At 40.3% G+C, this 422,272-nt stretch overlaps 1 protein-coding gene, 1 long non-coding RNA gene and 1 other non-coding gene across 5 annotated transcripts; 2 read left to right on the top strand and 1 right to left on the bottom strand.

Annotated features, from left to right (window-relative positions):
- The first annotated feature begins 20,251 nt into the window (after window positions 1-20,251).
- Window positions 20,252-401,346, top strand: UST (uronyl 2-sulfotransferase). 3 transcript variants are annotated; one of them, XM_074368198.1, is made up of 9 exons: window positions 129,718-130,470; window positions 240,664-240,707; window positions 290,160-290,315; window positions 301,831-301,910; window positions 311,085-311,238; window positions 353,206-353,303; window positions 355,137-355,294; window positions 398,371-398,650; window positions 400,233-401,346. In XM_074368198.1, the coding sequence occupies exons 1-9, from the start codon at window positions 130,221-130,223 to the stop codon at window positions 400,330-400,332; spliced, it is 1,320 nt and encodes a 439-aa protein (XP_074224299.1). In that variant the 5' UTR covers window positions 129,718-130,220; the 3' UTR covers window positions 400,333-401,346. The 3 variants fall into 3 exon arrangements, with proteins under 3 accessions (XP_045380516.1, XP_074224299.1, XP_074224298.1); XM_045524560.2 differs by lacking the exon at window positions 129,718-130,470 and adding an exon at window positions 20,252-20,331 and having other exon boundaries at window positions 398,371-401,346; XM_074368197.1 differs by having other exon boundaries at window positions 129,726-130,470; window positions 398,371-401,346.
- On the bottom strand, window positions 257,332-268,234 carry LOC123619787 (uncharacterized). Its single transcript, XR_006728466.2, has 3 exons — window positions 268,128-268,234; window positions 267,619-267,864; window positions 257,332-260,747 (listed from the first exon to the last, which is right to left on the bottom strand). It is a non-coding gene; the product is annotated as an uncharacterized LOC123619787 (long non-coding RNA).
- On the top strand, window positions 323,001-323,104 carry LOC123619852 (U6 spliceosomal RNA). Its single transcript, XR_006728592.1, has one exon. It is a non-coding gene; the product is annotated as a U6 spliceosomal RNA (small nuclear RNA).
- Window positions 401,347-422,272: the final 20,926 nt, after the last annotated feature.

Below are 422,272 nucleotides of genomic sequence, written 5' to 3'. Positions count from 1 at the left end.
CTCTCTGGATCTCCTTTCAGCCCACTTGCAAAACTCCCCCACCTCCTCCCCTAGTCTTTCCTCTCACTCCAGCCGTGACAAAAGAGGTGTCCCTCCCTCTGTCTAATCCTAGCTGCGCTCAGAATCCTGTCCTGGGACAGCCAACCCTACCCCGCGCTGTCCCCCAACACTGGATCCTCAGTATTCCCTCATTTCTCTGGCCTTTCCCCTCAAACGTGTTACAATAGGCTGTTGGTGTCTTCCCCAGGCTGGTCCCAATTCCCCCCTTTTGGATAACCACACTTTGTATTTCCTTCAGGAGAACTGAACCCCCCACATTTCAACGAATCCTAGTGCAACTGTGGTCGCCGTGTCCCCAGCGCCCTCTGAGCAGGGAGCACAGCCCCGTTCAGCCTCCGTTTGCCCAGAGGGTTGGAGCTGAACTGCTGGTGGTGCCAGCAGAGCCCACGAAGCTCAGGAACTGAGGCACCCAAACCTCCTTGTCCAGCCTTCCTTTGATCCCTTGTGCCAATGGCCATCAAACATCGTTACTCATGTACCCCTAAAATAATATCCCCAAGCTAAGCATTCCCTTCACATCTTAAAGTTGTCCTCTGAAAGTTCCAAACCGTAAGTTTAAATAATTGTAAGACTACACATTCCCAGCATTCTGTAAATGTTTGCATTTTAGAATAAAATTGCAACATTACTTAAAAATACATATATCCAGTGGAAAATAAATACCACAGCAGTTTGATACCTACCATTGTCCACTGAAAGCACACAAGACAAAGGAAAATTTTACTCTCCTTTTCTTGAAAGCCTAGAACCATCCTATTTCCTCCACACATTTTTATCCTAATGCAATGTATTTTTTATGTGAGAGTGTCTTTTTGATCATCCTATCATATTTCCCTGTAATAAAAATGCTTATGAATTGAAGTTTAATTTCTTTTTATCTGATCATTAGGCTCTATTTGTAACAACAAAAAAATTTCTGGGTTTAGTTATCCTGACCATGATTATTATTAATGAATTTATCAATATACAGATATATCACAATTTTTGATTAAAAATGATAAAATATAAAAATGTCTCTCATTAGTTGGAAGGCAGGGGTGGGTGGCTGCCTCATGGTCCCTTGATTATAGAAGATGTTGTAACCCCAGTTATTTCAAGTTTGCCCAATTGTTGGGAGCCCCAGACATTTTAAATAATATTTTGCTTTATGTGTGTGTGAGATAGAAGAATTTACGAAAGAGAAAGGAAAAGGGTGTCAGGAGCATGTATCCTCAGGCAGATCAATTTTATGACCATATTAATTTAGAAACATTATTAAAGCTATCCCGGGTCGTGTGCCCACTAGAAAGAATCTCAGATTGAAGAACTTTGCAGTAGGCTACATGGGGTTCTTCCAGAAAGTTCCTTTTCTTGCCAGAGCTATTTGTTGCTTTTACCTGTGAAGAACGATAGATCAACCAGATCAGTGTTCATCATTCTTCACTTTAAAAATTCTCTCTCAACTCCACATTTCCCTGACCTAGATAATCCCCCCGCCTCCCGCCTCTCTCTTGCCTTTCACAGACTCATATCTGGAAAAATACTCCTACTCCCATAGTCTCTCCTTCCTTACCCTTCATAGGTTCCCCAGCCCACTGCTCCCTGATGCACCTGAGGCCACCACTGGAAGCAAGGCCCTGATTTCCAAATCCAGCGCCCACGTCCTTGTCCCGACCTCCTCGTCCTCTCTGTCCCTACCTCGCTGCCCTTCCCAAGTTTCTGCCTCTCACTCCTATGCTCCCTGGTCTGCCTTTCCAGCAGCACCTCTCAGTGCCCCTCCCCAACCCGCTGAACGGTCAGGAACCTCAGACGTCCATCCCAGGGTCTCCTCTCTCCCACAGCGATCTCTCTGTTTCACCTTGAGGAGCCCACTTAGAGTAAAAGATGGAATCCCAAGCTTCGATTACTTAAGAAGAAATGTAATGCTTTTAACTAACAGGATGCTTATTACAATAAGAGCAAACCACATGTTGACACCGTCCCAGCTATTTTCTTGTTAGGTTAAACAGGCCTCCTCCGCCAACATCTCACTTAATTTCTGTTGTTTAAGTCACCCAATCTATTGCATTTTATTTTGGCAACCCAAGCAGACCCTGTAAAAACATAGAGCAGCTCACGTCACTCTTTTGCTCCAAATCCTCCAGTGCCTTTCCATTTGAGTCGGATAAATTGCACGCCATGGCCTGCCAGGTTCTGTGTAATTGTCTCCCGTTCCTATAATTAATTTCAATTGACTTCTTCCCTTAATGGAAGCACAAGAGATTGAACCCAGGACCTTGTGCACACCGAGGACGCACTCTACCACTGAGCTATACCCCCTTGTCTCCCATTTCCTATGTGGTCTCCCCCATCATTATGCCCTCTGTGTCTAATTCAGCCACACAGGCTTTCTTATTGGTCCTCACACAGAGCAGTCAGGATCTCACCTCACCTTTGTAGGGGTTTTCCTCACTTGGAACACTCTTCCCCAGAAAATCTGCATGACTCACCGTGTCCTGGCCTCCTCCCATTGGTCTCTGTTCAAAGGGAGATCTCTCGAAGTCCTGTCCTGACTCCATCACCTAAAATTGCACCCTCTCCTAGCCTTCATCTGCACCACTCCTGATTCTCATACCTGCTTCCCCTCCCCCTGGCCCCCGGGAGGCGTTGATCACCTAACACACTATAGAATTTCTTTCTTTGTTACGTTTATTGCTTCTTAGCTGTCTCCTCATGCTACAGTTGAAAGTCCAGGAAGGCACACGTTTCCTCTCTGATGAGTCTGAACCTCTACATTTGACACATAGTATTTGTTAAATGAATGACTGTCCCTGAATCACAAGCCCTTGAATCCTAAATGTTAAAGCTGGAGATGGTCTACTTTAATCTCAGTTTAGGGGTGAGGAAACAGACCCACAGGGTGATAGTAGCTGAGGTCATATGCAGATGGCTAGTGGCAGAGTAAATCGATAAAAAGGCAGACCCTCTCTACCTACCAAAGGCTTCACTGGAGCACGTGAGCATCTGTGCCATAGAAAGAAAACAGCAAACCAGAAGATCCCAGAACTGCTTCCAGCAAACAAGCCCTTGCGGAGTGACTAGTTGCTGCAGCTTGCGGCCACCAGAGGGCACTGATGGGCCAGATTGAAGGCCGAACCTGACCCTGCGGAGGGCTAGAAGTGGAGGAGGAATGCACTCGCCCAGCACAGCGGGAGGGGCAGCGGGCACCACCAGCGCCAAAAATGAAATTCGGCGGCGAGGAGGAGGAGGGAGAGCAGGACCTCCACGACTCTCCAAGTTATCAGCGAGACCTTGAGTCTCGTAAACCTCCTATTAAAACGCCATTGGCGAATGACGGTGGAGACTGGTGAAATTCACAACCCACTTCAGTAAACACTGTGGGGCTCCTGTCTTCCACCTGATCACTCCTTTAATGACCGGAGAGGGATGACTGCCTGTTTGCTGCTCCTGGTGGGGCTGAGTGTCTGTGTGTGCACAGGAGCCCTCCTGCCTGTCATAGGAGCAAGCTGGGGAAGGAGGTGTTCAGGTGACCCTGAAACAAAGTCCTCAACTTTAGGTGTCAAGCAATGAGATGGAAAACAGGCTCATTTTGGATTGAATGGCATTTCATTGCTCGTGGCCCAGAATAGACTGACATTATAAAAGCAGTGGCCAGAATGCAGTTGGGATGCTCACTGAACTCTGACGTACAGGACAGCATTTGGCCTTCACACTGCGACCGTGCGGTAGACGCAGTGATCCCCATTTTACAGCTGAGGGACCCGCAGTCACAGAGGCGTAGGTGGAAGAGATGAGATTTGACCTTGGGTTATTTTATTCTGAGGCCTTTGGCTTAACCACTACTGAATAACTCCCTGGTTGTCAGCCTGAGCAGCATATTAAAATCACCTGGTATATTAGTCTGGCGTCACCTAAAGCAGCAGAAGCAGTAGGAGATGTATATTAAGAAATGTATGGTGGGGGGGAGGGTATAGCTCAGTAGTAGAGTGCCTGCTTAGCATGCACGAGACCCTGGGTTCAGTCCCGGGTACCTCCATTATAAACAAATAAATTAATAAACCTAATTACCCGCCCCCCACCAAAAAAAAAAAAAAGAAATGTATTGACCAGATTGGCTTCTGCAGTCAGGAGGGGCTGGCTGGGAAAGTCTGACATCCGTGGGGCATGTTGTCAGCAGCTGCAGGCTGGGACCCCAGGGCACGAGTGGCAGCTGCTGTCCACAGGCAGGATTTCTCCCTCATCAGGGAAGCCTCAGCTCTGCTCTTAAGACCTTTCAACAGAGTGAAGCAGGCTCGCCCAGAGTGAGTCTGCCTTACTAAAAGTCAACTGATTATGGGCTTTAATCGTATCTGCAAAATACCTTCACAGCAATACCTAAAGTCATGTTTGATTGAATAACTGAGGGATAGAGCTGTCTGGGTTCAGGCTGCCGTGACACAAAACCATAGAAATTTATTTCTCACAGTTCTGGAGGCTGGAAATTCGAGTTCAGAGTGTCAGTACTGTCAGGCTCCATTGAGAGCCTGTTTGCAGGTTAACTGCCAACTCCTCACTGAATCCTCACATGGCAGAAAGAGAGAAGGAACGAGCTCTCTCATGTCTTCTACGGCACAAATCCCATTCCTGGGGGCTCCACCCTCATGACTCATCTAATCCTAATCACCTCCCAAAGACCCTGCCTCCTGATACCATCACAGTGGCGGTGGGGGGTAGGGTTTCAGCTTATGAATTCCGAGGGAACACGAACACTTAGTCCTCAACAGGAGCCTGGCCAGGTTGACACATTAAGAACACCATTCTACTGTGAAAGCTTTTGAAAGTAGGCTCCCTGGTCCCCACCTGGAACCAGAAGTGGAATTGGTGGACCATATGGCAGTAATTTCTTCCTAATAGATCAATTCCTCATAAATCATTCAAAACCACGTTTGAAAGTGCCACAAATTGACTGGAATTCTGTCCGAGGACTTTTTGCTGCCTTCATACACGCTTCTCTGTTTCCTTAAGTATGTCATTCATCTAAAAAAGTTAAGAGAATACTGCTGACCACCTTGAGCTTGTTCCATCTCTGAAAATAACTAACCAGTTTGATCTCCTTTACCAATGTGGGATAGTCTTTTTCTATTCAATTTAATTGCCTCCATCCCCACTTGCTCAAATTACAGGGCATCCTATATCTCTCCCTAAGACAAGCCTGAAAAAAAATTGACCAAGAATCCCAGGATTTACTCACCTCAAAGATTCTTGTCTTGCTTCCAAACAATAGGCTAAGATCAGAGCCAGAGAAGTCAATCACCTACAGTCAGTCTCCAACTTCCTGCCAGCATAAGTTCTTTTGCAATAGGGTTGTTAGGCAGTTAGATAGAAATGAGCACTGGGCTGGGAGAGAGGAAGGGGAAAGGAACAACCCAGAAAATAACAGCACGTCTGCACTCAGGATAAGGGACTCCAGGAATTTTTACTTTCTCTAAATGAGGGCCAGCAAAAGAAGCCAGTTAAAGTCAAAACGCTGCAGCTGCGCATAAAAGGACCCGCCATAACTTGACCCAATGAATATGCACAAAAGGGGATGGGCGTGCCAGAGCACAGGGAACCTGAGTTTTCAATCAACCTGAGCACAAGGAACCTGAGCTGTCAATCAGCCTGATCACTCAAAGAACCTGAGCCAATTAATCACTCACGAAAAGGCCTCTAAGCCAGGATATAAAAACAGGAGAAACAGAGGTGTGGCGCCATCTTTACTCTCTGGGACTGGCCCGCTCTCATTTCTCGGGAGTGAACTATCTTTTACTATCTTTTTACTTCACTAATAATAATCTTGCTTATATCACACTTTCTGTCTCTCTTTAAAAATTCTTTTTTGGGGGGGCATGACCAAGAATCGAGGTAATTCTTATTGCCCACTTCCTGGTAACAGGGTCACTGTTGGAAACTGTGTCCCTGTTGGAAACTGTGTCCCAATGATTCAATTGCTCTCACCACTCCCAGTGAACCCAAAAGCCGCAGTGATTTTTTTTTTTTTTTGGAGGGAGGACAAAGGACAATCTCCAGGTCTGTCTCTGAAGCTTAAAGCCTCCAAAGGGGGTTTACTCAGTCCGAAAGATGCTCTCTTTGCCTGGGTGGCCTCTTGGGGGGTACTTTGGGGCTCAGTCAAACAATCGGCCAAAACCAGCCCTTAATGGACCTTCCAGTGAGAGAACTGAGCTCAGGTTATCATCCAGGCTCATGATCCCCCAGATCTGGGCTCCTGGTTGGGGGCCCTTGGTGTCCTTTCCGGTCCGACCCATCTCCGTCTGTCGGAGATGTTCCATCACGTTGCACTCTCAGAAGGGAAGAGGTTAGGGGGTTACACCTCTTTCTTTCCCAGGTGGCAACCTGGCCCCTATTCAAATTTACCCACACTCGCAAAGCAGTCATGACTGCTTTACATAACAAGGGATATGGGGAGACAGTCATTCAGGCCACAAGTGGCCCAGGGTAATTAGTGGCTACTTGCCTTAAATCAGAATCACTGGGAGGTGCCACTCATATGACTGCCCAGGGGAGGCTGGTGTATGATCCTTTTTTTTGGGGGGGGTCAGCTTTTAAAGGCGAAAGACTTTAAAAACTCTTACCTATTACCTCAACATCTATTTACATTACTAAATTTATGTTACTAGATCATTGTTACTATAATTTAGATCTAACACTAACAAAGATATTGTCAATAAATCATTTTTTTTACATTAAAAAAAAAGTCCTGCTCAGTGAGGCTTCTAAGTCTCTGACTCCCCAGAATGGGAACCCTGGTCAGAACTGAGTGGAGTCACACGACAGGAGTCAGAGACTTGACCAGGCACTGGGCTCCCCTCTGGTATCCCTCCTTCCAGGCCTGGTCTGTGTGCAACTGGGCTGGGGGAGTAGACCTGTGAGGGGGGCCCCGGTCTGTGAGGATGCGGGCCCACCCTCAGAAGGCCAGGTGGGTATGAGGCTGATCCGGAAAAGCAGCTGAAAGCAAGCCGCCCTCCCCAACTTCTCTGTCCCATTGATACGTGGTAGGTCACAGCTTGGGATGTTCCACCAAGGCCGTGATGGCACCTCAGAAGATGGGACCATGCCAACCACTTGTGATCTCCTGTAGCTTTTTCCCAGGTTAATTTCAGTCCTTTCCCCTCTGGCCAACACCAGTCCTCACTTAGCCCCACCTCTTGGCTTCCATCACAGGTGCCAAGTTGAAATCTCTTTCGAAGGAGTGTTTCTGAAGCAGTGGGCAATGGTAGGGCTGGGGGGAAGGACAATAAAGGGAGAGCGATCAGACATTGCCCTAGACCTGGGACCTGAGCCTTTGATGAGGGAGTCCCCCACGCTCTGCTTTGGGCTCATCATCAGAGAATGGCTGCCTGCTCAGGACGGACGAAGGCCTCACCTCTGAGAGCTGCAGCTCCCTGTAAAGGCCTGACATTGTCTGCAGGGCAGATTCGGTGCCATCTCACTGGACACAGGGACAGTGTATGAATTTCTTCCATCTTCTTCGGGGAGGTTTCCAGAAGTTTTCCAAGGGCACTTTCAGCTGTGGTCTAAACGCAGGGCCTTGGCACCTCTCCAGGGAGGAGCCTCATTTACTTTGGCGCCTGGGCACTTCCTATTTCGTCCCCAGCTCTGAATGTATGGGATAGGGCTTTGCTGGGCAGCGCCGTAGTAATTCTCTGTGCTGTCAGGACAGACGGAGACAGCGGCTGCCCCAGCCACGGGAAACTCCCATTCTCACTTCTCCAGAGCTCCTCCCCTGTTGGCTTTGAGGGGGAAGGGAGCTTGCCCATAAAAGAACGTTTGACGAGGGGATCATGCTGGTCGGATGGTAGAGGATGCTGCAAACACTCACATTTTCCTTGCAGATATATCTCCACCCACCCCCACCCCCACCCCCTGCCCTGTCCAAAATTAGAGAAAATGGATAGTGTTCATTTTGGGGAATGTATTCAAAAGGTGCATGAAAGGGTGATTTTCACAAATCAAGAAATCAAGTTTTTTCTAATGCTGAGCACAGCCTGGAGAGGCCATATAGATGCCGAAGGCAGGGATGCTGGTTTTGCTCAGCGCCCTCTCCAAATGTACAAATTGGGTGATTAATTTACTTTTATTTTATCAGGGGGAAGAAAGGAGGACGTGCTAGGACCCACTATTTTACCACAGCCCCTCTCAGGTACGTGTTTGCTCCGTGGGTGCCGTGAAGGCGACCAGCTGCGCTGCCCGCCGCCCAGGTTCCCCTCTCAAGCTTCTCTGGTCCATCCTTCCGCCCAGGAAGCAACGGGTCAGCGCTCGGAAGAGATCCCAGACGCTCTCCCTCCATCAGTGTCCGCGCAAGCACCCCCGCGTTCAATTCGAAGGCCTCGTCTGGACGGCTGGTCCTGCCCCCTGTCCCCGGGGAGCAGAGCTAAGCCAGCGGAGGGGACGCTGCTTCCCGGCTGTGGCGGAGCGTCGGGGCTGCTGCGGCTGCGGGCGTGGTGGCTCCGACGTCCGAGTTGCTGTCACTGTTTCCCGCGTTCATCCCCGGATGGTGACTTGCTCACTCCTCTCAGAGGGATGGCACCACAATTAGTTTTAAAATCCAGATGCTTTGTGGAATTTTGTAAGCCGTTTTATCCCCGTGTTTTACTTCTTGGCTTTCTTGTCGACACCGGCAGGGAGCGGGGCTGGAGAAAGGTGTGCTGGCCGTGCGAGGTGGGAGAAATTGAGAGCTGTCTCAGGGTGATGACCAGAAATTTGGCCCCCATTCTCTCCTCTCGGCACCTTGATATATGCTTCTTATATTTATGCATGGGGGGGAAACCCTGAGAAGGAAAGTAACCTGGCATTTTAATAACTTAAAGTAAAGCATTTTGAGTGTCAGTTTTTCTTTTTCTTTTCTTTGTGTGTGTGTGTAGGTGAAAGCATTCACTTTGACTGTATCTGCCTCACCTGCATTCTTCACGCCCCCCAGTTTTATTGAGATATAACTGACATATAACATTACATAGTTTTAGGTATCCAACAGGCTACTTTGATATTCGTATATACTGAGAGAAGTGGTCACCACAGTAAGTTTGGTTAACATCCATCACTTCGCAGAGTTAAAAATTTTTTTCTTGCGGTAAGAATTTTTAAGGTCTACTCTATTAAGAAACTTTCAAATCCTGTCAGGGTTTTTTTCTTTTCTTTTTTTTTTCTTCTTTTGGTGGAGTTTTTTTTTTTTATTATTATTAAGGAGGAGAACCAGCCCTCCCTGCCCCTGTTCTCACCACACCCAGGGGACTTCTGAGGCTGTGTAGTTACCATGAGACACTGTGATGATGTGTCTACTTGTCTGTTTCTCTCGCTGGACTGAACTCACAGAGGGCAGAGACTGAGAACTTAGCATGATCTCCCCAGCACCCAGCACCCAGCACAGTGCCTCCTCGCACACACCAGCGCTCAACAGATACTTGTTGGATGAACAGAACATACAAGTAAAGTATGCCAGCATTTTTTGGTTTGTTTTTATTTTTTAAGAGGCTACCCCAAGGGAGGGTGGAATTGGGCAAAAAGCAAATGTACAGCCTCCAAACATCTTCTGGTTCTGGATTTCAGGACACAGGTCTACAAGCCCCCAAACACAATGAGGAGAGTCAGCCTTGTCTTTATCGTCACCAGCCTAGTGGTCAGTGGGTCAGTCGTCCGGTCCAGCACCACCCATGCAAATACACGAGTGTTTCCTCCTTGACTGCCTCGCTTGGCCAACGCGTGGGCAGGACCACGTGACCCCGCCACAAAGACTCTGAAGCCTGCCATTGTATTCTCCTGTGAGCGGTCATTGTGCAGCTGGGACCTTCCCTTTTCCTCTCTTTTAAGGCCCCGTGCATTTGGGTTTTGCACACTGCCCAGTGCAGAAGGCAGCAACCACGGTGAGTGATGCAAGAGAGGCTGCCACAGCACAGCGCACGCGCATCAGAGTGGCTGGCACTTGTGTCGAGGTGATCCTTTCCCCGGTGTGAGCCGCAAAAATACCCGCCTGGTGAGTAAAGAGGCCTAGGTCAACCTCAGGCTAATGCTGGAATTATTTCTGGACAAGGGTTCTGAACTCAGAGGGTCCATAAACTTGAATAGAAGAATTCTGTCCTTTTCTTCCCACTAACCTCTAACTGAAATTTAGCATTTTTTTTCAATTATAAATGTAAGCCACATTGCCAGTAATAGCATCATCTGTGAAATTGTCACAAATACAAGCTACAGGTATTTCCACGTCACTTCATGGTGCGTACAGATCTCCTGCCGTGTCTTTTCCAGTCACTGGTACTTAGACATTGACTGAGTATTAAATCCACTGGTCAATCTTGTTTTTTGAGGCACTCATAAAGAAACACTCCTGTTATATAGGTATTTGTCAGGGTTCTCCAGAGAAACAAATCCAGTAGGGACTTTATTACAGATAAATGTATTTATTATGAAGAATTTGTTCATATGATTAAGGAGGCTGAGAGGTCCCATCATCCGCCATCTGCAAGCTGCCATCTGCCACCAGGAAAGCCAGGAACTACCCAGCGGTGCGGTTCTCAGAACTGAAGAGCCAATGGCATTAAGTCCCAGGCGAGGTCAGAAGACAGACAACATCCCAGATCAACCATCAGGCAGAGAGAGTGAATTCTCCCTTTCTCCACCACTCTGCTCTGTTAACCCCTGATTAGACTGGAGGAGGCTCACCCACACTGGGAAGGGCAATCTGCTGTACTCAGGCTATCAATTCAAACACCATTCTCATCCAGAAACGCCCTCACAGAAATAACTCTTAACCAAATAGCTGGGCATGCATAACCCAATCAAGCTGACACCCCAAATTAACTCACACACTTGTAAAAAAAGTTAACTAGCACACTATATCATGAACTTGGCTTTTAAAAAAAATCTTTGTTACTGTATTTCAATGTCATTTGTAATTCTATGTATTTTGTTTTGTGTGTGTGTTTTAGAGAATACTTAAGAACTAAAGGTTTAATTTTAAAGTGATATAAAGAAATCATGAAAAGGATAAAATAATTATTTGTTTATAAAAGATTCATTATAAGGGTCCTTGGAAGAATAAACTCAAATAGATTTGAATATAATTCAAATCATAAAAATATGATTTACAGGGGGGAGGTTATAGCTCAAGTGGTAGCACATCCAAGGTCCTGGGTTCAATTTCCAGTACATCCTCTAAACATAAATAAATAAATAAACCTAATTACCCCCCAAAAATAAATAAATAAATAAAATTTTAAAAATATAATTTACGACTAACTTTTCAGGCGTACTATGCATATGTGTACTTTTACCTTCAATGTTAAATCTGCTGATATTTTGTGCTCACCTCAAAGTTAAATAAAATAAAAAGAACAGTAATTCTATATAGTTTAGATTATATATTTTAAAACATTATTTTGAGAAGATATATGCAGGCTTCACCCAACAGCCAAAGGACTTTGTGATAGCAAAAACTGTGAGAACAACTCTGCCACATGGCCATGAGCCTCTGGCCTCGTCATTGGGGGAAAAAACTACCTTCTCAAAATTCTGTTGTATATTCTTTCAGTGCATTTAAAGGAAGGAAGCGTGTGTCAGTTATCATTTATTGCCCCTCAACTTTAAATTTTCCTTTCATGGCTTACTCCACCAAAAATCTGCGCATTGTGAACTTTTCTTTTTTGCAGCTGGTATGATACTAAACTTTGTCAGTAGAGGGCGCTAGAGGGACCACTGAAGGAGGAAGGGTTTTCTCTTCCCTAGCAGAAACCGAGCTGACTGCACACCAGCCACAGCCCGCAGGTACCTGCAGAGGCTTCCAGCTGCAAGACTAGGGGTGAGGGCTGTTTCCCTACAACCTCAGCCCTGTAACTGGACAAGGTCTAACCTGGGGCATTTCAGCAAACTAATCTATCATCCACTGGGCTGCAAGCACACCTTCCCCAATTTGGGGAGGAGGCTTCCTGTATGCACTAACTAGAGCTGCTATAACAAAGTACTGTAAACAGGTGGCTTAAACAACAGAAATGTATCATATCTCAGTTCTGGAGGCTGGAAGTCTGAGATGAAGGTGTCCATGAGCTTGGTTCCTTCTGAGAGCCGGCAGAGAATCTATTCCATGCTTCCATTGGTGCTGGCAATCTTTGGCATTTCTTGGCTTGTAGGAGCATCATCCCAGTCTCAGCCTTCATCTTTGCATGGTGTTCTCCCTGTGTCTGTGGTGGTGACCAGATTTCCCTTTTCTTATATATATGACACAAGTCAATTTAGGAGCCCATTCTACCCCAGCATAACCTTATCCTAACAACTAATTACATCTGCAGTGACCATACGTTTATTCCAAATACCATCACATTCTGAGGTACTGGGGTTTAGGATTTCAACATGTGGATCTGGGGGACCAGCTTAACCCATAACACCTCCCTTTTAAGTTTGCTCCTTTTCTCAGTATTCTCTCAGTCGTAGGGTATTCTTCAGAGATACTTTCGCCCCTTCATAGCTAACACCCTTGTTACTATGTAATTCTTCTCTATGTTAAACTTCTGTCTCTTGTCTGAACCCTAACGGGAACTAAAGGAGTATTTTAGGAGTAAAGGGAACTAACAGAGTAGGTGCCGGACACTCTGCTCTTAATCTCTCCTCAACCTTACCAGGTAGGGATTATTCTCACGTCCATTTATAAAGTGGTTCTGTAGCTTTCCTACATGCCACCCTTGGTGAGTGGCAGTGCTGGAGCTCAAACTCAGTTGTGGTTTTGTTTTTCATTTTATTCGGAAGGCTGAGCACCCTCTACTGCCCAGTGCTGCTTCCATACTAAAGATGCCTGTGTGGGTCTCCAGCAACCAGGTCTTGGCTCCACCATGATGGTCACAGTCTCCATCCAGAGGAAATGCTGGCTTCATTCATCCATTTGCTCATTTATTCATTCAACAAGCATTTGCTGTGTATGTTGACTACTTCATGCTAGGACCTATATGCTAAGGGACACAGAGAGGGCCGAAGCCCTGATCTCCAAGAGCTGAAAGTAAATGGCAGAGGCTGACAAGGGAGAGACGTGTGTTAGATGCTGTGGGAACGCGTCTCTGCGAAGATGATGCCTAAATTGAGGTTTGGAAAACAGCAAACCAGGGAGAGAATAAGGGAAGGACGTTTCTGACAGAAGAAAGTGCTGGAACAGGGGTGTGAAAAGAACAGGGCATGGTTTGTTAGGGAGACCGTGTCAGCAATGGTGGAAGGAAGTGAGAACATGAAACCTACAAAAATGATTACATTTCTCAACTAATAGGATTCTTATGCCCTTAAATTGCTTGTGGTCCAAAAACCATGCACAGTCATGATCCCAGAATGTCAGCCAAACCTGGAGAGTCTGGATGTCCTAGTGTGGAAAATGGGCATAATTATTACCTCATAAAATGAGATAAACTGTGAAAAGTGCACACCTGATGTAAAGACCATTGCTGTGAACAAGGAGGAGCATTATCACTCTGTGGCTCTCTGCTGGGCCAACCTGGAGATCCTAGGGTTAAGACTTACCTCTCCTAAGCAATTCTTGAAAAGTGATGCTTTGTGATATCAGTGCTCCCCTGACGTTTTTGACCATCCACGCCTGTCAGTTATAAAGTTTTGAATGCACACTATAAATACAGGTCTATTGATTTATTGACAGATTATGTAAGTATATCACAATATCAAGTACTATACCTGTAATTATATGAACGAGATTTAAAAGTGTAAAACAAAGATAATAAATAATAATTGAAATGAATTGTTTTTACTTTACTTATCAGTGGTGCCAAAAGCCCTGGACTGATATCCCATCAGAAATACCATTTTTGGGGAGAGCACTCTGATTATATATAATTCGTTTCTGAAAATTGTGATTTACATTTGGTGATACAGGGATTTGAAAGATTATTTATAAGCTTGCTCTTAATGGCATAAGCAGCTGAAGTAGATCAGATCCCTCACAAAGATGAAACGGAAGAAGTTATCCTTGGCTGAGGTTATGATAACCATCGGTAGCTTAGCGAGGCCAAATGGTGCTTGACAGCAATATAATGATGCCCTGCTCCCTAGATTTGCCCAGAAATGAATAAATACATATAAAACTAGGGTGTATTCATGTGTTCAATGTTGAACAAATCTAAGAATGTTAACTCAGTACAAAATCAAAATGAAAAATCCTCTTACTGGTGTTTTTGCTGCTCCCCCGCAGCTGACACTGAGAACAAAGGAACCTTTGCACCACTTCGCCATCACTGGCCGGGTCTTCTTAACGTGGCAGCGGACTTCCCACGGAGCAGGCGAGTGATCCCAGGAGAGCCAGACAGGAGCTGCAGGAGCCTTTCCTGGCCCCATCCCCGAAGTTACACACAACTGCTTACGTTGTATTCCATTTGTCACCTGGAACAACCCCTCAGCCCCGATTCAGAGCAGGAGGGAACTACCCAAGGCACAGACACCAGGATGGCTGGGGGCTCTGAGCCTGGCTACCACCAAACATGGCAGAAAAATGAGAATGTGCTGAAAAATAAACGTGTATCTGTAACAGCTGGAAAACAGAGACTCCAACTTAGCAAAGTAACAGAGAAGTCCCAGGATGACACTGTGTAGCAGGCTTAAAAAGCAGCCAGATAGTGTGAGGAGGACGGAGGCGGCTGGGAGAGAGGTCTCCAGGATAAATAGATAAATAGACGACCTGATGTACTTAACTGTTTTTATACATTGGTTGATAAAAAGATAAACTGAGGTGTATCACAAATTTTAAGAATTTCTTGGAGCAAAAATCAGCTGGAATCTAGTAGTGCCAAACAGGAAGTGGTCAGGGTCCCTCTTCGCCAGGGGACAGGGGAGACTACAGAAAGTGCAGCAGCAAAGAAAGGAAATTATTTGATTGGCTATAGTTTAAAGCCTACTTGGCTGTGATTGGTTGTCCTTAGCATTTTGATTTTGTAACCTTGAGGCACTTACAGGCTTAGCTTTTGGGTCCCTTCCATAAGCTGCCATGGTATTAGAGTTGCCTCAGTCTAAATGCCTCCTTGTTTAATTTAACAATATACCAAATTATTATAAAAATTATAATATGTACAATTTCAATAATTATAGGGGAAAATCAAACTTTCAATACATAGAAAACTGTAAAGGGAAAAAAATTATAGTCTAGGAAAACAAAACATTTTACAAGAAAGACAACATAATAATTGTAGGTTACTTACGTTTTGCACTGACTATCGTTTGCATGAATGTACTAATTCCAAAACCTTTATTCATGTAACTACATAAAAATGGGATATAAATATTGGGAAGATGGCAAGAGAAGAAGTTGGGATAGAAAATACAGAAGCACTAAATCTTCATGCAGCATAACAGAAAATCAATAGGTAATGTCCAAGGTTGAAAAAACTCACATAAGCAAACTACTCAGAAATCTAGAAATGAACATCAAACAAAACACTTAAAGAATTTAAAGTCATCTCCTTGGGGATCAGAACCAGGGATGGAGGATATGGAGGGGTGAGGCAGGGACAACAGTTTTTATGTATTTTTTTAATAAACCATTTAGTACTATTTAATTTTCTTTGCTCCCACAAAAAAAGACTAATTCAGACAATATGTATGAAGTAGAGCTTCTATGACCTAGCAACTAACACCTCTGAATTTCTACATCATGCTTTAAAATGACAACATTATGGCTGCAAGTTTATCTGGAGAGTAAACTGCCACTGTGATGAATATAAAAATGTTTTTACCAAACCAGGTGTGTAGTTATGGGAACTAAAAAGGATTTAGAAATACAAAAATAAGTGACCATTTAAATTACCCATTAAAAAATAAGTATGTTCAACCTTTTCAGAAATCATTGTGTTGGCCCCTCAGTTGCACATTTCCCCCCTTTTCTGCCCATTTCGGGATTTTGTGCCCCAGGACCGCAACAGAGCCTCCCCCAACCAGGATTTCAACACCTATGCTTCCCTGCACACCCCTCTCCCAAGTCAGACGAAATCCTTCTGCTCAACTCCTATAGCACTGGCTCCACACTTCATTTATGACATTTTAAGCTTCTGCCTTGTATTATTTATGTCCATGTCTGGAGGACAAGGTCTGTGTTCCCATTAGACTTTATTCTACTCATGAGCTTCTAAAATGAGTGGCTTCTACAACAAGATAATATTAACTCAGTGCAAAATTGAAATGAAGATCATCTAAGCATTGTCTTTGCCGCTCCCCTGAAGACTGACACCTGGAACTGTGTCTCCTTTGCACTCCATTTGCTGGATATTTCAAACTCATTTTTTTTGGTTGCCAGGTTATTATAAGCAGCAAGCACCCTTATCAAAGCTTAAGGCAGCCCATGGTTATCGTGCAATGAAAAGGGTGGCTTTTAAAATTTATTACCTGGAAGCTTAGAGTTTTTTTTTTAATTGACGTATTGTTGATTTACAATGTACTTTTAGTTTTTGGTGTATAGCAGAGTGATTCAGTTATACATATATCTATATATATTTTTTTCATATTCTTTTCCATTATAGGTTATTACAAGCTATTGAATATGGTTCCCTGTGCTATACAGTAGGACCTTGGTGTTTATCTATTTTATACATAGTAGTGTGTATCTGCTAATCCCAAACTCCTGATTTAGCCCTCCCCTACGTTTCCCCTTTGGTAACCGTAAGTTTGTTTTCTATGACTGTGAGTATGTTTCTGTTCTTTAATAAGTTCATTTGTGTCATTTGTTAGATTCCACATAAAAGTTGTATCGTATGATATTTGTCCACCTCTGTCTGACTTAGACTTCTCATTAACATCTCCAGGAAGCCAGAGGCCACTGGGGGACGTTTCAATGAACACTCCGGTCAATAGCTGGCTTTCTTCAGTGATAAATTCAGGTCACCATTACTCCTTTATCCTACTCACGTGCTATAGCGATGAAGTAACTGAACGACATGCCAAACACGGGCCTCTGCCTGGACAGTCACTTTGAGCCAGATTTACCTGAGTTTGATGCAAGTGTGACTGATTAAATCATGCATAGGTCTAATGTTCTCACACGGAAGACAAAATGTGCATAAAATGTTAAGATAAGAACAAAACTCAAGGAAATGTTGCGCTTGCTCCGAATTGGCCAAAGCTCAGCTCCCCTTTCCTTTAGAGACCCTGATGGCCCACGCTTCCTCCCTTCTGTCTTGGGGACATTTTAGGAGAGGCTGAGAAGTGAGTGCATTGAGGTCAGCCCTCTGAAGACATAATCTGGGATGCCCAGGTGGGGTGTCAAAAACAATTCACTGGAGTAAAAGGTAAAAATATTAAAACTTCTATTTGTATTTAATTTTATACTAAAAATAATTACCCATTACTAACACTGATGTCACCCTAGGTCCATATGTCAGACGCCCCATGTCACTTGGTGCCCTGAGGAAATAGTTCCACCACAGTGCTGTGGGGGGAGGGATATGTGACAAGGACCCTCATTCATTTATTCTGTGAAGAATTTCCAAGGTGTTGCTGCTCCTATGTGACTGTGGAAATAGTTTTCAAGATATAACTTGAAACAAATTTAACTGAAATGACCCTCACAGAATAGACCGGTGAGCACTAGTAATGCAAGTGCAATGGACAGCCAGAAAATGGCAGAGAGGACCTGTGGTCTCATGATGATCTGATGATGCTATAATAGTAAGATAAAAAGTAATGATCATCTAATTTTATGTTATAAAAAGTTGGTCAGAGAAATACAAAAATTTCAAGAAAAGACTCAAAAGAGGGATTCACATCCATGATCTGTAATAATAACTCTGAACCTAAGTATATACTGTGCCTTGGGATATTGGCTATTAGCTATATAAAGTTTCCTGGAAGAGCAAGACATTTTCAAACCGAGCATCTAGAGTGTGAGGTCAGACCTTTGTAATTGATACACTGAAGGGAGTGATATTTATTTCTAGAGTTCTAAATAGTATGCTTACGGAACTGTTTTTTTTTTTTTTTTACTTGGATATTACCTATTGATTTTCTGTTATGCTAGGTGAAGATTTAGTGCTCCTATATTCCCTACCCTCAATTCCTCTCCTGCCAGCCTCACAATAGTTATATCCTATTTTCAGTTAGGTCAGTAAAAGGTACTGACATTGGTATGTTTTTGAAAATAAAATTCATTGCAAAACCCAAGTAATCTGCTATTATCATGTTTTCATTCTCACAAAATGTTTTGTTTTCCTAGATTATAATTGTTTTGCTTTCTATATACTGAGACCTAATTTCCACCCCCATCAGATTATTTATATCTCAACTAATTTTTTTATGTTCAAGCATATCAGGTGGTGTATCATTTTATTATTGTTGCTTTTTCCCAGAGACACCCCTCCCAACACCCTCCATCCTCACGTACAGTCTGGACTGTGCTTTTGAAGCCTGCGGCACTGTGTCACCCTGTGTTATCCTAGGCTTAATAGGGCACTCGATGGAAAAGTGATCGGAGTAACATTGTCAGGGGGTTGGTTAATCACAACAGGGAATTTGGATTTCATCAAGTCATTGGAAGACCATATGAAGTGAGAAGATGAAATCTGTTTGATAGAGTCATTACACCAGAGCAACCCAGGGTCAAGAAGATCATGTCTATAGGGAAGTTCAGCGCTTGGTTGCAGGCTGCCCTTCACTGGAATCACCATCCATACCCTGAGGCTATGAAAACAATGACTTGGAATAATTCAACAAACACTGGTCCCAAATCTAATGCTGAGGCACTTACAATGGGAAGAAAACAATCTTTGATAAAAAGTTAGGGCCAAAGAAATGTTCAGTGTCACAGAAATTCATTCTTCAGGACAGTGTAAATCTCTAAATTTCTCTGTGCATTTCACACTTCCCCAAATGCATGTCAGAACAAGTATTTATTTAAAATGTAAACTTTGAAGTTGGAAATACAGCTGACCAGAATCATTACAAAGAGAGATTATTAAGACAATTTGAACTTCGAAGGGCAGCAAGAACAGGAGAAAATTTGTTCTGGTGGCCACACTGCAGCAGGCAGAGCCAACGGAACCACCTCTTCGACTCCCCCATTCTTTGGAGCCCCCCACCTGCTTTTGTTTTCTATGCTTTTGCATTTATATTGTTACAGTTGTATTATCACAACTCTCTTACTGTCTTATGCTACTTTGTAATTTTCCAGTGCTTTTACAAAAGTCCTATTAAGCCTTTTGACAGCATGCAGGGTAGACATAACGTAGATAGACAGGGTCTGTGGTGGAATTTCCATTTTATAGGTTAAAAATCAGGTTAAGAGGTTTAATGGTTTGCTGAGCATCCCCTCACTGGTCAGCAGCCTCAGCAGCCGGAAGAGTAGTTTTCCAACTGTCAACAGTGCTTTAACTCTTTCTCCCATGACTCCCTGTCTTTCTTTCCCATCTCACTTTCAATTTTTTTTTCCTTCTTCCTCAACATGGTATCTGCATTATAACTGAAATCTATTGCTTATCATAAAGTTTGTTTTCTGTTGTTGATGAATAATTTTAAATAATTAAAAATAATTATAAAATGATCTATATTAATAATTTGTTAATATAATTTAAATAGAAATTAAAATGTAATTGCAGTTTATTGCATTTTAATAATTAACATTTCATTATTTTAAAGAATTAAAATCTTGAAATAGTCAACAGTTTTTAGACTAAAAAATTTTTTTTTTCTTAAAAAGCTCGTCCTTTGTACTTGCAGGTGGTTCTCAACTCTCTCCCCTCCACACCATCCTGAGGGTCATGGGGTTATTGATGAGGGGGGCTGTCACCCCTGAAGCAGAGTCCAAATGGGTCACCGAGAATCTCTCACCCACGTGTTTCTGTTTGAGGTTCATGTAAGTCAAGTTCAGAAAACTTGATTCTCATATTTTGAATGTATTTAAGAAATTAGGAGGGTGGAACTGAGGCATGGTTTATCCACTGTCCCAGAAGACTCCTTGATTTACAAAAGGTAGCCCCACAGCATTTGTGTAACCATCAAGCTAAGTGTATTTTTAATTCAACACAATTGTCATCAATTCCACCTGGGAAAGTCACCAGAGTTTCCCGGCTTATTTACTCGGCGGCTGCCGCGGGGCTGACCCAGCCGGGCCACAAGGGGGAGCTGATGCGCTTCGGCAGACGCGGGGGGCGCTCGCCCCGGCCGCTCGGTGGAAAGGGTCCCGGAAGCTGCGGCCCGCGAAGGAGCAGGTGATTCTACGGAAATGAGGCCGCGCGCCCTTGAGCTGTGTAGTCTTCGGGCAGAATGAGGACCCTTCTCTCCCGATGAAAATTGGCCCCAGCGGTAAGCCCTCACCACGTTATCTTTTCTTTATTGGTTCATGTTTATCGAGTCTGAGGGCCGCAAATAAAAAACATCCGCGAACACTTGGCCGAGCGTCTTGACAGACACTTCTCCGTAGTTGACTGTGCCCTGCGGCCTGAATTCCGAGTCACAGGTTATTCGCCTGGGGGCAACCTGGTTTAGGTACACGTTTAAGTTGTACTTTAAACAAATTGTTTAAAATAGATATCGACACTTTAGAATTAAGAAAGCCCTGATTTTCTGTTTCTTTTGAAAAAAAAGATATTCTTGGCAGCAATGACCCCAGATTCCTACAGGGCGGCAGTGGGGCTGGACTGGGCCCGGGCCTGTCGGTTCACCGCAGACCCCACTGGCTAACCTGGCCTCTGCAGGGGCTCACCTGGTCACCATAGATTTAGAGTGAGCCATTCCTGCCCCGAGGTTTTCCCCGTAAGGGCCTCACGCCCTTCCCAGCGCAGGCTGTGTGCTTTGGGGGGTCTGTATGTGTCGAGAGGAGGTCAACCACTTCCCAATGACTTGCTTACCCTTGAGTCGACACTTTCTTTACCAATTTCCTGAGGTGTGGCCGACTCTTACCCTCAGATATACCTCTCTCTCCCCTAGTCCTCTGAATAGCTCATCCCACCAGCTACGTGGTCCCCGAACGAAACCACTGACCTCTCCCCACAGACTCGATGCCCATCAAGTGTAAACCTGGATCTTAACCAGAAGAGAAACGGGCCGCAAAGCTGCCCCAGGGCAGTTAGCGCTGGAGGGTTTGGGGCTGAGAGCGGCTGGCACTGCGGCATAAAGCGGATCAGAGTGTAATAAAACAAAAATGAAAATGAAAGCGGTGGGGAGGAGGAAACGAGGCTGGGAGGGCAGGAACAGGAGCGCGCACAGCCCAAGATAGGGAGAGAAAGCCAGGAGGAGCGAACCGCCTGCACACACTGCCCACCCCGACGCGGGCACTGGCAGAAGATGCTGTGCTTTCTGTCTTGGGGCCCAGGGCTACTCAGAAAATGCCATTTGCTGAAGAAAGTCACTGCGAAATGTCGCGCAGCCCTCCTAGATATGTAATTTAAAAAAATTAAACACAGAAATTGGCTTTCTTCCTCTAAGTAGCTTGAGTATGTTTTATATCACTTCGAGTGGCTTTCTCTGTACTAGAAGGGATGCTAGATGTTCATCCGGATTTCTCCGCTTCCCACTGGACATGCAACTAGACCGCATTTCCCAGCCTCCCTTGCAGTTAGTTGACATCATGTGATGCGGTTCTAGCCAATAGGATATGAGAGGAATAAAACCGGTCCTTGGAACTCCGGCCTGTGAAATCGCTCACGTTCCTCTCCCTTCCGCAGGGACGTAGGAAGCCACTGTGGTTTGAAGACAGCAGAGGTTGCAAGGGAGCCTGTCTCCTGAATTACTTCTTCCGTGTGTAGCATTGGATAGGTTACATTCCTCCTCTACTAGCACGGGCGAATTATTCAATTTTACTGTGCCTCAGTTTACCTCATCGTCAAGTTGTTTTTTTTTAAATTTTTTTTATTATTTTTAAAAAATTGTTTTATTTTGGAGGGGAGGTAGTTAGGTTTACTTATTTATTTTTAGAGGAGATACTGGGGATTGAACCCAGGACCTTGTGTATGCTAATCATGTGCTCTACCACTTTGCCATACCCTCTCCCCAAATTGGAAATGTTGATAATAAGTACCTCCTGAAACTATTGGAAGTAGTATGTGAGTTAATATTTGTAAATCACCCAAAGATTTACTCTGCTTATAGTAAGTGCTACATGAAGAATAGTTCAAATGGTAAAAGCTTTGTAAATATTATATTAGTTATTATGGCTGTTCTAAACATTTTAACAGCTTTTCTTTGGATGGCAGTGAGAATCACCTTGGCTGACAGGTTGTTTCTTTTAGGATAGCATGAAACTTATGAGTTGTGGCTTAGGTGTCAGATGGATTAGTCTGTGTTCAAATCTTGGCTATGCCGTTCAGCTGTGAGGCATTAAAAAATTAACCTTATTATGTCTCAGTTTTCTCATTAATAAGACCATTAATGCCTACTTCATAAGGTTACTGGAGGATGAGTGAGAGAAAGTTTGAGAAGAGGGTGTCCAGAACATTTGTAATTAATCTCTGAACCTTTTTCTTCATCCTCACAATGAGGGGGTTAAAATGGATTTGATTTTGATTTTCAGACTTCTTTTCTTAGCTGCAAAACTCTCCAGTCAAGCAAAATCTTAGCTAAATATCCAGTTTAACATAGATGGAGGCAGTGGGGTAAAGGTCAGAGGCAGGAGACCCTCTCTCCACCACTGGCTTTCCCTCACATCCCCTCTCAGGATTGTCCCCGAGAATCCCAGGGTTCCTCAGCGCAGTTTGATCATTTATAGGACTTGAAGTCCTCTAAACTATTTTGTTCCAGCTCTAACAAGAACCTGAGAACTGGCATTTGGCTATGGAATATAATTTGAGGTTGAAATTATACCAACACAATTTATTCCCTGTGCTCAGGCCTCTTCTGACTTAGCCAGTTGCTTCCAACACTGCCTCTCACACTCACCAGTGTGACCCTATCTCCCTCCCTTTCCACTTGCTTCTGCCGCATGGAGAGAGGGGGCAGGGGGCTGACAAGAGGCCGCTGCCTGGCTGTCTTGGGCCTCATCTGAGGCCTAGACTTTAGCGTCTAGTGGAACCACACTAAGGCCAGAGGCCGGACTTATACCAGATAAGTCTCTGGGCTGGCTGCAGAGCATGGTTTTAAAACAAAATAAGCTATCTAGAGACAAACGAGCTCTCTCAATTCTTCAGTGCTTTTCTTTAGTTAAGGGTTAAATTACCACTCAGATTGTCTTCTCTAGCCCTACTTATTTGTGTAGGTGTAAACCGTCCTATCAGAACCCTAGTCAGCCGGCTCTGGCTGGGGAGGAGCAGCTCCACTTCCTTTGCGCTCACAGCAGGTCACTTGGCTGCATGAACCCTCAGGGGACGTCCACTTCCACTGAGATGAATTTCAGAGACTCTTTTCTCAGACCTCATCTCTGACCACACTCCTCATGACCCTTACTACCACAATCATACCTGACTTACTGTAGTTCCTCCAACAGGTGAAGCATCTTCTGCTTTCTGGGCCTTTGCACATGTTGTTGCTACATCTGGAAGACTTTCTGTGGTTCCATCCTTCATCAACTCCTTTCTCAGAGAGGCCTTACTTGATCACCTTATCTAAAAAAAAATTCTCAGTCTCTTTCTAGACCTGTGCCCTGCTCTTAGCTCATAGCTCTTCCCTCTAGCCTACATAGAATGGGTGCATAGATTGGCTATTGCCTGTCTCCCATTCCTGGAGTGGAGGGGAGATTCGATCTCCTGAGCTACTACTGTATCCTTAGATCCTGGAACAGTGCTTGGCCCATAGGTGCTCAGTGAATACCAGTTAATGAATGACTAGATGATCTAACCTGTTTCTTGTGCAACTGTATTAATGTTACAAACTCACAAGCCTGCAGCCGCATGCAGTGTACATAAATGCATGCAGAGGAGGGGTGGAAGGTATTGTCTCTTGGCTGCTTGTACTGTGCTCAAACTTAACAGTGCCTGGATTTGTGGCCTTTTTAAAGCCTATATAGGCCCAACAAAAAGGACGAGCCAGACATCCCTTAGCCAGCAGCCCATTGCAACCCCAGATCTGCATTGTCTTAACCACAGCTCATGATCACACCTCTGGTCCCCATTCTTGCCTGGAGTCAGTGGCATTCTGGCTTTATAGTGTGTCACTGGGGTTCAACTGGAACTACATTTCCCAGAATCCCTCTCCCTGTATGGTTCTGAGTTCGAGATAGCCAAAAAAAGTTGGCCAGAGCACACTCTGTGGGAAACAGTCATGGAAATGCTAGTTACTGCCAGCTACTTCATACTTTCCTACTCTGAGTTCAGCTCTTCTTTTGACTGCTGGCCCTGCAAACTGTCAGCAATCCTGGCCCACCTAATGCGGAGGCGACAGCTTGCCATAGACTTCTCCACCAACTCTCTACTGTGGCTCCTCTCTGTTAGCTGGTAGTGCCTGGCTGCCCAGATCCCTGCAAGCTCCCAATTGTCCATCTGCACCTGTGCTTCAGGAGGGCTGGTTAGGGGATTTTTCTTTAACTTCAACTCCCTTTGTCAGATGTTTATCTGCCAGCTCTTCCCACAGTTGTATCAGGTCTAATTCCTGTAATAAAATCCTATACAGTACTCACTGTCATTCCTCTTCCCGGATGGAACCTCCACTAACATACAGGGAAAGTATCATCCACTCAGTAGGCTAATTAGTGATTCTTTTTCCAGTAATCAACATTATTTTAAATACACATACTGTCTGTCTAAATGCTTAATATCTCTGCCTTTCTCTTCTTAGTAGCATAGCCTCAGTAATAATGTAATATTGTATGTAATATATCTAATATATAATGTAACTTGGTATTTCCCAGAATATTCTCTGATGATTTTAAGTGAGCTATAGATACATGCTTTAAAAATTCTTTTTGAAATAAATACTGTGATACAGAAAATATAACTACCATAGGAACTCATTTCATGGGTGTTATTGTTCAGGATGGAGCCAAATTTATTTAGGTTTAAAAAATGAATGATTGGGGAGTTACTGTGAAGATAAGGCAAAAATCATAAAGGTCCTATGAGAATGACTGACATTTAGGATGCTCTGATCCTTCCTGATGTGAGGAAACCTTGACACGGGGCCAGGAGACCTTGGTTGTACCGCCTCCTCCAGGTGGGGGGTACAGAGACAGGAGGGTTCTCTATGCATTCAGTGCTGGCAACCTTCGAGAGCACTCGTTCCCTCCTCCCAAATGACCCATCCAGTCCGAGCCCATCTGTGGATCCCTGCCAGCCCCTAATATTTCAGCCTGAACACCTTCTGATTCCTCAGCACTACCCGAACACCTGCCATTACTCATACACTCATTTCCTTCACTTGCTTCTCTCATGACTGCATACCCCTGCATACCGACAACCCTCATTGTCAAAGTTGCCTTCTCTTTTCACCTCTTGATTTTTTTGAATCATATATCAATAAGGGTCAGAGAAAAAATTTTTCTTAATTGCAAAAAAAAAAAAAAAATTGCTCCATGAAGAAAATTGAAAATTAAAACTAAAGTGTAGAAGTTCATTCTGTTCCCCCATCACTTTCACTCAAATCTCGTTCTACAGGGGCAGCCTCTTCTGCAATCTGATGTAGATTGTTCCAGGATTTGTTTTCCTTTTAAGTATTTGTACATATATTAAAAAAAAAATGGAGTGTTTTATATTTACTATTCAAGAAGTTTCCTTTTGCATTCATCAATAAATCATGGCCATTTTTCCATGTTATGCACAAACCCACTTCACTTTTTTAACAGTTACATAGAATTTTTCAGTATGCTTTTTTGGGGGGGGGTGATTTTTAAAGGTCACTGAACCGCTTTCCATCTGATTACATCAAGTCTAAGTCCTGAGTAAGGCCCTAATGCCCTACAATGTCCGTCGTCTGCAATGATTAACTTCTTTTCTAAGCCTCTAGGATGATACTAGTATGAAACATCCTGGGAAGAATTGAGAAAATAGCCACTCAGGGAATTTTTTTGTGGTTCAGATGAGAAACCACTGTTGAAAAAGACTAGATCTCAGACACAACTTTGGATGTTCATCTTTCTCTTACCTGAGATGCCCTCAGATTTCTTAGTTCCCTGTATTCTAATAAGCCATCTAATAAGCCATCGATCTGTGACTTTTTTTTTTACCTCCTCCATAAAACCTTCCTGAATCAATAGGTGAGATCAGTGTCTCTCTGTATGGGCACAGTTACCACATACACACTCACACACACGCGCACACACACATAATGTAGGGGAGGGGAAAAAACCCTCTTTCTTTTCCCTCTTAGGTTCTGCAACTGGGGCTCTGAAAATGAAATGGACAAAAGTCAGACTGACGAGAGAAAAACAGAGTTTATAAACTTTGGCAGTGCACATGCACACGGGACATGTCGATGATGTGTAGCTCGAAGGGGTGGTTGCAACTTGGGGCTTATACAGCATCTTCAGAAAGAATAACAAATTTGTGGAGAAGTGACAAGATAAAGGAAAAGGGGTTCAGGCTCTTTGAAGTGGTCAACTGTGGGAAGGTAAATGTATGAGGAACACTAATGGAAGAGAAGGGCTGTTTCAATAAGGTTTGCTATGTACGTTACACCTCTGGGCTAAGAGTCTCTGGTGACTGAGGCATCCTGCCCTTCCTGGCATAGGGAGGGCACCTTTGCCACAAGAGATTTTATATCCTGCTGTTAGGTAGAAAGGAGGAGGCAGAGTCCTTCCTGCATCTGCTGTTTCTCAGGCGTCTTCAGCTCACAATAATCCTTATGCTAAAGTGGTGTATTTTGAGGAGGCGTATTCTGATTTCCTGTAATACGTCCCAGGAAGACTACATTCCTACCATTGCTGCCTCTGACATTAGCTCTTCCTGTTAATAAATTCAGCTAATACGGATTAAACACAATTTATATGCCAGTGAATGTGCTAAGCATGTCACATAGTCTATTTCATTTAATTCTTTCAACAACTCTGTGTGGCTGAAAGAAGTCATGTTAACCTGCCCACAATCACACAGCTAGTAAGTGGGAATAGACCAGGACTCTGACTCAGTGCTGCATGACCGCGGGTTACTTCTGGTTCTCCACAGCCTCCCCACAAAGATGGGGCTAAAAACTCAGCCAGCAGTTGGAGTGCAGTTATCTTTACCTAACGGGAATTTTGCTGTGCCAAGCACCCCCTAAGGCTAAGAGGCTCCTGTTATCCATCTTAACTTGTTAGCCCTGGGAGGTGAGGAAGGTCTTTACACACAATGGGCACTTAAATCCATTTGAATGATGACTCTGCTGCCTTTATAACCATGACAGCAGTTCAGACTGGAGTCCGGCACTCTGGGCTGCTCGATAAATCCCTGTCCGAGTGATTGCTGATGGCTTGTTTTCTTTCCTTTGCTGGAGTATTTATAGAAGAACTTTCAGCAAGCTCCAAAACATAATACTCTCCAGAGATCCTGTTTGGACCTTCAGACTATGTCCTGTAAAGAAAAAAGTCGCTAGGATTTCAGATAAGGCTCAAATATTGATTTGAAAGTACCTCTCAGAGAACTTAGCTATGCTTAGTTGAATCCTGTGTTATTCCTATCCAGTTCTACCACAATTTAAAATAAGCTATTAACATATTTAAATAAACTCTGACTAAAGTAAATTTTAAAAAATTATTTTAGTAATTTTCTTGCCAAAAACAAGTTGTTGAATTACTTCAGACTCTTCTCAGAATCCAAGAGTCAAACAGGAAATTTACAAACCATGTAGTCCAATACCATTATTTTTCAGAATAAGACAGAGATACAGAGGAGAGAGTGAATTTGCCTGAGGTCACAAAGCTACTCTTTGCCTCAGTTATAAGTAAACAAATCAAACTTCATATGTGTAACAGATTCTTTTGGATGTGTTGACCATTCCTGAATTTATTACTTTTTTTGTGGTATCTTTCAGTGCCTGGCATAATGCAAACACAATATACAAGTGCTCAAGAAATGTTTACTGAACTGGACAAAGTTTCAAAAGTATGATGTTCCCAGGTACAATATTTGCTTTTATCAGTTGATCTAAATAATTTATAAAAATAAAAATGTGTGCAACTGTAAAAGAAAAAGTGAAGTACAGCCAGTCAAGGAAGACTTTGTTCAAGACTGTTGCAGTAGGGGAGAGAGATTGAACTCAACTCTGCTGAAACAAAAGGTGGAGAGAATTTTTAAACATTCCGATGAGCTAGTAAACAAGTACTGGAAGATGTTAGTGGGGATGTTGGTCATCTGGGTCTACTTTTAGGCTCCTACCCTCCCACAAAGACTGGGGTATAGGGACACTCTCTTTCTTGATGATTACATTTCAAAGGAATGGCTCCTAGGTCTTTGAGAAAGATTTTCTTGAGTGTGGCAAGAGGTTAGGGGAAGATTTACCTCTCAAAGGGAGAGAAAGAATTTATGATGGCAAAATGTCTAAAATAAATGCTCTAAGAAAAGGGAGGTCAGGGGCCAATGGTCAGGAAGAAGCCTGTGTATAGTTTAGTCAAGCTGAGGGAAATGCTAATATTGTCTTGGTCAGTACCTCCTGATAAAGAAGGAAGTTTAAACACATGTATTTACTTTTACTCTCTCCCCAAACCCCAATAAACTGCTAGCAAAAATATTTTGTTAAGGCTTAAAACCACAAGGATAAAGAGAACAGGAGTGGAGATAAGAGGAAAGAATTTTTGGAAACTGGGAAGCAGGTAAAAGAGCAAAAACTGTCTTTTGGTGGACTGAGAAGGTTCATTCATTCTGGTTATGTGGAAAGCTAAGAAGCAGCCCCATTTACGTTGCAACCCCCTCAACATGTTTCTGAATTGTCATTATCAGGAATATCTGGATGTGAAGATTGGGGATAAAAACAGGGAGATTGTTTGAATAGCAGAAATGAAAAACTCAGTTAAATGATTGGAAGATTAGTCTGAGGACATCTAACGGCAAATGGAACAAAAAAGGCAAAGTGATGAGAAAAGTGGAGAGAAAATGTAAGAAAATTAAAGAACTAATCCCTGAAATCAAATATCAAAAAAAAAAAGGAGTTTAAGAAATAGAACAAAGAATATAGAGGGGGGGAATTAAACAATCAAATAATGCAAGATAACTTGCCAGCAGCACATCAAAAGGCTTCCATGCTAAATGCATCATTGTGAAATTTTAGAATGTTAGGACAATAAGAGATCCGGTGAGTTTCCAGAGAAGAACAAAAGAGGTTATCTGTAAAGTGAAGAGTCAGAATGACAGTAGCATTTGCAAGTGAAAAGGCAATGGAGCAGTGCCTTAAAATTCTGAAGGAAATTTTTTGATTAAAAAATATTTTCCAATAGAGAATTTCAACCTTTCCAAGCTATTACTTATATGTGAGGTCAGGCTAAAGAGAGTTTTGGATGTCCTAAGTCCCCCATATTTTACCTCCCATGCCGTTTTTCTCAGGGAGTTAATGTGTATCACTGAAATTGAGGAATGAGCTGAGAGAGAGGAGCATGGAATGTAGGAATAAAGAGCAGGGAAGAGGAAAAACAGCATTTTGGGGAGGATGGGGAATGTTAATTCCAAGATCACAGGTGTGCCCAGCTTACATGGCAAGTTTAGACTACAAATACTATATGGTCTCACTTACATATGGAGTATAAAAAAGCCAAACTTGTGAAAACAGAGAGTAGAGTGCTACTTACTGGGGGCTGGGAGGTAGGGGAAAGGGGGAGATGTTGTGTGAGGGTACAGACTCACAAACTAGTAGGTAAATAAATCCCGGAGATCTAGGCCACAGCATAGTGATTTTAGTCAACAATATTGCATTATAAACTTCAGAGTTGCTAAGAGACTAGATTTTAATTGTTCTCTTACATTTTATTTTTAGGACTGTGATCCAATTTGAGTTACTTTTTGTTTTTTTGTATATGATGTGAAGTAAGAGTTGAGGATTTTTTCGTTTTGCACTTGGATGTCCAGATTTTCTGGCCCCGTTTGTTCAGAAGTCTTTCTCTGTTAAATTACCTTGGCACCTTGTCAAAAATGAATTGATCGTGTATGTATGAGTCTTTTTCTCCCCTCTTGAATTGTCTTTGTTGGAATAATGCTGGCCTCAGAGAATGACTTGGGAAGTAATCACTTCTCTTTAATTTCTTGGAAGAGTTTGGGTAGAATTGGTTTTTTCTCTTTCTTAAATGTTCGCCAGAATTCCCCAATGAAGCCATATGGACCTGGAGTTTTAGTCATGGGAAAGTTTATAAATAGGAATTAAATTTTAAAATAGATACAGAGCTATTCAGGTTATCTATTTCTTTTTGTATGGACTTTGATAAATTCTGTATTTCAATTAATTTGTCAAATTAATCTCAGTTGTCAAATTTTTTGGCATGGTACTTGTTAGTACAGAGTAGTTCTTAATAATCTCCTATCTTTTTAATACTTTCTGGTACTACTTTAGTTGCATCATAGTTGTGTTTTTACTTTCACTCAGTTCAAAATACTTTATCATTTTTTAAATTTATTTTTTGACCCATTGGTTATTTTTTAAGTGACTTAGTTTCCAAATATTTCAGTATTTTTCCAAATAACTTTGTTATGGAATTTTAGTTTAATTTTGGTCAGAGAACTTGTTTTGTATTACTTGAACCCTGTTACAGTTTTTGAGACATTTTTAATGAAGTATAGTTGATTTACAATTATATATTGATTTCAAGTGTACAACATAGTGATTCAATATTTTTATAGATTATATTATGCTTATATTATAAAATATTGGCTATATTCCCTGTGCTATACAATATGTTCTTGTGGCTTATTTATTTCATACATAGTAGTTTATATCTCTTAATACCCTCCCCCTACCTTATCCCTTCCTTTACCCCTCACCTACTTGGTAACCACTAGCTGCTTCTCTATATCTGTGAATCTGTTTCTGTTTTGTTATATTTATTTGTTTGTTTTATTTTCTAGATTCCACCTGTAAGTGTTAACATACAGTATTTGTCTTTCTCTGGCTGATTGATTTTACTGAGTATAATACCTCCGGATCCATTTGAGACTTCTTTTATGCACCCAGGATATGGTCTAACGTGGTAAATGTTCTGTATGCACTGGAGAAGAATGAGTATTCATTATGCCCTTGTTCAGTGGAGTGTTCTAGAAATGTCAGTTAGGTCAAACTGGTTGATAGATTGCTTAAATTTTCTATATCCTTACTGATTTTACGTCAGCTTGATTAGTTATTGAGAAAGAGGTGTTGAACTCTTCAATTATAATTGTAGATTATTTCTCCTTGCAGTTCTATCAGTTTTGTTCCATGTGTTTTGAAGATCTGTTATTAGTTGCGTTAACTTTTAGGATCGTTATGGTCTCTTGATTAATTAACCTTTATCAGTATGAAATAACCTTTTTATTTCTGGTAATGTTCTTTGTTGTGAAATCTGTATTGCCTGACATTAACATAGAAAATTAAGCTTAAATTATTTTCTTATCTATTTTTTGTAGTATTAGCATGATATATCTTGTTTCATCTTTTTACTTCTAACATATTTGTGTTCTCATACGTGAAATGGACTTCTTGTAAGCAGCGTATGGTTGTGTCCTTCTTTATCCAACGAGACAATCCCTATCTTTTAATTGGAGTATTTACACTATTTATATTTAATACGATTGTTGATCCTTATGAATTTTTTCTCCATGCACTGTTTCCCCACCCCCCGCAGTACTCTGCTTCACAAGTTTCGGCCAACTCAGTCTTCTCATACTCAATTTCTGTCTACTCAAATAGAATTCTCTACTTGTGCTCTCTCTCCCCATGATTCATGATCCAGAAAAGCCTCCACACAGACAGCCAGGGTGATTACTGGGCTCACCTCATGGGTTTCCATTGTCTGAGAGAGCACACGGTCCTGTGTTGCCTGTTGTCTAATATCCTAAAACTGTTTCCTCATTTATTTTGTCCAGTTTTCTTGTTTCTGGTGAGAGGGTGAGTCTCGTCCAGTTATTCAATCATGGCTGGAGTGGAGAGCTCCCTCAAAATCTTTTGAAGTCAATAAATCAGCTAAGAAAATCTTGACATATATGCTGCAAAATGCTTGATATAAAATGATATAAATCGAGATGTGTCAATTTAATATAAAATGATAGAAGTGTGGCAATATAATGTCTGCTTCACTCATTCCCTTGCGTCCTACCCATATCCTCACATTAGACTCTCTCTCAGGGTAATGAGAGTTAGCCTCCTCTTATCCTTTGTACCTTTCTGCATTACAAGTCATGGTGTCCATGTGTGCACCCCAGTATACCCCACCCTCAGGTCAAGCTTTTTCAATGCAATATAAATGATTTTAATTGTAAAAGTAAGGATAGACTGTAATAAACCACTCCCCAGCATTTATAGTGCCCCAGCTTTGAAGACAGCTTGGCGTGAGGTGCCTTGGTGGGATGTTGCTGTCCTCCCCATGCTCACATTATTTTGCAATTAGACTCCTTTACAGCAGGGTCCCTGAGAAGTCTGTATTTCCTTTCAATCTAAAAATAGCCAGGAGAATTTTTTTTTTTCACAGAGCACAAATGATTGCTACTTTATGTGCACTTCTGATATGTTTACCCTCTCCTCCCTGCATCCTCCTCCTCTTCTTCCTTACTATCATTTATGATCATATTTAAAAACTTACTTAAGCTTTGCATTTTATAAACTATATTACATTGTTATAATGAACACAACAATTTTGTAATGAAAGTAACTTTAACTTCTACTCTTTAGACAGAAATACATAAATGTTGCAAGGCTTGCTCAAGATCAGGTATGGGTCAGGTTATTACAGAGCTACGACAAAGTGCCAGGTCTTCTGATTCCAAATTCCATGTAGATTTTTTGCTGTACTACCTTATCTTCCCTGTAGGCCCTTTCATATTTAGTGGTCAAATTGTTTTCTCTTAGTTACTCTTGCCTTCAAAACTCATGTTTGATGTAATTTTTTTAATCCCAGAGGCTCTCAATCTCCCTGGTGTTCCAGAGCTATATTCCTTTTATAACATGTTAGAAGGATCCCTTTCTAAACAAGGTTCACAGTATAACTGTTTGTTGTTAATGCTTCTGTCTTGATGAACAGGTAAAGTTCTTAAAAACTGTTTATAAGTCCATTTGTTCATGCTTCCAAAACATTACTTCTAAATTGGTTACTCTGTCCATATCCATGTAAAGTTAGTTTTCATCAAAGAACTTTGCATATTGATGGCTTTAGTTCAGAGTTTCAGAATTTCTTGGCCCCTTTCTTATCACTTTTTACTCTCCAAAAGCTTTGCACTTTTGGACATGATGGAGTTAACAGTGTTAATAAACGAACTCAAAAAGCACAAACACATATCATGTGCTATCACTTATATGTGGAATCTAAAAAATGATACAAAAGAACTTATTTACAAAACAGAAACACTCACAGACATAGAAAACAAATTTATGATTACCAAAGGGGAAAGGCAGGGAGGGATAAATTAAGAGTTTGGGATTAGCAGATGCAAAGTACTGTACATAAGACAGATAAACAAGGTCCTACTGTGTAGCACAGGGAACTATATTCAATATCTTATAATAACCAATAATGGTAAAGAATATGGAAAAGAATATATATGCATGTATGTAACTGAATCACTTTGCCGTACACCAGAAACTAACAACATTGTAAACCAACTATACTTCAATTAAAAAAAAAAACAACAAAACCACACACACACAAACACAGTCTGGCCTGCAGATATGAGTGTGTTTACAGATCTGCGTATGTTTAGTCTGCACAGAGCTTTTATAAAAAGTGATAGCTGCAAAATTTAAAACTAGGAGATTTCACATAAAAATAAGAACTTTCACACTGCCTTGAAAAATCAGAATATCTTGTAACAGTGGCCCCTAGCCCCTCCTGATAACACTGGCTAGACCTGCGTTTTGGCTGCCCTCTTTGATAAGGCAGGCACTACTTGGTCTGTCATATATTTTACTTTCCTCTTGTCTTTTACTGGTCCCACTGCATTTACTTACTTTATCTTCCTGAGGTTATGATTTCGGCTGCAGACTGACAAACTTTAGTCAAGACTAAGGTGTCTGGGCACAACCATCATGCCATCTGTTGGTGAAGAGCAGAATGGTGGGCTATGGCTCTGAAAAGTTGCTTTGTTCATCTGTACGAATGGTTGTGAATTGAAAGTTTGCAAGTAGAACTTAATATTTATCAAGAGAAGCACTTATATTTATTAAGTATGGATATGTAGCAGCAAAAGTATTCCCCATATATCCGACACCTGTGTAGCTCCAGTGAACTCCTAACCTTGGCAGGCCCTTCCGGAGGTTTGGGTACGTGCGTATGTGCATGTGTGCGTGCACTGTGGGGATATAGGTCATGGAGAAGTTAGCAGTCTGCTTCCCTTGAAGATTCTTCTCAGAGATCTGGCCGTACAGGATTTTGTTCATCTGGGTTTTTGGAAGAGGTCCCACCTGTTGAACATGACTTCTCATCACATAGCAGAAAGAGGACAACATGTGGAGTCAAAAAACCCTGGTAACAGTCTTATTTCTGCCTGTTCCTATTTGATCTGGATCAAGCTACCAAGTTGGTGTGGTCTTTGGCTTTCTGATCTAAGAATCAGGATAATAAGAACTGTGCAATTTAACAAGGTAGTTGTGTGATAATCTATGTCAGGTTGGAAACAGGTATGGCGAAAGACATAAATTATGCCACACACATCATGTTTATGGCTGGTTTATATAATGCTTTAGACTGGAAGGTTGAATGATATCCCATTAATTTTGCAAAAGCTTTTTTTTTTAAAATTTAGCAGAAGTCAATAAATTTTAAAAACAGCTCTCTCCTAGAGTTTCAGTAATAAATGCCACGTGATCAAGTATGGTAGGATCATCTACACAGCTCTATTATTCTAACATCTCTCAGTCCTGGGCAGACCTTCTTTGTGGAATATAACTGGTCCCCAGAGTTAAGGGATAATAGCAGGAAAGCTTTGCCTTGGGGCTCTGCCTTTCTCTTGCTGTAGGCTCTCTTCCTATGAATGGTCAGCTGTTACCATGGCTTCAGTATCACATTCTTTAAAAAATTTTTTTTAAATTTAAGTATAGTTAGTTTCTGGTGTACAGCATAATAGTTCTGTCATACATATACATACATATATTCATTTTTATGTTCTTTTTCATTAGAGGTTACTACAAGATATTGAATATAGTTCCCTGTGCTATACAGTATAAACTTACTGTTTATTTTATATATAGGAGTTACTATCTGCAATCTCAAACTACAAATTTTTCCCTTCTCACTCCCTTTCCTCCTGGTAACCGTAAGTTTTTTTTCTGTGTCTGAGTCTGTTTCTGTATTGTAAATAAATTCATTTGTCTTTTTTAAAACATTCCATGTATAAGTGATATCATATGGTATTTTTCTTTCTCTTTCTGGCTTACTTCACTTAGAGTAACAACCTCCAGGTCCATATATGTTGCTGCAAATGGCATTATTTTAGCATTTTTAATGACTTAGTAGTATTCCACTTTATAGATATACCAAACTTCTTTATCCAGTCATCCGTCGATGGACATTTAGATTGTTTCCATGTCTTCACTATTGTAAATAGTGCTGTTATGAACATTGGGGTGCATGCATCTTTTTGAATTAAGGTTCCCTCTGGATATATGCCCAGGAATAGAATTGCTGGATCATATGGTAAGTCTATTTTCAGTTTTTTTGAGGAATCTCCATACTGTTTTCCATAAGGGCTGCACCAAATTGCATTCCCATCAGTGTAGGAGGGTTCCCTTTTCTCCACACCCTCTCCAGCATTTATCGTTTGTGGACTTTTGAATGATGGCCATTCTGACTGCTGTGAGGTTAATACTTCATTGTAGTTTTGATTTGCATTTCCCTGATAATTAGTGATATCGAGCATTTTTTCATGTGCCTATTGGCCATTTGTATGCCTTCATTGGAGAACTGCTTGTTTAGGTCTTCTGCCCATTTTTGGATTGGGTTGTTGTTGTTTTTTATTATTATTTAGTTGTATGAACTGTTATATATTCTGAAAATTAAGCCCTTGTTAGTCTCATCTTTTGCAAATATTTTCTTCCATTCTGTAGGTTGTCTTTTTGTTTTGCTTATGGTTTCCTTTGCTGTGCAAAAGCATATAAGTTTAATGAGGTCCTGTTTGTTAATTTTTGCTGTTATTTCTATTGCCTGGGTAGACTGCCCTAGGGGAACATTGCGGGATTTGTGTCAGATAATGTTTTGCCTGTTTTCTTCTAAGAGGTTTATAATGTCTAGTATCACATTCTCACCAGTGTTTTTATGACCTCTCACCTGAGGTCCACGTACTGCTTTGATTATCTAAGTGATATTTTCTTTTGAATTTCCCTGCATCATGTCACAGTCCATGAATTCAAAACCCAATTAATTTCCCTTCCCAAATAGAGGCTCTTCTAAAGTCTCCTCTCTGTCAGTGGCATCAGCATTTTCTGAATTCAATGTAACTAGATTTATTCAGTGATTAACATGGGCACGATCAGTGGGTTTGGAATAACCTGTAACCCAGTCTTCCCCTTTATTCCTTGTATCTAGTCTTTGTGTGTGTGTGTGTATATATATATATATATATATATATATATTCATTGAAGTATAGTCACTTTACAATGTTATATCAATTTCTGGTGTACAGAGTAATGCTTCAGTCATACATAAACATACATATATTCGTTTTCATGTTCTTTTTCACCATCAGTTACTACAAGATATTGAATATAGTTCCCTGTGCTATACAGTATAAACTTGTTTTTTTGTCTATTTTATATATATTATTATCTGCAAATCTCAAACTCCCAATTTATCCCTTCCCACCCCCTTCCGCACTGGAAAACAAACCATAAGTTTGTTTTCTATGTATTCCTTGTATATAGTCTTGATAGGTCTTTTTCAATATCTTTCTCATCTCTCCTTCCTTCTCCATTTTACCTATTCCAAGTTAGTCTAAGGCCTCCTCACTGCTACTTGAATCATAATGGAAATCCAGCCTAAGGGTCGTGAAATTTAGCTTTTCATGAAAACCTTTCAGTGGTTTCCTAAAGACTGTACCATTTAGTTTGAGTGTTTATGCCTGTCTTAAGGCTTTCCATATTCTAACCTTACGTATTTTCATTTTGTCTCTCATTTCTTATTAGTCAAACCCTCCACTCCTTCAGCCTAGTCTCTGCATGTTTTCCTTATATGGACACTCTTCTTCTGCGTCATACAAGACCTAAGAGGTCCAGTCATATGCCACTCCCTTTCTAAGTCTTGTCCGACTATTCTCTCCTGTCCTTGTTTCCCTTTTCCTACACTTCTATAAGAGTAACAGTCTGTCCTGCAATTACCACACTCATTTACCCATACTTCTTGCTCACCATTATTCATTAGTGCCAGTTTTGCGTCTTCAACTAAACTATAAACTCTCTGAGGCAAGATATCACATCATGCTGAATCTCTCTCTCTCAAATTCCTTGTATGTGGTAAACATCGATTGAAGGAAAAAATTGAATACCTTGTTGATTTATTGGGATAAGTGAATTGAGTAATAGATTCACTTAGGTTTTGACAAGGCTTAACTTACTTTTCAATACATACATCCCTCTTGGGCAGGTAAGTTGTGTTTTTTAATAAATGGAATGAAGGAAGTGCTGTAACCTACTTTTAAAGTAAAAATTGAGACCCAGTCTGATGAGTACAGAATGTACTTTAAAAGGCAGTGGAACAGGATCTTTGAAATCAGACTTGTTCTAGAAAAATCTAGAATATTTGGGGAAAAAAATCATTAGATCTCCTAAATTCATCATATTTCTGATGCTTAAATACCACTGGCCCACAAGAGAGGAAATCAGAACAATGTTGGCTATGGAAACTGACAGTGGGATTGACTGTCCAACGAAAGTGACAGGAACCTTCCGCCCACACAAGTACCATGTCATTTTTCCACGAACCCGGCCCTCAGTGATTAAGTATGTGTACTTGAGAATGCTTCCAAAGGTTTGAGCAATCCATCTGGCATTTGACACTATGGGATTTGTTATTGTGGTACTATGCCAGCACCAAGAATTATTTAATTGCATTAGTCATCAAGCAGCAGTGCCACTAATCTTGGATCTTCCTGAGTGCTGTCTGGCTTGTGTGTTCGAGAGACCAAACAAACAAAGCTGAGCAACTACAGACTTCTCCCATATTTAGGTCTGAGGTCTGGAGGTTCTGACCCCAGCTCCCAACTAGTCCTGTGGTAAAACTGTAAGGACTTGTGCTTATGCAAAGGAGGCGTAAGTGAGGTCCGAACTGTAAGAATTGAAGCTGCCGAAAGGCTTTGTTCATCCAGAACACAGCTTCCTAGTCACATGCTGAAGCTTTCCACAGTCTTACCATTGGAGTGATTTCTATATATTTGAGTGATGGCTCTAAGAAGTCCAAGTGTAAATACAAATATGTCACCAGGAATTAGTTACCTCTTTACCCCTTGGTTCTCTGCTCCAGTCTGTAACAGCTAGCTAGCTTCCTCAGGCTGGATACTGAGGGAATTGAAACCGAGTAGGCTGGTTGTTTTGATGGGCTCAAAACACAAAGGTTATGACCATGAGATACTGATGGTTAGAGAACACAGTGTTATAGAGGGGGTAGAGGGACAGGGAAGAGGGGGAAACTTCCTACTTTATGACTGCCTGTATCTCATGTGACATTTCATGACTTCACATACCAGATACCATGAGACTAGAGCCTAGCCGTTATTTTGCGAAGCCCTTTAGCTTTGCCAATTGACACATTAGAAACTTACTCAAAACTTCCTCCCAACTCTCTAAAAGTTCAGCCAAGAAAAAAGAAGTTTAAAGGCAAGGCAGAGGGGAAGATAAAAACCAGACATTCTGTTTCCAGAAATTCAACTTCCTTCTTCATCTGTAAAATCTCGCTTTCTGCAAAATGTTGCCCTGTTGTGGAAGATTTTGTACTTCTACCTTAACACCCCCTTGGAGTCCTCTCTGCACTCCTTTGTACATCTCTAGGATAACATAATCCCAGGACTACTAAACTCTTCCTTGCCTGTGGCAGGAGAACCAAAAAAGGATTTAGAAGTGATTGGGCAAAGTTCATGATGGAGACTAATGTGGGTGGGTAGCCTCCCAGTGGATGAATAATTGGCTAGAAGCAGTATGTGGAACTCTGATGGGCAAATGTGAGGCAGAGGAGAAGACATAGAACAATGAATCACAGTAAATGGTTCTTTAGAAACATCCTATCTGCCCACTATTGATTTGAGACCTGTTTTAAGAAAACTGTTTACTTCAGTATCATCTGAGTATCAGATTTTGGTTTACTTTAGCAGGCATATAGATATTAATTAAAACATCAAATTTTGTAAAATTCATCTTCACGATATGAAATAAACACTACTACCTTCTCATCCTTTTTAAACTGCTGAGCTTCTACCTTATAATAAAATTGGCTTTCCCATCAAGAATCTGAGAAGGAAAATATCACTGGATAAGAGTTCTGAAATCTCAGAGCCTGAGGTAATCACGTGAGCCTGGGCAAGGATGGCCTGAAATCACATTCTGGTGACATTACAAATTAGACATTGACCTGGGGCTATTATTTAATATCTCAAGCCTCAGTTTATCTGCAAAAAAAGGAGAGTAGTAAAAAAAAAAAAAAAGGAGAGTGAAAAATAATATCATTTCTCAGGATTATTACGGAAATTAAAATAGGTATCTTGTAAGAGCTTAAAAGTTTGCTGGTAGAGGTGTTCCCACATATATGACTATATATTCCAGTCCATCTGAACCACATTCAACTCCCTAAGTTATGAAATCCGAATAGTGGTGTGGGCTGCTATGCCATAGGGTGGCTTATAAACAACAAAAATAAAGTTCTCACAGTGTTGGATGCTGAGAAGTTCAAGATCAAGGTGCTAAGGATTCAGTGTCTGGGTGAGCCTGTCTTGCTGATTCATAGACAGCTATCTTTTCATGTCCTCACATGGTGGAGAGGTGAGGGGTCTCTCTGGGGCTTCTTTTATAAGGGCATTAAATCCCACTTATGAGGGTTCTACCCTCATGACCTAAGCACCCTCCAAAAGCCTTACCTCCAAATATATCACATTGGGGATTAGATTGCAGTATGAGAACTTGGGGGGACACAAACATTCAGTCAGTTGCAAGCTGTATCTTTTATTTATGTGAACAGCATCTTCTCTCTCTTGGATGCTAGCCCACAGCAACAAAATCATAATTTTCCCTGTGTGTGGGCCAGTGGCCCAGGAAGAGGATGATCTGATCCATCTACCTACTGGGGATCAGGCAAGTCTTATGCTGTTTCCAGCCTTTTCTCTGTCTTTTGCCGCTCTGTGGTTTATTTCATCTCATCTCAGCCTACCTCCTTTACTTTTTTCTCTCTTTCCCTTTTTACCTAATCTATTTATTATCATCGAATTTCCTAATTATGACTTGTGAGAATAATACTAAAGACACCCCTGTTTTTGAGGAAAATTAAGTATTGATGTAACAAAAACTGATGCCATCAACTTTAATTCTTTAAAAGGGCCAAGCTAATCCCTTCTGGATTATTGCAAAAGTCGCCATCTCTTTCTCCCTCCTATGCAAGATAAAATAAAACATTTACACTCTTATTTTGTGACATGTAATGGGCCAGGGGAGCACCAATATGCTACCACAGACAACTGAGCTTGGCTACTCAGGGAACTCATAGTCTTGTTGGAAAGACAGTGACGATTCAGAATATCAAATTCTCTGGTGGAAGCTACCACCGGAAAGTAGTTGAGGGGACAGTGGATGCCAGGTGCAGTGGTTATTACTTTTCTGTTTCAAGAAAAGTATTTTTCAAAGTCTCCTTTGAGATAGGTTAAGGTTAAGATGGTGAAATATGAGCTGGATTAGGGAAATGTTAGACAGTTTTGCAGCTGGCTAGCTAACTAGACCCAGAGGATATTAATGAATAGTCAGTTAACCTGGATGGATTTCTAGTGGTAGACCACAAGGCTCTGAGCTTTTGTCTTATTTCAGCACTTGTATTAGCAGTTTAATACAGTCATAGAAGGCATACTTATAAATGTATGCAGAAGATACACACCTGCCAGAAACAACTGATTTAAATGATAATGGAATCAAGATTTATAGTGATCTCAATATGTTGCGGCTTGGCATCAAAATAAATCAGATTCAACTTAAAAAGGAAGAAGCCTTCATTTATGACTGTACTGTTGCATCCTTCTAATAAACATTCTTATTATTTGTGCTGGTTATGTCAATTTCTCTTCTTAGAAGTAAGGGGTCCCCAGCTGAGACAGCTGATAACACCAGCTTCTCAGAGGACCTCATCTCAGGGAACTGTGGGGCCGCTAGGGAGTGGATGAGGAGGAAGGTTGGACTCTATGCCCTGGTCAGCCCTCCTACCACGGCACAGGTGAGGAAGGTGTATTAGTCAGTTTTATTCTAAGCTGAAAATGACATAAGTAAAACTCAAAAGCAAACAAAAAATGCACTAGATGTCATACTTACATATTCCAGAATAAACGCACTTGCAGCATGGTTGCTCACTATAGGGAGAAATTTGCCTCTCTGAATCTCTTGACTTTTATTTCCTGTGTATTGTGTTTCTTATTAGATTGGTTCTCATCATATGGTGACAAACACACCCTACAACATCTATGACTTACATTCTACTAACTTAGCAGAATGAAAACTCCTTTCCCATTAGTTCCAACAGAGCCCTAATGTAGGCTCTCATTGACTTGGATTAAGTCACAGCCCTAAACCAATCACTGTGGTCAGGGTGGGGCCATATGTAGGTCATGTGTCCATCCTTGTCTTAGAAGGGTTAGTAGCAGCAGATTGGATTATTTCTCTCTAAACCACATGAGGTAGGTTCCCATATGAAGAGGAATCCTATGACCAGAAGCAGAGGGAAATGGATACTAGACAGGCAAACACAACAGATGTTCACCCTGGAGGCACTATTCCCTTTGTACTATTCACAATAATACTGGATAAGACTGGATGGAAAATGGTTAGAAGAACTGGAGATGAAAAAACTAAAGGGAGGGGTGAGAACTGTTGTAAAGCTTGTGAAGAATGAAGAGTCTTCTGGAGAAGAAGGCATAGGGTTGATTTCTTATATTTAGAATATAGAAAAAAGATTATTGGGTAGAAGATTCTGAGAAGCTAATCTTAGTTCAACATGTGAAAAAATTTTATAATGACATGTCCAACCGTGAGGGACTGATCAGGAATTCCTGCTGATGAGGAACCTTCCATTGGGTGGGAAGATAAATTAAATGACCACCAACATATATATTTTATCTTGAAGGTCCTGTAACTCTTTGATTTTTAAATGATATGGCAAGCATCCAATGCATTACCTAGATAGCTTTGTTGGAATCCAGCTATTTCAAACTGCCAAAGCCCACAGAAATTTGAACCCTTTTACTAAGTTGATTAGGAATGCCTGTATACATGGGTATGTGTCAGCATTTGTATAAATGTAATCTTTATGAAATTACTTCTTGTTGCTGGAAAGGCTCATGTAGCTTCTGGAGAGTTATTTTGCATTTCTTGGCTTAAGTTTAAGCACTGAGAAGTCTCAGAAATGCACCCAATAGCCTGACCTGGAGATTTCTGTTTATCAACACTTTGATTATATTATGATTGAAGGAAGTTGATTACGAGGTAGGAAGATAAGTTTTAAGTTCTGTGATAAGTGGATCTGGTGAGTTTGGAAAATTCCATATTAAATGTTTCTCTAATTCACTTATAATCTCTGAATGATGATAACAATAGTGATTATGACTTTTATTTATTGAGTACTGACTCCTAATATTAATAGCTAACATTTCTGTAAAACAAAATGCCAACCTACGGAATGGGAGAAAATTTTTGCAAACAATGAAACCGACAAAGGCTCTCCAGAATATATATGTAGCTCATATGACTTGAGAAAATAACAAACAACCCAATCCAAAAATGGGCAAAGACCTAAACAAGCAATTCTCCAAGGAAGACATACAAATGATCATTAGGCATATGAAAAAGTGCTCAATATCACTAATTATCAGAGAAATGCAAATCTAAACTACAATGAGATATCACCTCACACCAGTCAGAATGGCCATCATTCAAAAATCCACAAATGACAAATGCTGGAGAGGCTGTGGAGAAAAGGGAACCCTCCTACACTGCTGGTGGGATTGCTGTTTGGTGCAGCCACCCTGGAAAACAGTATGGAGATTCCTCAAAAGACTAGGAATAGACTTACCATATGACCCAGGAATCCCGCTCCTGGGCATATATCCAGAAGGAACCCTACTTCAAAAAGACACCTGTACCCCAATGTTCATAGCAGCACTATTTACAACAGCCAAGACATGGAAACAGCCTAAATGTCCATCAACAGATGACAGGATAAAGAAGAGGTGGTATATTTATACAATGGAATACTATTCAGCCATAAAAACGACAACACAACACCATTTGCAGTAACATGGATGTTCCTGGAGAATGTCATTCTAAGTGAAGTAAGCCAGAAAGAGAAATAAAAATACCATATGAGATTGCTCATATGTAGAATCTAAGAAAAAAAAAAGAACATAAATACAAAACAGAAACAGACTCATACACATGGAAAACAAACTTGTGGTTGCCAAGGGGGCGGGGGGTGGGAAGGGACAGACTGGAAGTTCAAAATTTGTAGATACTGACAGGCATATGCAAAATAGATAAACAAGATTATACTGTATAGCACAGGGAAATACATACAAGATTTTGTGGTAGCTCACAGCTAAAAAAAAGGTGACAATGAATATATGTATGTTCATGTATAACTGAAAAATTGTGCTCTACACTGGAATTTGACACAACATTGTAAAATGACTATAACTCAAGAAAAAATGTTTAAAAAATAGCTAACATTTATTGCTACTACTAAAAATACTGGTATCATTTACTGGGAATGATTCTAAGTACTTTACCTGTATGTATTATTTAATACTCCTAAAACCCCGATGAGGCAGGTGCTGGGTTTTATGCCATGTTACCAATGAGCAGATGAAGGTGCAGAGTTCAAAAACTTGCCAAGTTCATATAGTTATAAGAAGCAATGCTGTGGTGTGCCAAAATGGTTTCATATGTATAATCTCCTTTAAATCGCAGGATAGCCCTATGAAGAAGGTATAAATAGTTCCATTTTGTAAGTGATGACAGTGAATATCAAATCCCTTGTTTAAGGTCATGTCACCTAGCCATCATGTAGCGAATAGGGATTGGAATCAAGCTGCCTCTAAAACTTGTGCTTTTCTTCTTCTCATACCCTGGAGTCCGGAATGGCTGATGCTCCCTTGGCTGGATTGGTTTTGGACTCAGCTGTGAACTACTGTCTTTTTTTTGGAGTAGCTTCTACCACACTGCCCCCTGCTGGTGGGGTGTAGCTGATGGCTTCTAGTGTCTCTCAGCTCCTCCTGGGATCCAGAGAGTGGCAAGGAAATCCTGAGTTCCTCACCTGCTTTGTCTCCAAATTTTATTAGTTCCTCTGTTGATTATTGGCCTGTGGATTTGCAGGGACTTCCTCAGAGCAGAGTTTATTCACTTTCTGCTGCCAGGGACCATTAGGGAAAGGAGCTGGGGAGTCATCGCCAGGGGGCACATCCCATTTCCCTGGAATGTAAGTTTATGTAGCAGTTGACAAGGACTAGGAGAATCGAATAGAAGGTCTAGTGACCATGACTTATCTTGTTAGAGCATCCTGTGTCTTATAACAAATCTGTTGTGTTTTTAATCCTGTTCAGAAGAAAATGAAGCATCTGGCTACCCAGGGGACTCTGTGTCTTTACAATTAATCTTTTGGTAGATCTGAGGTGCGAGTTATATTAGGTAGATCAAGAATTCAAGAAACAAAATACTCTCCCTAAATTCTCATGAATTATGTATATAACATCAGAATATATATATATATATATATATATATTTATTTTCATGTATAGAATCTCTACTGAAGTATGTGTTCAGAATCTCCAATTTGCTGATCAATTCTTTGCATCTTACTCCATGTTTTAATTTACACTTTAGAATTTTATTGTACTGAATACAATGCCTTTTTCCAGTGAACATTCTGGAAACAGTTCTACAGTGGTAGTAGTGACCTGGGTTCTGGTGAGAGGGTCATCCCTGAAATGGTGCTGGGGAAGAGGGTCCCGAGCTGAATCAGCATAGGAGATAGCACAGTCAGTGTGGAGGATTGGACCAAGGTCATGGCTGGGAAGGCAACAAGCCCAGGGAGCAAGGACAGAACAGAAATAATTAGAGAATGAGCTGTGATGTCAGCTGCCAGGTAATGATAAAGTCTCTAATAGACGTGTCAGAAGAGTGTGACGTCAGCTGCATTTTGTGCTTGCGTTTGTTTTGTATTATAATTTTCACTAAGGCAGAGAATGGAAACAAAGGAAACTTACGAGCTCTTTGTGACAGTTTTTCCTTCGTGCCATCTCTATCCCTGATGGTGTCCTTTCTGGCCAGGCTCAGTTCTTCTTATGGCAATTTTCTCAAAATGAAACTCAGTTCAGAACTTCCAAATGAAGAAATAAACAAATGCACCAGAATTTAGAGACTTGATGCAAATATAATCTCAGCTCTTCAGTGTTGCTGCACAAAGTTTAATTTCATCTGTTGTTATCAGCTGAATCCTGGCTGCTGCTTTCACAGCGAGACTGTCCAGGTCTCAGAGGCATTCCCCATTATATGACTTCTGAGGCCCAACCCAGGACTTCAGAGAGCACAAATGTTATTTGGTCTCTGCTATCTTAAAAAAGCGTTTCCCGGAATCACGAGGGAAGAGAGCTCAAAGGCCGGACTGGAGGCTGTTGATCTACAATTGGTAACCAAGTTGAAAGAGCCGCGTACACCAGCAGTGTTGCAGGGAAGGTTGCCGAATCAGCTGAGAGATGAGTGATACTTTATTAATTTAATTTCACCTTAAGTAACTTGGCTCTCTGGTCAGAATGTTTTCACACTTTCTCTTTTCAATATTTATCTCAGATAATATCTCAGATCCTAAAGCAATCTTTTTTGTTTATTTGTTTACAAGAGATGTGGTGATGGTCTTATTGGCAAAATAACATAGTGGAAATAACCTGCTAATTCATGTTACTCAAAACGTAATTTGTTTGAGTAACATTAACCCGAAATTTATAAAGCTCCTTGCTTGCGTCTTGTCCACTTATGTAGAAATCTAGCACTACAATCATGAGTAATTACCACTTCCTGTATGTTACCCTTCTCGAGTATTAATTTACTTCCCTCATCTTCAGTGACGTTCAGATGCAGAATGGGAAGAGGCTTGAGACGCAAATAGAAACTGGTAGCTCAAGACTGACTTTACCAACAGGACCTTGTCTACCCCAGCCCCCAGCCCCCTTCTCACAATGTGGTGCTCTCCTGCTTTGGGATTGGACAAAATGGTGCAAAGTGTCAGTGGTGGATTAGGAGTAACAATGGATGTACTGTGGATGAAAAGGAGAAATGAAAGGGAGAAGTGTCAAACTGTAGTTACGTATGTTGGTTGTTGGTTCTTCAGTAAATTCAAGTGTATTCAAGTGCTGACTGTATGCTGATCATGCTCAAGTGTCAGCGTGGTAACATCTCCCAGGAAGTTTAAATGGCCTGCAGACTGCTGAGTCTTCCAGATAAATCTGCATTTTGTACAATGCCCTATGTGACTATGATGTAGACAAGTCAGTGAGACAGCCTTCAAAATGGTTTTAGGCACCATTTGAGTCTTGGTGTAGAAAAAAATAATTGCATTATCTTTTTTTGATGTATGTAATTTGGTAATGAGGTTTACTATTTAATAAGTGATCCAATAGTACCATTTTTGCAATCATAACAAATAATATTACAAGGGGAATCAGTTGTAAAGCCATAGAAAATAAGTACTTGTACAAAAATGACTTAATTTGAAAATGTAGGTGAGAAAGACTGTGTTATCTTGGAGAAGCCAGAAGAGGGCAGAGTGGAGGGCCCTTAGTGGCAGGAGGCTCACTGCGCATCTGGCTACACCAGCACAAAGGGGCCCCAAGGGCGGGGGTGGGGGGTGTCAGTATCTGTTTAGGTGTAAATAGGCTCTGATTTATTCAGAGGCAAAGCAGAAATCCCAACTCAGCGCAAAGTCTGAGTTTCAACCTGTTGTTTGTCTGTTATTACGGTTGGCTTTTATTGACTCAGTCACAATTGTGGTTACTGTTGTGCCAGGTAAATCAAGTAATGTTTGATTGTCTACTTATGAAGAGTTTTCACATAGGTTATGAAACTGAAGTCTCAAACAGTTCTGTAAAGTGGGCATCATTTCCCAGTTACATCAAGGAATATCAGTTGTAAGTACAAGTTTCCATTCAAATGCAGGTATCCCGACTCCAGATTTAGTGCCTGCAGGGTAGCTATGCTTTGCTCCTGGGAAATAGCTGTATATTAATTATTTCAGTCAGTTTAAAATTCCTCCAGAGCTGAACAAAACTGGGATGACTGACATTAAGAGTTATTCTTAAGAGACTGATGCAATAGATTTCTGCTGAAATGAAAGCTTGCTTTGCAACAGAAATTGCTAATAATTTTGTAAATCAAGTTAACAGAGTAATTTGGTAATGCTAAAAAATATTTGCATAAACATGTTTTAAAACTTTATTTCCTGGAATCCAATCATTTAAATAACTGCACAAGTAAACACACAAGTGTAATTTTGCTAAAGAATTTATTTTGGCCAAAAGCAATCTGATTGCTCAATTAGTAAAAGGATGATGTAGTCCTTGGGGGGAAAGTACTTAAACATGGTATTTAAAAAACCTTTCTAATATTAGTGTTAAATCTTTAGAGAGAAAATCTAGAAGTTTATAACACTAGGAAACTTGCATACATTTCTTTATCTGAGTGCAAAATAATTATCATGTAATTCCTATAATTCATCCAGCTCTGAAATACAATAAATAGTATGGAATGAATGCAGGGAGTTTGATAAATATACGACCCCCTTTAGGGGCAAAAGGATTTATTTTGACAGCATTTTTATTTGCACCAATTGTTCTAATAAAGGTAATTTTCATATTTTAAAAATTATGAGGTTCTGATTTTTCTCTGTGAAATAAGACAATTAAAAAAACTTACGGAGCCCTCCTAAATGTTTTTCATTTTTTAAAATATGCCTGTACTTTTTCTGCCAACTATTGGTAGTTGAAAACAGTGTAGGGTTGTGGCAAGAGTGGGTGATTACCGTAATAACTGAGAGAAAATAAGGCAGTACGCTTGAAAGCTCCTGCCTGGCACATGGTAGACCCTCAACAGTCAAGTATGAAATTCTTCATGGAGCTGGAAATTTATGGGGAAAAAGAATTTATTTGGAATTTTACTTTAAAAAAATCATAAAATTTACTTGGCTCCAGACTTTCAGCAAACATATATTGTGTCCTCATGCATTTTAAGACCTTGGAGCCATGTGCTATTTTCCCCTGGCAGTGTGGTTCAGGTGCCAGTGATTAACTGCAAGCATTGTTTATTTTGTCTTCATTAGCAAAAGCTGACAAGAGACCTAGTTTTCTTAGCCTTAATTAGAAAAGGAGGAGTCAGCTTTGATTAACTTGCAATACTTCAGTTTCAGTGAAATAGTGAACTGGAGGCAAAGCCACCACATGAATCAGCTGTTTCTGAATTCACATGGAGGCCACAGCTAGGCTGCACAGATACTCCATATTCATATAAAAAATGTCAGATAATTCTGTTGTTTCTTAGTCCAGCTACTTTGTCCCATCTTTTCCTTTTCATATAGAGAAAGGAAATTTATATTTAAGAGAAAAAAAATAATTGATAACTAGTTTACTCATTAATGTCTTTATCGAAGACCATGTTGATTTTCATCTGAGAAGTTTTTTTAAAGTACAAATAAGCTTATGTATTGAGAAGTGTATTGAGAAGTGACCTAATCTCTAATAAACATTAAATGTTCATTGAACAATAACGAGCAACAGTATCTAATAATAATCATTGAACAATTGAATAATATCCTATGACTTGTGACTCTGGTCAAAATCTGGCTCCTAAATCTTTCCAGTATCAAATGAATAATCATGATTAACCCCCAAATAGCTTTAGGGTTTCTACAGATTCCTTAATTTAGAAAATATTAACAATATGTTGGGGAAGCCAAAATGTTTATCCTTCTAGTTTTGACCCTGTAACAGCTGCACGTTAAACTTAAATGTCTTTTGTAGCAAATCCATCCATTCATTCAGACAGCCACTCACTCATGACTGTACTAGAGACAATGGGAAGATTGAGGGGAAAAAACCCTCAAGAAATTTGGAGACGTGAAAGATGTGAGGTCATAGTGTAAGGGAGGAAAAACTCTTCCTCTACCCTCTTAGAGTACTTTCTTAGGCTGGGGACTGTGAATTAAACTGACAAAAGACAGGTTAACAGGAGAACAGGTTTATTTCATATGCACATGGGAAGCCTCACAGAAAAGAAGCAAAAAATCCCCCAAGTAGTTAGGCCAGGGAGCTTGTATATACCATTTTAACAGCGGGTGATAAATTGTGGAGAAGTGACGAGACAAAGGTAAAGGGGATCAGGCTTCGAGGGCAGTAAATGTGGGAAGGTAAGTATATGGGAGAGACTCATGGAAGATAAGAGTAATTGGTAAGTTTTGTTCTACAGACTCAAATCTGTGCTCTCTCCAGTGAGGAGAATCATCTCCTCTTTCTGGTATGGGAGAAGGGAGAGGGGACATGTTCGCAAGGGGTAATTTATGCCCTGCTTTTAGGTAGAGAGGGAGAGGGCAGAGCACTCCTTCTGCATCTGCTGTTTCTCAACTGCCTTCGGCTCAAAATAATCCTTATTCCAAAGTAGCATATTTTGGTGGTGGCACATTCTGATTCCCTTCAGTAGCATGGTGCCAAAGAAAGCTAACTAAGGTACACATCCCAGCCTGGGACTCCCCCTTGCTACTAATGTGTCATTGCAGATGTGGTCTAACTTTTCTGAGACTTACCTAAGATGGAGATAATAACACTGATCCCAACTATAAGGCTGGAATAAGGACCACTTGAGATCTGCGTGTGAGCCCTTTGTGAACTGTTAAGAACGTTACGTGTGTTGAGTATTACATGTTAAGTGCACCGTGTCAGGTAGACTCCACGTTAGTTTTCCCCAACTGAAAACAAAACAAAACAAAACAAAACATTGCACCTAGAGATTCTGGTATGAAGAGAAGTGGGTACAGGAGAGGTTACCGTCTACTCTCTCAAGAAATTTCTTCCTTTTTCATATCTGTAAATCAATGCAAATAGTTTTATCTTTAATTTCAAAAATATTATGATATCGTTTAAAAATTATGCTTCAGATTCTTATGTGCTTCCTGCTGCCTCACCCCTAACCCCCGCTGACAAGTTTTGTTCAAAATACAATAAATAGTTCTCCAGAAAAGTACTGGTGATGGCTCAAGTTTTAGGGACAGGCCTCCTGGAGGAAATGGCACTCAAACTGGCTTGGCCAGGAATAGGACAGAGGGGAAATGGCCTTCCAGAGTAAAGCAAGAGCAAAAGCAAAAATGGAGAGATGGCAAGAACAGAGTGTGCAGGGAAATTTAACTGTGAAAACATACTAAGCATTAAAAATAACCCCAAAAGTAATTTAGTATTTAAAAATGGTTCCTTCTGAGAAGTCAGTTCAATAAGATTTTTGTTCTGTGAATCCTGGCTATTTTGTTTTATTCTTTATCTTTCTGAAGAGCATGATCTAGTTAAATCCACTGTTTTGAAGGCCAAGTGTCAAAATGGCCACATATAAAGTCCTTTATAAGAATGCTATTCTTTTCTAACAGAAAGCAGCCTTCATTTGGCTGAATGCAAAAAAGTGCAATTTTTCTTTTCAATAAGAGCTTTGAGTTAAAAATAGTTATCCAACTCTTCTGAAAAATACAGTGGAATTTTTGGAATCAAATGAAAATGGCCTTTTTAGACACAGGCAGCCAAGTAATTCATGAAGATGCCCAGCTCTGTTTTAGCAGTGAACCAAGAAGACGCACTTTGACAGAGTTTATTTTCAAGTTGGTAGGAAGGAAAGCACAGTGAGATGCTTTCCTGTACTGCTTCCCCTAGAGCAGATTTGTCCCTTCGCCAGGCTGGATAATGAGATGGACTAAGCCTTTCTAGAGACAATGGGAACAGAAACCATCACCACACATGTGAATAGTATCCTTCAGCTCTCCATCTTCACTATAATGTAAAATGTGTTCTTCCTCATTTTTGGAAGATTTTAGGAGTACCTGGCAAGAAGAGACCTCTGACTGGAGGCCAGAACTGAGCTAATCAACTCTCTGAAGTCAAAACTGTCTGAACGATGAGTCCCCTGGCAGATTTCAGGAACATAGAACATTTGGTGAGTTTGCATATTGTACCAGGAGCCTCTTGTTTGCTCTGCAGGTTAAACCAAAGCCAAGAACTTTCTGGGGAACCAGAAACTCTTGGACCCTAAGACTCTTGGACCATTCTTTGAAAAGTCCTCTTCCACTCATTCACTCACAAATGCAATCAGGTTCCTACAAGAGTGAAGGACATTGTGCTGAGGGCTGGGGAGGACAAAGGAGTACAAACACACACATCACTGTCCTAGAGGAGTGTTCCGTTTTAGGGCGGAAAGGCATACATACAGATAGATAAAATGAAATTTTAAAAAATTGGTGCCATGAGATGCACTCATTCTATCTTTTAGCAGGTTTTTCTATCTTTTGTCAGCTCTGCTTGTCTTGTTTGGAAGTTTAAGCTTCATCCTGTGAGCCCTGGAAGTCATTAAAATGTTTAAACAGTCACCAGCTTGACAAGGCTGTGCTTTATTTAGAAGGGCCTGTCTGTCGTAAAGTGGCAAGATTAGAGTCAAAGCCACCAGTGGCCACTTTGAGAAATAATTTAGCAGTGGTTTTAGTGACCAAGGCAAGAGATGATAGTGGCCTGAACTAAGGCAGAGGAGTAGAAATGGGGGGATGTGAGCAAGTTTGAGGAACTACCATTGGAGAACGTGGGCATTAATTAGATGTGAGGAAGGGGAAGGGAAGGGGGAAACCCCATGACAGGGACTTCACAGAAGATGAGTGTGAGCCCTTGTCTGGGGGGAAATCTGGACATAACACTGGGAAATAAAACTGATGTCTTAGTTCCAGTTAAGGCAAGAAGAGGAGGGAAATTTCAGGGAGAATTTAAGAATCCAGGGGAGTTTGTAAGGCAATGTTTTCCACAGTGGATCATGACCCATCAGTGGGTCAAAACATCAGTTTAGTGGGTTTTGACCAGCATTATTTTTGCTTTTTAAAGCACCTTTATTGAAGTACAATTTACACACCATAGCATTCACCTATTGTTAAGTGTACAATTCGGTGATAGTCAGTCAGTTTATGTAGTTGACCCTTGAACAGCATGGGTTTGAACAGTGCAGGTCTACTTACACACATATTTTTTTCAATGAATATGTTGGAATTTTTTTTGAGATTTGCAACAGTTTGGAAAAACTTGTTGATGAACCATGTAGTCTAGAAATATCAAAAAAATTAAGAAAGAGGTATGTTATGGATGCATAAAATTTACGTAGATACTAGCATATTGTTACTCAGGCATAAGGTGAGTGATGTTTAATATAAAATCAATAATGTGTTAGGGTTTGGTTTTTTTTTTTTTTTTTTTTTTTTTGCTACTTTTAACTTTGCTTTCAAAGAATTACATTACATACAGGATGCCTCTCTCTCTTCTAACTGGAGCCTATCATCACAGGTAAGTGGTTTTTTAAAAGGTATAATAATGTTCCCAACACTATGTTATGAATATGGCTGTAATGCTGTAAGATTTTTATAATGATTCATTCATTACTGTGCAGGCTAGGCTACTGTGAAGCAATTGTGTTGATTATACTAAGCTACCATAAAGCAATCATATTGCTGCTTCTTTGTTATCCATGCATGAATCATCATACCTGTAAATAAATACGAAATTCTTTTTCACATTATCTTTTCATTTTTGATGTCTAGTGTTAGTAATACATGTAACATCAACTGTGTTTTGTATCATATAAGAATATAGGTTCTGACAGACGACTCATCTTGTAAACAGATGATGTCAACTTACGGTATCGATAAATACACTACAGTACTGCAAATGTACCTTCTCTTCCTCATGATTTTCTTAAGAACATTTTCTTTTCTCTAGCTTGCTTTCCTGTCAGAATATGGCATATGATACCTATAACATACTAAATGTGTGTTAATCGACTTTATGTTATCAGTAAGGCTTCTGGTCAACAGTAGGCAATTAGTAATTAAGTTTTGGGGGAGTTCAAAGTTATACATGGGTTTTCAACTTCCCCCAGGCGGTCAGCATCCCTGTGTTGTTCAGTGGTCAACTGTAGTTGTAAAGCATCACCACAGTCCAATATTAGAACACTTACAACACCCAACAAGTTTCCTTGTGCTGTTTGAAGTTCATCTCTGCTTCCACCCTCAGCCCTAGGCAGCCACTGATCTGCTTTCTGTCTTATAGTTGTCTTTTCGGGACATTTCATATAAATGGAATCGTACAATATGTAGTCTTTTGTGTCTAGCTTCTTTCACTTAGCATAGCATTTTTGAGGTTTATCCATGTTGAACATGTATCAGTGTATTGTTCCTTTTTGTTGCTGAATAGTCCATTGTGTGGGTGTGCCTCATTGTGTTACCATTCACCAGTTGATGGACATTTGGATTGCGTCCAGCTTGGGGCTAGTGTAACTAACGCTGCTGTGAACATTCGTGTCTAAGTCTTTAGGTGGACGTGCCTTCGTTTCTCTTGGAGTGGCATTGCTGTGTTGTATGAAAAGTTTACGTTTAACTTCTTAGAAATTGCTAAATTATTTCTCAAAGTGGCCATACCATTTTACATTCCCAACAGCAACGTATGAATGTTTCTGTTGCTGCACACTCTCCAGTTGGGAATGTTAGTCTTTCTGATTATAATTCTTCTAGTGGGTGTATTGGTGTCTCATTGTGGTTCTGATTTCCCTAATGACTAATATGGTTGAGCACACAGTCTTTTTAACCACGTCTTCAAGTCTTTTGTGCATTTTTTAAGGGGGTTGTTTATCTTACTACTGAATTATGAGAGTACTAGATACATTTCTTTACCAGATATAAGATTAACAAATATTTTATTCCAACTTGTAGCTTGTCTTTTCAATAGTGTCTTTTGAAGCACAGAAGTTTTTTAATGAAATCTGATTTCTTAGTATTTCTTTTATGGATTTTGCTTTTGGTGTTTTATCTAAGAACTCTGTTCAACCTAAGGTCACAAAGATTTTTATTCTCTTCAAGAATGTAGTTTTACAGTTTTAGCTGTTTTATTTAGGTCCATGATTCATTTTAAGTGTTGCATATGGTATGAGGGAAGGATATAACTTCATTTTTTTTGCATGTGGATATGCAATTATCCCACAACCAGGATTATTTATTTAAAAATATAGTAGAAGATACTAGAATGCATTGCATATTTTAAGTGAAATGTGTATATATTCCATGTGTTTTCTGAGTTGTGAAAAAGAGAAGGATTTGGTATTTTGTATGGTTTGTGATCGAAATATCTTCAACGCTACTGCAGTATGGCAGAGTGTACAGTGCAGAGGTTTGGGAAGGAGGAAAAGGTAAGGGTAGGAAGCAACTGAGAGCAATAGTCATGAGAGAGGAAGCCCAGAGTCAGAACTTAGATCTAGGGCGATGACCAAGCTTAGAGTGTTACGAGCTGGTGAGTTTCCTATATTGTTGGGGAACACGGCTCCAGATAAAATCTTAGGAGGAAATCTGTAAGTGTAATGAAGGGAGTGCGTAATTCTAACATGAAGGATTAGGGTAAATTCTCCAATGGGAGAGAACAATTGAGCTAGACTTGAAGGATGAATAGGCTTTATCAGGCATCCCAGGGAGGGAGGCACGTTACTCAAGGGAAGAGCAGAGGTCTGAAAATGAACAGATCAACTGGAAAGAAAAGAGCCTCCTGCCCACCATGGTGAGAGAGGATAGAAAAATGGATCAGCTGTGATGAAAATTCCACTAATGTAGAAAGCTGGGTTTGAGGGTCTTAAAACCAAAAGCTTACTTGGGTGTCACCATTTAACTAAATAAAAACTAGTGTTTGTGTTTTTCAATCATCTTCTATATAAAAGTTTGACTAAAATAAGTAAATTTATGTTCTCTGTATATACATGTAGGAAAGTCTTTTATCCATTCACTATTCAGTCATTCAAAATTTGTGTTTTTTAATTCTTTAATTAAGACTCTGTTCCCAAGTGCTAAGCTTTTAAAATTGGCATTGCCTGTAATGACAACTTGTCCATCCCTTTAATTTTTACTTTAAAAAAATCTACGGCATCAGGAGAAGTTAGATTGTCAGACCTGCCCCTGTGTGTTGCCCTTCTTCCCCCGCCTTAATAATCCATGTTAATATTTAACCCCTTTAGTACTAGAACATTCTTCACAAAGTTAGGCTAATGGTATGTTTCTGTAGGCTTGTTAACAGTTCCAGTTATAATTTGAATTATTTTCTTAAAGTTAATTTTAGTATAAAGGCCAAAAGATCAGAGGTGTGGGCAGGTGCATGACATTTTACAGCTCACGAATATGTTTTCAAAATCCCTATTTTGACATCTGTTACAAATACAGGTGTCTGTCATTACCTTCCTTTCTGGCCTGGAACAAATATAATTTTCCAGGCCTTGATTGCTTTACCTGTAAATTCAGAAACTTGGATTTTCTAAGGTTCTCTTGCTACAATAGAAGCATGGCTATTTTAGGCATTCCCACAAACATCTTCATTGTAAATTATATTTACTTATGTAAGCCAAGATCCAAAAGCAACAGATAAATCCACCAACTGGACAGATACTGTGATTAATAAGAATAGTGGACATTCATACCCATGTATAAGAAGTATCATTTCCTTTCATACATAACTTTTAAACCTTAAACACATTAAATATATTGTATTTTCTTTTGCAGCTGGTTTGTAACAGATGTGATTTTTCATCTTAGGCAGCATGCACACAGTCATTTATTTGTTCAGCAAATATTTCTGCGCCACCTATTACATGCAGATTCTGCCCTGGGTCCTGTAATGGGCACAAACATCTGAAAATGATCATCGTAAGATCCAAGAAGGGAGCTAGGGCAGGAACATAAGTAAGTACGGTACCAGCCAGTCTGTATGATCAGTCGGGTCAGGCAGTCACAGATGACAGCTACTGTAAAGTACCAGGGAGTGAGTCCCCATTTCCAAATGTGACGAAGAAGACCACAGATGGCAGGATTTGAGAAAACTCCTTTGCATCCCAATAGACACCTGCTCCCAAGAATGATGCAGACTATCTGAAGGTTAGATCAGCTTGGCAGAAAAGCATCAACATAACTTAATGTCAGTGTGAGCCCATGAACCAAAATGGATCTCACTTTAGGTCTGTAACACCTGACAGTGTCCCCTCAGAACATTTTAGGGCGTTTTCTGTAAATGACCCTGATTTTGGCACCACGTTTACTGCCTAGTATTTTCTTTTTCAGCTGTCAGTTTAGACTCAGAACTACATCATAGAAGCAGAGGAACTACACATACAGTTTTAAAAATATTTACTGTAAATTGGGGTAAAACTTAAGAAATAGATGATATTTTAGTATGCTTTTTAAAATATCACATTTCCTCTTTTTTTCAAGCTGGCAGAAGTAAAAACTTACTTATTTGAATGTCTTTAAAGATTAAGGCATAGCTTTTTCCTGACTTATTTTTAGTCTTAAAAAGCAAAGATTTTTTTTAAATCCAATTTTGGAGGCGGATAGAGACAATTTATAATAACCGTATGTATGAACCTACATGCATATTCATGGGATAGTAGAAAATGGTGCTGTAGGGAGAGGCCAGGACTCAGAGTTAATGTCTAGTTCTGTCATTAACTAATTGTGAAGCCTTGGATGCATCTCTTAATTTTACTAAACTTGGGTTTTCTCAGCCATAAAATCAAGGGATTGAAATAAATGATCTCTAAATCTCCTTCTGGTTCCATTAATTTTTGTCTGTATTTATAATTTATTCTGTGTAGAGGCAAATAGCCAAGTTTTATAGATTAATATTTACTCATTATTGCAAATACTGAGACTGTCTATCTCCTTGAACGGAAACAGGTCAGCCTGGGAGGACGGCCTGCGTGAGGACATGTGAAACGATACATATGTGTTTCTGTGGCAGAGCCGAAGGCTGAAGTCCAGCGACTCTCTTTGCTTTGTGTCAGCATCAGTACTAATCAAATGGTTGAATTAGCTCTGAACCCCTTGCAAATCAACCTAACTCATCTCATATGGGAAAATTCTGAGGAAGCAATTGCTCAGCGCTTAGTCTGAGAGCTGTAAATAGAATGAGTTAATTGCTCAATAATACAAAAATAATTTATCTCACAATAATAGAGTGGAAAATTTAGGCAATTAACAGGAAAACCAGCCTGACAAAACACAAAAGTGGTATCCGGTGGGAGACAAAGTACTTTGACCAAGGACATTTTCCTGGGTGTCCTGAAATCATCCCAGAGACAGCTGTCTCCTCTGCCTACATACAAGGCTGGTCCTGTTTGTAGGTTTCAAAAGCAGCAGTGCAAATGTTTCATTAGTGTATTTGGCATGTGATAGGCCTGTATGAAAGAATTATTTTCCATGAATCCTAGTTGCAAGAAATGTGCTAAACCTCAGAAGAGGTATTTCTAGAACACAGTGCCTGAGGATAACAGGCATTCCTATAGCAACTGCCTCAGACCATGGTACCAGATCCCTGAGCACTGGTTTGGGTTAAGTGATGCCTGGAGTATTCCAAGCTGGGAAAGGACGTCAAAGGAAACTGCCTGAGCAAATGCCCCGCTCTGGTTATTGTGTGTGCTGATCTAGAGGGTACAAGGAAGGGCTGAGGCTATGGGTTACTCTAGGACAAGAACCCCATTACTTGTTCTAGTGATGGACTATCTTTATTTCCCAAATGTGTTGATTGATAATTTGGGCTGGGGAGTGGGCAATGGTACCAAGAGTAGGAGTCACTTAGTAGAAGGGGCCAAGAAGGGCAAGACACAGAGGAGCAGAGTGTCAGACTAAAGCAAAGGTAACTGATGTGATGTGGGGGACGTAACATGGAGTGTGAAGCCGGATGGAGTCAGGTTTTCATCTTGGCTCTACCATTTCTGAACTGCTTGATTCTGTGTTTCAGTCTCTGTGTCTGTAAATCAGTAATAATACCTCAAGACTCTGTGAGGATGAGATAATGTGTGCAAAGTGCCTCAAATACAGTGAGCATTAAAAAATGATCTTTTCCTCCCTGCCTCCAGCACTATTATCATGTCCCCCCCACAAATTCATATACTGAAGTCCTAACTGCCAGGACCTCAGAATGTGACTGCAGTTGGAAATGCGGTCTTTCCAGAGGCAGTTCAGGTTAAAATGAGGTCATTAAGGAGGGCCCTCGTCCAATATGACTGGTGTCCATGGAAGATAAGATCAGGACATAGACAACACACAGAAGGAAAGCCATGTGCAGATGCAGGGAGAAGAGAGTCATCCAGAAATCAACCCCACTGACACCTCGATTTCGTACTTCTAGCCTCTGGAGTTGTGAGAAAATACATGTCTGGTGTTTAGGGCCCCTAGTCTGTGGTATTGTGTTATGGTAGCCCTAGCAAACTGATACAAGGACCAACCCCAACCCCACCTCCAGCAGAAGGCACACGGCGCAGTGTGGCCACGGTGGGGGAAGAAATCTAGCCTCCAGAAGCAGCTGCAGCTGGTAGGTAATAGTATACTGGGGACACCTAAACTCATGCCAAACCATTTAGCATTTAGCACAACAAGGTCCTAGCAAGATGTAAATCTCTGATAAAACATGAACTTTATCTTATGAGTGAGAGAATATAAAAAATTTAATAATGGGCATGTTAAGCCATTTATACATATATACATAAAATCAGACATTGTTGGAATTACATGCCAAAGAGACTAGAAACTAGTTGACCCTTGAACAACATGGGGGTTGGGGCATCTGCCCCTCCTCCAACAAACCCAGGGTGAAGTCAAAAATCACGTACTGCTATCTCTGCCTCAGAAATAAATTGATAAATGGCTCACCCGAGGGCAGAAAGCTGAAACAGTTTGGATAGAATAGAATTCAAACCCTAGTTCTTTTGATTCCATGTATTATGACCTCTAAAAGAACACAAACTTTCCCCCACACTCAGTTAACTTGTAAAATGAAAATACAAGTACTGTATTCATTGAAAAAAATCCACATATAAACAGATCCAAGATGTGCAAACCAATGTTGTTAAAGGGTCAACTGTATTTAGTTATTGTTGCTGTTATTGTAATAATGGTTAATAGTGATAATAGAACTCTTCATTTACTTAAAAATACCAATGTGTTGCTTTAATAAGGTGCTTCAGTTGAACCTCACGTGGACATGAGTAATCATCTTTTCCTACTAGTCTTAGCTCTTTGAAAACTCTCATTAACCTTACTGCTTCCTGGAGGGAAGGCAGGTGAATAGGATGCACAGGAAATGGCTTTCAAAACGGTATCTTCCCATCCAGAACACATTTCAGTGTTAGCTATTGAAGTGCTTTAAAATGCCTTTCCAGCGTGCCAAAGGACTAGTGATGCGCTTTGAAGGTGCTTTCTTGCTGATTTGGCTACTGTGGATCTTTTAATAAAAACTGAAGCCCATTTTACTTTAATGACTGCAAAGTGAGGCTGGAAGGTAAATTCACTCTCAATGAACAGGATTGACTCCTCAAGGAATGTCACCACCTTTGCCTTTAACCTGAATTTAGGAGAATGCAAATCACTGAGATGAAACAGATATTAACATTTTGCTGTATTTGCTTTGGAATGAAGGAAGGGAGGGAGTGAGGGAGAGAGGAGAGAGAGATAGAAGTAGAGGAGGTGAGGAAGAGAGAGGTATCTGGTTTCAGTTCCAATAAGAAAGGAGCTTGGAAATCATCACCCCCATTTTCACAATAAGAAAAATGCTGAACAAACTGAAAATTAATGGCTTTTCTTAGATCCATCAGAAAATTGAGGTCACAGGGCAAACTGTCTCCACAAAACTGGAGAGATAAGCAAATAAAGAAAATCACAGCTAAAATCAGCTTACTGGGAGCAGAAGCTACTGGAGCCAGTAACTGGTAGAACACTTAAATTGTAATTTTGACAAATTGTTGGAGGCTAAAGTGTAGACTAGGCTGAGAGTTAAAAACTTTCAGCCTGAGAATTAAAAACTCCCAAGGGAGTTCAATCTTGGGGAGGGGGCACACTTTTGTGGGTTTTACCTCCAGAATTCCCACCAGGTTCTCCTGGTAAAGATCAGAGAAAAATCCTTTCCTGTTTCAGGAAGGAGGAGGGGAAAGAATAACCCTTTAAATTTTGTCCAGAGGAAAAGAAATTATATTGAAATACATGTAGAGCGTTCTCCATGACAAAGACTATCCTCTAGGGCAAACTACTTTACCAGAGCTTTATCTGTTCTGGGGAAAGGGCAGTTAGACAGGTTGAGGCCCCTCTAACCTTCTTTCATCACATATGAGGAGAAAAAACGGCTGAAAAATACTGCTGAAAGTCAAAACCCAGGGACTCCAACCACTGAAAGACTGATATTTAATCATAAGATTATGGTTATAATCACATCAACAGAGCTCCACTATAATAACAGTGGATTACAACAGGGGAGCTGTAGGACACAGACTCTATTTAAGAAGGAGTTCATAGGGAAATGCAAAGAAAACAGGGGAGAGAAACAAATGAGGGAGCCAGAGGAAACTGAAGCCACTGGCACCAATAGATACAGAAAACATTAAACACATCCTGGCTCCTAGCCAGATTACCATAAAACCTCACACTAAAAGCCTTATTACCTCAATTCCTATTACCCACTATATCATGTCTGGCTTTCAACAAAAAATTGCAAGGCATGCTCAAAGGCAAAAATAAACAAGAGTCTGAAAAGAGAAAGCAAGCATCAAAATCAGGCTCACATATGTCACAGATTTTGCAGTTATCAGATATTTAATCTGAAACAAATACGACTTATATGTTAAGGACTCTAATGGAAAAATTAGACAACTTGCAATAACTGATAAGCAATGTAAGCAGAGAGATGGAAACTCACTCAGTGAGGCCAGCATTGTCTTAATGCCCAAATCAGGTAAAACATTACCAGAAGGAAAACAACAGACCAATATGTCTCATAAACATAGATGCAGAAATGCTCAACATAGTGCTAGCAAATCAAATCCAATATAGACCTAAATGTAAAATGTGAAAACTGTAAAACTTCTAAGAGATAATATAGGAGAAAATCTAGATGACCTTGGATTTGGTGATAAGTTTTTATGCACAACACCAAAAATATGATGCATGAAAGAAAAAATTGATGTTATACTGTATTAAAATTTAAAACTTCTACTCTTTGAAAGGCACTGTAAAGAGAATGAAAATGCAAGCCACACACAGCTTCGGGTGATAGGTAGAAGAGATGAATAGGTGAAGCACAGGGGTTTTTAGGGCAAACTATGAAACTGTTCTGTATAATACTCTAATGATGGCTATATGACTCTATTTGTGAAAAACCATAGAACTGTACAACACAAAAAGTGAACCTTAATGTAAATTGTAAACTTTAGTTAATAATAACATATCAATAACTGGTTCATTAATTATAACAAATGTACCGCAGAAATGCAAGATGTTAATAATAGGGGAGACAGTGAAGGGCACAGGGTTCTATGGGAACTGTCTGTGCTATCTGCTCAATTTTTGTGTAAATCTAAAACTGTCCTAAAATATAAAGTCTACTAAAGAAAGAAGAAAGAAGGAAGGAAGGAATAGGGAAGGAGGGAGGAAGAAAGTTTTATACATACAGATAAAGGTTCCCAAACCTATCCTTTCTTCCTCTCTCCCTCAGGAGATAACCACAGTCTTAAAACTGGTATATTTTTCTATTATCATTTTACATTTGTAACATATATACACATATGCATTCTTTTATAAACAATATAAAGTATTAATTTGGTGTTTTATAATTTTATAAAAATGATATATGTATATATTCATTTTGATCAACTATATTAAGGTATGGTTTATGTACAAAATAAAACCAATCAATTTTAGGTGTGAATTCTGATGCGTTTTGATGAATGTATGCAGTTGTGTGATGACCGCAGCATTCATGATACAGAAACCTCCTGGCAGTTCCTTTACAGTCACTCCTCTCACCCATCACCTGACCTTGCAATCACTGATATGCTTTCTATGACTATAGTTCTGCCTTTTAAGTTTTAAAATTTAAGGAATTTTATCTAAATAAAATTATATAGTATATAAAGTTTTGTTTCTGGTTTCTTTAACTAATCATAATACTTATTCATCTGTGTTTATCAATGGTCCATTTCTTTTCATTTCTGAGTAGTACTTTTTTTTGTATTGCTACTTCACAGTTTATTCGTTTATTTACCTGTTAATGGACATCTGGGTTGTGTGTAGTTATGAGCTGTTACAAGTAGAGCTGCTATGCAAGTTGTGTAGAAGTCTTTCTGTGGGCATATGCTTTCATTTCTCTTGGGTAAATACCTAGGGGTGGAATGGCAGGGTGGTAGGTTTATATTTTTAGGAAACTGACAGCCTTCCTATGATGTTGCATTTAACACTCGCACACGCAGTGTATGATAATTCCAATTGTTCTACCTCTTCATCAACACTTGGTGTGATTAGTCTTTTAAATTTTAGCCATTTGAATAGGTGTATAGTGGTATCTCATTGTGGTTTTGATTTGCATTTCCTTAATGGTAAGTGATGTAGAGCATTTTTTCATGTGCATATTTGCCATCTGTGTACCTTATTTAGTTGAAATGTCTGTTCAAGTCTTTTGCCCATTTTCATTGGGGTTTTGTGTCTTATTATTGTATTGTGTGAGTTCTTTACACATTTTGAATACAAATTCTTTATTAGAAAGTATTTGAAAATGTTTTTTCCCAGTCTGTGGCTTGTCTTTTCATTTCCTAAAGTGTCTTTTGAAGGCTGAGAGTTATTAACTTTCATGAAATCCAATTTATCTGTTTTTACTTCCATACTTGTGCCTTTAATGTCCTGATTAAGAAAAAATTTTCTAACCCCAGGTTACTATGATTTTCTCCTATGTTTTCTTCTAGAAGCTTTATAGTTGTAGCTCTTACATTTAGGCCTATAATCATTTTGAATTAGTTTTTGTATATGGTTTGAGGTAAGGAACAAGGGTAATTTTTTTGCATGTGGACAGCCAGTTGTTCCAGCATTATTTGTTGAAAAGATTATCCTTGGCCCTGTCCCTGTTAAATTCCCTTGTTATCTTTGTCAAGAATCAAATCAATTGACTAGATGAGGAGTGGGAGGATGTGCAACAGATTTTCAGAATGCAGAATTGAGAGGTGGGGTAGTCCATTTTTCCAGTATAACAGTCATTTTACTGGAGAAAACTATTTTTAAAACTCAGTCAGTTAAAGTTTCTGGGACTTGTCCTGAGGGTATGCAGCAAATGAAGAAACATTCATTCAAGAAAATCGATTAAATCTTGGTAAGAGTGAGTGTGTGGCATCTGAATCAAGACCTGCTCTTCACAAGCCCCTAAACCCCTACCAAGCTCCATCTCATGGAAGCACTGCTCTGGGCCCTCTACTTCAGCAGCTGTGGCCTGGAATGATACAGGTGTTCCCTTTCCCTCCTGTGTCCCAGAACAAGGTTGTAGCTTGGCCCCTGGAGGGGTAAGATGCCAGTGTTTCTCATCTCCCCAGCCCTGTGCTGCAGAAGTTCCATCCCTATCATACATGGCCAAAAGCACTGAGGCTGTCTTCCTAGACTCTACTTGTAGGCTGGAAACACCATTTCAGGACCAATAGTCTGAGGACACTGGAGCCCCCGGCGCCTCCTCTCCAGCTCACTCATTGGAAAGAGATTCCACAAGGAGAAGGCAAGCCAAGAAGGACCACCTACCCAACTCCAGCATCCATTAGAGCAGGGGTGTCCCTCCAGGATAAGGAGGCCATTAATGCAGCCCACCTCCTGTGCAGTGATGCAGTTTCTGCCCAAGGGGAGAGGCAGGCCTTAGGAACAACTGTATGGCAACAAATGAATAAACTAGAAACACAAACTACTAAAACTGACTCCAGAAAAAAACTGAAAATCTGAATAGACTTCCCGAGTAAAGAGGTTGATTTATTAATTTAAAACCTACCCATAAAGAAAAGCCCAGTCTCAGAGAACTTCACTCTGAATTCTTCCAAACATTTAAAGAATAAATACCAATCCTTCATAAACCCTTCCAAAAAATAAAAGAGGTGGAAATATTTTCCAAATCGTTCTATGAGGTTACTATTACCCTGATACCAAAACCAGATAGAGACATGACAAGAAAAGAAATCTACAGATTGTTATTTCTTATTAATACAGAGGCAAAAATTCTCAGGAAAATGTCATCAAACTGAACCCAGCAACATATAAAAAGAATTGTGCCCCATTACCAAGTGGGGTTTCTTCCAGTAATGCAAGATTGATCCAATATATGAAAATCAAATATAATATACTATAGTCATGTAATAAAAGGCAAAAAGCTCAATATGCACAGAAATATAGGTATTTTTCAAATGGTCAATAAGTACAAGGGAAAAATGCTCAACATCATTAGTAATTAGGGAAATGAAAATCAAAAATACAATTAGATGCCACTTTGTACCCACTAGGATGGCTATTAAAAAACAGACATTAGTATGTGTTGGTGAAGGTGTGGAGAAATTGGGACCCTCAGTCATTGCTGGTGTGAATGTAAAATTGTGTAGCCACTTTGGAAAACACCTGGAATTTCCCCAGAAGTTTTAACATTGAGTTAACATATAACCTATCAATTCCATTCCTAGGTATAAATTACATCTACAGAAAAATTTGTATATGAATGTTCATAAGAATATTATTCAAATAGCCAAAAGGTACAGATAATCCAAATGTCCATCAGCTGATGAAAGAATAAACAAAATGTGACACATCCATACAATGGAATATTATTTAGCAATAAAGAGGAATAAAGGGTTGATGCATGCTACAACATGGATGAACCTTGAAAACATTATGCTAAGTGAAAGAAGTCAGCACAGGTGGTCACATATTGTTTGATTCTACTTGTATGACACGTTGAGAACAATCAAATCTATGGAGGCAAAAGTAATTTATTAATCACCAGGGGCTGGGGGAAGAGAGGAAATGGGAGTGACTGCTAATGTGTATAGGTTTCATTTTGGGGGTAAACACATGTTCTCAACTTAGAATCATTGCACAATTCTATGAATATACTAAAAACCAATCAGCCATATATGGTTGGATCTATATATGGAATTTCTATTTTATTCCACTGACATGATTGATCCATACATTAGTATTTACACCAATACCATGCTGTATTAATTACCTTGCTTTTTAATAAATCTTTAAATCAGGTAGTGTGAACAGTCCAATTTTGTGTTTCTCTTGCAAAAAATTTTGGCTATTCTAGATCCTGTGTCTTTCCATACACATTTTAGAATCAGCTTGCTAATTTCTACAAAAGTCTTTTGGAATTTTGACTAGGATGCCTTGAGACGATGGATCAGTTTATGGAGAACTGACATTTCAACTGTATTGAGTCTTCCAAAAGTCTTATGCTTGATATATCTCCTCATTTATTTATGTCATCATTTATTTCTCTCACTGATGTTTTATAGTTTTCTGTGTACAGGTCTTGCACATATTTTTGTCAGATTTATCCCAAAGTATTTTATAAATGATATTTTTAAAATTTCAATTTCCAATTATTTGTTGATACTCTGTGGCTGTATGATTGATTTTTGTTTAGTTACTTTGTATCCTACAACTTTGCTAGTCTTACGAGTTCTAGTAACTTTTAGGTAGTGTCTGTAGGATTTTCTACATAAGTGACCATATCTATGGATAAAGACAGTTTGCTTCTTCCTTTTTTATCTGGATGCCCTTTATTTCTTTCTCTTGCCTTACTGCACTGCATAGGACCTAAAATACAGTGTTTTATAGAAATAGAGAGCACAGACTTCCTCACCTTGCTCTTGATCTTAAAGTTAAGCTATTTAGTTTTTTGGTAGTTGTTCTTTATCAGGGTGAGGAATAAGTTCCCTTTTATTCTTAGTCTTTCTGAGAGTCTGTCATGAATAGACGTTGAATATGTTAAATGCACTTTATGCATCTATTGAGATAATCATCTTTTTTTCTTTTTTAGTATGTTAATATGGTGAATAACATTGGTTGATTTTTAAATATTAAAAACTGACCTTGCATTCCTGAGGTAAACCTCACTTGATCATGATATATTATTCCTTTTATATTTTGTTGGGTTCAATTTGCTAAAATTTGGTTAAGAGTTTTTTACATTATGATTACAAGAAATATTGGTCTCTAGTTTTGTTTCTTGTAATTTTTTTTTTTTTAGAGGAGGGCATGGATATTTGCTTTCAGGGAAATGTTGTACTCACATAAATATTTGGGAAATTTTCCCTCCTCTTCAATTTTCTGACACTGTGTCTTCCTTAAATTGACACTAAGAGAGGTACATAGTGTCTTGTAGAGGAGTGGGTGTTGCATCATCCTAAAGCAAGAGGGGAGTGTTAACTTTTCACAGAGAGGATTGAGCCATTTCTGGAGACCCAGTGGGGTTTAAGAGAATCTAGTGATTCAAGATGTTCAGCTATGGCCCTGATGTCCCAATTCTATTTCTTAGGGTCTCACTCCTTCCGAAGAAGGGCCCTTGGTATAATAGACTTGTTGAAGCTGAGAATTCAACCTCCTTTACAGCCAAGGAGGCCCTCTGGCTTTCAAATATAGCCTTTAATTGCTGATTAATTTACCTTCACCCTTTCATTGTCTTTCTCCAATGCATTGTCCCTACTAATAGCCTTCTTATTCCATATCCCCTTATACCCTTTTCCTCTATCTCTCAAATGCCTCATACATGGCAGCTGTCACTACACCACCTTCCATCAGTATAACATCTCAGTTCATCACAGTAAAAATTTTATCAATTGCATGCTACTGCATGCATGCCAGGATTTACCAGTAACTACTACCAGTGATGGGATCTCTACTGCCAGCTACCTGCAGGTGATCCAGCTCCAAAATCTCATTATCAAGTCTGCTCTTTCAGACCACTTCTGACACTGTTTTTGGTCAGGTTCCTCAGAAAGCAGACTCTGATAAGAGATTTACTGGCAATCAATATGTTAGGTCATGCTCTCAGAAGTGAAGGAAACAGGATTTTGTCAAAGAGAAAAGTTAAACTGTGATGAAGTCAGTAAAAACTCAGCCTATCTTATGGGTCATTCTGGAGCTAGGGTGATCATGCAGAGTTGTCTCAAGTTGGGGCAAGGCGGATGGAATTTTACACCTTTGCTTTGACTTGTCACTGGATGAGGGCGGCTCTAGGGAAGAGGACCTAACCTTAGGCAGTGCTGCTCTCTTCAGCTGAGGGCAAGTCCCAGAGAGGGGATCAGCTGATAGCAGTCAGCTGCCAACACTTCTGGCAGCTGGGAAGCTGGGAAAATGAGTGCTTCAGTCCAGGAGGTGGGTGTTTGGGCAGCACACCATGGCATCCACCACATCTGTTTTGCCAGAAGCCAAGTTCTTCCTATTTTATTGCTCTGCCTTCTGCACATATGGCTTCTACCTCAAGGTCCAAGATGGATTTTGAAGGGAGTGGAGGCAGTTCTTTAATGCTGGCAGGAGAGAAGGTGGAGAAGCTGATAGAGCTATAGGTGAGGTTACCATCTGGTGATAGGAATAAGAGGAAGTTCAATTCTGATGTTCTTTTTTTTTGGTGGTGGGGTGGGGGAGGAGTGTGAGGCAAAGTGGCTGGGCTGAGAGATGGGGAAGGAAACCTGAGGAGAGAGCAGGTGTAAAATGCTGTGTCTCAGAGAATGGGAGAACAGCTGTCTCAGGAATTGTAGAAGATTGCTGGGCATCACTGGGAGGGCCTTTGAGATTTGTGGTCACGAATTTAAAAAAGAAAATCAATTAATCTAAGTGTGCAGACAGTAGGGACTCATTCTGGCTATCTTAAGGGAAAAAAGGAACTTAATAGAAATATTAAAGTTTTACTGAGTTGATATTAACAGTTAGGAAACAAGAAAACTCAGAAGGATAGACAGCAAGGACCAGCTGGTTCTCACACGACTATTTTCACTGAGCAAGTAAATTCCAACACACCCACTGGCCTTGGAGGAGTCACGTAAGAGCCAGAGTTCAGGAGAAAGCATTTCCTTGGCTGAGTTTGGCCCCTGTGGGAGGAAAAAGAAAGACTTTGGCAAGAGTGGGGTTCTTATTTCTGAGCAAGGCTATACAAATACAGCCTTTGGGGGGTTCTCTCAAAGGCGGGACTTCATACTGCTAGCTGGTGACAGATACGGGGAGTACACATACAGAAAGCCAAAAAAGACAGTTACCCACAGCAAGCCCCCAGACGTAAGTATTTATCAACTATAGTGAGGCTGTCTGTGGATCACTCTCCCTAATTTAGCATATTGAAGAAGAAAAATGAGGACACCAGACATAGGAGTAAATGACCAGCACACGACTTTTCTGTTTAGGGATGTTCTCATCAGTGCTTACAGAGAGCTTTCCAGAAGGCAACTTGACAATATATGTCAAAAGCCACTTAGGAGGATAGACCTTTTGACCTAACTGCCTAAGAATTGAGAAAGGGAGCATAACTTTGATGCATTTGTCACAGTTTGGCTTAGGGTTGGCCATGTTTATTTTTAAAACTTTAAGGATAAAAAAATGTTTTCAAGTCAAGAACAGATACCTTTGTTTTGCCCCATAGTAGGAACATCACCTTGAGTACTGAGCTGTGGTAATAAGCCAGCTATGCTTTATGTTAATTCATGATTTTTAAACAGGACAGAATTTGCTCTAGCAGGTACTTTCCTTTTAACAGCGCTGTTCATCAAGGTCACTCCGCGTGGTCCACCGTTGCCATGCTAGCTAGCTTGTAAGTGTCATGTTCTGTGGTTATTTGTCCTGGGCTGATGAGAATGTGGATGCACTGGACAGAGCATTCAAGAAGTGACTCCAGGGAAAAAAATCTACTGACTAGTTGTTGGTGACAAGCATGATTAGGGTATGGTACATGGTTTTCTCTTTAATTCCACCATTATCAGCATTTACTGTGCATCCTTATTGCATCTGTCCAGGGAAGGTAGGGATACAAAGATGAAATAGATACAGTCTATTCCTAAGGACTTTGCAATTTAGTAGAGAGAACCTGTTTTTTTTTTTTTTTTTGTGAGCCCTCAGTTGCTGGGCTGCTCTTTCTTTTTCATCTTTTGGCTTTGCCTGTAAATGTGATACCCAGCGCTTCAGTAGCCATATTGTGATAATGAGGCAGCAGTTATGAGGACAAAAAGCCGACATACTTAGAACGGTTGGGTGGAAATACAGAAAAAGTCTAATTCCCTAATAACAGTATTGGGCTGCTGTACCAACATCGAGACCACAGCCATCTTAAGTAAACAAGTGTCATCATGGTTAACAACAGGTCTTCAGTCACTTGCTGCTGAAAATTGTTCCTCATTTTTAGAAATGAAATACCAGGAAACCAGAAGTTTTGAGTCTGAAACTATAGTTTAAAATTTTACATTAGGTTTAACTTTTTCCAACAGTAACTTGCAAAGTTTTAAAACATTCCTGCCCAGCCCCATTGGCACCACTTTTGCTATTGAATACTTCTTTCTCATTTGGGCACATTATTTCCCAAAAGTTATTTGGCCTGGTGCTTTTCTTATGATGAGTGAGCTGGACGTTTCAGTAAGGGTAAAACAAATCTAGGCAGAAGGCAAAGCTGGAGATTTTTCCTTCTGCCGTAAGGTAGGTAGACATATTTTCAGCACTATCCTTAGAATAAATTAATTAAAAGAATATGCCAAATGTTTCCAAGGCTTGTTCTGAAATGAATCCTTCAATTAGACATTCCTTACTTTTGGCTTCTTTAAATCCTTCTGGTCCATTTTTACACCTAAGTCAAGAAGTTTTACATTTTTCTAGACCTTCAGGCTATCCTATTTTTATAGCTGCTGCTTGAAGGGCAGAAGAGGGCAGGTCAAGACTGAAATCTTTAATTTCTCTTTCTCTTCTTAGTTTTAAAATTAATGAACTGTGTACAAACAGGTGGGTGCCAGAGGGGGCCCAGGTTAATGTCTTCCTTCATTGTGTGGCATCTTGTGCTTACCCATGTCATCTGGCAGGCTGGGGCCTGCATAATTTCCCATTAATGACCCAATTTAGCCCACGTGAACTTCACCTCCTGTCCACATCCATATCGGCTTCTGCTTGGGAAGGCTTCACATTTTCTTCATGACTGGAGATCAGATGGGCTCTATGACTAAAACATCTGTAGGACGATGAAGTAATGGGCCTGCTAATATGCTTAATGGCCTTAATAGCATTGAAAACTAATGTGCTTAGTGCTCACTTCATTCATAGTTGCCCTTGGCATTATGGATAGCAAGACCATGCATTATGCTGAGACAAGAATGGCCCAAATGTCACTGCAAGTGTGAAGCAGAAGAGTGAGAGAAATATTACAGCATGATTGTAAAATGTCGACTCAAACCCATTTTCGTAGGAAAGAATTACATTATGTGAGAGAAGAGGCGGCCAACCAGGAGACTGTTGCTGGCTTAGAGGAACTGAGCTCATGTGTAGAAAAGAAGAAATCCTGAAAGGCTGTGTTGAGTGAATGATCCTGTGAGCAAGACCAATCATATGGGAGGAAGAGACGCTTTGGAGAAAGAGGGGATTTTTAATTGGGCAGACCACCCTTTCCTTTCGTGGTTATGGGGTTTTCTCCTCACACAGTGGCTGTGCTCCAGACCTTTCCAGACCTCCTCTTCTTTGTTCTGTATTATGTTCCTTGGGGGCATTATTTATCAGAAGTAACTGGATGAATGAATTCAGATCACTACCTCACCATTAGCTGTCCGTGAGAAGGTATCTCAGATGAGACTCTCTGGAGAAAAGCCTCAAAGATCACGGATGGTTGGGACACTTGGCACCATTGCAGGTTCTAGCAGGGCCCTCAGATCATTTAGGCAAGCTTTTGCCAACTCCAGAGGGTTGGCCCTGGGGAGACAGTTAGCAATAATGTTCTAAACTTGGAAGATAAAGTTCATAGCAACCCTGGGGTCTCTTTTGTGGATTGTACCATCTCAGCTCTTGGAAAACCCTAGAGGAGAAGGATAGTCTTTCCATCTACCTCAGGGATCCAAACATGGTTAGAGGCCCAGACAGGAGAGAGGGCCAAAGAAGAGTCACAAGAAGTCCTGAGAAAATGAAGTCGCTGTGTCAGAGAGACAGCTGCACCCCACCCCCTGCCTCCTCACTGCAGCGTTATGCGCAGTAGTTAAGACTTAGGAACAACCTAAGTGTCCATCAGTGGTGAATGGATAGAGAAACTGTGATACACACATACAATGGAATGTTGTTCAGTTATAAAAAAGAAGGAAACTCTGCCATTTGCAACAGCATGGATGGGTCTTGAGGGTATTATACTAAGTGAAGCAAGTCAGACAGAGAAAGACAAATACTGTATGTTCTCACTTATATGTGGAACTTTAAAAAGCCAAACTTACAGAAGCAGAGTGGAATGGTGGTGCCAGGGGTTAGGAGATGGGGGAATTGGGGAGATTTTTTTCAAAGGATATATACTTCAACCTATAAGGTAAATAAGTTATGAGAGTCTAATATACACCATGATGGCTATAGTTAACAATACTGTACTATATACTTGGAAGTTGTTACGAGAGTCGATCTTAAATATTATCACTACCAAAAAAAAAAAAAGGTAACTGTATGAGGTGATGGAGGGGTTAACTAACCTTATTTTGGTAGTCACTTTGCAGTATATACCTGTATCAAATTATCACCTTGGACACCTTAAACGTACATGTGTTATATGTCAATACTGACTCAATAAAGCTGAAAAAAATAGTTCGATTTGATATATTATGATATAAAGGATTTTCTAAGGGTGAATAATTTTCATATAACGTTGGAATATTCTTTTCTCCTCTGATAAAATTAAACTATAATTATAAATTGAAAAAAGTCATTAGAATTATAGAAACCAACTGTGGGCATCAAGAAACCTTTTGCTTACTGATACAGGCATCAGTGTAGAGACACTGCCAAAGGCTGGGTCCAGAGGTACATGTAGTTGGCCAAGCACTGGCATCCAGCATGGCTGCTACACTGCTGCTGACTCAGCTTTACAGGGCTCCTGCCTCGTTTAGAAAGATTGCTGAATGACTTTTCCTATCAACACATGTGGCACTTTGTGATGTTTCTTGAAAAGGGGAACGTTAAAAATTTCTCTCTTTTGAATAAAAACTAGCAATGTAACCATTGGGATTTGTAAAAAAAAACTCAAGTTTCAGCCAAGGCATGGATATATCAGGTCATGATGGTTTATTTATCTAAATTTTCATCACAATTTTAATTTGGCCACAGTATATTTGACTGCAGTAAGCATTTGTGTTCACTTACAGCTGCTCATCCCCAGGTCTTAAGAAAAGCTTTCTGTATTGGTTAGTATTTGAGGACCCCTGGGACTTTACTTGGTGACAAGCAGTTCAGAAATTAAAAAAAAATTAAGGAATAAAGAAAATGATGACAGTGAGTCTTCTTAATGGGTCTGGATAATCTGAAGAGTCTAGCTACCAAACCTCCTTAAAACTCAGATATTTCATTTATTGCCCCACTGCACCTAAATAATTGATTTCACACCTGACATTTGATTTTATCATATTTGAGTTTCTCCCTTGGAATAAGTATATAAAATGAACTCTCCTTGATGAAAATAAAATTTTATTTCCTGACTTTATTTTCTGAATGGCTCATTGATACTTTTTATTGACAGCTCAATTTTGAGAATACATTTAAAAGGGAGAGCTAATATAAATTAGAGCACCAGTAATATTCTTTTCTACCGTCATTTACTGAGAGGAGCTTCATTTTGCTAACATGAAGGAAAATGTCATCCTCAAATTGTAATTCAGTAATACTCTTCTCTTTCTTGAAATAAAGGAGCAGCTGAAACTTGGCATAAGGATCCCTATTTTGTAACACCTTTAGTTACTAATCCAGATGTTCGGAGTTGTTGTGTTTACATAGATCAAAAATTTGGAGAGGGTTTTTTCATGATGAAAAATCAGTAATTTAGTGAAAGGAAGCTAAGCCATGTTAAGAACAGTATTTCTTTAGATATCAAATACAAGAACAGTGTTTCAAAATGTCATAATTTAGCATAAAAACTTAAAGTGGAAAGAGGAATGGGTAAAATTTTATCAGCAGTCCTAAATTTCTTTTATAATCTTAAAAGAAATATGTGGAAGTACATTACTGCTTTAGTATTTTAGTGTACTATCATAGTTCTCTCAACTGCCACATGAAATAGGCATTGTTTTTTAAATTGAAGTATAGTTGATTTACAATATTGTGTTAGTTTCAGGTGTACAGCAAAGTGATTCAGTTATATACGTATATATTTTATATTCTTTTTTCCATTCTTTTCCATTTTAGGTTATTAAAAGATAATAAATATAGCTCCCTGTGCCATACAGTAAATCCTTGCTGTTTATCTATTTTTATATGGTAGTGTGCATCTGTTAATCTCATACTCCCAATTTATCGCTCCCCCATTCCCCTTTGGTAACCTTAAGTTTGTTTTCTATGTCTGTGAGTCTGTTTCTGTTTTGTAAATACGTTCATTTCTACTATTTTTTAGATTCCACATATAACTGGTCATACAGTATTTGTCTTTCTTTGTCTGACTTATTTCACTAAGCATAATACTCTCCAAGTCTATTCATGTTGCTGCAAATGGCAAACTTTCATTCTTTTTTATGGCTGAGAAATATTCCATTGTATGTATATATCACATCTTCTTTAGCCATTCATCTGTTGATGAACACTTAGGTTGCTTTGATGTCTTGGCTATTGTAAATATTGCTGCTATGAACGTTGGGGTGCGTGTATCTTTTCCAGTTAGAGCTTTTGTCTTTTTGAAATAGGCATTAATTCTTTCTTTCAGACAACAAAACTAGCTCAGAGTGTTTGAGGAACCTTCTCAAGGTCAGAGTTAGGAATGGTAGGGTGAGACTCCTGCTCAAGCTCATTATCTTCCCACCACACTATATTCCCATCCATTGGAACAGCCACAGAAAAACCAACCAAGACAACTGTCTCTTTGTCACGAATATGCTATTAAATTGAAGGCAGAAAAATATCAGCAGCTTATGCCCAGAAGAAAATCTGCTTTGCCTAATTTGTTCTTTATCTCTAAACTTTTATGCTCTGTCCTTAGAAGGCCATTACCATATAAGGCATGTGGCTGTGGCCTCATGCTAGTGCAGGAAAAAAATGTCCTTGACTGAAGAAATTACCCCCAATTTTTTTTTTTTTTAGCTACCTCGTTGGGAACATAGAATTTCCGTATTTGGGAGACAATCCTACATAAATATAAGGGAAAGCATTCAACCAAACTTGGTTTTACAGTGCAAACGGCCTTTACCTTGAATCCGGCTCTAGGAAACATCCTAAGAAATGGGGGTAGAAATTATCCCCAAATATTAACAGTGATTGTGTTAGGGAAAATTTATTTCTTCTTTCTACATTTTATAATGAAAATTACACCTTAAAATAAGATTTTAAATGCATATGTCTATTTTTAATTAAAAGCATATATTTAACAAGGAAAAATAAAGGATTAGAAAAGCTATTGAGATGTAAAAATTTGGAGGGAAATCCACTGGGAAAGTCCCAACTTGTAAACATCCCAAGATGTCAATAGTCAGAATTAACTTAGCTGTTATCACTTACTTGATTTAATTTCCTTCACAGGCTTTGAATGTACTTCCATGTGTCTTGTGGAGACATGTCACAATGCTTGGCCATCATTCTCTGGGTATCAAGGGCTCTTCTTGCTTAATCTTGTTGGCTTTACCCTTCCTACCCTTCTCAGTCCTTCATCTGCCTCCAAGGTTTTCCCAGGACAGTGATGGGTTCACTTTGTTTCTTCCTACTTTCCAATATTAGGTCAGATTATGCTCAGAAGTTCCAGAGTACACTCTTTCTTTAAACATACACATTTTTTTTTCTCTTATTACAGACGTAATGTTTTAGAAACCTTAGAAAAAATAGGTAAACCAAACAATGAAAAGTGCCGCATTTAATTTAATTACCCAGAGATACTTTTGTGTATTTCCTTCCATTACTTTGTCTATTCATGTGTGTGTAACAAATTGGACAGAATTTTTATTTTGAAAAATCCCAGTTTAAAATAGAATGGTTCAGTCTAGATGTAAAATGGAAACCTAACATATGGTTTTCTGAGCCATGATTGCTTTAAAGACACCTCTCTATCACTTCACACCAGCCAGAATGGACATCATTCAAAAGTCCATGAACAATAAATGCTGGATAGGGTGTGGAGAAAAGGGAACCCTCCTGCACTACTGGTGGGAATGTAGTTTGGTGCATCCGTTATGAAAAACTTTATGACGATTCCTCAAAAAACCAAAAATAGACTTACCATAAGATCTAGCAATCCCATTCCTGGGCATATATCCAGAGGGAAGTCTAATTTGAAAAGATACATGCACCCCAATGTTCATAGCAGCACTATATACAATAGCCAAGACATGGAAACAACCTAAATGTCCATCAACAGATGACTGGATAAAGAAGTTGTCGTATATTTATACAATGGAATAAAAACTCAGTGATAAAAAAGAATAAAATAATGTCATTTGCAGCAACATGGATGGACCTGGAGATTGTCATTCTAAGTGAAGTAAGCCAGAAAAAGTAAGAAAAATACCATATGATGTCACTCATATGTGGAATCTAAAAAAAAAAAAGAAAAAAGAAAAAGAAAGAAGAGGACACTAATGAACTCATCTATAAAACAGAAACAGACTCACAGACATAGTAGACAATTTTATGGTTACTGGGGGGAAGGGGGTGGGAAAGGATACATGTGGGAGTTTGAGATTTGCAAAGTTTAACCACTATAATAAAAATAGATAAAAAACCAGATTTCTTCTGTATAGCACAGGGAACTCTATTTAATATCTTATAATAACCTTTAATGAAAAAGAATATGAAAGTGAATATATGTGTGTGTGTGTGTGTGTGTATATATATACACACATATATATACACACACATGACCGGGACATTATGTGGTACACCAGAAATTGACACATTGTAACTGACCACACTTCAATAAAAAAATTGTTAAAAAAAAAAAGACACCTCTCTACAGCTTTTGCCACCTTTCCAGTAGTTACATAAAATATCAAAAACTAAATTTGCCTCTTAGCTTTAGTTATCTGTCCTGAAGGAAGGCACTATTCTCCCCTTGAACTCACTTTAATGGATAAAATAAGAGCTTTCTCTCACTCTACCGATATGTCCACCACCTCCAGGATGTACTGAATGAGGAAACTTCAGAATTCTTCCCACCTCTTCACCAGCTCCTCCCTTTGGAGGAAGGAGTGATTTTCTTGCCTGGAGAGATGAAAGAGCCCAACAGGCTGTGAAGTGAGCCAGTGCAGAAGTGGAACTCAGCATCAGAAAGCAGGCCGGCATCTGTCTCCTCCCCATTCCGTTTTCCCTTGTGGTGAGCACAGCAGGAAGGGTGCTCCTGTCTGAGGTTCTCCAGCTGCACTGCCTATTGGCTGCAAGGGCAGGCCAGATTCAGCTGGGGAGGAAGAGGAAGCCATATTGCCCTCCTAACCTTGCTGCACTCTGGGTTGTCCCAACTGTTAACTTGTGTATGAACCAAATGGGTTAGAACCCAGCGGGAAGGAGGAGAATGATTGGTCGCATCCCAATCCCAGTAATGGTCTCTATAGAAGACACTCCATATTTTATAATGTAAACCTGTGTGGGGTGTGTGTGTGTGTGTGTGTGTGTGTGTGGTATAAGTATATATTATTTCTCAGAATTTGAATTACAAGTAGATTTTTGTAAATTGTAGAGAGATGTTTCAGTTTCCTTTGGGGCTCCATAATTAAGCTTCCTAGAATAGCTCAGAAGACAAATTGGCAATTATGTCAGAGCTAACCTATAACTTTAGTATAAAATTTAGAAAAATATAAGTTGAGTAAAGTGCCATTCACATGTACTCTGAAACCACTAACCCGTGCTCACTTAGTTGAGAACAGCAGAGCAAATTTAATTGACTTAGTTGAATTGTCTTTTAGCTTAGGGGCTGGCTAAGGCGCCTTTATGTTACTCCCTCTGCCTTCCTCATCCCTCAGTGTCTCTAAAAACCATCAAGTGCTTCCTGTGTGGAACTATCCAGAATACGTCATCCATTCTGTGATGGTAATTTTATGTGTCAACTTGATTGGATCATGGTACGCCCAGGTATTTGGCTAAACATTATTTCTGGGTGTGACTGTGTTTCCAGATGAAATTGGCATTTGTTTCAGTGGACTCATTTGCTTTCTGCCATGTGGGTGGGCATCACTCAATCTGTGAGGGCCTGAAAAGAACAAAAAAGCAGAGGAAGGAGGAATTTGGCTCTTCCTGCCTGGTTGGTTGAGCTGGGACATCCATCTTCTGCTGCTTTCGATGCTCCTACTTCTCAGGCCTTCAGACTCAGAGTGGAATCTACACTGCCAGCTCCCCTGATCTTCAGGGCTTTGGATTTATACTGAATAACAGCACTGGCTTTCCTGGGTCTCCAGCTTGCAGTGAGTAGATGGTAGAACTTTTCAACCTCCATAATTCCGTGAGTCAATTCCTTATAATAAGTCCCTACATATATATGTCTCCTGCTGGCTCTGTTTCTCTGGAGGGCGCTGACTGATAGACATTCTCAGTCCAAATGGAATCTGTTCTTTTCAAAGGAAAAGGGATTTCACCTGAGACAGAGCTGTGGCCAAACTGCCAGAGATCCAGACAGGATAGAAGAAGAAGAAGAGAAAGAGGAAATACTTAGAATTAAAGAAACAAAATAGGGATGCCAGGCCTTCTCCTTACTGACCCAGACATCGGTGTGGGAGACGGGAGATGCTCTGAAAGCTGACCAAACATGATTCTAAGCACGTGTGGAACTCACATGGGGAATCTGCAAAGTGAGGCTTTGTAGTAGCTGGGGATCCACATTAGCAGGTAGACACTTGTTTCAGTAAAACAAGAATTACACCAGAAGCTATACAAGCTGAAAACAGGAACATCTATACTCCCTAGAAAAAGTGGAGATGAGAGAGAGAGGAGAGAGGAAGAGAGAGAAAGAGAAATTGTTAAGGATTAAGTTATGTTTGCAACCTCAAAACACTTTCTATTGTGGAGCTTGGCGTTTATGTAATTTAGTGTTTTGTTCAATCATTATTTTCTAGGTTGGGCAGAGGGAGGGTTAGGAGATTGATATTCATTGTTGCACAGCATCTTGTGAAATTGCGGGAATTAATTTCTGTTCTTTCCCTCTGAAGAGATCCTATTTTCCTAGGAAATTCTAAATTCATCCCATTGGTACATCTTAGACGGGACTGAGGTATATGTGCTTGGAATAGACTAAGGATGGGAGCTATAGCATTAAAAGGAATTGTTGTTCAGTCTTCTTTGTTTTTCTTCCAGAAATAAAAATAATATATAAAAACTCCGGCTGCCCTTGCATTAATCTTAAGCATTACTCAATGATGTATAAATAAAGAAGTCACATTACTTTCACAGAAAGTGATTTAAGACCCTGTAAATTTGGTCATGTTTATCTATGATTCTTTCTGCAATGAAGACACTTCCTATAGCTCCTGTATTACAGGGAAACCTAGAGATCTTTTGAATAAAAAGGCTAAATTCATTGTTTTAAAAATTCTGTAACTAGCAGACATTTTGAAAAATAAATTTTCTTAATAATTTTTTCCCTGAAATTTTAGTTAGAGCTTGAGGGTGCAGAATTTAATGTTATCAGGCTAATGCTTTTATCATTACTTAGAGTTAGGGGTTACTTAAACACTTCCCTTCTTAGTTATTAGAGTGTGCTAGGTCCCAGGTGAATATTGTGGAATTTAGTTGAGATATCTTGGACTCTCAGAGGTCATTCCTGGGGCTGAGGGAGATGGAAGGGTGGCGTAGACAAACCCCTCTTTAAGTATCAGGGGCCAGGAACACACAGACTGGTAGTCGCAAACTATTCAAATGCTAAGGATAATTTCTTATTTTCATTCATGTTTTCTTTCTTTTTTTTTTTTTTAAAAAGCTCTCTCTTCTTCCTATATTCTCTCTTGTCCATTTCAGCTTTGGCTCTCACTTTTATTTTCTTTCTTTTCCATTCTTCCACCCTATTTTTTGGCTGATCTAAAAGGCCACTTTAAGATGTGATGAAATCACAAACTTTAAAAATGTTATGACCAAACTTTTAGGAAAGCCGTTTCATAATACTATCAAAAACATCATGCATATTCAGTCTTTGAACCAGCAGTTCTGCCTCTAGAAATGTATCTTAAGGAAATAATCAGAGATGATAAAAAATAATAGTATATATTGAGTTCATGTCATGGGTCAGGCACTGCCTTTACATAGATGTATTTCTTTAATTTTTACAACAACCTGTGATGTATCATTTCCATCTTGCACATGAAGAAACTGAAGGACAGAGAGATTAAGTAACTTGCTCAAGAGCACACAGCTAGTGAGTGAGGGAGCTGGGATTGGAACAATGAAAGTCTAACTCCAAAGCTGGCACTTTTGACCTAAGCAACCCCAAGGTGTTTGAGTCCTGGGAAAATATTTTTGACAAGGCCTCTGTCTATATAAACAATTTTATTAAAAAGTGTTTCACAATATATGGGTCCGTATAAGGTATAGCAAATGAAGATTTAGTATAATGGGCAGGAGGGAAGTGCTTACCTATGTGTTTATTGTCCAATCAGTCCAATCAGAAGTAAAAGATTCTTTTTTTTTTTTTAACATTTTTTATTGAGTTATAATCATTTTACAATGTTGTGCCAAATTCCAGTGTAGAGCACAATTTTTCAGTTATACATGAACATATATATATTCATTGTCACATTTTTTTTCTTTGAGAGCTACCATAAGGTCTTGTATATATTGCCCTGTGCTACACAGTACAGTCTTGTTTATCTATTCTACATTTTGAAATCCCAGTCTATCCCTCCCACCCCACCCCCTTGGCAACCACAAGTTTGTATTCTATGTCTATGAGTCTGTTTCTGTTTTGTATGTATGTATGTATGTATGTATGTATGTATTTATTTATTTATTTATTTTTTAGATTCCACATATGACCAATCTCATATGGTATTTTTCTTTCTCTTTCTGGCTTACTTCACTTAGAATGACATTCTCCAGGAACATCCATGTTGCTGCAAATGGTGTTGTGTTGTCATTTTTATGGCTGAATAGTAGTCCATTGTGTAAATATACCACCTCTTCTTTATCCTGTCATCTGTTGATGGACATTTAGGCTATTTCCATGTCTTGGCTATTGTAAATAGTGCTGCTATGAACATTGCGGTGCAGGTGTCATTTTGAAGTAGGTTTCCTTCTGGATATATGCCCAGGAGTGAGATTCCTGGGTCATATGGTAAGTCTATTCCTAGTCTTTTGAGGAATCTCAATACTGTTTTCCACAGTGGCTGTACCAAACTGCATTCCCACCAGCAGTGTAGGAGGGTTCCCTTTTCTTCACAGCCTCTCCAGCATTTGTCATTTGTGGATTTTTGAATGATGGCCATTCTGACTGGTGTGAGGTGATACCTCATTGTAGTTTAGATTTGCATATCTCTGATAATTAGTGATATTGAACATTTTTTCATGTGCCTATTGATCATTTGTATGTCTTCCTTGGAGAATTGCTTGTTTAGGCCTTCTGCCCATTCTTGGATTGGGTTGTTTGTTTTTTTCTTATTAAGTCGTATGAGCTGCTTATATATTCTGGAGATCAAGCCTTTATCAGTTTCATTGTTTGCAAAAATTTTCTCCCATTCCGTAGGTTGTCTTTTTGTTTTACTTATGGTTTCCTTTGCTGTGCAGAAGCTTGTAAGTTTAATTAGGTCCCATTTGTTTATTCTTGCTTTTATTTCTATTTCTTGGGCAGACTGTCCTAGGAGAACATTTCGAGATGTATGTCAGATAATGTTTTGCCTATATTTTCTTCTAGGAGGTTTATTGTATCTTGTCTTATGTTTAAGTCTTTGATCCATTTTGAGTTTATTTTTGTGTATGGTGTAAGGGAGTGTTCTAGCTTCACTGATTTACATGCTGCTGTCCAGTTTTCCCAACACCATTTGCTGAAGAGACTGTCTTTATTCCATTGTATACTGTTGCCTCCTTTGTTGAAGATTAGCTGACCAAAAGTTTTTGGGTTCATTCCTGGGCTCGCTATTCTGTTCCACTGGTCTTTTTGTCTGTTTTTGTACCAATACCATGCTGTCTTGATTACTGTAGCTCTGTAGTATTGAGAAGAAGATTCTTTATAGTGTCTAGGCACCATCTCTTCCTGTGCAGATCCAGGAGCAAATCTTTCCATATTTTATGTTAAGTCTTTCACTCATAGTTTCCTGTTTCCTACCATGAGAAGAAAGGAGCAAGGCTATTACTATTCACAATGCCGTGGCTCTTCCAACTGAAACAACAAAACTCCATGTCCTTCATGGTTCCCTGACACTATTTATTTAATGCTGCTTACATTATTACCTTCATGACGATGCATCATTATCTGTCTGTTACCTGTAAAACTGGCTTCTAATGACTCCTTCAGTGGTTATTACTGGGTTTTGTAGAATGACCGAGTTGGGTACCAGCAGTAGGGGATGCACAGGGCAAAGGAGCCACCACCCAGTTGCCCTCGGATGCTGTAGACCAGAGGTGGCTCTGTGGTCAAAACATACATGAGGGGAGCTGAGGAAGGTGCCCCACCACACAAACACTGACTGCTGAGGGCGGGGGGTGGATCTCTGGTGACCATCAGGAGCCTGGAGCTCTGAACTTGTCTCCTCCTCCTCACAACTTACTCCTTGTGAGTAAGACAATGCACTCTCAAAATAGACTCTAAAGTTGCTTATTTGTTCTGCTGCAAAACATACAATGCTCTGTGGATTTTTAAACCGAAATTTGAATACCTCTTGTGTACTTGGTTTAATTTGGTAAAACTGTCAGGGATTTGGTGTAGATTAATATGAAGCTGCCAGAAGCCCTTCTGAGAAATCCCTTCCATTGTTGTCCTTGATGCTGCAATTTCTTTAGCAGGTAAAGGATTGTGCTAAATGTGTATTCATGCATTTATTTAAAAAATAATTATTTGTGCACTTACTATGTGTCATCACTATTCTAGTGCTTTACAAATATTAATTCATTTAACCTTCATAACAACCCTAATTAATAGGCACTATTCCTGTTTGTTGAGGAAAAAAATGAGGCACAATTTGCAACAACATGGATGGACCTTGAGAGCATTGTGCTAAATGAAATAAGTTGGACAGAGAAAGACAAATACTGTACATTCTCACTAATGTAGAACCTAAAATAGCCACACTTTTAGAAATGGTAAGTAATTTCAAAATGTAGAATAGATAAACAAGATTATACTGTATAGCACAGGGAAATACATACAAGATCTTGTGGTAGCTCACAGTGAAAAGAAATGTGACAATGAATATATGTACGGTCATGTATACCTGAAAAATTGTGCTCTACACTGGAATTTGACACAACATTGTAAAATGACTATAACTCAATAAAAAAAAGGTAAAAAAATAAAAAAATAAAGAGGAAGGAAAGTAAAAAAAAAAAAAAAGGAAAAATGGTAAGTAGAATGGTGGTTGCCAGGGTCAGGGGGTGTGGGAAATAGGGAGATGTTGGGGAAAGGGTACAAACTTCCAGGGGTAAGCTGAGTAAGTTCTGGGGATCTAATGTACAGCATGGTGCCTAATTACCATATTTTATTATATACTTGAAAGTTGCTAAGAGAGTAGTTCTTAAATGTTCTCTCCATACACACACACGGGTGCACACACACATAAACACACACAAAAGGTACTTATGTGATGTGATGGATGTGTTAAGTAACCGTGTTGTAGTAATCATTTCACAATGTATACCTGTGTCAAATCATCACGTTGTATACCTTAAACTTACACAATGTTACATGTTGATTATACCTCAACAAAGCTGGGGAAAATTTTTTTTTAAGTTGAAAATGCCCATCAAGGGCCTACCCAAATGGTTGAAAATGGATTTACATCATTGTGAAATTTCAAATCTCTGGGGACAAAGATAAGATCTTAAAGCTTCCAGATGGATCATGTCACACATAAATCATCTAAAATCAGAATGGCTGTGTAACCTGTAAAACAGCAACACTGGAAACTAGAAGGTAGTGGATCAATGCCTTCAAAATTCTGAAAAAATTCAGAATTAGACTTATGTACCCAGTTATTATCAGCTGAATTGTGTCCCCTCAATTCCAGTATGACTTGTGTCCTTGTAAGAACAGATTAGGACACAGACACTCATAGAGGCAAAACCATATGAAGATGGAGAGAGAAGATGGCTGTCTACAAGCCGAAGAGAGAGGCCTTAGAGGAAGTCAACCCACCTGACACCTTGTTCTAGGACTTCCAGCCTCCAGAACTCTAAGAAATAAATTTGTGTTGTTTAAGAAAAAAAAGTGAGGTGCAATAAAGTCCAGTAACTTGCCCAAGATCACACAGCTGGTAAAGGCAGATCTGAGACCCAGACAGTGACATCCATGCATTTAACCACTGCACTCAGTGTGTCTATAGATACAAACACTGTGTCCTCCCAAAATGAACTCCCAAAGATGTTGCCAAACTGGAAGCCATCTTTTCTCTCTGTAGATACATGTCAAAGAGAAATGTTGACATCCGGCAATCCTTAACAATTTTACATTGATACATTTTAAATTAGGGGCTATTTTTTTCCGTGCTCTTTTACAAGGTAATGCTACTTCAAGTAAAATAGCCACAAGGGGGAATGTCAGCAGAATATGCTAAAACAAAGTAAAACTGTGTCTTTCAAAGAACATTCAAATGTATTTTGTTGTTGCACAGACTGTCTCTTACCATGGCAACGTAGAAAAGTTTCCTTTCCATCCTGTTGATGGAATTCTTTGACAAGAATGTGAAAAATAGAAAGAAAAGATCAAGGATTTTCAATTTCTTTTAGGAGTTAAACTAATTTGTTTTGTTGATTTGTTTTGTTTTGTTTTTTGCAACTGTAACAATTGGCTCTGGATGCTTTCCCATCCACCCACACTTCCCTCAGCTTCTAAATATTTATTGTTGAATCCCTGTTGTTATGAGATTGCAAAAGACGACACAACCTGGAAATTTTTAACAATAAACTGACCACAATTATAAGAAAATTCCTACTCAGTTTCAAAAATGTTTCACATCTTTGGTTGTTTGAATAGTCATGATGGTTTGATTTTATTAACATGCTACAATACCAGACAAATTCACTCAAAAGAAAAATGGAAAAATTTGCAATATATAGAATTTCATAAAGTCACTGAAATGAATGCTAAAGGAACTGCTCCACTCACTCACAAAGCCACTGGCAAATAGGTTTCTGGCAGAGTTAGAAGACCTGACAATTGAAGAAGAGATATTTGACAAAGATGATGATTCTTTGAAAAAGAATGACTTGAATATCAAAGAACTAAGAAAAGATCTTGTAAAATATGAGGAAATCCTTGAATATATTTGCAAAAAAAAAAAAAAAAAAGAAATACCATCTTTCTAGTTTGCAGTTAGAGTCAAATGTGAAGAATGTCAAGCTGTGCTATCCGATAACCTTGCTGGGAAAAATTATACTTCCCCCACAACAAAGCAAGCAATGCCTAATTCCTCCTTCCTTTAGCCTAAGAGTTATCACATAGATGCAATGATAGCCTAACATTTTTAAGGTAATATAAAACTAATTTTTGTAATTTTAGCTTCCTTTTTCAAGATGATTCTAATCAAGCTTTCTTTTTTGTTTTCTATTTACTATTAAGTGTTGATTCCCAGTTCGTGCAGATTCACTTTTAAGTGGCTCTTTTCTGGTACCAATTATTCTCAGATAATGAGGACTTTCTGTCCTTTATGCTGACAGAGCAGAAGTTAAATGGGGTTAGCAAGGCTAGATTGCTTGCTCGTCTTCAACTTCACTTCAATAAAACCTCTCCTAAGGACCCACAGAGTCTGGAAAGCAGGGAGTTGAATCACTGCTCACCTTACTTCACATCCAAGGTTTACTTCCTCATGGCCAGGTTTGGTGAAGGCTTTGCAGCCCTGCAGAAACAGGTTCATGCTGGGAGTCCTAGATTTAGTACAGACTCAGGAAAGATCCAGCTCTCCAGAGTAACCCTGGCTGACCCAAGTCAAGGATCCTCAGAAAGTCCTTTTCCTCAGAAAATGCTTCTAACTAAATAGTTTGCATTGCCATGCACAGAAAAGTATTAATTAGGTTAATGCTTGGAAAAGCCTCTTTTTCTTTGCCCCAACAATTCTCCTCTTAAGTTCTTGCACATTGTGAGTATTGCAGAAAGGTAGATGGAGTGGTCTCCTGGCGTAAATCAGATAGTTTATTTATATATGGATGCATCATGGTGTGATTTTCTTGTAAATAACTTAATAGCAAGAAATTATTTAAAAAAAAAACTCTCTCAGAATGATTTATTGCAAACACCTCCTGCTACTAAGAACTCTGTTTCTTTCTCTCTCAAGACCTAAGTCTTTCTCTAAATTTTGTATCCATTTTTTAGTTGATGAGTTACGTATAAGGAAAGTGACCAATGCTACAAATCAATCCTCAATTTGGATAATTTTTTATTTGGGGAAATTCCATTGAAACTAAGCAAATATCTCTTAAAAAGAGTAAAAATTACATCTAGGTATTTAAAATATGTCTTTCATATGGACATGGCTGCCGGCTTCTTAGTCAATTTTATCCCCCTCTTGGCTGCTAAAGGGAAATGTGACTAATATGTCCACAGCACCTTTCCTAAAAGGTTATAACAAAAATACAATCTGTGTTTCTGCTGAACATGAACTATTTTGAGTTTATTGATGACAAGCCATGCTAATCTGTTCAAAAGACCAGAGTTCCATTTTCACAGAGCCAGAGACTCTTTATTTCATGTTAAAGAAAAGTTGTATTAGAGGGCATTGTGCCAACAGTGCTTAAAATAACATCAATTTTTAAAGAGGTTTAATTCAGAAAAAAAGATTAAAGAAAAAGCCCATTCAGAGGTAGACCTATGGCTAAATTGTCACTAGTACCGATCGGAAAACAAGTAATGCTAGTGTTAAAAAATCTTAATATTAGCTTCCTCTCTATAATTGAGATGTTGGTTTGCCAACTTGCCATTTGTCTCATTCCATTGCATCTGTTTCATCCTTGATTTCCCTCCTTTCTAAACACACGGCTCTAGGACGAGGACAGAATAATAAGAACTAAGAGTTGAATTTATTGATTTCAGTAGTTGTCTGGAACTCTAGCTCAAGGAGCTGAATTTAAAAAGTTAATAGATTTCAGGCTTTTTTTTTTTTTTTAATGCACTTCAATTATTTGTACCATTCCTGGTGAATTTCCTTTGTGTATGATAGATGTCTACCTTCCCATACCAAGTGTTAAGAAATGAAATATATCATTCTTTATGTTTTCAAAAATCCAATTAAATCTAACTCTGAGAGGAAAGTTAATAGCAATTGTTACTGGGACTAGAGTCTCTGTTTCCCACTATCTTCCCCTACTGGCAGCCAGGACCTGTGGAGGGCTTCTGAGATCTCACAACAAAGCAGAATGTTTGGGAAACTCCACTGCTCTGTGGCCTGTAACTGCTTGATACTACAGTTGTCTGTGACTTCAGAGGCTTTGGAGGTTGCTCTAGTTTTAGTGCCATCTAGAGAAGGGGACTCAGTGCCTAGGGATGAGCTGCCAGAGGTAACCCCTCATTCATGCTCCTTTGAGGTTCTGTGCCCTCCCTCCACCACGAGAAGTTAAAATCTCACTGCTGTTCCCTTCTTGTATTAATCATTCTCTCTTGTTTCATATCTTCTCCCACACTCCCAAACTGGATACCTCTCTCTTTCCTTTGTCGAAATCTCTTATTTTTTTAATTTTCAAAAACAAAAGCCAGAAAGAGAGGCTGTCTTCAGGCAACTTTCATTTGACTTTGAAACGTAAACTTCTCTCATATGGAAAATCCCAAAGTTCATCTTGCTTCTTGGAAAAGGATTTTAAAACGTCATAAACAGGAAGAGCCAAATATATCTCAATAATTATCATTTATGATGTGGTTTATAATTAGATAAAAATAAGACACATAAAAATGCAAAATAAATTCAATAAATGAGATGATGAATGAAGGATATAAAAAAGAAGTGGAAAAATGTTGTTGGCAATCATTAAAAACTAAGTTGTTCTGATTTAACCTGATCTTGCTGACAAAGATTACTTATGGTAAAATGACTGCTGGATCCCCCCCACCATCACCCCATTCAAAGAAGAATCTCTAGTTTTGATATTTAACTTTTGGCCTCAAAACTCCATTCCAGCAACATTCAGTGTTCCTCCAAGGGTGGGCATGTAGACCAAATGTCCTGTTAGAATCACCAAGTGCCGATTCCTGGACCCTCTCAAAGGCTGCTGCTCCCTGAAATGTTGACGGCTTTTCATGGTTGGAGCCATCCACACGCTCTGAAGCAACACATGAACTAGTCAAAGCCAAATATCCTTTCAGTCACTGGCTAGTTCAAAATTTCCACCCAGGACTTTCATCCTCTACTCAAGCCTATTCCACGTCTCTCTTTCTGGTTCTCCTAATTTGGAGGGACTTGCTTGTGTCCATCCCCAGGCAGAAGCAGCATGGGCCAGCTGAGTCATTCACCTGATTGGCCCCTGACTGACCCCAGGTTGCCTTTCAGCAGCTCTGGTTATTGCCACAAGCATTAATCTTTCATACTCATCTCATAGGTAAGTCTTTGCATCCTGGAACAAAGTCAAAACAAATTACCCATAGAATTCCTATCTTTAAATATTTAGTACAGCATATTGAACTCACCTTGGACTCTGTGCTTAGGTGAAGCTCTTCTCCAGCACCTCACCAGGAGATGCTACAGCTCTTCATTTTCAACATTTCTCTTGCTTCTGAGCCATTTCTCAATGGCTCAGCTCCATTTAGACATTTAGGGTTATTTGCTGTTTAGTGGTATAAACCTGTATAGCAACTCTTGGCAATTCTGGACAAAGCATTTAAAATTGACTGGGTTATGACTAGGGCACCCTTGCAAATCATCCAAGTTGGAACCCTGCTGAGAGTGAAAGGGATGCTATTGATCACGTTGGGACCAGAGTCAAATCAAACCAAAACGATGATCATCTTGTGTTAACAGGCACTCTGAGAAGTGCTACAATGCTGATTTTTCTTTCTTTTCTTTTTCTTTTTCTTTTTTTTTTTTTTGACTGATCTCAACTTTCTCTTAAGCCTCTAATTCTGCTGACAGTTGAAAACACTTAATTTTGGCATTTAAGAAGAATTTAATTCCAATTTAAAACTTAATGCAGTCTCTCTAGGGGCAAACACTCAGGCTCTCAGAGACTCTTGCCCATATCTCCTCCTTTCCTTCTGGTGACATCTGGTTGTTGGGGAAGTTTCCTGAAGATTGTGCACTTACGTGAAGATCCTGTGGTCTAAAGGGCTATTTGTCTTGTTGTCCCCTTGACCCTGTTGACCTTCGGTTGGTGGCCAGCTCAACCCTCCAGGTGGTTAGGGATGGTACTCTGTCTTTGATGGATCTGCTACCCAAATGGCTGCAGTAGAGTGGCTCTCAGCTTGTTCTCAGCATTCTAAAGGCCCAGTAGTCACCTGTCCTGCTATCTTGGCCCCATCCTGGCTCCTGCAGTGCTGTAGTCTCTATGAGTCTCACCTCTGTTTAGAATCAGGCCAGCTCAAGAGAGTTCACCTCCCAGCCTTTCTTTCAGGTTGTCTTGACTTCTCCTGGAGAACTTCCTGGCGGATCTACTACCTGGTTAAGTCTCCATACTCTGCCACAGCATGGAGGATGTCTGGACCCCTGGGACATCACCTATGGATTCTGGCTGGAAGGGGTGGGTAGCGGGGGAGTTGCTTCTTAAGTTGTTAAATCCATGATATGCTACTCATCAGCTACCTAGTTCACCTATTTTAACTTTTTAAATCTTCACAGCAAACATCCAGTGTAGGTAACATTAATATCCTCAGGTTATGGATGAAGAAACAAGAATAGACAACAAGCAATTTGCTTGAGGTCATCCAGCAAATAAGGGACAGAGCCAAAATTTGAGTCCAGGCAGCCTGATACCAGGATCTGTATTCTAAACCATTATGCAGGGAGAAATTTGGGTATTAGGCTGATAAAATGTGATCATTCAACGAAAAGGTTTCTTCTAAATAAATTATTTAGGTGTTAAAAATTCATCTGACAGGAACAGATGCTCTGACACTCAATAGTTTGGAATATCTAAGTCAACCCTTTTATTCTGTTGACCTAACTCTTCATTAAAAGCAACATCTACTACCATTGTTATCGTAATTAAAGTAATAGCTTTATTGAACTGCTTCTTATAAACCCCACTGATATGACAGTTTAATAAATAAATGTGATTTCTTCAGAATTAGGTGTGCTCTCATATCTTCTCCTCCTCTGATTTTAATTAATTGGATGTCAGTAAATATTGGAATAGCTTTTAGTTTTTGTTTTTTTTAGCTTTCTTTTTTTCTAATTGAAGTATAGTTGATTTACAATGTGTTAGTTTCAGGTAACTAAGAAGGTGATTTCAGTTATACATATATATTCTTTTTCATATTCTTTTCCATTATAGGTTATTACAAGCTATTGAATATGGTTCCCTGTGCTATAAGTAGGTCATTGTTGTTTATCTATTTTATATAGAGTAATGTGTATATTTTAATCCCAAACTCCTTATTTACCCCTCCCCCAATTTCCCCTTTGGTAACCGTATGTTTGTTTTCTGTCTGTCAGTCTACTTCTGTTTTGTAAATAAGTCCATTTGTTTCATACTCTTCCACATATAGGCGGTATCACATGGTGCTTGTCTTTCTCTGTCTGACTTACTTCATTAAGTGTATTTTTTTTAAATGAAAAATTTTTGAACACTTGTGGCCTTTTTTCTCTTTTTTTCTTTCCTTAACAGAGCAAATAGTTATTTCAGAAACAGAGAAATTAGTTATGCTGCCCTAGAGTTCCCTTATCTTTACATCTCTAATTTAATCTTGTACTAATTCCAAAGAACAATTGTGCAATTTCTGGGTCTTCTGAAATATGTCCCATTCATTTCCTGAAACCTTAGAAACTCTATTTCTGCATAATGTTCTTCTCCCCAAGCCTTTATTCATTTTTAAAAATTCTTTTTTGACCAAAAGTTTGCCCTTCTCCCAAACCTCATTTTTAAAAACCTTCTTTATCTTATTTTTCAGTTATTGGGTGAGTTTTATTTCCACCATTTTTCTCTCTCTGTTTTTTTCCCCAGATTGTTTTGGTGATTCAGTTTCTGGGCTTCAGATGTATAGTTGCCATATTTTTACTGCTATTGACCATAAAATTCACCTGTGAAAAAATTCGGCTGTGAAAAAATAGATGCAAAATTGCTCCTTTTGCCTGCAGCCCAGCTGTGTGGCAATGGCACCAGAGTCCAAGAAAGCATTCTTTTTCTCCCTATGTTTCTTAGATTCAGAAGCCTGTTCAATACGTATTACCTATGGGACCACCCAAGTAATTGCCTGTTGATAACCATCTAGAACTTCTCACTTGTTTAAATAAAATATTTCATTTTCATTTTGATTCAGCTTCCACATTGCTACTATATAAAGAGTGTTATTAGTCTTTTTCCATTTTTTTAAAATAATTATTATTCTAACCCCACAGGTTCAGTGTAGCGATATTGGCCTTGGTGTTTTAGGTACACAGGAGTGTCTCTCCCTTTGAAAATAAGCAGCATTGGCTTGCTGAACCTTGGCTAGTATTTGAAGACTCAGAACCTGGGCTAGGGATGGAAGCAGTATTTGATGAAAAAGCAAGAGAGCGGTAAGAGGCAGCATCCTGCAGAAGAAAACAAAATAAAAGTCATCTATCTTATCCAATAGACTTAACAATCCAAATGGGCCAAACAGAGAATCGATTTGCTAGGCAATGGACTAAAAACTAGAAAATATTGAAAGCTAATGTATTCATTCATTTTCTCACTTGATTTTCAAAGTCTCATGACCAGAAAGGTACAGAGCAGGAGTTTGACCCGTGTGGTGGGACCAGAGAACCTGCACACATCATATATCATATCTATGCTTGACAGCCTTCTAGTTTCCAGTCTTTGAGAGGTCCTCACCTAATCTAGGTCCTCCAGTGATCCATGGGGATACGGGCTTGCCACATTCCCTGTCTGGCTCGGAGCGCTTTACACTCTCAAATACTCTACTGAGACAGGGACAGAGGCCCAGTTAACATCTCCTGACCTGAAAAAGGGCTTCTCTAGCTGACTTTTATAGGACATCTGTACAGTGGGCTGTTGGCCCAGCTTGTATGTATAGCCTCAGGATAATTTGGGGGTTATTGCTGCTTTTGCATGTATCACGACCCTTTAGAAAACTCATTTTATTGCCTTGTAGTTATGTTTCTTCTATTTTGAATAGATACATTATTTTTCTTTCTGGCTGTTTATTTTCCTACCTTTTTTTTTTTTTTTTGGTTTAACTTACCATAAAATAAAGATTTTCCCAGTAATGTTTTTTCATGCGTCTTTTTGTGGCTTGCTAGTTTATTTCTTTTTCATTGCTAAATAATTTTCCATTATGTGGATGTACCACAGTTCATTTCCCTATTCACCTGTTGAGGGCTGTCTTGGTTAATTCCAAATATTGGCAATTAAGAATGAAGGTGCTGTAAATATTCACATATAGGTTTTTGTGTGGATACATAAGTTTTCAATTCATTTGGGTAAATATCAAGGAGCACAATTGCTAAATCATATGGTCAGAGTTTGTTTAGTCTTGTAAGAAACTACATACTGTCTTCCGAAGTGGCTGTACCAGTTTACAGTCCCACCAGCAATGAAGGAGAGTTCATTGCTGTTGCTCCACATTCTCGCCAGCATTTGGTGATATACATTTTGTGGATTTCAGCCATTCTATAGGTGTATAGAAATAACTCATTGTTTTCATTGGCAGTTCCCTAATGACATATAATGTAGTACATCTTTTCATATACTTATTTGCCATCTGTCTGTCTTCTCTGGTGAGGTGTCTGTTCAGATCTTTTGCCCATTTTTAGAATGAATTTTTTTTGTTTTCTTATTTTTAAGTTTTAAGCATTCTTTGTTTTAGATACCAGTCCCTTATCAGATATGTATTTTGTAAATATTTTCTCCCAGTCTGTGGCTTGCCTTTTCTCTTAACAATGTTTTTCACAGAGCAGAAGTTTTAGATTTTAATGAAGTCCAGCTTACCAGTTTTTTCTTTCATGGATCATGCTTTTGGTATCATATCTTAAAAGACCTTGTCAAACACAAGGTCACCTATATGTTTTCTCCTGTGTTATCTTCTGGAAGTCTTATACTTCTGCATTTTATATTTAGTTCAATGATCTATTTGGGTTAATTTTTGTGAAAGGAGGAAGGTCTGTGTCTAGATTTACTTTTTTGCATGTGGATGTCCAGCTGTTCCATTTTTAAAAAAAGATTATCCTTTTTTCATTGGATTACCTTTACTCCTTTGTTAAAGTTCTGTTTACTTTATTTGTTTGGGTCTATTTCTGGGCACTCTATTCTGTTTAATTTTTTTGTTTGTTTATTCTTTTGCAAATACCACACTGTCTTAATTACTATAACTTTATAGTAAGTCTTGAAGTTGGGTAGTTAAGTCCTCTGACTGTGTTCTTTCCCCTCAGTATTGTGTTGGCTATTCTGGGTCATTTGTTGGCTATTCTGGGTCATTTTCAATATAAACTTTAGAGCCAGTTTGTCAATGTTAAAAAAAAATAGTAATTTGCTGGGATTTTTACTAGGATTGTATTGAATATATAGATCAAGTTGGGAAGAACTGACATCTTGCCAATACTGAATCTTCCTATAATCACGTACATGGAATATCTCTCCATTTATTTATGTCTTCTTTGATTTCTTTTATCAGAGGATTTCAGTTTTCCCCATACAGATCTTATATGTATTCTGTTAGATTTATAACTAAGGATTTCATTTTGGGGTGCTAATATAAATGATTCTATGTTTTAAATTTCATATTCCAGTTGTTCATTGCTGGTATATGAGGAAGTAATTAACTTTTGCATATTAACCTTGTGTTCTGCAGTCTTGCTGTAATTGCTTATTAGTTACAGTAGGTTTTTGCTGACATTGCTGATTCTTTGGGATTTTCTACATAGACAATCATGCTGTCTATGAATAAGAGCAGTTTTATTTCTTCTTTCCCAATCTGTATACCTTGTATTTCCTTTTCTTGTTTCACTGCATTAGTTTAGGACTTTCAGTATGATGTTGAGTAAGAGTAGTGAGAGTGGTTATCTTTGCCTTGTTCCTGACATTAGAAGGAAAGCATCTACTTTCTTACCATGAAGTACGAGGTTAACTGTAGGGTTTTTGTACATGTTCCTTATCAGTTTGAGGAAGTTCCCCTCTATTCCTAATTTGATGAGTTTTTAAATCACAAACAGGTTTTGGATTTTATCATATGCTCTCTGCACGTACTGATACAATCACACAATTTTTCTTCTTTAACTTGTTGTGATGTATTACATTAATTGATTTTCAAATTTTGAACCAGCCTTCCATACCTGGAATAAATTCCACTTGGTGATGGTTTATAAATTATTTTATGCATTGTTGGATTCAATTTGCTAATATTTTGTAGAGGATTTATGTACCTGTGTTCATGAGAGATATTGGTCTGTAGTTTTCTTTCTTGTTATGTCTTTGTCTGGCTTTGATATTAAGGTTATGTTGGCCTCATAGAATTAGTTAGGAAGTATTCCCTTTGTTTCTGTTTTCCCCTTACCTCTGTTTACTTCTAGATTTATTCATCAGCCCGAAAAGAGTCAACAGTTTGAAACTCATCTATGTTAAATGCAGGCCTATCTCATTCCATATGTTGCATCATATTTTTATGTAAGGGAACAGGGACAGCTACTAGCTTTTAATCATTTTTGTGGCCTTGGGTTTCAGCATTTAGTAAAACTCCTGTTCCAGCCAGAAATATCTTATTATCAACATTAGCATAAAGAAAATTTTTCTGAAAGTCATTCTTGCCTTGGCAGTGGTACCAAGATTAATTGTCAATAAATGCCTGTCTATTTGTTTGGCATCACTGTAAATTAAGCAAAGTAGCTTTCAGAAAATTTCCCTTAATAGAGATAATGCTAGACTGAAGAGATGTATACTCAGAAAATAAGGATCCTTTTGTAAGGAAAATTCCTCGGAATAAAACTGCCTTCAAAATACTTTGCAACAACAACAAAAAAGAGCTTCTGCAGGAAAAACAAAAAACAAAAGTCTCCCTCCAAGGCCAATGGCAACACATTGTATGTGATACAGTTTCTTTTGTGCAAAAGTAAGAGCATGAGTACAAAGGGAACGTTTATGAGAGCCAACATGATCAATTTGAAGAAAATAGCAGCTAGAGACTGCAATCCAATTTTTTTTCCTGTCTAGAAAATCAATGAACCACAAGCATCTAATAAATCGGTCAATTATACACAGATGCCAGGCTCTACAAAAGATGTAATATTAGGTTTTGCAAATCATTACTGTCTTACAGAGGTTTTATGGCAGTAAGTTCCACTGATTAAAATACCAGTTTAAAACATTGCCTTTCATTCCAATAGCTAGTACAGACTTATCCTCTATAATGATGGAATGTAATAATTGGATAGTAGGCAAAACCCACATTTTAGCAAACAACAACAGAAAAAAAATCAGACTGCTGAAAGAAAATGAAAATGCTGATGAGGCACAATGGAGGTAGTTTCAGGTGTAGGTCCCCAGCGGGAACACCCACAGCAACACTCAGATCCCCAGATGGCAGTCACTGGGAGTGTTTCCGTAACAACCCCGAGGGCTTGGCTGCAGACTTATCACTGAGGTTGCAGAGTTAGGATTTCTCTGAAAGGGGAATATAAAAATTAAAAAAATTTTTTTAAATAAATTTTTTAAAATGTATTCCTAATTTAAAAAAAACAGATTATTTTAAAGCCTTACAGTTCTTTCTCAGCCCCACTGCCTCGGGTACTATTGCATGGCATGACAATTCCCCTTGGTATTCTGTAGTCAGACCTTTTAGGACAGATCTGGCCAGAGGCTCCCAGAATTACAGCAGGGCTGGCTTAGTTTCCGTCACCAGCCGCAAAGCCCTAAGAAGGACTCTGGGCCTGAGTGAAAAGTCTCTTTTAAGGGGAAGGATGTTCCTAACACTGATGGACCAGATGAAAACCATTTCACAGGGCTTGCCCTGGCCCCCTTTTTGGCCCTTACCTTTTAGTTGTACATCTTCTCCCGTTTTTCTTCATTCCTGACTACCCAGAAAACAAAAAGGAAATCTCTGTCTTCAGTCTCTCCTCATTCTAAGGGAAAAGTGCTGAAAAGCTATAGTAGGCCTAGTACTCAGTCATGAGAGATGCTGTGCTTCATGCTTGGTTTCAGATCATGAGAGATCCTCTGTCTCGGACTGGTGTGGACAATGGCTGTTGGAGACTGCAGGTTTGTGTCACCCTGAAATTTATGTTGAAGCCCTAAAACCCAGTGTGGCTGTGTTTGAAGATGGGATCTCTAAGGAAGTAATTATGGCCAAATCAGGTCATAAGGGTGGGGCCTGGATTGATAGGATTAGTTTCCTTTTAAGAAGAGACACAGGAAAGCTCTCCTCCTCTCTCTCCACCTGCCACCCACTCCCCGACCTCTCCATACACATGAGAACAAAGTAAGAGGACAACTGTCTGCAAGTCAGGAAGAGAGCTCTCTCACTAGAAACCACATCAGCTGGAACCTTGAACTTGAACTTCTCGCCTCCAGAGCTGTCAAAAAATAAACTTCTGTGGTTTAAGCCGTTGAGTCTATTGGGTTTTGTTGTGGCAGCCCCAGCAGACTAATATAATGGCATAACATTCCGTCAGAGAGGGTGGTAGTCATTACATAAGATTCTCTCTGTCAGACACGGACCGTCTCAGCCTGGCAGTCTTATAAGCCTGCAGTAAAAAAAAAATCACATCGCTGGTTTTCATGTTTGGAGTGATGGTATTTTTTTCCCCATACATACAAATGTGTCTGGAAATCCTCAGGGAAGACAGCAGTTTTAGTGTGACTTCTGGGTAATGACTGTCTTTGTGTCTGCTTAGCTTATGTTATGGAGGCTGCTCAAGCCTCGTTACACAACTATCGGACACATTGAGCATTGTCATAACATCTTACAGATAGGACACAGATTGTCAGTAACTGTCACGAAGACTAAGCAACCTGTGAGTGATCAGGAAAGAAACCACAAGGGATTGGAAATTGGACCCTGCTTTTCTGCTTGATCCTTGGGTGCCACTTTTGGTAGCAAAGGAGAGAAATTATTTTGACATTTTTCTCCCTATTAAAGTGTGTGGTTCTCCTTGACACTCCTCACCACCTCACTTGTCCCTGCAGCCTGTGCTAAGGTTGTGATTGAATGGCCTCCTCTCATTAGAAGCAGCTCAGGGGGAGTATATGCAGGGTGTAAAGGGGGAGAGAAACTTGCAGGCATTGGGCTGATTGTGATTTGTTCATTTTTTACAGGAATCAGTGACATCTTGATTGATTTATTCTTATTTTAGTCCTCTGGTTGTTACTGCTTACTGAGAATATTCTTTTCTTCCAATTTTGTCTCTTTCCCATTTTCTATCCCCCAAATGAAGATTCTCAAAAAGAATCTTTGACCCTGTATATTTTTAGCTTACTGTTTATGAAGTACGATTACTTGTCTTGTTTAAGTGTATCGGGGGGGACACTCTTCTGGTTACCATTTTAAAATAACTTTCCAAGGAGCTTCAGGTTCACCCTCCTCTATGACTTTTCAAATGTAAAGTGGATAAGCCTAATACATATCGTGTTCTGGAATCCAGTATTGGAGACACTGAGTGAACCCCGTCCACTTCCACTCTAGCAGTCCTGTTGGTGGTACACCTACCTAATGGGTAAATGTTGAACAGTTGGTGCTCTGGTGGTGTTTGCCCATATCCACGGTGTAAGCACCCCCCCACCATCTATTTCACGCCTCCAACGTGGTGTCACTGAACGTGGTGTTGGGAAGGGATGCATACAGTTGGCTTTCAGGCTCCTGCTTGGTATGGATACCAGATCTAACTATTTCTGAGAAAGGGAGAAAGAGCCCTGCTCTTAGGGGTTCCTTGTGCCTTAAAATTTACAGCTACCCAGACATGATGGAAAAAGTATAACAAGGCTTTTAAAACGCAGTGGAATCTGACAGTCTTCTCACACCCTTCCTCCCCTAGGCCACATCCCTCACCTCTTTAGTTCAGAAACAATATTTCACCATAGAGAACCACTTCCACTATGTCTCTGTGATCCAGTTTATTCAGTAAGCATTGATGAGTACAATTTTCTGCCTCAGTGGGAGATGAAATGACATTGGTGAAATAGTGATACACAGTCAATTTGGTTTATATGAAATAATAATAAAAAAAAAGAACAAGCGAGACTCAGTTGTCTGCTCACGTCAACAATAAGAAAAAGGCTTATTGCACCTCTCGTGTGGCACCTCCAGTGGTCAGTGGCAGTGGCAGTGGCAGGGACTGGGACAGCGCTGCCCTGTGGTTTCAGGAATTGTTCCTCCTGGCTCCCTAGCCTCATACCTACTTCTCTAGCCATCCCTAAAGTTCTGTGGGCTGCCCACCATCCTTTGAATAAACTCCTTTTCTGCTATGTTGAATAAAATTGGCTTTTGCTTGCAACTAAAAAGAGCTCAGGCTCTAAAGCTGGACAGCTTTGGTTCAGATCCCAGTTGCCAAGCCTACTAACTCGTGTCCTTAAGCAAATTTCTCTACATGACTCAGAGTCCTCAACTGTAAAAGTGCGATAATACCTCTCATGGAGTTATTGTGAGGCTTAAATGAGTTAATACACATAAAGCCCTTAGAACAGTGCCTGGCACATAGTAAGCCCTCAACCGTTAGCTATTACCATCATGCTGGGTACATTTTAGCAGAAATTGGTTGACGTCAACCAACTCCAAATACAAAGGAGTAGCAAACAGCCATTAAACCATTACTTTTTATGGCACATATTTTACATTTTTGCAAACATAAGAAACTGCTTCATAGTATAATAGCTTCAAACTTGATACAGAACAGAGAATGTGTATTTAGTTTTCCGTGGAAATCAGCAGTTTAGAAGTTGATCACTCTTTAAATCCAGCATCTGTTAATGTTTAAAGCAATTCATAGTTTTCCTCAGAGCACATGATTTTGGACAAAGACAACAACAAACAAAAGGGCCAAAATGGGCTCACTAGCTGGTCTGCATAAAATGAAATGATTTGAATAAAATCTCTACCCTAATTGTGTATGTGCTTATTCAGTTCTGTATTAACAAATCTTTTTATTATCCTTCTCAAAAATTCCTCTGATATTTGTCTTCTCAAATTCTGGAATGGCTATGCTAATTTTAATGTCACATTCTTGTTTCCTTCTTGGCAAAACTCATTGTTTTGCTTTAGTGTTCTAAATTTTTAAAAATGTTTCCAACATTTCTGACACATGGGCAATTTTTAAAACTCTGGACTTTTTCTTTTTTTCCCTGTTCATTTTGATTCAAAAAAATAGGAAAGAGGGGAACCCCTTGCATTTTCCAAAGTATATTTTACAATGATCAAGTTGGCTACTGGCTTTGCTAGAGATGACTCATTTATTCATTCAGTGAATAGACACAGAGCTCTTATCTTGAGCAGTCCTGGGATAGATGCCAAGGATGTCTTGGTGAACAAGGTGTGACCCCCATCCTCAAAAGAGTTTACAGTTTAGTAGGAAGAGACACAGGCAGTTCTAACACCCCTCCACCAGAGGTAAATTCAGTGTGCTATGGGAGCTCAACAGAGGGGCACCCAACCCAAACTCAGGATATCAAGACAGGACTCCCACAGGCAATGACATTTAGTGGAGGCTTGTACAATAAATAAGAATTAGCCTAGTGAAGAACAGTGGTTTTCTTTAATCTGCTTGTGTAAAGGTATATAATTAAACTATATAATACTATGGATATCTTTTATGAATCTTTTAAAAAAGAGGATCATAATTTTTGATGTCCTGTAAACATTTGATTTCTTTTGAAAAGCAAGATGTAAATATAGCAGATTCCCAAACTGAGAATTTTACAAGTATTTGCAGTTTAAATGGTACTCCCAATTTCAAAATACTCCATAAATGTGTCTTAGTCAGCTTGGGTGCTGTAACAAATAGCATAGAATGGGTGGCTTAAATAACAAATAAATGTCTCACAGTTCAGGAGGCTAAAAGTTTGAGATCAGAGTGCCAGCATGGTGGAGTCTTTGGTGAGGGCCCCCTTCCTGGCTTGCAGAATCCTCTTCCTTCTTGCTGTATCCTCACATGGGGGAGAGAGAGAGAGAGAGAGCATACTGTGATCTCATCCCCTTAAAAGGGCATCAGTCTCATCTTTGATTTGGTTGCTTTTGACCTTGTCTAAATTTAATTACTTCTCAAGGCCCCACCTCCAAACACCATCACATCAGGGACGAGGGGGCTTCAACATGTAGATTTTGGGAGGACACAAACATTCAGTCCATTACAATAGTAATGTAGTTCTTCTTATATTTTATTTTTCCTATGCAAGAAAGTTCATTTTCATTTCATAGTTCCCTAGGAATAAATCAAATTCATTCAGAATGAAACAGTGAATTTTTAAGCCCAGTAAACATGACTACAAAACAGTCTCTTTAACTCATATTGAAAATTCATACATGCAATTGAAACAGTTTGTTTTATAATTACAAATTAAAGGAAACAAAATTATTTTCTATTTTTGCTCAAGATACTTCTGCAATGTATGCAGTGGCTATTTTGAAAGGACAACATCCATGAGGAAATACTGCACCCATATCTTATATTTGTTTTGAAATACTGCATTGCATTTTTCAATTCCAATAGAGTAAAACATGACATACCAAAATGTCAGCTCTCATTAGCCTTGCCTTCCTCCATCCCATTGTACAGTGCTTCACTGGCTAAGCTCCAGCCTGGCTCAGCCTGCTCACCTGCAAATGGTTGAACATATCCTTTCCACCAGGTTGACTGTCAAGGCATTATTCACAGCCACAGACCTCGGAAGACACTCAGTGTTGCTCAGTAACCTTAAGTTTCCCCGGTATGTTTATTATTCCCCTCAGGGGCTATTTAACTCTTCTCCCTTCTACTTAAGCACCCCATGTACCCTTTCCCTCCCCGCCCTCAGCTGGTGACCTGGCATTATTTGTCATTGAAGTAATAGAAGTATACTAGAACAAATTATAGTCACAACTGTAAATGCAGGTGTGAGAAAATACACTTATTCTTCTATAACTGAACTGAGTTTTACCACTAACACTTATTCCATGGGTAGCAGAAAATTGAATTCCAGGTTCTTGAGTCATGTTGGGATTTTCTCAGTACTTTCAAACCCGGTCCATTCAGGACTGTTGTGTTTACTTTATTCTTTCCAGAGTGGCATTTAAGATCCTGAGAGTTTACTTAGGGCAATCAGGAAGAGGTATATATTATAGCTTTGAACATTGAAAGGCCTAGAAAGAATGACCAACCTGGTAGCAATTTTGATATAAAAATGGTATTTCCTACTAAAAGATACCAGGCTTCAAAATTTAAGACTACATATTTTACTTAATTTCTTCAATATGAAATTTGTTTCTTCTTTCATTCATACCCAAATCCTGGTTGTCAAGAAACACTGGATATGAAGAATTAGAAATTCACATAATTACTCATGTGATTTATTTCAGATCACACATAAAGCAATCTAAGGTTAACAAGACTCGTATTTTTGTCAATATAACTATGAAAATACTTTCAAAATCATTTTTGAAGAGCTTATTTTTTTACAGTTGTGCTATTTCTATATTCCCAGACACTGTAGTTGTTACATGCTTTACTCTTTCCCTTCTATTTCTCAATTAATTTTACTTATATAAGTATATATTTAGAGCTTACCATCAATCTTTATGTTAATTCTTTCCTATAATTTTGGTTATCTGAAACACATCTTCCAGTTTCTTAAGGAAGGATTCATGGGAACAATATTTTATTAGTTTATGAATTTTGATGATAATTTGTAGCCTTTAATACTTGAAAGCCATTTTGGCTGGATATAAAAGTCTTGGCCCATATTCCTTTCCTTAAGCATCTTAAATATGTTACTCCATTTTTCTTGTAGCATAAAGCATTACTGTCAAAAATTTTGAGGACAAAATATATACATATATATTGAATTATATATATAAATATATATAATTATATTTATATATATATAAAGCATTTTTTCTCTTCTTTTCTTCCTCTCCCTCTCCTCCTTTTTTCCTTATTATTTGTTCTGTTCCCTTGAACAGAGCCACCTTGGGTCTTCTTTGCCTGCCTTCTATATTTGTCATTTTCCTTCTAAGCTTTTCTATCTCTTTATTCTTTAATGCTTTAATTTTTACAATAATTTTTTTTCTTTTTAATCTTCAACTTTTCTTAAAAGTTCTGTATATTTCTATCTATGCTATATATTTATTCTATGTTTCTTTTGGCTTCAACTTATTTTAGAAATGAATTCTTTTCTTTAATTTTTAATTCTTTCCTGAGTTCTATCTCCTCATTTCTGAGTTTTTCCTTTGATCTATTCATTTAGATATTGTATCATTTTTCTTAATGTGTTTTATATCATTTGGAAATATTAGTTTATGTTTTTCACCTATTTGAAGGAATGGCTTTCTGGCTTGCTTTCATTATTTTCAGGCATTTTCTTTTTTCTTATAAATTTGTATAATTCAATTTAATCCTTTTATGTTGCTCATTTTTACATGAAATTAATTTTCCTGAACTTTAAATTAACTTTTCCAACTTTATAGACACAGAATTTCCTCTTTTGTTGTTTTTGTGATGTGTTTGAAAATATGATGGCTTACTTTCTGAGATTTCTTGGCTCTGTTCCCTTTCCTATTTTTTTTTAAAGATTTCTCTTTTTCTTTGCCTCTATTGACCTTGTGATGCTCAGTTTTGATTTTATTGCCAAGAATTTCACCTAATTGTGGGTGTTGTCCTGGAAGGGAGCTTTTGCTAGTTAGTTTTGAGGGTTTATAACTCCAGGCCCATCGAGCACTTAAGACTTTATGTTATAGTATGAAAACCCTTTCTAGTTTTTGCTGCTATTCTCCATTGTCTTACAGAGCTTTCAAGTGAGTACATAAAGTTATTTTGGAATTCTTAGGTCTGTCAGTTGCCCTATTACTTCCTTTTGCTTTCTCTCTTATAAATGCAGGTTTTAAAGCTTTCCGGATAGAACTCACTTATATTTTGGGATTCATGAAGTTACCTTTTCACTTAGTTTTGTTGTAGATGCTGTCCATGTATTTTTCTGTTTGCTATTCTAATTGCTGTGTGCTTTTATGTGGGTGGGATTGAGGAAGATTAAAAAATAGTAGTTTCTTCCATAGCTGTCTGTCCCAATATCCCCCGGTACAGTCCTTTAGAACAGTGACCAGAAATCGTCACTCTCTTTCCTATAACTTTTATAAAGATTTTGCATTGTATTTAGAATAAAAGACAAAGTTTGCACCATGACCCCAGAGATCATACATTATCTGGCCTCTGCCTACCTCTTCATATCCATTTTATACTCATATCCCATATCCTCTATACTACGAACTCACTGACCTTTTTTTTGTTGTTGTTCCTCAAGTAAACCACATTCGTTCCCCATTTGGGGGTTTTCACTTGCAGTTTCCTTTGTCTAGAAAACTCTTTACCCAGCTCTTCTCATGGCTGAATCATTCTTGTCCTTTAGCTCTCAGTACAATTGTCATTTCTTTAAAAAGTTCCCTAAATGCTCTTTCTAAATAATTACTCCCATTCCCGTTGCAGTCATTCTTTATCACATCATCCATTAATTTTCTTCACAGCATTTATCCAAAGTTCTTTTATTTATTTGTTTAGGTATTTATGTCCATATCCCTGTATTAGCATAGTATATACTGTGATACATCTCCAAGGACCCTCTTCTTAAATGAAGACCTTATTACTCGTTATAGGAAGTACAGGAAACAGCCCTCAGTTGTCAGCTCTCATCAAGAAGTGCCTTTCCAGTCCTTTAGCCTCAATTCTAAAGGGCCGTCTCAGCTTCAGCACTTCCTATGGGGTCATATCCATTGTGTATCCACTATCATGTCACAGCCCTACTTAGCTAGCCTCTGTCATCAGCCATTCCACTGCCAGCACAGTGAAAGCATGAATAGAATTGTGATGGTCCCAGGGACAGAGGGTCTGTATAAGCCCAGGAGCATAGCCTCCCACTTACCAAGTCCAAGTATGGTCTAACTACTGCTATCGCCATTGGCCCAACTTACAATAACAAAAACTAACACCAGTTCTCCAGTAGAACATCTTACAGAAGGCTGTGTATACTCTAAATCAGACCTTTATATGGTGCACTGTCCCCACTGTTGGAATACAGGGTCCACGAACCAATGCATAGAAGCAGGAGTGGTCTTGCTTGACATCACTCTCAGTGACCACTCATGGAATCTGTGCCTCTTGTCTCCACAGTCTGTGCTCTGTGGGTTGGAGATTCTGATTCACAGAGAGCAGTACTTCTACCAAGTGACACATCAATAGTCCTGCTGATCAATAAGCTATGGTTGTTGTTTGGGCACTTTGAGCTTCATGTTCACCAAGGAGCCAGCAGGAAAGAAAAGTAGTTATCTTATTAGGGACGACTGACTCTAGTCCTTAGAAGGCAGGGCTGCTGTTATGCAGTGAGGGCAAGGAAGAAAATGTCTGTCACTCAGTGGTCCACTTGGGCATCTTTTGGTGGTTCCCTGTCCAATTTGACGGTTAATAGGCATGTGCAGCAGTGCTGGCCTAAGTAAGGCATGGTGGCCAGCAGCTCAGACTCCTCAGTGATGAGAGTCTGGATCACACTGCCAGTAAGCCACTGAGACCAGCAGAGGTGCTCGCTGAAGGTGGGGGAATGTAAAATGGATAGTGGAGGAAGGATTCACTGAGCTTCAGTTGTGACTCCAAGGCCAGATGTGGTTCTCATTTTCTATTAAATATTTTGGGGGCTGTCATTCACTCCTTAAACCTTTTGCATGGAAGTTTTTCCCAAGGAAAGAAGCCTGATGGAATCCAAATACGCTGCTCATGGAACTTATATTAAAAAGTATATTCAAGGGTATTTTGGATGGACAGCTATGGGTATTATAATGTACTGCCCAGATTTTCCTTTAGGAATGAAGGACTTAGTCCCCCAGTTGCTGGAAATGCTGCTAGTAGCCTCCTGTTGTCAGCCCTCTTTAGGAAGTGACTCATTTGAAAAGAGTTGTCTCACCTAAAGTCATACTTCCTTTCCAGGGCAACCCACACGCAATGACTGATCATTGCAAATATTCAAAGGCCCAGCCCCATTTACTCGACTTAGATCAAGTCTGAAGGGCAACCCCAGGCTCAAAGATAGCCTGACTTTTCCCACTGCCCAATCTATAGGTGTTAGTCCCAAGGGCACTCTCTAATAAACTTTCTGTATGAAAATCAGTTTCAGAGTCTGCTTCCAGGGAACCCAACCTGCGACAGTCAGTTAAAATCACCCTTGACTATGACAGAAAGCCTACCACCATAGCTAAACCAACTGGGCTTTTATGTATCTCTAAATAAGTAATGCATTTTTGTCTCCATGCCGACATCAAAGAGCTAGTATCCTCTAGCTTCCTGATCTATTACTATTAGGCTGTGGCTTTCAGTTCCACATAAGAGGGTGGTTGCTCCACTTCTGGGCTTCAGTTTCATGTTCTAAGTGAGAATAAGAGTGGAGAGCAAAGACAAAGGAGCATGCCTTTTAAAACTCTTTGAGAAGTCTTCCCTGCAGCTTATAATTCTTTTTCAATGGCCAGAATGGATCACTTTGCCATCCTTAGCCGCACAGAAGCCTAGGCAGATAATTTCTCCTGGGTACACTGTTGCTCTGAACTAAATCAGGGCTCTGATGGTTAAAAATAAGGCAGAATGAGGTTACTGAATGAGCAACTAGTAGTGTCCTCCTTCCCTCATAGCATGTTAACTCCTGCAGGGAAGGGATCTTACTTGTCTTCTTTACTTCCATTTCCACAACGCCTAGAACAATGCCTGACCTCTAATAGAAAGCTAGTAGTTGATGACTGAATGACTGAATCACTTTTGCTTCGATTGAGATATGTTTTCTATTATCACATCATATTGAAAATATAATGATCTGAGGAATGTGTGGTTTGACTAAGGAAGAGGAGAGGAATCCAATAAACAGAGAGTAAATTTAAAATTTCCTTGTAAAAGGGATCATGAAAATACTAAGATTAAGTAATTTAATTGGTCCTTTGTCATTCTTAAATGAAAAGCACTGCAAGCTTTCAAATCAGAAACAGACCAGAATATGAAGCCGTTAAACAACTTGAGAGGAGCCAGGATTATCTGACCTTATACCCCTGGCCCTGGCATAGGAGAGATCCCATGAAGGTTTGTTGAGTGAGCATTGATAGAAGTGAGCGTTGAATGAATGAAACAGAAGTAGTCTGACAGCTCTCACGTTCTTACGTAAATTAATCTCTCAAATATTTGAGAGAATGCACATAGAGTTTACACATATGAGTTATGATATTAACACGTGTATAGTCCTAGGAATATGGGAAATGAAAGCTAATTGGTTCAAACAACTTTGCATTAATAGAACATTGTTAAATTATGAGCGTACTTTCATAAAGAAGTGCTAAGTAAGATTTCTTCAGTCTTTTTACTTTACTGTCTCTGTATCTTTTTTACTCCTGTGAAAAACAGGAGTTACCTTAACTAAAAGGGAAAGATGAAGACAGTTAGTTAGGAAATTAATGTCTTTGTCTTTCTATCTCTTTCTCTCTCAGTCTCACTCCTTAATTCCTTGAAAACAATTGTGAAGAGACATCAAAACACGGAGAAAATCAGATTTGGTAATAATTCATTGAAATACAGCTTAATAATCCTTTAACTGGGTTTGTGCTTAGGAAAAATGGGGAAAGACATGGGGAAATTTGAAAATATTTCATACTAACCAATGCACTTAGTTACTTAAACTTTAAAAACATCCTAGCAACTGTTTCTAATTTTCAAATCCCTGTTTATTTCAATGAGAATTAGTCTAATTTTAAATAAGTGAATCATCTTTCATCAGAATACAGATTTGTAAGATTCAGTTTACATCCAAACAGAAATTCATTTTATGAGCAATTTGCATTGACTCATAAGGTGTTTAATCTGTATTTTGGGAAGTATAAACCTGACAGGCTTTTTGGGGGATCAGGTTTCATCTTTGAAATCACAAAATTGTGTTAAAAACTTTGGAAAACGTCTTCTATTCCTATTAATAACTTTTAAAATATTTATTTGAAAGCAGATTCCCAATATATTCAAACCAGTCATATAATACTACTTAGTAGTGAATCTTGGACACATATGCAACTAGATTCCAAATCGTGGGCCTGGAAGGTGTAGATTCAGAAGTCTTCACCTTCCTAGGCAGGTGTCCAAGGGCCATGGGGGTAGTGCTTCCAGAAAGGAATTGGACTGAAGAACCAAGGCACATAGTATGTGAAGGGAAAAGATATCAATGCTCAAGGGGCCAAGACTTCTGAGACCCTCAGTTCCTGGGACATTGAAATTTTTTTAATCTCCTATGCAACATGCCAGGTGGGAAAGGGCTCACCCTGAAGAAAGGAAGAGAATGGGGAAAATGTTAGGGTTGCCAAGGAGGGCCTGTTGAGTATGTTTTGATGTGATATCACTGACAGTCCTATTCCTTTTTGGACCAAGGCCAGAGTCCTAGATGGACTGTCATATGGTGACCCTAACAGAGAGCATTCCCAGTGTCACTGTGAAATGGAAGGACATGGGACAAAAGTGCTTTCAGCTTAATGCAACCATACTACCAATAATGAAAAAGCACCTCTTTGAAGGAGGCAGGAACATCCACTCACGGCTATGCTGAGGACGGCAATCAAAGGAGCACCAGGCTCCTGACACATTTAAAGCATCTGGCACTGCCAGCCACAGCCACCTTGGAAGTCATGAAACCAGGGGAACCTGGTGGAAGATAGTAAGTTATGAGACACTAGTGAGAAGGCATTTGAAAGGACTGGGTCCCCGTGAGGCGACCGGTGGCCTGGGAAACATGTAATAAAATGGAGACAGATCAGACTCCTTGACCATAAACCATTCTCCATTGATCTTGTCTTGATGTCTGATGTCTAATGTTTCTTAGAATGGTCTATGGACTCACATGCATTAGAATCACCAGGGACACCTGTTTAGGTTGCAAAAATTCCCAAGCTCTACTCTTTAAAATTTTTTTTCTTTTATTGTGGTAAAAGATACAAAACATAAAAGTTATCATTTTAATCATTTTTTAAGTCTTCAATTCAGTGATATTAAGTACATTCACAATGTTGTGAAACCATCACCATTATTCAGTCCAGAACTTTTCCATCATCCCAAACTGAAATTCTATACCCAATGAACAACAACTCCCCATTCCCTTCTCCCTCACACCCTGGCAACTTCTGTTCTACTTTCTGTCTCCGTGAATTTGCTCAGGCCCCACTCTTGAGTGGAGAGTGGCAGAACTGAGTAGGGAATCCGGATTTCAAAAATGTATTTCCCAGGGTATTCAGGGATATTGGACTTAAAAACCACCACATAAACAGTCACCTTGCAAATTCATTTCTCTAGATTTTGATGATTTTTGAAAGTTTCCACTTAAACACTTTTGAGATAAAACACCATTTTTTAAAAATTGAAGTACCGTCAGTTATAATGTGTCAATTTCTGGTGTACAGCACAATGTCCCAGTCATACATATATACATATATTTGAAAAACATCTTAGTAAAATGAATTTATCAGGTGATTTCCAAACAGAGCAGTGAAATGAAACCCAAAGAGAAAGCCAAGTATGGAAGGGGAGGTTTGACTACGTGGACATTGACTCCCCACCCAACCAGTGGGTCACACTAGTAGAAAATGCCTACACAGCCAATTTTTCATGATAAAGAATAATAAAGACAAGAGCTAGGAGCAGAGGGAAGCTGAACAACACAGACCAAAAGCACTGGGATGAATCAGTAAAGCAGATTCAAGTTTGCTCCAGTGATTTCTGGGATCAAACTTCCCACAGCTGTGGTCTCAGAGACCATTCTCAGCAATCCAGGAAGTCTTCTGATTTCACTCTTCCTCCAGTGCTTTTCCTGTCCAGCTTCAACTTTCCTGGAAAGCTAGACTATTTCTTTTTTCTTACAGTACACTAGTAATATATACATGGGGGAAGTGGGTCACAAAATTTAACCCAATAATAACTCATGTACTGAAAAATGAGATTTCTCCACTTGGTGTATTAACTAAAACCGTCTTCCACAGCTTTTATTCACTGGCTAGTAGTATGCAATGAATGAAATGCTCAGTATGGTTTAAAGCTTAGTTCGATCCAACATTTTATGTTGGCTTCCTGTTAAATCAGATAGTTCTGTCTCTCAGTAGACCTCCCCTCCCCTGCTTCTCTCCCTAAGATAATATCAGGGTATAAGCAGAGAAAGGGGACTCAGGGTCCTTGAGCAAGCTGTCCTCTGGTCTCTTGGGCAATGTCCTATCCACTTGATGGCTGGGCACCGTGCTGGTCTGCAAAGCCAAGGTATGCCATTGCTGAACGTGTGATCTGTCCTTTTGGCTCAGGTTCTGCTCCTAGCACCACTCCCGGTGCTGACTCAGCTTCACCTTGGCTTCTGCTGGCTGCACACTCCAAAGTCACTGCCAGGGTCTCCAGCCAGCCAGCTGGACTGGCTGTCCACACCCAGCCTTTATTGTGGGGTCACCTTGCTCACGGCTGACCCACAGCTCTCAGGGTCTGTGTCTTCTTGATCATGCCACAATATTCCATAATTATTTAAAATTATATGTTCCTTAATTTGCAGTTACCCACAAGTGTAACACTTATTTAAATGTATACTTTTATGTCAGTATCTAGAGTCAGTCCTTAGCTATACACCCTTTCCTCACGTTCACATTCTAAGACTCTTAGCATGTTTTCCCTTTCTCCGTCTCTTTGTTTACCCTCCTCAACAAGATATCAAGTCCACTAGCTTGTTCTGATTTGTGTCATACCCGATCTGTCTAAGCTTGATATAGAAATCAGTATTTTAAAGAAGTTTACTTCATTGTTTAATTCACTCTACTGGTACCTAGGGACACTTCCTTATTTGATTGAGAAATTCTAGTAAAAGTAAGGAGCAGTATTCATTTGGCAAATATTTATCGATCACCTGCCAGGTGCTGAGCAGTATGCTAGATGATGGGAAATGTAGCTCCTTACAAATGGGTAAGGTCTCTGATTTCACAGAGCTTATTTTGCTGTTTTTTCCCCCAAAGGACAACTGACGTTGGCCCACCACTGCAATCATGACATACATTTCTAGTACTGATCAGAAGTTTTTAGGGCAGACTTCTTTTACTTGTTGAGAATGGGCCAACCATGGTGAGTTGGATAAAGCTCTTTAGATTTGGGTACTGTAACAGTTAGGATGTTTTGACTGTAAGTTATAGACTATTCGATTAAAAATAGCTTAAACAATATGGAGTTCATTATTCATATTTCAAGGGATCTGATAATAGGGTTCTGCGTCTGTTGGTTAATTCAGTGGTAGAACAATCTGGGGAGACCAGTCTTCAGATCAAGGGACTGAGAGGTTTCCTGGGACGCAGGACTTTCTGTGCTAACACTGTGATGGTCTTGGGCCAATTGGGATGGTTGGTAACTCTATCATATCACCAAGGGCACAGTTTTTGGGTTTTATCCTCTTGGAGCAGCTCTAAGCAGCATATCTTCATTGAACAACTATCAAAATCAGGACAGTGAGTGAATTCTTGCCTTATGTCTCTTTGTATGAGGAAAAAAAAAAACCTTTCTAAAAGTCACCTGGCAGAATTCTCCTGTTATCTTATTGGCCAGGGTTGTGTCATAAGCCCATGCCTAAAATGATAGCTCTTAAGTGATATGAATTACTATGATTGGCTAAGATTTATGTCTTGAGACGGGGAAGGGCCATATGAAACATATATCTTACAATATGTGAACTCATGCTGACTCTGTTAGAAAAAAAGAAGTGGAGAGGAGGGCTTTCCCCAGATGACAGATGCACTATTTGCAGAACATTAGAGTAGACTTTGAGTTACTGTAGAATAGTTACTGTTGTTTGTTCTGTAGTTTCTATGTCTGTTGGATCTCTAGAACCTAGCCATTTTACTACGGCTATTTAAAAGTGCATTTGTGTGGTTTGCACTCACATAGTTATACAGTATTCCCCAGTTACCTGTAGTTTTGCTTTCCATGGTTTCAGTTAACCCTTGGCCAACTGCAGTCCAAAAAACTTAGATGGAAAATTCCAGAAATAAACAATTGATAATATTTAAATTGCACACCATTCTGAGTATCATGATGAAATCTCGGGCCATCCCAATCCATCCTGCCCAGGATTTGAGTCATCCCTTTGTTCAGCATATCCCACCCTCTAGTCACTTAGTAGCCATCTGGGTTATTAGATCAGCTGTCACTGTACGTCTGTAAAAATAACTCTTATTTTACTTAATAACAGCCCCAAAGTGCAAGAGTGGTGATGCTGGCAATTCAGATATGCCAAAGAGAAGCCATAAAGTGCTTCCTTTAAGTGAAAAGGTGAAAGTTCTCAGCTTACTAAGCAAAGAAAAAAAAATCATTTGCTGAGGTTGCTAAGACCTATGGTAAGAACAAATCTAGCAGTGAAATTGTGAAGATTGGGGGAAGAAGTTGGGGAAAGGCTTTGAGGGGCTAGTTGAAGAAGCCCACCCTCATCCCCTCCCCCAAGAAGGACAAATTATCTAGTATTGTTTCTGGAGTTCGTCCGAAAATAAATTTGTACTGGTTTTGCTCTTGCACCTCAAACTGCGAAAGTACAGCTCCAGTGCATGATACATGCTTAGTTAAGATGGAAAGGTATTACATTTACACAAGAAGATATTTTGAGAGAGAGAGAGAGACCACATTCATGTAACATTTATAACAGTATGTTATTTTTTAATTGAAGTATAGTTGGTTTACAATGTTGTGTTAATTTCTGATGTACAGTGTAGTGATTTAGTTATACATATACATATATATTCCTTTTCATGTTCTTTTTTATTATAGGCTATTACTAGGTATTGAATATAATTCCTTGTGCTATGCAGTAGGACCTTATTGTTTATCTATTTTATTTATAGTAGTTAGTATCTGCAAATCCTAAGTATAATAGTATATTATTATCATTGCTCTATTTTATTATTAGTTTTGTTAATCTCCTACTGTGCCTAAATTTATGAATTATACTTTACTTTATATATATGAAAAACATAGTACATACAGGATTTGGTACTATCTGTGGTTTTAGGCATCCACTGGGGTCTTGGAATGTATCCCCCACTGTGAGGGGAGACTACTGTACTTGTAAATTCCTAAGTTTGGCAGAGTCTGTGTAAAATTTCTTTCCTGTCCCTCTGTGTTAAACTAGTAAATAACTGGACAAACTATTAACCATCACAAGGCACTAGAGAATGATCAAAGGCAGACAACAAACTGAGGACAGTCCTCTCAAGAAACATTGCTACTTCTTCAGCTAAGACCAACAAGCCTGTGGGCTTCTTACCTGAAGGTGCTCCCATCTTTTCCCTTCCTCCACATGAAGTGGTAAAGACTGTTACCCAGAAATGATGGACTTATTGTCATAGGTGGTGAAAAACCGTATCTTTGCTGGCTGGAGGTGGCAGATCCAGTCTGGGGTGGGGACACAAAACTTGTAGCTTTACCAGTCAGAGTGTACTGTTTCAGTTCAAGGCAGATGGTGACCAGCCAAAAACTTAGATATGAGATGTTAGAAGTAAGAATCATAGAATGGCTGAGAAAAAACTCTCCACAAATTTCTGTGTGATTGCTAATTATACACCCATGGGGAAGATCCCAGAGAATACAGCAAAAAGTGGATCCAAAGGAGACTTGAGAATTTGCTGTGCCTTTGAAAGCATTCCTCAATCCACACACAGCTTGAGTGAAAAAAGGATAGAAGCTTTATGGGCTCCAAATGTGTAAGTATAACCTCTATCAAATGATTAGCTGACCATTAAGCCATGCAGGCACAAGGAGACCTTATGAAACAAGGTTAAAACAAACAAAAGAACCTGAACAGAGACATCAGAGGTGGGGAGGAGGGATAAATTAGGAGTTTGGGATTAACAGATATACAATACTGTAGATAAAATAGATGAACAGCAAGGACCTATTATATAGCACAGGGAACTATATTCAATATCTTCTAATAATCTATAATGGAAAAGAATCTAAAAAAAAGTATGTGTATAACTGAATCACTTTGCTGTACACCTGAAACTAATACAACATTGTAAATCAACTGCACTTCAATAAAAACAAAACAAAACAAAATAAAAACAGCTTCCTGGAAGAACTAAGGGTGGGGGGTAGTCCAGTGAGGGGAGTTTCAAGTAGATCTGTGAGGCAGACCTTTCTAAAGAGGTAGGTTTTGATGTCTCTCATAAAGCAAAATGGAGTGGATATTGGGGGCCTTCCAGTAAGGCAGGCCCTGCAGAGAGATTTAGTTATAGCTTCGGTGTTACCAGCAATAGCAGATATATGGGGCTATTTGTCTTTTGAGAAATCTGATACCCATGAACTATCTTAATTCATTTACTTGATTTTGGCAGGACGTAAAGTATTAGTATGGTTTTATTTTCCCATGAATTTCTCTTCTCTTTGTGTCCTCACCTGTACCCTGCAGAGGGAACTCCAAGCCAGCTACGAAGCAGAAACCAAGCCTCCAAGAAACTGTTGGTCCAAGTGTGAGACCCAAAGATTTGGATTTATGCTTTCCTCATCAGTCCTGCCCTGCCCCCTCCACTACTCACCACACACCCCAGTGCAGTTCTTGGTCTGGAAGGGACAGATAAATAAGGGACAACATAGGAAACTGTAGGGGACTGGATTTCTCAGGAAGGAAGGCAGTCTTTTAAAATTTCATCAGTACTTCGGATCTCTCAGTCCGACACAGAGGCAGATTTACAAGAAGATAACAAAGCCTGTTTTAATGCCTTCTTCCCCAAAACAGCCCTTTGCAAGGCCTGGAAAGGGCTCTAGCAAAGTATGCATGTGGTCAGGAGTTTTTTGTGGTACACATGGTCTTGGAGGACTTAAAATACAAGCAAAAGTTTTGAAGATTAATAATACTTAAAAATTGAAAGGGAGAAGGCAGTCACTTTAAGAGAAAAATGAGTAAAGGATGTAAGCTTAGACTCTTAGATAGAGGCTGTTAGATAGTTAACAGGACCAATTAAGAGTGCCGTCCTCTGCACTCTGCCTTCCCTTCTATCATACTTCCCTGAGGTATGACGGGGTCGGAGTGGTGGTGGGCATTTTTAGGACACAGTTAAGGGGAAGTGTTGTTGGGGAGCACATTTAGATAGGTTTAGTTGGGATGTAAGGTTCGCAGTCACCTGTGAGTATAAGCATGTAGTCGCTAGCTGTCAGCGTAGTAATGGCTTCAGGATTCCTCCTACTGCCCATTACACCACCTTCCCTTCTGCCAGGACTCAAAAGTGCAGGGCAAGGGGGCAGATCACTACATGACCTTGTGCTGCAGGGCCCGTTCCAGCATCCTGCGGGTAGTGGAAGAGAAACAGTTAAAAATATAGAGAAGCCTGTCTTGTGAAATTGTGGAAGTGATGCCTCTGGTTCTCACTGATGCCCAGTCAAAACAGAAATTCTTTCCTGTCATGAATAACTTGAAAATACAACGTATAAAAATGCCCTGCAATTTTTTTCTCTTACGACAGGAATTATGTAAAATAGAATTTGTCAAAAGTCCTATAGTAGAGCAGCAACCTGTAGCCATAAGATAAAGAGTGAGTATCTTTCTGCATGATGTTGTATGATTACATTCTAGGTACCAATAAATATTTTTTGATCATCCATGCTAGAGAAAGGACTAAATTATCTTTCTATTTTCTATATTAAAAATTATTTCAAAATTGTTGTCACATGAACAGGTAATCAAAGTTTACGCAACTAAAATATGTAAGCAAAATAATATAATAAGAGATGTTTCAGGCAGTTAATTAACAAAAATATCATGTAAATACTCTGGATTTTCTTATGTTTATAGTATATATCAGCGTATGTCAGGGTTCTCCAGAGAACAGAACCAGTAGGATATATCTAGGTATATACAAGAGGAGATTTATTATAGAAATTGACTCTTGTAATTATGGAAGCCAAGAAGTCTTACCATCCGTGTTGGCAAGCTATAGAACCAGGAAAGCTGGTTGAGTCTGAAGGCCTGAGAGTTGGGGGGCTGATGGTGTAAGTCCATATCTGCATTCAAAAGCATAAGAACTGGGAGTACCAGTGTCCAAGGGCAGCAAGTGTTGTCTCAGTTACAGCAGCGAGAGTGAGAATTCACCCTTCCTCCATCTTTTTCTTCTATTCAGGCCCTCAGCAGATTGAAGGATGCCCACCCACATTGGGAGGCTACCAGCTTTACTCAGTTCAGCAATTCAAATGCTAATCTCTTCTGGAAACACCCTGGCAGACACACCTAGAAATAACGTTTTACCAGCTATCTGAGTAGCCCTTAGTCAGTCAAGTTGGTAAATAAAATTACCCATCACAGTCAGCTTTATAACATTCATAACTTCTTGTAATTATTTTTGTCATCCTAAATAAATATTAACTCCCATGCCTAATTCTGTATTTATAATTTTGTATTCTTGTCTTTAAGAGGGACTTCCAAGTCGTATTAATTTGGGGCCCACAAAATCTTCATCACTGTTCCCCTCATTTGATTATTTTTCTTCTTACTTGGCTTAGATTCCGGGTCCAACATCATACTCCTCTTTTTCAAATACCCTTAAGACCACTGCCTTCTCTCCATTTCCCTAGTAAAACCCTAACCCACGTTAAGCACAACTGAACACCTACTCAGCACCTGTACACAAATTACTGAACAGGGGGGTCACAGGAAAACACAACACTGGTGCTTTAAATTCAGAACCATTCATTTCAAATGAGCTTAGTAACATTCAGCGATCCTACTACGCTTTCTTCGTGTGTGTTTCTCACTCTCTGAAATAATCATGCCACAGCACGCTCTCTTTATTCATACCTCCTACGTCTCCTCTGGCGCACGTCTTCACTCTGTTACCTCATATTCTGTTGATAAAACAGGGGCCACTACACAAGAATTTATTTATTTCCTTGCCAGTAAGTTTCTAACATATGCCCTCTTTTTCAGTGGATAAAGTGCCAAACCCTTCACTTAAATCTGAATCTGTTCTTCTGCAAATGTCACCTGTCTTTCTTAGATCATCAATTTGTCCCTTTCTACTGGATCATTCTTATCACCACGCTAACTCTAATATCTCTTACCTTTAAAAGAGAGGGAGAGGGGAAAGGAGACAGAGTGACGGAGAGAGACAGAGACAGATGGACACAGAGAGAGGCTTTCTAAACCCCTATAAACTTTCCAGTTGTTGCCCCGTTTCTCTGCTCCCCTTCATAGCAAGCAGATCATCTCAAAGATATTTCTGTAGACATTTTATAGGCAACCCCAGTGCACACACATGCACATTCACGCTCTGCACATCAGACCATTTCTCACCACCTCCACCATTGTTATTCAAGTCCAAGCCACCATCATCTCTAGCCTGGATTACTTCAATCAACCCCTACATTCAGTTCTTCAAAGAGCAAAAAGGTCAATATTTTTAAATACCAAACTTGGTCAAAACCTTTATAATCATTCTGATAACTTCCTACCACACCTACCGTAAAATTGAAACCCTTTGTCCTGGTCTGCAAGGACTTCCATAATCTGGCATTGTTCCTTTTCTCCAGTTTCATCTCTTGCTTCTTTCTGTCTCATTCGCTATGCTCTGCAGCACGTCAGATTGCTTGCTATTCCTTGAACAAGTGAATTTCTGCCTGGGGGACCCTGTACTTTCTGTTCCCTCTGCTTGGTGTGCTATTCTCTAAGATTTTCATGTAGCTTTCCCCTTAATTCTCATTTATTCAGTTCTGCTCAAAAATAACCTCCTCTAAAATCCCTCCCCAACCACTCTATCTGAACTAGCACTTTCTATCTACTTTCCCAGCTTTGTTTTCTTTTTAGCACTTCTCCCTATCTGGTCTTCTTACCTGTTTTTTCATTATCTGTTTTTACATTTACTCTATGTCTCCTCCATTAGAATACAAGTTCCATGAGAGCAAGGGCGTTATTTCTCCTGTTCTCTGCTAGATCCCAGGGCCTAGGCATGGCACATAGTAAAAAACTCAGTAAATATTTTGAATGAATGTGAGGGTGAATGAATGGATTAGCTCTTCCATCTATCCTATCAGGTTTTAGTCCCAGTGATACCTCTGAAATTGTCAAGGTCACCAATCAGCTCCATGTAGCCTCTCTGCCATCTTCTTGGCATGTGAATAGGTTATGGTACAGCCTAAGTTGCTAAAATAGAGACCCCAAAATACAGTGATTCTAGAGAGAAGTTAATTTCTTTAACAATGAGTCCAGAGGGAAGTGGGCAATCTGAGGCAAATGGGCAACTCTCCTCCACACGAATGTGCAGGGATCCAGGTTGCCTTCTCCCGTTTCTCTGATATTCCTTAGAGTTCTGTCTTCATGTGCATTACTGCAGCTGGGTCTCTTCCATGTCTGCATTCTAGCTTATAGGAACCAGGAAACGAGAATGAGTCTCTGCTACAGTGTTTAAGGAACGCACAGTTGATCACTCTCTCCTTCTTGAAATACTTTTGTTTCCTTGCCTTTCGTGACACAGCATTCTCCTGGGTTTCTTCCTGCCTCTCTGCGGATTCTTTCTCAGGAATTTTTTTTTTTTTTTTTGCTAGCTCTAGTTCTTCTGTTTGACCTCAAAATATACTTCTCCAAGGCTACGTCCTGTGCCACCTTCTCTTCTTTGTATCTACATGCTTCTCTAGTTAATTTTATGCAATCATATGATTTTATATACCATCTGGATAGAAATAATTTCTGAATTTATGTTTTTAGCCTTAACCTCTCAGTAGAGCTCTAACGTCAGTATCTAACTGCCTAGTTAACATAGCTGATCGTAACTCCTGGTTTCTTGTCCACCTCCACCCCTCCCTCAAGCTGGCTCCTGCTCCAGTCAGTGACATCTCAGGAAACAGTGTCACCATCCGTCCAGTTGCTCTGGCTAAACCTTCAGTAACATCCTTAGGTTTACTCTCATTCACGTCCCCATATTCTGTCTATTGGCCAGTGCTGTACTCTCAAACTCCAGAAGACATCCCAAATTTTCTCTGCCTTCATCATTACCATCCCTCTCCTGGACTACTCATATCCTTTTTTCACCCCTGCTCCCTCACAGCCCATTCCCACACAACAGCCTGAGTGATCTTTTAAAAACATGAATCAGATCATGCCACTCTCCTTGCCTCTCCCATGGTTCCCTTCTCCTGTAGAGTAAAAGCCAAACTCTTCACCCTGGTCTACGAGGCCCCACAGGGACCGGCATCACCTACCTCTCTGGGCTCGTCTCATGCCATTTGCCCTCTGGGTGAGCCCACTCCCACCACAATGTCACCTACCAAATTCATTTCCATTTTAGGGTTTTGTATGAGCTGTTTTCTGTGTACGAAATACTTGTGCCCCAGATCTTCTCGAGGCAGTTCTTTCTCATCCTTTCAGTCACATCTCAAATGCCAACTCCTCAGAGAAGTCTTCCTTGTCCACATAGCCTTCAGTAGACCCTCCTTCCCAACCCATCACTCTCTGTCATATTACCCCATCTTGTACCCTGTGTGGCACAGTAAGTTTGTTTATTGTCCATTTCTCCTCACAGTGAATATAAACTTCATGAGAGCAGGCTCTGTCTTGAGCCCCACTGTCACTCCAGGGCCATGCATACATTGGGCCCTCAGGAAGGATTTGCTGAATGAATGCCTGAATATGGCTCAGATTTTGGAATATCCTCAGGATCTCAGGAATGTTTTAGAGACCATGACTGTCTGAAGAAAGTTTTTTTTTTTTTAATTTCCAATGTCACTTAAAGATTTTCTGTACCACTTTAGTACCATAAACTCTATCCTTCTCTTCTGACATAAGGATGAAAAATGATATCCATTTGGTGAATGCATCCAGAAGTATTTAGGAGAGACACAGTCTGTAGTGTAGAGATTCTTAATCTGGGTCCATGGTTCCCTTGGGAGGTTTATGGATAAGCTGAAATTATATGCAGAAATTACATGCATTTTTCTGGGAGGTGGGTTCATAGATTTGTCAGATTCCCAGAGGGGTTTGTGGCCCAAATAAAGTTCACTTTATTGTAGAAAAAGTATTTGAGATGGAGCCACAAGATCTGTATTTGAGTTCTGGTGTTGCCACTTACAAGTAATATAGATTTGTGCAGATTATGTAATTTATTTGGTTTCTAATTTCCTTATCTCTAAAAATAACCTTTTCTGTTCTAACTTACATGTACCAGCTGTGTGTATGTTGCTGTCAAATTAGACCTTGTGGCATATGGCTGTTTGTCATTTGAATTTATTTTAAATAAATACATATATTTGTTTAAAGAAAAAAATGTATTTAATTCCATCACTGAATGCTGGGTGCTTTACTGCATCGCATGGATAATGACAGTGAGGCTCAGAGCACACTTAGGTTACTTGCTCAAGACCATCTTCATCCCCAGGGAGGTTCTGGACCAAGACCTATGCATCTTCCACCTTCTGAACTGTCAGCTCTTTAAAAAGAGTCTGTGCTATTCTACATTCTGCAGTCCTCTTTCCCTGGGTAAGCTAATTTCTTGAACCACTTCACTGCAAGTACCATAGAAAAGCAGCTACCTGGTAATGTGCTTCTCCGACCGGTAAGTCTCATCCTGAACCAGGCAAGAGCTGTGAGCTCAGGAGTGCAGACCTTATTATCCATTCTTTACAGAAGTGAAAACCGAGGTACAAAGAGGTTAAGTAACTGACCTTAGGTCAGAAAGCTAGTAATTTGTAGAGCTGAAGATTATACTTCAAACTCTAGTGTTTTCTTAAATTTTCTATTAAGATGACCTTGGGAATCTTTATTCTACTAAGATTTTTGACTAGAGAGCTGACTCCCCATCTCCATAGTTCATTTTTTGGCTGTTCTTCAAAAAATATTTTACAGTACTTTGCAGAGCTTGAGCAGTATTTTTCTCTAGGAGGACAGAAAGGTATGTGACATGCCCATTGAACAAGGACTAATGACACTGTTAAGAAGGGAGGAGAAATAATATCACTTCTACATCAATTTCATCTCTTGCACATTAACACCAGACAACGACCTCTAAAATGAGGAAAGCACCAGCTTAACATTGTGAATTGACAAGGACCTTGGAAATGAGAAATTAAGGCTGGCTAGAGACTCAATTCTATAGGTACACAGCTGAGTAAGAGGCAGCTGAAAATAACACAAAAGCAACTGATGAGTATTTGACTTAAGCTTTTTCCCTTTCATTCTTTGTATACCAATGTCTATGATGCTTTGTAAGAAACAGAAAGGAGACTGAGACAATTTCTAACAGATCCTTTAGGTGGCCAATAATATCCCATTGGCCAGTCCCAGGAAACAGCTGTGCAGTGCAACTTTTGATTTTATATACACTTGTCCTTAACTATAAGTTAAAAGCTAAGTTTTTAAAAGTTGTGTCATTGAATAGGCATTTAAATATAAGCAATAGCCTGTTGGTAACTGGATGTTTGTTTTTTATTGTCCTCTTATCCAAGTGCACCTCTGGATCAGGTAGACTTTCTAGAGAACGTTCGGGAAAAGGGCAGGTGCCATGAGCCCCTGCCTGTTTTCAGTACATTTCTGCCCCATATACCTGGCAGCTCTGTGATTGCTTTCTCTCTCCCCCTTTTACTCTTGCTTCCCTTTCCTCTCTTTTATCAGTATCTTAGACTATTGACCAAATAGCTCATCAACTTTATTCAACAGGTTTGCCTTGGAGTAGTTTTGGCCATCTCTAAAAATCAAACAGGTCTTCAAAGGATAAAAATATGTTCCCTTCAAGGAATTGCGGACACCAAAGGAAATTTAAAACCAAAAAGCCCAAAGGTGCATAATGAGGATGATATAGTTTGAATTATTTCTCTGAGTTATTTTCCTTGTCTTCTAGTTTTTTTCCCTGTAGCTCTTTTGTCGAGATTGACAAAAAAAAAGCACTTCAGTTTTGTGGGGGCTGAGCAGGAGGACAGAGAACAGAGAAAGGGAGAGAGAAAAAGCAAGTCATGAGAACATCGGTCTTAGCTGTCCCGCTCCAGGGCCGAGTCCTATTCAGGGAAGTTTGAAAACAACCAGATAGTTTGGGGTTGCTATGGACTGAATGTTTGTGCTCCCCATCAAATTCATATGTGGAAGCCCTAATCCCCAGTGTGATGGTATTTGGTGGTGGAGCCTTTGGGAGAGTATATGAGGTCAATCTCATGACTGAGATTAATGCCCTAATAAGGAGGCTAAGCGCTCTCTCTCACCCTCCTTCCCCCACCATGTGAGGATGCAAGTCAGGAGGCAGAATCTGCTAGTACCTTGATCTTGGATGTCCCAGCCTCCAGAACTGGGAGAAATAAATGTTTGTCATTTAAATCATCAAGTATATGCTGTTTTGTTATAGCAGTCTGCACGGACTATAAGTCAGGGGCATTCCCAGAATGGTGGGGTTTCTTTGTACTTCCTTGGAACAGATGTGGGATATATTAGGCTTCTTGGAGAATCACTAGTTAACATAGTGCCAACTAGACAGAGGTTAGAAGTGCTGACGAAGGGTTCTAAGCAGAGACGGCCTGATGGGCAAGCAGGACACACTCAGATCCAGAAAAGTTCCTGGGGTCTCAAGGTGGGGTAGGGGCACAGAAGACTCAGAGCTTGTGGTCACTTCCTGTGGGGTGAGATTTCACAGCAGAGCCTGATGAGCAGATGGCCCTGAATTAGGAGCTGCACCAATGAGAATCAGAGAGCAGAGTTGGACCAGCCAGGGACCACAGCGGATTTGAATCACAGCACCCACGCTGCTCTCTGGGAAGCACTACACTTTTCCTGCATGGAACCATCTGAGCCAGGAAGAAAGGGAGCCTTTGCAAGGAGCTTGCACCTTGAGTTTGAATGAATATTAACCCCAAGTGACTAAGTACTGTAAGTGCAACCTGAAAGAGATTGTTTCCAACCAGAAAAGGCTGACTAGATCAATTCCTGCCACCTCTAACCCCTACCACTTGAAGGAACAGGACCTGAGTAAGACGTGATCAGTTACAGGAAAGAAAGTGTCATATTCTTATATTTTTAGGCAATAGCATTGGGACTTAAATATCCACAGTTTGAATGAGACAACACTCATTTGGATTAATAATTTTTAAAAAATCCCATCACTGTATTTTCATGCCTTTTAAGCAAGGCAGATGAGCCAATCAAATCACTGAACTAACTAATTAAAGGCAAAAAAAAAATCTTGTGATAAATGAATATATTGGAAATCATATTCATACTTAGCTTCATGGAGAACACAGGCATATTTTATAATAAACCAATGACAATACATTGCATGAAACTCATCTGAGAAAGAATTATTCAACTGGTTATTGGAAAGAATGTCTATAGAGGCCCCATGTAATTTCCCACTTTCCCAGGCTTTTCTTGCCCCCTGCAGACTCCTTGATCTCCCTGGCCTGACATCTGACTTCCTCCCCACTGATAATGTGCATCAGATATAGTTAGTGTAAAAGCTGCACAAGGAAATCATAACTCTGAGTTCAGAGTCACACTACTCTTGGACCAAAAATAATCACCAATTGGGTCATCTACTTTATTCATCTTATTTGCCTATAAGTAACTCTCAAATCCAAAAATCAATTGTACCGCCAAAGGACAAAGATTTGGAAGACAATTTCAAAAATTAAAGAAAAATTATTCCTTCTGGAAATGAATATCGAGCTTCTCTAAATATTTGAATGACTTTACTGTTTACAATGTGTAACAAACAGTTTATCATATAATTATATGCTGCCTTGCATTATTGTCAAATTTCTTCACTTACGACAATCCTGTCTTCCTGAAAAGATGGCAAATTCTTTGAAGGCTGAACATCTGGTATTATACTTTTCTGTTTTGCTTCGTGGCAATCAGCAGAGTGGTAGGCACATAATAGTGCTAAATGTGTATTTATTAGATGATTGAAAAGAATATATTGATTTAATACTATATTAACATAGATTGAGCCTGGTCAAAATTTTTATAAGAAAAAGCTAAACAAAATTGAGTGTAGTTTAGAACCTCTTATGAGCATTGTGAAAAATTAATCAGCCAGACAATCCACTCTAAAGTTAGTGTAATAATTTGTACTGCCAAGATTTAAAAATATGGTCCAAACAGCAATCTGTAGTGTTAAAGTGACAGAATTCTTACTAGAAAGGTAAGATATTCAATAATTGGACATATTAAGAGGGATTTTCTTTTTTCATTAATTATTAACAAAGTTAATTTTTAAGGCTTTTTATGTAGACTAAACAAAGACTGTTAAAGAAAATTCACTGTAGCAAGAAAATACCCATTGTAGGCCCACCCTTGTCTCAGAGTTGGAGGATTTCACCACATTGCAACAACTAGGCTTGTACTGTGCTCTGTTAGGACTATGAAATGGTGTCTGCACTTAACAGTACCTTTTTGGATAAATAGTTTCTTTCTGCAAAATCTAAGCCATGTCTGTCTTTTATGCATTCCCTATATTAATGTTTTCTCTGAGCATCTATTTAATTAAAATAGAATCAAGAATTTCTGCCGAAAACTTGTCTAAGAGCTAAGAGGCCTACAGGCACTGGCTCAAAAGGGAGAATTTCTAAAGAGCCCTTGGACACAACTCCAGTTGGTTCCTGTGATTGGGGTCCCCCATTCTTAGCAGTGACGCAGCTTCACAGACCTCCGCTTTCCCTCTCCAGGCAGGGTTGCCATTGTCCCCCAGACACCTCCCCGCACTTTCTCAGTTAGTTCTCATTACTTGGCATGTCCTCTGGGCTACTGCCCAACTATAAATCTTACTCATCCTACTTCGGGAAGCCTTCCCGGACTAGGTCTTTGGTAGCTGGTACTCGTTATTCTTATTGTCTGCTTCCTCATCTGTAAAACAGGGAGAATAATGTACCTACGGCATGAAGTTGTTGTGAGCATTAAATGATAATCCATGTAAAGTGATTAGAACATGCTAGGAACAAAGCAATACTCTCAATACTAGCATAGTTCAGCTATTATTTTAATTACAAAATACTTGAGATTTAAAGGGCCTTTTGGTTTAATGCTTTCTTTACTCGTTTACTTGCTTGCTCGTTTATGTGTTTATTATGCCTGGTCTCCTCAAGAGAGGGAGAAGAATCACGGGGGTGCCTGGGTGGAGAGCACCTCTTGTTCTCTCTATGTGTGTAGCTACGTGCAGAAGGATGTACACTGGGAGTGTACAGGGAAACTAAGACCAAGTTCCCTTAGACTCAGTGGACCAGGGACCCACAAGACTGGAAACCAGTGATATTTCAATGCTTATTAAACATTCTTTCATTTGACTTCTCAGATCTAAGGCAGAGGAACAGAGCAGGCTGGCTTGTGATTTACCATTATTGCATTAGGGGCATTCCAACTCAAAAACTGTCCTGAAACAGCCCTACTTTCAGCAGAGCAGTAAAAGAAGAGGATCTGAACACAACCTTGGTGGTCTTCAAGGCCAAAGCTCAGAGAGCTTGATTCTCCAAGAGAGTGAATGTCCCAGTCCTTGAAATTAGCAACAGTCCTGAAGATAAGTGGTACTTCTGCCAGGGTGAATGGTTACACCTGGCAGAACCCACCATGGGTTCATATTCCTTTTATGATTCCATGAGGCATTCTTTTTCTTTTCCTTTTTTTAAAAAAATTGAAGTGTAGTTGATTTACAATATTGTGTTAGCTTCACGTGCAAAGCAAAGTGATTCAGTTTATACACACACACACACACACACACATATATTAGATTATTCTCCATTATAAGTTATTATAAGATACTGAATATAGTTCCTTGTGCTATACAGTAAATGCTTGCATATCTATTTTATATGCAGTAGTGTGTATCTGCTAATCCCATACTTCTAATTTATCTCTACCCCTCTTCCTTTACCCTTTTGTAGCCATAAATTTGTTTTCTATGTCTGTGAGTCTGTTTCTGTTTTGTAAATAAGTTCATTTGTACTAGTTTTTAAATGCTGCATATAAGTGATGTCATACAGTACTTGTCTGTCTGACTTTCTTCACTAAGTATAATATTCTCTAGGTCTATCCATGTTGCTGCAAATGGTAAAAATATTTCATTACCTTTTTAGGACTGAGTAATTTCCCATTGTATATATATCTTCTTCTTAAGCAGGTCATTGATTGATGTGCACTTGGGTTGTTTCCATGTCATGAGGCATTCTTAATTACAAGAAACAGTTGAATTGCTAATTAGACTAGGGGTCATGGGGGTGGTAAGGAATTCATTTATTCATTCATTCATTTATTCATTTTTTTCTTTCAATAAATATATTTTTAATCTCAAACAATTCTTTTGATGATCATTTGAATGTTCCAGCAAGATGCAGACCTGCTCTCTATCTGCCCCCCAACCTCTCATTCTCAGCTGGCCAGCCATGGAATAATGAGATTTGACCCACTGAACTTCAGATCCTTCATATTGAAACTAACCTTTTCATTCAAAAATATTTATTGAGTGACCTCTACCTGTCAGACTATTCTAGGCGCTGGGGAAAGAACAGTCAATGAATGAGATAAAATCATGGCCCTCACAATGCTTGATTTTAAGTGAGGAGAGATACACAACAAATAAAAAATACCAACATTTCAGATTATGGTAAGTTCTATGGAGAATTAAAGAAAGTCAAGGGAATAAAGAATGCAGGTCATGTGTGCATTATATTTGGGGGTAGTCAGAAAAGATTCCTTGGGTAAGGTGCAGACATTATGCAGAGACTGGAAGAAAGCCAAAGGGCAAACCATGTAGAGATCGGGGAAAAGAACTTCCTAAGCAGAGGGGATCACAAATGGAAAGGCCTTGATAGAGGAACAAGTTTTGTCTGTGTGATGAAAAACGATGAAGACAAGTAGGAAAAAGTGACAGATGAGATCAGAGAGCTAATGGGGCCCGATTGCATGGGGCCTTGTAGGGCACTAGAAAGACTTTGACTTTGCTCCTGAGTATGTTGAGAGCCACTGGCAAGTTTTGTGCAGACGAGTTACATTTTGGCTGCTGCGAAGGGGACGGAATATGGAGTGAAAGGCTGGGAGCAGGAAGGAGGAATGGCAGGGGCTGCTGGTTGCCACTCAGTAGTCACCTGTCCTCTTACTTTCTAAAGGAGCTCTGATTTTTTTGGTCGTAGCCGTGTGTGCAACTGAAATCTCTATATACTAGCCCTCCCTTACAACTGGACATTCTGCACCATTCTGGCCAAGAACTATAAGAGAATGATTTGAAGCATTTTTGGAACACTGCTTACAAAGAGCCTACTTCTTTGGGAGAAAGTCTTTCTTACTCTTTTGCTTCCTCCTGTTGTTAGCTTGGAACATAAACATAATGGCCGGAGCTCCAGGGGCCATCTTGAATCATAAGGTTACCTTTAAAATGAAGCCATAAGCTGAGGATGGTGGAATAGAAAGCTCTGATGGGTCCCTGATGAGAGCATGGAGATGTGTCACCAACTCTGCACTGCCTGTTTCTGGACTTGTTTCTAATTAGAGAGAAATACACTTCTATTTTATTTAAGCTGTTGTTATTTTGGGTTTTTCAGTTACACAGAGCTAAACCTAAACATAACTGATATAGGAGGCCATTGCAATAATCCAGGTGAGAGAAGATGGTGGTTTGGACAAGAGTGGTAGTACAGGAAATCAGATGCTGGATATTTTTTTGAAAGTAGGGCCTATAGGATTTGCAGATGGGTTAGATACAGGAGTGAGGGAAGGAGAGAAACTAAGGAAGACTTTTGGACTTTGCCCCTGAGTGATTTGATAGTGCCATCAATTACAGAGATGCAGAAGCCTAGAGAGAAAACATGCTTGGGTGTGGGGTTGGGGTTGGGGTTGGGGTTGGGGTTGGGTGGAATGAAGAGTCTGGGGCAGCAGCAGGCTGGCCTTGATAGCAGGGAGGGACACAGTGAGAAGGAAGGGTAGAGAGTATGAGGTTTAGATTGGTGGGGAAATGAGAGAGCTCTGTCTTACTGTTTTTATTTCCTCAATAAAGCATGAAGCCAGGCCATCAGCTGAGACTGAAGGGTTGACATAGAGGGTGGAGATGGGAGAAGAAGAGAGAAGGAAGTATGAAGTAGTCATTTTAGAGAATGGGGTGGCTGGGCAGCAATGAGTGAGCATCCAAGGAAATTTGTGCTAATTTAAAGTGAAGCAGTTAGCAACACTGGGTGTCTTCTGCAGCCCAGTCCAGTGGCACTGTTGGGTTTAACTGGGTTTTGCCAGGCAAGTATGTGCCATGTAAGGTGAAAGGATCAAGGGAATGAACGTGTGTCCACAGACAGGGATCAGTGATGGATCAGGAATCAAAACTAGATAAAGAAGGGAGTAAACACACGAGATGAGTGATGGATTAAAAAGCTGAGCGTTCTTGAAAAGGCCGAAAATTGCTCCAGCATGGGCACTTGAAGCCTAAGGAGAAGGATAGAAGGTGATGATGGCCTGAGGTTGTAAGTGAGTGAGTAGCTCAGGTGAGAGAGATGAAAATCATCAGTGATAGAAGGGATGAGAAAGCTCAAGCTATTAAATAAAGGCATTAAATGAAGTATATTAAGTTATAAGACTAATAATAAATATTGTTCACAAATTCCTCTAATTAGTTGATTTATTAACTGGTTTGAATAAAGATACTATTCATCTGTATAAGTACTTTAAAAGTTTTTTTTTTCTTTTTTGATGGGACATTTATAAGTTTTCAAAGAACAAAGTTTTATCCAAACATCTAAGTTTTTGTGGGGTGAAAATATAAAGCATTTTTTCTACAAGTGAAACTTCTTTGTATCTTGATCTTTTCTTTCCCTTCCATAAGTTTGTTAGGTGGTTAGCTCATTGACACAATCTTAAAAACTGATCTGTTTTTTCCCCTCTAAAATTCTTCTAAGCCAAACCTTGTCGCCTTATATTTTCCTCATAATTTTTCACTGTTGTTTTTTAAACTCTTATTCCCAAATTTACTTATTTTTTCAGAGGTTTATTTCCTTTCTTCTGCTCCATCTCCCTGTTACAGTCTCACTCTTGCTCAGATTCCTTTCCTCAGGAGAAAGAATTGGGAGGGTCCCAAGGCATTCTGTGAAGGAAGTCTCTAGACCCCAGTGGGCCTCGTGAGCACAGAGGATCTTGCATATTATGCTACATCTAATGAGAAACATTCAGAGAATAGGCCCAGGCGTCAGGTACAGGTACAGTTTGTCAAAGGTGGTCTCAGAGACATTATGATAATTGCTTTGCTCCTCCCATCTCCTAGTCCCTCTTCATTAACTAAAAAATTATTAATTGGGAGCCTATTCTGGGCTACTCAGTGTGCTGATTAAAGTAATTCACATTAATAGGCAATGACTGATTGGCTTAATTTTCTAACGGGCATTCACATTTCTAAAATGTGCATATTAATCCAAATAAATCTCTGATTCATGGAATAAATGTGAAACAAACCATTAACACTGTTTAGGATTTTCTGTGACAGAGCAGAGGGGCTTCCCTTTTCTTGGGGTCCCAAAACAGCCTTCCTATCCATGAGAAATTGGGCCAGAAAAGTATAAACTTGGGAAATAGAGTATGCGTGTATGGATGTGTGTGACACCATCCACCTCATCTACAACTGTCTCCAGCTTATGATCTGTGTGTCTTCACCATTCAAATCAGGAACCAGAGATACTCATGCCTGGATGATGACTAAACTGTATTATCATTAAATTGTAAACTTTTGATCTCAGGATCCTATTCCCTAATTTTCCATAGAAGCTTCCTCAGATACCCAGCTTTATAAAGGTTTTCAGGAAAACTGTCTGAGAATCATAGAGGTCCCTGGCTCCTGATACTTCCTTTAATCTGCTTGTCAGTTTCTGAAATGTACAGAGTGAATAGGGAATGGGAGATGATGAGAGGCACCAGAAACCTTAAGTTTCCATTTCTCTTTCTTAAGGTGGCCTGGGCTAAATGAGTTATATCTCATCCTCCAGTCACTAGACAAATTATTAGGAAAAGTGCCCTGGCTGGGAGACAGTTGGTATAGTGGGCTTGGGGGTCAAATAGATTTGAATGTAGCTTCCAATCCGACTCTTGGTGGCTCTGTGATCTAGCAATAAATTATTCTTTCTGAAAGTGTGGCTGATGAGAGCAGCCCTTTTGTGCATCACCCACCCCCGCCAGCAGATCTGTGTTTGGTGCAGCTTTTCTACCCTTTCAAGTCCAGGAGCTTCCTTTGGCAGGAAGAGAGGCAGCGATGAAATGAGTATGTCAGGACTCTTCTTCGTATCTGCTAGAGAAAGGACCTTCTTGAGTATGGTCTGTAACACTCCCTCCCATCCTCGCCTTGCCTCTCTGGTCGCTACGTGGATAAGCAGCTGTAGAGCCAGAGCGAGGAAGAAGCAAGCATTCTCTTCTGTTCCTCTTCCAGGAATTGGGGCGATGAGCCTGGCTCTATGGGGCATGTTTAAACATAATTTACACCATTTGCTCTTCTACCGTTTCAGAAGTCTTCAACTTATCTCCAAGTACCTATTATTGGCCTTTTGTAAGCAACTCGGGATACAGAAGGAGAATAAAGTTTATGAAATGAAAAAAAAATATGTATGGTAATAAAAGAAGTCGTGCTTCTTCCTGCCGTTGACTGTTTACGAGAGGGAAGTCAGCGGGGCCCCCAAGAGGTCGCTGGTGGCGCAGGAACTGAGGCCAGATTGTGGAGAAAGGGGGAAGGAAAAAAACACCCAGAAACTTTCTTCCTTGTTGCGAATAATCGCCGCCCCCCCTGCCCCCCTGCTTCAGGCAGAGGCAGTAACGTGACACCCGAGAGAAACCCGGAGACCCGAGCAGAGAGAGGGAGGGAAGAGGGAGGAGAGAGGGCTGCGGAGAGCCGGAGGGAGAAAGGGGAGGAGAAGGAGGAAAACCCCTGTCAAGGAGGTGGAGCGAGGGGATAGTGTCCGCCTCCCGTTCCTCCCTGCCGTTTTTTAGAGGAGCCTAAACCGGGACAAAACACGCCGAGACCGACAGACACAAAGCCGGGGGGTCCACGCTGGCGCTGGAGGCGAGCCCCGGCGGCCGCGAGCGAGCCCGAGGCGCGGCGGGGCGCGGGGCGCGGGGGCGCTAGCGGGCGAGGGCCGGGCGCGGGGGCGCTAGCGGGCGAGGGCCGGGCGCGGGCAGCGCCGCCGAGCCGGGGCCGGGCACCTCGGCCGCTCGGGCCGCGGTGGCGGGGACCATGCCGAGGAAAGTCTCTTGAGCCCGGCAACTTCGGCCCCTCCCCGCCCCCACCCGGGCTGCCCTCGGCGCGGCCCTGCCCATGTGCAGCCGGCCGGCCGGGCTCTCCTCCTCGCAGGCGGATGGGTGACCTTTTCCTGGCACGGGCAGGCTGTGCGAGGCGGCGGAGCAGGCGATGAAGAAGAAGCAGCAGCAGCATCCCGGCGGCGGCGCGGATCCCTGGCCCCATGGGGCCCCTCTGGGGGGCGCCCCTCCCGGCCTGGGCAGCTGGAAGCGCCGTGTCTCCTCGCTGCCTTTCCTGCGCTTCTCCCTCCGGGACTACGGTTTCTGCATGGCCACTCTGCTAGTATTCTGCCTGGGCTCCCTCTTCTATCAGCTCGGTGGGGGACCCCCGCGCTTCCTGCTCGACCTGCGGCAGTATTTGGGTAAGGAGGCGGGCGCGGGGGTGGTGTCGGCTGAGCGAAGTTGTGCAGGGAGGAGAGGGGGCGCGCCGGGCACTTTGGGGCTGACCCCGCCGCCGCCGCCGCCCAGAGGCTCCCCAGGTGGGACGCCCGCGAGCATCCGTGCAGCGGCCCGGAGCGCCTGCTGCCTCCCGCGCGTGGGTCTGTCTGCGCCGATGCGGGGGTGCGGCGAGCTTGCGGTGCCCGGCAGGTACCCCTGGGCGGAGCGCTGCATACCTTCCTCCGCCTCCGCCACCCTATCTGGGGCGGAGTGCAGGCGTGAGTTTGTGTATACGAATGTGTGTATATTCACATTTCTGTCAGGACAAGCCTCACAGGCCTGGCAGAGTGGAGACAGGCGAGGGTTCAAGGGCAGCCCTTCCATGGCATTGTTAATGACCGCAGTCCCGTCCCGTCCAGCGCTCTGAGTCGCGCCGTTGTTTGAGCTCCTCTCCACAGTCCGTTCTGCGAATTCTGCCCTACAGGGTCTCCTCCTGCCTTCTGGCCTGAGTGGTCCAGGAGCAGTTTTAAGGCTCCGCGCTGTAACTGAGCTAGCTTGGGCAGCCCCTGCCCACCTCGCTGCCGGCAGCGAGTGAGACGCGGGGAGCGGGGGTCCGGGACGCGGGTCAACCTGCTTCGACCGAACGATCCTCAGCGCTGTGTATCTCAAGTCTGAACTTTAGGGGGAGATTGTGCTTGGTTTATTACTAGCGAGGCCGCTTATTTTTAGCAGAGATAAGGAAATGGGTGTGCAGAGAGCGGCTCCAGAGAGAGGGCGTGGAGAGAGCGGTGCCAGGGCCTGGCAGGCGTACCCTCAGGTCCCTGGTGCGATGCTGGTTCGTGCGCCCTAGCTAAGCGAGGACGCTCATCTCTCATAAGTCTGTGGCCAGAAGAGTTCTTGCGGGGATGAGGGGAGAAGCTGGGAGGGCTCCTGCTAATCGCGAACGTCCAAGGGGATAAACCTAAGCCCCCGGCAAACTTCCGGCATCTGCGTGACGGGAGCGAGTGCGCAAAGGAACCGCAACTGGCCAAATGACTCCAGCGGCCAGAGGCTGCCACCCTCACCCACAAAAGTCCGTTCGTCGCAGAAGCCACAGGTCTAAATAGCAGATTGTTTTCCAAGGAAAAAAACCACTTAAGCAAAGTGACAGATGTGTTAGAGCATTTTGAAATATACACGCAGATAAAATAATGCTTTTTTCCGTGTAGAGAAGCCCAGATTTTAAAAGTTACACTTCTCTTTCAGTAGAAACTTTGGGAAACTACGGCTTTGTAAGATACTTTAGGAAAAATTAAAGGAAATATTGCCCAAGTAGATTTCCAAAGAATAATTCTTAGCATCCGGTTTCTTAGAAGATTTGGGGTCATATGCACTTTTGTTAAGGAGTCAACGCTCTTCTTTCCCTGAGTCCCGTATCTGGGAGTCTCACAGCTTCATGGCTTCGGATACCTGCTGGTGCCGCACAGGTGACTTATTACCACCACCACCAATCACTGTTAACTGGTATCAGGAGGGAGGCCATTTGGAAACTCAGGGGTCTTTCTCCATAAACTCTGATAATGAATTCTTTGTTGAGGTTCTTTTTAAGCAAAATATGGAGGCCAATGATGTAGAGAAAGTACAGTGGATGAGGAAGGAAGACATCGTGTTTGGTGTCCTCAAGAGCACTTGGCTTTGGGCCTCAGCTTTTTCGTAGGTAAAGTTAGGGGCTGGCCTCCATTGTCTCTAAAACCTCCTCACAGCTCTTAAAAGTTGCCGTTCTTATACTTTTCTTGGGGCTGCGGAAACCTGGAAGAAGGAAGGAACAAAGGCAGGAAGTGAGGGTAAAATCAAGAAACTTCAATATCTAAAACATTAACCTTTTGAAAATTCAGCCAATTACATATGGTATCCAGAATTTAGTGCTTTCATTACACACACACACACACACACACATACACACACACACACATATCTCCTGATAAATTTGGGGGCTCAGATGGTGGAAGGGTGAATTCATAGCCATTCACTCAGGGAACTACGAAGAACTGAAGGATTAAACATTGCTCCTGTTACTGACTCATCATTAAGTTTCTGACTGATGTAATGGGTTAAAAAATGACATAATTATGAACTGAAAATAGGATACCCTTGGCCAAATTTGTTCCCTGTGTTTTGTTACATAAACATAATGGTTTTCAGGAAAACTGGGCTTGTGGTCTTTAAGAGAGTCTAAAATATACCCTTAGTAATATAAGGCCAAGGTATCTGCAGAATTACTTTCCCTTGTTTCCTCCATTCTATTATTTTAGTGTCTGTCAAAACAAAATTTGTGGTTAGTAAACACGTCCTCTCAATTTCCCTAGTTAGCCAAGTTTTGGAGACAAGTATTTTTAAGCTCATATAAAGCCAGAGTTTTCCAAGTCAAAATAATATTTATAGCAATATTGGTCTTGAAAGGATATTATTTTTAATATACTTATATATTACATCTGACACATAGTAGCTACTAGATAAATATTTGTTCAAGTAATGACTGAACCTATTGTATCCAAAAGGTAGTGTGATATTTAACATTAAATACTGAATATTCTCACAGGGAAGCCAAGAAATAGGACCATTTACGATAAAAACTAACATTTATTGTGCATGTACTAGTCAGTGCACATGAGGGATGAAATTGTATTAGCACAGCAATATGACAGGTGGGTTCAGTTGTTATTCCCATTTTTGATACGGGAGAAATGAGGGCAAAGAAGTTCACTGACTTGCTGAAAGGCACATAGTAAGTAAGGCAAGACTTGAACCCAAAACTGGCTGAATCAAGTGCCCATTGCATTAGCACTACATTCACTTTAAGACAAAATGGAAATAGAGCCAAGATGCAAGTGGGAATCTAAAGAGCTGACTGGCAAAAAAATGATTATTTTTATTTCCATAATTTCACTTTCCCGCATTAATCTCCACAACACTGCCTCCATGTACGGGGGACTCAGCTTTCCCAGAGCCACACGACTGGAGGTGATGTGAACTGGAATTTTCACTTCCTAATTTCTTTCTCTCTCTTTCTTTGGCAACTGTTCTGTCTAGGCCAGTAGTTCTCAGTGTGTGGTCCCTGGACCTGCAGCATCTGCATCACCTGGACACTTGTTACAAATGCAGATTCTCAGGTCTCAGCCAGACCTACTGAATGGAAAAGTGTGGGCGTGGGACCCATTAATCTGTTTTAGCAAGTCTTCTAGGTGATTCTGATGCCAGCTTAAGTTCGACAACATTGTTCTAGAGTAAAACATTGCTTTCAGAAAGTTTCCTATGGATTTGAGAGAAAGAGGGGAAATGAGAGAGAGAAGAGATTTATAAAGTATTTTAAAAATGATGTACATGGTTTCATGTTTTAAATGTCAACTTTTAAAAATGCATCTGCTTTGCTGCTTAAGCCTCATTGTTTCAAGGGAAGGGCCAGCCAACAGCTGCAACCCCAGCTGGCTTTCAACTTTTTGAGATTAGGAGGTGCGCAGAATGGGGTGAAGGGAGCAACCAGAAAGTGTAGCGTGGGGGAAAAAAAGGAAAGGAGTCAGTAATGATGCTTTCTCTTCCCACAGGAACTGGGGTCAAACAGCTTCTTCTTTCTAGTCAGTTTGGAGAATGGCAAAGTCTGTTCTTTTTAACGATGCTTTCTGCTGCAACAAATCCATATAGAAAAAATGGAAAGTAAGTCAGCAGAGGAAAGTTACGCAGGGATAAGTTGTCTTGATTTTTTTTCCTCCTTGAGATGGGTGGAGGGAGGAGAGCAGAAACATAACATGGGGTGAATGGACGAATAGGGCAAATTGTTGTACTTAAACTTGAAGACCATAGTATTTCCAGTTTAGTGAAATTATTTCATTTATTTTGAAGCGGCATTCAGACTTTGATTTGCTATGGAGAACAAACCAAAATTGAATAAAATCTCCCCCAGAAATTAGATTATGTTGCAGCCTCTGCCAGTAGCCTCATTACTTATGAGCTGTGGAAATATCAAAAACTTGGAATAACACTCATTACACTGATGTAAACTGAATAAGCCAGATGGCTTACTACTGATCCTACACAGCCGAAAAACTCTAATGATTTATCATCAAGACTTGGATATGTGATTTAGCCTTTATGGGAACTGAACCTGTTGGAGTGATCTCAAGTTGATAGGCTTTCTTTTCCATTTTTAATTTATACTACTTTAGTTTTCAGAATTGCCAATCTTTATATATATTACATATGAGCATGACAATTTTGAGTCAAAAAGGAGAGAAAAAGATATAACTTTAGTGAATTTGAAATTCTCTAAGTTTTATGAATTTAAAGGAAAATGTGAAAAGAGGTCCAGGTCTGTTACAGAATAGTTTCTCTGAACCTTTAAAGTCAAATTAATTTTCCTTCTGCACATCACACATGGTTTAAATATAGTAAGTACTCCAGGCCCCAGACAGCAATCTAGGAAATGAATGCATAAAATATGATGTTATCAATAGAAATTGTTGACATAAAAAGAAAATGACATTCTTGTTCATAGCTGCAAATTTATCTTATAGGGTTGGTTGGGGACACAGTAGCATTGCAGTAGAGGAAGGGCAGAAAATGGAATTCATCTATGGCAGACTGTTCTGTAAACACACAGCATGAATGGTGAAAAGAATTCTATCTTGTAAACTATTTTTAATGTAGACTTGTCTCAGTATGAATTGTTTTAAAATACAGATAAATATGTATTATCTGGATGCTGTCTTCCTTCAAATTCCCTGTCATCAATCCAGGTTTTAAACACTAGTTGGTTTTGTATTTGAGAAACTAGAATGAAAGTGCCTAAGTTTTTTGAGTCCCAAAAGAAATAGTATCCTTTGCTTCCCTGGAGAGAAGCTGCAGGAACAGACACTGTAGCTGGCCCCGCAGCTGTACTGAAGAGGATCAGTGATGGACAGTGAAAAGGCATCTTCTTTGACAAACTGTAGCTGCTAGAATTATTCGGAATTGTCAGTTGCTTTTTTCTTTTTAGAAAGAAGTAATACTTGACCACAAATAAATTTTGTCTTACCTATACTTATTTTTATTATAGAAACTCAACTTTAAGCAAACAGTGATACACATAAACCCTTTAACTGATCAGAAACGGGGACAGAAACACTGGCATTTCACCAAAAATTCTTGGTTGCAGAAGTCAAAATAATGTAGCGACTACTGTGCAAGAAAATCTCAAATGAAGCACATTTCAGGGTATGCTATTAATGTTTAAAATAGCTTTATTGAGATATAACTCACTCGCTTAAAGTTTTTAATAGTTTAATAGCTTTTAGTAGTTTTCAGTATATTCCTAGGTAAGTGAAACCATTACTATAGTCACATTTAGAACATTTTCATCATCAAAAAGAGAAACCTCATTCCCCTAGGCTGTCACCCCACTATTCCTCTATCTCCCCAGCCGTAGGAACTAATCTATTTCCTATCTCTATGGAATTACTTCTTCTGGACATTTCAAAGAAATGAAATCAAATAATATGTTGTCTTTTGTGACTGGCTTCTTTCACTTAGCATATTGTTTTCAAAGTTCATTCATGTTGTGGCATGTATCAGTATTTCATTCATTTTTATGGCTGAATACTATTCCATTGTATGGGTATACTACATTTTGTTTATCCATTCATCCATTTATCAACACTTCAGTCATTTCTGTCTTTTGGCTGTTGTGCACAGGATAGTGCTGTTGTGAACTTTTGTGCGTAAGTTTTGTATAAACACCTATGTTCTGTTCTTTAGGGTATATACCTAAGAGTGGATTGCTAGGTCATAAGGTAATTCAATGTTTAATTCATTGAGGAACTGCCACACTTTTTTCCACAGTGGCTGTACCATTGTACATCTCTACCAGCAGTGTATGAGAATTCCAGTTTCTCTACAACCCCACTAACCCTTGTTATTTCCTGTTATTTTGATTGTAGGCATCCTAATGGGTGTGAAATGGTATCTTATTGTGGCTTTTTTTTTTCATTCATTTCCCTAATGATTAGTGGTGTTGAACATCTTTTCCTGTGGTTGTTGGCCATTTGTATATCTTCTTGGGAAAAATGTCTATTCACATCCTTTGCCCATTTTCGAGTTGAGTTTTGAGTTTTAAGTACAGTGTCTGGGTATAGAGTAAAACCTAAATAAATTTCTAACAATTGATTGAACACAAAGGCCTCTTTAAAAGAAATCTTGGGGGTTTTGTTTTCAGTTGTGGATGACCTTGGATAGTTAATACTTTGCATTTAGCTCTAGTGTCCGAAAATTCATGAACAGCTAGCATTTATCTATTTCACAGATGTCACAACGATTACTGTGACTTACATGAGGAATGTGAGTGTAGCCAATCTTGAATGGCAGGTTGTAGTACAATGGATGTGAGTATTCTGTCTTTGTTCACTATAACGGAGCTGATGCGCTCAGCAGGGGAAAATATTTAGGTACGTTATGTTCCTTATACAATATAAGGCTACCGAGGAAATCTTGAGCATTCTCATGAAATCGGAATTCATATGCAGTTCATTTTTTATTCACATTGTGATATATTATACAGTATAAATATATAGGAACAACATTTCCTATGTATATTTCTCTTTAGTTAAATAAGTTAGGAATTTTAGGAAGCAATATTGTTTTTCCAAAAGTGTTAGAAATTTTTAGTAGGTTTCAAAAATGTGTATTATCAAAATAAGAACCTTAGGTACAGTCAATTCCACACTGCCTGGTAGAGCCTCAATTTGAATAATTTGTAACACTCTCATATTAAAAATTACCAGGGAGCCAGATAGCTGTTTAGTGTTGAGGGTATGCTGTACCTGTTGGTTGGCTCAGGTTTTATAGCTTGTTGCCTGTAATTTCCTGAAGATAGCCCCTGGCTCATTTTTCTTATCTCACTACCTGCATTTACTTCTGCTGTTGCCTCTTTGCTAGTGGGTTTAGGAAGCTCAAATTCCAGTGGTGATCTCTGAACTCATATGGTATTTATTTCATGATCACTTCTGAAGTTTTAACAAGCTACCATGCATTGTGATAATTTGTGGGCAAGCTCCTTGAAAGGAGAAAGCTTATTCAGAACTTTCCAGCTCTACTCTGACACCTTTTCTGGGTGATCTGCACAAACCCTCAGCAAGTATCTTAATTCGATATATTTCCTAAGCAGGCTGTTCTTTACTAGGGTTCCGTATTCTGCTATGTTTTGTCCTTATTTTAAGTAGAGAACATGGGGGTGGATATCAGGAAAGACTCAAGCTCACTTGATGTCTACAGCCCATTTTTTCATGGCTATTTGAAGCATATGCTCCAAGCAAAGATGTTAAGGCCACTATAACATACAGTTCTAGAAACGTTTCTTTCCATACACGGGGATAATTGTTCACCTCTTACATGTGGGGATTTGGAATTACATTTGTAGTGCTTTCCCTGTAATAAGGAATACCTGAGGTCAGTCTAAAGATTCGGCTGCATACTAGAATGCAAACTTCTTGTTTCTTGTCATTTTCCTGAACCCTGAACCAGTTGTTTTGGGAGTTTGCAGAATAGCAGTTTATTTCTTGCTCTAGGTCAATGTCTTCCTTAGGTAGAAATTAATGTTAAATTAGCTAGTGCATTTCAGGCATGACTTTGAGTCTGTAAGGAGATGAGCCCATAATTTGATGTAATTTTTGAAATAGTGACTGAATGGATTTTAACTTAGAACAATAGATTATAAGATTAAGGTTCAATGCACAAACCCATTGAGCCTTATTAAATGAAAGATACGGATATAACCTTAAATCATGGCCTTGATTAAGTAATTCTTAGTTCATCCACTAATAGATGATTTAAATAACCATTTACATTTAACAGTACTGCATTTCGGGAAACACTGTTGATTTATTTCTAGTTCAGTGGGTATGACTTTCACAGTCTTGATGAAAATAAAAATGAAAATATTCTAAAACATATGAACTCCTTTGTTCTGTCATATAGCAAATATTCATTGAAGACTTTCTGTTGGCCAGAAGTGTCAGATACCGGACAGAGTATAGCCTTTAGAGCAGAGATCTGGGTGTCACTCACTGTGCTACCACTTATTAGCTGGGAGGAACTGGGTGATTCTCTTAACTTCTTTGAACTTCAGGTGTTTGGATCTGTACGAGATTAACAATTGCTATTTTATAAAGTACTTGTCTAACTCAAGACCTGGCATTTGAATTCAACAATGCCAGTTTTCTCTCCTTATTCCTTGCTGCTCTCATATTCCCTTTTCTTCTGGTTCGTGCATGCATGTGCACACACACTTGTACAAACACACATACCAATGGAGAATGCAGATTCACTCCTTGGCTTCCATTTGAAAGAACCATTCCACCCAAGAAATATGATATTACTGAAGCAGTATTTTTGTGGCTTATTTTGTCTCTCTCCCTCAGACTGGCGAAGGCTCTTCAACAGCTCAGAAGCTCTAGTCATTTGCCCTGTTAATTATACATACACAAACCTTTCTGCTTCTCATTCTCTTCTGCTTCCTGGAAACAGCCTTTGAAAAACACATTCTTTGCAAAGCCTGCTCTCTTCTATTTTGAATTTATCTGCACTTTTCCCCCCTGTATTCACAAAATAAAAAATATTTGTGCAGAGGGAGTATGATGCAGCTCACCCTCTGGGATTGCTGGCCATTCTAGAGCTGGCCGAATGACCCATAAATCCCACCCTTTCAAACAATCACCATGCCAGGCAGACACTGTGACTGCTGCTAGAGCTTCTCCCACTTGTGATGGAACTACTGCGCCCAGTAGTTTGGCCACTGTTTTTTCTCTAGTTCCCACTTCCCTTCCATTGGAAGTCAGAGCAAGAGCAGTAAACCAAAGTAGCAGATCATGTCTTTGTCAAAAGGCTCGTGAACTTCTTTTTTCCATTGTCCACTTCTTCATGCTGCCTTGACCTACCCAGCCTCTGATGGGTGTTGGGGCAAGCCAGAGCCACAGGGCAATTACTGTCTGGTGTGGCTGGTCACACAATTCCTTGAGAAGTTGAAAGCAAATGCGATTTTACATTATTTAATAGAAAGTTAAAATTTGTTTAGGGAAGCCATGACCTTGAAACTCCAGCACAGAGCTTCCTGTTTGTCACAAATGCCTTCCCACTGGAGAAGCAGAACTGTCAGGCAAAGCTGTGTGGGTTGATGGAAGGGGCAGTGGACCTGGGTCTGGAAGGAGTCCCCAGATAGTTCCGTGGTCAGTGCTGTAACGTCATATGAGCCTCTTAAGTTTAAGTTTCTTTGCCTCCAAAATGAAGTTTGATTAGGTCTGTGATTCTCAATTGCTTTTCTTTCCTAGGACGCCCATTAGCAGCAGTGTTTCCACGTGGTTTGATGGTTTGTCAGCGAGTGTGTCCCAGTGGCCAGGGGAGGAAAATGTGGGGTGGCTTTGGGATTTTTTATAGAAGCTCTCTGGATGATTTTTATATGTAGCCTCAGGGACTGGTACCTCTTTTCTCTTTAGAATTATTGAATTTGGTGCTTTCTAAGGTCCCATCTATTCTTAAAATCATGTGTTGAAAGAGATAAGACGTCATTTATCTGTAGCAACTGAAAATATAAGGTATTTCCTTTGGAGCCAAATGTTTATTTAAAAGATTGCAGTGGTCAAGTGACTAAGGCAAGTAGAATATGCAAAAACATTTTACACCATCATTTTCAAAGTCTTAATCATTATTTTGTTTTGTTTTGGTTTGATTTGGTCTTAATTAAAATTAGCAGCACTTTCCCCTACTATCACCAGTTTACCCCAGCCTATCTGGACAAAAGGGGAGAATCTTACTCTAGAAATTCTGGGAAGCAAATGTCCCTAGGAAGACAGGGAGAGAAAGCAGAGTGGGTCATGGCTTTCCAGAATTCAGAGTCTAACAGTGGGATAGGAAGAAAGAAGGAAAACAAGTAGGAATAAGAAAGCTGTGTATTGTTCAAAGAGGAGTCTCACAACCTCTGCCATCCTGGCCATCCCATTGCATTGTGGACAGCTCCACCAGCGGCTGAGGGCGTCTGTACAGTGTGGCAAGCTACTTCTTTGTGGCTTCCCTCTACTTCTGCTAGTTTTTCTGGGAGACACATAGAAGAGTCTGTTGGACTGCATTGTCTTTCAAATAATTGAAGATGTGAAGATGATCATAACCCCTCTCCTCCCAATAGATCTTATCCAGAAAAAAAGACCTATCTTCCAGTAGTTCCTCATGTGAAGTTACTTTCAGATACAGAAAGCACAAACAATAAATGAAAAAAACCCTGACATTAAAGTGAAACCTTCTGAACAATAACATCCCATAAACAAAGCAAAAAGACCCCGACTGGGCACAGATGTTTCTCTAGGAAATGGGGTTAATATGCAGATATTTAAAAGATCAGTAAATCAATAAGAAAAGGAGAATTCATGAGATAAATGGGCAAAGAATATAAGCAGGCAATTCACAGAAGAGTAAACATGACTGGCCAATAAGCACGTGAAAAGATGAAATGATTTACATTCCCTTATTCATCTTAATCACTATCCTCTGTCTATATGGCCCTTCACTGACCTGTAAAACTGAGGAATTTCCCAGTTCCCTTGGTTTGTGAGACTCCTTTGTGGAGAGGAGTCACCGTCAGAAGTGATTCTCTTTTAAACTGTCTTCTTTTGAAAAAAGTGCACCACATCCACCAGTGTCTGTGGTTATGACAGGCGAGTGGAGCTGGCGGCCAGCTCTCTGGAACTCAGTCTCAGGTCCTAAATACAAGTCTTGCTGAGTTCTTGGAGCCACATTTGTGTTGGATGGGCTGCCCCCTGAGATGCCCTTCTCCACACTCAGAAGCACAGCCAGAAGCCACTCACGGTTAACAGCAAATAGCACCATGCTTCCCTCCATCACTGAGACTTGGCTGAGTCTGTAAGAGGGAGAGGACAGAAGGGACTGATGTGGTGCTTAGAATGCAGTGTCTTGCCTGGAAGTATTTCCTCAATATTCCAGAAAACAGGGGGACTGGCTCATCTGGTTGGAGTTTTACAGAAACGTGATTGCAGATTTCTTGAGACTTCATTCTGCTTTAGTGTCAGAATTCAACCAACGATGTGCAAAAAAAAAAAAAGTGTGTAAAATCACATACAGATTTAGACACTTCAAGAGGAAGTTATTTTTACCACAGTGGGGAAGAAAACAGAAAGTGATGATTGGCAGAGAAGCCAAGGCAGGGCTGAGTAAGGAGGGGAGGCTGGGGCACGCTTGCACCTCCAGTCTTGCCAGACTGGCCTGGGGATTGCGGTGTGGTTGCCTCTTAGCAGGTCGAGTGAGGAGTTCCGGTGTGGAAGACCGGCCCGGAGGAGGAGGATGTTGACATAACCCCCATGTGTGATGCCGGTGTAAGCTGTGCCGTGTGGGGTTAATGTTGGTTGCTTCTGAAAAATGTGTGTGTGTGCTCCAGAGCCCTTCCATAGAAGCTGCTCTCTAACTAAGAGCTACGTAGGACACGGAGGTGAAAACCAAGGAAGGGATTCTGGAAAGCTACGTAAATATAAAAACCAAATGGTGCAGTGTCTTTATTTTGCTTTAGCAGATGGCAGGATTGAGGTCGTATTATTTTCTTTGCTCGTGCTTTTCCCAACTCAGAAGGCTGCTCTTGTTTGCTTGCCCAGCAGACATCCAAGGCCTTATGGCGTCTGAAATGTTTGTGGTTATGTTCTTCTAGTCATGCTGTGAGATGAAGAGGTTCCCAGAAATTAAAGGGAGGAAGAAAGAAATATTTGTTAGCATGTGTAATTTCTGTCTTTTTATTGCCCTTTTCACCAGGGCAAAGGATATCTACAACTACCATTTCGTGACAGCATTTTGAGTCTCGTGAGTTTGTAGCTCGATGGTGAACTGTTCAAATGCATTTGGACAAGGCTTTATTTGGGGGTTCTTGTGTCTTGCCCTTCTGTTCCTTATGAATGGCTGTGTAGGTTCCATGAGTCTGTGTCTTAAAATCTGCACAGTTACAGTGGTGTCACTTTGTGTGTGACCTCAACTCTGGCATAGAAAGTGTGAGTTTGGGCACATTGTTAGGTGCGCTCCCCAGCTTGGATAGGGAGAATGCACTAGAACATACTTTGGTTATTGGGTGGGCTTCTAGTCTTGTGTTTCATTTCTTCTATGGCATAATGCTTTGCTGTTTCAAAATATAGCTCCCGTTTGCCAGGTTTTTTCCTGGCCACCTTGTCAGAATGTTAGGTGACTTTTGGTTAATTTCAGAGTAAGTCTTCCCCACAAGGCTTATACTTCATTGAAGCTTCACATCAATGAGACTTAAAGGATCAGAGAACATGTGTTTTCCTATTGCTTTCATGTGCCTGCCCTCCTTCCCATCTGGCTTGGCAGCCATCCTCTCTGTCATCTCTTGCATCTATTCAAGTTCTTTCCTTCAGCAAATGTTCATCAAATTCTAGTTGTGCACTGAGTGCTGGAGGTAGTGTGACTAATAACACTGCCCCTGCACTGAGGGGCTGCATTCTTCTTGGAGAGGCAGAGAAGGACTAGGATAAATGTAGGCAGTGAGGAACGGTGGCCTGTGGGAAGCTACAGGAGGGGAGTAGAAGCAGGGGTTCTGGCTGTGGCTAGACTGATGATCCCTTTGGTTAAGACCCTATTTGTGCCAGTAGATCAGGGGTTCTCAACTCTGGCTGCATGATAGAATTACCTGGAGAGCTTTGGAAAATACTGATTTTTCATTCGTTTGTTCAGGAATGGGGCGTGGGCATCTGTATTTGTTGAAAGCTCCCCATGTAATTCTGCTGTGCAACCAAACTGGGGAACCTCTTTAGTTGGTGGATGGCTACGTTTGTGTGTGCCTTGAGTCCTCTTGTGGTGCTGTTTAGAGATGCTTAAGTTAACCTGCATTCTTTTATTTGGCTGTGACTTATAACACTTTAGCTTTCAGCTTCTCTATATCAGCTCTTCTCAAACTTCAGTGTACATTCAGATCACCTGGGAATTTGTTGAAGTGTAGATTCAGGTGCAGTAGGTGTAGGATGGGGCCTGAGAGTCAGCATTTCCAGCAAGCTCCCCAGTGTTACCAGTGCTCCAGTCGGAGGACCACACTTGGAGTAACAAGGGTCTATACTAGCATTTTGGGAATGTAGTTAACACTTGTAAGCAGACAAATGAGTGAGGGTTTAGCTTAGCCTACTAAAGATCTGTGCTATTAAACATTTTATAAATTTCTTTTAATTGAATTCTTGTTCACCAATTTGATTGTTCGAATTTCAGAACATTAGATTTGTCTTAAGAATCACATACTTACTTGCTTGATTAAAGTTTAAAAATGCCAGCTTTTGTTAATTTCTGAAATCTATAGTATTGAAATGCGACTGGAGATTTGTGAACATACAGCTTTGACCTAATATCAAGTTCATTAATAAGCAGAGGAAGTTAAATAGTTGGTCTGAGTGTAAAGTTTCTTCAGATAGTTATTGCAGATTCTTGCACTGTTTTAAATTTTTATGTTGAAGCATAATATCAGAATTCGTTGCCAAGTGTCCCTGTTGTCCAAATACTCCAGGTAAAAAAATTTTTTATGGCTAGGGCAAATGACTGGATGTGAATAAAGCAAATAATTAGAATGATTCTATGAAATGTTTTAAAAATACAATTTTAATAAATAATTAAAATCGTTACGTGCTTATTGTTGAAAACTAGAAAACAGACAAACTCCCAAAGAAAGTAAAAAGCGTGTTAATTCCATTTGTCAGAACTGCTTTGGTTTGGTTGCATGCTCCTCCACTTGGCAGTATCACGAATGTCACCCCACATCTCTACATATTTTTCTACAACGTTGGTTTTCACGGTGGCAGAGTATCTTGTGAACGTACAGTGATTCCTTTAGTAAGGCCTTTTGATATTTAGCCCACTTCCAGTCTTTCATGATTCTGCATAAAGCTGTGATAAACAGTATTAAATTTTTGCACACTTTTCTACTTCCCTGAGAGAAATTCCTAGACTTGGAATTACTGAGTTAAAGTGTGTGCCCATTTTTAAATTGCTTTTAGTGCAAACTGCCATATATTTTGGTATATGTCACCAGCAGTCTGTTTTGCTCATAGTTTACAAGCATTAGATACAATCTTATAAAACACCTCACCCATTCAGTTGCGGAAAAATTACATTCTTAAGCTCTAATTTACATTTGTTTGGATATTAGTAAATTTGAACAATTTGAGTATGTTTTGGGAATTAGTTTTACCCTTTCTCATTTTTTGCCCTATAGATGTGTTCTTTCTCTTATCAATTTTAAGAATTCTTTGGAGATGAAGAGTATTTGCCCTTCACCCTCTATGCAACCATGGTTTTTAATTGCTCCTTAGTTTTTAAAATCAGTTTCTTTTATTTTTTTCCTTTATGCTTATTAATTTTTTCCATTTATTTTTTTCTTTGCTTTTTATGTTTAGAAAGGTCTTTTATCCTGTCCCTGTATTTTTTCTAGTTCGATTGTTGTTTCACTTTTTCACTAACTTTTTACATCCTTTTGGCATTTATTTTGGTATAGATTAACTCAGTGGTTTTGCAAGTCTAGCTGGAGACAACGTCGTACTTGAACAATGTCATTCTTTAACATTAAATTCACTTTTCAAACATTGAAATTGATCTGGAGCTCAACTCTTTTTAGAGGATTTGAAACCCCTGTTTGCTGTTTAATTCCTAAACTTTTTGGGGTGGAAGGGCTTCTGAGGCCATCCTGCCCTCCCGGTAGACCGTGTGCCTGGGCCTCGTCTCCTGTTGCCTCTCCCAGTGAAGGTCCCCTGGCTTCTAGCCCGCTGCCATTGTCTATGGAGAGGACTTCTGTGTGTCAGTGGATTGGGTAGTCGCCGGCAAGGCCAGGCAGCCATGACCACAGTCCTTGCCCACCCTGCCTGAGTTGTCTGAGTGAGTTCAGGACTAGGCACATTTATAAGTCTTAGCCTCTTGGATTCCTTTCGGGTCTCTGGAGCGAAAAATGAGCCTCTCTCTCCCGCACCCCGAACAAATACATCCTTTTCAGTTTGGCTAGAAACCTTAGGGAGAGGGGTGATGGATGAGCTCCTTATCGACAGCCTGGCTCAACCAGCCCTCAGCCTTGTAATGAGAACAGCGCTCATTTAAACACTATTTTTTATAAGCAGCTAGATGATAAGTTGTTTAGTTCCTGGGTGTTGTTATTTTTTTAAATGTTTAGAAAATTCAAGGGACCACAATTTGATGGCACAGACATTGAAAGGCCAACCATGTGGTCTTATAGAGCTACATTTTCTTTTTCAGAAATCACATTTCTTCTGTGAATTTGCCTTTAACAGGATGTTTAATATTACAAGAGGCAGTGTAGTGTAGCAGAGCACTGGGCTTCAAATCAGAAGTCCTCTGTTTGAGTCCTGGCATTACCACCACGCAGCTGTGTGACCTTGGGTAATTCACTTAACCTCTCTGAGTCTCCATTGGAACTTTAGAGGGATGCTTTCTGTTCCAGAACAACAACCACTAGATTATAAAGAAAATGCTGTCTGCTACTCTGCTGACTGGAATACTGTGAAAATTTGCATTTTTAATATCTGCTAATATGCATCTTCATTTTAATCACCCAAGCAGAAGCCTAGCCAGAGCAGGTGGCACTCCAGAGTGCAGGAGGGAGAGGGATGTTACTGTGGGATGTGTATGTCTTCCGTCAACAAACAGACAAACAAACAAATTCATCAAAATTCTATCTTTAGGCATTCACAAACAGAGGTTATGTGTTGTGTATATTCCTGCCCTGCCTGTAATTTATAGTTTTTTGTAGGAAGACCTCTGAAGATCATGGAAATTATTACATTTTCCTCTATTGGATATTTCTATGCTTTCAAAGAATTCTTTATTCTTGAAAAGAATAGTTTGATGATTAAAAGTTCTAAAACATTTACCCTGTGACCATTTAGTAAGATTTTAATTTTTCAATTTTTTTTTCAAAATTAGCTGTGCTGAAGAGACAAAGGTTTTCTTAAGAGCTGCTCGTCTAGCCTCTTACATAGATTATACATTCATTATTTTCATGTATGTATTTATGGTAGTAGAGGTTCATCCACATGCTTTGGGGAACGTAAGGGAGAAAAAAATAGGAAGAAGAGGAGGGCTTCATGGAAGAGGTGACACTTAAACTGGGTGTGGAAGCATAAATAGGAGATTGCCTGACAGCAATATGGGAAAAGGTATTCCAGACAGAAAGAACAGCACTTGCAAAGGCAAGCCAGTGGGCAAAACTGTGGCACCTTTGGGTCCGCTGAGCAGTGCAGGGTGGCTGGTGAGAGATTGTGACAGGGAGTAGGGAGGCCGGGGTTGGTACAAGGGAGGCTTCTCAGGTAAAAAGGTAGATTGTGAAGGAACTTGTATGTTATTGTAACTGGCAGGCAATAGGGAAACCACTGAACATTTTCAAACCACAGTGTGATAGCAGGTTTGTTACTCATCAACACAGCTGTGGAAACAGAAGCCATGGCAGAGCCTAAGTACGTGTCTGAAATGGTTCTCAGATTGGAATGGTGCTTTAAAGATCAAAAGGTGCTTGCACACGTGTTATCAAACTTGCTTCTTTACTCTCCTGAATTGTGGGTGTTAAGCTCACTTTTGCAGAGGAGGAATCCGAGTCCAGAGATGTATGAAGGGTCCTGAGTCATTCAGCTGCTGGCATGGGGAGGATTTTGCATCTAGCCCAGGTCTGCTCAGGCCCCAGCAGAGCAGACCTGGGCTAGATGCAAATCTCTTCCTTTCCACCTATGCCATCTGGAAGCATATTTCAACAGAAGTACTGAAGTATTTTTCTGACACTTTCAGCTCAAACTTTCAAAGTAGTTTTAATCTTGATAAAGAACGCTTGACAGGAAAATCACCTTAACTCTTATCCTGCAGGTGTTTATTTAGTGTAATATAGTCATGTCAAGTTACCTCCTTGCTGATGTTTTCCTGTTATGACAGCGTTCTATAAGCTGATGGTTTATTTTCTCTGATTAGCTGAAATGGGAAGAAAAATCCCCACTGCGTTTTTTATTATGATAGGTTATAACATATCTTGATTTTATGTTTCAGTTATTTCAGTAACTTTGATCATGCCATTTTGGCATAGATTAAGTTGGCATTTAGGCTATAATTTCTTGCTGTTCTAAAAATGGCTTTTCAGAGTGTGGCAGGCTTATTTTCTCTGCAGTTTTATTGATGATCCTTTGGAAGTGACTCCATTTGTGTCTTACCTGAAGTCCTCTATGTTGGGACTATTGATCTTGCATTCTGAGTGGAGCTTTTCACCTCTTCCAAACCCTTCCTGAAGACATCCGGCCTTCTCTGTGCTGCCACCTGCTCTGTGACATTTTAAGCAGAATGGTCTAATTGTTTTGTTTTTGTTTTTTGAACCAGAAACAGATTTCTAAATCTCTCATTTTGTTAAAACACAGTTGGAGGAGAGGAGTTCTGGTCCCCAAAACATTGAACTGTGCTAAGACTGTGGTGGGGAGGCAGATAGTCCTGGAAATGACTATTTGGTCCCTGAAATTTGAGGACATCTTTTTAGGGTACAGGCCAAGAGAAAAAAGCACAAGGGGTTGCTCTGTGCCCTGAGTGAGCCTGTGTGAACTTGCTCAGGGTTTGGCACTTACTGGGTGATGTATGATTATTAAGGAAATTATAACACATAACCTGGAATGAGAGAGTTTTTGTAGCTGGACATTAAATATATATCTGAATTTTCTGGAGGCCAAGGCAAAAAGGAACAACATGAATGCTGTCAGTATCTAATGTCAGAAGCATAGGTCTTCATGGGGAAAAGGGGGCCTTTATTTTCCTGCCTTCAGTTTATAGGAGGAATTGATTCAATCTCAGAGTATTATAATAGTGTCTTCTACAGTAGCTTTTTTTTCCCCCGGAAAGAGACATGTTCCTCATGAGGCTGTGCCACACACTGGCCCTTTATAAAAAGTGAAAAGCACGCTATAAAAATCCCAGGTCAGCGATGGCATTTCAGTGGGGAGTGAGCTGTCACAGTTCAGGTGTCTTGCTTTTCAGTGGGTTTATGTGTCTAGAAGGTGGGTATTGAACCTGGCCTTGATTATTTCTCTCAAGTATCAGTTTCTTCAGGCTTATGTTGGCAGGAACGGGAAAGCAGGCTGCTGGGTGACGTGCTTGAGTGTGGCTGAGCGATTCGATGTTGCAGTGGCGGAGGGATAGGCAGCAGGAGCAGCGTCCTGCTCCCTTCAGCCTCCCTTGGGCTGAGCAGGCCACCTGGGACCTGCTGGGCCCGGTGGAAGCCTGCTGGGGCCTGGCCTCGGGTGGGACCCTCCTGTAGACTCTCAGCGTAATTCCCGATTGGCAGGATTCTGGCAGCTGAGATCTGGGCCAGGCGTTTTCTCAAAGGGAGAAGTTCTGAATAAACATATTTTGAGTGCCTTAATGCTTGATCCCTTAAAGGCCTTTAAAAAATATATCTAACATACTTCCAATTGTCAATGAGAGAATGAAATTCATTTTATTCGTTTTTCTTCTATAATTAAAAATAACAATAACTATTATTATTATTGAGGAACCCTCTTTCCTACTCAGCAAACTTTTGTTAGCCTTACCATGTTTTAGACCCTCTCGGGTATACGATCACACAAAAATGTCTGAGGAACTTTTTGAAAAAAATCATAGAAAATAAAGGATTTGGGGATACCAGCTCTAAAGTAGGTTATTATTTTTGACTTAAATTTCTTTCCATAGCTTCTAATTTTACCCACATTTATGTGAATTAGAAAATGATCTTTTTTTCTGTGTTTGTAATAAGATGACATGCATATTAAGTCGAATGTATTTTTGAAGTGTAAGTGAGGTAAATGGGCACACCAGAAGACTGTTTTACACACACACAGACACAGACATATATGTGCACACACATGCGCACATATTTATTTCATACACTGGAAAAGATATATTTAAATCCTTTCTATTGGATGGCATTTTGTTTAAACATTTTTGGAGAACTTCTGTATTTTCTGTTTTTACCTCTTGAAAGGCATAGTGTAAGGGACAAATGTAGATGTAGATTTGTAAATTTGCACCAAATGCCAGGTGTAGGGTTCTGTGGCATCTCAAAATAGGGTTTTGTATACCTTCTGGCACCGTGCACACAAAAGCTTTCCAAGAGGTACTGGGCAGGGATTGTCTGCGAGAGTCAAATTCTTAGTCTTCTGCTGCTCAGTTATTCTTTTCCAAAATTGATCTCCCTGAGAACCTGTCATGCCAGCTCTCCTTTCTCACCAGTTTCCCTTGATGCCCTCCCCATGCTTTGCCTGAGTCTTACTACACTAGGTGTCAGACACCGCCTGGCGCTAAAGGAAGAACTCAAAAGACTGCTGTTAAGAAAATGAATGACTAGTGAAGATGATAAACCTTTCCAAGTCTGGTGGTTTCAGTTCTTTGTTTTCAACCAAAGTGAAGGAGCTCAAGCCACAAGGAATCAGGTTATTCAAGGAATCAAGTTATCTCTTTAGGTAGATGAGCCACAAATCACCATGGGCTTTAGAAAGACGTTAAAGAAAGGAGTGATAAGGCAATAATGCAACTCCTCCCTTTCCCATCTACTAATTTATGTGATCAAGGTTTCTCAGTGTTCATATTTATTAAAATGAAAAATAGGAATAAAAGTGAAATAAGTAAAATTCAGTTATAGATACGTGAACTAATTAAACACCACATCCCTGTTTATCTCATTAATAGATGCGTTTTCAATCAGATTTTACTTTTGCTTTTTAATCATTATTTGTGAAATTTGTAAAACCTTTATTTTGTTTTGATCTATTGTGAATCAGTAGTAATCTTAACAATAACTCAATTCAGAATATATTTTTGAAAGTCTTAGACATTACGGTCACAGGAAAAAATTAAAAATAAATTTCAATTTACATACATATTTTCACTGCACAAAATAGAATAGAGGGATCAAAAAATATTCTCAAACATAAAAATACATTCTCTTAGAACCGAAATCTGTGGAGGAAGTGAAATGAAAATACAGTGTGTTACTGGAGACGAATGAATGCAAGAAAAGCCCGTTATCTCCTCCCTCCTCTCAGTCCTTTCTTCATAATGGACTCGCATCTAACAGGGATTTCCCAACACTGAGGATAACTTCAATACACTTGCGTTGTCCTCACCCACCTTCTCTTAGTCTTCCAGGAGACCTGAGATAACTTGGGTTCTCAATCATCTATTTACTGTTCTCTGCCAGGATTTTCAGAGCTTGAATAGTCTACAAATTTGAGAGCTTTCTTTAAGAAAAAGAATGAAAAATTATGAGTTAGAAGTGCCCAATCAGCACAATGTCACACAATCCGAGAGGTTGTATGAAAAACCTGAAATTGGAGAGTAAAGAGACAGGGAACTCAACCCACTGCAGTTAAATAGCTTTTCCATTGCAGATTTTACAAAAACTTGTGGCCAGGTGAGTTTCTTGCTAGTAAGCTTATTTATGCAAATAAGAGCTCCCGAGTCTTCAGCTTCAGTAATTTCACTATGAAGCTACCTCTGTGTGTCTGCGCGCATGCATTCTGTTGGATGTATGAATAAAAATGATGTAATTGTTGTATTTTAAAATGTTGATATATATCATGCTGGAAATTACATCCCTTGCAGCTTTTTAAACATATGGTGAAAAATTCTAGATGTTAACTTAAAGTGTCCTAGGACATATAGAGTTTTTCAAAATTCTTATGGGATTATGTAAGCACAAGAGTTTGAAGACCATCACAGTAGAGAGTAGTCAGTGCTGTTCTAACACTTGGAATTTTGTTGGGAGAGCATATCTCACCACCATGGATGGAAATGAATCCTCTAATGTGTTTGGAGATTTCTGAATGGAGGAAACTGTCCTGGTCACCAGAGGCTGTTACCAAGACTGGGTAGTTGAGAGCATGGTTGCACATTGAGCTATGCCCTGATTTCACATCTGCTTTCCGGGGAGGCACAGAAAACCAGTTTCCTCCATCCGTCTTCCCCTCCCTCCCTTTTACTGCTTCTATGCTCACCTCTGCATCTCCAGGCTGTCACTGATCTGAGTTACACCCTTGATTAAGAACAAAAATTAAATGGTTCAGTTTTCTAGCTGCAAGTTTGTTTGATCTCTTTTGGAGCACCTTAACTAAATCGCTCTGAGTCCTTCCAAACTTGACATTCCCACACCCATCCCTTAACTTAGCAAATAGAGAGCCCTTTAGTTGCCAGTTTCTAAGAGGCAGCAGGGATTATAATTAGCAAGTCATTTCTTTTTCATTGCCTCAGTAAAAATCATGTTCCATTTTGGTGGTGGTGATGGTAGGTAAAACTTAACTTGACCCTGATAACATTTATTGAGTGTTTTTTAACTGTGCCATGCACCTCATTTCAATTATGTTTGTAAATTCTTTGATGACAGGACAGAAGCTATGCCTTACACATCTGTTTTGATTCATCACTGCATCTGGTGCTGTATTATGGGGGAAAATGCAATATAGATAGAATTAAATTGGAATTTTACTGAATTTAGATTATGTTGATATACTCATTTATTCAAAAATATTTATTAAACATTTATATGCCAAGGGGCTTCAGGGAGCTTGTAGTCTAGTGGAAAAAAATTCTAGTGTTAATTGATTGTCTACTGTGGGTTCAGTGAGTGTCATTTTTAAAATTTGATTGTCACAAAATGCTGTGAATTATTAGTGCTCCATTTCACTGATAGATAAGCTGAGGCTTGGAGATGTTAAGTACTTTTCTGGGTAAGTAGAGATGCAGGATTTAAACCCACACCATCCTAGTCTAGACCACGCACTGCTCCATTGTCAGTCCTTGGTAGTGAAAGGCAATTGGCTATAGTTTTAACTTTATTGGAAAAGAATTTCAAATATGGGAACTATTTTTATGATGTCACAATTAATTATCTACACTTGATAAAATGTGAATTTTACATTTGGGACTCTAGGAGAAGAAGGCATATATTTTAATTGTCTTTTTCTTTAACTTGGAGGCACACTGAGCTGAAAACTTCGTTATTTATATTTTCTTTTCTGCATTTTTTTAAAGGACATGTGAATTTCAGAGAACTGTTCTTGTTTCTTTTGGCTGAATAGGGCAAATTTACCTCATCTCAAAGAAACAAACAAAAATGACAGATCTTACCTTTATTTTTTTCTTTCATTTGTCTATTTTATTGACATATAGTTGATTTTCAACATTTTGCTAGTTTCACATGTGCAACACAGTGATTTAATGTTTTTATAGACTGTATTCTGTTTAAAGTAATTACAAAATATTGGCTGTATTCCCTGTGCTGTACAATATATCTTTGTAGTTTATTTATTTTATTCATGGTACTTTGTACCTCTTAATCCCCCTCTTACCTTGCCCCTCCCCTCTTCCCTCTCCGTACTGGTTACCACTTTTATACACAGATATAGATATATGTTGTCTATATCTGTGTGTCTGTTTCTGTTTATTTTCTTTTTTTTTTTTTTTTTAGATTCCACATATAGTGATAACATAAAGTATTTGTCTATCTCTGGACAGATCTTATCTTTGAATCCCAGTGTGATGCTATTCTGGACCAGGGCAGTTGTGACATTTACTTCAGACCTCTGGTCCTACTTTCCAGCAGAGGAGTGCTTTCTGGTTCTCGTTCAGGCATGTGGTGAATCTTCTTCCAAATAAGAAAAAAATATGACTGTTAGCTTACATTTTCCAATGTGTTCAACCCTGTTCTCAGCAAAAGTGTTTGTGGTGGATTTTTGAGGGTGGGAGTGTGGTCAGTGATGTAACTGAGAATTTCTGGGACTTGGAAATAGAGCTGTTTTATCGTGATTACCAGTTTCAGCAGAATCATCTAATTCTTTTCTGCACGTGGTTCGTTTAAAAGTGAAACTTAAAGTTTAATGAGATTCAGCGGTTGGAGTTGAGCATTTTGCAAAGACATACTGGTAATAAAAAGTATCATAAAATCTTCATTATCTGGAATGCCAGTTATTTGGAACGTCAGCTCCAGGTAACAGTTTCCTGGAAAGTGAAGGTTTGCACCTTTAACTGTCATGCTGCCCCTTTTCTTTAACCATTTTCATGGAATTCTCTCTAAAACATATCACACATTCTGTTCTTCTCAAATGGAACTGTTATTCATTGTTTGATTTTTTTAATGGCTCACAATCGTTGTGAAGCCTGGTGTATGGAAAGCAGCTGTGATTCAGCTGTGCTCTCTGGATGTGTCCAGGCGGGTGGGGCTGGCTGTCCTCACTCATCTACTTGGTCTGCTTGGCTTTGTGACCTCTTGTAGTTTTGCTCTCTCCTGCCTTGTCACATGGTGCTTTTTCCTGCTCTCAGGTGGCTGCTGGTAGCAGCTCTTTTCCCTCTTTTAATTTGTTGCTTCTAATAGGCAGTGAATTTGGAGTTATTTGTAAAACAAGGGTGGCTAGCTGTCAACAGAGCTCCAAGTGCACACTTGATATTTCCTTCTCTGCAGACAGGAACCATATCTGGTTTTATTGTCATTTTATCCCACACAGTGCCCAGCACTTAATAATACCTTTATTTAATGAATAAATGACGAACATTCATGACCTCTATCTTTCAGACTTTAGGCCATTAGCTCATCAGAAGCCTTTGTTTGTTTGTTTGTTTAGCTCCTGTTTTTGGCCGTATTATAGATTTATGAACCTGATGGATAACTCTGATTAAATAAATAAGATTTGATTGAATTATGCAATTTTGATAGATTTTTCTCAGAAAATACCAAATCGAACATAAAGCCAAACAAATATAAAACATTCTTTTTTCTAAAGCAGGACATGAATATTCAAAATTGACTTCCTTATGTTTACCTATCAACAAAATTAAAATCTCAAAAATAAAAATAATATAGTAATAATAATAATTTGAAATTTTAACTTTAATTTAATTTTCCATTTAGAAAGAGAGCAGGAGATGGCTTTCTGGGGGCATAGGGCTGGTCTCTTTTCCTGCAAGGAGTTCCTGGAGTACACAGTCCCAGTTACCAATTTTTTTCTTTTTCAAGTCATTCGTCCAGCGTTGTTAACTTCTTTATTTTCCCTCTTAAGCAATAATTTCAGAAGCAAAGTAAGGAGATTTTTATTTATTTGAGATACTTTTTGTCTTGTTTACCTATATCAAGTGATTTCAGTAAGTGGTTTAAAGTCCTGAGTGTCCCAGGCCCTGGCCGGACTTCCTGTACCTTGGTGAGAAACAGAAAGAGGTACCTCCTTGGAACTGACTAATTGTACAAGGGTGCCTGCCCATCCTCAGAGAGGGTGTAGGCACCATGGCTCGGTGAATGGACCGTGGCCTCCCTTTCAGCCCTGCCTCCTCCTCCCAGACCACCTCGTGCAAGGCAGACTGGTGTGGACAGTAGTCCTGCAAGGATCCCGATATCCAGGTAGGGCCTGGCAGGAGGGTCATCCTAGGGTCACAGGTCTGAGTCCTGAGCTTTCAGAGTGCATCCAGCACAGTTATGGTCTACAGGCATGTAAGACATCATCACTGACATGGTGTTGACTTAACGACCAAAACTCAGGGCCATGGGACACCTTGGGAGGATTATAAAGCCAGTATGTGGTGGAATATGGCCTTGAGCCAGAGCTCTGGTCTTCTCTGGCTTTGCCCACGGCTTGTCTGGTCCTTCCTGTCCAGAATATACTGGCCACAGCTTATCTCTCGCTCTCTTCCCTCTTTTCCATCCTGTGGTGGGCACAGAAGCCCAGCCCCTCTGCCCTGTTCCATAAGGCCCTGTCCCAGCCACTTGGGCCCACAGTGCGGCTGTCCTTACCTGCTGTAGTGCCCATGTGGGACTTCTTTCTTTTCCTGCTGAATGACTAAGCTTTTACTTTACTAAGGAATGTTCTTTATGGAACTTTTTTTTTCTTTTTCCAACCAGAAAGTGCTACCTAAAACCTCCTGGAAAATTCTTCATTATTTAAGAAACATCATTGGACTTCCATTGACTCAGCACTTTTTTCAAATTTTCAAGTGTGGATTTCAGACTCTCACTAATTCATTGAGGGAATGAAATAAATAGACGTGAGAAGTATTATGTAATATTAAATTACCATCACAGCTCTCTCAGACAATACTTTTAGACATTTAGGGTGTTTTCAAGGAAATCTCCTTAACATTAGTTCCTCCTGTAGGTTCCTCACTGCATGTTTTCAAGGAAATCTCCAACTCTGTAGAAGAGATGTGATGGAAGGACAGGAGAACTTAGTTGGCTGACCTCGTGAGAATGCTGATATGTTGAGGAAAGAGCTCAGGTTGAGGAGGTTCTGGTTCTGGCCTGCCTCTGATTCTTCCACCATCACAGGGAGATAATTTGCAGGCAGCCCACTCTGTGAGATGATGTGCATACCAAATGAGATGCAGCGTGTGTGAAAACACTTGGAAAATTAAAAAGCTTAAGGAGTTCTAGAAATGTAGGTATTATCATTGCTGGAAATATTAATATGGCTTTGAGATAAAGAGGACCTTTGGTCAAATAATTTTAGGAAATAGTGAATTATTCTTTCCTTGGAGAGTCATAGCACATTTTAACATATTAAAGACTCCCCCAAGTCCTACAGGAAGGAGGTCTTATTTAATTCTCTTTAACTTAGTCTTTCCCCATTTTTTTTTCTCCCGTAAGGAATGGAAAACTTTTCCTCTATCATCTTAGATTACATCATTGGGGCCTGTGAATTAAATTGGAACAGAAAGATTAACAGGAGAAAAGGCATACACATTTTAATATTTTTATGTATATGGGGCTTCATAGAAAAGAATTAAAATCCCAAAGAGGTGGTTGGACTAGGGGCTTATATGCCACTTTAACAAAGGGTGATAAATTGAAGAGAAGTGACTAGACAAAGGAGATGGGGCTTTGGGCTTCTAGGTGGGTAAGTTGTAGGAAGGTGACTAGAAAATGTATGATGATAGTAGCTGTTTAGTAAGGTTTGTTACGCAGACTCATTTATCTCTGGTAGTAAGAGTCCTTGTCAGAGACATTCTCATCTTCCTGGTACAGGAAGGGGGACATGTTTACAAGGAAAAATTTGGAGGGTGGTGTAGTCTGATTCCCTCCACTGCCTTGTTGTTAGCTGCCTCATTTAGCTGCTGTGAGTGGAGTTCTTGGAGGGCACATGAACTCCAGTGGAAAGACTTCATGATATTTATTTTGGCAAATTCCTTACTGATTCTCAGGTTTATTCCATGTATGAGAGGTCTCCAGACACTGAGTTATGGATCAGTGAGGTGTTATTGTGTTTTATGATACAAATACATATGCAGATACAGACACATGTCTTTAACTAGGTAGGAGTCTTTTGCCAGGTTTAGTTAAGTCATAGTCTCCTTGCTGCCAGAGCTCAAGTTTTAATCAACCATATTATAGAGAGTGTTTTTCTCCTGATGTCTGGCTTACGTGTACCTTTTCCCTAAAGAAGCAGAACGATCACTATTTTTGAACAATTCTTCCTTCTTTGGGGGAATTATGGGCATATTTTCTTCACACAGCTACCATATGGTCTTGATATTTAGAACTAATATTTATACATAAAATTAGAGCTTCTTACAGTTTTAGAGCTGGAAGAGGCCTAAGTGATTGTCTTGTCTTGTGACTCTCAACTCCTAAGCATGTTCTTAGCATGACAAAGAGAATACACTTGGGAGTGGAAGCCTGGGGAACTTTGAAAAAGTACATATTTCCTTCTAATCTTCTGTTACTACTCTGCTGTCATTACAATAGTGACGTCACTCTGCCCAGCGGAAGTGTGTCACACGCCTGGGGCGTTGGGAACAGAAATGTTATATTCCTGATCCATTTCAGCCCCATATTTACAGATGAAGATAGTGAGGCTGCCAGGTTCAATAATTTGTTCAAATTCATGCAACTTGGCCTAGAGCCTGGCTGTGGCTGATCAATCCACTGCTTTTTTCTCCCTGCAAGTTTTTTCCAAATGTCAGTGATTTTTGTACTAATTCCATAATTCATTCCACATCGTGCACCCCCCCGTCTGCCATCAAAGGCTGACTTTTACTTGTAAATAATTTATAAAAGAAGCTTTATATCACTATTCTATATGGAGATATAACAACCAGTTCCACTATGCTATGAAAAAAAGGTAATACTACAAATAATGCAACGAAAAGATATATTCAGTTTTAACTAGGTAAAGTTACCTGTTCAAGGTTCTGAGCCTAAACCTTTCTCTCTGCTAAAAAGAAAGATTATCTAGTTATAGAGATGTTAAAGATATACTAGCCCCAAGCTATGCCTTTCTTTCTTAGGCAATCAGAAACACTGAAGGAGAATTGTGAAGGAAATAACATTCTCCCATTTAAGTCTAGATGTTTGCCCACACATCATCTAAAATCGTCTCAGATTCCACCTGCGAGTGATCTCTGTCCCATGGCCATGTCGAGCAAATCACAGCTTAGTCTGTATCCAGGTGGTTATAAGATCATAGACTTAGCTGCAATCAGAATATGCCATCAGAAAGAAAATCAGGGGAGAGGTTGTATCTATGTTGGCTGTTTGTGTTGTGTGTATAGCCACTGAACCATTGGAAAAACTCAAAATACAGTGCTTGCTACACAGCAGAAACCCAATAAATACATGTTAAATGAATGAATGAATGAATGAATGAATGGAAAGTGATATGCTGTGTTGTCAGGTAGGCTCAACAGACTGGTACTAGCAAGTTGCTGTGTTTTACCTGAAGTCACCTTAAAATGTCTTGGCAGTGGACACGAAGTAAGGAAGGCCCAGTAACAGCAGAGCATGGCCATGGACTGTTTAACTTGTTGTGAAGAGCACGTCGGCCTTCAAGCGTAAAGAAGGCTTAGACCTTTGTCTTTTATAGTCTTTGTCACACTTCCCTTTGTGTTATCTTGGAAAAGCAGTACATCTTGAGATGAGCAGTGAAGACCCAGATTTGAATCTTCATTTCACCGCCCCACAGCTAGGTGATTTGAGGAGAGCTATGTGATCTCTTTAGAGGACTCCTCGGATCTAAAAGTGAGGTTATCATAATGCCTACCTCAAAGATTGTTGTGAGGATTTAGTGAGGCAAAGCATATGAAGATCACTTTTTAGAGACTAAGGTACTATGCTCATTTGTATTTACTGAAATCACATACTATTAAAATGATCAGTAAACTTTTATTTATTCAGAAAGGTCAGAGAACATAGATGGCATTCTGATTATTTGAATATTCTGGACAATAGAAGTATAGTATATGTCTTTCTAGTTTAAAAAAATGACAGTGAAATATCCTTAATATCAAAGCTTCACTGAACACAATTAATCCTTTGGATGAGAATTCAAGATATTGCTGTATATTTTATGACCAGCATTTGAACACTGGAATGGGATGCAGAAAAATATAGGAAAATGGATGCCTGGATGCCCCAAACACTTTAAAAACAGTAGTTCACAAAACACACATTTACTTATTGTCAATCCCAGAGTATAAAAAAATATAAATTGAGGAACTAACATGGGATATAGGGAAGTAGAGTAATAGGATTTGCTTTATATGGGTATTTTAGGGAGTAGAATTTCACAAGAATTATTTTATTTTGCCCTGTTCAGACAAAAACACTTATACTAGTTTTTTTTTTTTTTCCCGTAATATAACTGGAACTCAATCTTAAGAATTTTTTGCTTGGTATAAATTCTACCATCACAAATCTTGATAATTCAAGGAGTGACAGTGCTATTTAAAAAATTATAATTAAAGCCACTAATAATACATGGTAAATATTTTGAGTAACTTATTCCTATTAGTCATTTTTTAATAGTTTAATCTTGAATTTTATTTATGTTTCAATAATATTGTTAAACTAAAATATACATATATATGTGTGTATTTAGTTTTATTAATTAGGAGAAACCTCATTAGGTGTTTAAATAATATAGATATGAGTCACTTTGAGGAAGGGTTATTATATGGAAAGATCACTAAAATACATTAGGAATTTCTTTCTAAAATGCTGTTATTATACTATTTTTCATTTCATAAAGTTCTGTTCATGTCCATAAAATTGAACCATTCCCAAAGATCATTCATCATCCTCATATGATAATTTTCTGACACATCCAATCTGGATGACTATGATAAAAAAATATGATCCAAGATGCTGATTTATAATATGTCTTATGAGCTCTTTAAAAAATGATAAAATTCCTGAATTATGCCAGATGTTAGAATAAAAGTGTCAGGAGAAATTAAACTACTTTTGGTTCTAACAGCCTTTGTTTACTCTTACTCCTTTGTTAAAAATGTTCCATAACTTTATCTCATCAACATGATGTCTGTAAGCAAATTATTTTACTTAAGGGCTAAGCTGTGATATTTGAGGGGAATGATTGTGAATGCCAGTTCAGTTCAGGAAAATGCTGTGGTTAAGGGCTGGCCCATTTTCACACGGAGTAGTATTATTCAGGTCTTGTTTTGTGGTATTTATACTGTAAATAATATATCCAAAGTCCATGTAAGTACCTGTGCCCACCAGCAAATGGTACCAGCCTACTGTTGTCTTAGATCCAGATGTCTCATGTTTAAATGTGAAAAGAAATATCTTTGATTTGTTGAAAGTTTTAATTAGGGTTCACTTCACTGCTAAGACAGTAGAGTAAGGAAGACAGCTACTAGATTCTTGGTGCAATATTGTTTCCACATTTCTTTTTCTTTTCAGAGTGCTCAATTATTTCTTCATCCAAACCTTAGCAATCATTTGAGCTGCATGATCTGGAAATTTGCTCCTCATCATGTAGTCTGTGAATCAGTAGCATGAGATCACCTTGAACTTTTTAGAAATGCAGACTCTCAGGCCCAAGACAAACCCATTTAATTAGAATCTGCATTTAATAGAATCATCTAGATGAAGACTGCACTATTTGAACTATACTTTTATTTTTTAACAGCACACTATTAAATTCATTATAATGCACAGTTTCATGGTTTTTTCCCCCTTCTAATGCTGATAATGTGTAGAAAAATATTTTTTTTGGCTCCATTTCAATATGCATTTTTTCCCCTTTAGAATTAACAGCTTGAAAATTTTAACAAATAATTTCCAGGGTGACTGTCAATGAAGTGTTATTGAATCCAACAGCTGTGTGTGTTTTTTTCCCAAAAGTAATGTTTCCTAGGAGCACAAACACTACAATTTTGCACTATTTTGTTCCTCCTTTATCAGCATCACCACCCAAAATAGCTCATCAGTATCTGAATGATAAAGAGATTGTATATGTTTTCTTTATTGATGGGAAGCACTTAGCATGAGACTGGTAAGTAGAAATTTTCAGTTGCACTGGAGTTTGGGCTGAAGCCTCACAGCAAAGTTGGGTGACGTGCACACCCGATAGAAAGAAAGAATGTCGACATACCTGTGTGACACCATCCTTCCCATCTTGGGCCATAGTTGTTTTTTTTTTTAATTGGAGGCACTGGGGATTGAACCTGGGACCTTGTGCATGCTAAGCGTGCATTCTACCGCTGAGCTATACCCCACCTACCTGGGCCATACTTTTGAGTAGCAAAGATAGAGACCTCTTCTACAGATCACACATAGATGCATTGTTTTCTGAAAGTATTGTAATTAATTTATTTTATAAATTTTTTGATCATTGAATTAAAAGAAAATAATGTAACACTGAAAATACTTCAATAATGAAAACTCATAAAATAAATATCACACATCAGCTAAATGTCACATGTTTTTTTCTCAGTCATCAAGATTTCAAGGTATTTTCAGTTTTCAGCCTCAATTGTTTTTCTCTGGAAAAGCTGATTCTTTTGGTACTTTTCTTTCTCTGGAAACAATAAATTTATGTTATTGTCACATTTACCATTAAAGTGATTTCAGACTTTAGCTGCTTATGGTGATTTGTTCACTGTTCCTCTGGCCGCAGCTTATCTGGGTGGATATTTATTTTAGATCAAATTTTAGGTTACTTTAGGTCACTTCACGCAGGTGCTGATCTCACTCCTTGCCTTCCATACCTTTCTGCTAGAATGACAGCTCCCAGTGAGTAGAGCCTCTGTTTTATTAGGTAGCTCCAGTGCCTAGCAATGCCTGGTACAGAGTCATCCATCACTATCTATTTGCTGACTAACTGGAGTGATAGGGACCCCAAGGGCCTGAAAAAGAGACCAGTGATTCTTGGAGACAGGTCATCGTGTCCAAGGGGAGCTGGGATTCCTGCTTCTCCCCTCTGATTCTGAAGTCCTTGCTCTTTCTCCCCTCCATGTATGTGTTTGTACCCAGTGAGTCTTACTCCTGCATAATTCAGATGCTGAATGGAGCTGTGGTACCCACTGCTCAGAGGGGCACTCAGTACTTCAGCCCCTGAGTGTTGGCTGCTGATGGCTCACAGCTGGGCCCCTCCTGCAGCCTTGCCCTTTGCTGAAGGCAACCTCCTTGCCCAAGGTTCTGCCTCTTCCCTGAGGGCAGCCCACATCCAATGCCTCATTGATGTGATGATGTGGTCTGATCCCCTTGCCTCAATTCGGGACAGTTCTGAAAAGCCATACAGCTCTGGAGCTCCCGTGGAACTGACCAGCTGAGGTCTCCTTTGCAGCTGTGTTGTAGTTTACCTTCTCCCTCTGCCTGATCCCGCTTGCCTCATTTCTTACAAGTTGTGTCAGAGAGCACGCAGATCTCTGCCTCAGAGTCTGAGCGTCAGCTAAAACAGGTGCTATAACTGAACCTCAGTGAACCTCAGTGACCAGGTTACAGTCACCTACCTGCTGAATCTAAACTAGAACCTGTCTCAGTTGCATGCTGTCCCAGTCCCAGCATTCTGGCTCCCTCCAAGGCAGAGATTCTCAACAGGGGAGATTTTATTCCCCAGGAGGCATTTGGCAATGTCTGGAGACTTGGGGTTGTTGACTGAGTCTAGTACGCGGAGGCCAGAGATGCTGCTACACATCCTACGATATGCAGGGCAGCCCCCTCCCCACCCCAAGAACTATCTGGCCCCAAATATCAAGTGCCAAGATTGAGAATCCCTGCTCAATGGATGCATGAGACAGCTGAAGTAAGAGTTAAAAACTGCACTTCCATGGATTCAGTGTTCTAAAAAATCTTCCATATTAAAGCTACTATGTGGATAAATGTATTTTTGTTACATAGGTTCTGCATAGTTTACATTTACCAAAGGCCCACACATAAGAAGTGTGTAGGGTTGTAGAAATGCCACTCGAAGTCAGTATTTCCACTCCTTTGCTCCCTGGGGGGGAACATGGGTTCTACTCTATAATCCTGAGGCTGGCAGCAGTTCTGGTCACGAAGCCTATGGAGAAACACACTTAAACACAGCACTCCTGTTGTCCTGGGTCTTATGACTACTTGTCCTAGATTTTCTGTTCTTTTGGGGATGGAAATAATAAACAGTAAATCTTCCTCTTGCTTCTGTCTGTGTTAAGTAACAATAAAGGGAAATGTGAATCCAGGAATTCCATATCAGTATCCTGGAGTTTGGGTTTTCTGTTTTTTTCTTGACAAATCTCATGTGTTAAATGGACACTTGTATCCATTAGCACAAAGCTCAAGAAAAGATTGTTGAATAAATAAGTCAGCACCAAAGATTCAATCACAGGAGACATGACGCTGGGTCTAAGCTTATAGGTTGACTTAGAACATTCACATGGGAACACCATTCTCATATAGATAATCTGATTACCTCTGGTGCTGGAAAGCAGCGTCTAAGAGGGAATAGACTGCACAGTTCTCCAAGGAAGGGGTAAAGGATGTCTGGCAAGAAGGGCAAGAGGCGGAGGAGTCAGCAGGTAGCTCAAAGGAGAAGACGGACAGACTCCAGCTCCTTTCAAATCTTGCAAAATTTCAGGATATTGGGATTGTTTGCTGCTGATGACCTGGAGAATAATCTGTTTCCTGTTAGGGGGATTTTTAAAATATTTTCTACACTTCAATAAATGCACCTTGGCACTGTGCAGACCAAAATAGATCCAAGTTGTGTTGAGATTTTGTAGACTGAAAGAAGCAAGAGCCTGTCACTTAGTCCAGAGCTGACCCTGAACTGCTTGTGAGGGCTTGCAGACCTTCCTGCTGACTCCGAGCCCTGGGCTTCTGTGTCCAGCAAAACCCAGAAGTCCCCTGGGCCTGGAATGTGCAAACTACTCAGCCTCCTGATGCTTCTGATTGAAGGATCAGATAGCTTTGGAAGATCCTCCAAAAGGGAGTGTGTGAGACCGTCTGGATGTCAGCTGCCTCCCGTATGTCCCTTTTTTGCTGTCAGCTTGTGATTCAGGGATACTGTCCAAACCTGCCTGAGGTCACACTGCAGATTTAAACGCATTTAAGTCCTGTGTAGCTGGTGTTTTCAGTTTTATGGGAAATGTTATGGTTTAACTTCTTTATACATTTTCTGAGATCTATTTTAAAAATAGGTGAGGGGAAAAATCTAATATTTGAAGCAGCATTGCTCTAACTGTCTTTGATGTTCAGAAATTAACGTTATCTGAGTAGGAACTCTTTTTTTTTTTTAATTTTTAAAAAATTTTATTTAAGCCATCTTTTTTGGGGGGTGGGGAGTGGAGGAGGTAGTTAGGTTGTTATTTATTTATTTTGATGGAGGTCCTGGTGATTGAACCCAGGACCTCGAGCATACTAAGCATGAGCTTTACCCCTGAGCTCTACCCTCCCCACTGAGTAGGAACTCTTAAACACAGCTGTTGGGAATGTAAATTTGTAAAAGTCCTTCCTAGGAGTAATTTTTTATATACCTTTTGACCCAGATATTCTTTGGTGGACTTATCTTAAGGGAATAATTATAGATATGTTTAAAGAGATATTTATTACAGTATTGAGTGTAATAATGATTAATTATAAACAAACTAATGTCTAGCAAAGCAAGTATTCGTTAAATAACTGGTTGTATATGTGTGGTATGGTTGTGTTACAGCAGTTGAAATGATGTAGTAGAAGACTATTTAATGACATAAAATGATTTGTGATATTAAGTGAAACAGGATTACACCGATGGGGAATGATCCCAGTGTAGTTATCTTGAAAATGTCTACAGGATAAAGGATTATAAGCAGGCAATTTTTCCCTCCTCATCTGTGTTTTCTATATATTCTACATTGAATAGGAGTCACTTTCGTAATAAATTAAAAAAAACCCCAAATTACTCAAAATGAAAGTTGTGTATGTGAAACACATATAAAAAAGCGCACAGAATACAAATGTTCAGCTTACTGAGTTCTCACAAAATAAATACACCCATACAGCCAGTACCCAGCTCAACCTGGATGTGCCAGGGCCCCAGAAGCTCCCTTATCACCTTCCAGTCACTAATACCTGCCTCACTGTCCTCTACTAGCAATAAGCACTGTCCTGACTTCTAACTACAATGGTTAGTGCCTGTGTTTTTGTTTTTTTTTTCTAACTTTATGTAATTGGGATCATGCAGTCTGTGTGCTGCTGGGTTCATGGCTGCTTCTGCTCCACGCTGTATTTGTGCGTCCTTCATATTGTTGTGTGGACCTGCAGTTTGTTCAGCTCCGTTACTCTGTGCTAGTCCATTGTGTGAATATACCACTTTTAATCCATCCATTCTACTTCTCAGGGACATCTGGGTTGTTTCTGGTTTGGATCTGTTTATTATGCACAGTGCTGCTGTGACTACTCTTTTGGTTAACACACTTCTGCTGGGGCACACCTAGGAATGGAACTGCTAGTTCACATGGTATGTTTCTGCCAAACAGTTTTCCAAAGTGGTTGTAGCACAACCTACACTTCCACTCGGTATATTTTTCCCTCGGTATTTTCTAATGCTGACCACAAGATTTCCCCAAGCTGTTTTGAACTCTGCTGGATTATTTGATGCTGTCGTTTTGGAAGTAATTTCTACCTCTGTTATGACTGCAACTACACTTCGAATATCAAAAAGTGTTCTAGAAAACTCTAAGTCGTTGTCTACATTTTTTAGACTCTTTGCTCAGAACAGCTTTAAGTTTCTTATACCTCTTGTGCTTGAAGTGCAGGTGACAAAATTTATTTATTTTTTTCAATAATTGTATTACTTGAATTGCAAAAGTGTCATATTCTTCCATTCCCACTGGCAGAATTTCACTTATAAGGAAGTTGCTTTTTTTGAGTTAAAAAAATGCTAGAGTGGTTTGGCTAAAGGTACAAAATCCTCTTATAAGTTTCTGTCAGTCTTGGATTAGGAGCCAAAAATTTGATGATTGAATCGATGACATTTTTTTAGCCAGTGTTTCCCCACTTCTAAGTGGAAATGCTTGCTAAACTGCTGGGAGACCAGCAAGACCCACTGGCAGAAGGTTCAATTCATATAATGCTTGCTCTGGACCCAGAGCCAAAACATTACCTTGCTCTGCCACTTTTAATCCATCCCTGACAGAACTGGCGGCTGGTGGTGTGCTCAGAACATCTGATGAATTCACAAAAGCTTTGTGTGGAAGCTCTTTCCTTTGAGGGCCATAAATACATGGAAAACTTAATAAAGTGTGGCAGTCAGGGGCACTTACTCCCATCTGTTTTTTTACCACGTTCTGCACTGCTATGCGCATCCTTCCTTTTAAAACTTCCTTCTGTCTCCGAGTGCTCACCCACAGTTCTCTTTGCGGGCTGCTTAGTCTTTTCCACATCCTAAGGCAAGGCAGTCAGTCATCCTAAATACTGACTCATGTAGCTTTTAAATATTACAGGGCACTGGTTGTTGATGCAAAACCTAATGAATTGGGAGTTGTTGGACTTCTGTTTCTGGTCAACTTGCAATGAATCATTTTGCTAATTTTCTGTCATGTGATTTGTAGTACTTTTTTATGATGGAAAAATAAACCTTAAAACTTCACAAAGGTGTTGTAAGAAATATTTGAGAGTATCAGGGCTGGGATGGAGGTACGAGCCAAGTAGACCACTCACGACAAGAGGATGTCGCTGGCTTGTGGTGTAAATGCATAGCGGGAGGAAGAGGCTGCGCTGTCTGGTCTTGGAGCCTCCCCTGGGAGTTCTCGGGTGAGGCAGTGAGACTCTCCCTTGCCCTTTGAAGGTTGCCTTGCTCCTGAGCCCACACATGTCATGGATGTGCTTCTGATTTGTGACACAAAGTACCTCCTTGTTGGACTTCTTGGACTTAGTATGAACATGTTTTCATAAAGGGTAGGGTTTGGGCAGGGCTCAAAACTCTGTATTAGGGTTTAAGAAGTTTTTTTCTCTACCGTATATGAAAAAATTCCTCTTAACACCTGCTATATTTTACCAAGGGATTAAAAAAAAAAATCATGCCCTTAAGTGGAATAACTTCTTCAGGTGAGGTTGTGGAATGGGTGGGAGGGATCTCGGCAGTCTGTAGTCTATGGTTAGTTCTGCTCTAAAATATTCCGTCTTTGCTTGGATTAGGTATTTTTGCATTCTAATGGAGCTATAAAACCATGCCGTGGACTTGATTTGTATAACTGTTATGTCAGGTGTGATAAATGTTTATGTAATAATATTGATTCACTCATTCTGCCCATTCGTTGCGGGCCGGTTAAAGCGATATACAGCCATTAATTTTGTTTTACTTTCAGAGGTGGTTTATTAAAAGCAAAACAAAAGATTGGCTCTTAACTACACCTGCATATACTATCATCAGGAAAATATTTATGGTTCAGTGGATCTTGTTTAGGCCTAAAGTAACTGTGGTTTAATCACTCAACAAACAAGGTAGGAGAGCACGGGGAATAATTGCACTAACATTCCCGCAGAGATGCATGGGCGGAGAGCTCCCGAGTAACTTCCACAGCCCAAGAAACGGAAAGGTGATTTTGAATCCTTATCGAGAATGAGACTGAGATAAGAATCCATGTGTGACTTTGCTATTTTCTTCAGCACATGCATCCACACACCTAGAAGAGAGGTAGGGTTTTGCTTTAAAAATACAAACATTTCTCTCCTTTTCTTTCTTCCAAGAATTTATTGCTGTGGTCCCTTTACCATGTTTATTTATCCTTGTGGCTTGGCTATTTATTTATTTAATTTTTTAAACATTTTTTATTGAGTTATAATCATTTTACAATGTTGTGTCAAATTCCAGGGTAGAGTACAATTTTTTTCAGTTATACATGAACATATATATATTCATTGTCACATTTTTTTTCTCCGTGAGCTATTATAAGATCTTGTATATATTTCCCTGTGCTATACATTATAATCTTGTTTATCTATTCTACATTTTGAAATCCTAATCTAACCCTTCCCACCCCCTGCCCCCTTGGCAACCACAAGTTTGTATTCTATGTCTATGAGTCTGTTTCTGATTTGTATTTATGTTTTGTTTTGTTTTTATTAGATTCCACATATGAGCGATCTCATGGTATTTTTCTTTCTCTTTCTGGCTTACTTCACTTAGAATGACATTCTCCAGGAACATCCATGTTGCTGCAAATGGCGTTATGTTGTCGGTTTTTATGGCTGAATAGTATTCCATTGTATAAATATACCACCTCTTCTTTATCCAGACATTTGTCGATGGACATTTAGGCTGTTTCCATGTCTTGGTTGTTGTAAATAGTGCTGCTGTGAACATTGGGGTGCAGGTGTCTTTTTGAAATAGGGTTCCTTCTGGATATATGCCCAGGAGCGGGATTCCTGGGTCATATGGTAAGTCTATTCCTAGTCTTTTGAGGAATCTCCATACTGTTTTCCACAGTGGCTGCACCAAACTGCAATCCCACCAGCAGTTTAGGAGGGTTCCCTTTTCTTCACAGCCTCTCCAGCATTTGTCACTTGTGGATTTTTGAATGATGGCCATTCTGACTGGTGTGAGGTGATTCCTCATTGTAGTTTTGATTTGCATTTCTCTGATAATTAGTGATATTGAGCATTTTTTCATGTGCCTATTGATCATTTGTATTTCTTCCTTGGAGAATTGCTTGTTTAGGTCTTCTGCCCGTTTCTGGATTGGGTTGTTTGCTTTTTTCTCATTGAGTCGTATGAGCTGCTTATATATTCTGGAGATCAAGCCTTTGTCAGTTTCACTTGCAAAAATTTTCTCCCATTCCGTAGATTGTCTTTTTGTGTTACTTATGGTTTCCTTTGCTGTGCGGAAGCTTTTAAGTTTCATTAGGTCCCATTTGTTTATTCTTGCTTTTATTTCTATTGCTTGGGTAGACTGTTCTAGGAGAAAATTTTTGAGATGTATGTCAGATAATGTTTTGCCTATATTTTCTTCTAGGAGGTTTATTGTATCTTGTCTTATGTTTAAGTCTTTGATCCATTTTGAGTTGATTTTTGTGTATGGTGTAAGGAAGTGTTCTAGATTCATTGATTTACATGTTGCTGTCCAGTTTTCCCAACACCATTTGCTGAAGAGACTGTCTTTATTCCATTGTATATTCTTGCCTCCTTTGTCGAAGATGAGTTGACCAAAAGTTTGTAGGTTCATTTCTGGGCTCTCTATTCTGTTCCATTGGCCTATATTTCCGTTTTTTGTACCAATACTATGCTGTCTTGGTGACCGTAGCTCTATAGTATTGTCTGAAGTCTGGGAGAGTTATTCCTCCAGCCGCTTTCTTTCTCTTCAGTAATGCTTTGGCAATTCTAGGTCTTTTGTGGTTCCATATAAATTTTATTATGATTTGTTCTAGTTCTGTGAAATATGTCCTGGGTAATTTGATAGGGATTGCATTAAATCTGTAGATTCCCCTGGGCAGTGTGACCATTTTAACAATATTGATTCTTCCAATCTAGGAGCATGGGATATCTTTCCAATTTTTAAAGTCTTCTTTAATTTCCTTCATCAATGGTTTATAGCTTTCTGTATATAATTCTTTCACCTCCTTGGTTAGATTTATTCCTAGGTATTTTATTACTTTGGGTGCTATTTTAAAGGGGATTGCTTCTTTACTTTCTTTTTCTGTTGATTCATAGTTAGTGTAAAGAAATGCAACTGATTTTTGAACATTAATCTTGTAACCTGCTACCTTGCTGAATTCTTCGATCAGCTCTAGTAGTTTTTGTGTGGACCTTTTAGGGTTTTCTATATATGGTAACATGTGGTTGGCATAGAGTGACACTTTTACCTCTTCTTTTCCAATTTGGATCCTTTTTATTTCTCTCTCTTGCCTGATTGTTGTGGCTAGGACTTCCAAGACTGTGTTGAATAGGAGTGGTGATAGTGGGCGGCCTTGTCTTGTCCCAGATTTTAGTGGGAAGCTTTAGAATTTTTCACCATTGAGTATTTGCTGGCTGTAGGTTTGTCATATATAGCTTTTATTATGTTGAGATATGTCCCCTCTATACCCTCTTTGGCGAGAGCTTTTATCATAAATGGGTGTTGAATTTTATCAAATGCTTTTTCTGCATCGATTGAGATGATCATGTGGTTTTTGTCCTTTCTCTTGTTGATGTGATATATTACATTGATTGATTTGCATATGTTGAACCAGCCTTGTATCCCTGGGATGAACCCCACTTGATCATGATGATCAATCTTTTTTATGTGCTTGTTGGATTCTATTTGCTAATATTTTGGTGAGAATTTTTGCATGTGTGTTCATCAGTGATATTGGCCTATAATTCTCTTTTTTGGTAGTGTCTTTGCCTGGTTTTGGTATCAGGGTGATGGTGGCTTCATCGAATGAGTTTGGGAGTATTCCCTCCTTTTCAATCTTCTGGAAGAGTTTGAGAAGGAATGGTATGAGTTCTTTGTATGTTTGGTAGAATTCCCCAGTGAAGCTGTCTGGTCCTGGACTTTTATTTGTAGGGAGGCTTTTTATTGCTAATTTGATTTCATTTCTAGTGATCAATTTGTTCAAGTGGTCAGTTTCTTCTTGGTTCAGCCTTGGACTCTATGTTTCCAGAAATTTGTCCATCTTCTCTAGGTTATCCATTTTGGTTCCATATAGTTTTTCATAATATTCTCATATGATATTCTGTATTCCTATGTTATTTGTTGTAATTTCTCCATTTTCCTTTCTTATTTTGCTAATTTGTGCTCTCTCTTTTTTCTTCTTTGTGATTTTGGCCAGAGGTTGGTCGATTTTATTTACTTTTTCAAAAAGCCAGCTTTTGGTTTGATTGATTTTTTCTGTGGTTTTTTTAAACTCTATTTTATTTATTTCCTCCCTGATCTTTATTTTATTTATTTATTTATTTGTTTATTTATTTAATTTATTTTTATTGATGTATAGTTGATTTACAATATTAGTTTCAGGCATATAACATAGTGATTTAACAGTTTTATAGGTTGGACTCCGTTTAAGGTTATTATAAGATATTGGCTATATTCCCTGTGTTGTAAAATATATCCTGCAGCTTATTTATTTTATACATGGTAGGTTATATCTCTTAATCCCCTAACCCTATCTTGTCCCTTCTTCCTTGCCTCTCCCTACTGGTAACCACTAGTTTTTTCTCTATATCTGTGAGTGTGTTTTCTGTTTTGTTATGTTTTGTTATTTCCTTTTTTTAACACAAACATTTCTTGATAATTGACTATAAGTTGAAGTTTTGTAAATCAAATCTAAATAGTTTAAGAGCGGGAAGGGAGAAAGTGAAGTGTGCTGAGGTTAAATAATGTGCTCCTAGGCCCCAGAGATGAAACCTAGAGACACATGCTTCCAAAGTACAGGCTCTTTTAACCACACAGTATTGCTCCTTAAAAGCTAATGTTCTGTGATAGTATAAAGCAGTTTAAAAAGCACTATCTTATATATTGTTTTATTTATTTTAGTCCTCACAGATGAATCCGAAGCTTAATACATTGTAACAGCAAAGAATCATGTTAAGAAACATCCCTGATATTTTATTCACTTATTCAACAAATTTTCATTGAACATCTAGTATGTGCCAGGTCTTGTGACATGCACTGGGGATACAGAATCTAAAAAGAATCAACCCCTGCCCTGAAGGGAAGGCGGTGAGATAAATGAATGCTCAGTGTACAGGTTGATAAAGTATATGATGGAAATTATACTCATAGGATGTTGTGAGAGCACAGAGGGGCAATAGGGTTTTGTGGGAGGAGAGAGCAGGGAGGGCTTCCCAGAGGAGTTGATACTTACATTAAGTTTTGAAGGATGAGGAGGAGTTGCTCATATGAAGGAAGGCAATCAGATGGAAATAACATGCATGTGAAGGCCAGTGTGATGAGCTTTAAGAACTGCCCATCATTCAGTATGTCCAGAGCCTAGTGGATAAGGAGATGTGTGTTGAGGAGGGTAAGAATGGTGGCAGGTGGTGAGGCTAGATAGATAAGCAGTTGGCAGTTCATAAAGAGCACACCAGCGTACTCCATTGAGAAGTTAGGAGTTTGGCCATCATCCTAAACGATGGCAAACCTTATTAAGTAGGTGGGCAACAAAGTCAGATTTGGGTCTGGGAGTGTTCACCATGAGCCCAATGTAGGGACTGGTGTGAAAGAGGCTGACATGGAGCCTGGGAGCAGATATAGGAGTGATCCAGGTGATAGAAGGAAACAGTCTGAACCCGGGCAGGCACTGGTGAGAGTGGAGTGGGATGCTAGAGAAGCAGAATCTGTGGGTGTGGTAGATTGAATAAGGGCTGGGGGTACGTCTGCACCCTGCACTACGCAGCTCAGCTTTGAGCTTGCATTAGAGCCAAGATGAGAGAGCAGTGGCTGTTTTTGGAAAGAATGGATTTTGTTTGTTTCTCCATTTGCTAAGGTAGGGAATACATGGAGAGGAGCACACTTGGCTCTGGGGAACAGGAAGGAGGCTAATAGATTGTATTGGGGGAATATTGAACGTGAGGTAGAAATAGTTCATCTCAGAGAAAATGGTATGTAGATGTTTGGGTCAGGCCGGGGCTCAGGAGGATGCTCAGGCCTGGAGATACCGACTGGGGAGATATCAGCATATTATTACCATATAAATTACAGGATGTGGACAAAGTAGCCTTGGAAATGGATATAGTAAGAAGATCTAGAACCAAGAATGGATGCTTAGAGACCACCCACATTTAATTGGTGAACAGAGCAAGAGGAATCTGAAAAGGGCAGAGGTGCAGGAGGACAACCAGGAGAGTGATGTGATAGAAGCGGGGGAAAGGGTAGTAGCTTCAAGAAGTGGCGCCCCCCAGGGTCAGACACTGCAGAGGTGCTTAGCACTCTGATTGGTATGGAGTATATATCTGTATACCTGTAAACATCTGTTACTATTGCCTCTTACGATCACAGAAAAGAGGAAAATGACTGAGGCTTGGAGTGGTCAGGAAAGTCAATGAAGACGAGGTAGGATTTAAATAAAGACTTTAAATAATATATAGAATTTAGATAATGGAAGGAAGGCAGGCAGACATCCCAGGGCCAAGTGGTAACTTAGCAGTCATGGCAGTGACAAAGTGACAGTGGTTTTTGGGGAGACTTTACCAGTTGGGTTGGAGAACCCGTGTCTGGGACCTGTAGGAAATGAAGACCAGCTCTGCCCTCAGGGCCACAGCGGTCTGATCTCCTGTGGGGCAGCCTTCTTTTATCTCCATCCAGCCTGCTCTCAGCCCACACTGGGAGCCATCTCTCCTTCCTGATTGTCCAAACACTTAATCCATATGCCACCAGGACATGTAGCACTTTCTGTCTTGTGCTGTAGCTATTTGTTTGCAAGTCAGGTCTCCCCAGATTGACTCTATGTTCCCAGTATCCAGGGCAGTAGTTTGTTCTTCTATCTGCCTATCACATGGTGCAGTTTTTGTCCCAAAGCGGTCCGTTAACAGATGCCAGTTGAAAGAATTGATGAGGTAGGAGCAGCTGGCTGGACATCACAACTGAGTGGTGAAACCCCACTCTTGCAGTTCCTTCTGGCTCAGGGAAATCAACTGCAGCCTCCTTACATAACCATCCAAGAGAAGACTTGTTCCCTTTGGCCTCTTCTTTTATCTACAGTTTGTCTCCCTCACTCCTTTTCTCTCTCCCTTTCTCCATTTGTCTCTTCTTTCCTCCCTCTCTCCCTTCTTTTTCCTCCCTACCCCTCCCTCCTCTTCTCCCTCCTTCCCTCCTTTCTCCCTCCCTCTTTCTTTGTTTCCAGTTTTTTTTTTATCTCTTTCCTCTTATCTCAGCTACTATTTGTATATTTGTTCTTATCAGAATATACCCAGAAACCTATAGCATGTGTACCCAGTCTTTATTCTGCCTGTGTGCAAGATGCAAGTGGCATCTCTTTGATTGATGAGATCCTTTCCATTGATGGTAGTGAAATATTTTGTGAAATATTTATATACAGGCTTCAGTTAGGCCTGTATATTGAAGAATGAGGAGGAGGTAGCAGGGCAATTCTTTCTCTTTCTCTTGTCTCTTTCTCTCTCTCTCGCAAACACACACACACATACACACACTTTAATAAATATAAATGCCCTCAAACCTGTCAGATGCCAGTATAAAAATATTTCATTAAAACTGAAAGCCAAAGAGAAAAGCCACTTTTCTGAACCCAGAAGAGGAAGATCCTTCATGAATCTTTGATTTGTACATGGACTTTATGAACAGAGGCTAATGAAAATTCTGGGCTTTGGGGACAGAAAGACCTGGCCATAGCTCTGCCACTCAGTGGCTCTGTGGCTGTGGGCAATTACTGACTCTCATTGGGCCCAGATTTTTTCACCTATAAATCATTTCAGAAGCCAGCCTCATAAGGATTTTGTGAGGACTCAGTGACATAATATTTGTAACTTACCTAACACAAGGCCTGTATCATAACTGGCACTAAAGTCCCCTTTCTTCCCTAAATCCACATTTTAACTTCAACTTTTTCCCTCTTCCATCCTTGCCCTTAATTAGAACAAAACATTGAAAATCAGTCAAATAATCTCTTCATGCAGAGAAAAAACTCCATTTCCTCAATTTATTTAAGGATCTGTCTATGAGTGTGAGTTTGAAAGTGCCCTTGCCCCATAGTATGAGACTTGGGCTATTACTGTCTGCAGCCTGCATTAACTTTTATGAGGAATGATTATGTGTTTGTTCACAACAGGCCACTTTGGGTTTCTTCAAGGGATATCTGTATCATCCGTGATTCACAATGACTGAGACTACCAAATAAGAGTAGGATTTTTCTAGCGTAGTTACTGTGTTGGTTGGTAAACAGTGCAGCCTCGTTACCCACCCTCTGTTGATTACAGCCAATGATTGCATAACATTTTTAGATCAGACTTTTTTTTTTGGACAGTTGATTGAGACACGTGGCTCTAGAGAATCCTCACAGAATCCTAAGACTCTAGGGGAGTTCGAGAAGAAAACTACTCCACATGCTTTCCTTCAGCTAGGTCTGTATTTAAATTATCTAAGAAAACTATTGGTTAAGTCCTTCTGCTTTTAAGAATTAGAAGGCTATGTCTACTTGTCCCTTAAAACACTATCCAAAGAGAAACTTTTTGAATAACTGAATAGATCTTTTAAATGAATGAAATAGAGCATAGCTTGCATTTCCATGAATAATGTGGTTCAGGAGTGAAGCTCTCTTAACAGCTTAGTCTTTGGGAACTTTAATGGTAGGAAGAACACTTGGATTTTGAAAACATGAGGATCTAGTTTTGCTGTTTATTATGTCTGTTGATGCAGTCATGGAGGATTCCCCCCAGCCCGCTTCAGTATTTTGTAGTTTTGCTTTGTGGACTCATCTTCAGTGGACTTTATCTGTGGGATTCCTTGGGGTCTGATTAAGGGTATTTCTACATGGAGAGGTTTTAGGTTGACTGCTGACTGGTGCTCCAGGATACCTCTAACCTAAGACCACTTATGTTAAGTTCTTATCCCAAGGATACCTAAACTCACTGGTAGTATAGATTTGATCTCCAAACCCAAATGAAAATCAGCTCCCAAGTGTGAATTCTCAGAGAGACTTTTTTTTTCTTCTTTTTTTTTCCCACCCGGAGCTCATGCTGAGATCAGCATCCTTACTTCCTCATTGTGCTAGTGGGTTAGACTTTCTTTCTAGTTTATCCTTTTAGTGTAGCCCTGTGAAGTTCTCAGCTTTCCATGGGGTTCTCAATTCTCCTTCACTTTGGGATCCAAGATCAAACCCTCAACCCCCTCTGGCCATTAAAATCCAAATTCCTGGGTTCCCCCTCATCCCCATGAGCTGCCTGAGCAGCAGCACATGCTTCCCACTCAGTGTCCTTTTTCTTTTTGGCCTCTAGACATATCCTGTTCTCTTTCTGAGCTCAACCAAGCTTGTAAAATGTTTATTACATTTTATCCAACATTTCTTGGTATTTTATGCTGGGAAAGTTTTCAGGTTGTCAGGTTGAATAAATGAAAGTTGAAGTTTGAAGATTTGGGTTTAAGTTCCAGCCCTGCTAATTGATTCTCTAGCTTTGTAGAACTGATCCCACCTCTCTGAATTTCAATTTTCTCCTCTGTAAAGGGAGAGGAGCATAATAGCCTCATGGGGCACTCTACATACTGGAAAGTTTTATAAGAAAGCAAATTCACATTAGGAAAATAGCCTGGAGTGCCTGCGTGGGTGCCCTGCCCAGGTCCCTCACTGGGCTGATGTCCCTGTTCCCCAGCCTCTGTGAGTGTAGACTGCTAAGGCTCACAGCTGCTTCTTCTCTGGAGAACTGCATCTGAGTTCCGATCTCAAGATTTTGCTTTTAGGAAACTTAACCCTAGTTAACTTAACCCTAACATCATTATAGTGCTTTTTAAAAATAAGCAATCATAATTCTTTAAAGTTGAGATAGAGTTTAATAAACCAGTGACTCAAAAATGAGCCACTGTTACATTTTTGAAATTATCTAATTTTTTTCTATCTTAATTTTTTTTACTTATAAGGACACAGTACACATATGACTTTGAGGTTCAGTGGAACTCGGTTTTGGTGGGTCTGGGCATAAAAGTATGGGTAGGAAAGATTATCTGGACCAACTCAATTCTAAATTAGGACTAAGGGCTTTAGAGATCACTTTAAGACATGTTAATTCTCTCTTCTTTCTCTTCTTCTTTTCTCGCTCTCTCACTCTTGCTATCTCTGCCATTTAAAATTATGGAGAATTTTACAAAATTTTATAGCCCTTTGGACTCTAAACTATGACTAGATTTGTAAGTGCTGTGTACTTGAGGGCCAGGGTGGGAGGAAATGCTGATGTGTTGTCCTAGATTCAGTGCTTGGAAAGTACAAGAAATTCAAAGAGACCAAGGTATACTCAGGAGTGAACATGTCTCTTTACCCAAATAAGCAACATGAATTCTAGAACTGAAGTTGTGAAAAGGATCTTAGAGCTCTGAGCAGGATGGTGGACACAGAAGGAGGTTGTTTCAAACCTTTACCAGGATAGATTTTGATTTAACATCTCTGAGCTTCATTTATCTCATCTATTTCATGCTAATCATTTTGTAAGGGTTAAACACTCCTGTTCCATTGCCTGCTACAAGGCTCTCAATAAATAGTAATTCTTTTTTATTACTGATGATCATGATGGTATGAAAAATTTTATTATTATCATAATTTTCATCATCATTGGAGACTGTGTCGTCACAATAATTTGTACTATAGCAGCTGGAGCTCTGATTTTTTTTAAGTCTCTAGAATAAAATGATGTTGTTGCAATTGCTGGCTTTTCTGGTAATAGGATTTTATGCTCGGGAAGCCTGGTACTTTATAGATTCACAGAGAAGAACAATCCTCCCTCCCATTGTCTCCCTTCTCAATCCATTTCTGTTTCCCTTCTTGGAAAGGGAGGGAGGATATCAAATTGGATGCAGGATCCTGGCTCCTAATTCTTTATCATCACGGCAATGTTTTGACGTACTGCAATTGTTCTCCTCCATATATTGGCCAGAGATCATGTTTATGTTTGAAAATCATCTCTAATAAAATATATACACAGTCCTGTAGACTTTACTTCCTAAATACCTCTAGAATGTTATGACTTCTGTCCAAGCCCATTATTGACACCATAATGTAAACCACAGTATTCTCTCCCCTAGGCTACTAGTCTTCTATCTAGTTTACTATATCCACTCAGATTCCACACCAAGTGTTCTCCACTCTGCAGCCAGAGTGAATTTCTCACACTGTAAATCAGTTAAAGCCTCCCATCCCCCATGCTTTCCCCAGTCTGCCTCGCCCCCCCCCCCCCCCCACCGGTGGCTTCCCATGACTCTTTGAGATCCTTCAACACAGCGGGAGAGGCCCTGACAGGCCCGGCTCTGCCTGACTCTCCAGCTTCTATATCAGTGCTTACTTTGATGTCCTGGTTCTGGTCACACTGGCCTACTCAATTTTACTCGGCTCCATCCTCCCACAGAGCTTTTGCAGATGTGGTATCCACTGCAGGAAGGTCCCATGACATTACTTAACTCTTGCTTTTCCTTCAGATCTCAGGAGAGTCTTTCCTGAATCCTTGACTGGATCAAATTACCTGAATTCCTAGCTCCTCCTCATCTCCCCCACTTGATTATATGCTCCATGAGGCCCAAGGAGATGTCTGGTTTTGGTTTTTATTATATCTTCAGAGTCTATAGTGGCCTGACACATAGGATTCAGTCAATATTTGTTGAATAAATTAAAGGAGATGAAGGAAATGCAGGAACGGAGCGACAAGGCAACTAGCCCACTCTTGGGCACTCCTGCAACTAGAGATGACTTCTGTGAATCTCTGAGCCATTTTCACACCAGGAGGGGTCCAATGGAGTGGCTGATATAGAGCTTTGCAAATGATCATGGTGTGATCTCAGAGATGAAGGGATTGGAAATTCTCCTTCCCTCATTTAGGAAACTCAATTTGATGTGCTTATAAATCTTCTCTGCAAGATAATCCCTTCTAAATGTCCCCCTTCACCACTCAGCTCTATGTCCAAAACAATTGAAATGTAGGTGATTTCATATTTTTTTTTCAATAAATCAGGATTTTCATTTTATATTAAATAGTCCCCTGCCTTAAACAACAGGTAAAAAAGACCTTAAAATGCTTCTGAATTTGAATGTTAACTGAAAATTTAATTTAAAAACCTTTAAGAGTATAGATGTAAAAATACCACTATGGTTTCAATGTAACATAATTTTGGCAGAAGTAAAATCAAAACCAACTTAGGTAATTACATAAAAGTTGTAATATTTGGTGCAGTTTACATATAATCTAATTTATTCTATAAAATTATAAGTTTATATAACATAATATTTTGATATTCTTTGAAAAGATACTTTCTAAATGTTCCCTTATTCCTATATGAATGACTTTTTTTTTGTATGTATATATTTTTATTGAAGTATAATCAGTTTACAACGTTGTGTCAATTTCTGGTGATTTCATATTATTTTGAAACCTAAGTTCGAATTCGTAAAACAAATATTTAGTAGGAAATTTGTGAAACTGAATTACTATGTGTTTTTTCAGTCTGCTGACTGTTTATGTATATATATACATGATTCATAAAATGAAATATTTTTTTGAATATTCATAAAATGAAAATATACTTGCAAATATATGAAATTCTAATGTTTAAATATAGTATTTTTCCAGTGTGGTGTCTTTCTGTGTGTGTCTTCATTTTTGGGAATTCTGCGTGACCAAAATTCTCTGTTAGAGGGCTGTTGTAAATGTGTGCATAAAATAGACCATTTTAAGTAGCTAAGGGCTTTGGGTTGTTCTCCCAGATATTTTTATTTCTTATTTCACTTTTGAAGGACATTCTTCAGTATCTCAAAGTAATTACGCAATTTGGTTGTTTATGTAAATGTCTTCCAGGGATTCTGTAGGAGAATTATTTCAGTGTTTGTTTTGTTGTGTAGAAATGTTCATAAATCATGTAAATTAGAAAAAGAATAGGAAATGAATAATCTGCCTGCAGATTTGATTCCGTGATTAGCCATCCAAAGTCAACTGGAAAAAACCCGAACATATTGGGAAATTAGGGGAAGTTTTTTGTTTTGTTTTTCTTCTAAAAGGTATGTAGAAAGGCATGAAAAAGTGGAGGAAATGATTATCAAAAACTCAGTGTCCTCAAAGTCATTTGATTATAAGTGAAAGTAACAATCAAATGGTGAGGATTTTTAGAATAAGTTTCCCAGAAAAGGGAGTACATCTCTTTTTAGGGCTATTCACATTTGGAGAGGAAATTGAAAGTTGATGTAATTTTCCAACACTATTCCAGAATTCAGGCTTTAAAGTTTCATTTTCTTAAACTTTTCATTTCCTTAAAATCGCTTGGCACTTTGGTAATTTTAATTTTATTTTGTTGTATCTTGAAAAGTAGTGAATATCCAGAGGACTCAGATTATGAAAGCAGTTAGAACACATGTTTTATAACTTCAAAACATTTTTTACATTCTTATCTCTACAAGAAAACTTTATGGAGCCAGTGAGTGGAGATTTAACTGCAGGATTCTCCGTTAGGTGCTCTGAGTAACTCTTGTTCTTTTCTCATTATCTTTACAGAGTACTAGAGCTTATGCAAGGGGAAAAAAAAAAGATGGGGCCTGAAGTTTATGGGAGCCAGGAACTATTACCCTGCTTGCCTGAATATACATTTTGAGAAATCAAAGGGACAAGTTTTCCTCTTATCCCTGTTTACAGTGCAATTGCTGCTTCACTTGAAAGCAACAGTGCTTTATTATTTATAATCTGAACCAAGTTTATTCAGCTTGAACTTTGAGAAGAATCCTGAATTTGGTTAACCTTTTTTGCTACTGTAGGCTCATACTTAATCAGGCTGATTTTTAAAAATTGAGATATAATTGACATATAACATTGTATTAGTTGCAGGTGTATGGCATAATGATTTGATATTTGTATATATTGCAGAATGATCACAAGTCACATCCATCACCACACATAGTTACAAATATTTTTTTCTTCTGATTTTTTTTTCTTCTTTTAGGATCTACTTTCTTAACTAGGCCAATCTTTAAGTATTTATTACCCTGTGGTTATCTGCTTTCCAAAAGTTATTGCTATCCAAGCTTATTCTTGAAATTAAAAAGGGAAAAGATTTACCTTCTCAGTATGTCTAATATTTTTCCTTTTTCTTTGTTAATTTCTGCATAGTGAAAGTTGGGCAGTATGAGAGTTTTAAGGGTGGAATGGAGAGGAACAATTGAAAGACTTCTAAATGGAAGGAGTTTCTTTGTCTAAGCCTGGAAAATTCCTCCCTTGTGGGCCTGGTCAATACCTCCATCACCTGCCCACAGTGGGGAGCACTAACCTCTTGGCAGATAAGTGGATGCAGGTGCTTTGGACAGGTGGCTAGAAGAAACGTCGGATGAAGCCTCTGCTGTGTTGTCTGATTGGGCTGGAGAGATGCTGGGTTTTCCTCATTGTCCTTACGTCCTTAGGCCTTCGAACAAGCCATCAAGGAAAAGAGGAAGGTATGGGCTTTGGGGTTAGTGGTTTCTATCCCAGCTGTCTGCTTCCCAGCCATGTGAGTATTTTCAAGAGCCTTTGTTTCTTTGGGGCAAAAAAGGGGATAATAATGAATTTAGGAGAATTGAATGTCTGTGAAAGCATCTGTTGCCCAGTACTCGTAGAGTGAATAGTAGCTTCCTTCTCTCTTCTAGACGTAAGCAGGTCAGGAGTGGGAAGACAAGGTGGCTGGACCAGCAAGACGAATCGTGCAAGGGGAACTTGGGATGAGATATTATAAAGGACATTTTATAGAGGTAGCTGTAGATTTATTTAGCTAGGGTGTCTGGGCTGATTGGGCAACAAGGAGCCAGAGGGAAAGGCCATGTTCTCACATTGAGAAATGTGATAGGGTGGCCTGTGACCACAGTGTGGCCTGTGTTGTACGTCTGAAAGCGACTACGGGTCACTCTAGGTAATTGTGATATAAGGAGGAGAGATTGGGTATGGATATCAGTGCCTGCTCTTCAAGATGTGAGACAGGAATGTGAAAGGCTCTCTGGATTCACTTTCTGCTGAAAAGAAACCAACCAGCAAGGAGGAATAAGACAGTCCTGGGATTCAGAGCACCACACTGCAGGCCTGGCTGGATGAGTACTTACTTGTGAGCAGTGAACGGCGGAACGGGTGGTGAAGCCAGGACGGCAGGCAGGCTGGGCTGGTGTGGGGTCAGAGCCATCAGGGATAGGGATTCCCAAGATCAGGCACCCTTGTTCTGGAGGGGACTGCGGTTTCCGTGGGTGTTCCAGGGGGATTGGTGTAGGGAGAGTTAGTGCTTGAATCCATGGATGTTAGCCCACAGAAAGAGTGTTCCAGGCAGGCTTTGAGGAAACCAAATGTCTGTGAGTGAGTAGGGTGTCCTTGGGAACATTGTCTTCTCACTGTCTGACTCATGTGCCCTGGCTCTGGGGACAGCAGGAGCAACAGGCGCCCTAGTCTTCCACCCTCACAGACCAATGTTGTCTCACTTTTTCTTACTTTTCTGTTTTATACCCGGGAGGGTGATGGGGTGAGTAGGGGGTTTCCAGCCCCTTCCCTGTGGCATGTTGCTTCCACCTCACCTCAAAGCAGGATCAGGTCTGAACGTGGGCATTTCTCATCCTTCCACAGCAGCAGGTGGCTTTTGCTTGCTATTTAGAGAAGGATTGGGACATTCTAATAGGCCCCAAAATGATGATTTCATGGATTGTCTGTTTTTCCTTTTTCTTATTGTTAGGGTGGGAGTGATAGACCCTTGTGGCTGCCTCGATCCTAAGTAGAAATGGAACTGGGAAAGGTGTTTGGAAAAAGCAAACACTAAGACCTGCGGATGCTGATGGCCACTGCAGTAGCATTGTTTCTAGAAGGCCTTCCTTTCCTTGAATATCTCAGCCTAATATAAGTTTCTCTTGCTTCCAAACCTTTTTCCCATTTGTGTGGATATTCATCAATGAGTCTCAGGGTTGGAAGAGTCCGTAAATGTCACTTTATCCAATCCTGCATTTTATTTTCAAATTTACATTCTGCCATGTGGCACCTTTCTAAAAGTTGTCTTGATCTTTTACTTAAATTTTATATTTAATATAGCCCAGTGTGTATATATGTCCATCCTCAGCCCATCTCTACTACCGTGTGCCAGTTAGTTTCCATAGCAATATTATGAACAGAAAATTTGCTATCAATTTGACTGGGAAGGAATGTTCTTTGCTGAAGGACAAGAAGGAGACAGAACCATATTATCTGTTTTTACCACATTTTTTAAAATGTATTGCCAGAGTCAATTTTAGGATGCAATTGGGTTTAATTAGTAGCTTGAAAAGAAAACTCAGTAGCCAGAAGTAAGGTGAACATTAAAACTTTTGAACTTTGACCATGATATTGAACATTATGGCTGACCATTCGGGGTTAAAAGGTTAGAAAGAGGGCGGACTGAATAGCAATGTATTTTTGGTCTGCTTAGAATTATAGCCTCCTTTGGAAATTTTTGGTAAGCTGCCATAGATCAGGATTAGAATAAAGGCCATAAATATGGTTCAAAAAATGTCCTTCGACATTTCATTATATGGTTTGCTATTGGCTTTAGTGGTAGTGCATTATCTGAAATGATGTAAATGGTGTTTAAGTTTGTCTTTTCCTATGAGTAAGTAGTATTGTATGTAGAGATTTCCGTTTCTATTACTTAAATAGATCACCACAGTAGTTTGGTACATAGTTGCCCTACACATAATTACTGCGTGGCTATTATTAGGAAAATTGTGTGGGTAAAATCAACCCTGCTATTTGGTTATGTCTGAACCTATTGCCCATCTGCTAAGCAATATGGGGTCAAAATAAATACCAGGTAGCTCTGATGATGGTCTTTTTGGAGGTGGGTTTAACTCTTCTCTCTACAAGCCCAAAAACTGCAACAAGAGGTGTCATCAGAGATGAAAAGCAATCTAAAATTAAAAAACCCAAACCCAGATTGTTACTCCCAGCACTGTGCTTTGCCACTGAACCTTACTCAGGGGTTAAATTACTTCTTTTAAACCAGGACTCCTTCATACACATCATTGTAAGTTACAGTCATCAGTTAGGCTACAAAATAATTCTTCAAACAAAGTTGAGAGTATTGTATACTAATTAGTCTGCATTAGGTCATAAAAGAAATTTTGACATATATAATATAATGTTACTAACTTTTGCAAGCTGGCATTTTCAAGTTGTATAAAGAGTACATCACTTTATCAAAGACATTGCTTTCATACAATTATATCAGTTATCTATTGTCAGCAATAATGCTGTGTAACAAGCAAAGGAAACAATAAGTGAAACAAAATGACAACCTACAGAATGGGAGAAAATTTTTGCAAATGAAACCGACAAAGGCTTGATCTCCAGAATATATAAGCAGCTCATATGACTCAATAAGAAAAGAACAAATGACCCAATCCAAAAATGGGCAGAAAACCTAAACAAGCAATTCTCCAAGGAAGACATACAAATGATCAATAGGCACATGAAAAAATGCTCCATATCACTAATTATCAGAGAAATGCAAATCAAAACTACGATGAGGTATCACCTCATACCAACCAGAATGGCCATCAGTCAAAAGTCCACAAATGACAAATGCTGGAGAGGCTGTGGAGAAAGGGGAACCCTTGTACACTGCTGGTGGGAGTGCAGTTTGGTGCAGCCACTGTGGAAAACAGTGGACTAGGAATAGACTTACTATATGGCCCAGGAATCCCACTCCTGAGCATATATCCGGAAGGAACCTTACTTCAAAAAGACACCTGCACCCCAATGCTCGTAGCATCACTATTTACAATAGCCAAGACATGGAAACAGCCTAAATGTCCATCAACAGATGACTGGATAAAGAAGAGGTGGTATATTTATACAGTGGAATACTATTCAGCCATAAAAACTGACAACATAATGCCACTTGCAGCAACATGGATGTTCCTGGAGAATGTCATTCTAAGTGAAGTAAGCTAGAAAGAGAAATAAAAATACCATATGAGACTACTCATATGCGGAATCTAAAAAAAAACCAACAGAAACAGACTCATAGACATAGAATACAAACTTGTGGTTGGCAGGGTGATGGGGGGAGGGAAGGGACTGGGATTTCAAAATGTAGAATAGATAAACAAGATTGTACTGTGTAGCACAAGGAAATATATACAGGATCTTGTCGTGGCTCACAGCAAAAGAGAATGTGACAATGAATGTATGTATGTTCATGTATAGCTGAGGGATTGTGCTCTGCACTCGAATTTGACACAACATTGTAAAATGACTATAACTCAATAAAAAAATGCTGTGTAATAAACAACCACAAAAAGCTTACTGACATACAAAAAGATAAATTTATGAGTGCTGTGGGTCAAGTGGGCAGTGTTTCTGGTCTTGAGTGGAGGGCTCACTCATGTGTTTGTGGTCAGCTAGTGGGTTAGCTGGTGGGTCAGCTGGGTGCTGGTTGATTTGGGAGCACCTCAGACAACTTGATTCACCTCTGCAAGGTCTTTCATCTTCTGGAAGACTAACCTAAGGTTGTTCTTTTAGCAGTAGCAGGGTCATAGGGAGTGTGAAAGGGCAGAAGGCCATTTGAGACCTAAGTTTGGAATGAGCACATGGTTACTTCTGCCACATTTTCTTGGCCAAAGCAAGCCACAAGTCAAGCCCAGGTTCAAAGGTGGGGAAGGAGACTCCTTTATGTCATATAGCAAAGCATATGCTTGAGGGGATTGGTGAGAACTGTCACCAACTGTACAATGAAGTTGTTCTGGTTACTACTGCTGCCACACATTCCTGAAACTTAGTGATGTAAAACAGTATCTTATTTTGTTTTCTATGTCTGTGAGTCTATTTCTATTTTGTAAATAAGTTTATTTGTGTCTTTTTTTTTTAATTCCACATATAAGTGATGTTATGGTGTTTTTCTTTCTCCTTCTGACTTACTTCACTTAGAATGATGATCGCCAGGTCATTATGGTTACTGGGGGGAAAGGGGGTAGGAAGGGATAAATCGAGAATTCAAGATTTGCAGATGCTAACTACTATGAGTAAAATAGATAAACAACAAGTTTATACTGTATAGCACAGGGAACTATATTCAATGTCTTATAGTAACCTATAATGAAAAGGAATATGAAAACAAATATGCATATGTATATGTATGACTGAAACATTATGCTATACACCAGAAATTGACACAACATTATAAACTGGCTATACTTCAATTTAAAAGAAGAAAGTTTAATGTTAACTGAAAAAAAAAAAACCCAACAGTATCTTATTTTGCTCATGATTTTGTGGTTCAGGCATTTGGGAAGGGCTTAGCTTGGTAGTTCTCATTTGGGAGTCATGGGGGCTGAATCTGTAGTCATCTGAAAATTCAGGGAGGCATCCTGGATGGCTCCTTTACGGGGCTAGAAGTTGATACCTTTACATGGCTTTTTCAATATGTAAGTAGTCAGACTTCTTTCATGGCAATGGCTTCCCTCAGAGTATTGTCCCAGGTGAATAAGGCAGAAGCTGGACAGCCTTGTCTGATGTAGTCTGGGGAGACACATGTCTTCACTTCCAGCACCTTCTATTGCTAACAATGTTATATCAGCCCAAATTCAAGGGGAGGTGAAATAGACACTACTTCTTGGTGCAAGAAGTGTTGGAGAATTTGCAGATGTTTTAAAAAATCTCCACAAATCTGCAATTATTCACAGAGAGAAATCAATTCTCCCATTCTGTGATGTTAAATCACAGTGCTATTATCTTCAAATCTTTAGCACTTACCATTTCTATTAAGTAGTGCATTTACAATTTCCATACACAGATTTCTTTTCTTATTTTGCATAGTTCTGTATATTATAAAGTAACTCAGGAAATGATTAAAGGTAGCTGTTTATTTCATTCCGAATTCTCAATGGTCTTTCAGAAAATGCATACATACATACATACATACTTTATACCTAGTTTAATTAAAATATATATTTGTGTTTTCATTTTTTAAAGTTAGTTTATAGACAGTAAAAGCTTGTAATTTTAGAAATTCTAGTAATTCTAGGAATTCATCAAGCTAATAATATCATAATTGGCTTAGCAGTTTCCCATTTTAGGTATCTCAGTTATTTACAATTACACTAAATTGATGGCACCACTTATTGGATATCTATTGCTGTGTAACAAATTGTCCCAAAATTTAGCAGCTTAAAACAATAACCATTTATGACTTCACGTGGTTTCTGTGGGTCAGGAACCTAGGAGTGGCTTAGGCCCTCATTGTGTCTCTCATGAGTTTTCAGTCAAGCTGTTGCTGGGGCTGTGGTCTCATCTGAGGGCTTCACTGGGCTGGAGGATTCATGTGGCAGGTCTCAGGAGGCTTCAGTTTCTGGCCACTTAGATCTCTTCATAGGGCTGCTCATGACATGGCAGCTGACTTCCCCAAGTGAGTGATGAGAGGAGGAGGGAGAGAGAAGGAAAGAGAGAGAAAGGGGGTGGGGGTGGAGAGAGACAGAGAGAGACAAAGAGACAGAGAGAGAGGGAAAGATGCTGACCAAATGGAAGAAGTTGAGAGTTTTTTATAGCCTAATCTTGAAAGTTATATACCTTCACTTCTGTCATATTCTGTTGATCATACAGATCAACCCTGGTGCAGTGTGAAAGGGGACGACACATGGGCGTGAATGCCAGGAGTTGGGGATCATTAAAGGGGTCACTTTGAAACCTCAGCACACATTGCTATAAACATCTTGGCACAAATTGCTTTTTATTGATGAATGGGAAGGAGACAGTTACTCTCAGCGTACCCCCCCCCCCCCCGCCGCCCAAGTGTAGATCATAGAGATTAACAGTTCAGCAGCACCTTTTTAAGGAAATTGTAAAGTATCTTTACAAATATTTCTTTACATTATAAGATATTCTTATATTTTACATGTGTACATAAAATACTTCAGAACAGTTTTCAAAACATGTAGCTGCTGGTGCACTTCCAGAAAGTACCCTCAATAGGCTGTGGTTTGAGAAAAAGAGAAATAGGAGAGAGGGCAACTTCTGGGTCCCATCATGTCCCAGAACCTTTTTTCTTCTTAAATTTAGTTCCTGGTTTCCATAACTTAGGCCACACTGCTCCCAACTTAATATAAGCCACTGCCATTAATAGTTTCTTTAATGGAAAAACTTTAATTGGAAAGAAATTTAACCATTACAAAACAGCACATGTCCTTCACATTTACGCGCAGTTACAGTTCTGCTATCTTTACCACTTTCAAGGCGGCATAAAGGAAGTGTGTACCAGACCAGTGGACTGAATGGGCTGCTCTATGTCAGGTGGTCTTTAAAGCTTTTATTACAATCTGTGAACCAATTTAATATGGCATAAATGAAGACTCCCACATTTTGTGAGTTCACACCCCTCTCTTTGCCATTTATATGAGATAAAATACAACTGATTCATTTTCAGGTCTGTAAAAATCTTTTCAGCCTTTCCAGAAATACATCTGGATTCATTTACATGATGCACTTTCAATCATTTCAAAATTTAATAAGTTTTATAGCACCTTCCATGTTGTGAGCTCTCAATAAATTGCCATTACCAAGTTAAATGATGGGGTAATAAGGACAGGACTCTGGTTGTTTATACTAATGACAAGGTTTGCATTTATAATGAAGTCCCAGCAACCAAGGGGGCAGGAGGAGCACCTGTAAGAGGTGTGTGTGTGGGGAAGGGCTGCCTTTTAAAGCTTGCCATGAGGATTATGCTATGCGAATAAACTGAACCATGTGTGGGTGGTCCTCTCTCTGCCCCCTTCTGCTTTTAAATACTTAGAAGAGCTGCCAAAGTACCTATAGAAGGTGTTTGATTTAAAAGGTTTAAAAGGAAACACTCCAGTTTGCCTTCTTGTAGGTACATGCGAATGAGCAGAGTTTGCAGCTGCATGGAGGGATAAAGAAAAACTCTGAGCATTTAACAGAATTTGGGGGAAAATCATGCCAAGAGAGCCTTTGACCAAGAAATTCTTATAGATTTATTATACCCAGTACCTGAACTCCATCTGTGACACCAGGGTTACAGTTCTGCAAGCTCTTAACCCCACAGCTGATCTGGTCAGCTTCTGGCTGCCCTGGGACCTGCTGCAGCTTGCTGCAGTTGTTTGTGGACTTTGAGAAAGCAAGATGATTATTTGCACATTTCCAGAATCTCTACTAGATTCTTCACTTTCCCCTTTTCACAAGGAAACTTTTCTAGGATACACAGCACACCAGTATCTGAATGGCAGTGCGTTCTCTTTGACGTATCTCTTTAGGGGTGTTGGGGGCTTCACCAGTGTGGAGAGGTCAGAGTCAGAACATGTTGCTCCTTATGGGTTGGAGACTGCCTGCATATGCCAGGACTAAATTAAGCCACGTTATCCCATTAAGGATGGCTTTATGTATTAGAATGTGTGTATATATGTGATTGATAACATATATGTCAGTAGTTGGTAATAATAAAAGATTGAAAGCAATATAACAGTCTATCAAAGGCACTTGTTAAAATAAACTATGATAGAGCCACCAGTGGAATACTACACAGCTATAAACAGAATGTACCATTATGAGATGAGCTCTAAGACTTGTAAGTATGAAAGGCAAGGTGCAATACAGAGCATATAAATGATGTACTTACTGTATTTAAAGAAAAAGAAAGGAAGAGTATATACTTGTTTACTTGAGTGTTATAACATTTTCTAGAAGGCTATACATGAGCTAATAATATTGGTTGCCTCTAGAGAGGAAACTGAGCAGCTGGAATATAGAAATGGGATGGGTATTGTTCATTGTATAGTCTTTTGTGCCTTTTGAATTTTATCAAGTAAGTAAGATGGAAACAAATATTGAAAGAAAACAATGTTGGAACAAAGTTGGCAGAAGTGAACCCCCAGAGGGCAGAGAGCCAAGCCAAGCCCCGTCTCATCCCCAACCTTTTTTTTTTTTTAACCATTTTACTCCCAGTGTGTAGTGCTTGAAACATGGTAGATCTTCAACGAATATTGTTAACTGAAAAATACATACCATGTGGAAAATCACCCTTCATTTTTATTATATTATATTAAGAATATATATTATATTCTTAAAAATTAGTGTCATTCAATATGAAAATTATCTTGGTCAGAAAGAAAAAACAAACAGAAAAAACAAAGGAATTCAGAATGAAAAGTCATCTGGGTCAGGAGTTTGGATTTGGAAACATATTTTTATCAATGTTTGTTAACAATTTTCCTACTCTGTGTAAATCCCTGTCTTCAGATTTAAATAGTTGATTATGTGAACTGAAGTTGTAGAATGAGAGACCTTTATCACAACTGGGTGCTCATAAACTTGGTAGTTTAAGACAGTCTGAGTCCTGGGTCTGTTTCTCTTTCCATTATACTCATCTTCCCATCTTCCTCCCTATCTACTTGACTGACATTTCATTGTTGGTGAGTGGCAGACCCGATGGACCTCCCACCAGAGAGTAGACTCTTGAGGGCCTTGACTATAACCTGCTAGGTGCCATGATTCTATGATGCAGGGTACTGTTGGGTGCTTTGGGATAGGCTAGCCTGGATATGGAGGGATTGAAATTGTGTATTGTGTTGTTTTCACCCATATTTGCACACTTGATTTAAAATCAGGAGATGTCAAGAAAAGTAAGCCAATAATTTGTCATGTTCCATAATCCTCTGGTTGGTCCCAAACAGTGAATTCTGGCTACACAGTAACTGTGTGGGGAGAATGAATGACAGCTGATACCAACACGATATTTCAGGTGAAATGTGACTATGACATCCAGAGACAGACAAGTGAATTGTACAAAAAGGACCCTTGCATTCACATGAGAGGAATTTCTCAGTCTGGAAGAAGTTAATTGAATTCCAAATTGAGCATGTGTTACTGAAAGAAGAGATAGGGTGAAAAGGAAATGTCCTTTGTGAACCCTGGTAGGGGCTTTTGTACAACTCTAATGTGTAAAGGCATGTTATATAGCCAATTCCAGTTGAAATACAAGTTTTCTGAGATACCACAACCAAACCAAAACAAAAAAGTGATGCTATTAAGTATGTAAACAGAGGTGTATGAAGAATGGATTGTAAAGGCTTACATCCAGTTATTTACATATAAGAAAACCAAAGCTAAAATTAAATGACTTTTATGTAGGAGAAACAAGAGAAGAGGATATGAAATAATTATTTCCTTTTTGTTGTAGTTAAAAATTTTTCTTAAACTAACTGCAAAATCTTACCCATGTATGGGGTAATAAATGGTCCTTGAGATGAGAGTGAATCTCTTTTCTGGGTGTGAGGTTTGGATAATAGAGTTTACTCTATTATTCTCAAACCATCACCCCAGAGTAGATGCAGAACTGCATGGCCTATCTTTGAAGTCATGACATTTAAGATCTTAAATTTGGTGCTCTAAGAGGTATCTTGAAGGCTTGTAAACATGCAGATTCCTGGGCCCCAGTCTTGGGGATTCTGATTCAGTAAATTAGGATTGGAACCCAGGAATATGAATGTTGTTCAAGCATGCTAGAAGATTTGGATGCAGATGGCTTATGGATGGCTTTCTCTTTTAGAAACTCTGTTCTCCTGTTTCTGTTTTGTTTTTTGTTTATGACTTTTTTTGTTTTTATTTTGTTTTGTTTTGCTATATAAAGGCTAACTTTTACTAGACAGCAAAGCCAAAAAAATATTAAAGCTGTGGTCGGCAACCTACAGCCCATGGACCAAATCTGACTCTCTTCCTGTGTGTGTAAATATAGTCTTATTGGCACACCACCATGCACATTTGTTTACATATTGTCTGTGACTGCTTTTGTGCTATGGGGCAGAGATGAGTGGTTGGGACAGAGACTGAATGGCTAGCAAAACTGAAAATATTTACTATCCGATCCTTCACAGAAAAAGTTTGCCAAGCACCATGTTAAAGGAAGAACACGTGCCTGATATATATGTTTCCCTAGGAACAAATAAGACCTTCACCAGAAGACTGTGATATTGGGCTAGTAAATCAGGAATCTGTTTCCATTAGCCAGGAAAATTAAAAAGACTCAGAATGGAGTAAATTCAAAATAGAAGATTAAAGTAAAGTGGCATAGGTCTTGAAGGAGAAGATATGCCTTAGGTCACTGAAATAAATGATTTATTTACCAAAGCATGGCTTGGGGTGACGGACACACTTGGCCCCCTGCTGGGTGTGACTCTGGTGTTTTTCACACAAGATGTGTTCTAATCTCACTTTTCACTGGAAGTAGACAGGTGCATGAACTAACCTGGGGAAGGAGGTAACACAAAGGTCTTCATTTTTCCATTGACAGAGAATGCTGTCATTAATCCAGTTAGTGGGAAATGAATTTCTTGGCTTTGATAATTAAGCTGGCAAAGCGAATTTGGTTCCAACATTTTAATGAGCGAGTGTGGGTGGCCAACAAATTGCAGGTTCAGACATAAATGTTTCAAACGTGGGTGGCTGGCTTTTAACCCCAGGGCACATTCTGTGATTGTAAGAAAGTTTTAGGCTGGTAGCCAAGTTCAAAGAGTATTCGCCAAATATTAAGAAAAGTATGAACTGCTCTAAGGAATATTGTATTATTTGAGGACAGGATTATGTTATCCATTGAGTGTGCTTGGGATGATAAGTTAACACCATTGAGTCCATTCAAATTATGTATTTGTGAAGATTCACATGTAGGTATTTGTAGTTGCACTTCATACACAGGCGATTATCTTGAAGGAGAGAGAGAAATGAGAAAGGACAGAAGTGTATTTGCTCCTCCTGTCCTATTTTCTAGTGCCTAACTCTTTAAGGTTTTCAGACCCATATAGTACTTTTTATTCAGTCTTGGTTTTCTATCTGGTGAGTAATCAAAATCTGGGCTCTTATGTAATGTAAGACCTCCATGTGGAAGAAAATGTTTGGACCCAAAAAATGAAGGGTTAATACTTCCATTGAATTTTCGCTTCCTTAGGGAGGCTACAATTGATGCAGAGTCTCTCTGGGTTCTGTGAGTGAACCTCACATCACAAAGAGAGGGCAGATTTGCAAAAGAAAGTAATAGATTTCAATTTAGTTTGCTTTCAGCCTGAAAAATGGTCTGAATTCAATCGCTGATCCTGGTAGCAGAGATAGTAATGAAATGCAAAGCAAGTATGGCTTAAATTTTAAAGGAAATTGTATAAAATACCACTGTGGCTTCTTGAATTACTCCCTCCTGTTACTCAGTAGAACGAAATATGATTTGACATAATGTTCATCATGTAGTTATCCTGAGCTTAGAAAACTAAACCCTGTTACCTCATACTTCTTACATTTGCAAAAGTAATCAAGACTGTGACTTGAATTAGACTGGAAAATCTATTGACTTAGAAAGATAGAAAGATATTGGAATCTCTTACATTACTTTCTCTTATTTCCCTACCAACAACTTATACAGGCTTTGTATGTTTTCTGATTGAAGGGTAGCCAGATGGATAATAATACATTTTATGCTCTTAAAGGTGTTAAGAATTGGAGTTATATCTTTTGCCTATTGTTTTCAAAAGTCAATATGCTGTGGGTATTAAAAAGTATTTTTTTTGTGTGTGTTTGTATTGTTACCAAAGCTGTTGCCCCAGAATCATACCCCTGCCCTTCCCTCTAATAGAAACCAATTACTCTTACCTAACTTTCAGGAGGAAACTGCAAAGAGAAAAAACAAGAACTGGTTAGAACCAACCAGGCCCAAGGTGGTGGAAGATCTGACTTCCAGTAGACCTTGAGGCTCACTTACACTCATTGTAATGCATAACATGCTAAATGACACACCTGCCAGTGCCATGGTAGTTGACAGTTGACATAACAACCATTGAAAAATCCCAAACAGGGACTGAAAAGGAGTGTTGCATCAGTTCGAGTCCAAACCACATCCTTGTTCTTGGATAAGCCGTGAATATTCCTCCCACTCTTTCCAGTTACCTCACGTTTACCTCCACCTTCCTATATATTTGGTTATATCTGCTCGAATTGAGTTGAGAAGTTGATTTGCAAACTAGGTTCCCACTTCTCCATTCTTTGGCCATTGAATAAACTTGTGCTTTTCCAGTCTCAGCATTGGTTTTGGTATTGGCTATGTGAATCCAATTGGAAAAAGAACCTCCCTGATGGAGACAAAGGGTCTTGGCTCTCTGGGCCTGGGCCCTAGTGCAGGTCCAGTCAACCAATTCAGTAACAGTGTTCATAGTAATGTAACATTCATGAATAGTGATGAATCATGAGTGTGATAGTCAAGATCAGTTAACAGTCTCTTCTTTCATTGCACCAAATGTAGTGGAGCCTACCTGGAATCTTTATGTGAATGAAAAGGGAGAAGAAACAGCATCTACTACTGAAAGTTCCTCTACTTAAGAGTAGCCTCATTATTCACTCCTCATTCCATGAAACTCTGCTTCTTATTCCCCAACTATTCTGGGTTTCATTTCCTTCGCTGTTTTTTCTTGTTCTGCTTCTTTCTAGAATGCCCTTACAGCCCATCTGTGCCCACTAGTGGCTCCCATGTCAGGTGTTTTGCATCAGACTGCATGTATTTGTTTGTCCTTCCAGATAGCAAGCCTCAAGTTCAGGTCTGATTCCTTTGTGTATTCCCAGTGTGTTGCAGAGCTTGGCAAAAAATAGGTGCTCAGTTAGTACCATCTGAAGGTGTTGGTATATTAAAATCTCTAATCTTTTTCCTGTAAAAACCATTTCTTTAGACATGATTTCAAACCTATAGAAAAGTTGTAAGAATAAAATAAAAATCTTAGATACTTTTCACCCAGATTCCCTCAAATTAATAGTTAACCACACTTGCTTCTCTCTTTCTTGCTCTTTCTCTCTTTCTACATCTATGTGTATATACATATATCTCCTCTATATCTGTCATTTTAATTTTCTGAACTGTTTGAGAGTTGGTTGAAGACACAATGTCCCATTACTCTTTAAAGCATTAATACATATTTCCTAAAAAATAAAGAATTCTCTTTTACATAACCACAGACATAACCATCAACATTAGGATATTAACCCAGATATAATTCTACTTGTTAGTACTTTGATGCCACTGAAATTTTGTCAGTTGTCCCACTAATGTCCTTTATAGGTCCAAGATCTGGTTTAGAATCATGTATTACTTTTAGTTGTCATATCTGTTTAGTCTCTTTCTGGAGCAATTTTTTTCCATCCAAATTAACAACTTTGTAGAAGGTTCCTTAATTTGAAGTTGTCTCATGGTTCCTCATGGTTGGATTCAGGTTATGCTTTCTTAGGGGCAGGAATAAATACCAGAGAAGTGGTTCTGAGTCCTCAGTGCATCATGTAAGGGAGTACAGGGTGCTGGCTTGTTTTATCACTGGTGATGTTAACTTTTATCACTGTGATAAAATGGCATCTGCCAGATTTCTACTTACAAATTCAAGTATCATGTCATGAGGCGCTATTGAAAACTATGTAAATATTCTGCATTTCATCAGATCCTTATTCATTTATTTTAATGTCCATAGATTATACTTGACAGAATCAGTTATTGTTAAATGTGTTTATTGCCAGGTTGTCACCAATGGTGATTTTCTACATTCTTATTCTTTCTACTTTTATTGCCTGACATTCCACTATCAAGTAGAATTTTCTCTTCTTCTTTATTTAAGTACACATTCATGAAGTTTTATTGGATTCGGTGGATTATAACTCATTACTATCATTTATTTTGGAGTTCTAAATTTCCCAGATTTGGCCAGCAGGGGCTCCATCAAGCTGGCTCTTATGTCCTATGACATATATTCATCATTCTTTGAGACCTCCTTTTTTTTTTTATGGTCCAATAAGATGTTCCAGATTCACCTTGTACTTTTCCTGCCTTGGAATCAACAATTTCTTCAATGGTATCTGGTTCTTTTTAGTAGAGAACAGTATTTAAAAACCAAGATCACGGTGCCAGGTATGCACCTTGCTACTGGAAGGTCACTGCTTCTAGGCCTTGTCAATGAACAGAGCTAGAAAATATGTGACTACACACACACACACACATTACTATACTGATTTCTATATCTGTCTATTTATCTATTATAGCCTTGTGCTTACATTGATACTTTAATTCCAGTGCAACACCCTGGGTTTATTCTAGTCAGAAGAATAATACCTTTTCCATATTTATAACCTCCTCTGACTGAAAAGAAACTAACTCCAGTTATTTTCAATATATTTCCATATTTGCTCAACCCCTATGAACAACCAACCCCCATACTTGTGGGCTGCCTCCTTGTTTCTGACCCCACTGGCCTTGACCCCACATGAAAAAAAAGTCCTTAATTAGCAAGATGTATGAAACAGAAGAGAGAGAGAAAGAGAATATAGTAATCCACACAGTCTGTAAAACCAAGCTATCATACAGTCTCAAGGCAGGTTTTTGACATATAGACATACAGAGCCTAAGTAACCATCAGCCATGAAACACTTCTGTGGGGGAGTATGAGTAACTTACTGTTTATTAAATGATATGAACAAAACTGATTTTCATTCCTTTGGGACGGGTTTTCTAATCTCAAAGGTAAAAAATAAATGTCTAAGCCTAAAGCATTATTTTTGTATTGAAAGTCAAAATCTTACTGAAAGAACTTGAAAAGGCAAACTATATATAATGTGGGTAGTGGAAAACAATTTTTTTTTGAAAGAGCAAATAAAATTTAATTGTTTTTCTTAATAAGCTAATTAAATAAACTGACTATTAAAAAGAGCTGATGCAGTTTATTCATGGCTCTTATATGACTTGTGAATGTTTGTGTATTTGGAGGTGAGTGGGTATACTTGCATGTGTGTGCACATGCCCAGATGAGGGTGAGTTTCCCCACATCTTTCAACATCACCAGTTGGGTATAAATAATTTCCTTTGGTTTTAGAAGAGACAGTTGTAAAACACCATTCTTTTAGCTGAAAAATGTGAAATATGACACAAAATGCTGATTTTTGGAGACTTTTTCTTACACAACTGCATGCTTTTTCAGATTGCATTAAAGTTTATGACAAGACCTAAAAGTAGGATTTAGAAAGGTTTTTTTTTTTTTTTTAAATTAAAATCCCAAATATAGCAAACTCCAGCTAACAGGTATTCTTGAAATCAACAGTAATCTGATTGCCTACAGAGAACAGTTGCCCTCCTGTGTTTTAAGCTACAGAGGAACTGTGCACTTTTGTGATAAACATAATTTAGAGGAGGATTGTATTTTCTTCCTTAATTTATTAGCTATCAGTATTGCCTTGTCTTGTTACTCATACTTCTTTTCATTATTCAACTGATAGCACAGAAAAAGGACTGGTAGCAGTACAACTTAATTTGAAAGGGTGAGAAATAAAGGCTTTTTAAAAACTTGTTAGACTTAGTTAGAAAGATTAACTTGTGTGTTTAGAGTTTCTGCTCTCTGGTGGATTGTATCTTGTGTACTATAGATTGAGGTAAGAGGGATTTTTGCAGAATTTTAGATTCAAAGTGGAGTGATGTAACCAAGATGGTAGAGTAGAAGACCCCAGCTCCATTCTACTACAAAGATCAACAATGAGACAGCTATCCACAAGCAAAACTAACTCTGGGAGAGCTCTTAGTTTCCTTAAGAAACTTGAGCAACACATTGGACCAAAAAACTTGAGAATAACCATACAAAAGGGAAGGAAGGAAAGGTTCATTTTGCATACATTAGTCCATCCCTGAGCCATCATTGCTTTATCTGAAGAGAGAACTCCCCAGATAGGAAGAGTTTGCTTCTCTGGGAAAGGGTGAACAACCAGCTCCCTCAGACTTCTGGGGCACCATACAAAGAACCTGCTTTTGTTTCCCATCACAGCCTTTGCAGTAGTCTCTGTTGTCCATTCACAGTGCTCGTCAAGGCAGCACACCTAGAGATGCTTTGGGCACTAGGGGCCTGAGGTGACAAGTCACAATGTCCCCCTGGACCTGGAGCCACCACATTCCCCTACACTAGAACCAGGGTCCCAGCATGCTCTCCCATGCCCTCACCCACAGTTGAAGGTCTTTCCTTACTAAAGTCAGTCTAGAAAGTCTGGAAGAGGTGACTTTCAGATGTTCGAACATCTACACAAGGCTACAGGGGTCATGAAGAATTAGGGATGCTCTACACTGGAATTTGACACAACATTGTGAAATGACTATAACTCAATAAAAAAAAAGATGCATTGCTCTCATCACATTGTGTACACCTTAGACTTACACAATGTTATGTGTCAATTATATCTCAATAAAGCTGAGAAAAAAGAAAAAAAAAAGAATTAGGGAAACATGACGTCACCAAAGGAACACAATAAACCTCCAGTAACTGACCTAAAGAAATGTACATGCGGAAATTACATGATAAAAAATTAAAATGAGAAGATGCTTGAGAGCTACGGGAGAACACAGATGAGAAACAATATAATGAACTCAGAAAACAATACAAGAACAAAATAAGAAGTTCAACAAAATTTTTTTTTTTAATATTCAAAAGAATCAAACAGATTTTGGGGCTGAAGAGTATAGTGACTAAACTGAAGAATTCAGTAGAGACCTTCAACATAAGACTGGACCAAGCACAATAAAGAATCAATGAGCTTGAAGACAGATCATTTGAAATTATCTTGTTAGAGGAGGAAAAAGAGAAAAATAATGAAAAGGAATGAAGAAAGCCTACAGGACTTGTGGTCCACCCCTAAGAGAAGAAATCTATGCATCATTAGGGCACAGAGAAGTGGGGAGAAAGGGTTAAAATTTTATTTAAAGAAATAATGACTAAGAACTTCCCAAACCTGGGGAGAGATTTGGATAGTCAAGTTCAGGAAGCTAATAGGCCACACCAAAATTTCGATCCAAAATATCTTCTCCAAGACACATTGTAATAAAACTGTCTAAAATCAAAGACAAAGAGAATTTTAAAAATGTTTTTATTGAAATATAGTTGGTTTACAATATTGTGTTAATTTCTGGTGTACAGCATAGTGTTTCAGTTTTATGTATATATATTCCTTTTCATTTTCTTCTTCATTATAGATCATTACAAGATATTGAATATAGTTCCTGTGCTATATGGTATACTTTATTGTTTATCTGTTTTATATATAGTAGCTAGAATCTGCAAATCCTGAACTTCTAATTTATCCCTTCACCTCCCCTTTCCCCACAAGTAACCATATGTTTGTTTTCTATGTCTGTGAGTCTGTTTCTGTTTTGTAAATAAGTTCGTGTCTTTTTTTTAGATTCCATATGTAAGTGATATCATATAGTATTTTTCTTTCTCTTTTTGACTTACTTCACTTAGTATGACAATCTCCAGGTCCTCCCATGTTGCTGCAAATGGCATTATTTTATTATTTTCGACTGGTGTGAGGTGGTCACTCATTGTAGTTTTCATTGCATTTCTCTAATAATTTGCGGTATTGAGCATTTTTTCACGTGCCTATTGGCCATTTGTATGTCTTCATTGGGGAAATGCTTATTTAGGTATTCTGCCCATTTTCGGATTATGTTCTTTGCTGTTGAGTTATATGAGCTATTTGTATATTCTGGAAATTAAGCCCTTGTCAGTTGTATCTTTTGCAAACATTTTCTCCCATCTCATAGGTTGTCTTTTTGTTTTGTTTAAAAAGAGAGAATTTTAACAGCAGAGAAAAAAAAAAAGTTCTCTCATACAAAGGAATCCCCATGAGTCTACAGGCAGATTTCTCAGTAGAAACCTTGCAGGCCAGGTAAGAGTGGGATGATATATTCAAAGTGCGGAAAGAGAAAAAAACCAACCAGGAATACAGTTAACCCTTGAACAACACAGGTTTGAACTTCATGGGTCCACTTATTCACAGATTTTTTTTTCAATAGTAAATACTGCAATACTACACGATCCACAGTTTGTTGAATCTGAGGATGTGGAACCACAAATATAGAGGACCAGTGGATACAGAGGGCCCATGTATACAGAGAGCCAACTGTAAACTATATGGGGATTTTCAACTGTGTGAAGGGTTGGTCCCCTAACCTCCATTTTGTTCAGGAATGATCTGTACTCTATTCAGAAATGGAGGTTTTCCCTAAGAAACAAAAGCTGAGGGAGTTCGTCACCACTAGACCCACTTTAATACTGAAAGGAGTTCTCCAACCTGAAATGAAAGGATGCTAACTGGTAACCTGACAACGTGAAAATATACACTGGTAAATGTGAGTATATAGTCAGATTCAGAATACTCTCATGCTGTAATGTTAACCACTTAATTCTAGTGTAAGGTTAAAGGACAAAAGTTTGAAAAATACCTATAGCTACAATAATTTGTTAATGGATGTACAACACAAAAGATGTAAATTGTGGCATCAAAAACATACAATGTTGGGGGTGAGTAGTAAAAGGGTAGAATTTTTGCATGCAATTGGAGTTTTGTTGTTAGCTTGAAATAGACTGTTGTATCTATAAGGTGTTTCAACTAAGTCCCTGTGACTACAAGACAAAAATGTATAGTAGATATGCACAAGATGAAGAGAAGGGACTCAAAATATACTGCTATGGAAAATCATCCGTTTACAAAGGGAGACAGCAAAGAGGAAGAAAGGAACAAAGGAACCACAAAAAAGCCAGAAAACAATTAACAAAATGATAATACTAAGTTCTTCCTGCTATTAATTACTTTAAATGTAAATTGATTAAATTCTTCAATCAAAAGGCACAGGGTGACTGAAGGGATAAAAAATGAGACCCAATTATACACTGCCTATAAGAGACTCCTTTAGCTTCAAGGACACACGTAGGCTCAAAGTGAAGGAATGGAAAAAGGTATTCCACACAAACAGAAATGAAAAGGGAGCAAAGATAGCTATACTTATATCAGACAAAATGGATTCAAAATGGATGAATAAGAAAAACCTGACAACCCACAGTGAAAAAGAATGTGACAATGAATATATGTATGTTCATGTATAACTGAAAAATTGTGCTCTACACTAGAAATTGACACAACATTGTAAACTGACTATAACTCAATTAAAAAAAAAAAACTGACAACTGCACCTTCAAGTGATGATTAGCTTATGTTTGATGTTTTATTCCTCAAGGTAAAGTTCTAGTCTTTCACTACTTGTCTGTAGCAATTTTCCTATCATTTATAAATGATCACCAAAAAAATACTCATGTTTGGATTAAAGAGAGGATTTAGAAGTATTAGGATGGTTTTGACTGAGTCAAGGAAATAACAGAAAGAAGATAAAATACAGGGAGGAAATGAGAATGAAGGATCAATAACACCAGGGAAATCTGAGGATGGAATTGAGTATTTTTCCACTACAACTGAAATTTTTGGTTTGTTAGAAGCATCTGAGCCCATTTAGCTTCATGAACTTTAGATCATATTTCTGAAGCTCTAAGCTCAAGTTATGTTGATGAAGTGTGCTCAGATGGTCTGAAGAAGTTAGGTTTGGGGGCCTGAATCACAAGAATGTGTTGGATAAGCCTGGCTGTTATCTACCTCTGAAAAATAAGATGAATTGGGCCAAGGTCTGTGCCACAGCTACTGGGTGGTTATGCAATCTCAGATATAGTAAGAGGCAATTCCTTGGCCTCCTGCTCGACAAACTCAGGGCTAACATACTCTACTTGACACAAAACACAAGCCTTCTTTGAAGGCTTACGTTATGCAATGTAATACTAATAGATAACTTTAGAGATCAACTTCTGTACACTGCTGGATGGTGGGGTGAGTGCTGTTTGAAAACATCCAGTTGCCATTTTCACTGGAGAACACTGATACACTGAAGGGGCCATAGGCTACTGGGGGATGGTTTTTGCCAGAAGGTTCATTCCTCATTTATTTTCACTAACTCTGTATCAAACTTGATGGGGATAGATAGTATTTCCTTAGCACGAGATTCTGGTCAATCGAGTTGCCTGGGTCACTTGAATCACTGTGGCATGCTATGAGAGTACAATATCCCCTTTCTAGAATTGAAAGGCAGATGGGATCCTGGGAGCCTGGGAGCCTGAAAGTGGCTAGAGAGGTGGGTTGGCAGGTTGGTCTGATTAATATGTCCCCTAATGGTAGGACAGTACATTCTACTACCCTAGGTGGAGCCTGAAGTCATTTTATTGGCTAGGATATCTTGAAATCACTTGTTTGGCTTCAGTCATGGCAAAGATGGGGCCACATTTCTGATGTGCATCCCTTTTGGATGAACACATTGTTAATTAAGCAATAGGTGCTTACTTAGCCCAAATAGTGTTGAAATTAGGTCCCAAACATTTTTTCTAACCTAGGACTTGAGCCATTTAGGCACTTAAGGCAGAAGGTTATATCCTTGACATGGCTGGTAAAATCTCTTTATCATCTCTTCTCTTCACTTTTCTGCATCTCAGACAATTCCTGGAGCTCATAAGCCATCTTAAATTTTCCTGGAAAGGTTTCTCTCTGTTATGACATTGAGCCCACCTAGATAATTCAGTATAATCTCCCCACCTCGAGGTCTTCAATTTGATTACACCTGCGAAGTTCAGCCCTCCCTTTAATCGGTTGTTAAATTTAAGCCATTTAAAGTAACATATTCACAGGTTCTGGGGATTAGGATGTGGATATCATTGAGGGCCATTATTCTGCTTACCAATAAACACCAAAAAATAAGGGCATTGTTGATAGTGGCTAAGTGCAGACGATCCTGCTCTTTCTACAGTGTGAGCAACTCATAGGACATACTTTTGGGTTTGCTGGCAAATGGACTTTTGGATATTCCAATTATCACCAAAATAGATTCAATTAATTTTATTCTCTTTACAGAGTGGAACAAGGTTCTGAATAAAAAGAATTATAAACGATTTGTTCTTTCATTCTAAGAGAGGCGTTTGTGGCCTTCTATTGGAAAAAAGTCTAAACTTCAAATGAGATGATCTCAACAGAATTTTCATCATCATCCTGGCCACCTTGCCATGTTCTCCATTTTAAAATTAATCTAGTTTGTAAAAAGGAGTATAATTGTTAATTAAAGAGCTTACTCTCTATTTGTTAAAATAATAATGTTGACATGATATTTGGATGAACATACGTAGTTTTCAGAAACACTTTAGGAAAGTCTTACCCTCAAGCATATATTTTTTAAGTGTTTTTATACATGTTTAAAAATGATTGGATTAAGGAGAGTGCAAAAGTCTTTCTGTAACAATCCATTTTCATTTGTTATTGTGAGAGACAAAAAGTTTTTCATAGAGGTTGTCAGTTGTTTCCATGCATTTACAAATGAGTTTAAACTATTCACTTTCTAGATTTTGGATAATCCTACAGGGTTTTGACTTCAGTTAAATTACTTATTTGTTTAACTTGGGTCTGACAGGTTGATATTTCAAAATACTTTGTTAGTCTTATTGTTTTTTTAAACAAAGAAAACTATAATTGTGTTGTTTAGAAATCTGATTCTTATTCTAGCACCAGATTTGAGGTCAAGAATTGTATATAGAAAGAGCTCAGAAAGAGCAATGTCATCAGCTAGTAATGCCTTTATATTGTTGTTGGAAAAATTTAGCTTGCAGAACGAGTTATAGGAATATAATATTTGGGAATACACCTAAATGATCATATGCTCCTTAAAATTAAAAAAATACATTTGTTTAAGAGGAGCAGCATATGTGATATTAAGAGCATAGACATAGAGACATTCCGTCTGGGTTGAAATCCTTGGTTCTGCCATTTGCTAGATACGTGTCCTTGGGCAGCTTGCTTTACCCCACTTGGCTTCGTTTTCCTCATCTGTAAAATGGAGGAGAAAACTAAACAAATTTATGTACACAAAGTACTTGGAGAAATACCTGATCCATAGTAAGTAAATCAAAGTGTCCACTACAATGATGATGTTGATAGTGATGATGATGATGGTTTTCATATTGAAGCTTTACAGCGAAAGTATTCATTAACCATTATTAGCACTTTTCAAGGCATAAAAAAATCCTTAAATTAATCTGATCAACAGTAGAAACAATTTAATGTTACAACATTTCATAACCAGTAGTCTGTTGCCGTTAACTTTTTATTAGTGCTCTATTTGAATAAGCCAACTAAAACCAGATTTTTCTTTCTTAAAAATTAGAAAGCAGATGCTATTTATTTGGGAGGGAATTATCAGGAATTACTCAAAATATACACTATCTACTGTAAACATGATACTATCAATTCCTTGAAGTAAGAAGTGGAAAACCCATTTAAGTTTTGTGTCCCTCATCTAATTGAGGGTGTCCAGGGACAAAGTGGATATTTCAAGTTACCCCCTGGGATTTTTTTTTTAAGTTGTTAAGTTTAAGATCAAACATGTTTAAGAGTGATAGGAAAAACAGATTCCAACCTTTATATGTGTATGCATCCTTTACTCCCAAATTTCCTTTAATCCATGGATGCATGTTGCCTAATTGTTCCCCTCCCGCCCAACTGTCGGGGCAGGTCACGGGGGTGTGCTTAGATGATCATCTCCTTGTCTGAGTTCCCAATCTGGAAAATGCAGAAATTGTCAGCCATGCCTGGCATCATAGTGAAGCTGGGAGGGCACATGGGGTGACAGTGTACTGTATGAAAGTCCAAGTGCCACTGTTACTAAATTTGCTCCGTCTGTCCAATCTGCTTCCAAAATTCATCTTGAATCTTTCCTGGCTCCTCCATCTCCACCTCCCTTTTTACAGCCCATCATTTCTTTTCTGGGCTGTGCACTAGCCCTTCCCTCATGGTTGCCTGTGTTCTCTTTGTCTTCACTAGTTATTTTTACCCCCTAAAATTTTTTATGAATTCAGAAATATTTAAGACGTTTTCTTATTCTTCTCTGTATTCCTCTTCTTTCTAATAGTGACTCGTAGCTTCAGTTCCAAAAATGAAACAATTTTACTACACCCATCATTATGTATTTCTCTACTTACTTTGGTATGACCTAAGGAATATTATTTTGGAAGTATTATTTTGGAAGCTGTTATTTTTAGTAATTTCACAGTTTGTGACTTAGATTGCAAGGACATCCTGGAGTCCTTAGTAACATGGGTAAAGACTTGCATACCATCTCCAAAACAGTTAAAACCACCAGGCACTGTGCTTAGAATACGTATGATTAACTACTGCATACACGGCTACAGCTTCTAAAGCATCTTGTCTGTGAGGCTGGGTAGAAGTGTGAGTGTAAGACAGAAAGACTTGAGATTTATAATTTTTAAAGTAATTTGAGGAATCAGTGCCCTCCCTAAAATAGTTCCCTTAATTAAAATGACTTGCTGAATTGTTTAGGGGCAGGCATGAGGTGGTGCTTTGTAGAATTAGTTGGAAACTAAACCAAACCATCAATCTCCTTTTGCCAGTTTGTGGCAAGTGAGCCAGGTTGTGTTGGCAACATGAGGTATGTATTTAAAAATAGTATTCTCCATTATCCTTTCATTTTTACATTTAGAGCATGAGTAGTTTAGAGAATGAAAGAGGTATGGCAATTAATACAGGAGGTGATATACCCAACACAGGTCAGTCTGATTCTTCCCTTGCAAAGACCACTGAGCAGCAGCCCCAGGGTCCTGCCCCTGTAATGTGTAGAGGGCTGCAACGTACTGAAAATGTGACCATTGCCCTTGGTCATAGAACTGTAGAATACTTGTGTAAGATGAGGTTCTCTAGTCCAGTGGTTCCCAGGCTTTTGGATGAGAAACTAGTAAAAATGTTACTTGGGGACTGTCAAGTAAGAACATTAAAAAAAAATCTGAACTTGAAGATATTATGCTAAGTAAATAAGTCAAACACAAAAGAACAAATATTATATGATTTCCACTTATGTGAGGTACCTAGAGAAGTCACATTCATGGAGACAGAAAATTTGGGATGATGAAAAAGTTCTGGAGATGGATAGTGGATTGTTACACAACAACGTGAATGTACTTAATGCCACTGAACTGCAGGTAAAATTGGTAAATTGTATGTTATGGATACTTTATCACAATGAAAATAATCAACCATCTACTTTCATCACTGTAGCATGAAAGAAAGGACATTTTCACATCAAAAAGAAAAGAAAAGAAAGAAAAAGAGAGAAGAATAAAAAAAGAATAAAAGGAAGGAGGGCGGGAAGTAGAGGAATGATCTCAGATTAAAGACTATTCCTTCAAAATTATTAAATGTAATTTTATGGAAAAAATCAGTTCATTGTCTTTTGTTTTTTCCTTTTGCCACAGACTGTATCAGCACCAACTGGTTCACAACCACATACTGGCATTTAGAGATTAACACAGTACAGTTCTCTAATTTGCAAATAAAAAATTCAGATGCAGAGAGAGAAGTGTCTTATCCAAATGTCACAGGGTGTATTTGTGACTGGGATGGTCATTTCATGGCTCACGTAGAGTATTCTTTCTACTATACCATGCCCATTATTACAGGAAATTTGCCTTATAGATTTAGTGTTGTTTTCTTACATGTTTAGTACTGCTATTGGTTTCAGATTTAGCTCATTTATTGACTCCCTTCTTAGAAGTGCCAGCATTGTAAATATTTTCTGTTTTCATTGAGCAGACATTTATATAGTGCTTATTAGGAGCCAGGCACTGTTCTAAATGCCTTACCAATAATAACTCATGTAATTCTCACCATAATGCTAAGCCCGTAGGATCCTAGTACAGTGCAAACTTAATGTAAAGATGCAGCTGAGAGACACCTAAAAACAAATCAGCGTCCTACAGAGGGAAAGGGCAGCATACAGTACCCCCAGGTCTGCACTGCCTAGTTACAGTTGTGTGGTGATAGGAGATGGCGGTGAGACTATTGCATGTTGAGTTAGTGATAAGCTTATGGTGATTTAGTGGTTTTGAGGAGCATTTTCAGGAGGAAAGTCAAAATAATCTTGTACAGGAAAGTGAATCAGAAAACACAAACCCAATTGCATCAGCAAAACTTACTAGAGTTGGGATACCTGGTGGAGAAATGTAGTTCATTTATATTTGGTCCGTTGGCAGGTAAATTTTCTTTGATATTTAGGCAAGGATTCAAAGCTTCTGAACTATTTATATTCCTCGATTTTTTTCAAACTTGCTTCTTATAACTAGCGAGCAGTGCCAAGTCAATATTGTATTTCTGTCTTTTCTTTGTCATAACTGTCAGAACAAATAGTCAATAGAGAAGGAGAGAAAAAGCTTTCATCTTGAGACGTTAATAACAAGAAAAGAGAGTATAGGAACTCCCTTCTCCAACAGCATTTGATGGAATCATTCTTGACTCTTTTGTCTTCCCCCTCCAAAAAGCACGAGCCTGTTAGAGACCTTCTCACGCTGTTTCATTTAGTTCTGTGAAGACGTTATTGGTGGGGCATAACAAAACAGTTATTTGCGATGATAGGAGAACATCACAAATATGTTTTTAAAAACTGTAGAGCTATAGAAACTAAAAAGAAAAAAAAAAAAGAAGAAGAAGCCTTAACCCTGGTTTTATGAAATGAGAACCAGAAGTTTCCCAGTGGAAAAAGTGTGTATCCAAGATGAAAAGGATGCCTTGTGGTCAAGGAAATTTAGGTGGAAGACAAATAGGCTATAGATGTTCTAACCTTGCTGGAAATATTGTCACCTTTCCAGGGAGCCACCCACCCATAAACTTCACAGAGTCCACTGTATAGATCTCCAGCTCAGAGAAGTGGTGTGATTGAAATTCAACATGTACAAATCTGAATATTATTTTTTAAAAAACATACCTTTGAAACCAGCCATTTCATCAGAAAGGTTAAAGGAAAAAACATTTTTCCAGTCTTAAGGGCCTGCATAAATCTTGATAGTTAAAAGAGCTAAGTCTTTTTCTAATCGATGTGAATGTTCTGTGAAATAGCTGATTTTGAGAGAAACACTTGCCATGCTGATCTTTTCCGCATCTCATTTTTCTTGTTCAGAAATTGGTGCTGTTATTGAAACAATACTGGTGAGAATCTGTCTCAGACATGTAATTTTTTCCTCCTGTTGTCTTCATGGTTTTACGTTGTTTAACAGCTTTTAAAGAGACCTCAAAAGAAACACCGAGATACACACAGGAGGAAAAAATTTTTTTAAGAAATGAGAAAAAAAATCCAGTGTCAAAATAATCTACTTCTTTGTCTACCTTAATAAAATTTAGTCTCTTCTTGTAGGAAACCCCTTACTAGTAGGTAACTTTTAGATTTTCTAGGTGAAAGTAAACTATATTGAGAAAGCATTATGTTTGCTGAAACAGCATTATTTCCAATAAATAAGCCATTCACTCATTTAGTCCTTTGGTTATTAAACAGTTACTGAGGCAGTACTATGAGCGAGGAGCTGTGCCACGTGTGAGGATAAATAAAACACATATCCTGCTATCATGGAATTGACACTTTTAAAGATAAATTTCATCTGAAGATTGCCAGTAGAAAACAACCATTTAATAGGACCTATCAAAATGTAACACCCAAGGTTTACCAATTAATAGTCAATCTTTAAGGCAGTATGTCGCTACCAATTCTTAATTCCATTCCAGGAAACTCAAAGACTTTTTATTGAATTAAAGAGAAATACATTGTAAGATCCCAGTGCAAGATACAGAAGGTGACCAGTGGTCTCTTTTCCAGTTCGGAGAAAGGTAATAACCTAGTAAACTTTCTCAGAGAGACCAAGCCTATCTCTGGTCCCTAGTTAGCTCTTCTCATGGCTTGTTAAGATTTAACTGATGTACTGGTGAAGCGGTCTTGTCATGAACAGCTGGAGGACCATCATTTTCTGGGTCTCTAGTCTATCATTTGCTGTGATGCAAAATGGGCACCCCCTGCACACTGAGGGAGACGGCTCGCTGGCACCCAGAGTATTTATTGGCCAGCCTGCATGCTTAGTTGGGGGCCTTTAGGGTTTTCCAAGATGATGCCTGGTTGATTCATTTCTGAATCTCAAGCATTGACATTTGTGTAAAAATATGGGCGTGTGTAGGGCAGGAAGTTCAGAGCAATCAGCTTTCCTTGGAAAATATTTTTCCTTTTCAATTTCATGGCTGTGTTTAAAAAGGGATATTAGAAGGTGTAGTTAGTTCAAAGATGAGGGGGTGTTTTCCTTTCATGCTGGCACACAATTATTTTCAGTGAAGACTAAAAGAAACCATCCTTTTTGTCATCTAGCCAATAACTTACTAAAATGAGCAGTGCTGATTTACAGGTCTGGGTTGCAGTGACTGAAAGCAGAACTTTGGGGAGTTTTATTTTTCTCTTTAATTTGAACTATCAGACTTCATATTTTGTGGAGAAGGGGAAGCAGTCCCAGGCACACAGGGGAAGCATCTGCCTGACAGCATTCTCAATGAATCCCTGCAGCTCCATGTGCTCAAATACATTCTTGCCAAGAGCCAATGCTAACTTAATGTGTATGGAAATTATTTATTCTGAGTCATGAGTTACTTTTCTTAGCCATAGTTGTTATTGGTACTGTAATAACTTGGCAGCATTTCATCATTTTTTCTTATGCCTGGCTCATGTTAGCTTGTGTTAACTCCATCTCACAAAAACCCAAACAAACATAAATTTCATAGAACCCACTTGGCATCTGGCAGTGTTTCACACAACTACCTAATTTATTTATTGAAATTCATAGTAAAGATGGCCCATCATGAGTTGATGCAGTGTTCAAGCCCTGCCGCACTCTAGCTGTGCAAATCACTGAACTTCTCTGAGCACTGGAGTCTTGATACAGGGAATAGATTTAAAAACCTCTAAGTTCCATCTAGTTCTGAAGGAGTTTAGAGCTTTTGGATTTGATGAACATAATTGTTCCTAGGATGAATTTGCGTTTCTCTGAGACTCATTACCATGTTGGGGGTGCCACTGGAAACACCGAGAAGCCCTGCAAAAAGAGTAGAGGTTGGGGCCACCAAGGATCCAGAGCAGGAGGAGGGTAGGCAGTCTGAGGGGTGACCAGGTGATGCCCTGGGGAGGCAAGAAGTTTCCCCCAGGGTAAGACAGCTTAGCTCTACAGAGCTAAACTTCCCAAGGACATTTAGATCTTGGAGGCTGGATTACTATGCCATGAAAAAGGGATCAACAATTCTCTTCAGAAGTAATGAGAAACCACTTGAATCAGGACTAATTTCCTCAGCAGATGACTCATGAGGGCATACACTGGGGGAGAAAACTGAATTTTAGGTAGTTTCATGGATGTTTGAGTAAAATCTTGAGCTCTCCAATAACACCCATTTATATTGGTAGGTGTTATCAGTATACCTGACATGAGTTGTGATATGTGTTAGGATTTCAAGTGACCTAGTAGATAACATTGCTTTAGTCCTTTTCTGAATTTTGGACCAACCCTGAACCTTTGGAAACAGACAATTTGAGATCAAAATGGATTTAGGTTTGCATCCCAGTGGGCTTGCTAAGTCGCCTCTGAATTGAATATATCTTTCTGAACACATGCTACGTCCCCTTACTGGGACAAAGCCTACCCCATTAAGAGAACCTAGTGGCAGAAGGCATCAGAGTTGAGGAGATAAGCTGGTTCCAAAAGCCAGAAATGTTCAATTACTTCCTCCAAAACTCATCCATCAAGCAAGTCACTGAAAGAAGGTGGGAGAGGTCAGACCAGGAATGTTCTCTGGCTTAAGTTCCTTTACTTGGATCCCCAGATGTGAGACAGGATACTCCTAACATTTAGCTTCAAACTCATTGTTGTGTTGGGAACTGTGGTGGAAAATTATGAGACAAGTATATATTCAACAACTATTTATCAAAGACTTATCAAGCACTTTTCTGGGTTCTGAGATATAGCAGAAAACAAGACATCCAAGGTCCCTCTTCTTATGGAGCTTATATTCTTGGAGGAGGAGGCAAAAATAAATGAGTAAACATATAAATAAGATAATTTCAAATATTCAGAAGTGCTTTGAAGACATTAAGACAGGATAATATGACACAGAACAATTAAGAATAGGGTAGGGTAAAGGGGACACATGAAGTAGGGTGGACAGGCAAGGCCACTCTCAGGAGGTGACAGGTGACCGGAGGAGCTAGCTACATGAGGGCCTGGTGGACGAGGGTTAGAGGCAGCAGCGTGTTCCAGGTCTCAGAGGCAGGAGCGGGCTTGGTGGGCTTGAGGAGCAGAAGGCAGGCCAGTGTGTGTGGAGTACAGTGAGTGTGGATGACAGTGCTGGCATGTGAGGCTGGAAAGGAAGACAGGGGCCAGATCATCTGGGAGTCTGAGGTTCCTCCTCGTGTAATAGAAAGCCACTAGAGTATTTAAGCAGATACATTTGAATGACCTGGGGGACTCAAACTGAAGACTTTGGTTCATTAGGCCAGGGATGGAGCCTGAGATTCTACACTGTTAACCACGTTGAGGTGATGCTGTTGCTGCTGGTCCGTGGGCCCAACATTGAGTATCAAGGTTCTCATTCATGTTTAAAAAGATCACTTGTTCCTGGGGAGAGTGGAGAATGAATTGCAGAGATTGAGGTAGAGGCAAGGAGACCAGCTAGAAACTATGGCCATACATCCAACGGCATGGACACTTAGGGCTGTGTGACCCAGGCCTGATGTTCTAGAATAGAGGTTCCAGTAGGTTCCGCTCCAGGGTACTGCACAGGTGTGTGCCCCAATATGCGGCCGCCCAATATTCAATTTCAGTAAGTATTTATTATTTTTCAATAAGTATTTCAAAAAGGTCCTGCCATTGTTCACTGAGTACCTGCTGTATTCTAGATCAGTGTTCCTCCAGCTGTAATGTACATAGGTCACTTGGAGGTCTTGTAAAATGTGGATTCTGGTTTCACAGGCCTGAGGTGTGGCCTGGGAGCCTGCTTTTCTAACAGGTGACAGTGACCGTGCTAGCCTGCAGGGCACACCCTGAGCTCTACCCAAGTGGTTTTCAAATCATGCTGTGAAAGTGAGTCACCTGGGAGGGTTTTAAATTACCAATGCTTGGAGCACACTTGAGATGAATTACTAGGCTCTGGGGGAGGAGCCCAGATGTGGATTTGTAAAAGGATGTTCCCGAGGTGATGTTAATGTGTAGTTTTTAAGGCTAAGAACCTCAGAGCTAGAGGCTACCACCCAGTTTCCCTGAGGAGGTGGCTAGTACTATTGTTCTCTAGTACAGAGGAAGTAAGTAGGGACTAATTAACTTGCTCAGGGTCACACGGCCAGTTCCATGATAGAGCAGAGATTTCAACTTAGTTCTTCTAGCTCCAAATTTAGTGCTTTTTGTGTACTACCATGCTAATTCCCTACTTCCCTGTTTTGGGCAAAGCTCACTGTGCTGGATATTGAGGGGAATGTTGTATGAGGCAGGGTCCAATGAGGAAACAGAATTGAGTACTTCAAACAGAGGGCATCTAGTAAAGGAGACTGGTTACAAAGGCACTGAGAGGACTAGAGGGAAAAAGGAAGGGACATTGCAGAAGGAACAAAAGGAAGGGATATTCCCAGAGATTAGGAAGCCACTGTGGTCTTGGGCTAGAAGCTGTGAACTTGCATTGGGTACTGCATTGCCAGAGATGCTGCTGCTGGCACTCACGCTGCAACCACTGGACCCATGCTTCCCCCCAAACCCTAACCCCACTTGAATCCAAACCATGTTGAAGGATTGTCGGTGGGAAAAGGGATTTGATTTATATTCAGTTTGAAAGCCATATTTCTCAGAATGCACCTCTTTTGTATGTGATAGATGCTCTGAAAGCTGAAACTTTTAGCTATTGGTCATAGCCTAGTGGTCACCACCAAAAGGAAGCAGGTACTGTTCTTTGGTGTGTGGAGCCTGACCCTCTTCTGCTTTGAGCCTTCCTCCCGCGGAACATGTCTACCAGCTGAGCCCTGATGCCTGGGCACCCCCAGCTCCCCGTCTTCGCCCTGTGCCCACTCTCACCCACTTCGTCGGGGGTTACCTTTCTCTGTCATGCAGTGTGTGTCCTTACCATGCTGTCCCTGCTGGTGTTTGTTGGTGAAAACTTGCCTCTGTGCTTGATCATACCTGCCTTCTGAAACTTGATTGAATTTCTTCAATGACCAAGAAACTTCTGCAAATAAAAAAAAATCTGTAAAATTCTACTGGTTCTTCTTGATATTTTTATAAATTTTTTTTAAAAGGCAAGTAAGGTTTAAAATAGAAGAAAATGTCTTTCTCATAACCTGTGAAGAGAATGTTTTTTTAAAAAGCAGAGAAAGATCACCCCTTAAGTGGTACATTAAAAAGTGAATTTAGAAAATTTATTATGGCATCAGAATTCACATCCATAAAGCAAATTCCCATACCTGCATTTATTTGCATAATTTCCTTCTCCTTTAAATTAATCAGTTTAATGCTTACCAAAGAGAAGAAGTTATTTAAACAATTATTTTTCTGCCAGAATTTCACCGTGTCCCAATTTCCATCTGTGAGAATTTTTTTTTTTTTTTTTTTTTGGAACTAGGAAGAGAGAAAATCCCAATAAATTAATAGAATTTTTTGGTTGACATTTTGTATTCCACTTTAATTGAATTATTATTTGGTAATTTCAAATGAGAGGAGCAAGAAAGAGGTATAGGTTCTGATCACTAGGAGTTGTGGAGGCCGGTGGCTTACCTGGTTGAGGAGAATGGTGGGTAGCCTTCCAGACAGGTAGTAAGAGGTACCTTCCTCCAAAGGTGTGAGTGGCCTGAGGAAGGCTGTGGGAATTTCCTTCTCCTCTGTACATCCCGTCATCTGTGGTTATCCTAACAGCGTGAGAATATTATTTAAACCATGTACTCTATTTGGCTGGAGTATTTGATATGTTTAAAAAATGTAAGACCATTTCCTCAGTAGGCATATGCTTGCACTTAGCCTTAATTCATACCCTTGGAGGCAGCAAATACAGCATGGCCCTATGCTGTGTATTTTAAGAGGTTTCTTATAACAGGGCATGTCTGTTGGCGATACTGGTGAGTAGCACTTAGAGGGTTTACAAACCACTCAGTCGCGGTGATGACATACTGAGTGTGGTTCTGGGAGCTAAATAAAACACGGGAAAGAGATATTCAATAAAATAAAGAACACACCTACATAATCATTGCCAGAAGTGAAATTTTGAAACCCTAAATTTGAATGTGGTCTCCGCACCTGAAGCTTCTGTAGATAAACAAACATAATTTCGCAGATTAAAATTTCAGGAAAGAATGTCTATCTCAAGTGTCATTTAGAGCAAATATTTTGAAAACATTTTGACTGATCATAGGAGAAGCAAGGAGCAGATGTTGAGTGAGACAAGTGCCCGCAAAAGAAACGTTCGCTCCTTAGTGACTGCATTTACCATTATGTAAGACTGCAGAGCACCCCGCCCGGGCCAACATCACTTATTTCTGCTGGGAGATTTTTGGCCAACTCATAAGATGTAGACCATTACTGTGGAATTGTCTTGTGATTTAAAATAGAGATCTCTTTAAAATCTAAAAAAAGTTTTTCTTTTAGAAGGACTAATTTTTAAAGACAGTGATCCAATCAGTACTGTTACAGTTTAAGATTAAAGTTACCAGCCTTCTTCTGTGGTTAGAGTCTAACTCGAGTCTTTGGATTTTCTGTAGCTATTTTCATGGGAAGTAAGTTAATGTCTTTCAAACCTCTTTTATACTATATGCTTTGACTCAGGTTATCTTATTTAATCTCCAAGATAACTTTCTTAGGTATTTTGCAGGTAAAAAAACCTGAGGCTCTAAGAGGTGAGATAATTTGCAAAAGGCCACAGAGTGAGTAGGTGACCAGTTCCAGATTCCAGTCCCAGCTTTGAATGCCTAAAACCATATCATCTCCTTAAAACCCTCCAGTAGCCAGGACTCAATGTGACATGGGCCTAGCAGGTTCAAATACAGGTGTCATGTGGCTGGGTTTTCCATTTTACCTGAAGTTAATCACACTTCCAGTATAATCCAGGTATTTATGGTGAATTTTTGTATTTTGTTATTTATCCCATTTACCGTACTTAGTGTGATATGCTGTGTATAGCACATAATGAATAATTGCTGAATCAGTCCATTTTCTTATATCTTGAGCTGCATGAAAGCTGCATTAACTTACAGGGGCCAGACTAACCTTGTTTAGAAAACATGCAGAGGTGGATTATCTCCACCATTTTTTCCACCCTGTAAAATCCTATTTCAAGGGCTCGTTCATACCATCATGTTTATATAGCTTTCCCTGACCCATTTTGTCACTGAGGCAAAATTTCTTCTTCTATATATGACTTAGCACTTTATATATCCTTTCATGTAGTTTTTTTTTTAAAGAATGATCATGATAAGTTTTATTTATTGTGCACTATGCCAGGCATTAAGCTAAATATTCACAAATGTTATCTCCTTTTAATCCTCAAAACAACCCCAGGGGACAACAAACCTTAGGCATCATTATCCTATGTTACAGGTGAGGAAGGTGGAGCTCAGAGGGATTAAATAACTCACCCCCAGTCACAGTGAGTACATGTCAGAGCTGCAGTAGGAACCCAGATCTAACTGCTTTTTAAGCCTGTGCTTTCAGTTTATTCTTTTATTTTTAACTGAGACAAAATATACACACAGTGAAGTGCACATATCTTCAGTATACAGTTTGATGAGTTTGGTAAGGGTACACATCTGTGTGACTGTCTACCCAGTCAAGATACAGAACATTTCCACTGCTCAGAAGGTTCTTTCCTGTCCCTTTCTGTCACTTCCAGCCACTCAAGATTAAAGCTGCCTGTTCCTGAACTTCACAGAATTAAACTAGAGAGTACATACTTTTTTTTCCTATCACTTTTTTCACTCAACATAATATTTTTGAGATTCATCTATGTTGTGATATGTAATGATATCTACCATATCAATGGTTCCTTCATTTTAATTGCTGAGTAGAAGTCCATATTATGAATATGCCACAATTTTTTTATCCATGCTCCTATTGTTGGGTATTTGGATCTTTCCAGTTTTGGGCTATTGTGAATAAGGCTACTGTGAACATTCTTGTACACAGGTCTTTTTTGAGGACATATGTACTCATTCATTTCTCTTGGATAGATAACTAAGTGTGAAATTGCTAAGTCATAGAGTGGAAAAATGTTTCACTTCATAAGGAACTACCAGTTTTCCGAAGTACAGTTTTACACTCTCATCAGCAATGTATGAGAGTTCTAGTTCTCCATACCTTCTCCAACATTTGATACTGTTGATCTTTTTAAGTTTTATGCTACTTTTAAAAATGCTCTCTTTCGTACTTGACTGTGAGCCATTCAAGGTCAGAGAATGGGTGCCATTTATTTTTGTATCCACAGTGCTTAACTCAGTGTCTGGCACAAATATGATGCATGTGAAACTAATTTTGAGAGTTACAAAAATGGTTGTGAAGATCCTTTCTACCAAGAAAAGCCGTAATCCTAACCTCATGCCATGTGGCATACAGATCGTTTTAAACTGAAAGGGCTTTGGACAATTATCTTCAGAGGGTAGCAGCCTTTCCAAGGGGAGGTGGAGATTGTTGATACCTAGTGAGGAAGTGAGTGACCAGGCATCAGTTGTCTTGAGTGAAGTGGCCTGGTAAGTCCCACTGTTTGCTGGGAGTCTGTGCTTCAGCACCAGGCCCATCTGACATGGGAAGTCCACTTGGATATCACTGAAAGTACAAGTGTTGACTTCTGACCTGGAGTCTTTTAGGACTATGTTTTAGTTATCTATCACTGCATAACAATATGACAACAAACTTAGCAGCTTATAACATCACATATTTATTATTGTGTAGTTTCTGTGGATCAAGAGTCTGGGCATGGCTTACCTGGGTGTTCTGCTTCACAAGACTACAATCAAGGTATCAGCTGGGGCTTTGCTTCCAAGCTCACATGTGGGTTGGTGGACTAAGGGCCCCTATTTCTTGCTTGTTTTTGACCACAGACCACCCATAGTTTCTTGTTATGTGGGCCTCTCCAACATGGTTGCTGGTTTCATCAAAACCAGCAAGGGAAAAAGCTCCTTGCAAGGTGGATGTTAGAATTTTATGCAACATAATTATGGAAATGACATCTTGTCCCCTTTACAATATTCTGTTGGTAAAAAGCAAGTCACAGATCCTGCCCACATTCAAGGAAAGAGGATTACAGAAGGACATGAATACCAAGTTGTAAGGATAATGGGAGCCATCTTAGTGTTTGTCTGCCACAGCTGGTAAATTAAAATTATTTTTAAAAAGTGGAAAATACAGATATTATGAGGAAAATAGTTGTTTTGATCCGAAGAGGATATTGTTTTTTTTTAAACTGTTCTAATGGATAGTTTCAGAGGCTCCAACTTTACCCCAACACAGTGACACTGTTCTTGATAAATTATTTACAGTTAATGTCCACTGGTACAGAAGATTGATAGGAAAGCATGAAGTGATTTCTGGATAAATACTTCTCAGTGGGTTCATTCAGTGTAGATGAATTGAGTCTTTTCTATGACTTGTTACTGGACAGAGCTTCTGTTCTGAGATTCGCCATGGATTAAAGAAGCAGAGAGATTGGCACAGTGATGTCTGTAGCCCAAGTGTGGGAAGCCAAACTTTTTGGCAATGAGTTTGCTTATCTGGCGTTGAATGATTGACCCAGACCAAACAGAGAAAAAACTGGAATTGTCCATACTTTGGGGGAGAGTGTTCTTAATTAAAAATGTAAGTCACATGTATAAAGAGCAGTGCAAACAAAATATTTTACTTGTTAGAAGATATCTGGAAGATGTTCAGGCCTTAACTCGTAGCTTTGGTGAGTTTAGACAGTCAAGGAGGATAGCAGAGCCTCGTCCAACCTTGACCATGTGGTATTTATTCTGCCTGTCCTTGATCACTAAAGATTCTGAGTACCCTAAATGTTTTTCCAAATTTAAACCAAGCACAAAATTTCATTTTTAGACCTTTGGGAAATATTATTATAATCCTTTAATTGTTTAGAAAGCTTTGGGAAACCAAAGGCCACGTAGCTGGACTTTAAAAAAAGAAGTTTGTTTCAAAATTCATCTCTTTAATAAGCTGTATAACCTCCTTCCTCAAGTATAAGAATTAATCATTTCAAAAAAAAAAAATGGAAAAGAGTGTATTTATCTCTTCTAGTTTCAAAAGAAAGACAATATTAATAGACATTTGAACACTTCTTTTGCCACATTCTAGGCAGTTTACATTGAAAGCAAAAAAAAAAAAGCCTCTTTTGATGGATGCAGATTGAAAGAGAAATTTTATTTTAGTTATAAAATAATAATAATGGTGATGTTTACATAGTGCTTGTTATGTGCCAGGTACAGCTCCACCCAGCATAGTATATATACTGTATACATTCATATACATATGTAGCTATTTAAATATACATATATTGATTTAATCTTTATAACTGCCTGTTGAAAAAATCCAAAAACTTGAAAATGTATGTACACCAGCCCCACATACTCTCTTGTATTTATTTTTTGAAGTATAGTTGATTTACAACATTTTAGGTGAACAGCAAAGTGATTCAGTTACATATATATATATTCTTTTCAAGTTCTTTTCCATTATAGATTATTACAAGATATTGAATACAGTTTCCTGTGCTATACAATAGGACCTTGTTGTTTATCTCTTTTATGTATAATAAGGTATCTGTTAATCCCAAATCCCCAACTTGTCCCAACCCCCCATTCCAGTTTGGTAACCATAAGTTAGTTTTCTATGTCTGTGAGTCTATTTATGTTTTGTAAATAAGTTCATTTGTGTTATTTTTAGATTCCACATATAAGTGATATATCATATGATACTTTTCTTTCTCTGTCTGACTTACTTCACTTAGTATGAAAATCTCTAGGTCCATCTATGTTGCTGCAAATGGCATTGTTTCATTCTTTTTTATGGCTGAGTAATAGGCCATTGTCTATATACCACATCTTCTGTATACATATTCTCTTTTAAACCAGTGTTCTCGTCTTGCTGGTTCCCTTCCTAATGAGTGAAATAAATATTTGCTTCATGCTCACTTTATATTTACTTGAGAGTAGTGTTTTAACTTTTTGAAAATTATGCTTTGATAAAGCTTATGATACAGATACTATTATTATTCCTATTGTACAGATGAGACAAAAAAGGCACAAGGAAGTTGAGCAGCTTGAATGGGGCTTCACAGCCAGTCCATAGTGAATCTAGCATGCCAACTCCAGCAACCTGAACTACACCTGTCACACAATCCCCAGACTTGAGGAATTTGTTTTCTCTTCACACATAGGCCGTAGGCACCCTTACCAACACTGAAGAAGCAGAATCACAGAAGAGTCCAAGACAAACTGGTGCATTCCAGTGTAAGCAAAATAAACAAATAAAAAAAAGCACACTTGCTCCAGCCCGGCCCATGATTCTGAGTTAGGACCACTAATCTAAGAAAGAGCCTACACTTCACTACTGAAAAAAAACAAAACAAAATACCCAACAATAATGTCTAGTTATGATTCTGAAGGGCAACATAAAATGCTTCCCAAGTGGATTAAAAAACCAACCCCAGAAGTTGCGGGAATAGTTGGAGCTCTTTAAAATCTCAGTGGGCGAATTGAAGTGTGGGCTACAGGTTGACGTATAGGATTATAGAGAAGACAAGAAAGGGAAAATTGTGAGAAGGGATGAATAGTTCCTGAAGGGTGGTCGTGGCCTCGCCATTGTCATGGAGCAACATCTACCCCCAGCCCAATTCCTGTTGTCTCACCCTGAGGAGTCCTTCCACAGACCCACATTCAGAAGCCAGGGGAGACCTTTTGCTGGATCCATCCATAGACACTCTGTGGGCCACTTGGATGGCACTGGGGCATTCCCGGGCTGGAGGGAAAGCAGAGCCTCAGGACCCCCAGGCTTCTTACTTTGAAGCCCAGCATATCAAAAAGACCTTGAAATGACATTGAATCATTCAGCCTCTCAGGACCTCCTGCCCTTGTTTGGAGGACTTGATGGGGGTGATAGCAGTGGGAGCAGAGGAAGGCTTAACCTGCCATGTGGACCCTGCTGGAGCTGGCCTAATTCCTTCTCCTGAACATCTCAGTTACTGTCATGGACATTTAGCACCGTTTGTCACTAAAATGTAGCCTGCAGACAGTCTAGCCAGCTGCCTATTCAGATTACCTTGGTTTACTTTACTTAAAAAAACTATAAATAAATATTATTATTATACATATAAATAAATTTATAAATACCCACACATATATACATATTTATTTATAGTTTGTATGAATATATGCAAACATTGTATTATATTTTTATATATTTCTATTTTATGTATTACTTATATCTAATATGTGTTATATAATATATGTAAAACTTTAGTTTTGTATGTACGTATACATATATTTTTTGTATATACATAAACATTTATTTATAGTTTTTACTGACAATAAAGTAAAACATTCCTTTATAAAAACAATTCAAGTATCACAGAAATTTATAAAGAAAATAGGTAAAAATCCCCTGAAATCCAGTCACTCATAGGTTATTTACTAAAAAATGAACATTAACATTTTAGATAACCTTTCATGCAAATCTCTATGCGTATATATGTACATAATACACATTGTATGAGAATTTAGCTGTACTAAGAAGACAGTTGGTAAACTTTTCCACCCAGCAAAGTATGTGGAGTTTAATATACGCTGATCCAAACCATCCGTGTAGTCAACAGAGATTAGAAGAACATCGTGACTAGGCTTTCTTAGGGCGAGGAGACAGCCGGGAATAGAATTATCAGAGCATCTGGTCATGTGCAGATCTTCTTATATCTTTGAAAACTTGACGTGTACATTGGGATGAGTAAGTATGAGTAAGGATGTGAGCGAAGCCAGGAGGAGCCCTCCGGTTTGTCAGCTGCTCGGTTAGGGTCCAGCAAGTGAGACAGAGGGGTCGATGTTCACGAGCGTTCCCTGCGGTGTTGACCCTGGAGCTGGCCCTGACAAGACCTTGAGAGTGAGGCATACGCTGCATGGGGCTGGGAAAGGTTTGGAATGATGACTTTTTACTCTTGTTTGTACAAAGTGCGAGGAATCCTAGGATGAAGGCTGGTACTGATTCAATTAGCAGCAAGAAGAATCAAGCAAATCGGCAACTAGATTCTTTCATCTATCTCCAGAAAGGACATCTTTAACTGTACTTGTGTTATGAGTCTGTGATAAATGCCAGCATTGTAATTAAGGAAAGACCTAAAGCAAGGCAGAGGCAGGAACACTGTGTTTAAAATGTTTAGAAACAAATGTGGACAAAGACCACTGATTTTTCCTTTGGGAAAAAGTGACAGTCCATGTAAATAGTTAAATTATACTGACTCTATTAAAAACACATGTTATGTTTGGTTAAATGCTAATCTCTTGTTTACCCTCCTGCTGCCAAGGCCTGTGGTGCGCGTCCCGGATCTGAATGTATGTTTGAACTGTTTCAGCACAGGAAAGAGCCTAGTCTTGTTTATGTTACATTGAGGCCCTTATTCACAAACTTACTGATTTTCAACCCGGGGGTTCTACTGAAATAGATATTACTGTGTGTCCCTATGTAAACCAAATTCATTTTTTTCTTCATCCATTTGTATGAAGAAATATCATAATATTCAGAACTTTGGAAGCATAAGAAATTGCTTCCAGAGCATATAAGTTGGGAGCTGCCTGGAGAACTCTGTTCACTTTGCCTAGAATGTGCTTCTCTCTCCAACCACTCTTGATCTTAATTTTTATTTATCTTTCTCATTGGATTACAGATAGCACTTTCCCAGAAAGCCTCTGCTGACCTGTCTAAGCCTGAGTTGGTCATCTGTCTGTATTTCTCCATCCCTCCACTTTTTACACCTGGTTATAGTTACCTGCAACCTGTCTCCATCCCTTGTCGGGAGGATGGTCAGTGAGGATCAAAAGTGCATCATCTAGGACAGTGCCTGCCGCACGATTTTAGTAAACATCTGTTGAGTGAATGAGGACGCCTGTCTTCTCCAAGGCATTTCTGGGTTAGTGGGGCAGAGCTGCATGCCATTAACACTTCCTGTTCCCCGCCCCCTGCATACCCGAAACCTTGGTGTGACATTTCAGAAGATTTCCACTCTGCTAGATACACAAGGACAAAAATGTGCAACTTTTGCATCACATAACAAACTCCTTTCTTTATTCCCTAACAGATACCATACATGGTTAAGTTTGGTAACTCTCAGCAGGTAATTGATCAAAAAACCAAAATAATCTGTTTTAGACAAAAGCAAACCTGTGGTCTTCAGGATAAGATCACTTTGATTGAATAATAGAAATAGGACTTGAAAGCATTGCAGTGGGTGTTCCAAGTACAGCCCCTCTGCCCCCATCTGGCCTGGAGCTCAGCACCCGCCTATGTACTACGAGCCTGCTCTGTGGGATCTGGAAATCGGGGGATGGACTTGGGCACTGAATGAACGTGGAGGGTGTGTGTGATTGTGAATGTGTGGCTGGGGAAGAACTCATCTAATCTATTTCAAGACCATTCTGTTTTCTTCAAAAGCTCTTGCCCACTCTTTCTCTTCTCCTCTTGCAGAACTGAGAATTACAATTTGTCTAAATGTGCTTTTCTTTGTAGTGACACTCTTAGCATGGTGATATGCCATCTAACATGTGAGTTATGAGACTGGTTTTGTCCTGGTGTTTCATTTCAGGAAAAGGTTATTCACTGAGGACCAAATCTTTGTTTTAATATCACTGTGCTTTGGGAGAAGTCAGTGTAATAAGGTTTTAGACAGATGTTGTGTTAGAATAGAAAAATCAGGGAGGACAAGGAGCGACGGTGAGGGTAGAAAGGTTCTGTCTCCTGGTTAATGAGGTTAATATGCAGATGGTGTAGACCACAGTGTAAGGGCGACACTTGAGTGGAAAATGTAGACGCTAAAAGTAGAAAAATATTTCGGTAGTCTCTTGTTGAAATGTTTTGGGATTGTGATTGACATTAATTATCCAGTAATTATCCAGTAATGATCTCCATTAGTGGCCTTCCCAGTTTTTTGCACAGTGTGCTTGGAGGAGGCACTCTCTTACAGCCCATCCACCTTGCCATGGATTTGTTCCTCATCTTCTCCCACAGTGCTCCAACAATCTGCATTGAGTTCTAGACTCAAAAAGTCACACCCAGAAAGCAGCAAAAGACCATCCCAACTGAAATGGTACCACTTCTTGTGAGGGCCAGGTGGGGAAAGCCAGAGGGGACAGGCAGGAGAAAAGGAACGTGCCACCTTCTGGAAGGGTCTCTGCTCACATGGAGGGGCTGTGTTTGGAGTTTGAGAGCCAGGTAACTAAGGAAATTAAATGGCAGTTCCGTTCAGAGTGAAGAGGAATCTGAGGCAGGTGGGAACGTGTATCTGGAAACAGTTTTGGCAGACGACACAGGTGGAAATCTGTATACCTTTTTCACCTAGGTTTTGCTCACTAACGATCATATTACTACAGGAGAAAAAACTGACTCTTAGAGACAATGAGATTAGCTAGAAAGCTGAGCAGGGCGTCTGCCCCTGGGGGTAGCCCACAGGTCCCATGGCAGATGCTGGGTGATACAGGTTGTGTGAGTGGTGCACATTGGAACTGACAGCGACTAGGGCAGCACTTGGACCTGACAAAAAATCATTTGACAGGTGAAACACTTCTTCCTTTGTATTTAGGGGAAAAATTCCAACTTTCTGTAACCTAGGCCAATTACAAATTTGAAAAATATTTTTGGATTAACATACATGTAAAATGATATGGTAAACATTCACAGAAATGGTTTGTGCTAAACAAAAAAACAAAACTAGAGCCAAACCCATTAGTGTAACATTGTGCAATCAAGGTATGTATAAACTGGGTGCTTCTCGTGGGAAGCAGGTACGGCTGAGATGTACCTGCAGCGGTGCTATTTATATAAAGGTCCTGAACTGTAGTTTTCCTTTAATCAGTGACTGAGAGATAGTTACCTCCTTAAGACATGGGACTAGAGTTGGGGAGTGGGCTCCCCCATGTAATGTCTTGTTTAATATCAGGAATTATCTGGCATATTATATTATATAAGTCAGTGTTTATGCACAAAGCTGTTCAACTTGGTCAGGATCACTGCCTCTGTACTGATAAGAATAGAAGAATGAGGAGTATAAACTTGCCCTAAGTTACATTTCTGGTTGGTCTTCATACCAGAGCTAATTGAGAATTGGGATCTAAACTGAGTTACTATGGTCAAATCCCTGACTTTCTCCTTTCTCTCCTTTTTTTGACCCCGACAGATACCGTTTTATAATGAATAATTTCTCACAATTGGATTATTAGAGAAACACTGACAATGAGAACTTTGTGATACATATATCTATTATTTATATATACATGTATATGCTTTTTTATTTATTTCATTTGAAGGAGGGAATGTAGGTGTAGGTTTGGGGAGTTTTTTGATCATTTTTATGAGGAACTCAAGAACATCTTGAAACTGACCAATGCATTCAGTGAACAGAACTTGGCTTCAGGTGTACATTTTCACCCTCAAGGTCCATAGCAAACTAGGAAAATGATCAAAGAAGAGCTGCAGATGCTCTTACGTTCATCCTTCCTTTACAGTTTTCTCTCCCTCTGTGTGCTCACCCTTCCCCATCCGCACACGGACAGGCCAAGCTGATGCTGCCCATCCTTGGGTCGCTTATGTTGTTCCTCTACTGTAAATGCCCTTCCCTTGGTCACTCTTGAGTTGAATCATGTCCACACTTTAAGGCACAGCTCAAGTATTACTTCCATTTTAAGGTCTGCCTACATAGACCTCTAGTCTTCCTCTAAATTTGCAGTCGGTCAATTAACACAGCTTGATAAGTATAATTAGAGGGCCATGGGCAGGTGCAGACATCCAGAGCTCGTAACACAGAGTGTTTACACCATGGCTTTGGATGCTTGATTTTGTTCATCTTAATCCTAGTTTTATATGAGGCAGGTGAGACTCAGTGAAGCTAAGTGACCTGACTGATATTATACAGCTTGTTAACGCTGAAGCCCAGATCTGGAATCTGTCCAGGTGTCCTTGAAGAGCCCTTAACTCTTATGAAATTTCCCAGATGTTTTAAGAGGAAGAAGCACAGCGAGGCTTCTCTACCTTTGTTTATTTTTTCTGTCCGATCCAGGCCTGGGTGGCTCGTGGTTGAGAAACCACAGGATAGTGGTTTCTCCTGTCAGTGGACAAGGATACTTACCAGATGAGAATCCAGAACCTAAGTAAAAATGGAAAAATCTGCATGTATATTGATTGCAAAGAGTAGTGTTTCTTTACTTGCAGCAACATTATGGAATGATATGGGGTAAAGCAAACTCACTGATTTCTGAGACCATGAAAACATGGCAAGAACTGGATAGGAATGTTGTGTAGTGATGTAATAGGTCTTATCCTCTCCTGATTCTAAAAATGTGATAATCAGTAGTTACAGTGAAGGAAAGAATTGACTTGATGAAGTAGGACGTTCTACAGTCCAGTTTACAGGGCAGTGAAATAGGTCAGGAATCTTTCCTCTGGTTTCCCCTTGTTTTTCCCTTAGTACATATTCCTTCTCTGTACAAAGCCAAGAGGTTCCAAGAGGCCGATGTGTATTTTCTCTCTGAGTGCTAATAAAAATATTTATAAATTTGGTTCGCATTGTATGTTGCTGTTTTATTCATAAAAAATTTAGAATCTAGGTAAACTAAATCAAAAATGCTGCTTTTGCACTCTGCAGTATTTAGGCCTAGAAGTGGTCATGGTTGTGAACATTACGCTGGCTTCAAACCTTTAAAAATTAACGTGGCCTCTACTGCAAACATCATGTGGATGCCTCGATAAATGGTAGGTGGTACATATAGTACTTCAGTGACTCTGTTTGGTGTAGCACATTCAGGGATGGTTGCCATTAGATAAGGAGTTTGGCTCTGAATACAGGCCCCTCTGCTGTATTTAAGTGATTTTTGTAACAGTGACTGGAATAGATGCCCAAAATGATCCCTGAAGTGGAGTAACCAAAGGACCCACTTCTAAAATTGGCTTTTAAGTGCCCTTTAGGGCATGGGGTCATGGTATTTAAAGCTTTGGAATGACTCCCCATAAATATGAATCAAGCATTGATTTTTTAGTATGGTGTTTAATTCTGTAATCAGAGGTACAGCAGGGAAAAGTTGGTTATTTTTTAAAATTCCTTGGCTTTTTAGGGAAAGTCATTTACTTTTTATCTTTCATACAGAAAGGTAAAGAAAGAGAACACTTGGTTTTTAGGCCAGCTGGGTCCGTGCTGTAGTGAAATGGAACAGGAAGCAATCAAATTTGATTACTATACAGGTCTAGGGTAGACACATCTCTCCTTGCGGGGGGGGGGGTAAGGGAGATATGTATAAATATTAACCCCCCCCACATAGTGGAAATTCAGAGAAGAGATAAATGAGTGTAGCTGAGCTTTGAAAAATAAACTTAATGAGGGGGAGGAGGATATAGCTCAGAGGTAGAGTGTGTGCTTAGCATGCACAAGGTCCTGGGTTCAATCCCCAGTACCTCCACTAAAAATAATAACTAAATAAACCTAATTGCCTCCACCCTAAAAAATAAAAATAAATAAAATTAAAAAAAAAGAAAAAGAAACTCAATGAATGATATTAAGTGGGGCTTGAGTGGCTAAAATTTGGATGGGTAAAAAGTGGTAACAATAAAAAAGAATATATATATATACACACATACATACATACATATGTGTAACTGAATCACTATGCTGTACACCAGAAACTAACACAACATTGTAAATCACCTATACTTCAATTAAAAAAAAGTAGTAATAAAACAATTCAGGTGAGGAAACAATAAAAACTATGCTTTGTAGACTTGACTTAAAGGTTTCATAAACTTGAATGTTTTAGGGAATATGCATGGAACTTATTTAAAAATAAAACGAGTCTTTGCAATTGATACCAATATCTTCTCTAGGCAAATATCCCTTACATATATGTACAACTTTGTGTGACATCATTTATATAACTTTAGAATATATGTGTGATATATATAAAAAGAGAGAATTTTAAAATTCTTTCCAGTTTTGTCCCATGACATTATTGGTTATTTCATGTAGTAGCTAAAAAAAATAAAATAACATTTTTAGAAAACCTAGGATGGGCCCCCAAATCTTAATTCTTTGACTGACTTGAAAGACTTTGGAAAATCCCCGACTTTATTAAATTACTGGTGTTTTGCAGGCGGAAGAGCAGGTAACGTGTGGGTCTGAGTGATAAGAGAATCTGCAGTGGGCCCTGGAGGTGGGCTCTTCTGAGTCCTTCTGGGCCCTGCTGTTGGCTAGTTGTCCCTTCTCAGAAAAGTTTTTTTTTTTTAAACCTCCTTGAGGGGTCATTTTCTTATCTACAAGATGAGAATACAGTATCTCCCTGAAGATTGAATGAGAGAAATATATGTAGTGATCTGCCTAATGCATGATCTGTGATTGGCACATAATAAATATTTATTCCTTTCCCTACGTTTTCTGTACCTCAGGAGAGGATCAAGGGTTCCCTACCTAAAAATCCATTTTCCACTGCTTTATATTTCTATTAGCTAGCATAATCTCATTCTCTATTTCTAACTTTCATCATCGTGATTTCATTAGCATATTCAATTTCCCCTATTATTTATAACTACATTATTATTTTTATAATCCTTACAAGTTATTTTTGCTCCAGTGCCTCTTTGCACTGTCATGAAATATATTTTCTCCATTGCTGAGTGGTTTCTTCAATTATTCTCAGTTACACATAAAAGCAATCACATACCCTCCTATGATTTATCTTTTTATGGCCCTCACAGAGCATAATTTTTTTTTTTTTTAGGTTTGTAATGGCTTTGCTTGAGTCTGAAGTGGTCACGGCCTCTAGACCAACTAGACCAACCAGAGGCTTGTTCTTATTGTTGCCTGGTCTGTGGCTTCTCTTGTAAAACCCTAGCTACAAAATCCTTGACGAGAATCTCAGCTCTCCTATACTCAGCTCCAACTTTCCATCTTGTGCCTTGAAATTAGACTGTCTAATCTTCATGTGGCCCCAGTTCCTGTGACTTCTGTGGGCATGAATCAGGAAGCGTTTGCCTGGCACTCACAACAGAGAAAAATCTATGATGCTATGTCATTTGCTGGCTAAAGTTGTTCCTGAAAGAAAAACACATTTTGCATTAACCATCTTTTCCTTACCATTGCTACTTTTCTTTAAGGCAGGGTTGAGGTTTAATATATATATTAATATATATTATATATATTTATTTGTTTAAAGCCATTTTAGTTGTCAAATTCTGTGCTAGAAAGGGTCATGTCCATGTTCAGATGTCTTCTTGACATCATAGATATCTCTGTTCTTGATATTATTCACACTTACTGGAATGATTGAAATCTACATGATAAATGAAGTGATTTTTAGAAGGAGCAGTTTCATTTGTTTATTGCCATAAGGAGTCTTCAGGGAACCTGAGAATTGGCAGGAAGGTTGAGAGGTCACCAGGCTCTTCCTTCCATCCAGGGAAGGAGTCTTCTTAGTGTCAGGCAGGGGCTGGTCAGCATGACTTCAGCACTGCCGCTGGGAGGATGCTGCTCTGAGGCCCCATTCCACTTCTGGCAACTCCTTAGGCTGAGAGTTCTATCTTAATGAGCTGATGCTCCCTCTGCACCTTGACAGTTATTTTGGGTAGGCATAGATCCATTTGATGTTTTCTGCTGTTGGAGAAAACTTTTTTATTAAGAAGCATTTTCCAACAAGCAAACTGATATTAAGTAGGCTTGCATATATTTGGGATTTATGAGCAGGAAAACTGGGAAGCTAGCTGTTGTGTGTGTTTTTTAATTTTTTTTAATTGAAATATAGTTAGTTACAATGTGTCGATTTCTGGTGTTGAACAGCATAATGTTTCAGTCACACATTTACATACATTTATTTGTCTTCATATTCTTTTTCATTATGGATTACTACAAGATATTGAATATAGTTCCCTGTGCTATACAGAAGAAATTTGTTTTTTAACCAATTTTTATAGACAATTGTTAATATTTGCAAATCTCGAACTCACAATTTACCCCTCCTCATACAGTTTCCCCCTGATAACCATAGATTGTTTACTATGTCTGTGAGTCTGTTTCTGTTTTGTAGATGAATTCATTAGTGTCTTCTTTTTTCTTTTTTTAGATTCCACGTATGAGTGATATCATGTGGTACTTATCATTTAGAATAATGATGTCCAGATCCATCCATGTTGCTGCAAATGGCATTATTTTATTCTTTTTTAATGGCTGAGTCTAGCTGTTTGTTTTGATGTAAGGATGAACTTCAGTTTTCTTCTGGCAGAGCTCATGCTGGTCTTTGCTTCCGAGTCCTGTATCTGCCTCCACCCTCAGACTCAGTCTTTCAGTGGTTCAGAAAAGTGAGCGACTCACAGCAACTTTAAAAGACCATTAGGATATTTCCAGATCTATGATGAATTCAAGGCAGCCAGTCAGTCTTTTAAGAAAGACTCCTCTTGCTGGGTGTAAGAAAGCACACTTCCCCAACTCATTTTGTTGAAAGGCAGGATTAAGACTTTGCTGGAAAAGAAACTGATCTACTATGTGCTGGCGAGTATTTATGACCTCCAGTGCACTTTATCTTTCCCAATAATAATGCAAGCATACGAAGAGCCAAATCCTGCCAGGTTTTAAAAAATTACATTTCATTCATGCCCAGGTATAACCTCCCACCATAAATCCTGGAAACTGTGGAGGACGGCAGTGACAGGCCATTCTAGTGCATAATGAGAGATGCATATTTCCGTGCTGGGACTGATGTTTATGTATGTGATTACTTGGAAGAGATTTTATTTAACGCACCATGTCTTTAAATTGTCTCTATTTTAAATGTAATCATAAGGGCTACAGTTTATTGTATGCATGCCAGGAAGTTTATAAACGGTAACTCTAATCTCCCCAGTCCTATGAGGTAAGTTTTATTCTTTCTGCTAATCCTCTGGGGAAACTAAAACCCAGAAACTTCAAGACCTAGCCTGAAGTCACATTCAATAAGTGCATTACCACCTTGGACTGATTTGTTGCAAAGCCCACATTCTTCCTCCTGCGTTCTGTACTTCAGCTCATCTTTGGCAAGGAGTTTGTTTTTAGGCACTTATTTGTTTGGCCTTTTTGTGTTTTGGCAGAGCAGGGTTTCTCTGTGCCTACAGAGTAACATATGAAGGTAGAAGAATCCTCTTTTATCTTCCAATACTGTAGTTCTATGAACCACAGAATCTCACTTAAATCCTATTAAATCTGATACAAAATAGAACTAGAGAGATGACAGAAAAGAGAGAGATGAAGAGTTCATTGAATCTCATTCTTTTTTAACAGATACCGCCAGGCTCATATATTCCATTGCTGATTTTGTGAGGTTTATTGTTCTGAATGACTTCAATAATTTCTGCTGCTCTATTAAAAGTCCTCTTTTACATTTGATGGCCTAATAAAGAATAAACTCTGATCTCTTCCTTGTGTTACTTGGAAGTTTATATGAAAGTATGATCCCAGATGGGATAGTTCTGTCTGCACCACAACATCTGCGTTAGACCGACTTCACCATCAAACCCATTCCATCCACACACTTTCTAAATCAACATCAGCATTTATGAGCAACTCTTCAAATCTCTTGTTTGTATGCATATCATTTTAGTGCAGTTTATTTGAAACATCCCGTAGAATGTTCTTTCATGCTCATTTCCGTAAAGCATGAAAAGAATTGGCAAGTGACAAGTAATTCTCTGTCAAACATATGACTGTTTCATTTAGAATATAGAAGACAAAGATGCTCATTTACCAGTGGCCTCAGGCCATGGCCCAGAAACCCATCAGGCAGGAGACAGAGATAGACACGCAAAATTTTTTTATCCATGTAAAATATGTATTTTCAAGAAAGCAGTGATCCATAACTTAGCAAGAGATACTTCATTCGTAGAACATCAGCAAGGCTCACTGAGGACTTTCCCATGGTGTTTGCCTACTTAGTCCTCATAGGGTTCTTCTATCTGGATTCTGGATTCAGCCTTCCTCTGGGATCACATTGATGCTGTTTTGGCACACACAGTGGTGGCAGGAAACTCTCCAGTCTGCCCACTGCCCCACCGTGCACAGAGCCCTGAGGTAGTGGGGACTTGGATTGGGGTTCCTGCAAGTTAAACCCAAGTTCAAGTCCAGCTCTGACACCTTCAGACATGTGACCTTGGGCTCAGGTCTTCCTGGTGAAAAGGTACCCTCACTCTGTCCCCCGACCTCCTAGGGTTGATGGGGGCTGCTGAGATGATGAATGGGAACATTAGAGCTCCATACATGTGTAAACTCGTTTCAGATGTGCCTCAAAGCCCTTGGCATCTTTGCACAAACTCCCCTTTGTCTCTTCAATGAGACTTCACTTTCTGACCTTGATTTCAAGGTCATGAGGACATCCTTAACTTAGACTCACCATCTTCTTTGACCTCAGTCCTTCTCTTCCTTGAGTTAAGGGACCTCTGTTATTCCTTCTCATACCACCCTGTACTTTACTCCTCATAAGACTCATGACAAACACAACTGAATACTTATTTTGTAACCATTTGTTAAATGACTGTCATCCATTTTTATTGCAGACTTCAGAGAGCCAGTGCTATGGACTATTTGTACCCTCCCGAAATCCATGTATTGAAGCCCTAACCCCTAATTTGATGGTATTTGTAGGTGGGGAACTTCATGTCGTAATCAGGTTTAGATGAGGTCATGAGGATGAGATTAGTGTCCTAATTAGAAGAGGAAGAGACCAGAGCTCGCTCTCTCTGCCATGTGAAGATACAGCAAGACCACAGCCATCTGCTGGTCCGGAGGAGAACTGGACCATGCTGGACCCTGATTGTGAACTTCAGCCTTCAGAACTGTCAGAAATAAATGTTTGTTGTTTAAGCCACCCAGTCTACAGTAATTTATGATAGCAGCCTGAACTAAGACAGACAGGGATCATATCTTTTTACTCATAGAGTAGGCACTTGATAAGTATTTGATGAGTGAAGTTAGTGAGTGTCCTGCCTCTAGTTCTCCTGTCTCACTCGCCTGCACTTTCTCTTTTTCCTTGCAATTTCTCACATATTTTTAACATTTTCACTCACATTTCTATACATGCTGGGTCTCATCTGTGTTTGATTCATTTAAGGAAGTTGATATTCACAAGTGTTACTTCTTTTCAACAAAACACGCTAAATCTTGAACATCTAAATTAGTGTATTAGCCTTGAGAGGCTGTGAATTCCCTGCAGCCATGTGCAGGGCATTTAAAATATTCTCTTTGGGAACTGTCTTCAGTGTTTGAAGCCTATTTTTTAAAACTTCTCTCAATGATGATATATCTTTATCCTTAAAGAAAGAATTTGATTATGTAAGAAAAGCCTAGAGTCATTCCAATTCAAGTTTGGAGAGTAACTGAGGTGATCAATATTGAAAATAGCACACAGGGTAAAAAATGGTAGGTGGTAGGATTGTTATGGTGTGGAATGAGCACTTGTGACCTGGGTCTGTTCTCAACTTTAGCTACTAACTAACCGTGTGTCTTAGCCTAATGACTTGACCTCTTTTTGGTAAGTTGTTTCCTTTTGTAAGTTGAAGGGCTGGACTATATGATAATGGTTTTTCGCTTGTTCTGAAATCATACGATTTTGTATGTATGTGTGTGTGTGTTTGTGTGTGTTTATGTGTGATGGAGTGTAATCCACACTGGTTTTAGTAATGAAGCCAAAGAGAAATTCCAGACTTAGAGATGCGGCAGATTGGTTGGACTGAAGCCCTTTTCCAAAGACAAACCTCCAGTTGATTGATGGTCTATATGTTTCTTAAATCAATCATGGAATATGATATTTTAAAATATGATAAAAAATGATATTTTATGATACACTGAAGTAAGAATAAGGGTTATCTAGATGAGGCTTTATGAAAATATTCATTACGTTTTCTTTTTATTATATATAATTATTAGAAAACAATTTTAAAGATATTATCATTTTAATATTATATAATAATTATTACATAATTATTAGACAAACAAAACAATTATGGAAAACTTCCAAATAAAAACATTTCAAGTTTATCATCTTAAATGTATCACTGACATTCAAAATGTTATTATTAACATTTTCAGATTTCAAACTTAACATGCTTCATCGAATTCACTATCTAGCCTTTTGATGAAAATTTCTTCAAATCCTTGAGAGTCATTACTGACAAGAAACTTTACTCATGTAAAGGAGGTGATTTTAAAAATGTAAAACCATCTTAACAACAACTAATTTCCAATTGCTGCTGTCAAATTACCACAAATTTAGTGGCTTAAAACAGCACCAATTTATTATCTTACAGTTTTTCTGAAATAGATTCTAATGGGCTCAGATCAAGGTGTCAGTAGGGCTACGTTCCTTCTGAAGGTTCTAGGGAAGAATTTGTTCCTTCTGTTGTCAAGCTTCTAGAGGGCACCTGCATTCCTTGACTTGTGGCCTCTTCCTCTGTCTTCAAAGCACATCACTCCAACCTCTTCTTCCATCATCACCTGTCCTCCTGACTCTGACCTTCCTGCCCTGCTTATAAGACCCCTTGTGATCATGTTGGATCCACCCAATTAATCAAGGGTAATCTACCCATCTCAGGATTCTTAACTTAATCACACCTGCTAAGTCCTTTTTACAGTGTAAGGTCACATATTCACAGGTTCCAGGGAGTAGGATGTGGACAGCTTTGGGGGCCACTATCCAGTCTACCACACTCCCTTGAAAAACTCACATCAATTGTAGTTATATTTAAGGAATCAAGCAGTGCTTCCCTTCTGTTGACAAATGTAATGTTGAAATTTCTTGCAATAATGTGGATGCATTTCTAATCTGAGCTAACTTTTTATATCAAGTAGATTCTTAGTTGTCTTTGTCCTGCCTATCCTCCACTGCATTTTTTAGGGGTGCTGCATGCAGTAACCATATGATGGAAAGTCCATCCTCATAGTGGCTACATGGGCTATGTCCTGATAGAAGAGGAAGGTTTAACTGGCTCAGGCTAGAGCTTTGGGGTGTGCGAGGTGGGGGCTGCTCTGTTGATAGGTGTATTACAGTCACAAAGGTGGGATCAGTTGACTGTAGTAATTACTTTGGGAGAAAAATCTAATGGAGTGAAACAGGAACCTAAGTGATTTCATCTCTCTTTGATACTCCACTTCTATCTGTATAAGATCATATAATACAATTGCAATGAATTCTTGAACTAATTTGGCAATAATTCACATTTATATTTAGGTTGTTATTATAGCAGTACTGCACTGATCATTTGATTCCAAAAGTAATTTCCTTCTACAAATGTACTCTTGACATCCTATAATGTATATTCAGATTTAATGGGAAAAAAAGCAATGTATTATAAAACCAGGCAGTGATTTTGAGCCTGAAATACACAGAAGCATTAATTTGCTTTTAAAATTAATTAGAAATGGAAGCCACCTTCTAAATCATAATTGATAACAATTTGGATTTTTTTTCAGCATCTGGTATGCTCATTTTTATCATTTAGGCTCAAGAAAGTATTTTCAGGATATTTTTGCCTTTGTTAACTGGTTGGGTGAACATTCAAGATTTTTTTTAAAGGTACTTTTGTAAATATGTTTAAATACTCATAGTTAATAAAGTCATTTGTCTTAATTTAGTGGAAAATAATTTTATTAAAGCTTAAATAAAGTTGTGCAAGCAATTCTCCTTCATTACAGTGTCTTTGGGGCTGCGTTAATTATAAGAAATGGAGCTACTAGAGACGTTTGCTCAGCACACAAACTCTTCATTGTTAACCATGGCTAGTGTGTGCTGACAGCTGCCTCTTAGGGAAATGTAACCCATGGTTAACAGTGGAAAGTGTGGCATTAGCATAATTTTTTGGCAAGGACCAAGCTGGGGCTACAGCGCTGCCTCCCCCTCACCCCCGGCCCCCGCCCTCCTGACTCCTTCATTAATAGTGTCTTATCAGAGGGCCAGACTCCAGGGGGGAGATGCAGCCATATGATTGCATTGTAGGTAACCAGAATCCTGTGTGAAATGGCCACTTCTGGATAAAAAAGAAAGGATTTCAATTGCTTACGATTATGATTTTAAAAGGGCCCCTGAAAGAAAGACTCTGAAAAGAATTGCTGGCATTTGATCAAAATTGACATAGTGTAGAGGCGGCTTTTTTGACATTGATGCTAATGCATGTTATGGTTTCTATAAGAGGAATTAGAATTAAAACATTTTTTATTCTTCAGGGACCAATTCAGACAAAAATAGATCTGCTAATGCAAGACTTAGAGTCAGAAATAAATTACATCCCCTGAAGGTTCTGTAAGTTCATTTGCACATTGCTAAAGGTACTTCAAAAAATTAGAAAAAAATTTTTGCATATTTTTGAGGACATATCAAGCCAGTGTTGGAAAGTAATAGAAAATATCAAATAGTTATTTTTTAGAAATATTCATTAATACAATAAACTGCTCCCCTGGCCTGAGGCTTCTCTTTGATTTCCTTGATAGTAAATAATATTATAAACTTGAATGTGAATGATAAAATTGGGTAATATAAGATGAAGAAGTAGCTACCATTCATTGAGCACTTACTATGTGCCAGGCAGGCACTGCTCTAAGTGCTTTATCCAGGTCTCATTTCATTTTTATAACTCTTTACTTAGGTGCTTGTTATTAATGTCCTCACTTGCAAATGGGGACATTAGTCCTCAGGGAAACTAAGTGATAGTTCCAAGGTCACACAACCATTGAGGGATAGGACTGACCTTTGAATCCAAGAATGTTTATTCTAGAGACTGTATATCCCCTGGGTCACCCCGGGCTTCCGTTCCTGTTACCAGTGACAGTCACTTCTATTAGCAGAATCCATTAAATGAGTCCCCTGGGGCTCCCTTCCACTCTCCCTCTTACACAAGAGTGGCTGTTGCTATTTGAAATACAGGGCACATGGATATTTCTGTTCAATAGTCCTTCAATATCAGTGCTTTCAGGTCAGTGCTTCTGGCAGTGTCTTTATCTGGCTGCACTGGTTTCTTGGGTTCATGTGGGTGTGGCAGCGAGCTCCTCTGTGTCAGCCTGGTTCCCTGACCTCTGCTCCACTTTCCACGCCTGGAAAGACGGGGAGCCTCACTGGGCTGGGACCAGATGGTGTCTTTGCTTCAGATTTTTTAGAAGCTTTTTCCTTTCAGATCTTTGTGGACCCTTAAAGTGTGTATAAGCACCAAAAATGAGTATCTAGGACTGGTGCAATAACCCCTGTTTGTTTGAGTCCAGTAGAGTCTGGGGAAGCTCTGGGCAGATGGATGATTATGCATTTACCTCCCTTTTTACCATGAAACAGAAGGGTCAGTGAACACCTACCTGAGCAGACTACACAAGCTTCACTTTCTGTAAAAGGTTTATCTAAAAGGTTTCTTGGTGACAGCCCATGTATGTGAAGCATTGTTTGCAGGAACAAATATGTTCTGAAAGTACAGGCTCAGAAAATTATTCTTCAGAAGATCTGTGGAGTCCCCAGAAAGGATGGGGCAACGCATGTGGTTTAAAAGGTAGTCTCTGTGCCCAGAGGTGCCTTGTGCCAGCCCGCTCTCTGGCAGCCTGTGAGCTGGCCCCAGCCCCCTGGAGCAGGTGCCAGCCGGAGCTGCTGGTCAGCCCCTCCATTCCCCTTTGGTGTGAAGCTCCTGTTGTATAATCTCTGTCCAGAAATGATGGAGGTGACCTGTGATCAAGATCTGCCTGAATAAGCTCTGCTACTTTTTATTTCTGAAAATGAGATTCAGCCTGAATTATGAAGAACTTTAACCTATGTTTTGTAGCTCAGTGATTCTCAACCTTGACTACATGTTAGAATTACCTGAAGAACTTTAGAAAATACCAAATATCGAATGGCTTGTCCCCAAATAATTAAACCAGCATAGCTAAGGCTGGGGCCTGGCATCAATATTCCTTAAAAATTATTGCAGGCAATGGACTCTGCAGTGAGGATTGAAAACCACTGAGTGGGAGGCTGGAGGGGCGGTGAAGGGGGGTCTTGCACTGCTGCTGCTACTCAGCACAGCTAGTACTGCTGCCAGCTTCCCAGGTGCTTAGCTTAGTACGTGCAGGTGTTTTCCTAAGCATTTTTCATAGAATGAGATAACCCTCACGTCCTCCTTGCAGTGACCTATGAGCTTATTTCATTTTTACAGATGTGTGTTTTGGAAACTTTGAGGAAGTAAAGCAATTTACTCAGAGTGGAATGATGCTTCTCGGGGATATTCTCTGAAACGAAAGTGAGAGTTAACCTGTTTATCTAGGTACACGATGTCTGATTTTTCATGTCATTGCTCTACTAAGTGCACAAACAATGACTCCCAGGTACTTGGACTTAACACCTTTGCACATTCACACATGATCTTTCGTGTTATATTTACAGCCTCGCTGGGAGGTCTCCATCAGGAAGGGTGGGGTGAGTAGGGTGAGATTTAGAATGAGATTTAATTTAGCTGGTCACAAAGTCTGAGATCACTTGCCTTCTAGTGAGGGCATTTTTTTTAAACCATTGAACCACAAGTGTTTTCTTGGTGGTGCTTTTGGTGTATAGTTCAATCAATTTTAACCCACATATAGAGCCACATAACCACCACCACCGTAAGCATGTAGACCATGTAGCGCATAGAGTTTGAAGGGCTGGAATGTTGCTTCAAATCAGTAGCCACCCCGCCTCCTCCACCCACCTGAGCAGACTACACAAGCTTGACTTTCTGTAAGAGGTTTACCTCCATGGCAGCCCAAGCTAGCGATTTCTTGGCAGTTTGGAGCCAGGCCCTCCTGGAAGTCTGACTGGTGGTAGGAGTGGTGGGGTGTGTGCCTTTCCTTTTTTCTAACTTGACAAGATACTGTAATCCTTGACCCCCAAAGGGAGGACTTGAGACATGAAAAGGAGGTTGAAATCGGAGCTCTAATGGTATGGGGTAGTTTCTGGAAAGAAATGAAATAATATACCCCTACAAGCCTCTGAAAATTACAGGGATCAGAGACTGGGGTATGAAAAGTGGACACGTGCAGGGCAGCGGAGGTGGGTGGCAGGTAAGCACTTGTCCTCTGCCCTGGCTCCTTACCCTCCTCCACCTTTCTTTTTGAATCTACATTGTGAGCTCTAAGCCCAAAGGCCCCGAGGGCTTGGGTCTGATCTTCCTTCCGACACCCTCCATAGAATCCTTTCCAAGAGAGAGCAGCAAGAAGCTTTGATGCCTGGGAGCCTGTTCTGGGAAGCTCATTTTGATAACAGCGCTCATCCTTTGATCTCCCCAGCCCACAGGTTACCAACTTCAGGTTTGAAAATTCTGACAGTCTTGTTTATTTTGCTCTATGAAAGCATAAGACCCTAGGATGAAAAGACCTACCTAAATACCAAAAAATGATACAGTTGTACTTTAGGAGAAGAAAAGCACGCTGTCTCCAGCTAAAGAAATGCTTTTTATTTGTGTAGCTTTTCTTTTCCCTTTCCATACCCTGTTACAAGTGTGAGGCACTTACAGCCTCTGTTCTAATAAACCATGTGAACATAGCTGTGGATGGGAGCGCAGGGATATGCTGGTGGCCGTACGATGGGGTCTGTGGTACTAGTGCCAGCACTGGTCAGCCTGGGTCCTTTTCTTTGTGCAGGAAGAAGTGCGCATTATTATGACAGAGGGAGTGAGAATGGGAAAGAGGAAGGGAAGGAGGGAGAAAGCAGGGACATTTGACCTGAGCACGAGTGAAGTGGGTGAGGACGAGCTTCTTCTGGTAGAGGAAAGAGCCAATTCAAAAGGTCCTTAACCGACAACAAGTTGGTGTGTTCTGGAGCAGAGAGAGGGCTGTTGTGCTGGTGACGAGTGTGGCAGGAGGCAGGGCCTGGGTCATGTAGGGTTGAAGACCATGGTAAGGAATTGACTACTTTGTTCTTAGAGAAATAGATTTTAAGCAGAGGGCTAACACGGCCAGATTAGCAATAAGGTTAAAAGATCCCTCTGGTTGCCGTACAAGAGGGGAGAAGATTGGCGATCCATGAAGGGAGGGTTCTCCTAGGTGGCCCAGAGGGGCTGGTGAGAAGTGGTCAGATTTGAGTGATATTTGGAAGGCTGAGCCAACAGGATGTGCAAATGGGTTGGTATGGATAGGGTAAGGGAAAGAGCTAAATCAAGGATGACTCTTGGGCTTTGGAGCCTGTCGGGGAGGGATGTGTTGTGTAACCTGATAAAGAAGACAGGAAAGACAGCAATTTGGAACAGGAACAAATGAAGAGGTCTGTTTACACTGGTGAGGTGTGAGATGCCTGCAGACATCCAAACTGAGGTGCTAAGGAGTCAGTGGACATGCTTGTCTGGAGTTTGAGGTAGCAATCAGGCATTGGAATCACTCCTTTTTAGGAGTTTCTAGGAACTTTGGTTTTTATGGAATCTTTTAGTATTTTAGAAACATTTAGCTCTTTGAGCTCCCTTTGATTCCCAAGATGAATACCTGAGAATATGCTGGACTGTGCTGGAATTTCTTGCATCCCTCTTGGGGAAGACGCTTTCTTACGATGAGCAGACAGGAACCCTCTGCAGCTATTCCAGTTGCATTATAGTGGAATCGTCCTGAGTATTTCTCTAGACTCAGGCAACTGTTTTTCTGAATTCTTTCCTGCACCTCCTCTTTACTAAGTCAGGTATAGATCTACCTCCTATTCAAATATGTTCCCAGTGGAGTGCAGCACAATAATTGAGATCAGTAACTTATAATGAAAAAGAATATGAAAGCGAATATATGTCTGTGAATGTATGACTGCAACATTATGCTGTACACCAGAAATGGACACATTGTAAACTGACTATAGATTAATAAAAAAAAATCTAGCAAATTGTTAATCATGTTCACATTTTAAAGGATCCTGAATGTAACAATCACCAGTGTGCCAGGTGTTCATGTGTGAGTATCTTGTACATGAAAATTGGACCCCATTGTTCCTTTGTCATATACAAATAGCAGTTAGAGTCACTGTGCACACCATGTGGGTGATAGATCAGAAGAATGCAAAGAAAAAGGGGTGAATGATGCCTCTGTATGGAAAAAAATCTATAAGCCCCAAATCACTTATTTGTTACGTTTGGGTAAGTTTCCCCACTCAAACTGTCCCTGGCTTAAACTCTGCTTCCCTTTTCTATTCCAATTTCTTAAGTCACTTTTGCTCTCTCCTGAAAAAGCACCTTTCATCTACTCCAACTGGGACATTGACTTTATTTCCTAATCTGCTGTCTTCTGTAAGTATTCTTGCAGCTCCAATATTTCCCATATTTTGTTCTGTTAGAATGTCTGGTCGTCTCACTTTGCCCTAGACTGACAAGTGTCACCCCTTGCGGAGGGTAATGATTATACTGACCTCATCACTGGTTCCCAACACCATCAAACGTGTTGCCAGCTGGTGATGTCGGTGGCGCCCAGGCTGTGCAGAAGCTGGAGATGGCAACACTCCAGGTGGGCTTTTCAGATGGGCAGGTGCCTGAGCACCTTCTGGAAAAACCAGTCTTCCCTCCTCTGTGCAGCTTAACAGCTGTGTGACTGTGAGCAAATTACTGGATTTCTCCAGGCCTCTGTTCTCTTCTCTATAAATGGGGATAATTATAACCCACCTCTGATATTTGAATTAAGTGAATGAATACCTATAAAACACTTAACAGAGTACCTGATACATAAAAGGAACTCGATAAGCTATAGTTCCTGTCAGAACTCCCCCGAGTCTTTATTCATCAGGAAACAACCACATACTCTGAAAACACACATGCCAGTAAGCGGCTATTAGTGAAGACAAGTCAAGCTTCGGAAGCAAGTGAAACTGAAAAGATGAAGGGAAATTGACCATCAAGGCAAAGTGGAGGGATGGTGCGGCGGTTCTCAAAGTGTGGTTTCAGGACCCACAGCATCAGCATCACTTGGGAGCTTGGTAAAAATGCAGATTCTCAGAGCTGCTGAATCGGAAACTCCGAGAACAGGGCCGAGCAATCTGTGTTTTAGCAAGACCTTCAGGTAATTCTGATGCACGCTGAAGTTTGAGAACCACTGTTCCAACGTAAACTCAACAGATACAGGATGAGGAATAATGCGTGTGTTTCTGTAGGGGGGCGGCGGCGCACACCCCGCCCCCACAGGTCAATGTTCATAACTGCTGAAACTGTGAACCAAGCCCGGTCGCATCAGCAGAATCCCATCAAACTGGAGATTGATTACCCATTTTCTTTGGTACTGTAGTCTGAATAGAAATATATCTAGAACGCTTATTTTCAATGACTTTGCACTAAATTCATTTCAAGTTTAAAACTATTAATTCATCAAAATTTTTTGTCTTTTCTTTTACTAGGAAATTCCACTTACTTGGATGACCATGGACCACCTCCTAGTAAGGTAAGATCTTTGCTTGTGGTATAAATTCCCTTTTCCTTTTCTCAGTACCTTCAGCCTCCGACAACCCCAATCAGATCCCTCCTGGCCCTGAAATGTTCACAAGAAAATAGCAGATGGCAGATGCCACATTAATCTTTAGCTAATAGTGAGCAGGAAAAGGAAGCATGCAAAGATAGCCAAAATGGTGAGGGGGCAAGAGCTATCATTTCATCAGTCACTGTAGCTCTCCCAGGCACTGGAGCTTCAGGCTGACCTCAGACCTCTGGCTGCTTCTCCTGTTTGCTGCCTTGTTTGCCTCTGCATCCATGCTGGCCTGTGATCCGGTGTCCACAACCTAGCCTCCTCATGCTCAGGCCTTCAGCTAGGCTCACCTCGGCCCTTGTCTCCAGGGCCTGCCTTACTTGGGACGCTCCACCCAATGCTCTGCCCCTGGAACTGGCCTCCTCTGCCAGGGCCCTCTCTGGGCTGTGCCGGCCTGGCTGTGCCACCACTTTTGTTCTTAGAGGCAATTTTTATCTGACTTTTAAGGGTCAGAGCAGTCCAGTGAAGTATTAATGTCATTCCCCACCATTATCTACTTTCTTGAGTCCAGTGAAAACCAAATATCAATCTACATAAAAAATAAGAAAAACATAGACACTCTGACCACTTAAGGTGATCCCTACAAGGTGCAGTTGTAAGTGCAGAGTGAGAAAAGAGTCAACCACTAACCTTAGAGGCTGGAAATTTACCCTAAAGTCGGCTTTTGAATTTTGTGGAATTTGAAGAACTCCTCTACATGTAAGACCATAAGCTTTGGAATAAAATATTTCTGGGTTTATCTCGGGCTCAACCACTATCAATATATGACATTGGACAAATTACTTAACATTTCAAGCTTCAGTTTTTTGATGTGCAAAGTGGGATTGAAAATATGACCCACAGTACAGGACATCTGACAAGGCTGAATGAGCTGATACATAACAAGCACTCAGCACCTGGCATGTAATAAGCGTTAGATAAGCAGTGGCTCATGTTAACTAGACTGGAATAGCATTAAGATTATTGATGAATGGTACAGCAGTATTTATCACAGTAGTGAATGGCTTACCACTTGGTCCACTGCATATATATCGATGCTGCAGGCACTAGGAACATGAATATGAAACAAAGCAAGAACAACAAATAACACCATAGCCCCTACCCTGGAGGAACAAAGGAATATGGAGGGTAAGACACCATCTGAGGATAAGGACCGCGTCTAGCTCATCCCAGGGTCCTCACATCCTTGCATTAGCCTCGTCGCACAGACAGGCACATTGAGACTACTTATTAATTTTCACTGAACTGGACCATGGAATCCAGAGCTGGAATCTGAATTAGGTGTCCTGGCTCCCATCCCAGGCTCTTTCCACGAGGCCGGTATTCTCAAACTTTAGCTTGCATCAGGATTTCCTGGAGGCTTGTTAAAACACAGCTTGCTGGGCCCAGACCCCTGAGTGTCTGATTCAGTAGGTCCGGGGTGGAACCTGAGAATCTACATTTCTAACAAGCTCCCAAGTGATGCTAATACTGCAGGTCTGGGGACCACATTTGAGATCCACTATTCTAAAGGCCATGAGTGTAAAGAAAATCATTTCCCTGGACATTTTCTGTGCTGTTTTTTATTGCTAACCGCCTAGAAGAGTGGCATGGCTTATCATATAAAGGATGTTAATTATTGTATTGATGACTCACCATTGTAACTTTTCTTGTAGTGAAAACATATTTTCTTGTCAATAATCTGCCTAGGAGGGAAAATAAGTCGGGGTAGGGAAGAAGAATGGTGCAGATGGCCAGCTGGGTTCCTTCACCCCTTACCGCATTTCTCTCCTAAGTAGGGCCAAGTGACCCCTTCTCAGCCCCTCTGCTCTGCAGTGGGGAAGGTGGCTCCGTTTGTGGGACCTATTGGTTGCTTCCCTCAGTGGTATGTCAGGCCATTCCTTTGGGTTCCAGGTTTAATAAATGGGGCTGTACCTGGTCAGAAGTCCCAGGCCCAGTTTATATAAACTTGCCTTCTTGAACTCAATCCTTGGTGACCCACCTGAGGCTACGCCTTTAGTCGGCCTGGGGGATTTACTCTTGCAGAGTCGGCCATCCTCCCAGCCTCTTTGCTCGTGTCCTTGGTGCTTGGGTTCTGTGTTTGCTGGGCTCTCTCCCCTTGCCCTGCAGGGCTTTTCCTGGCTTGCAATCTTCACCCCTCTTCACCCCTTTCCCTTCTGCCACCCCCAAATAAGTCTCCCTGTGAGACACAAAAACGATCAAATCACATTAGATCATTTTAGACCATTTTCAGAATAAATCCAGTTTTATAAATTCTAGTCCAAGTTTGAAACCTGTAAGTATAATCTCTTTCAGCCAGCAGTTTATATAATACAGATTATTTCACTATAAGTGTATTTTCTTTATCTAGGAGTGGAGTAGCAAAAAACACTCTTAACTTTCTAAGCAGTAGCCAAAATAATAAGAAGAATGTAAAAATGGGTAAAAATAATATTGGCATGTTAACATCTTTTCATCCATGCTTATTACTTCTGGCAGGGTGGAAATGAATACCAGAAGTGATGAAGTCAGGATTCCAGATAAAGGTCCCTTGAGTGTCCCCCGGGGTGAAGCCTCGGTTATTCAGGTCTACAGGCCACTGGTGTGTTCAGGGACACAGTGGCAAGGACTCACACATGTGTGGCCTCCAGAGTGAACCCCCAGCCTGGCAGTGGGGAGCCAGACTGAGTCCAGACTCGCAGTTTTCATATTTGTTCAGCACTCAGAAATAACTTTTTGATGCCAAGCTCGAAAGAGCTGTGATCTAGATAAAATAAGATTCTTAAACCCTGAAAATGTACTGAGGCTTACAGGCAAGTTCTCATTTTATTAAAAGTTCAGTTCCACAAGTTTCACATTCCACAAGTAATAGCCAGTTAGGGAATGGGGTGTGTGCCACACAGCACGTCCAGAGCCCAGGTCTTCATTCTCTCCAGTATTTTCAAGAGAAAGAGCCAAATGCCTCTGATTTTGACTTGTTTTTAAAATCCACTGTAACCTCCAAGCTCACCCCAGTTTTTGATCTAAGTCATTACTTAAAGGCGGATGTTAATATTTTCTTTTGCCGACCACTTTTTATGACCGCTTTGTGTGTACACAGAATTTAGTGGTTTAAGGTTAGAGCCCTACTGAGACTGAACATCTAGATCTCTATTGAACAAATTAGAAAGATATTCTTGAGTACAAAAACAGACATGAAACAGCAAGTAAAATGTGATCCCACTGCTTAAAAAATTGTGCACATACATTATGTGTGTGTGTAGAGGAAGCCTGGAAGGATAATGGTGCCTCCTCTGGATGGTGAGATTTTGAGAGATTTTTTTTACTCTTTTCCTTACATTTTCTGTATAATTTGAGCTCATTAAAGTATTGCTTGCCAATCTAAAAATCAGAGGGAGAAATGTCATTGTGTAAGAGAAGATTAAAGTCAAGCTGAAAAGCCGGAGGTGCTCTGGCCTCTGCAGCATCACCTACAGTTCCGTCTACACCCCCAGAGCACTGGAGGTGATGTCTTCGCCTTCCTGCCTGCACTTCACCTGGAACGTTAGTCTCTGATGTGAGCTGCCGGCATGGGCAATGATAGATCCTGGAGGTGGCAAATAGAATATCATTTCACGTATGTTGGGTTCGCAAATCTGATGGGTAAGGAGAGCTGGAAAGTCACTATCTGTAACTGCTGCCTGTCATTTCCTATGTGCCAAGCATTCTGCTAAGGACTTTGCGTGGAAGTTTAGTCTCTATAAAACTCTATAGAAGAGGAAGTAATTTTTTAATCCTTATTTTACAGATGAGGGAACTGGATCTTAGAGAGGCTGAATAACTTGCCAGAGGTCATGCACTAAGTACTGGACTTGGGATTCCAGCCCAGGATGGTGTAGCTCCAGGGTTCATGCTTTTAACCATTTCAAGATGACTAATTTAATATAAAGACAATAATTTTTTACCTTATTTCTGGAGTTTTACCCTTTAATATAAGTTCTCTGGTACCTTGACTAGTACAGTAAACAAGCTTTAACTCTCAGTATATCAGAAAAAAATAGTCATCACCATTTACCATTGTGTCCAATGGACCTTCTAGACTTTTTTTTATATCAAGCAAGTAAATTTTTTCATCTTTTTCCTTCCAGTCTTCTTTGTACACATACCCACCTTCAGCATTTGTTCATTTACAAACTGTATATATAGTAAATTTTGATGTACAAACTGTCCCACATTCATTTAGCAAAATGGGATGGTCCAGGTTCTTGCTGCAAGAATATTGTTATGAAGTCCTGGCCCTTGATGACTAACTGCATGAAAATACTGTATCTTCACTTTGTCTTTAGAATATATTGTTTTCTCACTGACTCTTGAGTTTGAGAGAGTTAATCCAGGATACTATCCTCTGAAGACTCGCGGTCTGAGGTTTCACTTTCATGATCAATTTCATCGTCATCATTAGGGTCTTGAGTGCGATTCTAACTCTAAACATTGGTCTGATTCCTCCAGTGCTTGTGAAACCTCTTCCTCTGTCTGTTTTTTTTTTTTTTTTTTTTTGATCTTTGTCAGTATAAGCAAGAATGAAACATTCTGAATTCTTCAGTCTATTCAATGAAGGTTAAAAGCAAACTACACAGTTGGGGTCTCCAATCTTCTGTTATATCTTTCATCAAGATGACACAACACTTTAGGTAACACAATAAAATATGAATAGTGATGCAATAGGGACAATGTATTTTCCTAATGAGCTGTTCTTCTAGGCCTAGGCTGTTCAGTGCAGTAGCCATTTGGTACATGTAGCTATTTAAATTAATTAAAATTCAAAAAATAAAATTTCACTTTTTCATTTGCTCTAGCCACATAGCAAATTCTTTGTAGCCATGTGTGGCTAGTGCTACAGTATTGGACAACACAGAATAGAACATTTCAGTCATCACTGAGCAGCAGTGCAGTTCTAAGCTATTTCATCATCCTTCTATTTTTCTATTACTTCCGTCTTTTTAAAGCATGTTTGGGAATAATTGATGCATAATTGGTAGGTGATTATTTTAGGATGATGAACCAGCAAAGTGTTTCAATATATAGGAGAAATAAAATCATTAAGATCTCATAATGGATCTTAAATTTTTAAAGAGGCTAGTAGACCTTATTATATGGTAATTATATTATATACTATATATTATTATGACAATTATATAATTATAATTACATTATATGGACCTATATATGGTAATTGCAAAGTAGAATGAGTTTTATTGTCTTTATTTAAAAAGAAGTATATTTTCTTTGGAACATCTCTAAAAAAGAATAAAGTCAAGAAATATGAATCCATACAAATAGTTAGAACTGCTAAAAAATAAAACCTAAAGCACTAAAATTGAGTCCAGGGGATCCTGATGGTATATTGAGGGTTAAGATATATGATATATTACTGACGTCTACATTTATATACAAAGGTTTTTGACATATGATATTTATATATTATTTTTCTGTATGAAGTAATGTGCTAGCTAATTTAGTATTTGAAATTCTATTTTGAAATGGGTTCATTAGAAAAGGGTTATAATTTATTATGCTGGGAAATCTCTGACGAATGAGAAGTGATAATATTAATTGAGATGGCATTTATATGTACCTAGCAGTATCTGGCAATGAACAATTGTTCAGCAAAGGTTAGTCCTTCTTACCCACCCTCCAGAAGCTAATTTCCCTCTAGTGTCAATTAATTATTAAGTGACTACTTCGTGCTAGGGATCAGGAAGACATGATAAAAGTTGAAGATAATCCCTTCCATCTAATGCTTTATAATCTAGTTGCATCTTAAGATTTCAAAGAATCAGACTATGAGAGCACATGGTTCTGTGGTGAATATATTCTTTAGTCTAGATGACCCTCTAGAGACAACCATCCATTCATTCAGGCATTTACTATGCCCAGTTTGTGCTGGGCTCTCTGCTACGTGCTGGGGCTATAAGGCTGCAGAAGGCACGTTCCCTGCCCTCAAGGAGTTTAGAGTCTAGCGGGAGGGACAGGCAAGCAAACAGGGCCAATTTAATACATTAAGTAGGTAGCCAGTGCTATGATAAGGGTGAACCCAGGAGGCTCTGCCTCACCTCTCCAGGTGAGAGTCCTGAAAATGGAGTAGGAGGAACTGACCAGGTCAAAAAGTCTAGGATGGATGGGGTGAGGAGGGGTGGGCCTCACTTCTGGGGTTTGAGGAGTGGTGGATGGAACATGGAGATATGAACTGCTTTGAGGAGCTTGGCTGTAGAGTGGAAAGAGTGAAAAAATGATAGCCCTGGAAGATGGAGACCATGTTGGCATAATTGTAAAATAGAAAAAATTCAGTTATAGGAAAGGGGTGATGAATTGACAAATTAATTTCTGAATGGTGTTATGAATGGAATTGTGCTCCCCAAAAAGACAGGGTGCAGTCCAAACCACCAGAATTCAGTCTTCTGTGAATGCAATATATTTTGGAAATAGGCTCTTTGCAGATGTAATAAAGTTAAGATGAGGTTATACTGGAGTAGGATGGGCCCTAAATCCAATATGATTGATGTCCTTATAAGAAGAGGGAAATGTGGACACAGAGTCACACAGGGAGGGTGCCATGTGATGATGGAGGGAGAGACTGGAGTACGCTGCCACAGGCCAAGGAATACTAAGGATTGCTGGCAGCCACCAGAGTCTAGGAGAGAGGCATGGAGCAGCTTCTCCCTCTGAGACCAGAAGGAATGAATCCTGTTGGCACTTTGATTTCAGACTTCTGGCCTCCTGAACTATGAGAGAATACATTTCTGTTGTGTCAAGCTACCCAATATGTGGTACTCTGTTACGGTAGCCCTAGAAAGTCATTCAAATAGGTCGAGTTTAATATCTTCAATGACCAGGATAACATTGTGTTATGCCCTGTTAGGCATTATTTGGTTTGGTTTAATAAACATTGAAACCATCCTAAGAAGTCTATCATTGGGATAATTTAAGTGCATTTTTGTATTTTTTCCCAACAGTCATCACTACTCATATTTTCCCCCAACATTGTTTCTTCACTTTTCTTTGTAATTTTTTCTTCATAATTCTCATTTTTTTTAGATATTTTATTACCCCCAATATTCTCCCCAATTTCTTCTATTTGAAATTCATCTCCACAGTTCAAATTTTGTTTTTTAATATACAAAAAAACATTTTATATTACATCATATTTTTCTCTGGAAGAGACCTCAGCAACAATTCATTTAGGAATTTAAAGGAAAATTCCTGTTTTCACAGGATCAGGGGCTATGAGAGCAACAAACTAAAGTAGTATAGAAGTCTGTTGCCCCTTAAAAAATATGTCCCTATTTCTATCAGAGACTTCTCTGGTGCCATTTAATACCACTTCCACTGAGTCCTTGAGAAAGACTGCATATTTGTTTCAGTTTGTTTTTTCCGTCTCAGTAACTCCTTTAAACTTGAAGATACATTTGCTGAAAGAAGATGTTTTCATGTTCTCTAGTAAAGAAACCATGGTTTCCATTCCTTGTTTGGTGTCTACAGAGGAAAACTCACAAATCTAGTTATCATAGTAGGTAAGTGACTTCCAGAAGACAGTGGGAGTACAGTTACTTTCAGGCATCTTTGCCAAGCATTGGCCAACTTGGAGAGGATTTCTGCATCCAAAATTCTCCTTTTCCCTGAGGGTAGGATTGCTGAGTTGTGCCTGCACATAAAGTCTCCTTTGGTCAGAATCACTTTTTACTTGGAAGAATAAAGCTGAGATTCAAGAGGAAAAGTGGTTTCTTAGTTCCACCCCCCAAATCTTAAAACGTATTGTTCAGGACGTAGGCATGGGCATCCACTTTGTTTTCCTCGTGTCTGTGAGGACCTATGAGAAGCAAATCTGTCTCTGGTGCAGACCTGGGCTGCGTGCCGGACCTGCCGCATCTGCTTCCATTCCCACAACAATTCCTGAAGCCATTGCTGCTGAGCACAGGGCCCCCCTTTCATCCTGCTGTAAATAACGTCAGATGTGGTTAGAGACCCACATGATCTGATTTTCTTTGGGGAAAAATTGGCATTCTCAAGAAGTTTGTATTTTCTTATTTCTATCTAAGACGGAAATAATGAAGTTCCTTTTTTGAAATTATGAAATATTCCAAACACAAAAAAATTAGGGAGACAAGTAAGACATACACACCTGATGTACACAATGGACCCATCTATTAGATTTAAAACATGTTACTGTTTTTATTCAGCAGATTCTTCATTCTGACTTCCGTATTTATTCTTGGTGGCTTGGAGGCTGAGGAGCATGGATTTTGGAATCAGACCTCAGTTTGAATCCTAGCTATGTGACCAGTTACCCTACAACAAATACTTCACCTCTTTGAGCTTCAGTTTTCTTTGTCTAAGAGAAGATAGTTACATCCACCTCTTAGAGCTGTGAGGTTTAAATGTGATAAATGGAAAGCACTTAGCCTGACACCAGACGCAGGTCAGCAAGCGCCCCGCATTGCTTCCTGAGTACCACAAGTCTTTCCTTTACACAGCCTTTTACTGATTCTGGTGGCTCAAGGTGCTATAATGTAGAATAAGACTCGCCCCCAACTCCTGTTTTCTTTGGATTTTTAAAAGCGATTAATTACATGTTAGTTGGCATGCCAGATACCATCTCCTAACTTACAGCAACTTTCAGGCCCTGTGGTTATCTGTCCTCTTATTCCCTGGGCTAGTTCAGCCACCGAGCAAGGCTTTCCACCGTCCCCCTGTCATTTAGCTTTTAGCATTGTTCTCTGTGTCCACACCTGACTTTACCCAACGTCCTTTTTAAAAACTACAAAAGTGAAGCTTCTTTTCATTTCATGGGAGAATCAATTGCACTGGGTAATAGATTTGTGTTTAATGATTCATGATAAATATATTAGGTTTAGAGAAAGAGAGAACTAGAAGGACAGAATGAGGCAGGGAGTCAGGAATCAGTTTCACTCTGATGAGCATGACCTTGAAGGTGTCCCTTCCACACTCTGATTTTGTTGATCATTGCAAATGATAGGAAAATTAATGACTTGAATATTTTATTTTGAAATACCTCAGAGCATCTGAGCTCAGTATGTGCTATAAAGAACTTTATGCTTTGGTATTTTGTTTATTACCAGTTATTACTATTAATTAATAGCTTAGAAGGTTAAAAAAAAATCAGCCTTACATAATCTTATCCCAAAGTCACCTGTATTTTTGCTTCACCCTTCCTTTTGCACTCATCACAGCTCTTAACCATTAACGTGGAAGTCTTTGGCCCAGCAGCTAGTGGCCTCCTGAGATTTCAGCTTTCCGTGGAGATCTGTATCCAAGTTCAGAGATAGTACTTCTAAATTTATCAGTTTTTTGAGCATGTAATGTGTTCTCTCTTTCCCCAGAAAAACATAATGAAACCATTTCTTCTTCAACAAATGTTTAGTGCTATTAAGCACATCTTCCACTTCTTTTTTTTTAATTAATAAAGTTTGTATAACCACAGGCTTAAAAATATGTGGATTATGTAATTTTTCCTTTAGTATCTGCTCCACTCCACTCCCCAAGGCCCAAGGGCCAGTTGTCCTTGGTAAGGATGTTCTCCAGACCTTATCCAGATCAGCCCCACTTATGACCTGGATTTAACATGTTATTGGGCTTAGACTGCCTTCAACAAAAATGAAGGGCTTTAAATGAAGCGTGAAATTTTTAAACTGCATATTGTTGTTGGAAAGCATATTTAATCAAGAAATTGCTTTAGTAAATTAAGGAAACCCATGCTGCCATTCTTTGGCAGGGTAACAATTACCTTCGGGTTTTCAAAGTTACAGTGTTAATCATCTTAACAGCTCCCAGTATAGTTACCTAATTCTTTTTGTTTGTTTTATTTCCTCTTTGACCATATGATCAGTATTTTTTGCTTGTTTTCAAAATTATACATGCTCCTATTTTGTTTTGATTTGGAAGGTGCATAAAATTATAGAATAGCAGGAAAAAAATAATCACCCATAGATAGTGCCACCACTCGGGGCAAACCATAATGAAATGTTTTTCACAAATCTGTCTGGTCTTTAGCGTATATTGAGAATAGTAAAGCCTTATATACCATTTGTTGCAAATAGCTGGCCGGTCCTTACATGTAACTTTAATTGGTTCCGCATGTACCTAATGCACAGAGGTTTCAGCATCAGATGGCTCATTAGCTTATTGTGAAAAAGTGAACCATGACTACATCCTTCCCCCTTACTTTCTGCTCTTCAGAAGCAGTTACTTTAAACTGAGTCTTCAGTGCTGGTTTTAACATCTCTGAATAACTTGCTTATGCTGCTTCTTGATTTTCCCCAGCTTTAGCCATTGTCCACTGACATCCTTCTGTGACCAGAGGATTTTAGCTCTTTCATGGGGCCCAGCCAACACCACCACTCAAGCACCCTTCTCTTTCCCCATCCTCTAAACTGGATGTGTGTTCTTTGGTTCTTTGGGCTAAACCAGTACTCACTGTTTTTTGTTGGTGACCCTGGTAAATAATAAAATGGCAGCTGAGCCATTACAATAAGGTTTCTTTTCTTGTTCATCTTTTTGTTTTCTTTTTAACAAATAATTATCTTGTTTTATATTTGTTTTCATGCTTTTCTATGAAACTCTCCTCTCAGTGCCTCCAAATACATAAGGTATTTTATCAGTGTAGAGTCTCTCCTGGGCCCTCTCCCCCACCTCTACCTTGTGCTGAGCCTCCTGCTCAGATCTGCTTTGGGAGCTCCCTTCACTCTCTTCTGTTTGCTCCCATTTCCTGCATATCACATTGTGTTAGTTTTCTGTTGCTGCTGTAACAAATTACTATAAACCTAGTAACTTAGAACAACACAACTTTGTTACCTTACAGTTCTGGAGGTCAGATGTCTGAAATGGGTCTCACTGGGCTAAAAATCTAGGAGTTGACTTGGCTCTTTCCTTCTAGGAAAGCTCTAGGAGAAAATCCATGTCCTTGACTTTTCCAGCTTCTAGAGGTCACCTGCATTCTTTGCTTTGTGGCTTCTTTCCCCATCTTCAAAGCAAGCACTGTAGCATCTTCAAATCTCTAGCTCAGATTCTCCTCTCTCCCTCTTTCACTCATAAGAACCCTTGTGATTAAATTGGGTCCACTTGAGAATCATCAGAAGACCATCAGAAGACCTCTTCGCCATGTAAGTTACTGTAGTACAGATCCTAGAGGTTAAGACTTGGGCATCCCCAGGGGGTCATTATTCTGCCTTGCATGCATCTCTTTTCTCTTTCCTAGGTAGCTTCCTGAGAAAAAGTGCATGGAGTGGAAATTTTCCGAAATTATTGCATTCCTGAAAATGTCTTTATTTTATCCTTGATTGATAGTTTGACAGGATACAGTTCCAGAATAGGAATCTATATTAATCAGGGTAAGCTGGGGTAATGCAAAATCTCAGTGGCTTCCACATTAGGGCTTATGCCTTACTTGGTCCACGGACTCTTAGGGGAGCTCATTTCAGGAGCTTGCTCAGGGACCCGGGCTGTTTCCATCTGGCAGCTTTACCACCCAGCTTGGACCTCCATGTCACTGTGTCCGGGCAGAGAGAAGCTGTAGTGGTGTGTGAAGACTCCTCATTCCTTCATCCTGGAAGTGACACTTGTCACTTCCGTGAGCAGCCCATTGGCAAGAAGTGGTCATGCAGCCCTGCTCACTTGCAAGTGGGCTGGGAACTAGAGCACAGGGTGCTGTGAGCATTGTGTCTGCCACAGAATCATTTCTCCTCCGAATGGGAAGGTTCTTCTCCATTTTATTCTAGCTTCTGATATTTCTGTTGAGAAGATCAACTCTTGACGCTTTATGTGAAAATCTAATCTGTCTCCATGGAAGTTTCTTAGTCCTACTATTCTAAAATTTTATAATTTTGTGCCTAGTGTATGTCAATTTTCAGGTACCATTGTGGATGCTCAGAGGACCTTTCTATCAGGAAACTGGTGTCTTGTTCCGGGATATTTGCTTGACTTTTCTTTTCACGGAAGATTTCTTCCTCTGCATTTTCTCTTTCCGTATTTCTGAATCTCCTCTTCTTTGGATGTTGAACTTCCAGGACTAGTTGTTTATATTTTTTTACTTTTGCTCCTCTTGTATTTCTTTTCGTTGTCTTTTTGCCCCACAAGCTGGAAGAGTTTCTCAACTTGGTCTTCCAACTTTTCTGTTGAGTTTCTTCCTCATTGTTCTCATATTTTTAATGGCCAAGAGCTTTGTTTTTGTTGTTTTTCTTCTCTGAATGTTCTGCATTATAACATTCTTTGCCTTCATAAAGGGCCTTTACATTTCTTACAAAAGGTTATTCCAAGGTATTTTACTATATTTGGTTGTTATTTTGAATGGGAGATTTTTTCCACTATATTTTAAATTGACTGTTATAATACTGAAAAATTACTCATTTTGTGCATTATATATACTCACATCCCTGAACTTTTATTTCAATAATTTTTCAATTCTTTTCCTTTTCCTTAATAGGGAATCACATAGCAGACAAGCAACGTTCATTTTATCTACTCCTATCTAATTCTGTTTCAAGTTTTGTAACATTACTCAGAGTATTAAGTAATATAAAATCCATGGTGGGAGAATGAATATTAATTATCACCATGTCATCCATACTTAGAACATGTATCTGTTCTAAGTAGCACTCAATAAATATTTGTCAAATGAATGGATAGTGGTTATGAAGCATCTTTGTTTTGTTTGAAACTTTAATGATAATGCTACAACTGTTTCATCACTAAGTGTAATTTTGACATTTAGTTGAAGGTAGATATTCTTTATCATGTAAATGAAATATTAACTTTCTGAAGTGTGCAATTATTTGAGAGAACCATGTTTCCTTTGTCACTTGTGATCTTGCGTTTAGAAACATGTGTTGAATTGAAATAATTTAATTCATTTTTATTTTAAGAACTAATCTGGGAGAGACATATATTTGATAAGCATAAATAAGCACTTTTAGATCAATGTTTGATCTGCCTTAACATCTCTACTGGTGACTTGGAAGAAGAAATGCTTAGAAAGATCTCTGAGTTTGCAAGTAGTCTTTTTTCCCTGGGGAAAGGGGGAGGCTAATACTAAACCACAGGACTACTACGATGCCTAGTGTCTTTGTCAGCTGTCCCCTAGGGGCTTCTGCCTAGTATGGTACTGCAGCCCAAAGAGGCTATCAAAACGTTGGATGTCTTCCAGCAGAGATCATATCTGTGCCTTGTGCAAGCTGTGATTTATCCACACCTGAAAGATTATATGCAGCTTTAGTCAACAAAGAGCAAAAGAGGCATAACTGAGCTGGAGAACATTCCAAGAATAACAACTAGAATGATCTTGGAAGGTAGAAGATTCTTGTCAGGAAAGACATTGGCACGGGAAAATGATTGAAATATAATACACAGCTTAAAGCCAGAAGGGGTGTGTTTGAGGTGAACACAGAACTGTTTGCTAAGGCCTTGAACACATCTCTGGTCTGAAATAAATAGGTGCAGTGTCCTGCAAATCTTAAATAAGGTACAGCAAAGATAAACTGAAGGATATTCTGCTTCTTATGGATGATAGTGACCGCCTGGACTTCATCTGCCCAATTGACAGTGCAGGCCAAAACCATAAATCAGTCCTCATAAGAGTTTATATAATTCATGGATGACAGATCCACAGTGGATTAGGTCAAGAGCAAGGTTGTTTGGAGGGAAAGAGTTGATTTTCTTGAATCTAGGGAGGTCATTCTTATTTTATATGTAATAGAAAATGAACATTTTTGTTTCCCCATAAAAATATCATTTAGTGTATCAACTCTTATTTACAATTTAGTCACTATCAATGCTTATCTTTAAATCATTCACTGGATTGCTGCTGTGCAGATTACTCATCTTGTAGGGCTCTGCTTAAATCCTGCATCTCTGTGGCTGCCCTTGCTGGAGTGTCTGCTGTGAGAATACTTTAGAACAAGAAGTTTGAAGATCTCGGCACAACTCTTACTAGTTCTTAGACCTGGCAAAAGCCAACTATTCTTTCTGAGTTTTGTTTTTCTCGTTTATAAAATGGAAATAATGACTTTCCTGTATTCTTCATATTTTGTGAAAGGAAATAAAGTAATGTTTGTAAAAGTGCTTTTTGGAAGCTGTAAGATGCTGGCTGTATTCACTGATGGGTAAAAATGAGGATGGCCTGCTTCTCGAATCTCTTAAGTCCTCAGGGAGCTGCCTCTCTCTTGCTAGGTTTTTGAGTGGACTCACCCCCCACAAATGAACCCCAGTGTGGCCTGCTGCTCTGGTAAGCTGGCTTGACTAGGTGGAGATACAGGGTTCTTTCTGCCCCTGAAGCCTAAAGCCTAGTGAAGGGCAGGCTGAGTGACAGCTGACAATTCCCTTCCAGGGTCATGCTCTCATCTTAATTTAGCGTTCACCTACCATCTGAAGGTGACATTTTAGCATTTCACTCATCTGATGATGAGAAGATGTAGAAAGAAATGATAGCTATTTTCCTGAGACCCAGAGCAGAGCAGAACCAGCTGGACTCTCCTCATAGCCTTTGCCTGCAGCCATATCCAGGCTCCCAGAGTCCCTTTGGACACTTTTTCCCCAATAAGGGAAAGTGGGACCATTTACTTATTGCACCTAGCTGCATGGCACATAAGAAAAAAATCAGCAATGTGAAGCAGGCTGACAACAGGAAGAGGCCAAGATAGGGAGCCAAGTGGAAAATGGCTTTCAAAACCTTTATACTGTCCCTTGAGAGCATCATTCCTTGCCACCATGGCCTAATTTTGTCTTTGAGAAATATATGACCTTAAGGACCCCTCTCCCTCCATGAAGAAGAAGGTACCCTTGAGCTTCTGTTACAGATCATAGTGTGCAAAACTGCAAAGCACTAAAAATGTTACATATGATCTTATAACAGTCTCCTATAACAACAGTTAGCACCCACCATTATGCATTGTGCTGTCATGTGCATGTGTATATTTGTATCTCTCCAACTATATTGTAATTCCTTAAGGGCATAGAGTATGCTTTATACATCTTTTTTGGCTTAATGGTTATATACGAATTATATGTACCTAAAGGAATCCTTTCACCTGGCAGTCAGAGGTTTCCAAAACGAGCTTGCCAGTCATGTAAGCTCTATCCAGGATCCCATGGTGTGGTGCTAGCTGAGCATGGCGCCACAGAGCATTCATAATCAGAGGTGGCCTGGAAAGGGGGGGTGCTTCTTGCCTGAACTCACTTCTTTAACTTTTATTCTCATTCCTTTTCCCATTTTTTTCCTCTTCTCTTCAAAATCAGATGCCTCCCTTGCCTTGGGTAAAAAGAATATCCCATTGGAAATAAATAGGGCATTATGAGAAATGTGCAGTCTGTAGTTTTTTTTGACGATTTTAGGTCCCTGGATTTAGAATTTGATTCTATGTTACAGGTTAAATGCATCATGGGTAAAAATATCAGAATAGGAAAAAAAAATAAACTAATCTGGGTTTATCATTTGTCTACTTATCAGAAAGGTTATAAGAGTTATCCAGTAGATGTTTTTAAAATTCCAGAAGTTGTTGAGATATCAGAAGATCACTGAGGAAGGATACTGAGCAGGATTGCCATCATAACATCGTGGATGAGAGCTCAGCTTCTAGAGCTTAGTGAACCTGGATGCAGGTTAAGACTCTGCTTCATACTCACGATGTCATTTGGATCAGATTTCTGAATGTTTGTTATTCTCAGTTTCCTCATCTGAGAATAACAAAGGCATAACATGTATAACAGAGGCAAAAGTCCCTACTTGGCAGAGTTGTTAAAAGGATTGATTGAAAGAAACCATGTAAAATGCTTAGCACAGTCCCAGCACAGATTGCATTATTGAAGTGATGTTCCTTAATGCCACTAACTGATGAATTGTTTTTTACTGGGTCTTGATCTGAATTGCCAATATTTATGCATATTATTTTAACAACTGTTCATTTGTAATATCTGCCAAAGCCTTTCAGGGTAAATGTTTTAAAGAAGTTTGATTATGTATGTTTTGTGGCATTTGGTTCAAGCCAGATCAATTTGTTTTAGCCAGGTTTTTTTTTTTTTTTTCCTAGCAAAGGTGTTTTTGGTACTGAACATTTTTAATAGATATACATTATATACATACTATATTTTTAATCAGTGATATATTGAGATACCTTTATAGATTATTGTTTTATCTAATCAGAAATGTAAAGAGTGACTTGGTTATTGCTAAGTACTCAGAGACAATGTGTACATTAGTGAAGTGTCCCAGAGACCAATCATTTCATTTCAACATCCTGGACTTTTGAGGGTGTATTTTTTTTATCCTGGTGTGTGAGAAAGTCAACCATTGTTACCCAAAATAATAAAAGTTACTATTTTACTCATTGCATTTGATTGTTTTACTTACGCCTTTTATATTTTGAGTGTGTATTCATAGGTGTATAATTTTATATTTTAATTATAAATATCAAATTTCTTTTGACTTTATGTGAACATGAGTAATTTGAATTATTGAGTTATTCAGATAATATATTTTCAATCACATATATAAAATTCAAAAAATGCAAATGAAAGATGAATTTTCCCTTATTTAATTATCAAATCAGTTTGTAACATTTTGTAATATAACATTTGAGAGGAAGAAAAAAATTTTTACAGCATCACAAAAAGGCTATTGATGAAAACACTGAATCATCCCTTTTTTGGGGTGTCTAAGAACCCAGATTATTCTATCATTTCACATGGATTTCATTCTTCAGCCTTAGCAACAATATTTTCAGTAGTTTATTCTTAGTCTTCTAATTACTTACAGTCGATCTTAGGGTTGTATGATCCTTGAGTTACAGCTCAAAGCCATAATTCACTCAAAATTAATAATTATAAGGATGTGTTTTCATACGTTCTTTTGTATATATTCTATATTTCACAATTTCAAAGGTGTAATTATCTTTTTATAAAACTTTCTTTAAATGTTATATGAATATATTGCTTCCAATATTGTTTTATTAGAAATTATATTTATCTTATAATGTTCTTTTTGAGAATATATTTTAGTGAAATTTCTTCTCAATTTATTTTGTCAGAAACTCAAATTTAATGGGAAGTAATTCGACTTTTTTATACTTAAGAAGCTCTGATTGTAATAGATGCTAAAAGATGTAAATGAGTAGTGCCGGCTGCTTTTGGCCTTGAATAGTCTCAACAGCAGAGCTCCAAAGGATCCTCCAACAGCACAGAGAGAAATGCTCTTCCTGCTTCTCAGAAGTCACCACTTAAGGCATAGAAAACGAAATGGTTCCCTAATAATTGTGCTAATGGCACTAAAAATAGACGGTTGATTTTTTTAAATGTGTGATTTAATATTCTTTCTTATACTTGTATATATAAAAAGATTGAAAATTTCCATCTCACCTTAAAAGTTTCTACTAGTATTTCTTTTTCAGGTGTCCAAAGGAGATTTGGGCAAGCAGTCTTTGTCGTTCTGTTTTTGTTTTTGCATTGGAGCCTGTAGGTCCCTAGCGAACCAGAAGCTCTCAGGATCCACATTATTCTTGCAGTGCTGTTTAGCAGGGCTGTCCTTGGGACTGCGCATTAGCAGAAGGGACATGTGCTGGCAGACCACCTCCATTCTCACTTAGAAAATTGCCAGGCTGTGCTCCTGCCTTCTAAGTGATTACTTTGCTATGGCTGAAGTACCTGGCAAGAAGATAAATCTTTTGCTAGATAGAAATTCCTCAAGTACTTTTCCCCCATCAAAAATGATGGCAGATGTGGGTTCGGATGACCAAATAGGCAAGTTCTATTTTCACAGAATCAATGGTGCGTACTATTTTAAGAATTATTGTTTTAATTATGCAAGTGTAGAAGGAACTGACAGACCTTACTTGGGAAAAGCAACAGGTGATGTTCTGTTTTATTTAGTGGGGAGGGATGTTATCTGCTGTTTATTTAATGATTTAGATGTTTGTTTCCTATTGATGGAGCCTGGAACTAATTTGATTGTGTTGAGGAAACACAGATAAATTTCGCAATCAAAATAGATTATTTTTTTAAATGGAGGTACTGGGGATTGAACCTAGAACCTCGTGCATGCTAAGCATGTGCACTACCACTGAGCTGCTACCCTCCCCCCAAAAGTAGGTTCTTTAAATCTCCTAAGGTAACGTTGAATGCTTTTTGACAGTTGGTCTTACCTGGTCCTTTCCTTCCTCCAGAACTCATTTAAGCCATCTCCCTCCTCTGTCATACTATAGCCCACCTATTCTTTAAGCCGTAACCACAAGCTCACAATCTTAAAGAAAGTTACAGAAATTAACTCAGGACTTTTAGAAGGGCCCCTCCTTCCCACCCTCTCCATTATTCAGAGTTCGACTTTCTAGTAAATTTAAGTATATATACATAAATCGTATACTATACATACTTGTAAAAGGTGTGAGATTGGGTGTGCAAAAATGTAACATTAAAAATTTTTTTTTCTAATATAAAATAAACCTAGCACAGGAATCCCCATTTCCACTGAAGATAGAAGGGTATCTCAGTTTCTTCCAGTTCAAATCAACTTCTCAGGAGCCTCCTCTTCCCTTTCCTTTCATGCCTTCTCCCTGTGGCTGATCAAGTTCCCTGAGGGTTTGTGCGACCTCGGGAGAGTGATACCTTGTCCAAATGCTGTCTTGTCTGGGATCGTCCCAGGTCACTGGGCCTGTTGCTTCTGCATCTAAGTCGGCTGACCCTGGCCCCCCCCAGGGCCTCTGCTCAGCAAGGCCACACGGGCTGCCTCCTCCTTGTCCTGATGCCAGGTCCCTCTGGCCCTGTCTCATAGCTTCAGAAAACCCCAGAGGACTTCTCAGAGTGAACTGCACCAGGTCCATGTGTCTGAGTAGCTCCCTCAGCTGTCACCATCTTAAACCTCAACCTTTGATCAGAATCAAGGCTTCCAGACGTCCTAGAGCCTCAGGGGACACACCTGTGCCGCCAGCCCCTTGTCCTCTGGGATTCCCAGCAAATGTGCTGCAGTTTCCATCAGTCTGGCTCTCCCCAAACCACCTGGCCCCAGGGGGTTGAGCCCCAGACCTTTTCCTAGTGACCCACCCAGCTTCTAAGATCTAGTCTTGACCCTCTTCATTCTCATCCCACCACCCAACTAAACATCCCTCGACTTTTGCGAAGCAGCTAGCTCTTACAGTATTCTTTTATCAGTCTTTGATTTTGTTGATAAACTTGATGTCTTCTTCCCTCAGGCTTGGCTTTTAGAATTCCAAGTCACTCTTCTCTCACTTGGAAAAACTTGGCTTTCAAAACAAACAGCTTTCTTAGTAAGTCACAGCTGAAACCTTAGATGCTCAAAAGAGAAACGTAAAATAAAAAGAAATTATGAGAAAAAATAATCAGGTATGAAACAGAAATCATCTTTTTCTATATTTTCTCCTTTCCTTTTTACTTGTTGTCTTTTGTTCTTGTTTCAATTGTTCTGCTGACTCTGCTTTTTCTTTGGGGAAGGGGATATAGAAGACAGTAGTCAATTGCCTCAAAAAATTTCAGCAGCAAAGAGATGATAGCATAAAAATAGATTCAAATGCCCTATCTATGGGTCTCTTTTGTGGCACCTTGTGTGCGTTTCCTGATTTCATCTAATTCACTGGAAAATATCTCAGTGGAAGTTTTCAGTTCATGAGTTGTTGTTTCTTTTCATCTCAAACTCCTTATCAGATGACATATAACAACGTGTAACCATGATGGAAGAAAGGGACAGAGGGAGAGCAGGCTGCTATCACTGCATCGGTCCTGAGCTATTTCATTAAGTTCTGTACTTCGGGGGATTTCAGGCCTTGTTGTTGTTAATCAATAACTTTCCCCCTGTGGTGTATAATTTAAGAGAACACAAGGGTCAAGGAGAAGCAGCTCTTACCTGCATTGCCTTTGCTGGGGATGGCTGCCATATTTTATCCACTGGGAGAAACCAGCAATTGGAAAAATTCCTCTCTGGCCAGCCAAAACCTGTTTGTAGTTTGGCAAGAAACAAAGATAAAGAGTTATCAGGTGTGGTAGATTATCCCTGAGAGTCTGTGTTTTATTGTTATCTTTCCGTGAATCACCCTCTGATAAGCACAGAGGATGGCACTAAAGAAAGAAAATCTCTTTAGAGAGTAAGTTTAATTTTGTTGCAGAATGCCGACTAGATCATTTCACAGGGAGCTGTTCACTGCACATTACTACAGAGCAGATGGGAGCACCTAGGTAGTTTTCTGAAAGATTGGTTATCAGATGATAAGATGTGTATGAATCAAGGGGAATCTTGGTAAAATGCAGTAGATCTGGAGTGGGACCTGAGATTCTGCATTTTCCAACATGTCCCAGGTTACATTACTGCTAATGGTGCCTGCTTCTCACTTTATACAGCAAAGTTTTAGAGATACTTAGGTGTTTCAAATAGCTTTGTGCAGAAATTTCCTATTGAATTAGTGGAGCCAAAAGGAACTTGCAATGCCAGTGGCTTTTAAGGGTCCCTCAGCTTGCCGTCATTAAAGAAATTGCCCAACTGGAAACCAAGAGTTTAAGCAAGGATAATCTGTAAATGGTCTGGCCAGACCAGCACCTCTGCAAACATCCATCCTGAATTTGTTCTAATGTCCTGACCCACCCGTTGGAAGGGTTACTTGAAGAATGCCTTTATTCCAGACTCACTCCACCTGCAAAACTCTCTTCCAGAACGATATAAAACCTTCTATTTACATGAGCAAACGACTTCTGCTGCTGTGCAGTCTTAATAGGGACCCAAAATCTTCCATGAGTATTGAGGTGACCCAAGAAATTAACTAGGAAGAATTATATATAATTATGCTAATTCATCAAAAGATAATTTCATTGTCAGTGATGAATGTCCCTAAAAGTTTTGGACACATGAAAAGAAGGAATTTCAGGGGAAAACCATAAGCAGTGAGTAGTTTATATGTCTCCTGGGATTTTGCTTCTCTAATGTGAAATCCTGATTCCAATGCTTTGGCTTTCCTATGCCAGTTCAGATAAGCTTCTGATTCTATTAATTATTACTTCTGGAGAAAAGAATCTGGCATATTAGAAGAAAATTGTTTTGGTACTCTTATCCCAGCTGCACCATTTACCAACACACCGGGCTATGGACTGAATATTTGTGTCCCCTCAAAATTCATATATGAAGCCTCAATCCCCAATGTGATAGTATTTAGAGTGGGGCCTTTAGGAGGTAACTAGGTCATAAGGGTGGGGCCCTCATGAGTGAGACAAGTGCCCTTCTGAAGAAGAGGAACATGGGAGAAATGATCTCTCTGTCTGCCATATGAGGATATAGCAATAAGGCAGCCCGCTGCAAACCAGAAAGGGAGCTCTCACCAGGAACCCAGTCAGCCAGCACCTTGGTTGTGGACTTCAAGCCTCCATAACTGTGAGAAGTAAATTTCTGTTGTTTAAGCCACCCAGTCTATTGTATTTTTGTTATAGCAGCCCAAACTGACTAAGACACATGGTCTATTTTATTTCATATATATTCTCAAATCCCCCACCTCATCCTTGGATTATTTTGTATCAACTCTCAGATATCATGTCCTTTCATCTATAAATATTTCAGTATGTGTCTCTACAAACATGTACATATGAACTTAAAACTATACCATTATTACATTGTATTACATACATATATTACATATACATAAAGCTATATACATTGTTGCAACTTTAAAAATTAATATTAATGCCTTAATAGCATAGAAGTCCATATAGCGCTTGCATTGTGCTCAAATTGATTGCCTCAAAATGAGCTCAGTTTTCTGAGAAAGTTTCTACATGTTGTGTTTTTTGATATGTCTCAAATTTCTTTTAATAAATTTCTTATAAGTTCTTTTTCCTTCTCCCTCACCACACCTCCCACCCCTCACCGTGCAACTTACTTTTGGGGAAACTAAACCATTTGTCTTACTAGAGTTTCCTACATTATGGGGTTTGATGATTGCATTCCTGTGGTATTGCAGAACATACTACTCTGCTTTCTGTATTTCCTGTAAATTGGTGGTTCAATGCTTAGGCTTACTCAGATTCCAGGTCATTGTTTTGGTAAGGATATATCGTAGGTGCTGAATGCTTTCTATTTCATCTCATTAGGAGATACACAGTGTCTGGTTTTCTCTCTCTCTTTTTTTTTGTTAGTTGTTAAAATATGGTCTTATCTTTCATATGAGAGTTCAGAAATCTGAATCAAAGCTTGATTCTATCTTTGATAAGTGAAATATAGTATACAGGACTAAATATATAATGTATAATATATATAACATACATATATAATATATATGAGATTAAATTGGGCTACATGTAATAAAAAGACAAAATAAAATTGGCCTACACAGATAGAAGTTTATTTTCCTTGTTTATAAAATGCATCCAAAGATAGGCAGTTCTAGACTGGCATGGCAACCACATAGTCATCAAGGAGCCACTTTTTTGTGGATGGATTGCATGCTTAAGATTGCTTCATGATCCAAAATGGCCACTGAAGCTCCAGCCATCACATCTGCTTCTCAAGGTGGTAACAGGGATGGAGGTGAGAGAGGAGAAAAGGAGCCAACCTTCCAGCCAAGTCAGTCGACTTTAAAAAGCTGTCCCAGGACCCCAACCAAGGAATTCTGCGTATTTCTAAATGGTCACTAATAACTTCAAGGGAAGCAAGAAAAGTTGGAAAAGCAGGATTCACACTGTGGAAAGCTGTCAAAATACTGATAAAGTGTTCAAAAGATTTCAGGCAGCCACAAATGATGTATCCATTGCATAGAGTATGGAATTGTATCCTCGTGCAACCCTCTATTATGTGAAAACAATCACCAAATTCTGGAAAAAAAATATTGATCCAGATAGGAAAGATAGAAGTATGCATAAAAATGCAGAGAAACTCTTGGCTAACATATTGTCAGCATTTGATAGGTTTTTATTGTTAGAGGAAAATTTTGATTGATTATATCCAAGAAAGCGGGGCTAAAGTGGGAACTGAAGTTGTTTATCCAAGAAAAGGAAGGACATTTCTGATTTGAAGGGTGGAGTGAAAGAAGGATGGTTTCCAGGAATCAGTATAGGAAGGTGGGTGTTGGGGGGAATGGGTGCTTGAGCCAGGTGTGGGGATGTAGGAGCTATACCCACTGATGCAATGGAACACAGAACAAAGAGCTTCTGCAGGAACCATAGCCAGTAGACTCACTTCTGTAAACAAGATGTGCTTTTAAGAGGGTATGCCTTTTGTTCCACTGAAACTGAAACTTTCATGCATTTATATTTTCAAAGTAAGTGGTCTATTCAGCTCTTTACTTGTTGTTTTGTTCTTGTAGGAACTTTGGAAAGGGAAAGAATAATAACTAAGGTATATGGGGTGCTGACTAGGTGCCACACACTGTTTTGGGTAGTTTCCATTTAAACCTCACAGCTCATGAAATTGGTTCTATCATGGGCTCATTTTATAGATGGAGAAACTGAGGCACTAAGAGGTTAAATAACATTCCTGAAGTCACACTGCTGGAAAGGGGTAGGCTGGGCTTTGAACCCTGGCACTAGGCTACATTGTAGTGGATCAATTGTAATACACATGCTCCCTGAGTAGTTTTTGTGAATTGCTAGAGGAAGCAAGGTGAGGGAGACAGAGTGTTGGCACTGATTTTCTTTCATCAAAAATAGTGAAACAAGGACAAGAGATTGTCTGGGTTCCACAGTGAAATATACGCTGGGAGGAGGGCACTCACTCTGGCGGCCCTTAGCCAGAAAGTTTAACAGGAGGTCTTAGACCCTAGAACTTGTGTCTGCCCTCTCTGTGCTTCTGCCTCCCTCCCACTGCTTCTTCTTCCACCCCTGAGGGCGGTCTTGACAGGCACACACTTGCCAGGGGACATCATGGCCCTCCCCTGAGGCTCACCTCACGCACATACCCCAAAACCTTGCACTGGAGCACAGCACTGGCTAGATTTTGCTGGCCTCAAATTTTCAGTACAGCGCTATGATGAGTATTTGGCCTATGATTTGCCATGAAATTCATGGATAAATAATTCTAATATAGCTAAATATAGCAGGACACAACCTTGGCAGAAAATACGGACTGGAGCAGAGGAAATTTTTCCTGCTCGTCACGTTGCACAGTTAGGTTCAGTCCTTCAAGCCCTCCCTCCCAACCCTTCACCCTTCTCAACTCCCGGGACGTGCCCATTCCTGTGCTCCTCTGATCTGCCCTGATGACGTGGCCCAGCCACCTGTGCAGTGTGTGAAGGGAAGAGGGGCGTGGGGAGAGGTGGGAGGAGCAGGGTCCTGGCAGGGCTCTCAGGCGGCATCTGTCACCCCGTGGGCTCCCAGTTGGAGCACTGGCTTGGGAGGGAAGGACTGCTTATGCCTTGAGAGCAACAGCCTCCACTGGTTCTGCTGCCCCAGCCCTTGGCTTAGTTTTCTGGAAAATCTGCATCTCTCTCCTCTACCAGCACATATACACTCCCGTGAAAGCTGGGACTATCTTATTCACCTTAATATCTGCATTTACCCCCATGCCTAGTCCACAGGCTCTTGCCCATAGCAGGCCCTCAAGAAATATTTAATGAATAAAATTCACTATTTTTTATCATAGTCCCTGAACTCAAAAAAGCTGAAGTCACATACTGACCGGGTATAAACACACTGACTGATATAAAAACCCAAGCATCGCTCATGATACCCCACAGTCAGGATGCTCAGACATTCGTGGACATAACAATAACCTGGGAGCTTGTGAAAAATGCAGGTTCTCAGGCTCCACCCGAGAGAGCCTGATTCAGGGCAGGCAGAGTGGAGCCTGGGGATCTGAATTTGTAACAAGTGATTCTAAAGCAGGTAAATGATGGAACTCACTTTGAGATAGAACCTAAGCAGCTTCTTTCCATCTTTCTGATAATTGGTGCCCACGATACGCTGATAACTGGCTTCTGGTGGCCGCAAGCCACATGGTGCGCACACCAGAAGGGGCACCTTTGCAACTGAGGCCCCACATTCTTAAGAATGGAACCTGAGTCCTCATGCAGTTAAAATTCCAGAAGAGCTTAGGGTTTGTTCAAAATCATCCATAAGAAGGGAAAAACAGATTGCTTTATGACTGAATACTAACCTGGAACTACTCCCAAATCAATTGAATTTTGATTTCCTATTTGGAATCTTCATTGAATACCCTGAAGTGAGTTTTAAGATACCATCTCCTTGTAAAAACTATATAAAGACTTGATTTTTTTTTTGAGAGTATGCTTGGAAGAGAAACAGTTTTATCCTGTACTACATATGTTATCAAAACTGACAGTTTTTTTTCCAACTTTCTCTGCTACTTTCAGCTATTGAATAGCCCTTTGATTTAATGTAGCACCTAATGACTCTCCCGTTCTTCAGTGGTTCTTAATCAGCTGCCACCTGAATTTGTCTGCAGAGTGCTTTTAAAAATTGGCCTACATGGTGCTTTTGATATAAATTTTATAGGGCCATCTTCTTCAGATTTTTCTTTGGCAAACAAAATACTCTCTTTTTATTATTCTTACTTGCTTTCATGTGATGATTAAAGTGTCACAGGAAATGTGTGACTGAGTTCATATTTCCTAACTATATTTTATGGTTAGGCTCAGACAGATGGTTCCTGCCATGTCTAACAGATTACCAGAAATCCATCAATAGCCTTTGTATGATGTGCATTTTAGCTCTAACTCCTAGCACCATGTTAGATCCTAAGTCTTGTATATTTTTTCTTTATTTTTCTTATAAGTTAAAAATATTTATCTAGCCCTATTTTTAATTTATGCTTCTTTGCTATATGGAAGATATCTTTATGAGCTACCTACCTTGTATCCTTTCTGGAATAAACTATGATGGGTGTAATAAATATTACTGAGCATGAATAGAGGAAACTAAGATATTCATCTGTAGTCATCCAACTTTTGGTTCATTTTGATTCACGGCATTATTTTTGCATAAACATTGCTGTAGGCCTGTGATCCCTCCGAAGCACTCTCATCTTCCCCAGAAGAATTAACTTGAGCCCCCTTAATATCCAGTGTCCAAATCACAGATATCCCCTACAGGTCAATACCTCCCAGTCAGTATGTGTCTTTCGTCTCCCAACACCCTTATCACCAGGGGACACCCCCGTCTCCTCTCCAATGATGCTATCTGGGACCCACTGCCTCCTCACTGCATTTTCCAGTATGGCTGCCACTGCCACTGATCTGGCCAGCTCACCACTGCAGTAGTTCTTGCTGTCCCAGACCCACTCCAGCCCAGCAAAGGGAAATGTTAGATCACCTTGGAGCAGAGAGAGCCTCTCTCTCCACAGTGTTCTCCCTGTAGGAGTGTGGTGTGTGTGTGTGTGTGTGTGTGTGTGTGTGTGTGTGTGTAAGGACACATCTGGTGGTAGGGGCTGCAGAGAGGTGACAATGGTTACCTGCTTCTGTTACCATGGTGAGTCCATAGTCTAATACAGAAGAAGGTTTATGTGAGGTTTTTCTATATAATGAAAGAATCAGGCTAATAATATTACCCTACAGGTATCATGGTGGTTATGGCAAAATACAGGACCTGTAAGTTTTCAGAATAGTTTGTCTTCTGAAGATAGTTATTCAGTGCCCATTTTTTCTTGGGGTTTTTCTTCTAAACATTTCATCATCATTGATGAAGCAAGTAATCTTCCTAATGGCCACTGTTTTTTACATGTATCTCAGTTTTTATGGCTTTGGTGTCAGCCTTTTAGATTTTCTAGAGTATTCCTAGGTGATTTCTGACCACTGTCATATATGAAAGTGGCTTAGATTGAGTCTGAGGTCTAGAATCAGGCCGACTTAGGTTTAAAGACCAGCTCCGTACTTACTAGCAACGTGAATCCGGCGAGTTATTGACCTCTCCAGGGTTTCCTCTTCCATAAGTTGAGGGTGACAGCGGCCCCATCACATCAGAGGGCTGGTGTGAGGAGTAAGGTCAGGCCCTTGGGCACAGAGCCCAGTGACCAGCCACCGAGGCCTCGCGCCCACCCTGGGAGGCCCCTTGGAGTCTGCCTCGTGCGGCCCCTGACCTCACGCATCATCTTGGAATCTCCTCAGGAAGCTTCATCTCATTCCTTTAAGAGAAAGCAACATCAGGTGCTTAAATGTGAAGGCTTAAAAACAGGCAGACTTCGTTTCGTTTTGGGGGGGGGGGTTATGCTCTATATTGGTCTTTAGAGGACACGTTAGGACGGTGAGTCTCCTGTTCCCAACTGCTGTTACATTCTGAGAGAGATCTTACAGATCTTGGCTCCAACTCTCTCCCCCTCCCATCTGTTCCCCACACTCTCGGCGAATGTGGTCCCTCTGGGTCCAGGTGTGCTCCAGGACCCCCTACCTCAGCCTCTTCTGCCTCCCCTGGGATGAAGACTGAGGGGCATGGAGGGCCTGGGCCTTCCCCACCACCCTCTCTCCCCATCCTGTGGAGGCTTTTTTTTGGTCTGTCTGCTATTGTTTTTAGCAGTACACTGTGATTTCCTGCTTCCTCCTTTGAAAAAGCGAGACTAGGAATATTTACCAGTTGGTGATTGGAGACTTGTCTGGGTTATTTTTATCAAGTCTCCTTTTGTACCCTGGCTGTATTCCTATTAGGTGTGTCAAACGGACAAACAGCAGCTGCGTGATCCCATGTGGGGAGGGGCTGGGGACCACTGTGGGAGCTTTCCTTGTTAGGCACTGCTGGCATCTAAAATAGATGGCTTGAGAGTTAATTAGATGCAGTTCCTTGCAGAAACCTCAGAGGCATTTTCTTGATAGTACACAAGAGGAGTCTATTAATTATTTCTAACGAGAAAGGTTTAAATAACATCAATTAATGGTCAATTGTTGGTGGCAACCAGCAGGCAGAATGAGGGGCCCTGGGTAAACATCACTCTCCTCCCCGAGGGGAAAAAGATCTGTGAAGACAAAGCTACTGACTCCGGGAGCCTGCAGTCTGTTGGGGAAGGTTACATACATGTAGAACAAGGATGGAATGACTTAGTGGCTGGCTCCATCCTGGTGATTGTCAGCGCAGTGGGTAACAGGAAGATCCCCAAGAGCTGTAGATGTGAGTGTTTGGGTCCAGCACAAAAGTTGCTTTTCCTAGTGATTTTATAATTGTATAATACAGACGGTGTTTTGTGGGTCTCTTGTGAAAAAGTATTCAACCCCTAGGGTGTGTCGAGGCTGGAACCCCACTGGAAAAGTTTCTCCCTCTCCAGGAGCCTTTGGTGCCTGGTTTTCTGCCATGAACAAGGTACTGTGTTAGAGTGAAGTGTTGCTCTCTTTTGGGTCCTCTTCTGGAACACACACACCTCTGGGAGGAGGGACCCTGCTGAAGCTTCAGCACGGCAGGGTGGACTGTTAGACCAGAAGCTTCCTTGGCAGCCATGTGGATGATGGAAGCATAGGTGGGGAGAGAAGAACTTCAGCATCCAGGCCAGTCCTGGAGTGCCACCCCCATGGTCTACAGCCTGTCCCTCTGCAGCCCCATCTCCCTCTACCTCACTGTCCCCACTGCTCCCACCCAAGCCCGACTCTTCCACTTTCCAGCCAGTGGGGTTAACTATGTTTCTTAGGACCGCTGCCGTTGCTGCTCAGAGCATGGTCCCGGTGCCATCCCCTCCTCCCATACCCAGATAAGCTGAGCCAGGGCCACTAACTTGGACACCTGCCCCAGCCGACAACCTCAGATTAGTGAAGGCATGAAGGCGAGAGGGGGAGAGCCAGCTGGAAGGCCTCATGGTGGGGAAAGAGAGATCAAATATACAGTGTTTTTTTTGAATTGAGATATTTATTATTATATACCATAAAATTCTCCATTTTATAGTGCACAATTCTGTGACTTTTAGTTTAATCATAAAGTTATGCAGCCATCACCACTGTCCAATTTCAGAACATTTCCACCACCCCGAAAAGAAGCTCTTTACCCATTATCAGTCACTTCCCATTTCTCCCCTACGCCCAGCCTGTGGCCGCCAGTCGTCTACTTTCTGTCTCTATGGTTTTGCTATTCTGTGTATTTCATATAAATAGAGTCATACAACATGTGGCATCTTGTATCTGGTTTCTTTTGCATAGCATATGTTTTTGGGGTTCATCCACGTTGTAGCTTGTGTCAGCACTTTATCCCTTTATAGAGCAGAGTACCATTGACCGTATTGTATGGACATACCACAGTTTGTTCATCTAATCATCATTTAATGGACATTTAGGTAGTTTTCACTTTTTGGCTATTTTGAATAATGCTGCTGTGAACATTCATATACAAGATTTTATGGGATATACCTTGGGAATATAACTAGGAATAGAATTCCAGGGCCATAAAGCAACTCTCTGCTTAACTTTTTGAGAAACCACCAAACTGTTTTCCAAAGTGGCTGCATCATTTTACATTCCACCAACAACATACGACATTTCCAGTTTCTTCACATCTTTGCCAATATTTGTTATTGTCCATCTTATTAATTATATCCATCCCAGTGGCTATGAAGTGGTATCTCACTGTGGCTTCACAATATTGTTAAGTCATTATTTAAAGTATTAGCATGTTCTCTAGTGCAGGGATCTAGGCAAAATCTTAGTTTTCCCTCCTAACTTTTCCTGGTTACAGTTCTAAGAATGATTGTCTTTGGGCCAGTTAGAACCACGTATCCCCCAACCCCTCCAGCACAGCCTCATAAGTGCATGGCTTGGTGAATAGGTGGCACCTCTGTGTAAAGGTCACCTACCCCTTCCTTGGGTTGGATGCAGCTCCTCAGCCAGACTGAGGGCTTGGCCAGTGGGGTGTGGGCTGGATTTCAGCCCCTCATGCCTCTTCTGCGGGTGCCTCTGTCCAGGGCACAACCTACACAAGTTTACTTGGCCTGCACTTGGCCACTTTGAAGCCTAATAGACCTGGGTTCCAGTCTCAGTTGAACCCCATGGCTGTGACTTTGGGCAAGTGATTTAATGCCCAGGGCCTGTTTCCTCATCAGTAAATAGTTACAATAATAATCGAACCCTCCTATAGCATTGTGATGATTAAATGAAATGAACTTTGTAAAGCAAATGGTCCAGAACCTGACAAATCAAGGTGCTTATGAAACAGTAGTTAATTTTATGTCTTGTCCTCATGGATTCAGCCCAGTTATTAATTCCCTTGGAAGACTAGAAACCACCATGCATGGCCCAGGGGCCAAGTCAGCATTATATCGTTCCTGCCACAGGCTAAGAATGGTTTTTACATTTTTAAGGGGCTGTGAAACAAACAAAGAAGACTTTGCAGCAAAGGAAATACGCTCTCTATGGCCTGAAATATTTCTCCTAATAGTTCCTGCCTGACCACTTGCAGTAGGAGTTTACCGGCCCCTGCTCTAGAACCTTTCTCTGACAGTCCTCCACCTGCACCTTGCCCACCCCCACTCCAGGGCTAGATGAGCTTACTCGTGGCCGCTGTCTCCTCGAACCTGTCTCCATCATAGAACCCCCCCACAAGACTGCCAGCGCCTTCTTCAGTCCAGAACCTCTTGACACGTAGTAGGAAGTTAATAGACATCAGTTCAGGGAAAGAAGTGGCAGTGGAGGAGGGACCCTAAAGAACAGTTTTGCCAACTTCACAATTTGAGGAGGCTGGCCCTTTAATTTAGCGCTCCTCCTATGCGTTGCATGTTAGCTGAGCAACACCTTTGGCCCAAATATTAGGGAAGCCATCCAGTAGGTTAGTTGGAAAGGCACTCTGAATTCCCTACCGGCCAATATGCATGGGGTGGATTTCCCAGGAACACATTTCTCTGTGATTCACAACTCCCCTCCGGAAAGGGAGCTTGGCCCACGGCCCCCATCCAATAGTCCTGAGGCCCCTCTCGGAGAGAAGTGGCCGTGGCTTGCTTTGAGCTGGGCTGCATGGATTCAGAATTTGTACCCTCTTGGACAAGGCTGGACTGAGAAGAGGTATAAGAGTGTTTTTGAGAGTCTAAATGAGAGAAGCAGGCATGGCTGGACCTGCTTCACTCTATTACTTTAGGGCATTTTAAAAGAATTTCTTAAGCCTCTGCTTATTTTTTTAATATTCATGCTTACGTTGCGTTCCTCTTGCAGAAACAGATGCTTTACGTTTACCCTAGAGCATTCACTGCAGTTTTATGGAATCAGCCATGCAAAGTATGTTGACATGATATGTCTTCCTTGTTTGGTTTCTAACGTACTAAACATAATTTAAAAAATTCATCTGTATGAACTTGAGCTCCATGTGAATGAGAGAGAAAGAGAGTGAAAGATTGATTTGTGCCCGACCACTTGTCCCCTAAAGAAAGGCCAGAGGATCTGAGATGAAAAGACATAAGATGCAAGCAGGACAGTGCATGTTCGAGGGAGCAGATGTTTAAGATGCTTTCAGGAATCTGAGTTGAGCAATTTACAGTAACTTTCGGGTAAAAACGAGCACAGACTTTTCCATGGATAAGGAAACATTTTTAAAAAGGAAAGTGACTAACAGCAATGAAGGATTTGCACCTCACAATGATATGTTAACTTTCTACCTCAAAAGAAAAGATAACAATTTATAGCAGATTTTCTCCTAAGATTTCTCCTACGTGTGTGTTGTTTGCAGACACATTAACCAAACACAAGGAATAGGACACGATTTTCAAGTCACAATTCTAAACAATTTATGTCAAAGCTTACCAAGTATTCCTCCTCTGAAGCTTCAAAGGAAATGTTTATAAATTCCTGAAAAATAAAATTGCATTTGCATCCTTGGAAGCAAGTGATTCTCTAGATGAGATCACTCCCCGTGATGGATTGGAGAACATAGTTTGGCCTTGACAACAACTCACAGAAGTAGGTCAGAAGTTGCTATTGACCACAAAAGTTTCCAGGTGCAAAATATGCAGAGTATATACTTAATGCTCTTTGGCTGAAGTTGTAAGTGTGGGGGAGAGGACATGAGGGCTGAAGGACTGTTTAGTTGCGTTTCTGAGCAAGTTAGTGTGTTGTGTATGTGTGTGTGTGTTTCAAATAAGCCTTCTACATCTTCAGGAGGGAGTCTTTACCGTAAGGAGCAGATTAAAAACACTACAGAGAGTTACGTTTGACAGACTGCTGGTGCAGATGTATGTGTGTAACAAACGGGTCTCCTCATCCAGCTACCTTTGACTTCCAACTATAAGTATCTTGTAAATTACCCAGAAAAGAGAGCACCCTGTTACAGGAAGGACTTATAAAATTAAAGCACTTGAAGAAAGAAAGCAGGCATAGTTTATGAGAACTTTTTGGTGATGTATTTTGATCATAGAGGTGGAATTTTTAAGCTAATGGTGCTGCTCCTGCAGTATCAATGCACTGTGGGCCCAAAAGCAATGGTTAGAGCTCTTTTCATCATGATTGCTCTTGATTTTCTCAGAGGATAGTAATACCATGGGGCCATTTTTTAAAAATTGATAAAATCATCAAAAAATTAAAAAGGGAAAGGTCTGTATCACTTAGAAATGTATTTGGCAGAAGAACCAACTACAGTGGCCTAGCCAGGTAAAGAGGCTTATTTATTTCATGCAATAAGCAATCCAGGTCTGGTACAATAACACAGTGATGTCATTGGGGACCTATCTCTTTTCTTCTCCCACTGTCCTCATTGGTTTGTAGATCTTAGCTTTCAGGTTATCCTCATGCTTGTTTCCTCATTGTCACAAGATGGCTGCTGCCTCTCTAGGCTTTGTGTCTATATTCCGGGAAGAAGGAAAGAATTGAAGGTCAAGGCAAAGAACTGAAAAGGATATCAGATAAGTCTGCCCATTGTTAAAAGATTTCTCAAAAGGCCAATTCTCTGATATACATTTATATCTCATTCATTTGTTGACTCAATGGCCAGAATTTGATCACTCAGTTAACCTCAGGTTCAAATGAACCTAAGAAGGTGAATATTTTTAACTGGCTATATTGTTATCTATAATGAAACCCAGTTTCCAATTAGATGAGAGGGAGAATAGCTAAATACTAGGTAGGAAGCGAGCAGAATCTGCCACAGAGCTGGTTATCATGTCAAATTATTTTATGTAGTTGGTAATAGTTAGGTTTGAAAAAGCTAGTTTTCCGTATTAAAGGTGAGGAGACTGTGAGAGCGAAAGAAATCAACCAACACTACAAAAATAGTGTAACTTATCTTTCTCATAAAATGTTCACTGAAGACATTAGTGCTGAAACACCGTAACAATTCAACAGTCAGTTATTGTATTCCTGTTATGTACTGGGCTAGGTACTGTGGGAAAAACTTAAGAGAGAGAGAGAGAGATTGGAGGGAGGGTTAAAAGGATGAAGGGAGGGGAGAAAAGTCATAGCAATATGTTGAGGTCTCAGCCTTCCCAAAGCCTTACAAGGTAGTGAGTAAATCAGGTTGGCACTATTGATTGATCATAAGACTGATTAAAGAGTTATATAAATCATCAAGTGCCTAACTGAAGGATGAGTTACTATGTCTACACTCAATGTGAATTTTAGTTGAAAGATGTGGAAGAGTGTCAGTGTGACCCAGGAGAGTTAGAGAAGGCTTCATGGAAGAAGTTGGCTTTAACACAAGCTTGTTCACCAGTTTCTGAGAGTATTAGTCAGATCTCCACCCACCTACCGTGCACAAGAACAGTGCCAGAGTCCTGGTGCCAGAAGTTTACAGCTGTTGCCAGAGGTGGATAGATCTTACTTCTTTTATACAGTGGGTCTCCAAGTATGATGTGGGATCAGTGGTGGCAGACTTTCCTGGGAACTTAATAGAAATGCAGATTCTCAGGCCCAACCCCAGACCTGCTGAATCACAGACTGGGGTGGGGCCAGCAGGCTGTTTTTAAGAAGCCCTCCAGCGGATTCTGATGCCCACCTAAGTTTGAGAAGTATTGCCCCTGCATTGTGGAAATTAGCCTGTAAAATAAACCATCTTCATGGCTTTGATTGTAATCCTGACCTTAAACAAAATTTGATGACACTATAAACCTGAAAACTTAAAAAAAAACTTGTGTGTTTAAAAACCTCAACTAGCTATCCTTAAAAGTGATATTTTTATACCCTGAAGTCTGTCAGTAATGTTTCTTCTACTCTTGAAATCATGTTATAACTGTGTAAAGAATACTGTTCATTATTAAAGAGAAATGAAGAGACCATAAAAAAAGTGTAAGTGTAAGTGTAAGTGATAAAAACCCAACTGAGACCATGTAAACAAAAACAAAAGTGTGTGTGTCAGTTTGTGTGTCAGTGTATACATACACACATGTTGGCTATCTTTCTGGAGAGGGGTAATATATTTTCCCATGTAACTAAAGCATCTCAATCAAGTATGGCTGGTCCCAGGGACTCAGTCTGTACCATCAGCCCAGTCTATTCTTATCTCCCAGTTCTTAGACTGCTTAACTCTTAGGTAGATCCTCTCTTTTGGGAGTTAAATGGCTGCCTGCAGGTCCATCCCTGCACCCTACTCAGAAATTATAGTAGAAAAAACAGCTTGACTTTCAATAGACCTACGGAATCCTGAGATGGACTCTCATTGGACACACTTGAGTCAGGTGCCTATCTCTTAACTGGTCGCTATGTTCAGTGGATGAATATGCTGGTTGACCATGCCCAATTCAATAGGAATTTGAAGGCAGCCCTCCAAAATCCCATAGACAGCATGGGAGGGAGTGATGCTCTAAAAGAAAATAGAGATATTGTTGCTAGAAGGAGGAGGAACAACTACAACTGTTAATATTTTGATAAACTACTGTAAACCGAGTCAGGCCTGCAGCTAGTCTATCATGAGGTTGTGGATATGGCCGTAGGCAAAGAAAGATAAATCACAAGCTGCTGTTTTAACAATCGCCAAAATAATGGGAATTATCTATTTGTTGGTAGATTTTTTTAATCCTTTCCTCATTCTTCAAATAATTTGAGATCATTTATAGAAAGTAAAATAAAATGGTAAAATATAAATGAAAACTATCAAGGCCATATAAAGTATAAATAAAATAGAAACTATATAGAAACTATAAGTTCCAGAAAAGTTGCTGTAAGTGAACAACCTTTACTCTGAATTTCCTGGGAGCCAAGGGAAAAGTGGGGCTGTAAGTGGTTACATAGTTCTCATTTTCTATGGAGCAGATTTACGCTAGTGTTTGAGGTATGTAATGGAGGAGAGAGCACTGAGTTTTGGGTTGAAAACCAGCTCTGCAGTTGACCTTGGGCAAATTATTTAATCTCTCTAATTCTCAATTTTTTTCACCTTTTGTATGAGCGTACTTGTACTCACGATATTGTGTTGTTTTACAGATTAAGTGAGATAATGGCCTATAAGCTGCCATTGTAAGTGCTCTTGAGATGAGAAAAAAATGAGAAAGTTGGGGCACAGTGTGGTCAATTACATCCCTATCACACAGAACCAGATTTTTTGATGCTGCATCTTGTAGTATAACTTTACAACCACCAAGGACGTGATGACAAAATGTCACCTGGTCAAAGCAGGTCTTAATGAGGCCAAGAAATTATGCTCCAAAAGACAGTCATGTTGCCCTAACTTGGTCCAAGACTAAAAACCAGAGTGTGCAGAGAAATGATGGATTCTGTCCTCCTTACTTATCATGTCCTTCAGCCAGCCTTTTCATAGACTTGAACAGAGAGCCACTCAAAGATATAGTCCCTGGTGGGGGCCTGGATTGGAGTTGTTGGTGGATATCAAGCCCCTGTGTTTCAGTGACGTAAGTTGACCGTCAGGCCTCACTGAGGCTCTGGCCCAGGAAGAAGGTCAGCCTGTTGGCAAGGACTGGATTTATTTCCCTCTAGGGAAACTCCAGTCAGAGAATCAGCAGTGGGCTCTTAACATCTGTGTCTCTTCCCCTCTATTCATTCTTCAGTTTCCTTTATTTTAACCACATTTATCCATCTCAATGTAAATTCTCCTAATGAGGGTTTTCTAATTGCTTATTCAGGCCAACTCCTTGACAATTAAAGGGAAAATCAGAAGTTTTATGTACGATGGTGACTCTCGAGCTATTAAGACAGCTGTTGTTATGTAAATTATCTGCCTTTTTTCTCTATTAGATAGTGAAATCTTGAGGGATAGTAAATATTCATGTCAGTTGAAAAAGTATTTTGGAGAATAATGATTTCTTTTGTTTAGCAGCGTTTGATAGCCTGGATGTAATAATAGTTCTCTATAGGAAATGAGATGCTTCATCTATCTTGGTGGGAATATCTGAAAAATCTGTTTACCCAGTACCAAGTAACAAATGAAAACAAATAAAAACGATCCTACAGATACTGTGGAAATGGACTCTCCATGGTCAGATCCATGCTGATAGATTTGGTCTATACCGCATGCCACACTTGTTCAAAATTAATTCATTTATAAAAAAGCTATACTTATAAAAAGCCTCTAACACGTAGGCAGTATGACATTTCTTCATCTGAGAGCAATCTGTATATCTTATTACCATCTCTAGCTAAAAATACTTTATGAATTCTAGATTCTTGTATGGAGTTAATCCTCCAGCTCAAGTTCACCTTGTTGCTAATTCTCCATCTCATTTCAGTGTGTAGGTGTTGATGTCGTTTTATGTAGAAGGGGAATGTATTTCATCTGTCCCCTTCTCCAGCTGTCAGCAAATCTGTGCCTAGGGGGAAGCTGCAGGGGTCTATATGAGCCACAACCAGCAAGTAGAGCCTTGTCATTGTCTAGAAATGTTCTCTGCGTCTGCCACTCTTACTCCCTTTTCTGCAGCTGAGGAATGGGGTTACGTGAATGAGTGTTTGAAGAATCAAGAACAATGGGGCCTTTGAGTACTTTAGTACAGCAGACCGTATTGGTTGCTTACCCCACATGCATTTCCCCACAGTCTCCTCTTCTTTAGCAGAAATCTGATTTTGCTCAAATTGTGCTCCATGGGGAAGGTAATCCCTTCCCCAGCTCAAAGGTGAATCCTGAGTAATTTAAGCCTATAATGGTTGTCTCATTTCATTTGCTAATGGTTAGTTGAGATGTGAGCTGGTAGCTTAGACCTGACCAAGGAAACGTGAGGGGCAATTTTCCTCAGGACCGTCAAAGTAAGATTTTCAGATCTTAAAGGAAGCACTCAAGGAAGATAGTCTCTTTTACCTCTGGATTTTGTCATTCTGCATGTGATGGCAGGAATTGCAGCAGCCATCATGTAACTTGATGAAAGCTAGTCTGAGGACAATACTGATAAACTAGGATAGCAGAGCAAGATGGAACAAAAATATGAAATGAATCCTAAAATCTCCATACCCAAGGACTTCTGCTTTGAAAGAGAATATATTTTCATTTTATTTATTTATCTCTGAGAAAATGTAGCCATACTTCAGAGATGTTGCTGGTTTGGTTCCAGGCCACTGCAATGAAGTGAATAATACAATAAAGTGAGTCACATCAATTTTTTGGTTTCCCAGTGAGTATAAAAGTTGTTTACTACACTGAGGCCTATTAAGTGTACAGTAGCATTATGTCTAAAAAAATACAAAGTATATACCTTGATTAAAAACACTTTGTTACTAAAAAATGCTACCCATCATCTGAGTGTTCAGCAAGTTGTAGTAGTAACAACAAAAATCAATGATCACCGTAACAAATATAATAATAATGGAAAAGTTTGAAATATTGTGAAAATTACCAAAATGTGACACAGAGACCCAAAGTGAGCAAATGCTGTTGGAAAAATGACACCGATAGACTTGCTGGACGCACGGTTGCCACAAACCTTCAATCTGTTTAAAAAAACAAAACAAAACAAAACAAAATAAAAAAACCCACAATGTCTGGGAAGCGCAATATAGCAAATCACAATAAAACGAGGTATGACTGTATATTTTCCTTATTGTTTGACTTGGGTTTGGTTTTCTGTTACCTGCCAACAAAAGCATTCTTACTGATCTTTGGAGATACGACATAAAGCAATCATGGAAATTCTTTGGCCACGTTCAACCCAGTTGTTCTTAGATGCTACAGCTCCTCGATTTCCCTGCCCTGTCTTCCAAAGCCCAGTGGGCATGAGGGGCAACACTGGCCCAGAGAATTGATGAGTTTTGGATGGTGCATTTTTCTTGCATATCACACATGCAACACACACACGCCAACTTTGTGTAGTCAAATTAAGCTTGTAGAGCCAGAAGGTTCTTTACTGATTCATACCAACAAGAATTAAGTAGGTGTATTTTGGCAAAGAGAGAATGACTAAATCGAGACGACACAATTTTTAGAGATACCAAGGCGCAGCTTAAATGTCATGCTTTCGTGGATCCTTCCCTGAGTCCCCAAGGCCGAGCTCGTCACTCCTTCTCCCTGTTCTTGTACCATTGTATTTATATCCCGGGCAGGGCCACAGGTTATCAGAGCAAGTGGTACCAGGGGTTGGTTGTTAGATTGTGAGTTCATACAGAGCAGGGGACTAGTTGTAACCTTTGTTGTGTTCACTCACTTAACAACTATTTTTTCCATTTTAATTTTAATTAAAAAAAAATTGGGGGGGTAATTAGGTTCATTTATTTATTTATTTTTAGAAGAGATACTGGGGATTGAACCCAGGACCTTGTGCATGCTAGACATGCACTCTACCACTTGAGCTACATCCTCCCCCACCAACTATTTTTTCTGTATCTACTATATTCCAGACATTGGGCTGGATATTGAAGATGCAATAGTAAGGAAAAGCGGATGTGCCCCTACAGTCATGGAATTTAGTCTCTAGTCCAAGACAGACAATCAGGTCATCACAATAATCAATTAATTTCTTGCCGATAACCAAATGAATGGCATTCAGTAATTATCTATTGAATTCAGTTACAGGATTTTCAGTATGCCACAGGGTCTCTTATCCTCCTGAAAGTTAGCCCAGGTTCATATTGTGGCTGAAAGATTCCCAGAGACAAACAAGATTCAGCCCTAGAGTGTAAGCTCCTTTCACGTCTCTGCTTGCACGTGTTTGCTAATATCTCATTGGCCAAAGCAAGTCGCATGGCCAGGCCCAAGGTCCACATGGAAGAACATTATGCTCTTCATGGATATAGGCAGGTAGCATTGGTTGGGGGCAGTTACTACACCAATCTGCCACACTATTTTTAAGTGTGGTTTATGTTATGAAAAACTTTAACTCAGCCAAGGAATTTAAACAATGATCATTTGAATCCAAAAATAAGTTTCTTGCTACAAATTCACACTCAAACTAAAATTTGATTCAGACCTTTTAAATGGGACAAAATAGTGTGGTTCACAATGAACAGTGGATCTAAGCCTTTGGTCTTAAAATCTTTACCCAGTGCTTTGATGAGAGAGAGGAGTAGTGGCAACCAAGCGTGGCTGGTCACCCAGCCTTTGTGCCATTTACAGTGAGGGCCATCTTTCCTTGTGAAGTCTGTAATGAGAATAATTAACTCTTCTCCCCGCCAATATCCAGAGGAAGCCATTCTAAACTGAATGGTTGGCTCATACCAGTAATACTTGCTATAAATTATGTAATGTATGATCAATAACCAATATTTCTCCTCTACTGCATTATAACAAATGAAGTTTTAGATTAGGTTCAGGGTAGAAATTCTTAACTAAAAATAAAAAATAGGATGGATGTAAAGAAATAAAGCTTCACTTTAAGCAAACTTTTTTTTAAGTGATAGCTATATTTTTTTAAACATTTTTTATTGAGTTATAGTCATCTTACAATGTTGTGTCAAATTCCAGTGTAGAGCACAATTTTTCAGTTATACATGAACATACATATATTCATTGTCACATTTTTTTCGCTGTGAGCCACCACAGGATCTTGTATATATTTCCCTGTGCTATACAGTATAATCTTGTTTATCTATTCTACATTTTGAAATCCTAGTCTGTCCTTTCCTACCCCGTGACCCCTTGGCAACCACAAGTTTGTCTGTGAGTCTGTTTCTGTTTTGTATTTATGGTTTCTTTTTTTTTTTAGATTCCACATATGAGCAATCTCATATGGTATTTCTCTTTCTCTTTCTGGCTTACTTCACTTAGAATGACATTCTCTAGGAGCATCCATGTTGCTGCAAATGGCGTTATGTTGTCGTTTTTTATGGCTGAATAGTATTTCATTGTATAAATATACCACATCTTCTTTATCCAGTCATCTGTTGATGGACATCTAGGCTGCTTCCATGTCTTGGCTATTGTAAATAGTGCTGCTATGAACATTGGGGTGCAGGTGTCATTTGAAGTAGGGTTCCTTCTGGATATATGCCCAGGAGCGGGATAAGCAGACTCTTAAATCTTAAAATTCTATATAAACTAAAGTGTCTATGCTTGTTTTATTTGAAGAAGTGTGCAATTAAGAGAAAATGTGTTATAGATCTGAATGGTGAGTTAAACTAAGATGTGGGTCTTGTAGAAAGATTATCTACCCAAAGACATCTACAAAATTACATATTCTGGTTGGAAAGTTAATGTATAAAGTCACTTGAATTGATTAATATTAATAATGAAACAACTCCAAATCTAGAACTAATTTGAGGATCCTGCATTCTTCTCTGTTCTTACTGGGAAAAATCTGTGACTCTCATTCCTAGAGTTTTGTTTGATAAGGACTTTTGGATCACTGAACACACAGCATATAAGAAAGTGCCAGAAATAGCTAGAATTGGTCCAGATTTACTACAACAGTATTACTTATAGTGCCTTTGAACTCAACAAAACATACAAGGCGTATATACCTGCATATATACACACACAGGAAGATCAGATGGGATTGTCAAACCCATATTGGTTTTCTCCATTTTGTTTTGATTATAAAAGCCATAGAGAAGGTTTAAGGGGCTCTCAGAAGAGTGGACAGAGGTTTTGAACACAAGTGCAGTAGGGCTACCATATGTATGTGGAAGCAAGGCCGGGTCCTGTGTAAACAATTTGAAATATTCCTTCAGAATGGTTTATCCTCTAAAAGTTTTGCATCTTCCCTGTTCTGCTTATGTTTCATGTATGGGGCATGTGGACCTCATTTCTCTTTTCTGTCAAACATATGAGTATTTCATGGACTCACTTTTCCATGGGCTAAACTGAGGTTTGAATTTTAAAATCTGTAGCATACTATAGTAATGAGATAACCAGATTATGGACTTCTGTCTGTGATTCACATACTGACTAGAGAAAGAAGCATAAAGAGTGTTGCAGAATTAAAAGTCAATCTGCCTTTTCTTAATATGTGTATTTCCTTTACATCCGTCAGTTTGAAATTTGAAAGTGTTCATCTGTCCATGGCATTGATAGCATTCACCCAAGGTCATCTGAAATTTGAGTTTTTAATCAAACTGGAAGTCATTTTTTTTTCCTGAAGCAGAGTTCAACTATGGTAGTTTAATCATCACTGCCAAAAATTACTTCTGGCTCCTTTTGAAAATTGCTTTTTTGTATGAGGATTCCATTACAGTATGCAGGGTATTACATTCCTGGAAATAATGTAATGATGTTGTACATCATGGAGACAAGGACTTTGGGTTGAGCAAAATGGAATATTTAGAGTGCAGAATGCCATTTAGATAGCCCTCCAAACATCTCTAAGTATTGTGTATCCCTGCCTTAACATCATGGAGTGTGAACAAGAAGGAACCTTGAAATCATCAGGTTTAGTACCCCCAGTTTATACGTAAGGAAACTTTGGCCCAGAGAAGTTATTCAAGGTCACTTGTTCAAGGTCACTCAACTAATTTGGCCAAGGGGAAACCCAGAGTTTCATGACTTTCAGTCCAGCCAACTTTTTTCACTCCACCATCCTTTTTCTTATGTACTACAGCAAATAAGAATGTTTCAAAATATAAATGTCCTTACAGTTTTAGAGAACAACCAAAATAGCATCCTTTAAATGATAAATATGAGAGCATTGGTTCTAAAACAACATTTAATAGTATTTTCATCCTAACAGTCTATCTATTTAATAGACAGATACGTATTAATTATCCATGCTGCACATACCAGGTAGACCCAGTCTATTAGAGGAATAAAAACAGATGGATTTGTACAGGATTTATAGCTATATTTGTCTTTCTGTAGGTAACATTTGACGTGGAACTATTTCAAGTCGGAGCAGGGAGAAAGGAGAAAGCATAAGGTTCAGATCTGGCAAGGCTTCTGGAAGAAGATGGGTTATGAATAATTAGAGGATACAGTGATGTCATGTAAGAGTCATGGGCAGGAAGAACTTTCTACTGAGGAAGTATGGCAGTGAGGGAAAAGAGAGTTCTTTAGTGGGTCCTATTTGTTAGAATGGAGGAAATGAGCCCAGGGGACTGGAGAGTCAATGGTGATTCGACAGAGATGCATCCGTCAGAAGACCATTAATCGCCTGATGGGCAAAAGCCAGTGAGGATCACTACTGAGTTCTGGGAAGCACTGCTGGAAGGCTGAGCCCCATGTGGACTTTAGTGTTTGGTGATGGTCTTAAAACAACAACAACAACAACAACAAAATAGCTCAAAGTGATTAAAACTATGGAAAGGAAGAGAAAACATAAGAGGAGCATAAAGGTAGATTTATTACATGACAAGCCCAAAACAGAGTGGGACATGTACAGACATGGTTCTGAAAGAGAACCGTGAACGCCCATGGGGTTGGAATCCATGTCTGTAATTCTACTGAAACTTTTTTTTTAGTATTTCTTTTATGAATATATTTGGCAAAGAACAATGTTAAAAGCTAGTGTTAATTTTTAAGGCATTTCCAGGTTATTTCTTGATAATAATATGGATTGAAATTAATCATTTAATGGCTTCAGAAGAGAGCACCATTTACTGGGTTATCAACCAGCCCTCGCCTCTTATGGATGAGGAAGCTGAGGCTCCCCGTGTGACATGACCAGCTCTTGGCATCACAGTGTCCTAGGAAGCTTTCAAATACGGATTCACTGAATGGATTTGAGCTGCTCAAAGTCACATTGACAGTGAGTAGCAGACCTGTCCCTGAGTTCAAGCCTCACAAAACTCTGGCCGTGACTCTTCCCCTCACTGGTGTAAGTAACCATGGAATGGAGGTGCTATAAAGTCACAACGTGAATTTCATTCCTCAAAGAAAATAATTTCATCTCTAGCATAATATTAGTACTAAGGGGCCAATGCTTTGACGGTGTTTAGTATACATTTCAGTCAACTTACACATTCTGTTAAACCGGCACACCCGTTTGCTAATCATTCTGTGTGAGTAGACATTTACTGTAGTGTAAGCATATTTGTCAGGTTAATCGTGACTGAACTATGGGTGGGAGGCCATCGGCACTCCAGGGAGGCCCAAGGAGGATAAGACAGTGCCTTTCTCCAGAGTGCCCAGACTATTCTCCAGTATCATGGGGGCAACCCCCACCCCCACCCCACTCCCTCATAAGGCTGCACGGAACCACCCAGCAGCTTAACGTGGAAGGTTGGGGGGCCTCTACAATATTGGTTCCTCAAAACGGACCTAGGGTAGCATTCCTGACCCCCTTCCTAGACTTTCTGTTTCAGTCAGTCTCAGAGTAGGGCCCCCAAATCTGGGGTTTTTAAAATTCTATAGGTAATTCAAATATATAGACATTTGGGAACCACAACTTGTAATATACCATATTAAACATCATTTTGCAAAGACTTAAAAGCAGGATTGATGTTAATTTCCTCCAGTAAGATCGGTCCCCATAGAGACCTATAAGCATGGGCTATGAAAGTCTACATCCAGACTACGTTTACTTTTTACCTGGGAAGTCTTCTTTCCCCTCCCCATTTCAAACCGGGGGTAAGCTATTGAAATGGTGGGTGTCATCTGGTGGTAGTTACTGTTGTGCTCAGGATTTTGGAGAGACTTCTGTTTATTTGGCATGTTCCACACAAGCCTGTCAGACCCTGGGGATTTGTGGCATTTGCAGAACTTACAAGGCAGGCAACATAAAAATATATAATTCATGGAGTGAAATATTTTGGAGCTCCCTTCACTTTTACAAATTGGCCATAAAATAGAAACCACAGACATAACATTCGTATTACCAGAGTTGCCAAGAATGAAGAATCATTTGGGCCAGGGGTAGGGGGGTAAGGGGTTTTGCTGTGTACTTCTTTGTAGAACACCCAAAGAAAGGGTAAGGATTCAAAATGTGTGTGCAAATGAGAGTGGGAGCAGTAAAGTTGAGATGCCTGATAATTGGCAAATATCTGTGGAAGAAAATGGGGATTTTTGAGGTTAATCTTAAGAAGTCTTTAGAAATCTTTGCACAGTCATAGGTTTACCATTTGAGGGCATTTGCTTGTCTTGATGGACATGTCAAGTGCATTTAGGATATTATATACATTTTACTATGACTTATTGCTTCCTATTTTGTTCCTTTTGTAGTGAAGTGGGTCACAATATCCAGGCTGCTGTGACTCCTTACAATAGATTAGGGGGAAGGGGTAAAGGGAAAACTGCATCCTTCTCTTCTTCTCCCATTAGCTGCTCTGATACTCCCAGCTTACATTAGCTTATAAAATATGTCCTGAGGCCAACCGACTCCTGTCAGCTCCGCCTGAGCCTTCTGGGGACATAAGTAATGGATGACTAATGACCAATGATACTGGTTGTGATAGTTGCCTGTTGAACAATAGCATTAAATGAGGTTGGACACATTCAAGACATGATGAAAAGAAATAGCATCTCTGTTGCAGAAGTCAAACTGAAGATCATTTTCACCCTGTGATGTTATAGTAGGATAGACAGAGTATTGTCTCAGGGTCAAGAAAGCTGCGAGCTGGGGTTTAGTTGGTACCTCCCACTTTTTAGCTTTGTGACCTTGAACATGCCAAATGATCTCTCTGGCCTCAGTTTACTCATCTAAAAATAGTCTTAATATCTACTTCCCAGGATATTTGAGAGAATGAAAAGACAAGATAAAGCTCTAACAGAGTTGAGCACAGACCGGGCTGGGGTGGGGGTGACAGAAGTGGGGAGGGAGCTGGAATGGGTGGATTAGTGCAGATTTCCTCTAGACCTCAAACGCTGTCATTCTGTGAGTCTGTGACATGTGGGAAGGGAGGGGGCACACAGGAGAGTCACTTAGGTGCTATTAATGATGCTTAAATTGTCTGATACTTTAAAATCCTAGAGAAATGCCCAGCTAGAGTGAAGATAATTACGCTATTTGATTCAGTATTGTTAACACGGATTAAAAGAATTTACATGGCACAGAGCCTGGGAGAGGGTCAGGGTTGGCCCTCCGTATTTTTCACCATCATTCCAGAAAGTACACTTTAAATAAACGATGACAATGACTGGTAAAGCAGACTTCAAGAGCAAATTTATAGTTCTACTAAAAGCAGGGATGAATCAACTTGTTACCATTGGTAATTTTAACACATCATCCAACCATCAAATTAACACATTGGTTTGGCCTGACTAAATCTGCCAATTCCAGTGGACTCCATAGGTTTTTAGGAAAGGGTTTAAAAGTCCCACCCTAAATTTGAGAGAACTTCATATTTGCGATGGTGTATGCTATGTCTTTAAAAGTCACAAGACTGATTCCAGAAGCTTTATCTGAAAACACATTTCCTCGCTCTACGTTCATACTCTGTAGCTGTACATTGGTGTTTAAAGAAATGGTAAAATTGGAGTCATGCTGGGGATGTTAAGCTCTCCTGTTTTTCAATTATTATTGTAGGTGTAGCTTCAAGAATGATGCAGGGATTTTAGTTTTTATATGTGTTCTTTTTAAATAACAATATTTATAATCATTATTTGGGAGCTTTCCACAAAACTGATGAAATAATTGGAATGAATGTATTTTTTAAACACTAACCAATAACCCAAAGGTAAATAACATCTTGAGCTATTAGCAAAAGGTTGTAGATAGATATTAAGCCTGCACCTGCATTAATTACCTAAGAAAATCCAGGGAAATTAAGTGTTTCCACCTAAGGTTTCTAAGTGCCTCTGTTCTTCATTTAAATCTTCTAAGGTATACCTGCACTCTTAGAATAAAGTACTTAATATGTGGTAACTCACATCTTCTAAGTCATCAATTTAGTCAGAACAAATTCTCCCTTGTTGTTCTATGCTGTGCTAGAAGACAAGGAAAAATGCATTCACCTAATTCCTGAACAGTTTATTTTTCCAAAGAAATTAAAATTTGTGTTTATGTTGGCAGCTCTGTTAGGACTGTAGTCCATCTCCCAGCCTGGTTATTATGGAAAATCCAACTTACAAACACTATTAATATCATTACATTGAACATGAAGCCCAGTTCAACCTCCCTGGGTCATAACCTCATAAATAAGAACTAAGTGATTTATCTGAATATCTGAACTTCTGCAGTCATTGCCAGAGAACAGACTTTTGGGATACTCCATGGATTGAACCATAAGTAAAATGACCTTTTATAATGATGGTCTTTTTACCCTGATGAGTTTTATTAGCATTCAGTCAGAGAGATCAGCTATCTTTGAAAATTATTCTGGACTCACAGTTTAGTGGAATCATTGTGTTAATTCGTAAATCCCTTCAAGCTGCCAAGAACCAGTCAATGCCTGTTGAGGCCCTATATATACAAGGCATTTTCTAGGCACTGTGAGGACACATAATAGAAGATACTGTCCGGCTCTAAGGAAACAAAGTACTACTTATTTTAAAAATATATATTTATATATGCTGGAAAAACTATATCAAAGTGGTACATGACTGGTTGTTAAGTGAATGATGTGGATATTCTGTTTTACGCCAATGACAATTAGCCTTGAAGCTCCGAATTTATGAAATGCTACTTTGCATATAAAATATCTTAAGAAAATAAGTAAACCTACAATTACAAAGACAAAAATTCAACTTATATACCAAAGGCAAATTTGGGGTATATTTATGTTTATATTGTACTATATTCTTTAGTTATGGGCCTTTTTATGGCCTTTTGTTATGAATACGTGCTAAGTGAAGGAATCTTTTGATTATCATTTGTCAATTATTGCTCAATGCTGAGCATTCAAAATGGAAATAATATCTTTGCTGAGGATATAAATATTTGATCAGATGCTATGTGTAATTGCTTATTAGTCTATCAAAATCATTATAACTGGGCAATTAGAAAAGAAAAAGAAATAAAAGGCATCCATATTGGAAAAGAAGTAACCCTATCTGTCTGCAGATGACATGATCATGTGTATTGAAATCCTAAAGAACCCACACAAAATACTATTAGAGTTAATAAGTGAGTTTAGCAAGATTAGAGGATACAAGATCAATATACAAAAATCAGTGAACAGTCAATAAAAATACTAATTAAGAAAATAATTCCATTTATAATAGCATCAAAAGGAATAAATGGACTGTGCGGCCTGCATACTGAAAATTGCAAAACATCAATGGAACAAATTAAAGGAAAATCGAATAACTAGAAAGACATTCATGTACATGTATTGGAAGACTTAATATTATTAAAGTGGCAATAGTCCTCAGATTGATCTACAGATTCAACACAATCTTTATCAAAATCTCAACTGCTTTTTTTGCAGAGATTGACACACTGATCCTAAAATTTATATGGAGATGCAGGGGACCCAGAATAGCCAAAACAGTCCTGAAAAAGAAGAACACAGTTGCAGGGGTTCACCCTTCCTGATTTCAGAAGTTACAATAAAGCAATAGTAATCAATACTCTGTGGTACCAGTGTAAGGATAAACATATAGGTCAATGGAATAGAATTGAGAGTCCAAAACTAAACCCACATGTGTATGGTTAGTGGGTTTTTAATAAGGGTACCTAAACAGTTAAATGGAGAAAAAATTAATCTTTTCAATAAATGGTACTGGGACAAATGGATATTCACATGCAAAAGAATGACATTAGATTAGTAGCTCACACCATACACAAAATCAACTCAAAATGAATCAAAGACCCAAATGTTAGCACTAAGACTATAAAACTTTTCAGAGAAAACATAGGTGTGTATCTTTGTGATCTTGGATTAGGCAATAATTTCTTAGATAGGATACCAAAAGCACAAGCAACCAAAGAAAAATTAGATAAATTGGACTCCATCAAGATTAAAAACTTGTGCTTTGACACTGTCAAGAAAGTAAAAAGACAACCCACTGAATGGGAGAAAATATTTTCAGGTCATATATTTCCAAATCCAGAAAAAATACAGAACTTTTAAAACTCAACAATAAAAAGACAAATAACTCCATTTTAAAATGAGTAAAGGATTTGAATAGACATTTCTCCAAAGAAAATATACAAGTGGCTAATAAACACATCAAATGTGCTCAACATCATTAGTCATTAGGGAAATGCAAATCAAAACCACAATGAGATACCACTTCATGTCCATTAAGATGTCTATAATAATAATGATAATAAAAAAACAAGCAATAACAAGTGTTGGCAAGGATGTGGAGAAATTGAAACTCTCATCCATTGCTGGTGGGAATATAAAATGGTGCAGCTATATTAAAAACAGTTTGGCAGTTCTTCAAAAAATTAAAGAGTTATTCTATGATCCAGCAATTCCACTGTAGGATGTACTCAAGGTAAAATCAAAACCATATGTCCACACAAAAACTTATACATAAACGTTCATTGCAACATCATTCATAGTTGGCAAAAAGTGGAAGCAATCCAGATCAAATGTTCTTCAACTGATGAATGTGTAAACAAAATATGGTATATCCATACAATGTAACGTCATTCAGCCATGTAAAGAGATGAAGTACCAATTCACACAACAGCAACACTGATGAACCTAGAAATCATTACGCTCAGTGAAAGAAGCCAGACACAAAATGCCACGTTATATGATTCTGAACATATGAGATCTTCAGAATGCTCTAGACAAAACCATAGAGACAGAAGGTAGGTAAATGGTTTCAATGGATCAAGGTAATGAAGTAAATGGAAAGTAACTGCTAACAGGTATGGAGTTCCTTTCGGGGATGATGAAAATGTTCTACAATTAGGTAGTGGTGATGGTTCACAACTTAGTGAATGTACCTAAACCTGCTGTGTTTGTATACTTTAAAAGGGTGAATTTTATCATATTTAAATTACATCTCAACTTTAAAATTTCCTATATTTTCTTTGAGTATTCTCCAGATTAAATTGTAATAATATATAAGCATAATATAATTTGCAAAAGAATATTACCATTAAAGCACACATTTATGTAGTTTCTTCCTAAGGAAAAACAAAAGAAGCATCACAACCACTATTATAGACGGCATGAAATTTTGCCAGGGTTAAGTATCAGTGCAGATAGGTAATGAGTCCAGTGTTTCTCTCAAGTTGCACTATGAAGATTAAACATGAGCTCATTACTTCTGTCCTCTCATTCACTCCATATGGACCTTTCTCATTTAGATAGAGCAAACACTTATTATTCTGAAACTGAGGGGAGGGGCCGAGCTGCTTTAACCCCAAAGTCACTCATTTGCTCTCTGGTTCTTTCCCAGGTGCTGCCTTTCCCGAGCCAGGTGGTGTATAACAGAGTTGGCAAGTGTGGGAGTCGTACCGTGGTCTTGCTTCTGAGAATCTTGTCAGAGAAGCATGGATTCAATTTGGTCACTTCAGACATTCACAACAAAACCAGGCTTACTAAAAATGAACAAGTAAGTTGTCTCTGCCCATGGTTAAACTGTACTTTGCTTTAACTTGTTTGTGTAATTAGTGGGTGCCTTCTAGAACACCCTTTAAACCCTTAACGAATGAACACCAGAGGTATAATTTCATCCTGTATTTTTGCCAGAGTGTGGAAGGAAGTTTAAGTCAGGGCTCTGACAGAAGTCTTCAAACCAGGAAATTTCCCTGGAGGAATACTTTTCTTAAGACCAGTGAAGGGCAGCGTCCACTGGTCATTGTCTATTTAGCTAAAATGAGCAATGCTTCAATCTCAGATGGTTACACCACTGAGCTATAAGTAGTGCTGGCATCCTGAGAGCAAAAATAAGACAACTTTATTTTAATATTTCTTCCTCTGCATTTCCTCAGAAGTGTCTCACATTTTTATGGTTATCATAAAGAGAATACCCTCTTTGGGCCAGGAATCTGGTTGGTTGATGGGGCATGAACTTCCTGTTATAGTAAGTTCAAGGGGTCTTGAGCTTCCAAAACAGCTTTTGGCATATTCAGTGGTGACAAAAGAATTGTCCAATTTCCCAGGAACAAATCTGCCCTAATATAGCCGAGTCGTACAAGTGGACATGCTGGTGGTGGAGTAGGGGTGCTATACTCTGGCAGGAAGCTGTGGAGACAGATCCTACTTTGTAAGCTTATACCAAAGTAGGGCTGACGGTCTCCACTCAGGTGCTTTGCTGATGAAGAAAAGTTAGGCCTGGTGCTCTCACAGTCCTTGTATAGAATCAAGGTTGTTAGCCTGGTCTCAGAAAGTTGCCTCTGTCCCCTTAGATACTTAGGATGGATGAGTGGCCACCAGTGTAAGTCAGAGTTCTCCAGAAAACAGAATCAGTAGGATGGAGATATATCTATCAATAGACGGACAGATAGAAAAGGAGATGTCTTGTGAGGAATTGGCTCGTGCAACAGTGGAGACTGAGAAATCCCACAACCTGCCACCTACAAGCTGAGAGCCCAGGAAAGCCACTGGTGTAATTGAGTCCGAGTCCAAGTGAAAGGCCTGAGAACCAGAGGAGCTAATGATGCAGATCCCAGTCCAAGGGCAGGGGAAGAATATAAGATGAGATGCCCCAGCTTAATTCAGTGAGGCTGGGGAAAAAATCATACTCCTCCTCCCTCCATATTTGGTTCTACTCGGGCCTTCAAGGGATTGGATGAGGCCCACCCACAGTGGGCAGGGAAATCTGCTTCACTGAGTCCAATGATTCAAATGCTAATTTCAACCAGAAACACCCTCACAGGAACACCAGAAATATTGTTTAATCCAGAGACCCCCTTGACCAGTCAAGATGACACACAGAATTAACCATCACACCATTCAATGAGTCTGTAAGTTTGGGGAATAAACAAGGCACATTGTTTACTATCAGGTTGAGACTATAATTATGGAAATTTCCACCCATGTCTACTTCTTTTTGACATAACCTCCATTTTTGAGGCATTCAAAACCTCTCATATTTCCTTTCCTCTCAAGGGAAATATGCAGTAAGTAGCCTTCCTTCCTCTATTATCATGGGGGACGGTAGGACTATTTTAAGTCAGTAACACAGACAACAGTACTTGGTATAAAGCCTGTATGTTTAGTGTCTTCCACAGTGAAAAGATCAGTATGTCCATCCCTTTGAAAACTTCCATTAAAGGGTCTCTGAGTAATAAGTCCAAATAGTCGTCAGCAATCGAGAAAGACTTTTGAGATCACCCCTTGCAGGTTCTCTCGTAGGCTCTCGATAGAAAAATTATATTTGGTGACATTTAAGGATATCACATTTTATAAGGGTAGCTTCTCTTTGAATTCCTTACCTGGTTGAAGAGCTAATATGATTAGGGCTGGTTATGCCCTTTTCACTACCTGGAAGAAAATGATTGTAATAGATACACTTTGTTGTTGAAATTTTATTATAAATGTTAAATTTGGTTTTCTTTTGATTCTTCGGGTCTGCTTATCAGATTATACTTTAATGTTCCTATGCGTGGGAACTATTCTCAGTTCTTGCAGCCTCGTGAAACACAATAGCTCAATTTTAGTTCCCACTGATGAAAAGTGTAACCAAGAGGCAGCAAAGAAACTAAGGTATTAGACAGTGAGATGTTCAGGAAGGCCCTGGAAGAGAGAGCACAGAATATGATATTTAAATTTACTGCAAGATTTTACATGAATCAACCTACTTTTTTCCCCATGAGGAGCACATATGAGAAAGTAAAGTACAGTCGGAACTGTCAAAGGAAGGATCTAGATTAAAAATTAAGAATAATTTACTAATGTTATATAATTTGTAAATCTTTTAGAAAGGGTTAAAGCCAAAGTCATCCCTCTCCTCTAAAATAGAGGTTAGTTCTCATCTGTTTGGAATGATTGGCTTGTCCAGAAGCCAGGGAATAGACTAGACAATCTTTTAAGGTTCTTTCCAGCCCTGTGATTCTGTGATATATTTATACAACTTCTACCATAATCTGTGTATAATTAGTTGAAACATTTCTGATTCCTGTGGTCAGTGTGACCTAGAATATATTTCATTACTTCATTATTCCAGATTCCTATTAAATTATAAGACAAGTTTTAAAAACTTCAGAGAAAGGTAAAGATACAATAGAATAAAAACAAACAATTTCCTTGTAAAAAGAAACATAAGATCATGACAGTTGCCACTCTGCAGACAGCTGACCAGGCCGTGACATACAAAGTGAGCCAGGAAATGCCAGGACAAGGCACCAAGTTTGAAAGTGGTTCAAGAATGTTTAAAGAAACTCTTTTTTTCCTTGTTATATGCATCTTTTTACCAAAGTTTAAAGTGCATAAAACAAGCAGAGAAAAAAATATTATTTTAACCTAATATATTCAGGAAATAATTTGTGGTATGAATGGCTCCTCTTCTTGGTAATTTATTAAAGGAAAAGGGGAGAAGTGATTTAAGAGATGAGTTAAAGTTTTATCGTCAGTGGTTCTCAACACTAGACAAACAGAACGCTGAAAGTACGTTCCCATGGAAACGTTGTTCTCTGAAGTTAATAACAATTGCGCTTCAGGTGCGGCACGAGTTAAACAGGCTCTTGTGGGCTGACCTGGGACTCCATCCACCATGTGGAACGTTTCTTTTATGAGAAAATGTGTTCCAAGTTCCAAACTACTGACTTACAAATGAACTTCGGAAAAGTATCCGCTTATAAGACTGGAATTATCTGTACCATTTCATTCATAGACAATGGCACCTCCCTGGGCCAAAGTCAAATTCACACATATGTTTCTCCCTGGAGGGTGGCTGTCATCACACCACACACACACACACACACACACACACACACACACTCAGTACTAGATTTTAAAAATCTGTTTAATGGAATAAGACATTGAAAGGATTATTAAAAATTAAAGAAAGCATGAAGACAGCATATGTTAGAATGTCTATAAAAATCTCATTACATCTGCCCTTAGAGAAATAGAAATGCCTTTGAAGTTAATATTTTAGAAAACTCTGCCTCAGTTGAAGAGCATGGTCCAGTGTTGGACCTTTGCAGGGCATATAATGCAAATCCATGATGACATCATTTCATTTATGTTGTAAAGCCAGATTTCAATTTCTTGGGTTAGTTTAGATGATCTCTTGGAAAATGGAGATTGCATACAATCTGAAAGATGAGGAACTATTTCCAGAAGACACGGGGTGTGATTTCCAAAAGACTTACAGGCATCTTTCTTAATGGTCTGACCCCTTTCAGAACATTGATCTAAAGACAATAAAAATCGAAGTGCCACAGGCATATCAAAGACATACGAATTCAAAATTATTTCATTCTTGTTGGAAAGGCCAAAAATTGTTGGCATATGAGCCCAAAAGATCAAGAAAACAAATTCTTTTACTATTTTTATTTATCCCGAAGCTACTGAGGATTACGAGTTGGAAACAGCGCTAACTATGTGCTAATTGTTTTACTTCATTATCTCATTTAACTCTTTTGGACCTAAAACTATACCAGTGAGTCAGTTTGACTTCCTATGTTATGGATGGGAAAAATAAGACAACTAGATGTGGTCACTTTCCCACTATAACGTACTAAAATGACTACTCGTGGCACCTGGACTTGAACTTGGCTGTCCTGAATCCAGGAGCCATTGTCCCACTGCAGCGGCTGTTGGCTCCGGCTGCACAGCAGGGTCTCCAGCAGAACCTCTGAAACATGTGTTTGCAATGGCCCTTCTCCTGGAGACTCTGGAGCAGGATCCAGAAAGCTTTTTTTTTTTTTTTTTTAATCAAATGCCACTGGAGATGCTAGGGTACAGACAGTGTTAAGAATCCCCATCGAAACCGTCATATCAGCATTTTCCTAAGTGTGTTCCTTAGAATCCTAGTCCCCGAAGACACTGAAAAAAAAGAAAAGAAAATATCATACTTCAATAAATTGGGGAAATGCTGCCCTCTTGTCCCCCCATAGGAGAGTCACAAGAATTATTCACATTTTAAACTCTGAGAATTCTTTCAATTAAAATCAAAGTGAAGAATCTGTTTAACTGACTTTCACCTAGAGTTCCCTAGTCTTAGTTGGCCAGGGGACCCTTTATGAGTCTTTGTGGCTCTCGCGTGCCTCCCACGGAACTCTGAGTCACAGTTTGGGAGGTGGTGGACCAGCCTGTATGCATCCCTCAGTCATACCGGTAAAGGCTGCTCGTTCACTGTAAACTCCACATCTGCTCCGACTCTATTCAACAGCCATTCAACCGATCAAAATCTTGAAAAGTATTCAGAGGGTAGATACAGAGCTCCTATGTCTGTGTGCTCTACGTTGCTTTAACCGCTTGGTCAGAAACAGAATTTCTTTATAGTGTTTTAAATTCCCTTCACCACTGCTAACACCCACTGCAAAGTCCAAGTCTGACTGTGACTTACAAAGCAATGTGACTCAGGACGAGAAAACTCACTGAAAGAAACCAGATTAGATTTGGAAACAGTCTTGGGGCCATGGGGGTTTCTCATAGGTTTCCCTGAGGCAGGGTCAGTGGGCCTCCGTTTAAAGGGGAAGATTTGCTCATTCATTCTGGAGGCAGGTCTCGCCACTGTCTTTATTCCTTTTGATGAATGTTCATTGGGGACCTACTATTATTGTGGTATATTGAGCACCGGACAGCACAAAGATGTTTGTTATCTTATTTTAATCCTTTAAGCAACATTATTAGGAAAGTATTATCACTCACTTTGTAGGGAAAAACAAGCGTTCAAGAAGAATGTGGGAGAGTAAGAACTGAAAGTGAACTGGGGTCAAATCCTGGAGAACCTTGAATGTTAGGGTAAAGAAATTATTCATGGGCAGTGAAAGATCAATTAAAAAAGGATTCTTAACCATCATGGGCATCAGAATCTTCCAGGGAGCTCTTTCACAACACATGTTTCTAGGTCCTGCTACAAAATACTGAGTTAAATTCTTAATGGTGGAGCCCAGGCATTTGTATCCTGGGGGAGAAAGCTCCCCAGGAGATCCTCGTGCACAATTCTAGAGAAGAATCATTGCATGAAAGGCTGTAATTATTAAAAAGTTTTCCTTTTATTAAAAGAATAAATCCTCCACTAAGCAAGAAAAATTCCTTTCACCGAAGAATCCCTGAAACCTCTGAAGATGTCGTGTTTCATCCATATTAAGGGATGTCTCCTCAGGAGCCTGCACATTTATCCCAGAAACCTTACCCTTTCTTGAGACATTTTGGAAAAGTCTCCTTTAGAATGAACCTCAGAGTTTCCTGACCTTGGAGTAGGAGGGGCAGTGTCCACAGGCATCTGAGCTGCTCCAACCGGATTTTGGACTCAAACCAGAAAGATTAGCTGAGTCCAATCTCCAAGCTACAGGGGTAAGTTCACCCAGCTCTGCGAACAAAGTCTTATCTCGGAATCCTGTAGACAAAAGCTGAGTTCTCTAATGAAAACCCAATGGAAAGAAAAGGAAAAAAAAGCCAGGAAGAAGCAACAAGGCCTGAAAAATTAAAATGTTTTCTCATCTCCTTCCAACTGTAGCCACTAGATTGATTTTCTCTATTCAGATGTAGCCCCTTTGCCTGGTCACATTATTGCTCCCCCTGGTGGTCTTCTTCTTCATTGCAGGCATGGGTTTGTTGCACTGACTGCACAAGCCCCAAGCAGAAGGTATGCAGACCGTCCCACCTCCGGCTGGAAGGGCTTCCTCATGCAGGTGGAAGAGGGAATGGTAGCGTGAGCCCACAGCCATCCTCTTGGCCTCTGAGGTTGAAGGACCAAGGAGCTCTCCTCTGGGCTAGTCCTTATTTGGTTTTGATGTATAAAAACATGCCTTTTCTTTCATTTAAGATGCTTTGCAAAATTATAGGGCATCTAGTTATTCATGAGTGACACAAGAATTCAGATCAGAATAGGGTCAATACCTGTCAGTTACTTCTGACAAGCATTTCCCAAAAGTCTTTTACTAACTAGCTGTGTTAGTAGAACTGCAGGTAAAGGTTTTCTGCTCTATCATCTCAGGTTGAAAGCAAAAGATTAAAAACTACTGCCTGATATATCCTCTGCATTATAAATTCTGTTTGATTCTTGCCTCTTTTTTTTTAACTTCAATTCTGTCTCATTCTCGGATGTGCTGTGATTTAACTTCTTCCTTTAATGTGTTACCTGGTTACTTTTTTTCCTTTTTTTTTTTTTTTTTTTAGTATTTTAAATTTATTCTTCGCTTATTATAGTATACTGCTTTCCCACCTTGAACTTTAAAAAATATTCTCTTTGATATTTTAAAGCTTTTATTTTTTATTATTTTTAATGCTTTTCCACCTGTCAGAACTTTCTTTCCATTTTTCATCACATGGAAGGTAGAAAATTCATATCCCCATAAACACTGTTTAGTCTCCAGAGTTATTTTGCTAACCAACCTCTTCCTTCCATTTTAACAGGTTATGTAGAGATCAAAAATAGATTAAAAAAACAAATTTCTTCTGTATAGCACAGGGAACTATATTCAATATCTTATAATAATCTTTAATGAAAAATAATTTGAAAATGAATACATATGTATATATGCATGACTGGGACAATATGCTGTACACCAGAAATTGATGCATTGTAACTGACGATACTTCAGTTTAAAAAACAGCAGTGGGAATGGTGAGGAGATTGCAGCTTAGTGATAAAAAGCAGGATTTTTGGTGTCAGACAGACTTGGATTTGAATCCTAGCTCTACCTTTTTCTAGCAGTGAGACCTTAAGCAATCTATGTAGCCTTGCTGTGCCTGAGTTTCTTAACCTGTAAACCTTGGATTATACTACTTAACTCGTGGAATCATTTGAGGATGAAATGAGAGCATGTATATAAAGAGGGTATAGGTACAGTGCATAGCCTAGGAACCACTCAGAAAATGATAGTTTGGTTTTGTTACATCCGAGATGTTGTAATAGTAAAACTGTTAGTTTCATATGACACCAGGGTAATAAACGGACAGGTCTGTCCCAGAAGGGCTAAATTCATTGTCTTAGTGGTAATTCTGTCTTCAGTGATTTATACATTTCTTAACTCCAAAAATTTTTTTCTAAATGAAGTACTTTGTTGCATAAACAATTATGGGTATATGTTCTGTGTAGGCACATCAGCTTGGCTTTCTGGGGGATAAATAAAACCTGACCAAAACCCTCAAAGAGCTTACAGTATGATACAAAAGCAGTGGACAAACTCAACTATAATGTAACGTAAACAGAGCATGTCCTGGAAAATTCTTGAAGTGCTGTGGGAAGTCAAAGAAAGCAACTTTATCTGTAGCCGAAGATGTTCAGAACCAAACCCATTTCCCCTCACTTCTGCAACCAAATTGGTTCCTCCGGCAGCATCCCCCATCTCTACAACTGGGTACCACCACGTGTTTGGAAGCTCTCTTAACCACTCCCTCTCCTTCCCTTCTGTTGCCAGCTCCCACAAGGCTCAGCAGATTCTCCTTCCTTAATGTCCCTAAACCTGTCCATCTGTTTTCACTTCCATGGACTTTGTTCTGTGATTCTCAAACTGTTATGCCTTAGACTCTCCTGAAGGGCTTGTTAAAACACGGATTGATGGGTCCTACTCCCAGAGTTTCTTCTAACTCCGCAGGTCTGGGCTAGGGCCTGAAATCTGCATTCTTGTGAGACAAGTGCCCAGTTGATACTGATGCTGCTGGTGTGGGAACCGCACTGAGAAGTGATGAGTTCATGACCTCATCATTTCCTCCAGGGATTGTTGCCCCGTCTTCCTAGTTAAGCTTTCTGCCTCTAATCCTTACCCTCTTCTTCACATTCACCTCCTGACCTCACATCTAAGAGGAAAAAAAAAAATCCTTTCTGGCTATAGATTGCCCAGAGGATAAATGTCAGAATCCCTCATGTGACCTGCAGGACCCTCACTCCTCCCTTCCTCTCTAGTCTTATCTCCTGCCTTCCGGATCCCATGCCTGACCTCCTGGCAGACTTAATTTCTGTGTCATTTTGTGTTTTGTCCTTTGCATCTGCCCTTTACTCTGTCTAAAATGCTGCAGATCTCTTTCTTCAGTTGTTAACTCCTATGGGTTCTTTGCAAAACACTCTGAAACACCTCGTTGGGGAAACACTGCTTCTCCATTTGAAGGCAGAGACAGGTGCCTCACCTCTGTGCCTTCTACCCCATGGTGGTTATCACATGATGGTACCTGCCTGCTAGTCCACTTCTCCCACAAGACTCTGAGCTTCCTGAGAGCAAGAACCAAATCTTTGACCTCTATAGCCACAACCCCGAGCGGTGCATTGCCTGCCAGAGTCGGAAACCAATGGATGTTTAATGAAAGGAGACATTTGGGAAGGCTATTTGGAGGAGGTAGGCATGCTAGCCAGATATAAAGAGTGATGAGGCTTTGGACATGCAGAGAGAAGAGAAAGAACATTCTAGAAGGAGAAGCTTGAGCCTGCACCAACACGGTCGGACTTGGACATGGTATGAGGAGAAGATAAGGAGGAGTTTAGTTTGGCTGGCCACAGGATGTGGAGTCAGCTGAGGGAGATAGTCAAGGCATAATTAACGTGACTCAGCAAGGGATGGAATATGGGAGCCCAGGAAAGACTAGATCAAATGTGAGGATGTGGAGAGTACCATTAACCAGAAACAGACTCTCTGGAGATAGAGTAAGCTGGAAAAGGAATCAAGAAGGATGACTACCAAGAGTGTGGTCTTGGCCATGGTAGATTTGGGGACACCATTAAGACACATTCCACCACCTTGTCTTTATGAGTCTTGCTACTGATCTTATTCAGGTTTGATCTCTGGGGCTTATTAAGCACCCAGTAAATGCTGAATGAATGAGTGAAAGAATAAATGCACTGGAATCAGAATAAAGGCCAGCAGTGGTGCTGCATAAGCCAAGGAAAAGAAGGAGAGGTAGCTTCTTTGATGATTTTAGGTTGTGCCATTGCCGCAAGACTCTGGCCAAGAGAAAAGGCAGGCTGCCGGCAGCAGTGCGAGGACCGAGAGAGGGAACTCAGAGGCTCAGGAGACCACTTCTTGTCACTGGAAATGGGGAAAGCGAGCCTTTGTGACAATGATCAAGTGACACTGTGACCATGATCCCTTAAATGAACAGTTGTGGTACATCGTGTGGGTTTTACTATTTGGTGTGCAGAACAAAATGCATGGGAGCTGAAATGTACTCTCTGACTTCCCTGTAGTAATGCGATAAACAAGAGCATTAGTAACCTTTATTCTTTGTTTAAAGTTACGTCTAGAAAGAATGATGCATTGTCACTGCTAATCCATTTTTTTCTCGTGAAATAGACAGCTTTATGACTATTATGACACTCTTCTCAAAATCTAACCACTACTGTTCTTCCTTAAGTTTAACACATAGACATGTGTTTAGAGATAATGTAATACAGTGTTGAATACTTGAAAGAAATGGGTCTTCCGACCTGTTTTTTCCAGTCTTGTGCAATACTAAGGGGCTTTCTCATAACACTCTTATACGTGAGACATGTATCTGAAGAAAAATAGAGATTAAAGCATGAAATGGTCTTTATATTAACACACACACACACACACAGTTACGTTTCTAAGCAGACATCTGCAGAGATCGGTTACCTTTGGTTGTGCTTCCAAATTGTTACCTTTTGGTAATTCTATTGGTAGATCCATCAAAAATCAACATTTACAATGTAAAGGAAGCAGGAAGTTTTATTACCAAAAACAAGCGCAGAGGCATGCGGGGGCTGGGGAGGGGGGTATGTAGAGGGATAAACAGTAGATAAAGAGGCAGGATTCAATTTCCTTTTATGCTCAAGCTTGGGGACAGGCAGGCCATTATTTCCCGGGGCCTGCCACTGACAAACAGGAGCACTGAGTTATGAATTGCAAGTCATTTACTTTTAAAACTCAATTTCATTTCTTCAAACAGTCCTTGTGAGCACGAATATCTAATGAAAGAGTTTAGGCATCGATATCCTAGTATAACAATCTATAAGTCATGTACTAGTTGGAGTTCATTCATTTAACAAATATTTATCAAGCATTTCTATGTGTCAGCCCTGGGCTAGACAGGAGGGAGCAAGGCAGACCAGGTTTCCTGTTACGCTTGAGGCAAACCTGGAGTTCCAGACTCTGCTTTTATTGTTGTTGTTGCTACTGGAGTTAACACATGAATGACCATTTTTGTTTCCAGTTTTCAACTTGAACTATAGAATATGAAATGCTGCCCTTCTGATGTGTATTCAAAGTTGCAATTTTCAATGTGCTTCTTAAAAATTCCAGTGTGTCGGCTTTGATGGAGCAAATTAGAAAATCTAAGGAAAGTGGAATTCAGGAAATTAGGGAGTCATAAGAATGCTTGGAATTTCTAACAGATTTTACTAAACATTTTCTGTATCATGACATGTTCCAGAAGACCGTAAATGTTAGTTTATACAAATTAAAACTACTTTTTGCTTTGCTGATAACTACAAATAAATAATTCAGATGACCACCCACCAAAAAAAAAAAAAATCTTTTGAGGGGTTTATGTGTTTCTTATGAAATATTTGCTTTGTAAATTTTAAAATCAAAGAGAAAAATAATGAGGTGTTGCTTCGTTTTACTTCCACTTTTCAATTCTGCAGAACTCGTTTCAAATACTTCTGTAGACCCCAATAATATCATTATAGAAATGCAAAATAATGAGTAGCCTTTTGTCTTGATTTGACTTTAACAGAGGAGATTAAAGGGCTTTTCTTACTTGCGTTTCAGTACAGCAACACATTGAACTCTCCAGTTAAAATCACTTAATCTGCCACATTGTTTTCATAGTGGCGATCAACTAAATTAAGTACAGGGCTATAAACTGGGATGGCTCTGTTTTATGTAGTCAGAAGCCTTATGTAAAGTTCATAAATGTTGCACAAAACACAGCTGCTTGGCCCTGGTCCAGGAGGTAATAAGTCAGGATAAAAAGAGTCAGGGAGATAACCTTTAGCTTAATGTAACTTGGTAAATTAGATCCTATATATGCTAATTTTGTACTTTTTTTAATAGATGGAACTGATTAAAAATATAAGTACTGCTGAACAGCCCTATTTATTCACTCGACATGTCCATTTCCTCAACTTCTCAAGGTAAGATATTTTCCAGTTTAATGGTTCTTTCTTTTTTTTTTTTTTTCTTTCCCAGTACTTAGTTTCCTTCCAATGAACAATTGCTTGAAAATCTACCTTCATTTCCAAGGTAGTGTAATTGCCCTTCAAAAGACATTTTTAATCCTTTTGTTTTTTCTGTAGAGGGATCAGAATTTGAAATATTTGGACAGAAGCTTCATTTCTTTCTAGAATACTGATCTTAAATCTTGTGAAAACTTGGAATTATTTTTCATGGGAAACTATTTGGACCGATAGTTCTTTAAAAAAAAAATAGGTTTTATACTGAAACAAAATAGGCAAGAGATAGGTATTTTAATAGATATATTTCATTGCATGTCTTTATATAGCTTGAACCTGCATGGGACTCTGGGAATAATTTAATGGTGGAATTAGGTGTATTTTGTAGGATCCAAAAAGCTAGTATCAGCCTCTCTGTCTACCTTCTTAATACTCTTTTCGATTACCCTAAGCCTTGCATGTTTGATGCTGATGGGAATTTTAGAAATCTGGTTTTTCTTCAGCTGCAGGGACCTTCTGATAATAGTGTAAATCTTCAAACTTACGTGTTTAGACCCTCGATCTGTGAAGTCACTAATTGCAAGTTCTGGGCATCCTCTTCCCCAGGGATCCGTTAGGTGGCCCCGTCACTGTGCTTTACTGTAAACTTATAGTTCTCAGAGTCCTCCTCCCAGGCTGTCTGTGTCTGAGCTCACAGTATCTGCTGACAGAGCACTTGGTCCAGGACCAGATCTGCTGACCAGCCCGGGACCCGGGGCCTCCCTCATCAGCCATCTGACCAGCGCTTCCCTCCCTGCTTTTCCCGTGGGGAAAACAGGATCTCACAGGTCCACTGAGAGAGTCCTGCTGGCTGTGCTGACCTAAAGGCCCTGAGGGCTGGGAGCCGGGGAAGCCGGGGCACTTGAGCTCCTGAGTGTGCATTGGGCAGGCAAGACTGCCTCATCCCAGGATGCCTAACAGCCTGTGGGCCTGGGAGAAGCTTTTAGCCTTCAAAGCACTTCCCTGCTGTGCTGCAGGCCCTGTGCAAATTAAGTGTAAGGAGAATGGGATGCAGCAAAGCAAGTTATTCAGCAGCAAAGAAGAGTTGCTGCCTTATCTTTGAAAGCAGGTTTCCCCAGCCCGCCTGATACCCAGAGTTCCCTCGGGTAGTGAACAGGTGAGGGGGACACCTGCGGATTATCCTCAGGGGCCCTGGGCCATGGCCTGGAGGAGAGCTGAGTGTGTTTCCAACCACATTTCTAAAGTGTCTATCACTGGACTGCCTGGGGCATGTGCCCTGCCTCTCACTTCCGGTGGGCCAAGAACACATAATTAGACATAATTAGGTAACAAGGGCTGGGTAGCTGTTTCGGGCCTTGTGTTTTTAAGACTCGCAGAGGGCAGAGCGCTGTCCCGCTGACCCCTCCGTTTTCTTGTGCAAGTCCTTCTGCGTCACCCCTGATGTCCTCAGACCTCATTCATTTACTCCTCTTGCTTCAAAGACAAATCTCTACAACCAACACAGATTGCAATGCAACAAATTTTAATAATTAACTTAGGACAGTGTAGCACTGTATTGACAAGCCAACCCTAATATCTTAATTGGATCAGCAGAGCTGGGCATATGGTGACCGTATTTTGTCATAGCTTGCACTGTTGAATCCGAATTTAATCTTGATTGATTCAATTCTGAAAGAAAAAAAGAAAAGAGGACACACCCACAGGAAACAGTGTTGGCCTGGCTGCAAGGACCTCTGAGTGTCAGACTCCTGCTGACCATATTCTCAGCAAGCAATTTAATCTTTTGAGGGGAGAGGAGTCTCTTTTTCCTTCCATAAAATAGGGACAATTCCTATCCACCCCTGCTTTGTAGGGATGCTCTAAACACCTGAAGGAAAACCCTTCAAGTTCTTAGAGAAAAGGGTATTACATATATTCAAAGCTATATAGGCATTTAGAGCATTTCTGTGGTAGCCTCAGATTGAGCCCCCAGTTTGGCTCCAGTCCCAGTGCAGCTGCACCATGTCTCTAAAGCCTCGAGGGCAGGGCCCTGCTCTCCTGGGTTCTCCCTCCATTCCATTTTGTTCAATTAAATACACATTAGTTGAGGATCCTCTGTCTCTGGACGATGCGCTAAAACTGGGGCTTCTGCAGTGAATAAGAAATGTTGTCCCCGCCTTCAGGGAACTGTAAGTTCTTCCATTACGGAGGAAGTGGCAATGAAGTGTGATGAGCTTTAGGGGAAAGAGTCCCTGGGTGTCCCCTAGGGGAAGTGGGAGGCAGGGCCCTCCCTCCCCCGGAGAGGAAGTCCGGAGGGCATTCCCGAGCTGGAGCCCTTGCTGCTGGGCTGTGAGGAAGGGGCCAGCTTCAGACAAACAAAGGGGAAGGGCATTGGAGGCACAGGGCCCAGCATGAGCAAAAACAGGACTAAGAGAAGGATGGAGAGGAATCCCATATTGGGACCTTGAGGGTGGGCACGGCAGGATTAAATGGCAGGGAAGAGTTTTACGCAGGAAAAAGTAGAGACCTGCCTGATCAGCTCTAAAAAACTCCTGCTGACTGTGGGAGCAAACTCATCCTCTCTTCCCACCCCACCTGCACAAGACCTGGGGCCTTAGCTTCAAGACCTCCATCCACATTTAATACATTACAAGACTGTATTACATTCATTGAACATGGGAACTTAAAACATCACCTTTTCTTTTTCAAGGGAATAGCTTTATTTAAGGAAAATTTCTTAAGTATAAATGGTAAACTGTGCTTATACAAGGAATGCCCCCAAAATACACAATTAACAGAGAAAAAACAATTAAGTTAGGACTTAATTAAGAGAGTTTTCATTTAGTTTTATAGAACTGAGTTCTATATTTTGAATTATAAGGTCTAGAGATAATTAAACTGTTCTTAAGAAACCTGCCCTGATGGTTGCTGACAGGCATTGTTTCAAGATAATGAGGTTATTAAAAGAAGAATTGTTGCTGCAGCTAATATGCTTTGTTGGTGTTTTGTTTCTAATCTTCCTTACATTCTCGCCCGGCAGTAGGACATTTACTTGCTGGAGAGTAGAATATAAGAATGAAAGTCTAGCCTCCTTCCTAGACCTTCTTTTGTCATTTTTGTTCTGAACTCATGAAGTGTGTGACATACCAAATGAATCACCACCCCTTACTCTTTTCCCTTGAGTATGGCGTTCTTATCTTGGAATTTAGGTACTCTGAGTGATGTAAAATGCTATGCTGTGAATTTTTGGTGATTCAAAATTTTCATTTATTCATTGTCTAGGCACCTTGTCCTGTTCCCTCTTTTCCCTTTTTTCCGACCTAGAAGGGACAATTTCACCATATCCATTTTCATTCGTTCAGCCGTGGAAAGCAGAACTATCAGACCAAATGCTTTTGCGTTTGCTTCCTGCCAGAGGAGATAAACTGTACAAGCTCCTCAGAAACTTCAGACCAGTTTGGATTTGTGAGGTTTTCTACTGGGCTTTCACATTGTTTTTGAACTGCCTGAAAGTTCAGGCCGGACAGATGTTTTTCACCTGGACTACCTGGAGAATTGGGTCAAAATTACCTTGGCCTAAAAGATGCTACTCTTTGTTGTGATGTTCAAGTGGGATGTTTAATATTCATGTACTGTGGTTTCACGTGTCTGTTCCCAGTTGTAGACGTCACCTAAAGAATGAGAGTCTTTGAAAAAGTTCCCCTTCCCATCATCATGTCTCTATGTCTTAGGTCGTACACTGGAAAGACAGACAGACAATTCAGTTTGTCTTCCCTTCTCCTGCCCCCACTCTTTGTTTCCTAAGATTTTTTTTTTTTTTTTTTTTTTTTTTTTTTTTTGGTGGAGGGAAGTAATTCTTTATCTCATCTACAATTCCCCTGAGCCCTCAATTTGGGTCTTAAAGGGAAAACATTGTGAAGGTTTATGTCCGGGCTCAGTGCTATGAAAATAGTCCAAGCGAATTGTGAGATACCAATATGCTGACTGGTCTCAAACCATCGCTTCTCATAACCTTTTCCCTGTCATTCTTGCTTTCTCATCCATGACCCCCTCACCTTTCTTTGCTTGGGTTTCTCTTTCCTCATTTGTCTCAGATAGTGGCTCCAATGCCAACACTAACTTGCAAAAACAAAACATTTAAAAATCAATCAATCACCAGAGAAGCAGGCCTGGTGTGACATACAAGGACACAATAGGACACTTTCTCTCTTCCTTAAAGGGAAGTCTTGATTACTGATGTGCCCAAAGTCTGCCCTCTGATGGCATTATTTAACAAAACAAATCCACTCTTGCCAAGTCCATAACTCAAACCAGTTTCCACATCTTATTTCTAAATATTGACGTTTTCATTCTCATTAGCAAAGTCATCCATTTTAATTGTCCTGCAGGTCTTTTGTAATGGTGACAGAAGCCTCAAACTTTGAAGAGATCATAAAATAAAAATTGATATTAGCACGTGTTGCACACCATCTTTACCTACTTGAACATAGCCCAGAAGCTTGATTTTCAAAATGAGAGTTTTCTCTCAGTTTATCCTGTGTAGACACAGCTGGATTAGTCTTCTGAAAATGGCGTTCTCTGCCTCCGTTTTCTCTTTTCACGGGACAGTGAGGGAACTCTGCTGCCCTGTGAGCCCACACACGTTGCTGAGCCGTCAAGGCTCCGTCTATCAGGACTTTCCCTGCGCCCACCCCACTGCACACTATGAGGAACGTTCCTCCTTGTCATCTCCTTGCTTCTCGCCTTGTTAACTCTGTCTTCCTCTCCCAGCAAGAACCCTAACTCCAGTGGCCCAATTATACCCCCGTCCCACCCCCTTGGTCTCCACCCCCACTCAGCAAAAGCTCCCACCCCTCTTCCCTCAGGACACTCAGGGAGCAGAGAGTTTTCTCAGTTTCCTCTTGTGTCTTGTGATGGGAGGCCCTGTCCTGGGCACTCAAGGACAGAAGTGTCCACTGAGTAAGGTTGTGAGGATGGAGGGCAGCCCTTCCATCCCGTTCCAGCAAAGGACCGTTAAATAACCATCCCTGCCCTCCTGCTCCCGCAGGCAGCTCCTCACCCTGCTCCCCAAACAACCATGTCCTTTTCCATCAGGGCCTTTCTCTCATTTCAAAGTGTCTCTCTCCTCACTAATAGGGATCAAAGCTTGGGCCACTAGCCTCGGGATACTCTTCGTTTTTTAATGTAGGTAACAGCAGAGGAATAACCTCTACTTTTAGGCCAGAGGTGAAAAGGAAGATGAACTTTCAGTAGAAATGGAAATGGCCAGGGGTGAGGCGAAAGGGGAGGAAAGGAAGGTACTGTCTAATGGGTGCAGAGTTTTGAGTTTGGGATGATGAGAAAGTTCTGGAGGTGGGTGGTGGTGATGGTTGCATAACAGTGTGAATGTACTTAATGCCTCTGAATTGTACCCTTAAAAATGGTGAAAAGGGCAAATTTCATGTGATGCACATTTTACCACAATTAAAATGTATATATTTACATATATATGTATTTATCTATATATGTATTTATATATATTCACACTTTCAAAAGCTGCTTGCAGTCATAGAAAACTCTACTATAGTAGGAAGACAAAATAATCTTAATTCTCCAGGATAATTTCAGCCTTAAGGCTTACTATTTAATATATGCAGCAATATCCCAGGAAGAATAGCAGCAGCAGTTTAATGAAAGGGCACCTAAAATTCTCACCCAAGCACTTTGTGTCGCTAATGGAGAGATGACTAATGTAGATTGATGGGCTGATTGACGGAGGCAGCAGTGTGGGGCAGATGATGAAGAAAATCAGCAGAATGAGGTACTTAGGAATGCATGGGAAAACTGAGAACCATGCAGTTATTATTTTGAGATAATTACATTCTACTTTGGATCTTCATCTTCTTATCACAAAAAAAAAAAAAAAAAAAAAAAAAGAATATGGTCAGTTTGCAGAGGGTCAGAAGGAGACCCACAGGGGTCATTAGAGTTGGTAAACATGACCTGTGAACAAGTTATCAGTGAAACCGGAAATACCTGCTATTTTAGGATGGCTAGAAAGAGAGCTTGAAATACACAACGGTTGTTATGGTGACCAGAGGAGAAGAGGGGGTGTTGTTAACTGAAAAACAAAATATGGCCTGACTCCCTCCTCTCCAGTGTACGCACAGCACAGAGCCTGTTGTCAGCTGTGGTCACCTCAGTTGTAAAAAACTTGATAAAGATGAAATTAGGATTGCAGATTATAAAATTAAGGGAAATGAATCTCAAGACAAATGCTAAAGGAAATTCAAAAAGAAACACAGACACACACACAAAAGTTAAAGGAATTAAAATTGAAGCTGAGAAGGCTAAGAGTTGTAAAGTGTGTGAAGAGAAGCTAATCCCTTGTGTCGAGTGGATCAAACCGAAGGAAATGTGCACAAAAGGACGATAAGGATTCTGGCCTCAAAATTGTAACAAAGATGCCTCAGCTGGTGGGGAAGCTGCGGAATCTCCTCTCAAGGGTTTTGAAAATAAGGGGGAGGGTTGTGTTTCGTGGGATGGGGGGTTGGGGATGGGGCAACAATAGATCCAGGTGACCCAGACCCCAAGACCTTCTAAGGGTGACCAGGAATTCTGGCCAGAATTTAAAAATTACTGAGAGAGGAGGAACTGATCCTGAGAGAGGATGGGACAAGGGTGGGAAATCTGTTTCCCTTCTCAGGCACTGGGACACATGGGTGCTGTTTGGCCTCTTCTGTATAACTGACGTGTCACCCCAGATTTTGCCAGTTTGGGAGGGAGCTGTGTGTCCTAGAAAAAAGACAAGGGTTGATGGCCTGAAACCATTATTAGTGTCATTTTCTGGAAAGGGGAAGACATATACCAGATGCCTCTCTCATGGTTAGAGATTTCTAGACAGGCTATTATACTATCTGACGCTGTTTAACAATAAATTTCTAAACCATCTAAAACTTCTTTTTGGAAATGTACTCAGGAAATCTTGCATTTGGTTGCAATGTGCAAACAGGAGCAGGTCAGCCATGCTTGACAAGCCATGTCCATCTTCACGCCTATAGCCCTCAGTGGAACGTGGCTGTGGCCAGGCCAAGAACTGTCTGGTGCTGGGCAGTGGGGCACGGAGTCATATGACCCGGCAGTTCCGCTAATCAGCGGTAGTAGTCATTCTTCACGTGACCATGGAAGTGCAGTTGAAGTTTTAAAAGCGTGTTGCAGTTTCTGAGGGTTGAACTGCATTCACATCTGGTATGCATGCTTTATCTTTCTAATCCCTAACCCTATTACTTTAGTTGCTGTTTATCATAGACATGAAACCCAAATTAATTAAAGAGAGGAAGATACATCCAGAATGTCGGTGGTTAGCAGTGGTTGGCACAACTGACTTCTGGGACCAGTTAGTTGTTCACCCAGCTGCATGAATGTCACCTCATGTACATCTGGGAGCTGACAAGGGTCGTGTTGGCACGGCTAACCCTGCTCCTGAGCAGTGTGTTTTCCAAGTTGGTGTATTCGAGAAGCCCAGAACAGCATTCACGTGTCCTGGTGCCTGAAATCACACCATTGGAGAGTCATTCCTTTTTGTTCCTTTGGATTCTTCTCTCTGAAGATTCTCTAAAAATGCAGAAAACAAACAAAAGAACTGGGGACAACATTCTACAAATTAATACACAGGAAAGAATTGGTGGCTGGTTGTGTTCACTTTCATCTACCATGGAGCCCTGGGATATTGGCAGAAATTTACAGACTTAGACGTAGCCTCCCATGGTGTCTTAGAAGCCACCATGTCTTCACTGGTTGAGCACCCACTGTGGGCCATGCACTGTTCTAAAGGACATTGTTCCTGGCTTCAGGAGACCCATAGTCTGATGGGAGAGGCAGACATGTTCCCAGGGCTGGAGAGAGGGCTTGGGCCAGAGGAGGGAGGGGCCCACATGAGGATGGGAGGTAATCACAGAAGGATGTGGTGGTGATACTGGGCTGGGTTTTTGTTGGTGGGGGGAGGATGGGGGAGCTGGGTTTTGAAAGGTGAAGTGGCTGCCAGCTGGAGAGGTGGGGGCAGTGTCATGTCAATTTGTTTTCTCTGAGCTCTTTCTGACCCCTGACAGAATGTCCTGACATCCTCGTCAGAAGGTCACGGGGTGAGAGAAGCCTGTGGGTCCCTCAGGAGGTCCCCAGTGCAGGACCTCTGCCCAGAGCCCAGAGTGTTCTCCCAGACTCTTCAGGGTCACTGCTTTCAGGCAGTTTGAAGAGAAGGGGGAGGAATCCTTAAGACAAATTCAGCCAGCCTAATCCTTTTGCTTGGGGAAGGCCTCGCTCTTGGGCCAGCATTCAGTGCATTTTTATAACCCCTTTGTGGAAGAAACTGAAATGGAACTTGTAGATATTTGTTTTATTTTTACCTAAAACCCTTTGCCATCATTTGAGGATAAATATGCTGATTTGTGTTGTGTTCATGAGATCCCTTACACTATTACTTTTCTCCGCTCTGGACTCTTCTTTCCGTGGTTCAGAGCACAGATTCTGGAGCCAGGCTGTCTGGGTTCATATCCTGGCTCAGCCACAAGTTACTCAACCTGCTCTCTGCCTCAGTGCCCCATAATTATGGCTTTTCCTTCACCGAGGCGCTGTGAGGCCTCAGTGACTTGGTCACAGAGCACTCACAGAGGGTGGGCGGGGAGCACGTTATAAAGCTTGGCCATTATTACCCACTTCCTGTAGAGCCCTTTACCCAAGACTGTGTGAATTAGAATGTCGAATGAGTACCATTTCAGCCAATGAGGCAGTCAGGATTTACCAGTCAGTTGAAACATTCCCCGAGGGCCAGTGGGTCTGTGCCAAACCCTGGGAATATAAAACCCAGTACAGTGTGGCCCTGCCCTCAGGAACCTACAGCCTCATGAGACATCAGGCCGCATCTCTACCTTCACGTTGACAAATACCGGGGTTTGTATGGTGCGGACTGTGGAGCCATCTCAGCGGGTACTGGACAGGCCCTGCCTGTGTGGTCCTGAGCGCCCAGCGGAAATCACTGCTTGCTGGTTAAGTTGCTCGCTGGGACCCGAGCAGATGGGGCCCTCTGACGATGTTACCTAGGGGGAGCCAGTGTCTAAGTGGGCTTTATTTTCCTCCAGAAGTGATGGCCTGTAATCAGTTCCACTTTTGTGTGCATCTTAGGTTTGGAGGAGACCAGCCTGTCTACATCAACATCATTAGAGACCCTGTCAACCGGTTTTTATCAAACTATTTTTTCCGTCGATTCGGAGACTGGAGAGGAGAACAGAATCACATGATCCGCACCCCCAGCATGAGGCAGGAGGAGCGCTACCTGGTAAGTCCTGTTGCCTGGAGGAGTGGTCCCTCCCTGCCTGGGAGCAGCAACGCGGGGCCGGGGAGCTCCCCCACCTCCCGTGGCACGTCCACGAGCTCCACGTGGCGAGGGCACGTCCTCAGGGAGCAGGTTTTCGCCGGTGAAAAATTAATTTTCCAGATGACCCAGATCCTAACAAACATTTTCTCAAAAGACTTTCTAATCTTGTTTTCCTCAGTTTCTAGGTTTTAAGTCCCAGAAAAGAAATAATCTTTCCCAGAGAACCCTGACCAGCACGATTTTTGTTTTTGTATTTTGGGAATTTCTCTTAAAAGGTTACAGAGTACTTTCTCATACCTCATCCCATTCAATTCCATGACAATCCCCTGAGGGAGGGGCATTTTCAGATAAGGACCCTGCGATTCCAAAAGGATGTGGGCACAACCATGAATGACTGTCTTCAGGTCCTCTGATTCCCAGTCCGGGTTCCTCCCACCATAACACAGCAGAATCAGACCATCTCAGTAAAATTTGTTTGCCTTTTCTGGACCTTGTTTTGGGACCCTGAGCTCCATAGGGATGTTAATTTTTTTTTTTTTTTAATTGAACTATAGTTGATTTACAATGTTGTGTTTGTTTCTGGTGTACAACAAAGTGATTAAGCTTTATATATATATAAAATCTTCTTTTCAGTTATAGTTTATTACATGATATTGAATGTATTTCCCTGTGCTATACAGTAGGACCTTGTTGTTTATCAATTTTTTGTAGTAGTTTGTATCTACTAATCCCAAACTCCTACTTTATCCCTGCCCGCCCCTTTCCCGTTTGGTGACCTTAAGTTTTATTTCCTATGTCTATGAGTCTGTTTCTGTTTTGTAAACAAGTTCATTTATATATATATATTTTTAGATTTCACATATAAGTGATATCACATGATACTTGTCCTTGTCTGGCTTACTTCACTTAGTATGATCATCTCTGAGTCCATCCATGTGGCTGCAAAGAGATGTTAATTTTGATTGCACTAATTGTTTCCACAGCTTGGAGTTGGTAACAGATGAAAGTAGTGTATCTTTCAGCCAGCACCAAATAAAAGATGCGTTTATCATCAGTTTGTGATCTAGATTGACAAAAGCTTGCTGAGTAGCTTAGAGCCTGGTGTTAAAGAGGCTGAAATTCTGTTCCCTGTGTCCGAGACAGCTCATCAGGTTCATCCTGGGCTGTCAGGCACAAGCAGAAAGGGAAGAAAGTATTGAGGGGTCCGTGCAGATCTGTTGCCATGGCTGGCGTGTAACACGGCGCCTACGCCCACTGCTGATGTGTCCGCAGCAGCATGCTGGAACTGAAGAGAAATAGCGTTACTCACAGTTCCAGCACAAGGCCAAAACTTCTCTTTCCATATTTGATTTTAAAAAACATAATAAAAAGTATGGATTTGGAGGATAGGGCATTTTTGGATAATGTCACTTTCACGTCTTAAAATCCACGATTAGAGTGAGAAAACCGGGATGCGCGGAAGTTTGCACAGCTAGTTACAGGTTGGCCAAAGCACATCACTCACCAGCCAGTATCTGCTCAACTACCTAATGCTTCACTGAAATATTTTGAGGGTAGATTTTTTTTTTAAGTGGCTTTTACTTTTTTTTTTCTTTTTAGTTTTTGATGCAAAACTCTAATCTTTTTCTTTAAACTACCTATTATAAATATGGTTCTGTATTTTTTATTCAATGACTAGCACATATTCAGAGTATAGAACCATTTACTAGAGGAATAATGTCTTTATAGTTTGTATTGGATCTTGCTTAGCAATGATTTTTTTTAAACATAGAGCATATTCCATGTAATCAAAATACATTACAAACTTTCTGACTCAGTCCAATACTACAAAAGTTAGAATCAAGTTTTAGCAGAAGATGCTGAAAAACCGAAGATATGAAAGCAAGTTTTATGACTCCTGCTCTTCAGATATTACTGTACCTACCTAATACTAATTTACCTAATAAGTAAGTTCATATTTACCAGAAGGTGAAAAGTGATTCGGATAAACAAGAAAGTGGAGGGGCAGTCCTGAGAATCCAGTGGGTGGGGACAGGCTGCGATGTTAATAAGGAGATCAGGGAAGGTGTTGGATGTGGCATGTGAGCAGAGATTAGAATGAGAGATGGTGTTGGTCACGTGGTCGGCTGGGGGCCCGCAGCTCCAAGTCGAGGGGGCAGCTGGAGCAAAGGCCTGGAGCATTCACATGTACTGCTCATTCAGAAATCAGCTGGGAGAACAGTGTAGCTGGTACAGAGTGAGGGGTGGGGACAGGGAAGTGCAGCTGTTAATTTAGAGAGGTAAGGCTTAGAGGTAAAAGATCATATAAGGCCTTGTGAGTCACTGCAATAACTTAAAGTGAGTTGGGAAGTAGTGTGAATAACCCCAAATCATACGCACCTTAATCAGTGATTCTTTCTCCTGAATCTCCACTAGAAAGCTGAGCCCTCCTTTCAGCAGGGGATGTGTCATCTCATCAGCCTTCTAACATCCTCAGCAATTCTCCTTCTTCTTTCTGAGGGTCAGGACTCCTCCCTCCTGCTCTAGACCTGTATCTGTCTGATGCCTGGGTGCTTGTTCTGAATTCTCACAAGCGTCCTCACACTCAAAGTTTCCATGGGCTTCTATGGAAAAATGGAGTTTGTGGGATGGTCACCCCAAAGTTGCGCAGTGCACAACCTCCACAGCTGTACAGGGAGGTCCTGATATTCTTCGGTGCTCCCACCAGGTTCTGTGCTGACTGTGTCATTTCTCTGGGTGATATAATGTCTTTACTTCTCTCCTCTCCTCCCAATAGCCTATAAGCTCTTTGAGGACAAGATTAAGATCAGAGTTCCATGTATATATCTCTGGTACTCAGAAGAAGGGCTGAAATACTAGAAGCCTCAATAACACTCTACTTAATAAACAACAATAAAAATAATTAATACAGTTATAATGTAGTTAATATGGAGTTCAGGGAATTTTCTAGATTTTGCTACCCTGTCAAGTTTTTGCCATCTTGTAAATCATTCCCTATAACATAGTCTTCACACATTACACAAACAGTAAGTTGTAATCATTAGCAAAAGAAATTGTAAACATGAGAGAAAAAAAATCACTGTTTAGTTTTTTTTTTTTTTTTTAAGCCCATAAAATGTTGAAAGTTGGTAGTGGAAGCAAGTCTTACATTTTTGAAGAGCTGGTGGCTGTCTCTATGGTGTGATATGAGAGATTCTAGGGAAATTTCCCTGCCTGAAATTCTACCCTTAGAGATTTGCAGGGGCCCCCATTACAAATGTAAGCACTGTGTCCTGGGAAGGGCCTGTGTCACATGAGCTCAGATCATTCCTTGGCATGGCCCCAGCAGGAGAGCGCTGGGCTCCCCAAAGCAGCAGAGGGAGAAATCCAGGGAGCAGGGGGTGACCAGGGGGCCCCAAAAGAAACGTGACTCCTTTGTGATCTGGCTCCAGCCTGACCCTGTTAGGAGGCTGTTTTTTTGTTCAAAGGATAGTTTGTTTATTTGGAAGAAGACAGTTGATTGCCTTTTTTTTAAAAACAGCTGAAACTTTTAATTCTATCTCCTTGGTCCCATTAGACTCTTGAAGTAAAACTGCCCCCTTTCAGAGCCTGTCCTCATTTTGGCAAGCCAAGGTGGTCAGTTGTTTCACTGAAAAGGCAGTGTTGTTTGTGTCTCGCTGGGGTGCAGGGCAGCTGTGAGGAGACCGCGGTGCCCTCAGCGAGTCCCCGCCCGGGGACCTGAGAGGGGATGTGCAGGGTGTCCCCGCGCCCAAAGGGACAGGCAGGTCAGGCCACCCTTTCGGGGGACCGCACAGCGAAGCCTCTCCCTGTGCACTGCACGCACCCAGAGTCACGGGTGCTGGCCCGGATCAGGTCCACTAGTGTCCCCACATTATCCCAGATCTCAGCACTCCCAAGTCACTTTATCTAGCTGCCAAAAATCAGGCCGTTCTGCTCCTGGCCGTGAGCCTTACAGAGCTGCTTAGCATACAGCTGAGAGAGGGCTAGGGCCTCCCAGCCTGCTCGGGGCTGAGCTAATATCATCTGTGATGCTGGGTGGTTGGGATGCAAATGGAAATGGGTACAGGGATCATAGGGTTTGCAGGGTCCGCGGAGGTCATGAGGAACCTCCTTGTCTCACAGGTGCAGGAACGGGGCCTGGGTCTAGCGGTGGGGGAGGCGCCCCGCCAGGAGTAGAAGCCAGGCCTCCTGACTTCACCACCGTGTTGTTCAGTCACTCAGACCTCATGTTTTACTTCCTGAATGGTAAAGGGAGAAGAGGACTGCGTCAAGTTCCATGCTTTTTGAGCAGAATAATCCTGGCTGACACATCTTTACAAAGACATAGCTGTTAGAACAATTTTTTCCCCCAAATATCAAGTATCTTATAGATATTTCCCATATTTTCTGGAAACAATTAGATTTTCTGAAAGTTTCTATTTCTTTCCAAACCTTTCTTCACTTGTATTTACCAGAAAATAACTTTACAATAAATTATCGCTAGAACGAATAAAAAGTCAACTTTTAGCAGCCACGCTGTGAAAAGACAGTTCCCTTAGGCTCATTTCTTTTTGTCCAGGAGCCAAAAACTCAGCTCCCAGTGCAGAGGTGGCTGCCTCCTTTTTTGGTTTGCGACTCAGGAGGTGGGGCAGATCTGAACTCAGGCATATGGACAAGTCCCAACACATGAGGCTCTTCTCCAGCTAGAGTCCAAGCTGCTTGATTTCCAGGGCAGGGAAATACCTGGCACCCAGAACACTGTTAATGAGAAGGAATGTCTGCTAATGAAGAGTTAACTGTCGTGGTTTGTGAGGGAGGGAGAGCATCTCCTTCCTACTGGAGCCACGCCCTTGTCCAGTCTCTGAGTTTCCCTGAAAATGGATTTGTCAAGCTGCACTTCCACTCTGTGGGTTACACATGTGTGATTTGTGCTTGCTATTTGCCCAAAACCTGGCCTTAGAAAGTTTCGTGGTGAAGTATTCTCCAGAGATTGCCCTTGGCACTTCCAAACTCCAAAAAATGTCAATTTGGGCTCCTTACCCCAAACCTACTGCAGCTTCACCAGATGCTCCTTCACTAGATCCTCCGTTTGAAGAGCAGGAAGAGAGAGGAGGGACAAAACTGCCTCTGTGATACTGTTTGTTCATCTTGGCGATAAAGCATGGAAAGTAACACATGTTTAAAAGAAAAGATGCTTAATATACAGCTTCTTAATTCATAAAGAATTCAGTGAATCATGCTGGCCCATTTGGATTCTGGAGAAGCCTGAATATTGGCCAGCATTAGCAAAGGTTTTCAGAAAGCTATGCATTTTAATCTGCATGAAAGATTTGGCAAGCTCTGTGAGTCCTATAGCTTTGAAAGTGTATGTATGAAATACTTGTTTCTGGAAATTTCCTCTGTCCTGACCAGCTGAGGCTGTCCTGGGAATGAAACCTCAGGCTGTGCCTTCATCCCTAAAGCATCATTTTTCTTAACGGAGGAAAATGAATAAGGGATTTGGATCATCTGCTTTTTAAGTATTTCAGTGAATATCTGTGTTTTCCAAATTTTCGAAGGTAGGAAAGTAATGCTTTGTCTCCAACTAGTTCAAATTTGGCTTATGATTGCAGGCTGAGATAATGGCCCAGGACGCGGTGTACTTAAGTTTCGTTCTCAGCTGCCCTAGCTGGGTGACTCAGCTGGTGATTCAGCTTCCACGAGCCTTACTTTTCTCATCTGTTAAATGGGAGCATATTACCTTGCCTGTATCACAGGGTTGTCAGGAAAACAAACTGAACATCCTGTAAGAAGTGCTTTGAAAGCTAAATCTTTCCAAAACATGTTTTGGCATTGATGATTTATCCCCTTGACTCTGTCGGTGGCTCCACATGACCTAACAAGGCCATTTTTTCCATAGACCAGGGGACTTCTCTGGGCTGGGGAGCCAGCAGGGTGCTGTGTCTAGGGGCTCAGGCCACGCGGGGCTGTGTCCTGAAGCATCAGGTCGGCTTCTGCTGAGATCCTGGATGGCCCCACCAGCCCCCTTCTCCTGGGAATCCATTTCTAAGGAAACTGCTTCTCTTTGTTCCCAACAGCTGGAGACTCATTTTGATCCCAGCCTGCTGGCACCCATTTGTCCCACGTTTATTTACTTGGAAACCTAAGCTGGTGTAGGCACACGGTTGTAAAGTCACTGAAGCAGCTCACTCTCATCTGCCGAGGCGTGGGGAGGAAAGGTGCACAGGCCGACATGCTCTGACGCGCTGTGAGCCATGTAGAGGCGCAGAGGACAAAGCAGTCCCCACTGGGGAGAAGGGTCTTTGACACCCATTTGTCCTGAGGTGTGTTGAAAGCAGGGATCATAGGTGTTTTTAGAACCAAAGACAAGTTCTGAGGTTTAGCAGTACTTGGAGTGTCCCTGGGAGCTTGGGGCAAACAGAGAAGATGATGGGCATAGAGGAAGGAGAGGCAGGAGGAGAGCAGGAAACAACAAAGAGATTTTGGAGAGGAGAGGCAATGAGAGAGTGGCCAGCTTAGAGCCTGCGCGAAGGGAGAACAGGATGGTACCAGCCGCCACCTGAGCTGCCTGCCACCAAATAACCACAGCGATGTGTGGCATGACGCAGGTCAGTGGAATAGGACCTCCCTCAACCCCCTTTTATAGACTAGGAAGGCGGCCCCGAGAGGCTAAGAGGCTAAGACCAAACCTCGAATATGAGGATGTGTGTTAGGCTGCTTTAGTTATCAGGCGCTCAGATCCACGCAGGTTGCCTTGGGAAGAGAAATGTGAGAGTAACTTAAGGATGTATCTGGTAATGAGGACAGAAGTACCACAGCTGCCAGCAAAGACCAGGAGATGCCACGCAGAGCCCGGCCACATGGGGAGAGCAAGAAGCAGAGTACCGCCCAGCCTCACTGTGGGAAAGCTAGAAGTGGTTCAGGACGGGAGCCAGGTCTAGTGACTGGGTCATCTTGGCGCCCAGACTGCCCAGGGGTTCCCAGCTCCCCATTCTGTGATTCAACCCTGGACACACTTCAGCCACTCGCTCTGCGCACCCCTCTGTCGGGGGCCTTCCCGTCTACTCCCATGCTGCCACCCGGGGGTTCTCTGTAGCTCAGAGGGAAGGGACAGGATGGAGCCACCTCCCTGTCTGGTGTCTGTGTTAGTTTCCCATTGCTGCTGTGGCAATTTACCACACACTTAAGTCACTTAAACAACCGAAGTTTCTGATCTTACAGTTCTGTAGGTCAGAAGTCTGACACAGCTCCCACGGGGCTAAACTCAAGGTGTTGGCAGAGCTGATTCCTCTTTGGAAGCTTGAGGGGAAGACCTATATCCTTGTTCATCTAGGTGGTTGACAGAATCCATGTCCTGCGGTTGTAGGACTGAGGTCCCATCTCTTGTGGGTGCTCAGATGAGTGCCATTCTCATTCTCTAGAGACATCTATGCTCCTTAAAGCGTGGCTTCCTCCCTTTCTCCATCTTCTAAGCAACTGGTGATGGATTGAGTCCTTCCTGTGCTTCACACCTGTCCCCCTCCTTCTTCCATCTGATTTCTCTCCCCAGCTGAGAAGGGTTCTCCACTTTTAAGGATTTTTGTGAATCCGTTGAGCCCACCCAGATAAGCTAGAATAATCTATCTGAAGGACTGTAACCTTAGTCACATCTGCAGAGTCCTTTATGCTGTTTCAGGTCCCATATCCACAGACCCCAGGGGTTAGGGTGTGGACACCTTGGGGGTCTATTGTTCTGCCCACCACAGTGTCATTTAGGACTGCAGGGACTGAGAGGACTGTGGAGGGGACGTGAGCATGACTGGCACTTTGAAACCTGGCCTGTCCCAGCCACAGCAGGGAACCCACATCCACTTTCCACTGTGGCATGCTGCCATGCAGAGGCACCAAACTATGGTTTTCCTGTCCCTGGTCTCCAAAAGCAAGGGGCCAGTCATACTTTTTTTTTTTTTCACCTACTAGTGACTCATTCATTCATTGATCCATTCACTCATCTATTCATTCAATAAATATTGATTTAGTTCTTTCTGTGTGACAGGCACAATAATAAAAACTGGAAATAAAATGTTGAACTAAAATAGACCCTATGTCTGTCCTCATAGAACTCAGAGTCCTACAAGGGAGACAGTCATTAATCCCCAAACCACACAAATTTATGCAAAATAGTAACTGTGTTGCAGGATGTGACACTGTCCAGGCATAGAATGGGCTAGTTGACAAGTCTAAAGGTCAGAGAAACGATGGCTGAACTAAAATCTGAAGGGAAAGAGAAGGAAGAACATCCAGACATCAGGAACAGCACATGTAAAGGTCCTGTGGCAGGAAGGAATGCAGTGAAGAACCAGGGGGAAGAACCAGGGAGACTGGAGCAGGGTAAGCTGAGGGAGGAAGGAAAGAGTTGAATCCAGTAGTGTAGGCAAGCAGGGGTCGGGCCCCAGAGAACTCCCCAGGGCCTGTTAAAGAGGACTGGGGAGACACTAAAGGATTTAAAGCAGGAAGAGGGGTGGGGGAGTAGATGTTTACATGGGATCCTGAAACTTACACTTTGGAAAAAAAGTTACTTTAGCTTCAGTATACAGAGTAGAGAAGGGCTTGAGTTAATCCAGTGAAATGGACAGATCAGTTAACCCAAGGCTACTGCGGAGATCAACTGGGAGATGAACAAGCAAGGAGCAAGTATTTATGGAGCAGGAGCAGCTCCAGTCAGGGGCAGGGTTGGCTTTGGAGGAGCATTTACAAATGAGAGTAAGGCTCCTCACTGCCTTTCCAGTTGCTAAGTGCCTGGCTAGCAACAGAAGACCCAAACTTGAAAAGCTTAACACTAACAAGGAGAGATAGTAGCTCAGTGCAGCAGCGCAGGAATGGGCATCGGCTGGGATATGTTTAATCAGCAAGAGAATGGTGCTGACACTTACAGGAGAGGAAAGAAATCAGTGAGAGTTGGGGTCATTGGAGGAGGCTTCCTGGACAAAATGCAGGCTCACTCTTTAGGGACAGATGCAAATTAAAGCAGACGTAAGGGTCAGGAGGACCGTAGGAGTGGAGCTTTTGTGCAAAAGCCTGAGAGCCTGAGGCTGACTGCATGGTCAGCCTCCCAGCTTGGCTGGAGCAGAGTGTTTAGGGAGGCAAGGAGCTTTGGGACAGAGAAGCGATTCTCCAGATGTCCCCGAGGAAGCTGCCAAATCAGGTTTGCCTGACCTACTCTCTCCGTAGAAGGTCCCACCAGGAGCATCAAACCCAAGGGCTGCCAGAGCACAGCCAGGTGCATCCCGCTGGCCACCTGTCAGCTGAGCTCATCTGCTCCAGACCCCCACCCCTCACTGTGACTCAGCGGCCAGCTGCAGCTGCCTCCTGGCTGGGGTGGCGGGGGTGGGGGGTGCTCAGCATTGCACCCCTGCTGGGACAGGTGGCTCATATTTATGAAAGTGGTGGGTCTCAGCCTGGTCACTCATTGGTATCACCTGGGAGGCTTTTAAAACTACTGCTGCCTGTGTCCCACACCCAGAGATTCTGGTTAAATTGGTTGGGAGTGGAAGCTGGGCTTGGGGATTTTTTAAAAGCTCCCAACGTGATGCCAACATGCAGCTAAGGTTGAGACCTACTGAGGAATCCATTCTCAGCTGTATTAGCAGGAGCTGTTTTTACTAAGAGATGCATCTCCTGAGTATCTTCCAGAAGCTTACTTTCTGTATCCTCTGCACATTTGGGAAAAGCTGTATTTGCCTTCCTCTCAGGAATTTTTTTATTTGTTAGACTTTTAATTGGCATGTGCAAATAAATGCCATTAAGGGAGTTTGGCAATACAGTGCAAGATTTGTTGTATTTATGAATGCTCTGTGTAGGTCTTAAGTCAGGCTTTCTTTTAAATTCAACTGGGTAATATTTATGATACAGAAACCAAAGAGTATATTATACTGTACATTTAAGATCTCATTTTAGGAAGCCATGCTTTTGGGCAATAAAACAGAGGGTACTTTGATGAATAAAATATTTTAGCACAAGGACATCTTTTTATTTGGTCAACAGAGGCATTTGGAATCCATTGCCATCTTTCCAAAGAGACATGTGTCACTCTTCAAATGCAGGCCAGTTCATACAAATACATATAAATGCTGAATTAAAAGCCATGGTTGAATAGATCTACACTTTAAATGCAGTCAGGAAATGTTCTTTAATGCTTTTTAAATGCAGCCAGGGAGCTTGCTATTCAAAGAAGTTATGGGGTGAAGTTTTATATAAAGTGAAAAACTAATGGCTCGATTTACCTGTGTTAAAATTTTGAATTTCATACCCTACATTTGTTTTTCGGAACCCGGCACACCTCTATAGTTGTCCCCAATTTGCTTTGCCAAATTGTAATATTTTTTCACTGCCCAACTGTTTTACACACACAGTATAAATTCCCCAAAGACAGAATGACCTCCAAACGCGTTCTTAAAAACATTTTGCAAGGTCTGAAGACAGACAGGAAAAATACGTGTAAAACATCTAAGAGATTTATTGGAATCTCAGCTTGAATTCTGATTGCAAGCACTTATGAAAATGTCAATATTAACATGAAATAGCTGGCAGTTTTTCTAATACATGTAAATTGAATTAGATAGTGTGTAATTGGAAAAATGCTTGCTTTGCTCGGGCTCTCTCAAAACAAGTCTTAGAATCTGTTAGCTGCAGCAGCCTTGCCCTCTAATGGCTGGAAATTGAAGGACAAGGCTGAATACTCTTGACTTCAAGGAGGATAGAAACGAAGCAGAGAGAGTGGCAGATCACTTGGCACCACGTCAGGAGCCTCTTCCCAAAGCGAGGGGCATGATGTAAGTGTCGGGGTGAGCATATTCTTAAAATGAGGCAGCTAGATGGGGGCTGAGGGATGGGGATCTGATGGGATGCTAAGTGCCTTGGAGCTTCTGGGCCAACTTCAGTAGAGATAGGTAGTATAGATGCCCAATCTCCTGAAATACAAATGAGAGGTCAGACTCACCTCGTAATAGTGAAACATTTAAAAGCCTGGAAAAGTTATAGAATAAATAGCCAGGCCTGGAAATTGTGATGGTCTTGGCTTAATAAGTTTTGCAGAGCACACTTAACAAACCACTTTAGTTCCCTTTTATTATTGACTAATGAGTGTCACAGACAGGGTAGAAATAATACCAGCAAATGTAGTTTGTCAGGAATTTAATAGGAAGTTTGATTTTATCCCATGTGACATTTTCATTGATCTAGGAAAGCAGCCAGGAATGAATGGGGCAGGTGGGGGATTGATTGGCTATAAAATTGTGCAACCTCTAGGCACAGACCACTTTTTTCTCTGACCCTAAACCCATGCGGATATTCATAATTAAATGAAAGAATTTTAACCAAAACCTACTCAATTTCCTGACAAATAAAGCTTTTTAAAAATGGCCCTGCATTTCATATTACAAAGTAAAATCATAATGGAATTGTATCAACATTCAGCTAAGTGTTTCTATAATCTTTTTTTTTTTTTTTGCATTGAAGGAGAATGTTACACTGGTATGACTTATAGTGAGATGGTTGCCCCTTCACTGTTCCTCAGAGTTTTAAATTCCAATTTTGAAAGAAACTGACTTCTTGGAGGAGGCTTGTGAAAAGACTCAGCAGATGTATAAAAGAAAGTTATCAAGTGCAGTGAGAGATGGAGGAAACTTTGTTGACAAGGAAGTCTCAGCTATCATTTTGGCATTCCATTTCTGACCACTATTGATAAATAAAAACCCTGTGAGATTGTGCTCTCTTTGGCAGCACATATACTAAAATTGGAACGACACAGAGATTAGCATGGCCCCTGCGCAAGGATGACACGCAAATTCGTGAAGCGTTCCATATTTTTTTGACACAACATCGTAAAATGATTATAAATCAATAAAAAATGTTAAAAAAAAAACCCTGTGAGATTAAGAAAAGTGATCAAAACTAAGACAATTAAGATTAGCCTCAGCCAACCTTGATTACTGCTAATCTTTATTTCTCCAGGGAATTATTACTGGGTGTGAATTATATTTTTTTAAACATTTTTTAATTGAGTTATAGTCATTTTACAATGTTGTGTCAAATTCCAGTGTAGAGCACAATTTTTCAGTTATACATGAACATACATATATTTATTTTTTACTTGCTAATATAATGTATTTTTTATTTGTAAATATATATTGCTTCTTAACTCCTTCAAATTATTTCACATTTGTATATGTCCGATATTTTTAACTAAAATTTAATTCTCTCAGATGACAAGACATGATCACCTCTTTTAATCTTAGCACCCTTCACAGCTCCCTGGCCAACACCCAGTCCAACTCTCAATACATACTTAACAAATGTGGACAGAACACCAGAGTTTGCCTCTTCTGTCCACTTGCATGTGCAACCTCCATATATCTGGAACACCTGCAAAGTGCCAGCACTGCGATGGGAGTAGCTGGGGCAAGATGAGCACCGGTTCCTACTTTCTGCCTCTGCCACACACAGAGAAACCCATCTGTCTCCTCCTGTATTCTGTTACTAATGAGTGATACCCCCTGTCGGTTCAGTCACCCAAACAAGAAACCTTGGAGTCATCCTTGCCTGCTTTCTTTCCTCAACTCCCCAACCCATTTGCAGTTAGCCACTAACTTAACCTGGAATCCTCCTGAAAGCAGCACCTGAGGCAAGGGTTTGGGAGAAGGGTTTTAGAATTCAGGCAGTGATCTGAGGAATAGGAGTGGGGAACTGGAGAGAGAGGGAAGGAAGGAAGGCCAATACAAAGGCGTGTCCTCATGTCGGTCACTCCCACAGAAACCAAGGGTCAAGGCTGCCAGGACTCCCTGAGGACAGTGTAGAATTCGCCCTAGAATGTTTCTACTGGAGGAAAGAGGATTGCATTTATCCACTGCTTTCATCCTTTGTTGTCAAGTTCACCCCATGAAGCCTTAACTCCCACACATCTGGGCTGTGCACACATGGGTGCCAGGTGTGCTCTTGTGGGTATAGCACTGGGAACAGAAAGCGAGGTTGCTCTCAGGTTGCTTCTACGTGAGTCTTGTGGCTGCAGCAATGGCTAGAGTGAAAAATGGCCAAGAGGACGGGAGGCAGGGCAGAAGAGTGTCCAGTCCAGCTGCCAAGCCTGTTGGTTCTCCCTCCTTGACTCCTCTCAGACCATCCACATCAGGCATCATCAGTAAAGCCCTCCTCGTGTCCCACTGAGTATCTGCAAAAGCCTCATAGCTGGGCAGCCTGTCTCCAGTTCATCTCCCACCCCACAGTCATAGTGTCCAGTGTGCAAGTCTGACATCATCCTTCCCCTGCTTAAAACTCTCCAGTGTCTTTCTGCTCCCCAGGAGTAATGTTAGCTATCGATATTATTATAGTATTATCATAATTATTTAATCAAAAAGCATCACAACTGCATGTGACTCTACAATCAGCTCAGTAGAAAACTTCAGTGAAAAAAATCACCTCCCCCCAAAAAAGAAGCATCACGAACCAAGAGCGGAGCTGGGTCGATCAGTGAACAGCATAGGAAAAATGCAAGTGAGAATGAGCCCGTTCTGGAAACACGATGTGAGAGGTGTGGTTTGATTAACATTTATTTATTTAGGAAAGCAATAGATTATTGAGAGTCTTAAAAGCCACAGAAAGGACTTCAGAATTCGTCACAGAAGGCAGGACTCACTGAGCTTCTTGAGCAAGGAGTTAAATGACATGGCGCGAAACGCTGCTTCTAAGTTGTGTATTACAGGAGAAAGGTCTTCTTCCCTCCGAAGCTATTAAGGAAATTCCCCATGGTGTTTCCAGGGGTTTTGTTGTAATTCCTATTGTTTAATACAAAATCTTTGATAATCCAAAATTTAGCTTGCTGTCAGGTGTGACATCAGTCCAGCATGTTTTTTTTCTAGATGGTTAACAGATTATCTCAACAATACTTATAGGATAATTCTTTATTTTTCCACACCAAAGTGTCACTTTTATCATATGATAAATTCTTATTTTTGGAGGGATCAATTTTTTGTCTTTATTTTGTTCCATTGATCAGTGTCTTTAGGTACAATAATAGCACATTATTACATATTATACATGTGTGTCTGCTTGTGTGTAAACTAATATATAATTACACAATATACCATAATACAATTAATACAATTGTGTAATATCTAATAACTGTTCTATCATAAATATTTTATTATCCAGTAGGATCTAATCTCTTTTCATTACTCTTCCCCCCCAATTGTCCTGGCTCTTTGTCTCTCTTGATTTTCTATAGAAACTTTAAAATCGGCTTGTTCAGCTCCCCTTCTCCCACCATATGTACCCAGAAAACCCTACCATTATTTATGGGGTTCATGTTAAGTTTTAGATTAACATAGGGAGAATTGACATGTTAATGTTGAGTCTTACTATGTGAGAATGTATTTTGCTTTTCCATTTGTTCAAACTTCTGTTATATCCTTTGAGAGTGTTTAGAGTTTTCTTCATGTAGATCTTGCACAGTTAAGTTTATTTCTAGATATTTTATCTTTTTATCTTTTATATTTTATCTATTGTTGCACATTATTATTGCTATTATTAAAGTCTATATATTATTTTTAAGTCAGCCAGCTTACTCCATTCTCTTACTATCTGTTGGTGGATTTTCAGGAAATTCTTTCCAGTTTGCCAGATAACGTTATATCCCTAGATAATAATGATAAATTTTTCTTTCTTTTTCCAAATTTTTATGAATCTTACTCAATTGTTTTTGTTAGTATCTCTAGAATAACATTAAATATAATGGTGATAAGAAGTGGTTTCTTATAGAAGCCAGATAGTTGAAGTAAAAATTAAATTGCTAATTGTCAATTTTTGTTTATTTCCTTTTTTTTTTTTTACTAGGGTGTAATATTTAGGATTCAGCCTTTGGGGGGTTTCATTTCAGGCAGAAAATAAGCAGCATAAATTTCAATGTCTAATGATAAAAAAAAAAAACCTCAGGAAAAAGACAAGGACTATTTCATAAACCCTCCACCACCACCCACTTGTAACTTAGATGTTGCTATTAACTTACCAACCCCAGAGCGGCTGCTTTCTCAGCAGCCTGTTTTGCACAGATTTGTGAAGAAAAGATTCATGCTAGTGGCAAATTCAATGTTGGCGTTCCTTCTGGAGGTCTCTGGGCTGGATGTGATCTTGTTTCTTTTCCAACGGGTGTGGCTTTCCTGGCAGTCAGTTCCTGAGTGACCACATTTAATAAATTGGAATAAATTCGGAATGGATTCATCATTCACGGTTTTGCAATACAAAAGATAGATGAAAAAAAAAACAAGGAGAGGCTGAGGATAGAGTTAGGTACACATCTTACTTTGCTTTTGATTATGAGCAAATGTAAGACCACAGTGTTGCAGGTCAGGACCGTGTTTGGCCAGGTCTGGTCCATCTCTGACACTGAGGCCACTTCTGTCAGTCAGCCTTTTTTGACTTCCTGTGGGGCTGCTACAGAAGGACCAGAAAGGCCTTTGAGTGAATCTGAGCACACTTGACATGGGAAAAGTGAGGACTCTTTGTCTCGGACCCTGTACTTTGAGCAGTTTTCAATCCACTCATTTAGATACAAATATGGAAACAAACAAGCCAAGATCCTTGAGAGGAACCTTGACTGTGGACACTTGGGTGGATGCTGCCTCTTGTTGAAGCTGTGGACTGGAGAAGCACTGGGAGAACCTCACAGTGACACCCCGTCTCCCGCCATGCTCACTCTTGGCCCTGGGTGGTCAGCGGGCATGCCGGAGAACTGAGGCCGGTATTTCTCCTTTACTTTCGGACACTAAGTTGAAGTGAGCAAATAAACCCCTTCACTTGAATTGTTTTGACTTTGTGCCTCTGAGACCTTAACTGTCATTTCCAGCTGCTATCCTCATGAAAGTCAGATCACTACTATCAGACATTAGTATGTGCTTTCACCTTTACGTACAAACCCCAGAATTGAAAGCCCGAGTAACTTGTTATTTATTTTGAGTGGTGGGTTTCGTTTCTGGCCCTTTACAGGTAGGCTTTTCCTGTCACCCAGTATTTCTTCCTTTGCATGAATACTTTGGCTCCACATCTTCATCGGGTACTCACGTTCAGTCTTCCTTGGGCCCCTAGGAGAGTTTTATGCAGGCAGTTTCATGCACCTTGCCTATTCTGCATTTGCCCAATCTGAACACTATGTTATTGGAATCTTTTGAGTAACATACATACATCATCAATATACCATTATCCTGACTTGTTAAAAAAGTTCTTCACCTTCATCCATTCAATCCAACATGCGCTGAAGTTCTTTTCATTTTTTCTTTAGAATGTCTCCCAGCTTCGCTCGCCCTCTCCACTGCCGCTGTCATTATCACTGTCCTTAATGTTCTTCAACAGCACAATAGCCTCCTAACTAATCTCCTCTGATTGAGCCACTTTGCTGCCCCTTCACCCTGTGTAGCGTTGCCAGATCCATTTTCCAAAGCAGCACGTCACATCATGTCCTTTAATTCCTTGCTCGAGAAGCTTGGTGAATCCTGCCTTCGGTGGTGAATTCTCAAGTCCTTTCTGTGGTTTTCAAGACTCTCAATAATCTGGACCTATCTTGCCAGCCTTGGGGTGTTGCCTTCCCAAATACATGCTAACCACCCAAGCTTCCCACCTTTTTTTTTCAGAACAGGCTCCTTCCCATATCCATTCTTTTCCTAATGTTGCTACCCTAAGCTGGAAAGCCTTCTTCTCTTTCCTCTCTCCATCTAGCTCCTATCCATCTTTCAAAATCTCATCTCCAGTCTCTCTTGATCCCAATCTTTGGGGCGCTGTTCCTTTTCTAGAGTTCCAGCTCCTTGTGTGCTCTGCTCTGTCTCTTACTCTTGCATTCACACTGTGTTCCAGGTACTGTTAGCACATGAGTTCTTTTGTTTTTTTCTTTTTTAAATTGAAGTATAGTCGATTCACAATGTCATGTTAATTTCTAGTGTACAGCGTAGTAATTCAGTTATACGTATGTATATTTATATTCCTTTTCATAATAGGCCGTTACAAGATATTGAATATAGTTCCCTGTGCTATACAGTAGGACTTTGTTGTTTATCTATATACAGCAGTTAGTATCTACAAATCCTGAACTCCCGATTTATACCTTCCCACCTCTTTACCTCCTGGTAGCCATAATTTTGTTTTTTATTTCTGTAGCACGTGAATCCTTAACTTGATCTTCACAATACAGTCTTATGAGATTATTATATTATTATGATCCCATTTCAAAGATGAGAAGCCTGATACTCAGGAAGGTTAAGTAACTTGCCCAGAGTTAAGATTACATCCATGAAGTGATGAAACTAGGATTCAAACTCAGGCAGTCTTTCTTCAGAGGCGGTGTACCTAACCACTGTGCTGAACTGCCTCTTTTTGTCCTGTGTGACTCTGCTTGTTTCCTTAGTCCTTTCCCAGCCTGACGGCCAGCTCCTCAAGGGCAGGTGTCATCTTCCCTGCCTTGTATACGTCCCATTTATTGCTTCCCTGGAGTCCATCAGGTAGGAAGATCTTAATAGAATTCATTGCATATGGGCAGGGGACTTACCTGTCTTACTCACCAGCATTTCTTCAAAAAGTAAAAAATAAAAAACTAGATCTAGAACATAAAAAGTGCTCAAAGATTATTTGTCGAATAAATGATTAAATGAATATTTGATTGATTTACAGTTTGATAAATACATAATCACATCAACGCATCCTTCTCAAGTTTTTTCATTCATGTAACTATGCGTATCTGTATTTTATTTACAAGTCTCTCCGTTGCCTCCAGGCCACAAATGATGATTAGCTGAATTTTTTTTTCTAGATAAAATGGATGGTTAGTTGTCCTCACGTAAGTTAGTTGTTACTTCTAGGGATCTAAAGGCGCTTCCCAGGGCACAGCGGGCTCTGGAGTTCACTCCTCTATTATAGCTGATGCAATTAAGTTAACCAATTTATTTAAACTGTTATTATCAAAAGCAAAAAGAAACACTTCCGTGAGGTTTAGCTGCCTTAACAAATAGTGCTTTTAAACTTAGATTTATAGCACTTGCTTATTTATAAGTAAATAAAATGGTATTGTTGCCAGTAGATGTGGCTGGTGTCCATGTTCCTGTCCCGTCCCAGAAAGAATTCAGAGACAAGACACAGAGGTTAAGAAAGTAAAGTGAGGATTTATTAAGGGATGGATAGTATGTTCTCAAGGGGAGAGCGGGCAGGCTCAGGTGAGCAGCTGCCCTGAGTTTTTTTGGCAAGTTGGTTACGTAGAGTATAAGAATGAATGGGCGGAATATTCACTAGGGAGGGAAGGGCTTGGAGTCGTATTTTCATCCCAACTCCTCCTTCCTGAAGAGGGAGGGATTTTTGTCCTTATTTGGTCTGGATTGGAAGTGTCATGGTGTCGGTGTGTGATGGGTACGTCTCATCTGCAAGTCTCATTTTATTGAAATGAGGGCATAAAGAGCAAAAGGTTACATTCAGACACTGGAGATTCCTGCCTTTTCTCACCTTTCTTTGTCGGCCTCCAGGCTGCTCATCACCCCAAAAGGTGTGACCACTTTTTCAGCCCAAAGGTTCCTGCTTTTCTTTCTCTGTCCAGGGACCCCTGCTGCTTACATGATGTGTGGTTTCCTGTATTTGGCCCCTCCTTTCTGCCCAATTCCTACCATTTGACCTGCGTCCCCCTTTCTCCGCTCATATCTAGCTATCTGCCTGCTCTAATAGTATCAATAGTCCAACAAATCGTCAAAATTTAATTTTCAGAAATGTTCCTTCTTCATGAGAAAGCTCTTCCAAACTGGAAGAAGGCATTATTTGTTTCATATCCTGTGCCTGAAAACTGTTCTGGTCTCTTCTTTTCATCCAGGGTCAACTTCATATTTTAGCTAAAAGATACCTCAAATAATTCTCTCTAAATATTATGAGTGGAAGTCAGGCTTCTGCAAAGCAAAATCTGTATTAATTGCCAAGTCACATTTAGCATTAAGAACTTAAAAATTCAGTCAAAATAAATAATTTTACATCAAGAGCTGAATTAACACCAATTTTTCAAAAGACTTTTCTTTTGAGAAATTCAAGGCATCTCATCAAGTCTACAGTCTTCCAAAATTGTGCTGTTCTCCAAGACAGCCTTATTAGTCCCATTGTGCAAATAACAGAGTTGTGGCAAGATTGGAATGACATCAGACTGAGTAGGCTCTTGACTTCATCAAACCGTCATCGCTAAATTAGAAGAAGAGGCTACAAACAAAGCAGGAAGGAAAATGATTGGCAAGGAGGAAGCCAAATGTAAGAACAGGATGGTCACCAGAGCCCTTTTAACATAGAATCCCAGGGAATTCAGAAAAGGGAGGGGAAAAAACAGACCTTAATGAATCATAGCACTTTTCAAGATAGAAAAGAAATGTAGAGGCTGTTTCATCTCAGCCACTCATTTAAGTAGTTGGGTCTCGAGAGTGAAATTTGGAAACGCGATGTAGAGCGAGCCCTCATTAGGATGCTGCTGACGGCAAAGGCTAAGCCAAATCAGGTGTTTATCAGAGAAAGTGAATGTAGGAAGTAGAATGTCATGAACAAATTTATGAAGTATAGGAGGGTCTGAAAATGGTGTACATGAAATTCTGGAACAAATTTGTAAAGTCCAGAAGTGATGGCTGTCTCCTAAACTTTTCCAGTCTATTGCTCACCAATCTGCTTATTATGACAGCCTAGTTCAATGTCATGTCTGTCCAGAAAGGGAGGACATAGTCACCTCAAGATGACCAAATCACCATGGTGGGCCCTGTCACCCCGCCACACACACACACACACCCACCCACCCCCATATATATGCTCACTCACACCCTCACAGTGACTGAAATTTAAAGCTTTTTAAAAAAAATGTTCAACTCTTCTTCCTGGGCTCTTTTCTTTAATTATAAATAAAACTGGTAGGTCTGGCTTTTTGTTTCCAACATCTTTTAATAAACCTACCCATCCTCAAGGTTATGTACATCGTGTGCATAAATGTTTGGGCTATTTATATTCTGATATGGTTCATTCATTCTTTCTTTCTTTCTTTCAACAAATACTCAGTACCTGCTCTGTAGCCAGCGCTTCGGCAGATACTGAGAATGCAGTAATGAAAAAAACATATGTGGTTCCAGCCGTCATGGAGTGTATAATCTATCGGGGAAAACAGACATTAAACAAATAACTGGAGGAGGTGATCAGCCTGTGGGAACAGTATGTAGACAGATCAAGAGTCCCAAGTCCTACAAGACTTTTATGGATGGAGTTTAGAAAGCAGGGCACAGGGGTATGCTATGAAGATGGAAAGGTGTGCAGGGCCAGATCATCAAAGGCTTTAAAAATATTACAAGTATGTGGGGCTTTATTCTGAAGACAATAAAAAGCCACAGACAGATTGAATCTTGGTTGGGGGGCATGACATGATAGGACTTGCATTTGAAATCTTGTGCGAGGGGAAGATGCTTGGAGTAGAGCAAGGTGAACTATTTTGGTTTGGAAGAGAATTATCATGGTAGAGGAAACCAATAGAAATGAACAGACTAAGACTGATATGTGAGGTAGAATCAGTCATTGCTTCTTGAGTGAATGAATGTGGAGCTGAAGGAGGAGGGGGAGTTAAGACAGATCCCAGGTTTCTGGTTGGAGCAATCTGATAGCTGGTACTACAGAAGGTGGGGAATAAAGGGACAGAGGGGTGGGAAAAATAAGTTCTGCTTTGGATGGGCTGAATTTCAGATACCTGATGTTCAAGTGGATGGAGATACCCAGCAGGCAGAAGAGAGAACTAGGTTGGATATATAAAACTGGAAGTTACCGGGATCCAGAGAAAGGGTAATTAATCTACTAAATACATGCATATTCCGTGAGGGGTGAGATCATGTCTGGCACAATGGTGGTCCTCACTAATTATTTGCTGAAAGTTGTTGAATTGAAACCATGGGGTGAAATCAAGGTTGAGGATAAAAGAGCCTGTGGGTCCCCTGTTTTTAGCTCTCCTTGAGGAGTTGGAAGCAAAGGAACCGAGCAGCAGTCCCAAGAAGGGGTTAACACAGAGATGCGGCATCACAGAATTAGAGGGAAGAAGTTTTGAGAAAGGAAGCTTGTTCATTGTTGTTGGAAGTTTCTAGTAGGGGTAAGCAAAATAAAGCTAGAAAAATGTGGCCATAGGATTTAACAGCAGCGTAAGAGCACATTAGCTTGTCAGGAACAAGGGTAGAGGCTGGGTAAACTTGAATGGAGGGCAAGAAAGTCATAGGAAAATAGAAATAGTGATGGGAGTGTTGGTCTGCATTGCCCTGATGTGGTTGGCATGCCTGGGCTGGTAGCCATCATTTCTCCTGAAGAGGATGTCCTCTCTCAGTACCACTTACCAGGGCAAGAGGTAGTGGTACCCAGAAACTAAGGGGTAAGGGAATCCCACATCCGTCTTCTTTTTTAAAAAAATACTTATTGAGCACTTGCTATATTACACAATCCAAAGTGATTTGCGTCCTAAGGTCCCCTGAGAAGCAGAAGCCAAGTTGAGATTAGATATGTGGAGATTTATTGGGAGAAATGCCTGTGAGGGAAAAGGGAATTGGGACAGAGACATTATACCTGCTGTAGGTCTGACCCCTGTGAAGAACAGAGAAGGAAGAATTGGGTCTGAGGCAGAAGCTCAGACTACAGTGCAGTTCTAAAAAAGTTTGGCCAGGGGGGAATCTTTAAGCCAAAGACACTCACCAGAGGAGTCCTGCAGGTTGCAGGAACAGACCTGCCATAATCTCTTTGCCATGCTCAGTCTTTGGGTGAGAGCTGCCCATGGCCTCAGCGCGAATGAGGTGATAGATTCAGAGCAAAGCATCTAGGACCATTGGGCAGGATAGGTTCATGATTGCCACACAAATACTATCTCATTTAATCTTAACAGCATCCCTCTGACATAAATATTATTATGCCCATTTCACAGATGAGACACCAAGGATTACATAAGTTAAGTAACTTGCTTAAGTTTTCACAACTAGTAAGAGGCAGAGCCTGGATTTCAACCAGTGGTATGCCGGAGCTGGCTTGGACAGGCTCTGAGCAACTGTTAAATTTTCAGGCATTGTTCTGTTCAGTTAACATCAAGATATTGGCTTGAATTTGGCCATGGTAGGAGTATTTCACCATGGAAATCTGCAAACACTATAAATCAGGTCTTTGTTTTTCGGGGGAAGGTGGTTGTTATACATTTACCAACATGCCTCGATTTAAACCCAAGTCATCTGCCTCCAGAGTCGCCCCTCCACCTTCTATGCTACAGGCAATTGGCTTAATGATTCCCTGATACATTTCTGCTACAAAAAATTCCTTAAGCACCCCCTTTCCTCTGAATCCAAAGCAGGGGTTGTCATGCCCTGTGTTTTGGCCCTGCCTGCATTCCAACATCACTGCTGTGTGTCCTGCTCCCTAACTGCACAGAAAGTTTCCCCAGGATAAGAAGAGGAATTATCTTATACTTCCTTGTATTCTCAGCCCCTGCATCCCACCCCACTGCTCAGTAAGTATTTGCTATCGAAGGTGACACTGATCTATGTATTCACCTCTATTGATGATTGGGGATTGGTAACATCTATGAAATAATGTAAAAGGTTGTGTTCGACACAGTTGTCTGTTAGCACTCATATCAATTCCTGACTCTTCCATCTGTAAAGGCAGACACTGCTGGAAAGTGTTTCAGCCTCCAGATGACCTTTTCAGAGGACTGTAACATCCATTACAGCCCAGCGATGTGGTTCCTGCCTACTCCCACCCACAAACCAGGAGAGACATTAATTACTTGCCTGCCTGGCCACTGGCAGCTTATTGTGAAATTGCTTATCCTCCCAGCTCTGCACTCTCCAGCCTGGGAAATAAAACATGCCCGCTGCCTGGAAGCAGGGAGGTACAGAGGAGCATTCAGAGTCCTGGACTCCTCTCTCCCTGAGCCGTGTACTCCAGAGTCCGAGAGCACAGCAGCCGTAGAGAAAGGTTAGGATGAAAAGAAGCCCAGGGACTTTGGCCACTGTAGAAAGTGATGTGCCCGGAGATGTCAGTAAGTGACCCTGAGATGTCAGAAGACTCAGGTCTTGGAGTCACTTCAAATCGCATAATATGTGAGCTACTGAAACTGTTTCTCGTGCACACGAACCAGCTGCAGAAGCAGCTTGTGCCATGAAGTCTGCTTCCAGGTGAAAAAGCAGGTCTCTCGTGAAAGCAGCCATGCCCTCAAGCAAAGCGTTTTGAAATCTTTTGACGTTGCAAAAGGACCTATAAATCACCACTTCTTCTGCACCGCTTCCAAAAATGTTTCTTCCTTATTAATGTATTTAAAAAATGCCTTTGGGAGTGCCTGCTATGAGATAGGGCCTGTTCTCAGCCCTTGGGAACCTTCAGGGAGGAGAACAAAAGTTGCTGTTGCTGTGGGGCTCACGGTCAAGTTTTAGCCCTTCCTTCAATCCTCTTGATCTTCATCGCGTGTGTGTGTGTGCTCATTCATCAAGTAGATCATTCAGCCAAACAGGCACTTGGCACCTCCTTTGTGCCACGTGCAGTGGTGGGGGCTGGGGAAGCAAGACAGACTCTGCTCTCAGGGATACAGGCCAAGGGGAGAGGCAGACACATGCCCCTTGGATTCTAACACCAGGGCATTATCTGCCAGCATCTGTGGACAGCTGCGGAGGCCATGTCCGTGAGGCTTCCTGGAGGAGGTGACACTTGAGTCTTGAGGGATAATAGAAGGTAGCAGGCAGAGAGGGCATAATTTGAAACAGCTTGCTGCTCAGGAGGAACTAGAGGCAGTGAAGGTTGCTGGGGCATAAAGGATGAGCAGGAACTGAAACCCGAGTTTAGACAGGTAGGCAGAGCCTGCATCGTATGTCAAGTCCCTAGTTGATTTCATTGATTTAAAAAACAGCAACAGCCCAGACACCCTGAAGTTCATTTCAGTGTGTTCTCCTTTGAAGGACAGGCAGGAAGCCATAGGAGGACGCCTCCCTGGTCTCTAACCCGCAGTGTAGAAGTGCCAGGTGGCCACACTGACCCCCGCTCCCTGCCTCCTCCCAGCCGCACCCCCGTCCACTCCGCTTTGCCATTTCAACTCTCCTCTTCCCACTTCCAAATCTACTCTTCAAAGGAGACTTCTGCCTGTTCCCAAGGATGCAGCTCCTTCGTTCCTCTTCATTCCTCCACTGCCCTGTTTCCAGGTAATCCACTGGCCTGTAATTCTGGATAATCCACTGGCCCGTCTGGCAGCAGCGCAGCCTGAACTGCCTCCCACCCGCGTTCCCACACCCCTTTAGCACCAGCGAGTGAGCCAGGAGTGTGCTTTACAGCCGCCTCTGCCCCTCTGGAATGGTCCTCTGGAAATGTGGGAACCTCGTCAGTCCTTCACCAGCCAATACAGATGGGCCAATAGATGTTCAAAGGCTTTAAAAAGACAAAAACACATAATTCACAGTGTTTCTGTTGTTATCACTTGAGGCCTCTAGACTTCTAATGAAGTGATTTCTGGCTTTGTGGGAATTTCATGAAGGTGGGATTCTTTGACCTCAGTAAAATAAAAACCCCCAATAAAAACCTTGGTTTAAAGTTTAAAAGGCTTGAAGGGAGTCAAGATAGAGAAGGGAGGGGAGAACTGAGGTGGGTAATTGAAGCCAGAAATGTTGGGGCCTTCCCTCTTTGAAGGAGTAGCTAGGCCACGACAGAAATCCACCTCCTGGGTCGCTGTTGCTTTTTACAAAAGGCATCAGCATTTTACCAACACTTATAGGCTGATTTGGCAGAAGGCTAGAGCATTAAGGGGGAGAAAAGTAGCCCATGAGACCCTTACCAAAAGGATGGGGAAGCAAAGGTGACTGGTGTTATCCTTGTTAAGATAAACTGAAAACAACTGGGATTGCATTAAGAGAAGGTCTACCAACAGCAAACGCACAAAAGGACATACTGTGTCCCCAGCTCTGTCATGTGTCTTTCTAAGCTAACAGGTAACTTATTAAATTAAGGCAGCTACATTCAGTCTTCCAAAAAGGAGGCCTTAAAACTGAGGCATCAAGGCCTGTCCAGGTCCATGGACCATTCTCACTTGCGAGGTGAAGGCTCTGTCTAATCTTTGTGTCTCTTCCTCAAATACAAGAGTTAAGAAGTCACCCGTTCATATGGTAAATAAATTTTCCTGAGCTTTTTGGTAATCAAATGAGTTTTTATTTTATTAATTCCATTATTCTCCACTTATTTATTTTTTTATTGTATCTTTTTTCCCAACTTTTTTTATTGAGTTATAGTCATTTTACAATGTTGTGTCCAATTCCAGTGTAGAGCACAATTTTTCAGTTATACATGAACATATATATATATTCATTGTCACATTTTTTTTCTCTGTGAGCTACCATAAGATCTTGTATCTATTTCCCTGTGCTATACAGTATAATCTTGTTTATCTGTTCTACATTTTGAAATCCCAGTCTGTCCCTTCCCACCCCCCACCCCCTTGGCAACCACAAGTTTGTATTCTATGTCTATGAGTCTGTTTCTGTTTTGTATTTATGTTTTGTTTTTTCTTAGATTCCACATATGAATGATCTCATATGGTATTTTTCTTTCTCTTCCTGGCTTACTTCACTTAGAATGACATTCTCCAGGAGCATCCATGTTGCTGCAAATGGCATTATGTTGTCGGTTTTTATGGCTGAATAGTATTCCATTGAATAAATATACCACGTCTGTAATTTAGATGGAAACACTTAAGTCAATGAAAATTCATCTAAAGAAACATCAGCCTCTTTCTAAAGAAATTTCACATTTTGATATTAAAAAATAGGTGTATGGGGTAAGAAAGTCCAAAGACTGTTGCTTCCTATGTTCTTTTTCAATATTTTATTTGGAGTTTGGCAGAAGAGTCGGGACAATCCACAGTAGCAAAAATAGACCTTCATATAAAAAATACTGAAAAGGGCTATACCCCAAAATATTTTTTCTCTTTATCTATTATATTTTTAATTTGTTATATATTTTACTTTTAAATATTTATATCTGTGGGGCAGACTTATGTTTGCTTTTAATTTTCCTTTTTTGCTTAACCATATATTCTATAGTAATAAAAACATTTGAGGAGTAAGACTAAGGTTTGACACCAATGAGATGTTCCTTGCTTTTGAACTCGAATAGTTAAGCAAATCAGTGTATTAAATTGAGAGGCCAAAGAAAACATTCAGTGACAAGTTAACTGGATACTAGTTCTCCATTTAGCCGTTTGACCTCGTTCACATGACACCAGGGTGTTCTCATGGATAAAATTGTAATTCCAGATATTCAGACTTTCAGATTCATATTTTCCATATTAGCCCACAGCAGCTTTACTCTGGGAATTTTGCAGAAAATTCTCCTTGTGTTTCAGTCATTTGCATTCTCCCTGTGAAAGCCAATAGGGAACAGCAGTAGACACTGACCATCCCCAGACCCCCAGGGAACTGTGCTAGGAGGCTCTGTATTAATTGATTGAGAAGTTCTTCTAAAGCACCAACATCTTTCTAAAACAATTCGGATCAAATAATGAGACTAGCTGCAAACCACAATATTTATGAGACGTAAATTTGAAATCCACAGTGATGTTCTATTAGGAGTCTGAACTAGAAGTGGAAAGAGGAGAGAGAGGGCCAAGTTGACTCAGTAGGGTCAGGAAGCTAATGGTACTTCCTCATTCACTCGAGAAATACTGGCTGAGCATGTGCTCTGGGCCGGCCACCCTTCTAAGCCCTGGGACTGCTGTGAAAAAGACAAAGCCCCATCTCTCTTGGAGCTGATACCCTAGTGAAGTGAAACAAATAGTTAACAGACAGACAGACAAATAATACGCAGTGGTCAAGTGGTGATAACGATTCATGGATAAAGTCCAGGAGAGTCTATGAGCTCCAGTAGAGGGGAGAATGCATCATTAATTTCAACAGCTTAGCATTTCCTTCATTTTTGAATATAGGCAAAAACTACATCAGTATTTACAGTACCTGTAATGTCATCAGTAGAATTCCTACCTGTTTTATATCAAGTACTGTTACTGGAGGCCTCTCAGAATAAGCATTTATACCACCATAAGACCTGGGTTGAAATTTCGGTAGATACTAGACCCATTGAGAAGTCTTGTTAGTTCGTACTTTCTCACACCTGTTTAGTATTTTGATCAATAATTCAATATATTTGGTTTCCTTTCCAACCTTATATGTTTTACTTTATACATTTAAGCACATGGATCTGAGAAGTGGGTTCTTAGACTACACCAGACTGCCAGGAGGTCAGTAGCACAAGTGCTTTTATGCGAACTTCCCCTATCTCTTCCCAGATTTTTAAGGGCTGACATTTAGTACAACTAATAGTTTTTACTGTTCCTTCAAAGATATTCTTTAAAAAAAAAAATTGTTTTGAAGTATGTGCCGTGGTGAAGTGTACCATGGTGTCCAGCCAAGTCTGGTCCACTGCCTTGACTCATATTAATGAGCCAACCACTTACCGCCACAGTTTTGCACCATCAGCACAAATATTGACACCATCAAAAAGACCTTGTGTGATTATGAAAATAGTTTTGATCTTGTGGACCCCTAAAAGGTTCTCAAGTCCCGCCAGCAATCTGTGGACCACACTTTGAGAACCTCTGTGCTAGATTAAGTGGCAAGTATAGAAATTCTTTTAAACATTTGAACCACCCAGGGGACTCCCATCTGCATAAAAATTTTGTTGGTGGTGGTTGTAGTTTGCTATCCAGCTCTTTGAAATGGAAGATTTACCCAAGCTTTCAAGGGAGAGTTTTAAAAATCTCAGTCAAAAATCATCTTCTGTTGACAATTTTTGATGGGCCAACACTGTAAAATGTCAGGAAATATATCTTACAGCAGAGACAGATGGCTCCCACTTGAAAAATACACAGTTCAGAGGGGGTCTTCACCTTCTTCATGTCATGAGTCCCTTTAGCAGTCCAGTGAAGCCTACAGATCTCTTCTCAAAATAATGTTTCTAAATGCATAAAATACTTTGGATTACAAAGAAAACAAATCATATTGAAATACAGTAATAGCTCAGGCCCCTTTGCAAGGGTGGGGTGGGGGGGGCTCTGTACTCCAGGTTAATAACCACCTACTTCCCTTAGTCTTTACTGGCAAGGAGAAAAAGCTAGGGATGAAGTTCATTTTTTAATGCACTTGTTTCCGTGTCAGTTAACATCTTAAGTCCCAAATTCTGACTGTAACTAAGACAGATTTAGACCTAATGAGTCCAGTGCAAGAGTATGGAGTAAGAAGAATGAGTTTCTCCTCCACCTTCTGTAAGACTGAGTGGCACATGTCTCCTGCTAAATACAGACTCTTTCTAAAGGAGAATAGTCCTGGGCTGGAGGTAGGAAGATCTGGGACACTGCCTCCTGAATAATCTAGGACTATCGAGAATTCTCTGCTGGGACTTTGTAAAATTTGGGGTACTCCTTTTGAAAAAAAGAATTGTTTCACTCCTTTCTTTTTCTCTGCTTCTTAAATGAAGCCACCATCCTTAGACTTAATGAACTTTGGAAAACTATCTAGCCCTTAGTGCTAAAAGCTAAGAAGCGGAGAATTTACAGTTGTGTGGTTACCTAAAGAGTGAAACCAATAATAACCCCATGGTGAAATTTTCATTCTCCTGGTGAAAGGTTTTTGAATTATTGGAAACAACTTATTTATCCACTTTCACAGAAGAGAAGGTTGGTGCTGATAATGGAAAATAGCTGATAATCCAAAAATCAACTATATTTAGTCTTGGAATTAATAGTATTCCAGCGTTGTGATCTCCTCTGATTGTATTTTTCTTGGGCTAATATTGAAATGAATTCTTATTCTTTGACTTAAGGGTGGGGAGGTAAGTTGGTGGTTTGAAAATATCCCAAGAGAAGGAAGCCAGCCTATGATTTTAGATTTGCCACAAATAATCCACCAGGTGGATATTCACCACTTCGTTAGTCAAGGGTTTCATTGTGGTCCTAGTAAGTTTTTTTCATGAAGGAAGTCGTGCTCCCTGTAAACCGCAGCTCTCCTTCCTGTCCCACCACTGGGCTGGGCTCTTTGAGTTTTTACCCTGCTTTCCTTGTGTTTCTCACTGCATAGTTTCCCTTCTAGGGGTAAAATGAATCATCAAGCCCTCGTATTTCCACGACCGCTTTAATCCAACGTTGCTGAATCCTTGATAGTCCTTTATCAATGCATTTAAAAAATCAAACCACCTGTTCACTCCTGCAGTTCTCTCTGTAACTTGCAAAGAACTTTCAAATACATTTTCTTTAGTCTCTGCAGCCGTCTTATGAAAAGAGGTGTCACTCTCCTGATTGTATAGATAAGGAAACTGATGCTTACAAAGATGAAGTATCTTGCTCATTCTAATCCAGCCAGTGAATAAGAGACCAAGACTCAAACCTAGATCATCTGATGATAAATCTAGTGTTTCCTTTGTCCCACAGCTAGCTCGTGTGTGGTCTAGTACCATTAAAAATCCAACTTGTCCTTTATCTAGCTATGTTATTCTTATCAGAAACACAGTGTAGCAAACTATAAGATCTTGTGTTTTTTCAGGGGGTACTCAGATCTGAAATGACTATGGCTAAGCCAGTGGAACATAAACTGGTCAACTGTGGGTCATATTTGACCTGCAGACATGTTTGTTTCACTCACAATTTTTGTTTTGTTTTGGTCCTAACATTTAAATATTAGGAGACTTCACACAAAAATTCAAATTTCTTGCTTTTCTTGAAAAGTCAGAATATTGAGCAACTCTGGCACAAAATCCACGTGGCAGTGATGGGCTTGAACTGAGTAGTACCAGCCCACAGGAGACAGGAGACGTGTTTTCCCAGTTTGTGCCAGGCTTCCCCACTTGACAGCATGTGCAGATACAGGACCTCAGTCGGGCATCCCTGTTACCTGACAGGTACCAGTGAGCGTTAGTGTTTGCTACCCCTGCTGTAGAACGTGAATTCCTGGGGAGCAGAAATGGACTGTGCCTAACACAGTGCCCGGCATGTGTTGGAAGCCTGGTAAGGACAGAGTTGAATGAGGGCTATGGATCTTGTTACAGTAATTAAACATTGCGCCTTGAGAGTTGAAAATGTTTATTGTGGGCATTACAAAGAATTGCTTCTAACCACCTAACTTATTATAGTTGATTGTGGCTAATCAATTGTTGATGTCCCTCCCAAATATGTTTAATCAATTTTTCACCAGGCAGACTCTGCTTTTCCTCCTACAAATTCTTCCACATGTGTGTCTAAATGATAAACATATTTATACACTGTGGAATCACCCTCCTCATCTTTGGTGCAACTCTCATATGTTTTAGATTGAGTTTATAAAATACTTGCTTTCCTTTACCTTTGATTCTCAATTTGAGAGATTTAGAGGGAAAAATATCTGGGGAACTCTACTTTAATAGTTCTTGATTTTAATAAATGTTTGCTTATGTAGGTAGAAATTATTATAGTGATTTGAATGTTTTCATTATTTGTAGAGCCTTGGCAGAGTCTATCCATGGGCAGATAATAAATTTAAAAGGAGAGAGAATATCAATAATTAAAAGAAAAAGGTAATAAAAGAGAAACTTTTATAACACAGTCCTTAAAAGATAAGAATTTGGGTTTACAAGTGGCATACTCTTAAACACAGCTGCATGTAATAAGGATGTGAGTGAACATATTATAAGGGAGCTTTGAGAGAAACCCAATAACCAGTGTAAAAAGGGGCCTGATTTTGTAGTTTTCTTTTTTCTTGACTTCTATGTAGTTGTATTTCATTCTTGAGCAGAAAGAATCCAGGGAGCAGGGCCAGTGACAGGGTCAGAAATGAGGTCTCTAGATAAACTAAGGATGGAAAATTATGAAGGTGAAACTCAGGATTCATAAAGGCCTCTTATAGGAAACAGTCCAAGAAGCCTTAAAGTAGTGACAGAAAGACAGAATGTGAATGAATGAACAAATAAATGAATGAATGGACAAATGAACTCCAAAAAAAAAAAAAAAAAAAAAAAAGAGGCCCAGGGAAGAAGAAGGCAAGGGGAAAAAGGTGAGGCATGTGGCTGAGGACAAAACTATTCTCACAGTACTTTTTCTGATTTTTTTGTTTACTTTTTACTATACATTATGGGAATTTTCAAATATTCATATGAAAGAAAATTGCCCAGTGAACCTCTATCACCCAGTCAATTCTTAGCCACTCATGATAACAGGGTCTTAAGAAACAGAAATTCAAAGTACATCTAAAATAATCATTCTGACTATTTAGTTTCAATTTCTCTTTTTTAAACCTATTGTGTATTCTTTATGACCCTCTGAGTTGGGGCTGTGGGGCCATAGAAAGGAGAGGCTGTGAGCCTGAAAAAATCCACAAACATGTTGTTTATGCCCTGAATAACCAGAATTTGAAAGTGTGACTTCTGTGGTTTGTTTTGGCCTTTTGGGCCAAAACAATTAGACTATTGGATGTGAAAGAAAGAAAAGGGAATTCTGAACCTCTTCAGCTGGGAAGGCAAAATCATCAAAATTCTATGAGGTTAAGACATTTTCTGTGGCTTTTACTAACTTGTGTGGCCCAAAGGAGTCATAAATAATTTTGATGGTATAAAACCCTTGAAGAGCATACTTGGTTTCCCAGGAATTCCTGCCATTCTTATACCAAGTCTCACATCGGTGGAGAAGCTCTGTTGGGGCCTGATTTGTCTGCTCATTGTTGCCTCCAGGAAACACTGAACTGTGTTGGGACTTAGCCTCCCCCTGGGGTTTCTTTTAACAGGTGAAGTGAGCAGATTTGAGGTGAATGATGCATTTCTTTCCACTTCATAATTCAACTTTGAAGTAAAATCTGCAGTGGTCCTTCTGATCTCTGGCCTAAGTTTTACCAGCATTTTTTCCTCCTGGTGTTACATGGAGAGCAGTGAGGAGTTAACCTGCATCCCCATGGCTTTATTAAGATCCAGAGTGGTAAAACTGTAGGCCCCACAAGATCTACTGGCAATAAGCGATATCACACTGCCAGCCTACAGAAAGCCCACAGAGTGTTGACCTGTCTATTTTCTATGTGACCAGGTGGGAGAAAGGGGGTGGGACCTCTCTGTAAACCTGACCTCCTGCTTATTTTAAAGGTTTGATCAGCATCTCAACATTAGTCATATTAGAAGGTCAGATAGTTCCACTGACTGTGTGCTTCCAAATATAATCAGCGTGGCCCCCTTCTGCAGAGACCGCTACCATCCAGGTGCTGGGCCAAGTGCACCAGGCAGAATCGCCCTGGGCTCAGGGACTAGGTAACCAAGACAGTACTTTCAGAGCTCACAGCAGAGCTGCTGGCGGCAAAGGCCCAGCCACATGGCTCTTTCTGGGCCTTGGGGACCAGAATCACAAAACCCCAAAGTCGTTATTCCTCCAAGAGGAATGTACCTTTTCTAGCAGGGAGTAGGTTAGAGGTCATTTAGTGACATTTCAGTCCTCCAGATGTCTACTTAAAAAAAAGTATCCATACTTGTATATCTTTATCCACAATATTGTTTTAAGTACTTTTTGATTAAAATGCATCAGTACTTGCAATCTGGATTTCACTCTGCTGCTAAATTTTTTATGATGCTGTTTATTGAAAAATGGTACCATCTTCTGAAAGCTTTTACCAGATTCCCATGGTGATTTGCTAGGCATAGCACAATTCAAATTAAAATTTCATCACCTTCAAAGGCCACTTTTATGAGCTATAAAAGAGCACCTGCCTGGCCCAGGGTGGGTACCATCATATGGAGAGGAAACATGAAGCTGTTCTTCCAGAAGCTGAGAGTCTGTATAATACCAATAAAGAAAATGCAGAGCAGAAATTACACCATTTCTATATTTGTGGTATACTTCAAATATTGGAACCTTTGGCAACACACTTGTAGCAATTAAAAGATTCAAAGCAATGCCATTATAAAAAAGTCACTGCTGTGCTATATTTACCTATTGTAGGGTCTGTAAGAAGAATCCTCAGGAATCACACTGTTTTAGGTCTGGCTTAAACTGTGCATTGGCCCTATGTCTCTGACATCCTCATGAAGCACAAATGATCACATTTCAATAGAAATGTGACCTTGCTTTGGCATGGACTTGACATTTTACCAAGCTTCTTTCCTCTGACTCAGCAAGCTGCTCTCCTCATACCCGTCACCCACATCTCTGCACTCAGTATGCCTTCTGATAGAACTCCCTGTAGGAAAAAGAAAAAGCACAAATAGCCCATACAGGACCCCCAAGCAAGATGGTGTGGTGCTTTCGCACTCCCTTGGCCCCAGCACATGGCAATGATAGGCAGAATATTTACAAAGGAAATCCAGAGAGTGTCCCCATGCCTGGAACGACACCAGAGTAATGAACAGTGGTGAAACTGCAGGCAGCTGAGCTCTGGTCCAGAATCGGGGGGTGGCAGCCAGGCATTGGGCTCCTTGTCAAGATAGAGCCAGAACCAGGCTCAGTGCCTTAAGGGCCTGAGGTGGGGAGCCACATTTCCCTCACTCTCAAGTGAAGAAAGCCAAACAAAATGACTGCTGACCTGTCACTGGAACTATGACTTTGCCTCTAACGGTAGACCTAGAGAGGTGGTAAAACAAAGTCCCAGCCTATTAAGTAAGAAGTGAACCAAATTTTTGCCACTTGATAACAGATTTGTAATATCTGTAATATTCCCATGGGATGGGAACTGCAAGTAAGACCTGGTTCTGGTCTAAGTGCCAGGAGTCCAGATCATAGAAACTGCAAAACCACTAGGGAATTACAGAGGTGGGGGTGGGGGAGGAAGGGAGAGAGGGAAGGAAGAGGAAAGAAAGAGAAAGTGAGAATGAGAAGGTATCTCCCACTCAAAATGAGCCTACAGGCCAAATAGTCTAAACACATGGGAAAAAAATCTAATACAAGAAAGACAGGGAGCAAAATCTGCTACCGGGGCAGGAATCATTCTAGATGTCCTTAAGGAAGATGTTTTAAAATAAGTGTGCCTAGAATGTTGAAAAGATAAAAGTATGAATAACTTCCATTAAAAAAGAGCAGGAAATTATAAGATAAAAACCTGAAACAAGAACATGAGGATATTAATAAAGAATTAATTATAAATCTTAAAAATGAAAAGTAGAGTCATTGGCATAAAGTTTAAGAAATAAAATAAACTCTGAAGTGAGTAAAGTGAAAGAGAAACTTTCTGAATTAGGAAGTAGGCATGAGGAATTGACCAAAAATTCAATTCATAAACATAGATAGATAGATAGATAGATAGATAGATAGATAGATAGATAGATAGATAGATAGATAGAAGGAGCAGTTAAAAGATGTGGAAAAGATTATAAAGTTCCAATGGTCTTTCAGTAGGAGTTCCAGAAAAAGAGAATGGTGAAACGGTCAGGAAGCAGTATTTGAAGCTATTGAAAAATAGCATATTCTAAAGTTAAAGGTGTGATTCTTCAGACTAAAAGTGTACCATGAGTACTGAACAGAGTACACAAAGTTCAGTTTACCCCCAGATACCGTAGAGTGAAATGCAGGGTATCAGGGAAAAGGAGGGAAAGCAGCTGACTAATAAAGGAAGCATAGTCAGGCTGACAGCAGGTTCCCCACCTGCAACAGTAGATCATGAGAGAATAATATCTTCAAAGTGCTGAGGGAAAATAATTGTCAACCTAGGGTTTTCTATCCAGCTAGATAATCACTCTAAAGACTTTTTCAGACATAGAAAGATAGAGCTGACCACTTCTTGACTTCTCTGAAAAGATCATTAAAAGATTACAGGGAGAAGGAAGAAAGATATAGGACACAAGACACCACAGTGAATATAGCCATTGATTAAAATATGTTGGTGAAATGGGGTAAATATTGAGTGCTGAGTTTTTTTGTGTGTTAACAAAGGATTAAAATTAGACATTGATGAGATGGAGTTGGTGGGGTTTAATGAGTAATTAAAAGTGCTAAGATCCTTCTAGATTCGGGAGGAATATTGAAAAACCAAATAACTTCAGATTTTATTAGAAAAAAATTTAGTCAAGTTTGAATGTTAAACATTTTTAAATGACTCTTCCATCAGCCCATCTTTCTGACTATTCATTTGTGAATGATTTCTTAAAATTCTGCACCCCTCCTCAGGACTTCTCAAGCACTGAGAGTATTTTAAGTTGCAATTATTGTTATTATTTGTATTTTTAAGCTGTCAGAACCATAACTAGGGGGAGGGGGAATCTTAGAAAATTAAAAATGTAAAGGTAATCATGTAAATAATAGCAATATGATCTTTAGATGCTGAAACAGAAGAAGAAAGGCAGAGGTCTTACTAAAAACTTTAAAAACCAACAGAAGACATGAAAAGAAAGAAGCAAAAAAAAAAAAAAAAGAATAGCAAACAAAACACAAAGATGACAGAGATGCAAAAATAAATCCAAATATATCAACAATCACAGTAGAAGTAAATGATTAAATTCATCTATTAAACACAGAGAGAGGGGTTGTCTGTTGAAAATACGCTGAAAATAAAAGGATGGGAAAAGGTCACCATTTGAATACTAAAAGAAAGTTTAACGTAAGACAAGTTTTAATGTAAGGCAAAAGCATTAATAACAAAAGGAACCAACTACCAAGAAGATTTTCTACATAAATGTTAGTGAGATGACATTTTATAAACTAAGTAAGAGGAGACAGGCACAATTGGTCAGCTACTTGGGGCCAGGGTGTTTACCATGATATCTTAAGTACAGTAGATGCCTTAATTCATGATGTAATCAAAGAATTTGGCATGCATTTCTTGAAAAGTTGAGCTTGAATTGTTTAAACACAACGAGCAACTGATTTTGAGCTACCCCAAATTAAGAATCTCTGAAATCGAATTGCATTAGACCATATTGTGGCATCATAGATGTAAGTCACATAAGAAAATTCTAGTTGAAAATTTAAAATCAGAATCCCAGGTGAAGTGTATCTTGGGTTGCATTTCCAATCAAGAGCATTAAAGAAATGATAGCCTTCCTCTGCCTCAGGAGTCTTCCTTCAACTAGTCCCTGAATTCAGGTCTCATAATTTATGTTTCCATAAAATTTATGCTGGAAATTTTTTGTCCAAACAGACTTTCATAAAATGTCCCACTTGTATAAAATTTAGAGTATCTAGTGGTTTCTTAAGTAACTCCCACTGGGGCTGACCTCTCCTTAAAGATTTTCTTTGTGCAGATATTCCAGGCATTATATGTAGAAGGAAGGGAAATGATTGTTAGCCAAAAAAACTATAATTATGAAAATGAGTGACTGATAATGTGTTCCACCTTTACTTCAGAAAATGTTTGTACGAAACTGGGCTGGGCCCAGTGTTTTTACATTAGAATCTCAGTAGACATTTATTTGCCTAATAAAATAACCGCACAGTCTGGCAAAATTCTGCATACTTGGCAGCCCTTCCTGCCCAGGAGCCTGGAACAGCATTGGTCCAGCAGGTGTGGCTTTCAGAAGGTTCAGAGAGTCGAATTCGGGAAGTCTGTCCAGCACCCGACCTGTGTGCAGTGTGCCTTCCTGAAGGCCAGGTTCATGCCCAGTTATTTATAGGCTCAAAGGACCTCTACTCATTCACAACTGATAATGAAAACTGAAATCCCCAAGGAATTGACACTATATATCAAAATTATAATAAATTTCTTTTCAATAGAAGATGCCATGTATTTTTAAAGATATTTTTGACATTTAGAATATAGACGCCCTCTAGCACTGGACACTGTTGTACATATAAGGACCCTGCCCTTCCCCTTGCTTACATGGGTTTGGCAGCCCTTCTTTCCTTAAAGGGTAAAGTAGCGGGGAGAATGGAACTCTGAGCAGCCTGGACCCTGGGAAGGAGAGGAAGAGGAGAAATGGTTTCTCATTTTTTGTTTTTCTCCATAAGGTGCTCTTTAATTATAGGATCCAAACAATCATGCCCCAGCCGGTAAGATCCGACTTCCTGGGCCCTGTACTCAGCATCACCTGCTTGTACAGAGCAGGCGGAGGAGCCACGGGATGGGGTGCTGGGCTAGCTTGTCCAGTATTGAGCCTCTGTGCGCTGGCCTGAAGCAACGATTCTTAGGTTTAAAACCTTTTTTCAAACGAAATCTTATACAAACCCAAGTAAAGCACAGTTCTTCTGGTTTCAGTAGGGCTGGGGGTCCTGGAGCCTGGCCTGTCTGACACACCGTCTCCCACCAGGTTCCGTGTGTACCCGGCCTCTCCTTTTCCTGGAACTCCTTAACTCCCTCCTTTCTGGGCCCAGGAATGGAGAGGATTGAATGACAAAAGACTGGGGAATGAATGAGAAATGTGCTACAGACTTCACCTATTTTGTCTTATTAAATGAACAAAATTCCAGGACTTGGTAAGAGGTGAGGAGATTTTTTTAAAATGAGGACTATGGAGGAGGAAAGTGCTGCAAACCACACTGTGTAGGTTGTATGTGCCTTGTCTACTCAGAAAGCCCACCAGGAGTTACCTTGAACTCACTGTCAGCTCTTGAATTCTTTCCCAGCTTCTTGGGCCTTCTGCGGGGGGACCAGAGTGTGCTAACACCAGTCCTGCCAGGAGTGGCACCCGTACCTGGTCCTGCTGCTGGGACCAGAAGAAGAAGCAGAAAGAAGTTCCAGGCAAGGGAGACATATAAGCAGGACATGAAATTACCTGCTGGCACAGTGCTGATGCTCAGGAAGAGAGACCAGCTTCTCAAAATCACCAGAAGTTCTTCTTTAAAATGCAGATTTCTAGCCTTGTCCCCAGAAGAACCTGTTATATCAGACACTCTGGAAGCAGGGTCTGGGAGTTAGCATTTTTTTAACAGGTGCCCTAACTGACTGTTATTCCCACTGCATTGTCAGTAAGAGGCCTTCAGAGTGTTTGAGCAGGGGAGTGCCGTGGATGAATTAACCTATCAGTTAAACTACTGCAGCAACTTTGTGCAGAATGCATTTGGGGAGAAGAGAGGAAAGGAAGAGATACTAACTAGCTGGAGGGGAGCCGAGCAGTGTGGGATGGGTGGGGAAATACAGCTTAGGAAACAGCTTGGGGGTGAAGTTGTAGAGCCAGGTCACTGAGTGAACGAACGTGGAGCATGAGGGTGAGAGTCATCGGGAGTGACTCCCGGGGATCTGGCCGTAGTGACTGGGGATTCCTTTGGGCTCCATGGGCCCTTTTGCATTTAACAGGTGAGTATTATTCAGCACAGCCCATCCGATGAAAATGTTAACAGGAGCAACTCAATAAAAGATGATTTTGCTGTAAGATCAAAGTCGAAGAAGATGAACCCACAAAGAAAACCTAGAGGGTGGAAATGTACACTTTAAAAAATAGTCTAGAATAAATTTCAACCAAAATTGGTCTTTTATTGTAGTTTTGGTGATTAACAGGACTCTCTAAGTCATCTGGAATATTCACTTATAAAGAATATCTCAATCCCCTAATCAATTGAGAATACGGGCAGAGTGGGGTCTTATGTTTAAACTCAATCTTAAAAATAGGGCTAGACTTGGGCAGGGGAGAGCTTTGTGGGGTGCCACGGTAGACACCAAGATCCAAGGACCAGATAAGCAAATCGTAGATCAAACAAGGGTGAGAGGGTCAGTTTGGCTGAAGTCATCATCATGATGATGATCTTAGAGCAAATCTCAAATAAATATTAAGGTTTTCATTTAAAGCAACCTTATCCTAGAAGCACTGCATGGGAAGAAACAACGAAGTTGCATAATCGTTTTAAAATATGTAAATACGAAGGGAACTTCAGTATAAAAAGGTGATTGTTAAAAAAAAAAAAAAGGTGATTGTAAACACAGGATAAAGAAACCTAACAGCAGAGATAAAATTATTAACTCTGGGGGAAACCAAATGGTCCCACGGAGGGGGGGGAATTGGTGGTGCCTGTCAGAGGACGCTGGACGAACAGCTGTGTTGACACTCGTCCCATTCAGTTGCCCAGGACACTGAAAGGTCACTCGCTGAGGGTCTCGGTTCCAGTGAGAGTGGACTGTGAGTGGCCGGGAGCAGCTTCCTGAGGCCCCGTCCTGGAGCTGCTGGGAAGCCAGCAGCATCACTGTGCCCTGCGGCTAAGCCGTCGGCAGCTAAGTGCGTGGGTCTTCACAGCTCGTTTCCTGCTTCCACTTGGTCTTACACCTGAGTCATCCTTTATTTATGTCCTCCTATAGCATTTCCATAAGATGGGTTGTGGCCAACACCATTCATCAACCTAACGGGCTCAAATGGAACTCTTTGAAATCTCCCGGGACATGCTTTGATCTAAGAAAGGAAGAACTGTTAACAGCAATTCTTAAACTAGGAATTTATGTCTTCCCATAAATTGACCTCGGGAAGTGATTTGTGGATTCCAAAAGAGAAATGTCCTTCCTAGGTCCCTGCACTCCTCCGCCCTCCCTGCTCTCAGCCCCACCAGCTGATGTACTCTGCCCGCTCTTGTGAGCTCCAGGCCAGGATCTCTGGGGACAGAATCCCGGTTGTGTGTCTTGGCTTGTTCCTTCTGCTATTTGTTCATTCATTCATTGAATATTTATTGCGCTCCTGCTTTTTCCAGGCAGGGTGCTAAGCGCTGGAGACGCAGTGAACAGACATCTGTGCTCTCCTGGACTCACTGCCTAAACAAATAATTACACAAGTCCTTATTAAAAGGCAACTGTAAAGTGAACTCTGAAGAAGCGCAGGTGCTGTGAGAGTTTCTGTGGGAGCCTTCGGTGGGCTCTGTTGCCTGCCTCTCGTGTTAATGCAGGTCTCTGGGGGGCTGACTGTGTATGGGACAGGTCTCTGGACACCCCCTAAATCACCATCATTTTACTCTGCCACTTGCTGTAAAATCTCGACCTCAGAAGACAAACCCTCTGGCTCTGGCCACGCCGGCCCTGGCTGGAGTTCCACACTTCGCTTCTCACCCAGCTCCTGGCCCCCTCCCTCTGACCCCATCCCTGGTTACTGGGTCACTCTGACCTAAGTCTTACATTCTTGGGCGAAGCCAACTGCCAGGGGATACCTGGGGGGTGAGGGAGGACAGGGAAGTCAGAGAATCCTCATGGCACAGCCCAGTCACCCTCCCACCCAAGCTTTAGTTTGTCTTACAAAGTGTAACTCTCCTTGAACTTTTCTGATGGCAAAACTAAAATACATACATTATAATAAAAGCTAATGTTTCAAAAATAAATAAAGTAAAGTTTCAATGTGTTCCCATCATCCATTACGTCTACCAGCATAAACAACTCCTTTTAACAGCTGGGTATTTATACTTCCAGATACTTTTGTCTTTGTGTAAACACAGACGTTTATTTTTATGTTGTCTTTCACATTGTCCTGTAATCGATTTTATTTCATCTAAAAACTCATCATGGACACTTTTCAGGACAGTGCATATAGACTCTCCTTATCCTTTCTGGGTGCCCAGTCTTTTATTGTATGAATGCACCATAACTTCTCTGTGACTCAGTTCCCCGTTAATGAACATATGAGTTCTGCCATATTTTGTTGTAATAAATTTTGTAGCGATGAATAGTCTTATACATACCTTTCTGTGTGTTAGGTTCTTCTTAGAAAGATATTTGGGGTCTAATATGATGCATTTTTAATGGGTTTTCATACACAGTGAGGTGCCCTTAACTACCCTTTACTTCACGTGTGGCTGGATGGGCTGACGTACACCATTCTGTTTGCTTCTAGTGTGTTCCTCCTTGGGAACTGTGCACCTCTGTTTCCCACGGTAGGCGCAGGTACTTAGCTAGAGTGTATTTTTTGCTGAATCTCTTTATTCCAGTTGAATTTATTATTGTAATTGTGTAATTTATTTAATTGATACATAAACCAAAAAAAGTATGAGAGGGAAAAGAGAAAGTTGTTGTAAAAAAAAAAAGTTTGTTGTGTTTTTCTGATTCTCAACTTGAACTAAAAAAATTTTTTTAATAACTAACGACCTACCTCAATCATATCAGATATAGTGGCTTCAACTAACTCATAAATTCCGTCAACCATGTGGCCATTCTTACTGAGTTACATCCACTCTTAATCTGCCTTGCCAGTGTTGTCTCTGGAAAAGCATCGCATAGCTGTTAGGTTTGTTTATAAACTGGGTTATCTTCTCTCCTTAGAAGTACCTAAGAACCAGACGTGTCTTCTCTGGTGTGTCCAGTGTAAGCTGGCTTGATGAAAGTGGATTTTTAGCCCTTGTTTTCACCCTTGGGCCACATTGTAAGCTCTAGTAATCCTGATGAAGACACCACGCTCATCCTTGTAGAAGAGAAATTTCTATCTGAGAATTCCAGATTTTCTGTCTGGAAATCACAACTGTTGCCTTTAAAAGTGAGAGAATGTCTGTATGCAAACATCCGGTCACTTTCTAACCAAATATAACACTAGAAATGGTTTTACAACCCCTCCAAAATTTACAAACCCTTTATGTGATTATTGTAGGTGCTTAATTGTTTGTTGGACCTATAGATACACAAGGAAACACATTTCTACAGGTTGGCCATAGAGGGATCTCTGATTAAGTCTGAATGATTTAAGAACTAAGTCATACTGAATTCATTCAACAAATATTTAAGTGCCCACTGTATACTTCCCAGTTTCTCGTAACTGCTAGGACCACTACAAGCCACAGTCAGCAGAACTGCTCCAAGATACTTGTGATCTAGCTAAAGACTTCAGGCCACTGGAAACACAGAAATTCAGTTAACAGAACAAGCACTCTCAGAAATGCTCTGACTGTAATGTGCACCTGGCCAGTGGAGCAGGATTCTGCAAGGAAGGAAAAAAGTCTTCTCGTGAAATCCATCAGTTCTCTACGTCTTCTCAAGGCTTGCCGGTGTCATTTAAAAATCAATTTTCTTACACTGTGTGACATTTGACAGAGCACTGCAGAGACCACGAGACATCTCACTGCTGTGTTTTCTCTTCTAGGATATCAATGAGTGTATTCTTGAAAACTATCCCGAGTGTTCCAACCCCAGGTTATTTTACATCATTCCGTACTTTTGTGGACAGCATCCCAGATGCAGGTAAAGACTGAAACAGGCTGATGGCATGCAAATGTGGACAACAGCGGCAGGAAATCCACCAACTGGATGGCACGGGCATCTTTTGCATCCTCTGTCTTTTGGCCTTCTGGAATTCTGTTTATATTTACTGTTAATCTTTAAAGATCACACTTGAGACTCTGAATGTCCAATAAATAAAGAAATTAACAAATCAAGGTCTGACAGAGGCCTTGGCAACCACCCACAAAGCTGTGTAGCTGAAATGCCCACCAAACTCTTCTTTTTGCTTAACACACAGCTGTCGCTACCCAGCCTACGAGAGAGTAAAGAGCAGGGGGGAGCACTGACTGTGCTCCATCAGGAACTGTCCTTGCCTGTGTGGTGTGTCTCACTGAGTCTGAATCACTGGATGCTCACACCCTGAATTCTAGAGGGCCTCTCTCCTGAGACATACTCAGTAGAAAGAAAAGAAAGTACTCTCTAGTGATCACACCTCAGCCTTACTTGGATGAAGGACCTTCTTTAGAAAGTGACTTAGACAGTAAGGGCTCTCAGAGTGGGGTCCACCCACCTCCTGCATCCGCATCCTAATCACAGTCTCTGAGGTGGGGCCCAGGTTTGTGACCACCTCCCAGGTGACTCTGGTCCAGCTGCAGTTGAAACTCATCGTACTAGGCAAATATGTAGCCTCCAGAAGAAATGGTAGTGAGGATGAATATTATCTTTGCTCGGTGGAAAATAAACCATGCTGCCAGAAGTGACATTTTCCCCCAAAGGAGACACTGATTAGAAGGTTACTGTGTTCTTGAAGAGACCAGGGGTTGTGGAGGGGAGGGGGAGACACAGCTATTTCCAAATTGCTACTCATTCATGGTATGTTTTGCCTTCACCATGATTACTGCTTAGTTATTATGTGTATTGTCATTATGGATGTTTTGCTGGATTCACTGCTTTGTTTATGGTCAGAACTCTGGGACTAGAAGTGTCAGTTTTCTGCTTTATCATAAACGCTTGAGTTCAGGAGGCCCCCCTCACCCACCCTCTCCCCAGTAATAAATGCCTCCTGGTACACGGTCAGTGCTTCAGAGCATAGGAAGATTTGAGGCCAGATGACTCCTTTTCTGTCACAATGAAGATATTCATTCCAAAAAACAGGATTCTAACTCCCTAAAATACTTTTAAAATTTTATATTTCCTAAAATTGGGGCAAGTCCTTCTGATGCCTCATCTAGGTGCACACGGGATGATTTTCAAAACCCTTTCAAGATGGCACCTTGTTCCACCTTGACAACAATTATTTGAGCTCACGTCAGTGTTGGCTCAGAGACTGGCCTTACTAACAAGATCACGCTGTTTTCCTTCTGTAATTAAAAAAAAAAAACAAAAAACACCAGATTTGTCTTTAAACTCTTCAAAAGAATGAGAAGATTAACAAACATGATCTGACACCTGTTTTGATTTCTACAGAAGAAATCAGTCAGTTTCACATTTCCAAACTTCTAATTTTACGGATTCGGTTTGGTCCTTTTTCTAAAAAGACGTTCTAGTCAGTGTTTATGGAGACTGAACTACTCAGGCCTGTATTCTTCTTCTAACAAACATTTAGGTGGGGCACGCTAAGTCCGAGGCCCTGGCACCACACACAGGTGAGGGTGACAGAGGTGAGACCAGGACAGGAACAGGGGCAGGGGCAGCTGGAAGGCTGCTGGAAGCACTACACCTGGGCTGGTCCTTGAAGGAAGTGGGATTTGGGCTTTTGCGAAGGGATGGGGGGTTGGGAGAGACCATCAACATGCTGTTGCTGCATTTCGAAAACCAATCTTTGACTCCCAAATCCTTTTTATATCCATAAAGGGAGCCTGGTGAGTGGGCCCTGGAAAGAGCAAAACTGAACGTGAATGAAAACTTCCTGCTCGTGGGGATCCTTGAAGAGTTGGAAGATGTGCTGCTTTTACTGGAAAGATTTTTACCTCATTACTTCAAGGGTGTGCTCAGTATCTACAAAGACCCAGGTAAGTCCGTTTGTGAGCGAGCGCTTCTCCGTTCTGGGGGTTTCTCATCTAGAAAAGGATTCAGGAAATAAAGGAATGAAATCATCTCTTCCGTTAGTGAAGGAAAGTTCCCCTGGCTTCAAAGCAAAGTTAGAACCACGAGATATAGATGCCAAAACCTGGAGTTTCAGGCCAAACACAGACTCACCATGTTTTAAAGGCCTTCCTCCTTTAAATGGTTTAAATGGTTCCATTCCTCCCTTTGGAGAGTGAAACTGGCAACATCCCCATTGGCCTTGTCCTGAGCGTGTTGCTGGGGTGACCCAGCGAACAGGCAGGTGCGTGTCTGAGTCCGTTGATGGGAACGTGTGGGAGTGGGAGGGAGCCACCGTGTGAGGAGGTATCTCTGGTCCCACTTCCATTTGACAGAAGCAAATCCTGGCACAGAGAATAGAAAGCAGCCCATTGAAAATACAATTATGATTTTATTTCAACAAATGGAGTGGTTTCCAGATGGAAGCAAGAAGGAGAATGCAGCAAAGCAATTACAAGCAGTGTCCCTGCAGATAGGGTAACTCTCAGAAATCCATTGTTGCTTTTTCTCATTGTCGTTGTGTCCTGAGAGAAAGACAAAAACACTGTTTCTTTCCTGTTCTCCTTCATCTACGGCAGCAACAACACCACCTAGTCACTAGTCTGTTGATGGTTTTGTTCTGTTGTCCTGAAATGAGAGGCCTGTTCTGCCTGGTAGGAGTAGTGAGCTGTCGATATTTTTCTTAGTCATGTTTTCTTTAGGAGCTAACATCATAGTGGTGTTAAAAGGCCAAAGTAAATAAGCAAGTTAATTAAAGAGAGAATAAGTGGATATCTGTGATTGGAAAAGTGTTTATATCAATGTCCCTCATAAACACACCCTTGATTTGGACAAATAACCGAGCTGTTCCAGTTCAGTAGCACCACCTAGCATCGGGACATGGAACTGTATACCTGATGTTAACCCATCACCTTCCTTCTATCTGGGGACTTGAAAGCTCAGGTGTCCAATCCCTTTCCCTTGTATTTTAAATGCTTTCTGTTACTAACATTGTATTAGTATTCATTTTCAACTTATTTCCATTACAAATGTAAACACTGGAGCCACAGGAGGGAATTTACTAGACTTTTGTGGGCTGTCCTGATCGCCAACTACTACAAAAGGAAAAACGTGTAATTCCAAATGACCGCCATACTAACTTTGAGGATGTAAGTTCATTCATAAATTAACTGCTTTGTTTTTTCAAAAAAAAAAGTTTTTACTTAAATATTTTATGAGCAATGATGATAAATACAGTACAAACTTAAATATTATTATCTTTATTAGGCATGAGTAACAAAAAAAATAGACCTCCCATTAAGAGTATAGTACTGTGCTCTCAGAGTTCATTTGCATCGCAGTATTAAATCTGACGATATTTACATAGAAAGTTGAAACTGGCCTGTTATTCATGAAGAACAGTTCTTTAAAGAAAGAACACTGAGTTGGGAGTTAGACGAGACTTTTTTCTGCAGTAGTTCTGCCCATAGGACTCAGAGCAAATGCAGCTTTGGGAGGCTGAGCGCTGAGGTCTGTATTACTATGATGCTGAAGTATCATGTAGAACGTTGTAAGGCTCCTTTTCCTACCTCTTGTTGGTTAGCACAATTATAGGGTGCTTTCCTCCCACCCCCAGAAAGTTCTAGACAGTCCCCATTGCTTTCGTAATTCCCAGGTTTAGTTACGGAGGCTCTCGCCACCTAGAGGACACGAAGGATCCTGGATGGAGGGGCATTTGTGCAGAATCCGTTCTTCCCTAAAGCTGGTGACCTTGAAGTGATCGAGACAGGGACCCCAGCTCACTCTCCGGTCACGATGCCCCGCCCTCTCTGTTCTCACCGTGTGCATCTCTGTGGAGGAGATGGGATATCACAGTGATGGGAGCACAGGCTCTGGAGTAGACAGCCTGGGCGTTAAAGCCCCTCCTCCACTTAACCGATAGCCAGAGGGAAGGGGTAACCCCTCTACCCCTCAGTTTCCCCAAATGTATAAGACGCATAAACAATACTGGGTTGTTGTGAGACGTACCTGATCGGATCCATGTAAAGTCATTGGCCCAGAGCTTAAGGTATGATGTGTTCAATAATTAGCTATTAGCCTGCCAACAGCATTACCGGAGAGAGACGGGGCCTGTGTCTGTGAGAAGCTAGGACTTAAGCTCTCTGTGTAACTTCTACAGGAAAGAAGGGTCGGGGGCAGGGAGGGAGGCAAGAAGGAAGGACAGAAAAAAGAAAATGATGACCCTTCACTTATTTCATCAGTGATAGCTGACCTATGACTAGCAAATCGAACGCCTTTTGGAAATAGTATTTCTGACTTAGGAGGAGGGGAACAGTTATATTCTGGCCAATATCTTATTCCTGAAACAACCATAGGGAATAAGCTTAATGGAAATATTACTACAGTGACATGTTCAAGGGCTGAAAATCACACACCATCCAAATTACTGAGGATTTTTAAAAAATCATCTTTTTTTTCTATGCCTGAACTCTTACCAGAGATATGAGGGACTTAAATTTCAACTTTAAATGAAACCCACTGTTGAGATGCGATTGGGACCAATACCATTAACTTGAGGTGAATGTTGAATTTTTCAGTCTATTATATATTATGTTATTTAGTAGATATAGGATGGGTGTACAGTGATTTAATGGCATTTTTATTTTAACTAAGACCCTAAGATTCAGTTCTTGAAAAACCTTTAGTTTATTTTCTTTATGCAGAATTACTTACTTCAGAACTGAGTTAATGTATTAAACTTTGTCCAGCAGGTGGCAGTGTCTCTCCATTTTCTCAGGGAAGTGTATGTGTTTCCTAACAGTTTGCATCTGCAGGCAGGAGTTTACAGAGTGCTTGAACACAGATGTACAATTATGACCAATTTGGGGCCTAAAAATGGGATCATATCAAAAGGGTTCCAAGAACAATTGATTGAAGTAGTCCAAAGTGCATTATATGAGAACCAAGGGAGTCAGGGAAGGGGGGATGGTTTACAGTCAAATAAGTTTGTGTGGGTTAAAAAGTTTATATACCAGCAACTCTGGTTTTATAAAAATCATCCATCATTCCACAATTGGATTAAACATGCTGTTTTTCACTTTTCATTTACATTTTTGCTTCCCACGTCTTATTATTTTTGTGCTATAACAAAACCCAAAATATTCTAGAACCTCACAGAGATACAACTGATGGTCAGGAGAAATTCAGACCATCTACAGACACCAATGAAATTGTTAAAAAAAAACTCAATTATCATTTATAAAAATAGGACACCCCCACTTTGTTATTGGTCCATGTACCATCAATATTCTCCAAAAAGATTTGTTTTTCACCAATAATGTCCTAGGCTCAGGTTCTTTTTGGGGTGTGTGTGTGTGTGTGTGTGTGTGTGTGTGTATATATATATATAATATATATAATTAAAATATAGTCAGTTTACAATGTTGTGTCAGTTTCTGGTGTACAGCGTAATGCTTCAGTCATACATGAACATACATATATTCATTTTCATATTCTTTTTCACCGTAAGTTACTACAAGATACTGAATATAGTTCCCTGTGCTATACAGTATGAACTTGTTGTTTATCTATTATATATATATATTAGTTAGTATCTGCAAATCTTGAACTCCTAATTTATCCCTTCCCATCCCCTTCCCTCCCCACTGGTAGCCATAGGTTTGTTTTCTGTGTCTGTGAGTCTGTTTCTGTTTTGTGAATAAGTTGTTTTTTTTTTTTTTAGATTCCACATATAAGTGGTATCATATGGTATTTTTCTTTCTCTTTCTGGCTTACTTCACTTAGAATGACAATCTCCAGGTCCATCCGTATTGCTGCAAATGGCATTATTTTATTATTTTTATGGCTGAGTAGTATTCCATTGTATAAATATACCACAGCTTCCTTATTCAGTCATCTGTTAGTGAACATTTAGGTTGTTTCCATGTCTTGGCTATTGTAAATAGTGCTGTTATGAACATTGGGGTGCATGTATCTTTTTGAATTAAGGTTCCCTCTGGATATATGCCCAGGAGTGGGATTGCTGGGCCATATGGTAATTCTATTTTTAGTCTTTTGAGGAATCTCCATACTGTTTTCCACAGTGGCTGCACCAAACTGCCTTCCCACCAACAGTGTAGGAGGGTTCCCTTTTGTCACACCCTCTCCAGCATTTATCGTTTGTGGACTTTTGAATGATGGCCATTCTGACTGGTGTGAGGTGATATCTTTTATAGTTTTGATTTGCATTTCTCTGATAATTAGCGATATTGAACATTTTTTCATGTGCCTATTGGGGTTTTTTGTTTGTTTTTTTGTTTTTTTCTAGGCTCAGATTCTAATCATGTTGATACTTCGTTGTGTGTGTGTGTGTAGTATGTGTGTGTGTGTGTAGTATGTGTGTGTGTGTGCGTGTGCGTGTGCATCCATTCATGTTCAGACAGCTAAAGTCTTTGTTATGCAGCACGGGTATCTAAGTGAATAGTCTTGCATCAAAAAATCAGCAACAGTTCCTAAATAATAATTTGCATAGCAGTTTGCACTTTCCTATAGATGAGCTCATTTGCTTCCTACACGAATCCTCTGAAGCTGAGGAGGAGAAAGAGTCTTTGTCTCATTTTCTAAACAAAGAAACAGAGAATCAAAGGGTAGAATAACTTACTCACAGTTATCAAGTCCCAGTGACCACAGTCATTCAAGCTTCTGTCCCTAGAACCACCACAAACTCCATGAACCTGTGACCCACCACATTTTCTTCATGTCTAATCACTAATGCAGAGGTCAGTGAGTACTGAGTACTCTTACAGATTGCAGTTGAAAATAAAAGCTTAAAAATAAAATCTGTAGATTATCTCCATTCAACATATGGTCTGATTTTATAGTAATAACTTTCCAAAAATATTTCTCTTCTATGAAGACTAATATTTAAATAGCAGGCATAATCTGAAAATACCAGAAAAATTCAACAAACGCTTTCAGCAAATGTTTAAGTGTCTGCGATACACTCCAGTCCTGAGGAACGGCCGTATAAAGATAAGGGAAACTACATCTAGCCTGAACGCCATCACAGACAGGGCCAGAGGAGAACTTCCTATTGGAAATAGTTCTGCCAGGCCTTGAAGGGTGCAGAGCTGTTCACCTGCTGGACGTGGAAGGAGGCACGTTAGGCAGGAAGAAACAACATGAGTGCCCGGGGGTGTGCGGGCACAGACGTGCCGAAGTGTGGGAGGCGTGAGAGGCGGCCCAGCCCACCTCGGCCCTGGCCTGCTGACCCTGTCTCTTGGAGCTGAGTGCCCCAGTGCCTCACAGCTCAGGCACGCTGCTGCAGAGACAGTCCTGCCCAAGACAGGAAAAGTATCCGCAGCCTCAGATCTCTACATGGTGCAACCTGGAGCTGAGTCACTCATACCAATCCCAGGAGTGGTGGCCAAGCCACAGCTACCAGAGGGCCATGTGTCGCCCCCCACCACCTCCCAGTTGCCCTGCCCTCTGCCAAGCCCGACCACCACCCAAAGGTCCCTCACTTCCCAACAGTGTCAGGGCTACTGCCGGGCCCCAGGCCCCAGGGGCTGGGGTGCTTCCTCCCTGCTTTCTTTCGGTTTCTGCAGCTAAAGCCCAGCCTCCTTCTAGGCCGGGGGTGCCCATCAGCTCCAGTTGGCCCCGCCCGGTCCCTCTGGGGGGCCCCCACCACACCTCTCCAGATGTCATCTACTGTCCGGCCTGCCTGACCGCCTAGGTCCCCCTCTCTGCCCACCCGCACGGACTCCCCCTCTGTTGCCGGTCACTCCCTGACTCAGGGATGAGCTGGCTGTGGCCCCCAACACCGTCTCTGGTCTTCCTGGCCTCCCTTGCTGAGAGCCCTTGGGATCGTCCCTCCAGAAGTTACCCCTAGTCCCCACCTCCCAGCCCATGCACCCTGGGAGATGATCTCTTCCAGGCCCCAGCCGCATCCTCTGGAGAACCCCGGATAGCCCCCGCAGTGTGGCCAGGCATGAGATGAGGTGTACTGTTTTCTCTGTTATGATTCATCTCCCCAAAAGAATAGCTGGCTGGTAATATCTGAGTGTGTGGTGGAGGTCCCAGCATTCTTTGATGTTTAGAGGTGAATTTCTCCTACTTGAGAATTTAATCACTTCTACTTTGAGCAGTTTTTAGTTGACTTTGACAGTAATATTGCTGCGTTGAGTAAGAGGGTGGAATTAGTCACCACAAATTTCAATTTTTGGACTTTCTTGATAACTCTGCGAAACTGAAATGCTTCCAAAACCCTGGGCAAAAGAGATTAGAGATCGGACCCCAGAGGGTGACAGTTGATCTTTTAGTAAAAGATCTTCCTGCTCCTTTGTGCCCAGACTGCCAAGGTTCCTGCCCATCCCAGGGTCTTAACGTGGTGATGTGGACAGAGCCCTGGAGAGAGAAGTTCAGAACTGTGTGCCCTTGGCTCATGGCCTTGCCTCGCTGACATTCTTTGCTTATAAAATGTACCCCCAGCTGGGACGAAGTACAGTCCTTACCCATTTTGCATGACTCAACATTTTACAATGGAAGCTTCTATTTTTGTTCAGCTAAATCTTGTTCAAATAAAAATATCATTTCCTGGTCTGTATTTTTTAAAAATATCTCAGACATTTTTATCAACATATAATATCCTAGCTTTTCACATCTTGCAAATGGCACTGGACTGTGAAAGAATGCAGTGAAAAACTGCAAATATACCTGTGGACAGAACACTGCTGTTTTTAGTGGTTTCTCATGAGCTATATTAAGCACATTAATTTCATTGTCCACAAACCCGTAGAGAAATCCAGTTTAATTCCCCACTGATGAGAGTAGGAAAGTTTTGCTTGTTGAGTGGGAGTTTGAGAACTCTGACTGGAAAGTCTCACCTCCCTGGTTTTTACAATATGCTTCTAGGTGCCTCTGTTGCCTTGTCATGGCCAGATACCACTGGAGCTATTTTTCAAAACATGCTTTCCGAGAATTTTACCGAGAATTTCCGAGTTTTCAAATATATTTTATATATTAAAGTAAAGCATGTATATAATTAAAACTCAAACAGTGCTAAAAGTCATATAATGAAAAGCAGCCGTTTCCTATTTCAGTCCTCTCCATCACAAAGTCTGGTTTTGCAGAGGCAAACACTTTTGCACAGTTAGCTGTTTCTTCTGATAATCACCAGATTATTTATAACTAGTGTGCACAGGCTTGTTTTATTTCTATTGTTTTATTGTCTTGATTTATTTATTTGAGACTTTATTTAGTTCTTTTATTTCGCCATCTTTACCTCTACTTCCTCCCCTCCAAATCTTCCTAATATGGCTGTATCCATGTTTTACATGCACCGTCCCTGTATACATTACTGTAACTGTATACATTTGTTCAGTGTTGATCCAAGTAGCACACCATCTTCTTGTTTAATTTTTTACATAACTTACTGTTTTCCCTAGAATTGATTATTGCCTTGGGTTTTTTTTTTATTTGTTTAGGTTTATTTATACCTGTCAAATTTTTCATATGCGCCATTAGATCTATTGTGTCAATATTACTTTTGATATTTTTTCAATATTATTACCAGATAAGTATGTCCATGCCATTTCCACACCACCAACTGCTCCATCCCAGGACCACTCCCCTCCTTCCTACCCAGAGCTCTAACTTCCTGTTTCAATCTGGGCTGATTACTCAGAAGCTCCCTGGAGAACTTCCTTTTACCATTTTACAGAATATATTGTCTCCTTGTTCTCCTGAATCCCATGAATTCTATTTCTTGATTTAATAACTCATTTTATTCCAAGATATTCCCAAGTTGTTTCTGATAAAAGGTGCATGGGAGGCAGTAAATTCCTCAAGTCATTGCAAGTCTGAACAGCTCAGTGTTCTACTACCTCATTTGATTGCCAGTTTGGCTGGGTGGGGATTTCTTTGTACATGCACTCCATTTCCCACATCTTTTTCTCTGACTTTCTCATTTTCTCTCTCCTGGAGCCTTCCCTTTATTCCTTTTATGAAAATTTACAAAATGCCTCAGTGTTCTGAGTATTCAGTAGTTAACTTTTAAGCTTAAAACTCATGTTTTTCATTTCTGGGAATTTTTCTTGTTTTACTTCTTTCCTGATTTTACCATCACCATTTGCTCTGTTTCATTTCTGGAATACTGTTGGTCAGATATTTGGACCCCTAGATGCAGCCTCTCTATTTGCTTTATTATTTTTTCCTCTTAATTTCCTTCTCTTCAACTTTTTCTCTCTGGATGAGTTCCTCAGTTTGTGTTCCAATCATTCTATTGAATTGTCTCTCTTCTAAGAACTCTTTTTTAATCTTCTTTTTTTCTTGCATAATATCTGTTCTTGTTTATACGGTACAATACCACCATAAATCTCTGAAAATTACAGAGACTTTAACAAGTGTTTTTGTCTATTTCTTATATCATCTATGTTTACTCTGGCTCCTTTTCACTGTTTTGCTTAGTTTGGGCCTCTCTTTTTCAGTCTGACATCTTTCCTCTGGTGATCTATGTCAGAATTCAGAATATTTGAGGGTGAGGCATGAAAGAGCTCATGGAAAAGTTCTATGCAATAGAGGAGGCTTATCTACTAAGGGACTCCACTTGGGATGATCAAGCAACAATAGAAATTTTGCTGGGAAAACATTTGCTAGTGATTTTAGGTCTTTTTTCTCTGGAGTTTATTCAGTTTCCCCTACTGAAGAATTCCCCAAACATCCTCTTGGGGGATGGGAGATGAGGTGGGAGTAGGGGAGCAGGACACATATCTGATTGCTGGCCTGGGAACAGGAGCTGAAGGTCTACGTTTACTGCCAGTCACTTAATTGTTCTTATTTTAGCCCATGCCTCTCCTTTCTCTCCTCTGGGTTAGCAAATCAGCCTGGAGCCTCTGCCCAAATTCTTTGGAGGCTGAGCCTAACAGGCAATGGAGAATGCATCAAGATACCTGGCTGCATGCAGGTGTGGAAGCTCCATCTCCCAGGGGTTCTGCAGGGTGAGCTGCCGCTCCTGGTGTTTGTCCCCCCTCTGCCAACACTGCAGGGCACGTCCTCCGCTCTGCCACATCCCACGTACTCCTCCAACCACTATACCTCTTCCAGAACTTGGCTGAGGTCTGTATTCCATTGATCTCCTTCTCCAGTTCTTTATCCTTGTGAGCTTGCAATCTTTTATAAAATTATCCTTTACTGTCATTTCAGTGACATTTTTCAGAGGAGAGGAGTCGAAGGCATGTAGTCAGCCTAATGCCTGTAGCTGGAAATGTCCTACTTGAGCTTTAAGATTCTATTACCAGCCTTGTGTTTATTGCTTCCAGCTAGGTCTGTTATATGTGTTCCTTTCACGTGATGTCTGCATAGCCATGATGTGAATCAGGCTACCGTAGCTCAGCCTTCAGTCTGTATCTTGGGATTATAGCACCGATGAAATTTCCAAAACAAAACAAACAAAAAACCAAGATGCCTTGATGGTAATTTATTAGTTAAACCCCAGTGGGTTTTTACTGAACGATGTTGCTATGATGAGGCTCCCAACTATTTTTTTTTTAATTACCTGGAAGAAAGATCAGGGCCATGTTGGAGATTTATTTGAGGGGAGAGAATGTAAATTATAAGAATTGATAAAAAGACACTCTCATGATCAGAGGCAGTGCCCGACCGTGCTGCGATACCATTCCAGCGTGACTTGGCAGAAACACGCGCCACTGTTTCACGCGCTGTCGTGTGCCGTTTCCCTAACCTAATGCAGGGAGAGCGGCAGAGGGATCCCAAGCCTGGAGAGCCCAGGGCCTCGGTTCCTGGACGCTGTCAGTCAGCCCACGTCCAGGAGAAAAAGTGGCCATTGAGAGGGCTTCTCGGCAGCAGCTGCCTTAGTAGCAGTAGCAGCAGCTCACATAACAAATGTTTCATGACGAATGCAAACAAAAGCCAGCTCTGAAATTCCAGCCACGCCATATCCAAGCCAGTTCAAAATCATATAACCACTCCGTTCGAGTTTTTTCCCCTGTCTAAATGCATTCCATATGAGCCGTGGTGTTAGGACTGCTGGGATCTCCTGCATTCGCTCAGAAAGCTGTTTTTAAAGCCCAGACTGAAAGGAAAGTAAGTCAGTGGGAAAACAAACTCAAAGAAAACACTGAGACTCAGGTGTGGGAAGTGTGTTTGTTTTCCCCAGCCAGGCGTGCCGCCCGGAATGAGGCTGGAGGCTGGGAATCTCTTAGTGCCCGTTCTCCGAGGCCTGGGAGTGGGACTGTGCTCCATTGGGCCCCTGGGTCTGCACTGGCCCTGGCCCCCAGTGAGTACCGCTTCTCAAAGTGTGGTCCGAGGACCGGTGCCAGCCCATAAACTGTTTGCTGCTAGCCCACGATGAGATAAGGCAGAAACTGAGAGTTAGCCTTTAGAAGCTTTGATGGTAATTTGGCATGGCTCTGATTTTTTTTAAAAAAATGATTCATTCTTATTGTAGTTTACAGAAGTATCAATCTGAGATGGATTATGGGAGAAAAAAATCAGAGATTATTTGAGAAACAGTGTTACAGATTCTCCCACTGGCTTGGGCTTCCCAGGTCAGCGAGTTGGAAGGCCATCCAATTGACACGACCAGTCGTAAGGCATTTGGGGCTTATAAGGCTCTGTGATTCTTCCATTTGGCTTTGCCTTCTTGACAAAAGAATAGCAGTGGTTCATTGTGCTTGTGGGTTCTGGGTAGTTTTCACTGATTCCTTTGGACTTTGCTGTATTGTCTACCTTTACTATAGTTCTCATGCATCGCAGATGTCACAGTGCAGTACGTCCCGGCACCATGCTCTGTGCTCTCCATGTATCTTCCTAATCGTCACACTGGTGCTGCAAAGGAGATAGTGTTATCCAAATTCTACACAGGAGAAAACACACCCAGACAGTTTAAAGACTCTATCCGAAGTCTCACAGCTGGTGAGAGGCAGAGCCTGTCTGGGTCCAAACCCTGTGTGTTTCCACCATGCTTTGAGACCTTCTCCACGTTCCTGATCAGAAAAAAGAAGATAGTAGGAAGGGGGACAACTGAGCAGTGGTGAAACAAGAGGAAACTGTCAGGATGGCCCCTTCGGGCAGGGCTTGCTCATGCTTGGCCATTTGCATGAATTAGAGGAGTTATCCTTTTGGCGTTTAACTCTGTAGAGACTTCTTGAAAAGATGGACCATAGTTGCTTCCTTTCTGATGCCCCACGGCACCCACTGTAGAACACTGTTCAGCACATGCGGTGCCTGGCTCTCCTCCCATCCTTCCCTCTTTTCTGAAGCCCCAGTCTGGCAGAGTTTTGGGAAGACCACCTAAAGCACAGCTAATTACTGAGTGTTTCTGGGACAAATACCTGGAAGTATCTGTCTGCGTGACCAGATGTCCCATACCTCCAATCCCTTAACCTGAAAGCCAATTAGAGGATGAAAATATTTTTGCCACTGCTCTCTTTTTCATGCAGCCCTGAACCTTTCCAGTTCGAATAATTCAAACCTCAGCTATAAAAAACTTAAGTTGCTTTTTTAATAGAGTATTGAAACAAGTTTTATTCCATTAGTACATCAAATAGTTTCATCATAGAACTTTAATTTTCATTTGTCTGATTATTTGTTTCCCTTATTTTGACCTGATTTTCATCTATATTATTAATATTTTCTTGAAATATATCTCCAGACACCAGCAGATAAGCATTGTAAAAATAAAATCTTATTTTTGATGTAGGTCAGTCAATGAAAGGTCTTTGATTCAGTCTGTCCTCTGCATGTGTCCCTGCTAAAAGGTATGCCGTTTTCCTGGGTACCGACAACTCAACTCCATGGCACAGCTTTTTAAGGGCTCAGAAGCATCCTGGTAAAGACTCCCAAAGCTCCTTCTTACTGGGTTCTGTTTCCATGATGCCATTCTTCAGAGACATTCTTCAGCCCAACTGATGAATTGTGCACAGTGCTTCTCCTTGCTTTGAGATGCAGTATGTGGCATTCCCTTGAGAGCCTGGGTGGGTATCAATTATACAGAAATGTCACCTTCCTTGGTAAGACGTAAGTGCAGCCCATCATTCCCAGGAAGGAAATTTCCTGCGGGAGAGGCAACTGGGTCACCTATTTAACAAACAATGATTTCACACTTACTGTGAGCCTGCCAGCATGTGAACACTTTATAGATATTAACCATTTAATAGTCATGAGACTGGTCTCTATGGCTGAGTTCTTCATTGCACTGCTGGCCCCCTGCCCCACTCCCCACCTCAGGAGGGGCTGTACCCAGCTGGGTCAAGAGCATGCAAAGAAAGCTTCCGCTTAGCCTCCAGCCCAGAGAAGTAGATCTGGAATGTCCTGCAGGAGAGTGGAGAGAAAGGTGCAGAGATGGGTGTATAAACCTGGATAATTTAGCTTACAAGCTCTAACTGGCATCCTGAGGTTCATAACCAAAGAAGAGACCCAGACTCGGGCATTGCTGCCTTGTGTCCCCTAGTCTTTGCTCCTTGCTCTTCTGGAGGGCATCCCCCTCTTCCTGGGGAGCCCCACTTCACCAGTCTTCAGTTTAGTCATGAAGACTTTCCACGATGATGGAGAGTGTTGACGACCATCTCTGGTCATAGTAAAATGCACACGCCACCGTCTGCATGCCTCGCTAGTGTTTATTCTCTCCCATAACTGGAGACCCAGGTCCCTCTCTCTCTCATGCTTCACCATGACCAGAATGGACCCTCCTCAGAGTGAGTGAATGAAGTTTCTTTTTTTCATCCTCCTACTCCATCTTTCTAGAGAGAATTCTCTCGCCTTGTGCCTGCCTCCAGCCTTCCAATATCCCTGTATACCATTCTCACACCCTAAACCACCCTCTCCATGCTAATAGCCCTTGGCACCTGACCCATCGTCTCTCACAATTTAGCTGTCTTGTGGCCCACTCCCTCAGAGCCCTGATAAATCATTCTGGAAGTGTGATGGTATTAGCAGCTGACAGTAACACAATTTGTGATGCCCAGGGAAATTTCTAGTAATAGTGATAGTAACCCCTAGAACAGTGCTTTGTGCATTATGAGTATTCAATAAAAAGTTATTGAACTGACACCGAAGGCTTTTTATGTGGACTTTCTGATATAATCCTCAGAACAACCCAATAACATATGTACTTTCATTATTCCCATTTTACAGATGAGTAAATTGAGTTTCAAAGAGATCTAGATGACATCACTATTTTACTAGGAGATTCCTTAGGGAAAAAAAAATTTTAGATACTTTTTATTATACGTGAACTAAAAATGATTTTAAAGAGCTTTTTAGGAGAAAATATGTTGCTTTAGTCATCTAAATTTAGCGCACTAGAATTAGAGGGAGGTGATGTGAACTTCAGTTGGCCATTACGCCAGTTCATTGCTTTATATCATTGACACTTCCTTCCATTCATCACATCAGCAACTAGGACAGAGGGTGGAATCTTGGTTGCCTTGAGGTATGGTAGCCAACTCTTTACCCCCATAGCCTACCCTGGGTCACAGAGCACCAGGATTTGGACGTAACCACTGCACATCCTGCCACCTGTGGTTTAATGGGTTCCTCCTGCGGTTGTTAATCCACTTCAAGGGGAGAAATTATTAATGGTGGAGATCCAGGTGTGGGCCGTGCTGCTGAGAACAAGTGCTTTTTGCAGAAGAGTGTCTTTTCATTAGCACCAGAAACCCGTACCTTTTATAGGACTGTCTTCTCTGCCCGCAGCAAATGTTCTTAACTTGAAGCTTCATTGCATGGTTTTCAGGGAATCCTTAAACTGCCCCATCCCCATCCATTTAATATGAAAACATTTTGCGTGTCTGCTTTTTCCTGGGAAGCAAAGTATTTTCAGATTTGCACAGATGTTCCCAACCCCCAGAACAGTAAGAGTCACAGTCTGTGTGTAAAGGCAGCTCCACAGGCCTCTCACACTTGCTGTTCCACACCCTCCCCTCCCAGTGGCTGGTCTCTGGCAGAGCCTGCCCATTGACCACATGCCCATCCAGCTGGACTGGGAGCCCTACACAGAAGAGTGAGCCCCATGGGTGTGAGCCTCAACACAGACAGACCTGATCTGATAGAGAACGGCCAGAAAGACGGTTGAACTGGCCTGATGGACTGAGGTTGGCCATCTTTCTTTGGAGCCAGAATATCAAGCTGACGCTCCAAATGGTGATGAAATCTTATGTTTGTTCAGGGTGATTTTTGGCTCTGCCACACTTCTAGTCTTCCACATTAGAGCATAGGATATTGTTTGCCTAAGTATAATAGGGCATGTGATTTGGTTCCTGGCATCGACTGTGGAAGATTAGCTTACTTTCACCAACCCAGAATCAGTCCCCATGGCTATCAAGAAAGACCACACAACTCCCAGAGTATCTATAAGCAGATACCAAACCGTATATGTTATTAGTCTTGATCTTAGACCATATTATTATTAACTTTGCTTTGGTTAAAAGGGGACCCCATCGTATTGTTAAAATCGAGTTTCACAGCCTTTAAGTGATGAGGGTACGTCACTTTTACGATGTTTTTCCAAAAGAAAATGTTAAATCCCAAATACATTTTTGGCTGAATAGTTGGTTTTAATGGTCTAGAGTCAAAAACTGTAACTTAATTCCTCGTAAAACTTAAATCAATTTCATGAGGGTGCTGCTACACAGTTCCCTCTGTTCAGCCCAAGATTTCTACTAGTCCCCAACCCTTAAGAAGTATTAGCATATTCTTTTAAAATGCTGATTTTTTCCATTTTAAAAATTCTGTTGTCAGAATCTGACTTCTGTTGACATACAGTAGCTTATTTCTGGCCTCAATCATGGTATTGTGGTTATAGTTTCTCCTTTTCTCTCACTCCCTTTTTCCTTAGCATCAGTGACCATTATTTGGAGTCCAGATAATGATCTACATCTGTAGTTTTCTGACATAGAAATACAGGATTTCTGCATTTTGCTTTCAGAAGGTGATGCGGGTGGGTGGGATGGTTATTCAGAATTACGCATCTATAGGTTGAACTTAATATTAAGTCACCAATAGGACTGGTGACTCCTATGTCTCATTCAGCTCTGGGGTTTAGTGGTGACATGGCATCTGCTACATGCCTGTGGCTCCAGCTTAAGACCACCAGCAGCAAGAATGCTGGGTCCCACCGAAAAGCGGTAACACATCTGGAGAGCAACTAAGAAAGATCCAAGTCGTTTTCAAGTTTGCCTAATAATGTGCTCAGTAGTCTAATGTTTTGGACACAAATAACCCAGACTTCTTCCAATAACATGTGCTTTGCATATCAGATTAATGTGGGGCAGGAAACACTTGCAAAAAGGAATCCACCCAGAAGAAGAAGGCCAATATGCCAGCATCAAAGGCTTAGCGTTTTGTTTTGCTTTATAAAATGGAAAAGTATCTTACCCCGTAGTGAGCACACATTGCTGAAATAATCAATGTCTCTTCAACAGCATGCCAAATTCTGCAAGTTGCTAAGTATCATTCTTTCTGAGGGGTGTAACTCATCTGGTACTGTTTTCAGATTCAGAGAGATTTAAGAGCTCTGAGGTTGAGTCCCAGAGCAAAGTCTTAAGATAAAGTGTGGCTGTGTGGACATTTCCTGATTGTTAAGAGGTATCATTAGCTATTTAGGGGCTCAGAAGGCTGTGTATTTGAAGTTCACCTTTTTTACGAAGCTGATCTCTTTTGTGGGGCACTTTTGTGTTCCTTATTTGTCGTAAGTTTCACTTCATTTTTTAGTAATTTTTTTTTTTACTCAAGATTCAATGTTCTAGAGGAATAAAAGAAAGGGATTTATTTGGTTTATAAACTCAATTCAGTGTAACAACCATGTCTTCGAGCACCTGCTATGTGCCTGACCTTGCTGGGAGTGGGAAGAACCCACAGGGAAGTGACTTGGTGCACGTGAGGGTCCCTAGGGGACTCCTCCCCATGACGGACATGCTGACTCTCTTGTCTACCAAGGGACAGGTGCCAGAAGGTGCCAGCCTGGGAAGCCCCAAATGATTCCACCTCATACTCTGAGCAGCTCTCTCCTAGGGTTGAAGGACTGAGCTCAGAGTCCACCAGAGTCTCTGAGAGAAAGCACCATGGTCTGCAGAAGCAAGCCAACCCCTTCTAGTTCTCAGCTGGCTTTCATCCCCTTTGTGGGATTCCAGATTTTATTTATTTAAAGGGAGAGAGATTACCCTACAGCACCACCACTTTGCCAGTCACCCAAGTTTGGAAGCTTGAAGTCCTTTTAATTATAACTAAACAGAACCATCCCCCAGAAAATCTGCTTGGGACCAATATGGAAATTTCCCCAGCTCACCATGGAAGGAACAGATGCCAGATTACTGGGTGCCAGACATATGTCTCGCAATGACTGTTGTTTCCTGCAGGCCACAGTCAAGAAGTTTTCAATAGAGAGTTGGAAAGAGATTTTCCTCTTCAATCCAGACAGCGCTATAACACACTCCCACGTGCCGGGAGTGCATCATCACAACCCTATTTATGGAGCCTGGAATTTCACTTGATGCACAGAATCTCTGGGTCAGCAGCAGTGGCTTCAGCCCTACCCTGGAAATTGAACAAAAGGAGGCTCAGGTTGGGACGGTGCAGGCCACACATGGCAAATGTTACAGGTGGGACCCTCAGCCAGTCTACTGACCAGGGCTGGGGCCACCACTGCCCTTCAGCAGCCTGAGGAGTTAGGGGAGCCTCTGGGAGCCCAGTTCACTTCATCTTGTCCTCCAAGGCCTGTTAGGAAGCTAACAGCTGCTCTTTCATAAAAGGCTTCTTCTGTTAGCAAGGTTTTCTCGTTTCCTGGGGTGCAAAAGCAGTGTAGACACAGGTCACAGTCATGGACTTTGGATCCAGTAGACTTGGGTTTGAAATCAGCTCTAATTCATAGCAGCTGTTTCTTAACCTCTCTGAGCTTCAGTCCTCATCTGAAAGAAGAGGATGGTAACCTCAGCAAGCTGTTTCGAAGGTTAGTGGAGATAATGTACTCATGCACAAATGTACTTTCCAGGGCACTTTTCAGATCATCTCATTTGAGTCCTCTTTTCACTCTAATAGGGCAGGGTTTATAACAAGTGCTCACACTAGTCCAGTCTTTGAGTTTCAAAGGAAAGACCAACGGTGGTTCCAAGTGTGTCTGTCATGGTGCGGAGTTCAGCGTTCCCTGGCATGCTCCGTGGTGGTGCGTGGCCGGAGCTCTCTGCGGGCTTCGGCTCTGCCTGTGGCTGTGGAACCGCCCATTTAGTGCCTACTGATCCGGGCAGCTTGACTTGAAGGGAGTGTCTCTGTTGGGAGTAAAGGAGGAATTACTTTCCTTCTGCATTATTTTGAAAATCACCTTTGAAGTCAATAGTCAGAGTTGTTTCCTGATGCAGCTGCTGAGGGCACAAAAAGTTGACTGACCACATCCTGTGGCACATTCCCACTTGCTCTTCTAGTTTATTTTTAATATAAACCAAGAGTAAAAATACAAACACACCCCATCTCAGATGCAAATTGAAGCCAGGCTGTGCTTCCACATATCCGTGAAAGGGAGTAAGTAACCTAATGGAGAAAAGAATGGTGCTAATGCTTAGGCGCATCTCCCTGGTAGTTACTAATGCCAGATTAACAGAGAGTTTTTAAGAAGAGTTAAAGGATATGTACAGGGTGGTACTGTGATCATAGCCCTTATTTTTTTTAATGTGGTAGAACTAGGATTTTTTTAAAACACAAATTGATACTGATTTTTGTGACTTTGGAAAACTGAACACAGCTCAGAAAGTCAGCGTAAACACTGGTGATTTCAGACCTTCTTATGGTATCGTCCTATCTATAAAGTCTCTGATTATTTTACACTGAAAAACATAGGGCAATTGATTTTGAGAATAATACAGACAACTTGAATGTAAAATATGTTTTTTCTTCTTTATCGAATGTTTCTATCTTTTCTGCATCACCAAATATTTTAAGCAAAGTTCTAACTAATTTCAAAATCAGTAGTAGTACTAGGGTTTTAACACCCAGGCTCATTAGTCAGGGAAACACATTTTCATAACCCTTTATGGAGCATTCAAAATGTAAAAATCCTCATCTTTGTGAAGTTTAATTTTTGGTGCTTCTCCCACCCCTTGGCCATTTTTGTGTAGCATGCTTTCAGTGAGCTCAGAATTTATCATCACTTACTCTCACCCTTGAGAGACCCCAGAATTTCTACTTGAAACTGGTGCACCCAACTTTACTTAGGAAACAACTACCAACACAGAAATGCAGAAAATAATCCATGTTCATGCGTAATAATGTGGAATATTGTGAAAATGTCATTTTTTCCCCTCAAATTAGCGTATAATTTAAAGAAAAGAATTTAAACTTAATGTGGTTCTCAAGCTTATCTGGAAAAGTAAACATACCGGGTAGCTAGTGATTTTTTTTTTTTTTTTAATGAGAGAAGATTTACCCTACAGGATTCTAAAATATTGGAAGGTTCCTGGGCTTAGTATAATGATATAAAGGCACAAACTCAGACAGACAAGGGAGTGGAACAGAAACAGACGCCGGTGTAGAGAGTGCTGTGGTACATATTAGAGAGTAACAAAGCAAGAGTAAACAAAGGTGTAAAATTGTTGGCTAAACGTTCAGAGGGAAAGTAGAATCTCACGTTATACCTTGGATATTAATAAATTCCTGAGGGTTCTACAAAGTTGTTTGTTTTTTTTTTTATGAGAACAAAAGAAACAGAAGAAAGTATAGATGGCTATTTTTGTGGTGGTGGTGTGTTACTAAGGATTTACTGAGCATGAAACCAATGAAACACATATATACGTACAAAGAGAATAAAGAATATGTATACTTAACTAAAACTTTAAAGTATGTCTAAAACACCTAGTTGGCAAAAATATTTTTTGCAATACCCATATGGTAAATATCTTATCATTAATATATAAATAATTTTTATAAATCCATAAGAGAAATACCAACAGAAAAAAATGGAGAATAAATACAAGTGGTCAATATATATATTAAAAAATAAGCCCAGCCTGATGATCTAGGAAATGCATACTAAAATGAGACTATATTTTCTGTTAAAATGTATGTTAAATGAACAAACACTGAGCAGTATGAAAGAGTCCTTGATAATGGGGATATTGCAGAGAAATGGCATTTTAGAAGACTGTTAGAGGGAGACAAATGGGTACAGCCTGGAGTGAAAAGGAATTCAATAATAAATATTAAGAGTAATTTAATAATACATATTAAGAGCCTTCAGAATAGCATAGCTGGGAGACTGATGGAAATATCCTGTCTCTTGATTGTCACCGTGGTTTCACATATATATACATAGCTATCAAAACTCATAGAATTGTGTACTTCAAATGGACCTGTTTATTAAATCTCAGTTATTATTTGATTTCTTGGTGAGGAAAAAATATCCAGAGACTTTGACTGCCATTCTAATTCTAAAAAATAATCAGGTGCATAAAAACTATTTTAAGGATGTTCTTTCACAGTACAGTTTACAACTGCAAAATCAAAATGAACGTGAACATCTAAAAATAAGGGAATGGGTAAATAAATTTTGTTACATCAATTTGAAGAATATCAACACTAAACTATTAAAGCGTGCTTTCAAAAATATTTAATGACGTAGGTGATTTCTCAAAATGTAATTGGACACGTGCGGGAGAACGTGATAGCCAATAGGATTTACATCGTGATACCAATGTTATTCAAAAAACTGTATAAGCACAGGAATACAATTAAATTGAAATATCTCGAAGTGTTCATGGTGGTTAGTCGTATCTCTGGTAGTGGGATTACTAGTGACTTTTTTTTTCTTTATTTCCCATCTGTTGTATCATACACATGTACATTTTGGAAAAGGATGATTAATTTTAAGAAAATAATTGAATGGTCACATAAAATGTACCTTAGAAAGAGGGAAGCAGAAGCGATGCCTGCTCAATCAGCTGGGCATCGCCAGGATCACACAGAACTTTTATCCCCCCTCTTTTCCACGTTCTTTTCTGCACACGTAGCCATACTGACCAGGAAGAGACAAAGAAAGGGCATCACTTCCTTAGAGGCAGCACAGATTCATTCAGGTGGAATCCAGAGCCCAACTTTGTCACTTCACCAGCCTCAGCAGCTCTCCTTTGGATTTCATTAAATTACCAGCTATATCCCAGCCAATGGGCCTTTAAAACTCAGACTTTGGATACACACACACACAGGTCTTCCTGAGTATATTTTGGAGCTGTGAAATTTTGTAGAGATTTCTAACCCTGAAATGCTAAAAATTTATCTATCTATTTATTTATTTATTTACTTACTTACTTATTTATTTATTGATGTAAGAAGGAGGTAATTAGGTTTATTTATTTATTTTTAGAGGAGGTGCTAGGGATTGAACCCAAGACCTCATGCATGCTAAGCATGCACTCTACCACTTGAGCTATAGCCTCCCCACTAAAATTTTATAACTCTGTGCTTAACTCTTTAATAGTCTTAAGATGTTTATCTTGCCATATGAACTATGGTGTAAACACCGTAAGGGCAGGAATTGGCTTCCCAGGCCTGAATCCTTGACCATTTAGGTCAACCATGCCGATACTAAGATGGTTTAATTACCTGAGGTTAGCTCATAGGTCTTTTCTATTGCAGCGTGACCATACTTAGTCTGAAAACAAATCGACTGTACCCTGGAGTAGCTAACTCACCTCCCTCCCCACAAGTCCTCGGAGTATTAAGATTAAATATCAGTATCACAGTTCAGCCAAACCAGATGTGAACTGTGCAGTTATTTTCGTGTCAGGGAATGGGGTTTAAGTATGCATCCTTTATTTGTTTTTAATTGAGTGATTACAGATGGCACCTAATAAAGTCTTCATGCTATGATATCTTGAGGTCATTGATTTATTAGGTTTGGTAGGTGTAGACACTCCAAATTCTGGTCAACCTCCCTTGCGTTCCATAGCACAATTCTAAAGGAATGTTCAAATGACATCTGCCTGTTTACTTTTCCTCTTGCCTGGTGAGGAGCCTCTCTGAGAGGTAAACACCAGTGTTATTCAGGAATGAACTTTCGACTTTGTTGATATTTTTCAATAAAGTCTATTTTCAAAACTGCATCAAAATTAAGTGGCAAAAATAAAAGCCATAGAGTTTTCTTTGGATACGTATTAGCCTTAATCAACACATGTCTGGTGGAGATAAATTCATTATGAGTTTTTATAAAGGTAAGGATTAATTGCACAAAAAATTGGTGAGAGTCAGGAGAAGTGGGAAAATGGAGTGTGAAGGTGAATCCATGTGCCTCTTCTCCCATTTGACTTGGACTGCTGCGTGACTGATTATTTGACTGCCTTTTTCTAATTCTTTTTCACTTTGTTTAGAGTGTTTGTAAAGGCCCACATGCCAAGACCAGTTAAGGAACCAGAGTCAGGGCAACAGCTGGGCAGGTGGTTCAGCCAAGCTAGGATGGCAGCTGGGACAGAAGGCACAGGCAACCCAAACTCCAGGCACCTCGGGTGGCTGCAGTCCAGAGACAGATCAGGAAGGCTGCCCAGAGGAAGGTGACAGAGTGAGGGGGAGGTGGTAAGAGTTGTGGGCCACAGCCCGACAGAGACCAGAAGACTCCATGGTGGAATATGGATTCCACAAGCTGAGACTCAGCAGCCGGGAAACTTCTTGTTTTCATCGTCAGCGAAACCTCAGTTTCACACTGAGCTCCGGGTCTTGTACAGCTGTATTCATGGGGAAATACCTACATTCAAGAGCAGAAAACTCCAAAACTAACTCTGGTCACACTTGGTCAGCCCTGAGGAAGGCAGCTGACTAGAAAAGACTGGAGAGTTAGGCAGCCCATTTGTACCTCTTGAGAGCTTCAACCAGGCAGTGGTTACTATTCTCGAAAAAAATGAGAAAGTCAACACAAAAGTCTCTGGGACTGGACCTGACTTTCCTAACACCAGTTCATGGATATTGTTGGGTCTCTTAAGCCACAATCTCAAATTCATCCTCTTTGGGTTTTATTATTTAGTTAAATAGCATATCATGCCATAAGAAAGCAAGTCTGAATTCGTTTTGGCCAAACTGCATAACCCAGGGAACTGGGCAGAGTGTTGAATGGCACAGCGCTGGATCTCAGCAGGGCCGTGTTTTGTCCTTTGTATCTTGACCATTTTATTGTATTTCCCTAAACTGACTGTCATGTCGATGAGTTGGGGAGAGCTTCTTACAAAACGTTACTCTTACTCTTTTTTTTTTTAAAGCATTTCAGATGCTGTAGTCATGAATTATTTTTTGAAAGCTTGTTATTTGCCCAGCCCAAGCAGATGCAACAGAAGAGAAAATGGGTAGAAAAGAGACAGTCCTACCCAAATGGAACTCCAGGGAGGAAAAAGACATGAAACATCCAAAATAAATTTTTAATATTTAAAGCATTATGCAATCAGTTCTAGATTGTGTGGCATTAGTAAGCAAAAGGCACATTGAGAAATTTATAAAGCTAGTTAACATGTAGGTGGGGGAAGTCTATTAAGTGTGCATGAATACCCTATAGGATATGAACCATTACTTTCACTACACCACCAGTTCTTAAATTTGGGGGTGGGGGAGGAAGTAGATAACTAGGTTTGTTTGTTTGTTTATTTTTTTAAATGGAGGTGTTGAGGATTGAACCTAGGGCCTCGTGTATGCTAAGCTCCGCACTCTACCACTGAGCTATACCGTCCCCACCACTAGTTCTTAAACTTTGGAAGGAGCAGAACATCTTGCAGTTTTGATGTCTATAATTGCAGGAAGTATAATTTATCCACTAAGTTTCAGTTAAATTTAAACTTAAATTATTTTGTTTCAATTGAGAAGATTAGCATTTTTCTGTTTTAGTAGCAGAATACTGTTGTTCTAAGAGAACAGATCCTGAGAAAGATATAATAATAATAATAATAATAATAATAATAATAATAATAATAATAATAATAATAATAATAATAATAGCTGTTGTTACAGTCAACACCTGTTTGGGAATTTCTTGTGTCCCAGTCACTTTTTAAGCCCTTTAGATATATCATTTCATTTAATCCTAATAACATCCCTATGGGATAGACACTATTTTTATCTCCATTTTACAGATAAGGAAATGGACAAGTTCGAGAGGCTTCACCACTGTCCTAGGTCAATGAGCTGGTCCTCAGCAGAGCCAGCACTCAAACTCAGGCCTGGGTTTTCAATACCCCTTCTCTTGATCACTCTGCTGCGTCTCCATGTAAAGAGCAAAATTGAAAACATGAAGGTCTGAGGGAGATGGAGTAGACAATAAAATCTGTGATTCCAGGAAATTTTTTTCTGCTAAATTCTTAGGAACCCAATGTTGCTGGAAAGCTTAGAAATTCTGTTGAGATGATGGTCATTAATATTCTAGATATATTTCTTTGTTCTATTTTTTTCTGGGAAAAATATTTTATTAGTTGAAGTTACTAGAACTGATTGCTTTAATAAAGTGCTTGCAGAGCCTCAGTCTGGTGAACAGTAAAGTCATTCGTTTCAGTCATGTCAACAGCTTTGGCTTTCAGAAGGATTTTAGTGAATCGGGGAATGGAATTTAAGAAAGCAAACAATCCAAGGAAAATCGCTTATTTTTCTAAAATAGCAAAGCAAAAATGGGAATCCTTTCCAGTCTAGTTGCTGCAAATGTCTGTTGGAGTCTTAAAAATTCTTAGAGTACATGATTTATCATATAGGATAAAAAGGTGATTAATGAGCACTTCTTTAAGATCTTTTTTAGGATCCTAGCATCATTATTCTGGTTGTTTAGATAGGAAAATATTCCATGATGTGTTCACTGTTAAAATTATAGTGAGTTGACATTCAGTAACATTTATTTTTTAAGTTATTTATCAAAATATAAAATCTATCAGAAATAAATATGGTTACCAAATAGAGGTATCAATTTAATGTTAACTTGATCTTGTTAGTCTCATAAAAAATTATTGGCTATCAGATATTTTCAGGAAGCCCTTTGTTACTTTGTCATGAATATCACTGAGATGATATGATTAAAAGCCGTGACTATGAATAAGCTTGAAAACATCCCATGCTAATGTTCAGGATCGTATTTTTTCTTCTCTTAAAATTATGGCATTTTTACTATCTGCTGTGTTCGCCTTTATGTTTACAGAACCAAGCTCGTGTGTGTGTGGGGGGGAGTTTCCATGACAATTATGAAAATGACCTATTCACTGTCTGCTGCCATAAGGCATAAGCTTGGGTGCCAACTGATTTCAGCTATTTGACAGTATATGTCAACATATTCATCATACATTGGGGAAAAAATAGTCACTCATATATCTATCTGATCAGGAGATGAACCAATTGTGTTATATAGAACTGGAAACTAATTCCCTCATAAACATTCTAAGTGGATATAAAGAATTATGTGCTCAGTTGCAGCCATTAATTTATCAAGGAACCAGATCTGAATACCTCAGGGAATACACAGGTGTCAAAATGGTCTAACAGCCTTCAGGAATCATCAGTGTACTATTCCTTCAAGACATGCTATCAATCCAGAAGTGCAAGAGTTGGGAATTAGTTCTAGTGCCATTTTGGATACTCAGGCATGGTGACCAGAAGCACAGGCGTGAAGGCTGTCAGGCTAGACTCAGCCATGATCACTGCCATGGACTTGAGAGAGAAGGAATGGTGGCTTGCATGTCACGATCTATCGCCCCTGCCCAGGGCAGCAGCAAAATCTGAGAGCAGGAGTGATTCCCTGCCCTATTCTCACCCCATCCCCACTGTGCCCATGAACTCTCCACCCTCTGCTGCTTTGGACTTTGTGGGATAAAGAGGGAAGGCAAGAAAGAGAAGTTCTTACGTTCCAGACGTTTTTGCAACATTCAGAAAAGGAGAGTGAGGTGAAATCTAGCCAAAGAAGAGCCAAAGAGCTTTTCCTTACCTTCACTTCCACCCTACAAGTCAGGCCTTCAGTTTATTGTCTCAAGTGAAACCCAAGAACTGATGATTGAGTTAAGTAGCATTAAATTAGAATGTAATATTTTTTGGTAGAAATGGGGTAAACATTCTCAAAGAGTGCCTGCTTATTCCTGGTAGCATGTTCTACAACCTTTGATCTTCAACCACGACATCTCCTTGAGCGCGAAGCTAAAGGTTGCAGACACACGAGCATTGTCTTTACAATCTTTTGCAATTCAGATACTGCGTACATCTTATGTGCTAGGGGCGATACCAGTATTTGATGGGAAAGCTAATGACTCCATACAGGTCTTATTTTAAAAACTTTGATATTTTAGGTGACTTTTAGTAAATTCATCTTATAATCTAAGAGGAAGTAAAGACAAGAGAAATGTGAATCAGAACCGTGGAGCCAGCAGAGACTTGAAATACTCAGCCTTTTGCAAAGGTATAGAAGCTGCCACTTTACAATATTCAGTGGGTCAGAGAGTGTCTGTGATTTTCTCTTTTCTCCAAAGAGAAATGACAGGGAAAGAGGCACATTTTAAAACTGAACCCAGGACTCCTAGTTTCTCTGCATGAGAACCCTCAGCCCTCACAGAAACTCAAGAGGTGGATTAGTGATGAGACTCAGTCCCTTAGACTCTGAGCTGTAAGGATTGCAAACAGTCCAGCCAGGAGGTTACCTCAGCATGGACCAAGTAAATAAATCATTTGGTAAAAGCCATTAGAGGGAAAGGTTACTGGAAAGTCATAAATGAACCAGCCTGACTATGCCTGGTTTTGCTAGAATGTAGGAGGAATTTGAAATTCTTTTTAAATGTTTCTCTGTGTATGATTCAAGAAGAGGACTATGACATAACTCACCAGTTTCTATTATTATATCAAAATGAGGTAAAAATATGGTATGGATTTAATGCTAATTCATTTATTCAATTTTACGTAGTGAAGTTGTTGTTTTTAGAACATCATGAAACTTCATTTCATGCCCCAATAAAACTAAAATGTAATAGGTTACAGCTTTTCCGTTTGTTGATTTTTCTCCTTCAAACATCTTTGATTTTCCATCCTTTGAACAGATTTTCTTAAATGTCTTGCATGTCATTCAAATTATCCTTTTCGCCTTTTGCCTCCCCCACCTGTCTTGAAAGTATTTTCTAAAGTGAACCAGTCCTGACAGAACCTAATGATACTTAGGAGCACTTTTTGGAAAACAGCACCTCTTTCTTAGCTGCTTCTAAGCGTGGTCTTTCCAGCATTGGTGGATTGTTTCTTTTAGCTCTGTCCTTACCCACCTTATTGAAGAGGAAAGTTGGTGCACAGCTACACAATTTCAAGCTCCTGTCACATCAAAACTCTTTCTTGGCAGTCTGTCCTCTCTCCGCTTTCCACTGAACATCACAGGTTCTCACAGCCATTGGCTATGAAAGCCATTGGCTATGAAAGCCACTGGCCATGAAACTTCAGCTCAAGACATCACCCCCAACCATCTTCATTGATGGCCCGCTGTCGCTCTACTACCCAACACAGTCAGTGTTCTTCCTTTCTTCTTTCTTCGCCAGAAGAATGGAAGAACCTAATTTTTCTTATCAGAAGAAATATAAACTTCTATTCTACGTCAATAAAAATACTCTTTTCTGACCATCTCTTTCAAATAGTAACTTCTGTCCAAAGGCAATTAATCATTTTAAAAAATCATCTCTTGGAAACTTGCAACTTCTGTTGCCTACCATCTTTCACAGGCAAGTTCCAGTTACAAATACAAGTTTATATCACAACTAAACCTTTCAAAAATATATTATGAAAAAGTTTGTTTTTTTCTTCTCAGATTATATTTTAAGTTTTAATATCTGTAACATTTTTATGGTATTTAAATGTTCATAGCAAACATTTACCACTGTTCTTCAAAGAAGTAGCCGTGGCACCCAGGCATTTTCCCTTCAAATGGTCTTGGTATTTACTGGTATTAGTCTGTCAGTTTCAGGCCTTCCCTAAGTAAACAAACGGACCCCCCTCCATACAAGTGGATAGTTGTCAATTTTATCTCATTGTTTTTAGATTTTGCTTAAAGCAAAAGCAATTTGGATGTTTTACATGTACACCCTGTCTTATAGAACTTACAGTTGAAAGTCTGATATCTAACAGGGAGAGAAGGAGGAGGAGATAGGGTCTTTAATTTACATCCTCCTAAGACCTGGTACTGCCAGTGTGCTATAAGTCACCCAGATAAAGTGAACTTAATTTTAAAGTAGCATTGCAAACTCTCCCAGTGGAATTGACAGCATCCTTGGAACTTCATTTCACACTTTTCTGACTTGGAAATGGTTATTTTGAGTAGCACCACTTATTAACCTAACTTCTTAATGCCTGGGCCAGAGGTTAAATATCTCGCTTATCTACATGTTTGGCGTCCATAAACAGCTATTTCATTCAAAGCCCTCCAAGGGGTTATCAAAATCTCACCATGTTTCACATTCCAGAGAGAACCTCCAGGTTGCTTGTTCTTGGGGCTCACCTTTAGTTCACTCATCAAGACTGATCACTGAGATAAGCATAATGCTAAAGCAACAACAGTATTAATGAAATAGACCATATTCTGCTAAAGAAAATGTATCTAGAATGAATGATTAAAAAAGAAAACACTAGGTTCTGAGTACCCAGTTCACAGAATCCAAGGAAGAGGAACTGTTTACTCACTGTGATTATAGACATCACATGGTGACATTTCCTAAGAATTTCTTGTGCACTGGAATGTTTTCAAGCAGCCATACCCATATTAAGTGCAGTGCTTTAGTATTTTCTGTTGTCACAGAGAACAGATACAAGATCTTCAAAAAGCCCTGTGTATTTTAAAGATTTAGTCAGGTTATAGTCAGATTGATGTTGTGTGAAGTTAAAGAAAATGTCTTAAAATTTGGGAAAATTGCATTACACAAACTACAGGACCTCTGACGAAAGTAAGTGGTGTCCTAGAGATGTCAGTGCTGAAGGCCTTATCAGCTGTCAGAAGAAATTTCACTCAATATCTAAAGTTACCGTTTATGTGAGGGAGACAAGCAAAAAGGCACGTGATCACTTATGAACATAGACGTTTATCTTATATTATTTAGTCACAGAAACTGAAAAAACCACTCAATTATCTAACAGTAGCAAGCTATATATGACCTAGAAGGCATCCACAAAATGGAGCATATAAAAATACACTGCAAAATATGACTTTTGATAATTAATGCTACAGGTGAATGCTTTTCATCAGTTAAGTTTTAAAGCACTATGAAACTAAATAGACAGTACAGCAGAGGTCTATTTTACAATTCATACACATAAGTAAGAAAAAGACTAGAAGGATATATATTACTACAGTAATAAGTGTGGCTTGATTTAAAGTCATTTTATCTACTTAATCTTTTTCTAAAAACTTCACCATCTGTATGTTTGCTTACGTATGTATGTATGTTTATGTGTGTATATATATGGTAAGTATATACTATGTACATCGTAACCAGAAAAAAATGAATTTTTAAGTTGCAAGTCACTTTTCCAAAAGTTAAGATTTAAAGCTAAAAGCTTATAAACTGCCCAAGGGCTTTATTTTGACCCTGTACATAAGTAGATAGGTAACTTGATCTATATGAAACCCTGGAGAAAAACGTAACAGAGCAACATGAAAAATGAGACAAAGAACAGTCCTGTGGGCGTGTCACCATTTGTGATGTGCCCAGTGCCTGTGGGTGTCAGCAGTTTTCTTTAACATCAGCAGGACTAGACTTAGACAAAGCAGCGTGAATCCAGGAGAGCGCTTCTTCCCTGTCAAAGGAGGGGTGTGTGTGAGTGTGCGTGTAAGACAGGTAGCCTAGGGCTGCTAACAACATACAGGCTTGAGGAAGAGAAAGAAGAAGAATCTTGCATATAAAATAAAAGCAGGGTTTGTGAGGTTATCAGATGCCAAAGAAATGTGGACAGAGCTCCTGGGTTAGTGTTTCTCTTGATCTTTTCTGTTCGAATAAATCCACTTGATCAGGATGCCCTCCTCAGTCATTGACGAGGGCCTCCAGAATATGATTCCAAATAAAGTACCAAACTAGGGAAAGTAATAAAAATGCATTTCTCAAAAAAATTCAAATAAAAGATGTATTTCTGACATATACATTTTATCAACAACGCCACAGTAAGTCTTCCAATACTTTTTTTTTTTTAGAAGTAGGTATTTTCAAACAGAAATGTTTGGTTCAGTGGTTGCTGTGAACATAAATCCTTCTGTTGTTGCCATTCTCATGCTCAAGTCAGAATTTTAAAGGGCAAAATGCTGCGTTGGGGAGAGCACGCGTGTATCATTGGGTGGGATATACTTGCAAAGAAATATTACAGCTTTTTTTATGATTTGGGTCATGAATTTAAAGCTGGGGAGAAAGAAACAGAGCAAATGGCCATCCACCCAGTGAACCAGAGCAGCAGGGAAAGCGGGGAACTGGCCAGCTGAGCTGGTGGGCTCTGGGGCAGCCCCGCGCCCGATTACTCAGAGCACGTGTGTCTCAACCCATGAGCTGTGATGTCTGTTCCAACCCTGACACGTTTAATTCTTTTTTTCTTTTTTTTTTTAAATTTCTTAAAAAAATTTTTTTATTGAAGTATAGTCAGTTTACAGTGTTGTGTCAATTTCTGGTGTGCAGCATAATGCTTCAGTTGTACATACACATATATTTGTTTTCATATTTCTTTTCATTATAGCTTACTACAAAATGCTGAATAAAGTTCTCTGTGCTATACAGAAGAAACCTGTTTATCTATTTTATATGTAGTAGTTAGTATCTGCAAATCTCGTACTCACAATTTATCACTTCCTACCCCCTTCACCCCTGGTAACCATAATTTGTTTTCTATATCTGTCAGTCTTTTTCTGTTCTGTAAGTCAGTTCATCTGTGTCTTTTTTTTTTTAATTCCACATATAAGTGATATCATATGGTATGTTTCTTTCTGTTTCTGGCTTACTTCATCTAGTGATGATCTTCAGGTCCAGCCATTTTGCTGCAAATGGCATCATTTTATTCTTTTTTATGACTGAGTAGTATTCCTGTGTGTGTGTATTCTTCATCTACTGACATGTTTGATTCTAAGCTTTAGGATCTGAGAGTGGTTGGACAGCTCCCACATCAGAATCAGCAGGGGTGCTAATCCAAAATGTAGGCTCAAGGGCCTGGCCACAGACCCCCTGCAGGGCAGTCTCTGCAGTGCTGGCTCCCCAGGTGAACCATTGCATATCAAGTTTGTCAGGCCAGGTGTTCACTTGGTCCTACAGAAGGACACCAAAGGTAGCCCTCAACACCCACCCCTTGGTCATGGCCGCCTTCTCATCCCTCCTCTTATGCTCCATTCTGAGGGGCCCTTCCTGGGAAGTTGTTGGGTAGATTGCACATTTGTTTCTCTCTTTATTGTTTACTTTTCCTCCTCCAGCAAAGAGCCTGTGTTTTCAGCTTTTAGCAGTTCTCTTATTTCCTGGAATCGCTCTTTGTGTTTAGTAGGTGCTCAGTGCAGAGCTGATGAATGAGCAAACAGAGGCCAGGCAAGAAAATATCTAATGACCACCACCACTCACTGCCAGCAATTCAGGCAGGGTCTGAGGACAAGTGTGATGGAGTTGGCTCACCCAGGCAGAGAACCAGAAAGCTCCTCTGGTCAGCCACCCTCACCTCAAGATGCGATGGGGTGAGGACCCAGCTGTGCAGTGTTTCTGGAAACGCATGCTTCCTTGCAGGGCTGGTAGCCTGCTGCGTCCCAGAGGGGACCAGTGTGCTGACCTTGATGGTCCTCATGACCCACCCCATGCAGGCCAGGTACTTTTCTTCCTGGCTCCTTTTGTTTTACTCCGGCTTCCAAAAACCAAAGCAGTTTAGTGGCATTATGACAAGACTTTATTCTCTTCCATCAAAGAAGCCTAGCACTTTCAGACTTTTTTTAAAAAGTAAATCATGTAACTTGCACTTGTCTACGTAGAGCAAAGCTTCTCTTAAAATTCAAAGTGAGCTCAATTTATTTTTTAATTATTAATGTTTCCAGATCTGAAAAGAAGGTTGCAGAGTAAAAGAAAAAAGTCCCTCTGTTTATTTTACCAACCCCCAGCACAGAGTTAGCCATGAAGCGCTTTTTGTTCCTTTCTGCCCTAATTGCCATACGTCCAAGAAGCTGATCTTAACATGCCATCCGTCATCCCAGTGGCAAGTCAAATGTGGTTCTTTCAGGCCAGCACAGTGCCGCGAGCCGCAGTGACACACATTCGTTTCCGGTGCCGGCAGCGGCGGGGGCACCGCCTGTGTTTGAACTGTGTGGCCTCCCTGATTCAGGAAATGAGTTTACTCTATCTGTGACAAGCATCATGTTCACACGGTTTCAGGAGCAGCCGTGTGGGGGCTCCGCAGCAGTGGCCCAGGGACCTGTCCCGACTGTGCTGCCCTCACGCTCGCGAACGCCCCAGCCCCACTGCACCTGACCGTGGCTTTCATCACACCTGTCACCTGAGAAAGTATGCTTCATCCCTGGGGCGCTGGAAGTGCCTGGATATGCTCTGTCCTGAGATTTATAAGCCCGCGTTTTTTACACAGAGTGCTTCTTAAAAGAGCAGGGTCTGTTGGTAGATCACCACTCAGCTCCCCTGAAGCTGAAGAATTGATACCTATCTTTTGACAATGCTTATTTTTTTTTTTCAGTGGTAAAATTTGGCCCCACTTCTGGTTGTTAATTCAATTTGTACTCACTGCTGGCACATAATCTCTGCTGGACCAGGTTCAAACGAGCTCGGATTGTTGGGGGAAGGGGGCTTCGGTAGGTGTCGAGTGTGCATTTACTTAGATCAAGGGAAGGAATGCCAAAACCAGCCCAGCATCAGAAGAGACTGCAAGCCTGTGGTGAGGTTTTGTTATTTTGCATACAGTTAACCATCTTGGAGGTCAGAAAGCGAGGCCTCTGTCCTCCCCTGCAGCATCTGGGTTTACACAGTATTTCCAGATTGTTTATTTTGGTCCAGAGCCAGGGCTACATCATTTTTCCATTATGCATGTTTGAGAGATTAAGAGAGGTGGGAAGGGGGGGACTTCATGGGACAGGTCTGTGATTTCCTCTTTATTTACGTTTAAAGGGACTTCTAAGAGTTCTGAAGATTATGAACTGGTCCGAATATAATGTCAATGAAGCAGAGGTAGAGCCACTGCTTTTGCAAAAATGTCCAGAACTTGGGCAGTAAAGCAAAGTCCATTTGTGATCTCAGCTTGAGACGTATTTGGAGCACCGTTTGCCACTGCTCAATCTTACACAGAGACAGGTTACTGGTAAATGATATTTAGCATCACATTGAAAAGTTAAACTCTCAGTGTTTGCTTGACAGTGTCTTGGGAGGGGCAATGAGTTGGGGAATCCAGCCTGACAAGTACTCTGTGCAGATGGGTGCACTGCTACTGAATGGACACGTGTTTCCGAGGGCACTGTAGAGCTTCTCCTTTGTAGTCCTTTCCCTGAGTCACCAGCCTTCTGAGGATACTCCCAATGGCCTGATCTGAAGTTCTTCCCCCAGGGAACCTGCAAGACTCACCAAAGAGCCACCGTTTAAATTATATCCACAGCAAAGCCCTTTGCATGTGGGTCAACTGCATGAGATCTGAATGAATGTTTTACTTCTAAATGAAACATTTTCTTTCACTAATGGAGAAAGAGCATTAAAAAGAACCCCAACGGATGACAAATTAAGTAATTGAACAACATTAATAAAGCAAAATTAGGTCACACAGATGTCTTAGTGCCCCAACGGTGTTTGGATTTCTTTAGTGAGTGGCTGTAAATAATACGTGTGACATGACTTCATTAGCTACAGTGTCGTAGAGTATATTATGTTTCTATGTACGTATTTATGTTTTGTCACAAATGTCCCTTATCACGGTATTTCTTAAGCTTTGCTAAGTTTGTGTAAGTGATCTGTCACCATAACACAGTGTTCTCCAATGAAGTGGCTCAGAAAAGTAAATGCCACTCCCTCTCCAGAGTGACCTGTGGTCCTAACCCTCTGTATCGGCCTACCCTAAAGAAATTTGATTTCTAGAAATGGAAAGTTTGCTCAGACAGCATCTTCCACTAAGGAAAGAATTTAGCAGAAACAACAAACGTATAGTCAACACCAAAAGCTTCCCTTTGGGTTAATCCAGTCTTACAGGTGGATTTAACATACAGATTTCGCATCAACAAACCTTTATTGAGGGTCGTTATGTGCCAGGCGTGGAGCTGGGCGCTGGGGAGCTAAAAATGAAAAAGACACAGTCTCCTTCAGTCTGAAAACATTTTTGCTGGCTTGCAAGTTTTTCACCAGATCCTCCCAGACTTACCAAAGCACTGCCCTGGACTTAGAACACTCCAGCCCTTCTTTTCAACCGATCCCCTTAATGCCAGAATACACACAGGGCGAGGAGAAGTGGGTGGTTATAGATTTCCACTCCATTTGGAAATTAACAGCCAGTGATGAAGCAAAAAGTTGCTAGACTGGGAATCAGAAAGCCTGCTTTCTGGTCTCCGGACAGTCACTTACTGGTTGTACAACCATGAGCCAGTCCTGTGACCTCTCAGGCCCTTGGTGTCTGTAGGTAAAATGGGTTGCTGTGAGGACTGCATGGGGTTACGAGGGGCTATGTGAAAACACGTTAATCCACGGAGCTCTGTGCCAATGAAGGGGCTGCGACTCTGATGGGCTGGAGGGAGAGTGTGTGTTGTGGGGTGAGGGGCTGTTGAGCTGTTTATAACACTGTCTGTAAAGCTTTACTCATGCAGAAAGCTGACCCAACTCCGCAATCTCCCTACTTATTATTGTATCATTATATCCTTAGTATACAGTCTTGGTTCTTTTTCTCTACCAGCATTGGATGGCCAACTGCAGACTTTTACGTTATTGGGGGTCAGTGGTATAAAAAGGATCCCCATTTGGGACCACTTCTCAAGGCGAGTCCAGAGTCTGGGAGCCTTGAAGAGTCTGCCCTCGCACAGTCCTGACTCTGTGGCTGACTTTGGACGTGTCTGTGAGGAAAAATCATCTTTCTTTTGCTATCCGAATAGAAAGGTCAGAGGCTAGTTTTTGTTTGTTTACTTGTTTGTTTTTCCTTCTCATCATTTCACAGCTCAAAACCAGTGCCTACTTTGAGGGAATTTTCTTTAATTATCATGATTTAATGGGATTCTTTGGCCAATCCCTCAAGGTAAATAAGACAAATGAAAAAAAATCAAAAGCTTCCTGAAACCACAGCTTCCCTTTACCAAAATGTATTTATTAATTAAAGGACGGGGCAGAAAAACAGGACATGGCCAGCACTATCATTCCAAAAAGGCAACTGAACCACAAAGCTAAACACTGGAATTTATAGACTCCAGTGGGAGCTGAAAAATCCCAGATGTGAGGCTAGCCCTGGCATTCATGGGTCTCTCAAGAATTTTCTATTAAGCTCACTCACATATTGCCTTTGTCTCCACTTGGCTGTGTCTGCACTCCCAGGCACAGCCAAGCCTTCTTCGGGTCTGACAACACCCTCTTCCTCCTGTTAGTTTCTCTCATTCACTCAATGAACATGTACAGAGGGTGCTGTGTTTCCCCAGGTGCTGAGCTGTGGAAGTACCAAGATAAATGGGGTACCAGGCCCTCCTGACACTCTCAGCAGAACAGGCTCCATTAGGAGAACAGCTTAGGTGAAAATGGTGGGCCTGTGAAGAAAAAAAAAAGCAGGGAAAAATTTTTAGAAGTTTCGCAGTGCCTCAGAGTCCTCCTAAAAGTTTTCCATCTTTTGGTTGAAACACACACACACACACACACACACACACACACAAATCTACCCTCTTCTCTCAGACTTGCGCACACAGCAGATCTGCATGATCGAATAGTCATAGCAGTTATGAAATACCCAACTCCAGGCAGTCGTTAAGACAAGCCTGTTCAGCTTGGTGGATTTCTGACCTAAGAGAGGACATGTTGATGCCATCAAACCAACCAGGGTGAAATGCCCCACCTGCCCCTCAAGGTGAGGAGGCCCGTCTCCTCTTACGCTGTGAGCCCCCTTCAACCATAAGCAGCGTGAAGGGTTAAGAGTTCAGGCTCAGTCATCAGACTGTTCCAGACCCAACTTCTGGCGTCTCCATTTGCCAGCTGTGTTACCTCGGGCAAGTCGCTAAATTCCAGTGTCACATCTGTGAAATGGTGATAATGAGCGCCTGCCTCACTGGGGATTCTGTTAAGATTAAACGCATGCTGGATAACTTACAGTCCTTGCACTGAGAATGCACTCAGAAATACCTGCGGGTGATGATAATGACGATGTTGCATTCACTGCTTGTAACTCCTACACCTGCTGCAGGAAAGTTACTTAATAAACATTTGTGGAAAAAAAGGAAGGAAGGTGACATTGGACACCCAAGTGAGGCCCAATTGAAGTCTTAATTTTGACACAAACCACTTGCTTCCTAGGTTTATGAAATCCAGAATCTCAAAACCTTTTCATCAGAAGCATAAAACTCAAATTTCTGTAGCAGCCAGGCAAGTAACATAAAAGAACGTACCAGCATTTAGGGTCTGTGACAAAACAGAGAGAACTGGCCTCTCTGAGGGGGCAGCCATACTCAGCTCCAGAATAACATTGCCTTGCTTTGAGAGAAGCCAGGAATCCAGATTTCCCTGTGAAATAGACCAAATCTTACAACTAAGTCAATTTCAAAAAGGGAAAAAAAATACCCCACAGGTCAAATAACACATAGGCTGCCAGCCAGATCTCAGGCGTCCTGCCTGCCACCCCTGCCTTCGTGGACACTGCTCTGTATCTGTGTCCTCCTTTTGAAACGTTCACCACAGGGCACAAGAAACACAAGCCCCTTGACTTCTCTGAGATCCTGCTTTTCAAAGGATGCACCTGGGGCTAGGTCTCCACCTTTTGATGGTTATGTCTATGGTGATGCCCACCTAATGAGGGCGACTTCACTTCCCAAAGGATGCTGATAATAAGTATAGATTTTTAAAGCATGATTGGGCTGAAATAACAACAGTCTCCCCCAAATAATCCTGACAACTTCCTCTCGAACTGCTATTACGGCAATCTGGAGAAAGACTGATGCCATAGTTCATGTAGCTTTGTTTTGTTTGGAGGGAAAGTCTGGCATTTTATAAAAATGTGGAACACTTAGCCCTGGAATGACTTTTCCATAGCACTGATTATTGTACAGCAAGACACTTAACCATATGTCTTCGAAATGTGATTTTAAAAATTCTCTGCTGACTACAAAAGGCAAAATGCCCTCTAGTCTTTCCATATGAAGGTGATAATTTTCTACAGGCTCACAAAAGCTTCACTGGTCATGGCCCAGGACTTAGGGGCACCTTGTCACAAGCAGGAGACCGGGGCTTCAGCTCCTGTTGCTTACTCACTAGCTGGGTGACCTTGGGGAAGTCATTTCGTCTCCAAGAGCTTCTATTTTGCCATCTGCAAAATAGGGGCCATGACACCTCACAGGGTTATTGGGAATATGAGATAAAATAACATACCTATGGGCATAATCCAAACCCATAATAGTTATTTGCCATCAGTGTTGGTTGAATCTGAATCTCCACTTCTGCTGCCACAAAATAGCACTCCTTTTTCTGACCATGACATAACCCTTTGGCAATATCATTAAACTTCCTATTAAATTTGGCAGCTCTGTGGAAAACAAAAGGGCAAAGAAGCCATCATTGTTTCATACAAACTTTTGGTTTTGTGTCCACAAAGTATGAAAACTAGAGGGTGGAGGGTTGGATGATACCACCCAGAGAGGAAGGAAGGGAGAAGGGGGAGGCTGGACCAGAACCCTGGAAGCACTTGACATTTAACGGGCAGGCGGGGAGAGAGCACTGGGTGTGGAGATCTGAAGCGGAGCAATCAGAAGACCAGGACCCCTGGGGAAATGCTGTCTCAGATGCCACAGGAGAGCAGTTGCCAGATGGCGTATGTGGCCATCAGTGCTGTGAGGTCATGCTAAGGAGTCGTAGAGGCCTGAGAAATGCCCACTGAGTTATCAGCAAGGAAGCAAGAGCAATGTGGTGGACTGGAGCAAGGAGGGAACAGAAACCAGGCTTCAATGAGTTCAGTCTCGTGTGTACGTGGAATATTGGGTGACAACAAATTTAGACAACTCTTCAAGAAGTTTGACTGTGACGGAGAGGACAGACAGAAGATGAAAAATAGAGGAGGACATGAGACAAGGGTTTTCTTTAAGAAGGGGGAGACTTAAGCACTTGATTTTGAGGGGAAGGAGCCATTTGGGAAGGAGAGGTTTACAATGACGAAGAGAGAAGGTAGAGCAAGAGTGAGGGAGAGAGAAGGCATAGATGGACGGAGCGAGAATTGGAGATCAACGCAGAACTGGAGCTTAGTGTGTGTGTATATGTGTGTGTGTGTGTGTGTACACACACACACACACAAAAGCTCTCATAAGAATCCTCTGACCAGCTGTCACTGCCCCTCATGTTTAGACAGGGGCGAAGGAGAATAAGGAGGACTGAGGTAAGTGAGAAACACTTAGCGATCTGTTGATCTGTTGCTATCCAAAAAAAAGATTTTTCAAAACTTTGTCTTATAACCGCAAATGAATATCTTCCCTTTACTCTTACCCTACAGTTCTGTCCTATCTATAGAGTTTCCTAGCAAGCGCAGGACTCAGTCTCCTAGTGCTTGTTCTGACTAGTGCTACCAAATAGCCAAAAGACTTTCATCAGCATAGTGAGGTGATGTGTAATTAAAATTTGGTTGGAAAGGCCAATGGGGATCTTATCAAATATACATCTTATTAGAGATCTCTCACTACCTTATAAGATTTGGATAAAAGAAGTCAATGAAAGGCGAGCTGAGTAAGATCTGAGCTAACCTGATGGAGAACACTGCGAAGTTCAGACTCTGGTCATTGTGGGAAGGCTGACTCTTCCAAAACTTTGTGCATCCTGGGTCATTTTCCTATTGTGCTTCTGAATAATGATTCCTCCTCAAGACATGTAATTATAAGCTCAGGCTAAGTAAAGCACCAGGAAGTCTCCTGGAACTGAGAAACTCTCCAAATAATGGTTGATGATTATGTTCATTTTCATCATTGACTCTGGGTGTTGGCCTTTCTTACTGGACTCAGAGATGACCTAGCTTAGTTTCCTTTTTTATATTATTTATTTTATTTTATTTTATTTTATTTTATTTTGGGTGTAGGTAATTAGGTTTTTATTTATTTATTTATACAGAGGTACTGGGGATTAAACCCAGGACCTTGTGCATGCTAAGCACTCACTCTACCACTGAGCTATACCCTCTCTCCTCCTCAATTTTCTTTTTCAAATCAACCTTTCTCTTCCTCCAGATTATAAACACATTAGCCATTCCCACTAAAATGCCTGTTTGCTTCCTGCAAGATCAACTACCACGTGGGCTCCGCAGTCCCATGAGGCGTGGCTGCTCTAGGCCCAGCTGTTGACCATGGGTGGAGAAATATGTGAGGAACAATGATAAGGTTTCTGGCCATCAGCCCAAAACAACGCAGCAAAAGCACAGCAACTGATTATCCTGCGGACCCTCCTGCCTCCGCCTCTTTCCAGCGGCATGACCTTGAGCCAGAGTCTTGCTCTGCCTCAGTTTCTTCATCTATTACATGGCTCTTCCACTGAGGGGTTAATGAGAGGCTTAAATACAATTCTATGTTTCAGTGCTTAGTTTAGTGCTCAGCACACTTCAGTCCTCACTAAATGGAGCTGTTACTATAAAAATATGCCACAAGGGATCAGGCTCAGCTGAAACTGTCCCGATCTCTTGACAAATCAGTTAACTAATGATGTAAACGTATCCTGGTTCTTTTCACTTGTGCTTGAATGGCATACTGTCACTTTTGATAGAGCTGGTTATGTGCTCTCCCCACCCATCCCCAACCACAGAGAAGAACATGCAGGGAAGAGAGTTTTGTTGTGATGAACCAGGAGTAGCTTTAAAGCAGTGGACCCAGTTACCTAATCATAATCAAAGGGAAACATATAAACCCATCATGCCATCATTTTTTAAAATCTTCACAAAATTCTACTGCCTTGATATGAATAACCCATTAGAGCAAGTCCACTCTGTCCATTAAATAGATTAATATTTTGCATCTAATTTATCTTGAAGACTAGGCTAAGAAGTTATCTTGTTCTCAGTTAAAAATTCAATAGGTACTTTCCTGGGGGGGGTGGCTTTGTGGTTAGCGAATTACACTTGCTGTACATTATTTTTAGGAAAACAGTGTTTCAACCTTAAAGAGCTCTGAGGCCTGCAATAGAGGAGATCCCAAATTACTTCTTTACAAAGATCAGTGCTCCTCTACTCTTCTGAGTCTTCCTCCAAAACTTCCTCTATCAGTGCTCCTCTTTACAAAGATCAGTGCTCCTCTACTCTTCTGAGTCTTCCTCCAAAACATGGTAGGGCCACCTTCTGCTTAAGTTCCAGGCACGCTTAAGCCCCTCCCCTTTCATAAAATGTAAATCCAAGTCCTCTTCTCTTTGCTGTTACAATGTTTATGACTATATACCAGACCAGCACATAAAATAACTAATTCCAGTATTTATCAATACACTGGGGCTAATATTTACTAGAACAAACAAGATATATGGAAGATTGTGGAAGGAAATGCAGTTTACTGATTTCTCGAAATCAGGGGTTCTTAACAGACCCATAATACTGAAGATATTCATGTATGTGCTTCCATGTACCCTCCTGTCTTCCTGAACACAAGCTTTAGTTGAGTTTTCAGAAGAGTTAAGAACCTCTGCTCTAGATTGACTGAAGTATATTCCCTGATCAGGCCAGAGTTGAGAACCTGACATGTGTCATTTTCCTCTGGCACTCAGGACACTCGTGGCTGAATTGACTCTAAGGATATTATTAAAATGTTGCTAATTCCATTACAGTTTTTTCTTTTGAAAATTCATAGAAGGTATTTCTCTATGGTTTATAACAAGGGATAGAGGTGAATAGATTGTTTTACATGAAGACTAATATATATGTTAAATTCTTTGTTAGCTGCTAGGAAGTTTAGGGTCAAACTCTAAACCCACCTCCTCCACAAGTAGTTAGGACTTTACAACATATGTTTTGTGTTACTCAATATTGGAGTCTGAGGGATGAATAAATAATACCCATTTTCCCCTGCCTGGGTTCTAAGCTAATTGAGAAATGGATACTGGAGACAGACAGCTGGAGATCCAAATGTCAGCTTTATTACTGATTTGAGCCCATGGGAGAATGCAGCTGGGGTGTGAGGAGAAATGGACTGGTAACATTCCATCCAGAGTTGGACAGACTTGCCCACCAAGTCACAGGCGGGGCTGGAAGCCCTCACCCTCTTCTACAGGGGGATGTGAAGTCTCTGCAGAAGAGAGAGCACCTCAGCCCTTTATCCTAATGCACAATCAGGAAAACCCTCCGGCCCTGGTACCTGGTCTACCTCCACGATGATAGAGGGGCTGGGGCAAGGGGCAGGAGTATGACTCCAGGGAGATCCTTCCACATGGGGAGGGGCAGCCATTACCCCCAGTGCTGATCTTTCTCCTTTTTTCTTTCCTACCCTCATTCTCCCTTTGCCCCATTTCCTTAACTATTTAGCTAATTGCAGCTTATTTACTTTTGTAAATAATTTTACGTTCTTTTTGGAATGGATGGGTCAAATAATTTAACTAGAGTTTATTTTAAAATCACAGGAATCCTAATATTTTCTTAGCATGAAATAACAAAACTCCACACAATTTAGAATGATTCAAGAGGAAGGGATCATAGGAGTCTGAAAATGAGTGAATTCTTTTCCCGAGCCTCTCAGTGTTTAAAGCTCTTCGTTCTTGGTCTGTCTTTAATACCAGCTTTTAAAACTCTGTCTTTTAAAACCTCAAAGGGATATTTATACTCAAAGCCTATTAACATGTCTCGCCTCAGTTTAGCCGTAGTTAATACCTGTAAAGAAGACAGATACTATAAAATGTTCTATCACAAACCCACTTTAGAAGACACTATGCCAAGTTCTTTAACAAAAATTCTAGACCTGATCCCAAAGTGTATTAAGCCTTTTAAGAGACTCAGTTTGGAAAACAATACTCTTATTTCAATGAGGCCATTACTACTTGGATAATTTTTTTTAATTCCTTCTTTAGAATTGCTATTGGAGGCTTCAGAAAGTATTTCAAATATACTCAAACATGACAAGTCTTTGTCCTGTTGAGGGAATCTGATTTTGGAAACAGCCATTTGGAGCTATATTAAATAAATAATGTACCTACTCATAACTGGTGACAAAAGTTTTAGTTAAAAGTTACATGATTAAAGAATCATGGGAAAACTTAATGATTGTGGGTGTGGCAATGATTTCTTAAACGTAACACCAAAAGTACAGGTAACACAAGAGAAAATAGATAAGTTGGTGTTCATTAAAATTAAATAATTTTGTGCATCAAAGAAAACTATCAACAGAGCAAAAAGACAACTTACAGACTGGGAGACAATATATGCACACCATATACCTGATATATATGCATAATATCCAGAATATATAAAGAACTCTTACAATTCAAGAACAAAAAATTAAACAATCCAATTCAAAATTAGGCAATGGACTTGCATACACATTTCTCAAAAAAGCATATACAAATGGCCAACAAACACATGAAAAGATGCTCTGTATTATTAACCTTCAGTGAAATGAAAATAAACCACGAGATACCACTTCACATTTACTAGGATATCCATAATTTTTTGAAAATGGAAAATAACAGTTGTAGAGGAGGATTTGTAAAAATTGGGACCTTCAGACATTGCTGGTAGGAATATAGAGTGGTTCAGCCACTAAGGAAAACAGTTTAAAAAAGTTAAGCATAGAATTACCATGTGAATCAGCAATTCCATTCCTAGGTAGAATCCCCAAAAGAGTTGAAAACAAGGATCTAAAGACTTTTATACAGTCATAGCAGCACTATTTACAATAGCCAAAATGTAGAAGAAATCCAGGTATCCTTCAATGGATAAGCGGATAAACAAATTTGGCACATCCATACAAGGAAATATTATTTAGCCATAAAAATTAATGAAGTACTGATACATGTCACAAAGTAAATGAACCTTGAAAACATTATATAAATGAAAAAAGCCAGACATAAAAGGGCAAATATAGTGTGATGCCACTTACATGAGGTACCTTGGAAATTCATAGAAAGTAGATTAGAGGTTACCTGGGGAAGGGTGGGAAGAGGAGGGGTATAAGGGAGTTACTGTTTAATGGGTACAGAGGTTCTGTTTGGAGAGATGAAAGAATTTTGGAAATAGCAGTGATAATTGTACAATATTGTGAATGTAATTAATGCCACCAAAATGTACACTTCCAAATAGTTAAAATTTTGCCATATAAATATATATAATATATATAACATTTTTCTGTTATTAAGCACTAATATAAAATTAAGCAAATTTTAGTTATATATTTTACCACAATAAAAAAAATCATTCAGTATTTACAGCAGTTACAGTTGTATTTAGGGAATTCAACAGTCCTGCCTTTACTTTTCTTGACAAATGCCTTGCTGAAATAGTGAAATGCAGTGGCATTTGTGTCAAATTAAACTTTCAGTCATAGATGTCAGTATTTTAAAATACAAAACCAAGATGGCCAGAAAGGGGTAAGACAGCTTTTTTTCTGTGCTTTCTTCTGAAATAAAACATGAAAAGCAGGTAGATTTTGCTGTTCAAAAGAATGTATAACTAACTTATAGCTAGCAATTGAATTGTGGTCCAAACATAGTTCAACATCCCTTGAAAGGGATGTTAGCTAGATTAGGTTTAGTCAACTGGTGTTGGTATTGACACCTGGAATATGGTGAAATCTTCCCAGATGTTGGGAAGCCATTTTCCCCTTCTAGTCCTTGGATGTTAAAGTTCTTTCCTTAGGAGCTGCCAGTATTATGCCGGTGATACGGGACCTCCCCATCACCCCCTCGCAGCTGTGGCTGTTACAGACCGTGGCTCACGGGCAACCCCGCCTCTCTTCCAGAGCATAGGAAACTTGGAAACATGACTGTGACCGTGAAGAAGACTGTTCCCTCCCCCGAGGCCGTGCAGATTCTCTACCAGCGAATGAGATACGAGTACGAGTTCTACCACTACGTCAAGGAGCAGTTCCACCTGCTGAAGCGCAAGTTCGGACTGAAGTCTCGCGTCAGCCGTCCCGCCCTGAGACCCCAGTTCTTTATTCCGACTCCACTGGAAACCGAGGAGCCGATGGATGACGAGGAACAGGACGACGAGAAGTGGCTGGAAGATATTTATAAGAGGTGATACCAGCGCTGGGTTGCCTCCAATGGCTTAATCGCCCTTTTCCAGAAAGTTTTTTTGTTTAGGGAAAAAAAAATCCTAAGGGACTAAATTAATGCTCGGCTGCATTAAAAAGAACAAAACCATTCCCACATGTTGGGGTCATTGGGAGATGCCCGGTTTTGCGGGTTTTATTTGTTTTAATTCTGTTCTGTGTTTTTCTGGCTCCTCGGGTCCTTCCCAGGTACACTAGATGGCTCTACCACAAGGCATCTCATCTTTAAACAGCTTTTCTTCCCCTAGTATAAGAAGAGAAGGGGGAGAAATACAGCCTATGGCCCAATAACTTATCATTTGTAAAATGACTAGTAAAGATATTACCTCAGTGGTAGGAAACATCCAGACTTGTATATTTCAGTAGAAACACAAAACCACTTCAGAGACCAGGGCATCTACTCTAGAAGGATCTAAGAGGAGATGGTAAGACAGATGAGGACATCAGAAAAGCGAATGTCCCTGGAAAAGTGGTTTCTGCCCACACGGGCAGAAACCTGCCTCTGGTCCATCTCAGGGGACACTTTCACCAAGAGCAGCATACTTCTCATCTCTGAAAGAACAAGTCGGCTTGTGCCATATCTTTAGCCAGTCCAGAGCCTTGAGTGCCTTTCAAGGTCAAAGTGCATGGCAGGCTCCTTTGAGATACTCCATTTCCAAGCACCATCCTGACAGATTTCAAAGCAGCAGAGCAGGGAGAAGAATTTATTGGCTGTGTAAGGAAGAGTATGGGTGAGACAGAGCAACTCTGGAGGTCATGTGGCATAGGGAAATGGCGGTGCCCTTTGCACCCAATATGAAACACGTGTCTTACCCACACTGCTTGAACTGGAAACCCAGGAACCAGTTTAACTCTGATATTTGACTGCTGTGGCATAAGTTCTAAGCCTGACCACAGACAGTGTATGATCTGTCAGGCACACTGCTGGCCAGCTGGGTCACATAGTGGCTGATATCTTTCACCGTTTAGTCCCTTAAGAGGTACCTGTTTTTGGTAAAAAGGGGTATTGAGTTCTGTGCAGGAAGCTGTGAAACCACAGTCCCATTTACTATGGAATCAGCTCACTCCTGAGAACCCTGACTAGGACATCGGGAAGAGAAGCAAGAGCTTCTGGGTAGGAGACTGCTTGCCCAGCTTTATAAATTGCTGTCTGCCCCCTAAGTGACCTGAGTAGAAGCTGGGCAGTTCCATGGCTCCACAGTATCTCCCATCCCACTCCCATCACCTGCCACCTCTCCATGATGCCTTGGGTCAATCCTTAGAAAACCTGTTTCTTTGGATTCTGAAATGTTTTCATCTTTGACAGCCCTGCCCCCAGCCCACCCCCCACAAAATACATATACTCCTGGGTGGACAGTATACAGCCAGCTGAGAAGTAGGGGTGCAGGTGGTGGTGGCAGGCAGGATGTTTGTGACAAATTTTGTCTCCTTTGTGTTTTTTCTCCTAGAGCCAGCCCTTCGAGGGCGCTAGCAAAGTGTGAGTTGGGAATACTTAATAGTAAATAAGACTCTGACTTTACACATGCTATACATTTTCTACTTTTCAGAAACCAACAAATCTCTCTAGGATTTTTCCTTCATTCACTAAAATTGGACGGTAGCCAAGATATAAAGCAAGTCATTTGGAACCTGTCGAGTATGCACTAAAGCTACTTTATCATGAGGGGTATTGAGAAGGCTCCACCCCCCAGGAGTCCAGTGAAGGCTGGGACTGTGGAGGCACAAAGTCCAGCATCTGGCCACTTGTGAGCCTCCTTCCTGCCTCAGAGACCTGGGGTAGGGAAGTGAGTAAGGGGAATGTTCTTAGAAGAGGAAGTATCCTTTGTCCTGTTTAGAGAGGCCAGGGCCCTACCTCTAGACTTACTTTAAAAATCAACGTGGAGAACAACTGTCATATTCAAAATAAGAGCAGGAGCGGCTGCCCTCTGCATTGTGAGTCACTTCTATGAAATCACATATAAAGAGTGATTGTTAGTTTACACACTGTGCAATCTCACCATCTGAAAATAAAAATTGGCTTAGTGTTCTCTGATGTTGTCAGAACATCAGGACAATTGGTCATGTGGGAAAAAAAAAAGCATCCTTTTAGTGCAAGTTCCGTGAGCCCTGCTAGCTGTGTGTTCAAAGGCATTTATTGCCAGTAGTGATCATTACAACATCACAACGAAAGATGCGGACTGATTTATTTACAGGGCCTTAGTGTGATTGTGTCCCAACAAACAGCCTCTGGATCCTAAAAGTCAAGGCACTTCATCAGTTTATTCAGGACACATGACAACATTTCTTTGGCCCTGAGCCCAACATGGTTTGTACTTCATGAAATATATTGTACATTTTACATAGTTTAATTTAAAAAATACATTTTAAGCTGGTTGATCTTTGACTGCCTTATTTATTATAACCTTTCAGCACATTCCAAGGTTTTAGTTACTCAGGAAGGAGTTAATTAAAATGATTTTATTTTGGTCTGATGGATGTTTTTTAAATGGAAAATTATTATTATGAACCTTCAGCCTACTTTTCTTGAGTGCTGTCAAAGTGCTTGTAAATCATTTTTTTTTAAGAAGAAAGAAAAAAATGTGTTTGACATCGATGGAAATTCAAAAATGTATATGGAACTGAAACATTAGCTTAGCTAAAATAAAAGCAATCTGTGTTTGAGATGAAGTGTTCCTTAACTTATTCATTACCTAAGTAAATAAATGTATATAAATAAGTGGGAATTTTTTCCATTCTGTTGATAGCTGGAAATAAACGTGCCTGCAGTTCCTCACAGCCCCCTCAAGCTTCTTAGTTGGCCAAGCTTTTTCCTGAAGATGTGATTTTTGGAAAGATGTATTTTTAAAAGTCTAGAAACTCTTATTCTTGTAATGAGATGACACAAAACAGCTGCTGGCTTTGTTGCTATGGGCACTGGTTGGTTAGGTGTCAGGATGCTTCATCAGAATCCTCAACCACAATAGTGGGTATCTACGCTGGCCGCCTGCAGTAACGTGGGAAAGTAAGGCTGTGCTGTCCCACGTCTCTTGGCATGTACTCTGATCTTTTTCTCAGACATGTAGAACCTCCAAAGCTGGATGATCCTAATCTCCCAAGGGAGCAAGTTCTGATCCAGAAATGCTCTTCCTGAGAAATTTCACTGCTGCATCAGATGGGACTTATGGAGTGGGGGTTGGGGGCGTGAAATCCCCATGCTTTCTAGATCCTGGAAATCCAGTCCAACTCCATGTGACTGTTTTGTAGAAGAAAAGAACCCGAATCTTGGTACTAAGTGAAAGAAAAACTCATTTTGATGGTAACACGTTTCACTTCAAATAAGAATCCTAGAGTCTTAAACAGCAAAGTGATAAGTGATTACCTTTCTTTATCATTTAATTTGTTTGCTTGTAACCCAGTCACGGGATGTTTGACTCCGCGTGAACTTTAAAGGCAAAAGTACTAAACAAAACCAGGACTCTGCCCACTCCGGAGCTGCTTGTGTGGTCTGAAGTTCTTTATAAATGTGCTGCTACCTGCGGCCTTATCCAGTGAGCTATTTGGCCTTAAATGAATTTTATACATAATGGCAGGATTCTTTAAAAGGCAAAATGATGATTCACAGCCATTCAGGAAGATAGTTCTGTGGGTCAAAATTGTGAAACTCCCTTCAAGTAAAAATAAAGAGGATTTATTTAACTAAAATGATTTACTTCCATCTGCTGACAAAGAAGTTGACTTTTTAAAAAGTATTTTGAATATCCTGCAAAAGGAAAGTCTATGTTAAGCTGAAACCAGTATGAAAATTCTGTTAGGAAAAACACATAGGACTTCTTTCACAGCCCAGAAAAGTCACTGTGCTGTAACCCAGTGTATTCGTTGTCTAGAGCTGTCGTAACTGAGTTCCACGACAGAGTGGCTTAAACAGCAAATTTATTTTCTCACAATTCTGGAGGCTAGAAGTCTGCGAGCAAGGTGTCAGCAGCTTGGTTTCTTCTGAAGCCTCTCTCCTTGGCACGCACAAGACTGTCTTCTCCCTGTGTCTCCACATGGTCTTCCTTCCACGTAAGGTCACATCTGTGCCCACTTTTCCCCTTTTTGTAAGGACCCCAGTCATACTGGATTAAGGCCCACCCTGGAGACCTCAGTTTAATTTGCTCACCTCTGTAAAGGCCCTGTCTCCAGGTATAATCACATTCTGAGGTTAGGGCATCAGCACATGAATTTCGTGGGGACATAATTCAGCCCGTAACACCCAGATTACAGCAGAAAAGTTAGAGCAGATGAACCAAACTCCAACTAGGAGTGAAGGAAGCCTAAAGGCACAGACCCCTAGAGCTGCAGTGGGGCTCAGCAGTCGTCTGGTCCATCCCCTCATTTTACAGATGAGGAAACTGAGGTCCAGATGGGAGATGCGAATACATCACAGGCTCACGTTTTCCACTGAGGGTTTGATTAACTTTTGAGTCTCTACCAAATTAAAACTATAAAATGATGATAAAGCCAGAGTCTATCTACTGACCTAGAGTCTGGAATGGTAATGATGAGGCACACTCCACCATACCCAGTACCACCTGCCCCCTGGAGGCAGTGCAGGGAGGTGCACTCTGCGGCTCTCCCAGGGGCTGGGGCTGGCGGCTCCTCTTCCACAGAGGGAGGCACTATTGATTTTCAATCGCGTAAGTCCTCAGAGACTGGGGTCAAAATAAACATTCTAGATTTTTCTCTCTACTCCAAGGACACAGAGGTTCTTGTTTCTGGATAAAGAGACTTGGACCACATTTGCCCATTTCAGATTATAGAGTTTTGTTTTCCTTAAAGGCAAAATGAAGACTCACGTCCCACTTACTGTAAGGCATTTCAGATGGACCCATCTCAAAAAATAAAATCAAATGAAGCTCATAAAACTAGTTGAAGTTGAGTGTAGACATGCCCCTGGAAAAGCAGAACTAGAGGATAACCAGGCCCTGATCATTCGCAGGCCTCCTCACTCACTCACTGCTCCACTCACTTGAGAATTCCTTTCTGCCTAGGGCAGGCTTGGCTCGGAGCTCCGGTGCTGCAGATTCCCAGGGAACACCCAGGCCCACAGATGTTCATGGGTCACAGAATTGTGAACTGACCACTTGTGCATTTTGGATTTCAACTTGTAAACATGGGGATTCCCTTAAAAAAAAAAAAAAAGACAGAAAGAAAGAAAGAGAGGGAAAAAAAGGAAGGGAAGAAAAATCACCATGCAAAGGAAAAATGTGAGCTAAGTTTTTCCTTTTGGAATCTTGGCGTGTGGGTGTAGCTATCTTCAATCTGGCTTTCGCCAGACAGTGTATGCTTTGAGCAGGCATGGAGCAATCTGCCTTCCACTGCACTGCCAGAACATTCAGGCTTGACCTGTAACACGCCTCTTATTCCAGTTCTGAGCAGGGACAGCCGGGAGGATGGGCTGCGCCAGACACAGCACGCTGGCTGCCTGGGGCAACTCGGAGAAGAGGTGAAAACCAGGAAGCAGAGCGTCAACTGACTAGGGCAAGGGCTGCGAACCAGAAAAGTTCCCTAGTTCAAGTCCCAGCTGGTCTATTTCACTGGGCATTTGAGTAAATCACTTGACCTCCCCGTGTGTGATGTCAACCCAGCTGGAAAGCATTAGGAAGAAATAGGACGTCCCCTGAAAAGCAAGAGCTGCTTCTGGGATGAGCCTTGTCCCACCAGCCACAACCATGTGCTAGGAGACTAAGAGCCACAGTCCTTCTGGGGCTGACCAAGGTTTTCTCCACAAGATGCTGTGTCCCCAGCAAAAGAGAATAGAATTACACATAAGTCCAGGTCCATTGATGCCCCCAGTCCCTCCTGTCTCCAAGTGTTTTTGCCCAGCATACCTGAGTTGATGGAAAGCAGCGCTTCTGAAATGTGAACGGAGCTGATAAGAGAGGTTCATTCTATTGGATGTGAGTCAGTGTTGTATCCTGTGCTGTTATCCATACAAACCACGCTGTGGATTTCCAATTTTCCCCACATGGAAGTTTGTCTAGATGTGAGTTATAGGATTTATCTTTAACTCACAGCTTATACTAAATACAAGCTTCGTCTAACTCCTTTACAATAGCCTGTGTGTCTGTGATCCTGTTACCAATAAGGAGCTTAAACCATCTTTGTGAATTAGTACAGGTTGTACACAAGGAAAAGTTTCAGTGAAAGTTGAAAGCCTGATAGGATGGAGTCCTGCACTTTCTGGAGTCGTGTTTCTCATTCTCAGAAGTGGCATCACTGCTGTGATGCTGTGGGAGAAATCTGGTAATGATTTTGTGGGCTGGTGGTGTGTTCAGCATGGCCGATCCTTCTGACCCCACTATAGGACCGCCATGAGATGAGACTTTAATATGTTGCATTACTGATGTTTCATATACGATAGTTATGACACTAACCACAGACTTCCTTACAGCCACCCTGTTTGCTGCTTATATCAAATTTACTGCTTTCTTTCCTCCTTTGGCACACTCTCCTATTTGTTCTCCATCTTTGATTGAAAGTTAATGAAATTCTAGTCCAGTGCCTGTTCCCAAAGGATAATTCATGAACCAGGTGTGTGAGATAGCATGGCAAAAAAACAAAAAAACCATCGTGTGAATTTGGGAGATACTGAAGTTCAAAGACTAACGTCACACAGTACAGTGGTATTTTAAGAGCATGCTAAGGGCCTCAAGGAATATGGAGTTTAAAAAAAAATCAATTTATTTTGTCAAACCCTAAATTTCTCAAAACTATTTGCCATGAAACTCTTATGAAGACCCATTAATAGCCTGTGGAACTAGTGTTCTGGAGATGATGCTTTGAAAAGCATTGCTTTAATGTAAGTCATTTCCCCCGCGTTGGAAGAGTGCTTTCCCTCTGCTGTGGTTCGTGTTTTGGTCTTCCAAGGGCCCATACATCCTGCTTGAGAAGAATATATTTGATTAACATTTTGTCAAACAGGAGATGAAGGCAAATAACATATTTAGTAAAATAATTAACAAGGAGCCATCTTTTAATTTTGTTTATTCTCCCTAATTTCATTCGCATCCCTCATGAGAAAGTCTTTTTCAGGTACAACATTTTGTGCTTTTTAATATGATTTGGATACCTCAGATCAGTTCAGTATTTCCATGACGACTGATGCTCAGATCAAATCGGGTAAAAGACACATGACCCATTTCTCCCCTGATCTGCGGTTGGCTTTTCACTAGGAAGGAAGAGAGTGGCCAAAGAGAGATCTCAAGCTGTTCAGATAAGGTTGGTGTTTGGAGACAAGAATACCTGGCTCTTGAATTTGAGCTCGGCTTTTACACACTGGGGTACCTGTTTTGTTCAGTACGCTAGGGGGAGCCGTCTCCACAACAATTTACTCAAGAAATCCCAAGGTCTTTCTAAACCTAACCTTCCTCCCATACCTGCTTATTTTCCGTCAGTGCTTTCGAGCAGTATGGGCCAGAAGGAAGTCATGGTTAAGGTATTTGAAACACATCACACACACCATCAGTTGATCAACAGGTTATCATCTCTCCCAGGCTGTGTAACCTGCTTGAGTTTTGTTACTCTTAGAAAATTACCATAGTATTTTTTAAATTGCTCTTTATCAGATAGTCCTTCCTGAGTGTGCTATATAATTACAACATGATTGAAATTCTTATTCGATGATCAAGAGGTGAGTCATGTGATGACTTGATGATCACGATAACCCTCATGCAATCCCACGCCTGCAGCTATAAAGGTAAGTAGAAAGTAGTGCAATGAAACAAACAAGGACATAGGAAGAAGTCAAGGATGCCCTATTGCCCTGTCATCAAGGCAGCCTGAACCAGAAGAAGATTCGGATAACTCTCAATTCACATTCCTTTAACCCACAAAAACTTACTGGGACCCATAGGGGCTAAATGTGGAGGAGGAGAGAGATCAGTGAAGACCTGAATAAAAGGTTTCATGTGGGATTGTCACTACACCTCTGGAGACAGTGGAATATGTAGAATCTAGCAGGGCAGATCTAAAACACAAAGATCACTCTGCCCTTTCAGCAGATCTGCAAGAAGGGTACTGTACCCTGTTTGTATAATAGGAAATAAAGGCCCCATTGAAGTTAAATAATGAGCTCGCGGGAGCACAACAAGTGTCAGGGCCAGGATGCATATCCAAAAAGGCAAGATAAAAGATAAGACTGAGACTGACTGCCAAGAATTTGGGAAGAAATCTGTATTTTACTCTAAGGGCAAAGAGAAGCTCTTGGGTGTTTCAGAAAAGGAAAGTAACATGAGGTAATAATTTTTCCATTTCTGAGTTAATTAGCAGGTGAACTGGTTATTCTCACTTTGACCTCTCCCCCACCCCACATTCACTGCCCTTCTTCGCAGACTCTCTCTCCCGAGATGCTGATCCTTGTGAACTCTATCACCTGGGCTCTTCGTCTGCTGTCTCTCTGGTGGATTTGGCCAGTGGGTGGCATGTAGGAAACAGGGACCATCTGAATGGAATTCTGACTCTGACTATATAATGGGGGCAGAAATGCAAAAACTCTGTCATCTGGTGTGTGCAGGGGGGGGTGGGCTGGAGAAGAAGGACAGAACCTAGAACTTTAAATTGGTTCCATGACTGATTTCAATCAAAATAGTGTCCTGCACTAAAGTGCTCAGTAAATATCTGCTGAGTTGAATGCACCAAAAGGAGCTAAAATATAGCATTAACTTAAATACTTCCAGCTTGGGTAGAGATGTAAGTCACAGAAATGAGATGATGAGGTAAAAGAGCTGACTTAGTAAGTAGAGTCCAGTTTGAGATGTGTGGCTGTGTTGATTTCAACGTGTTTGCTCACCCTTCCTCTATTTCATTATCCTCAGAGGCAGGATACCCTCTTTATCCCAATGAACGTTACATCAGCCCCCTCAGCCCTCAGTGTGGCCACAAGCAGCTAGGTCTGGGCCCCAAATCCCACCAGTCTACACCAGAGTGCTTTACAAATCTAACCATTTTCTAGATGTGCCATGATGTGAAAAAAGGTTGGAAAGCCCAGTTCTAATTTACTATACCCAAAATACACATGGTTTTTTTGTTTTGATTTTTTTTTCCCCATAAAACAAGTTTTTCTTTCCAGGTCCTGCGATTCTTTTTCTTTTACACTAATCAGTGTTTGACTTCTGGGTAAACATATACAGACAGAAGAGCACTGATTCACCATCAATAGGGGAACTGTTTAATTTTTCTAGCAAAGGTGATGGATTAGAAACCTGTCCAACTTAGACTGCTTCGGACCAATTTGGGTGGAGAACACAACAAAACGAACTGACAACTTGAACAGACTGGCCAACGTTTATCCCAAGAAAAACAAGAATCAGACATTCATTACCATTCTCATGCTGAAAATCATTAACCTGTGAATCTAGAGTCTCCTTTTTAATGAAATGACTAAAAGGAAAAAAATTTCCATAATCATTAATGTTACTTAGTATTGAGCAAGCTAAACCCTGATCAGTAGCCAATCTTAATATTCATTCCCAAAGAGGGTTTTATGTATATTACTTGACAATGAAATATATACATGCTAAAATTAAAAAATATTCAATTAATATTTTAGAATTCATAAATTAAACATACAAAGGGTAGTTCATTTGATTGGATAGTTTAGGAGTCAGAGAATTTTATTTCAACTGAACATACTGTTTTGCACATTTGTGTAGCTCCATATCATGTTTACAAATGCTTTCACATATGTTATATTAACCCTGTGGGTAGACAACTGTATGGATGAGGCAACTGAAACTCAGAGAGGAAAATTGACTTACATGAGGTCACACAGTAGCTGAACTGATTCTAGAACCCTCTGATGCCTTGTCTGTTGCTTTTTTATCTAAATTATGCCTCCATAGCCAGTGTATAGGAAATAATTTTCTTTTTTCTTCGTGCATTAGGTACGCTTACCACATCATGACTTCAGGGTCTCCCTGAGGGTGGATTGCAGTGCAGCATTTGAACTCTTGGCCTAAGAGTTTGATTAAACATAACAGAAACAGCTGCTCCTCATTTGGGGCATTTTTTGAAGCTCTTATTCCAGACACAAGCATTTTTCACAGGGAGATTCTACCAGAATAAGACCTATATTTTATCTGGTTTGATCTTTACTACATTCTACCTATCACTTATAGGCAAATTTTAGTTTCAAGGAAATAAAGAGAAAACTGGCAGTGTGACTGGATGAAGGCGTAAACTTGGTTGGGTGGAAATCTAACCTCCCTTCTCCCATCCTTGTATATTAGTATCTAAGTCTTGGAGGAAGTTGGTAAGAATGAGGAAATGGGAGGCGGGGGCAGAAGGAAAAGCTCAGGAATCAGGCTTCCCAGCCTCCCCACACTTCCCCCTCCCTTCCCTAAGAGACTCCCCTTCATTTCACCCCTGGATTTCCAGGCACTGAATCCCTGTGATGGTCAGGTGAGATAGGAGAGACTGGTGTTTTAGTTGTAACTTGCACTGGGGTGGTTGTTAGCAAATCCAAGCCTCTAGCTATTTTCCTGACTCTGGCCAGAACACTCGCCTGAAACCCAGGAGCACCAGGAGCACCAGGAGGGCAGAGGCAAGTTGCTGCTGGCTTCCTCTCCTACCCAGAGACTCAGATCCAGCTCATGTCCTCAGAGCTCAGAGACGACAGATATTTGCCCGTCTATTATGCCCTCTCTTCTTGTCTTCTCTTTCTTTTCTTAAAATAGCATAGATGAAAAATACTGTTCAAGATTAAAATGATTCTACTTTATCACCCCGAATATGCCTCCATGCTCCAGTGAATTGACAAGATTTATGGTATGTTGTGCAAGTGAACGCAAATCATAGAGGAATCTGATTTGGGGATGGGGAAGGACTTTAAACATGAGCACCATGGGAGAAATCACAAAGACAAAAGTATTAGTATCTCTGAGGCTAAAAAAAGAGCCACAATTAAAAAGTAAACATTGAGATTTACAAATGTTAGCCACTATATATAAAAATAGAGTTTAAAAAAGCTTCTTTTGTATAGCACAGGGAACTATGCTCAATATCTTATAATAACCTTTAATGGAAAAATATATGAAAACGAATATGTGTATGTATATGCATGACTGGGACATTGTGCTGTACACCAGAGATGGACACATTGTAATTGACTGTACTTCAATAAAAATAAACAAACAAAAATGAGATTTTTTTTTAAGTAAACAACAACTGGGTGGGGGTGATATTTGCAGCAAAAATGGCAGATGAAAGTTTGAAACTGCTATAGAAAGAGCTTACATAAATCAGTAAAAAGAGCAAAACATGTGCCAAGGATGTATTGGTTCTCAGAACTTAGCTTCACAAAAAGCTAAAAACATGAAAAAAAATTTCATCCTCATAAATAATCCAAGAAATTTGACTTGAAGCAATGTGACACCACTGTTGATACTTCAGTGACAAACAAAATGTAAAACTAAAACTTTAAGACATAAAAGTGAGCTAATGTCCAGGACAAGCAGAGAGTATGGTGAAGCACTCACTCTCACTGATAGGAATAAAATTGATACATTTCTGAAAAGTAACCTAGTAATTCATACCAAAACCTATAATACAGTCAACACTGAGATCCTAACAGTTTGGAAGCCCTGCTGAAAGTGCTGATTTCATAGATAAAGCATCAATTCCAAAACCTAGAATCATCCAGAGACATCAGGGAAGTGACTCAAAGTTGTGATCTAAAATACTGTGATAACAATATCTCTCAGCCTCCAAGAAATGTGAGCATAGCTTTTATCTGAATTAGAGTATGTAGGTTACAGGATGTTGAATAAAAAAATATTCAAGGGGGAAGGGATAAATTGGGTGTTTGGGATTAGCAGATACAAAACTACTATATACAGAGTAGATAAACAACAATTTCCTACTATCTGTATTCAATAGCCTGTAATAACCTATAATGGAAAAGAATATGAAAAATAATACATTAGTTTCATTATCTTATAGGCAGTCTGGATGTGAACTCAAAACTCTTTCCCACTGGCTGTGTCATTCTAACCAGGCTCCGCGGGTGGAATTGGCTCTATCGTGGCCTGTTTACCACATTGTCCTGGGCAGGCCATTTCTAAAGTTAACAGAAACACACATTTGCCAATAGAGAATACAATTTCCCACACTTTCAGGAGGAATACAGATAGGACTGGATTTGTTAGAGCTTTTTGCTCAGATGAGTTATATTTTAATTAAGAAAGTTGTTCTAAAATTTCACTATGTCAGGTATTCCTAGAATAATTAAGCCATGCTGCAGTATTTTTAACTACTTTTAGCACAGGTAAAGATTTGCTGAAATGGAATTGTCTATGGAGAGCACATGGCCTCACGTAAAGCAACTACTCTTGTAGAGCGTCGCTGCCAACTTGCTAAGATTCTTCTCTTTAGCAGAGCTCAGATATTTTCAGGTTGCCAAATTAATGCAGGGGTTATTTTTAAGCTCATTGAATTAGAAAACATATTTATCTTTCATCCACTTGTAAATTTGTTATCCCAAGCATCACATTCATAAATGAGAGAAGAGACTTGTAATTTTTATGGTTATAACCAGGGTTTGAACAATTCTGTTATTGTCTGTTTCTACAGAGAGCCAAGAAGACAAGTTCTGTCTCCTAAATGAACAGAATGATCTAAGGATCTGAACTAGTCATCCTGGTTTGTCTCTGCTTTTTGAACCTCCTCTGTCCTGCACAGAGCCAGAAACCCCAAGCCAGCCACTTTCTGTGTTAAAAAATATTGTTGATTTCATTTCTCTCACAACTTGGGTCAAATTTTATTCCTGAGTACTGATAAATATACTTTTGTTAATTGTGTGGGTTTGTTGGTTTCAGGTGCCAGAAGCCCAGCGCTAACCAGTTCAGACAAAAAGGAAATCTGTTATAAGAGTAAAAGGTATAAAATCAAAGGAAAAATTGAAAAACAAAAATGCAGGAAGGACTAGGGTACAGGTGGACTCCAGGGCAACTGGAACCAGGAACTGTCTGGTGTCTCTCTGTCTCCTTCTCATTACAGGTCAGCAGGAAATGTGTCCTCCTCCCCTCTTCAAAGCTCCCAGACCTCACTCACAGCTTCTGTCACCACAGAGAAACTGGCTTCTTCTTAGAGTTCATAAAAATCTTGGGAAAAGACACTGACTGGTTTAACTGAGTCAGGCCCCCCAACCCACAAACCGATGAGAAGTGCAGGAGAAAGGTTCTCATGGTGTAGATCACATGGTCCCAGAGACTGCTAAATATTGTGAATGAAGCAGCCACCAAAAAGAGTGTCCTCTTTTTAGATTTGCTTTTGAAAGCACAGTATAGTATTTCTATAATTAGTCACAAGAAACAGCTACTTTTGTGAAAATAAACTATTGAAAATATCATTTTTAAGTTAGGAAAATATAACAAAATTCAGAGAAGAAAATTAAAATCAACCACAATCTCATCACCCAAATACTTACATACTGGTGCATACCTTTCCAGTCTTTTCTCTATACGTATATTCTTTCCTATGTGTAGCATATCATTGAGGTTGTGTCAAATACACGATTCTACATTATGCTGTTCACTCACATGTAAAAAGAATACTCTTAATAACATTTTATACTTATAAATCCCTTTAGACAGGGCATCTATAATATGTCAGAAGATCCATGAACGTCTTGAATTTATATGCAAAATCTTACAAGCTTACTGGTGTGTATTTCTCTTGGGAAGGGGTCCGAATTTTTGCTAGATTCTCTAAGCGGTCTGTGACCAAGAAAAAGGTTAAGAGCTATGGCATTCAAGTTTTCAAAGCATTTCTGCATAAATTACAATAGACTCAGAGCTGCTGCATATTTAATATTTTATTTGCAACTAGTCTCAAGTGACATATAGGTTCATGACATGTGACACACTGTAACATGTGAATACATGAGTTTGAATCACAAATGTTCAAGCCAGACCTTTTGCTTGTGGGTGAGCCTCGCTGGTGTCCAGCATCTTGGTTCAGCAAAGCGGCCTTATCCTCACACAATAAGTAACTCTTGTGAATGTTACAATGGTTTGCTTTTATAAACCGTGAAGGTTAGCAGTTGAAGGAGGCTGGCAGGTGCGGGGAGGGGAGCAGTGTGCTTTGGAGATGAGATTATGAGAGAGAATTAGGGATCTGAGGAGCTTGAGTTTGGTGAATTACAGAGGCATGGATAGAACTGGCTGAACCATTTTTGCCTAAAATTACCTGAATTATTAGGGCTCCCAGGGTCTGACAGAGCTTGGAGCAGTGACTTCAGGGCAAGTGCATTTGGATAATTCAAAACTAAAAGCCAAATTTTTTAGGCAAATTATTAAGGTTGTCTATATAAATTAAATAGTCAACTATTATTCAAGTCTCCTCTTCGTGGTGAATTGTTACAACTTCAATGGATTTAACCCTCTTTGATTCTGCTCTGGTTAAGTTACTCGATGGTGGCAAGCTTTCCTTTTCGCTTAGTGCAGCCCCGCTCTCTCCTCTCTACCTCATAGAAATCATGTTCTCTGTTTTAAGCACACACTTTTATCTTAATCTTTGTTTGCCAACTCAGTTGTGGTATTTCGCTGGGATACCCTTTCACTCTCAACAAGAACCACATACACATTTAAACTTGCCCTGCATCTGCCCTTCTGTGTTAGCCCAGGCTGAGAGTAAACAAGCCCGAGGGGCCACGTGTGGTACATTCTCAGGGGGAGCCAGCTCTCCACCTGCTTCCTGTCATCATGGCTGCTGCTTAAAGTGCCCCTGTCAACCTCAAAAATATAATAGCCAGTTAATTTACCAGCAAAAGCAAGTTTATTCAAGAAGAGCTAGGAGAACTATGTTAACTAGGGCAGAGCATCCCCAACTCCAGAGAACAAGCAAGGGGAACTTGCTTTTATAGGGAAAGGGGAGGAGTTACAAGGGGCTGATATAACCAAAGAGTCCATTGGAGGAAGCTGGAAATCCAAAGTATGGAGGTTCCTCATTGGTTGGACTACTGAGTCTCTGATTGGCTGGGCTGTCACCTGGCGGAGAGAACCTCCCTATCACTTCTTCTCCCTGCTGGGAGGTAAAGTAAACAACACCTTCCTACTGGAGATGCAGGTGTCCATCTCTTCCTGTTTGGAGTAACTAATGGTACATGGTAGGGTTTGACAGCTCACCCCAAAGGCCTGTTCCAACTCCAATTTTAGTTGAGATTTAATTCATTCCATACCTCCATTTAATGCCTCCAGTCATTCACATCCATTCTCTGATTTGCCCTATTGATAGGTGTTCGTCACAGTCATTTTTCTCAGAAATATCAAGATCCATTACTCAATTATAAAATTCTTTTAAGTTTCTCAAGGTTAAACTCACACTGTTTCTTATTTTTTAATTCCCATTTAGCACATATGAAGCAGAATTTAGAGTTTACCTTGATGAGTGAAAAAGGTATTAATCAAATAGATTCTTTACTACACAGAAAGCAACTAGACTGAACAGCTGAGAAAATCCAGTGGAGACAGCTGGGAATTATTGGGCCCAAATTATTTTCCAACTCCTCATAACTCCAACCTGATTTTCAGAGTCTCTCCTGGCCTCATTTCTCATTTTTTCAATGGTACAATTTCCCTGTCTCCTCACTGGGATGTTAAGAATAATCCTGAAATCCTACTGGTAAAATGCTTGAGTCTTTCCAAAGAAAATGACCCAATATCAAAAAAGAGCACAGGGCTAAAATAACTCTCAGTTCCACTCAGAATATATAATGAATAAACTTGCCCTTTCCCCATTACTGAGTTAAGGAATTACTCTATGCAGTGATCTGGATTTTAGTAAGCCAAATCCACTTGAAAAATAGTTGCCAGTGATTAATTTTTTAAGACAGCCTTCAAAATGTCACTTCATTCCATTTCTATAAATTTAATTGCCTATTTTCCATCAAGCTAATTATTTGCTTCTGTTTTCTTTCTTTATTAATTGATAATACTTCCAGACCTAATATTGATGCTTTACAAAATAGCCTTCTATTTAATAACAACCCCCAGGACATATTAGCATGTCATAAAAACCAGTCACATCTTCACCCAACAAATGGACGTTAAATGCAATCCAAATTCTCCAGCCAAAATTTTACATGTAAATGTTGCTACTGGGCTGTGGGTTCCTGATCCCCAGGCCTGTTACACTTCCTTTTTTTTTTTTTTGTTCAGCACCCAAATTATTTATCCAATTTTGATTGTATAATAGCAATAAAATATAATTTTCCTGGGAAAGTTGTTACAGATGGAAATGTTCATTTATTCATTTGTTCAACATATTCTTATGAAGGCCTTACTGTGTGAACATATACTTATGAAGGCCCTACTATTTGCCAGGCACGGGACTAAAGCTGAAGACTTAGCAGTGACCAAGATAAAGTGTCTGATTTCAAGAAGCTAATGTTCCAGGGGAAAAGGTAATGAATTTCCATTTTTATTTCTGGATTCCATTTCTTTCCTGGATAAAGCAAACAAATAAAGAAAATTTGATAGTGATAAATAATATAAAGAAAACAAAACAGGGTGAATGACAAAAAAAAAATCATTGGATTAGGGTAGGCTTTAGATAGTTAACTAACTAGTTTGTTTACACAATTCTTAAAACTTCAGGATAAATTTTTAGTAAACTGTTTCAGAAATCAAAAAGAAGAGTCTTTTTCAAAGTTGTTTTTATTTAGAATTTTAATCACTAATTTCTGACAACCCGAGCAACAGAGTCCCTTTTCTCTCTTTTGAAGATTGAGGCAAATGATCTAGAAATGTAATTGCATGGATGTTAACAACCAGAGCAGCTACTAAAGAATGTGTGATCACTTTCTTACTAAGACGCCAGGAAAAGAAAGACCTAAATACCATTCTGTGTTACTGCTTCACTTCAATAAACCCAAATCAGGGGGAAGACATAGCTAGATAAGGTGAAACATGCAGCGCTAGGCTACTTCCTTACAAGTCTCATTTCACCCTGTCCTGGGAATCCATATATTTCCTAAGTGGGAAAATGGATGCAAGAAGTGAAAAAAAAAAAAAACAAAGAATAAAGCAAGGCAAGTTTGATCACAATTGATGCTTTAATTCACTACAGTAAATGGTTTCTTCTAGACAGACGTCTTTTTATCAAAATTTAAATGGCAAAAATATATCAAAATAATGTTCTCCTCAAGAGGAAAAAGAAAAACCACAGAGCCAGAGTTATCACTGGTCCTGATTTGGAAAACAATGGATTCTAAATTCTTAAACACTTTATCAAGCATTTTCTTTTGGGCTTTTGGGAAAATCTAGTCTCAGGTGATGCTTATAATTCACAAGAGTGAGTTAATTTGTTTGGATGAAAACTGGACTCATTAGTTACAGAAACAAGAAATGAGCAGTATAACACAGGCATACGAGAGCACACAACACACAGAGCACACACGCACACACTCAGATGACCCTTTGCACTTCGGCTTATTTCACTATATTAACGTCAGGGATCGCTATAGTTTTAAGGGATTGTCTTCTGGCTTCTGCTCTGATCATGTTTCTCTACCTGTCACATCTGCACCACGTTTCCTGCTGTAGTCAGATAACCAGTCTAAAGTCACCAAAGATAAAACTTACAGCCCACAAACAAAGCCAGATGATTCCAGAGGGCCAACTAAAGCAACATTTGCTTAGGTGCCTGGCTCCCTCCCCAGTGCTCATGGCTCAGCTTTCAGCTTAGGAGAAACCTTCTGGGAGCTGGACCTGACCCTCGAGAAAGTACTCTTCCCTGGCACTCACCGCTCTATATAATAAATGCCCCTCTCACCATTAGCTGACCCTCTAGGCCACACCCTCTATCAGGGCAGGGACCTAGCCCCTCTTGTTCACTGCTGGGTCTGCATCACCTAACACAGCACTTGGAATGAATGAGTGAACAAATGAATGAATAAGTGCACTATTCCTTTTCCTCTGAGCAAAGGAAGGTGAGGAAGATGTGGTGAGAAAGAGGAAGATGAAATAAATAGGAGAGATTGAGAGGGAAAGAAAGAGACAGTAATGTTACCGCTTGGAAACCATCACCAGGGTTCAGCCAGGACTGGAAGGTCCCTGGTCCGCTTCTAAGGGATGCTCCATGGGTATTTTATTTAAATATTTAAAACATATAAAAAGAAAAAAAAATTGAAGAGAGAAAATTATTCAGTATGGGAATCTGACTCTGAAAGAACCAAGCAGGTAGGTCTAATAAATCAGGCTTTTCCTCTGCTCCATGGTGTGTGGAATGATTTACTACAGCCATAAAGCAAACTAACGGACTTTGAGCTGAGAGACACTCTGGAGGCCTGGAGCTGGGATGGCGCAGACAGGGCTGTGTTTGAAGACGTGGCTCTGAGGCTGAGGGGGTGGACGACTCACAGTCCACGGGTGACGGAGTTCAAAGGGAGAGAGGCGTCACCAGCAGCTCTGTCCACGGCTGATTAACACCACGGAATGTGAAGTCAGCAAGGGAAGGTTGCAGATCAAACTGCAGATTTTCTCAATCAGTCCCCAGTTGGCAGTGCTTCGTTCAAGTGCAAGAGGGCCATCACACAATTCCATACTGTTTGTAAAAATCATGAGCACGCTTGAAATAGAAAAAAATATGCTCAGGCTTTCCCCTGCAATGAAAATAACCGTGCATAAAACTAAATAAGAGAGGCTTCAGGGGAATATTAACTGATTTGCACATTCTGTCATTTTGAGAAACAAGACATACAGAGACTCTAGGGAGGAAACATGGAAATCTGAAAGGAACAAGAGACTGCAGCTTAGAGAAGAGATGACCTTCCACTAAAATGCCCCGAGTATTTATGCCCTACTGACAGTTTATCGTCAAACTTGAACCCAACGTCCTGTGTCAGCAAATCCTAAGTCAAATATTTCAGCACATTACCTAGGCCATGGACTTGGCCCTGGATTCCAGAGCTGTGCTATTCTTCAACTATGATGAGTTACTTTGTATAAAATAGAGGTCCCAGACTTTCGGAATTTACAGAACAAGAAAAAAAAAAAAGAATAGAAATATGGATCCAAAATAGGATTGTCAGGGTGGTTTTTTGGTGGAGTTTAAAAAAAAAAAAAAGAGGCGAAAGAGAAGGAGAAGAAATGGAGGAAGAAGAGGAGGAGCAAGGGGGAGGGGGAGAAGAGGAGAGGGGGAGAGAAGGGGACGGGGAGAGAAGGGGAGGGGACAGGAGGGGAAGGGGAGAGGAGGGGAAGGGGAGAGGAGGCGAAGGGGAGGGGGAGGGGAAGGGGAGAGGAGGGGAAGGGGAGGGGGAGGGAGAGAGGGAGAGAAGTCTGGGAAGAGGAGAAGAGAGGTACTATCTACCATCACCATGATTTTGAGAAACGAATGAAGAGTTTAACATCAAAACAAAGCCAAAAACCAACTAAGAACATAATCTCCAAATTAAAAAGATGTGAATTCATGTTTATGAACAAAGTCACTTGTTTTTATTTTCTCACAGGCAGGCTTTGGGAAACCAACGAATGGAATAGGGTGGGGTTTTGCAGTAATACAGGTTCAAATCCCGACTCTACCAGCTACTAACTAGGACAGGTGGCTTCGGGTCCCCCAGACAAGCTCTCTCTTCTGTGAGGCAGGGACACTCACTTAAGGGCAATGCTGAGAAGGGAATGAATCTGGCACATTAGGGCTTAATAAATAATACTGCTCTTATCCTTGGGCCCATCCTGCTGGCCCTCCTTTATCTCTAAGTGTGATTACCTGTAAGTGTGGCGGTTTGGCCAAGGATGGAGAGGAAAGGTCGCTCTGATGCTCCGCCTCTCCTCTCTGGGATCCTGTCCTCTTCCCTCTTAGGGAGTTAAACTTGACCTCACCTGACTAAGGACGGCACCTGACGAGACAAGCTAAGTGGGAGGGGCCTCCGGGTCCCGCCCATCCCGGAATTCTCCTGCGCCAGCGCTGGAAGCCTGCTCCGGCTGCTAGGAAACCCATCATTTTGATTTAGAATAAAATTGATTTGTTTGTCGACCGTAAAGACAGATGGAGTAAGTGTTGCCAAAAAATAGAGGATTTGGCCGGGACTGGTTGTTACATCCTGTAGAGCTTTTTAGCTACAAGATTTATATCAGAAAGGAAGATAGGGCTGTAGAATGTGAGAGTTGAGTGTGATCCCAGCCCTCCCAACTTCGCTCCTGTGGACAAACAACATGCAGATTTTAAAGAGAAAAGCTAGGGCTCTCGATCTGAGATGTTCCGGACAAAATGATTTCACCTCCTCACCGGGATATTCTGAAATGCTCTTCTCTGTGCTGATTGGCTCAGAATTAGAACTAAACTCTGTAGCGACCTCATTTGAGAGACTAGGGCGCTGAGAACCAAGGCCCTTCCCCGGGAACCGCGAGGAAAGCCGTCGGGAGAGCTGCTCTCAGCTGCGTCTTTATTGTTCCTCTCTTCGCGCCTCTGTTTCCAAACAGGAATGGAAAACTAATGCCAGCCGATTGTCTCTGACAAGACGGAGGCAAAGATCAAAGAACACGTGTGAGAAAGTGCCCAGCACTAGGGCAATATGGTGTCGTTGTGGTCATAGTAATATTAATGGAATTTCAGCTTCGTTCTTTCTGTAAAGGCCTGAAGCTAAAAATGAAAACACAATAAATAAAATCCATGCCTGTCTCGGTCTACAAGACCTCATGGAAACTCGGCTATCAGCCACGGCTTAACCCAGATGCTGGTGAGGGTCTCCTGCCTCTTGCCACGCCAGGGCTCCAGCCTGGGCTCCAGCACCACCACGCATTCCAGCTCTGCAGCCCTTGGGGCCTCGGGACTCTCTATAGGATTCTTGTGTTTTCCACATCTCCTCATGGCCTCTTCTCCCCTGCGTTCCTGCTTCCTTGTGTTGAGGTTTGGGGAGCATGGGTGGGGCAGCGAGAAGATGCAAAGACAGGTTTGGCAGCACAAAAGTCTTCAGAGGGATGGCTGGCCCCACCACCTCACCTGGGCCTTTTCTCCTGCCATCCTTTCACCCTCTTCATCCATCTCCCCCCTCCCTTCAAGAACAAACCCCGCAAATTCCTCACATTGTCTCCCGAGGAGTCACTTCCCCTTCCTGAGAGCTTGGTGCTGGCTGACATCCAATGGGTCTCACCCAGAGCCAGCAGGCGAGCAGGCGCATCAAGGCTTCTTTTCAGGCAGAGGCTGATTCTTCCTGAACAGGAGTTCAGGTGCCAGCTGTTAAAATAACAACACCTGGCTAGGAGAGCACTGCTCTAACTGCAGTGAGGACAGACTGGGGCTCACAAGATGCTTCTCTCCACCAACAGCCCCAGCATCGCCTGGCTTTAACTCCTTAGAAGTACAAACTTGAGGGCAGCAGACCCGTGAAATCAAAAACTCTGAAGGCACAGCCTGGAGATCTGTGACGTATAAGGATCACTGAATGCTCTAAAGATGCTCAGAGCCGCTATCTCATGTACCAGTTACACAGCCTCCAGTGCAGTGCTTGGTGGAGAGCAAAATTTCAATAAACGTTCATTGAATCAATGAGTAGAGAAGGTACCACTTGCCCAGCTCTCTGATGCCACGCGAAGAGGAAGAGAACGCAGCATATAAAACACAATGTCTGCTCTTGTGACTTGAAACCAGCAACAATGAGAAGACAACACGTGAATGTGAAGTCTTAGAGTGACAAGTCAACGTACAGATCTTTAGCCCATGTTTTTTAATGATGCAGACGAGAGAACGGAGACCACACAAATTGACGGAGGTGTGAGGGAGCAGAGTCCTCCCAGGCCCCAGCTGTCTGGGTATCCCGGCCTCTGGGTGTCCTGGGATTTCCTGGCTCCACCGCCCCTCTGAGGTGGAGGATGATTAATGGCTGGATTTCATGGTTCAGGCCTCGAATCTGTAGGGGCTCTAAGCGAGGACTCAGGGTAGGCTGGAGGCGTTGGATAAAGTCGTGCTGTTGATGGGGAGCTCGTGCTGGGCTTCTTTTCAGAACAAGAAAGATCTGGATGAGCAGAGATTTATGGGATTTTCTCTTCCGGTTTTGGTAGCAGTCCAAGGCGGGGAGAGAAAACAGCCAGCTTTTATTTACTGGACATAAATTGTATTTGCCCAAAGAAGGAATCTAGATCCAGCCAAGCAAAGATGCAGGCCAGGCCCCCAGGCCTAGCAGGAAACTGTAGCTGGGCTCTGGGGCCCTAAAGGGTGCCGGTCCCCTCCAGCCCTGACTTGCCTCTCGAGGATGCGGAGGCTGAGGTTCATTCTTTCCCTTCACCTTGATGCTGATCTTGGCTTTTTCACTTCTCACTTCTTGGACACGTCTGCCCCTCTCTTCCATCCCATCCTTTCTTAGTATAATCAACAGCAACAACAAAGTCTGATGATTTCTCTGAATCAAAGTTTCCCCCACCCACACGTCTGTGTCACTGCCAGCAAAAGGTCCTCTGAGCAGTCCGAACCTTGCAGGACTTGTAGTATGGATGAAGGTGAGTGGGAGGTGTGAAAAAGCCAAGTGAAACCTTGACAGTTTCCCTTCACAGAAAGTAGGTTGGAGCCCAGGGGAGTTACAAAGAAAAGAATGCTACATTCACTCATTTTGAAAAGAATGTCTAACCTTCAACCTACAGCCCATTGGAAGCATGTGAGCCTGGAAGTGACATTTATCATAAAACCTCCAGCAACAAAATCTGATACACCACCGATGTGAACGCACGCATGAATGAAGTACTGAAAAGAAGAAAAGAAAGTAGGGTTTTTCAAGAACTTGAAGGGTAAAATACCCACGCATGAGTGGGAAGTTGTCTTTCAACAGGATTATAGATTGATAAGCTCTAGGGCGCCCACCTAATGATTGATAAGTGGCTTTGTTAGAATCTTTGTCAAACTGAAGGTAAATACAGTGTGTTCAGCTACTGAGGTGATAACCTAAACTATCCTGCAAAAGAAGAAGCTAACTGTCCTTGGGACTAACTACAAATCACCTAGAATTTCAGTTGAGCATATTTGTTACAAATTTCGTCACGAATTTCTGTGTGGAGGGAGGGAGTACGTGAAACTTAAAGTCAGTAATTCAATAGCAGGGCGTCTTCAGAGGCTAAAAATTAAAAAAAAAAAAAAAACAACTTTCTGTGTTATACCACAGAACAAGAACACGCAGTGATGCTGGTCACGTAGCAAGGAAATACCTGTGTATTCCAACTTGACAAGTACGATGTTACTGTCTGCGGGGGAAAAAGAACACTTCTGAAGGTCACCAAGCATTTTATGACCGGAAATCTAGATACCCTTCATAATTAAGCTACAATGTACTTAGTACTTAGGTTGAAAGTACTACTTCTTTCACCTAATTTTTTGAAACTCAACTCGCTCCACCTGTTCGTGTACTTTCTGAGCTTTTCCTGGAAAGAGGTCAACATCTTAGAAACGTAACTGCCCTGGGGCTGGTGTGCAGACTGGGGACCCTGATCGCTACCTGGAGTTCAGGAAGCCTAATTCTCAGTCTGAAAAATGACCAGAAGTTACATATTTCTCCCCTCTGAGATCTTAGCAACTAAGCACGTTAGCATGAAAGTTCAAAGGAGATTCTTGGGATTTCTCACCAGAGTGATTCAGCTATGCGCTA

Source organism: Camelus bactrianus, chromosome 8 (genome assembly GCF_048773025.1).
Source record: "Camelus bactrianus isolate YW-2024 breed Bactrian camel chromosome 8, ASM4877302v1, whole genome shotgun sequence".
In the NCBI taxonomy this organism is placed as follows: Eukaryota; Metazoa; Chordata; class Mammalia; order Artiodactyla; family Camelidae; genus Camelus; species Camelus bactrianus.
The sequence above is the reverse complement of the archived record's forward strand: the minus strand, read 5'-3'. Positions and strand labels throughout refer to the sequence as shown.

What these genes read in the sequence shown, in the direction of transcription:
- UST (XM_074368198.1), top strand. Translation starts at nt 130,221, where the DNA reads ATGAAGAAGAAGCAGCAGCAGCATCCCGGCGGCGGCGCGGATCCCTGG. An exon ending in CATTTCCTCAACTTCTCAAG is followed by an intron (nt 301,911 to 311,084) that starts GTAAGATATTTT and finishes TGTGCATCTTAG; the next exon opens with GTTTGGAGGAGACCAGCCTG. An exon ending in GGCAGGAGGAGCGCTACCTG is followed by an intron (nt 311,239 to 353,205) that starts GTAAGTCCTGTT and finishes TTTCTCTTCTAG; the next exon opens with GATATCAATGAGTGTATTCT.